The sequence below is a fragment of the Muntiacus reevesi genome, chromosome 16, assembly GCF_963930625.1.
Source record: "Muntiacus reevesi chromosome 16, mMunRee1.1, whole genome shotgun sequence".
NCBI classification, from domain to species: Eukaryota; Metazoa; Chordata; class Mammalia; order Artiodactyla; family Cervidae; genus Muntiacus; species Muntiacus reevesi.
In genome coordinates, this window is record NC_089264.1 from 33,995,369 (window position 1) to 34,474,826 (window position 479,458).

The 479,458-nt window shown below is 38.6% G+C and overlaps 4 protein-coding genes and 2 non-coding genes across 13 annotated transcripts in view; 2 read left to right on the forward strand and 4 right to left on the reverse strand.

The window, feature by feature from the left end:
- Nucleotides 1-22,046: 22,046 nt before the first annotated feature.
- Nucleotides 22,047-22,118, reverse strand: TRNAC-ACA (transfer RNA cysteine (anticodon ACA)). Its single transcript has one exon. It is a non-coding gene; the product is annotated as a tRNA-Cys (tRNA).
- A 26,237-nt stretch (nucleotides 22,119-48,355) lies between these two features.
- TIGD2 (tigger transposable element derived 2) lies at nucleotides 48,356-51,694 on the reverse strand. The gene is made up of 2 exons (XM_065907501.1): nucleotides 51,390-51,694; nucleotides 48,356-51,208 (listed from the first exon to the last, which is right to left on the reverse strand). The coding sequence occupies exon 2, from the start codon at nucleotides 50,275-50,277 to the stop codon at nucleotides 48,700-48,702; it is 1,578 nt and encodes a 525-aa protein (XP_065763573.1). The 5' UTR covers nucleotides 50,278-51,208; nucleotides 51,390-51,694; the 3' UTR covers nucleotides 48,356-48,699.
- A 21,818-nt stretch (nucleotides 51,695-73,512) lies between these two features.
- On the forward strand, nucleotides 73,513-371,997 carry FAM13A (family with sequence similarity 13 member A). 8 transcript variants are annotated; one of them, XM_065907137.1, is made up of 24 exons: nucleotides 73,514-73,709; nucleotides 85,489-85,678; nucleotides 92,970-93,179; nucleotides 111,037-111,214; nucleotides 169,520-169,673; nucleotides 200,891-200,965; nucleotides 244,837-245,000; nucleotides 284,168-284,209; nucleotides 304,526-304,570; nucleotides 307,231-307,407; nucleotides 313,583-313,769; nucleotides 326,491-326,567; nucleotides 326,928-326,970; nucleotides 336,395-336,542; nucleotides 345,036-345,249; nucleotides 345,713-345,851; nucleotides 346,595-346,676; nucleotides 347,509-347,729; nucleotides 348,379-348,462; nucleotides 357,227-357,322; nucleotides 358,673-358,756; nucleotides 364,240-364,436; nucleotides 364,962-365,063; nucleotides 367,432-371,997. In XM_065907137.1, exons 1-24 carry the CDS (start codon nucleotides 73,683-73,685, stop codon nucleotides 367,556-367,558), a joined length of 3,063 nt encoding a protein of 1,020 aa, XP_065763209.1. In that variant the 5' UTR covers nucleotides 73,514-73,682; the 3' UTR covers nucleotides 367,559-371,997. The 8 variants fall into 8 exon arrangements, with proteins under 8 accessions (XP_065763213.1, XP_065763209.1, XP_065763210.1 ...); XM_065907138.1 differs by having other exon boundaries at nucleotides 304,529-304,570; XM_065907141.1 differs by lacking the exon at nucleotides 358,673-358,756 and having other exon boundaries at nucleotides 73,513-73,709.
- Nucleotides 371,998-385,278: 13,281 nt separating this feature from the next.
- On the reverse strand, nucleotides 385,279-385,404 carry LOC136148157 (U6atac minor spliceosomal RNA). Its single transcript, XR_010659453.1, has one exon. It is a non-coding gene; the product is annotated as a U6atac minor spliceosomal RNA (small nuclear RNA).
- Nucleotides 385,405-391,870: 6,466 nt separating this feature from the next.
- Nucleotides 391,871-479,458, reverse strand: part of HERC3 (HECT and RLD domain containing E3 ubiquitin protein ligase 3) — a 137,273-nt gene continuing 49,685 nt past the window's right edge. Inside the window, exons 5-25 of the mRNA XM_065907240.1 lie at nucleotides 479,374-479,456; nucleotides 479,155-479,246; nucleotides 477,492-477,622; nucleotides 476,757-476,917; nucleotides 474,455-474,531; nucleotides 460,136-460,260; nucleotides 458,562-458,621; nucleotides 453,005-453,116; nucleotides 452,432-452,621; nucleotides 450,476-450,639; nucleotides 450,230-450,343; nucleotides 440,314-440,337; nucleotides 440,140-440,229; nucleotides 438,795-438,965; nucleotides 436,859-437,002; nucleotides 435,455-435,621; nucleotides 432,675-432,741; nucleotides 430,854-430,936; nucleotides 396,350-396,533; nucleotides 396,017-396,119; nucleotides 391,871-393,482 (exon numbers count right to left, since the gene is read on the reverse strand). Coding sequence (XP_065763312.1) covers nucleotides 393,274-393,482; nucleotides 396,017-396,119; nucleotides 396,350-396,533; nucleotides 430,854-430,936; nucleotides 432,675-432,741; nucleotides 435,455-435,621; nucleotides 436,859-437,002; nucleotides 438,795-438,965; nucleotides 440,140-440,229; nucleotides 440,314-440,337; nucleotides 450,230-450,343; nucleotides 450,476-450,639; nucleotides 452,432-452,621; nucleotides 453,005-453,116; nucleotides 458,562-458,621; nucleotides 460,136-460,260; nucleotides 474,455-474,531; nucleotides 476,757-476,917; nucleotides 477,492-477,622; nucleotides 479,155-479,246; nucleotides 479,374-479,456 — 2,551 coding nt within the window. The 3' untranslated portion in view covers nucleotides 391,871-393,273. The remainder of the gene's footprint in view (nucleotides 393,483-396,016; nucleotides 396,120-396,349; nucleotides 396,534-430,853; nucleotides 430,937-432,674; nucleotides 432,742-435,454; nucleotides 435,622-436,858; nucleotides 437,003-438,794; nucleotides 438,966-440,139; nucleotides 440,230-440,313; nucleotides 440,338-450,229; nucleotides 450,344-450,475; nucleotides 450,640-452,431; nucleotides 452,622-453,004; nucleotides 453,117-458,561; nucleotides 458,622-460,135; nucleotides 460,261-474,454; nucleotides 474,532-476,756; nucleotides 476,918-477,491; nucleotides 477,623-479,154; nucleotides 479,247-479,373; nucleotides 479,457-479,458) is intronic.
- Nucleotides 416,195-418,180, forward strand: NAP1L5 (nucleosome assembly protein 1 like 5). The gene has a single exon (XM_065907353.1). It carries the CDS (start codon nucleotides 416,357-416,359, stop codon nucleotides 416,933-416,935), a length of 579 nt encoding a protein of 192 aa, XP_065763425.1. The 5' UTR covers nucleotides 416,195-416,356; the 3' UTR covers nucleotides 416,936-418,180.

Below are 479,458 nucleotides of genomic sequence, written 5' to 3' on the forward strand. Positions count from 1 at the left end.
GGGTTCTGACACATACTAGGCACATCTGTTACTAACTCCCTTCCCTATTTCTCCTGAGTATGAAACAAATCTAGCATTTAATCTGTTTGCATTTGTTTACCTCTGTTTTTGTTCTTGAGGCTTCCCTTACATGTGAGGGTTTTATATCTCAGCTCACTGGGAGCTCCCACTCTTTAAGGGCAGGAACCACGACTTTCTCATTGAGCTCTAAGGTCTCTGGATATGAGTTTTGTTTTATTCTGAAAGAAAGGGTGGGGCTTGTAGTAACATCAGGTGGTAACTATCTGAATGTTGCTGTCTTGTCCTCCGAAAAACTCTTTTTTGATAGCACCTGCTATAGGGCTGTATTAAGAAGGATTCTGAAGTCATTGGAAAGACTCTGGTCCATTGAGGGCAGGAGGAGAAGGGGACGACAGAGGATGAGATGGTTGGATGGCATCACCAACTCAATGGACATGGGTTTGGGTAGACTCCAGGAGTTGGTGATGGACAGGGAGGCCTGGCATGCTGTGGTTCATGGGGTCGCAAAGAGTCAGACACAATTGAGTGACTGAACTGAACTGAACTGAACTGTTGCCACTGACACAAAGGGTAACAGCAAAGATGGCACTCTTGTCATGAATGAGTCATCCTTGTCATGAACCCATGGGAGAAGGCAATTGGGCTAAGTTAATCTTTGAAGTCCTGTCCAAGCACCAATAGCTAATGGAGGCTTTCATATGCAGTAGATCTTCAATCTGTATTTCTTTACTTCATGTGTAAATAAGGTACAAAGCAAACAGTATGTGCCTGAAAGTGATGAATCAATAAGAAAAATCTAGATGAAAGTGAATATAGATGCTTTAAAGCAGTTATTTGTCAAGTGGATCAGCAAAATTTAAGGGTTTAAAGAGAAACGAATACCCGTGAGATTTTCTTTAAAATGCATTGGACTGGGAACTCCCTCTTCTAGTAACACAGGAATACAATGTTAAATCATGCATTGCATAAAATGCCCTTTATGTGTGGCATTAATTCCTCCCACTATAATGCAGATCATTTCCATGTGTTATGTCCAAGTTGAAATATTAACTCTGAACATACTTTCTCTATAGTAATCCTTCCAGGATACTCCCAACTACATCTCCTGGTACTGCTTTAGTGATGGGACAATGTGTGGGGATGTAATAGGACCACGTAAAATTTAATAACTCTCTAGAAATATTCTCCTAAATGAGCTATTCAGATCAGCCAATTAAGGAAAATCAAGTGGATATTTGTTATTGAAAAGACTCTGTACATAAATAGGGAGAAAGGAAATGGGGGGAGGTATCAGAAAAATTCCTCTGTTTTATTCTTGAATATAACTTTAGTGTATTACAATATGGATTTTCTGCAACCTGAGGTTATGCAGTGTAAAGGGTCTTTTTTTTTTTTAAGTTGTCTCAGTGGGTGGCATATATGAGTAGATTAGAATCCATGTGGAAAATCTTCACATGATGTTCTCTGTCTGCCCTTTCACTTTGGCACAGAACAATGGTATGCTGTTTATGTGCCTGGGGACTTAACTCTCTGATATAACTGTTTTTGGCCAGAGTTTCAAAATTGAGCTTCTATACATATGTTGAGTAACACAAAAGTGCCACCTATGGATTGATAATAAATTACATGAATACCTGTTATTCTTATTCTTTCAGGATCATACATTTAAGGAATCTGTAATCCAACTAACATCAACAAGGAAAACTTTGTTATTGCAGTCACCTATCACAGGTAGTTAGTGGCAAAGAAGGGCTGGAATCCACATATCCTCAGTTCAATTCAGTCACTCAATCATGTCCGACTCTTTGCAACCCATGAACCGCATCACGCCAGGCCTCCGTGTTCATCACCAACTCCCAGAGTTTGCCCAAACTCATGTCCATTGAGTCGGTGTTGCCATCCAACCATCTCATCCTCTGTCATCCCCTTCTCCTCCTGCCCTCAATCCTTCCCAGCATCAGGGTCTTTTCAAATGAGTCAGCTCTTCGCATCAGGTGGCCAAAGTATTGGAGTTTCAGCTTCAACATCAGTCCTTCAAATGAACACCCAGGACTGATCTCCTTTAGAATAGACTGGTTGGATCTCCTTGCAGCCCAAGGGACTCTCAAGAATCTTCTCCAACACCACAGTTCAAAAGCATCAATTCTTCTGTGCTCAGCTTTCTTTATAGTCCAACTCTCACATCCATACATGACCACTGGAAAAACCATAGCCTTGACTAGACGGACCTTTGCTGACAAAGTAATGTCTCTGCTTTTTAATATGCTGTCTAGGTTGGTCATAACTTTCCTTCCAAGGAGTAGCATCTTTTAATTACTTGGCTGTAATCACCATCTGCAGTGATTTTGGAGCCCCCAAAAATAAAGTCAGCCACTGTTTTCCCATCTATTCGCCATGAAGTGACAGGACCGGATGCCATGATCTTAGTTTTCTGAACGTTGAGCTTTAAGCCAACTTTTTCATTCTCCTCTTTCAAGAAGCTCTTTAGTTCTTCTTCACTTTCTGCCATAAGGGTGGTCTCATCTGCATATCTGAAGTTATTGATATTTCTCCCGGCAATCTTGATCCCAGCTTGTGCTTCTTCCCGTCCAGCATTTCTCATGATGTACTCTGCATATAAGTTAAATAAGCAGGGTGACAATATACACCCTTGATGTACTCCTTTCCCTATTTGGAACCAGTCTGTTGTTCCATGTCCAGTTCTAACTGTTGCTTCCTGACCTGCATACAGGTTTCTCAAGAGGCAGGTCAGGTGGTCTGGTATTCCCATCTCTTTCAGAATTTTCCACAGTTTATTGTGATCCACACAGTCAAAGGCTTTGGCATAATCAATAAAGCAGAAATAGATCTTTTTCTGGAACTCTCTTGCTTTTTCGATGATCCATCGGATGTTGGCAATTTGATCTCTGGTTCCTCTGCCCACATATCCTAACACCTGACAAAACTCAATTTAGATTGTCTCTCTGCCTATTACTCTATGTGAACTTACTCAAAGCTTTTCTGAACCTGTTTCTTAATATGTGTCATTATGAATGATAAAAACATTGATCTCATATTTCAAGATGCTACATAATTTAGAAATGTTAAATACTTGTTTTTGTGCCCAGCACATATTAGGTACTCAACAAATAATCGTAGCTATTGTGATTTTATCATTATTATTCTTTCTCAGTCTAGTAGGAACAAAATGTTAATAGTTGTATAGGATTTTTCTTTCAGGATTGTATTTTGAAGCAATAATTCATACTTTTCAAAGTTAGGTAAGAGTCATTTAAAAATGTTATGGTAGCCAGCCTCCAGAATGGTCCCCAGTGATCCCAACCTGCTGATATTCACATGCATAAGTAATCTCCTCTTGCATTGTACCAGGGTTAGTCTGTGTGGCCACTATAATATAGCAAAAGGGATGGTATGTATGGTAGGTGGACTGCTGGCTCCTGAAATACATCTACACCCTAATTCCCACATCCCAAACCTATGACCATATTGAATAAATTGCTTACATGGAAAAAGGGACTTTTGCAGAGGTGATTAATTCAAAGAAATTTGAGATGAGATTATCCTGGATTATCTGGGTGTGTCCAATGTAATGAAAAAGTTTCTTACAAGATAAAAGAGGCAGTCAGAGATTTGAGGATGCTATGCTGAGGACTTCGAAGACAGAGAAAGGGCTATGAGCTAAGAAATGCAGATGGCCTCTAGAAGCTGAAACAAGGCAAAGCCAAGAAGTGGATTCTCCTCTGAAAGGAACACAGACCTTATCAACACCTTGATTTTCGCTCAAAGAAACTCATTTTGGGCTTCTGGTCTCCAGAACTGTAACATCATAAATTTTTGTGTTGTTTAAGCGACTGAGTTTGAGGTAATTTGTCACAGCCACAATAGGAAACTAATACAGTATGTCATTTCCAAGATTAGATCATAAAAGACTGTGGCTTCTGTCTTGGGTTCCATCTGTCTGTCTTTTGCATGGCTCACTCTGGGGAAACCAGTACAGTGCCGTAAGGACACCTAGGTAGCCTCAGGAGAGGCCCACATGCGAGGACCTGAAACCTACCCACAAACAAGAGAGCTCAGAAGCAGATTCTTCAGCCGAACCTCAGATGACCGCAGCCCCAGCAGACAGCTTCATGACAGACTGCGTTAGAACCACTCAGTTCAACCACTCCTATGCTCCTGATCTGTAGAAACTGTGAATAATTAATGCTGACTGCTTTAAACTGCCAATTTTCAGGGTAATTTTTAGTGCTGCAACAGATAACTAATACAATATCCTATGTAGTTGCCTGCCACACACAATCAGGTTGCCTTGTGTGGCCAGTAGACTACTGCAGAAGTGATGGTGTGAGACTTCTGAAGAAAAGCGTCTAAAAACTAGTGCAACTTCTTTAAACCTGTGGAGAGTCAACTCTGGGGAAAGACAGATGCTATGTCATGAGGATTCTCATGTAGCCCGTGGAGGAACCAGCTCTCCCATACCACCTTGCCACCATGTGAGAGCCAACTTGGAAGTGTATCCTCCAGCTTTCAAAGATTCCAGCCCTTCTGCCTTTAAGTCTTTGATCTGAGGCCTCAGACATTGCTGAGCAGAGACCAGACATACCAGCTGTGCCCTCACTGAATTCTGGACCCACAGAAACTATGAGATAGGGAATGTTGTTTTAACCCACTTAGTTTTGAGTGCTTTGTTATTAGCAATGGATACCTAGTACACTTGTATTTAATACTTCCCTCTGCATTTTGGGCTTCCCTTGTGACTCAGCTGGTAAAGCATCTGCCTGCAATGTGGGAGACCTGGGTTCAATCCCTGGGTTGGGAAGATCCCCTGGGGAAAGAAATAGCCACCCACTCCAGTATTGTTGCCTGGAGCCTGGCCAGAGGAGCTACATGGACAGAGAAGCCTGGTGGGCTGCAGTCCATGGGGTCACAAAGAGTCAGACATGACTGAGCGACTAACACTTTCACTTTTCACTGCATTTTAGAAAAATACTTTTTCATGTCTATAATGTAAGTGTATAAGTACCTTTCCAAAATGGCAAATTAGATGTGCAGACAACTATGCTCACACTCCTTTTCCTATGATCAGAATCTCTATTGATACTGTGTAAGGTGGATATTAGAACTGATAACATGTAGCAGACTCGATTTTTGCTATATATTTTGGACATATAACAGCTTTATTTTTACAGCCACAGTTCACGAAGGCAGAAATCTCAATAGCTGAGTTCACGTTGCTCACATATTCCTTATTTCATGTGGTTTGGATGTGTGGAAGGGATGCAAGAAATGAGGCTTATTGACAGTAGCTAATTAAAAACAATGTTTCAGCATAAGTTCTGCTCTCTTGGAAATTCAGTTGTTCTATTTAAACTCCAAACTTCATTTCTGGACAGCAGTCCTCTTACATGTTTTCCCTTTCTCTCATTCTCCCAAGAAGAGGGGCTGGACCCTTTCCCTCATTCTCCCAAGTAAGAGGAAGAAGCTTACTTAATATCTTGAGATGGGGCTGAGGAGACCCATCTGATCTGTGCATTGGCCTCTTGTCCTATTCATCTTCTCTAAGCTGCAGTTGTCCAGCCTCACCTTGGGATGTTCTCTGTTCTCATTTCACTGGCTGCTGAAGCTTCTGAGGCTAGTGTAACTGGAAGCATCTGTTCTCTTCCACGGCAGTTCATGGTCTTCCCACTTTGCACACTGTCCCCACCTTGCTCTTGCCCTTGACTTATATTTGTGCTGCTGATCCACTGACGCTTTGCCATATTATCAAGTCACCCTGCAGTCTCACAAACAGCATCCACTCTCTCCCCAGAATAGAGGCCCTCAAGCAGGCACAGTGGCTCTCAATTCTCAGAACCTCCTCACGCATCACAGTGAGTTTGGGAATCGACTTGCTTCCCTTCCGTATGCTCTGAGACTGAGGGGCACTGGGGGGATGGGGACTCATTTCTCAGTGAGCCTAGCTTCTCCAGCTGGTCTGTCAGAGTGCTACAGAATTTTGTAATACCTTCTTACTTACCTGAAGACAGGAACAACTCTTTGTCTTTCTGGCCAAGAAGAAGCCTGGGAAATTGTTTTTATATATACATACATATTTTACATGCTCTATGTAACCAATTAAATATGGGAGACCTAATCATCAACAAGTTAATCTTCTAACTTTTAGGTAGAATTAACATGAGTGATTTGTAAATTCATTCTATATGTATTCAACATGGAGCAATGCTAGATAAATGCATTTAAAGACATTCTTATTCATGCCTACATGTGTGCATAGAATTTTGTTTTATTATAGTAAACCTGCCTATTCATACCTTTAACAAAACAGCATGCTGTATGTGGCACTGTGTCATGTACCAGACCACACAGCATTTATCTTCAAGTCTAGCAAGATTTGACATGATCCTGTTTCAACCCAAGGGCAGCTTTTAGGGTTAGGGGCCAAGGAGTCCTAAAAAAATTTAGCAATTTAGTCTATGAAAACAACGGAAGAAGAGAATGGAGAACATAATTAAAAGTCCTGTGTGGATCTCCGTAAACAAGGTCTCATACTGGATTGGGCCTCCATGGACACCCAGCCTTGAGCTGTATCTCTCAGGGGTAAACTCTCAGTCAGGAAAAGCCTGGGAGACAAGAGTTTCTGACCTCTAGCACTGAGCTCATCCTATAAACCAGTTTCTCTTTCCTCTTTCTTTCCCTGCCTTCACTTGCCACGACTTATGCCTCCTTAGCAGTATAAAGAATGATAACGATTAAGAGTGCAGCTTCTAGAGACAGATATCTTGATTCCAATTCCAGCTTGACCGCTTATTAGCTGTGAGAACTGGTCATGTTACTTAGCTTTTCTTTGTATTACTTTTCTGATCTATGAATAAAATGAGGATGCTAGTATCCACCCCATTGGGCTGTTGTGGGAGACTAAATAAAATCTACATGTTAAGTCCTTAGGCTGGGAAACAATAATTATTACTTATCATTATTTTCCCTCTCTTTTACCTTCCCACTCTGTTAGCTCAGCTACCATAACAAAATACCGCAGACTTGGTGGCTTAAACAACAGACATTTACTTCTCACAGTTCTGGAGGCTAGAAGTCTAAGATCATGGTGTCAGCAGGGTAGGTTTCATTCTGAAGCGTTTTCTCTTCTCTCGTCAGCAGCTGGTCTTGTGCGTTCTCCCATGACCTCCTCTTCGTGTGCACACTGGGTCAAGAGAAAAAGTGACTGATCCCTGCTATTTCTCCTTATAAAGACAGTCCTATGAGAGCACCACCCTTATGACCTCATTTAACCTTAATTGGTTCCTGAGAGGCCTTATCTCCCAGACAGACACAGGAGTTAGAGTGTCAACATATGGATTTAAGGGGCACACAAACATTCTTGTATAACTATTCCTCCCCATGTCCACACTCAATTTCTTTGTTTACCCCCACTTCCTATACCTAAAGTCAAAACTAATTTACTAAATGGCTAGAAACTCTTGGTAAAAGTCACACAGGTCAAAGTGTCTGATGCAATAGAATGCTAGGTATTTCACAGTTTCTACCTTTTGTTAAAAGCTGTCCTCTGGGTTGGTCATGAGCTTGTGTCTAGTTAGTAATGAAGAAGAGTTTGCAACACTTACCTACTTTGCAAACAGTGCTGCCTAAAACACTACCCGGAAACTCAGTGGCTACAAATAATAAGTGTGTCTTGTTCAGACAACTGGAATCAGGTGCGGCTCAGAGCCTTAGCCTGTGTGATCCTCCCGGCCTCAGCTGGCCTCTCTGGTCTGCCTGCGAGTAGACTGCCTCTTCGCTGGGGTGTCTTTCTGGGCTTCATCTGGCTGGAGCAACTCATCTCTCCAGGTCTCATTTTCCATGTCTCTCACATCCTCCCAGCAGACTTCCCCAGACATGTTCTTCCCTGCGGGGCAGCAGTAAGCACATCTCCAGTCCTGGAACAGACAACAGAAGGAAAGAGAATGGGAAGAAGGAGGCATTATAGCCATTTTGCAACCTATTCCACCAAACAGCCTTTTACTACTTCTACCTCTCTGCTCCTTGTTTTCGCTTTAAAAATTCATACGTTTACATTAGAGAGGGTATGTGATTATATATCGTGTGTGTTGGTGGAAAAAGTTTTGTGTAATTCACCGGTTACCTTTTGAGCACATAGACCATATTTTTGTAAATGAGACCATGGTGCCTATAAGAAAAGTCTTTCTTCATAAGGGTAGTGTGTATTTTGGTTCTTTGAGCCTGGATTGGTTTTATTTGTTGGGAAACATATTTAGAGAAAGTTCTGAGAATAATTTAACTTCATTTCTTACTGTTTCTCAAACTGAGAAACTTTTTTCTGTGTGCTATATATCTCACAGAAAAGAGGATATGAGAATACACTATTCGGCTGAGAAGTATCAAAAGCTCTTTTTAATGTATTATTGATACGTTCTAATTATCTTCTAGTTTAACTTGGTATGCGGTTGTGGCTGCGAGAGAGGGAATCTGATTTGGGGAAATTAAACTGTGATGTGCTGCCATCTTGTGGACTGTGCCTATAAGCATCATTATTTTCCATTCTCATCTCTAGAATACCAACCGGAAAAAAAAAAAAAAAAAAAAAACACTGCAATGGAGACATATTGTCCTTTTATTTTATTATTATTTTTTTTCATATTGTCCTTTTAAAAGGAGGGGTTTCTTAATCTTTTTTGTGCTTATGGGACTCTTCAGGAACCTATGGACCTCTTTTTAGAATAATGTATTTAAACTATGATATAAAATGATAGAAACTCTAAATATAGTTACTAAAAGATTAAAATGAGAAATGTGTAATAAATTAGCATGTATACTTCTTCATTAATGGGGCTTCCCCTGTGGCTCAGACAGTAAAGAATCTGCCAGCAATGCCGGAGACCTGGGTTTAATCCCCGGATCAGGAAGATCATAGTTACCAAAAGATTTAAAATGACAGATGTACCATAAACCAGCATGTATACGTCTTCATTAATATATTAAGTGAATCTAGTGGCCAGTCTAATAACTACTGTGATCTCAAAAAAGTAAATAGTGTAAATATATTTGAGATATTGATAACGTGTAATGTGATTTGAAAATATGTGTCACAAGCTAATGCTATTATGGTTTGTTGCTTGTATTTGTACTTGAAGGAAATGCTAAACTACAGTTAAAAATTATTAGGAAAATATTATTTTTTCCTAGGTTGAAAGGCCACTTGAGTTCAAGTCATGGGCCATTTGGGATACAGAGACCCCAAATTAATCATTCCTGACTCTTAATATAGTTAATATTTGATCACTAAATAAGGAAATATTAAACATCAAAACTTCCAAAACCAAATTTTCATTAAGAACCTACAAGTCTATAGAAGTCTTCTTTGAATAAGGTATTTTTAAAGAACAAAGTATTATTTTTTTTCTCATAAATATTATTTTTCTACATCATGCTGTAATAAACATTTATATGTTATAGGATATTTCTAGTACTTTTATGCATGCATGTGTGTGTACTCAGCTGTGTCTGATTCTTTGTGACCCTTTGGACTGTAGCCTGCCAGGTTCCTCTGTCCATGAGATTTTTCAGGCAGGAATACTAGAGTTGAATGCCATTTCCTCCTCCACGGGATCTTCCTGACCCAGGAATCGAACCTGCGTGTCCTGCTTCTCCTGCATTACAGGTGGATTCTTTACCTATAGGTCTACAAAATAGATGCTGGGTTTTATTTGATTTCTTAAGAAACTGACTACCTGGATTCTGATCGAAGACTTGTCTTTAATTGAGTCAATGACCTTGTACATTTCTCTCCTTTGCCTCCCTCTTTCCTTCATCCATTCCTCCCTTTCTTGTTCTCTGCTTCCTTCCTTCCTTCCTTTTTCTTCCCTCTTTAGTTTTCCCTGTTTCTTTGCTCCTCTTTCCCTCCTCCCTCTTCCTTCTTCTTTCTCTCCCCTCTTTATTTTGCCTGTAACAGACTTTTAATAAGAGACAAACAAGTGCTAAGAATTGTGCTAAGCAGTGTATGATGATCTAAGGGACTTCACAGTTAATTATAATAAAGCATGATCCAGAGGCAGACTGACCACACACCTAAAGCGGCTTAAGCTTCTGTGTAGAGCCACTCTCCTCTATATCTGCAAGGTCTGCATCTGCAGATTGAACTCAGAGCAGATTGAAAATATTCAGGAGAAAAATCTTTTCAGAAAGTTCCAAAAAGTGCAACTTGAATTTGCCATACTCTGCCAACTAATTATATAGCATTTGCATTCTATTTACAAGTATTTACATGGTATTTATATTACATTAGGTATTATATCTGGAGATGATTTAAAGTATACAGGAGGATGTGTGCAGGTTCCATGCAAATGCTACACCATTTTATATAAGGAACTTGAGTGTCTGTGGATTTTGGCATCTGTCAAGGGTTCTATAATTTGTCCCCCTCAGACACAGAAGGATGGCTGTCCTTACTTTCATGGTTCCGAGGAGACTTGGCAGTGATTTTACGTGTTTCTATAGTTTTATAAAATTTATAAAATGAGAAATTTAAGCCACAGTCAGTTAAGACCACTGTCTCTTTGAATTTGTACTTCCACTCTTGTTCATTGCTTTTAGAGTGCCTAGGCATTTTGAGATCCTGTTAAGCAGAAGCTGAGCAAGGGATACATTTAGATTGGGTTTATTGAGATACATTTACGTGGTTCATACTCATCTTCATGTACAGGGAAGATTCCCAAGGGTACGGTCAGTCAATACCCAAGCATTTTATCTAGTCAGTTTCTTCTCTTTAGTTAGTTTTTGCATACTTATGAAGAAGTCTACATATAATTTGTCATTTTAGCCCTCAAGAAGGAGGTAGCCAAGTCTGTGTGGCTATGAAGGTTAACATTACAAAGGCCTTTCCTCACCAAGATGAAGTGATACTTCATCTGTTTTTGCCCACTTGAAACACTAGACTCAAGTAGAATAGTTAGAATCTGTTCCATTTAGCGTCTCTCCATAAACACCTAAGACAGTTTTTGGTAGTTTTAACACACGGTTCCATGAAGTTAACCAAATATGGTTGCCTATGACCAAAACACCATTTCCTAAGAAGACTGCTGCTTTTGCAATCTGCCAACTTGGCTGGGCTGAACTTTGTCTCCTAGAACTCTTTCCTCTGCGTCTCTGGTTCAGCGCTCAGGAGATTCTTGTGTGAGATTTGAAGGATGGAGGTGAAGCCGCAGCCATTTTTATAACTCACACACATTGTTATTTATCTGCCTTCTTACCTCATTGGTGGAAAGCAGCTGCTCCATCTTTCCCAGGACCCTCTTCATTACTTCCAGCTCCTAGGCCTGGAGTGTTTTTATCATAGCTGCACGATGAAGGCTCCTAGCTTCTGCAAGACTCCCATCCCCTCAATGTCAGACATGAAACACAGGTTTCAATCTCTCCTCCAGCTCTTGCTCATGGATCCAGTTTGTTCTCTCGCTCCCCCACTTAACATCTGTCTTCTCCTCCCGACGACCTGCCCCATGGGCTTGAAACTCCAGCAACAAGAATGCTAGGGTTTACAGAGACTGTTTTACCAGCTCCCACAATTACATAAAATTCAATCCCTATCACAAATGACTGATTGTCACAGATGTATTTCCTAACGGTTCTGCTTCTTTCACTGAACCCTGACTGATACAAAGACATACATATATTTACATAAATATACTGTGGTGGCTAATTACCTCCCAGTCTTTCTCACTGAAGGAACCGATGACTGTGCTCAGGCAGCATAGCTCAAGGGTAGTCTCTGCTCTGATTCCGCCCAGACCCCTCAGTCCGCTCCAGGATTCCATGTCCCCTACTGCTCCAGTCCCGCAGTGTCCATGCTGGAAGGTCATCAGAGACAAGATGCTCGGCGCTCTCAGCCTTAGCCCACCACTCTTACTCTCCTGGTCCACATTCTCTGGGGTGTTATCCACATTCTCTCAAGCAGTAGTGTTGGGAGGGTCACTTAAAAGCCTAGAAGAGTCACACTGAGAATGGAGCCACCCACTCTGCAGCCTTGGACCTTCTCTGTATGTGTTATACCATTCATCACGGCCTGGCAGCAGGAGCTTGGAGCTGTGTAGGCTCTACTATTTAATCACTTCGTGTCCATCATCCTGTGTGTTATAGTAGTGCTAGTTGTTAGCTTAGCATTTCCTTCAAAAAACTACGCACTAGGCCAAGTTGGGCTTCCTTGGCAGCACAGTGGTAAAGAATCTACCTGCAATGTAGCACATGGGGGTTAGATTCCTGCGTTGGAAAGATCCACTGGAGAAGGCAGTGGCACCCCACTCCAGTCCTCTTGCCTGGGAAATCCCAAGGACGGAGGAGCCTGGTAGGCTGCAGTCCATGGGTCGCGAAGAGTCAGACATGACTGAGCGACTTCACTTTCACTTTTCACTTTCATGCACTGGAGAAGGAAATGGCAACCCACTCCAGTGTTCTTGCCTGGAGAATCCCAGGGGTGGAGGAGCCTGGTGGGCTGCCATCTATGGGGTCGCACAGAGTCAGACACAACTGATGCGACTTAGCAGCAGCAGCAGCCAGTATTTTTGCCTGGGAAATACTGTGGATACTGGATCATGGAGGGCTACAGTCCATGGCATGGCAAAGAGCTGGACATAACTTAGCAACTAAACAACAACAACACAGCCAAGTTACATCCCTAAAATCCAGTTCATGGCTCTAGAGTAGTGGTCAGTGGACGTAGATTCCCAAGGGGGTGGTTATAGAGTGTTGGGTTGCCTCAGAGTCATTCCCAAATTTATTTATGCAGACATCAAAAGAGATTAAGCCTTTTATTTCATATTTTGCACATTTTACACATCCTTTAAAAATAGCTTTTTGATGTAATAGCTCAACTATCAACTTTTGAGGTCTTCCTCAATTCCTCCAGACAGAGCTAATATCTTCTTTGTATGATTATAGCAAAACTTACATTGTATAGTGATTGCATACTTGTCCAGCTTATCCACAAGACTACAATCATTTTAGGTTAAAAAAAAAAATCTCACTTTTTTTCACCTCTGCCTAACTAGTGCCTAACATATTAATAAATTTTATTAAAATTTTGATAAATCACTACTTAAGTTTTTGTCATCTCTAAATTTAGTCTTCTCTATATTAGGAAAAATAACTCTTAATTACTTTTGTATGTTACCAAATATCTGGATGTATCAATATATTAATAAGCTGTCTAAAAATTAAAGTGTTACTACTATTTACGACCTTCTGCAGCAGTGTTATCCAGTAGAACTTTCTGTAATGGTGGCAGAAATTTCCTTCTGCAATTATGAACTTGAAATGTGGCCAGCACAGCTCTGCATATTTGACAATATGTAGGCATTTCTACAAAGATAATCTATATTATCACTTTGAATCTTTTTAAAATGCTACAGACAAAGTTCTATTGGTTTCCTCCCTCTGAGAGTCAGTTTTTTGAACTTGAACTCACTGTAGAGATAAAGGGGAAATATATCATGTGAGAACAAACATTGATAAGATAATCTTTTCCTCCCAAAATGGTCTTTCAGTTGAGTAACATCACTGATTTTTAGCTGTTATTAATAACTTTCAAAATGTTTCCCATTCACTCATTATATTTTCTGTTCAATTTTTTAAAGTTTTTTCTTTTTTTAATTCTTAAAGAATCTAACAGGATAAAAGATAAGCCTGTCAGGCCAATGTCATCTATGTCATGAGCTCTTAGTATTTTTTTCAAGGAAATTTATGACTATGAGTAGAGAGCCATCTGGGGCTTCCCTCATGCCTTAGTAGTAAAGAATCTGCCTGCCAATGCAGGAGACATGGATTGGGTCGAGACAATCCCGTGGAGAAGGAAATGACAACCTACTCCAATATTCTTGCCTGGAAAATCCCATAGACAGAGGAGCCTGGCGGGTTACAGTCTGTGGAGTGACAAAGAGTGGGACATGACTTAAAGATCAAACAACTGGGACCCATTTTATGCAGTATATATTTTTACTGTAAAATGAATATACTATTGTTGGCCAATAATCTTCACTTTAATCTCTGATTAAAAAAACTTTTTTCCTGAAATTATAGAACCATTCTGTCAAAAGAACTATGTATAGTTTACTAAACATTTTTATATAGAGCTGTCTATTAAACACAAGTATTGAGTTCAGAAGTTTTGATTTGGGGTTGTGGAGGGGCATTTTTGCTCTTTACTTCAAAAAGAGACAACAGAAAAAAACAAATCTACAAAAATTATTAATTCATTCAGTATTCTTGGATTATATACATACAGAAAACACTCAACAGCGGTAAGAAGGTTTCAACTGGTAAAGTTTATGAGAGGACTGTAAAATTGATGATATATCTGAAGTTTTATCATACATGTGTAATCTATTTGTATTTATCAAGGAATCCAAAAGACAAATGGCAAGTGAACATGTTTTAAAAATGGCTTATATTCAGAGATTGTATTAATTTAAACCGAGGATCTCAAAAGAATTAGCTAACCAACTAGACTCACAATGGCTAAATTTAAAAAATTCACATTTACAAAGCATTTCATCTATTATTTAACTGTAGAAATTTTTAAAGTAAAATGAGATCCACTTTTCAAAAGCATCAAGTGATGCTGCAAGTGTGAAAGCCATTTAAGATTCAAAGGAATTGCAGGATAAGAAATACAGAAAATGAAATCTGTTCTTTACATAATATTCAAGATTTGTATTTATATACTACATTTTTGAGAATCTATGCATTTGTTTATACAGACCTGGGTTTAGATATAGGCTCATCTCTTGTTAGTATTCTTGAACAGCTTCTGTGCTTCAATTTCTCCATCAGGAAACTGTAGATAATCATCATCATGACTTTTATATAAGAAGCATTTAGAACATTAAGTACTCAATAAATATTAGTCTCAAAAAAGGTAAAGTTGGCTAATAGGGGTGCTTTTTCTGAAATTCCACATATTCAGGTCTCTCATCTTTAGTTATTTCTTAAAATGTAAATTTTCATAATATAATCTTCAATAATACTTTTTATTATCTTTCAAGTATAAGCTGTAGCAAGATAAATCAAGGCAGTTGTAAGCCTGCAGAAACAGCAAAGTTTAAGAAATTGCAATTGAGTCAAACTAAAATTCTACTTACTGCCTTTTTAGTGTCTAAGACCATATGCAAAAATAATTATGAATAGTAAATTTAGCAGCATTAGCAAAAGTAACCTTTTGCAAGTGAAACACAGAAGCAGTTGTTAATATCATTACATTACAACTTGAAGTTGCTAGTGGGATTCTCATGAAAAATTTGAATCTTTTTGAAAAAATCAGAAGTAACAGAGAGGAAAAAAAAGTAATCTTTATTCTATTCCAGAATTCTAGTATGAGATGAATCACAAGAGGGTGAATCAGTAGTGACAGCTGGGAAAAAAAGAAAAGTAAGCAGATCAAATCCCTAGGGCTTGAAAGAAGAAAGGATTATACTCCAAACTGACCTCAGATGAAGAGATGACCCAGTGCTTAACCAGCAGGAAGGCCCATATGCTACCTAACAGCAGGGAGACAGGAAAGATGCCCAGTCAGGGATTCTATCAAGCCTCTGATTAGATAATGAATGAAAATGTCATTGGAGTTAGATCTAAGTCTAAATCTTGGCTCAGTTGTTTGTTAGTGATGCAGCGTTAGGCAAGTTGTTTAAACTCTCTAGGCTTTTCATTCCTGTAAGATGAGGATAATATTTGTAGTTTCTTACAGTCTTATTGCATTAAAAAACACAACATCTGTGAAGTAATTAGCAGGATTTCTGGTAGAAAGTAACTTTGATAATATTATTCGAAGATGAAGCAAGATCCCTAAGTAAATGTAGATTATTAGATATTAAACTATCATCCACAAGGTTGAGTCTTTGAGCTATGAATTGACTGATAGCTCTCACTAAGTTTTTTATTAAAGATGTTATGTCTTTTTTCTTTTTTTGATTTTGGGAGTTTTTCTTAGGTTCTCTTATGTTTTCATTTGTTGATCTTTCTCATGACCTCCTAACCCAGTGCTTCCAAAGTCAGCTATAATGGGATATGAGGTCAGACCAAAAATGTCTCTATGCTTCTGAAGTCAGGACCAGTCTTGATATCTCATTTAGAATGTTCCTACTGAATTAACCACCCTAAGGAAGGCTTCTGCGTTTAAAAACAGTGTAGACTTCACGTGCACTGGCTTCAAGGTATTACACCTATCACAAAGACAGGGAAGGCATATATAAGCTGGTTTTATACAACTATTAATAGTATGTTGAGTTGGTTAATTTGAAATATAAAAAATATCATTGGGTAAAACAATTCTATTAGCTGGAATTTTACTTTTATTTCAGATGTAAGTTTATTCAGATGTTTATTTCAGATGTAACAGCAATGTTAAAATCAACAAGTTTAATCGTAACTGCACCAAATAAACAGCTATTTAAGTATTTTTAAAATTATTCCCTCCAAAAACCTTTTCTGTCTACCCAACATACCACAGTTTCCCAACAGTTCTATTTTTGAAGGACTTTCAATTGATGAGTAAACTGCTTTGAGAATATTTTAAAATCTCTTTCCTCAAATGAAAAGCAATCTGGACAAATTACTTATTGCATAGATTTCCCTGCAGATTCTTTTCTTTAGAACCTAAATGTAATTACCATACAATATAATTTTTACCTATTTACCCTACAGAAAAAAAACTGAATGCCCTAAAATATACAATGGATTTTTCCTGTGATCTTCCAGTGAATTGAATTGTTGACAGTGAAGTCACAAAGTTTTCTGGACATCAAGGTAAGAATTTTTCTCAAAATATATCTGGATTCAGAATCACACTAATTTAATAGTGCTATTTCCTAGACTGAAACTTAAAGCGGTTATTAGAACTACTTTTTAAGTGTCCGGTTTTACATCAACTTTACAATGCCTTAGATTTATCCATACTAATGAAAACCATTTTGCACACTGGCAATCTACTCTAAAATTGCTTACCTAAAAATGTGAGGGACTTCCCTGACAGTCCAGTGGTTGAGACTTCACCTTCCAGTGCAGGGATTGCAGGTTCAATCCCTGGTCAGGTAGCTAAGATTCCACGTGTCTTGGGGCCAAAAACCCAAAGCATAAAGTGGAAGTAATATTGTAACAAATTCAATAAACACTTGAAAAATGGTCCATATCAAAAAAAAAAAAATCTTTAAAAATGCTAAATCTGCCCGTGATGATCATAGTATTACTAATTTTCTCACTTAATAATAGGCTTTCCTCCTTTCTTCCACATCTGGTCCAACATTACTTTAAGATTTATGTTTTCAGACTATATTTGCTATCAGATATAGAAAAATGAAAGACCCCAAACCTCAAGTGACATTCAGACCAGCTATCATATGTAATGAACACATTTTTATAAGCTGGCCTTTATATATTTATAGCTGACAGAAAACTGTTTTATGAACAAAAATATCAGTAATTTAAAAATAGGTTAATCTACATGAAGGCTTGCATAATAATCCTATGTGATTACCTCATACTGTTAATATTTATGAAATAGGATGATTTTTCCTGAAATAAAATAGCACTTATTTAGGAATCAAGTAATAAAGGTATTTCACTCAGGAAATCACTAACTGGCTTAACTGGGTATGTATTAATATACAATGATCAGTTTCATTATGTAATACTTTTTGACACACCTACATGTTTTAAAAAGTCAGAAATGTAATAATAAAATAATGATAATGAGCTACTAAAAAAATCAGAGTACACTGTGAGGTATATCCTTTAGAGTATAATTCAGAAAGCACTTGTGGACTTAAAATACTGCTTCTCTAAAAGTATTTCTCATCATGCATATTTGGTTAGAAAAAATATTATGAATCGTTTGGCAGTTTTGATACTTTACAGTTCCTAAAAGTGGTATCTGGCAGTAATGTCCTGGTGGAGTCAATGGCCTTCAAGGACAAGGGCCTTCAAAGATTTCTCTCTTCACCTACAGCATTGCTGTTGCATGTAAAATTTAACTATTATCCACTTGTGGATATTACTCTTTACACATGAATTATCATTGCTTATGAAACATGTAGGGAAAAAATTCCATTAAAGTGAAAAATTTTATACCACTTCACTTCAGTTCAGTTGCTCAGTCATGTCCGACTCTTTGTGACCCCATGAATCACAGCACGCCAGGCCTCCCTGTCCATCACCAACTCCCAGAGTTTACTCAAACTCATGTCCATCGAGTCGGTGATGCCATCCAGCCCCTTGGACTTCAAGGAGATCCAACCAGTCCATCCTAAAGGAGATCAGTCCTGGGTGCTCATTGGAAGGACTGATGCTGAAGCTGAAACTCCAATACTTTGGCCACCTCATGCGAAGAGTTGACTCATTGGAAAATATCTTTATGCTGGGAGGGATTGGGGGCAGGAGGAGAAGGGGACGACAGAGGATGAGATGGCTGGATGGCATCACTTACCATAGAATAAACAATGAAATATAAAGATTAGTACGATTAAATTTAATCTAAGTAGGTCTTAAAATACAGCAGTTTGAAAAGCAATGTGGTAATTCATTGCCTTTGGGACTCTCAGTTCTAGACTCAGATACAACCTTTAAACATAAGGGCTGAAAATTGACCCTAACATCATAAGTGCTAAGGCTTTTTATATCTTAACATGTTTTTGTTCAGTTTTTAAAATAAGGGCCCAATTGTAAACAAAAAGCTCAACAGAGTTGTGACCAAAATTTTAAGATTTGATAACTATTCAAAGTATTGACATTAAAATGACACATCCATTTTTATAAAGGCCACTTAAAAGGAATATTTAAATCAACAAATAGTGATGTTTATCTGTAGTTGTGCCTATATGCTAAAAGTATATAAATATTTTAAAATAAACTTTTTATTGAGGGGATATTAGTCTATAACATTATATATATTTCATGTGTACAACACTGTATATTTTAATTTTGGTATACACCACAGCATATACCACATTCACCACTAAAAGTTTAGTTTTCATCTGTTACCATACCGTTACCTATTTGGTCTTCTCATTCCCTTCCTTCCCCTCTGGTAACCACTACTCTTTTCTCTGCAACTATGTGTTTGATTTGGTTTGTTCATGTCTTATTTACTTATTTTCCATATATGCATGAAATCAGATGGCATTTGTCTTTCTCCACTTTGTCTTTATTCATTCATCTGTAGATGGACATTTAGCAAGGACATCCATATCCTGGCTATTGTAAATAATACTGAGATGAACATAAGGGTACATATATTTTTTTTTAATTTAATGTTTTTAAATAACTACCTGGAATTGGAATAGCTGGATCACAAGGCAGTTCTATTCTTAACTTTTTTTTTTTTCATTTATTTTTATTAGTTGGAGGCTAATTACTTTACAATATTGTAGTGGTTTTTGTCATACATTGACATCAATCAGCCATGGATTTACAAGTATTCCCCATCCCGATTTTTGAGGCATCTGTATACTGTTCTCGTCATGTATGGATGTGAGAGTTGTCCTATAAAGAAAGTTGAGCGCTGAAGAATTGATGCTTTTAAACTGTGGTGTTAGAGAAGATTCTTGAGAGTCTCTTGGACTTCAAGGAGATCAAACCAGTCCATCCTAAAGGAAATCAGTCTTGAATATTCATTGGAGGGACCAATGCTGAAGTTGAAACTCCAGTACCACCTGATGCGAAGAACTGACTCAATGGAACAGACCCTGATGCTGGGAAAGAGTGAAGGCAGGAGAAGGGGACAACAGAGGATGAAGTGGTTTCATGGCATCACCGACTCGAGAGACATGAGTTTTAGTGGGTTCTGGGAGTTGGCAATGGAGAGGGAAGCCAGGAGGGCTGCAGTCCATGGAGTTGCAAAGAGTCAGACATGACTTAGTGACTGAACTGAACTGAGTGACTTAGTAGCTTCACAGCAAGGTACTTGGGCCTAAATTTTTCTTCATTTTATAGTTATATACTTTCCAATGAGTATCTTTGTTAATAAGCGTTTTTTAAAAAATTACCACTGCTATCCTTTAAATTGATCTACTTTTATATTGTCCTGGGTGTTCATTGGAAGGACTGATGCTGAAGCTGAAACTCCAATACTTTGGCTACCTCATACGAAGAGTTGACTTATTGGAAAAGACCCTGATGCTTGGAGGGGTTGGGGGCAGGAGGAGAAGGGGAAGACAGAGGATGAGATGGCTGGGTGGCATCACCGACTCAATGGGCATGAGTTTGAGTAAACTCCAGGAGTTTGTGATGGACAGGGAGGCCTGGCATGCTGCGATTCATGGTGTTGCAAAGAGTCAGACACGACTGAATGATTGAACTGAACTGAACTGAACTTTTATATTCTAGAGACACATATAGCTATTAAATAAACTGTCTTTAGCTCCTCAAGTGCCCATCACAGTCAGAATCAAAATGTGGTTGATTTAGCAGGGAATTAGATCAGGTAGTTGAACTGCTTTATCTCTCAGAGGTGGAAACTGACGTCAAGTGTGGTTAAGTAACTCAGACTTCTGATGCATAGTCTAAAGGTTGTATTACAACCTTTTCTTCTGCTTCACATCACTACTCAATTTAAATCACATTTAAAAGGTCAGATTTTTCTGGATCAGTTTTACATCCTCTTCATAACCTATAGCATTCATAGCCTACTAAAGAGGAAGTTGTTGTTAAGTTAAGTCATGTTAAGTCATGTCCAACTCTTTGAGATCCCTTGGAATGCACCATGCCAGTCTTCCCTGTGTTTCACTATCTTCTGGAGTTTGCTCAAATTCATCTTCATTGAGTTGGTGATAGTATCTAACCATATCATACTCTGCCAACCTCTTTTCCTTTTTGCCTTCAATCTTTCCCAGCATCAGGGTCTTTTCCCATGAGTCACCTGTTCACATCAGGTGGCCTAAGTATTGGAGCTTCAGCTTCAGCATCAAGCCCTTCAAATGAATATTCAGGGTTGATTTCTTTTAGGATTGATTGGTTTGTTCTCCTTGCCACCCAAGGGACTCTCAACAGTCTTCTCCAGCACCACAATTCGAAAGCTTCAACTCTTCGGCACCCAGAGTTCTTTATGGTTCAACTCTCACATCCATACAAGTGCTGTTTATTAGGGCAAATACTTATTTGCCAATTATCTTGAATCTGTAAACAAACTTGCCTTTTTTTTTTAAAAGAGAATATCACACATAACAGCAGATTTTTTTTTCTCCCCTAAATCTGTAAAGTCTAGTCCTATAATGCCCTTGAACATAAATTTTGTCTTAATAACCTTGCAAAATTTTGTAATCCCTCTAGGACTCAACTCTAGTCTTTTAACTCTGCAGTACAGCTAGACTTTAGCATAGCCTTTATAAATCACATGAAGGGAGAGGAAATAGGAAATGGCATTTAGGATGGCTTCTGTGTTGGCAAGAATTGGACTCAGCTACTTTGAGCTGCAAAGTGGGTGCAAAGTATTTCAGCTTCAACACAAAATACAACATCCAGAGGATCTAGGAATAAAATGAAATTGAGTTGAAGCCTGTCAGAAATAGGCTAGAGTACTTGTTTTTAGAAATAATTTTCAAGTCTCAAGGAATTCCCACATAAATACTCTTATACCTACAAATGTTAATGTGATCACAAAATTATAGATTTTATTGTTTAGTCGCTAAGTCATGTCTGACTCTTTTGTGACCCCATGGACTGTAGCCACCAGGCTCTTCCGTTCATGGGGTTTCCCAGGCAAGAATACTGGTGTCAGTTGCCATTTCCTTCTCTGGGGTATTTTCCCAACACAGGGGTTGAACCCTCATCTCCTGTATTGGCAGGAAGATTCTTTACCACTGAGCCACACCAGGGAATTCCTAATTTATAGATAGGAAAGTGAAAGTGAAAAGTGAAGTTGCTCAGTCATGTCCAACTCTTTGCAACCCCATAGACTGTAGCCTATCCAGGGCTTCTGTCCACGGGATTCTTCAGGCAAGAATACTGGAGTGGGTTGCCATTTCCTTCTCCAGGGAATCTTCCCAACCCAGGGATCGAACCTGGGTCTACTGCATTGTAGGCAGATGCTTTACCATCTGAGCCACCAGGGAAGCCCAAAATTTATAGATATAGTAATCCAAAAATGATTGTCAATCATTTGATTACTGGGGATATTTATTAGCCAAAGTGTGTTTCTCTCTAGAGAAACCAACTCTCTCTAGAGACACCAACTCTAATGTAAGTTGGTAGTGTAGGCAGAGAAAATTTAGCTTCTTTTTTATTTTTATTTCATACCTGACTTCTAAACCATATCCAGTGTATTAGTGCAAGTTCTCCAAGACACTAAGACAGGATTAAACATGCGAGAATTTTATGAGAGAAATACCCTTGAGAGAAAGAATCTGAGAAGACTAGGAGAACCATCAGGCCATGAAAGCACACATGAGCTTGCATGAAGGAGAGAGGAAGGAAGGTTAGGTGGAAATGACCTCCATGGCTGTGAAGTCCAAGGAAGGGTCTGCAATGCTCTCAGTGAGTCTCTGAAGCAGAGTCAGCCATCAAAAGGGTCTGACGCTATCAAGAAATAGGCCTTCCTCTGTGCTCCTGTCTGAGAACAGTTCAGAGCAAGTGTGACCTTAGCACCAACACAGTCATGGAGTTCAGAGCCCAGCAGCTGGGGTCTTGGTCAGCTAGGTTCCCTGTAGCTGAAGGTCTGCAAAGCACACTCTCATGGCCATCACACCTAACATGACCAAAACCTTTATCATACATGTCCACTCTACAAGTAGCTAATGAGATTTAGACTATGTGATTTTCCCCCCTCTATTTAAAACTAAAATGACTTCTTACCCAAACTTTCTTGAAAAAGAAGTTACGGTTAGCTTACTTTTCCTGAAATTAACACCTTTCTTTCCTTTTCAGAATTTTTTATAGTAGGTCCTTGTTGGTTACCTATTTTAAATATAGCAGTATATGCATGTCAAGAAGCCATATAAAACAAACATAAGAAATTTCTGTTAAGTAGTTGGCTTATACCAAAAAATGTGATTTATTTTTCTTAAGATAGACTTGGTTAATTTAAATTTATAAATTGATTTAGCCAATGTTATTTGCAACTTGAAAATTATTGACAGTACAATCAGTATAGCTACTAAACCATAAGACAAGAGAATATGAATAAAAGTATCTCTTAAGATAGTTTTTTATACAAACCTTTGAAACAATTATTTTTTTCCTGAGTAACACTTACTAGGCGCCTAGGCCTAACAGTTATGAAATTATTATACATATATGTTAGCTTTTAAAAATCTCTTTTATTTACCTACTTATGCATAAAATTGTCATTTTTTAAACTAGGAGTATACAATAAAATAAATGAAACTTCTACTTGTTTTTCTAACGCACAATTACTCACTTCAGGAGTTAACAAGGAAAACACACGTGCATTTAATTTTCAACTAAAATGAGATGATTTTAATCCCTGCTCATAACGATTATTACACAATTCAAAGCTTGCTCACATATGTAATGAGTAGAAAACTGCAACAAGATGTTCTCTGCCTTCCTATGAATGAAAGAACACTCTTCTTTCCCAGAAATCCAGAACTTGTCTAGGGGAAGATCAGTAAGCCTCATTCTGACTGCATGATCAGACCACAGCTCACCAAGCTCTTACTCTTCTCTCCAAGTCAAGTTCTCAAGCTGAGCAAAAGATTCAAAGAAAGTGTCTCTCTCCCCTGTTGGAAGAAAGAGATAATACTGTTCCATTTTGTTCTGTGGTTCCTCCGTGCTAAGTTCTTCAGTCATGTCCACCTCTGTGTAACCCAAAGGACTTAGCCCACCAGGCTCCTCTGTCCATGGGATTCTCCAGGCAGGAATACTGGAGTGGGTAGCCATTTCCTTCTCCAGGGGATCTTCCTGACGCAGGGATCTAACCCATGTCTCTTATGTCTCCTTCATTGGCAAGCAGATTTTTTATAATTAGCGTCACTTGGGAAGCTCCATGGTTCTTCTGGGTGATTTCAGTGGCTCAGACGGTAAAGAGTCTGCCTGTAGTGCGGGAGACCCAGGTTCAATCCCTGGGTCGGGAAGATTCCCTGGAGAAGGAAATGGCAACCCATTCCAGTATCCTTGCCTGGAAAATCCCATCGATGGAGGAGCCTAGCAGGCTACAGTCCATGGGGTCGCACAGTCAGACACGGCTGAGTGTCCACTTTCACTTTAAGTCTGGCTGATAATCTCTGCTCTCAAACCCCAGCAGCAGTGAGAGAATTTCAAAATTTCCTATTGCACTATAATTTTTCCAGAGATTCAGATTTTTATAAATCAAAGAATCTTGTTACTTGAAATAAAACTTTCTTTAGGGCCTTGTGGACACTTGTTCAGCAGGTTCATGTGACGAAAAATGCCTGCTAAGTAGCTAGTTGCTATAACCTTTCCTTCATCAAAACACCCCACAAAAATCTGGCCTACTGTTTCTTGAAAATTCTCCTATAATTCACATTTTAGCTAAAACACATGTTGCAAACTCTTCCTCTGCTTAGTCACATATTTTTATATATAATAGGTTTATGTGATCCTCTTAGAAATGATAACACAATTTTAAGACATTCTGTAATGAGCTGATCTTTAATAAAATTAATCATTTTGTACCATCATTTAGAAACTTTTTCATTTCATCTATAAGAGTTTTTTTGACATTAGTACCTCTCTCTAAAGAAAGCTCTGTGTTGCAATAACTTCAGATCCAAGAAACTCAACAAACCCAAGCACAAGAACTAAGAAGAAAGTTATGTCAAGGTACATCAGACTTCTCCAAACTGGTGGTAAAGAAAAGATCCTAGCAACTAGAGAAAAGGCTTGTTAGATACAGAGAAACAAAGGTAAATATGACATTAGATTTCTCATCAGAAACTATACAGAAGAGAGGTGGGTAGAGTAAAATCTTGAAAGTAGTGAAAGAAAAAGCTGTCAGAATACTATAGCTCCCAAAATATCTTTTAAAAATGAAGACAAAACACTTTTCAGATGTATAAAAACCAACCAATTTCATCAGCAATAGGGCCACATTACAAGAAATGGTAAAGGAAATTCTTTGGTCAGAAGACAAATGACACAAGGCAGACATATGAATCTATAGAAAGAAGTAGAGTATTAGAAAAAGTAACTCCATGGTTAAACATATAAGAATTTTTTCTTTTAATTTAATGTTCTTATTGTTAAAATCTGTAATTAAAACTAATTACAAAGTAATATGTGGTCTATAACATTTGCGAAAGTAAAGTATATTACAACAATAAGTGCAAACGTAGAGAAGGGAGAAATGGAAGTAAACTATTGAAATGTTCTTATACTATACATGAGGTGGTATAATACCATTTGAAGATATACTGTGATAAATTAAAAATACATATGTACACCCTAAAGCAACAACTAAACTAACAGAAGAGTTACAGCTTAAAAGCAACCAATGAGATAAAATAGAATCAGAAAAGGTCTAATCTAAGAAAAGTCAGGAAAAGCAGAAAAAGTTTAAAAAAAAAAGGTTCTTGTTGGAAAACAAATAGCAAAATTATATATTTAAACTTAACCACATTAATAAACACATTAAATGAAAATGATCTCAATACCCCAATTAAAAAACAGAGATATATTGACTTTGAAAATACTATCCAATTATATGCTACTTTTACAAGAAGTCTACTTCAAATATAAAGACACAAACAGGTTAAAGGTAAAAGTAAAGAAAAAGATATACTGTGCTAACACTAATCAAAAGAAAGTATCAGAGGAAACAAATTTAGGGGCAGAGAATAATACTAGAGATAAAAAGGTCATTTCCTGTGGATAATGGGGTCATTTCATCAAGATCACATAGCAATCCCAACTGTTTTTGTATATAATAACGGAACTTTAATTATATGGAACAAAACTTGACAGAATTGAACAGATAAATCAACAAATCCAGAGTTGTTATGAGCGATTTCAGTATGTCTTTTTGAATTATTGATAGACCAAGTAGATGGAAAATCAGTAAAGATATAGAAAATGTGAAGAGTACTATCAAACAACTTGACATTTATAAAACACTCTACCCAACAGCAAAATAGATATTATTTTCAAATGCACACAAAACATCTACCAAGACAGACCATATTCTGGGCTAGAAAACAAGTCTCAATAAGGTTTGTTATTTAGTCACAAAGTCCTGTCTGACTCTTGTGACCCCATGGATTTGTAGGCCTCCAAGCTTCCCTGTCCAGGGGCAAGAATACTAGAGTGGGTTGCCATTTCCTTCTCTAGGGTATCTCCCTGACCCAGAGATTGAACCCACATCTCCTGCATTGGCATGTGAGTTCTTTACTACTGAGCCATAAGATGAATCAATTCATACAAAGAAAGTGTTTTGAACAAAATAGAATTAAATTAGAAATCAATAGCAGAAAAATCTCTGCAAAATCACCAAGTATTTGGAAATTAAGTAATATACTCCAAGATAACTCATGGATCAAGGATAAAAATTCAGAATAAAGTTAGAAAGTAGTTTAAATGACATGAAAATTGAAGACATCAAAATTTCTGGGATGCCACTAAAGTGGTGCCTAGGGAAAACACAGTGCTAAATGCTTATATTAGAAAAGGAGCTCTCAAATTAATAACCTCAGCTTCCACATTAAGAAAACAGAAAAAAAAAAGTAAATTAAGCCCCAAGTAAGTAGAAGAAAGGGAATAATAAAGATCAAGGTGGAAGTCAATGAAGTAGAAAAACAATAGAAAAAAAATCCATAAGACTAAAAGCTAATTTTTTGAGAAGATCAATAAAATTGATAAACCTCTAAACAGACTGATAAGAACAAAAAGTAAGCACAAACCGGCAGTTACAGGAATGGGAAGAGTGACATTATTAGGGATTTTACAGATATTTAAAGGAAAATGAGAGAATATTTATTGACAACTTTATGCCAGTAAAATTTAACACATTAGAAAAAACACCTTGCAAGACATAAATTACAAGGCTAAGTCAAAAAGAAATAGATTAGGTGAAAGGCCATATATCTACTTTTTAAATTAAATTTCTAGTTAAAAACCTTCCCATAAAAAAATTCCCAGGCCCAGATGGCTTCTGGAGTGAATTCTACCAAATGTTTAAGGAAGAAATAATATCAAGTCTACACATATTCTTCCAGAAATTGAAAAACAGGGACTATTTCCCAACTCATTCTATGAAGCCAGCATTGACCTGAGATACAAACTAGAGAAAGACATTAGAAGAAAGCAAAACTATGGCCTAATGGCCCTCTTGAACTCAGGTGCAGAAATTCTAAACAAACTTTTAGCAAACCAAATTCAAAATATATAAAGGATAACACATAATGACCAAATGGATTTTATCTTATTCTCTAGGATGCTTTTTCCATCTGAGACTATGTTCTCAATGTCACATGCAGGCGATCCTGTTGACAGACCATCTGAGCATCTAGCCAAAGGGCAACATTAACTGTCAGCCAAGGGAGTGAACTATTTTAGACTCCAGCCCAAATGAGCCACATTATAACCACAATTCCAACTGATATCTCACTGCAAATGCATGAGATACCTCATTTGAAAACTGCCCATCTGAGCTTATCCTGAATTCTTGACCACAAAAGTGCTCAAAAATTAAAAATAAAATAAGATTATCATTTTAACCCACAAAAACAGGAACAGAAATAGGGAGCTTTCAGTGAAATAGCTTTTTGCCCAAAGAATTCTATAAACAGAAGACCCTGCTGGGCTACAGTCCATGGGATCACAAAGAGTTGGATATGACTGAGTGACTCACTTTCACTTTCACTACCCTAAACAAGTGAAGTTCTCCTAGGGATAAACATACTCATTTAGATAATCTTTCCTCACAGATTTTTAGGATTTCACTCTTAAATATAAATGGCTAGCCAAAGATAATAAATACAATAAAATGAGAAAAACAAACCAGAAAACAGAACCCCCTAAAATCAGAGACAATGTGCAGAATAATGGGTAAGTTAATTTTTTATATTTAAAAAAAATCTGCAGAGAGATGAGAGGATACTCGACACATTAAAAAAACAGAGAGACAGTTCTATGGGGAAAAAAAAACCAGGATGTATTAGTTTCCTATTGCTGCTATGACAAATTATCACACCCTTAGTGGTTTCAGTTCAGTTCAGTCGCTCAGTTGTGTCCGACTCTTTGTGACCCCATGAACCCCAGCACGCCAGGCCTCCCTGCCCATCACAACTCATGGAGTCCACCCAAACCTATGTCCATTGAATCAGTAATGCCATCCAACCATCTCAGCCTCTGTCATCCCCTTCTCCTCCTGCCCTCAATCTTTCCCAGCATCAGGGTCTTTTCAAATGAGTCAGCTCTTTGCATCAGGTGGCCAAAGTACTAAGGTTTCAGCTTCAGCATCAGTCCTTCCAATGAACACCCAGGACTGATCTTTAGGATGGACTGGTTGGATCTCCTTGCAGCCCAAGGGACTCTCAAGAATCTTCTCCAGCACCACAGTTCAAAAGCATCAATTCTTCAGCGCTTAGCTTTCTTTATAGTCCAACTCTCACATCCATACATGACCACTGGAAAAACTATAGCCTTGACTAGACAGACCTTTGTTGACAAAATAATGTCTCTGCTTTTTAATATGCTATCTAAGTTGGTCATAACTTTCCTTCCAAGGAGTAAGCGTCTTTTAATTTCATGGCTGCAGTCACCATCGGCTGTGATTTCGGAGCCCCCCCAAAATAAAGTCTGACACTGTTTCCACTGTTTCCCCATCTATCTGCCATGAAGTGATGGGACCAGATGCCATGTTCTTAGTTTTTTGAACGTTGAGCTTTAAGCCAACTTTTTCACTCTCCTCTTTCACTTTCATCAAGAGGCTCTTTAGTTCTTCTTCACTTTCTGCCATAAGGGTGGTGTCCTCTGCTTATCTGAGGTTATTGATACTTCTCCCGGCAATCTTGATTCCAGCTTGTGCTTCCTCCAGCCCAGCGTTTCTCATGATGTACTCTGCATATAAGTTAAATAAGCAGGGTGACAATATACAGCCTTGACGTGCTCCTTTTCCTATTTGGAAACAGTTCCATGTCCAGTTCTAAGTGTTGCTTCCTGACCTGCATACAGGTTTCTCAAGAGGCAGGTCAGGTGGTCTGGTATTCCCAGCTCTTTCAGGATTTTCCACAGTTTATTGTGATCCACACAGTCAAAAGCAAAGTGGTTTAAAACAACACAAATATATGAGTTTATAGTTCTGGAGGTCAGAAGTCCAAAATCAGTCTGACTGGGCTGAAGTCAAGGTGTCAGAAGGGCTGGATCTTCTAGGAGGCTCTGTGGAGAGAATCTATTTCCTTGTCTTTTTCACCATATAAGAAACACTACATTCTTTGGCTCATGACCCTTTCCTTGCATCACTCCAACCTCTTGTTTCTGTCATTGCATTTCCTACTACTGACTCTAATCCCCCTACTTACCTTTTATAAGGCCCCTTGTGATTATATCACTAGACGCATTCAGGTAACCCAGGACAATCTTCCCATCTGAGGAACCTAACCTTAGAATCTACAAGTCCCTTTTACCATGTAAGGTCACATGTTCACAAGTTCCAGGAATTAGGTTGTGGATATCTTTGAATGTGGAGACAATATTTGAAACCACATAAAAAGTATTGAAAATAACTGTTGGGTCTGGGGATAGAGACCTAGGGATAGGAAAGGGATTTGCTGTTACTAATCTTACAATATTCTTTGACTTTTAAAACTATGCCCATTTTTCCTTTGCATCAATATATATTGATTCATGAATAAAATTTTTTAAGTATTAAATGTATATATACCAAAATGTTAGCTATGGTTTTCTTTACATATGTTTCTTAATTTTACCTTCATTATTATCCAAAGTTTTATAATAAGCACACAATCATTTTATAATGGGAAAAATCAACCATTTAAAATTTATATAATTTTTAACTTTTCAAAGTAAATTAAGTTCATGATATAAATGAATAGCCACATATTCATATCTGCCATATAAAAGGTACTTTAAAAGCTGAGGTAGCTATGACTACTAGACTATGTTTTTCTTTTTTAATTTTTTCTTTTTCTTTGGCCTCGCTACAAAGCATGTGGGATCTGAGTTCCCCTGAAGTTGAAGCATGGTATGTTTTTTATATTTCTTGAGAGAAGTTTAAAAAAAAAATTCAGTCTTTCCAGTGAAGGATATGACTGATAGAATCAATTGTTAGAAATAACTATTGATCAAGACATAAACAATCATTAGAAGTTAGAGTTTTAAAAGATTTGTGAAGAAGAGACACTTTATTCCAATAAAAAGTAATTTATTTTCCTACAAAGTAAGCAAAACAAATGAAAAACCCTTTCATGAATTCTTCTGTCTCCTATGGAAAGTGCATGCTTAATAGTACCATGGAGTAAAAAGATCACTGGATGATGAAGAAATGATTTTAGTTATTTTGATTAATTTGCCACAAACACTTTGTTGTAGTAGGTCCAATCAGGAACTCAAAAATTTAGAGAATTTTCTTAAAAATTTATTTTGGATCAGAATTGGCCAATTGTCCTTCAGAAAAGGACTTTTTTGCAACGTGGGAGACCTACATTCGATCCCTGGTTTGGGAAGATCCCCTGGAGGAGGGCATGGCAACCGACTCCAGTATTCTTGCCTGGAGAATCCCATGGACAGAGGAGCCTGGCGGGCTACAGTCCGTGGGGTCTCAAGGAGTCAGACACAGCTGAGCGATCACGCACTCCATGGCACAGCAATGGCTTTCATAGGGTTTATTCTGGGTCACAAGATGAAACTGCAAAGCTAGGACAGATTAGTGAATCTGTTGGAATGGATTGAGTGTCTGTGTGCAGAGCACTTATGGCACCTCTCAACTAAAAGTGGGTAAACTATTTTCTCAAGGAACTGGTCTCAGAAGAGTTTACCAAGCCCATTTTCACACAGAAGCTTGCATAATATTGACAACCAATATCCTTTAAGAGGAAAAATATTATGTGGAAACCTTTTCATCCTTTGTTGTTGCTCAGTTGCTCAGTCATGACTGACTCTTTGCGACCCCATGGACTGCAGCACACCAGGCTTCCCTGTCTTTCACCATCTCCTGGAGCTTGCTCAAACTCCTGGCCATTGAGTCACTGATGCCATCCAACCATCTCGTCCTCTTTCATCGCCTTCTCCTTCTGCCTTTAATCTTTCCCAGCATCAGGGTATTTCTAACGAGTCATCTCTTTGCCTCAGGTGGCCAAAGTATTGGAGTTTCAGCTTCAGCATCAGTCCTTCCAATGAATATTCAGCACTGATTTCCTTTCAGATTGACTCCTTTGATCTCGCAGTCCAAGGGACTTCTTCAACACCACAATTCAAAAACATCAATTCTTCAGTGTCCAGCTTTCTTTATAGTCCAACTCTCACATCCATACATGATTAATGGAAAAACCATAGCTTTGACTAGACAAATCTTGGTCAGCATAGAAATGTCTCTGCTTTTTAATATGCTGTCTATGTTGTTCATAGCTTTTCTTCCAAGGAGCAAGCATCTTTTACTTTCGTGGCTGCATTCACCATCTGCAGTGATTTGGAGCCCAAGAAAAAGTAGTCTGTTATTGTTTCCATTGTTTCCCTGTCTGTTTGCCATGGAATGGTAGGACTAGATGCCATGATCTTAGTTTTTGGAATGTTGAGTTTTAAGCCAGCTTTTTCACTCTCCTATTTCACCTTCATCAAGAGGCTCTTTAGTTCCTCCTTGCTATCTGTCATAAGGGTGGTGTCATCTGCCTATCTGAGGTTATTGATATTTCTCCCAGCAATCTTGATTCTAGCTTGGGCTTCATCCAGCCAAGCATTTCGCATGATATACCCTGCATGTAAGTTAAATAAGCAGGGTGACAATATACAACCTTGACATACTCCTTTCCCAATTTGGAACCAATCTGTTGTTCCATGTGTGGTTCAAACTGTTGCTTCTTGGCCTGCATACAGGTTTCTCAGGAGGCAGATAAGGTGATCTAGTATTACCATTTCTTGAAGAATTTTCTACAGTTTGTTGTGATCCACACTGTCAAAGGTTTTAGCATAGTCAATGAAGCAGAAATAAATGTTTTTCTGGAATTCTCTTGCTTTTTCTATGATCCAACAGATGTTGGCAATTTGATCTCTGGTTCCTCTGCCTTTTCTAAATCCAGATTGAACATTTGGAAGTTCTTGGATCATATACTGTTCAAGCCTGGGTTGGAGAATTTTGAGCATTACTTTGTTAGCATGTGAGATGAGTACAATTGTGCGGTAGTTTGAACATTCTTTGGCATTGCCTTTCCTTGGGATTGGAATGGAAACTGACATTTCCGGTCCTGTGGCCACTGTTGAGTATTTCATAGTTGCTGCCATACTGAGTGCAGCACTTTCATAGCATCATCTTTTAGGATTTGAAATAGCTCAGCTGGAATTCCAGCACATCCACTAGCTTTGTTCATAGTGATGCTTCCTAAGGCCCACTTGACTTTGCACTCCAAGAAGTATGGCTCTAGGTGAGTGATCACACCGTCAGTTATCTGGGTGATTAAGATTTTTTTTGTATGGTTTTTCTGTGTATTCTTGCCACCTCTTCTTAATATCTTCTTCTTCTGTTAGGTCAATACCATTTTGTCCTTTATTGTGCCCATGTTTGCATGAAATGTTCGCTTGGTATCTCTAATTTTCTTGAAGAGATCTTTAGTATTTCCCATTCTATTGTTTTCCTCTATTTCTTTGGATTGTTCACTTAGGAAGTCTTATGTCTCCTTGCTATTCTTTGGAACTCTGCGTTCAGATGGGTATATCTTTCCTTTTCTCCCTTGCTTTTCACTTCTCTTTTCTCAACTATTTGTAAGGCTTCCTCAGACAGCCTTTTTGCACTTCTTCTTCTTGAAGATGGTCTTGATCCCTGTCTCCTGTACAATGTTACGAACCTCTGTCCATAGTACTTTTGGCACTCTATCAGATCTCATCCCTTCAATCAATTTGTCACTTCCACTGTATAATCATAAGGGATTTGATTTAGGTCATACCTGAATGGTCCAGTGGTTTTCCCTACTTTTTTCCAATCTGATTTCGGTATTGTCCACATGTAGAGTCGTCTCTTGTGTTGTTGGAAGAGGGTGTTTGCTATGACCAGTGCGTTCTCTTAGCAAAACTCTGTTAGCCTTTGTCCTGCTTCATTGTGTATTCTAAGGCAAAACTTTCCTGTTAATTCCAAGTATCTTTTGACTTCCTACTTTTGCATGCCAGTCCCCTATGATGAAAAGGACATCTTTTTTGGTGTTCTTTCATCCTTGGACTTTAGCAAAGCAAAAGCAGAGTATATTGTATTAGATTTTTTTCTTATTACCTAACATCAATTTTTAACCAATGTTCACTTTATATAGAATCAGAATTAACCTAGTTACACAATAAAAATATGTAGTTATATAATAAGAACTTTGAGTGGTCACAATGTAAATGTATTTAAAGGATATGCTATACATCAGGTAACACTTTATTAGAAGTTTCAGATTTAACATAATAACTTTGGGTGAGTTATAGTTATTATTATGTTGAAGATAAAAAATTAAAATTGATCAACTCTAAATATGTTCAGAATTTGGTGATAAATTTTCTTTATAAAATAGATCATTAACTTTGCTTGTTTAATAGGTCTTTTCTTATCATGTGCATTATTTAATGTTTATTTATGAAAAGGAGAAATATTAATTAAAACTATTTTTGGAAGCAGCTTTCTGTTTTAGTCTTGCATAGGAACAGATTGAAATATAATACAAGATCTGTCAAATTAGAGAATAATTATATTTTCACATTAAATATTGAATTCAAATTTGTTAAACTTTTTAACTCCAGTGAAAACTATTTTTGTTAAAGACTTCTTGGAATATTTAAAGGGCAATATTTGCATACAGTGTGCTTCAAATGAGTTGACATCATGTCACTCTGTTACTGGGAGAGGATATTATTAAAATGTAAAGTTATTGCTAAACAAGAAGACAAAGTAATCATCTTTAGACTTTTAAAGAAAGTGTGACTTCCATTACTATACTTACAAGAGGATGAAAGTCAGAGTGATTCCAGGACTCCCACAAGGCCATGTACCTAGCTGTAGGTTAAAACAGGTCTTTGATGTATGTCTCCTAGTTAGAGGCCAGAGTTGTTTCTCTTACGGCATTCTTTGTGAGCCTGAATGCAGGAAGTTCAGGTACTACTAGCATTTTGAGCATTCCAATTTGTAATCTGCAGAACTCTCTCACTCTTTGCAATAAATCTAGCATTCCAATGCCAAGCCCATTAAATGCTAATAGCACCTCCACATTCCCCCAGCCTTACAGAGATGCAACTGATAGATAACACTGTGTCAAGTTTATAGTACCCGTGCTCTGCTAAGTCGCTTCAGTCATATCTGACTCTTTGAGACCCCATGGACTGTAGCCCGCCAGGCCCCTCTGTCCATGGGATTCTCCAGGCAAGAATACTGGAGTGGGTTGCCATTTCCTGCTCCATTATTTCCAACTCCATTATAGTATCTGCACATTCTTAAGTGCTTCTCCTAAAACAGTCCTGCCCTGGTTAAGAAATACTGCATATATCAAAAGCTCATGTATCAGGAGGAAATGATGAATAATAAGACTCCCAGATGTCTCGTGAAATTCTTTGACTTTCACTCTATAATTCCCTAAGTGTGCAGTGGCTCTTCTTGAAGCCTAGTGAAAGAGCTTCTGATCTTTATACTTGCATTGCCAATGTGTGTTCAGAAATGAACAATGAACACCACTAGGTGCTGTAACTAGAAGTGAGAACTTTTTACACCTCTTTGGTTTTTAACTTGTGGATTTTTATACCTATTGTGGATTTGTTGAGAAATGCACACAAAGATGACAGTATTTATCACCTATTAAATATAATATGGACATGAATTTGACCAAACTCTGGGAGATAGTGGAGGACAGAAGGGGCTGGTGTGCTGCAGTCCATAAGGTTGCAAATAGTGGGACACGACTTAGCGACTGAACAACAATGGTTCTGATAAGAGATCTTTAGTGGAAGAGTTGGAAAATTCATTTATATGTTAGATATCCAGTCTTATCTTTTAACAGTCCTCGGTGAATAAGCCAAGTAAGAAAATGTTTCTTTATAGTTATATAAGGGTATTGTAAAGTCATAATCCAAGTTTGATTACGCAAAATGTGAGAAATTACTGTATATGTGAGTGTGTTTCTTTAACCAAAACATACCACCTTCTATGTGCCAGGCATTGTTCTAAGCACTTTACACATATTTATTCAGCTAATCCTCACAGCATCCTAAGGTAGATCTAGTCCCCAAATAAGATCTGTTTCCTTATCCATAAAATGAGGAAACAGAAATGGAGCGTAAAATCACACAGCCAGCATAAGGCAGAGTAAGAATTCCCACCCAGGCAAGCAGGACCCATAGTCATTTTATTCACACCTCACTATTATTCTGCTTCCCTACAACACAGGGATAACAAGGGAACAGAACATTGTGAAAACCAAGTTTAGGATTTTGGCCAACCAGAAGAAAACCCAAAGTTGCCACTTGCAAATCAGATGTTGTTTTGCTGCATCTGAAACAACAAGGCTTCTAGACATCTTTTTGTAGGAATTTCATGAAAATCTCGTTTTCCCAGACCCTGGTTTTATAACCTCAAATATCCAAGAGAAAAAATATATTAGTCAAAAGAGCTATATATTTGCCCTTATTAATATAAGATGGTCTCACATATGTGAATTTTGATTTTTAACAGTTAAGCTTAAACAATAAGTAATAGCAAAGTTAGAATGTTTTTTCTTTAAACAAACCTGTCCCACATTTTAGGAAAACCCTGTTTAGATGTTCCATATCCTCTTTATCAACTAGTGGTTTGAGCAGCTCCACTAGGAATAGAGAATGGTGGTGGATAAAACTTTGAACACCATTTTAGTCCCAAACAGAAAACTTTTCCTTTCAGATTGAGATTTTATGTGTCTAAATAAAATTAGTTCCTTCTCCTAGAAGCCAGAATATTACCCTTGCTATACTGGAAATGATAATTTTATGTTCATTTGCACATGTATGATTCCTCTTTCCTTATAATCTATCAAAACAAAATTACTTTTATTGTGGGTATATGACTGGGATTCCACTGTGAATGATATAATAAAGCATTTAATCTTGTATTACCAACTCCTAAAAGAGTACCTGGAATTTAGGAAGTACTTGATTTATGTGCTGAATAAATAAATTATAGGAAAATGGCAAAAAAAAATGGAAAATATGTCTTAATCAAAATATACAAGTAAAATACACTTGGATACTTATTATATTTATCATTTAAACTGGTTTATATAAAAATAAAATTCTTGTTGGTGACATTAGATTTCACATTTCTATTTTTGGGGGATAGGAATGAGCATGAAAAGATCATCCAAATTTATAACTGATAAATAATTAAAGCTCTTTTGTTCGCTAACACTTTATATGATTAATATTTTACTTAAGTCAGCATTATTCTATATAGACTTTACATTTAAGAAATACTTTCTTCTTCTAAAATTTCAGAGTCAATACAAACTGATATGTCAAAGTGAGAATCCAGTCCTTGGTGTTTACTTTTTATTGACTAACAATATATTTGCCATTGCAGGTTGAGGCCAAATATATATGAACAATGAGCCTTGCTTTAGAAAGCAAGGGTCTTGCTGTGCAAGAGTAAAGTAATAACTGAACATGAAGGGGAAGGGTGTGAATGTGGAAAATCTCAAAAGTAGAGAAAATATCAAATTTTACTTTTTCAGTATTTTTTTCAGAGCAAACTTTAGCATCCATTCCTCCTCCTAAAATATCAAGTAACTATCATGCCAGTTTTATTTGAAAATCACCTCTCTCAAAAAAAAAAAAGAAAATCACCTCTCTCCCACACTTAGCAATGCAGTTTAGAAGGGACAGTCCCTGCCCTAAGCTTGAGAGATGTAGGCATGACTGGGTTAAGCCAGGCGGTGGGACCCTTCTGCTGGCCACTGCTCAGGCTTAGGCACACACATTAAGCTATCAGAGACAATTAGGGATGAGTAGACATTTTCTGGAGGTGGATCTGATGCTATGAGAACATGGGTCTTGGAGCTCAACAATAGCTTTCTGTGATGAGAGAAGCTATCACAGAAATGGGGGTGAAGCTGACTTACAGGATGCTGATCACAAAGATGGACACTATGAACATGGGTAGAGTACTTAATCAAGCTACATCTAAAGCCAAGCTCCCCCCTGGACTTTCAAATCTAGTACCTAATAACCAATTGCATTCCTCCTTTTAAACCAGTATGGGTTGAATTATGACACTTGCATTATGAAGAGTAATAATGAATAGAACAACGCAAATCAGGCTACTTTTCAGGCAGAAGCACAATGTGGAGAAAATGTGATGGTCATTCTAAAGTACTTTGTAAAATAAAGTGGGAGAATGATCATCCAAATTGAGAAATATTGCTTCTAATTATAGTTACATTGTTGTTGTTTTTTTTATTTGAAAAATGCTTTGACTTGCTGTTATGTAAAGAACTGAAATGGACATATATGTTTGATTTGTCTAAAAACTGTTGTGCTTTTTCAATATTGTTGTTTAGTTGTTAAGTCATGTCCAACTCTTTGTGACACCAGGGATTGTAGCCTGCCAGGCTCCTCTGTCCATGGGATTTTCCAAGCAAGAATACTGGAGTGGGTTGCCATTTCCTTTCCCAGGGGATTTTCCCGACCCAGGGATCAAACTTTTGTCTTCTGCTTAGTAGGCAGATTCTTTACCACTGAGCCACCTGGGAAGCCCTGTTTCAATATTACCTGACTTTAAACTACATTCAAAGTAGTTGGAGAGAATAAATGTTTAATGCTTTGCCCAACAAAATCAAGAAGATGATTTATTTCTATAGATCTATGAACTCTAACCATGGGCTTCCTCTCTTTCCCCTCACCCTAGGCCTGCCTCTGAGAGGCACAAACTGTGGTGTTTTAAAACAAACAAAAAAAAAGTAAAAGTAATTTATGTTGACAACTGAATGTCCTACTTTACACTTTTTATTTTTAAGAGGTAGGGATGTTTCAAGGTTTGCAGAGTGGAGCTTGTCACTTTCAGTTAGGTTCAAATCCAGCATAGTAGGCTGAAAAGGAAATTTAGATTAGCATTAACATTTTTAAGATAAATTTATGATTTACAGTGGAAAAAATTGTCTTAATGTTAATTTTCAAGGCAGTTGCTTTAGAATGTGCTTCACATGTTCCTCATTTGTCTTCCACCACTTTGGAGACACTGGAGACTTTGTCACGAAGTTCAGCACGGGGCCAAGGGGCTGACTCAGTGTGGCCACTTGGGTCTCCCCTCCCTGCATATACCCCTCAGTTCCCCTTTGTTTTCATTCCTATTCTTTTTCCCCTTTCCCTCATCTTTTCACTCTTCCTCCCTTTTGACCAACTCACATTTTCCTTTAGCTTCCTTTAGAAACAGAGAAGGAAATAGACTTGGTATCTGGGAGTAATGAGATATTACTGATGGAGGAAGAGATTCCCTCCTCATCACCATCAGTGTTCTGCCACCACTGAAAGATATTAGAATTAGTTTGTACTTACCATTCTAATTTTTCTTCTCTCATTATCATCTATTTAAATTGTAAAATATCACACACACACAGAAAATCACGTGTGTGTATGTTTGCTCAGTCATTTCCAACTGCTTGCCACCCCATGAATGGTAGCCTAATGGTAGGCTCCTCTGTCCATGGGATTCTTCAGGCAAGAATACTGCAGTGGGTTGCCATTTTCCTCACTAGTGTATCTTCCTGACCCAGGGACTGAACTCTCTTCTCCTCTATCTCCTGCATTGATTGGCAGGTGATAGAGCCACTGAGCCACCTGGAAGCCCCACATAACACATTTACTGTCATTTCTTCTTCAATTGATTGTTACTGGATTCTGCCTCCATCCCTCAATGACCCTGCTCTGCTAAGGGTCATCGTGACTTACCTGTAAATATTATATTGATAACTATATTTTAGTTTTCAAAGTTCTCTTTAGTTCCTTTTCAAATTTGCATGATCTTTAAGTGTCCTATTTCTTGCTCATAGTTTAAAGCCTTCTTTGTATAAGGTGAAGTTTGCTCTGTTTGCACTCTATAGCAATTGGCATAAGTAGAGTCTCAGTGAGTCTGCTGCTGCCCTTGGTTGTTTTTGCTGGCTCTTACTTAAAGTGCCTTGTGAGATCTTGTTCTTTGGAACTTTATCCGTGGAAATTTTTTGAGGACGGTGTTAAAGTTGTATCCCTTCAGAGAGGATTTATGTTCATTCCTACCAACATTCTGCAACCCACACCACCTAAATTAAATTGTCAGCTGGATGGTCTGGGGATAGACAGAGTAAATTCATATTGGAAACCGATAGAAGTCAGGCTCATGTTTACAGATTCTCAGGAAAGATATTTCTGTTCCTCTCACCCAGTAACAGGGTCAATAAAGGAGAGCTTTCTTGTTGTTTCTCCTATGCCACAAAGTGAAAAGTGAAAGTCGCTCAGTCGTGTCTGACTCTTTGTGACCCCATGGACTATACAGACCATGAAATTCTCCAGGCCAGAATACTGGGTAACCTTCCCCTTCTCCAGGGGATCTTCCCAACCCAGGGACTGAACCTGTCTCCCGCATTGCAGGTGGATTCTTTACCAGTTGATCCACAATGGAAGCCCCCTGTGCCACAAGTTTATTGCTAATTTCTTTTCACTGAAGATATAAGTCTTTTGTGGTCCCAACTTTATGGGACCTTTTCTCCTCTCTCTCTGGCTTTTATTAAATAATTCTTTACTGTAGTTATTTGAGTGGATGATGCTGCCCTATGCCTTTATTGTGAAATGCTTGAGAACAGAACTTTTATCTTAATCATAAATATAGTGCCCTGTATGGTATTGATTCATTCTTTCAGCCAATCTTTATTGAACACTTTCATGCCAGGACTATTTTGTATTCTGGATATACGGAAATTGTCAAGGCTTTCAAAATCCTTGCTGTCCTGGAGTTTAAAGTTGTTAGGTTTCATTGGAGGTGTTACAAAAAAGCACTAGTAAAACAAATTATCCAGTGATGTATAGTAAGAGGAAAGAAGATATAACTGTCAGCCACAAAAGAGGGTAAGGTTACATTTACAGAAATAGCAGCAAAAAGGACTCAGAGAGTTAAAATCAGTTACTTAAGGAGGCATTCTAGAACCAAAGCTAGATTCATAGTGTCGGATAGGGCTCTAAAGGAGAATAAACTGGCTTAACTGGAATAGAAAAGTCTAGAAGTAGAAAGCTAAGCAATAGCCCGACAACACTTGTAGTGTTCTTGAATATCTTGCTTTTTACCACAGCTCTCCCATGTGTACATACATCATTTAAGAGCACTTGCAAATAAGATGATGACAATGGCCCTGAGGGGGTACTTCCTCCTTCTCCAAGCTTCTCCCTCAAAAGATGGGGACTTGCTCATCTCTGCCTGCATTTCAGTCCCCTATTTTTAGTCTTACCCCTTCTAACATTTACACTTGCTTCTCTACTTTTGTGTGTCTTCTCATTCTCTATTTTTCCGCTATTCTTTTAAATTTACTGAGTAACAAGGGTGATAATTATTCTAAAGAGATGACTCTTTGGGGGCCCTTAGATAGATAGCTTCAGGGATGGGGGTTGCTTTTATTAGAAGCTTGGGACTTTCAGACCCATCTCCCAACCTCGGGTAAAGGAAGGCACTGGAGATTAAGTTAATCATCAATGGCAGTTGATTTAACCAGCCATGCCTGCTTATAGGACGGAACCTCCATTAAAAGCCCCTAAGCAACAGGGTTCAGGAAGCTTTCAACCTGGTAAGCACATCCGTGTACCAGGAGGGTGGCCCGCCCACCCCACAGGGACAGAGGCTCCTATTCTTAGGGCCCTTCTGGACCTTACCCTTCATGTCACTACATCCGACTGTCCATTTGTAGCCTTTATAATAAAGTGTAATAGAACCTGGGGGGTTGTGGGAACCCCCAGCTTTTCAGTCAAGTCAGACAGAACTGAGAGTAACCCGGGGTCCTGATACTTGCCACTAACATCATAAGTGAGGGCGGTCTTGTGGAGCTGAGCCCTCAAGCCTGTGGGGTCTGGCTCCCCTACTTAGGGTCAGAACTGTAGGACATCTAGTTAGTGTCAGTTGGAGAAGCTGTGTTGGAGAAAACACTGTGTATTTTGGTGTCAGGAGGGGAAAATACCCTCCAGGCCCCTACCAAACTTGATACCAATACTGTAATCACACCTTTAATAAACGTCATGTTGGAATCACATTCGTTTGTTATGAGAAGGTAATCTGCATTCCTCACACTTATTCCCCAGATCCCACTGAAGATTCAACTAACTGCTTCAATGGCAAGAAGCCTTCCCAGGCCTCATCAAAATCTATCTTTCTCTCTTTCTCTCATATTTTATTTCTCTATGATGTATCTTTAATCAGGCACTTTCACAATCTGCTCTGTGTTAGAACAGGAAAGGAATACACAAAGAACAACCAATTATGGAATAGGTACAGAGTACAAGGGACAGCATACAACATGCCTGATCACTACTCCTCCAAACTATCAGCGTCATCAAAACAAGTGCATTCTGAGAAACTGTTACAGCCAAGAGGAGCCTAGAGAGATATGGAAACTCAATGTGATGAGATCCAGGAATAGAAAACAGTATTAGGTTAAAACTAAGGAAGTAAGAATTAGTTACAGAAAAACAAACAAAAACCTATTATGTTAAGTTACAAGGATAGAACATGTAAACAAACAAAATGTGCTATTCTTAAATAATATAGAAATTTAACATAATTAATTCACATATAAATTAATTTTTAAATGATTTATTTTTTATATAATTTATTTTTAAATATGTAGTAAATTTTATACAATTTAACCTTTTAATGGTTAATTCACATATAAATCATTAGAAGTTTGACCAGTAAAAATCACTATTTGGCTACACTTTGATAGCTCTACAATTTACTTAAATGTAATAAATGGACTAAAGTAGTACGCATTTAAAAAACATGCAGTAGTTAAAAGGATTACCCTATCTTTACTCCTGAATTAGTAAAACACAAGTCTATGCAAGAGCAATCAATAGCATTATGAAAAAACATTTCTGAAGTTAGATTACCTTTTAAATATCTAACTTTTGTATGTTCATATAATTATGCTTTTATAAAAACATATCTATTAAATGTAGTTTTTATGTACACCATTACCTCTAGTTCTATTTTCAAAAAAAGGCAAAATTTACAAAAAAATTTATATTTCATACAACCTAAAAGATATAATTATTTTACATACCACTAACTAAGAAAGACAAATGCTGTCAACCAACTGCAAGATGCGATTGATTATAAGAAGTATCCCAGTTTTGCAGGTATTAAAATGTTCATTTTTAGAATCAGTGAAATACAGTAGCTTTTCTCATGGTGGAAACATTTTTATTACACATTGTGCCAATTTAATTGGTGAGTATAGTTTATGGTACTGAATATTTGTGTAGTGCAGGAGAAAACCCTTCATTCTCTAGTTTTTATAGAAAAGTAATTTAGGTATTTCATATGGTAAGGTAAAATATCTTATTAATGCAATGAAGGGAGACACAAACTCCCCTAAACACTAAAATAAGTTAGCAAATGGCCCCCAAAATCTGATTTTTGGGGAAACAAAAATAAAAAAAATGGAAACACTGTTCCCTACAAGTTGTCCAACAATAACAATAATTTAAAAAAATACAAACAAACTTTGTGAGTCAGCTTTGTGATATGATTATTATTTTGAAACAGCTTACAATATATTAGTTTGGACTAGATCACATAATTATCAAGACTCCTATTGAATTCATCTTTTAAGTTACATTTTTTAAAACCAAAAAGGTAATTTAAAAAATCTGGGTTCTCTGTCAAAATAAATTAACACAGCAAGTTTATGTGCATTTCTCATTTAGAAAAAGATAGTATCTTTAAGATTTTATTCTGTTATATGACTTTTAAAAAAATCAATTTCTTCAATGGATTGAAAAAAAGAACTGTTTTCCTTAGGCTTTCTTTTCTTAGGTTCAAAGGTAATTGTTTTCTTGGTAAGTAAGTTCCAGATGATCAACATATTCTGAAATGTAGGAAAGAATTGGTATCTGTTGGTCTTAGAAGAAATTACACATGATTTGGTTTTAAGTTCAGCTATTAAAGTTCCTCTTGAGAATAAAAGCACTCTTGATAGTTACTTCACACATTAATGAGGCTGAGTCTCACAGGCAATTTTCTCTCTTCTAATTTAAGAAAAAAGTTAAATGTTCCAAAATCTCACTGATTTCTTTAATATCTGTATAGTAAGTCTAATATATATCATATCCCCGGTGATTTAATTAGCTACAGTGATATTAGCCATTCATTACAGAGTCACTATGGACATACAAAAACCCAAAGGTCTATGTTTGAAGTTCTAGGGATATTCATAAATTACACCTAAAATTCCATAAAGGAACTATACTAAGTATGTTCATATCCATCTTTAGGTTAACCAAAAAATGTGGAAGCCAGTATGCCTTACACATTTCATTATGCATTTATAGCACCTTTTGTTTCTGGCTTTCTAAATATACTAAACAAGCACTCTCTTGACATGGGTACACAAGCCAGACAAGTTTGGGGCAACCTAGACCAGGAGGAAGAGTGGAGTCAGGAACAAGAAAAGGCTCCAGTGCCCCACACCCCCAGTGATTTCCATGTAGAAAGGATGTTGGCCACCCTGGTAACCAGAGGTGGGAGGCATGGTTGGATCTACTTCTTCCCCCAGATCTGATCTTTTGATCAGAAGAAAATCTAAAAGATGCCCTCATGATGACTATACCTGTCAGTTGCATGGAGCTACACTGAAGGATTTTTCTGAGCCCGATTTACAGTGATAGGCAGCTGCCTGGGTAATGATGCTGGTGGATGCATTCGGGAATGACACACACCCAGCTAAAGGTGCTTTTAAGGAAGCCCTTGGCGGAGAGCCTCATAGATTCCTGCAATCTGGAGGTCCGAGCAGGTGGTGGGGGCGGGGGGCGGGGGTTGGTGTAAAGAGGACTTCTGCTTCCTGCAAGTGCTGTGATCCCTGTCCTTGCCTCAGATAACAGTGTTTGGTTGGGTCTCTGCCAGCTTCCTTTGGGAACTCCCTCTGAAAGGGCTATTACACATCCCCAAATTGGTATTAAGGATCACACATGCCTAGTACATAGCAGACATTCAGGACATGAACTGGAAACACTCCTTGTCCTCCAGGAGACAGAATCTCAGTAAGGGTCCTCCCACCTGTATCAAGCAAGCAGGTGCTGGGCTGGACCCCGGCATGGAGTGGGACTGGGATTGCAGTCCAGCCCTCGGAGGTGCAGTCTGGAGGCAGCCCCTACCCGTGGCTACTAGACCACACTGTCGGAGCTGAGAGAAGCAGCTTCTACTTCCTTCTTGGCCGCCTAGTGGCTGTGTGACCTGGGGCAGGTGAAAACCCCTTCTCAGGGTCTTGGTAGGGAAACCATCGAATTTCTCTTCTAAGCTGGGACATTTGAGAGTAAAAAGGGCATTGTAACATACTAGACAACCACATAAACCAGGGATGCTGCTGAGCAAACCAGGCCCAGTGACCCTGGACTCATCATTACGTGGGGGACTGTGCTCATAGTGCTTCCTGACTGGGTGCCAGTCTGCTCCTCGTTTCCCCCGTTTACACAAGCAGTTTGCATTTCTGCCTTTAGCATACAAGCTCATCATCTCACAGGGATGCCTTCAGCTGCTTGGAAGAACCCATTCCTCTGGGAGCCCTGTTATCCCAGACCACTGCTAAAGCAGCGACTCCCCCCACCCCCATGTTTTGACTGCTGGATGAGACCTTATGGTGACTGATGGCACACACTGTATTTTTAAGGGTCTGAGGAATTCAGCACTGCCCTCTCACCTGTGCAGGCACCCCAGCGAACATTCCCAGTGATAAGGCAGTGCCCTAGACCTCAGCAAGGATGCTCAGGCCTCCTGGAAGTCTGCACAGAGCCACCATGAGAGAAGGGCTGTGACTCATTCTCCAGGCCAAGCCTAGAGACCAGGGGTTGTCAATGAACAGCCCTAGGTGCCTAATTGTGGTGTTTATGAATGCTTGGAGTGTGCCCATTTAGCCTGCAACCCTTTAACATATGAACAAACATGGGCTTCAGAGAGGTCTGGGAAGTTGTCAAGGTTATCTAAGGAGAAGACAGAAGCTGATATTTGGACAGAGGACCCTGTGGGCTACACCATCCATGGGGTCACAAAGAGTCAGACACAACTTAGCTACTGTATAACAACAATCACCCTCATTCTGCTTGGCCAGAGTTTCACAAACTGTCATTGCTTAGTCGCTAAGTCATATCTAACTCTTTGAGACCCCATGGACTGTATCCGCCAGGCTCCTCTGTCCATGGGACTTCTCAGGCAAGAATACTGGAGTAGGTTGCCATTTCCTTCTCCAGGGATCTTCCTGGATCAGGGATGGAACCTGCATCTCCTTCAGTGGCAGGAAGAGGCTTTACCACTGAGCCACCAGGGAAGCTCTTCACAAAGTGTGCCAAGGATATATATATATAAGATAATTTTGGGTTACAGATGGTTATTTTTTTAAAAGTTTATATTTATCTGAACTAGAAAGAAACTGCAGCTGGCACATAAGACCTATGATTTTGCTTAGGATGGAGCTAAAGCATATGTTTAAATGAGAAAAGGTCAACTTTGTGAAAGTATTAGTAAGTGGACCTAGTACTCCTGAAGGAAGGCTAAATTTGGAATGTTGGTCCTAGCTTTGATTTGTAGGATGTTGTGTGGCTCTGGTCACAGCACCAGAGGTAGAGGGTCTCTGAGATCCTGACCTAAATATCTGTGCCCTGATTCATGTCTGCTCTGCCACTTTGTCCATGATCTTACCTAAGCCGGGAAAATGCATAATGAAGTGACCAGAGGGTTCAGTCTGAAGCCAGATTGAAAACAAAAAAGAATCCCAGAACAAGAGTGCCATTATAATCCTATAATTCTGCTTGAATTGACTGTGGCACTGATCTGGGCCTTGCCAACTCAATTATATTTACCGAGCACTCAAAGGTTTCCAGTCAACTCCTATATTACTCTGAAATTGAATTATGAAATAGTAAATATTCCCAAACACAATTTTTTTAAAGTATACTCACAGTTGCCAAACACTTTCCATTTGGTCTGCGTTCTGTTAGTCTTACAAATCCTCTAAAAAAATAAGCACTTTTATAAATGGAAAATTTATCAACTTCCATTTATAAACTTATTTAAAAATAAATTTGTGGATACTTTACAGTGCACAAAGTCAAATGAGAGCACATAATTTCTGGGCTTCTTAAACTAGGATACATGTTAGGAGCATGGGGCTTAACCAAGATAACACAATGTGTTGTCCTAGAGAATATAATTAATATAACAATACCTGCTAAAGGAAAAACTTTTTTGAATTACAATTAATTATAGAATTAGAATGCACCATTTATATCATTGTTATAATAAAACAGAATTAAACCATTTCAATGTCATGACTGAAAGAAGTGTGAGAAGTTTTTGTTAGCAAAAAAGCTCTGTGTATGAAAAATGCAAAGCAGTATTCAAACATGTCATTTCCAGGTTTCAGAATCCCTTTGCCTCCACAAAGCCAAACAGCTTCAGGCCTTATCTGCATAAAGTTTCATTTCCTCAGGCCTTTTGAGAAGATGAAATATGTACTAATAATAATGTATGAATTCTCTGAAAGAAAATACATTCTTAGAGGTTGTCTGAAAAGGCCTCTCTCAAACTTAATATTTCTGCTTTGTCAAAAGGCAGAATTCTGAGCTCTAACAGTCCTCATGAAGGACTGTCAGAGCTTCTAAAATCTCAAATCAATCACAACAAACCTCCCTATATATGACTGAACCTAATTAAAGTCTCCTGTGACATTTTTTTTGCTCTGATTTCCTACTGATCTGTGTTAGTTTAGTTTGATATATTAAGTCTTCTGCTAACTGCTATTCTATCTGCTTTCGCTGAGATATTTTATTACTTCAGTGAATGAGGCCAATATTAGTAACAGATTCTATGAACAAAGCCACTATGTATGTTATTTTATTAGCAGGCCTGGAGCAAAGAAACTACAATTCCTTTCCCATTTCCTTTTATAATTCAAACTAAGATGTCTTAAATATGCCTGCATACCCCATTGTGCCTAGCAGTAGATGGTCAGGAAACTACTGCTAAATTGGATTAACCTTCCAGTTTTCACTGAAATACATTATGATTGTATCTCAGCTGAATCTAGTCACTTGGATCTCTTTTAACTCACCTCCCTTTAAAATGTAGCTACACGAGGGATCTGCTGAGCACACTTCTGAAACTCATTACTCCTGCAACTCAATAACCATAGCTAACACTCAGAGAACTTATTCTGAGCCAGGTCCTTTTCTAAGTCTCTATGACTTTAAAATCCATTTATTAACTCATGTACTCCTCACAAAAACTCCTGCAGGCAGGTATTATTCCTATTTTACAGATGGGTTAAGTAATTTTCCCATGGTCCCTCAACAGTGTAGGCTGTTTCTCAGGTTTGATTTAATATCAATCCATTGTTCATGTGATGGCCCCACAAATGCGATGTTTGCTTATATTCCCAGTATTAGTTCTTACAGAAAAATTTGCTGTATGAAAGCAAATGATGTAGCTTTAAAGTGTTTTATCAAATAGCTTATTAAAAACTACTGACATATCTCTACTAATAAAGGATCAAAATGACAGATTATACAATTTAACCCTCACTCTCTTCTAACAGCAATGATTTGGAAAATGAAATCTATTTATCTGGAAGAGTGATGGCACTCTTTCCACAACTATGAAGGAACGCTCCCTACTGTCACCTGAAATGAAAGTGAAGCACAAGCCCTTTCCCTGAGGATGTTTTAACCTGATTTTCTTCTTCCTTCATTACACTCAGAGACAGCTAATCTGAACTGCTGGTTGTCCAAATACTGTCGGTATAGAATGCCGTATTTCAGGCTTTAAACTATTTTCCTTAAGTTCTCTGCTTTCACAGTGAAATACGTGTACTTCAAGCATAATCTTTGCTGAGTTCTACAATTTTCAGCAGGTAGAAAAAATCATAGAAATGGAAACTTACTCCCCCCTCCCACAATGTATTTCAGTTTGGAAACTGAAGTTCAGAGAAAGTCATAAAAATTCAATTTAAGAAAGATTTATTGATTGCCTATAGTGTGCATGGTCCTCTATTAGACAATGACATTCAGGCACAAAACAGACACAGGCGCCCTGGCCTCAGGTACCTTATAATCTAAATTAGTACAATACAGATTAGGAACAGTAGACAGACAAGGTACATGTCAACTTCCTAGAATCGACATTCAAGTGCAGTAATTTACGTAATCCAAAATGGCATCTAATTTTAAAGTCATTTATAAAATGCATTTGGCTTTGAAATCCACAGCACTTCAAAGAAAGAAATTAAGTTCCACTGCAGATAAAGTCACAAAGATGCAAATACACTGAAACTCTTAAGAGCATTATTAATGACTTTTGTTATTCTGGATCTTCTGTTTTCTTCTTATTATAGTTCGAAGCCTTCGTAATACCAGTTTATCAGACAGAAGCATGTCATCTTGTTGCTCTAGATAATCCAGTAAATTTTCAGTCCATTCAAGTGCAGCTTTATGGCTAATATGCTTCTCTGGATTCAGTTCTGTTTTTCTAGTCTTACTGGAAGGCTTGGTCTCGGCAGGCCTGGCCTGGTCCTCCACACATTCATTGTCAGTTAGGACCTGACAGCTTGAATCATTACTCCGAGAGTCAAACCACTGATCAATATTCTCAAGGTCAACATGTTCACAGTCTTCTGTGTTCTGTAAAACTGTTGCTAAGTTAGCTGCTAAAATGACTCCTTCATCAATGTTCATGCCTGAATTCTCTTCGGTACCAGGGAAAAGTTTTTTCCATGCTTTGGTTATGGTACTTGACTTTACCATGTTCCAAGCTCTTGACACTTCATAAATTGCATCTAACACTGTCAAATTCTTCCAGAACATTCTAGGTTCAATTCCTTCATCCATGTATTTCTGGAGAAGTCCTGCTCGGTAGTATCTTTTTACTGTGGCTAGAACTCCTTGGCTCATAGGTTGAATGAGACTTGTGACATTTGGTGGTAAATATTTCACAATTATTCTGCCGTCATCTGAACTCAACAATTCTTCACTTGGATGCGCTGGAGGAAAGTCCAAAAGGAGCACTGCTTTTTCTAGAAGCCCCTTGGATTTCAAATGCTTCTGTACCTGTGGCACAAAGTATTTTTCAAACCACTGTCTGAAAACAGAATGTTCTATCCACGCACTTTTTTGACTGAAATAAGTGACAGGAAGGTTTGAAAGGTCAGCTCCTTTGAATGCACGAGGTTTTTTCGCTTTTCCCACAACACAAAGATTAAGTTTGTGTAAACCAGTGGCATTTGCACAACACATTATAATGATTCTCTCTCTGCTTGATCTATAACCAGAAGAACTCTGCTCAGTTTCAAGAGCTAATGTCCTTGACGGTAGGCATTTCCAGAACAATCCAGTTTGATCAGCACCATAAATTTGTTCTGGTTGTAGACTCTCTCTCTCAACGAATTCCTGAAAGTTACCACAAAACTCACTGGCAGCAGTTTCGTCTCCTTTTAATTTTGTTCCTTTACCAGCAGCCTTTGGAATACCATGGCGCTGCTTGAATCGAGTCAGCCAGCCAGAGGATGCATTAAAATCACCTTCCATCCCCAGAGCATCAAAAAAAAATTTGGCTTGCTTTGCACAAATTGTTCCCGACACTGGAATTCCATCTGTTTTCTGTTGGTTGAACCACTCTATCATAACTCTGTCAAGTTCTTCATATGTGGACGACTTCATAGATTTACGTTTGGATACCCCACTTGTAGGATCTGAACTGTTGGCATAGTTTATTATCCTTTCTTTGTTCTTTTTAATATCACGAACTGTGGATTCACCAATTCCATATACCACGGAAAGTTTTTTGAAAGAGATGCCCTCCTCCAGTTTCTTAATAATGTCAAGCTTGTCCTTAATTGTCAATACCACGCGCTTTCGTTTCCCCAACATTGTATCTTAATATTTTAAAAGGATTACTACAACAAGATCTTTAACAAGTTAGATTTGGACACAATGAGATTTTAAAAAATGGTGTTTTAAGACCCCTTTCCTGCCCCACTAGGATCTAGATGGACAGTGTGTTGGCCAATTTCCAGGCCAAGCCTGTGTGACTCTCTTCACTTTGCTCTTTTAAAATTTACAAACTTAAAACAACAAAGACTAGCTCCAATTAATCCTATCTTCTATCTTGCTTCTCCCAAATTCAAGATCTTTTCATGAACTGTGATCTTAATGGTGATGATAACCCCTACTGGATTAGCAAGGCCTCTAAAGCAGTCCTACTGTGTACTTAATTGGTTTTGCATTCCTATGGGCGAGGCTCTATGTTAAAGGAACTAAGACACTGATGGATGTATCTGGAGAAACGTGCTGAGGAACAAAGTTTTTCAGACAGGACTTGCAAACTTAATAGGAAATTATAATGGGAAAACTCACCCCCGACTGCTGTCCTTGTCAGGCAGGGCATTGTATGGAATGCTGCCTCCCCGGGCAAGGACTGCTACAGGTTACGCAAGAGAATGATTATGGAAATCATAGGCAAGCAGAAGGCAAGCTGAACAGAAGGGAGCAGTGCAAACAAGGGTGAGAGTGGAGAAGCAAGAAACTTTGTACTTTAAAACACAAACTTCTACCTAATGTGTTTGGCAACTGAAAAGGGAAAAGGCTGACCAGAAGTAGTGTCACATGATTAAAGAAAGCATTAAAAAACAAAACAAAACAAAAAAAACTTCATTGGCAGAAATCAGGACTCATGGTAGAGAGTATGGGGTGGAAGGCTCAGTGAAGATGTTACAATAATCCTGGTGAAAGATGATCCTCGATGCGCCAACAGAAGCAGTTCTTGTCGGGGGCTGTATAGGCACTCCAAGCCTCCGAAAACCTAAAGGAAAATACCAAAAACATTTTTCGTTCAATATCAGGGTCTGTGGCATTACCCACACCTATCCTGCAACTGTGTTGAGAAAATTAACGCCTCCTATGAATGTGATGGCTAAATACAACAAACACTGCTTTGGGGCATTACACACACAGTGTCAAGGAGCGGGACCTGAATTGCCTACCTCCTGAAATTAAGAGGTCAGAGAGCAGCCGTGTTAGCGAGGGCCTTTCCCCGCAGAAACGCGGGACGTCTTTGCTCACGGAGAGGGAGCCCGGATTCCTCCGTGGACGCCAGCAACCAGGATGTCACCACCGAAGCCAGCCAGCGAGGGAGCGGGCGCTTGGCCCGGGGGACACCAGTCCGCGGGCCGGAGGCATCGCTCTCTCCTGACTTCGCGGCGACCAGACCAATCTGAGAGCAAATGGAGTCTCCCGGGGGAGGCTGACACCGGCGGCGCGGCGGCAGCAAGCAGCGAGCGTCGCCGCCGGAGCCGGAAGGCGGGGGATTAGAGGGCACGCGCGCGCCCCCGCAGGAACGTTGTGTCGGCGAGGGGGCGGGGCCTGCGCGGGCGAGCGCGCGCGGCCTGGGGGCGGGGTCTCGGGCGAGCGGGTGGGAGGAGGCGGGCCCAGCTCCCTTGGAGACTCCGGGCGCCGCGTGGGTTCTGCTAAGGGCCGGGTTGCTCCATTCTGCAGACTGCTTCGCCCGCCAGCAGGGAGCGGTGCAAGCTCACCTTGTCTTAGCCCTTTTCCCAGTGTCCCGGCTCTGTGGGCGAGGCTTCCCCTTACTCTTACGGGGAATAAAAATCGCACCTTCGGAGGGCTCGCGGGAAAGCTGCGCCGCCTCGGGTGCCTCGAGCGGGATGCGAATGGGGCAGGGCGAGCGCACGTGGAGCTTGTTTACAAATAGCTGCCCGGGCGTCCGCGTCTCGCAGCGCAGACTCCCGGGAGTCCCCAGCCCGCCCGCCAGGACAGGACGAACCGGAGCAAGAATCCCGAGTCAAGGTATAAGCGCGGGGGGCACGGCTGCTGGCCGAAGGCAGGGAGGCTGGCTCCCCGTGGGGAAAGGGGTCAGGCGAGGACGCAGGGCTTAGCTCTGCAACGTCCATCCGAGCGAGCCCCGGAGAGGTGGGGGCGCCGCCGAGGGCAGTCAAACTGCGCATTGGGTCTCCTTCCTGCTCCTGGGTTGCTCGTGGGTGAAGTCTGAGTCTCTGTAGAAGAGACTGTGCGAAGCTGACGGAGCCCGGGAGACGCGAGAGCCTGTGGGAAGCTCCCTGGTGAATTTCACGCCGCTCCCATCACTCTCTCTGCTTCTAGGTAGTAGTAAGGGAATTGCAATTTAACAAAGACTCCCGTGGTTGGTTTGAATCCGAGATACACTACGTTTCTATTTGGGCGTTTTAAACGGATCAATTGCGGGCACCTGTGCCCTTATAATTGCTGCGAGAGACCGTGCCTTGCCGGCGCTGCCGGACTCGCCTTCCCTAGAGAAGCGAGCGGGTGCACAGCCCTGCGCGGCACCTGTTTGCCGAGGACACGCCTGTAGTCTGTCCTTTATTACTCTTTTTTTGTACAATTTGAAAAAAAATGCAAGAGTCTTTTAGTTAAGCCTCTCGAATTTCTGAACATAAATGCCTAACCTTTTTCGTTAACATAAGGTAGCATAGTAATTAGTCATTTTTTTTGCAAAGGCTACTTTGTTGCCAGAATGTTTCAAGAGGGAACTGACCTGAGCAGTCTTAACATCGGAGATGATTTTAAGGCTTCTGACTCCCTGACTTCCTTGCCCAAACGGCTCATTTTCCTTCCTCAAAATCACAGTTTTGCCCCATCTGACGTGTTGGAGAATCTTTGATCCCCTAGTTATACTGGTTGTAAGTGGTTTTTGACAAATGTCTGCTTTTCCTTCCCCTCCCCACATCAACCAGTCAGTCTTGGTCCAGTATATTGAATAAAGTGAAACTTGGTGCTAGTTTAGTATCGTTTTTAAAAAGTTTGCCTCTTTTCTCTGATAGTCGTGGCAGAGGTGTTTTAGTCTCTGAGTTGTGTCCGACTCTTGCAACCCCATGGACTAGCCTAGCCTGCCAGGTTTCTCTGTCCATGGAATCCTCCAGGGAAGAATGCTGGAGTGGGTTGCCATTTCCTTCTCCAGTGATAGTTATAAGAAGCGTGAAAACAGGTGTATATGAGCTATGAAACGACATTCATTACTCAGAAGGAAAGGGAGCTGACATTACATGTAGCCAGAAGTTAGCCTGGATTCCCCCCCTCACAGCATACTGGTCCCCTAATATTTAAATAAAATGAACTCTGCCTCTTAACCTCTATCCCGCTCTCTCTCTGGGATTTCAGTTTCTTCCAGACACCACTTGGATCTTCTCTGTTTCTGCTGAATTCTCCAGCTTGCTGTTGTCTTATCTCTTATAACTGTTCCCTTTTCATCACCTTGTATAAGTTCAAATTTGGAACATAGCCCCCAGTTCTTGTTTTCCTCAGAACACTACTTCGTAGGAGACGGTTGTCTGCCCAAGACAGCTTTAGACAAGATTTTTTTCATCTAACAGACTTGTTCCTTTTTGTTGGGGAGAGGGGTCGCTAATTGCAGTAGGTACATCAATACATTAGCTCCAAGAGTAGGGAGACCTTAAAATAGAATGCATGTGAGCCTTGTTTTATTAAGAGACTGGCTGACCACAGGGAACTTCTTACTGCTAGTTCTTTCCATTGAGTGTCACAGCCCTGCTCTGTCTTGCTGTGTCGTCCTTCCCATTTCTCTCCAGCGTTTTTCTGTCTCAGGCTCCCTTCTGTCCTCTTGTTGTAGTAATCCTTTTAAAATATTAGATACAATGTTGGGGAAATGAAAGCGTGTGGTGTTGACAATTAAGGACAAGCTTGACATTATTAAGAAACTGGAGGAGCGCATCTCTTTCAAAAAACTTTCTGTGGTATATGGAATTGGTGAATCCACAGTTCGTGAAATCTTACAATTCTTCTTCCTTTATTACACAGAGCAATTTTATATTTGTATCTATTTTTCAGTTGTCCCTTACCCCGATCAAAAGACTCTTTACTCCTTGTGGAATTTTGCCATGAGTATTTCTTTCCTTCTGTTTTATGTACAGGGATATACCTCTGTTTTATGTACAAGGATGCAAAGCCTAAAGAAATGTATGAATGTATCAAATGTAGGTTGTTGAATGGAGATTAATCTGACTCTGAAGCATGTTCTGCCCACACTATCACACATGAAGTATTAACTCAAGCACATGAAAAGAGGAAAGTATCCTTGTGAGTTTTTTTTTTTTTTGAAAAATTAAAGTCTCGGTTTATTAAAACGAAACTTTTGACAATAACCTACCAAAAAGGCATTCTTGCTTGAGAGTACTTCTAAGTCTGCAACTGAGTTCATCAGACACAGCATTTGATTTATGGAATGTGGGTTTTCTTAAAACTACTCCAAATCACCTGAAAGTGGCTTATGTTTCTGACCATTTACAAGCCCTAAATTTATTCTTTATGCATAATAGTATTGCAGTAGAATAGGAAACCTCTAGAGTAAATTCTTGATTTTATAGGAATTGCATTTTAGGTTTCCATTTAGTTCATCACTAACCTTAAACACTTGAAGTTTTTGTTAAGATACCTGTAATTAACTACTCCAGTAAGCTTAGGATGAGGACATGTTAGCATCATTCCATATGTATTAAACTGATTTAATATCAAGTCATTATTTCTTTGTTAATTGAAAATCTTACTGCCAGTGGGAAATCTGTCACTTAAAAAAATGTACTGTTACCTATTTTAAGGGACATAAAATATTAAGGGAAATTTTCAGCTAAAAAATAATTTGGGGGTGTGTTTTAGTGCTAACAAGCTGTAAAACAAGCTCTAGCTGGGAGTCAGGTAGAACTTATTATAGGATTTGGGTAAGGTGATTTTTAGAGAGGTTTAAAGAAAGTGAAGAGTCTGTTCTTGGTTGGGTGCTATTAGAAAGCAGAGGCAATTTGGCTATTAGGCATCTTCATTTTTACTCCGGAAGCCAGAGGAACAGGCTAGAGTACTCATTGGAGAAGAAGCAGTCATCAATAAAATGAAAGTTTGTACTTTGAAGTCTCTTTTAGCTGTAAAGTTATTTTACTGTATATTGTAGATGAAAGCTTAAATTATTCATTTTTATTATAAAAGTTTTCTTTTAAAAAGTTAAAGGTGGGAACACTTTCCCACTTAAATTTCTTGACACAAGTGTGAGGTCAGATTGCTCATTGGAAAGTCCTTTTCCTTTAAAAAAAGAAAAGGTTATGCTATTGAAAGGTGGCTTACACTCTTGTGTTGTATAGATGCTCAATAGGCTTTTAGGACTTCCCTTGTGACTCAGCTGGTAAAGAATCTGCCTGCAATATGGGAGACCTGGGTTCTATCCCTGGGTTGGGAAGATCCCCTGGAGAAGGGAAAGGCTACCCACTCCAGTATTCTGGCCTGGAGAATTCCATGGACTGTATAGGCCATGGGTCACAAAAAGTCAGACATGACTGAGCGACTTTCGCTTTCAAGGGGCTTTTAAACTTAATTTTGTTTTCCATGTTTCTTGGTTGGCTGGCGGTAGATTTTTAGCTGATTGGCAGTATAGGCACAGATAAGAGAATGAGTTCCTGGGAGGGTAGAAAAGATTTAATAGGGTCAGAAGAGAGAAAATTGCTGGTGGAAATGTTAAGAGTTAGGAAAGTGTGTGGATATAAATTGAAGAACCAGTGAATTGCTGATTGATGTCAGCAATGTGGGTGGGGGATTTGAGTGAAATGACATACTGCCCACCTTCCGTTTCCAAACTTGCCCAGTGTCCAGCTGGTCTCTGGAGGAGCCCACAGTTCTGTCAGGTGGATCAAGTCAGGTTTATTGAGAGCCTCAGGTGCCTCCCTCTCCCTGGCAAATGAAGCTTCACGATTTCAGGCTCCTCATTCTTCTTTAGCCTACAAAGTCTTCTCCTTCTTCTGTTAATCTGTACATCTTTCAAGCTCTAGTTTGTCCCTAAAGCTGAGTTTTTCAAGGTTCCTCAGAACTTATGGATGAGAATCACCTGGGGTGTGACTTAGAGATTCTGGTGCCCACTCCAAGGATGAAGCTCAGGAATCCTTATTTTCAGTGAGCATCACAAGTGATTGTAATAGGCTAAAGATTGAAAGCCTTATACATTGACAACCACTGTGAATGAGATTCCTCTCTTAAAACATAATCTTTTGGGAGAGTTTTTCTTTTCCCTTCCCCTCCTACCTTCTTAAATTATATGCAATATTTGAAGGAAAACATAAAATACAGAAAAACAAAAAGGGAAACAATCATACCAATATTCAGAAATAACTACACTTAATATTTTGGTGTGTATCCATCCTCTTTCATCAGTATAATTATTATATATGTAATGTGTATATGCATATTTCAGTAAAAATTTGTAGTTATGTACATAAAATTGTATGCATGTGTTTATTAATACATTATAAATATTTTAGATATTGTTGATTCTAATCAAGCAAATACCGTCAGAAACACATCTTTGCCCTGTTGGACTTTCTACTGCACAGTCTCAGAAAAGAGGGAGTCAGGTAGAGGATTATATTATTATAGGATTTGGGTAAGGTGATTGTTAAAGGTTTAAAGGAAGTGAAGGGTCTGTTCTTGGATGGGTGCTGTTAGAAAGCAGAAGCAATTTGGCTATTAGGCATCTTCATTTTTACTCCAGAAGCCAGAGGAACTGGCTAGAGTCCTTGGAAAAAAAGCACTAGTCACTCTTGCTAACCTGGAGAGGAGGATGTTTGGTCATTTTTGTGGTAACATAGCTTTCCCCTTCTTTCCTGGTTAGATTTTCTGTTCAGGCAGGATTAAAGAGTAATCTTGTTTTTGTCTTGTTTGATTGCAGTCATGGAGAATCCTTCTCTAATGTCTATGAAGTTAATTACATTCCTCAGGGTAACACCATATTTACCTTGTTCAGAGCTTTCAACACATACTCAAAGGCTCCAAGATTCAAAAAAAGTTTAAATAATAATTATTAATTCGTCCAACCTTGAAGCTATCCCTAATGCAACTGGGTAGTCACTGTAGTTCAACCTTGTGAGAGTCCCTTATGCTTGAAGATGATAGTTATTAACGCCTTGTGATGGTGTTCGTGAAACTCAGTTTTGATCCATTCTAGAAGTTTTTATCACCCAAAAAGAATACCACCTTTCCCTCCATCCCTCTATCCTCTTCCTCAGCCCTTGGCAACCACTCGTCTTTATGGATTTGCCTATTCTAGGTATTTCATATAAATGGAATCATACAGTATGTGTCCTTTGTGACTGGCTTCTTTTCGTTTAACCAAATGTTTGCAAGTTTAATCCTGTTGTAGCGTGCACCACTACATCAATTTATTACTGAATAATTGTGATATGGATACACTGTTTCATCTGTCTATCAGTTGATGGGCATTTAGGTTATTTCCACTGTTTGACTATTATGAATAATGCTGTTGTGAACCTCCCAAGTACAAGTTTTTGTGTGGACATATGTATTCATTTCTCTGAGGTGTACCACAGATTGGAGTTGCTGGTTCATGTGGTAACTTTATGTATAACCCTTTGAGGAGCTATTTTCTAAAGCAATTCACCATCTTATAGTATGTGAGGACTCAATCTTATTCAGACTGCTCTAACAAAATACCACAGATCAGGTAGCTTGTACACAACAGAAAGTTATTTCTCACAGTTCTGGAGGCTGAGAGATCTCAAACCTTGGTGCCAGCAGATCTGGCCTGCTGGCTGGTTAGGACCGACTTCCTGGTTGACAGATGCCTTCTTGTCCCGTCCCCACTTGGTGGAAGGGGTGCGGGATCTCTGGGGGTCTCTTCTGTTGTGAACCTATTAATGAAGGCTCCACCCTCACAACCTAAGCACACCCCAAAGGTCTTGCCACCTCAGGCTGTCATATTGGGCATTAGGATTTCAGTGTAGGAATTTTGAAGGGACGTGGACCGTCAGACCACAGCAGGCCCCAGTATCTCCACATCTTCACCATCACTTGTTACTGTCTTTTCTATTCACAGCATCCCAGCAGGTGTAAAGTGGTATCCAGTTGTGGTTTTTCCCTTTCCCTGATGGCTCATTGGAGCATCACTTGATGGGCTTATTTACCAATTGCATATCTTTTTTTTTTTTTTTGCAGCACCATCTATTTCAGATCCTTAGTTCAGTTTTTCATTAAATCATAATAGAGTTACAATATTAAGTTTAAAGTATTACAATTTACTGTTCTTTCACTGGCTTTCTTGGTTGTTCTTAGTTACTCAGTCATGTCTGACTCTTTGGGAGTCCATGGACTGTAGCCCTCCAGGCTCCTCTGTCCACGGGATTCCTCAGGCAAGAATACTGGAATGCGTTGTCATGCCCTTCTTCAGGGGATCGTCCCAACCCAGGAATCAAACCCAGGTCTCCAGAATTGCAGGTGGATTCTTTACCATCTGAGCCCCCAGAGAAGCCCATGAATACTGGAGTGGGTAGCCTATCCCTTCTCCAGGGGATCTTCCTGACCCAAGAATCGAACCTGGATCTCCTGCATTGCAGATGAATTCTTTCCTCGCTGAGCTACCAAGGAAGCCTGGCTTTCTTAGAGGGGAGACATAAAGAACTTGCTGAGGAACATCTCTATAATTAGCACAACTGGTGTGGACAATATTTCTCATGATATGCAGTCTCTTAAGGATTCTTGTGATAAATTCTGGCCATCTAGTCAGAAGAGAAAATTTTGACTTCTGGATGAAATTAAGCTTCCTTTTATCTGACACAAGAACTAGATATGTCCATTTCAGTGCTGACTTGAACAAATCTATGAGCTTTGGTTTGTGCTAAATTGCTATAGCTAACTCCTTTTGAATTTCTGGTATTTTTCTTTCTCTTATTCATTTATTGTGTTCTTTTTAGTTTTAATGGTAACTCTTTCTATATTACAGTTATCTCAAGCATTGTTTTCAAAGCATGTAAACAATAAAATTAAGAGATAAGACAGGCAGTACATCTTAGTGGTAAACCTTATGTGTTCTGGAAACAGTCTCTGGTTTGCCACCTACCAGTCCTGGAATCTCCAGCTGGTTATGTATAGGTTCTTTCACATATGGAAAATAAGACTAAAAATCATACTGACTTTGATTTTGTTGTAAGAATGAACTGAAATAGAAATTGCTTTGCAGAGTATCACACTCTGCACTAAGTATAAATACTAGTTGTGATTTTATTAGTTCTTAAATCTTTTGACTAGAAGGAAATACTTGCACTCTCTCAACTTCTTAAGAAAAGAGACTTTGAAAGAAACTAAAAGACAGCAACAGTGCAAAAGGCCAAATTAATCCATACACATATAATGATATTGTGAAATATTTGCAAGAGTGGATTGTGTATCTATGGTTGTCATAAGGTGATTCACAAAACTACTATTCATGAAAATTCTCATGAATCTAAACAGTTGCACATTTTCTTTCTTTGATTTAACCCTATTGAATAAATCTAAGCATATGCTACGTTTGGGGCAGATTTTTAGCCTGATTTTAGTTATCTGAAGGGTATGGTAAACATATACTAATAAAATATGGGTATGGTGCAATTGACAGTCTTCAAAGACTCATCCTTTTGGAGATATGTTTGAAATATGCTTTATTATTATCTTTTTCTCCTTTGTAAAATAGTGGTGGAGTCTAACTCTGCCCTTCCTATTTGTATTTATTTTATCTCTCAACTTAAACCCTGACACTAAAATTCTGAAAGGTGGTGGTAGTTGATAATTATCTCTTTTCCTTGGCTTTTCATATTTTTCCTTTTTTGCTTTGCTTCATATGCGTGTGTATTCACATATATCAATTTATGTGTGTGTATGTATATATTTTCCCCTACCTTTTCTTTTTATAATGATGCTTGTAGATCTCACAAATTTCTGTTTCCCCTTTTTTCTTTATCTTCTACATTGTGTTCTTTTCCTTTGGGGCTGTAATAGTGGAACTAGCTAACAATTTGGAAAGCCCCTGTCAACAGTGTGCTGAATTGATGTGCAATTACATGATTGCTTCTTTTAGAAAAAATTTATGGATTTATTAAATCTATCATTATAATGCTGACTGGACTTTTAAAAATTTCTCACTTCAATTGGTAGTTTGTTTCCAGTCATGTTAAAAAGAAACAGGCTGATAAATTTAATAATAATCTCTGTTACCATAACACAGGAATTATTTTGCACTGACCTTGTTCTGAAGTTGTTGGAATTTTTTTTGGTAATTTTTTTTGGTAATTTATTTTGGTTACCAAAATAAACCTTAATTTATTATTGCTACAGTCCCTGAAGAGCAAGTTTTTAGGTAGTTTTTTCTGACCTACTTTTCACATGCAGTATTGAGACTTCAACTAACTAACTTTCCTCCCTCCCTCCCTTCCTTACACTCTTTGTCTTTTTACTTTTGAGTTGTAGGATTCCCTTTTGCATATTTTGAGAGTCTTTGCACATGACTATGAAATTGATTTTTCTCAGTTCAGTTGCTCAGTCATGTCCAACTCTTTGCAACCCCATGGACTGCAGCATGCCAGGCTTCCCTGTCCATCACCAGCTCCCAGAGCTTACTCAAACTCATGTCCATCAAGGTGGTGATGCCATCCAACCATCTCATCCCCTGTCATTCCCTTCTCCTCCCACCTTCAATCTTTCTCAGCATCAGGGTCTTTTCCAATGAGTCAGTTCTTCACATCAGGTGCCAAAGTATTGGAGTTTCAGCTTCAGCATCAGTCCTTCCAATGAATATTCAGGACTGATCTCCTTTAGGATGGACTGGTTGGATCTCCTTGCAGTCCAAGGGATTCTCAAGTCTTCTCCAAAAGCATCAATTCTTCGGCACGCAGCTTTCATTATAGTACAACCCTCACGTCCATACATGACCACTGGAAAAACCATAGCTTTGACTAGACGGACCTTTATTGGCAAAGTAATGTCTCTGCTTTTTAATATGCTGCCTAGGTTCGTCATAGCTTTTCTTTCAAGAAGCAAGTATCTTTTAATTTCATGGCTGCAGTCACCATCTGCAGTGATTTATCTCAGGCTACAGCAGTTAATTGCTTGACCACTAGGCATTTTGTGCTCAGTCACTAAATTGTGTCCAACTCTTTATGACCCCATGGACTATAGCCCGCCAGGCTCTTTTGTCCATGAGATTCTCCAGGCAAAAATACTGGAGTGAGTTGCCCTTTCCTCCTCCTAGGGATCTTCCCAACCCAGGGACTGAACCCACGTCTCTTTAAGTCTTCTGCATTGGCAGGTGGGTGTTTTTTTTTTTTTTATTCACTAGTGCCACCTGGGAAGTCCACTAAGCATTTTACCATATTCCAGTGAAGGGGAACACACACCGTTATATATAAAGTAGGGATTTAATAGCAATTCATATCTGTAAATAGTGATTAAATTATTTGTTGTGGTTATTTTAGTCACTAAGTTGTGTCTCATTCTTCTGTGTCCCCGTGGACTTAACCTGCCAAGCTCCTCTGTCCATGGGATTTCCCAGGCAAAAATATTGGAACGGGTTGCCATTTCCTTCCCCAGAGGTTCTTCTTAACCCAGGGATCGAACTGGCATCTCCTGCATTGGCAGATTCTTAACCTATAAGCCACCCATGAAGCCACAACAAACAAATAGAGCTATAGTAATGTGAGATATTCCTACTGAACAGTTAGCTGCCACATGAATATGCAATAATCTTATAGTAATGCTCTTTCCATCTTTCCTAACAGTCCATAATAGTCTAGCATATTCATGCATTTTAATGCTTTACAATGATAAATTATAGCCATAAAAAGTCCACCATTTGCAATGATGTTTTCTTAGTAATCACTTTATTGTTAAATAAGTGACATTTTGAGTTTCGATTCTGTTTGTACATCTTTCCAGCAGTGGTTGGGCAAATAATTTGATTTCTGAGTTTCAAATGTTTTTTCATTACAAAATGGGAATGATGGCATTTGCATCCTATGTTTTTTTAATGTTGATTGAATGAGATAATACAGGTAAATGTGCTTAGTAATTTTTTTAAATCTCTTTTGCTTTAGTATTTCTCAGTTGGAATATTGGTTCACTGTTTATTCCTTGTAATTAGCAATGATGTTCATAATACACCTTTACTCTTAGTCTTGTCACAACTGGAAATCATGTGTGTTCTAAAAAGGGATTTACTGATTGTAATTTATTCCATTTGTGAGAACACTAATCTCAGAGAAGCCTGGGTTTGAAATGTAGCTTGTCCATTGTTGGCTGTGTAAGTCTGAACCTTCGTTGATCTTCAGTCTCTCATTTGATAAACATGAACATTACCTACATTGTGGAATTGTTGCAGTAACTAAATGAGAGCATATATGAAAGACTCTGGCAATAAACAAACATTAGTGATTGTTTCGGAGAAGGCAATTGCATCCTACCCCAGTACTCTTGCCTGGAAAATTCCATGGACAGAGGAGCCTGGTGGGTTGCGGTCCATGGGGTTGCTGAGTCGGACACGACTGAGTGACTTAGCAGCAGCAGCAGCAGCAGTGATGGTTTCCTATACACCTTCACAAGTTAAAACAACCTTTAATTCTAGTTCTGAGAATTATTATTCAGTTAACATTTTCTTATTAGCTCATGATTTTTTTTTTTTTACTTTTCTAGATTTTTAAAACTATTGGTTTAAACCATGTTATTTATTATAGTCTCACAATGAGTTAGGTACTGTGCTGGTCACAGGTCATATATTTCAAAACATTTTTAATAAAAAATGTTTAGGTAACTAAATTCTTATTTTTAAAAAAATCAGAAGTAAGTGCTTTAAGGATTTTAACTTAAGCGTTAAGATTTGAAAAATTCAGTGGAATCTTCCTGATTGAGGTTGAAAATGAGGAACTCAGATAGTAAAGGCCACAAACATATTTTCCATAAGGACTGTACTCCTTGTTTCTTCTGTTAGAGATTTTAAATGCTTGCAGATATAGAATATAATTTTATGTTCTAATTTTTATAAAAATAAAAGTATTATTTTTCCAGTGGTCTTGAGGTATAAACAATGTAAATATTGTGTAAGTTTAAAGTACACAGTTTGATGACTTGATATAGGGGTATATTGTTGAATGATCACCACAATAAGTTGAGTTACATCATCACCTCACATAGTTGCATTTATTTTCTTGTGATGAGAATTTTTAAGATCAACTCTCTAGAAGCTTTCAAATATACAACAATATTATTAACTAAAGTTGGCATGCTATGTATTACATCCCCAGGACTTGCTTATCTCACAACTGGAAGTTTGCACCTTTTAACTACCTGTTTTCATCATCACATATATTTATTATTCTTGACTCTTTTTTTCCCCCTTCAGATCTCTGAACTTTTTCTCTGAAATCCCTTAGAAGCTGTATTTATGTTCACACTTTTCAGTTCTTTGTCTGATGACTCTCACATAATCCCTATTTCTTTTAACTTTTCAATGATCCCAGAGTGCTTGCAGGGGCAACCCAAGATTTCGCTACACATTTAATACAGTAATTGTGCAAATATTTATGTTATGAAACTTACCAGGAAATTGAATAAGATAATGCCCTATCCCTCAAGGAGTTCTCAATCTAGAAAAATAGGTTTGCAAACAAGAGCAATGCCATGTGTAAATATTATACTAGTGGTTGAAATCAGACATAAGTCCTCCAAAGGGATAACTTTAATCAGGGATGCTAATGACACTGGTGCCAGGCATTGAAGTGTGTGTGTTACTTCCCCAAGTGGAAAGAGGAGACAAGGACGTTCTGGTGAACAAAAGTTCTGAAGTAGGAAAATATAAGCCTTACTTAATTCCTGGGCAACAGTGTATTCGATTCCTATTGCTGCTGTGACAAATTACCACCAATTTAGTGACTTAACATAATTTTATTTACTGTTCAAAAGGTCAGAGGTCTGCAGTCAGTGTCACTGGGTTAAAATCAAGGTCATTCCTGTCCCTCTAGAGGCCACCTTCCTTCCTTGACTGTGGCCTCTTCCTCTCTGCAAGCCAGTACCTTCAAATCTGAGTACAGTTCCTCCAGCTCTGACCCTCCTGTCTTCTTATAACGACTCATGTTGTTAGAGGTGTCACGGTGGTAAAGAATCTGCGCGCAGTGTGAGACCCAGCTTCAATCCCTGGGTGGGGATGCTCTGGAGAAGGGCATGGCAACCCACTCCACTGTTCTGGCCTGGAGAAGCCCACAGACAGAGGAGCCTGGTGGGCTACAGTCCATGGGGTTGCAGAGTTGGACATGACTGAGTGACTGACACTACTACTATTACCTTGAGATTAGGTGATGCAGGATAATCTTCCCCATCTCAAGATCCAGTAATTTAATTAATCTACATAATCCTTTTGCCATGCAAGGTTACATATTCACAATGGATATTAGGATGTGAACATCTTTGGGTGGTTATTATCCAGCCTACCATGATCAGTAGACTAGAGTTTAATGTATATAATAGCAATAGCAATTTAAAAAAGAAAAATGACAATTGGGAAAAAAAAAAAAGGAAATGGCAATCCACTCCAGTTTTCTTGCCTGGAGAATTCCATGGACAGAGGAGACTGGCAGGCTACAGTCCATGGGGTCACAGTGGGGTCACAGGCTACAGTCCAAAGAGTTGGAAACGACAGAGAATTTAATTTTGAAAAACCTTGAAGTTGTGTTAAGGAGTTTGGAATTTCATCTATAGGCCTGCATTTTTTATTCTTATAAAAGTTAAAAGTATTGGATACTCACTTCACTGTGCACACACTCAGAATCTGAATACAATTAGATGGATGAACTCAGAACCCTTGAACCCCATCTGTGGAGCCCTTAGACCTAAAAAGAAGCAGGAGAGGAGCACAGTAAAACCTGTTTCAGAAATATAGGGATGTAGTTGTACCAGAGAGATACTGATGAGATCCACATTTAAAATATTTAAATTTTTTAAATGGTCATGGGAACAGGGAGGAAATTAATTTGAAAAACTTTCAAGAGGTAGAATAAATAGGCTGTGGAGATTTTCTAGGGAGGGATTAAAAGAAGCCAAGAGGAGGCTGAAGCAACCTTTGAGATGTTTATGAAAATGATCCTACTGTGTATTTCCTACTGAAATTTTTTCCTACTTCGTGCTGACTTCTGGAGTCTACCTGAAATCAAATGCAACTTTCTGTTCAGACATGTTGTTTGCCAGCTAATTAATATCTCCTTTTAGTAGGGTCACTTGTATAGCAATTAGTCCCAACTAGGACAATGATTTTTAGAACCATTTTTTAAAATATTAAGTCAAACTTTAAAACACCAAGCTAAAATATGTATTTCTTTAAAGCTTCTGAGGCCAAAGGTATAATCCCTTCACTAATACAGTTACTTAAACCAAAAGTGAGAAAGAATTCAAAATTACTTTTGAAGAGAGAGAAAAAGCCTCAAGTGTCTTGTGGTTCTGGATTTACACAGCACATTTGAAGATTGAATCAACACTGTCAGTGACTCCTTATTTTCAGTGCATGGGGATGATGAAAGAAAATTCAGCACATGAGGGGAAGATAAGAAACCCCCTTCATGGACAGACAGTTTTTTCTTATTGCTGCTTAAGGCCGTAGTAGTCCAGAAAGGCCCCCGGTAGATAGTGTGCTGGGTGGTCAACAAAGCCCTCCTTAAGGAGGTTTTAAGTAACTGGCCCACGGGAGCTTGCCCTGGTGTTAGTGCAGAGGGGATGAAAAGATCTTTTCCAGTGCAGGACAGACTTTGGTTAGTCTGGGTTCTTAGGACCCTCGGGGAGAGGATCCTTCTGATACCCTGGCAAAAGCCTTTGCTGGTACCTCCCTTAGCCTCAGCTTTCCCAGAGCACTTTTAAGAGTTAAAGGGGACCCGATTAATAATTACATTAAGTCAGCAAACATAAACTGAAACTTTCCCAGGTGAACTGGAGTACCCATGTTATTAGGCACTGCTCCAGTGTCCTGGAAAACAAAGCTTTAAAATCATTTTTCATGCCTCTCTTGACTAGGATGATCTTTTTTGCCTCTTAAGTCACTTATCCATCTTAAGAGTTCTTTCTACAAAATTCATGTGACGTATCCTTCACTACATGAATTCAAGGCCTGTTCATCTCAGCTGGATTATCATTAACAGAGTCCATTTATCTGTAAGGAGTCTCCTTCCTATGCTAGCACCTTCTTATCAGATGTGCAGGCGAATATGACACTAGTTGGGTTTCCCTGGTGGCTCTGATGGTAAAGAATCCACCTGCAGGAGACCTGGGTTCAATCCCTGGGCTGGGAAGATCCGCTAAAGGAGGGCATGGCAACCCACTCCGGTATTCTTGCCTGGAGAATCCGCATGGACAGAGGAGCCTGGTGGGCTGCAGTCCATGGGGTCACAAAGAGTCAGACACGACTGAGTGACTGAGCAGAGCAGCATGGCGCAAGTTTACTCAAGCTACTCATTCTACTGAAGAGCTTGGAGTAGTTTCTCATTGTTCATGAAGTCAAGCCAGTGTTTCTTTGCTATTTAAGACCCCTTGCTTTTCCGGTTAGTGTCGGTTCCTCTGCTCATCACACAGACCCACGTTAGATGCCCTCTGTTTCCCCTTCCATCCTGGACAGTGAATCTGTGTAAGTCAGCTCAACACCTGCCTTCTTGATGGTCTAGCTCCAATCACTTTCGTCCATCCCATCTTTTTCTGTCTTCCAATTTTAGACTTTTCTCAAAGACTAAGTGCTCACATTTCAAATTTGATTATACAATTTAGTGTATTTTATTTGGTAATTGAAGGATTAAGACTCAAGTGCCTTCAGGGACCGTGAGATAGTTGTAAACTGAAGCTGGCAGAATGACGAACAGTAGGTATTGAGTGCCTGGATAATCCTATGGATAGAGAAGCCTGGCAAACTACAGTCGCAAAGAGTTGGACACAACTGAGCGACTGAGCATGCACACATATGTTGATTGCTAACAAAAAGAATGCTCACCCATGTACAGGTCTATGGCCTTTCAAATCGCTATGGAAGTGATACAGAATGGTAGAGCAGAATACCTTCACCTTAGCAATTGATGTCCTAAATATTTTTACATATACTTCATAGTTCAAGTAATACACCATTTCCTGTACATCTCCTTAGCCATAATTCCTAGAATATTAATAAGGTACACATTGTGCATTGTGTATAAGTGCTTGTGAAATTGAGAAGTTAAATTAGTTTTAACAAATTTATTGGGAAAGTAAAACTTTTCCAAAAAAATGAGTATTAAATAAATAAACTATGAGGATATATTGTGCAACACGGGGAATATAGCCAATATTTCGTAGTAACTCTAAATGGAGTATAATCTTTAGAGTTGTGAATCATTTTGTTGTACACTTGAAACATATAATGTTGTAAATCATCTATACCTCAATTAAAAAAAAAAAAAAGTGACTATTCTCTTGTTCCCCAGGTCTGAAGCTTGGAGGATTACCATAGATATCTAGTGCTTTCTGTTCCCAAATCAGCCCTCTTGTCAACTTCATAGTGGGCTGGGCCCTGATTTTCTCCTGCTGTGGAGATTGGTGTGGTGGATCTGTTTTGGCTTCCAGGCAAGAAGGAAATGATGTCAAGCAGTCTCGCCTCAGCCAAGGGGCATGCTGATGGTTGAAGCAGAGCTATAAATAGCACTAGAAGAAGGGGCAGGAGGAAGCTAGCGAGGAAGTAATAGAGATGCAGATCAAACAATGCAGCTTAAAGAATGACCCACAGATTCGGGGTTTGTAAACTTTGGGTTGTGTCCAAGAGTAATGAAATCAATACTCAAAACCTGAAAAGACAGCTGAATTTTTTACTGTTGTAGTAAGGGGAAGCTCTGCTGGTCAGGCAGTCTTGTGAGCAGAGCAGACTGCTGTCTTAAGAAGTGTGGAATTAGAATTGGTGCAGTTTTGGGGGGTGTTGGCATCATCTGAAGGAGAGTGGTTATTCCAATAAGGTGTTTATTGATTGGTTGTCACTCAGAGGCATGTTTATTAGAACTTTCTTTGTTGGCCAGAAGTGGTGGGTTGGCTTAAAAAACCAATCGGTTTACTGAAGCAGGTTACCAGTTGAACAGATTTAAATTAGTTATTTTGGTTATTGGTTTCCTTGGCTACAAAGTAATCAATCTTTTCCTAGGACCATGATAATATTTTTTTCTCCTGAAGTGGAATGGAAATGCATCTAAATTCAGAACAGAGAGATCATCAGCTTTAAAGTGGTCCTTTTTCAGGGAAACCTTTCAGAAAATACATAGGAGAAGGTTCAAATAGATCTGATCCCACATAATGTAGCTGTTGTCATAAAGCAGATTAACACACCCAATAAAGACTTCATTCCTACTGTTTTCTAAGGAACCAGAGTCCATAGACTAGTCTTTCAGTAGGTATATGAGGACTCCAATGCCCAGTAATGAGCAAGGGTCAGTGAACTTTATAAAGGGTCCGATGCAAATATTTAGGTTTTTGGGTCATGTGTTCTGTCTGTGTTGCAGCTACTCAGTTCTGCCATGGTACTGCTTCTGCCAGAGTATCCATATGCATGTGTAAACATGCGTGTCACCAGATTTGGTCTAGAGTAGCTGCATTTGGCAGGGTTTTCCTGGTGGCCCAGTGGTAAAGAATCTGCCTGCCAGTGCAGGAGACTCAGGAGACACAGGTTCAATCACCTGAAGAAGGAAATGGCAACCCACTCCAGTATTCTTGCCTGGGAAATCCCGTGGATAGGAGCTGGGCAGGCTACAGTCCTTGGGGTCACAAGAGAGTTGGACACAATTTAGCAACTAAACAATGACAACAACAAAGCTGTATTTGGCACACAGGCTAGTTTGCTGACACTGATATAGAACAAGTGCATCCACTGTGAAGGATCCAAACACCAAAATATCTGAACCCTTCTGTCTGAGAGAGTATATAAATACCAAATAGTTGCTGACTGGCTGACTTCTGATATCCTGTCTAGCAGAATGTCATTGATTCTGGCCAGGTTGGGAGCCTCATTGAGAAATAACTGGGATAGGGCAGGAGCTGGAGTAAAGACTCCAACTTGGAGTCTTTTTGGACCCCAAAAAGGACTGTCCCATTTCTAATGGGCCACCAGTGCTTCATGCTACCGTTGCCACCTACCACCACAAGCCACCCTGATATTTGCTGGTCCCTGCTACATGGCTAATGGTACTATGTCTACAGGCTACTGCTCTTCTTCTGGCATCTGTTCTATCTACTCCCAGTAAAGAGATTGTGCCCTTTGATATCCATTAGCTGGATAATGTCAAAGGACATTAGAACGATTGGCTTCAAAGCATTTTTTTAGGTTTTTTGGAGGCTGGAGGATGACCTGGTCCTTTTAACTTCCTCCATGAATCTTCCTGGGTCAAAGGGTTATTTAAATGACAGTGTCTGAGGGGCCTGACCATCCATTGTGAAATAACCTTGACATCTTTCCTCCAGGGTACCCAGGAATCTACTTGAAAATAGGACATCTTTTGTCCTGGCCATGCCTTTTCAGCATTTTTGGATGTAGTCATGGAGTTAGCCCACCAGAGCAGACTCTTCAGTAACGCACTTTAAAAAATCCCTCTATCCTTTCTAGGGAGAATCAGTAATTCATATAAGCAAATCTCTTGACTGTGGCTTGTGTATCTTAAGTTCTTTATAAATCAGTAATCAGGAATATACATACATGACAGCTCAGAGAGCTTTCTAGAATTAATTGAACTCTACTATTGCTTTCATTCATTTGAGGGTCAGGAAAATAGTAAAATTTCAGGCTATGATAACAGATATATTCCACGAAGAAACAAACTTTGTAGTCAAGAGAGTCTTCTGGTGCTTTTTGTTAAATGGCCTATTCAGGGTTTCTTTTAACAAATGATATCTAGTCACCACAGAAAAATAAGAATAAAAATTTGTTATCACAGTACTAATTTTACTTTATAATGGTATTTAAGAACTTATGGGAATTAGGACTAAATTTTTTCCCTCCTTACATCGTCCTTTTATAGTATTATGCAAAAATAGAAAAAAGATAAATATAAACCTATTAGAAACAATAACAGGAAGTATAATTTTTGATTCTTGAATTTGATCTGATATTACAGAATGCTTTTGAAATTCATCATTAAAAATTGGAAGAAGAGCAATAATTTTTAAAGAGATGGAGAATGAAAAAAGACTTTTTGTTCGATATTTAAATCAATTATAAAGTTAAATTACTCAGATATTATAAAAGTGATATAGAACTAGGATAAAAAACTATATAGAATATATTAGCCTGAAAAATATACCCTAGTATGTACATGTATATGTGTGTGTATTTATGAATTTAATATATAGTATACATAGTATCACAAGTGTGAAATGGGAAATTTGTCCAATAAATGGGACTGAGTTTTTGTTGAGTATATGAGTTAGGCTAAAGACAAACTTGTTTTATATACATACATGTATATTCACATATAGGACCTTCAAATATAGTATCTTACCGGGAATCTTATTTCATCTCCACATAAATTTTATTTAGTCAAGTTTTATAAGAATGCTATACTCCTCAAGGTCATTCAGAGGTCTAGGGTTTGTTTCATCAAGTTACTGTCTTCTGGGACATTGTCCATCTTCTCCATGGTCAGAGCTAGGTTTCTGGTGCATCCTCATTCCAGCTTGTGATGAAGGGGAGGGGATTTGTGATGAAAGGGAGGGAGAGTAAATGTGAAGCAAGGGATTTCCTATTAAGCACAGGACACAGAAGGTGCACATATTCTGTTTGTACATATTCTGTTAATGCAGATCTGATCACTTGACCCTGTCTACCTGTGTGAATGGTTAGGAAATGTGGTCTCCAGCTGGGTAACTGTGGGCTCAGCCACAACTCAGGGGGAGAAGGAGCTCCAATATTATCAGAAAAAGAGATTAAATACTGGAGAGAGTTAACAGTCTGGGCCATAGTAGTTATATGAAAATAAAACATCAATTTAAATCTTCATCTTTTACCATACTTTGAAATAATTCCAAGTAGATACATATAGTCAAACCATACGATAAGCATCCAAAGTTGTTAGCATAGCATAGCACCAGGCAAATGGCAATAAAAATAAGTGCTTTTTATGGATTATATCATTGATCTTTACAATGACCCTATAAAAGATACTGCAATGGAGAAGGCTCCATTTGGTAAGCAAAATAGATCAAAGACAGTTCACAGAATAAGAAGTACAAATGACAAATAAGGATTTTTCATATCTTTAATGTTATGATAAAAAGAAATGTAAGTTTGAAAATGAGAAATCATTTTCACTAAATTAGGAAATACTTTACAAAATATCCAGACCTTGGATAGGGTAAGTTGAAGAATATAAACTGCCAGAGCCAGTGTGTGTCAGGAGCCTTGATACATGTTCATATTCTCTGTGATTCAGAAATTTCATTTTCAGGAGTCTTTACTAGAAAGAAAAAATCAGATTGAGAACAAAGCATTATTTAAAATCATACACACATAAAATTGGAAACCATATAAATGTCTAAAAATATTTTAGGGAAAGTGACTGAATGGTTATATATACAGAATGTAGTATTATGCATGATTAAAATAGTTTATAGTGCTAACAATATGGGATGGGATGAGATGTTAAGTAAAAATATTAGGATGTAAAATGATCAGAAGTTGGATTTAAATTACATTTTTAAAAAAGCATAGAAAAGATCCTGGAAATAAATATGTTAAATGTTTCTGGGTGTTCTCTGTTATTCTTTTGCTACATCTTGGCTTCTTTATTAGCATCTCTACATTTATTAATCAAGAGGTTTCTTCATTTACTCCTCCCTCCCCCCATTGGATGATCTAGGGGAAAAGGTACATACATTGCTGGTAAGGTATATAGCACCTGGCCCAGTGTAGGTAATGCGTATTGATTGGGTAACATTGGATGATGGGTCTTGAGATGACCTAATCTTTTTATTTTTCACCATGGACCAGCAATATTTATATAATCAGAAAAAGAAGACAAATATTTTTGTTAGAAAAAGTTTGTTACAATTTTCTTTAGTAATCAGCCTCGTTTTCTAATGGTTGAATGGGAAGCAGAGTGATTAAAATCTAGATTAATGTAGAAATGAAAAAAAAATGTATTCTTTGTAATAGAGAGGATTCTGTCCATTGTCCCACCACCATCCCCTTGTATGGCCTTGGGATTGTGTTGCTCTGCCTTGTGAAAGTAGAATCTGTGCAATGTTTCATGTGCACCTATGGGAATAAAACACATTCGGTCAAGTCTTGTGGATTGCTTAGTACGATTTGCTATCTTGGCTTCTCTGTAGGTACTCCTGGTTGGCTGCAGTTAGACAAAGAATACTTTATTTGGAGAAAAGTATTATAATGGGACCTGATTTCATTTTTCCCTTTTCCTCCCACCTCTTCCCCTTAAGATTAAATATTAATGTGTTCTGTAGTTGGGGACAATTTAAGTCTTTTAAAGTTGGGTCAAGTGAAACTTCCCATGTAATATTTGTTACCATTCTCTTAAATGTGCCAGTTAAAAAGATTTGACAGAAAAGCAGTAATTAAAAAAAAAAAAAAGTACCGTTTCCTTCTGGCTTGTTTGAAATGGATATTTTACCTATCCGCTCAAATATTTGGAAATTGTCAAATGAGATTTTCTAATGACACGGCATGTGGGGTAGAAAATTCTGGAAAAGTCAGCTAGAGGCTCATTTTCCAGACCATAAATCACATATGTTGAATTGTGGTTGTCTGGAAACATGTTGTCTATGTTTATCACCAATGTATGTAAGATAATCTGAAACTAATTAGAAGCAGTGTGTAACAGTTAAATAGAGTGTTATCATTTGGAGCAATGCTGACAGAATAAAGGTGGAAGGAAGCCTTTGCTGACAGAATAAAGGTGGAAGGAAGAAAATTCGATAACATTAACTGCCTTAGAAAAGTGAGGAATATGCCTTCAGATTTAAACCTGAGTGTAAATAGGTGAATTTTTCTTAAACATGAGTATCGACGGAAGCAAATGTGCCTTTGCTCTCTGCACTTAATTAAGGCCATTAATGAATGAACACCACCTGTTAAGGTAATTGGTGTTTTCTGAACTGAAGAAGGCTGTGTGTGGCATCTAACAAGTCAGGTTTAAGCAAAAGATGTCAGCGACTTAAGACCCAGGTCACGTGACCCGGTCCGTGCACCAGTCCTGGAAGCTGTGGATCAGATTTCAACTCCAGGCAGCCCTCCCAGCCATGTGGGTTTAGCCAAATCAGAAGCAAGCCCACACTTCCGAAAATGTTAGGAGCTGCCCTGGGCTCTCCGTGGGGCCTCTGGATCTGGAGCTGCGTTTTACATCAGAGCATTATCGACCGAATGGAACTTTAGTGTTGTGGTGGCCTTCCGATCGTTTCATCCAGGCTTCGTCGATCTGCCAGGCGCGATGGGGGCTGGAGCTCTCGCCATCTGTGTGAGTAAGGGCCGCCTCTGTCTCCTGGGCGCTGCCGGGCCGGGAGAGGCCTCTGCCCTCCTGGTTTAGAGGAGATGTCTGTGTGACTTTGCTTTTCCTTCCTTCTTAGGAGGTGTGGGGAGATTTGTGAAGTTAAATTCCTAACTATTCACATGGACATTCAGCAGTATTGGGGGGGTGGTGTTCCGTATTTTTGTCCGCTTTCCTTTTCCACATGAAGGAAGATGTGTGCTGAGTTTACCCAGTTAAGTAAACTTACATACTGTATGTAGATCACTCTCCAGCGTTTTAGACTTTCTTGTTCTGAGTTAAGTATGAGTTAAATTGTAGTTAGTGGAAGTATCTTGTGCCTAGATTGAGAGCAAATTAAAAGAATTAAAATAACCGTCAATTTCTTTGCTTCCAAGAATGTATGTACCCTTTTTCTATTTCACTTTTTGTTTTCATTGAGTAATTCTAGAATTTTTGTTTTCGCATGGTTGCTAAAAGTGATGGTGAAGGAGCTAAGTTGATAAACATGTGAAAATCCTCAACCAACCATACAAATTTCTGGTTATAATACAGTAGCAGTAATAAATAACACTGATACAAAATCCATGGAGAAAGGTGTGTGTTTCTAGGGCTGAAATTCATGAATTTTCAAAAAAAGCAGTTCTCTTGGTGCTTGCATGTAATCTTTTGCAATAACCTAATATATCTACAATTACATAAATTATAGAATGCTTTAATTAAATCTTTTTAATTAATACACAGAAATTCAGTCTCAAATTGGTACTGTATTCCAAGGGGCATTTTATTTGTCCTGGAGGTTTACTAAATGAGAAATATCTTACTCTGTATTATCATCCTTAACTGCTCTCTAGTGTTTCATCACATTTTGATCAGATCTTGTGAAGTGTCAGAATGAACTGTATTTTTGTTGTAGTTCTGGTGGCATCCTAAAATATCTAGAAACATCTGGGAAATTTTTGACACGTAGGCCCAGAATGGCCACCAGATGGTGCACTAGTCCCACAGATTGAATTTTCTTAGTGGAACTGTAGGATAAGTCCCTGGTTTTCAGCTCAGAACTTCTCAGCATCCTGTGTTCCTGTCTTCCCAACTCTTTCCCTTTCAGCCCCGATACTTGGATGCCTGTAGCATCTAGGTGTGCAGCTGGTAATCTTTTTATCACTCCAAAAAAGAGTTTCCTTCAAGATCTTATTTTTCTTGGTGGAAAATACTGAACTTATATTTGACTACAGACACAGGTCTGCATTTTTCCAGCTTTATGAAAGAAAGACTTTAGAGCTGGAAATGCGTAAAGCAGCAGATTGACCTGTTAGTCCTGACATTTGCAGACATCTGATTGTTTGATTGGATCTTTGCTACTTGCTCTTAGTCGCATATATTGCTTTTTACCTTGACTAAAATGCAGACTAACCCATATATGAAATTCCATATTTTTCCTTGATTTATATCCAAAATATGTACAAAATTTCATTTAAGGTTGATATAGAAATCATACAATTTAAGAGATTATTCACTCCCAGGAGAAATAATTCTTAATCATTCCTACTCTTTAACTTTAACTTGGTCTTTGATTGTGCTGTGTCCCAAATTTATTATAGGAGGAAGCACAGTTTTAGGAATCGAAGCATAGTATTTCTGGAAAAAAGGCTATTGAAGATCAAAACACTTTGTGTTTCTGACAGAGAAGTGAGAACTTTAAGTAAACGTAAATGTGTGCATGTGGGCTCATAAACTTAACAGTTTGGAACTTTGCTACTTAGACATACGTGTAGTAACCGCTCAGTGTCCTGTTACTGAAGATCGTTGTTCTTCAGACAAAATAATTGAGTACCGAATGTTTGTAAAGTGTGTGTATGGGTGTGTGCATGAATTCTTGAAGTGGGAAGACAGGTTTAAAGATTCTAAATTCCTAGTTCTATTGACTTTCTTGTTCTCATTTCCTTTTGATTTTTTCTGTTTCCCAAATTGCTAGTGCTGTTAGTAAAACTGTAATGGACTCACACCCTTACCTAACTTACATAGAAGAGGTTGATTCTTTACTGTGACATACTTACTTTTCGTCAGAAATCACCCCCAGGCAGAACAGGAAACATACTTGCCAACTGGCGTTAACTTAGTTTCTAATACACTTTTGGATGACGAGCCTTCTTTGGATGACAAATCAATAGAACTAGGTAAATCCTGAGTCTTTCAGATTCCCTGCCCTTCCAGTTCTGTCCAAGGTGCCGTGTGGTCATTTTGAGGATAAGTGGGCTGAGACTGGCGGGTGGATGTTCTAATGGATGAATAAAGGGGGGGCCTTGAGTGCCTATGTGTAGGTTCTTATACTCTTGACTGTTCTGCTGTGTGAGTGAGTTTAGGGACCAAGTCAGTGACTGGTGAATTTGGGGTTCAGTTCTCTTGGTATTGTCAGGTCCCAGCTATCCCTCTGTCCTGACTTAGCCCCAACTCTTGGCGGTACTGGCTACAGTTTGAGGGATATCCCAGGCTTTATCACCTTTGTCCCTAATGTGGGCACATCCACTCCTGTAGCTTCCCCATCTGGTGCTATCAGCTAGCTTATTATACACATAGTGCAGACAGGCCACAGTACAAAAAGGCTCGCGGACCAAATCAGGATACTCTTGTAGATTTATTGCACCAACCTAAGACACAGCACAAAGCAAGGGGGAAAAGATGAGGTAGGTTTACCTACTTGGAAAGTGTTTAAATGGGTCCAAAAGACCACACTCCCCAAATCCTGTGGTATATAATGTTCATCTTTCCTGTCTTTCTTGCCTTCTTGACCGTATCAACCTTCTTTGATTGTGTTACATTTTTGAAGACCAGGATTGAGTGTGAGCTGGCTCAGCGGATGGAGTGTATCTGGAGACAGCACAACTTGCTCTGTTGTCAGGGGCAAGTGTGGCTAGGTGTAATTGTAACTTGCTAAGACATCACTGCACAGCTATGAATTTTTATGTGCATATCTCAGGCAGAAAGCACATGGGGCCAGAGTGGGTAAAATCAATGGGCAACTTAATAAAGACATAGATATTTGGTGTCTCATAAATGTCAGGTGCTCAACCTGGTTCTTCCATCTCCTCTTAATCATCTTCATCTTTTTTCTATGTAGATTATGTCTACCAAGTTATCCTATGTCCTTATGTACTGTCAACACTTAGTTCTATCTGTTCTCCTTACAGTTTCTCTTGTTCTCAATTTAGCTGAACCAAATCTTCCTAAATAATACAGCAAACAAATATTATGTAAGAGCAGAGTTTCAAGACCATCAGAGATAGCCTCTTGGTAGTTCCTAGTTTGATTATTTAGTACCAATTTCCTCCCATGCTGACTACATTTAGGTTTCTTAAATGCCGTAATGAATTTCTTAATTTTTTTAAGCTTTATTTGAGATTTTTGAAAAGCATGGGCTTTGTTGGGAGCCTGGCGTACCTGAGTTTAAATATTGGTTATGTTACTATACTCTGATCTCAGACATTGAGCAGTATGCTACCTTGATAGTAGATTTTGGGGACTATTTGACTGTTTAACTTAGCATAATTTCTGTCATCTAGTAGGCAATCCTGGTGGCTCAGATGGTAAAGAATCCGCCTGCAATGCAGGAGACCTGGGTTTGATCCCTGGGTTGGGAAAATCCCCTGGAGGAGGGCATAGCAACCCATTCCAGTATTCTGGCCTGGAGAATCCTCACAAACAGAGGAACCTGGTGGGCTACAGTCCATGGGGGTCCCAAAGAGCTGGACACAGCTGAGCAGCTAAGCGCAGCACCACAGCGCAGTAGGCAACAGTTCGGACAGAAGGGGTCATGTCTTATTTGCATTACTTGCTTTTTGCTCAGGACTGGGCAGTTGTAGTTGTTCAAGAAACATTTGCACAGGACAGATCAGTCATGGCCTAGGTTTTGCAGTTCCCTGGGTATATTTTATTTTTGAAGACCTTCAAGCATCTGAGAGTGTATTTGCAAAAGGCATCTGTCTTCTTGGGGGTGTTTTTTTGTGTAAATGCAGAGTTTTCTATTAACAAGAATTAGCAGGACAATTATAAATATTTTGTACTTTGTTTTTAATGTTTTGTACTTATAACTGTTCGAGTCTCCAATTGAATTCTCAGGAATTCTTACTGTGAAGTTACATGTAGTCAAAAGATCTCACACATCCATTCCATCTCAGATGATGTTCAGTCTTGTCAGTGCATAGCTTTCCCTCAGGTGGGCATGTAATCTGCTTCAATCAAGGTAATTAACACTGCATGTTCCAGTAGATAAACCTTGAAATCTCAGTAGCTTGGGGCATGAAAATTAATTTGTGGATTACTTAGAGTCTCATGCACGTTGTCAGAATCTCTGGCCCATCTGGTGGCTCTGGTATGGAGGCTTCCTCCATTCTGTGATCTATTTATTATCTTAGCATATTAGCATGTATCCCCTAAGTTATATCAGGGAAAGAAATGGAGGAGGCACACACATTTTTATCTGCCTCACTCTGGAAGTGACTCATTACTCTTCTCATGATTCATTGCTTTGAACTAGTCACATGTTCCCACCTAAATGCAAAGATAGTTGGGACATGTGTAAACAAACAGTCTCCCTGGCTGTAACCTAAATTGCTCAAACCAAACAAAGAGAAGGACATATGTTCCATGATTAGGGTAGCAGTCTGTCTCCCACTCCCTACTCAATGTAAACAATGAGTTAAGTACACCAAGTGCTGCTGGCAGATATGAAGAGAGAGGGCAGCCTAAAGATCTGCTTTTAGTTAATTGATCAATAAATGGTCAATAAATGGCATGAGCCGTTGCATCTACCAAGTTAGATGCATTCCTCTCAACTCCTTAGTACTATTTTAATGTGTTAGTAAATGTCATTATTATTTTAGCTAGTTCAAGCTGGAATTTCAGTTGCTTGCGTCAGAAACAACTAATACACCTCATCATTTGATGACTTACTGTTCTGTGGTTTGGGAAAGCTCATCATGCATTGGAATGAGGCAGGATTTGAAAGGCTGGAGACATGGCTTTGAGTCTTGGCTCAGCCACTTCCTGGCTTGCCCAACATGACCCTGAGCAGGGTGTTTAACCTCTCACTTTCCATCTGTCACAAGGGAGTACCAGTAGTTGAACTGGATTGTTGTGAGAAACCAAAGAAACACTAATGTGAAAATACATTGTGAACAGCACAGCATCATAAAATATTATCTTTGTTACGTGGCTGTATGCTTGCCTTAAGGTGGTTTCCTTAATACTATCATTATCTGCTTTAAATAATATAAAAGGAACTCTATAATCTGAAGGGACTATTTATATTATTGGATTTAGATCAAATTTCAAACAGGATTAAACATTTAATTTTGTTTTTTTAAACACTAAGCCAAGTACTGAAGAAGACTAGACTAATAGTCAAACAAAGATGTGTCTGTCTGCACATTTGAATTGTGTTGCAAGGAGAATTTTCATGTTTGCCCTTCAGAATCAGAAGTCAAACAAAATAGGTCAATAACAGAGTGATAGATAAATGTATCTCCTCAGTGTGGGTGAAGTCAGTAGTATCTAGGTTATTTCAGGGTTTGTTTTTTTGAAGAATGGTTGGCTCTGTGGATGGGTTTGTTAATACCTGTGCAGAAGATTTGGGGGAAATTTTAGTTACAGTGGTGGAAAATGCAAACTAGCATGAAAGAATTAGGCCAGTTAAGTAGGGAAGACTATACTATAATGATAACTTTGATTAATTCTGTTTCATATCTTAAAGCTGACTTAGGGAAACTAAATTTCAGAGAAGCTTGTGTCCAGTAGTTTGTGAAAGCATATTTGAGTTGTTCTCTGTAACGATGAATTGACAATATGAATATGACAATAGTTGATGAAGGGGTAGTATAGCAAGTTATAGCAAATTGTTTATGTGTCATATAATTAAAGTTCATATAGGTAACAGGCAGTTTGGAGATTTTTGTTTAAATTTATCATTCAAAATGAGTGTTTTATGGAAAGATTCTATATGATTTTATTTTATGACAATTCTGAATTATTAGTTACTCCTTTAAGACTGAGTTGGGAGAGTTTAGCATATCAGATATCAAAATAACAGGAATTAAAACAGTTTAATAATGACTAGCTACTAGAAGAAAGAAAATTGCTGTATTTCTTCCTCTTTCAACTAGAGATGGATCAAAGATATAAATATCAAAGTAAAATCATAAAAATACTAGAATAACACATGTGTGAATTTAAAGATCAATTTTGGATCAAGGAATGTGTTTCAAAGGAAACCCAAGCTACAAGCCCTGAAGAAAAAGATGGGTAAAGTTTTCTGCCAAATAACCAAAAATGTCTGTGCAACACAAATATCATAAGTTAAATGCCAGAAGGAAACTGGAACAGATATTTAAAACACACATGACTAAAACAAGATTAATTATTTTAATATACAAAAAAGTTCCTACAAATCAGTAGGAAACAAGAAAACTACCCAGTTAAAACTAGGCAGAGCTTATGACTAGGAGGCTCACAAACAAGAAACAAATGCAAATTCACAAAGAAAATTGCTCAATCTCATTCATAGTTAATTCATGAAATTTTTTAGTACTCATGGTTGATAAAATGGGAAACAGGCATTCTCATATGCTATGAATCAAGCTGTAAACCATGAAAGCATTTTTGTAGGGCAATGTGGCAATACTTATTAAAATTTATGATTTATACAGTAATTTAAGTTAAAGGGGAATTTATTTTGCTTTCATATAATCTAGTAGCAAAAAGCTCCTCTTTTAACTCTTGGAGGTAGTATTTAAAAAATTACAGCTTTATAAACCTGTCTATCTAGCAATTGTCCCTCTAAGAATTTATCTTATAGGTATTTGTACAATTATGTAGAAGTGTTTTCATGATTGCTTATTGCTGAAATACTTGTAATATCAAGAACTGTAAACAACCTAAACATCAGTAAATAAGATTGGTTAAGTCAGTTATAGTGTCTTTATAGTGTAATATTAGCAAATATATGTGCTAATATGGAAAGACCTCCAAAATAAGAAGCAAAAGCAAGGTAAATACACAAATAGTATAGTTACATTTGCCTTTATATCTATGTGTGTGTGTGTGTATATATACACACACCCCACATTTTGTTTATTCATCTTTTGATAGGCTTTTGAATTGTAACCTCTACTTTTTGACTGTTGTGAATAATGCTATTATGAACATTGGTCTACAGGTACCTATTTTAGTTCCTGATTTTAGGTTATATACTCGAAGTGTAATTGATGGATCATACAGTAATTCTATATTTAATTTTTTGAGGAACCTCTGTTTGCCATAGTGCTATATCATTTTACATCATCACCAGCAATGCATAAGGGTTCCAGTTTTTCTACATCCTACCTAGCTATTTATTTTCTGGTTTTTTTGATAGTAACTATCTTAATGGGGACTGCCTGGTGGCTCAGGCAGTAAAGGATCTGTCCACAGTGCGGGAGACCCAGGTTTAATCCCTGGGTCAGGAGTGTCCCCTGGAGAAGGGAATGAATGGAGTTGCAAAGACCCCACTGAGCGACTAACACTTTCACTTTTCATTTTGGACGAGTGTGAAGTATATCTAATTGTGGTTCTGATTTGCATATGGTTAATGAGTAGTAAAATTGAGCATTTTTTGTGCTTATTAGCCACTTGTCTATCATTTTTGGGTAAGTGTTTATTCATTTTTGAAATGGGTTTTGTTGTGTTGAGCTGCATGTGTTCTTAAAAATATTTTGGATATTAGACTTATATCAGATATATGATTTGCTAATACTTTTTCCTATTCTGTGGATTGTCTTTTCACTCTGCTGATAGTATCTTTAATGCATGAAAGTTTTTCACTTTAATGAAATGCAGTTTCTTTGTCTTTGTTGCATGTGCTTTTTGGCATCCTTATTAACTTTGGTTATTTTGTTAGGTTACAGTTATTGTTTGTTTCTTGGCAACATTTTTCTAATAAGGTATTTCAAGAAAATTGCGATGTTCCTTTATTCTTTTTTTTTTTTTTAATATTATTTTATTAGTTGGAGGCCAATCACTTCACAACATTTCAGTGGGTTTTGTCATACATTGACATGAATCAGCCATATAGTTACACGTATTCCCCATCCCGATCCCCCCTCCCACCTCCCTCTCCACCCGACTCCTCAGGGTCCTCCCAGTGCACCAGGCCCGAGCACTTGACTCATGCATCCCACCTGGGCTGGTGGTCTGTTCCACCAAACTGGAGCCCATTATACAGAGTGAAGTAAGCCAGAAAGATAAAGAACATTACAGTATACTAACACATATATACGGAATTTAGATAGATGGTGGCGATAACCCTATATGCAAAACAGAAAAAGAGACACAGAAGTACAGAACAGACTTTTGAACTCTGGGGGAGAACGTGAGGGTGGGATGTTTTGAAAGAACAGCATGTATATTGTTCCTTTATTCTTTTAAAAATACTGTCTGTTTAGTTGCTATGTTCCTTTTCCTTTACTCACATTTCAATGAGATGGAGTTTTGTACTTCAGTATCAAGAGGGTCCTGTGGGGTGTAGCGATGAGAGGCCAATTTTCAAGTTTTCAACCCTGAGACTCCCTCCTGTATTGCTACCAAAGGACTGTTTTCTTGAATGTGGCTCTTCTGTTTGCCCATTGCTCTGCCTTCTCTCAGAAGCTCACCTGGTCAGGAGAGCTCTACTGCCTTTTCTTCATAAACTTGCCCTCCAAGGTCATGAACTGACTATTAGGCAGTGAATTTTCCTGGTGCTTCCTGATAACTGCCCCTTGGGGTCCCTGTAGATATTTTCTGTACCTTTTTCCTCTATGCAGCTGAGCCCTGTTCAGCTCCCAGAGTGTGCTCTATCTTTAAAGTAATTCACATTTGTAGGAGATTTTAAAGAATGCCCACTCCTGGGATCCTACTGATCCTCCCCAGACTCCTCCTAGAGCTGGTGTGATGTCTGTGATAAGTTTCCTGACCCATATTTGCCTTTAGCAGCAATAATACACAAGTTGGACTTTATAGCTTTTCTGTCTTCTGTTGATTTACTTTTCTGCTTAATCTACTTTGTATGTCTCTGAAAATAGAGGTGTTTTGTTTCATAGAGTTTTTTTAAAAACAGTATGTATCTTTTTAAAAGTATTAACCTAAATTAAATTATTAAAAATGATGAATCAAGTATTCCTTTATTGCTTTGATTATATATAAACTTGCTGTGTAGTAGGAGTCTATATTGAGTAAACAGCTTAATTTGCAATCAGTTCAAAGTGTGTGAGGTTAATTACATGTCTCATCCTTGAAAATATTGAGCCGTAATGCCAAGATTGCCTATTTACACTGTTAAGAGACACAACATACTGACTGTACTTTAGTAAAAGATAGAATAAAGAACAGGACTGTTAGCAGAAAGAATGTTAATTTAGGTTTTAAACATATAGACAGGATTTCTAAGAAAATTTTGAATTTCTAATAAAAATTTTATAAATTTTGATACTGATGTGCAAAATGATTTTATCTTTCAAAAGTCATACCTGTGTATTTTAAGAAATTGAGATATTTGGAGAATAATTAGATCATTAGACTGTCTACCAACCACAAGCCTTGACCATGGTGCCTTTTTCAACCACAATCTTTAGTTGACACAAACATTTGAGTACAGAAGTGGTTAAGGATCTCTGAATTGTTTTGAGAAGAAATCAGAGTAATTTCCTGGAATAAGGGTGATAATGATGATGATTGTAACAATTGGTACTTACTAAGTGTGCCAGACACTCTTCTCATTCTTACATATATATGAGCTCCTTCCAAGCTCAACTATTTGTATACTCCAGGAACTCCTGGTATCCCCATTTCTTAGATGGGGAAACTGAGTGTAAGTGACTTGTCCAAGTTTGCACGGCTAATGATATTGGAATGGGATTCAAAACAGTCTGGTTCCACAGTCCTTGCTCTAAACCAGTGTGCTGTGTTGTGTCTGTAAGAAAATGATAAAATTTGTACGATTTGATCTCATTGTCAGCTGTTTCTGATGCTACATTTAAGACTGCTTTCAAAGTTTCATTATTACAGGTTACTTTTTGGCTGCTTACTCACCAGATAGACCTGGTTGACTGACATTTTCCATGGCTCTTTTGAAAGATACTTACACAGGTTTTTAAACTCACAGATTTAAAATAGTGGTGGTTATAGATTTGACTTAATAGCTTCCTTGATAACAGAAGTGACAGTTCTTGCCCATACTACTCTGTAGTAGCTAACACTATGCCTTATTTAGAATATTCAGTTCAGTTCAGTTCAATTGCTCAGTTGTATTCGACTTTTTGCAATCCCATAAATGGCAGCATGCCAGGCTTCCCAGTCCTTCACTATCTCCTGGAGTTTGCTCAAATTTGTGTATAACTTTATACATTTGCTGAATCTTACTAGGGAAATCTGGCTTTCAAATATGACCTATTGAAAGATGCTGAGATGTCCATGAAAGTTGGTGTGATTCTATAGATTGTAAGATTCAAAATCAAATTGAAACTACAGAAATCCTACTAAAAATCACAATTGTAGAATTTTCTTTGTGTAGCTGTCATGTGTCGCATGTAGTATTTATCATAGTTTGTTACTATAATTATATGTAAACTACTTCAATGTTAATATGAATTTAAATTAAGGAGAGGAACATGAACTTGGAGTATGATGAAACTCTTACCAGCTCCATGATGTTTATCAAATTATTTCTTAACTCTTTGATCTTTGTTTCCTCATCTCTATGATGGAGATAGTGTTTCTCTTTTTAAATTGTAAGGTCTCCATGAACCTGCAGGTACAATATTGACACTTTGGTTAGTTTCATTCATTCTCATAAAGGTATATTTCCCCTAATCTGCTTCCCCTGTCCTCAAATAAAATTTATTGCTTTTTGCCATCATTTTAGTGTTTAGAGTTACAGATCCATACATTTACATAGGATACATGCTTTATTAAAAAAAAAAGACCTCACTTAATTATGTTAAACCATATTAAAAATTATCTTTTACTTCATTGGGGACAATTTTTCTATTAAAAGGAAGAAACAAACCTATATGAAGTTTTCACTGTGATAACTTGAATGAACTGTAAATTGCATTTTTACTTATACATGTTCAGGTTTGTTGAAATTGCCTAAGTTGTGATTACCTGAAACTTTGATATTTCAGAGAGTATAGCATTCTGAACGTCAAAGAGAATTGAGTTGATTTTATGTGCCAATATATCAGCGAGATCTTCAGATATACTTAAATCAGAGAAATAAGGGTTCCTTCTACATATATATATATTCTAGTCCTTCAAATTAAAGCTACCTTAAGATGACATCTATAAATTTTCCTTTTCAGTAACGTCTTACTATTACAGGATCTGCATGGGATTTCAGTGTTCTGACAAAGGTTTTATTTCCCTGTTAACCAAGTACTTGTGAGTCACACCCCCGGTTACTGTAGTAATCTATCTTAGATACTGCAGTGTATTGCTCCCTCTCTTAGTTACGGTTAAGTTGTGGCTTTAGGTTTCTCATTATCTTTCATTTCTTCTAATCATGATATCCGGGTACGCCATTCCTGACCCTGAGCAGCGTGTGAGAGTTGTTAGGGCTTTAGGTTTGAGTTGACATGAAGATAAGTGAAGACCGCTGCTCTACAGCCTCCAGTACTTAGCCTTTCCCGCAGGTGATTGTGTAGTAACCATGCAGCCTCCTGTGGTAAATATAACTGACTGCTCTTTCTTCTCACGCTATTTTAAGCAAAGTAAAACAGCGGTTCGGCTGAAAGAAGACATGAAGAAGATAGTCGCAGTGCCGCTACACGAGCAGCGGAATCCCGCCTATACCAAGCTGTTTGGAGTCAGTCTCCAGGACCTTCACCGGCAGGGGCTGACCGAGAACGGGGTTCCAGCCATCGTGGGGAGCATCGTGGAGTACTTGACCCTACACGGTGAGTCCAGTCGTGTTGTGTGACTCTGCTCATCTTACAAAAGAATGTGTCAGTGTGAATTCACCATGCATTATTAGAATATTCCCTAAAACACCTTAATCACAATATTGAACTACAGCATAATATACCCTGCCCTTATAAAAGGATGTTAAGAGCATTATGACTGTTTAACATTATTTGGAAAATACTTAATTCAGCTCACCATGGAGAAATCACTTTAGTTATTGAGGTTTCTAGTTTGGAATGATTCCGTGTTAAGTACTAAAAGACACTGTTTTAATATTAATGCTGAGTTCTCTTGACTCATTCCCTCTGAGAGTCAATAGTTTTTAATGTAACAGAATACTTTGAGTATCTCTTTCAGTTTGAGGTCAGTCATGAACTTATTGAATATGTTGATTGCTTTCAAAACTCAGCAGAAATAGCAAAAGAAAGTATTATGTATAACCTACTATGGTTTTGGGAGGGGGCATTAACTTTGGGAATGATAAAATTGTGTAAAATGATTGCACACTGCCATAGAACATTGCATGATAAAAAGAAAATCATATCCTCTCTTTGTTAGTGAGAGCTAGTATGTTTAATAGCTTTTTAAATTATTTTATTTAAAATAGGACTTAAAAACCTGGATGACTTGAGAGAATGTTTGTTTTAAGTCGCTCAGTCCTGTCTGAATTTTTGTGACCCCGTGGACTGTAGCATACCAGGTTTCCATCCCTGTTTCCCACAGTTTGCTCAAACTCAAGTCCATTAAGTTGGTGATGCCATCCAACCATCTCATCCTCTGTTGCCCCCTTCTCCTCCTGCCTTCTATCTTTCCCAGCATCAGGGTCTTTTCCAATGAGTCAGCTGTTTACCACAGGTGGCCAGAGTACTGGAGCTTCAGCTTCAGCATCAGTCCTTCGGTGAATATTCAGAGTTGATTTCCTTTAGGATTGACGGTTTGACCTCCTTGCTCTCCAAGGGACCCTCGAGAGTTTGAGAGAATGATGCTTATCAAATGAGGACAAGGTGATGGGTGATCCAAACTGTATAATAAATATCAATAAATTTTAAGGGATTTGGAAAGAAGATGTTCTGAGGGAAGAGCTTGTAATCTTCATTTTCTATGCTGAAACCAACATTTCTATACTAAAACAAGACACTTTGCAGAGTAGATTATAAAACTTATGGGTATTTTTAAAGGTAAAACTTGAGATTTGGGAGAAATTCTGTACTCTGCGCAGTTTGCGTCCCCTGACTCTTGGCGTGATTCCAAGTCAGCTCCCCCTGCTGAGGAGGAGGCTGGGGGAAATGTTCCATCTTTCCTCTGTAGGAACGTGTATGTGCTGTGACAGGGACTGAATGGCAGACAGTTCAGGCCTCAGAAGGCTGTCAGGTGTTTTGTGTTAAGTCCTTTGCTCAGGTTATTTGGTATGTAGATAAGAAAATATTATAGCATTTTGCTTTGAAAACTGAAGAGCCAGGGACTCATTGCATTCTTACCTCCTAGGTGTTAGTGTTTGGGGAGGAAGATAGCTGCAGGAGGGTGAGATTCTTAGAGAACAGTTCTGGGTTTGTTCAAACACTCTAAGCAGGTTGAACACAAAGGTGTTATATATGGTATGGCAGGAAGATGGGCCCTTGGCCTACAAAATCTTGAAGCCAGGTGTTACAGAATTAGAGCTTTGACAGAACTTAGTTACACACTCACTATTGAGTAAAACTGTAATCTCTGACTTAGATACAAGATGATCACTAAATAATTCATTTAATATCTTAAATAGGGTTGTTTGGTATTACTCATTTGGATGCCAAACTGTGACCATCTAAGATAATATTTTCATTATGGCATCACCAGTATTCTGACCTGTTACCCAACAATAATTAAATAATAGCCTTTTGAGGTTACTCTTATGTAAAATTGGGCTTCCCTGGTGGCTCAGACCGTAAAGAAGCTGCCTGCAATGGGGGAGACCTGGGTTTGATCCGTGGGTCAGGAAGATACCTTGGAGAAGAAATGATACCATGGAGAAGGGAATATCATCCCACAACAGTGTTCTTGCCTGGAGAATTCTATGAACAGAGAAGCCTGACTGGCTACAGTCCATGGGGTCACAAAGAGTTGGACACAACTGAGTGATTAACACTTTATTTGAATCATTTTTATTTTTAATCTTTTAAAACAATATTGAATAACTACTAAATTTATGTGGTTTGGAATTCAGAAAGGTATACAGTGAAAAGTGTCTCCCTCCAAACCCTGTCCCCTGACCTTTCATCTCCCCCTCCCCAAAACAATACTACTATGCTAGTTTTTGCTATGGTCTTGCAAAGATATTTTAATATATAAGCAAATTTGTGTATTTTCTTTTCCCTTTTAACATTAGCATATCATGCACACTGTTTATGAATCTTCTTTTAAAAAAATCACTCAAAAAAAAATCACTCAATGGTATATTTTGGAGATCAGTGGTATATATTTGGGATCAGTCAGCTATCAAACACATAGCCTCTGCACTGGAAACACAGTCTTAATCGCTGGACCACCAGAGAAGTCCTTCAGTCAGTCATTCTTAAGCAGGGTTAAGAATACCCTGGTTAAGAATGTGTGTTAAGAATACACATTCATTGACAGTACCTAGGATCTACTGAATCAGAGTCTTGACGGGTACCTACCCTGTATTTTGAAAAACTATATAGTTAATTACACTGTAGACAGCCAGAAGCTACTTTCTGTATTTGAAACTATTATGTTAATAAAGCATGGGGCCCGTGTAAGTTTGAAGTGTGGTGTGGAGTTTGAGGAGCTTCCCTGGTGGCTCAGTGGTAAAGAATTCTGTCTGCCAATGCAGGAGACTTGAGTTCAATCCCTGGTTCAAAAAGATCTTCTGAAGAAGGAAATGGCAACCCACTCCAGTATTCTTGCCTGGGAAGTCCCACGGATAGAGGATCCTAGTGGACTACAGTCCATAAGGTCACAAAAGCATTGGACATGACTTAGTGACTAAACAACAAAAATAAAATGGAGTTTGAGGGCAGGATACTTGAGTTGGTTTTGTGTAACTGTTTTATAGCTTTATAAATTTATTTATATATTATAAATTAAATATTAAATATAAATATAAATTAACTATTAAATAAATATTAAATATTTGTATATAATATTATATATAAATATTTATTATCCACCTGTGAGACAGTAGGCACTCTGTCAGATATGGAATTCAGAATGATTGGTTGTATAATTAACCGCATTTAGATATTGTGGTCATACTTTGTTTTTAATGTAAATGAGGGTATCTAACAACTTGCTGTGAGGGAAACCTTTTACTATTATAAAGGAATTTTAGAACAGAAAGTGTTTATCAAGCACTCTATTAAGACCTTTTAAATAGACTTTTCTTTGGCCACCAAATGCAAAGAGGCAACTCACTGGAAAAGACCCTGATGCTGGGAAGGAATGAAGGCAAGAGAAGGGGGCAACAGAGGATGAGATGGTTGGATGGCATCAGCGACTCAATGGATATGAGTTTGAGCAAACTTCTGGAGATAGTGAAAGACAGGGAAGCCTGGCATGCTGCAGTCCATGGGGTTGCAGAGTCAGACACAACTGAGCAACTGAACAACAAAAATAGACTTTGGATTTTTATAAAAACTAAAAAAAAAAAAAAAACCCCACAAAATGTACATGTATTTGTACATTCAAAGGAAAATCTTTTAAGTTATGAGTCATATCATGTTTGTACTGATCAGTTACTTTAAAATAACTAATCTTGTTGACTGTGTTACTGGATTGCTTCTACTTTAACATGAAGATGCTGAGGGATATTTAAATAGTGTAGGATTCTCTGCTTACCACCAGATGTCAGAATATGCATACATATTGTTATATGACTGCCTGGGCCAGTGTGCTAAGAAAAATTCTGACTTCTGGCATGTTCAGTTTCTGTTGATGCATTCATACGATCATACATGTATTCGTTAGATTTTTAAATAAATACTTCAGTTGTAGCTGTCAGTGTTGTATACGTTATTTTTTGGCATTGCTAATCCGTTAAATTGATGTTTCATTATGATTAATCTACATCTGATGAAATCAAATGTGACAAAATCTCAAATGTACGAGAGTAACTCTATAAAGCTTTCTAAACATCTCCTCCCTCTGAATGTTTCTGTTGTAATCATTTCCTAAAAATTTATAATAGGAAACATTAGAGACAGTATAGTCTGGTAAACTTCATATGAGTATTGTATATATTATAAGTTCATAAGGGACTTTAAAAAACTATATGAATTCTTTTTGCCAGAGTGTAAAATAGCCATGTCCTGATTGAAAAGTCACTAAGTGTCCTTCGAGTTGTTTGGGTGAGAGAAGTTCCTGAGGAAAGAGAGTTCTGCAAATAAGTGAAATCAGGGAAGAAAAAATGGTCGAGAAGCATTGACTTTGATGACTTCTATTTGTAGCTTCTCTTTCCTTTATTAAGGTTCACAGGGATCAGGAACATTCAAGACTAAGGCCAGTTCTCGGAGCTGGCTAGTTATTTTTGAATAACTGAAAGTACATTTATTTGAGGGAAGGGTCAAAAAACCTTGTTGGGAGAGGGAACCTCAGGTCAAAGCTAGAAAATTACTGTGAAATCAGATCCAGGGGCATTTGCTGGGCCAGAAGCAGGCTCTGGAGCTGGGTAGATAGAGGACTATGTTGTCAAATTGTGTATCTTCAGAATTTGGGCCTTGACCAGGAATGGGGTTCTCTTTTATTAGGTGGTACCTGCTTGATGCCAGTATATGTTTCTGAAGTTATGAATGAAGCTTTGTAGAGGAAACAGACCTTGAAAGCTTTAAAAATGATTAAGCTGAAGTCTCCCAGTAGTAACTGATACTCTGCAGCATTAAAGCAAACGGCATATCACCTGAGTTATCTGTTGGTGCAAAACAGATGACCCCAAAACATAGTAGATTAGGACTATTTATTATCCCACATTTCCTATGGGTTAGGAATTCGGGCACAGCTGAGCTATGCCTTCTGTTTTAGGGTCTCTTTTAAGGCTGCAGTCATGGTATTGGCTGAGGCTACCATTCATATCAGGACTTGAGTGGGTAAAGGTTCACTTCCAAGGTCATTCACGTGGTTGGTGGCAGGATCCAGTTCCTTGTGGCCTGTTGACCTGAGGGTCTGGGTTACTCGCTGACTGTTGTCTAGAAACTGCCCTCACTTCCTTGCCACGTGGACCTTTTTGTAAGGGAGCTCACAAAGCAACAGCTGATTCATCATAGTGAGCAAACAAGAACAGTCAGAGAGAACACGAGCAATCAAAGTAGACATCACAGTCTCAAAACCTAATCTCAGAAGTGAGATTGGAACCTCATCACATTCTCTTGTTTAGAAGCAAGTCACTAGGTCCAGACCACACTCGAGGAGGGGAGGGGATTCCACATGGCCTGGATACCAAGAGGGGAGGGTCAGTCACTAGGGCCAGTTGAGAAGCTGCCTAGCTCACAAACTGCGTGCTGTCTCCTCTATTACATGGTGGCCTAGCCATACCAATTGTGAAATATTTTTAATATCATCTCTGGTTTCACAAATTCTTGTCAAAATTGAGCTAAAATTCACAACCCAATAATATGTATATACGTAGAAGTACAAAAACATCTTACCAAATGACAAATGCCATAAGGATTCTGGTGGTGTTTCAAGTTCTTTTCTCATAGTTAGTTTTTTGTTTTCGTACCTAACATTCTGCAGGGTACTTTGCTGAATTAAAGGATTCATAAATGTCTTATCAAATTACAAAGTAAAATGAAATTAGCTTTCTTTTTCTTTAGAAAGGGAAATACAGTTAGAGGAAAGAGAGAGAAACCAAGGCTGATAAGAACAAACACCTGCCATCTAAATAATTCAGATAGGCTTCAATGCTTAGGTTCTTGGCTGAAATTCACCATTGGACTCTCGAAAAGAGAGTGGCGAGTTGAGCCCACGGGTTACTCTTTTCTTAGATTTTGTTTCCTCACACCTTCAACATTCCTCCACCATCTGACTCACATGCTTTCATAGTATTTAGTCTCCTTGAACCCAGCACACTGAACTAGAAATCATTGTTCTCTACCTCAAACCAGCCGCCACCCTTCCACCACCACCCCCACCCACCTCATTCTTTACAGTACTTTTTCCTGAATTCCTAGTCTTCAAATGTTAAAGTTACTTTTCAATCTTCCCCACTTCTCTATTTTCTTTGTATGTACCAAGTTCCCAAATCATCTTTATTCTTTCCTTTTCACTCCCTTCCCACCGTAGTCACTGTCTTACTGCCTTACATAGACTGTAGTCACCCTAAGACAAGCTCTCTGCATTCTCTACTTAGCTAGCTAGGTCTTCGTTCAACCTTGTTTATGTTGTCTCCCACAGTCAAACACACATTTAATGCTCCATCGATAAATTATGATAAAGTCTTTGCCCTTTGTCTTGACATGCATTACCCTATACTTAACATTTCTTGCATTTTATTAACCCATGACTCTTTGACTTAAACACTCCATATTTTCACCTGCCTCTCTGTTCTCCTCTCTCAGCTTCTCAATTCATATATTGGTTTCTCTTTGTCAGGGATCAATCACGTTTTTTTGGGTTGTGATGCTTAATCCTTTTGTGGCCTTCTTTAAGAGAAGAAATATAGAATTAAGAGTGCAGAAATAGGGATAGAACACTGGAGAGGGCCCCGATAAATGAGAGGCTTCTCCGTGAAGCCTTCTCTGCTGACCCCAACTAACACTGATGATCACAGATCAATAGACTAAAGGCCAAGATCTTTTCTTAACTACTTTACAGTCTCTAAGTCTTAGAGTTTGCATTTATTGATTACTAAAGAAGTAATAGTTCTTTATCAAGTAATTGCAAAAGTAATCACATACAGTTAAGAATTTTCTTGCATACATGTTATTCTTTTTTAAATAGTTGTTCTCAAAATGCTAAGTTGTTTTTGGAGCCAGAGTAAATTTCTGTTGTATACTGTAGAAGATTATATGAATGACATTCCTTCATAGAGTAGTGTGTGTTCTGTGTGTGTTGTGTCCTGACCTTATTTTTAGACGTCAGTTTTCACAACAATCATCTATGATGTTTGGGGTTGATATATAGTAAATGGGAAAACTTATTATTCTAAGAAAATATTTTTATAAAATGTGACAATCTTCCAGGGCTTGATAATTATTCAGGAAATTTTATACTGAGGTTTATTTGTTACTGTCATTGAGAGTTTGTATCGGTGAGAGACCTCTGTTTATTTTCTTTGTGTCATCTTGTCTGTTTCAGGACTCACCCAGGAAGGCCTTTTCCGGGTGAATGGCAATGTCAAGGTGGTGGAACAGCTTCGATGGAAATTTGAGAGCGGGGTGCCCGTGGAGCTGGGGCGAGACGGGGACGTGTGCGCAGCGGCCAGCCTGTTAAAGCTCTTCCTGAGGGAGCTGCCCGAGAGTGTGATCACCTCCACGCTTCAGCCCCGCTTCCTTCAGCTCTGTCAGGGTCAGTACACCGAATCCTTCTAGAAATTAAAGCAATTTTATTTTTCACCTAACAGATTTTAAACATTTACAATTTCTCCATTACTCTCACCTTGCTATCTTATTCAAGATCCTTACCTTCTACCCTAAAATAATACTAAAGTGATTATGAAATGCTATTATTAAATATAATTTCTAAGACTATTGGCATGTGAATATATAAATAACATTTAAAAACCCTGATGCTTTTGGGCCAAAGAAATTCTTTTCCGACTAGTTAGTGACTGCCATCGAAGTAGTAAGACTGAGGCATTAAATTCTGTATTCAGTTCAGTTCAGTCGCTCAGTTGTGTCTGATTCTTTGCGACCCCATGAACTACAGCACGCCAGGCCTCCCTGTCCATCACCAACTCGCGGAGTTTACTCAAACTCATGTTCATCGAGTCAGTGATGCCATCCAGCCATCTCATCCTCTGTCGTCCCCTTCTCCTCCTGCTCCCAATCCCTTCCAGCATCAGGGTCTTTTCCAATGAGTCAACTCTTCACATGAGGTGGCCAAAGTATAGGAGTTTCACTTCAGCATCAGTCCTTCCAATGAACACCCAGGACTGATCTCCCTTAGGATGGACAGGTTAGATCTCCTTACTGTCCAAGGGACTCTCAAGAGTCTTCTCAAACACCACAGTTCAAAAGCATCAATTCTTTGGCACTCAGCTTTCTTCACAGTCCAACTCTCACATCCATACATGACCACTGGAAAAACCATAGCCTTGACTAGATGGACTTTTGTTGGCTAAGTAATGTTTCTGCTTTTAAATATGCTATCCAGGTTGGTCATAACTTTCCTTCCAAGGAAATATTTTTTTTATTTTTTCCTGTTTCAAGTATATTTTTTTTTCCAATGGGTTTTGTCATACATTGATATGAATCAGCCATAGAGTTACATGTATTCCCCATCCCGATCCCCCCTCCCACCTCCCTCTCCACCCGATTCCTCTGGGTCTTCCCAGTGCACCAGGCCCGAGCACTTGACTCATGCATCCCACCTGGGCTGGTGATCTGTTTCACCATAGATAATATACATGCTGTTCTTTTGAAACATCCCACCCTCACCTTCTCCCACAGAGTTCAAAAGTCTGTTCTGTACTTCTGTGTCTCTTTTTCTATTTTGCATATAGGGTTATTGTTACCATCTTTCTAAATTCCATATATATGTGTTAGTATGCTGTAATGTTCTTTATTTTTCTGGCTTACTTCACTCTGTATAATGGGCTCCAGTAAGCGTCTTTTAATTTCATGGCTGCAGTCATCATCTGCAGTGATTTTGGAGCTCAAAAAAATAAAGTCTGACACTGTTTCCACTGTCTCCCCATCCATTTCCCATGAGGTGATGGGACCAGATGCCATGATCTTAGTTTTCTGAATGTTGAAGTTTAAGCCAACTTTTTCACTCTCCTCTTTGAGTTTCATCAAGAGGCTCTTTAGTTCCTCTTCACTCTCTGCCATAAGGGTGGTGTCATCTGCATATCTGAGCTGATTGATATTTCTCCCGGCAATCTTGATTCCAGCTTGTGCTTCTTCCAGCCCAGCGTTTCTCATGATGTGCTCTGCATATAAGTTAAATAAGCAGGATGACAATTTACAGCCTTGACTATTTACTATTACTTCTTTTCCTATTTGGAACCAGTCTGTTGTTCCATGTCCAGTTCTAACTGTTGCTTCCTGACCTGCATACAGGTTTCTCAAGAGGTGGGTCAGGTGTAGAGAATATTAATTAAAGTGTTTGCTTAGTGTCCTCTGAGACTGAAAAGTCACTAGTATGCTTTCTCATAAGCAATATTGAGTCCTAAAATTGTATTTGTTTTGTATAGTTGAAGTTAAAATTAATTATTTAGAGGTTCTTAAGCATCTGTTTTCCTTTGACGTAGAGTTCATTTGCAGTATTATATTAGTTTCAGGTGTACAACATAGTAATTCAAAATGTTTATATGTTATACTTCATTTAAAGTTATTATAAAATATTGGCTATATTCCCTGTGCTGTCCAATGTATCCTTGTACCTTATTTATTTTATATGTAATAGTTTGTGCCTCTTAATCCCCTATCCCTACCTGTCTTGCCCCTTATCTCTTCCTTCTTCTCATTGGTAGCTACTGGGATGTCCTCTTTTTCTCCAAGTCTGTTTCTGTTCTGTTATGTGTAGTCATTTGTTTTATGTTTTTTGATTTCACATTTAAGTGATAAGATATTAGTTGTCTTTCTCTATCTGACTTGTTTCACTAAGCATAATATCATCCAGTTTCATCCACATTGTTGCAAATGTCAAAATTTCATTTTTTAATGGATTAGATATGTGTGTGTATACACACACACACATATATGTATGTACATGTTTATCTATCAAAGGACACTTAGTTGGCTTACATATTTTGGCTATAGTAAATAGTGCCACTGTGAACATTGGGCTACATGTATCTTTTCAAATTAGTGTTTACATTTTTTTGGATATAGGTATATCTAGAAGTGAAATTGCTGGTTCATAACGATAATTCTATTTTTAGTTTTTTGAGAAAACTCTATACTCGTTTTCATAGTGGCTATACCAGTTCTCACCAACATTGTACAAGACCTCCCTTTTCTCCACATCCTCAGCAACATTTGTTGTTTGTGTTCTTTTTCATGATAGCCATTCTAACATGTACGAGGTGGTAGCATATTGTGGTTTTGATTTGCATTTCTCTAATGATGAGTGATATTGAACATTTTTTCATATTTCTGTTATCTATATGTATGTCTTCTTTGGTAAAATGTCTGTCTATTTAGGTCTTTTTGCCCATTTTTTCATTGATTTGGCTTTTATTGATAATGAATTGTGTGAGCTATTTATATATTTTGGATGTTAGCCCCTTACTGGTCATATCTTTTACAGATATTTTACCCCATTTAATAGGTTGTCTTTTCGTTTTTTTCAATGGTTTCCTTCACCATGCTGACGCTTTTAAGTTTAATTGGACCCCATTTGTTTATTTTTGCTTTTGTTTCCTTTGCTTTAGGAGATAGAATCAAAACAATACTGCTGCAGTTTGTGTCTTGCCTATGTTTTCTCCTAGGAGTTTTATGGTTTTGGTCTTAGATTTAGGTCTTTAATCAATTTGAGCTTATTTTTTATATGGTGTGAGAAAATGATCTGATTTTATTCTTCTAGCCATAACTGTCTAGATTTCCCAGCACCAGTTATTGAAGCAACTGTCCTTTCCCATTACATAGACTTGCATCTTTTGTCATAGATTAATTGATAAGTGTGTGAGTTTATCTCTGGGCTCTTTGTTCTGTTACATTGATCTAATGTGTCTGTTTTTGTGCTGATACCATACTGTTTTAATGACTGTAGCTTTGTTATAAAGTTTGAGTCAGGGAGCCTGATTTCTCCAGCTCCATTTTTCTTTTTCAAGATTGCTGTAGCTATAAGCCATACAGATTTTAAGACTTTGTTGTTCTAGTCCTGTGAAAAATGCCATAATAATTTGATAAGATTGCATTGAATCTGAAGAGGGTCTTGGAGCCTCATGTTTATGACCTCGTGTAACCTTAATTACCCTGTAAAGGTCCTGCTTCCAAATATTGGAGTTTAGGTCACATCGGAGTTTAGAACTTTAACCTGTGACTTTGTAGGGAAAAAATTCAGTCCATAGCACTGCTTTTTTAAAAAAAATTATCACAATTTGGTGTATGTATTATTAAAAATTAATTAGTAAAATGCCTACAGAAGATGCTAGTTAGATACTGTCTAGAATAGAAATCATTAATTACTACAAAACTGATGTTTTTTTCTTAGAAATCTTTAAAGACTAGCAGAGATACAAATAAGGAATGAGTTTAAAATAAATGATAAGCTGTCTAAAAACACTACTGGGTATTGTTTTTGTTTTTTGTATAATTTTCTGTAAATTGTATTTTAATATTGATTCTCTGTAAGAATTTATTCCTTCTAGTGATAATAGGTGCTAGTTAGTGACTACTCACTGTGTAATACCTAGAAGATACTTTATTTATATAATCTATTTTGATTCCAGCATCAACTCTAATGAAATACAGAGAAAATAAGATTCATTTTGAAGGAGGAAATTACAGCCTGTGGTTTAGAGCATGGGCTCTGTGTCCATTCTGACTTGTTTGCCTGCTGGCAGCTGCATTAGTATGGATGTTACTTAACCTTTCTGTGTCTTAGTATATTAGGTATCTATTGCTACATAACAGTTGTCTGAAAACCACATTAAACATGTGTTTTCCGTCAGGAAGTTGCTCTCAAGAGTTGTCAAAGGGCTGCGGTTATCTGAAGGCCTGACTGGAGTTGGGAGATCTGCTTCCAGGGTGGTTTGTTCACATGGCTGGCAGTGTAGTCCTGGCTCTTGGTGAGATGCCTCAGTTCCTTCTTCTGTGAGCATCTCCTGATGGCTACTTGAGTGTTCTCATAACATGTAGCTGGCTTCCCCCAGAGTGTGAGCACATCAGGAGAGATGGAAGCTATCGTTTCAGTGACCTAGCCCCAGAAACCAAATAGCATCATTCATACCACATTATATTCATTAGGAGCATATTGAAGAGGAGAGGAATTAGGCACCATCTTTTGAAGGAAGAAGTGTCAGACTTTGTGGACACTGTAAAACCACCACACATAGTTTTACTACTGTGGAGTGCATAGTAGTGTGCACTTCCTGAGCTTGTTGTGGATACTGAGTTTATCCACTGAAGCAATTAGAACAGTGTTGGTCGTGTACTATATATTTAATAAATGTTAAGTTGTGCATCTCAATTGTGGCCGCCCATAAGAATTGTCTGGGAAGCTTTGAAAAATCCCAGAGATCACTACATCGTGGTGAAGTTAAATCATCGTCTCTCGAGATGAGAGACAGGCATCCATAGTTTTAATGTAACCATCCATCCCCATACTTATGTAGCAGTTTATCCTCAGCCCTTGCTCCCACCCCTTGGTTTCTTGGTTATAAGAAGATGAACCATTTAGTGTGATTACCTTCAAGTTTTTAACTTTTAACCTTAAAATTAATCCCTTTATCCTAATGTTCCTGTCTCCTAAATAAAAAATTACAAAAGTTACAGAAGGGTGAATGCACCTACCTGCCTAATGATTAAGGAGGAGGAAGGAAAGGGGGAAAAGAGAGTTCCAGTTTGGAGTTAAATGAAGATTTCAAAATTCTTGCCCAAATTAATTGAAACTGCTTGAACTTTTGGTTGTTGTTTTGCCTGGTAAATCACACAAAATGGACCACATCTTCCAAAAATTCATTGGGAATATTTTTGGAATTGCTATCAATTATTAATTTTTATTTTTTGAAATGTTTTATATAATTTCAGTGAAAGTGTGAGCCTGCAAATCTTGCATATTACATATAGTACAGGACTCTTTTATATGAAATCAGTGGTTAAAAATTTTTTAATTATAAATTGAGGTAAAGGCATTGTTGCTTCCCAGTTGACTCAGTGGTAAAGAATCCTCCTGCTAATGCAGGAGCTGCAGGAGACATGGGTTCGATCCCTGGATCAGGAAGATTCCCTGGAGGAGGAAATGGCAACCAACTCTAGTACTGTTGCCTGGAAAATCCCATGAACAAGAGGAGCCTGGCAGGCTACAGTCCATGGGGTCTCAAAGAGTCAGACATGACTGAGCAACAGAGCATACACACACGCAAAGGCATTGTTTGGTATTTTATTGCTCACATAGAAAAGTAGGATACTCTTTTGCGAACCGTGAGCTTACAGGTTTATTAGGGGAATAGAACCAGGTACACAGAGAGCCAGGTTATACAAAACAAAGTGAGTTTGAGGGGAGGAATCCTTAGAAGGGTTTCAAAAAGAAGGAAGTGACTTTTGGAGGGCTGGTAGAATTACCACAGATGGTGTGTGCTTTAGGAAGAAAGGATTACAAAAACAAAGGTGTTTGGAAAACAAAGGTACATGATTCCCACAGTGAGCATCGTGTTTGTTAGGAGAAGGGTGGGGGAATGAGTGGTTAATAGAATGGGTTTGGTGGTTTCTCAGTAGCATTTTTAATCAAATACTGAAGTGATACGTTCTTAAGTTTCTATTACTTGATAAAATTCATCATCTTATTGCTTTTAACATTTTCCTTTATTTAAAGAAATATTTTTTTCAAACTAATACATGCATATGGTTTTATTAAAAAATTAAATAAAGTGGAAAGATTAGTAAACCCCTACACATGCTTTGGCTGCCCTTAATTTTCTTTCCCAGAAGAAATCAGTTTTCACTCGTCTAGCTATTCCTTTGATATTTCCTTCCGTTTGATAATATAATGTTTTACCTTGATTACTTATTTCCAGATATTATCTCATTGTTTCTGCTTCAGAAATGTGCAGAATTAGCTCTGTTACACTGTTACTTACTTCAGTATCATTCTGCCACAATTTTAGCTAATAACTTCTGGATGTATTTAATAAAGGTATGCCTTGTTAGGACGATGTAAGCATGTGTACTTGTGTGAAGTGTATTGCCTGATGTTAATATCTCTTAGATTTATAGGGAATTATGTGAATGAAAATAATCTGCATTTTTTAGATTGCTCCAACACATCCACCATTGCCTATTTTTTTTCAAAATGTCAAATAATTTGTCCATTCTTTATTTCTGGGGAGATTGCTCTTGGACCCTTTTACTTCTTCTCGCATCTGAACCCCAATAGTAGGTGTCACCCTGAGCCTCCTTCCCTGTTCTTCCCAGACCTGCACTTCCTGGCAGTCTTTTCTCTCTGTTGTGTTGGACACTCAGCAGATCCCTTCAGCCTAGAAAATATTGTCTTTTGGTCTTCGAAATGTACCTGTACTATCTTTTATTGTTCCTTTAAAGGTTTGATTATCATCTTTACGTTCTGTTTTCTGTTAAATTTAATCAATTTTATTTTCTAACCTTATTTAAAAATTTTAGCCTTTGACTTTAATATCGAACTTATTCATGCTGTTTCTTTTTCGAAGGACTTTGTTTTATTGCAGTCTGTTCTTCTTCTTTCTGAGATACAAATAAGGTTTTGGGGGATGTTTGTTTATGCGGCTTTGGTTTGGTTTTCTTCCCCCGTATATTTCTGTTTGCGGGATTTCTTTTCCCCTCTTTACTCAAACATATGAGGATCTTTGGCCGTCGTGATTTAGGAGTGGCATTTTGTATGTGGACCAGGGGGCTCGTCTACTGGCATACTTCACTTCAGGATTAGATGGTGGGGATAGAGGAAATCCAGCTGTTTCATTGGGGAACCTCAAATGTCAATATGTGGGCATGTTTTTCTCCTCAGCTATTGAGTTCTTTGAGCAGGAGTGGGAGGGAGATGGGAAGTATGCTAACAGGCCTGTTATTTATTAGCACATTTTCACTCATCTTCACGTTTTCAGTTGTTTCCTCACTGTAGACCTTAGCTATTTCAGATGTCCAAGAATCCGCTGACGTTATGCAGAGCCTAAGCCTCAGCACTCTTGCCTGCTGGCTTGCTTGCCTGGGTGCTAGGGTGGTGGAGGCTGCCTGAAGCTTGACAGGCTTTCATGCAGTCTGTCTGTTTTCAATCACTTGCATTCACTTCCAAATGGCTTTGAAATCTCCTCTCCTTCTGTCTTCTCTGCTGTTCTTTTTTTGCCCACGGGTGCTTACACTTTTTAAGCATAATTTTACTGTCATTTAAGTAGGGTTTTGGGAAGAATATGTGATCAGTTTGTCTCTTTAAATGGATATTCTCCTTTACCTTTCACCCATCCCGTGCTTGATTTTAAATGGGGAGAATTTTATAATAGCAGCTGTGTAAACAATGTGTGAGAGTTAAGTGCCTCTGAATTTTAGCTTATGAGCTTTGATAATTTAGATTGCATCTGTTTTTCCTAAGAAAACCACCCTAGTAACACTATCTTAATCAGCACAATGCCTGATTGTAAAGAAAGCTTATTTCATTTGCTGACTTGGTGCTTGAGCCTTGCACTATTTATTTTATTTCATTATGTGAGGAATTCACTAGGTAAGTTTGAGTTAAGGCTGTCTTTTGTCTATTCTATATCATAATGCCACTGGCATTCTTTGATGTGAGCTGAATGGTTTTGCCTTGCAAATTATAATGTATTAATTATTAAGTCATTATCCCTTGGGTAGTAAGAGCACCATAGGAAAAATGAAATATTTCCTTCCTTAGGTTCATTCCTTCTTACTGAAAAGTTCCTTTTCTTTCAAAATTTTTAAACTCTCATACATTTGTTTCTGTGAAAAACAATCATTATATTAAACTCCAAGTCTAAGCCCTTTCCATTTTCAGTGTGTGCCTTTTAGGTTTTCTATAAGCAATGCTAAATATTATAAATCATGCATTTTGTCCTGGGTAAAGACCTAAACACAGAGCAGAATTAAAGCATTGCCATCTGCCCAAGCTGCCAGTCACTCAGATGTGTGAAACCTCTACTGGAATAAATTGAAAATGTGGTGCCAGGAAATGCAGGTTTCCACACATGACTTTATACATTTTTATGATATTCCAGTTAGTTCTGCTTCCATCCAGATCCATGTGACAGGAAAAAAAGCCTTTCTTATTTATAATTCCTTATGATCTCTAAGGTTGTAGATCCTAATAGCTAGATAATCTTTAGTTTACTGAGCACATACAAATATTTTCCTCTTAATGGCCTTTGACACTGTGAGATAGTGTTAAGTAGTGCGTGGGATTATGCAAATTTGGAAAGGTCAGGACTAAGCAAAATTATTCTGCATTAGAACAACTGGTCTTGAAGTATGTATGTGTTGTGAATGTGCGTGTATGTAAATTTGCTGAAATCCTTTATTTACTCTTGTCTTTTCAGCTGTGTTCTCTTTATCCTTGATGGCTTATACCTTAAAAAATTCCTGTTGTCTCAGTGAGATATGAAGAGGAAAAGTAGATAAACTCATCTTTAATGGAAAGTTCTCTTCTGACTTTTTCCTACACTGGATTTTAAAGTCTACAGCATTGCCTTATTCTTTCTTGAGATACAATGTACATACCATAAAACTGACCTTTTTAAAGTGTCCAATTTAAAGTGGTATTTAATGTATTCAGAGAGAGCAATCATCACTACTATCTGGTTTTAAAATATTTTTATCATTCCCAAAAGAAACTCCAAGCCTATTAGTGTATACTCCCCATTCCTTCCCAACTTCCCCACTCCTCTCCTACTAGTGGTAGGCAAACACTAATCTACTTTCCATCTATATAGGTTTGTCTATTATGGCTATTTCTTATAAACAGAATCATACAATATATTGTCTTTTGTGACTGTCCTCTTTCACTCAGCATAAGTTCCAAAATTCATCCATCTTGGAACATAAATCAGTGTGTTGTTCTTTTATGGCTAGGTAGTATTCTATTGAACAACTATACTACACTGTATTTATTCATTCATCAATTGATGGGCATTTGGGTTGTTGTCACCTGTTGGCTCATAGGAATAATGCTGCTATGAACATTTATGTACAAGTTCTTATATGGACATTTGTGTTAATTTTTCTTCAATATCTACCTGGGAGTGAAACTACTGAGCCAAATGGTGACTTTAACATCTTAAGAAACAATTTTCCAAAGTAGCTGTACTGTTTTGCATTCTCATCAGCAAATAATGGAAGTTTCAATTTCTTTATATCATCAACAATACCTGTTATTGTCTGTGTTTTTCATTTTCGTTATCCTCACAGTACAGGCAGTAGAGTTTTGTAATAACATGAAAATTATAGGTTTGAAGGGGAGAAAGAGAGATCCAGAAGCTCCAGGGCCATGAAAATAATGTCTGTTGGGGATTTTTGGAATGAATTATCACAAACTGAGTGAAATCTTCAGTAAGTTCTGCACTGTTCATGAATGCTATCATGTAGAAGTCTTATTTAGATTGAACTGGAAGAGGAAAAGAAAGAACAGTCAACAAGGGACTTACTTAAAAAAAAAAAAAATAAAACAACCTGTATCAATAGAATCAATTCATAAAATACTGAAAATTTGTTTATTGTATAAATGGTATCGGTTTGAAAGGATGCCAAGTGACCAGCTTGCTAGCCACCTGCAGCTCTGCCTGAACCATGTTAAGCACTGTCCTGAACCCCTGCTTTGCTGAGCCCATGAGCATAGTCAACTTTTACACTGAGTCCATAAACAATTTGAAGACTTCAGGGGAGGAAGGGGACATCCAAAACAACCTAAATAACTCTGGGCGATGGTTTAAGTCACAGGACATCAAATCAGTCCAGCCCACTTATAAGTGAGCAATAGTGTCAGCTGGATCAGTAATGGGGATTGGGTAGAATAGTAGTAATACGATTTGCACTGAAGCTACATACTTACTGTACTTTGCCCACTTACTATAGCACTAGCTTTATGGAGAAAGCCAAGTTTTATTGGCAGCAATATTGCCAGTAGTTTTGAAGATTAGGGTCATTGTGGGAGGCTGCCCCGCCTATATTGGAATGATAGCACTTCCCATTCTCTTGTGTACAGACATTTCTACATTATGAACAAAATCTTCAGCTGCTACACCCTTGTGTCTCACATTTAGCCTAGATGTGAGCTCCCAGTTTTGTTATGTGGATAGATTATTTAAATGCTTGCTATGTTTTTAATCGATGTCTTCGTCCCCACTGCGAGGCATTCAGGGAGTGTCTGCAGCATAGATTTGCTGATGTTCTCCTTGGTGTCACTGAGCGTTAGTTTTTGGTTATAGGACTGAAATGTAAAGCATCACCCAGTTCTTGTTTTTCCTGCACCCTTTGCCTTTGCTTTCACATGCAGGTCCATTCTGGGAGTGGCAGTGTCAGTCTAGATACAGGCTAAATAGGCAATAAACATAACTCTACATCTTGCAGGAGCTAATCAGAATGATAAGATTTGTAGTTTTATTAATAACGTCTAAGAATAGGTTGTCATTTATTAATTTTTATTAGTTACTTTATCATTCTGCCCTTTGAGAAATTTGTGTGAGGCTTTGAGAACTTTGTCATGGGCAAGGGTTGCGCGAGAGCTGTAAGAATATAACCTCTCCTTTCACGTGGAAAAATACCAATTCCATTAATCATAAGATAGAATTACGTATATAAACTTCTCATCACTCTAAAAAGACATGGTTCCATTCATGAGAAATGAAATGCAGAGGTAAAACCTAGTCTAATCCAGGATAGCTGGCATTTTATGATTATTTTCCCCATTCTTCTGCATGTTTAGAAAGAAACAGAATTCGTGTTTTGTTTATTCTAGTTGTTTTATGAAGCATTTTGTGCCCAGAAATTCTTAAGACAGTTTAATTAAAATGCTGTTCCCCACATATACCCTGGGACCTTAGATGTTATATTTGATTGTAAATAAATGGAGATTCCTACTCCCAGTGGTAGTTTCCTACTACTCCTCCCCAGTTCTGCTTATTTATTTGTTGATTCAAGAAACATTTCTTAAATATTGACATGTTTGAGGCAGTGTGCTGGGTGCTATGTGATGGTGATACTCATAGTCAGAGCAGGTGCTCTGAGGTCAGACTGCCAGGATTTGAGTTGCAGCTTGGCTACTTGGCAGTTGTGTGAACATGGAAAAGTTATTGAATGTCTCTGTTTCAATCTAGTCATCTCTAGCTGGGGATGTGTGAGATGGCTACTGCTGCATTACCAGAAATATAGTGGCTTAAAACATCACATACTTGCTATCTCATTGTTCCATGAGAACTGTGTAGGCTCAGCTGGTTTCTCTTTTCCAGGCCTTACAAGGTCAAAACCAAGGTGTCCACTCGAGTTCTTGCTTCCAGGCTCATTTGGGTTTTGGGGAGCTTTCAGTTCTAAGTGACTGTGAGGCTGCAGTCCCTGATTTCTTACTGGCTTCTCTTTCTGGAGGCGGTCCACATTCTTGAGCTAGTGACCTTTCTCCAGCTTCAGAGTCAGCAGCAGCTCACTGTTCTAATAGATTAGCAAATTTTCGTAAATCCTTGTGTGAGAATTAATGAGGAAATAAAAAGCTACTTCAATAATCTGGCGCCATGAAGCTAAATATTTTGGTTCTTTTAATAGCTGACCTTCCCATGGCCCTGAGATATATTGTAGTAGAGATTAGCATTTTGCCAATTGTTTTGGTTTTTTTTTTTTCCTCACTTGAGGCTAAGATTGTATGTACAGTGCAACTTCCTGACCATCAAAAAGTCAAAGCACGTGACAAGCACTAGGATAAATGTCCAGATTAGAGTAGGGTGCCATCCCGTGATTAGGTCCATTATTGCTGATTATGATTGTAATCTCTTTTTAATGAGAGCAAATACTTGTCACATGCTTCAGTGTTTGCTACCTAATCTGGAACAGAAGTTCTGGTTGTACAGTTTTCTTCAACTGCTGAGTCGTTTACCTGTATACCACATGTACTATGTGCTAGTTTTTTACTCATGGTTTAGCTTTTAAAAAAAAAAAAAAGGGTCACATTCAGCCAATAATGAAAATCTTGTAAGAAACATGGATAATTTGAAATGGCACTTTTCACTAATAGAAAAAGTTAGTTCTTTTCCTAGGAAAAGATTGACATTAAGGAAAATGATGACTGTTTTAATTATTAACCATTATTCCATGTACAAAGTTTTCTTAAGCTCTTTGGATTTATGAATTATACACATCCTAATTTTTATTCCAATTTAACCACACTTTTCTAAAACAGTTAAAATATTTTAATATATCTGCGATGTGCAGTGCATAGTCACTCAGTCGTGTCCCTCTTTCCCCAAATAGAATATGCTTAATGAAAGCATGATGTTTATTTTGTTTAGTGCTGTATCTCTGGTGTTAGAGACAGTCAGACATACAGAAAGCACATGATCAACATCACATGTAGTGTGGATGAGTATGCATTAGGAATAAGTGTGCCCAAGATAGAAGCACTGCTCATTCTTATTTATGACGTGAGACCGTAAGACATTGTCATAACCAATATAAATGTAAGAACGTGAATGAATATGGTACTCTTTATTATATTTAGGTATCAGTGAATCAAAAACTAATGCAAACCATAATAGTTATTATGAACTTTGTTTCTAGAAAACATCAAAAGGCATCTTCTTAGGCACATTTGCACCAGTATTTGCCTACTCAGTGCTAGGCTGAACATTCTAAATGTGTGGAGCAGTTATTAATCTTCTGTGGAGGAAGTCTTATCTATGGGATAGCTGCAGGTGGGCAGTAAAGGTGATATTTACCCCAGATTTCTGGAAAAGCAGTATAAATTGCAGATTCTCAGTATTATTGTGGGTGCTAAGTTGCTTGAGTCATGTCTGACTGTAACCTGCCAGGCTTCTCTGTCCATGGCATTTCCTAGGCAAGAATGTTAGAGTGGGTTGCCATGCCGTCCTCCAGGGATCTTCCCAACCCAGGGATCTAACTCACGTCTCATGTAATTATTTGTTATGAAAAGAGATGAAAAGAAATGTCATGCTAATAAAGTCAAGTCTTTGCTTCACTGCCAATATGTTTGAAGAAAGATTCAGGAGGCAAACTATGAATATTAAGGTCCAAGTGTGTTGCACTGCTGTCAAAGCTGCTGAAGTAGAGTGAACCAGTGAATCTGTCTTCCATCAGAGGAAGCGGGAATGCTTGTGGGTAGGAGGAGATAGATATATTTTCCCCCTCATACTTATTTTTGCTTTTGGAGAGCATATTTCATGATTTTTTTCATTCATGCCATGAAGGCTTTCATGGTATTTTGTTAAGTTGGAGATTCTCTGAATAGATGTCTCCCTTCCCATTTTTTTGTCAGTTTTATTTCCTGGGAAATTACTCATTGTGTTTCAAAATAATGGAAGTAAATCATCAAAGTATTGCTGCTTTTCAAAGATGTCATAAACTCCTAACTATTAAAAAAAATTTTTTTTTGATCTAGTGTCTTCACACATTGCCGTAGGGTTTGAAGTTTCACTTCAGAGCCAGAAAGAAGGCCAGATGTCCATTGTCAACACTGTTGGAAAGCTATTGCTTATACCCTGAAATGCTGGGAATTAATCCACATTTTAGAATGAGAGCACACACCCATGAAAACATCCAGACTCACTTTGCCTTAGTCACCATAAGGAAAAAAAGGCAAATAGGAGTACATTTTCTCTTAGTTCCTTTTTTAAAAAAATTTTATGTATTTATTTGGACTGTGCTGCATCTTCCTTGCTATGCGGGCTTTTCTTTAGCTGCAACTAGCAGGGTCTACTCTCTAGTTGTAGTGCACAGGCTTCTTAATGTGGTGGCTTCTTTGTGGATCAAAGGCTTTAGGGCATGTGGGCTTCAGTAGTTGTGGCTCTCAAGCTCTAGGGCCCAGGCTCAAGAGTTGTGGTGCATGGGCTTAGTTGCTCGGTAGCACGTGGCATCTTTCCAGATCAGGGATCAAACCTGTGTCTCCTGCATTGGCAGGTGGGTTCTTTACCCTAAGTCACCAGGGAAGCCCCTCTTAGTTCATATTTATCTTTATAATATAAAGGTATGAGAAGTGGATAGTTATCAATTTATTTTTAATCACTCCAAACAATTATTTCCATTTCTTATGTATTCCTACTAGGCAAGATTTATAGTACAGTAGAAAATAACATGAATATGCAACATACCACATCTTTATGGATTATCAAAATATTTGGATGTGATTTAAAAGAAAAAAAAGGTAGGGTTTTCCCACTCGTTCAGTATAAAGAATCTGCCTGCCATTGCAGGAGACACAGGTCCGATTCCTGGTCTGGGAAGATCCCACATGCCATTGAGCAACTAAGCCCCATGTGCCACAGCTATTGAGCCTGTGCTCTGGAGCCCAGGAGCCACACTGCTGAGCCCACGTGAAACAGCTATTGAAGCCCTCAGGCCTCTGCAACAAGAGAAGCCACTGCCATGAGAAGCCTGCATACCCCAACTAGAGAGTAGCCCCTGCTCACTGCAACTAGAGGAAAAAACAGCCCACACAGCCAAAAAAAAAAAAAAAAAAAAAAAAAAATCAATATGAATAACTTCTAGTATCAAGAGATCTATTTGCCCTGAAATTATAGTTTACTGGATCACAGTGTTTGTGAACAATAAGAAATGGAGTTATTCCAGTCATAAATAGAATGTTCTCCAATATGATTCTACCAAAGATGGGACATCTGTACATTTTCAGCATTGTTATTTTTGACAGCATCACTTATTCTGACATTCATAAGGGTGAAACGGGTTCCTATTAAAAGGCATTTCGCTAAAACCCCAATGCATCCATAAAACCAAGGTAATGAAGGTAAAGCAAAACATTACTTTGCTTATTTAACAAATACTTAACATAGCACTTAGAATGTGTCACCTACTTTGTTTTAAATACTCTGTAACTGTCAACTCATTTAATCCTTATCACAACCCTGTTAGATAGTTGATATTACCCTCAAAAATACGGAAACAGTTCAGTGAAGAGTCTGAGGTCACAAAAGTAGTAGGTAGCTAAACCTGCTTCCTAGCCTGCATTCTTATCCTGTGATCTACAGCCACTGTCAGTGGCAATCTATGACGTTCTGTGTTTTCACTTCCTGCCATTGCACATTACCTATGTATCTGTAACACTGACACTCCTCTTCCTTTGCATCTTTCTTGCCTCATTTTTCTGTTTCTTACACTTTTGACCGGCTAGAGCAGCTGGCCTATCTATCCAATGTGCGTTAAATATAATTGGCTCAAATTTTTATTCTCTTAGACATTTGTCTAAAGGATCAGTTCAGTTCAGTCACTCAGTCATGTCTGACTCTTTGTGACCCCATGGACTGCAGCACTCCAGGCCTCCCTGTCCATCACCAACTCCCGGAGTTTACTCAAGCTCATGTCCATTGAGTCACTGAAGCCATCCAACCATCTCATCCTCTGTCGTCCCCTTCTCCTGCCCTCAGTCTTTCCAGCATCAGAGCCTTTTCCAGTGAGTCAGTTCTTCACATCAGGTGGCCAAAGGATTGGAGTTTCAGCTTCAGCATCAGTCCTTCCAATGAATATTCAGGACTGATTTCCTTTAGGATGGACTAGTTGGATCTGTTTGCTGTCTGAGGGACTCTCAAGAGTCTTCTCCAGCACCACAGTTCAAAAGCATCAATTCTTTGGTGCTCAGCTTTCTTTATAGTCCAACTGTCACATCCATACATGACTACTGGAAAATCCATAGCCTTTACTAGGTGGACCTTTGTTGGCAAAGTAATGTCTCTGCTTTTTAATATGCGATCTAGGTTGGTCATAACTTTTCTTCCAAGAAGTAAGCGTCTTTTAATTTCATGGCTGCAGTCACCATCTGCAGTGATTTTGGAACCCCCAAAAATAAAGTCAGCCACTGTTTCCACTGTTTCCCCATCTATTTGCCATGAAGTGATGGGACCGGATGGCATGATCTTAGTTTTCTGAATGTTGAGTTTTAAGCTAACTTTTTCACTCTCCTCTTTCACTTTCATCAAGAGGCTCTTTGGTTCTTTGTTTTCTGCCATAAGGTTGGTATCATTTGCATTTCTGAGGTTATAGATATTTCTCCCAGCAATCTTAATTCCAGCTTGTGCTTCTTCCAGCCCATCTTTTCTCATGATGTACTCTGCATATCAGTTAAATAAGCAGGGTGACAATATGCAACCTTGACATACTCCTTCTCCTATTTGGAACCAGTCTGTTGTTCCATGTCCAATTCTAACTGTTGCTTCCTGACCTGCATACAGATTTCTCAAGAGGCAGGTCAGATGGTCTGGTATTCCCATCTCTTTAAAAAAATTTCCTCAGTTTGTGGTGATCCACACAGTCAACGGCTTTGGCATAGTCAATAAAGCAGAAATAGATGTCTTTCTGGAACGCTCTTGCATTTTCGATGATCCAATAGGTATTGACAGTTTGATCTCTGATAGATTGTCATTATTCCCTGAAAAGTATTTTCTATAAAAGATTCATGTGTCCCTCTGATAGAAAGTAATATACAGACTTACTTAAGATAGCAACTTTACTAATTAAATTTCAACAAAACAGATCTCTGAGAATTGAGGGAAACTTTTCACATGTCTGCCTGTGAATTCTGGCACATTGTTGGATGTTTTTGGCTTCATACAAGGTTATTGGGGTTTCCCCAGTGGCTCAGCGGGTAAAGAATCTGCCTGCAGTGCAGGAGACACATAAGACTAAGGTTTAATCACTGGGTCGGGAAGAAATCCTGGAGGAGGAAATGGCAACCCACTCCAGTATTCTTGCCTAGGAAATCCTATAGATAGAGGATCCTGGCAGGCTACTGTCCAAAGGGTCAGAAAGAGTCGGATACGCTAATCCAACTGAGTGACTAGGCACACACAAAGTTATCAGACTTTTGTGTGAAGCACATATCAAATTCTAAACTCTGTGACATGTGGGTGACTAAAATGCTGCTTAAAAATTTAAAGATTCTTTCCATTTTCTCTGTGCACAGACCCCTGATTATTGAGTTTGGTGTCACTCATGGTGATCCGGGTAGGTCTCCTACATGAAGTTTTTTCAACCAAGAGATTCTTGTTTTTAACAGACTTGAAGACAAAAATGAAATGGAAGATCTGCTATGGATCAAAGTCTAGCCGTTATCTTAATTTGTGGCAAGAAAACACAGAATTGAAATACCAACCTATTTTATTTACTGAATAAAAAGCTTGTGGTTTTCAGGGTGTCTTGAATAAGTCAGTTATTCTTGAAAATTAAAATCAAATGCTTGAGGATCAAAGAAAAAGCAAACATGCCTCTTTATAATGGCACATCTCAGTCCCTGGGAATGATTTTCTGAATTAAATGTTGGGATGTATTGTACTTGTGTACCTATTTTACTACTGTAAAATATACCTGAGAACAATTTTTTTTTTTTTTTTTTCCAGATGACAGAAATGATGCTCAGGAGAGTAAGTTAAGAGCCTTAATAGAAGAGCTGCCAGATACCCACTACTGCCTCCTCAAGTACCTTTGCCAGTTCTTGACAAAAGTGGCCAAGCACCATGTGCAGAACCGCATGAATGTTCACAATCTTGCCACTGTATTTGGGCCAAATTGCTTTCAGTAAGTTGGTGAACTTTTGCTGTTAGTTTCATCACATATGCCCTGTTCCTTTACAATTGCCTAAAATTACTGCGATGTAGAAGCAGATTTCGGACTAAGAAATCAACCAGTTTATATTGGAGAAATTCCGTCTTGGTATTGGGCATTTTAGCATTTTTTTTAATCCCAATTTTTGAGATGAAAGCTATGCCTTTTTATGAAACCATAATTTTTAATGTTTCAAACAACTTTATTTAAAATTCTGGGAATTAGTACTACTTTGGCTAAAAATAACATTTAAAAATCAATTTAGAAAATTGATTAGAAAAAGAGGGAATGAGTTTGATATAGTATGTAATTTTTTATAAATCATTGCTAATGGGTAGAAAGTAACAAGTGGACTATGTCAGTGGAAGAAAAATGTAACTTCGGCTACATTTCTTTTCTAGGAATAGATTAGAAATAAACTGATCTCCTTGGTAGGTGCTATATCACTAGGCACAAGAACTTTTCATAAAGCTTTATATTTTTCCTGTTATTCCTCAAAGGTGTTTAATCATTAATACATGAAATATGATCTTGCAAACCAGAGACTTTGCTTTTAGCTTTCCTTTTAAAAAATATCTCCGATATTAAATACATTCCCTCCGCTTATAAGGAAAGAGAAAGAAAGAGCATTCACAGTTTAAAGCTCTGAGAAATTCTCAACAAGTTTTTTTTAATAGTATATCTGCTTATCCACTCCATTAATTTACAGACTCATTCAGCTGCCTGGAACTAGTAATAGTACTGTCTTCAGAATGACTCTAAATATAAACTCTAGCTTAGATCATAGTGACCACAGGGTTGCAAGCTTTTTACAATCTTCTGTGGAGAAAAGTTCTACCTAGAACAACTATCTGCTTTGTAATGTTAGAGATTTACATTTTGAATAATGGGATTTCATAGGATATATTAGGGTCTTGTGAATGAATATCTCAAACATGGTCTCCACTCTTATTCAGGAGCTCTATGGTAATGAAAAGACTGTATTTGTTCTTTATACACCTATCTGCAAAGTAAACCTTGGGTGACCTACATGTAAGAAATAAAAGTGGGAAACGCTTTTGAAACCCTAGATTTTAGAAGAGGTGAAAATGAATCTGTAAATAGAATGCTTATTTAGTGACATACAGATCATACCTCATTGCTGATTTGCTGGATTGGGCTTGATCTGGAATTTCTAGTAACCTGCTTCAATTAGTCAAAATATCAAATAAAAAATGAGTTTTATTATATGTTCTTTTAATCAGTATAGCTTTTCAAATTTTTCGTTGTGGTAAAATAAACATAATATATGCCATTTAAAGTAATTTTAAGTATGCAATTACTTAAAGTATGCAATTTAAGTATGCAATTATTATAAGTAATTTTAAGTATACAATTCAATGGCATTAAGTTCATTCACATTGGTGTGATCTACTAATTGATGTGTATTTCTAAATTTATGGTTATAGAAATCACTACTATGTACTTTTCTTCTGAAATAAGGTATCATACTTACAGCACTTAGTGTTTATTGAATGCTTACTAAGTGCTGTACTCATTTATCTGATTGAGTCCAAAGAGGCAGAAGTGGTTTATTTTGAAGTTTCAATATTTAGGATAAGAAATAAGTAGTTCAGTTCCTGTGACCACAGTTAGGTCAGTGACTATAGTCCATAAATGTTAATAAAGATCATTGGTAGAAAGTCTGCCGTTTAAGGACAATTCTTTTATCATGAAGCACTGAAAGACAAATGAAATACTTTTCTTAATAACTTCAGTTCAGTTCAGTCGCTCAGTCATGTCTGACTCTTTGCGGCCCCATGAATCGCGGCACGCCAGGCCTCCCTGTCCATCACCAACTCCTGGAGTTTACCCAAACACATGTCCATCGAGTCAGTGATGCCATCCAGCCATCTCATCCTGTCGTCCCCTTCTCCTCCTGCCCCCAATCCCTCCCAGCATCAGGATCTTTTCCAGTGAGTCAACTCTTCACATGAGGTGGCCAAAGTACTGGAGTTTCAGCTTCAGCATCAGTCCTTCCAGTGAACACCCAGGACTGATCTCCTTGTAGTCCAAGGGGCTCTCAAGAGTCTTCTCCAACACCACAATTCAAAAGCATCAATTTTTCGGCACTCAGCTTTCTTCATAGTCCAACTGTCACATCCATACATGACCACTGACTTAGGCGAATAAAATGTATACATTGTATGGTCAGTAGAATGAGATCATCAGTAGATGAGGAAGGTTTTTTTCCAAAAGGGGAAATCCTCTTTAAAGGCTGTAAATTTGAGATACAAGGTGATGTTTTTAAGAAATCTACAATCATAAAGCTGGCAGAAAATACACCAGTAATATATGATGGTGTTCTGGATACTAGATTTCTAGGTGACTCTTAATTACTATGTTTTCACATGTATTTCCAGTTACAGGTTATTAAATTCAGTTGACTGGGTAATATTATCATTGTAAAATATTCAAACAGTGTGGAGGCATATTGAATAAAAATATCCTTCAGTAGTTCCTCCCATTCCTCTCTTCTCTCTAGAGAGAAAATTAGTAGCCAGTAGGTGTGTATCCTTTTTGAACACAACCATAAATCTATTTTAAAATATAAATGGGATCAAGGTGTGTATATTGTGAAGCTTGATTGTTTTTATGGTAGCACTAGAACTTTTAATGTCAAAAGATCTATATACCTCATTCTTTAAACTATTAGATAATGGAAATTTATTCTAACTTAGCTATATCTCAATTGATGAGGGCTGAGGTTGTCAATTTTTTTATATTAAAACAGAATTATAGTGTACATCCTAAGTGTGATTCTTTATGTACATCTCTCTTACTGCTTTGTGGAGGTTCTTTAGATCGTCTGGAAAATAATCTTTTGTCTGTTATAAACATTGCAAACATTTTCTCCTGTTCTTTGTCATTTAGTTTTATTATGGTGCTTTATACATTTTTAAAATTTTAATTTAATGTGTCATCTCTTCCTCTTTTTGCTTCTCAGAATTTAGGTCTTAATAATATTTCTAAATAGTATTAATTATGTTGTCTTGTTGTCTTGCTTAATAGTGATATATCATAAAAACATTACAACACATATTTTTCTTTTGTCACATTTATAGACTTTTTATGCTTAGGTTTTTACTTTCTCTAGAATTATTTTTGTATGTATTGTATATAGATAGACAGCTTACGAAATCATTCATTGAGTAGTACATCTCCTTGCTAATTTACAATACCAGCTCAATCACATATTACTTTCCTGCATATATGAGTTTGTTTCTGGTGTTTGTATGGCTCCTTCCTGTTCTCCATATCTATACATTTTCCCTTTCAGAGGAATTTTGGAGTCTCCATGGTAAGTAGTATCTCATTGTGATTCTGATTTGCATTTCTCTGATGACTAATGACATAGAGTATCTTCTTATATGCTTATTGACCATTTGTATATCTTTGGAAAAATGTCTATTCATATCTTCAGACCATTTTTAGTTGGATTTTTGTCTTTATGATTGAATTGTAAAAGTCCGTTATATATTTTAGATATTAGTCCTTTATCAGATGTGGGATATGCATATATTTTCTCCTATAAGTTGTCTTCTCATTTTCTTAATTGTATCCTTTCAAACAGAAAATGTTTAATTTTGATAAAGTCCAATATACTTTTCTATTGTTACATATGCTTTTGGTGTTGTATCTAAGGTTTTTCCTAACATATTAAGATTTTTTTAAAGAGCTTTATTGTTTTAACTCTTACACTTAAGTCTATGGAGTTAATTTGGAGTTAATTTTTGTGTGGTATAAGGAAGGAGTCCAATTCCGTTCTTTTGTCTGTAGGTGTGCAGTTTTCCTAGTACCATTTGCTGAAAATTGAATTGTCTTGGAACTCTTGTCAGAAATTGGTTAACTATATTGTTAGGGCTTATTTATGCACTTTCAGTTTTATTCCATTGACATATGTCTATCCTTATGTGGTTACCACACTGTCTTGATTCCTGTGACTTTTTAGTAAATTTTGAATTCAAATAGTGTCCATTATCCAACTTTGTTCTTTTTTAAGATTGCCCGTTTTGTTTCCATAATAATTGTAGGGTCATATTGTAAATTTTTGCAAAAAAAAAAAAAAAAAATTGCCAGCTGGTATTTTAATAGGAATTCTATTGACTCCATAGGTCAATTTGGGGAGTATTATTACTAGGTTAAGAATATTAAATTGTCCAATCCATGAACATAGGGTGTCTTTCTTTTTTATTTATTTTAATTGGAGGCTAATTACTTTACAATAGTGGTATTTGCCATACATTCACATGAATGTGTACATGTGTTCGCCATCTTGACCCTCCTACCCACCTCCCTCCCCATCCTATCCCTCAGGGTCATCCCAGTGCACCAGCCCTGAGCACCCTGTCTCATGCATCGAACCTGGACTGGTGGGTGATCTGTTTCACATATATGATAATATACATGTTTCAATGCTATTCTCTCAAATCATCCCACCCTGGCCTTCTCCCACAGAACCCAAAAGTCTGTTCTTTACATCTGTGTCTCTTTTGCTGTCTTGCACATAGGGTCATCATCACCATCTTTCTAAATTCCATATATATGTGTTAGTTTACTATATTGGTGTTTTTCTTTCTGACTTACTTGGCTCTGTATAACAGACTCCAGTTTCATCCACCTCGTTAGAACTGATTCAAATGCATTCTTTTTAATAACTGAGTAATATTCCATTGTGTAAATGTACCACAGCTTTCTTATACATTCGTCTCCCAATGGACATCTACATTGCTTCCATGTCCTGGCTATTGTAAACAGTGCTGTAATGAACATTGGGGTACATGTGTCTCTTTCAATTCTGGTTTCCTCGGTGTGTATGCCCAGCAGTGGGATTGCTGGGTCATATGGCAGTTCTATTTCCAGTTTTTTAAGGAATCTCCACACTGTTCTCCATAGTGGTTGTACTAGTTTGCATTCCCACCAACAGTGTAAGAGAGTTCCGTTTTCTCCACAACCTCTCCAACATTTATTATTTGTGGATTTTTGGATAGCGGCCATTCTGATCAGCTTGAGATGGTACCTCATCGTGGTTTTGATTTGCATTTCTCTGATAATGAGTGATGTTGAGCATCTTTTCATGTGTTTGTTAGCCATCTGTATGTCTTTTTTGGAGAAATGTCTGTTTAGTTCTTTGGCCCATTTTTTGATTGGGTCATTTATTTTTCTGAAATTGAGCTTCAGGAGTTTCTTGTGTATTTTTGAGATTAATTCTTCGTCAGTTGCTTCATTTGCTATTATTTTCTCCCATTCTGAAGGCTGTCTTTTCACCTTGCCTATAGTTTCCTTCTTTGTGCAAAAGCTTTTAAGTTTCATTAGGTCCCATTTGTTTATTTTTGTTTTTATTTCCATTGCTCTGGGAGGTGGGTCATAGAGGATCCTGCTGTGATTTATGTCGGATAGTGTTTTGCTTATGTTCTCCTGTAGGAGTTTTATAGTTTCTGGTCTTACATTTAGATCTTTAATCCATTTTGAGTTTATTTTTGTGTATGGTGTTAGAAACTGTTCTAGTTTCATTCTTTTACAAGTGGTTGACCAGTTTTCCCAGCACCACTTGTTAAAGAGATTGTCTTTTTTCCATTGTGTATTCTTGCCTCCTTTGTCAAAGATATGGTGTCCATAGGTGCATGGATTTATCTCTGGGCTCTCTATTTTGTTCCATTGATCTCTGTTTCTGTCTTTGTGCCAGTACAATACTGTCTGGATGACTTCAGCTCTTTTGTAGAGCCTGAAGTCAGGCAGGTTGATTCTTCCAGTTCCCTTCTTCTTTCTCAAGATTGCTTTGGCTATTCGAGGTTCTTTGTAATTCCATACAAATTGTGAAATTATTTGTTCTAATTCTCTGAAAAATACCATTGGTAGCTTGATAGGGATTGCATTGAATCTACAGATTGCTTTGGTAGTATACTCATTTTCACTATACTGATTCTTCCAATCCATCAACATGATATATTTCTCCATCTATTTGTGTCCTCTTTGATTTCTTTCATCAGTGTTTTATAGTTTTCTATATATAGGTCTTTTGTTTCTTTAGGTAGAATTATTCCTAAGTATTTTATTCTTTTCGTTGCAATGGTGAAGGGAATTGTTTCCTTATTTTCTCTTTCTGTTTTCTCATTGTTAGTGTATAGGAATGCAAGGATTTCTGTACATTAATTTTATATCCTGCAACTTTACTATATTCATTGATTAGCTCTAGTAGTTTTCTGGTAGAGTCTTTAGGGTTTTCTATGTAGAGAATCATGTCATCTGCAAACAGAGTTTTACTTATTCTTTTCCAATCTGGATTCCTTTTATTTCTTTATCTTCTCTGATTGCTGTGGCTAAAACTTCCAAAACTATGTTGAATAGTAGTGGTGAGAGTGGGCACCCTTGTCTTGTTTCTGACTTTAGGGGAAATGCTTTCAATTTTTCACCATTGAGGATAATGTTTGCCATGGGTTTATCATATATGGCTTTTATTATATTGAGGTATGTTCCTTCTATTCCTGCTTTCTGGAGGGTTTTTTTTTTTTTTAATCATAAATGGATGTTGAATTTTGTCAAAGGCTTTCTCTGCATCTGTTGAGACAATCATATGATTTTTATCTTTCAGTTTGTTAATGTGGTGTATCACATTGTTTTATGAATATTGAAGAATCCTTGGATCCCTGGGATAAAACCCACTTGGTCATGATGTATGATCTTTTTAATATGTTGTTGGATTCTGTTTGCTAGAATTTTGTTAAGGATTTTTGCATCTATGTTCATCAGTGATATTGGCCTATAGTTTTCTTTTCTTGTGGCATCTTTGTTTGGTTTTGGTATTAGGGTGATGGTGGTAAGTTTGGAGGTTTACCTTCCTCTGCAATTTTCTGGAAGAGTTTGAGTAGGATAGGTGTTAGCTCTTCTCTAAATTTCTGGTAGAATTCAGCTGTGAAGCCATTTGGTCCTGGGCTTTTGTTTGCTGGAAGATTTCTGATTACAGTTTCAATTTCTGTGCTTGTGATTGGTCTGTTAAGATTTTCTATTTCTTCCTGGTTCAGTTCTGGAAAGTTACACTTTTCTAAGAATTCATCCATTTCTTCCAAATTGTCCATTTTATTGGCATATAGTTGCTGATAGTAGTCTCTTATGATCCTTTCTATTTCTGTGTTTTCTGTTGTGATTTCTCCATTTTCATTTCTAATTTTGTTGATTTGATTCTTCTCCCTTTTTTTCTTGATGAGTCTGGCTAATGGTTTGTCTATTTTATTTATCTTCTCAAAGAACCAGCTTTTAGCTTTGTTGATTTTGGCTATGGTCTCCTTTGTTTCTTTTGCATTTATTTCTGCCCTAATTTTTAAGATTTCCTTCCTTCTACTAACCCTGAAGTGCTTAATTTCTTCTTTTTCTAGTTGCTTTAGGTATAGAGTTAGGTTATTTATTTGATTTCTCATCCGTTTCTTGAGGTAGGCTTGTATTGCTATGAACCTTCCCCTTAGCACTACTTTTAATGAATCCCATAGGTTTTGGGTTGTTATGTTTTCATTTTCATTCATTTCTATGCATATTTTGATTTCTTTTTTTATTTCTTCCGTGATTTGTTGGTTATTCAGAAGTGTGTTGTTCAGTCTCCATATGTCGGAATTTTTAATAGTTTTTTCTCCTGTAGTTGACATCTAATCTTACTGCATTGTGATCAGAAAAGATGCTTGGGATGATTTCAGTTTTTTTGAATTTACCAAGGCTGGATTTATGACCCAGAATGTGATCTATGTTGGAGAAGGTCCTGTGTACACTTGAGAAAAAGGTGAAATTCATTGTTTTGGGGTGAAATGTCCTGTAGATATCAATTAGGTCTAACTGGTCCATTGTATCATTTAAAGTTTGTGTTTCCTTGCTAATTTTCTGTTTAGTTGATCTATCCATAGGTGTGAGTGGGGTATTAAAGTCTCCCACTCTTATTGTGTTGTTGTTAATTTCCCCTTTCAGACTTGTCAGCATTTACCTTACATACTGCGGTGCTCCTATGTTGGGTGCATATATACTTATAATTGTTATATCTTTTTCTTGAATTGATCCTTTGATCATTATGTAGTATCTTTCTTTGTCTCATTTCACAGCCTATATTTAAAAATCTATTTTATCTGATTGGAGTATTGCTACTCCTGCTTTCTTTTGGTCTCCATTTGTGCGAAATATTTTTTTCCAGCCCTTCACTTTCAGTCTGTATGTGTCCCTAGGTTTGAGATGGGTCTCTTGTAGACAACATTTATAGGGGTCTTGCTTTTGTATCCATTCAGCCAGTCTTTGTCTTTTGGTTGGGGCATTCAACTCATTTACGGTAATTATTGATAAGTATGATCTCGTTGACATTTACTTTGTTTTATTTGGGTTCAAGTTTATACACCTTTTCTGTTTTTCCTGTCTAGAGAAGATCCTTTAGCATTTATTGAAGAGCTGGTTTAGTGGTGCTGGATTCTCTCAGGTTTTTTTGTCTGTAAAGCTTTTGATTTCTCCTTCATATTTAAATGAGATCCTTGCTGGGTACAGTAATCTGGGTTGTAGGTTTTTCTCTTTCATCACTTTAAGTATGTCCTGCTATTCCCTCCTGGCTTGAAGAATTTCTGTTGAAAGATCAGCTGTTACTCTTATGGGAATCCCCTTGTATGTTATTTGTTCTTTTTCCCTTGCTGCTTTTAATATTTGTTCTTTGTGTTTGATCTTTGTTAATTTGATTAGTATTAATCCTTGATTAGTCTTGGGTGTTTCGCCTTGAGTTTATCCTGTTTGGGACTCTCTGGGTTTCTTGGACTTGGGTAGCTATTTCCTTCCCCATTTTGGGTAAGTTTCCAACTATTATCTCCTCAAGTATTTTCTCATGGACTTTCTTTCTGTCTTCTTCTTCTGGAACTCCTATGATTCAAATGTTGGGACATTTAACATTGTCCCAGAGGTCTCTGAGGTTGTCCTCATTTCTTTTAATTCTTTTTCTTTTTTTCCTCTCTGCTTCATTTATTTCCACCATTCTATCTTCTACCTCACTTGTTTTATATTCTGCCTCAGTATTCTACTGCTGTTTCCCTCCAGAGTGTTTTTGATCTCATTACTGCATTATTCATTATTGACTGACTCTCTTATTTCTTCTCTGGTCCTTGTTAAACTTTTCTTGCATCTTCTCAATCCTTGTCTCCAGGCTATTTATCTGTAACTCCATTTCATTTTCAAGATTTTGGATCATTTTTACTATCATTATTCTGAATTCTTTTTCAGGTAGACTCCCTACCTCCTCCTCTTCGGTTTGGTTTGGTGAGCATTTATCATGTTCCTTTACCTGCTGAGTATTTCTTTACCTTTTCATCTTGTTTAGATTTCTGTGTTTGGGGCGGCCTTTCTGTATTCTGGCAGTTTGTGGTTCCTCTTTATTGTGGAGGTTCCTCCCTGTGGGTGGGGTTGGATGAGTGGCTTGTCAAGGTTTCCTGGTTAGGGTGTCCAGTAGTGAGTTTTGAGATTTTTTGGGTTTGGTGTGACTTTGGGCAGCCTGTGTATTAAAGCTCAGGGCTATGTTCCTGTGTCATTGGAGAATGTGCATGGTTTGTCTTGCTCTGGAGCTTGTTGGCTCTTGGGTGGAGCTTGATTTCAGTGTAGGTATGGAGGCTTTTGGATGGGCTCTCATCGATTAATGTTCCCTGGAGTCAGGGGTTCTCTGGTGTTCTCAGATTTTGGACTTAAGCCTCCTGCCTCTGATTTTCAGACTTATTCTTACAGTAGCCTCAAGACTTCTCCATCCATATAGCACTGATGATAAAACATCTAGGTTAATGGAGAAAAGATTCTCCACAATGAAGATCATCCAGAAAGGTTTGCTGAGTTACATGGAGAAGAGAAGAGGAAGGAGGGAGATATAGGGGACCAGGAGGAGAAGAGGGGGAATCAAAAGGGGAGAGAGCAATCTAGCCAGTAATCAAATCCCTATGTGCTCTCCATAGCTTGGAACACCCAGAGAGGTTCACAGAGATACATAGAGAAGAGAAGAGGGAGGAAGGAGATAGAGGTGACCAGGAGGAGAAGAGGGGGGTCAAAAGGAGAGAGATCTAGCCAGTAATCAGGTCCCTACGTGTTCTCCACAGCGTGGAATACCCAAAGAGATTCACAGAGTTGGGTAGAGAAGAGAAGGGGGAGGGAGGAGATAGAGGTGACCTAGGGGAGAAAAAGGAGAGTCAAAAGGGGGAGAGGGCAGTCAAGCCAGTAATCACACTCCTGAGTGAAAATGGGTACTGAAGATTGGATTCTTAAAGGTACAAAATTGGTAACAAATATCAAAAAGCAAAGATTAAAAATCTAGAGGTTAGACTCTCAAAATTGCAACATTAAAAAAATAACATCACAAAAATTATAAGAAATATATATGAAGTTTGCTTTAAAATAGGGTCTTTTTTTTTGCAAGGTAATAGTAGGTTATAAAAATTAAAATTAAAGAAGTAATAGAAGATTTAAAATTAAAAATATAAAAAAAATTTTTTAATGATAATAGTAAAAATATATCTATGAATTTCTCTGGAGCTTTTTGTGGGCAGTGTGGAGTCCATTCAGTTTCAGATAGTTCCTTGTTCCAGCTTATACTTCTCAAGATCTGTAGGTCCTTCCAGTGTAGTCCGTGCTAACTACAGGGTTTTAAATGTTGCACCTGTCGCTTCCAAAGCTGTTCCCTCTGTTTATTTTGGCTTTCTCTGTTTGCAAGTCTCTTAAGTGTCTGATTTCCACCCTGACACAAAGGGGCAAAGGTGGTCACTTATTTAGGCTCACTAGTTGAGTCGTGCTGCGGGGAGGGAGTAAGATGGCAAACAAGCATCCCTGGTGTGTGTGGGGAGCGCTCGCAGTGTCTGGACCACGCTGGGTTTTCCCCCACTCATGGCGGTGTGTGCTTTCCCGGTCTACACTGCTCAGGCTCCAGGTTGCTCTGCAGGGGAACTATCTAAAGCGGGCCCTGGGTTGGGTGCACTTCCTAGGTCTAAGCCACTCAGCTTCAGGTTCTTGGGTGCTCCACAAAGGCGCAGACTCGGTTGGGCCTGCGTTTTGTGCTCTTCCCAGATCCGAGCAGCTCAGGCGACCAGGTGCTTGGCGGGTGCACTCTCCCAGGTGCGGCGCGTCTTATCACCTCCCATGTCCCAGCCGCTCGGTTTCCTGGGAGCGCCGTCTCAGGTGTGCCCTGTGTCTCTTCTGGGGACCTGATCTCTGGCTGCAACCCTTCCAGCGGATGTCACCCGTCCAGGATCCCAGGAAGACTTGGTTAGTAACTGGGAGCCTGCTCGCAGTTTGTTAGAGGATGCCGCCCGCCTACCTATCTGCCTCCAGCGGGGGATGGGCCAGTCCGCAGCCAGCTTGCTCTCCTCTGGTATTCACTCAGTGCTTTGTTCTGTGAGCAGGCCAGCAGTGCCTTGGGTTAGGGCTTTTCGCGTGAAAGCTCTCTCTCTTTTTTCTCTCTCTCTGGCTATCCCACAGTTTGGGTTGTTATCTCATGTTAGCTCCCTCAGATTGCCCTCACGGCATTCAGGCCCGGTCCTTACCCTAAGCAATGCAGCCTATGCCTCCCTGTTCAGCCCCGCCTTGGTGGTGGCAGATGCCTATGCTGGTGTCTAAGACAAGTACAAGTCCTCCTAAAGAATGTTATTGTTAGAAATTAGAAGAAATTTCTTTTTCCAAGTGTTGATAATAAAATGGGTACTGGATTTTCAGTGGTTTGGATAACATGGGATAATAAAAGAAAGCTATTCTAGTCCTTGTTCTGTGATTTGGTAGGTTTGACTTTCTGCTTTGTTTTTCTGTTAAGTTTTCTGTAAAATGGGACCTACAGAATTTGCTTTGAAACTTAAGTAAGACCATAAGAGAAAGTACTGGTGCCTACTAGATAATTGGTAAAGTGGTACTGAAGTATGTGTGCAGTTAACTGAGCACATTTGCAGTTGCATTAAGGGAAAGATCAGGTTTTATACATTTTGCCATCATACCAAGCTTAATGAATTGGGCTCCTTAGAAACAATACGAGAGGCATGGCATTCTTTTTACCTCATTTGTCTTAGTTTTTACTTTCTTCTGAAATATGTTATTTCTTAGAGTATTGTCTTTTAATATTTAAGGAAAATATTTTTTGTTATCTAGTAAAACATCTAGATACAAACCAACTTCTTCAGATTATGAGACATATATCTTGTGACTGCCCCTAGATGGCCTCAGCATTTACCAACCCCCAGGACCAATCTGCCACCAGGGGTTGATTTTTTTTTTAAGTTTTGGGTTTTTTAAATGTATTTTTATGGAGTTATTTATTTTTGGCTTCACTTGACCTTCGTTGCCGCACACAGGAACCACTCTCAGGTTGGGGTGTGCTGGCTTCTCTTGCTTTGGAGCATGAGCTCCAGGCAGGCGGGCTCAGTAGTTGCAGCTCGTGGGCTTAGTTGTCCGGCGGCATATGGAACTTTCCAGGGTAGGGATCGAACTCATATCCCCTGCATCGGCAGGTGGATTCTTATCCCTCTACCACCAGAGAAGTCCAGGGATTGATTTTTCACCTGCTTTGGGAATGTTGGGTCCTTTCCTTGGCTTCTGCCTTGCATTTGAGCCAAACAGCCACCTGCCAATAGCTTCCCCCGTCACTTCTGGGCCCTGGACTAGGATTTTACTTCCTGATGGGCTGGATAAAGTAACTTGGAAATCTAAAACAGTTAAATCTCTCTGAGTGAACCATATCATTGGGGAACAGGAGTGAGGAGGAAACCGGGTAGATGCCTGCTTTCTCCCTTCTGTGGAATCCTCCATCCCATAGCCTCTCTCCCCTTGTATCCCATCTAGTGAATTCCAGGCTCTCAAACACAGCATCTTTTAAATGAACTGTTGTGTGTCTTGGTGTTCTTGTGAAATAGCTATGCACATTGTTCATTGTTTCACATCCCCACTTGCTGCTTTTCCTCACCCTTGCTGACCTGTCCCTTACTTCAAAGTAATCTACTAACATCCTCATCCTTGCCTCAACCTCAGGTGTTTTTTGTTTTGTTCGTTTTTATTGAGAATCTGTTCTGAGACAGTGTGTACCTGAAGACCCAGCAGGCTGTAACAGTACAGGAAGAAAACTATTTTCTTCAGATATGGTGAGGCTATTGTACTTTAAGAGTTGTAAGGAATAATGTTGGCTATGCATGATTTTTTTTTTTTTCACATTTCAGCTTTGGAACCTGATTTCCTCATAAACAGCAACTCCACTATAAACATTTTACTTCTTCACTATTATTACATGAATCCTTTGAGTTTGGGGGCTTTCCCAGTGACTCAGACCATAAAGAATCCTCCTGCAATGCAGGAGACCCAGTCTCCAGCCCTGGGTCAGGATGATCCCTGGAGAAGGGAGTGGCTAACCACTCCATTTTTCTTGTTTGGAGAATTCCATGGACAGAGGAGCTTGGCGAGCTACAGTCCATGGGGTCACAAAGAGTCAGACACAACTGAGTGAATAAAATTTATCACTTTCACTTTTGAGTTTGAAGTTTCCTTTCAGAAAAAGTATTCAAAACTGAGGATGATATTAGGAAAATCTAAATATTTGTATTTACTCTTACTTGGAGTTAATTTTAAAATCTGTTAAATAGACATTGATGAAGAGACCAACTACCCTCTGATGATGCTTTTGCTGAGAGTTTGGGGGGCTTAATATTCTTCACATTTTACATTAAACTCATCATGTAGACCCTTGGTGTTAAATCAGTTGTATACACTCAGTTTCCATCATTTAATAAAAGCAATGACATCAAAATATATAGTAATTAAAACAGATCTGCTGATTTCTATGAATAAGTAAGCCATTTTGATAAAATTCTACCTCATCCCTTTGCTTTCCTTGCTTTTTGTCTACAGATCTGTAAATTAATCCCATCCTTTGAAACAAATATTTAAATGTTAATAAGTTAATCAGTAATATTATAGGTCTTTCTGATGCTCAAAGAGATAAAATAAGTCTTAGATTTTGAATGATAAGGCCTTCCAAATGTGCTTCTGAGATACTATGTTTTTGCTTAGAGGCAGCATCAAAATAGTCTTAAAACTGCTATTCAGTTCAGTTAAGTCGCTCTGTCGTGTCCGACTCTTTCTTCCCCATGGACTGCAGCACTCCAGGTCTCCCTGTCCATCACCAGCTCCCGGAGTTTGTTCAGACTCATGTCCATTGAGTCGGCGATGCTATCCAGCCATCTCATCCTCTGTTGTCCCCTTCTCCACCCGCCTTTAATCTTTCCCAGCATCAGTGTCTTTTCCAGTGAGTCAGTTCATCACATCAGGTGGCCAAAGTATTGGAGTTTCAGATTCAGCATCAGTCTTTCCAATGAATATTCAGGACTGATTGCCTTTAGGATGGACTGGTTGGATCTGCTTGCAGTCCAAGGGACTCTAAAGAGTCTTCTCCAACACCACAGTTCAAAACCATCAATTCTTTGGCACTCATTTCTTTATAGTCCAACTCTCATATCCATATGTAACTACTGGAAAAACCATAGCTTTGACTAGACAGACCTTTGTTGGCAAAGTAATATCTCTGCTTTTTAATATGGTGTCTACGTTGGTCATAACTTTTCTTCCAAGGAGTAAGCATCTTTTAATTTCATGGCTGCAGTCACCATCTGCAGTGATTTTGGGGCCCCCCAAAATAAAGTCTCTCACTGTTTCCACTATTTCCTCATCTATTTGCCATGCAGTGATGGGACTGGGTGCCATGATCTTAGTTTGCTGAATGTTGAGTTTTAATTCAACTTTTTCACTCTCCTGTTTCCCTTTCATCAAGAGGCTTTTTAGTTCCTCTTCACTTTCTGCTATAAGGATGTTGTTATCTGCATATCTGAGGTTATTAATATTTCTCCTGGCAATCTTGATTCCAGCTTGTGCTTCATCCAGTCAGTGTTTCTCATGGTGTACTCTGCACATAAGTTAAATAAGCAGGGTGACAATATACAGCCTTTACACACTCCTTTCCCGATTTGGAACCAGTCTGTTGTTCCATGTCCAGTTCTAACTGTTGCTTCCTGACTAGCATACATTTTCTTAGAAGGCAGGTCAGGTGGTCTGGTATTCCCATCTCTTTCAAAAATTTCCATAGTTTATTGTGATCTGCACAGTTAAAGTCTTTGAGTAGTCAATAAAGCAGAAATAGATGTTTTTCTGGAATCCTCTTGCTTTTCTGATGATCCAGCAGATGTTGGCAATTTGATCTCTGGTTCCTCTGCCTTTTATAAATCCAGCTTGAATATTTGGAAAAGTGAAAGTGAAGTCACTCAGTCGTATCCAACTCTTTGCGACCCCATGGACTGTAGCCAACCAGGTTCCTCCATCTATGGGATTTTCTAGGCAAGAAAACTGAAGTGGGTTGCCTTTTCCTTCTCCAGGAGATCTTCTCCACCCAGGGATTGAACCTGGATCTCCCACATTGTAGACACATGCTTTACCGTCTGATCCACCAGGGAAGTCTGAACATCTGGAAGTTCATGGTTAACGTGCTGTTGAAACCTGGCTTGGAGAATTTTGAGCATTACTTTACTAGTGTGTGGGATGAGTGCAATTGTGTGGTATTTTGAACATTCTTTGGCATTACCTTTCTTTGGGATTGGACTAAAAACTGACCTTTTCCAGTCCTGTGACCACTGCTTTTTTCCAAATTTGCTGGCATATTGAGTGCAGCATTTAACAGCATCATCTTTTAGGATTTGAAATAGCTCAACTGGAATTCCATCACTTCCACTAGCTTTGTTTGCAGTGATGCTTCCTAAGGCCCACTTGACTTCGCATCCCAGGATGTCTGGCTCTAGGTGAGTGATCACACCATTATGATTATCTGGGTCATGAGAATCTTTTTTGTACAGTTTTTCTGTGTATTCTTGCCACCTTTTCTTAGTGTCTTCTGCTTTGCTAGGTCCATACTATTTCTGTCCTTTATTGTGCCCATCTTTGCGTGAAATGTTCCCTTGGTATCTCTAATTTTCTTGAAAACCCCTCTAGTCTTTCCCTCTATTGTTTTCCTCTGCTTCTTTGCACTGATCACTGAGGAAGGCTTTCTTATCTCTCCTTGCTATTCTTTGGATCTCTGCATTCAAATGGGAATATCTTTCCTTTACTCCTTTGCTTTTAGCTTGTCTTCTTTTCACTGCTCTTTGTAAGGCCTCCTCAGACAGCCATTTGCTTTTTTGCATTTCTTTTTCTAGGGGGTGGTCTCGATTCCTGTCTCCTGTACAATGTCACGAACTTCTGTCCATAATTCATCAGGCACTCTATCAGATCTAATCTCTTGAATCTATTCGTCACTTTCACTGTATAATCGTAAGGGATTTGATACCTGAATGGTCTAGTGGTTTTCCTTACTTTCTTTAACTTAAGTCTGAATTTGGCAATAATGAGTTCATGATCTGAGCCACAGTCAGCTCACAGTGTTGTTTTTGCTGACTGTATAGAGCTTCTCCATCTTTCTGCAAAGAGTATAATCAATCTGATTTCAGTATTGACCATCTGGTGATGGCCATGTGTAGAATCTTCTCTTATGTTGTTGGAAGAGGGTGTTCGCTATGACCAGTTTGTTCTCTTGGCAAAACTCTATTAGTCTTTGCCCTGCTTCATTCTGTACTCCATGGCCAAATCTGCCTGTTACTCCAGGTACCTCTTGACTTCATACTTTTGCACTCCAGTCCCCTATAATGAAAAGCACATCTTTTTTGGGTATTAATCCTAGAAGGTCTTCATAGAACTGTTCAACTTAACCTTCTTCAGCATTATTGGTCAGGGCATAGACTTGGATTACTGTGATATTGAATGGTTTGCCTTGGAAACGAACAGAGATCATTCTGTCATTTTTGAGATTGCATCCAAGTACTGCATTTTGGACTCTCTTGTTGACTATGATGGCTACTCCATTTCTTCTAAGGGATTCCTGCCCACAGTAGCAGATATAATGGTCATCTGAGTTAAATTCACCCACTCCAGTCCATTTTAGTTCACTGATTCCTAAAATGTCGGCATTCCCTCTTGCCATCTCCTGTTTGACCACTTTCAATTTGTCTTGATTCATGGACCTAACGTTCCATGTTCCTATGCAATATTGCTCTTTACAGCATCGGATTTTGTTTCCATCACCAGTCACATCCACAACTGGGTGTTGTTTTTGCTTTGGCTCCGTCTCTTCATTCTTTCCGGAGTTGTTTTTCCACTGATCTCTGGTAGCATACTGAGCACCTAACCAACCTGAGGAATTCATCTTTCAGTTTTCTATCTTCTTGCCTATTCATACTGTTCATGGGGTTCTCACGGCAAGAATGCTGAAGTGGTTTGCCATTCCCTACTCCGGTGGACCACATTTTGTCAGAACTCTGTACCATGACCTGTCCGTCTTGGGTGGCCCTACACAGCATGGCTCATAGTTTCATTGAGCTACCCCAGGCTGTGATCCATGTGATCAGATTGGTTAGTTGTCTCTGATTGTGGTTTTCATTCTGTCTGCCCTCTGATGGAGAAGAATAAGAGGCTTATGGAAGCTTCCTGATGGGAGATACTGTCTGAAGTGGAAACTGGGTCTTGTTCTAATGGGCGGGGCCATGCTCAGTAAGTCTTTAATCCAATTTTCTGTTGATGGGTGGAGCTGTGTTCCCTCCCTGCTGTTTACCTGGGGCCAGCCTATGGTGGAGGTAATGAAGATAATGGTGACCTCCTTCAAAAGGTCCCATGCATATACTGCTACACTCAGTACCCCAACCCCACAGCGGGCCACCTCCGACTCATGCCTCCACCAGAGACTCCTGGACACTTCCGAACAAGTCTGGATCAGCCTCTTGTGGGGTCCCTGCTCCTTTCTCCTGGTCCTGGTGCACACAGTGGTTTGTTTGTGCCCTCCCAGAGTCTATTTCCCAGTCCTATGTACGTTCTGGCAGCTCTGTGATGGGGTTAATGCGACCTTCTCCAAGAGGGCTTATGCCATACCCAAAGCTGCCGCACCCGGAGCCCCTGCCTCTGCGGCAGCCCACTACTGACCTGCACCTCGGCAGGAGACACTCAGACACACGTCTGTCCCACTCTCTGGGGGTCTCTGGGTCCTAGTGTGCACACGAGGTTTGTTTGAGCCTCTGAGCATCTCTGGTGGGAATGGGGTTTGATTCTAAATGTGAATTTGCCCCTCCTGCTGTCTTGCTGGGGCTTCTCCTTGACCTCTTTCAAATCTTTCAGAAAAATTACATAGTAAGTTAGTGGTACCAAGTTGATAACTCGTAGTCTATGGTTACATGATGTGTGTGTGCATATGTGTGTAATTAGGTATTTGGACTGCATCAATTAATGTTAGATGAGTTCAGCTAAATTTGTAAACATAAACAGATAAGCCTAACAATATTGCCATCATCCTATCTTCTACTGCTACTAAGCAACTTTAGTTGGTTGGTGGCCTAAATGTTACTTTTGGGAAATTGGTAATTCGGATTAAAAAATGTAGATAGTTGATCTTTTAAAAAATTAACCCCAAGCCCTAGTCTCATATATTCATAACCTGTTAACATATCTGTTTGTAAAATACAAGCCATTCATATAATTTTTAGCACAATTGTATATATTATCATCATCATCTAAAAACATGTTTTTTTAAGCAATTAAAGAGTGGATGATTGGAGAATTTGGTCTCCTTTGATGAAACCTGAACCTGCCCCTTCCCTGGTTATTTCATTGCCTGAACTTCTGCATTATCAATCCCTCATCACTTCTAACTGTGACAAATAACTTCCCAGTTGCCCTTTTTTCCAAAATAGGTTTGTTCATTTCATATTATGAAATGTTATTCATATTAGTTAAAAAAAAAAAAACTTTTTTCATACCCAAAAGCCACAAATATAGGGATGAAAATGAAAATCATGCATAATTCTACACCCAGATTCAGTCACTGTTCATACTTTGGTTTACATGCTTCCATATTCTTTTCTCTGCATGCTCATATATATATTTGTGTTTGTTTGGTTAAAGATGGGGTAGTATATTAATACTTTATAACCTTCATTTAAAAACTTAATGTCATCTATGGTGGCATTTTCCATACTTGTAATTTCACCTCATCATTTCTAAGGACTGCATTGTGTTCTGATGTTTTGATCAATATGCTTTACTTAAGCCATCCCTATAAATGGCATTTCAGAATTTTTTTCTCAGCAATAATAATAATAGGTAACATTTATTGAGTGCTTACTAAGTTACTGGCAATGTTCTGGGTGCTTTTTTTTTGTTTGCCTATTTTATTCTTAAAATGCTATGAGGCAATTACTATTATTGTCTCTGCTCATGAAGAAACTGAAGCACAGAAAGTTTAACTTACCGAAGATCACAAGTGTAGGAAGAGGTTTGCGTCAGAAGTCTAAATCCAGACAGTCTGGCTCCTCGATTCCAAGCTCTTAATCACCACTCAGTAACTCTTTCCCCTATAAACAGCATTGCAGAGACTATTCTTGAACATACATTTTTCACACTTAACTAATTATTTTCTTTGGATGTACTTTTAGAAGTGGACTTGCCTAGTCAAAGAATATTTGTATCATCAAAATTTTTTTTCGTTGAGAGGTTGTACCAGTTCATGCTGGAGCAGCCACCTCTGAATGTGTTTCCTTTCCCACACCTTCTCCAATACTGATGTTGTTATTCTTTTTCATATTTGTCAATATAATAAGTGAATATTATTTCTTCTAAAGAATTTTACATATTTATTGTGAGGTTTAACCTAGTTAAGCTTGATTCCCCATACAGTTTTTCTTCTGTGAATTGCCTTTTTTTCAGTTCTTCTGAACTAGTGGGAGTTTTCTTTGGGTAGCTGATTTGTAAGAATTCCTTTTGTAGTACAGCTATTAATCTATTGTTATCTATTGGAAATACTCACACCTTATAAAGTATATCAGTTTGTGCTCTTTGGGTTTGGTGTTATCCATAAAAGACCTTCTACTTCAAAGTTATAAGAATATTTGCTTATATTGTCTCAATATTTTTGAAGTATTATATTTTCATAATTAAATCTGGAATATATTTGGATATTAGAAATGGTATGATAATGGGAATCTAAAGTTATTAAATATTTCTCTATATTTTATCTCAACATATTTATAATTTTAAAAATAGGTACTGAATTCTTGTGAAATTCACTTTTAATAGTTAAAAGAATGAGTTATAAACATTTTTACTTTAAAAATGATATTCTTCCACTTCAGTTTTCTTTTTCAGGTTTTTCCTGGGTAATTGTAAGCCTATATTCTCCCATAATGTCAGAATATTTTTCTAGATTAAGAAATTTCCATTGGCTTTTAAGTTTAATCAGGTATAGTTGAGATATTTAACGTTGAGCCATTCATTCAGTAAAATGACATATCTCCCCATTTAGTCCAATTTTTACTTAGATATTTTTTCCTAAAATTGTAGATGTTTGGAAAAAATATGTAAAGTTGTCAAATATACAGTGAAAAATCCAGTAATCCCAGGTAATACCAGAAATGCTAACTTTAAATGTTTTATGTATTTTTCATACCTCTAAAAGAAAATTCAATTTATTAATGCCATGGCTGCTGTCTGTAAGATTTCAAGTAAAAACTAGTACCATATGTCTTGCTTGAGCATAATCTTAAAAATAACTATTGACCTTTTAAACTTTTGTCGTCATCTTTCAGTAATGACAAGTGACAGATTTAGGCACACATGTGAAAATATATAAATATCTGCATTGAGGCATGTTTCCTAGCTGTTGACAAAATCCAGTGACAAATTTATATTCTCAGCATTACATGTGGGCGTGTGTTATGTACACTTATATAATAATCTCCAGAATTACCTTACACCCCCATATCTACCTTCTGTATGTGCAGGTTCTTTTTTTCCCCTCTAGTCATAGAGGAGCAGAATTCTGTGTCCCTCTGTTATTAACTTAGCTTTGTGACTTGAAACAATCATTTAACTTGTCTCACCTTCTATTTGCTATTAGGTGATACATGAATTTCTTTTCAGCATTATGATTTTGTTGTGACTTTAGGTTTCTAGAATTTTTATATATTTGGCAAATTTATGAATTTACCAAATATTTTTGAGTACATACTATGTACTAGCAGACCATGTGCCAGCTTTTGGCAAAACACCATGGCTCAGACCCTCAGGGAGCTTGTATTCTCTGGGGGAACAGAGAGATTCCTTAAATAATTATTGAATTACAGTTGTGATAAGTGTTGCAGTGGGGTTTGTAATAGAGATCCCAATCATGTGAATATGAGTGTGTATGCCAGGGCAGTGGCTTGTGACTCATTCAGATTCAGCTGACTTAGAGTTCTCGCTCTCTTTTAGTGTTCTCAGCATCCCCCACGTTCTCTTCATTTCCTCTTTGATTGATTTTGATAACTCCTTAACTGGTTTTCCTTTTCCCGCTTACCCATACAGTCCAAATCCACACTGTTACTAAATTGCCTGTTTAAAATATAAATCGGATCCCCTCTCTTATTTCCAAGACTTTAATTCAAGGATATTTCTTTCCTCCACCATGACATTCCAAGTCTTTTAGTGATTTGGTCCATAGTTCCTTGTGCAGTTGCAGTTGGAAAAAGCCGAGACCCTCTTCACCGTTAAAGACAAACTGGTGATATGATATCTCATTCTTCTTAATGTAGCTAGTTAGCAAAAATATGTCCCTTGGTAAGCCTGAAAAATTACCTTGATGGGTCATGGGAACTATTCTGTGGTAAATCAAGATGTAATAAGACATAGTTCAAGTTTTATGTAATTTGGTATAGAAAGACAGTGTAAGGTGGGAGGAAAGTTCTAGAGAGAGGCATATGTATACCTATGGTCAATTCATGTTGAATGAAAAAGAAACCATCACATGCAAAAACCATCACAATATGATAAAATAATTAACCTCAAATTAGAAATAAAAATTAAAAAGGTGACATAGCCAGACTGTCTTGGTTTAAACTTCATTTCTTTCTAAAAGTAGGCTCTTGGACAAGTTATTTAACCTCTCATTTCTTCTGTTACAAACTAGAAATAACAGTATTAGCTGTCCTGTTTAGTGGTTGTTAGTATATGTGAATATATATGTATGTAAATATGTATATAGCTACATATGTATAATGCATATAAAACTTAGAACAATTCCTGGAACCTATTGATATTATGTGATTACAGTTTAGTGATTTTCTAGAAAAGCAGATTCTCTTTAGTTTGTAAATTTCCTCATGATAGGGCTTCAAGTCAATTGACAGTATTGCAGCAGGAAATTTGCCCTAAAAGTAGGAAAAAAGTGTATATTTTGGAAGAAAGAAAAACGTCCAGGGACATATACAAGGTTAGGCACTATTATTTCCTAAATATAATTATGATATTCATTTCTAATATAAACCAGTGAAATTTCTTTGTGCATGGGTTAATCTAGGGGATTAATCTTGCTTGTAGATGTACTTTTAAACATTTTTTAAAATATTGCTTGCATTTATTTCAATTTATTGCTTTTCTAGACCTTTTTGTTTTCAAAGAATTTCCTAGGTCTTTTAAACTCCTTTTTAACAGCCCCACACCCTATCACATCAAACATATCAAAATGCACCAACAACCCATACCATTATACTTTATTTTAAAAGTTGATTTCTGTTGAACTCTTAATTGAATAATTCGTATAATACTATAATCTGTTGAGTTTTCTTTTTGGATTTTGGAATCCTGAGATCTCACACATTTTCATTGTTTCATGAAAACTCACCATCCAGCTGTAGGCTATCTACCTTTATCTAGTTAGTGGAAATAATGGCCCTATTTCAAATTTTGTAAAGCCCATGGTGACTCAGTTAAATAGTAGCTCATTTTCAGCTCTGCCCTGAGTTTACTCTTCTTTATATTGTGTGATTAGTTGGATACCTGTTCTAGTTCTGTCTATATAAAAACAGCTTTTCCTAAAGAAATGAAAGCCAGCAATAATGCTTTTCTTATCAGAGTTCATGTGCACCCTGAGACAGGACAGGGTCAGATTTAGTTGTAGGAATATACTGATAGTCTTGGACATGCGAAGCCTGGTCTGCAGCATTTAGCTTGAGTTTTGTTTAGCTGCACTCTGCTGTCTGAGCAACAGGAACATTGGGTGCACTGGGAGTTTCAGTTCAGTTTAGTCAATCAGTCGTGTCCAACTCTTTGTGACCCCGTGGACTGCAGCACACCAGGCTTCCCTGTCCACAACCAACTCCCGGAGCTTGCTCAAACTCATGTCCATCGAGTCGATGATGCCATCCAACCATCTCATCCTCTGTTGTCCCCTTATTCTGCCTTCAATCTTTCCCAGCATCAGGGTCTTTTCTAATGAGTCAGTTCTTCACATCAGGTGGTCAAAGTATTGGAGCTTCAGTCCTTCCAATGATTTCCTTTAGGATTGACTGATTTGATCTCCTTGCAGCCCAAGGGACTCTCAAGAGTCCCAAGGGACTTCTCCAGCCCCACAGCTCAAAAGCATCAATTCTGCGGCTTTGGGGAGTTTAAACTGGAAGTTTAAAGACTGGCTTTTTTTTTTTTTTTTTTTTTTTTTGATATATTGGCTTCTTATTTAGTAAAGAGCTGAAATTCTCACCTAGAAGTATGGTGGCCATTAATATGGCCAAAAATTTTAAAATAATAAGATTATGAATTAGAGGATATAATTTTTATTATTTTAAAACTTTGAACAAATATTCACCATTAATTCTCTTTTTAAAATATTTATTGGAGTGTTATTAACAGTGCTGCATTAGGTTTCTGCTGCATTGCAAAGTGAGTAAGTTATACATCTACTCTTTTTCATTTCTATTGCCATATAGGTCATTACAGAGTATTGAATAGAGTTGTGCTATACAGTAGATTCTCATTAGTTACCTTTTGTGTGTATAGTGATGTGTATGTGTCTATCCCAATCTCTCAATTTATCCCTCCCCACCCTTTTCCTCCCTTGATAACTATGTTTGTTTTCTACGTCTGTGACTCTATTTCTCTTTTGTAAACAGATTCTTTGAATGCTTTTTTTTTAGGTTCCACATATAAGCAATATCATCTGATATTTATCTTTCTGTGTCTGACTTACTTCACTCAGTATGACAGTCTCTAGGTTCCTCCATGTTGCCTCAAATAGCATTATGTCATTCCTTGTTATGGCTGAGTAATATTTCAGTGTATATATATGTGCCGTATCTTTTTATCCATTCCTCTGTCAATGGACATTTAGGCTATTTCCATGTCCTGGCCATTGTAAATAGTTCTGCAATGAACATTAGAGTGTGTGTATCTTTTCAAATTATGACTTCCTCTGGGTATATATCGAGGAGTAGGAATTCTGGATTATATGGTGGTTTTGTTGTTAGTTTTTAAGGAAACTCCATATGGTTGTCCATAGTGACCATAGCAATTTACATTCCCACCAACAGTATAGAAGTGTTCCTATTACTTCACACTCTTGCAGCATTTATTGTTGTAGGCTTTTTTCATGATGGTGATATTGACTAGTGTGAGGTGATACCTCATGGTAATTTTGATTTGCATTTCCCTAATATTAGAAATGTTTAGCATCTTTTCATGTGCATTTTGGCCATCTGTATAAGAATGGCTTTGTGTCTTTAACAGGTCTTCTCAGATATAAAAAAGGATGTTGAAATTATTGTTTCAAAGGTGCTTTGTGACTCCAAAATTCTCATAATGGTAAAAAACTTTTCTTAATCCTCATTCATTCAGCAAATATTTATTGATTGCCACAGTGAGTGAATTCAGGCCCAAACTCTGCCATTTACAATTCAAATTATAGGCTCTAGGACTGTTTCCTTAACTTTTCTGAGTCTCTGTTTCCCCATCTGTAAAATAGGTTTTTTTGGTGACTTATATATACATATATATATACACACACACACACACACACACACACAGTTATACATACACACATATTATACATTTTACTTTTATTGAAGTATAGTTGATTACAGTGTTAATTTCCGCTATACAGCCTAGTGATCCCATTTTATGTATATATATTATTAATATCCTTTTCCATTATGGTTTATCACAGGGTATTGAATATGTTTCCCTGTGCTATATAGTAGGACCTTGTGCTTTATCCATCCTATATATCATAGTTTGCATCTGCTAATCCCAAACTTGAGTCCTTGCCTCTCCCACCCCTTCACACTTGGCATCCATAAGTGTGGAAAAAATGTGATGTGAAGAAATGGTATCTGTTTCTCTGCATCTGTGAGTCTGTCTTTATCGTAGGTTTGTTCATTGGTTTCATGTTTTAGATTCTGCACATAAGTGATTGTGTATATTTGTCTTTCCCTCTCTGACCCACTTCACTGAGTATGATAATCTCTAGGCCCATCCATGTTGCTGCAAATAGTATTATTTTGTTCCTTTTTATGGCTGAGTAGTTGAGCAGTGTTCCATTATGTAAGTTCACCACATCTTCTTTATCCATTTATCTGTCGGTGGTCATTTTGGTTGTTCCCACATCTTGGCTGTTGTGACGAGTGCGGCTGTGAATATTGAGGTGCATGTATCTTTTCAGATTATAGTTTTTTCAGGATATATGCCCAGCTGTGGGGTTTCTGGATCATATGGCAACTCTGTAAAATGGATCTAATATCAATATTTACCTTACATAGAGATAGGAGGGTTAAGTGAGTTAAGATACGTAAAATGCATGTACATAGCAAGGACTCAGGAAGTGTTATCTATTTTTCCCCCAGGTAAAGGAAACACCTAATGCAAAGGCTCAAAAATGAGGAGAAGTTGGCAGGGTCCAGAAATGGAGAGTAGGTCTCTGTTTCTGGAACACGGTGGGAGATGATGACTTGAAGGGAAGCTGGGCCGAGTTATGTAGAGCTTCCACTGTTAGAGTGAAGAGCTTAGACTGAGTTCTCTGCATGATGGAAGATGATTGGGAAGCTCTAAGCAGGGCAGTGGGGGGCATGTCTGTAGGACGGTAGAGCGGCCATCGGAGTGGTGCCAGTGAGGGGGGATGGTGGTGTGGCGTCAGGGGATGATGGTGGAGCCGGAGGGCCCAGAAGATTTGGAAATGCTTTGAACACTCAGAATCATGTGGAGGAGACCCCTGAGGGAGCGGGAGAGCCAGCATCAAGAAACAAAGGTCCAGGCCTAAATCTCCATCACTGGCCCTGCCGCCTCCCTTTCTTGTTCCATTACTGTGCCTGGTGATCATTTTTACTTGTCCAGAAATCTAATTTGCCCCCTCACCCTGCCTCCCAGCCTTCCATCAATTCCTGTTTCTGCCTGAACAATTCTGTTCAGGCACTATATACCTCCTCCTTCCTTAGCAATCCTCATGATAAAAATCAGTTATAATACTGTTCCATTCCTGAACACTACCATACTTAAGTTTTTCCTACCATCACCCTACCTCAGACTCATCATCTTTTCTGAACACTACCATACTTAGCAGTTGAAGTCTCTGCCTTAAGACTGTTCCCGCTCTCATTCTGCTTGTGTAGCACATTCTGATTTTAAAAGTGCTTTCATGTCTGCTATTCAATTTGAATCTATTAAAAACAAAAAACTTTACAGCCCCTCTTCTGATGCAGAAGCTGCGGCATTGAGGGACTATGACTTTCAAATCATACAACTGGTAAGTGGTTAAACAGAGATCTGGCCCGGCCTTTGATTCTCTCTGCTCCTTCTTCTATATTGCAGTCATTTCTGTTTTCTCCAACATCAATATTAATAGACTTAGAATGCAGTCTTTGTCTTGTCATTTATTTGCTCAAAGCCTGATATTGCCTAGGAAAATATTCACCTCTTGTGGGCAAGACTTTTCCCCAGTCAGGCTTGGCTTCTACTACTATGAGTTCCTCTGTTCTTGCCTTGAACCCTCAGCTCAATGTAAACTGTCCCACTGTGTTCCTACTTACATGCATTGTTCACGCCTTTCTGCCAGTCAGGAGTACTCTTCTTTTCCCATCCCTACCTTCCACCTGAACCATCCAATGAGTTTACTGGGGAGCCAGCTTGTTCCCCAGCACCCTCTGGGAAGCCTTTCCTGGCCACTCCTACCCACGAGCTCTGCATCCTGTGCTAGCAGTTTGGAGCCTGGAGTTAAGCCTGGGGTAGACACCCATCTCTGCCACTTAAAAACTATGCCTTCTGGTTGAGTCGTGTAACCTTTCTAATCCACAATTCCCTATATTTAACATAGAAGTTATGAAAATTATTGCAGAGACTTGCCATAAGGATAAAATGTAATGAACTCATGTGGAAATGATGTGTCTTTAAATGTTACTACAGTCTCTAATACCTTGTAGGATTCAATTGTATGACCTCCTTGGAACATCTTTTATATTGATAACATTATTACTTAATTTCCTCACAAATATTTCTTGTCTCCTTAGTTAAATGTATGCCGTGTTGATGGAGGAGGTTGGTTATACTTCTTTGTGTCTGTCAGTCACTCAGTCATGTTCAACTCTTTGCAACTCATGGACTGTAGCCCACCAGGCTCCTCTGTCCTTGGAATTCTCCAGGCAAGAATACTGGAGTGGGTAGCCGTTCCCTTCTCCAGGAGATCTTCCTGATCCAGGGACTGAACATGGGTCTCCTGCATTGGAAGCAGATTCTTTACCGTCTGAGCCATATGTAACCCCAAAGCCGTTAACAGTGTTATATAGATTTCTGTTGAATAAATATAGTCTATGAAGATGCAGAGGTGAAGTAAATGCCACTGATGCTTTGAAAAACAAAAAATTAAGGCAATTATTTCACTGAAATTTAAATACTCATTATGCCAGATAAGGTGAGAAGGGCAAGAACAGGAAAAGAAATACGAGATGAAAATGGGAAAAGGTGGGGACCTTTGGAAATTAAGTCAGTGATTAATCTGCTATTAAGAAAAGTACAGCGTATATCCTCTCCTGCATTTAGGGCAGAAAAAGATTGAGAACAAATGTCAAGTGTTCTAAAGTCAAAATGTTTCATTGTGGAATAAGTAATTATTGTATCCTGCTTCATCAGAGCTTGATTCCAGGTCAGGGCCAAGAGAAAATCCAAAAGTTTTTTTTTGTTTGTTTGTTTGTTTTTTTAAGAATCAAATTTACCTTGCTTCTGATCCTAGTATTTATATACTTGGTATGTTGGGGACAGTGAGTGTCCCCACTTCCCCATTATTTAGAACAGAAGTGGTGTGAAGTTGAAGCTTTAGAAAGGTGTGTCCTGCATGTGTATTGTTATCAGGTAATGCAGATAATTCTTGTTATCCACCCTTCTTGGCCATTGGACCCAGACAGCCTCCCACCTTGAGTCAACAAACCTTCAGTCAGTAAGCACAGGCATAATGGCAGGTCCTCTATGGAAAGGAATAAACAGGAAAAGTAAGTATGCAGTGGACTTAATTGTGGAGAACAGATATCTACACCACTCAGGACTCTTGTCGCTCAGCCAGTCCCCTCCTGTGACAGTCTAAAATTCCTGGTAACAACGGAGTATCAACTGGTTTACCGTCTCCAAAAGAATTTTCCTTCTTTCTGCCCCCAATACATACCCCCTGCCCACAGTAGAACTGACTGTTGATTGGAGTCTGGTTTGCTTTTCCTAAAGTTATGTTGGCACCATGCTTGTCCCCCTGATTTTTCTTTCCATTGTTCTCTCCCACAATGCAACTCAGATGGAAATATTTCTCATTTCTATAGTGAGGAAAGAAAAGGCACTCTACTTAGGCATCATCTCACACAGGGCTTGTAGTGTAAATTAAGGTAAATATAAAGATGACAGTTTTTGTAGCTGAGCTTCTAGAATAGTTAAAATGTTAACATAGATTGTACTAATAAAAGCTCTAATGAAGTAATTTGGTACCTTCCATCCAAACTGGAGATAATTGCATATGAAATACTGATAGTACTGGAGGAAGTACCATTAGAAAACCACTTGATTATGGACACCACCCTTATGGCAGAAAGTGAAGAAGAACTGAAGAGCCTCTTGATGAAAGTTAAGGAGGAGAGTGAAGAAGTTTGCTTAAAGCTCAGCATTCAGACAACTAAGATCATGGCATCTGGTTCCATCACTTCATGGCAAATAGATGGGGAAACAGTGGCTGACTTTGTTTTTCTGGGCTCCAAAATCACTGCAGATGGTGATTGCAGCAATGAAATTAAAAGACACTTACTCCTTGGAAGGAAAGTTATGACCAACCTAGACAGCATATTAAAAAGCAGAGACATTACTTTGCCAACAAAGGTCCATCTAGTAAAGGATATGGTTTTTCCAGTAGTCATACATGGATGTGAGAGTTGGACTGTGAAGAAAGCTGAGTGCTAAAGAATTGATGCTTTTGTTTCGAAACATCCCACCCTCACCTTCTCCCACAGAGTTCAAAAGTCTGTTCTGTACTTCTGTGTCTCTTTTTCTGTTTTGCATATAGGGTTATCGTTACCATCTTTCTAAATTCCATATATATGTGTTAGTATACTGTAATGTTCTTTATCTTTCTGGCTTATCTCACTCTGTATAATGGGCTCTAGTTTCATCCATCTCATTAGAACTGATTCAAATGAATTCTTTTTAACGGCTGAGTAATATTCCATGGTGTATATGTACCACAACTTCCTTATCCATTCATCTGCTGATGGGCAGCATGTATATTATCTATGGTGAAACAGATCACCAGCCCAGGTGGGATGCATGAGTCAAGTGCTCGGGCCTGGTGGGCTGGGAAGACCCAGAGGAATCTGGTGGAGAGGGAGGGGGGATCAGGATGGGGAATACGTGTAACTCTATGGCTGATTCATATCAATGTATGACAAAACCCACTGAAAAATAAAAAAAAAAAAGAAATTAAAAAAAAAAAAAAAAAAGAATTGATGCTTTTGAACTGTGGTGTTGGAGAAGACTCTTGAGAGTCCCTTGGACTGCAAGGAGATCAGTCCTGGATATTCATTGGAAGGACTGATGCTGATGCTGAAACTCCAATACTTTGGCCACCTGATGGGAAGAGCTGACTCATTTGAAAAGACCCTGATGCTGGGAAAGATTGAGGGCAGGAGGAGAAGGGGATGACAGAGGATGAGATGGTTGAATGGCATCACTGACTCAATGGACATGGGTTTGGGTGAACTCTGGGAGTTCGTGATGGACAGGGAGGCCTGGCGTGCTGCGGTTCATGGGGTCGCAAAGAGTCGGACACAACTGAGCAACCGAACTGATTATGAAAGGGAGTGAGATTATTTGTTCTCTCATGTTTATTAAACACATTCTCTGTCATGAGCATCATACTATGTATCAGATACACAGTGGGTGAACTGGAGAGACATGCCTACTACCCTTAGTGAGCTTATGTTCTTGTGGAAAGAGACAGACAAAACTACTTTACAAATAGATAATAATTCCAATACAAATAGATAGTAACTACAATATAAAAATAATAATTACAGTAATAGTCACAGGTAGCAGTGATTATTAGGTGTCAGGCACTGTTCTATACAAATTGCATATGTTAATTCATTAAATCCTAACAACAACCCCATAAATTAGGTAACGCTCTCCCAAATTTACAAATGAGGAAAGAGATGGGTGTAGGTTAAGTAACTTTTATACAGTGTCATGGAGCTAGTAATATAAAGAGCCAAGATTTAAACCTGGATACAAGGCTCAGAGTCTGAATTCTTGACTTCCACACTGTAACTACAGGACACAAGGGCCCAAGATACTGACTTAGAGAAGAGAAAGCATGATGATTTTCTAGTAGGTTAAAAGTTTAGATTCTACTTTAGTAATTGCAGTGTTTAGTTTTGCATATATTAAGAGGTACATCGGTGGTGCTTAATTCAATATAAAATTTCTGATTAACCTTATGAGCATTTTTTCTTTGTAATTCATAAGAAGTACGAATGTGGTTCCTTTTAACATAAAATACCAGGAGTCAGGATGGACTGAAAGTAATGAATATTGTAACTGAATGTCAGAGAGTCAGCTTTAGTTGAACTTATATCCTATAGTTAATAATAAAGCAGAAAACAAATTAGATGGAAAAATAAAATAGTTTTTTGTTGGACATGTTAAGATATAGCCCAGGTTCTAGGCAGATGGGTTATTCATGGTCCCCCTAATGCTGTAGTTCTTTAGCAATTACAGGAAAAAGGCCAGATGTTAGAGGGTGTGGTGAAAATTTCACTTTTGTCTTGTTTGCCTAGCACACAATGCCCAGTGCCCAACATACAGTGACCTCAGTATAAATTTTGTTTTTAATTCTATAGATACAGAAGGGGAGTGATGGAGCCCACCTGGATTTAATTATTTGGGGAAAAGTAAGCACCCAGAATTGTACCAATAATCTGTTTAATTCAAGTTTAATAAATAGGAGTCCAGTTTGCAAACCACTTGAATTGTCCAGAAGTATGCATAGTTTTCAAACTGTTCTTCAAAAAATTAAAAATAGAGTTATCATATGATCCAGTAATCCTGCTTCTAGGTATTCCTCTAAACATTGAAAGCAAGGTCTCAAAGAGATATTTGCAAATCCGTGTCTATAGCATTATTTACAATAGCCAAGAAATAGAAACAACCCACGTGTCTATTCATGGTATGTGGTATATACATAAAAGGAATATTGTCAGCCTTAAAAAGGAAGGAAATGCTGTTACAAGCTTCATTGTGGATGAACCTGTAGAACATCATATTAAGTGAAGTAAGTCACAGAAAGACAAATACTATATGATTCAACTTATACGAGGTATTTATTCAAATTCATAGTAGCAAAAGGTAGAAAGGTAATTGCCAGGGGCTGGGTGATGAGGGAAACGGAATGCTATTGTTTAATGGCTATAGAATTTGTTTTGCAAGATGAAAATGCTTTGGACATCTGCTCCACAGCAACGTGTCTATACTTAACACTACTGAGCACTACACTAAAAATGGTTAAGATAGTCAATTTTATGTGACATCGTTTTTTTTTTAGCCACAATTTTTTTATGACAGTCTTTACGTAAGAGAGTTTGTAGAAACTAACAACATTGTAAAGCAATTGTATTGCAATTTAAAAATAAGTAATATGGAATATTTTTAAAGTATAGCTTTCCATATATTCATCTTCTTTTTTGGTATTTTAGGTAGCTACAACACTTGCACATTTTTCCTTCATTCTTAATGTTCTAAGAGGATTGCTGTTTACTTTCCATTCTGCCCCAACATCTGATCTTTGTAATGTAGAGAAAGACATTTCGTTTGAGAGAGAAATCTACTGTCTGTCTTTGATGGAGGAACGTTCTGAAGATAGAAGCACTGTGTGTGCGCACAGGGGGCCAATTCAGTCTGCTTTGGATCACCTTGTGGTTCATGAATAATCCGAGACATCTTTCCTTTTTAGGTTTCTCCCTTAGTGAAAGGCACTGTTTTTCTCACTGAAGGTGAGGCATGACCTAGTGCTCCCCTCGTAGAGGAACAGAAATGTTGCAGCTGTTCCAATGGTAGCATGAATTATATAAGGCCAGGTCTAAAGCAGAGAGTCAGACACGACTTAGCGACTGAGCACACACACACAAAACACCCTTAGTGTTACTGGTTCCATTGTAAAAGCACAGAAGATGCCAAGTTGTACTGTGTTATTGTGTTTTCCCACTACATTAGAGAAGGCAGTAAGAAAACTGATACCCCTATGTGAATACATCTTTGTGGATATTCTGTAAAATATTTTGTTGAAAGCAGAGTGCATTTAGTTTTGTGGTTCACTATTCTTACTCGTTGGTACTTTCTGTAAAAGAGATTCTGGAAGAATGTAGTTGTATTAACTGTATTACCCAGACTTTTAGGTCTTGTATCAAATGCTACCTTCCCTACAAGACCTTTCCAAATAATACTTTTTAGCCCCTAGACAAACCAGGTCCCCCAAATATATAATTCTTAACTCCTGTTTGTACCTTATGCCAGCTAGTACCAGTTTGTACATTTCTTATGGAAACATTCTATTAATTATGATAATTACATAATCTTCTTCTCCTTCATCCCATTATATAAGCTCCTTTAGGGCAGGGGCTGTCTTGCCTTTTATCTTGGTCTTGTCTGAAGCACTTCCCACCAACAAAGAAAACACTAAGTGCTTGGTAAATATTTGTTGGATCGAACTGAGCTGACTGTTTACATATTCATTCAATTAACTGTTCTGGTTGTTCTTAGTCGGCTGAAAGATATGGAAGTCCAGTCCATCACTGCCTTCTGTTGCCTAACCTAGGCAGATTGCAGCTACTTTCATTTCTTGTTGACTATTCACAAGTTTTTGTTTGTGTTGAATGGAAGTCAAACCTACTGAGTTTTCTGGTGAACAGAAAGTCTTTTATAGCATCTCTTCTTCATTGATGCTGTTGTTCAAGGGGACCTGCCCAGGAGTATACTGTTCACCAAACAGTTCACACCCAGCACGCACTCATTAATTAGCTTGTCATCAGCTTACTCATCTACTGCTTGTCCCTATTAAGTAAATATGGATGTCTCCATGCTTGAAATACCCTTCATGTTGGTATGGTCTGTTTCACATAAGCAGCCTACCATGTTGTTTATGGGCTTCCCAAGTGGTGCTAGTGGTAAAGAACCTGCCCACCAATGCAGGAGATATAAGAGACACAGGTTCGATCCCTGGGTCAGGAAGAGCCCCTGAAGGGCATGGCAACCCACTCCAATATTCTTGCCTAGAAAATCCCATGGAAAGAGGAGCCTGGTGGGTCCATTGGGTCGCAAAAGTCAGACACAACTGAAGTAACTTAACATGCATATTATCCGTACATTTTTTTTTTTTTTTTTTTTTTTTTTTTTTTTTTTTATCCGTACATTTTAAACATCAACTAACAAGACTGTCTGTTCCCTTAAACATGTAACAAGGAGCTATGAAATATAATTATTATTAAAAAAAAAAAAACTTTGAAAAAAAACCCTGGTCATCGCTTTCTTAGTCTAGGGAAATTTATTATCACCTTGTGGAGGTAGAAAGATTACAGTTACCCATCAACATTACTTACTCAGTAGAGATATATTTTTTAAGGTTAAACATACTGTGTTATGAAACTCTGGTATAAAATTAATTTTCAGTACTATCAGGGAAGTGATTTTAATTTAATTGACCTAAGAATATTCCAGTTAGATACATTCCAAAAGAGTCACCTTTGGAATGCCATTTGTTACTCATAGGTAGAAGAGGCTTTCTTATCGTTCATTGGTATGTTTTTGTTTACTTTTTTATAAAAATTATTTCTGTAAAGTATATAGTTTGATGTTTGGTAATGCCTTTTTACTAATGAAAATTGTTTTTGTAAATGTAATACTGAGGTGTAGCTATCTCACCTTTAAGGAAAAGGTTTCAGATGAAACTCTGGTATTAGTAATGTCTTTCTGGGTGGCCAAACTATTGCTGTAGAATAAGGGAACATCTTATTAAATGTTGTTTGTTTGGTCTGGGTGAGGTAATGATACTTTTATCAGATTGCTAAGCTTCACAGAAGCGTATACTCTCATCACTTAAATGTTTTTAATTAACATTATTCCATTATAATGATACTTGCTCCTTGTTAAATAGCTAAAATACTTCCCAAAAGGGCAAAAAGCAAAGTAAAAATTACCAAATGACCCACTGCTCTCCACAGTTTTCTGAACATCCTTTTAGAAATCTCTACGTAGAAATTTAAAGGCATTTTACATAAAAGAGCTATTCATGTTACTAAGTTTATCATTTGGATAACATGCCATGAATATCTGTATGTCAGCAAATATTAATCTATATACTAGTTGTAATAACTATTATAGTATTTCCTTATGCGGCATAATTTGCTGTATTCTCTCTTGATGAATATTGAGGTGGTTTTCAATTTTAGAATAATATTCACCCATGCTTCAGTTTCCAGAAAAGTCCAGAAAGGTTGTTTACTCTGAGTGACTGGTGCACATCCCATAAATATTTTATTCACTTCTAGCTGTGTCATAAAATTAAAATCTAGTTTTTAGATAATTCTTTTGTGACTTGATACATACAGACATATATATGTATGTACACACACACTCAAATAAACAACTCTTTGATAATGACAACCCAGTAACCCCTTGTTCCCACCACTCTGGAGCCTCCCCCAGCAGCCCACCCCCTACACGGATTGCATTTAAACTCCCTAACTTGGAAATTCTGATTCCCAGTGTTTTTACCACCTCCTTTCTTTCTCCTCTGAAAAGCTGTACAAATGCTGAATTCTTCCTCTTATTCTTCCATTTTCACAGGCAAAATATTGGTTTGTTGTCCTTTAGAAAATCCTTTGTCTTACAAATGCCTGTTCTGGATCTTAATCTCTCTCATCCTTTCCTCCTCTCTTCTGACTTATCCAGTCACCTCCTTCCGCTGCTCCTCTTCCACTTCTCTCTCCCATCTCTATTCCTCTTTCCCTAGCCTGTTCTTTTCCTCTTCCACTTTCCATGAATATTTCCATAAAATATCTATTATGTGTAAAAGAATAAGACTCCATAAATTATGAGGTGGAAATAAGCATCATTGAAGTAAAAAGCTATATTTACAGCCCTTCAAATGGACCAAATCCAGAAGTTTCCATTTAAGTTAGTCCTTCAAGTACCCACATTTGAGACACATTCAATACATCATGCATCATACACTCATCTATTCCTGTGTTCCCCACTGCCTCCTCCCCATACCACTAAAGTTCCACTAAGGCAATAATTTGTTTTTATATTTCTCTTTTCTTGGAAGATATAGGTACAGCTTCTTAAATGAAGGAGTGAATTTTCTGAAAACATAACTTACACTCTTTCACTTTTAAAGTGGGTGTTTTGTTTTAAAGCTTTCATTCCAAATATGTTTTCTGTTTTTTGGTTTTTCTATTTCAAGTGTATAGTATTATATTTCAAAACTTTTTTGGAGTATATTGATTGCTGTAGGCTAACTTGGAAAATCACTGCTTGATCACTGTGTTTATCAGAATTATCAGATAATTCTGATTATCAGAAAGTGTCTCCTGAATTTTGAAATTGGCTTAAGGTTGAACTTTAGAATACAACTTAAGGGATATTAAAGAAGCACTTTGGAGTTTCTTGAATTTTGACTGGCAGATTGAGGTCCTGATGGGATTTGAATCAAGAAAATAAGAGTCAGAAAAGAAGAAAATGTTGGAGATGGGAAGAGCAAGTAACAGCCTCAGTTTCAGAGTTGTCATAGCCTGAGAAATTTGTAAAACCTGAGAAAACTAAAGTGGTAGAGAATTACCTTATATAGATGGTGCAATATGAACAACTAAGTGGGAAAATATCAGAACAAAGTTTAATAGAAATCCTCAAAAAAGTAAGCCAACAATCAGAAAAGAAAACAACAGTTAAATTCAACAGAAGAAAAGTAATGGACTCTGATGAAGATGGCGATTATTTAATTTGTCTAGAGACTGGAACTTAACAAAATAACTCTAGGACAGATTTTAAGTTAAGATCTGGTGGTGTGTTTACTTTATTGTCTATATACCTTTAAAAAATAAACTTGTTATGCAAAATAGAAAAAAACCTGCTTTTGAAAGCAGTTTGAAACTGCTTCTGTTTTGCATCCCTTTTTGTTAGTTGTTTAAGCCTATTGTCACCCTGCTTATTTAACTTAAGTGCAGAGTACATCATGAGAAACGCTGGACTGGAGGAAGCACAAGCTGGAATTAACATTGCCCGGAGAAATATCAATAACCTCAGATATGCAGATGACACCACCCTTATGGCAGAGAGTGAAGAGGAACTAAAAAACCTCTTGATAAAAGTGAAAGAGGAGAGTGAAGAAGTTGGCTTAAAGCTCAACATTCAGAAAACTAAGATCATGGCATCTGGTCCCATCACTTCATGGAAAATAGATGGGGAAACAGTGGAAACAATTACAGACTTTATTTTCTGGGCTCCAAAATCACTGCAGATGGTGATTGCAGCCATGAAATCAAAAGACGCTTACTCCTTGGAAGGAAAGTTATGACCAACCTAGACAGCGTATTTAAAAGCAGAGACATTACTTTGCCAACAAAGGGCCGTCTAGTCAAGGCTATGGTTTTTCCAGTGTCATGTATGGATGTGAGAGTTGGACTGTGAAGAAAGCTGAGTGCTGAAGAATTGATCCTTTTGAACTTCGGTATTGGAGAAGACTCTTGAGAGTCCCTTGGACTGCAAGGAGATCCAACCAGTCCATTCTAAAGGAGATCAGTCCTGGGTGTTCATTGGAAGGACTGATGCTGAAGCTGAAACTCCAGTACTTTGGCCACCTGATGCGAAAAGCTGACTCATTGGAAAAGACCCTGATGCTGGGAGGGATTGGGGGCAGGAGGAGAAGGGGCCGACAGAGGATGAGATGGCTGGATGGCATCACTGACTCAATGGACATGGGTTTGAGTAAACTCCGGGAGTTGGTGATGGACAGGGAGGCCTGGCATGCTGCGATTCATGCGGTAGCAAAGAGTCAGACATGACTGAGTGACTGAACTGAACTGAACTAAGCCTGTTGACCTTTGCTTCTTCATGACTCCTCACCCAGAGTCCACCTGTAAATGGCTTTAGGGCAGGAATCTGATTTGTCCATTTTAGAAGTGTCAGTGACTTGCCTAGCTTCCAATACTTTGATTGGTAATTGGATGAATGTTCGGCTTTATGGATGGATGGATAGCTGACATTATAGTGCTTAGAAAAAGTAGCGTAGGTCTTCTTGGAAAATAGCATTCTCCTGTGTTCCTCTGGACTGCCCCACCTCACCAAAAAACAGATGAAGGGAATAAGTTCATGGTAGTGAAATCAGTTTTCATTTTTGCCACTGATAAAGCATCTATCTTTTCTGAAAATTGACAGAATGCTTTGGTTGAAGAATATAAAAATACATAGTACCTCAAAAGGTTTTATGTATTATACAAACTAAGTTGTCTTATTTTGGATTCTTTCAAGACCCACTTTGACTTAGTTGTAAGTAGATCAGTTAAATTCAAGAAGTCTAACATTTTGTTCTTTCTTAATTTTTCAAAGAAGTAAATAGCCTCCCTAAATGTTCATGTCATTTGCGAACATTTTGGTTCATTTTGGTGGGGTAAAGGCTGACTTCAGAATTTTTGCATCATTCTTATTCTGTTCTTTCTTTCTTGCTATTTAAACCCTTGGTTGCTGTTTAACACTTCTGTATAGAAAGAGGCAAGGCACAATAACCAAGAGGTGGAAGCAACCCAGGTGTCCACTGATGGACGAATGGATAAACAAAATGTGGTGTATACATGCATACAGGGGAATAGTCAGCCTTAAAAACGAAGGGTGTTCTGTCATTGGTAACAACATGGATTAACTTAAAGGACATTACACCCATGTGAAATAAGCCCACAAAAGCACAAACACACATATGGTTACAGTTATATGAAGTACTTAAAATAGTCAAATTCATAGAAATAGAAAGTAGAACATTGGTTACTCGGGGCTGAGGGCATGCACAGGAAAAGAGGAGTTGTTTAATGGCTGTAGAGTTTAGTTTTGCAGGATGAAAGAGTTTGGGAGATCTGTTTCACAATAATGTGAATATACTTATACTCAACCTCTACACTTAAAAATGATTAACATGGTAAATTTTACGTTATCTGTTTTTAACCACAATTTAAAAAAGAAGAGGAAGCAAGGGGCTGAAATTTCAGATAGTCAGGTTTGCTTCTTGAAGAAAGTTTTCTGGAGTATTCAGTGGGCTAAGGTTTAGAAGAAAGCACATGTATCTACACATACTGCAGGATAAAACAAGATGAGGGTGGTCATTTCCTTTGCTTTTTACCATGTTTTAGCTAAAATTCGTGAGACTTTTTGGGACTTTCCTGGTGACTCATGGAGAAGGAAATGGCAACCCGCTCCAGCACTCTTGCCTGGACAATCTCATGGACAGAGGAGCCTGGTAGACTGCAGTCCATGGGGTCGCACAGAGTCGGACACGACTGAAGCGACTTAGCAGCAGCAGCAGTGCAGGAGACCTGGAATCGATCCCTGGGTGGGGAAGATCCTCTGGAGAAGGAAATGGCTACCCACTTCAGGATTCTCGCCTGAAAAACTCCATGGACAGAGGAGCCTGGCACGCTGAGACAGTCCATGGGGTCGCAAAGAGTCGGACACAATTGAGTGACTAACACTTTCTTTCACTTTCACTTTCATGAGACTTTTGCCAGTATATAACTAGACAGATACCATGAAGCTCAGCATAACATGGAAGCAATTTATTTCAAACTGTTTTAAAGGTGATTTTGAGACTCTGAGAAGTTTTCTTACTCTTTTGATAATCAATATTGTGCATCCCTACTGGATTCAGAAAATGCCCTGATACTATAGCAATGAAGGATTCAAGTTTCACTTTTCACTAATATTACAGAATGAGCTCTTGGTAAAGACCATGTGTTTCTTGGTATTTATTTCCCTGTAATCCTTGCCAATGTTTCTTTAGCTTATTTGGAAGCATTCCAGTTCCAGTCCAGGTGTTACCTAAGTCAAAGATGGCTTCTTTTGCCTATGAGTTGCTGATTTGAGGAGTATCTCTTCCCACTGGAGATGAAATGTGTTCTGAATGCTATTTATTCTGATGCTAACAAGAATATTGGGTGTATTCTTTAGAACATGTACTATACACTACGAGCATATGGTATATATATATATGTGTGTGTGTGTGTGTGTATATATATACAAAGAAGAAAATTTTGTGATGCCATTAACACTTTATTTTTCTCAGTTATATTGAGATGTACTGGCATATAGCATTTGTAAATTTAAGATATACAATGTGTTGATTTGATATATTTAAATACTGTAAAATCATTACCACCATAACATTCATTAACACCTCTATCATGTCACATAATTCCATGTTTTGTGATGAAAACATTTAAGATCAACTGTCAGCAATATACTATATATAGTATAGTATTTTTTAACAATAATCACCATGATATACCTTAGATGGAATTCCATTTGAGCTATTTCAAATCCTAAAAGATAATGCTGTGAAAGTGCTGCACTCAATATGCCAGCAAATTTGGAAAACTCAGCAGTCCTGGCCACACGACTGGAAAAGGTCAGTTTTCATTCCAATTGCAAAGAAAGGCAATGCCAAAGCATGTTCAAGCTACCACACAATTGCATTCATCTCACGTGCTAGCAAAGTAATGCCCAAAATTCTCCAAGCCAAGCTTAAACAATACGTGAACCGTGAACTTCCAGATGTTCAAGCTGGATTTAGAAAAGCAGAGGAACCAGAGATCAAATTGCCAACATCTGCTGGATCATCAGAAAGGCAAGAGAGTTCCAGAAAAACATCTACTTCTGCTTTATTGACTACACCAAAGCCATTGACTGTGTGGATCACCACAAACTGTGGAAAATTCTGAAAGAGATGGGAATACCAGACCACCTGACCTGCCTCTTGAGAAATCTGTATGCAGGTCAGGAAGCAACAGTTAGAACTGGACTGGAACAACAGACTGGTTCCAAATAGGAAAAGGAGTACGTCAAGGCTGTATATTGTCACCCTGCTTATTTAACTTATATGCAGAGTAGATTATGCGAAATGCAGGCTGGATGAAGCCCAATCAAGATTGCCAGGAGAAATATCAATAACCTCAGATATGCAGATGACACCACCCTTATGGCAGAAAGCAAAGAAGAACTAAAGAGCCTCTTGATGAAAGTGAAAGAGGAGAGTGAAAAAGTTGGCTTAAAAATCAATGTTCAGAAAACTAAGGTCATGGAATCTGGTCCCATCACTTTGTGGCAAATAGATGGGGAAATAGTAGAAACAATGAGAGACTTTATTTTGGGGGGCTCCAAAATCACTGCTAATTTAAAAGACGCTTGCTCCTTGAAAGCAAAAGATCAACCTGGACAGAATATTAAAAAGCAACGACATTACTTTGCCAACAAAGGACTGTCTAGTCAAAGCTATGGTTTTTCCAGTAGTCACGTATGAATGTGAGAATTGGACTATGAAGAAAGCTGAGCGCCAAAGAATTGTTGCTTTTGAACTGTAATGTTAGAGAAGACACTTGAGAGTCCCTTGAGCTCCAAGGAGATCCAACCAGTCCATCCTAAAGGAAATCAGTCCCGAATATTCATTGAAAGGACTGATGCTGATGCTGAAACTCCAATACTTAGGCCATATGATGCAAAGAGCTGACTCACTAGAAAAGACCCTGATGCTTGAAGGAAAGATTAAAGGTGGGAGAAGACGGGGACGACAGAGGATGAGATGATTGGATGGCATCACCAACTTGATGGACGTGAGTTTGAGTAGGCTCTGGGAGTTGGTGATGGACTGGGAAGTCTGGCGTGTTACAGTCCATGGGGTCGCAAGGAGTCAGACATGACTGAGTGACTGACCTGAACTGATGCATTAGATTCCTAGAACTTACTCATCTTATAACTGAAAGTGGAAAGTGACTTTTAATTAAATTGAAAGTGAACTATATAAACACCAGTTCTGCTTTTTGGAGTATGTAAGAAGCCATGTGTTGTTGTAGCCTCTGTTGGAAATTTAAGATGATTTAGATAACTGCCCACCCTTCAGATATTAATACTTACAGTCTAATGTAGAGAAATACCTTCATATTTCTCTCAAATTGAGATACATATTTTTCTCAAATTGAGATACAAAAAAGACACTTTGAAGTGCTACAATAGAAGATTAAAAGAATTTCTTGAAAATAAGGCAGAAGCAGCTAATTTTGATTAGAGGTAAAGGTACAGCTTAGTTGAAATACCTTCATATTTCTCTCAAATTGAGATACATATTTTTCTCAAATTGAGATACAAAAAAGACACTTTTAAGTGCTACAATAGAAGATTAAAAGAATTTCTTGAAAATAAGGCAGAAGCAGCTAATTTTGATTAGAGGTAAAGGTACAGCTTAGTTGAAATACCTTCATATTTCTCTCAAATTGAGATACATATTTTTCTCAAATTGAGATACAAAAAAGACACTTTTAAGTGCTACAATAGAAGATTAAAAGAATTTCTTGAAAATAAGGCAGATGCAGCTAATTTTGATTAGAGGTAAAGGTACAGCTTAGTTGAAACTTGGAAGATAAGTAGATTTTACTGGGTGAAGATGGAGGGGAAAGACTCTTCAGAAAAAAAAAATGTATATGTATATCATGAGTAGGAGCTCTGAGATGGAAAATGTGTTACTGTGTCATAGGACCCTAAGGAGCAGGGGAGAAAATGAGGAAAATTACTAAAAGTGATATGACGTATTCAAACTACTAACATTCTGATCCTGATCACTTTTGGTTGGTATAAAATTTAATACCAAGCCGAGAACCAGGAGTGATATTCTCTGCTAACAATGAGAAGTTTCTTAGGTAAGGCACTGAAGTTAATCCTTTAAATGAAAAATGAGGTTTCCCCCCTTCTGCTCTAAAATGAGAACTTGTTGTAAAGTTGAGTTTCTACAAAATCCCCATGTTTTGTTAATGTTGGTAGAACTCCTATGCATACCTGCTCTTCTGTTCCATCACTGGCATTCTAAAGCCATCAGGTGTTTATACTCACCTCACGTCACCAGGGTACTTCTTCAGAAAAGCAGAATTACAGAAATGGAAAGGATCCAAATACCATAGGACAAAACTCAGTTTCAGAGTGAGGAGGTTTCCAGAGTGGTTCAGTGCCTAGGTGACAAGTGTAAAATGGCAGCGGCAGCCCAGGACCAGAGTAGCTCTGACCCTGAGCCGAGGGCTGTTCGCAGCCTCCAGCACAGCAGAGGGCTTCCACCTGTGCCTGGGCCCCACTTACCTCCCTTGATGTTCCTTGACGTGTTTTAGCTCTTCTGTCTAAAGCTGGTCATCTGAAATGCAGTAGATACCTGACTGCTTCTGTTAGCAATTTAATAAGAGCTGAATGGAGTTACTAACCCATCATTCTTAATCTGCTGCTTTAACATCAGTCACATCCTTGTATAAAAATGAGAGTCATGGAAAATTTCCCTCAGATTTTACCTTGGGCCCCCCCTAAAATCTGGGCCCCCCTCTTCACCCAAAAGCTATTAGAGCTTTTCTGATTGTGAACCTTTCAGACAGTGTCTTTGAGACACCAGAACTTAGTCTGTCTTCATTCTGGTAGTGGTTTGGAAAATCGCATCTACCCCTTTGTCTTTACCTCAGTTTTTTCCTTGTATCCCCATTATAAACATTTTCTAGAAAATATTTAAGGAGATACTTTGTTTTAGTATAACATGGCAAATTTTTGAGAACTCTTGAAAGTGGCGATAACAAAACCCCAATCTTCATGTTTAAGTATATCAATTCCTATCTGATTTTTTCATTGTAGATTTAATAATAACTATCTTTAATAACAGTCACATTACTTTTTCACTATTTTAGTTGAAACCATGTATATAAAATAGATTGAAACATACCTAGTTGTTTAGTACAAATTTTTAAAAAAATTATTCACTTTAATGATTGGTAACTGGATATTTAATGATTGGTTGAACATCTGGATGTTTTAAAACATATAAATAATTCATGTAAAATTTTCTAATTGCTAAAACATTGATTAAATATTATGTAGACTTGATTGTGTACTTGTTGATACAGTAGTCTAGAATTTTCATTTAGAAAGTTTTATATTCAACTAGTGCTTTTAAGTAGGAAAGATTAACATCAACTGGATGAACATCTTAGTTCTTAAGAAGGGAAGCATTGTGGGGGGTGGGTAGAGAAGGTCAGGTACAAGAACAGTTCTGGAAAATTTTGTTTTCATTGTTTCACTTCAATTCCAAGAAGCATTAGTGAAGTGAAAGTGAAAGTTGCTCAGTTGTATCCAACTCCATGTGACCCCATGGACTATACAGTCCCTGGAATTCTCCAGGCCAGATTACTGGAGTGGGTAGCTGGTCCCTTCTCCAGGGATCTTCCCAAGAAGCATTAGGAGTTTTATTATTGAATGTGATCTTTTAAAACAGTCTTTCAGCTCTTCATTTATACTAATATTTTATTTGTAGCATGTAAATATAGTACAATCACAGTAGTCATTAATAGGACAGTATACATGGTTATTAGACCTGACCTCCAGTGATTGCTTTCAATAAAAGATATTTTTTATACAAAACTAAATAAGGGGGAATGTCCCAGCATATCAGCATGTTTTATTGTAAAACAATTAGTTGAGGATATAATATTTGCATGTAATGTGCGTGTACAAGGTTGGGTCATATGATCTGATGATAATACAAATAGATAATACAAATACGTTCAGCCCTCGGTGAACAATCATATTCTAAGGTTATTCATGAATCAGATGATAACAATCCAGAGAGAGTTTACAAATGAAGCATCTCATCACTCACTGCCTCCTTAAGCTTTTTGTTAATGACTTAGATTAAGATATAGAAGACTTTATGCATACAGGCTTCCCTGGTGGCTCAGAGGTTAAAGCGTCTGCGTGCAGTGTGGGAGACCCGGCTTTGATCCCTGGAGAAGGAAATGGCAACCCACTCCAGTATTCTTGCCTGAAGAATCCCATGGACAGAGGAGCCTGGTAGGCTACAGTCCATGGGGCCACAAAGAGTCGGACACAACTGAGCAACTTCACTTATGCATATGAAAGTAGTCAATGAAACAAGGCCGAGAAGGATAATTAATTTGTCAACTAGCAAGTCTAGAAATAAAAGATTGAAGACCACTACCAAAATGTTAGATGTTTCTTTCTATCTTATCAGTGGAAAAAATGGATGGAGACTTAGCAGATTGATATTTAAATTTCTAATCTTGAACTCTGACTCTCAAATCAGAACTAGAAAGACCTAGTTTAATAGCAATTCCTACAAAAAAGACTAAAGAATTTTAGGCAATTGCAAGTTCAGTGTAAACCAATAGTGTTACTTTGAAAGCTAGAGTCTTACTCTGCATAATAAAAAGCACTGTTATGGTTATTTATAGTTTGCAAGGCACCTAAAATTTTTTTGGATTATTGATATACAATTTATATAGTGTAAAATATCCATTTTGGTATAGTGTTCTGAGTTTCAACAAAGTCATACAGTCATATCACCACCCCCACAATTAAGATATGGACCATTTCCTTCATTGCAGACAGTTCCCTCACGTCCCTTTTAGCCCACCCTTCACTTTACTCAAGCCCCTAGTAGCCATTGATTATTTACTGACCCCATAGGTTTGCAAAGCATTTTTCACATCACTTTTTATAGTTCTCATAATGTCCCTACAACATTTAATATTACCAATATGTCTATTGTGAAAATGAAGTAACTAGGGTTCAGTCAAGTGATTTTCTGAAAGCTGCACTAAATAAATAGTGGGCCCAGGACCTGAAGCTTCATTTTCTCACTCAGAATCCCAAACACTTCTTTGATTCTTCCATCTAGCCCTTTGCTCCAAGAGTCCCATCCTTCTTTCCACTATTCAGTTACCTCTGTGCTGTGCTGTGATTAGTCACTCAGTCGTGTCCAACTCTTTGTGACCCCATGGTCTGTGTCCCGCTAGTCTCCTCTGTCCATGGGGAATTCTCCAAGCGAGAATACTCAAGTGGGTTGCCATGCCCTCCTCTAAGGGATCTTCCCAACCCAGGGATCAAACCCAGGTCTTTCCCACTGCAGGCAGATACTTTACCATCTGAGCCACCAGGGAAGTCTCAGTAACCTCTAGGTGGCTCCTATATTAGAGCCAAGATTTAATATTCACAGTAATGAGCAGTGTTTCTCAATCTTTTTTTCATTATCATTCCCATAAGGAGTCTTTTTAGAATTTTTTTTTCCTAATCACATGCCCTCCACAATTAACTTTTAACATCTTAGATATACTGTGTGTCTATGTGTATGCTGAAAATGTCTCTGCTTTTTGTGTGTGTTAGTTGCTCAGTCGTGTCCGACTCTCTGTGACTCCATGACTGTAACCCACCAGGCTCCTCTGTCCATGGAATTCTCCAGGCAGAAATACTGGAGTGGGTAGCCATTCTCTTTCATAGGGAATCTTCCTGACCCAGGGGTCAAACCTGGGTTTCCTGCATTGCAGGGAGATTCTTTACTGTCTGAGCCACAAAGTTGTTTTTCGCCCATCCCCCAAGAACCAGTGTGCCTCACTGGGGACAATACAGCCCCCACTGAGAAAGCTCAGACTAAAACTAGACTAGAATGATCTTCAACCATCGTCCCATGTCCTATTGTCCATGCATGGCACATGACCCTTGAGTATGAGACACATTCACAGTCACATCCAAATTTTCATAACACTGAAGATTTAGAAAATAGCAGAGCAGGTTTTTGGCAGGATGTTCATAAAAGTGCCTTAAGAACATGTAGGTAAGTAAAACCAGCCATTAGACATAATCTTCAAATATTATTTAATAGGAAAAGTTAAAATATGACTAAGCTAATTTAAAAAATTAAGTTTTTAAAAGTTAGCTTTTAACTTAGATCCAGACTTCAGCATATAATGTGAAAAAGTAGTTCTACTGAAGAGTAAATATTAATCTTATTTTTATTAAGTGCCCCAGTGGATACAATGTATAGCTTTAACGTGTTGTTAATGTGAATCTAATTATTGCAAAATGTATCTTGTGTCATCACTTTATCTGCCTTTCATCATGCATAGCTGAAGAAGAATCTTAGAGGAAAAGCCTTCAGTTTTTCACCACTGAATTTAATGTTTGCTCTGGGTTTTTCATGTGTGGCTTTTATTGTGTTGAGGTAACTACCTTCCATTCCTAGTTTTTGGGTGGGTCATGAAAGAGTGTTGAATTTTGTCAAATTCTTTTTCTGCATCAATTAAGATAATCATGTAGCTTTCCGCCCCCCCTTCATTCTGTTGATGTGGCATATTACATTGATCAATTTTTCTATGTTGAAACATCTGTACAAGAATGAATCCTACTTGGTCATGTACACAACCCTTTTAATAGGCTGATGATTTCTGTACCTAATAATCCGATGAGAATTTTTGCATTGGTGTTCATAAGGGATTTAGGTCTATAGTTTCGGGGGATGTTTGTTTGCTTTGGGGTCTGAAGTTTTATTATAGTCTCTGTCTGGCTTTGGTATCATTATAATGTTCCTCTCATACAATGAGTTACAAACTGTTCTCTGTTCAATTTTTTTTAAATGCTTGAAAAGACAATATTACTAATTTTTCTCTAAATGTTTGATAGAATTCATCAGTGAAACCATCAGGTTCAGGGCTTTTCTTTGTTAGATAATTTTGATTATTGATTAGTCTTCTTACTAATTTTAGGTTTATTAAGATTGTCTATTTCTTCATGATTTAGTATTTATAGGTTTTCTGTTCTTAAGAATTTGTCCATTTCATCTAGGTTATTCAGTCTGTTGTATTTAAATATTCATAATATATTCACCCTTTTTATTTCTGTAGAATTGATATTAATATCGCCATTCTCATTTCTGACTTTAACTATTTGAACCTCCTTTTATTTTTCTTTATCTAGCTGAATATTTGTTAATTTTGTTGATCATTTCAAATAACCATCTTTTGGTTTCATTGATTTTCTTTTTTGTTTTTCTATTCTCTAGTTCATTTCTTTGCTGTAAGCTTTATTATTTCCTTTCTTCTGCTAGCTTTGGATTTTTTTTTTTTTTTAATCTTGGACTGAAAGGAGATCCAACCAGTCCATCCTAAAGAAAATCAGTCCTGGGTGTTCATTGGAAGGACTGATGTTGAAGCTGAAACTCCAGTACTTTGGCCACCTGATGCAAAGAGCCAACTCATTTGAAAAGATCCTGATGTTGGGAAAGATTGAGGGCAGGAGGAAAAGGGGACAACAGAGGATGAGATGGTTGGATGGCATCACTGACTCAATGGACATGAGTTTGGGTAGGCTCTGGGAGTTGGTGATGGACAGGGACACCTGGCATGCTGCAGTTCATGAGGTTGCAAAGAGTCAGACACGGCTGAGCAACTGAACTGAACTGAGTTCCTTAAATTGTAAAGTTAGGTTTTGAATTTGAGATCTTTTTTGTTTTTTTAATGTATTTATAGTTGTTTATGGTTATAAGCTCCCTCCTTAGCTCTACTTTGCTGCATCCCATAAGTTTCGGTTTGTTGTGGTTTGTTTTCATTCATCTCTAAGTATTTTCTAATTTTCTTTGACAGTTTTTGTTTGATCCATTGACTGCTTAAGTATGTGTTGTGTAATCCCACAATTTTGTGAATTTTCCAATTTTCCTTATGTTACTGATTTCTAACTTTATCCCATTATGCTCAGAGAAGGAACATTGTGTGATTTCTTTTAAAATGTGTATGGACTTAATTTATGGTCTAACACATGGTCTATCCTGAAAAATGTCACATGTACACTTGAGAAAAGTGGGCATTCTGTTGTTGGATGGAATATTCTATGTATGTCAGTAGATCTATTTTATTTGTTGTTTTTTGAGTTCTATATTTCCTCACTTCTCTGTGGTTATTTTCTCTGTGGTTCTACATGGGGCATTGAACTCTTTCTGGCTACTATTGAATGATCTATTTCTCCCTTCAGTTCTGTCCCTTTGTCCTTCATATACTTTGATGGTCTGTCATTAGAAACATAAATATTTGTAATTATATCTTCTTGCCAAATCAAAGTCATCATTACTATATGATGACCTTCTTTGTTTCTTGAAACCTATTTTGATTTAAAGTCTATTATGTCAGATATTTTTCTTATTGCTGTATGAATGGGATATCTTTTTCCATCTTGTTTATTTCTAACCTGTTGGTGTCGTTAGATCTCAAGTCTCTTGTAGACAACATATGGTTGAATCATGTGTTTTTATCCATTCTACCAATCTCTGTCTTTTGATTGGAGAGTTCAATCCATTTATATTTAATTACTGATATGGAGGGACTTTCTGTCATTGTGGTGTTTATTTGCTATCTTCCTTATAGCTGCTTCTTCCAGTGTTACGGAAATGTAATTGACATATAATGCTGCATAAATTTAAAGTATGCAGCATAATGGTTTGACTTATATCCTATATACACTATGATTACCATATTAAGTTTAATAACATTCATCATCTCATATAGATACAAAATAAAAATAATTTTTCCTTGAGATAAGAGCTCTTAGGATTTATTCTGTTAAAATATTTTTATATAACACACAGCAGTGTTAATGATATTTAGCATGTTGTACACTGGGCTTCGCTTGTGGCTCAAACAGTAAAAAAATCTACCTGTAATGCCAGAGACCTGAGTTCAGTCCCTGCGTCAGGAAGATCTCCTGGAGAAGGAAATGGCAACCCACTCCAGTATTCTTGCCTGGAGAATCTCATGGACTGAGGAGCGTGGAGGGCTACACTCCATAGGGTCACAGAGAATCAGACATGGCAGAGTGACTGACACTTGCACTTTTTGTTGTATACTATATCCCAAGTACTTCCATATCTTAGAAATGGAAGCTTTTTTTTAGTTCATTTCCTGCGTTAGTATTCTCTTTTGTGTTAAGCTGTTGTCTTTTTTTCTTTCTCCTGAAATGTTTCAGTTCCTTTCTTATTTCTTTATTTTGAACGTCCTATGGCTCTTTTCCTTGTGGTTACCATAGGAATTACATTTACTGTCCTAAAGTCTTAATACTCTAATTTGAGTAAATACCAGCTTTACTCCAGTAACATACAAAAGTTTGCTCCTTTACAGCTCCAGTTTTGGTGGAGTCTTTAGGATTTTTTCTATATGATATCATGTCATCTGCAAAGAGTGACAGCTTTACTTCTCTTCAGTTTTAGTGTCTTTTATTTCTTTTTCTTGACTAATTGCTCTGGTTAAGACTTCCAGTACTATATTGAATAAAAGTGGTGAGAGTGGGCATCCTTGTCTTGTTCCTGATCTTAGAGGAAAAATCTTTCAGCTTTTGCCCATTGAGTATGTTGTTAACTGCATGCTTATCAGATATGACCTTTCTTATTTTGTTGTACCTTTGTTCTGTGCCCGCTTTATTGTGAATTTTTATCATAAATGAATGTTGAATTTTGTCAAATGCTTTTTCTGCATCTGTTGAAATGATATTTTTGTCTTTCATTCTGTTAGCATGGTGTTTCTCATTGATTTGCAGGTGTTGCACCATCTTTCAGTGTCTGAAATAAATCTCATGGTATGATCCTTTTAATGTATTGCTGAATGAATTCAGCTTATAAATACTTTGTTAAAGATTTTTGCATTTATGTTAATCAAGGATATTGGCCTGTAGTTTAGTTTTCTTATGACTTTGTTTTGGTATTGGGGTTACTGATAATTCTTTTGAATCACTAGTCTCTTAGGTTTGCAGTTACAAACTAAAGTTACAGTACTAGCTTTTTTTTTTTTTTTTTTTTTATTTTGTTAGTTGGAGGCTAATTACTTCACAACATTTCAGTGGGTTTTGTCATACATTGACATGAATCAGCCATAGAGTTACACGTATTCCCCATCCCGATCCCCCCTCCCACATCCCTCTCCACCCGACTCCTCAGGGTCCTCCCAGTGCACCAGGCCCGAGCACTTGACTCATGCATCCCACCTGGGCTGGTGATCTGTTTCACCATAGATAATATACATGCTGTTCTTTCGAAACATCCCACCCTCACCTTCTCCCACAGAGTCCAAAAGTCTGTTCTGTACTTCTGAGTCTCTTTTTCTGTTTTGCATATAGGGCCATCGTTACTATCTTTCTAAATTCCGTATATATGTGTTAGTATACTGTAATGTTCTTTATCTTTCTGGCTTACTTCACTCTGTATAATGGGCTCCAGTTTCATCCATCTCATTAGAACTGATTCAAATGAATTCTTTTTAATGACTGAGTGATATTCCATGGTGTATATGTACCACAGCTTCCTTATTCATTCGTCTGCTGATGGGCATCTAGGTTGCTTCCATGTCCTGGCTATTATAAACAGTGCTGCGATGAACATTGGGGTGCACGTGTCTCTTTCAGATCTGGATTCCTCAGTGTGTATGCCCAGAAGTGGGATTGCTGGGTCATATAGCAGTTCTATTTCCAGTTTTTTAAGAAATCTCCACACTGTTTTCCATAGTGGCTGTACTAGTTTGCATTCCCACCAACAGTGTAAGAGGGTTCCCTTTTCTCCACACCCTCTCCAGCATTTATTGCTTGTAGACTTTTGGATAGCAGCCATCCTGACTGGCGTGTAATGGTACCTCATTGTGGTTTTGATTTGCATTTCTCTAATAATGAATGATGTTCAGTACTAGCTTGTAAACTAATATTTTTTGTACTATATGTATATTAGTCTCTTAAATTAGAAAACAGAAAGTGTAGTTCCAGATCATTGTTACAATAACACAAGCTCTTAAAATTGCCCGTGTATTTAGCTTTATTGAAATGTTTATTTCTCCATATAGTTCTGTTTACTGTGTTCTGTCCTTTCATTTCACTGCACAGGATTCCCTTGAGTATTTTTTCAGGGTAGGTTTGTTGGTCACTAACACTCTTAGCTTTTGTTTAACTGGGAATGTCTTAATTTCTCTGTCACTTTTGAAGGACATTTTTGCTACATATAGGTTTACTAGTTGACAGTTTCTTTCTTTAGCATTTTGAATATATCAGTCTCTGGCCCCCAAAGTTTCTGACGAGATCTATGGATAATCTAATTGAGGATCTCTTGTATGTGATAATTCACTTCTCTCTCATTGCTTTCTAGATTCTGTCTTTGCCTTTTCAAAGCTTGAGTATAATGTGTCTCTGTAGGCCTTTGAGTCCTTAGAACTTCTTAGATATTCATATTCATTTCTTTCATCTTGGAATTTTCAGTCATTATTTCTTCAAATATTTTCTCTCTCTTCTCCTTGGACTCTTATGTTGTGTATATTGACTCACTTAATGCTGTCCCATAGGTTCATTAGGTTCTGTTTGCTTTTCTTAGGTCTTTTTTTTTCTTCCTGTTCCTCAGACTCAGTAGTTTTCATTGTCCTGTCTTCTTGTTCACTGATTCTTTCTTCTGCCTACTGAAATCTGCGTTTGAATCCTTTCAGTGAATTTCTCATTGCACTTATTGTAATTTTCATCCCTAGAATTTCTTTTGGTCTCCTTTTTGGGTTTTCTTTCTCTTTACTGACACTTCCATTTTGTTCACACATTATTTTCTTGACATTTTCGATATCTTCCTTTGATTTTTTGATCCTCTTTAAGACAGTTGTTTTAAAATCCTTATCTAGTATATCTTCCATCAATTCTTTTCCTGGCACATTATCTGTTGATTTATTTTTTCCTTGAATGAACCATATTTTCCTGTCTCTGTATGCCTTGTGATATATTTGTTGAACAGAAGTCCTTTAAATCAAATAATGTAGTAACTTTGGAATTCAGATTCTCTTCCTTCCCCAGGGTTTGCTGTTTCTAAAGTTCTTGTTGATTGGTTTTTGTTTTTATTGTTATAGACTTTTTACCAAGATCAACCTTATATGTGACCTTAAGGTCTTTTCAGGTCTGTTTTGAGCCTTTCCCTGGGCATGCATCATCACTTTCTGATTTTCCCCATATACACGGATGTTTCTGAATGTCCTGATTTTTTAATGTTTGACTCCCAAAAGTGGAAAAAGGAAAAAAAAAAAATCTAAGTGTCAGAAAAAAAGGGTACTAGCCCTTTAAATCTCCTAGAAGTTACTTCAGCTAAGAGGGAGTGCTTTTCAACAAGGGAGAAAGATGCTGCAGCAGCAGCTGCCCACGTTTTTGCACCTCAGATATAACAGTCAACATTCAGAACACAGATCCCCAGTATTTGGAAGACAAGATCCTTTTTGCTTATCCTGGCTCCCACAAGCTATATGCAGGCTGCTTAGGGAATATGAGAATATCTTCCTGCCACATGAATGGGGTGGGGGAGAGTGGCTACTCTACTATGAGCTAACATTGACCAGAATTAACTGTAGTTTAAGGTGCAGTTTACTGTCTGCACCTTCCCCAGATGTTGTAAACCTTCAGTTCCAGAATATCTTGAGTTTCAAAATATTTCATCAGACAAATTCTGCTGGTGTAATTGTTGGTTAGGTAGTGAGACAGATTTCTGGTGCTTTCTACTCCACTATCTTAACAGAATCCTTTCCTTAACATTTTTTTTTCTCATTTGCATTTGTCTGGGATATTTAAAGAGTGGTAAGTGTAAAGTTGATAAGCTTTTATCAATAGAAATAACCATATGGCAGTTATAATTGCCAAAACTATTTCCAACAGACTGCTGCATCATTGGTGCAGAAGGTCTTAAGGAATGCATATATCCTGTTACTTAATTGAAGCTTAGCCTTACATCTGACTAAAGAAACATATTGCAATACAATGATTGAGAGTAAGTGTATCACATAGAATACCTTGAACCTAATTTCAGAATAAGACAAAATGTGCAAGTTTCTATTTTGTTACAACTGATGATTGTCCACTAGCACATCTTGAGACTGGCTGTGACTTTCTGGTTTAGAAAGGCATCCTGAGAGGATGAAATTGAAGAAAGATTATTTGCCCCAATATGCTTAATATATAATGATGGAACAAACACAGGAGAATAACAATAGATGTTCTGGTTCAAATAGGATAAAATTCAAGATTAAAAAGTTAAAAAGTCTCTGGCTAATGACATTTCTGATATCCAGCCCACCCAATATTGGGAATCTAATGACTAAGTTTCAAAGCCTGGGAATACTTCTCCATGGTTTTCAACTTCACCCTGTTAGTTCTTGGTTCTGTCTTCTGAGACATCATTCATTTTTGATGAAAGGCAGCACATGTTTGTAGCTGAGTTTATCATCTACAAAGTTTATCAGCCTGCTTCCTGCCAATTGAATTTTGGAAATCTAATGGCCTCTTTTCATTTTACACCCATTTTGTCCCTTTCATTCCAAGCTGTCAGTATTTTTGCTGAAATAGGTTTCTCAAAAACTTACAAGTCTTCTGTGAATTTTACTGGTATTCACTCCATTACAAATAAGACGTATCTTCAGATCTTTCCAAGATAATCCTTTCTCTATTTAAGGCTCATGCTAAAATGACTTGACAGGCAATGCCTTTAAATTCCTGGAGGCTCTCTGGTTTAATTGAAAGGATGGGTGAGACGCACCCTTACTTATCTTTGTCTAACGGAATAATCTGAACTTTTCATGTTTCTGAGGTTTTAGCAAAGGTTCTCATCATCACACACTCAGCCTTTTCCATCGAGCTTACCTTCCTGACAGTGACTCTCTTAATTTCAGTGTCTTTTGCCATCTGTGTGGCTTCCCTGGTGACTCAGATGGTCTACCTGCAATGCAGGAGACCCAGGTTTGATCCCTGGATTGGGAAGATACCCTGGAGAGGGGAATGGCAACCCACCTCAATATTCTTGCCTGAAGAATTAATTCCATGGACAGAAGAGCCTGGCAGGCTACTGTCCATGGAGTCACAAAGAGTCGGATCTGACTGAGCGACTAACACTTTCACTTTTTTTGCCATCTATAGAGTTGATTTTTAAATCAAGCCTTATTTTCTTTTTGGGTTTCCATTGTGGCTCAGCTACTAAAGAATCCACCTGCAATGCGGGAGACCTGGATTCAATCCCTGGGTTGGGAAGATCCCCTGGAGAAGGGAAAGGCTACTCACTCCAGTAGTCCAGCCTGGAGAATTCCATGGACTGTATAGTCCATGGGATGGCAAACAGTCGGACACAACTGAGCAACTTTCACTTCACTTCACTTCACTTACTTTCATTTTACTTGGCAGTTTTCACCTCAGTTTCCCTCCTCTCCCCAACCCCCTCTTCCCCCTGCCTCTGATTTTACCATAAGTGGCAAAGAGAAATCAGGTGGCACTTTGACAGCATTGCTTGGAAATTTCTTGCACTGTCTATACAATCTTGTTGCTTAAAAATGTGCTTCCCACACAGCTGCAGAATACAATTAATTGCACTTTGCTTTCTGCCAGCAGGGTGAGGATCCACCTTCCTCCAGTTCCCAGTAGCATGTTTCTCATTGTCATCTGTTACTGGACACAGTGGGTCAGTCCGTCATCCCTTGAAGTGCTTAGGCAATGAATACACCAAGTACTTCTAATTAAAACGGAAGTACTTATTATTTGTGACAAGAGACAGGGAGATGGCTCACAAGACACTGTCTCCCAAAACAGGAAGATGAGTAATGTTTTCAGCTGTGAGTGCATACATTTTCATGACAGAGTGAGTGTAACCTTCTATTTATAGGTGGAGTTCTAGATGGGCTTGCACAATGCAACAACGTGCTCAAACATAATTGCATGTTCAAAAATGGTAGCAATCCCAACCCTTGGGGTAGAGATTTTAACATTAAAATGAAGCAAAATCACTCCAGTTTGACAAAATTCAGGTACCTAGTTGAGTGAGGTCATGAGGGTCAGCAGAGATCACCAACATCATTCTTTAGGCTCCAGTTAACCTGGTGGCTCAGTGCTCGAGGGGATTTGGATCCTACAAAACAACTTAAGAATGTGCTTCAGACTCTGATCTGTACCTTTGGAATAGAAATGGTAGTCTTTTGACTAATTTATTATCTTTCCTGTGGTTACTTCTCCTCCTTAATAACAGTCATTTGTTCCTGCCTTTTTTGTTCTACTTAAAAAGCATTATTTACCAAGACCTAGACTTTGTTTCCATATGAAGCCCCAGGAGGCCATAGTTCATCTTTTTCCCAGTCATCAGTAAACAGAACACAAATGGGTTCTAAAATCCATGTTCCAGTTCTCAACCTAAATTTGTCTAGCATATGTTGCAGCTTCTTTCATTGCCTATTATTTGACCTCACCCCTTCCTTATTACTGTCTGGCTGGCACTTCTGAACTCTCACCAGCAGTGTCTGTAAAGTCCAGATTTCAATGAAAACTCTGTTGAAGGCATTCAGGTTTTCTCTGTCACACCAGTCAAATTCTTACAGTCTCCTCTCACTATCCAGTTCCAAAGACATTCCACATTTTAGATGGTTGTTATAGCAGCAACCCACTTCCAGGTATCAAACTCTGTATTAGTTTTCAATTGTTGTACAACGAATCACCACAAACGTGGTGTCTTAGAGCAATAAAAATTTGCTGTCTCATGCTTTCCATGGCTCAGGTGTCCAGACACAACCTAGCTGGGTCCTCTGCTTTTGGTCACACAAGGCTGAAATCAAGGTAACAACTGGGCTGCATTTTTATAAGGAGACTTGAATTTAGGTGGCTTCCTTGGGGGCTCAGACGGTAAAGCGTCTGCCTACAATGGGGGAGACCCAGGTTCAACCCCTGGGTTGGGAGGATCCCCTGGAGAAGGAAATGGCAAGCCACTCTAGTACTCTTGCCTGGAAAATCCCATGGATGGAGGATCCTGGTAGGCTACAGTCCACGGGGTCACAAACAGCGGACACAACTGAATGACTTCACTTTTCACTGAGTTTAGGAAATTACTTGCTTTCAAGCTCATGAGAGTTGTTCACAGACTCTTTCTTGCAGCTGTACAAGGACCCCAGCTTCTTACTGGCTGTGAGCCAGAGGCCTCCGGTCCACATTAGTCCCCTGACATGTGGCACTCTCATAGGCCCTCTCTGAACGTACAGTTTATTTCTTCAAGAGCAGAGAAGAATCCTCACTCCAGTCTGCTAAGATTGAGTCTTAAATAATGTAACATAATCATGGGAGTGACGTGATATGACTTTTGCTATATTCTCTTGATCAGAGGCAAATCGCAGGTACTGCCTACACCTGAGGGGAGTACAAGGGTGTGACTCATTGGGAGTCACCTTAGGGTATGTACCCCAGAGGTGGTATAGGAGGCTGAACAATGTCCCCCCAAGATAGCAAGTTTAGAAGCCTTGGAAACTGTGGCTGTTACTCTGTTGGGGGTAAAAGAGGGAATTTGCAGTTATAATTAAGATAGAGACCTTCGTAGCATGTGTCGGTTAGTCATATCTGATTCTTTCCAACTCCGTGGACTGTAGCCCACCAGGATCCTCTGTTCATGGAATTTCCCAGGCAAGAATACTGGAGTTGGTTGCCATGCCCTCCTCCAGGGAATCTTCCCGACCCAGGGATCAAACCAGAATCTCCTGCTTTTTCTGCATTGGCAGGCAGATTCTTTACTACCTGTCACCTCAGAGATCTTCAGATAGAGATTATCCTGGATTATTTGTGTGGGCAGTGAGAGTCAGACATGACTGAAGTATCTTAGCCCCAGTCCAAAGGCAATCTCATGTATTCTTATAAGGGGGCAGAAGATTGGACATGTACACAGAGGAGAAGGTCATGTGAAGGTGGAGTAAAGAGAAATTTGAAGATGTTGGCCTTTATTGAAGATTAAAGTGATGTGGCCACAGCCAAGTAATGCTGCCAGCCATATTCTCTCCCTTGAGCCTCTGTGGAATGTATGATTTTTTTCCAGTAATACTGATGTTACTCTTCTGGCCTCCAGAACTGTAACAGAATAAATTTCTGTTTCAAGCCACCCAATTGGTCATAGCTTTGTTGCAGCAGCTGTAGGAAATTAATACAGATGGATGTTAATTGATACATCTTTGTTGCTTTTTGATGTATTTCACTGGTTACTCAATCAGGTTAACTATCTTAAGATTCTTGAGTGTCCATGTGTCTTCTTCTAGATGAGTTTGTCAGTTTGTTTTTTCTCTTTTTTAAAAATAATTATTCATTTTCTTATTGATTAGTAAGAATTATTTAAGCAGTGTAATTACTAAATCCTATACCCATTACCCATGTTACTAAAGAGATATTTCTTTCAATCTATAGATATTTCTTTCAATCTATATCTTGTCTTCCCCCCCCCCATATATATATGTACATAGTGTCTTCTGCATTCAGATTTGTATACTTTTTTTTAAAACTCTGGAAAAATTTAACATACCCCAAAGAAGAGAAAATAGTAATAATACATCTTCCAAGTGCATAATCTTCAACAACTACTGGTATTTTTCCCAGAAGTATCTTATCCTTTCCTTTAAGTTTTGTGCCTTTTGTGAATTATCTAAGAAATACTTAAATAAAGATCATATTGCTATTATTTGTGTAAATACAAAGCGTTATTGATTGCACCCATGTTAACCTACACCTCCTTCCGGAACGGCATGTACTTTTATTATTCAGCACAACCTATTAATTCAGATCCTGGGAGCTTGCCAGTTGTCCCAACAATACCTGTGTCACCACAGAGCTTATTGAAAACCCCAGTGTCCTTTTAAGAAGGCTGATCAATCATTCAGGAAATGTAGAAGTATAAGCGTGAGTCAGCCGTGCTGGCCTTGTGCTGTTACAGAGTAATTGCTCTCAATTTTTCCCCCTTATTTCTAGTGTGCCACCTGGGCTTGAAGGTGTGAAAGAACAAGATCTCTGCAACAAGATAATGGCTAAAATATTAGACAATTATAATACCCTGTTTGAAGTAGAATGTATGGAAAATGATAACCAGAGGTGTGAAAACCTGGCAAGGCTAATCATAGTAAAAGTAAGTCACCTTTGATGTTTAATTTTTAGTATTGCTAATTTTGAGTGGTAATCATTCTGTTATAAAAAATTCCTTATGAATACCTTCAGATGATTATTCCTGTGTTTGTCGAGTCCTTTTTTATGAAATCTGTTCTTTGTGTTGTTTGGGAAACTGATATATATTCTTCCAAGACTGAAGAAGAATTGTGGTTTGATGTTTCCTTGCTGCTGTAAGATATCTCAAAAGCTCTTACGTGAGCCCAGTGCTGTGGTCAGTTGTGTACACCACATTTTTATGGAAGCCTGCTGTTACAGCAGGGATACGTGCTTAAGTCTGTGTCCACCAGTGTTAGCTTACTGAGTAAGCTGCAAATTCCTGAAGACAGTATTATTCTGTCTTTTTGTCTCTCTTGTGCCTGGCACACTTCCAAGTTCAACTTCAGATTGAAAGTCCCATATATATGATCCTTGGTGACTCTCACCAGTACCGAGAGTAGTTTTAAAAGTGATAAAGCAATCTTGACAATAGTCTCTAAATCTCTTTACATGCTGGCTGATAATGTATAACGTATCTGTCTCACGTTAGGTAAATGCCTGTAAATCTCTACAGATTTACTATTGAGGGTCAGAGGATGATCATCCAAGCCAAGTGCTTTAGGTAGCGACTAGAGGGAGGGCATCTTATTGTTTTCTCATTCATATTGAGGTAAATCTTGATGGAACTGATAGGGGAGGTTCCTCAGGAGGTGTCCTGAGACTTCCCACATTACAGACCACACTATACTCTTGTTGATTCATATGGCCTTCGGTGGTAAAATTGGAGGCACTTGGTTTGGGCACTGAAGGGGTATTTTCATCTCTTCTTCCAGTTGAGGCGTGACTTTGAAGAAGAAATGAAAAAAACAAGGGCTATCATGTAGCACTCAACCAAAACAGGTAAAAGAAGGCCAAAGTGAGCTTTTCTTAACGAGGGCTTATGTGTGAATACAACAGACTCCATGTAAGAAATGGAGGCCATATGAGAGGAATGCATTTGGTGGGAATCTTGCCAGCCTGATAAAGAGAACTTTAAACTGAAATTTGTGGGAAGGGAAGAACAGTGCCCAGATACAAGGAGCTGCTTTGGATAATATCAAGTGTAGTCTAAGATGAAAGTAACATGGTAGCTGAGAAAATATCAGGGATTCACAAGAGAATATTAAAAAAAAAAAAAAGTATCAATTTTGCTATGGAAAATAATTTTAAATAGAAAAAATATACCTTAAATATGTTTCTTCTAATTCCAATAATGCTTTCTAGAGGGTCTCTTTTTCAAATATTAAAAAATGATTGACTTTGTTTCAGCTGTATCTCTGATAAACACTTTTTAGCACACATATATTTTAACTATGGCTGATAAGATAATATAGTAAACCTAAAATAGAATAAAAATAAATTAGTATGATTTTGATTTTGTAGGCAAGACAAACTTGCTGAGATACCAATAATCACTAGAATATGCCAACAGGAGCTTAAATGCTGTATAAATAAAATAACACCTGTTGAGATCTTTGGCAGAGTGCCCTGTTTGGAAATCCTTGAGTTGCTAGGTTTAAATATGAGCATACAAGAAAGATAAACTAATAATACTGAATGAATCAAATATAGATATCTCAGGTGGTTGAATATGACTGCTACTCTCCTAATGCAAGTTTCACATCTGGCCTAGAAGCAGATAAATGTCCTCATTGGAAACTCGATGTCTATATGTTGAAGCATCATTCTGTTAAACCAGAATATTTAATGTGTTTTTTTGCTGAACTTGCTAATAGTCTTGTCTCTCACATGGTAAATAAAGCATCAAGGGAGTATGGTTTTCTGGACTTAATTATAGCCAATAAAGATGTATTGGAAGTTATGGAAACTAGTTTAATGGGATGGACCAGGGCCATTTTAAGATCCATAACAATAAAGAATACACTAACTATGGTTAGATATGTATACCTGGACATTGTTTAGAAAGCAGATTTTTCTAAAATTCCTAAGATCATAGAAACATTGGGAATAAGCCAAAAGGAAGCTGGATTGAAAAGGGATCGGGAGGTTCAGAGTGGTATCATTAACATACTGGAAAATGGAAGAGCAACGAGGAAAAACAAGGTTTCATTCTCATGAGCTCAGTTTCTGGAAGGATGTAGCCAAAAAGAGGAAACAGGCACAGAACAAGTGATACATGCTCTGAAGTGAATGAGACATGAAACATCTGAGCTGAGAATAAACTGAGGCTCCTGAAAAGTACTGAGACAGAGAAAAGGGTTTTTAAGGAGGCAAAGTACTAAACATACCTAATGACACACCTCTGTGCCCCAGGACACAAAGAGTTAGATGATGTTCTCATGTCCCCTGTGGGCTAAATGAAAATTGGGGCCCAGACACATATAAATTTGGATTCATTTGGACCTGGATGAAGAACTTTTTCTGAGTGTTGGAATCTAGATTGCTGTTTTGTTCAGGGGTGGTCTCTCTAATTGTTTGTGTAAATTCTCAGTATTTTAACAAGCACATACTTAGCCCTTTTGAGAGTGAAATAAAGCTGGACGAATAGGTCAGACGCTGGATGGCTGGATATGTAGACCAAGAAAATGTGTGTGTGTGTGTACGGCCCTTCCCCTAATTTTCCTTGCTTACCAAGAAAAAAAATCACCTGCTTTATTTGAGCCTGCAGCAGTGTGCTGAGGTCAGATAGGCCCCTCCCTCAGCCCAAACAGTTGGATAAATCATAAATGGTCCATAATACTATCGTCTTTAGTCAGTGATTGACTAAATGGTGTCGACTGTGACACAGTTCAGGCCTAAGAGATGAAAGGGAAAGTGTGCTGGGGCAGATGACTTCTAGGAAGTATTTTCATCCCTGATTTCAGAAAAGAGAATGATTCGAGAGATCAGAGTTGTGGTTGCCTCTGGGTGGAGTTATCCTGCTTTCAGATGTTCTCATGGGAAGACTGAATGCAGGGTGCCGCTGCCACTACCTTTTGCCCCTGATGAACGTGCTACTGATTCACTGAGGTCGGCAGCTAAAAGAGAAAAAAGCCTCAGTTCCTCCTCATTGCTCATCTGCTGAGCCAACCCTCAATACACATACCTCTGAACTTTCAGTGACACGAGGGAAGTAAATGCCCGTATAAGATGAACTACTTTTAGTTTAGCTGTCTGTCTCTTGCAACAAAAACATCATGTCTCATGGAATCAGCACAGCTGGAAAGTCCTGGGTTTAGTTTCATAGCCAACAGGAGACCAAAATTAGTTATCAATAGTTCAATTAAAAGCCATCCATGAATTTACCTAATGTCTAACACAGTATGAGATGTCAGTATGACATGATTACCAACATTTAAAAAGCAAAAACCCACAGACTGATTTCCTGTGTATACCAATAGTACTTAGAATAAACAATGTAGGTATCCTTGAGCTTGGTATAGGTCAGGCAGTATCTGTAGTATAATTTTATTTTGAATACTGCATTCACACTGTCGTGACAATCTCCACTGGCCATCATTTATCTTCACTAAAATATGTATTTGCCATGGTGACTATCATTTACTTTACTCATCGTCCTACTGATGACTTCAAAATCATAACTAGCCCCAGCCTATCAGAAGAACAGTAGAGCCATATTTCTCACTACCCGTAACACACCCTACGGTGCCTGAAATTTCTCACACCCACAACATCATCTCTACAACTTTGTCTGCATTCTGCGCTCTGGAGTTTCTCAGCCTGTAGCCTGCTGAGCTGGAAACCTTAGGTTGCCCTTACTTGTTTTCCTTTACCATTCCCACAGGGACTAACATTCTGCCTTAGACATTTCCCTTGAACTGGGTGACTTGTGTCCACTCCCTACCACTGTTTTAGATTAGGCCCTTTTCTTTTGGTTTTTTTGTTAGTCACTCAGTTGTGTCCGACTCTCTGCGATGCATGGACTATAGCATGTCAAACTCCTCTGTTCGTGGGATTTTCCAGGCAAGAATACTGCAGTGGGTTGCCATTTCCTCCTGCAGGGATCTTCCGGGCCCAAGGATCGAACCCAGGTCACCCGCTTTGCAGGCAGGCTCTTTACTCTCTGAGCCACCAGGGAAGCCCCTTGTTACTGCCACACAATTTCAAACTGTTCTGCCACCACTTCTAGACTCACCCTATCCTCATCTCCTTCCTACCAGTGATAGAATGATGTTCCCTCAAAACAAATCTTACTATATCATAGTCTTGACTTAAGTAAATAAACCCTTTGCCATTATTGTTTTGCCTTCCCCCGCTTTTGCTGGCAATAGACCATCAAGATTTCTTTACATGGAATTTAGACCCTTTATACTTTGACCCCATGCCAAACTTTCCCTATTAAATGCTTGAATGAATTTTGAGTTTTACTTGTCTTCTTCCTATTTCTCTGACCTCTCTTCCATATCCTTTGAGAATTCTTCCTTCTCTTAGTCAGAATTAAACATTATTTCCTAAGTTCACCCTTAGGTCTTCAACCTAGAGCACTCCCTGGCACACCATACATCTACATCTACCTATCTAATGCTCACCTGTACCTGCATGCCCCATGGATTGTTTCATCATTTTCCTTGCCTTTGAAGGTTTGAATACTCCATCTGATGGGCATAATGAATGGCCCATCTGTCCACATAATCACTCCAGGTTGATGTCCATCAGTCACTAAAACCTGTTTATTCTATTGCTTAAGTATCTCATAAGTCTCTCCCACCCTCACTGGTGCTTCCTTATTGCCTCTCATCCAGCCAGGAGAATTCTACACCTGGTCCATTAGCATATTCACCTCGTGACCCAGATTGAGTCAGAAAACTCATGGCAGGCCTCCAAAATCTGTATTTTATTAAGACTTCCTTGACAATTTTAATACTCAGCCAGATTTGGGAACTGATTCATTCTCAGGACTCTGCTGCAATAGCCTTCTTGCTGGTTTTCCTGACTCTACTCTGCCCCTTGACACGGTCTTCCCTCTTCTGCTGCCTAAGGCACTTCCTGTCATGCAAATATGACCATGTTGCTTCCCATATCAGAATTCTTCAGTGGATGCTCTTCACCTATCCTTATACTATACTTCTCAATCTTAGTATAACAAACAAAGCTTTCCTTGGTTTGAAGCCCCCCTACCTCTGCCCACTGTTTTCCCACCACTCTCATTCATACATTTGATGTGCCAACAGTCATTGGTAGATCAAAGTATAGAAACCATGTCATTTCATGCCTTGGGCTTGTGAAACTGGTGGGCACAGAGCCTGGCATTGAAAATTCCTTGATCTATGACTGGACTCATTATATTACTGAAAATAATGTCTATGATCATAGTTTCTACATAATATGAAAGTAATCACAATGAGTGTCTTCAAATCTGAGTGAATCTGGGCAACATGACAGTTCGCTGAATACTTCATTCCTTCCATATCTTGGAAAAGATCTCAGATACTTCTTAAGTCTTTAACTGTTCTGGAAGGAGCACTGATATTAGGTTAAGAAAGCTTATATCTGTATCCTGGCTACTTAGCAGTGTGACGGGGTGAATTATAGTATCTCTGTACCTCTTTCCTCTATATAAAATGGTGAAAGTCTTGCAGATTTGCTGTGTAATTTAAACCGTTAATACTTGTGAAAGTATTTTCAAAGTCAGTTAGGTATAATAGGAATGAAAAGTATTGCCCTTTTTTATTTTTGGCTGGAATCAGGCGGTGGCTTGGGTGAAGTATCACAGACAGGGTGAAGTATTACAGATGAAGCCATTGGCTTATTTTGAAATGATTTGTGCAGAGATACTTCAGTAAATATATTGATAAGTTTAGGATACAGAGATAAGTAAGAATTCTAGTTCTGGAATCACATTGACTTACAGTTGGTGTGACTCTGGGAAAATTATTTAATCTCTCCTTCAGCATTGGTTTCCTCATCTGTAAAATATGAAAAATATTTGTAACTAATTTAGCTGTTGTTTGCTATGGTTAAATTAGATAATGATGGCAAGGTTTTAATAAATTTTAGCTTTAAAATAAATAATTAGAGTCACATCACCTTACTACCCTTTACATTAAAGGAATCAGGCTTGATCATAGAAGGGAAATGGCCAAAAGCAGAAAAATAGTTACCAATCAGATGTGTTACTCATGACACAGCACTTGCTACTTCTAGACATTTCTTGCTCTTCAGTATTTCTAGTTGTCTCTGCATGGTTAAATTAGTCTTTGGGAAGCAAGTATCTGCTTGCATTCTCAGTGGACAGTTCAGTTCAGTCACTCAGTTGTGTCAGACTCTTTGCGACCCATGGACTACAACACTCCAGGCCTCCCCGTCCATCACCAACTCCCAGAGTTTACCCAAACCAGCGTCCATTGAGTTGGTGATGCCTTCCAACCATCTCATCGTCTGTGGTCCCCATCTTCTCCTGGGCTCAATCTTTCCCAGCACCAGGGTATTTTCCAATGAGTCAGCTCTTCGCATCAGGTGGCCAAAGTATTGGAGTTTCAGCTTCAATATCAATCCTTCCAGTGAACACCCAGGACTGGTCTCCTTTAGGATAGACTGGTTGGATCTCCTTGCAGCCCAAGGGACTCTCAAGAGTCTTCTCCAACACCACAGTTCAAAAGCATCAATTCTTTGGTGCTCAGCTTTCTTTACAGTCCAACTCTCACATCCATACATGACCACTGGAAAAACCACAGCCTTGACTAGGCAGACCTTTGTTGGCAAAGTAATGTCTCTGCTTTTTAATATGCTGTCTAGGTTGGTCATAACTTTTCTTCCAAGGAATAAGAGTCTTTTAATTTCATGGCTGCAGTAACCATTTACAGTGACTTTGGAGCCAAAAAAAATAAAGTCTGTCACTGTTTCCACTGTTTCCCCATCTATTTGTCATGAAGTGATGGGACCAGATTCCATGATCTTAGTTTTCTGAATGTTGAGGGTTTTTTTCTTTTTCACTCTCCTCTTTCACTTTCATCAGGAGGATCTTTAGTTCTTCTTCACTTTCTGCCATAAGGGTGGTGTCATCTGCACATCTGAGGTTACTGATATTTCTCCCAGCAATCTTGATTCCAGCTTGTGCTTCATCCAACCCAGCGTTTCTCATGATTTAATCTGCATTTAAGTTAACTAAGCAGAGTGACAATACTTGACGTACTCCTTTTCCTATTTGGAACCAGTCTGTTGTTCCATGTCCAGTTGTAACTGTTGCTTCCTTACCTGCATACAGGTTTCTCAAGAGGCAGGTCAGGTGGTCTGGTATTCCCATCTCCTTCAGAATTTTCCACAGTTTATTGTAATCCACACAGTCAAAGACTTTGGCATAGTCAATAAAGCAGAAATAGTTGTTTTTCTGGAACTCTTGCTTTTTTGATGATCCAGTGGATGTTGGCAATTTGATCTTTGGTTCCTCTACCTTTTCTAAATCCAGCTTGAACATCTGGAAGTTCATGGTTCACGTATTGCTGAAGCCTGGCTTGGAGAATTTTGAGCATTACTTTACTAGCGTGTGAGATGAGTGCAACTGTGCGCTAGTTTGTGCATTCTTTGGCATTGCCTTTCTTTTGGATTGGAATGAAAACTGACCTTTTCCAGTCCTGTGGCCACTACTGAGTTTTCCAAATTTGCTGGCATATTGAGTGCAGCACTTTCACAGCATCATCTTTCAGGATTTGAAATAGCTCAACTAGAATTCCATCACCTCCACTAGCTTTGTTTGTAGTGATTCTTCCTAAGGCCCACTTGATTTCACATTCCAGGATGTCTGGCTCTAGGTGAGTGATCTTAGTGTTTAAGGTATATTTCCAGATATGCTTTTTAAAAATGAATTATTTTGTAAACTATAAAACTATTTTAAGTGGAAGTTTCTTGGATGATTGGGTTATTAAGTGCCTCTGTGCAAAACAACAAGGAATTTCAACAAGTTAGTGGGGAGAGGAAGCAAGGTGAGGAACAGAAGCCCTTCTAGGTAGAAGAGTATGCTTTAAGACTTGAAGTTTCATGTAGTGGTAACTGAACATTCCTATGGCTGGACCATAGGAAGTAGCAGGAGAAAGCTAGGTACTAGTGTTAAATTAGGATAGAGTTCAGCTAAGTAGTTAAAACATGTAGGAGTTGGAAAATGATGAAAGATTTTAAGAACAGGATGGACTTGATCTAAGCTGTACTTTAGATTTTTACTTTATCTCTTTGACATGAGTAGGAAGTTGATGTGACTCAGTAAAGCATTTTTGTAACAGGCTGTCAGTGCAGTCGCCTAATATCTATTTTTGCTCAACTGACTCTGGTCAAAGCTACAAAACTGATCACGGCTTCTGCAACACTTTCATCCGTCTCAGCTCCAGCCAGGCTTCCCCTATCAGGAAGTCAAAACAAAGATAAGGACAGAGGTTTACCTGCATGCTCCCTCCTTCAAGTCCCTTTGCCCTGCCATTCTCTGGAAGTGAACCTTGGACCCAAGGTTTTTCTAGATTTGTTTTTCTTTTAATGATTTGGCCATGTCCACCAGATCTAGTTACTTCAGTCAAAGGAATTTTGGATAGACCTCTTAGAACTGTGATATTTGGAAAAATATGTAGTCCACTGGAGATTGTATGTTGGCTGTTGGCCTTTTGGTCCACATTTTGTTGAATTTGATAAGTAGTATTCATGATCGGCTACCTATAGTTGTGACCCTTTCTTACTCAAGGTGGAGCTTTCTTTTCTTCTTCATTATTTTTATTGTAGTTTCTAAAGAAGAGCCTAAATGGAAGTGCCTTTTTTTTTGGTCTGCTTTATTAGTCAATAAATGCCAAAGCCTTTGACTGTGTGGACCACAACAAACTGGAAAATTCTTAAAGAGATGGGAATACCAGACCGCCTGACCTGCCTCTTGAGAAACCTGTATGCAGGTAAGGAAGCAACAGTTACAACTGGACATGGAACAACAGACTGGTTCCAAATAGGAAAAGGAGTACGCCAAAGCTGTATATTGTCACCCTGCTTATTTAACTTGTATGCAGAGTACATCATGAGAAACGCTGGGCTGGAGGAAGCACAAGCTGGAATCAGGATTGCTGGGAGAAATATCAATAACCTCAGATGTGCAGATGACACCACCCTTATCTCAGAAAGTGAAGAAAAACAAAAGATCCTCCTGATGAAAGTGAAAGAGGAGAGTGAAAAAAAAAAACTTAACATTCAGAAACTAAGATCATGGAATCTGGTCCCATCACTTCATGACAAATAGATGGGGAAACAGGAGCAGACTTTATCTTTTTGGGCTCCAAAAATCACTGCATATGGTGACTGTAGCCATGAAATTGAAAGACCCTTACTCCTTGGAAGAAAAGTTATGACCAACCTAGACAGCATATTAAAAAGCAGAAACATTACTTTGCCAACAAAGGTCTGCCTAGTCAAGGCTTTGGTTTTGCCAGTGATCATGTATGGATGTGAGAGTTGGACTGTGAAGAAAGCTGAGCACTGAAGAATTGATGCTTTTGAACTGTGGTGTTGGAGAAGACTCTTGAGAGTCCCTTGGGCTGCAATGAGATCCAACCAGTCCATCCTAAAGGAGAGCAGTCCTGGGTGTTCACTGGAAGGACTGATGTTGAAGTTGAAACTCCAGTACTTTGGCCACCTGATGCAAAGAACTGCCTCATTGGAAAATACCCTGATGCTGGGAAAGATTGAAGGCAGAAAGAGAAGGGGACCACAGAGGATGAGATGGTTAAATAGCATCACTGACTCAATGGACATGAGTTTGAGTAGGCTCCGGGAGTTGGCGATGGACAGGGAAGCCTGGCGTGCTGTAGTCCATGGGGTCGCAAAGAGTCAGAGACAACTGAGGAACTGAACTGAACTGAACTGGAAGGTCAAAGCTGTATTTCTGAATAACTGGGTTAAGAGGATCACATCTTTCATGTAGGCGTCTAATAGCCGTGGTTTATAAGGGCTTTCCTGGAGGCTCAGTGGTAAAGAACCCTCCTGCTAGTGCAGAAGACATGGGTTCAATCCCTGGTTTAATTTCTCTAGCTTGAGAATAATTTTGGAGTTCTCTCATAAGGTGATTTAAATCCCAACTTGAATGAAAGTTTTCCTTTATTGTCTTCAAGAACTAATGTAATCACCCAGACATTTATATACACAAAATTTGGTGACAACAAATATGATTGAAATAATGGACCATGAAATCTAAGCGGCATTCATGAAATAATCATCAGGTGCCTACCACTTGCAAAGCATTGTTCTAGGAATAGGGACTACATCAGTGAGTGAGAGGCAAAAGTCTCTGCCCTTATGAATCTTATATTTTAATGATAATACAGTAAACAGCGGGCATGGAGAAGGCAATGGCACCCCACTACAGTACTCTTGCCTGGGAAATCCCATGGACGGAGGAGCCTGGTACGCTGCAGTCCATGGACATGACTAAGCGACTTCACTTTCACTTTTCACTTTTATGCATCGGAGAAGGAAATGGCAACCCACTCCAGTGTTCTTGCCTGGAGAATCCCAGGGACGGGAGCCTGGTGGGCTGCCGTCTATGGGGTCGCACAGAGTCGGGTTATGACTGACGTGACTTAGCAGCAGCAGCAAACAATGGGCAATACAAAAAATTAAGGGAAAGTAGTTTTTCAGATGGTAATATGTCTGTAGGAAAAAAGCAAGGAAAGAGGGAGTAGTGCTGGTGAGGTAGGGGAGTGTCATTTGCGCGTTGAAACAGAATGGTCAAAATGCTTCATTGACAAGGGATGTTTGGGCAGAAACTTGAGAGACGTGAAGGAGTAAACCGTGAAGACCCTTGAGAGAAAAGTACCACCCGCAAGAAGACCAGTACAGTATTCCTGTACTATGTGACCAGTAGAGTTGAGAAGGCTGTGGTTAGATTACAGCTAGCAAGGGAAAAGTGAAAAGAAATGAGGTCACATAGGCAACAAGGGACCGGATCATGTATGCTTTTACAGGTCATTACTAGGACTTTGATCATTATTCTAACAGCGTTTTATTAGATAGTACTGAGCAGAAGAGTTCCCCGACAGGACTTACTGTTCCAAGGATTACTCTAACTGCTCGGCCAAGAATAGACTCAGTAGACTGTTGAGGACAGGCAGGAGCAGGGAGATCCATTGGGAGTTTATCACAATAGACACATTAACTATGGTGGCTTAGACCTGGGTAGTAGCAGTGAAGGTGGGGAGAGGAGCTGAAAGCTAAGTTAGGATATAAAAAAGCAGTACCATAAGAGGCCCTGGAGACTCCAATTAGGCTGAAGAATGTTTAAGATGAGAGTAGATAAGCAAGCTAGAAGAGTAGGGGATTGTGAACAGAGTGGGATGTTTGCATTAGTCACTTTGGAGGTGGAGTGATCTGGAGGGATGATAAGGTTTAAGTTGTGTTTATGAGAATGAGTGACTGACATGGAGGAAAGAGATGGTAGGGATGATGAAGCTGATAGTTTTTCATTGTATTTACCCAGGAGGGTGGCTGATACTGAAGTAGACAGGAAAGCTGTGACTTTGGTCTAGCTAGTATAGCCATATTATTTGTGTATTTTGTGCATATTTAAGTATATATATTTAACAGGGTTAATGTAGAGCCTCATATATATACATTCACAAAATAATATGATTAAAATGTTACTAAATATCTCTCTAGAAGTAGTTAGATAAATCTCATTCTATTCCAAATAAACATCTTGTGAAACTGTCTTTACTAAACAGCATTGCTATTACTCAGTATATCTTTGGGAATTTATTTTAAAATTGTCTTCAAATATATGTCATTCATGTGTCATATTTTTCTATGTACTATTAGACCGAGAAATCTTTGTACTTTAATGTTTATCTGCTTATAGATAATAGTCAGTAGTCCTTTCGAGTCACAGCAGATCGCTAAGTTTGGGAGTAGTGATTAAATAACTTCTTTTGGTTTTAAAACTGAAATCTGGCTATAAAATATTATGTTCATTTTCCCTTGTGATTCATATGCAAGTTCTCAAAGCAGTTATTTAAAATGTCAGAAGCAAAAGAAAAATCTTAGAATAGCCTTCCAAGATGATTAGTTCAAGGGACTTGCTCACTTATCAATATATGTTTTGGCAGTTTGACTACAAAGTTTATTCCTATAGAGTTATTTCTCATATAAACTCTCATATTTCTCAAATAAACATCACATAAACTTCCTAGCATATTTCCCATGTCTTTTCCATGCTCAAAAACATTTCATGTCTCCATTTTTCATTTAGAGCTATAATCTAAAATTAGCTTCAATACATGTTTGTTCACTTGTTTAAAAAATTTGCTCACCTTTTAAAAAAATTTAATGCCTACTCTGTGTAAAGATCAGGACTATGTGCTGGGCCTCTTCAGAAAATAAATAAGATATATCTCTGTCCCTAAGGAAATTTACAGTCTACAACACACAAATAAAATCAGTGCAGGAACAAAGGGGTGAAAAGAAGAAGGGGGACTTCATGGCAGACACTGTGCTAGGTTCTTCTGTGCATATGATCTCATTTACTTCTCAAAGTAATCCTGAAAAGTAAGTGATCTTAATCCTGGTTTGCAGATAAGGAAGTCTAAAGAGTAAATTATTCAATATGAGTAGCAGTAAATGACAGCTGGAATTTGAATTCAAAGTACTGATCATAAGCAAAGTATAGAAATAATCAAAATTACAGCTTTTAATTGGAATATCACTACCATGAAAATTTATACATTATTCATTCTATACCTATTACAGCAATTTTTTGTCAGGGGAAGACTTCAATTCTGTTCTTCTGACTCCAGTTCTACATGTTTTTACTACTCCTAGCCTTTTCTATAGCCCTTCAAGAATACTCCAAATGGGTAGCAGTCAAGTCATAATAGGAAAAAAAAGAGTTTTGGTTTTTATGTTGTTATTTGATATTTTGTGTTTAGCTGTGTTGTCTCTTTGTGTAAGTAGACTTACATAGTGAAGATGACCTGTAGGTTATCATTGTGAGCAGCAGGAAACTCAGAGGTAGCACTAAATTCATTTGCTCATTTCATCAAATCAAACCTTTCTTTGAGTTGTGAGCTATGCCTTTTAGATTGGTTCCAAGTTTGAAGGTTAAAAAATATTCAATGATGGTTAATAAAAGCAGAGATAATAGAGCATGACAGAATGTTGTTTGCTTGCATGACTCAAATGAGCACTTTCCAGAAGTGGAAACTGATTAGATTTTCAATAAGCATAAAGTGTTAAGTAATAAAAGCAGTTTTAAAAGTTATTATTTAGCTTGGCATACCTTTATGGCTACAGTTTTTAGATCACAGTCACACATTTACAATTCAGATTACTATGAATTTCTTCTCCCCAGACGTTTTGTTTTATGGAACTCTTACAGAGAAACATTAGAAGGTCATGTCTGCTCAGGAATCATTGGAATAGATTAGATATATATGTGCCAGGTGTTAAATTCCTTCTTTCCTATTATGAGGAATGTTTAACAGAAGATAGACTAAGTTGCTTTTGCTTATGAAAACATTATTATACTGGGTAATCTTTAAACTACTTGCAGTGAGACAGCAGTACTTTGGCACTGACACCTCAGAAGTTGCCTACTTTAAATCACTATATTGTGTGTATTTGGCAAATAGAGGCACTCAATAAATAGCAAGAGAGTATTTGAAGATTTTCAAAGATTACTTGTATTTGCTTTAGAACTGAATTTCTCATTTTCTTCACTTGGCCTCCTAGGGATAGAAGCTATTCTTCTGTGGACCAGAAGTGCTTAGAAAGTAATATACCTCTAGGAGCAACCGTTAACCAATGACTGAGAAATATGGGGGTATAAATTCCCAACTATTTACTCCTTGATTGGAATTATTCTGGGATGTGTATTTTATAGAGTGTTCTAGAGCTTCTCCCCAGGTTGCAGCTACAGAACCACTGAAAAAGCGCTAGTAGCTTAACAATTGCACCCCTTGTTGACTCTATTCTTCCTCGATTATTGTCCCATTCCCCTGCTGGACTATCCACAGCAACCACCTGCTCTCAATACTTCTTGCAGAGTCTGCCTTTGCTTGGGTGAGTAGAGGTCCAACTAGCACATCTCAGATTCTCCTCCTTGTATGAAATCCCCTCTCATTCTCCAAGTACATTTAATCCTCATCTCCTCTGTTGTCTTAGGGTACCCTCTCTCTCCTCCTGTGAGAACACATCTTACATTCTGCCTGGAACAGTTAGTTTTTTTCTCTTATATTGCATTGTAATTTAAGAAAATAGCTCATATTTATCTCTAAAAGTTGTGGAGTAACTCATATATCCCTGTGTCTTCCAGAGCCCTTATTCTAGTCCCTTATATTTAATCAGCAATATCCATTGGATTGTACCATCTATGTGTAAGTAAAAGCTGACTGAAATTTATTTCGGAAAAGTCACAGATAGACAATATAATCTGGAAAACAGTACATGAACAAAATGAGAAGTTCATCAGAGATAGAAGTTATAAAATAGAAGAACCACATTGAAATTCTGGAGCTGAAGGATACAAGAAGTGAAGTTTTTAAAAAATGCAATAGAGAGCAACTGCAGACTCAGTCAGCTGGAAGAAAGAATCATCTAACTCATACATAGGTTATTTGAAATGATCCAATCAAAAGGGAAAAAATAATGAAAGCCTGTAGAATTTTATGACATCAACTGAATCATATTTGCATTATGGGAGTCCTAGAAGAAGAGAGAGAAAGTTGCAGAAAGCATTTTTTTTTTTTTTTTTTGAAAAGTAATGACTGAAAACTCCCCAAATCTAATGTGGGAAATGGACATCCAGATTTATGAATGGTCTTAAATATGAGCAAACCAAAGAACACTACACCAAGACACATAATCAAATTGTCAGAAGTCAAAGACAAAGACAAAATTTTGAAAGTAAGAAGAGGAAAATAACTTACCATATATAAGTCCCAGACTTCCACCTCTCAGTAAGACTGAGTGGATTTCTCAACAGAAACCTTATAGGCCAGGAGAGAGTGAAATGACATGTTTCAAAATGGCAAAGGTAAAAAAAAAAGTAAAAGAAAAGGAAATCTATGAATCAAGAACATTTTACCTGAGAAAATTATTTTTTGAAGAATAAAGGAGAGAAAAGTAAATTGAGAGACGAACAAAACACAAAGTAGGCAAGAAAACAAAAATGAAGGGAGTTTGTCACCACTACCCCTGCTTTGCAAAAAAAATGCTTAAGGGAGTTCTTCAAATCAAAATAAAAAATATGGTAAACTGCAAAGCAGAAATGTATGAATGCATAGATCTTACTAGTAAAGGAAAAATAGACACAAACACAGGATAATGTTACACTTGTAATAGTAATATGTAAATTACTTTCACCCTAATATAAAAGTAAAAAATAAATTGTTAATGGATACACAATTTTTAAAGAAGCAATCTATGACTACAGAAACACACAGTGTTTGGGTTGGTTAAAAAAAAAAGTGTAGTTTGTGATGGAAGTTGTTATCAACTTCAGTGATTATAACTGCAAAATATTTTATGTTCAAGGTAACCACAAAGAAAAAAACTTATAATCAATATACAAAAGATAAAGAGAAGAGATCCAAAGCAATTCACTTCCCAAAATTATCAGATAACAAAAAGAGCAAGAGAGGAAGAGGGGAACAAAAAATGCAAACCAAACAAGACAATGAAAAAAATAGCAATGTTAAGTCTTCACCTATCAATACTTTAAATGTAAATAGATTGAACTCTCCAATTAAAAAGGCATAGTATGGCAAATAGGTTAAAAAACAAAATCCACCTATATGCTGTGTAAAAGGATTCACATTGGATATAAGGACACACAAGAGGCAGAAAATGAAGGGGTAGAAAAATGTAGTCCATGAAAATGATGACAAGAAAATGGTCCAAGAAAGTAAGTATGGCTGTGCTTATATCAGGAAAAAAAATGTAAACTTTAGGTCAAAAACTATGTTTAAGACAAAGAACATTATAATGATAAAATGGTCAATCTAATGGGAAGGTTTAACAGTTATATATATACCCAACATCAGAGAACTTAAATATATCAAGCAAATATTTACACATGTGAAGGAGAAAAGTGACAACAGCACAATAGTTTTCAGTAGTGGATAGAACATCCAGACAGAAAATTAATGAACAGCTACCTGGGAGAACACTATATACCAAATGGGCCTAATAGGCTTATTCAGGACTTTCAACCCAACAACAAAAGAGTACACATTCTTAACTGCACACACAACATTCCCCAGAAGAGATCACATCTTAGGTCACAAAGCAATCTTAACAAGTCAAGATTGAAACCATCTCAAGTATCTTTTTTGACTTCAGTTGAATGAAACTAGAAATCAGTAGCAGCAAGAAAATGGGAAAATTCACAAATGCGTGGAAACTAGTATGTGTAAACTAAACAACTTATTCTTGAAGATCCATTGAGCCAAAAAGAAAATAGAGAAGTTTAGAAGGCATCTCAAAGAGAAACAAACAAACAAACAAAAAAACACAGCATACCAAGATTATGGAATACTACAAAACCAATATTAAGAGAAAAATTTATAGTGATAAATGCCTGCATTACAAAAGAAACAAGAATTTCTCAAACAACCTAACTTTACAGCTCAAGGAACAAGAAAAAGAAGAACACATTAAGCCCAAAGGTAATAGAAGGAAAAGAAGTAATAAAGACTAGAACAGAAATAAATCAAGCACAAAACAGAAAAAAAAATTTTTTATCACTGTAAGTTTTTTGAGATTTTTTTCTTTTTTAAAAAATTTATTTATTTTTAATTGAAGGATAATTGCTTATAGTATTGCACTGGTTTCTATCAAACATCAGCATAAATCAGCTGAGAAGTTTTTAAAATCAATAGGACCTTAACCAGATTTACTGAGAAAAATGAAAACTCAATATCAGAAGTAAAGATGAGACGTTACAGTGGATGCCTTAAAAATAAATTGATTATAAGGATTATTTTGACCACCTGTGTGTCAAAAAATTGCATAAGCTGAAAGAAATGAATAAATTCCTAGAAACATACAGCCTACCAGAACTGAATCAAGAAGCAATAAAAAACCAGAACAGACACATAAATAAGTAGATTGAATCAGTAATCAAATACCTTCCAGCAACAAAAAAAAACAGGTACAGGAGAAGGTGCTCAGCATCACTAATCATCAGAGAAATGCAAATCAAAACTAAGATAAGTGGGATGTGGACAAATATTGTATAATCTCACTTATATATGGAATCTAAAAAGATGAACTCATGAATGCAAGGAGTAGATCAGTGGTTGGCAGAAACTGGCAAAAGAGGGAATGGAGAGATGTTATTCAAGGGGTACAAAGTTTCAATTTTGTAAAGTAAGTTCTGGAAAGCTAATGTATAGCAGTATAACTGTTGTTTAAAATATGTATTGTATCCTTGAAATTTGCTAGGAGTATACATCTGAAGTGTTCTTATCACACATACAAAAACGGAATAAATAATTATGTGAGGAATGGATATGTTAATTAGTTTGATTTAATGCTCATTTCACAATGAATATGTATTTCAGAACATTAAATTGCCTACCTTTAAATACATGCAATTTTCATTTGTCATTTATACCTCATTAAAGCTGGAAAATAACGTAAGCAGAGATGACAACTAGACTTCCCATAGAACATTAACCTACGCACCCTGCAGTGTAAGAGCCGGGCAGTCTGTTCACAGAGCTGCCATTGGGATAAATTAGCTTCAGCTGTTCTCAGTTCTTGAGTCTTTGCATTCCTGGTATGACAAGAAATGAATGTCTAATTGATAGTTGGAAATATCTTGGAAGACATGCCCATTTGTTGGTCAGAGAGACACTTTGGAACATGGAGGCCAATAGGAAAATGATAGTTTCCTGAAACTCTTTCCCTAAAAAAGGGGAATGGATACCAGGCATGCCAAAACATCAGTTGTCTACTCTGGTGCTGTTGAGACAGAAAAGATTGAAACACTAATTATATTTTTAGAGTCTGGGATGGGATATGAGACACGTAACTAGCACAAGCAACAAGTGATCCAGGTTATATTGTTCATAGGAAGACAGGAATATGACATAAATATTCATAAATGTTCATAAATATGACAGGAAGATGGGTTGAAGGGCTTTGGATCGCAGGATTAGTGCAAATTTAATCTGTCATTGGAGGCAATGAAGACTTTTTAGGAAAGGAGTGACTCAGAGTCATAAATTATAAAAATTAATGTGACATTAGTATGAAGGTAAATTGAAGGAGAAGTGATTTCGAAAGTTTATTTTTAAAAATCAGTCTGTTTGATCATTGAACTACCATTGATTTATTTTTTATATTTTATTGAAGTAGAGTTGATCCACAATGCTGTTTTAATTTCTGCTATACAGCAAAATGATTTACATTATTTTCCATTATGCTTTATCACAAATTATTTAATATGGTTTCCTGTGCTATGCAATATGACCTTGTTGTTTATCCATCTTGTATGGATAAATACCCTACACTCCTTCCCCCTTGGAAACCACAAGTCTGTTCTCTTTATCTGTCAGTCTGTTTCTATTTCATAGATAAGTTCATTTGTGCCATATTTTAGATTTTACATGTAAGCGATATCATGCGGTAGTTTTCTCTTTCCAACTTATTTTGCTCAATATGGTAATCTCTAGGTCCATCCACACTGCTGCTAGTGATATTATTTCATATTTTTATAGCTGAGTAATATTCCACTGGGCTTTCCTGGTGGCTCAGTGCTAAAAAATCTGCCTGCAATGCAGGAGATGTGGGTTCATTCTCTGGATCAGGAAGATCCCCTGGAGAAGGAAATAGCAACCCACTCCAGTCTTCTTGCCTGGGAAATCCCATGGACAGTGGAGCCTTGTGGGCTGTAGTTCATGGGGTTGCAAAGAGTTGGTCTTGACTTAGTGACTGCTAAGTTGCTTCAGTCATGTCCGACTCTGTGGGATCCCAAAGATGGCAGCCCACCAGACTCCACCGTCCCTGGGATTCTCCAGGCAAGAACACTGGAGTGGGTTGCCATTTCCTTCTCCAATGCATGAAAGTGAAAAGTGAAAGTGAAGTTGCTCAGTCGTGTCCGACTCTTAGCGACCCCATGGACTGCAGCCCACCAGGCTCCTCCATCCATGGGATTTTCCAGGCAAGAGTACTGGAGTGGTGTGCCATTGCCTTCTCCAGACTTAGTGACTAAACTCCAACAAATATTCCACTGTACATATAAATATGCACATCTTCTTTATCCATTCATATGTCAGGGAACATTTAGGTCATTTCTATGTTTTGGCTATTATAAGTAGTGGTGCTATGGACATAGAGTTGTATGTATCTTTTTGAATTAACAGTTTTATTTGGATATATGCCTAGGAGTGGGATTGCTGGAATCTATGGCAACTCTATTTTAGTTTTTGAGGAGCCTCCAAACTGTTTTCAATAATAGCTACACCAACACACATTCCCACATTCCCCTTACAGTGTAGTAGGATTCCCTTTTCTCCACACCCCATCCAGCGTTTGTTATTTGTAGACTTTTTAATGATGGACATTCTGACCAGTGTGAGATTCTACATCATTGTAGTTTTCATTTGCATTTCCCTAATAATTAGCAATATTGAGCATCTTTTCATGTGACTGTTGGTCATCTGTATTTCTTCTTTGGAGACATGTCTATTTAGGTCTTCTGCCAATTTTTTTGATTGAGTTGTTTGGTTTTTTTGTTCTGTTGGTTTTCCCCAGTGACTCAGCAGTAAAGAATCTGCCTGCAGTGCAAGAGAAGCAGGAGATGCACGTTGAGTCTCTAGGTTCGGAAGATCCCCGGAGGAGGGCATGGCAACCCATGCCAGTATACTTGCCAGGAAAATCTCATGGACAGAGAAGGCTGACGGGCTGCAGTCCATAGGGTGGCAAAGAGTTGGGCATGGCTGAAATGTGTTGGAGCACAACACAGAGTTGTATGAGCTGTTTGCATATTTTGAAAATTAACCACTTGTCAATCACATTAGTTGCAAATATCTACTCCCAGGCCATAGGCTGTCTTTTTTTTGTTGTTTATGATTTCTTTTGCTGTGCAAAAGCTTAAAAATTTGATTAGGTCCCACTTATTTTTGCTTTTATTTCTGTTGTCTTGGAATACTGACCATAGAAAATACTGATGCAGTTTATGTCCAATAATGTTTTGCCTGTCTTCTCTTTGGAGAGTTTTATGGTGTCATGCCTTATATTTAAGTCTTTAAGCCATTTTGAATGATTTTTATGTATTCTGTAAGGATGTGTTCTAACTTCATTAATTTGCATGTGACTAACTTTCCCAATACCACTTGTTGAAGAAACCGTCTTTTTCCCGTTGTCTCCTTTGTCAAATTTCAGTTGACCATAGCTGTGTGGGTTTACTTCTGGGCTCTCTGTTCTGTTCTATTGACCCATATGTCTATATTTGTGCCAATACCATGCTGTTTTGATTACTGTAGTTTTGTAGTATAATCTGAAGTCTGGGAGCATTATGACTCTTACTTTGTCATTTTTCCTCAGGATTGCTTTGGCAATTCTGAGTCTTTCATGATGCCATATAAATGTTAAGATTATTTGTTCTAGTTCTGTGAAAAATATCATGGGTAATTTAATAGGGATCACATTAAATCTGTAGATTGCTTTGGGTAGCATGGCCATTTAAACAGTATTAATTCTTTCAGTCCAAGACCATGGGACATCTTTCCATTTGTTTATATTATCTTCAATTTCCTTTATTGCTGTTTTGTAGTTCTCAGCATATAAGTCTTTTACCTTTTTGATGAGGTTTATTCCTAAGAATTTTTTTTATGCAATGTTAAAAGAATTTCTAATTCAAAAGAACTTTGATGCAAAATTAAAAGAATTTTTTGATGCAATTAAAATTGATGTTTATATTCCTTTTCTGATATTTCATTGTTAGTATAAAGAAATGCAGCTAATTTCTTTGTTAATCTTGTACCTGCTACTTTTCTGAATTCTTTATCAGTTCTAGTTGGTTTTGTATGGAGTCTTTATGTTATATATATGTAGTATTATATCATCTGCATATCATGACAATTTTATCTCTTCCCTACCAATTTGAATGCCTTTTATTTCTTCTTCTTTGATTGCCATGGCTAGGACTTCCAGTACTATGTTGAATAGAGCACCCTTGTCTTGTTTCAAATTTTAGTGGGAAGGCTTTCAGCTTTTCACCATTGAGTTTTACACTGACCATGAATTTGTCATAAATAGCTTTTATTTTGTTGAGGTATATTCCCTCTATACCAGCTTTCCTAAGGGTTTTTATCATGAATGAATATTGAATTTTATCAAATATTTTTTCTGTATCTATTGAGATGATCATATGGTTTTTGGTTTTTTCTTCTTTTTTTAATTAATTTATTTTTTTTTTTCAGTGGGTTTTGTCATACATTGACATGAATCAGCCATAGAGTCACACGTATTCCCCATCCTGATCCCCCCTCCCACCTCCCTCTCCACCCAACCCCTCTGGGTCCTCCCAGTGCTGGTTTTTGTTTTTTTGTTGTTGATGGAGTGTATCACATTGATGGATTTGTGTATATTGAATGATCCTTGTGACTCTGGGATGAATCCAATTAAGAGCACTATGTATGATCTTTTTATGTGTTGTTAGATTCCATTTGCTAATATTTTTTGAGAATTTTTGCTTATATATTCATCAAAGAGATCGGCCTTTAATTTTCTTTTTTGGTGGTATCTTTGTTTGGTTTGGCATCAGGTTAATGATGTCTTCATAGAATGTCTGTGGGAGTGTTCCTTCCCCTTAAATATTTTGGAAGAGTTTGAGAAGGATCTGGTTTTTCTTTGTATTTTTGGTCAAATTTGCCTGCAAAGCTATGTGATCCTGGACTTTTTTTGTAAGGAGTTTTTAAGTTACAGATTCTGTTTCACTACCAGTGATTGGTCTGTTCAGGTTATCTATTTCTTCTTGATTCAGTTTTGGTATATTTCTAGAAATGTGTCCATTTTTTCTAAGTTATGTAATTTTTGGCATATAATTGTTGATAGTATCCTATTATGTTTGGGGGGATTGGTTGGTTGGTTGTATTTCTGTGGTAGCAGTTGTGATTTCTCCTCTTTCCATTTCTCATTTTATTCATTTGGGTCTTTGCTCTTTTCTTCTTGGTGAGCCTGGCCAGAGGGTTATCAATTTTGTTTGCTGTTTCAAAGAACCAACTCATGGTTGTATTGATTTTTTATTTTTCTGTTTTTTTAATCTCTATTCTATTAACATGTATTTCCTCTTGATCTTTATTATTTCCTTCCTTCTGCTTGACTTTAAGTTTTGTTTTCTTTTCCTAATTGTTTTAGGTGGTGGATGATGTTGGATTAGTTGTTTATTTGAGATTTTTCTTGTTTCTTGAAGGCCTGTATTGCTATGAACTTCCCTCTAAGAATTTATTTTGCTACATCCCATAGAATTTTTAGATGCTTATGTTTTCATTGTCATTTGCATCAAGATATTTTTTAATTTCTTCTTTCATGTCATCATTGATCCATTGGGTATTTTCATTTTTTTTGTAGTTTGCTGTTAAGTGTCTATGTAATCATTTTTTCTCATTTCTTTTTCTGTGGTCAATTTCTAGTTTCATGCCATTGTGATCAGAAAAGATGCTTGAAATAATTTCTGTACTCTTAAATTTGTTGAGACTTGTTTTGTGCCCTAATATGTGATCAATCCTAGATAATATACTGTGTGCACTTAAAAAAAGCCTGTCTTCTGCTTTTTTTGAATGCAATATCCTGAAAATATCAATTAAGTCTAATTTGAGCTACCATTTATTAAATACCTACTATGTTATAGGCAGTATTCTGTGAACTAGAGCTGTAGGTTTAATTTAAAAAAAAAATCTCTGCCCTCATAGAGTTTGCCGCTTTAGTAAGGGGACACAAACAGTAAACAATTAAGGAGATTAATATGGTATTTGATGATATAGTCTGTGAGGAAAATTAAACCATGATGAGGACTTGAGATTAATAGTGTATGAGAGGAGAGAAGGAAGGTGAAGTCACTATTTTCTATAGAGACTTGAGGGAGACCTCTCTGAGGTGTGTGGAGATCACAGTGATTTGGTGGAGTAAGTCATGTATATAGGTATGAGGAAGAAGAGCATCCCAGGCAGAAAGACCAGCAAATAAAAAAGGCTTGAGTCTGGCCTGTGCTTGGTCACTTATGACAGCAGATTCAAATCCCTGTGCAAATCAGTAAAAAAGTTAAAACTTCTTCAAGTCAAGACTGTGAAGCAAGAAAACATGGTGGACTAACTTAACAAAGAAATGCACAGATATTGAGAATAGATCTGAAATCTCCAGCACGATATATGGACACACAAACCAATCTTAAACCATGAGGCACTGTAACAGAAATAAAGCAAGTTGTGAGTAACTGGGGAGAGCTGTTTTTGATGAGATTATTACAAAAAGCTTCTCTAGAAGAGGTAACAGAGTGAAAGGAAGAGAAAACTATAATGGATTGTAATGATACAATCACACATCCAGATTCTAATGTTTAGAAGAAAGAAAGCATTAGTCACTCAGTAGTGTCTGACTCTTTGTGAACCCATGGACTGTATCCCACCAGGCTCCTCTGTCCATGAGGTTTTCCAGACAAGAGTACTTGAGTCAGTTGCCATTTCATTCTCCAGGGGATCTTTCCCATCCAGGGACTGAACTCAGATCTCCTGCATTGCAGCCAGATTCTTTACTGTGTCAGCCACCAGCGAAGTCCAGATTCTAATGTTTCGTGATGTTTCAATCTTTAATTTAACCATCCCTTGCTATATTCATTCTCATTCCTTTTTCTTTAATTAGAAATGACTGGCTGCCATTCTCTGTAAAGCAATTTTCAAGATACTTAAAAGACAGTTAAGGTTGTACCTGTGCATATAAGCAATGAGTTCAAAATATATCTGAAACTTTATTACTTCTCATCTCCTCCATTTATATTTCCCTGCTCCAAGCCCAAGAACTACAGATTTCTTCCCAAACATTTATATAATGAAAATCTGTTAAATGCTATTTTAATTCAATTTGTTCCATTTATTTATGTGAAGATAACGTCATACTGCTTTTGAGTTTTAATAAAACATCTTGTTCATTTGTTATAGTCAGTCAAATTAACATTCATTTTGCAGATACAGATGAATTAAAGAGGAGATGTTTATGGTATGTAAGGAGTGGTCTGCAATCTGCCAATGACATTTATTGCATTCTGGTTGTGTACAAAGTAGCAGTGTTCTTTGTATCTCTTTCCTGAAGGAGGCCTTAGGCTTTGGCTATTAAAACACCCACTTGTAATCATATCAGCATTGCTGTCTATCCTCTGATCTCCAAGTCACTAAATTCAACCAAATCACTTGTTGTGGTTTGACCCCAGCTTACCATCTGCACTTCTCTGATGACTGCCTGTCATTATAGTAGCTTATTTGCCACCTGCCCTCACTCATCATTATATTATCCAAGTAATAAAAAATGTATTATTATCTGATTCTCAATATCATGGAGATTCATCACATTTCTTTAGTGGTTGGAAATTAATACTAAAGGGAAGGGAAATGTATGAGTTGGCATTTTTCTCTTTGTTCATTCAAAAAATGTATATAAAATATAAAGTCCATGGAGTAGCAAAGAGTCAGACACGACTGGGCAACTTTCACTTTCAATAAGAGTGTAGCCAGGGAAGCCACTTTAAATGAGGTTGTTAAAGCAGGCATCTCTGAAGGGATGACATACGAGCTGAAGACCGCCCATGCTAAAGAAATGGTGGAGAGGCATTCCAGGGAGAGGGAACATGAGGGGCAAATGCTTGACGGCATGAAGGGTCTTAGAGTATTTGAAGGTTGAAAAAGAAGGCCACTATGGCTGAGGCATAGTAAGGAGGGGGCAAGTGGTGTGAGTGAGGTTAGAGAAGTATGGGCAGGCTAGAACTTGCAGGACTATGTAGATAAGGTTAAAAAGTTTGGATTTTATTCCAGGAGTAATAAGACACTGCTTGTGGAGTGACCTCATTTGATTTATGTACGTAAAGCTTGTAGAAGGCAGGATGAAGTAATTTAGGTGAACAATGATGGCTATAACTGAGGTGGCCACGTACATAGAAGTGAATTAATCCCAGTTTGCTTTGGAGAGTGCTGAGTGGACCTGATGGTAGGGTTGATGGTGGGAGGTACGGGAAAGGAAGGCATCGAGGTCAATACCTAAGACCTTGGCTTAAGTCACAGGGTACCATTTGATAATCTGGCAAAGACACTCAGGACTGACATAATATGTTTTTGCTGATAAATCAAAAGCTCAGGTTTGGACATACTAAATTTAGATGCTTATTAGACATCAAGATGGAGTTGCCAAGTAGACATTTAGAAATAAGTAGCTTAGTAGAAATGTCAAAGATAGTAATACAAATTTAGAAGTCACTAGATATTGGTTGTATTAAAAGCAGTTAAAGTGTTCTGAGATCATTGTATCATTTGGGAAGAGACTTCTCTACATCAACCCTTGAGTCACTCCAATTTCATTCAACTATTTATTCAACACTTATTTATTGAGCTCCAGCTATATGAGGCACTTTCAGTGGCATGCACTTTTAATAATAAGTATGAAAGACCCTAATAGGTGGCTCAGACAGTAAAGAATCTGCCTGCTATGTGGGAGACTCAGGTTTGATCCCTGGGTGGGGTAGATCCCCTGGAGAAGGAAATGGCAGCCCACTCCAGTATTCTTGCCTGGAGAATTCCATGAACAGAGGAGCTTGGCAGAATATACAGTCCATGGGGTCACAAAGAGTCAGACACCACTGAGAGACTGAAACACACACAAGAGAAAGACAAATTATTTGCTTTCACAGAATTTCTATTTAGTAGAAGAATGGCTCCGATGGTAAAGAATCTACCTGAAATGCAGGAGACCCTGGTTCAATTCCTGGGTTGGGACGATCGCCTGGAGAAGGAAATGGCAACCCACTCAAGTATTTTTGCCTGGAGAATTCCATGGACAGAGGAGCCTGGCAGGCTATAGTCCATGGGTCGCAAAGAGTCGGACACAACTGACTGACTAATACACACACACAAAACAAACCAATAACTAGTAGATATGTAACTTTATTGTATAAAGGAGAAGCAGAATCCAAAGAGATCATGTGAAGTTAGTCAGTGAGTTAGGCAACTTTTTTCCCCTACCAGTGATGATGTGGCAGCTATTAGATATAGTCATCTGGGTCACATGTTGCTAAGAACCTGAGTAAGATGGAGACCAAACTGTGAATGTTTTCAGTACTTTCTGTGGAGTAGTGACCACTTAAAAAATAAAAACAAAAATAAAAAAATAGAATAACAACAACAACAACAACAAAACAGATTTGGGGGCATCAAAGCTAAAGACGTAGAGATCATGAAAACAGCTATTTTGGAGGAATGGGTTATAAAGGAAAGAAAAAAACTTGGGACCACCACTAATGGAAGAAGTAAGATTAAGGAAGTGAGTTTTGTTTGATTATTTAGGATAATTACAGAGCCTGCCTGTGATTATGGGAATTGTCTAATAGAGAGGGTGTGGGAGGGTAGAATTGGAAAAGTGATTTCCTTGAGAAGATGAGAGGAGATAGTATTGAGGGTGGCATTAAGGGAGTGGTTGATTAGTACCAGAATCTTCTATTGTAACTGGAGGAATGGAGAGTGACTTGTAAATTTGATAGGGAGTCGGGGGGAAGGGTGATGAGAACTTTCTCTGATGCTAAAATGGAAGAAAAGGGGTTTGAGAAGAGACGAGGAGACATGAAATATCATCTTGGAGAGCGGAAACCTTACTAAAGAAATATAGCAGGATTGCTGTGAAGATTTCTGTTAATACATTTAGCATGACAGTCAACCAATTCAATTATTTTTTTCCCAGCCACTTTCAGTTGCTCCCTTCTCAACACAGAGAAGGCATATCACTGGATTCTTCCTTTTATGAGATAAATGCAGTGATTAAAGACCAGAGGAAGGAAATGAAAGGCATTAGAAAAGGAATGAAAGGTCCTGAAGTATAAGCTGATTAGGAGGGAATTAAAAACAAGAGGAATGCATAAAGGATTGCAAAAAATTAGAGAGGGATATTGTTCATTGATTTGGTTTACTCATTCACTACAATTGAGCTTCTGCTATGTGCCAGACTGTACGGGGCCCTGTGAATATATTCGGAAGCGATAGGATATAGATCTCACATTGTGCGTGATATAGGTCTGCTCATGGAGTAGGGTGAGATGGATAGTGAGGAATTGAAACCACTCGGTATTACAGTCATACATTGCTGAGCGCAGTGAAGAAATGGAGAGCGTCAGCAGTGCGCAGAGCAGTGGTGACACAGATGGCGTGTTCAGGAGGGCGTGCTCCGCAGTGAACCCTAAACAGGCCTGGATGAAGCGCTGGCGCACACTGCGAGTATCTGCGGTCAGTGGGCTCGGCTGAGGGAACAGCAACTGTGTTTGTATTTTTTAATGTCATTAGTAGGTGAATGGTAAGGCCAACAAAGCCGTGACAAACAAGGTATTTTTTTCTTTCCCTATTGTGTTTTAAAGTGGTGTTTTCATGATACCAAAGTGACACAGCAGGTTTAAACAATTGATTGTTGCTCAGAGTCATTAGAATGGGCAGTCAGTTCAGTCAGAAGTCTCATTCAAGCAGTGGAAATGTTTAAAATAAATATAAATATACCCTGTGTAATACATTTGTATCTAATTTGTCATTCCATCCTCCAGTGACCAGCATTGGAATGCCACACATAATAGGGCTCAGTTAATATTTGAGAGAATTTCCATGCACACATATAGTTTAATAGTTACAAACAAAAACATTCCCCCTTCAAACCTTTGCAAAGAAGTTCTTCTAAGGAGAGAGTTTAAACACAAACCTGAGGTTCCTTCCCTTTGCCCCGAGAATTGGGGATTAGCTTTAAAAGCCATGTTTTTTAAATGTAGATACAGTTTATGTACCATACAGTTCACTTGTTTACAGTATGCAGTTTCTTGAGTTTTAGCATGTTTACAAAGTTGTACAACCATTACCATTACCTAATTCCAGAACATTTTTGTCACTCCCAAGACCCTGACAGCCGCCAATCTACTTCCTGTTGCTATTTCCCTGTTCTGGACATTTCATATATGTGGAATCACGCAGTATGTCTGTCGTTTTGCGTTTGACTTCTTTCACTTGGCATGTTGTTTTCATGATATTATTAGCAGATATTAGTGCTTTATTCTGTTTTATAGCTGGACAATATTCCATTGTGTGAATATCCCATTTTTTAAAAAATCTGATCATCAGTTGATAAGACATTTGGGCTATATACATTTATGGACTGTTATGAATAATGCTACTGTTAGCACTCATGTAATAAGTTTTGTGTGGACATATGTTTTTAATTCTCAGGTATATGCCTACAAGTATAAGTGGCTTTTTAAAAGCACAACTTTAAAAAGGCTTAATCTTTAAACTGTTTCTCATAATACATTACCGAGTTTCCACACTATATCTGTTTTAAAGCAATAAACTAAGTTATTAGCGTTATTGATTTAAGCTACTAGTTGAATTACTTAATTTTTCTCTAGAAATCTGAGTAACACTACCCTGCAGGGAATGTTGCCCGTATTTGGTAGCTCACTGCCACTGCTTGGGAGCCCACACCTCTGCAGCATTCTGAGCGTGCTCTGGGAATGCAGCTCTGAAGAGGACATGGCTTACCTTTTAGTCAATAAATGCTGTTTCCTGGAAGAACCACGAAATCTTGAAATTTAAGACTAGATAGAATTCTCGGAACACATCTAATCAATCCCTTTGTTTTATAGATCTTTAAACTGAGGGAGAGATCCAAGAGGTTAAAATGCTTGCCTGGCTTCCTAGAGATGGTTAGTTTGAGAACTAGGATGAGAAGGCAGATCTCTTGACTCTGCATTTTGTGCTGTGACTACTAAACTTCACAATGACTCTGTTGTCTGAATTTGAAGTCATAAAACAAAAAATGAAAGAATTTATGTAGGTGGCATTTTCAGTTAAAAGTTTACTGAAAGCACTTTCAGAGTCTTTTAGGGGAAAGCTGACTCTCAGCTTTATATTTATTAATTCACAGGGACAGGGAGGCAAAATAAGGGTGATACCATCACTTTTAAAGGGGATACCGTCTCTTCTAGTTTATGCACAAGGAAGAAAAAATTGTAGGCATTATAAACCAAACAGACGTAAACAAAGGTCAGTTATTCCTATTCTCTTACCAGTCAGCGTTTTTTCTTCTCATCACAGTCTAACATTTATGTACTAGTCGTTTAAAAAGAGGTATAAGGATTATACCTAATTATATTTTCCAAGTGTAGCCAAATTACACAACAGATTATGCAGTTAATAACTTGGACCTTTTAAATATCATTCTGGTTATAGTTTATTCCTCTCACAGTGAGTCAGAAACGGGAATGGGTTCATTCACTATTTCCAGTAAACAGCTTCTCACCAGCAGGTGTTGTGACTGATGGGAATGGGTAGGACTGGAAGGCTCACTTATTTGGAGATCTCAGAAATGTACCCTTGATCCACACATAGGGCTGTGCACGAGGCCACAGGCAGCTGAGTGTGTTGGCAGCACTGCAGTGACACCCCCCCACACACACCCCTCTCCAGCTCACAAGAGGCTCTGGTCTCCTCTGAGTCTGGGGATACTGCTCCCTACCGCAAAGCAGAGAACAGGCGCCATGTACAGACCTGTGGCCCAGGCCCCACCCTCTGTGTGATTTTGGTCACATCACCTCAGGATCCACATCTCTCACTTGTAAAATGGGGGGAGGATAGCTGAGCACTGGTTCTTTAAGAATTGTCTTGGCTTTAAAATGCTGTGATTCTACAACCTACTCTTTTAAGATACTGAGTATATTGGATGATAAGTAGTATCTATAGGTGATAAGAGCTCAGGCGTTAAAAGTAATTCGAAACCATCTTTGAATCCTGTGTGACATGAGGCAATTTACTTAACTTCTGTACACTTTTATTGTGTAATGTTAATAGTTCAAAGGGGAATAATGATAATACAATACAATTATAGTACTTAACTCATAGACTGTTGAGGTGGAAATGGTATTATAAATGCAAAGTCTTTAGCACTGTGCCTGATATATCCTATAATTTAGTAGTTATTTATTAGTAGTGAGTAGTGTTATTATTTCCTTTAGGAATGTTTTATACTAATAATATACTACTTTCTTTAGAAACAAAATAATTCCAGCAAATTTTAGTAACATTGCAAGGTATGTAGACTGTAGTTTTGTTTAAAAGATGATGATCTTAAAAAAGGATGATGATTAATTAACCATGAGACGAACTTGAAAAAAAAACTCATTATTTAAGTGATTGAATGGTAAGCATGATGGGAAAAGAAATGAGATGCTGAGGTAAAGGTTATGGAGCAAGTACAAGAAATCTGACCTATTCTTAGCATTGTTGTCAAAAATCATCTTCCTTTTACATATTTTTGTTCTTTTTTAATCTAGAGATAGAATCATCTATGGAAAATTTACTAAACTTAATGGCTATTCAGAAGTGAATCCCTGTATTATTTTTTAAAACAACAAGATTATTCTTTTCATGTAATATGTAGAAATAAATAGTAAATCTATCCAACTCCAAGTAAGCTGCCACCCATAATCTCTGCTCTTATTTTTGCATGTACTATATTGGCATGAACCAAGGACTTAGAAGTTTAATTATTTTGTAAACAGATACTCTGATATTTTTTCTCAGGATATTGATATTGTCACTATTCAGTAGCAGTTTGCAAAACAATATGAAGGAATTTGTTTTATTATAAAATATTTATAGAATCATAACCCATTTGTGAAATACTTGGAAAAAGATGAAAATGCAAAGTTTGGTGTTGATGTCTTGGAAAATTACTCTTTAGTTCTCCAAAGGAGAAGTGAGCTGTCTGTGAATATATAAGTGACATGATATATCATCTTAGAATATATATGTCCTATAGGTGCCATACTGATTCTGTCACTGTCTTATGTTACTTCACTGTTGTATGTGATGAAGAAAAGAAATGTTTTGGCTTCTCACTACAATCTCACTAGATTCTGGTGTGAACAACTCAATCCAGAAATGATTTTCGCTATATTGTAATTTCTGATTAGGGTGGTGTTCTTCAGTCGCTAATGTTTCTTTCATACTTCTTTTATAGGAGGCCAATTGTAAGAACATCCTTCTAACAAAAGATTTTGAAAGAGACGCACAAAAGCCATCTCCAAAAACCAAGGTAGGCTATCTCTGCTCTTTAGGCAGAAACATTTAGGAAGACTCTTTATCTTGTGTTTCCATGTTTTGTCGCTTGTATTTCCCTCAGCACCACCACCCCATCTTCTTTGGACCTAGTGGTCTTAAGTATAGCATATACTTTATATACTTTATATGTTATATTTACTGTGTAATCCAGGATTATAGTCATCCAAAAATGCTCAACACACTTATTATTTAACAGTGATATTTTAATTTTTGTATTACCCACTTTTTTTTTGTATTTTACATTGATGTATGGTTGATTTACAATGTTGTGTCAGTTTCGAATGTGCAGCAAAGTGATTCAGTTGTACCTATACGTACATCTATTACCTTGCAGATTGTTTTCCCATATAGATTATTATAGAGTGCTGAGTAGCGTTCCCTGTACTATATAGCAGGTCATGGTTGATTATCTATTGTATGTATAGCAGTGTGTATATGTTAACCCCAACCTCCTTATCCTCATCCCTACCTTTCCCCTTTGGTAGCCATAATTTGTTTTCTAAGTCTGTGAGTCTGTTTGTGTTTTGTAAATAAAATTCATTTGTGTCATTTAGATACCACACATAAGTGATATCATGTATTATTTGCCTTTCTCTTGTATGACTTACTTGACTTAGTATGATAAGCTCCAAATCCATCCGTGTGCGGCAAATGGCAATATTTCATTCTTTTTTATGACTAATATTCTGCTGTATGTGTGTGTGTATACATACACACACCACATCTTCTTTATTCATTCCCCTGTCAGTGAACATTTAGGCTGTTTTTATGTCTTGGCTGTTGTAAATTGGGGTGCATGTATCTTTTTGAATTATGATTTTCTCCAGACATATGCCCAGGAATGGGATTGCTGAATCATATGATAGGTCTATGTTTAGTTTTTTGAGGAACCTCCATACTGTTCTCTATAATGTCTGTACCAGTTTTCATTCCCACCAACAAAAGGAGGGTTCCCTTTTCTCCATACCCTCTCTAGCATGTATTAAGACTTTTTGATGTGAGCTATCATACATATGACAGAATTAAGGGTATAATGTGTAAAATTTTGTTTTCCTTATTAAGATAATTTCAAAATGCACATATTTGTTTTGCTACTGAGAAGAAAAACTCATTTAACTGAAATATATCATGAGAATTTATTTGATACACCCAGAAGAGTGATTGCATTAATTTTAGAGCCCCTTTCCAAATCTTAAATCTTTTAAGTAGAACTTCTCCCATATACTGGGCTTCCCTGGTGGCTCAGAGGGTAAAGCGTCTGTCTGCAATATGGGAGATCCAGGTTTGATCACTGGGTCTGGAAGATCCCCTGGAGAAGAAATGGCAACCCACTCCAGTATTCTTGCTTGGAGAATCCCATGGACAGAGCAGCCTGGTAGGCTACAGTCCACGGGGTCGCAAAGAGTCGGACACGACTGAGCAACTTCACCCACTCAGTCACTCACTCTCCTGTATACTAGGTGTATATGATGTTCCTAACTGGCCAGTGTATATTTTGAAATTTTATTTATTTTTGGCTGTGTTGGATGTTCTTTGCCATGCCCAGGCTTTCTCTAGTTGTGGAGAGAGGAGGCTGCTTTCTAGCTGTGGGCCACGGGCTTCTCACTGCAGTGGCTCGTTTCAGAGCCCAGGCTGTCGGACACATGGGCTTCAGTAGTTGTGAGCAGGTTCAGAAGCTCTGGTGCGCGGGCTTAGTTACCCTGAGGCGTGTGGAATCTTCCCAGACTAAGGATCAAACCTGTGTCCCCTACATTGGCAGGAGAATTCTTAACCACTGGACCGCCAAGGAAGTCCTGTGATATTTATAGAGCTACTTTTTGTTTTTCTCCAATTCTAAGAAAAAATTTTCTCCAAATTTTCCCGAGTACATTGTGGGCAAAATTTTAAAGGATTCTTGTCTTTACTTTTAATTGCACATTATTATAAAAATGATTTTGGCTTTATTTTTACAGGCAAATCAAGTTAAGTGTGAGTCATTACTTAGTATCTTACAGTAAGAGGCTACAGTTATTTTTTTTTTAATTTTTTTAAAAATCTTTTTTAGGAAACTTTTTCCACCTTTTTTTCTGGAAAATTGTTTTAACTACTATGCTTTTCTTTCCAGATCAGACTGTTTTTTTAATCTTTTTCACTAATATATTTTCCATACAAATTTACATAACTTCAGTTCTCCAGAAGAAATCTTGTTTACTGTTAAAAATTCAGTGTCAAAAATATGCTCACCAAAACAAATGCATTGAAAAATATAGGATTTCAGAAACATTTTTAGGTAACATTTGCTCGTTATCTTCATTTTTATTGGTATACCTACTTTTAGGTGAAGAGACCTTAGATGAATCACTTTCTAAATGTAAGATAATCTTGAAACCTATTGTAAAAATTGTTTGATGAGATTCTCTTATTCTTATGAAATTAATCCAATTTGGAATATTTCAGGCATATAGAGAATCAGTAATTAATGTGCATTGATTACCCTCTGTGAGTCTCATTGTATTGTTCATGACCAAGCTAATAGAGAAATTGCTTCATTAATTAATCTGCAGTTTGTGACTTTAGCTTTTTTGTGGTCTTACATGAGCAGGTTTAAATTTACATGAGCATGCTGATCTTAGCTTAGCTTTGCTTACTTTAGAGGTGATTAAAATCCTTGTAGTTTCAAATCCCCAGAAATGAAGCAGAGCATGTGAGCTATACACATGCTTATAAGGCACACAAGATTATAAGGCACTAACTCTTTCCCCCAGATTGTATTAAAGATCTTTTTTCTAGCAGTTGATCTTTGAAAAGTGAAGCTGAAAACACCTTCAAAATATAGTTGATATAAAAAACAAAATGTGGATGGTGTGTCCTTTCTAGAATGACTTAGGGAACTATGAGAATGATGTGTATCCTTGGTACTAATGTTACTTCATTTGGCCTCCATAGCGGTCTTTCTCAGACATCTCTAGTTACAGCCGTATGTGCCTTGGACAGCTAAATATTTCTGATCCCTATATGGCTAGAGATGTAAAATGGTAATCCAGAAATGGCATGTGTCCCATTGGCTCTGGAGATGTCTCTCTAGTCTAAACCATCTGTCCCCATCTGTGTTCCCTCTGCTAGCTGTTGGGGAAAGCTCTTAGGCAATGGGGAGGATTGTATTTCTCTCCCATACATAGGAAAACCTCTTCTTGACCTGAGTCCGCTGGAAAAAATAAATGACACCTTCATTACACAGTGCCATGATACTTCCTGGATGAGCAATGATCACCAGCCCTGTTAGTTCAAGGACATGCTCATATAACTATTTCATGCCCCATACGGGATAGACTACATATGCAAACAAGTAACTGGAATAGACAATATGGAAGGGAACATCAAACAGATTTTTAAAGAGGTGTAAAACATAGACATAGTTTCTTGTAACCTAGTATGATCATGATTTGAGGAGAAGAGACAAAATCTTCTGCCTAATACAAATGCCAGTGACTCTAAATAAGCCTCATAGCTCATGTTCATTGGTCACAGTATAAACCCTGAAGAGGATCCAGGAACTGAGGGAAAAAAACCTATCTTTCTTCTCTCTCTCCTTGGTGTATGACCTAGACTTCCCACTGAACTTGCTATGTTCTTGACCTAGGTTAAAAAAAGAGTTCAGGCCATTGTGTAAGAAGGACTGTCCAATTAATTCAGTGCTGGGTGAAGGTATAAAATACAAGATAATCTGTTTCCTTTCTGATTCCCTGATAGCTCAGTTGGTAAAATTAAAATTACAAGCACATAATAGTTTTAGTTACTGAATTCTCCTAGTGCTTTTATAGATGTTTCTTTTAGTAAACCAAGTCATATTAACTATAAAATGTGTGATAAAAATAGTGTAGTTATCAAGTAAACAGTTACGTAGTAGAAGCAACTGTTAAATTATTTTTATTTTCAGAGGTTAGTGATTTCAGGGATCATGCAACATTTATGAAGGAGATTTTATTCAAGATGAAACCAGTTGTCACATTTGTAGTTTCTTAAATGATTTTTTAAATGCCTATGCCTATTAGCAAAGTAAACTGGAAACTTAGACTAATGTGAATTTTGAGAAATTTTAGTGACAGTATAATTAAATTTACAAATTCAGTCATTTAATAAGCATTTAATTTTACCAAGATTCAAAGTTATTTTAAAGTCATTGTTAATGGATGTGAATGTATTTTGTGGTTGCTTTAATTTATAAAACATTCTAATTAGCATTCTGCTTTTCCACTGAACATTGTTTCAGTATCTGTTTCCATGCATCAACTTAGTTTGTGTGCTTATTTAATAAAAGTAATAGTAGTAGTAGCAGTAATAGTGATGATTGCTAATACTGATCAAGTGCCAGACAATATACTTAATATATATATATAATCTAATAATCATAGCATTTTGTATGTTGTCATACCATATTCAGCTATTTTGAAATTTTGAAACTGCTTTTAATTATCATTAGTATAAAAAGCCTTACTTGATAAATGTTAACCAAAGAGTAATTTTTAAGCACTTTTATTTTCTTAGGTTTTATGACCTATAATAGAATTAAAAGATACAAATTGTTTTATGATTAATATACCCTAACATACCATCTCTCCTCCCTGTTTTGAAATTGTTTACAATTTCAATATATGTTTTTGCAGATTAACTGAATGCCTGTATGTATATATAATAGATATCATAATTTTGAAGGTTTTACAATTGTGTATTAAAATGTACAGATGTACACCTTCTGCAGTTTTCTTCTTCCTGTTCAATAAAATGTGTCCTATCAATATTCACTTTCAGTAAGAATATATAATACAGTTTACTTAGGTATTCTAGATTTTTCTAATACTTAGGTTGTCTCCAATATTTAGATGACTTCCAGTATTTTGCTATTACAGATCCATTTTAAGTGAGTAATTTTAACATTACACTTTTTGCACCTATAAAAATAGGATCATATGTAGGTACATCTTGACCATGTATTACGAATACTCTTAAAATGGGCCAGTTTACATGTTCAGCGGCTGTGTGTGACTGTTTCCATTTTTCACATTCTCTCAAATCCTTGGTAATATCAAAGTTCTTGTGGTTGTTTCCCCCAATCTAATGAGTGTAGGAAACAACTTGCTATTGCCTTAGTTTGAATTTCTCTAATTTCTTGTCATCACAGAGACATTTATTTTTCACTGAATATCCTGTGTTTCTCCATTTCCCAGCCCCACTGCAAGTAGGTGAGGCCAGCCAAATACTTTTGACAGTAGGCTGTGAGCAGAAGTGACAACTCTCAAAGGCTTTTTCAGCCCTTCCTCATAGTACTTTAATTAGACAGTGGAACATGCATCTACGGAGCTGCCTGTCTATTTGCACTGGATCTGTGTCATGACTTAAAAACAAACCTCTGGTTTGTTACACCACTGAGATTTCTGAGTTAATTTGTCCCTTCCCTGTAATATAGTCTACCACATGGGCACTGTGTTTTTTATGTGTTTATGTTTTCATATGTTTATTAAGCGTTGATCATATTTGTGATGATTAATCTGTGTGCTGTTTCTCCTACCATTGCAAATTTTGCTATTTGGTTGTTTTCTTTGTTTCTTAATGATTTATGAGAGTTTGCTATCTATTGTCAGTTACATGTATTCCAGATACTTCCGCCCAGTTTTCTGGGTTTTTTTCATATTGAATAGAGTGTCTTTTAATGTTTGAAAGCTTTTTATTTCAATGGACTCAGATTCATCAGTTTTGGGGCTTTGTGCTTTTTTACATCTTGTTTAAGAAATCCTCACCTACTTTGAGGTCAGTTCAGAAATCTTTTTTATTATTTTCCAAAAGTCTTAAAGTTTGCTTTGCATATATATAGGTCTTAGTTCATTTGAAATTGAATTTTGTGTATAGCATAAGGTAGGATCCTAATTTGATAGATGAAAATCAATCAGCTCAGTGTATTTGTTCAATAGTTCATCTTTCCTCCACTTTTTGAAATAGTGTTTCCATTGTATGTCAAATGTTTTTATGTCTGTTTCTGTACTGTATTATTTGTTGCTTTTCCTTTGTGTTTCTTTTATTTCATTACCCCAGTGTCTTAATTAGTGATATCTCGTAGTATATATTTTGTCAACTTTTTCTAATTGAAAATTATCTTTGCCATTCTTGGTCCTTTGCTTTTGCAATTAAATATTGTCAAGTTTTATGAGAAATTTTACTTAGAATTTAAAGTGAATTAGTTTCATGAACATGGTGTTCTGTCAATGACCATCATGTAACTTTCTGTTTACTCAGATCCTCTTTAATGTCTTTGATTTTTCTTTTAAATTATAATTTTCTTCTAACTATTCCCCAAATTATAATTTTTGTTCTAGATCTCCTTTTTGTAGATATTATAAATGGAGTACTTATATCTTCAAACTTTGTTTCTGATGTCTTCAAACTTCGTTGCTGATATTCAGTGTTGAAACTGATTTTTTTTTTTTTATTGTAGTGGTTTTTGCCATACATTGACATGAATCAGCCATGGATTTACATGTATTCCCCATCCCGATCCCCCCTCCCATCTCCCTCTCCACCCGATCCCTCTGGGTCTTCCCAGTGCACCAGCCCCGAGCACTTGTCTCATGCATCCAACCTGGGCTGGTGATCTGTGAAACTGATTTTTATTGTTGACTTCATATCTGAAAATCTTGTGCTCGATTCGGCAGCACATATACTAAAATATATCTGAAAATCTTTTTTCAAATTTTTATTAGTTCTAATATTTTGTTGAGCAATTCTCTTTGATTTCCTTTGTAGACAATCATATCATCTGGAAATAATGAGAATTGTTTATTCCCTTTCAAGTCTCTTATTTAATTTCTTTTCTATTGTGCTATGTTCCAGGACTGCCAGTATAAGGTTAAGTAGAAATGATAATAGCATGCCTTCTTGCATTGCTTCCTAAGGGAAAGTTTCTACATTTGATTTTTATATATAATCATGGCATTTTTCTTTTCGTTTTGGGGGGGGGGCGGTGAGGGACGGGGGTCATTTTTTTGCAATTCCAGGCACATAGCAGACCTCTGATAAAATCTTGAAAATGAACATGTAAATTATTTGCGTCTTGTTTTTTGTTTCATATGAAAGTAATTAGTGTCCATATGTTTTCATATACGTTTTTCTTCATACACACAGTCATTAGGTTTATGATGTTTGCTTTCAGTGCTTGGTAGGTATGTTTTATAAACTTATATTTTGCTAAGAATTTTATTTTGAGTGAATGTTAAATTTTAGCAAATGTTCCTTCACATCTGTTACGATCATTGCCTGGTTTTTCTCCCATATTCTTTTATTGTGGAGAGTTATATTCACAGATTTTCTAATCTTAAAGCAGCAGTGCCTCACTGGAATAAACCAGTTCTGAACCTGACCTTGATACATGTTTTTAAATACCTTGAAAGTTTTGGATAACTGATGTTTTACTTAGTATTTTTGCATCTAAGTTAATAAAATGTTTTGTTTAATCTATTTTTGGTATAAAAGTTGTGCTAGCCCAATAAAATGAACTGAGGAGAATCTTTTCTACTCTGTGAAACAATATAAGGTGAGGGTTTATCAGTGCCTTCATTATTTGATAGAATATATCTATAAACATGTCTTGGTCTAGTGAAGTTTACTGATTTATGTGTTTTTAATTTTGTTTTGCTTTTTAAATTTGTTTGGCAAATTGTTTTTTAGCTGCTTATTCAGTTTATTTTGGGCTTGTAGTCCTATTCATGTTTTTATTAATTCTTAATTATTAGTTTTTTATTAAAATATAGTTGATTTATAATATTATATTACTTCCAGGTACATAATATAGTCATTCAATAGTTGTATAGATCGTATTCCATCCGTAAAGTTTTTATAAAATGTTGGCTATATGCCCTGTGCTGAACAAGAGGTCCTGGTAGTATATTTATTTTATGTGTAGTAGTTTGTACCTCTTAATCCTCTGCCCACAGCTTTCTTCTCTCCCCTTCCCTCTCCCCAATAGTAACCACTAGTTTGTTCTCCATATCTGTGAGTCTGTTTCCGTTTTCTTATATTTATTCATTTGTTTTATATTTTAGATTCCACATACAAGTGATAAGAGAGTGTTTGTCTTTCTCTGTATGACTTATTTCATTAAGCATAATGCTCTTTAGGACCATCCATGTTGTTACAAATGGCAAAATTTCATTCTTTATTATGGTTGGATAGTATTCCTTTACAGGTACGTGTGTGTGTGGACACACACATCTTCTTTATCCATTCACCTGTTGATGGACCCTTAGGTTGTCTCCATGTCTTGGCTATTGGAAATAATGCTGCTGTGAACATTAAGGTGCATGTATCTTTTCAAATTAGTCTTTTTATTTTCTTAGCATATATACCCAGAAGTGGGATTGCTGGATCATAGAATAGTTCTATTTTTAGTTTTTTGATGTTATATTTTCTAGAAAATAGTCTATTTTAATTAATTTGGCATAAAAATTTTAATGTTTCCTCTTATTTTTAAAATCTTTATTGTAGTCTTTAAAAAATCTTTATCTGTTGTCTTTTTTCAGTTTTACTATTATCTTGGGGCATTTTCTTGTTTGTCTTTGATTAGGATTGCTAGAAATTTGTTTGTTTTCTGAGACTCTGCAGCTTTTAGTTTGGCTGATTCTTTATTGTATTTGTTTCCCTGATTCATCAACCTCTGTTACTATTTACTCTATTATTCTTAAGGTAGATCTTTTTTCTTAATGTTTATCACTTTTTCCTCCACAGACATATATTTTAAATACATTTTCTGTGATGTGATACTGAAGCTTAATGACCAATTCTTTTAAATATATTTGCTTTGCTTATTAACAACCTCTTCTGATGTGTCGAGTGTCTTTGTTACATTAGAGAGTTCTTTTAGAATCATGTCATTTCCTTCCTTCCTTTTATTTTGGTAATACTTTCACAATGCCAGGACATAGTGAACCCTTAATAAATAATTAAGAACAAATAAATCAATAAATTCTTAAATTTTATATCATATAAAAGCAGTATCATTTGCGTGTGTGATTATAGAGAATTTGTGCTTGTAAAAATCTAGTAAAATTTAGTACATTTTCCTGTGGAAAGAGTTCAGTAACCACTAAACACAATTATTTCTGGAATTTAAGATTCTGGGCTTTATTTCTTTTCCTGATTTGTTCCTTTAGAGCTTTTCATCTAATAATTTACCATCTGCTTTGTCTGCCCCCATATGTTTGTGCATACAGATATATGTTTATTTCACCAGATAGAAATGTTCTGTATTTTTCCATCTTCCCTATATAGGTGCTGGATGATAAAATTCTCTTTGCCTCTTTCATTATCTCGGGAAATCACTTTGCAAACCTATCTCTTCAGTGCTAAGTAGTGTAAAATTTTCAAAAGTGAATACTTTTGTTTATTTATTACTAGTTATATCTATGACTGAATCTTTTATTTTTTGCAAGCATATTCTTTATTTAGTTTCATAAATCACCACTAATCTATTTGAAGAATTCCTGGAATCTCTTTATAATTAGTGACATAGAGATTCAGTTATTTAGATAGTATTCTCCTATGTTTTATGATATTTTAAAACATATATATGCATGCATGCTAAGTCACATACATATGTTATCAAGTAAAAAATAATACAGAGTTAAATAGTCATTTTAAAAGATAATACAAATATGGTATATCTGGGTGTACCTGCATAATCTCTTAACTTATTAACTTGGCTAATTTAACCTCTACACTTAGCCTCTTTCCAGATGCTATAACCTGCTGTGACCCCAGGTCAAGGAATGGAGGGACCTCTATGAAATGTCTCTTGACTAGCACTGGTGTGTACACAGAGCATAGCTGGCTTGGTCTCACTGGTCCTAAGAACCCAGCTTCCTAAGTCTGGGTCTAGATCCTTGCTCGCTGACTTTCTACAACCAAAATGATCTCCTCTTGCATATCTGCTCTGCTTTGAGAAACAGCCTGAAGCTCATGCTCAGTTTGGGCATGTCATCTCATCTCTTCTGCACCGTGTGCCTGGGATGCAAAGTTAAAAAGACTCTGTTTCTTACCTGGAGGAACTGGAGCCCAGACATATATACTAGCAACTAAATTAAGACATCACTATGCCAGACCAATTTTCTGATCTCAGATCTCCTTTTGAGTTCACTGTCGTATTTGGCAAACAACCAAATCTTAACCTGATTGCCATGATTGCTCATTAACCCTAACGATCTCACTGACCTTTTTGTTCCAATTTCCCCTGGTTTGTCCTGTTCAATAAGTATGACCAGTCCAATCACAATCATTGGTGACAACTTTTGTAACAGTCCCATAATATTAATGACTTCATTTATAAAGTTTATTTCTCACTCCTGTCACAGTCCAATGCAGCTGGAGGATGATTTATAGGTAGAAAATGTCCAAACAGTGATTCAGGTCTCGGGCTGCTTCCATCTTTCAACTGTGTCATCTAAAAGGTGGCTTCTAATATCAGGAGTGAAAAAGAAAAACAGTGTGTGCAGAGTTCATAGATACTTAACTGCCTTAGCACAGAAGCAACTATTGTCCCTTCTGCTCACATTTCAGAACTCAGTAACATATGTGGGAATCTGTAAATGTAGTTTTCCAGTGTGCCCAGGAAAAGGAAGATGAACTAGGAATTGATGAGTACATAACATTGTTCTTGCTACAGCCTGCCCTTCTGTTTGCCAAATACATTTTTTCCATTTCTCTTACCCTGCAGAAAACATACTCAGTCCTTCCGCATGGATGAAAATCCAAAGAACCAGCCAATCATTACAACCAATTCAATCTCCAAAGTATCTAGGAGACACATCAATGCTTCATCAGGTCTAGACATGGTTCTCCTTGTTCTGAGACTGTGAAATTAACAGACAAATTGTCCATCCCTCCACACACATCCTTCCCAAGGACAAACAGTCCCACTCTCACTCCAGAACACACACATACATGTCCACAGAAGTCATGGAGGCACTTTCTGTGAGGAATTGCATTTCCTTTTTCTCTCTGAAAGCTGCCTTCACCTTTTAGAATTTCCTCCTTGTCGTTATTCCCCTGTTAGTGCAGTGATTGTATCTTCCTTAAACTACAGCTTGCCTCCTGTTCGTGAAAGTTTGGTGTCTCAGGAATTGTTTTACCTCTTAGCACAGCAAAGACTTCTTTAGTTTGGCCTGATATTTTTTTGTGGTAATAGTAGTGGTTTGTTGATTCTTTTGCTGTGATGTGAGGCTAGGTTTATAGTAAACTCTCTGCAAATGTAAAAACATGATTAACATCCAATCAGTTAGCTTTCAGTCATTTCCATGAGGCAGTTAAAACCCTCAAAGTATGTTGTTTTCTCCTCTGTCTTCAAAGCTCATGGGAATTCCTCCTTAGAAGAAATTAACCAGAATCCTACTGGCAAGGGATTCTGGGAAATGCAGTTTCCTTGCTTCACACCCCATGCCGTACACAGCTGTTTTATAGAATCACATGAAATTATGTTTCAAATGAGTACAACTAAACTGTCTGTGCCATTAAATTGATTCCAGTTGACTTTGTGGAAGAAATAGAGGTTAAGTCAAATTTTTGTGTAAGAGAAAGAGGGTTTTAGAACAGTAACAAAAAAGGCACATGTATGAACAAAAAGATACTAATTATTAGAGGGTTGGGGATTTGTTTTGGCCAGGTTTGATGACAAGAGGAGAGTGAGATGATTTTAAAAATAAAGAGATCTTTGGCTGTGCATGTTACAGAAGCACCTCTGTCACTCAACAGTAGTGTGTCCTGAGGCACATTACAGAAGACTTTGCAACCTCAGTATTCTAACTTATGAAAGATAATAACATAATCATCATCATATAGATGTCACTTTTGGAGTATTTTACTGTTTGCTGTTGCTAAGTCACTTTAGTAGTGTCCGACTCTCTGTGACCCCATGGACTATAGCCCACCAGGCTTCTCTGTCCATGGGGTTTTCCAGGCAAGAATAGTGGAGTGGGTTGCCATTTCCTCCTCCAGGGGATCTTCCCAACCCAGGGATGGAACCAGTGTCTCTTAGTTCTCCTGCATTGGCAGGCAGGTTCTTTACCACTAGCGCCACCTGAGAACTGTTTGGTAGACACCGTGAAAAATACTTCTGATACTACTTTATTAAACCTTCATGGCACTATAAGATAAAAATTACCTTTATCAATCTATATTGCCTAGGTTACACTTCAATAATAAAGCAATCCCATAATCCTAGTGGCTTAAAGCTACATTTATTTCTTGCTCATGCTACCTATCCAATTTAGATTGACAAGTGGGCTCTGTTTGTTCTGGTTGCTGGAGAGTCTTTTCTGACAGAGTAACCCATCTCAAATGTGGCCATTGTGGTGTCAGAGGAAAGAGAGTTGTGTGGGATCTTGCATTGACAATTAGATGCCTTGCGTGCGTGCACGCTAAGTCGCTTTAGTTGTGTCCGACTCTTTGCAACCCCATGGACTGTAGCCCGCCAGTCTCCTCTGTCCTTGACTCAAAAATAATTTCCTCTCTTCTGGTCATAACTCATTTAGCCGGAACTAATCATATTGCATCACCCACCCACAACGAAAACAGGAAATACAGCTCTATTATACGCTTGGAAGAAACTTTAACAGTACTTACCAATATCTTCATTTTTCTTCTTTCTTTATAGATGAAGGACTTCCCTATAGCTCAGATGGCAAACAAATCTGCCTGCAATGCAGGAGACCTGGGTTCGATCCCTGGATCAGAAAAAACTTCTGGAGAAGGGAATGGCAACCCACTCCAGTATTCTGGCCTGGAGAATCTCATGGACAGAGGAGCCTGGCGGGCTACAGTTGGTGGGGTCGAAAAGAGTCAGATACAACTAAGTGACCAACACTTCTACTACTTTAACTATTCTTACCAATACCTTCATTTTTCTTCTTTCCTTATTCATGAGAAAGTGGAAGCCTAAGAGAAGCTAGTTAATTTTCCCAAGGTTGTATGGATAATAAGGGCCAGACATATTTGAACCTAGAGATCAAACTCTTTCCCCTCATAGTGCCTCTCCCATTTCTGTAGTCCTCCATGGTATATTGCATTATTCTGCCACTATGGCAGAGAAGTTGTGAGAATTAAAGTTTACCAGTAATTGATGTACTGCCTAGGACATGGAGTGAGCATGCAGGGCCTTGTGGTTACCTTTTTTCTTCATTATTTTTTTTTTTACTTCTTTACCCACAACTTAGAGTCCTCTTTAAGTGCAAAAGCTCTGAACTGTTTCTGTAGTGACTTTATTTTCTCCGTGATGACAGCCGCTCTTCTCAGTTATCTACATGGGACATGTCCTGTGTGTAAAGGTGTGCAGTTGTGCATGACTTCATATTCTCATCAGCCATTCTGAAAACCGTTCTATATGTCAACTAAACTTTTAGGATACAGGACTTTCTCAGGCTGTCCTACCAAACTCTCAATGTAATAAGATAATTCTCAATGTAATAAGATAATTCTCAATGTAAAGATAGGCTTTAGAGGGGTATCCTAGGAATCCAACAACTTTACAAATACTGAAGATATTATTATGGAAAATTATAGGTTAAGTTTCATATTAGGCCACAAAGTTTGGACTAATGTAATGAATATTTACTGTTTCACACTATCAGATGCAGATGTAAAATGTACTTGTTTTTTAAGGCCTCTTATACCCAGAATTTATAGGCATTGAATAACTAGAAGTGCTAAAGAAGTTTCTTAAAACCATCACTAAATACGGCCTCAGTTCTTATAATCCTGTCATTAGCTTTACCTAGTTATTATATTGAAGAATCAATATTGAGAGAATGTTTGTTTGCTTTGCCTCTTAAAATTTCAATGGAATGAATATTAAATAAGAGAACAAAATTCTCGATGTGGAATATAACTCGACTCCTTTAAACTGATTAATTGAAGCAACTTTGCTTCCTATTTTGATATATATGGTACATTGGAAATAAAATGAATTACTTTTCTGTTCACAAAATTAAAATTACTGGTGTAGTGATAGTAATACCAATATAGAGCTTTCTATTTCCAAATTAAACAGGTTACTGGTTTCATAAATAGTCTCTTTATGGGAACAGAACTTTTCTTAAAAGTTCCACATTGCATCACCTAAAATATATCTCCATCCCACAGAGAGTGGGTCAGGAAATGTTCAAAAAGGAAAAAAAATGTCTACTCACCTAAGTAAACTTAAGTGAGTACCACTGTTGGACTCACTGGGAGGGAACGTGTTAAGGGAGGGATGCAATTAGGGAGTAAGATTCAAGTAAAAGTAGAGGTGGACTGAAGAGGACCTTGAATAGGAGATGGTGCTCATAATTTTACACCTTACTAAACCAATAGCGGGGAATCATTGAAGATTTCTTTTGTTAATTTCATTATAAAAGGCAAATTACATTGAAAAAGACAATAAAGGAAAATAGCAAAAATCTAGCTCCTGCCTTTCTACTTCTATTAATATAATCATTATTAGAATTTTAGTAAATAATTTTTGCCTCTTTTCCTACATAGATGTGAATGGATTTGAAAAATATGTAAGCAATTTTATTTTCTACTGTTTTCCCTTAATATATTTTATAAGCATTTTCTTTGTTAGTACAGATTTCATAATAACAGTGGTAATCATTCTCACATTATTGTATTTCAGATTTTCGGTGATTATAAATACAGTGTGGTTAAACACTGTTCAGCATAAAGTTTATTTCTTAGCAAGAATTATGTCCTCAGGATAGATTGCTAAAAGTGGATTTACCAGTTCAAAAGATAAAAATACTTTTATGGCCCTTAAAACCTATTGCTAAGTTAAATTTTTACTAAAGAGTTATAAAAATTTACACAGCCACTGGAAAATATGAGAGTGCCAATTGCATACATCCTCATCAGCATTAGGTATTATGATTTAGTTTTTGTCTATGAGCCAAAAGGACTAAACCTAAGACTTCATTCTAAATTGCTTACTTCATATATTGCTAACAAAATTTCATGTATTTCTGCATGTGTGCATGCAAAGTGCAGAGCATACATGCTTCAGTCATGTATGACTGTTTGAGACCCTGTGGACTGTAGCCTGACAGGTTCCTCTGTCCATGGGATTCCTCAGGCAGGGATACTGGAGTGGATTGCCATGGCCTCCTCCAGTGGATCTTCTTGACCCAGGGATCGAACCTGTGTCTCTTATGTCTCCTGCATTGGCAGATGGGTTCTTTACCGCTAGTGCCACCTGGGAATCCCATATTTCTCTATACAGGCTTACTATGGTTTACATTTCCTCTTTTGGTATCTTTCATTTCAACGTACTTATCCATTTAGCTCTCAATTGCAATCTTAGTGTCTTTCTTAAGAAGCTATGAGAATTAATTGTATATTAAAAATACTAGCAGTGAACGTTTGTGATAAAAGAAGTGAGGGGACCAGACATAAGTGTATATTAAGATTAATCTGCTTATGGTCTACTGAATAGATTTTAGAACAGAATCACCAGTGAGAAAAATTCTGTATTACATTATTTTTTAAAATGATGCTGGTCTGACACTAGGCAGAGTTGTTTTTTATTCTCCCATTTCATTCATATTACAGTATGATAATGCTATATTTTTCAAACCATTTTCCCCTTTAAATTTTCATCATTACAGTAAATTTTCATGACATAAATGTTACCTCTTCAGGAAGAAAGAAGCATAGAGAAATAGTTTTCTTTAGATCATAAGCTCAGGATGGAAACATACATTTATACTGCCAGAGTCTCAGTTTAATCTTGAGTTCTGAAAATTGGCATAATCAGAGAGAATGTAAATACATGAATTATGCATATTATTGCAAGTAGTTCTATTTTATCTTGGCCCACAGTGATTTTGCTTATGTATTCTGAATTTTGCTCACCTTCTGAGGTTAGTCCTTTTGATCATTTCACGCTGAGTCATGTCTGTTTTGATTATTGCTTATCTTTGTCTTACCAGACATTTAGCCTCTATTGTTTGGCTTGCATCATTTACTTATTTCTTCAAAATAATAATTGTTTACATTATGACAGGCACTGAACTAGAAGATAAGCACATAGATTTTAAACTTGGTAGTGGAGTTTTCAATCCAGTGAGGAACAGAGACTGACTCTCAAATATTTAGTTGCAAATTAAATGAGTTGCTAGGAAGGAAAATAGCATACACTGATAGCCTGTAACAGTGGTACCTGATTTAAAGGTATGATGCATCCAGGGAAGACCTCTTAAAGGAGGTTACATTTCTTCTGAGACCAAATAGGAGTGAAAGTAGGTGAGGAAGGAATGGAGGTTGGGGGTAGAGAATTTTTAAACATTGTGACAACATGTGGCAAGGATCTAGGGAGAGATGGCTGAACAGAGGCTGCTTGGGGGAAGGCTGAAGTCCCCTGAGAGTAGCAGAAAGCACCTCGCCTGAGACTGAAGAAGGGTTTTGTAGGCTGTTGGGGCATTTTGCCAAGACAAAATGAGAAACCATTGGAGAGTGACAGTCACTCTGTCGTGTCTGACCCCATGAACTGTAGCCTGCCAGGCTCCTCTGTCCACAGAGTTTTCCAAGCAAGAATGCTGGAGTGGGTTGCCATTTCCTACTCCAGGGGATCATCCTGACCCAGGGATTGAACCTGGGTCTCCCACATTGCAGACAGATTCTTTACTGTCTGAAGTCACAAGAGAAGCTTTAGATACAGAAAACTGCCACAAAATTTATGTTTAGAAAATATAAATCTAGTTCCTATGTGATGAATAAAGTCAGGAGAAAGCAAAAATGAAAGTAGGAAAACCAGTCGGGCAGCAATTGCAGTTATTGGAGCAATAATGTATGGAAGCCTGGAATGGATAGAGATGAGGAAGGTGTACTTATCTGGAGTCTTTATTAACGACCTAACTAGAACTGGGTGATGGATTTGGTGTGAGAAGTGAAGGAAAGGCAGTTGGCAAAGATGGCTCTCCGGTCCCTGGTCTGGTGAACCAACTGGCTGGAGACCATGTACCTGATGGTTTGAACCCCAGGTCCGCTGCATGCTCTGCAAGCTTTCTGCTTTAGCGTCACAAGCTTCCAAATAGATCGCGGTTGGATATAGGTTTGGAGCTCAGGAGAGGTCTGAACAAAGGTACAAGATTAAGATTCATTAGCATATTTTTGGAATATGGTGCATACATGAGGTGTCAAAATCTTCCCTCTATAATAATTTGAAAACTAAGGAAAGCCTAGTGTAATAAATTTAAAAATTTATTCTTTGCTTAAAATGTCAATACTGCTCTGCCTGTGTTGAAGTCATCGAGAAATTATGTATGTACCGAGTAACCAAGATAGAACTTTTATTGTAAAAGGGTGTGTTGCAGAGGGAACAGCACGTACAAAGGGAAGGAGAGAGCCTGCATGTTTATAGTCTTGCAGTTTAGAGAATATAGTGTGTCTAGGGAAGTGGCAGGAGATGGACATGCACAAATAGTCTGCTGCAATTTATATGATGTCAAAGAGTTTGGATTATAGACTATAGGAAGCAGAAAGCCATAGAAGAGTCTTTGTCAGGGAATAAGATCAGGTCAACAGAGAGAGTGAATGAAAAAGGAGGAGACTCATGAGGAAGCTACAGTCCAAATGAGAACTGGGAAGGGCCTGACTAATAGGTAGGGAAGGAAAGTAAATAGATAAAAAGCCTCAGGACTTGGTACGAGGCAAGGAAACAGGAATGAATGCCTTCCAGGTGGACATTTTCTTCCAGATGGACATTTCAGATGGACATTTTCTGCATTCATCAAGGTGAGAACTAAAAGAAAAGGAACTTACTTGAGGGCTGGGAAGCTGATGGTTTAGTCTTGGTCTTGTAGAGTTGTGGCTATTTGCGGAAAATGTAGAGGGGTTCTCTCATAAAATGCTAAGACTAACAAAAACATGTTTTGACTGAACATTCATACAGGCTTTGACAGGGCAGATACAAGCATAACATCATGTTTATTGATTAGGCCTTAGCAAAAAGTTAAAAGACTGCCTGTGAATCATTTCTTCAAAATCAGGAAATGGAGACAAGACAACCAACTTGGTGTTGGCATCTTAACATACCCAGCTACATTTGGAAATTTTGAAGTGATTCTTGGTATAATAAAATGTAATTATATTCCTTAAAGTTTCAAAAAGTTGGTTTTCAAGAAAATCTCCATTATGTGTTGTCCATTGAGACATCAGTTTTCTTTTTTGGTTAACAGTTGTGGTTTGTTTTTCACCTGTAGACCCATAATGTTGATGGGTACAGATTAGTAGATAGCTTATTTTGTTTTTAACATTTTGTCACATCTACTTTCTCTCTCCTTTTTGAAAATAATTTTCAGACATCATGTTTTCAACATATATCTCATAAAAACCAAGGACATCTTAATTCCATTATTGTACTGAAGAAACATAACATTGATAAAATAAATATAGGATAATTTTTAGTCCTTATTCAAATTTCTTCAGTGGTACCCCAAATGACTTTAAAGTCCACCACCTGATCAAGGATCCAGCATTGAGTTTATTGCCATAGGTAGTATTAGATCCCTTTAATCTAGAACAGTCACCCTGCCTTTTTTTTTCCTTTATGATACTGGCATTTTTGAAATTTTCAAAAGACTCTTGAACAGTTGTCATGGGACAGAACAAAGGTGGACAAACCAGTTCTTTGGTCAAGACCCACCACTTGTTTTTGTAAATAAAGTTGGATTGAACACAGCCACACCAGTTCACACAACAGAAAGGTGCATAGCTATAACAGAGACTTTATAGCCTGCAAAGCCGAACATGTTTACTATCTGGGCCTGTACAGAAAAGTTTGCCAACAGTTATTGCGGAATGTCCCATAGTTTAGTTTTATCACACTGTTTCTTCTTATAGATCGAGGGTGACCTTTTTGTTGTGTGCTTTCCATTGTGTACCAGAAACATATAATGTCTGTTTCGTTATTTGGTGCTAAATTTGATCACTTGGTTTAGGTGGTGTCTTGCCAGATCTCAAGTTAATCTGCCAGTTTCATGGTTGCTATAGGAAACATGAGACTCCTAAGTTTGAGATGAAGGACACCTTCTTATTCCGTGCAATAGCAATGTTGTTATTGTTCAGTCACTAAGTCTTGTCCAACTCTGTGACCCCCATATACTGCAGCACGCTAGGCTTCCTTGTTTTACACTATCTGCCAGTGTTTGCTCTAACTCATGTCCATTGAGTCCAATGATGCCATCCAACCATCTCATCCTCTGTCACCCACTTCCCCTCCTACCTTTAATCTTTCCCAGCATCAGGGTCTTTTCCAATGAGAATAGCCAGCATTTTTTTATGCTGGTTACCCAAACTCCAGTTCCCACACAGTGATGTGAAGAAGTTCAGAGGGATGATACCTTAGCAGTCGACTGTGTTACCAGAGAGATATTCTGAATTTAGGGAAGCTAACTCTTTTATTACAGGCAGTAAGCATGACTGCCTTTTACTCCAGAGGGAGAAGCTATCTCTGACTTCAAAGGCTTTAAGGAAACCAGCTTTTGCTCCAGATGCAAAATCTATCTAATCTTCTAAGACTGTTCATTATACAGACACCTTGAAAAGACAATTTAGAACAAAGGCAGTCAGTGCTTTTATTTAAGACATGCAGGAACATGAGAGAGACCTATAGAGAATTCTCTCCTTGCATTACTGTGTTCACTGAAATGAGAGAGAACCTTTTGTCGTAGCATTCCCAGGAAAATTCCTGAGGTTCACCGTCACAAACTACTGTGGCTGGAAAATAGGAATATACTAATTGGCTCAGTCTAGGTCACATGATTCACCCCAAGCCAGGAGAGGAGTCACCTTCTTGGGAACCCCATGGCACACCAATAGAAATTGGGTACATTGGCAGAGGAGAAGCAGGGATATCAGCATTGTAGAGGCAACCCAAAATAATTCATTCCACATACTCTACTGAATATCACAGTTAAAATGTGAAAAAGATATGAATGTAATCTGGGGCATTTTATTATCAGCAAAGGTTAGTGTCTGAAGGAGTTTCGGCCCAAAATTGTTTATCACCCAAGTCTTTCTTCCACCACTGTAGCTGGAATAAGTGTTATAAAATGCTTTGTTCAACACTGTGTACCGACTAATAGTCAAGACCTTTAGCACAGTACACATGCCCTTAGCAGTGTGGCTTCAACACAGTCCTTCAGCCTCAGCTCTTGCCCCCACTTCTTTGTATGTGCTCCATGCCCGGGCATTTCAAGTTCCTTATTTTGTACCTTTGTTCCTGTTCCTATTATCCTGTGAAAGACCTTCTCTTACCACTGCCTGCCTCAGGCAGAGTTGATTGCGTGCCCTGTATATATTCTCAAATAATATTGCATATATTATACATCCTTTATAGCTCAGTTGGTAAAAAATCCGCCTGCAATGCAAGAGAGCCTGGTTCGATCCATGGGTCGGAAAGATCCACTGGAGAAAGGATAGGCTACCCACTCCAGTATTCTTGGGCTTCCCTTGTGGCTCAGCTGGTAAAGAATCCACCTGCAATGTGGGAGACCTGGATTCGATCCCTGGGTTGGGAAGATCCCTTGGAGAAGGGAAAGGCTACCCACTCCAGTATTCTGGCCTGGAGAATTCCATGGACTGTATAGTCCATGGGGTTGCAAAGAGTCGGACACAACTGAGCGACCTTCACTTCACTTCACTTCACTTAACACAATTTTTTTCTAACATTTATCATAGTTCATATGTATATATTCATGCAGTTATGTGATTAGCATTGTCCTTCCTACTATACCACAAGCTCCAGGGTGCAGAAATAGGTCTGACTTATTCCACCTCAACTTACAGGTGGTAAGTTGCTCAGTAAATATGTTACTATTGTATGTATTTAAAAATATAAGAGGCAGGGTGGCATAATAGTTAAGATTGCTGGCTCCTTCATGAGATTGCCAGAAATTCAAATCCTAGATCCGTCGCTTTATTGACAAGGTAACCTTGCTAATAAACCTTAGCAAGTTTAAGTTCTCTGTATCTCAGTTCTCACCTTGATAACATGAGAATAACAGTACCTAATTCATAGGGTTGTTTTTTAATTTAAAAAGGGGAACTATACATGTCGTGCTTAAATATTATGCCTCTTATTCAGTAAACATAGCAGTTAGCTCTTACTGCAGTTATGCTCATTACTGGAGGTAGGAGCCTGTCTGTCTCCCTGCTAGATACTCCACTTCTTTGAGAGAGCAGCCAGCATCACTAATGATGCCAGGACTTAGCCTGAGGCCCAGCATGTTGTAATTGTTCAATAAACACTCATTGAATTGCATTGTTGTCAAATTTGAAGAATGCTGTCTGAGATTAAATCACTAGATTAATTTGGTAATGGTGACATGTTGTCCCAAGTTCTGCAGTCCTTTATTGTATCTGTTAATTGTTAAAATTAATAGCTCTCACTTCTCTCATTCATTATGTGCTTATTCTGTTCTCAGCGCTAATGGAATGTAAATTATCTCATTTAATTTCCATCACGTCTTTTGAGGTGTAGGTTTTCAATTATACAGATGAGGCAGAGCAGCTTTGGAAAGTAGACTTGCCCCAAATGATGCAGCCAGCAGCAGGAAGAAATATGTAGAATTCAAAGCCAGTTTCTTCCCAGAAATGAATATGATGTAAAATAAAATACTTATAATTATGACAGTGAAAATGGTTTATAATATATTGAGAATAGGTATTTTACTAAAACCAAACAACCTAGTGACATCTTATAGTTTGTTGCATTGAGCTGGGTCATAATGGAGACTTCTTCCAAAAGGAAAGAAACTCCACTGACTAGATCTTGTTATTCCCAGGTGGCTTTGCGGATTAGGGTTCATTAGTTTCAGAGTTTGGCAAAAGGAGTACAAAACATTCCATCCGCTTTCCTTGTTTATAGTAAGAACTCTGTTTAAAGAAAGCTTGGACTACAAAGAGCATTTTTTTTTTATCCCTTTAATCATTTTTTGGCAGTCATGCTCACAACACACATTGACAAATACGTGCAGATAGAAGTTGCTGCCCTACTCACCGAAACACCTTCAGAAAGAGCCTTAAATGCAATATTCTATTCCTTCACTGTTTTTGATGTGGGAGGTGCTTTCCCTCCCCTGAAAAATATAACTTTAATTACGAATTTATCATAAAAACACGAACAGATTGCTCAATAGCTACTGTTCACAGACATGGAAGAAAGAATTATATTAGAAGTTTCCAGCAGAGGAAGCTCAACTGTTGCTGCACAGTATGAGAAGTCTTAAAACCAGGTATCCTGCAAATACATATCTTTCGCTGGGGAGTTAGCTCTCATTTTTTTTTTGAGACACCTAGGCTGGGTTGGGTTACATGCCCCCATATTTATGCTTAGAAGAATAAGCTAATATTTTTTAAACATCTCACCCATGACATTATCAGAAGACATTTTATGTTTGATTAGTATTTTGGTGAACTCATCTGATCAGTTTTCAGAAAAGGGACTACTTTTGAAAAGTAACTGCTTTCTGAAAATATTACTTTTTCCCATTTAAATATAAAGAACCTGTAGGGGGAAACTGTAGTCTTAAATAGTTTATAAGTAAATCTGTCTAACTAATTCATTGGCTGTGTTTTAGGGAGGGAGAATAATCAACAAAATAGTTTATAAAATGTTTTCAGAAAGAAAATACTATATTTAACATTTATTATTTATTATAATATATTAATATATGCATATATAATATATTATACACATTAATAGTATATTAAACATTTATTAATCACCTATTATATGTCAAAGTTACAGGCAGAGGAGGCAATAGTGTGAAAGACATATACTCAGGTCTCACTAAAGGAATGAGACTGATGGCAGGTAAACAAGCACTTGCAACATGAGAATAAAGAAGCTAATATCTGCTTCCATAAAATCTCAACCCTCTCTAAAATCAGCAGGCTGCTCACTCCTTGCCTACCTCAGCAGCTGAACAGAGCTAGAGAAACCCACAAAACTAAGCTGATGCTTCACTTAATTTTTTGTTGAGATTTGATGACACCTAAGGCTGTGCTAGTTTTAGGTGACAGCAGAATGATTTGAGATACATGCTCTGTGACCCTGATCAGCTCAGGGTTGACTCCTCAGGTTCACTTGTCCATGGATTTTTTTTTTCCAGTAAACACCAACAGCAGTACTGCATGACCCATGGTGTGTCGGATAACTCACGCAGTACTGCAGACGTGGAGGGCACGTGGTCAAGAAAAACTTGAATTTTCATCAGCAGCTCTAATCCTCTGTGTTTGCTGTTCCAGAGTCAGCTGTCTGTGGTATGAAATGATTACCACAATAAGTTTCATTAACATCCATCATCACAGACAGTTATACCTTTTTTTTTGTTTGTTGTGATAAAAACTTTTAAAATCTACTTTTTTAGCAACATGCAAACATAACTATTGTCAACATGTTATACATAAAATCCTCAGGACTTTTTGTATGCCTGGAAGTTTGTGTCTTTGACAACATTAATTAATTTTACCTGTTTCACCCACCTGCTTCCCCATTTCTCTGGCAACCAACAGTCTATTCTCTGTTTCTTTGGGTTTCTTTTTTTTTGGGGGGGGGGGTTCTTTTTTTGTGTATTTAGATTCCACATGTAAATGAGATTGTGCAGTATTTGTCTTTCTCTGTCTAACTTATTTCACATAGCATAATGCTCTCAACGGTTCATCCAGTTTGGTGAAAATGGCCAGATTTCCCTTTTTTGGCTGAATAACATTTCATTGCATGTGTCTGTATCACATTTTATTTATGTGTTTATTTGTCAATGGACACTTGCATTGTTTCCATGTCTTAATTACTAATATTATAAGTAATGTTACAATGAACATGGGTTTGAAGGTATCTTTTTGAGATAGTGACTTCATTCTCTTTGGATACAGGCTCAGCAGTGGAATTGTTAGGTCATATAGTAGTTCTGTTTTTTAGTTTCTTGAGAAGCCTTCATACTGTTCTCCATAGTGACTGTACCAATTTACATTCCCACCAACAATACATAGGGTTCCCTTTTTTCCACATCTGTGAAACTTACTTCTTGTTTTTTTTTATAATAGTCATTCTAACAGATGTGAGATGATATGTTACTTTTGATTTTGATTTGTATTTCTCTGATGAAATGGCAACCCACTCCACTGTTCTTGCCTGGAGAATCCCAGGGACAGAGGAGCCTGGTGGGCTGCTGTCTATGGGGTCGCAGAGAGTCAGACACGACTGAAGCAACTTAGTGGCAGCAGCGGATGATGATTGATGTTGAGCACCTTTTCATGTACTTGTTGTTGACCATCTGTCTTCTTTGGAAAAATGCAGATCCTCATTTTCTAATTGGATTTTTTTTTTCTATTGAGTTGAATGAGTTCTTTATATAATTTGGATATTAACCTCTTATCAGATACATGACCTGCAAATATTTTTCCTGTTCAGTAGGTTACTTTTTTATTTTGTTGGTATCCTGTGCTATGCAGAAGCTTTTTAGACTGATATACTCCTGTTTGTCTAGTTTTGCTTTTGTTGCCTTTGCTTTTGATGTCAAATCCAAAAAACATTTTCAAGACTGATGTTAATGTGCTTACCCCCTATTTTCTTCTAGTTTTATGGTTTCAGATCTTACATTCAAGTCTTTTGATGTGTTTTGAATTTATTCTTGTGTATGGGGTAAGATAGTGGTCCAGTTTCTTTTCCATGTGGCTTCTCACTTTTCCCAACACCACTTACTGAAGATACTGTTCTTTCCTCATTATATATTCTTCTCTCTCCTTTGTCATAAGTTAATTTACCAGATACGCTTGAGTTTATTTCTGAGTTTTCTATTTTGTTCTATTGATCTGAGTCTGTTTTTTATGCCAATACCATATTCTTTTATTTACTGTAGCTTTGTAATGTAGTTTGAGATCAGGAAGTACGATGCCTCCAGCTTTGTTCTTCTTTCTCAAGATTGCTTTGGCTATTTTGGAATCTTGTGTGTTTTTGTACTTATTTGAGGACTGTTTATTCTATTTCTGTGAAAAATGAAAGTGGAATTTTTATAAGAATTTCATTGAATCTGTTTATTGTTTTGAGTATTATATAGAACATTTTAACAATATTAATTCTTCCAACCCATGAGTATGGAGTATCTTTGTATTTATTTGTTTCTTCTTCAGTTTCTTTCATCACTGTCTTACAGTATTCACTGTACATGTCTTTCACTTCCTTGGTTAAATTTATACCTAGAAATTTTATTCTCTAGATGCAATTATACATGGAATTATTTTCTTAATTTCACTTTCTGATAGTTTATTATTAGTTACAGAAACACAAAAGATTTTGAATACTGACTTTAACTGAATCCATTTGTTCTAATAGTTATTTTTGGTGGCATCTGTAGGGTTTCCTATACACAAGACCATGTCATTTGCAAGCAGAAGTTCTTCCTTTTTGATTTGTTAACTTTTATTAACAGTATGTTAACTTTTATTTTACCTAATTGCTCTGGCTAGGACTTCCAACACAGTGTTGAATAAAAGTCACTGGAGTGACCATCATTGTCTTTTTCCTGATCTCAGAGGAAAAGTTGTAAGCTTTTCATGATTGAGTATCATGTTAACTGTGGCCTGATCATATATGACTTTTATTATGTTGAATTACATTCTCTCTATACCCATTTTGTTGAGAGGGTCTTTTTTTTTTGTCTTGACTGTAAGTTGAATTTTTGACAGATGCTTTTTCTTTATTGAGAATATTATTATTTTTATCCTCCATTTTGTTAATATAATGTTTCATATTTATTGATTTTCTGATATTGAACCATCACTGCATCCCTGGATTCAGTCCCATGTGATTATAGTATGTGATCCTTTTAATGTATTTTTTAATTTAATGTATCATTGCTAATATTTTGTTGAGAGTTTTTACATGTGTGTTCATTAAGCTTCCCAGGTGGCTCAGTGGTAAAGAACCTGCATGCAATGCAGGTGACTCTAGTTTGATCCCAGGGTCAAGAAGATGCCTCAGAGAAGGAAATGGCAAGCCTCTCCACTGTTCTTGCCTGGGAAATCCAATGGACAGAGGAGCCTGATGGGCTGCAGTCCATGGGATCACAAGAGTTGTACACAACTTAGCGACTAAACAACAGCAGCAATGTTCATTAAGGATTTGCTGTTGTTCAGTTGCTCAGTCATGTCCAACTCTTTGCAACCCCATGAACTACAGCACACCAGGCTTCCCTGTCCTTCACTATTTCCTGGAGTTTGCTCAAACTCATGTCCACTGAATCGGTGATGCCATCCAACCATCTCATGCTCTGTTTTCCCCTTCTCCTCCTGCCTTCAGTCTTTCCTAGCATCAGGGTCTTTTCCAATGAATTGGCTCTTTGCATTAGATAGCCAAATTATTGGAACTTCAGCTATAGCATCAATCCTTTGAATGAATATTCAGGATGGATTTCCTTTAGGATAGACTGGATTGGATATCCCTGAAGTTCAAGGGACTCAATAATCTTTTCCAACACCACAGTTCAAAAGCATCAATTCTTCAGCACTCCGCCTTCTTTATGGTCTAGCTCTCACATCTGTACCATGACTACTGGAAAAACCATAGCTTTGACTATACTGACCTTTGTTATTAAAGTGATATATCTGTCTAGGTTTGTCACAGCTTTTCTTCCAAGGAGAAGGTGTCTTTTAATTTCATGGCTGCAGTCACCAGCCACAGTGATTTTGGAGCCCAAGAAAATAAAATCTGTCACTGTTTCCATTGTTTCCCTATCTGTTTGCCATGAAGTGATGGGGCCAGATGCCGTGAACTTCGTTTTTTGAATGTTGAGTTTCAAACCACCTTTTTCACTCTCCTTTTTCACCTTCAACAAGAGGCTCTTTAGTTCCTCTTTGTTTCCTACCATTAGGGTTGTGTTTTCTGCATATCTGAGGTTATTGATATTTCTCCCAGCAACCTTGTTTACAGTTTGAGCTTCATCCAGCCTGGCATTTTGCATGATGTACTCTGCATGTACATTAAATTATAAATTGTAATTATCATTAAGAATATTGGCCTGTAATTTTCTTTTCTTCTAGTGTCCTTATCTGGTTCTTATCAGGGTTTACTGACCTATAAAATGAATCTGGAAGTATTGGCTCCTCTTTTATTCTTTGTAAGAGTTTGAGATTTAGTATTAATTCTTTTAATGTTTAGTAGACTCCTTCAGTGAACCCATCTGGCTCTGGAGTTGTGTTTGTTCAGAAGATTTTGATTACTGCTTCAATCCCTTTACTGGTAACTGGTCTGTTCAGAATTTGTTTCTTCATGATTCAGTCTTGTTAGATTATATGTTTCTAGGAATTTATCTGTTTCTTCTAGGTTATCCAATTTGTTGGCATATAATTGGCATATAATGTTTTTATGATCATTTGTATTTCTGTAGTATCATTTGTAACACTTCCTTCTCCACTTCTGTTTATTTGAATTCTCTCTCTTTTTTTTCCATTGTGAATCTAGGTAAAAGTTTATCTGTTTTGCTTATCTTTTCTAAAATCTAGTTCTTAGTTTCATTTTTAGTTGTCTTTTTAGCCTCTAGTTTATTTAATGCTACCCTGATCTTTGTTCTTTCCTTTTGTCTACTAATTCTGGGCCTGATGTCTCACTTTAAATGTGTGACTACCATCCTCAAATGGGCCTTCATTTTGCTGGCAGTCCAACTGCTTTCTGCAGTCCTTTCACTCTGCTCTCTTTTAAACACTGTTGTATACCTTCTCCTTTGTCCTTAATCTACAACATCCCCCTTCTCATTGCTCACTCTCAGATGATGACCTTACTTCCATGTGAGAACATCAAAAGAGAATGTCCACCTTCTCTCACCTTCATCCACTCTCTGCACCTGTGCTGTGTTCTCACCTTCCTTCCACTCACAGGAGATGTGCCATATTTGCTGCTCTCCTAGAGCAGCCCTCCCCTGTGAATAAGATCCCACACCCTCTACCCCCTCCTCCTTTCTGGGATCATCAGTTTTTTTGCCTCTCTACCAAATCAATCCCATTAGTGCAGAAATATGCTGTATTTCCAAACTTAGTTGTGGGGGGTAGGGGGGAGGGAGGGATCTTCTCCCTTTGAGAGCTACTCTGGTGGCTCAGATGGTAAAGAATCTGCCTGCAATGCGGGAGGCTGAGGTTCAATCCCTGGGTCAGGGAGATCCCCTGGAGAAGGGAATGGCTGGCTCGGCACTGCAGTATTCTTGCTTGGAGGATTCCATGGACAGAGGAGCCCAGTGGGCTACAGTCCATGGAGTTGCAAAGAGTCGGACATGACTGAGCGACTAACACTTTCAACCTCTTCCTTGACTCCAACATGCCCCTCATCATTTAACCTTCACCCATTTGCTCTGCTATTTCTTATAACAGAAGTCCTCAGTGAATCGTATAAGCTTGCTGTTTCACTTCTTCTCTGTTGTCTTTGTAACCCACACTAATCAGTCCTGCTACAGAATGGAATGGTTTTGTCAAATGATGCCACTTTGCCAAAATCAGTAGCCAGTTCTTAATTTTCATCTTATTCACCCTGTCAGCAGCATTTGATACACTTGGTCATGCATTCCTTTTTAAAGATGTAATTTTTTGTATAATACAACTTTTTGAGAGATAATTTGTGTACCATGATATGTGAAAGTGATAGTCACTCAGTCATGTCTGACTCTTTGCAACCCCATGGACTATACAATCCATGGAATTCTCCAGACCAGAATCCTGGAGTGGGTAACCTTTCCCTTCTCTAGGGGATCTTCCCAACCCAGGGATCAAATCCAGGTCTTCTGTATGGCAGGCAGATTCTTTACTAGCTGAGCCACAAGGGAAGCCCAAGAATACCGGAGTGAGTAGCCTATCCCTTCTCCAGGGTATCTTCCTGACCCAGGAATCAAACCAGGGTCTCTTGCATTGCAGCAGATTCTTTACCAACTGAGCTAATTATAAATTTGCAATTCAATGATTTTTAATATATTCACATACTTATGCAATTCCTAGACATTTCATCACTTTAGAAAGTAACCCCATAGTCATTTGCAGTCACTTCCTATCACTCAGTCCCTCATAGTCAGTGATTTACTTTTTGTCTCTCTAGATGTGTGTGTTCTGGACATTTTATATAAATGGGATAATCCAGTATATTTCCTTTGCATCTACCTTCTTTCACTGAATGTGATGTTTTCAAGATTCATCTCTGTTATAGCATATATCATTGCTTCATCCCTTTTTGCTAGTGAATAATATACCATTATATGGATATACACATTTAGTTGTCCATTCATCTGGTGATGAACATTTGAGTTGTTTCCATTCTTTGACTAGAGTAGTGGTGCTGTGAGCATTCACATACAAGTCTTTAGGTGGACCAGTGTTTTCAAATTGCTGGATTATATGGTAACTGAATTTATTCCATCCTTGTTGAGACCCCTTTCCCTTGTCTTTCAGGACACTGTTGGTTTTCCCTCTACCTTGCTATCCACTCCTTAGTCTGTCTAACCTTGGAGTACCCTGGAGGTCAGTTCTTAGTCTTCTTCCCTTCTCTAGACTCACTCTCTAGGTGATCTCTTCCAATTACTTGGTTTTTAAATACCATCTATATATAGATAATTTCCTAACTTGTATTTGCAGTTCAAGCCTCTCAACTCTTAACTCCTGTATCTAACTGCCTCCATCTAACTGACATCTCCACTTGTCTATCTTATGTGCATCTCAATTTTAACATGTCTAGAGCTATAAACTCCTGATTTTCCCACCAGAATCTGTATCTCCTTCTGTCTTTTCCAACTCCATGATGGCGGTTCCTTTCTTTCAATGCTCAGGCCAAAACCTTTGGAGTCATCCTTGAATCCTTCCTCCTGTCCATGGCATCAGCAAATCCTGTTGACTGCACATTCAAAGCATGTCCAGAATCTGGTCTTTTCTCATTGTCTCCCTGATCCAATCCACAAACTTCTCAGTTACTTCCTAGCTGGTCTCCTTTAATCACTCTGACCAGTCTTTTCTTGATGTAGCAGTAAGGATCCTTTTAAAATGAAAGACCTGTTTCTTCTCTGTTCAACACTTTATCAAAGTCTTTTCCCTCTCAAGGTGAAAACCAGAGTCTCAAAAATGCTCACAGGTCTCCATGATCTGAGCCTTCTGCTGCTTCAGTGACTGCACCTCCTGCCACTTCTCACTCGTTTGTCTTCAGCCACAGTGGCCTCCTTGCTGTTCCTCAGACGTGCAAATCATGCTTCCTCCTCAGGATCTTTGCACTGCTCTGCATCTGAAATTCTCCTCCCCAGACATTCTTCTGAGACTTTCCTTTATTTCTTTAGGTCTGTGGTCAAGACTGCCAGTGGCCTTCCAAGATCTAATCTCCTTCTCTTTCTTGGCTGGGTATATAGATGCACAACTATAAGACCACTTTCCCTAACTTCCCTGGCAGCTGCGTGTCACCATGAGACTAAATTTTGGCCAATAAACGTAAGCAGTGGGATTTCACTTTAAGGCAGGGGAGTGGAGGGGGGCTTACCTTCCTTCGCTCTCCCTTCACTCTCCCTCTATCCCACAGTGTTTGCAACACAAACCAAAGTTTCTGCTCTCATGGAACTTATATCTGCTTGGGGGAAAAGACAAAAAATTAATGAAAGTAGATACACAATGTGTTTGATGGTAGTGGATGCAGTGGAAATAAGTAAAGTTCATTTCAAGTCACTCAGTCATGTCTGACTCTTTGTGACCCCAATGGACTGCAGCACACCAGGCTTCCTTGTCCATCACCAACTTCTGGAGCTTACTCAAACTCATATCCATCGAGTTGGTGATGCCATTCAACCATCTCATCCTCTCTCTTTCCCTTCTCCTCCTGCCTTCAATCTTTCCCAACATCAGGGTCTTTTCAAATGAGTCAGTTCTTCACATCAGGTGGCCAAAGTATTGGAGTTTCAGCTTCATCATCAGTCCTCCCAGTGAATATTCAGGACTGATTCAGTAGGGTCATGTTAATAGGGAGTGGGGTGTTTTGCTGTTTAGTCTGTACTGTCAGAGATAGCTCCACTGATAAGGCAGAATTTGAGGAAAATCTTACATCAGTTTGGATTAGGTGGTCTTTCTCGTTGTTTGTTTTTTTTACATAAAAGACCCTGATGCTGGGAAAGGTCGAAAGCAGGAAGAGAAGGGGACGACAGAGAATGAGATGGTTGGATGGCATCACCAACTCAATGGACGTAAGTTTGAGCAAGCTCTGGGAGTTGGTGATGGACAGGGAAGCCTGGCATGCTGCAGTCCATGGAGTCACAAAGAGTCGGATACGACTGAGTGACTGAACTGACTGACTGAAAGAATCTGCCTGCAATACAGAAGACCTGGGTTCGATCCCTGGGTTGGGAAGATCTCCTGGAGGAGGGCATGGCAACCCAGTCCAGTATTCTTGCCTGGAGAATCCCCATGAACAGAGGAGCCTGGCAGGTTCAGTCCATGGGGTCACAAAGAGTTGGACATGACTGAGTGACTAAGCACACAAACCCCAAACAACATTGACTTTAACAAGATAGAAATGTATTTCAGGACTTCCCTGGCATTCCAGTAGTTAAGACTCTGCGTTCCCAATACAGGGAGCATGGGTTCAATTCCTCGTCGGGGAACTAAGATCCTGCATGCCACACAGCACAGCCAAAAAACACAGAGCTATAAAAATATATTTCTTTCAAATGAACAGAATCTGTAACTCAGGCTAGGAGGGGTAATGAGGCTGTTGGAGGTCACAACAGAGCCAAGACCCCTTCGCTTACAGCTCCTCAAAGCTGCAGTGCAGGGCTCCCTGCCTAGGAGTTGCCATCTGCTTTCCCACCAGGCCACAGAAGGCGTGTTGCCGCCCTGCACTTCCATTAATCGTTTAGTTTGCCCTGAGTTTGACAGTTCATTTCTTCATTTCTCACCTTCACTTTGGTCAGGAGAAGGGGGTTTTAATAGTCAAGTTTCCAATTCTCTATACAATCCTGGACAAGTAATTTCAGTTCTGTGAGCCCCTGGACATCATTTCTGGGATGAGGGATTAGAACAGACTGCTCATCAGCTTTAAAACTAAGTGATTCTAAAATAATCATTTAATTTCTGGCTATTCCACCTAATTTTTCTTACATGAACATGAAACTTGTGTGACCAGCCATAATCAAGCAATTGAGTTACTTAATGGTAAGTTTATTTTTCCATTTTAACACTTACCTTCAAAACCTTGAAGAGAAATTGTTTTCTTCTCGATAATTTTTTTATATTCTGAATCAGCCTACATTATTCTAAGGATTTTTTAAAAATTCACCTGCCCAGGATCTATTGGAGATGGGAACGGGAAATGAGGTGGTAGAATGAATTTTGGCAAGTGTACCACTTTTTTTAAATCTCCAAAGGATATTCTGATGTGCACCCCTGTGTAGGAAGCACTGCTTCCTGTCATTCCATCTAGTGTCAGTAGCGTCCCTCTGGATCCCTGAGCATCCAGAGAACATTTTGTTTTAAGGCCCCATCACCCTGTGTAATCCTGTCCTCTAAGTTCACAAGAACTTGAGGCCAAAGGATTGCATTTAGGGTTGGATGGTAAACATTCCCATTGATTGATCATTGATTTTGATTAGAGATAAATGATCAAAATTTTCAAAGCAGATTTTTATATTACTAATACAATGAGAATTTGTAGAAATCTTACATTTAAATTCCCAAACTACTCAGTTTTACACACCTGAATTTTTTCCTGATGAAAGACATAAAATCAGAAACTTGAACAAATGGTAATATCTGATGGAACTGTATTGATGCTAGTGAGAGGCCTCACCTTACTGCCATGTACAGATTTCTCTATGAGCAGCTCCTGAAGGATGAGTCTTACTTGAGCCTAAGTCCCAGGCCAGATGGTGCTACTTCGGGACTGCTTGCTGCTGCCACTGCTAAGTCGCTTCAGTTGTGTCTGACTCTGTGCGACCCCATAGATGGCAGCCCGCCAGGCTCTGCTGTCCCTGGGATTCTCCAGGCAAGAACACTGGAGTGGGTTGCCATTTCCTTCTCCAGTGCATGAAAGTGAAAAGTGAAAGTGAAGTCGCTCAGTCATGTCCGACTCTTAGCGACCCCATGGGCTGCAGCCTACCAGGCTCCTCCATCCATGGGATTTTCCAGACAAGAGTACTGGAGTGGGGTGCCATTGCTGCTTAGTCCAAGTAAATGCAGTTTCCCGCCCCTGATATTGCATTAATAATCCTCATGCTCTGTAAATTTAGATTCTGCCCATTTCTTTACCATAGATATGTTTTCAACTGACTTAATTTTGAAACTGAATATAGATGGCACTTTTAAAATAAGAATAATGCTTACACAGTGGAATTAATCTGCTTTATGGTATCAATATTTGTGAACGAAAGGTAGATACTATCAGTTCGTTCTTTTATTCATTTATTCATTATAGGAATGTTTAGCAGTCTTCTACTATTTACCAAGTGCAACTCTAGGATGCAAGGCAACAGCAATTAACAAAACAGACAAAAAGTTCTGCTGTGATAGCCTGTAGCTTTTACAGAGGAGAGAAGAGGTGTGAGAAGAGTTAACCAAGTCCTAAGAGGTTTGTTACTTACTTGAGCCACACTGTGAAACCATAATTAATCTGATCTATTACATTTCAAGATGAAGTTTTTATATTGTGAATTTTTTGTTTTTTCACATGTGAGTACTTTTTCTAACCAACTTAGTTAAGATGACTTTATACCAAGTATGGATTCACTCTAAGATTTAGATCAAGATGAGATTTTAATTAGTTATAATTTTACCATTGACCCATTTATACCAAAAAAAAAAAAAAAAGATAGAAAAAAGATATGTGCAAGAAGCTACCTTGCAAATTTTCATAAAGCATGTTAATAACTTACTTAAAAAAAAAACACAAAACCTGGAACATTAATTAGCTTGCACTGTCAGTTCAGTTCAGTTGCTCAGTTGTGTCCGACTCTTTGTGACCCCATGGACTGCGGCACGCCAGGCTTCCCTGTCCATAACCAACTCTCGGAGCTTGTTCAAACTCATGTTCATTGAGTTAGTGATGCCATCCAACCATCTCATCCTCTGTCATCCCCTTCTCCTCCCACCTTCAATCTTTCCCAGCATCAGGGTCTTTTCCAATGAGTCAGTTCTTTGCATCAGGTGGCCAGAGTATTGGAGCTTCAGCTTCAGCATCAGTCCTTCCAATGAATATTCAGGACTTATTTCCCTTCGGATTGACTGGTTTGATCTCCTTGCAGTCCAAAGGACTCTCAGCAGTCTTCTCCAGCATCACAGTTCAAAAGCATCAATTCTTAGGTGCTCAGCTTTCTTTATGGTCCAGCTCTCACATCCATACATGATTACTGGAAAAACCATAGCTTTGGCTAGATAGACCTTTCTCAGTAAAGTAATGACGTGGTCTGACAAAACATGATCCACTGGAGAAGGGAATAGCAAACCACTTCAGTATTCTTGCCTTGAGAACCCCATGAACAGTATGAAAAGGCTTGGACTGTAGCTGGCTCATAAAAAGATTGATCAAATTATTTATCAGGAGAATTGATAGCTGCTGTTTAATAAATAAGTCTCACTTCTGAAAAGCAAAATTTAAATCATTTTTTGAGCAAAATCAAAGGCTTTTTAAATTTTATTTCAATTTTTTCTAATTTAGAGGGTTTTAAAAAATGTTTAAGCTAAAAATGCCTTTTATAAAGATTAGAGTAAAACATCTGTTTCCTGGTACTTTTTTCACTGTTTCTTCTTCTGAAGGTGCTAAGTTTAATGAACATGAAGAAAAAGCAAGAGGCTTTGTCCTCTTTCAGCAAATGACAAGTGCAGGACAGAAAAGGTCAAGGATATTGAGAAGGTCCAGTGAACTTTATTTAGAAAGTCTAAATGTTAAATATTAACTTTTCTGCTTTCATCCTGCTATCACAGTTTTCCTTCATCATTGAGCCTTGAGTGTAATTTTCTGCCTTGCTCTAATCTCCTCTTCAAGTACCTGATGATGGAAAGAATAGACTTTTAGCGTTTCAAAAGGCAAGCACAGCACCTGACCAGTGCTTAGAGTGACTCCTAAGACCAAAACATTGAAGTTTGTTAGACTTAAACTTTTAAAAATTATGTATTAATAGTACAGTTTCATAAGAGTGTGCCAAATTGTTATAAATTTTTCTACAGTTGATTCACATGCCCATCCCTTTTCTAGGAAGAAGCATAATAATCAGGAAATATTCACCTATAAGAGGAAAGGGGGCTACAAGTTTCAGAGAGTTTGGTCCCCGTCCACTAAACTGAGTCCCTCCTGTTTCTGAACTCACCTGCCATCGCTCAGGTTCAGTCCTGCAGAGCGGACGGCTCCTACCCCACACCTGCGCGTGGCACAGTGGGCACGGTGACAGAATTTTATATGGATAAATATCAAGACAAATGTTATTTTTTCATGTCTTTTCTTTTTAGTCACATCAGTGTTTCAGGGTAAATCAGATTGTGGCATCACAGACATATTTTTCAGGTGCTGGATTCCTTGTTCAGTTTTTAAAGATTAAAAGTGAAGTCGCTGAGTTGTGTCCTACTCTTTGCGACCCCATGGACTGTAGCCTACCAGGCTCCTCCATCCATGGGATTTTCCAGGCAATAGTACTGGAGTGGGTTGCCATTTCCTTCTCCAGGGTATCTTCCCAACCCAGGGATTGAACCTGGGGCTCCCTCATTGTGGACAGACACTTTACCATCTGAGCCAAGGAAGTCCTTTTAAAGATTAGACCATGTTAAAAACTTTTGTAGTACTGATTACGGCAGAATTTGGTTTTGGACCTTTGAAATTTATTCATGTATGTTTTGGTTTTTGTCTGTTTTCAATTTTGTTAGTACAGTTTATTTACAGTGTTGTGTTAGTTTCAGCTATATAGCAAAATGAATCAGATATAGAGATACTCATTTTCAGTTTCTTTTGCCTTATAGGTTATTACAAAATATTGAGTAGACTTCCCTGTGCTATACAGTAGGTCCTTGTTATCTATTTTATATGTAGCAGTGTGGATATGTTAATCCCAAACTCCTAGTTTATCCATCCATCCACATCCCCTTTGGTAGCCATAAGTTTGCTTCATGTATATTTTAGATACAGTATACCTAAATAGCGCAAGTATTATTGGAGATATATATATATATATATGTATGCTTGTGTTTAGTCACTTCGGTCATGTCCGACTCTGCAACCCCATGGACTGTAGCTCACCAGCCTTCTCTGTCCGTGGGGATTCTCCAGGCAAGAACACTGGAGTGGGTTGCCATGCCCTCCTCCAGGGGATCTTCCCAACCCAGGGATCAAACTTGTATCCTCGTGTCTCCTGTGGTTCATGCATTGCAGGCGGATTCTTTACCACTGAGCCACCAAGGAAGCCTATACTTATGTGTGTATACACACACACATATTTACACACATATTTTTTATTTGCTAACTCACACTTACATATCATAGCACACTGTATTACCTATCATAACAAAACTTTGACAGTTCTGTTAAATCTTTGTAGATATTTTAATGACTGAATATTCTTTCATCATATAAATGGGTCATAATTACCTCTTATAGTAATTTGTCTATTTAGAATGATTTTATTTGGAGCATATTATAAATAAAAATATGATGAACACATTTTCCAAATAGTTTCCTCTTATCTGATTTCTTTCCCCTAAGATCATATTGCTAGACTAGTTCAGTGGGTGCCACAGAGATAAATTTAAAGAAAGTTTTAATTACTAATGCCCCTAAAAGAAGAGGAAAATGGGTTGCATTATGGGATATAATGTGACTTTTATCCAAAAATACCTTTTTTTCTTGTTATTTAGCATTTAACTTATGACCAAATATACAGGGTAGTGGTAAGCACAGGCCCTGAGGCCTGGCTCTCTGGTTTATAACTGTGTCTCTGCCACCTCCTCACTGGACAGACAACTCAAAGTATGCCTCAGTTTCCTCAACTGTGAAATGGTAATAATAATAGTCCCTGCCTCTTTGGGTTGTTGTAAGAATTAAATGGGTTAATTTATGTAAATCTCTTGGAACCATGCTAGCAAATATTTAGTCACTAAATATTTATAACAGTAACAGCAATAGCATCTAAGAATATTTCTTAATTTTACATTCTCAAAAGGTTTTTCTTCTGTTTCTATTTCCCTGGCATCTCAAATACTAACATATTTCAAATTACTTCTTAGTTAGATTCTTCCATACCTGCAAGTACACGCACAAAATGCACCTTCCTAAAGATTCCTAGAATTGTTAGTGTTTGAGTTGAACACATAAATCACGCAGCATATGCCTAGATCTTTATCTCAAACAGCCAATGGCAGAATTCTTAGAAAATGTTTTTCATAGATGGTTGGCGGACTTTAATAGTTTTCACCTTCAAGTACAAAAGTTATCACAAAGATCACTAAAATAAAGGAGCAAAATGTGGTGTGAATTCGTGGATATCTTCATTGGACAAAGAAAGCTGTCTACCCCAGTCAGTATCCCAAGCTCTTGCCCATTTTTCTACTGCAGTTACATGCTCTGAAACTGCAGGTGGGTCTCTTCAAAGGCTTTCACTCTGTTTATTACAATAAGACATTTATTTTTATTGCAGTAAATCTGCGCCCCACAGGGCTTGCCTGAACCTCATGGAAAGTGAAAGTGAAGTTCATTCAGTCATGTCTGACTCTTTGCAACCCATGGACAATACAGTCCATGGAATTCTCCAAGCCCAGAATACTGGAGTAGGTAGCCTTTCCCTTCTCCAGGGCATCTTCCCAACCCAGGGATCAAACCCAGGTCTCCCACATTGTGGGGAGATTCTTTACCAGCTGAGCCACAAGGGAAGTCCAGAACCTCATGGAGTCACTAGCAATTCTTGAGTAGATAAGGCGGGCCTGTGTGGCCTCCTTGACCCATTCTTGCTAATCTCAGAGCTGATCTTGGCCCGTTATATGTTAACATGCCAAAGACTAAAAGGGAGGACACAACCAGAAGAAAAGCGTAGAGAAGTAGCCTCCCTATAGATTTCTTCTTCCTGTTCCCTCTGAAGCAGGGTTCCTCAAAATCAGTGTACTGAAGGTTTGGAGCGGGTGACTGTTTCATGGCAGGCTCTCCTGTGCACTGTAGAATTTTTAGTCACATCTCTGGCCTCTACTCACTAGTTTGCAATGTCACACACCCTCTCCCCTGTCATGTAATGGCTGGTATCTGAATCCTAGTATGACATTCAGTTCAGTTCAGTTGCTCAGTCGTGTCCAACTCTTTGCGACCCCATGAACTGCAGCATACCAGGCCTCCCTGTCCATCACCAGCTCCCGGAGTCCACCCAAACCCATGTCCATCAAGTCGGTGATGCCATCCAACCATCTCATCCTCTGTCGTCCCCTTCTCCTCCTGCCGTCAGCCTTTCCCAGCATCCCAGGGTCCTTTTAAACGAGTCAGCTCTTTGCATCAGGTGGCCAAAGTATTGGAGTTTCAGCTTCAACATCAGTCCTTCCAAGGAACACCCAGGACTGGTCTCCTTTAGGATAGACTGGTTGGATCTCCTTGCAGCCCAAGGGACTATCAAGAGTCTTCTCCAACACCACAGTTCAAAAGCATCAATTCTTCGGCACTCAGTTTTCTTTATGGTCCAACTCTCACATCCATACATGGCTACTGGAAAAACCGTAGTCTTGACTAGACAGACCTTTGCTGGCAAAGTAATGTCTCTGCTTTTTAATATGCTATCCAGATTGGTCATAACTTTCCTTCCAAGGAGTAAGTGTCTTTTAATTTCATGACTGCAGTCACCATCGGCAGTGATTTTGGAGCCCAGAAAAATAAAGTCAGCCACTGTTTCCACTGTTTCCCCATCTACTTGCCATGAAGTGATGGGACCATATGCCATGATCTTAGTTTTCCGAATATTGAGCTTTACGCAACATTTTCACTCTCCTCTTTCACTTTCATCAAGAGGCTCTTTAGTTCTTCTTCACTTTCTGCCGTAAGGGTCGTGTCATCTGCATATCTGAGGTTATTGATATTTCTCCTGGCAATCTTGATTCCAGCTTCTGCTTCCTCCAGCCCAGCGTTTCTCATGATGTACTCTGCATATAAGTTAAATAAGCTGGGTGACAATATACAGCCTTGACGTACTCCTTTTCCTATTTGGAACCAGTCTGTTGTTCCATGTCCAGTTCTGACTGTTGCTTCCTGACCTGCATACAGGTTTCTCAAGAGGCAGGTCAGGTGGTCTGGTATTCCCATCTCTTTCAGAATTTTCCACAGTTTATTGTGATCCACACAGTCAAAGGCTTTGGCATAGTCAATAAAGCAGAAATAGGTGTTTTCTGGAACTCTCTTGCTTTTCGATGATCCAGTGGATCTTGGCAATTTGATCTCTGGATCCTCTGCCTTTTCTAAAACCAGCGTGAACATCTGGAAGTTCATGGTTCATGTACTGCTGAGGCCTGATTTGGAGAATTTTGAGCATTACTTTACTAGCGTGTGAGATGAGTGCAGTTGTGTGGTAGTTTGAGCATTCTTTGGCATTGCCTTTCTTTTGGATTGGAATGAAAACTGACCTTTTCCAGTCCTGTGGCCACTGCTGAGTTTCCCAAATTTGCTGGCATATTGAGTGCAGCATTTTCACGGCGTCATCTTTCAGGATTTGAAATAGCTCAACTGGAATTCCCTCACCTCCACTAGCTTTGTTTGTAGTGATGCTTCCTAAGGCCCAGCTGACTTCACATTCCAGGGTGTCTGGCTCTAGGTGAGGGATCACACCATCATGATTATCTGGGTCGTGAAGGTCTTTTTTGTACAGTTCTTCTGTGTATTCTTGCCATCTCTTTGTATTATCTTCTGCTTCTCTTAGGTCCCTACCATTTCCGTCCTTTATTGAGCCCATTTTTGCATGAAATGTTCCCTTGGTATCTCTAATTTTCTTAAAGAGATCTCTAGTCTTTCCCATTCTATTGTTTTCCTCTATTTCTTTACATTGATCACTGAGGAAGGCTTTCTTAACTCTCCTTGGTATTCTTTGGAACTCTGCATTAAAATGGGTATATCTTTCCTTTTCTCCTTTGCTTTTCGCTTCCCTTCTTTTCACAGCTATTTGTAAAACCTCCTCAGACAGCCATTTTGCTTTTTTGCATTTCTTTTTCTTAGAAAGGATCTTGATTCCTGTCTCCTGTACAATGTCACAAACTTTTGTCCATAGTTCATCAGGCACTGTGTCTATCAGATCTAGTCCCTTAAATCTATTTTTCACTTCCACTAGTCATAATGGATTTGATTTAGGTCATACCTGAATGGTCTAGTGGTTTTCTCCACTTTCTTCAGTTTCAGTCTGAATTTGGCAATAACGAGTTCATGATCTGAGCCACAGTCAGCTCCTGGTCTTGTTTTTGCTGACTGTATAGAGCTTCTCCATCTTTGGCTGCAAAGAATATAATCAATCTGATTTCGGTGTCAACCATCTGGTGATGTCCACGTGTAGAATCTTCCCTTGTGTTGTTGGAAGAGGGTATTTACTATGACCAGTGCGTTCCCTTGGCAAAACTCTATTAGACTTTGCCCTGCTTCATTCTGTACTCCAAGACCAAATTTGCCGGTTACTCCAGGTGTTTCTTGACTTCCTACTTTTGCATTCCAGTCCCCTATAATGAAAAGGACATCTTTTGGGGGTGTTAGTTCTAGAAGGTCTTGTTGGTTTTCATAGAACTGTTCAACTTCAGCTTCTTCATCGTTACTGGTTGGGGCATAGGCTTGGATTACCATGATATTGAATGATTTGCCTTGGAAACGAACAGAGATCATTCTGTCATTTTTGAGATTGCATCCAAGTACTGCATTTCAGACTCTTTTGTTGACTATGATGGCTACTCCATTTCTTCTAAGGGATTCCTACCCACAGTAGTAGATATAATGGTCATCTGAATTGAATTCACCCATTCCAGTCCGTCTTAGTTCACTGATTGCTAGAATGTCTATGTTTACTCTTGTCATCTCCTGTGTGACCACTTCCAATTTGCCTTGATTCGTGGACCTAACATTCCAGGTTCTTATGCAATAGTGGTCTTTACAGGGTCGGAATTTACTTCTATCTTCAGTCACATCCACAATGGGTGTTGTTTTCACTTTGGCTCTGTCTCTTCATTCTTTTTGGAGTTATTTCTCCACTCTTCTCCAGTAGCATATTGGGCACCTACCGACCTGGGGAGTTCATCTTTCAGTGTCCTGTCTTTCTGCCTTTTCATACTTTTAACTATGGAGTCTATTTTAATATGAACTGCCAAAATGGAATGAGCTGCATGTTACCTTTTTGTACCTTAGAATATTTTTTTTGCATAAATTGTTGAATCAAATTTAGAACCCAAATTTTCACTGAACCTACATTCATTTCAATATTGAGAGAAAATGCACTATTTTTTCAGTGTTTTTTAATTGATATTTCATGTTTATTCTTATGAAAAGTCATATGAAAAAGGAGCCCCTGTATGAAAAATATAATCACATGTATTTATATTTTTCATATTCTTTTGCTGTTTACCTGAGTATTTCTCTTGGAAGTACTGCTGTTGGCTAATACAGCTATGAGCTATAGTTAGTTCATACTTTTTTAGAATTTTTCCTTTGATTTTCATTAACTTATGAATATTCTGCAGAGAAATGCAACTAAAGAGTTGATTGATAATCATCAGATTTGGGCAGACTTTACATAACAACCGTACTAGTAAAACCTGACTTTTATTTAGTGTTTGTTTTGTGTTAAATGTAACTCTTTGCTAAATTATTTTTGTGTAATCCTCATAGTGGTATGAATGTATTGAATATTTATGTTCATAATTGTCCCCATGTGATTTTTTTGAACATTAAGCCTAATATTTAATTTTTCATTGGAGTATAATTGTTTTGCAATGTTGTGCTAATTTCTGTTGTACAGCAACATGAATCAGCTATATGTACACATATACTCCCTCCCACCCCATCCCACCCCTCTAGGTAATCACATCTCTGAGCTGAATTCCCTGTGCTATATAGCAGGTTCCCACTAGGTATCTATTTTGCACATGGTAGTGTACTCTTGCCTGGAAAATCCCATGGATGGAGGAGCCTGATGGGCTGCGGTCCACGGGGTCACTAAGAATCGTACACGACTGAGCGACTTCACTTTCACTTTTCACTTTCATGCATTGGAGAAGGAAATGGGAACCCACTCCAGTGTTCTTGCCTGGAGAGTCCTAGGGATGGGGGAACTTGGTAGGCTGCCGTCTATGGGGTCGCATAGGGTCAGACACGACTGAAGTGACTTAGCAGCAGCAGCAGCAGTGTATATGTATGTCAGTGCTACTCTCTTGTTACTCTTTTTAATTGTCCATTATCCTGTCCTCTTGTTCACTCAGTGAACAATTTTTTTGATTTTGGAAATATCTTCTAGTTGAGTGTTTGTCTGACATTAAGTGTTTATTAATGGGTTCAAAACTTTGCTAGACTTTTTGGTAAAAATGTTGTTTAGTCACTAACTCATGTCCAACTCTTTTGTGACCCCATGGACTGCCTGCCAGGCTCCTTTTTCCATGGCATTTCCCAGGCACGAATACGAGAGTGGGTTGCCATTTCCTTCTCCAGGGCATCTTCCCAACCCAGGGATCAAATCTGTGTCTCCTGCATTGGCCTGAGCCATCAAGGAAGCCCAATAAAAATGTTACAAATAATATAAAGAAGAAGAAGGGGAAATCTGGTTGAGACCATGTGACCTAGAAACTCAAGATAACTAAGATTACGCTATTATATGACATGTAATGAAGTGTAGATTGTGTGGTGGTGAGGTATAGAAATTCAGAATTGGGAAAGGTTATTTAGACCTGACAGTAGTTAGTGAAGCTCTGTGGTCAGTGGATTCTTATCTCAACCTCAAAGGAAGTTAAGATTTGGTTTGGTTGGTCATTGGTCAGTGATCAGCAGATGGCATTCTAGGTGAAAGGACAAGCAAGAGACAGTCCTCAAGGTGAGAAAAAGCTTCCAGAGTAACAAATACAATTGATCCAAGTTTTTGAAAATTTCCTGCAATTCTGACATGATTTTTACACATTAGGAAAAGAATATTGATTGTATTCTCATTTTTTTTCTGACCTAAAATAAGAGAATGTGAGAGTATTTCTGGGGTTGGAGAGACCTCAGGTATAAAAGGTCTGTACTCTGAGTATTCATTTGGCATTTGTGTTGTCCATGATTCCAAAGATAGAAGAAAAGTAAAAAGGTGGTGTTTTTCATATTTATTTCCTTAATTCAAAATTTATTACACCATGCTTTGCCCCACAAAAGATTACAATGGAAACTTGCAAACTCATATGTATTTTGCTTGTTGGTAGTGAATATTTCTGGATAACTTTCCCACACTGGAATTCTTTATTTCACTGCTTCTCAGACTTATTTTCTTCTGCTTCTTTCTAGCTATTTATTCTCTTCTTCTAGGTTTCTGTCTTATATAGTCTCATAATCATTAAAAGGAATAGGTATTCTAAGGAGGTGTTAGGCCTGGGGAAAATTAGTTTGAGAGTCCAGGAGTGGGGGGTGGATCATATATGGTTTGAAAGCTCCCCTCAGAAATATTGGTATCACCCCTTCACTTACCCTTTGCTATAAAAGAATTTTTATACACATTTTTATTTCTATATCTCAATTGATATTTTTCTGGAATATGATTAATATATTAGATTATTAATGAATTCAAATAAACTATCTTCAGTGTCTTAACTGGAAACTTTTTAAAAATTCCTCTCTCTTTTTATAATTTTGTGTTTTAGATCCGCAAATCCAGTAGTGAGGGATCTATTTGGACCCACAGGGCCCCACGCCCGGAGCTGTCTGAGGGCATTCCTCAGGTCAGCCTGCAGCTAAGCCGGAGAAAATCCTGCTGGGATGACATGAGTTCAGCAGAGGATGCTAATGCTGCCAAGTTGCTGTCCAGGTTAGCATGTTTCTTTTGTTTATGTGTCATGTATGCCATCATCTGTGCTAAGGTACACACCTCATATGTAGGTGTGTTTACGAATATCCACCACCAGGGTCATCAGGATACAGATCAGTGAGTGAGTGAGTGAGTGAAGTTGCTCAGTCGTGTCCGATCAGTAAAACTGCTTAAAATTTACTGTAACTTTTGAAAACGTTTTGACTAGTAGTTCTTATCACAGAAGCATTCCTGGTTTGTTATATTTTATTTTTTGGATTAAAACAAATTATTTAGTCAGTCAACCTATGCTAGCCTCACATTAAATGTTGGAAGAGTTATTTTTTTGGATGCCTTTTCATAGTATGTTCAGTGGCCAATGTTATCTGCAGTTAAAGGGTATTTCACAGTTGTTACTAGAACCAACTGTCACTAACACATTTTGAATATTGCCTTTTAAGCATTAGGTTGCTTGTTAAACCTAAGAGCAAACTTCATTGATATACTTGAGGAAAAAGGCATATGATTTTCTTAAAATAGGTAAAATGGAGTCTGAATCTTATTTATTTCTAACATATAGACTTTTTCCTTTTAAAAGTTTTTCATTTTTGTAACTTACAACCTATTTCTATTATTTAAAAAAATCAATACAATAAATTTCACTAAAAACAAAATGTAAATCCTTTCTATGTCTTTGAAGTAACAGAATAGATAGTGTGCCAATTTTTATTTCAAAAATGAACTTATGAAGCTGTTTTCATTTGCAGTTGCTTTCTAGAACAAGTTATTGTTTAGTTCATAAATTTGAACCAGGGAAAAATTGTGTGTGTTCTGTACACATACACAGGTTCTCTTGGAGAAGGAAATGGCAACCCACTCCAGTACTCTTGCCTGGAAAATCCCATGGACAGAGGATCCTGGTAGGCTACAGTTCATGGGGTCGCTAAGAGTCAGACACGACTGAAGTGATTTAGCAGCAACAGGTTTCTCCAAATTTTTTCTTAGGAAAGTTTCCATTTTTCTCCTTAACAGTTTATTGGTTGCCTCAGTCTTAACCACAAAGTGGAGCAGTGTGTATTAAGTATATTGCATGCCCTTATTCTCTAAATACAGCATTTATTTTGGTTTACCAACTTTTTTCCAAGGAATTGTCAAGAAACATTTCATCAATCATAGTATTTATTTTTTAGTTGCTCCTACTAAAGAAAAAAAAAATGGGGGCAATTCAGCAAAATCTATTTTTGTTAGCCCTATCTGATAAGCTTGATTGACTTTACAAAGCAGTGAATAAAGTCATTCTGTTTGCACTTATTAAAATCATTGCAACATACATAACAGTTTGATTTTCAACAAAATTACAATATCAGTTAACAACAAAGGTAACATTAGGAAAGAACCTTTGGTACTGAAATGTCCAGAATGAGGAAGTGTCTGTCCTGTGATTTTTCAACAATAAGTTTGATTCTAGAACTTTGAGAGTTGGTTTTTGGCTAACAGCATGTTCTTGATAACTTGAAATTTTTAGAGTTTAGACCTTGTTCAGTAATTTTCCCAGGTTGGCTGACTTTGATCATTTTTCTTCTTAGTTTCAAATCTTAAACATAACCCCACTGCTTCTTGAGATGTAACAGAAGTGTGAATTTTAATCAGCTAGTGTTCATTATTTTTCTACTCTTCAGATAGTGGCAGTAAAAATAAAAGCATAAGGGAGTAACACACTTTAAAATGTGATGTTTTGAGAGTTCAGAGAGTTCACTGTCATTTATTGCTTATTGACTGACTTCTATCTTGAAAAATTATTTATTTATATGAATAACATTTTTCTGTATTTCTGTAATTGTCTAAAATTGGCTTTGAGGATGTTCAATTCAGTTCAGTTGTTCAGTCATGTCTGACTCTTTGCAGCCCCATGGACTGCAGCACACCAGGCCTCCCTGTCCATCACCAATTCCCGGAATTTACTCAAACTCACGTCCATTGAGTCGGTGATGGCATCCAATCATCTCATCCTCTGTTGACCCCTTCTCCATCTGCCTTTAATCTTTCCCAGCATCAGGGTCTTTTCAAATGAGTCTTTGCATCAGGTGGCCAAAGTATTGGAGCTTCAGCATCAGTCCTTCCAACGAATATTCAGGACTGATCTCCTTCAGGATGGACTGGTTGGATCTCCTTGCAGTCCAAGGGACTCTCAAGAGTCTTCTCCAACACCACAGTTCAAATCATATAGAAAACAATCATTTTTCTAGTCTTCATAGAATCTTTCTCCCATATTTAGAATGGGTTGAGAAAAACTTAGGAATACACTTTCTCTTGATTTTGTTAGAGCTCAGTGGAGCTGTTTTATACTGAATTCCCAGGCAAAGACACGTGCTTAGTGATAGGTTCACCTCATTCAGTAAAGACATTTAGCTAGTCCATTTATAACATCTAAAACTGACAGCATCAATTCCTAAAATATTGTCAAGAATTCTTTCTTTTTTTTTGTAATCCAGATGCATGCATTACCAAAATTCACAGTAGTTTGAAAAGCATAACCTCTATTCTGACATGCCAACTTTGAAAGAATAAATGTCGTCATTCTCCACATTGTAAATACAGTGCCTAAGTTTGGCAGGTCAGAGGCACACACAGAAATGAGGATGTTGTTGGACAGGTGCATTCCTTAAGCAAGGCTGGAACATTTCAGTTCTTCTTCCTACATGGTAGTAATCTTATTTTTCTCCTTTTAAAATTATTGAGGACAGTATTTGTTTTGTCATTTACACAGAACTAAACTGTAAGTATTAAATTGTATGTTAGTAAACAGGCTGTTTAAAAATTCTCCTGGAAGAGAAAGTCACACATTCAGCCTAAAAAGAGAAAGGGAAAATACATAGTATATGTAAAGTTTAAGATGTTAAAATGATTTAACGTTTCAGGGATAGCTATATTATTATCTATTTCAACATGTGACATAGATAAATGATCATTTTTCATGTTTCTAACACTGTACTTACTATATTATTTTCAGAATTTAATTTTAGAACTTAGGATTATTTTTAGTCTTTTAGATTTTTAACAATATTTATTGTAATGTTTTATTTGAAAGGTTATGCATTTCCTTGAATGTGTGATTTTTCTTAAAGACCAAAAAAAATTTCTAGTTTTGTTCTGTAGAGTCAAGAAACTATAGGTATATTGTATGATTCCCTTTATATGAGATGGCCAGAAAAGGCAAATTCATAGAAACAGATTTATGATTGTCTAGGGATTGGGAGCCAGGAGGGGACTGTGATTGTATAAGAGAGTAGCTATACATTCCCAGAGGGGTGTTATTTAAGGCAGTGAAAATGTTCTGAAACTCTTCTATGGTGATAACTACACCACTTGGTAAAATTAATAAAAAACATTGAACTGTGTACTTGAAAAGGTAGATTTTATGATATGTAAAATACACCTCAGTAACATTGTTTTGAAAAATACAAATACAAAAAAAATTGGAGTGAGGAGACATGGATGTGTTTTAACAAGAAATGAAACACATGAAAAGATGCTCAATGTTGCTCATTTTTAGAGAAATGCAAATCAAAATTACGATGAGCTATCATTGCACACTGGTCAGAATGGCCATCATCAAAAAGTCTACAAACAATAAATGCTGAAGAGGCTGTGGAGAAAAGGGAACCCTCTAAAACTGTTGGTCGGAATGCAAATTGATAGAGCCACTATGGAGAACAGTATGGAGATTCCTTAAAAAAACTAGAATAAAACTGCCATATGATCCAGCAATCCCACTCCTGGGCATATACCCGAGGAAACCATAATTGAAATGACCTGGCTTTACTTCTGCTTCACTGAAATCCCAGAGGCAATTCTGTCAGCCCAGGAACCCAACAGAAGAATGTGTTTACCTGCCAAAACCAATCGACAAACACCAGAAGACGTGTTTGCTCCTTCAAATGCACACATACCAATACATGGCTACACAGATCACAGAGAATCAGGCAGACGTGATATCACAACAGGAAACTAGTAAAGCCCCAGTAACCAAACCAAATAAATGGAAGTAGACCAGTTTTCTAAAAAGAATTTTTAAAATCATGTTTTAAAAGCTTATTGAGATGCAAGAGAACCTTGATAGATAGACAACTACATAAAATTTAAAGAAACAGTACTTAATAGATCAAGGAGTATAATAGAGAAATAGAAACCATGAAAGGAGTCAAACAGAAATCCTGGACCTGAAGACTACAATGACAGAACCAAAAATTTGATAGAGAGTTTCAATAGTGCAGACTCAATTGTGAAGAATAAAGAATCAGCCAACTTGAAAATAGGTTATTTAGCTTTAGTTGTAGGAACAAAAAAAAAAAGAATGCAAGAGTGGCAAAATCATGCAAGACCTAGAGAACAGCATGAAACAAATGAATATACATGACTTAGAAGTCCAAACAGGAGAAAGAGGAAGAAAGAAGAAAACTTATTTTAAAAATAATGGCTGAAAATTTTCTGAATCTTAAAGAGGATATGGATATCCAGATGAAGTTAAAAGGACCCCGAACAAGGTTACTTTGGAACATGTTATACAAATTATCAGAAGTCAAAGGCCAAATGAGACTCTTGAAGGGTGTATAACAGAAAACAACTCACCACATACAAAGCAACCCCATAAGGCTATAAGCGGATTTTTTGGCATGACCCTTCTAGGCCAGGAGGGAATAGGATGATATATTTTTCTTGTGAAAGAAAAATTTGCCAACCAGGGAATATTCTGTCTGACAAAACTGTCCTAAAGAAAAAGGGTTAAAATGTCCAGTTATAAGATAAGTAAGTTCTGGGCATCTAATGCTCTGCATGATGATGGTAGTTAACAGTACTGTGTTGTATACTTGATTTGCTAAGTCGATCTTAATTGGTCTCACCAGAAAAACTGAATTGTAGCTGTGAGATGATGGGTATGTCAATTTGCCTGTTTGTGGTAATCAGCTTACAATGTATACATATATCAAATCATCACACTTATATACCTTAAAGATATATAATTTGTATTTGTCAATTATACCTCAGTAATGTTAGAAAAAATTACATAGCATGCATGTAATATTTTGTTCTACATTACAGTTTTGTCAGGTGACCCTGTGAAAATATTTCAGATCTGAAAAGCAACCTAGGATGAAGAAACCATGATTCTGAAAAGGTTGTTCATTTAACAGATATTTATTGAGTTAGGTGAATTATTGAAGACCACCTAGTTAATTGACAGGCTGAGATTAATATATGTCTTCTGATTGTTTTGCAGTTATTTCACTCCTATCTTCTACCTTGATTTACTTCACCTTTCATGTCTTTATACTTCTCTCTTCAACCTGATTGTGACTTTCTGAATTAAAGGGACTGAGTCTTGTTAGTTGGGTTGTTTTTTTCTTTTTTCGCATTCATGATAGTACCTACTAATCATACACTTAGCCGATCCTGCTATAGTCATTATTCTTATAATATTATTACAGGTGCTCAATTTGAATTTAAATTCTACTGTCTTTATCTTGACTGACTCAAACTTCTCTGAGATTGAGGTCTGATTCTAAAATGGTAGAACTTTATGTGTCAGTTCTGTTTCTTGTGGTCCTTGGAAAGTGTTCCTTGGGAAAGGCTCCCAAGGGAACCCTGTACTGCCCACTCTTGAAGATGCCACAGAATTCCAGACAGCTGTACTCTCTCATCATCCTCTCTAACTCTCTGCACTGTCTTCCCATGGGATGGATCTCTGGCCCTGATGTTGCATTTCTGTCAGTGATATGCTGCTTATTTATGTAGAAGAAGTTCATTGTTTTATGAGGCTCATTACCTCTGTGTGCAACTCTCCACCCTTGTGGCAGAAATTGTGTCTTGTGATGTTTGCTAAATGATTCTTCATATTTTAGTCACATTACAATAGTAGATCTCATAAGATTCAGACGTCTAATGATTAATAATGAATCAGTATTCAACAATATTAGCTGTGCCCATTGTCCTTCAAGATATCTAATCTATTAATTCTGGCAGTTAGCTATGGCTTTCTTCCCTTCTGAAGTCCAGCCAGCCCCAGAAAGCAGCCATAATTATCCTGTGTTTGTACTTCATAAAGGGCGCTCCAGTTACTTCCTGAATGTCTATCTGTATTCCCTGGAATGTTTCACTCTCTGCTACTTGGAAAAAATGTTTCAAAATTTTTAACTGACTAGTAAGGCTGAAATAAAATTAGGATTCTTAGCTACAAGATTCATAACCGTATCATGTACAGTGTAATTTGAAAAATTACCAAATATAAATGTGCTGCTGACTCTGCAAGGTTTCCTACGATAAGTCCCATTTGAGGAAAGGAAAGTCTAAAAACCACTTTGTGAAAAGCATAGTGGTAAGCCTAACCACACAGTTCACTTACAGAGTTACTGTTCTCTGAAGTATTCAGGCTCCCTGGCCTTCATAACAAAGATTTATAGAAAAGTAGGTTTGAAATGTCCCCAAGGTCCCAGGCCGTATTAGAAAAAAAAATCTACCTCTATTTCTAAAGATAGTTTTCTAATCTATTCTTCACCACCACTAGCTCCCATGATAAATATTCCAGGGTCATCTTAGATAAACTTTCTCACATACATTCAATAACTATTAAACATATTTCTAGTATTTTTAATCTTCTTTTTTCCTATAATTTAAAATGAAAGTCTCTAATACTTTCCTAGTTATTTTGATGATTAAAAAAGCAGTTTATTTATTCACCAAGTCTGCCACTCAATACAGTTGCTGTATTCAAATTTTTGTATTTCACTAGAATGCAAATTTGAATTTGAATTTGTTTTTACTAAACTTGATTTGTACTATGAGTGGTTGGTGAAAGGGAAGGTAAGTAATGGTAAAGAAATTTATTATGTTTGCAGATCATTCCCAGTAGCATGTAAATCATCAGAGTATATCAGGTCTTAGTTTATATTATTTTAGTAATTCAAAGTCAACACTTTTTTTTAAGTTTTGTTTATTTATTTACTTTACAATATTGTATTGGTTTTGCCATACATTGAGATGAATCCACCATGGGTGTACATGTGTTCCCCATCCTGAACCCCTTTCCCACCTCCCTCCCCATCCCATCCCTCTGGGTCATCCCAGTGCACCAGCCCCGGGCACCCTATATCATGCATCGAACCTGGACTGGCGATTCGTTTCACATAAGATAATTTACATGTTTCAATGCTATTCTCTCAAACCATCCCACCCTTGCCTTCTCCCACAGAGTCCAAAAGACTGTTCTATACATCTGTGTCTCTTTTGCTGTCTCACATACAGGGTTATCGTCACCATCTTTCTAAATTCCATATATATGCGTTAGTATACTGCATTGGTGTTTTTCTTTCTGACTGACTTCTCTCTGTATAATAGACTCCAGTTTCATCCACGTCATTAAAACTGATTCAAATGTATTCTTTTTTAATGACTGGGTAATATTCCATGGTGTATATGTACCACAGCTTCCTTATCCATTTGTCTGCTGATGGGCATCTAGGTTGCTTCCATGTCCTGGCTATTATAAACAGTGCTGTGATGAACATTGGGGTGCACGTGACTCTTTCAATTCAGGTTTCCTCAGTGTGTATGCACAACAGTGGGATCGCTGGGTCGTATGGCAGTCAACAAACTCTTATTGGGCACATTCTTTCTACTGAACATTTTGCACTGGGTCCTGAGAAATCAGAGAGAACTAGGGAACAGTCTCTAATCTTCAGGGATCTCCTAGTCCATTAAGTGAGGCAAACTTATATGTGGTTAACAATGGTATGAAATGCAGAAGGTTTAAAACTGACATAATAGATATGTTATAAAAGCAAAGAGGACTTCTCATTGAATAAATGTCAAGTCATTCAAGGCCTTTTACAAATCCGGCTTATCCTATCTTCTTGACTTACTCTTTAACAGTTCTTTATTCTACTAAACCCAGGTTACATTGCAACCACATTATTCATATATCCCAGTGGCTCCACACATTTTTGTCTTTCTTAATGTGTTCTCTTTATCTGGAGTGTCTTTATTCCACTTTGTCAGTGGTCAATTTTCATCTCTTCTAGGAAGCTCCCATTAACCCTTGCCATTTCTTATAAGTAGAATCACAGAATACATGTCCTTTTGGATCTACCTTCTTTCACTCATCATATGATTTAGTTCAGTTCAGTCACTCAGTCGTGTCCGACGCTTTGCAACCCCATGAATCGCACCACGCCAGGCCTCCCTTTTCCATCACCAACTCCTGGAGTCTCCCCAAATCCATGTCCATTGAGTCGGTGATGCCATCCAGCCATCTCATCCTCTGTCGTCCCCTTCTCCTCCTGCCCCCAATTCTTCCCAGCATTAGGGTCTTTTCCAGTGAGTCAACTCTTCGTATGAGGTGACCAAAGTATTGGAGTTTCAGCTTCAGCATCAGTCCTGCCAATGAACACTCAGGACTGATCTCCTTTAGGATGGACTGGTTGGATCTCCTTGCTGTCCAAGGGACTCTCAAGAGTCTTCTCCAACACCACAGTTCAAAAGCATCAATTCTTTGGCGCTCAGCTTTCTTCACCTTCCAAATCTCACATCCATACATGGCCACTGGAAAAATCATAGCCTTGACTAGACAGACCTTTGTTGGCAAAATAATGTCTCTGCTTTTAAATATGCTATCCAGGTTGGTCGTAACTTTCCTTCCTTCTTTTAATTTCATGGCTGCAGTCACCATCTGCAGTGATTTTGGAGACCAAAAAAATAAAGTCTGACACTGTTTCCACTGTTTCCCATCTATTTCCCATGAAGTGATGGGACCAGATACCATGATCTTAGTTTTCTGAATGTTGAGCTTTAAGCCAACTTTTTCACTCTCCTCCTTCACTTTCATCAAGAGGCTTTTTAGTTCTTCTTCACTTTCTGCCATAAGGGTGGTGTCATCTGCATATCTGAGGTTATTGATATTTCTCTGGGCAATCTTGATTCCACTGGAGAAGGGAATGGCAATCGACTTCAGTATTCTTGCCTTGAGCACCCCATGAACAGTATGAGAAGGCAAAATGATAGTGTACTGAAAGAGGAACTCCCCAGGTCGGTAGGTGCCCTATATGCTACTGGATATCAGTGGAGAAATAACTCCAGAAAGAATGAAGGGATGGAGCCAAAGCAAAAACAATATCCAGTTTTGGATGTGACTGGTGATAGAAGCAAGGTCCAATGCTGTAAAGAGCAATATTGCATAGGAACATGGAATGTTAGGTCCATGAATCAAGGCAAATTGGAAGTGGTCAAACAGGAGATGGCAAGAGTGAATGTTGACATTCTAGGAATCAGTGAACTAAGATGAACTGGAATGGGTGAATTTAACTCTGATGACTACTATATCTACTACTGTGGGTAGGAATCCCTTAGAAGAAATGGAGTAGCCATCATGGTCAGAAAAAGAGTCCTAAATGCAGTACTTGGATGCAATCTCAAAAATGACAGAAGGATCTCTGTTCATTTCCAAGGCAAATCATTCAATATCATGGTAATCCAAGCCTATGCCCCAACCAGTAACACTGAAGAAACTGAAGTTGAATGGTTCTATGAAGACCTACAAGACCTTTTAGAACTAACACTCAAAAAAGATGTCCTTTTCATTATAGGGGACTGGAATGCAAAAGTAGGAAGTCAAGAAACACCTGGAGTAACAGGCAAATTTGGTCTTGGAGTACATAATGAAGCAGGGCAAAGGCTAATAGAGTTTTGCCAAGGGAACGCACTGGTCATAGTAAATACCCTCTTCCAACAACACAAGAGAAGATTCTACACGTGGACATCACCAGATGGTTGACACCGAAATCAGATTGATTATATTCTTTGCAGCCAAAGATGGAGAAGCTCTATACAGTCAGCAAAAACAAGACCAGGAGCTGACTGTGGCTCAGATCATGAACTCATTATTGCCAAATTCAGACTTAAATTGAAGAAAGTAGGGAAAACCACTAGACCATTCTGGTATGACCTAAATCAAATCCATTATGATTATACAGTGGAAATGAGAAATAGATTTAAGGGACTAGATCTGATAGAGTACCTGATAAACTATGGCCAGAGGTTTGTGACATTGTACAGGAGACAGGGATTAAGACCATCCCCATAGAAAAGAAATGCAAAACAGCAAATGGGTGTCTGAGGAGTGCTTACAAATAGCTGTGAAAAGAAGAGAAGCGAAAAGCAATGGAGGAAATATGCTTTAGAGGTTCATTCATACGAATGAAATATCAGTATGTCTTTTCTTTTATGACTTGAATAATATCCCAATGTATTAATATGTGTACACCACATTTTTAATTCATCATTTGATAGATATTTGAGTTGCTTTTACTTTGGGGCTATTACAAATAATGCTAGTATGAGTATGTGTGTGTAAGTCTTTCTCTGGACATGTTTTCAGTTCTCTTGAGTATATGCCTAGGGATGGAATTTCTGGATCATATGGTAAGTCTGTTTGATTTCTTGAGGAACTTATAAGTTGTTTCTCAAAGTGACTGCTTCATTTTGCATTCCCATCCGCAATGTATGATGTTTGCAGTTTCTTCACATCCTTACCAACACCTGTAATTGTCTTTTTATTGTAATCATTCTGATGGGTGTGAAATGGTCTCATTGTGGTTTTGGTTTGTCTTTCCCTAATGACTGATGATGTTGAGCACCTTTTTCTGTGTTTGTTAGCCATTTGCTTATCTTCTTTGGAGAAATATCCATTCAAATTCCTTGTCCATTTTTAAAAATTGAGTTCTTTGTCATTTTGTTGTTGAGTTGGAAGAATTCTTTATATGCTGTGAATACTAATCTTTATCAGGTATATGATTTTCGAATATTTTCTCATTCTGTAGTTTGTGTTTCCACTTTTTCGATAGTGTCATTTGAGGGACCAAAGTTTTTTTGTTTTTTTTGTCCAGCTAATCTCTTTTTTCTTTTGTTGTTTATGATTTTGATGTCCTGTCCAAGAAACCTTTGCCTAATCCAAAAGCAAAGATTTACATCTTCTAAGAGTTTTATAATTTTGCTCTTATATTTAGGTAGTTCATTCCTTTTGAGTTAATTTTTAGATATGGTGTGAAGCACAGGTCCGATTTCATTATTTCGCATGTGGATATTCGTTTGCCCCACCACCAGTTGTTGAAAAGATTATTCCTTTCCCATTAAATTGTCTTTTTGGTTTCTTTGTCAAACATCTAATTCTGATGTTAGAATAACAAAAACAAAGCTAAACATAGTAGCTCTTCTCTCACCACATTTGTTTTCTGAAAACATGAACTTTACTTTAGTAGAGAAATAAGCGTGGCTTAGATTTATATATCCAAAGATTTTGTCCTATTTCACACAGCAATTAAGAAAGACTGTTACCTCCTGCCTCCCCAGTCTACCAGTGTATCCATAGCTATACCCTTACACTCTGCATTCCCTTCTTTCTCAGTGGGTGAACTGAACTTGTACCTCTCTGGGGCCAACCTTTGTGCTGGTACTCTGAACCCCAATCTCTCTCACTCACTCAAGGACTATTAGAATAATCAGTCCCTTTCTCTATGACATCAATTTCGCCCTTCCAGAGTTTTCCCATCAGCATAGAAGCATTTTATAATAGCTCTCAGTATTTTTTAGTCCTCCCTAGGAACAATATCGCTCTTCATTTTTAGAGCTCTGGTAAAGGATTATATGTACTTGCTGTCTCCATAACCTTTCCTCCCATTTCTTTCTTCAACCCACACACCACTGAAATTGTGCTTGTCAAGAACACCAACAATCTCCATCTTGCCAAATCCAAAGGTCAGTCTACTGTTCTCATTTTACTCTTATCTCTCAGCAGGATTTGACTGAACTAATGACTGCTTTGAAGCACTTTCTTCACTTCGCTTCTGCAATACTGCACTGTCCTTATTTTCCTCTGATCTTTTTAGACACCCTTTATTAGTCCTATTTGCAAAATCTGTCTTTTCCAGACCTCTCAAAGTTGGAACATGGAAAAGCTCAGTCCTATGACCTCTTCTCAAGCTGTGCTCATCGTGGGTACATTCATCCAGGTCCACAGTTTTGAATACCATCTTTAGACCTATGACCTCCAAAATTATGCTTCTAGCTCCAAACTCTCAATATAATTATATTCCAAATTATTATATCCAGTTGGTAGGACAAACTACTTAGCCTTGGGGTACCCCCCAATGCAAAGTGAAAATGTGGAACCCTCTGTTAAAAATTGAGAATTTTAAGATGGCAGCGGCAGAGCCTAAAACCAGATATGGGGCTTTGTGTGCATGGTCCATGAGAAACTGCATATTTCATATGCCCATGAGGTCAGCCCTGCCTATTGGCTACCTGATAAGTGTACTTGGGTATTGAATGAGCATATCACACTCAATCTATATAAAGCAAAACTCCTCATTTACACTTCTACCTAAAAAAGAGACGATCTCATTTCTGCCAGGTTTCCCCCCATCTTAATAATTTGTACCATTTACCCAGTTGTGATCGGTCATTTCAGTCATGTCCAACTCTTTGCGATCCAATAAACTATAACCCACCAGTCTCCTCTGACCATGGGATTTTCCAAGCAACCATACTAGAGTGGGTTGCAGTTTCTCTTTCCAGGGGATCTTCCCAACCCAGGGATCAAACTTGTGTCTCTTTTGTCTCCTGCATTGGCAGGCAGGCTCTTTACCACTAGCTCTACCTGGGAAGCCCCACTAAATGCGTGGTAAAATTATTTGTTTTTTTAAAAAATTTAAAAAAAATTTTTTTTAATTTTTTAAAAAATTATTTAAAATTATTGTTTAATCGCTAAGTTGTATCTGACTCTTTTTGACCCTATGGACTATAGCCTGCTGGGTTCCTCTGTCCATGGGATTACCCAGGCAAGAACAGTGAAGTGGCCATTTATTTCCTTCTCCATTTCACCCAGTTACTGAGACCAAAAATTTGTTATTCCTCTATTTTTCTCAACCAATTCATCAGCAAGTTCTGTTGGCTCTGCCTTTGAGGTATATGCTCAAACACTTGGCATCTAAATTTTCAGTCTCAAATCATCATCTCACAGATAATTTTTCATTACAAAGAAAAAAACATTCTTTTACAGTGGAAAAATCTAGCAATCACTACTTGAATCATAAGAAGCATAAAAATATTTTTGAGGAGTAGAAATGTTACAGAAACATTGGTTATTAAATGAAATGTAATGTTATAAAACAGTACATACTGCATAATCCTATATCTTTTATTGTAAAATATACATAAAATTTACTATTTCATCCACTTTTACATACATGGTTTGCTGGCATTAAATACTTTGCATTGTCCCATCTTTATGAAATTATATAAATTATATCTAAATAGAGAAAAATGAAAGGACATAGAATCATGTTAAATACTGATTATGTAAGTAATGGGATTGTATTTGACTTTTATATTATTTTTTCTCTATTTTCTAAATTTTCTGTGTGAGTATAGATTATATAATTTGCAACAAGAAATAATGCCTGTTGTATTTTAAATAAAGGATGACAAATGTTTCAAGAGAGATATAGTAATTGTTAGATTTTAGAGAAATCATATAGAGCTACAACTGAAGTGACTCTGGACTTAACAACTATGGCTTCACTCATTTAAGAGGATAAAATCCCTTGAGTGGTGGAATTGGAAAGAGCAGTGATGAGAAGCCCACACAGGCTGAGTTTTATTTGGATGAGTGGATATGGGTTCAGAAGGGGGATATCAGGCTAAGAGAAATGCCTGAACAGGAACAAATGAACAGCAGAGCATATCTGTGGCCATGTGCAGTTCAGCCAACATGGACCCGCCATTCATGTGAAGGAGAGGGTAATAATAATATATGTGGATATGGAAAAGCAGAAGGGCCCTGTTGTGTGTGTGAATCAGTTCAGTTCAGTCCACAGTTGTGTCTGACTCTTTGCAACTCCATGAACTGCAGCACACCAGGCTTCCCTGTCCAACACCAACTCCCAGAGCTTGCTCAAACTCATGTCCATCGAGTCAGTGATGCCATCCAACCATCTCATCCTTGTCATACCCTTTTGCTCCTGCTTTCAATCTTTTCAGGCATTGGGGTCTTTTCAAATGAGTCAGTTCTTTGCATCAGGTGGCCAAAGTATTGGAATTTCAGCTTCAGCATCAGTCCTTCCAATGAATATTCAGGACTGATTTCCTTTAGGATTGATTGGTTTGATTTCCTTGCAGTCCAAGGGACTCTCAAGAGTCTTCTCCAACACCACAGTTCAAAGGAAAGCATCAGTTCTTCGGCACTCAGCCTTCTTTATGGTCCAACTCTCACATCCATACGTGACTTCTGGAAAAACCACACCTTTGACTAGACGGACTTTTGTCAGCAAAGTAATGTCTCTGCTTTTTAATATGCTGTCTAGGTTGGTCAAAGCTTTTCTTCCAAGGAGCAAGCATCTTTTAATTTCATGGCTGCAGTCACCATCTACAGTGATGTTGGAGCCCCAAAAAATAAAGTCTCTCACTGTTTCCATTGTTTCCCCCTCTATTTGCTGTGAAGTAATGGGACCAGATGCCATGATCTTCGTTTTTTGAATGTTGAGTTTTAAGTCAGCTTTTTCATTCTCTTCTTTCACTTTCAGGACTTCCCTGGTGGCTCAGATGGTAAAGCGTCTGCCTGCAATATAGAGACCCAGGTTCGATTGCTGGGTCAGGAAGATCCCCTGGAGAAGGAAATGGCAACCCACTCCAGTACCCTTGGCTTGGAAAATTCCATGGATGGAGGAGCCTCGTAGGCTACAGTCCATGGGGTCGCAAAGAGTCGGACACAATTGAGCAACTTCACTTTCATCAAGAGGCTCTTTAGTTCCTCTTTCCTTTCTGCCATAAGGGTGGTGTCATCTGCTTATCTGAAGTTATTGATATTTCTCCCAGCATTTTGATTCCAGTTTGTGCTTCATCCAGTCTGGCATTTCGCGTGATATACTCTGCATATCAGTTAAATAAGCAGGGTGAAAATATATGGCCTTGACGTACTCCTTTCCCAATTTGGAACCAGGCCGTTGTTCCATGTCTGGTTCTAACTGTTGCTTATTGACCTGCATACAGATTTCTCAGGAGGCAGGTAAGGTGGTCTGGTATTCCCATCTCTTGAAGAATTTTCCAGTTTGTGCGTGTGAGTAGAATTTCAGTTTTACTTTGTTAAGCTATGAAAAGCAATTAAAACTTTTTTATATTACAGTAGTGTTTTGGGAAGATCAGTTCTGTGTAATCTGTATTTATCCTGGAAAAGACCCAAATCCATACCCTGCTGTGAAAGCTATCACCCAGAGGCTCTGTGTGTGTGTTTGTGTCTTCAGGCAGTCAGTGTGTCTGACTCTTTGCAGCCCCATAGCCTATAGCCTACCAGGCTCCTCTGTCCATGGGATTTTACAGGCGAGAATTCTGGAGCAGGTTGCCATTTCCTACTCCACTGGATTTTCCCAACCCAAGGGATTGAACAGGATTGAACCTGTGTCTCTGGCAGCTCCTGCACTGCAAGGCAGATTCTTTACTACTAGCACCACCTGGGGAGCCCCCATTCAGAAATTAAGTAATAAACATTTTAACTATGGGGAAGGGTAAGGAACACTGAAAAGAACAGGTGATGGTAGTGAGCTCACAAAAATTAGAGGAGGCAATATTATCTCATTTAAGCTTCTCTTTGTAACAGAGTATCCATTCGGTTATCATTTGGTTTGGCCAAACTCTACCATTTATCTGTGTCATATAGAGTGATTTGAAGTCTAGGCTAATATTTCTGGAGGTACTCATATTTGTCCAAGCATATTTTACTATGTTGTTTCCAGACTTTTCAAATTGGATTATTTTGCAATTTAGAGTTGTCTTCCTCAAGCAACATTTTGGAAACTTATTATGGAATTAGAACTCACTTTTCAATGCACTTTTTTAAAATAATGAATTAACTGCATTGCCTATTTGGAGGAGACCGTTGCTTTTATTAATGTTATAGTATTTATTTGTAGGTCCTAATTTATTTGAAATGTCTTTGTCCGACTCTATATCTCCTTACTAAAATTCAATGAGGAAAAAGTTTTCGATTCATTTATGAATTCTAATAATGCTCTACACATGAATAGCACTAGAAAAAGAAGATATGTATGCAGTTATTTAATGCAGTGGGTCAGTTCTCTGAAGTGTTGAATTTAAAATAATTTTTAAAAATCAGATCCTTTAAAATGCTCTAGGGATGTTGACACTTTAGGGCACCACTACTGTGATTTTTTTTTTTAACTTTTTTATTGAAGTATGGTTGATTTACAGTGTTATACAGTTCAAGTGTACAATATAGCGATTCACATCTTTGTAGATTGTTCTCCATTTAAAGTTATTGTAAAATAGTGGCTATATTCCCTGTGCTGTATAATATTTCCTTATAACTTATTTTATTCATAACAGTTTGTACCTCTTAATCCCCTACTCCTATTATGCCCTTCCCCCCTTTTCTCTCCCCACAGGTAACCACTAATTTGTTCTCTGTATCTGTGAGTCTGTTTCTCTTTTGTTATATTAATTTGCTTTATTTGTGTGATTTTTTTTAATGTAACCTATTATTGGTAGTACAAATGATCACTATTTCCTCTTATTTTCTTTCTTAATATTTCACTTATTCATTCATTAATTGCTTGAAAGCAAAGCATCCTACTTTATGATAAAATAAATTAGTTTTACCATCTAGTCTATTGCCATTGAGAGGTTTTGCGCTCATGCTCAGTATTTTATGTCTCAGAAAGATGAAGAGTTTATGTCTGAGGGATACAGAATCAGCAGTGATTACCAATCAGTTACTGTATCACAGTAAATAATTTTGGCATTTCTCAAAGGGAGCCCCGCTGAAGTCTGCTTCTCCTCTGCAGGAAATATCATTTAACAGGGTGAAAGGTCACTGGGACAGTCTCAGGCAGCTGATCTCAGGTGTGGTAGCAGCTGTTGTGTGGGGCATGACTTATTTTGTGAGAACAGAAACGCTATTATCTGGGCTCCCAAGGGAGATTTGGAGAAAGTCATGCCCAGGGAGTCCCATTCCAGGAAAATGTGCTCAAGCACTTATTTATTGGCAGTGGTCACTAACTGAGATTCCATCTGGCAAAAATGTGGATTTTTCCCTGTCCCAGAAAGTTGGAGAACAATTATGTAAGTTGTTTCAAAGAATTTATTTTTAACCACTTTTTATGAAGCGATTGCAGTCCCTCTGTTGTTAGAAGAAATTCACTTTTTTTAAGAAGAAATAGAGCTTCTGTATGAATTTTTATGTAACAGTGTATTTATGTACCGTAGATTGCAATTGTCTTTTTTCTTTTTGTTAATTTTTATTTTTATACAATTTTAATGATTGTACTCCATTTTTAGTTTTTATGCAATATTGGCTATATTCCCCATGAGTAGGTACTGTAATTACTTGTCCTTTGATTTGACAGTCTTTCTGGTGACAGTTTTGATGCTTGTATTGGGAATGCTGGAACCAGTTCGTGAAGTCAAGGTGTCACCGGGGTGGAAAGGGGAACCCTCAGTGATGCCTCTCCAGCTCTGGAGGCCTTTCAGCTTTGCCTCACTGTTTGCAACCTTGTCCTCTACCCCCTGGCAGCTCTACAGGAGTCTAAAACCCGAATAAGTGAACTGTGTGCCACTGTAGGCTCTACCAAGGCCAGTCAGGTGTGTTTTAATGAAATAACTCCATACAGCATTTTAAAAGCAAGATCTATCATTAGAATTAAAAAGGTGTGTCTTTGGAAAAGGGTGCTTCCCCTGTGGCTCTGTAGTAAAGAATCTGCCTGCAATGCAGGAGACGAGGGTTTGATCCTTGGGTCAGGAAGATCCCCTGGAAGAGGAAATGGTGACCCACTTCAGTATTCTTGCCTGGAGAATTCCATGGACAGAGAAGCCTGACTGGCTATAGCCCATAGGGCTGCAAAGAGTCAGACACAACTGAAGTGACTTAGCGTGCAGCTTGTCTTTGAAAAAACATTTACATAATTTCTATCCCCATGGGATTTTTTTCCAGCAATCTGTAATTATATACTAAACAATTCTAATAAGTAATGAAATATTTTAATTATGTTGATTTTATTAATTATTTTTATTTGGGCCTTAAGTAAAGCAAGCATCTTTGTCTCTGCTGTAACTAAAGAAAAGTAGTTTACCTAACTAGAAATTCCTTATTCCTATTAGCATGAACCTGTTTTAAATGTCACTGTTTTGCTTTCTAAAATAAATCTTTTATGAGGCTTTATAATCATTCTTCAAGTTAAGAAATGCTGTAGTTTTTAAAAATAAAAACAATTGATAGCCTACCTGTCATTTCCATGTATTGATTTCTTAGAGGAATACAATTAAGAACACAATTTAAAGCTTGATTCTCCATCTTTTTTGTTTCTTCCTCTTCCCCTCAACACCCCATGCCAACCATTTCCTTTACCTACTGCAACACAGCTGTCTTCTATCATTACACACACACACACACACACACACACACACACTCACACTCTCATACCCTGTTGACTCAGAGTAGCAAAAGAGGTTTGTTCTGCTCCACTGTCTGTCTTTGGTTCCGACAGCCATTATTAGACTGTATGGTGTTATTGCTTAGTGCAACTCTTTTGTGACCCCAGGGACTGTAGCCCTCCAGGCTCCGCTGTCCATGGGATTTCCCAGGCAAAAATACTGGAGTAGGTTGCTATTTCCTTCTGCAAGGGATCTTCCTGACTCAGGGATTGAACCTGCGTCTCCTGCATTGCAGGAGGATTCTTTACTATGAGCCACATGGGAAGCCCTTATTTAATATATTTGCACTCATCTAAATATAAAATTCAGACCAAAAGAAAGGATTCTTTCTTTCCTGTAGTGGGTTGATAATGTGTGTTATTTATGAGTAAATATAATGCTTTATCATCTTTAAAAGCTTTCATATCATGGAAATGCTGTGGCATTCAGATGCCAGCTTCATGTCAGCCACTTACTATCTGTGTGCTGAAGATAACTTCTTCATTTCCACATCTATTAAAATGAACACAGCATAACTTCCCAGTACAGGCTGACTGCCTTCATGTACCACCCCTTCAGTTTCTTCTCCCTCCTCGCCTTTATTTTTGACATTGGCTGTGGTGGATAATGATCCTATCTGCTGATGAGCCCTGGACTTCACTAGTGTTCTCACCCCCATTGCTGGAGAGCGAGTTTAGTCAGAATCCTGTGTAGTGGTACCAGGGTATCTAAATTAGATGTTCCCTAAAAATCCTGGCTTCATAATTACAAAAAGTCCTGTCAGATTTAGTCATTGCCATTTATAAATACTATACGAGCATCTTGTGGAAGGTTTTGCTCCTTAGTGCAATTTATAAAGATTGATAAAAATAAGAGGAAGAAACCTTGCCTGAGAAGCACTTTCTTACCAAACCTGTAAGAGAGAAATTATTTCAACATATTTTTTCTTAGGAAACAAATCAATCTGATGTTAAAACAACATACGAAAACAAAATAATGTGGCCAAGAAATGTTCTCAGTTCTTCAGTTGCTTCAAGTTGATGTTGAAATTAAAACAAATGAAGCCACATCATTTTTGGAGCAGTTTTTGCTCTTGATATCACAAGTGCAAACAAACCTATTGCCAAACACTTGGAATCTGCTGAAGAAGTTATGTAAGAAAATTAGAAGTCTGCAAGCCAGCTGAAGTGTAGAAAAGGAAATAGACAGCCTGGGAGAGACTGGGTAATGTAAAGTGCTTAAAAGATTCTGAAAGTTTTGGAAAGAATCTTACTTTGTGCATCTCTGCGATTGCACATCAGTGTATAACCCCAGTAGTTTATTTCTTTAACTAGTTATTAGCTATTATTATCCTTCATTTGAATCTAAAAGAGGCATCTACTTTATCTCTGATGTAAACCAAGAGAAGGGAATGGCTAACCACTCCAGTATTCTTGCCCAGAGAATTTCATGGACAGAGGAGCCTGGCAGGCTACAGTCCATTGGGTTGCAAAGAGTCAGACATGACTGAGTGACTTACAAAAACAAACAAAAAACCTAAAATAGGAAATGTTTAAAACGTAGGTAGAAACATTGCTTGATAAGTGAAAATCTAATCAAAGGAGTTATGCTCAGAATCTGAAGAGAGATTGATATATTAGTTCATTCATTCAGCACTGTTGGATGTCTCTTCTCTGTAATGGCTGCAAGAAAAATACAATTCTTACCTGGAGAACTTTTTTTCCAATAGGGATAAAATATTTAAATTCAAATATTAATGAAACATTGTGGTGGGCAAAAATATAAATATCATAAGAGATGCAAAGGGCTGTATGAGTTAAAATGGGTAAGAGATTTGTTTCATCTGGCCTAATTCTGAGAGTGCACAGAATTTTGCCAGGAGAAAATGGCATGGGAAAATAGTCTAGACAAAGGGTAAATGTTTGGTGTAGGTAAATTCAGAGCAGATTTGAAAATGGTGTCCAGGTAAATCTGGATTGGGTTCCTTAGGCGATATAAGCAGCTGATCTGGAGGAGAATATTGAAGTTAATAAGCAGTCTTAATCATCATATTGAAAGAACTGGGGTTCATTTAAGAGGTAGTGGGAGTTCCTAAAGCTTTTGAGAAGAGCAGTGAATATCCAGTTCACAACCACAGTAGGAAATTCACTCTAATAGTGAAATGTATTCACTGGAGATAGAATGAATGGAGGCAAAAAGATCATCTTGAAGGTTATCATGATACTGCAGATGACCAAGACACACTGAGTAAAGAGACATGACGGAACAATCAACAGATTTGCTTAAGGAGAGGAAAGGGAGGAGTAAAGATGACTCATGCTTTGAGTCTGATTCATAGAGAGAACCATAACATCATTAACAAGAGGGGCCAGGAGGAGGAGAATTTGGGGAATCAGATAATATGAAGCTTTGAATGTGTTGATTAGGGTGATAATACTAATAATTATTGAGCACTTATTTGCCAGGAACTATTTTACGTGTTTTATATGCATGATCTCATTTATTCCTCAGAGCAACTTCAGAGCTTTTAAACAGCTTGCCCGAGTTTATGCTGCCTGTCTGTGGTAGAGCTGGAATCCAATCCCTAGGAGCGTAATTCCAGAGTACACTTTATTAAACTCTAATGGAGTGCCTGTATTGAAAGATGTGTGGCTGGAAGATGAGGTGGAAAGGGTGTAAGAGAGGAGGGAAGAGAGATGAAATAAAAGGAGGATGGAATAATCAGGACGCTTGGAGAATGCCCAGGAAAGATCACAGAGAACCAAAAACTTTCAGAAAACTGAAGGTGGGGGTTTCTTTAAAAGTTAAGAGGAGAAAGAGATCTAAGACAAGGCATTTAGATTTAGTGACCAAAAGAGCACTGGTGGCTTCAAAAGCAGTTTCAGAAATGTGGTGAAGTCTGAAGTACATCGGTGTGCAGAGAGGAGGAATTTCTGGGGAAGTGGGAGGAGCAGAAGTAGGCTTTGGGCAGCCTGTCAGTGGGAAGGGGAGGGAAATGTCACTGCATCGCCAGAGGGTAGGAATGCTGAGGAAAAGCTTTCAAGGCTGGGGGCACTTACTAGGTGCCTGTCGGATTGGGGACAGACTTAAGATGGGGGAGAAAATGATAAGATTCAATGCACGGATAAGAAGTTTGCCTGTGGGTGTGGATGTGTTCCCCGAGACTAGGAAGAAGTCAAAAAGAACCAAGCAAGGGGCGTGTGTGTGTGTGTGTGTGTGTGTGTGTGTGTGTGTGTGTGTGTGTGTTAGGTGTTGCTGGTGGTACTTCAACACTTAATGCAAAGGAGACCAAAGGAATTAACTCACATTTGATGATCTTGACTTTCTTCGAAAATTTAGGAAGCAAAGTAATTAGTGACATAAGAGAGGTTCAGATTTGTAGTATTGGAAATCAGCAGCAGTTTCTTTGGGAATGCCGTCAGAAATCAAAGACATCTACCAGCTTGACACATAGTACTGAGGTTCAGGCCGAGATTAAATAGGACTTTTTAATCTACCCAGTTGCCGGGGTTCTGTGACTTTTCTTTTGCAATGTTTAGCAGCCTGGCAGTAGGTCAACCAGCTGGCAGGATGTATGCAAGGTGAAGAAGCAGAGGATGCTAGTGAACCTGTTTTGGAAAAACTAAATACTAAGGAAAGCCAGCAATGCATTTTTTTTTTAAAGCTGTGTGCTTGTCGGTTTGGGTGCGGGTTATCCTCCGAGGACGTGGACAAACAGTTGGAGGTGGATAGAGAGCTCAGGAGGAGGAGGAGGCATGGGGAGGCAGCGGTGTGCTGGTTATGAGAGGTGCACCTTGTAGGGCTTGTGGAGGAAATGTGGTCCGGGATGCATGTTTGAGAAACTGGCACTGGCAGGGTTCAGAGAGTGGCGCTTCTGCTCCCTGACAATGGAGAATTGACATGAGGGCGTGGGACATGGAGTAATAAAGCTATTCCAGTGATCCAGGACTCTGGGTGTGGTTTGAGAGGAGGAGCTGTGGTCCAAGTATAAATTTTAAAAAGATCTAATCATGCCCTGAAAATCAACCAAAAGTGAAAAAGGAGGAATTGTTATAAATAAACAATAGAGACTTGAAAAGGCAGGTAATTACTGAGTTATAGTGCTAGCTGATTTTCAGAAATGACCACTGGCATCTCACTAGTAATATGGCATATTAGGGGGATGTTGACAGGAAGATTGAATGATCAGGAAATGTATGTGGAATCAGATGTTAAAATTTGAATGTTCCTATTTAGCATTTTACATCTAGTATGTATTGAATGTAAATTATTACATGATTTAACATATTTTTTGTAATGCTGGGTCCTTTATTATTGGTCTCATGTCTGTGTTAGCCATACAGTATTGATATGTTCATAAAGTTAAAAGAGAAGATATTGTTTCTATTCCTTGAATTTTAACTATTTCTAAAAATATGTTATCCTGTGAAATATTTTAAAAGCTCATGTAGAGGAGACTAAACACTATGGTACACAGTAGGGATCTGAAGCAGACCTGAGCAATCCTGAAACCAGTTTCTCTTCTGCCACTAACTTTCCAGGTGACCTTTCCAGATTGCTTCATTTTCTAGTACCAAGTTTACTCATCAGTGAAATGATACCATGATATGTAATAGTGATTTCCTATCTTCAGAAATGAAGTGTTAAGCAAGATGTAGAGATTCATTTTTGAAAGATAAAAAACAGGAAATACATAAAACAAGGTTATTGTTACTGGAGAACGATTAGAATTTCTAAGTCTAGAATCAAAACACTATACCGTTACCTTCAATTAAAAAAAAGTAAGCTCTGAATTTACTTTAAAACACTTGAAACTGCCATTGTTTTAAATGGCTGATTTTAGTTATTGATTCTATCATAATGTCTGAATATAAGTGTTAGGATGACTATTCCATCGTCATAAATATGATAGAGTATTTAGTCGGACAGTGAATGTTTTTATTAGTAGGTATAGCAAAGGAGAGTGGATGCTTACAGTAGGGCTTTGTGTTCTAAATTCAGAATTATGAGTGATCTGTAAGAAATCTGGGGAAAACTACAGGGGAGAAGGATACCTTTTTGGTCATACAAGCCCCCTCTGTTTCTCAATGTTGTGGACCCTGGCCGTCTGCCCTTGTACTAAAAGCAATGCTCTGGGCTTTGTTGTAACTCTTAGCAAGTCCTATGCTGTGAAGGAAAGCTTAATAAAATATATTTCTAGATTTGTTCTTGCAGTGTTTGAAACCTATGGATTAACAGTTATGTGCCTAAAACAACACATTAGCATTCCCCACTGAAGAGGAAAATAAGGGAAAGTTAGGTAACTAACAGGCATTTAGCAGCCGTAATGAGAAATTGATTTGGTAAAACCTGTAAAAAAAAAAAAAAAGAGAGAGAGAGAGATCAATAAATAACCAACCTACCAAAAATATGCTGGTGATATTCTCAGAGGAAAATGGGTATTTAAATAAGCACATTCAATTTTATAAGGATAAAATGCAGAAATAATAAGTTGAAACATTTCCATGGGAAATAGTCACATTGATCCCTTGAGACCCTGAGCAGGCAGTCTTAGGACGTGTGTTCTCCCCAGAAATGAGAGCTACGTGCCTTGGGAGATGTCACCAGTGACTAGTAGCCACCGCAATGTAAACACCAACAGGAAATAAATATGGGTAGGGCAGGGGTCTAGAAGAGTGCCTGCGTGCCTTCTAGGAGAGTATCACTCCTTTCAGTGTCAGTGGTTTGATTTTTTTCCTTTCTCTTTTTTAAGAAGAAAAGAGGACGCAGCTTATGCCTCCTGTCACAGAAACCTTCGGTTTCAGAGGCAGTGTCTTCCCTGGACAAATGGATTTCCTTGTTGGCAGTCTCAGTACTGAGCCGTCAAGGGACTCTGCCCTTGCCGCCGTTATTGGTTGTTCCCCAGACTGACAAGCCCGTCTGTGGAAGGGCTCCGAGGCAAGTTTCGAGTTAGCAGAATTAGGCAAGCCCGCTGAGGAGCCAGGGGAGGAGCAGCCGCCGCCGCAAAAGAAGCAGCGCCTTTAAGCCTTGCAGCAGCTGCTCCTCTGATTGGCTGGGGGGTTCAGCTGCTTCCCTGGAACAAAGGTCAAAGTGGACTGCAGTGGAAATGTAAGAGAGGCAGCGATCGAGTAGCACTGCTTGGAGGAGTTTGGAGGCAGAGAGCAGCGGGACACTGGCAGACTGCAGAGCAAGCTGCTTCTCCGGCGGAGAGCTGCAACCTCCCGCCCCCAGCCTGGCCCAGCCGCTGTGAGCAGCCGGTCCCCGCACAGACGCCCCCACTAGGCGCGGAAGAGACAGTTGTGAGGGTCCCTTGCCAATTTCCAGACAAGGATGGCTTGTGAAATCATGCCTCTGCAAAGGTAGTATTCTTTCCTATTTGGGGTTTTTCTTCCGTATTTTCTGAGTGGTATAAAACTATGTAACTTTGCCAACACTTGGCATCTTTCAGTAATCTGCTGCAAACTCAAGACCAGAAAAATGTAAACATATTGCTTCTTATGCTGACACTTATGCCCAACTTCTTATCTTCCTCACTGTTCGGTGAAGAAGAATTAAATATAAGAAAATAGCTTTGACATCTGAAGAAAAACAGAAACTGAAGAATATATTGAGCAGGTTTAAAATAAAACTGAATTAGAAACTGAATGAGTTTCTAAGTGATGTTGTGAAGCTGCTGCTGCTAAGTCATGTCAGTTGTGTCCTACTCGGCGCGACCCCATAGGTGGCAGCCCACCAGGCTCCCGGCCCTGGGATTCTCCAGGCAAGAATACTGGAGTGGGTTACCATTTCCGCCCTGAGCTCTAATCTTATTTTGAAGGATGGCGACAGGGGAAAGACATTTTAGAAATGCATTTTAGGAGCCCTCTGCATTGAGTTTTATATCCAGACAAGGATTTTCTATCAATAAGTACTTTATAATACATGGACATAGTTGCTAAGGATATTATTTCCCCATGAATAATTCTAGATAGGTTTATTACACAGATGACACCTTCAAACAAACAAACCAAACTGCTCTGTAAGAATGATTGAGCACAAGGCTCTGTTTTCTTCATTAATGATTGTAATATAGATTGGGGGGTGGGGTGGAGGAGTTATACTTAAACAGAGAAAAGTAGGTTTAAACAAAGGGCATGTCAGAAAGATCACTGCTGGTAAATTAAGTGAATAAGGTGTCCTGGAATGTTGAAGCTGGAAGTCACCTCCGAGGTGACGGAGTCCAGCTCTTCAGTTTCCCAACGGGAAAACGAGGCTTGGAGTAGGTCCTCAGTTGCCCAAGTTCATGTTTTAGGATTTTTAGGATTTCTTTTGCCAATCATGTTATTCTGTTTCAGCTACAACTGCTACATACAATGGTATTTGATTCTATGTAAATGCTTCCTCCAAGAAAACTTTAGAGAGTTTTATTAATGGAAGTGATTTTAAAAGTCATATGGTAAATATGGTTTATCCATAAGAGGAAAACCTAGACAAAAAATGAATTTCTTTTTTAAAAACCATTTACCAGACGGTCATATTGTAACATGAAAATAAGGTAAACTGAAGTTGAGTGTTCATTTGCAAAATGGTTCCTGCAGATGTACCCTGTGAGATAAAACGGTATAATTGTTTTTCTTTCACTGTAATGACAACTGCACTGTAATGGAACTTGATGCGGATATCCCTGGAATTCTTTTTCTAAAATTGATAACCCAAGGGAGCAGAAAGTGATCGATGGATAGATCTGAAATTTGTCTATATTAATTCAGTGGGAAGGGCCATGCATTTGGAACTTGGAAGAAAACTAAAAACTAATGTACACTTTTTGGACTCTTGATATGGTTTCCAACTTTAAAGCTGGGGGCCTACTTTTTCTTATAATGGTGTCAGTTCTTACATGTCTTAAGCACATCCTTTCTAGAACTGAACTCTAATAAACTGTACAATGATATAATAACTGTTAAGAGAATAGATCTGTATTCTGCTAAAATATTGTTTAGGGAGTTAAGTTGATGAAAGCTAAAATAGAATCCATGTAATTTCTTCCAAACTTATTAGTCCTTAGTCTTTATTAATTATTAGTCCTTATAAATAAACCTATGTAAGAGGAATAATGTGAATTTGCATTCAAGATTGCTGATCACTGTATTCACTGTCTCCCTATGTCTTCGGATTTAATTTGGTTACCTTGCAATCCTCACTTCAGCCTGTGCCTGCCTGTGATCAAACACCTCTTGAAGGCAAGGAATAGGTAGGCTTGTGTGGTTCTCTTTGTTAAGGAAAGTTAAGCGCTTATGCAGAAAGCTTTCTGGTTTCTACATGTAATTGCTTCTTCCAAGCCCAATTCAGTGTCTTTGGCTAAGGATTTCTGTGATCTCTAGTAGAGATGACTGTTGCCAGCCACCCCCACTCTTATCCTGCCTGGAGCAGAAAAGTTGCAGAGTCTTGCGTTGTGGGCTCAATGCATTGCTCCATTCTATTTAAGAACACTGAGGGGCTAGAAACTGAATTAACAGTGGATGAGGGAAAGAATAGCTTTAAATACCAGTTAAGAGAAACTCATGCTCACTCATGTTTGTATTGAGCAGAGAGTCTAGTGCTTCTCATACTTTAGATGCATAAGAATTACCTGGGGAACTTATTTTAAAATCAGTGTCTTTCTGCTCCTCTCTCTCCCTAGACTTACTGAATCTGAATCTGGTGTGACAGGGAAGTATCGACATTTTAACAAGCTTCCTGAAAGTAAATATGGTACAAATGGTCCACACACTCAGAAAAACACTGATCTAAACTCTAGTTAATGATTATAACTTATATAAAGCCATTGACAGCAGGTATATATAAGATACTAACACTATACTATTCAACATCCCCAAATAACATGTTGAATATCAGGACCTATGTGAAGTGTCTTTGTCTTAATTGGTGTTTTCATTTACTAGACGGTCAGTGTTACCTATTAAAACAAAAGATGCTCACAATGTTTTTTAATGTTTTCTTTATAACCGAATACTACTCTGTATTGCCAGTGGTACTAAGGGAATGAAGACACAGTTCTGCTTCAAAGAGCTCACGTGCTAGTGAGGACGCAGACACATTACCAGACAATTACAATACATGTGGTGAATTCCGTAATGGGCATTATAATTAACGTAATAATAGAGATGTACCTGCGTGGATATTACCCTATGTTTTATTTAACCTCATATAAGTGTATGACCTTTTTAGAGGGCATGTTTGTACCCCAGTGTCTGCTTAGCTTGTAATTCCCATGAGTGACTTTTTAGCCTTGCCTAGCATGTTGTGAAAGTATATAGAAGATAAATTTGTTACTGCTAATCAGTAACTAAGATGACAATAACAGATTGAAGGCTAAGAATGAAGTAAAATACTTTGGTTCCCGTTAATGTATTTTACTATCTGTTTATAACTTAACATAATTTGCAGACTTTCTCCAGGATGGAAGTGACTATGTTGAAACTCACCATTTTTAGAAAAACTGCAAAGGCTGAATGCTTAAAATTTGATCCGCTATAAAGAACTCAGTTCTTAAAGTTCACTTCAAAATGACTTAAACTAATGATTGATCTTATAATACATCTATTGAGATGGTTAAATTATTCTAGTTATTTTTAGAAATACTAAAATATTTGTGTTGTGTAACATTGTATGGATATTCTTGCCAGCTAAAAAAGTGCTTCCAAGGAAATAGAATAATATCAGAATTAAGTAGAGAAACTATATGAAGAAATGAAGCAAGTTTTTTCTCAGGTACTAAATTTACCTTCAGGGCTTACCTGGTGGCTCAGTGATAAAGACACTTACCTGGTGAGCTCAGCAGGAGATGCAAGTTTAGTTCCTTGGTTGGGAAGATACCCTGGAGAAAGAAGTGGCAATCCACTTCAGTATTCTTGCATGGAAAATCTTCTGGACAGAGGAGCCTGGAAGGCTACAGTCCATGGGGTTACAAAAGAATCAGACAAGACTTAGCGACTAAACAACAACAAATTTACTTTCTATCACTAAAGAGATAGTTTATTAGACTCTAAACTTTACTTATACCTCAAGCTCCTTTCGTGATTCATATTTCATTGTATTTTTTTCCTTGGATATTGTGGATCTGTAGGTAAAGATCTCCATTTTATATGTAGAAGATTTCAATAGGCTAAGAAACAGTCTTTACTCACTCTACGTCCATGACAAAGCTCTCAACTTCACAGCAGTATTTTGATTTGCTAGATTAACTTTCACATAGTCACTAACTCATCTTGTGGCCACAAAAACTAATGATAGAAGATGAAGTTAAGTGCGCTAATGACTAATCTAGATCCCTTTGATTTTAATGCATTGTCATCTGCTTTCACATCCCTTTTTCCGCTTGATTTATTTATAAAAGTGGGAAACTGAGATGAATGTCAGTATAACTCTCTTTTAATTACTTCCTCAAGCAAATTATGATATACAATATACATTATTGAATATTTATTTCATGATGGTGAAATATACCAAATTGCAAATTGCAATGGCTCTTTAAGAAGATTTATAGCAACAGCATTAATTAACATATATTAGTGATCCAACATAGGAAAATTTCAGTGAACCTCTTATCAACAGAATCCATCTGGCCTTTCTAAGTATTGGTTTTTGGAATATTCTTTTGCAAACAAGTAAACATTGGTAACATGGGGATGATGGGGGACTTAGCCAAGGAACAACCCCGGCAATAATGGGCCAGCTTGTGAATCTCCTGTGTGATGTTAGAGAGCCCTCTACTGTTTGTGGTGGTGATGCCTTAGGTTAATTTATCTGAAAATTCATGCTATTCCAAACTTGCTGACACTTTGATAGCACTCAACCTCCCCAACCTTCCCCTCTGTGGCCCACCTCAGTCTCAGAGGGAGTTAAAAGCTGCCTTACCTCAAGTCTGGGTTAACCCTTCCGGGGTTGAGTATCTGAACTTTGATTTCATCACCACTATGGTCTGTGTTTGGTAGTAATGAGAATGAGTGAGAACAGGGAAGACCTCCATGGGCTCTGCTGTCACGTGATGGCTGCAGTGGCTCTGAAGTCTAAATATTTGCTATTTACCCCAAACAAAGAAGCTAGTTTGAATTAAAGTGATGGTTATGCTTAAATTTTACAGAGATCACCCTATCTAAACTACTGGGAAAAAAGGACAGGTATTGAGAGTCAGCAGAAAACACTGGGGAAAGCAATGAAAAGATAGTAAACTTGCTGTCAAGAAACATGTCCAGATATCCAGACACTGACAGTGAGTTAGCCATGTGAATTTGGGCAAGTCATTTTCTCTACCTATGAAGTGAGGGTGATAATGCCTAACATACTTACTTAGAGGGGAAATTTTGTGGTTAAAGAATATTATATTTCTTTGTAAATGATAAAACTATTCAAATTCATATACTGAAGTTTTAGTCCCTAGTGTGATGGTATGTTGAAGCGGGACCTTTGGGAATAATTAGGTTTGCATGAGCTCCTGGAGGTGGGGCTCCCATGATAGGATTGGTGCCCTTACGAGGAGATAAAGGTACCAGAGCACAGTCTCCCCATCCACCAACCCCATCCAGGTGGAGGTACAGTAAGAAGATGGCAGTCTGCAAGCCAGAGAGGGCTCTCAGCAGAACCTGACCATGCTGGCACCCTAATCTCAAGACTTCCAATCTCTGGAAATGTGAGAAGTCAATGTTTCTGTTGTTGAAGCCACCCAATCTGTGGCACCTTGTTATAGCAAGCCATTAAGAATGGTTGTAAAGTGAAAGTGTTCGTTGCTGAGCTGTGTCTGACTCTTTGCAACCCCGTGGGCTATAGCCTGCCAGGCTCCTCTGTCCTTGGGATTCTCCAGGCAATAATACTAGAGTGGGTAGCTATTCCCTTCTCCAAGGGATCTTCCCAACCCAGAGATTGAACCCAGGTCTCCTGTACTGAAGGCAGATTCTTTACCGTCTGAACTATCAGGGTAATAATTGAAAGAAGTTAGTAAAAAAAAAAAAAAAAGTTTACTATTCCCTTTTGCAGGTATCACCTATTCTTTTGCTTTTGTTTCGGAGCCAAAGATTAGGAAATATTTCAATGTATTTGCTAATGTTCTAAAAATATTCTCTTATCCATTAATATCAACCCACTCAAAAAAGAAACTTACTGTATATTACATTATAATTTGCTGCCTCCCGAAGGTGATCTTGCTCTATCTATAATAATGATAAACAGCACTTTGCTGAACAAGAATCTCAGAGACAAATGAAAGCTTGCAGCTGGCTTGAAAACAGTTTTGTGACTAAACCAAAAATTTCTTTAAGCTCCACACAAAGCTTTGGGTTTGCAATGAAGTGAAAAAATTTTCTTTTCCTGCTCTCAAGCCAGAACAAACAGATAGAGTATGTGGCAAGCCCATATTCAAACATTGCCTTGCCCGAACATATCCTTTTCTGGGTTCACTGTACCCTACAGAAGGTACAGTGTTTACATTACTGGCACACCCTAGCACACACACTAGCGCTCCCACCTCTAACTGTGCAGTGGGAGAAAATAAATTCTCTAAATAAGGGTGGAAGAAAGCCCATGGCACCGTTGCAGTTCAATTAAGTTTGGAATAGCAGGGAACAAGATAACTTAAAATAATCAACATACAGCTATCTGAGAATGCATCCAGTTGGGAAACTTAATTTTACAAATTACAAGCGGTGTATGTTTTCAAAATGCCTAATCACATGGTCGTGTCAGCACTCAGCATGGTCTGAGTGATGCTGATTTTATTCCTCAGCCACTGACGGAGCACCCGGAATGTTCTGGGTACCTTGTTAGTTGCTAGAGGGGAACAAAGATAAAGACCAGTCCAGGAGGTGAGGCTAGCTTCCAAATTCTGGAATCCTGGCATCATGTGCTGGGCTCTGGTTTATGGCTGTGGACAGAGTGTCTGGGAACCTGCACGGAGAAGTCGCTCTCCTCTCCAGGGTGATGGAGATGGCCTCCCAGATTAGATGACATTTGAGCTGAGAGATGAAGTATTTACCAGGCAGAGAGAGAAGTGCCGGAAGCATTCAAGACAGAGGGAACAGCACGTACAGACAGGGTTACGAAAGTGCAGTGCGAGGTTGATGGAAGCTCGCTGCCCTTGCGTGCCAGGTTCGGACATCTGGATTTCACCCCAAAGACAAAGAGGAAACAGGAGAGGCTTTCAGGTTAGGAAGATAAATCTGATGGCAGTATTAAGGATAAACTGGTCTGGGTGGCAGGGGAAAATGAGTATTGCAGGGGAAAATGAGTAAGGCAGTGGAAATGGAAAGGAAAGGTCAGATTGAAAAGATCTGTCTATTTTTGAGATAGAATCAGTGCAGTTTGGTGACCGACCGTGAGTGGAGGTGAGGGATTTTTTTTCTAAGGAGAGCAGTTGGCTGTTAATGCAACTGAAATATTATAACAGGAATGAGGACTCTGTCCGGTAACTTCTAAACACATTTCCAGCCAGGATCCCCTGTAAAGTGCGGTGTGAGACTCTTGACTGTATCAGCCAATGCGCAGGTAGTAATACAGGTAGTAATAGTTTCCTTTTGACTTTCTCACTGTAGGAAAAGATGCAAAAGAGACAGAAGGTAAAGCAGCCCCACCCCTCCCTGCTTAAAAGCTTCACATCCTGTTGCTGACAGGCACACACCCTCACCAGTCCCCTCCAGTTCCCTAGAGATTGAACAACGTTCATTAGAAGGGCATCCAGGGATAGAACTCGCTGGGTAGAGGGGCTGAAATAGAGTAAGATGCTCCCTAGTTCCTTCCAAGTATACTAGTTCTTTGAATCGAAGAGACAGAATATAGGCGATAAAGAATGCCACGGCATTAGTAATCTCTAGAAGCTCTGAATTGTGTCTGACTCTTTGCGACCCCATGGACTGTAGACTGCCAGGTTCCTCTGCCCATTGAATTTTCTAGGCAAGAATACTGGAGTGGGTAGCCATTTTCTACCCCAGGGGATCTTTCCAACCAAGGAATTGAACTCACATCTCTTGCGTCTTCTGCATTGGCAGGTAGATTCATTACCACTAGCGCAACCTGGGAAGCCCAGGTCAGTAAGGAAGGCGAAATCAAAAAGACCATGGGTCCCTGAGTCTCCTTCTTGACACCATCTGTGGTATAAACAGGAAAAGAATATTGAAGAGACCTGGAAATCCTCTATCAGCTCCCCCATGCTCACCTAGAACAACTTTCTCACATCCATATTGCTAGGTATATCTGGACCTGCTTTCTCTCTGATTTTCTCTATGATAAAGGCTCAACAAAATCTGTACTTTTTTGGCCCAGAGCTGATTCTGACAGTGGGGCAGAAAAAAGAATGTTTGCTGTCTGTCCTACGAGAATGTAGATCTTAATTCAGCAGCATTCATTGTGTATTAATTATGCCTCAAGTCAGAGCGATGTGTTTTTAGCATAGCATTTTTCAACTGTAGGTCATGACCTTTTCGTGGTCATAAAACCCATTTAGCAGATTGTGACAAGTGTTTTATATAATTTTAGGTAAGTGAAATACGACAGAATAGAAAATGTCCAAAGTAAGAATAATGCTATGAAATGTGTGTCCCTTTTATGTGTTCTCTACTGTCACAACGTAAAATGTGTTTCTAACTAGATCGTGGCCAAAGTTTTTCAAAACACTGACTCTGGAGTGCTTATTGAGAATAATTTATTTGAATGAGAGGTTACTACAGGCCTGGAAGTCAAATCCCCATGTCAGTGTGGGAAACCCATTCTAGTCTTAGCATTCCTACAAATGAAATTCCAGAGTACAATCTATGTGTAAGATGGAGACACTTTTGTTAGGCAGATTCTTAATTCTGGATTTGGTGGGGGAGTGGGGAAATATTTTAGTAGAATTGTTAGTTTCCTAGCACGACTGTGAAAAAACACCGCAAACGGGGTAGCTGAGAATAACAGAAATTTATTGTCTCACTTCTAGACGCCAGAAATCCCAAATTAATGTGTTGGCAGGGCTGGGCTCCCTCAAAAGGCCCTGGGAAATGAGTTGTCTCTGGCCTCTCTCCTTACTCCCAAGAGTTTTTGGTTGGTGGCAGCACAATTCCAGTCTCCCCATGGTGTGCTTCCTGTGTGTGTATCCACCCCTGCCAGCTCTGAAAGGGTGCTGGTTGTATGAGTTAGAACCCATGGCAGTAACTTTAACTTGATCACCTCTGTAAAGACTATTTTCAAACATGATCATATCTTGAGTTTCTTGGGATTAGGGGATACTATTTTTGCGGAGATGCTATTCATCCCCAAACAATATATTTCAAATTTGTACTAAGCAATCAAGAAAAGAATTATTTCCCTATCTTACTGGGGGGAGAGTTGCAAATTTTTGGAAGCCTTTTATTTGTTTTGCTTCCAAAGCATAATACTACTCTTCGTGTTAGCTAAAATTTCTAGTCTTGTGAACATTAACAATTTCAGCTCTTTGCATTTACCCATTGGCCAGGAAAGCCTATTTGCTCTTGAATTTAAGTGGTTTGTTTTTATTTCTCCTGGCGGCTAAGCGTTGCTTTCTTGGTTACAGCATACAAATAATAAAACTGTAAGCGAAGTTGCTTGGGTTTATAATAAAGAAGTATACATATAGCTACAAAAATGTCCCCCTGAACTTACAGGGGCAAACAGTTGGCCAGAAGTTGATCTGAAAACTCATAGCGTTTGTTTTCCAAAAGTAACAGGGAGGATGTTTTCTACTGTGTTCCTGAATGGAGCTGAACCAAAAATCTGAGTAGCAGAACACCAGCTGCTACATCACACCCCAAATGGAGGGTTATAAATGCTATAAATGGGGGGTTATAAATGTTAATGCCTGAGACTGTGGATAAATCAAAAAGGCTCAAGTATGGCACTTTATTTTTTGCAGAAGGAAGGAAAGAAAATATGCTAATTTTCACTCACTTCATTATCCTTGAAGAAATTTCATCTAAGAAAATTCTTCCATTTAGCACATTTGTTGCAAATGAGGGGAAAACCTGAATTCCAGAGAAAATGTTTACTTAATACTTTTAATTTTGTCCTTTCACTAGTCCCTCCCTTTTTCTCCTCCTTTGACTGTTTGTGTTTTTTAAGCCCCAGTAGATTTTTTTTTTCTGGTTTTTCAATGAGTGGAACTAATCCTTACCTATTTTGCTGTACATTTCAGTACCCAAGGAATACTTACAAACTGTTTTGTCTAGCTCAAATCACTTGAAAATGTAGTTAAAGTGTGTAGCTAAATATGCAGATTATGTTAATTTGGGGGGTAGCCAGCCACATTAACCAATTAGTAAGTTGGACTAATTGGAACATTTATCATGACAGTTCAAAGCGGAATTGAATGGAATGGTGATTTGATCCAGTAATTGAGGGTCCATTCTGAATACCTCAGTCTGGGAATTCTCCCAACAGTACTTGGTTTTTCTTAGGCATAGAAAGCGCCACGTTTTTCGCAGTTTCAGTTAGCTTGCTGTGTAATTAAATCGATAGGCATTGCACTCTGTGGCTTCAGTTTAGAAATGAGTGCAGCTCAGGAAGAGGTCGTAAGTCTAGGTGTCATCCACTTAGGTACATTTACCAATGTTGAGTCACGTCAAAAGGTAAGTTAGTATAGCGCAGGAAACTCTACTCAATATTTTGTAATGATCTTTATGGGAAAGAATCTGAAAAAGAAAGGATATATGTATATGTGTAAATGAATCACTTTACTATACCCTTGAAACTTATCACAACATTGTAAGTCAACTATACTCCAAGGTAAACTAAAAATTCAATGTAAAAAAGGTAAGTTAGATAGGCCCCCACTAAAACCCTTCTATCCTTGTTATTGCCCTTCTCAGCTGTAGCTTCTTAGGTTTGGACTGTTACTTGGGTCTATTTGATAAATGTTCTTCCCACAGGCAGCTGTTGTGAGAGAATATAACACCACATGTCTAAGGACATTAAGCACTCAATGGCCTGATGAACATGAGATGATTGCTCAAATTTCTCAATGTATTTGAATTTTTAAAAAAAGCAAAGCAATTGGCTGCTTAAACTTGGCTATTATTCAGAGTCAGCAAACAAGAAATAATTAAAATATGGCATTTTTACTAGTAACCAAGGAAGAAATTGAATGAATTCCAAGTTGTTACAGTTTGTCATTGGCTTCATTTCATGACACACACTCCCCTTTTCATTCACAGTACGTGTGCTAATTTTTAAAAATTGAAAGTAGGTCTGAATTAATTCTCAATTTAAAATTTAGGCAAAAAATTACAACTCAACATCACTGGACATACCTGAGATTGATGTAAAGCTAGGAACAGGCATAAATAACTCTATAAGTAGGTGCTTGAGGGCATATAATAATAGTCCAATATTCCTTTTGCACAGAGGTAGAAATGGTGATCTTTTCAAGTGTTTTACATTCCAGTGTGTAAATTTTGTGGAAAAGTTTATTTTTCTGTTCTATTTGGAAGAATTGTCCTTGGCCATTTTTCCTTGAACTTACTTTTAAAATCTGTGCATAAAATTGATGTTTAGAATTAATAGACTTTATCTGAAATCAGTGCTTTAGTTGTTTCAGAATTTATAGTGTAGTCACGATTACATTACTTTTATGAAAGGGAAAATAGAAATAGGCTAATTAACTATCAAAATTAATTATTTTCCTCATTTTCTTTTCAAATCTTATTTTTATTCTTGGGTACTGTGCATAGATTGCTGTCCCATTGACTGCTACTGACTAAGCAAATCTGAGTTAATACTGAGTCTGGTTCATTTCATTTAAAAAACAGTGCTTGCATTTTCTTTTTTGAAACATTTATCACTGCTCAAAATTTAAGGACATATCCAAATTAAGAATTTCTGATTTTGTCTTTCATTAACAAACTTACCTTGTGCAAAAATAGGTAGAGACATGGATGCAGGGAGCGGACATATGGATGGGAGTGGGGAGGGAAATGGGGGATGAATTAGGAGATTGGTATTGATATATATACACTATTATGTGTAAAATAGATAACTAATGAGAACCTAATGTATAGAACAGGGAACTGCACTCAATGCTCAGTGCTGACCTAGGTAGGTTTAGTCGCTCAGTCTTGTGAACCCATAGACCGTAGCCTGCCAGGCTCCTTTGTCCATTAAATTTTCCAAGCAAGAATTCTGGAGTAGATTGCCATTTCTTTCTCCAGATCTTCCCAGCCCAGGGATCAAACTCGGGTCTCCTGCATTGCAGGCAGACACTTTTTACCAACTGAGCCACCACGGAAGGACTGTGGTGACCTTAACGGGAAGGAAATACAAAGAGGGGATATATGTATACAAATACATATACAGATATACAAATGATTGACTTTTCTGTACAGCAGGAACTAATACAACATTGTAAAGCAATTATACTCCAAAAAATAATTAAAAATATATTTGCTCTTGATTAAAACTCATGTTTCTATCAAGAGGCATTCTTGACATAGTACCAATACACTTTAATAAATTAATCACCTTATACGTACTATCAGGCATAAAGCATTATGAGTGGACTTTGACGAAGGTTGGTATAGAGTTGCTATAATCAGAAGCTTGGCACAGAGCTTATAAAGTGCGCAAGATGTTGTGCCAGAATGAGGACATTCATCCCATCATATTTTGATAAGTTAAAATTGAAGGCAAGGCAGAGAACAATAAAAAAGTATGTTTGTTGTTTGCACATCACTAGCTGTGTGACCTGGATAAGTTATGTGCCTGCTCTGAGCCTGCTGTTCTCAAGAGAGGGGCAAGTAAGTACCAGGGAAGTTTTTGTGAGGATTTACATGAGATAATTAATGTTAAACACAAGATAGTGCCTCACTGATGAATAGAAGTGTGAAGCAGAGAAGATGTAAAGGAAAAAATTTGATTGCCTCTGTTGGCTACAAGAACATTTTCATGCATGCACACAAAACATGAGCCAAAGCACATGAACAGCTGTGTTCCGAACTCTGCACCATTAAATTATCTCCCAAGGCACTTCTGAATTTTAAGAAAACCAACCATATTGCTAATTGAATGTTTACTAAAGAAACTTTGTTAATTTGTTAATTTTCTTTAATATTGGTTACATGTTAGAGTTAAGGATCTGTTCTGGGCAAAAATGTGTTTAGTACACTGCTCACATGTTCCTATTACAATAAAATCATTATAGGTTTTTACAGTCTTTTGCATAGTATCAGTTATACTTATTATTTTTGACACCAAACCCTTGGTTAGGAAACAAACCCAATTCTAACATGTTTATAATTTGTTAAGTGTTTTCAAGGACTATTTTGATGTCAAATATGTATGTGTCAGTCTGGCTTAAAGTAATCACTCCTGTGAAGCATGGCTCCAGGGGTTTCTTCCCGAGACACCTGGAGGTTTCCCAGGTGCTAGGGTCTGTAACTCATCAAGCCTTGCCCTCATCCCATCAATATTAGAGTCAAGAATAAAGCTGATCTATCCATTACCTTTCACTTGAGAAGAACTGGCGCAGTCAATTACAAACAGAAAAATCTTTGACAAGATAAACACTAAGATTGCTGAGTGATATTGACATTGGAAATCAAAATCATGAGAGTGAAAAATAATGTCATTTTTTTATATGTCATCTTGCAGCCAGACCTTTTGTACTTCCAGGGCAGGTTGATGGGTGTGTGTGTGTGTGTGTGTGACACTGTAACTTGTAATAAGATGTGTGTGTGTGTGTCTCTGTTATACTCCAACTTATAATAAGATTTTTAGTGATTGCCAAGGTAATATTATGAAGAAAACTTTTATCTTTTCATCAGTGATGCTTGTCGTGTACCACAAGGGAACAAGAAGATTAATTGTATTAGATTAAGTTTAATACATTTATACTTTTTTCTGTTTAATATTGAACATATTTAACATAGATACCTAGTCATATATTCAGGGGAATGGTTATTTAAAAGCAAATTTTGCACAAGTACATAATCAAAAAAGTTCAAAGACCACTCTAGTAGGCCTGAAGGGGAGAAACTCATTCTATGTTTTGAGGTCATTTATCAAAAGAGAAAAGCAGGTAAAAGAAAGAAAAAATATTTCACTGTAGTATACATTTTATATTTTTAATTAAATACTTTTAATTAAGTTTCTTGTTGTTTCTGTGTTGTTTGAGGAACTTAAAGTGTTTTTATAGTAGTTTCATTTGTGTCCTTTCATGTTGCTTACCTTCATTAATACCTTGGGTGTAGCTGCAGAAGGCAAAGAGCAGGAGTGTTGTGTACTGGTGCCTGGGCATGGCTAGAGCATCATACACTTAGGAATATTTTGTTGACTGTCTCTTATTTTCATCATCGTGTTAATAAGCTGTAATTAACTTTATTGAGATAATTGAATATGTAATCATTTTAATAGTTTATGTGTAATATATGAGCTTGGGCTTCTAGAATAAGTAGTTAAACGCTTCCTCTTGAAAGTGTGATGTGAATTACTTTTGCCTCAGGCTAATCTTGAAAGAAACCTCTCTTGATGATCTCCCTTGAAAAAGTTATTGGTCTTGGCTGGGTCCAAGGTAGAGTGTACTCTGCTAACTCTACTCCATGGTGAGATTAAATGTGTCAAAACAAAATTTTTGATAGGGGAAATAGAGTTTTAGTAAAATTGAGGTGTTATGATGTTAACAGAAATTAATTCAAATTTCATTTTCCTTTTAGTTCGCAGGAAGATGAAAGACCTATGTCACCTTTCTATTTGAGGTATTTATTTGATTTTTATTGGTCTGTTCCAGGGAATTGGGGGAGGGTTAAGAATTCTTTGATTTTGTCTACATTAATTCTTCTCAATAGAATATTCTGTCCTGTAGCCAGACTAAGCTTATTAGAATCCCTTACCATAATGTTCATGTTATATTTTTCTCTCTTTTGTTTAAGAAATCTTAAAAAAGTTTTAATATAGTTAAAAAGACTAAAATAAGATATTTGGTTTTAAATTCAAAGATGTCAAAGTAGTCATTTTAATTTTGAAGTCTGCCTAATGATCAGGCTGTAAGCTAAATTTTAAAAACTCCATTCTACACATATATGCAAGTAGGGAGGGCTTTGAGCCTAAGGCTCACTTGCTGAAGTAGTCTTAGGTGATGTCGGATCATTTTATATATGGTAGTAAAGTATGAAACTAATATTCAGCAAGTTCACGGAGTTCAGGATTATTTTCTAAAGTTTATGAAGTCAGAATGAAAACTCTTGAAACAGGTAAGTTTACATCAAAGTAGATGTTAGATGAGATCACTTCCCTCCAAACTAAAAAGTTTTTGCATTGGTGTGATTGTCAGTGAACCACCTCATTTAGGTAATGACCTAGAACCAGGTTTTTCTTACTTTCGCATTTCTTTCCTCACTACCTACCTACCTACCTCAAAGGCTTAGAAAATATATTTGAAAAAAAATATGAATGTATAAATTCAACTTTAAATTGCTAAAGTTTTTCTTAACTTTTCCTCAATTTTGAATTCTACTTTTTTAAAAGTGTGAGGATGTGACATCCATATTTTGTTTGTTTTTGAATCTGATTTGTTGCAATAGTCTTAGATTTAGATTTTAATTCAGCCATCATATTTCTGAAATGTGTCATAAGACATCAGGCTTGGCCAAGTAACTGGTTTACAGTAGTGTTCTGCCCTTTAGAGACTTGACGCATGTTGCATAATCACTTTGTGGCAAGAGAGGGAACGTTTGAGGTATCAGTTTGAGACGACATGGTGGTCCATTTGATTCATTCTGGTTTCCTGCCAACCAAATCAGCACATTCTGGTTTATAAGCTGTCTTGACTGTGCAATTACTATAAGCCCATGAGGATGTTTCTGGGTACACAGGGATGCTAGGATTCATTATGTAAATACACATAGTAATATCAAGCAAGTGATTATCGTATATTAATGGAAATTAAGTTCTACACAGTACAGAAGACTGTAGCACCAGATCCTGATGACTAATGAGAACTATTCTCTGATTTGTCTTATTTTTATTACTCTGGATCGCATCAGTCTGTGTTTTGCACAGTATTTTATTTTTTACCACTCTTTTAAAAAGCAGGTGGGGAAAATGGGCTTATAAAAATCATAAGTCATCAGATATATATTATTGTATTTTATAGTGTAAGTTTTATAATTACCTAGAGTAATACTGTAGTCTTGAAAAAGATATTCTGTACTGCCAAAATGAAAGCAAAGAATGTAAAGTTAACATATTTATTGAACTCATGATAGACCCTATTTGGCCTTTCATTATTAAAAGTAATAAAAACTAAAATGTGATGGAAGTGGTGGGGGGAGGATGTGCATACTACCCACATTTACAGTAAAGGTAAAGTTGTAGAAAAAGAAAAAGTTACCAACAGACATTCTTTTCACATGAGAGGAATTTAAACTAAGTGGAGATACTTCATAAATGCAAAACTAGCCATTATTTGACCCAAAATTAAAATTTTCAAATGTAGCTTCCTTTGCTGAAAAACATTACATGGTAATCTTAGAAATTATGTAAGAATTAGATTGGTCCAAGCTAATTTAGATTATTTTTTGCCTTCTTGACACAAAGCAGGAAGAATCTGTTGATAAAACATGAATCTTTTTTTCCAAATTATTTTCATGGCTGGTTTGAGGTTGACTTTTCCTGGGTTATTCTAGCATGCAGAATTCAAGTAGAAAGAAAAGGACACATGATTGTTAATTATGATTAGGTTCTTCTAGATTTTTGAACTAGAACCATTAACATGTCCACTGATAATTTAGTTTATAAATCAGTGCACTTTTTTTTGTACCACCTCAAGTAAGAGCAAATGAATGCTTAAATGTTTTAAATATATTTAAATAAATTTTTCTAGCATCCTGTCTTCCATTCCTTTCTCTCCCACTTTATTATAATTCCTTTGCTGCAGTGTTAGGAACGGGGCATTATTGTATGACTAATGAATTTCATAAAGATTTGCTAACATGTTGAAAAACAAAATTGGCTCTTTTAAATCCAAAATAATTTTTTCTGTGCCTTTATAAAGTAAAACATGATCGGTAGTTGCAAAATGGTGTCTTCCCTGGGTAGGGGTATTGAATACTAAATATTGTATATCAACAGTATTGATTGGCCAGCTTTTTCAGAGGAAGAAAAGGCCAAATCAAGAGACGAGATACATCTAAGATGTGTATTCACCAACAGTTGGTTCAACCGCAAGCAGCCCAGCAGTGGGGATGGGTATTTAATGGTAGGATATTCCATTTGGTGGTTTGCTCTGAAAGGTCTAACAGGAAGTAGAACAGCAAATCTCAGTGGCTGCAAGTTTGGGAGTGGGCAGTCTTCAGGTAGACCAGCTCAGAACAGAGGGAAGATAAGGGCAAAGCAGGCCTCCCATTTCAGAGGAAGGAGAATAGATGATCCATAAAGGAACTCAGGTACAAGAGATTAGACTGGCATCCAGCCATCGCAGTGGACACAAGATGCATTATCTACAACAAGAGAGAATCTAGAGTAGAAATGAAGAGCTGATTGAGAGGCTGTCGTGCACTAGTGGAGATTCCAGGACTTCCCTGTGGCTGGGGGCAGGTGGTGGAATACAGGGACAGAGAATGAGAGAAGCCATTTCATTCGTCACCTTGGTCTACCTTTCACCTTGTAGAACTGCAGTTTCTGCAATTGCTGTTCTAACAATCATGGCTAAACCACTTGTTAATCTACTGAACATTTCCACTGTCTTTTTTCCATTGACATTTCCATCTTCCAATGTCTACTGGACATTCTCCAGCCTAACCTAACTCACCATAGAACCATTTGTCCTTTTTTGCAAAAGAAAGAAACAGTAGCTACAGATCTACACCTGTCACTGTCCCATGTGGCAAGTTTATTGCAGCTTGTTGTTATTCACTTGCTAAGTCCTGTCTGACTCTCTGCAACCCCATGGACTACAGCACGCCAGGCTCCTCTGTCCTCCAGTGTCCCCTCAAGTTTGCTCAAATTCATATCCATTGAATTGATGCTATATAACCATCTCATCCTCTGTGGCCCCCTTTTCCTTTTGCCTTCAATCTTTCCCAGCATCAGTGTCTTTTCCAATGAGTCAACACTTTGCATCATGTGGCCAAAGTATTGGAGCTTCAGCATCAGTCCTTCCAATGAGTATTCAGGATTTATTTCCTTTAGGATTGACTGGTTTGATCTCCTTGCAGTCCAAGGGACTCTCAAGACTCTTCTCTAGCATCACAGTTTGAAAGCATCAATTCTTCAACACTGAGCCTTCGTTATGGTCCAACTTTCAAATCTGTATGTGACTATCAGAAAAACCATAGTTTTTACTATACGGACCTTTGTTGGCAAAATGATGTCTCTGATTTTCAATGTGCTGTCTAAGTTTGTCATAGCTTTCCTTTCAAGGAGCAAGAGTGTTTTAATTTCGTGGCTGCAGTCACCATCTGCAGTGATTTTTTTTTTTTTAATTGAAGCTACAGTAGCTCAAACAGTAGGTGTCATTGTTCCCCAGGTGCTTATTAGAGATTACCTGCCCTGTTGAAGTGATTAAGGAAATGAAAGAAAGGGACAATCTATGCCAAACCCTTAGTGAGATTGCTACAAAATAAACACAGACCTGTACACTAAAGGTACAGAACATGCTTGGCAAAGATGCCTATACCCTGACTTCTTTCCTAATCTGGGCTGGAATCCCAGAAAAGGAGCTCTTACCTCAACTGCTCAGATTAGTGTGAAAGCAACTTGGAGTAGGTGTTCTCTGGGTCACATGCAGTCTCTTGTTTGAATTCTTTTGGTAATGTCCAGTCAAATCTGATTGGGATCTGTTGGTAGCTCTATTTATCAAAGTCTTCAGCATTCATAAGCCCAGGTTTTGATTTATCTGGTTATTTCCACTAGAAGTAGAGTTCTTGATCTCCGCTTTCTATTCCTCCTCATCTGTACCTGCTTGCATCTCCCCTTCACTGCCATCACCTTCCTTAGGGGCTACGGTCAAGTCCTGTCTTCATCCCATCCCACCCAACTTTGACCCATGAATTCCTTCTTTTTTACAAATTCCTGGATTATGCACCTACCTAGAATCCATCTTTGCCTGTGCCTTAGCAAAATCCTGACTATATGCTTCAAAGACTGCATACCTATAACCAGTCTTATGCAGTGGGATCTAAACAGCTCACCTGGCCTGTAAATGTTGGCTCCTCACTTACCTAACACTTGTTTTTTAGCATCTTGATCCTTCTATGCTCTCCCCTTTACATATTGTGCTTCACTGAAATCTTTAAATTAACAGTTGTTATCAATTTCAGCCTTAGTTTCAATACTCATGGTGCAAATTGAAGCTAAATTACTATTTTAGCAGATTTGGAATTGCTTAGGGCCAGTTTCAGAATTTCAGATGTTTTCTTGTTTTCCTGAATCAGGAACATCAGATTTATTTCTAAACTAGCTGTTTGGTACACAAACTCAATATTTAGAATTGTGTTTTTATTCCTAGATTCCAGGAAGCATCAATTTTATGAAAGTCTTTTAACTGCATAATTTATGTTGAAGAAAAAACTTTAGCTTTGGGTACATTCAGATTTAAGTGGACACTGGATGAGATCTAGAAATTATACCTCTCTTATCTTGATATGCAGAAAATTTGTTTCTAACTCACTTTTAATAGCTTCTGGGGGATTACTTTTCCAAACAACTTGTGATATGCTAGAATTTCAATGTTTGTGAGTTGGGGGAGAAGCATTTATTAAATTTTTAATCATTTACTTTCCTCCTTAAGCATAATACATGTTTTCTAAATTATCATTTTAAGGTAGAAAGCTATTATTGAGCTTCCTGGGTTGATCATGATAAAGAATCTGCCTGCCAATGCAGGATACATGGATTTGATCCCTGGGTCGAGATGAACCCCTGGGGAAGGAAATGGCAACCCACAGAGGAGCCTGGTAGGCTACAGTCCATGGGGTTGCTAAAAAAAAAAGGATCAAAGACAACCTAGTGACCAAACGACGACAGCTTTAGGGGTTACTTTTCCAGACCTTGTGCTAGAATTTCAGTGTTTGTGATTTTGTGGCAGGGGCAGTGTATGTGGTAATATTTATTAAATTCTGAATAGTTTATTTGTCTAAGCATAATATAATGCTTAAAATTATCATTTTATGGTAAAAAAGCTCTTATTATCTGATGTGATAACTTGAAGAAGTGTATTATCAGACATTGTATTTGTTCATAAGCCTATTTCAGGTTACTAACTAAAAGGTAGAACAAATAAGCAGACTGTTTATTTAATTATCTACTTGATGTTTTACCCAAGATGATAAAGTCAGCTAGGTGTTTTGGGTGTCTTTAGACCCAGATAACTGTATACTCAAAACTGTTTTCTCCTTGTCCTTTTTGACTAGAACAGTATCTCTAAATTGAGGTACATCACCTCTGCTTCTGGAGCTTTTTCCTTTTTTTTCTTGGTCAGTTCACTTCAGTCGCTCAGTCGTGTCTGACTCTTTGCGACCCCATGAATAGCAGCACGCCAGGCCTCCCTGTGTCACAAACTCCCGGAGTTTACTCAAACTCATGCTCATCAAGTCGGTGATGCCATCCAGCCATTTCATCCTCTGTCGTCCCCTTCTCTTCCTGCCCCCAATCCCTCCCAGCATCAGGGTCTTTTCCAATGAGTCAACTCTTCGCATGAGGTGGCCAAAGTATTGGAGTTTCAGCTTCAGCATCAGTCCTTCCAATGAACATCCAGGACTTATCTCCTTTAGGATGGACTGGTTGGATCTCCTTGCAGTCCAAGGGACTCTCAAGAGTCTTCTCCAACACCACAGTTCAAAAGCATCAATTTTTCGGCACTCAGCTTTCTTCACCGTCCAACTCTCACATCCATACACTGGAAAAACCATAGCCTTGACCAGACGGACCTTTGTTGGCAAAGTAATGTCTCTGCTTTTTAATATGCTATCCAGATTGGTCATAACTTTCCTTCCAAGGAGTAAGCGTCTTTTAATTTCTTGGCTGTGGTCACCATCTGCAGTGATTTTGGAGCCCAAAAAAATAAAGTCTGACACTGTTTCCACTGTCTCCCCATCTATTTCCCATGAGGTGATGGGACCAGATGCCATGATCTTAGTTTTCTGAATATTAAGCTTTAAGCCAACTTTTCACTCTCCTCTTTCACTTTCATCAAGAGGCTTTTTAGTTCCTCTTCACTTTCTGCCATAAGGGTGGTGTCATCTCCATATCTGAGGTTATTGATATTTTTCCCAGCAATCTTAGTTCCAGCTTGGGCTTCTTCCAGCCCAGTGTTTCTCATGATGTACTCTGCATATAAGTTAAATAAGCAGGGTGACAGTATACAGCCTTGACATACTCCTTTTCCTATTTGGAACCTGTCTGTTGTTCCATGTCCACTTCTAACCATGACCTGCATACAGGTTTCTCAAGAGGCAGGTCAGGTGATCTGGTATTCCCATCTCCTTTAGAATTTTCCACAGTTTATTGTGATCCACACAGTTGAAGGCTTTGGCGTAGTCAATAAAGCAGAAATAGATGTTTCACTGGAACTCTCTTGCTTTTTTGATGATCCAGCAGATATTGGCAATTTGATCTCTGGTTCCTCTGCCTTTTCTAAAACCAGCTTGAACATCTGGAAGTTCTCGGTTCACGTATTGCTGAAGCCTGGCTTGGAGAATTTTGAGCATTACCTTACTAGCGTGTGAGATGAGTGCAATTGTGCTATAGTTTGAGCATTCTTTCAGATTGCCTTTCTTAGGGATTGGAATGAAAATTAACCTTTTCCAGTCCTGTGGCCACTGCTGAGTTTTCCAAATTTGCTGGCATGTTGAGTGCAGCACTTTCACAGCATCATCTTTCAGGATTTGAAATAGCTCAACTGGAATTCCATCACCTCCACTAGCTTTGTTCATAGTGATGCTTTCTAAGACCCGCTTGACTTCACATTCCAGGATGTCTGGCTCTAGGTGAGTGATCACACCATCGTGGTTATCTGGATCATGAAGATCTTTTTTGTACAGTTCTTCTGTGTATTCTTGCCACCTCTTCTTAATATCTTCTGCTTCTGTTAGGTCCATACCATTTCTGTCCTTTATTGAGCCCATTTTTGCATGAAATGTTCAAAATCTGCCATTTTAACAGCTTAAAAGTTTTTAATTGTGATAAAATACACATAATATAAATTTTACCACCTTAAGCATTTTTAAGTACATTTCCACTAGTAATACATAAGAATATTGTTTTTGCACATTCTTGTCAGCATTCGCTATTTTTTTGTTCTTTGATAATACTATCTTTCTAGTATGAAGTATGTGGAACTCATTAGAAATGCCAGGATCTCACTGACCAAGATCCTGAGTCTCAAGAGGGCTGGTTTTTCATATTTTCAAAAAGTGCCAGAGAGTAGTGTTTTCAAAATATATACAGTGCTGAGAAAACTGAATATCCACATGCAAGAGCATCAAGTTGAACCCTTACCTAACACTATATACAAAAATTAACTCAAAGTAGATCAAAGATCTACATGTAAGAGTTAAAACTATACAATTCTTTGAAGAAAACATGGGCCAAAAGCTACGTGACCCTGAATTTGGCAATGATTTCTTAAATGTAACACCAAAGCACAGGAAAAAGGGAAAAAATTGACAAATTGGACTTCTTTAAATTTTTTTAATTTTGTGATTAAAAAAGCCACACTGTCCACAGAATAATAAGGCAGCTCACAAAATGGGAGGAAATATTTGCAAATCATGTATCTGATAAAGAATTAATATCTAGAACAGATAGAGAACTCTTAAAACTCAGCAACAAATATAACCAAATTAGAAAATGGGTTAAAGAGTTGAATAGGCATTTCTCCGAAGAACATGCACAAATGTCCAATCATCACATGAAAAGTTCCTCCGCAACATTAATCATCAGCAAAGTAAAAGTGAAAGTCGCTCAGCCATGTCCAACTCTAACCCCATGGACTATCGAGTCCATGGAATTCTCCAGGCCAGAACACTGGAATGGGTAGCCTTTTCCCTCTCCTGGGGATCTTCCCAACCCAGGGACTGAACCCAGGTTTCCCTCATTGCAGGCAGATTCTTTACAAACTGAGCCACACGGGAAGCCCAAGAATACTGAAGTGGGTAGCCTATCCTTTTTTCAGTGGATCTTCCCAACCCAGGAATCAAACTGGGGTCTCCTGCATTGCAAGCAGATTATTTACCAACTGAGCTATCAGGAAAGGCCCAGTCATCAGCAAAATACAGATCAAATCTACAGTGAGATGCCACCTCATACCCATTAGGATGGCTGCTATAAAAAAATAGTAATAGCCAGTATTGGTGAAGATGACAAGAAATGGAAACACTTGTGCATTCCTGGTTGAAATGTAAAATAGTACAGCCACTATTGAAATTAGTTATGGAGATTCCTCAAAAAACTGAACTTAGAATTACCATATGACCCAGTAGTTCCATTTCTGGGTATATACTCAAAAGAATTGAAAGTAGGGTCCAAGAATGATGTTTGTGCTCTCATAGGCATAGTAGTAGTATTCACAATAGCCAAAAGGTGGAAGATAACCAAGTGTTCATCAGTGAGTTAATGGATAAACAAAGTGCAGAATATCCTTACAGTGGAGTATTATTCAGCCTTTAAAAAGGAAGGAACTTTTGACCCATGCACAATACGGATTAACCTTGAGGACATTTATATTAGGATGGTGCAAATGTAATTGCAATTTAGGACTGTGAATTTTAAATCATTATAACCAGGCTCAAGGATCTCTTTATTAATCAAAATAGGAACCATTACAATCAACACATTTTTGCCAGTGGGAAATAAGTTTGTTTATTCCTGTAGCATAAAAATCCATGATTCTGTGAACCCTTGGAAATTGTTTTCTGCATCCTGCTGGTTGTGGAAGCATTTTCCCTGCAGAAAGTTGTTGAGATGCTTGAAGAAGTGGTAGCTGGCTGGTGAAAGGTCAGGTGAATATGGCGGATGAAGTAAAACTTCATAGACCAATTTGTTCAACTTCTGAAGTGTTACTTGTGCAACTTGCAGTGGGGAGTTGTTGTGCAGAAGAGTTGTTGGCCCTTTCTGTTGACCAATGTCAGCTGCAGGCATTGCAGTTTTCAGTGTATCTCATCTATTTGCTGAGCATACTTCTCAGATGTAGTGGTTTCGTTGGGATTCAGAAAGCTGTAGTGGATCAGAATGGCAGCAAACCACCAGACAGTGACCATGATCTTTTTTTGGTGCAAGTTTGGCTTTGGGAAGTGCTTTGGAGCTTCTTCTTGGTCCAGCCACTGAGTTGGTCATTGCCAGTTGTCTTATAAAATCCACTTTTCATTGCATGTCACAATCCAATCGAGAAATGGTCCATTGTTGTTGCGTAGAATAAAAGAAGACAACACTTCAAAATAACAATTCTTTTGATTTTCGGTCTGCTCACAAGGCACCAACTTATAGAGCTTTTCCATCTTTGCAGTTTGCTTCAAATGCCGAATGACCATAGAATGGTCAACATCGAGTCCTTCGGCCACTTCTCATGTAATTGTAAGAAGCTCAGCTTCAGTGATGCTCTCAGTTGTTATTGTTCAGTCGCTCAGTCATGTCTGAATCTTTGAGACCCCATGGGCATGCCAGGCTTTTCTGCCTCTCCCTATCCCCTGGAGTTTGCTCAAACTCATGTCCATTGAGTTGGTGATGCCATCGAACCATCTCATCCTCTGTCATCCCCTTCTCTCCCTGCCTTCAATCTTTCCCAGCATCAGGGTCTTTTCTAGTGAGTTGGCTCTTCACTAGGTGGCCAAAGTATTGGAGCTTCAACATCAGTCCTTCCAATGAATATTCTGGGTTGATTTTCTTTAGGATTGACTAGTTAGATCTCCTTGCAAGCCAAGGGACTCTAAAGAGTCTTCTCCAACACCACAGTTCAAAAGCACCAATTCTTCAGCACTCAGCCTTCTTTATGGTCCAACTCTCACATTCATACATGACTACTAGAAAAATCATACCTTTGACTAGATAGACTTCTATTGGCAAAGTGATGTCTCTGCTTTTGAATATGCTGTCTAGGTTTGTCATAGCTCTTCTTTCAAGGAGCAACCATCTTTTAATTTCATGGCTGCAGTCACCATCTGCAGGGATGTTGGAACCCAAGAAAATAAAGTTGTGTCACTGTTTCCATTATTTTCCTATTTGCCATGAAGTGAAAGAACCATATGCCATGGTCTTAATTTTTTGAATGCTGAGTTTTAAGCCAGCTTTTTCACTCTCCTCTTTCATCTTTATCAAAAGGTTCGTTAGTTCATCTTCACTTTCTGCCGTTAGAGTGGTAGCATCAGCATATCTGAGGTTATTGATATTTCTCCTGGCAATCTTGATTCCTGCTTGTGATTGATCCAACCTGGCATTTCCCATGATGTACTCTGCATATAAGTTAAATAAGCAGGGTGATAAGATAAAGCCTTGCCATATCCCTTTCCCAATTTTCAACCAGTCCATTGTTCCATGTCCAGTTCTAACTGTTGCTTCTTGACATGCATACAGGTTTCTCAGGTCAGGTATTTCCATCTCCTCAAAAATTTTCCACAGTTTGTTGTGATCCACACAGTCATAACCTTTAGCATAGTCAATGAAGCAAAAGTAGATGTTTTTCTGGAATTCTCTTGCTTTTTCTCTGATGCAATGGATGTTGGCAGTTTGATCTCTGATTCCTCTGCCTTTTCAAAATCTAGCTTGTGTGTCTGGAAGTTCTCAATTCACATACTGTTGAAGTCTAGCTTGAAGGATTTTAAGCATTACCTTGCTAGCATGTGAAAAGAGTTCAATTGTGTGGTAGTTTGAACATTCTTTGACATTGCCCTTCTTTGGGATTGGAATGAAAACTGACCTTTTCCAGTCCTTTGGTCACTGCTGAGTTTTCCAAATTTACTGGCATATTGAGTGCAGCACTTTCACAGCATCACCTTTTAGGATCTGAAATAGCTCAGCTAGAATTCCATCGCTTCCACTAGCTTTGTTCATAGTGATGCTTCCTAAGACCCACTTGATTTCACACTCCAGGATGTCTGACTCTAGGTGAGTGATCACACCATCGTGGTTATCTGGGTCATTAAGATCTTTTTTGTATAGTTCTTCTGTATATTCTCTCAGTTGGTCGCTGTCAACTTCTGATGACCAGCCACTGCACTCCTCATCTTCAAGTGTCTCGTCTCCTTTGCAAAACTTCTTGAACCACCACTGCATTGTGCGTTCAGTAGCAGTTCCTGGGCCAAATGTTGATGTTGCGAGTTGTCTCTGCTACTTTATGACCCATTTTGTACTCAAGAAAATCACTTGAATTTGCTTTTTGTCTAGCATCATTTCCTAGTCTAAAATAAACAGCAAGTAATAAGTCATTGCAAATAATATAAAACAATAAATGTGCATTAAAGTGATGTATAACATAACCACATTTAAGAATGCATTCCAATATCAAACAACAAAGTTCAAGTGTAAAACCGCAATAACTTTTGCACCAACCTAAATACAAAGACCAAAACTAGAGACAGTGTTATAACAATGATAAAGAAGAAAAACATTTGTCAAAGATCACACCATCAATGGGGATGGACTGAGAAACATTCTCTGGCCTTGCAAGCTTCATATTGTACCATCTAAACAACACAGTGACCACAAAGAGAGAAGGAAGGCAAAAACACTGACTTGGATTCCTTCCAGTGTTTACTGCTGCCCAGAAAAGCAAGTGACATTTCCCCCAGCTGAACACAAACTTATTTTCTGAACCATCCAGATCTGAGTTGTGTATTCTTTTTCATCTCCTATTTAGAGACTAGAACATTAAGTCCACCAAACAGTAGAGAGGAGGAGGCATCCCCCTGAGGTGCTCAGTTACCTAACAAAGGCATTTGAGAAAGGGAGATTATTGGATTTAATGCTTGCTTTCAAAGCACTGCTCAAAGACAAAGTACAAATTTGTTTCTGATTCTCCAGCTTAATCATAAATTGGAGTGCAAGTCCAAACAGCAAGTCCACTCAAATATGCATTGTAGATTGTCCAAGGGCAGACTCATATCCTGACTTTTAAAGTCTACATCCAAGAGGAGGCATCTGCCCATAGCCGAGGGACAGTGAAGTAAACCCAGAACAATATGCCCAGCCAGGTTTTTGGTAAGGGCTCTGCCTGAATTGATTGTTTCCCCTTATGAACCACTAAGCAGAAAGAACTATTTGGGACCTATTAAGAGAAGTTACAAACTAAGGGAAAGGATGATTTGCCCTGAGGACTCAGAGTAGAAACAGATTTCAGAGAATTGCTTTTTGTATGATTCAGAGGAAAACTTGAGAAGTGGTATTTGCTACTACTGTTCTCAAAAATGCTCAAGGATATAACCAACCTCTTTGAAACATGAGTAGGAACCTGGAAGGGGAGAATAAGTTTAGAATTAAAAGGCTAGAGACACAGAAGAACAGCTGAAATGAGGGAAAGAGTAGCCTAGAAATGTATTTGCAGATATTTTTAAAACTTTGGAAGGCAGTAAAGAGCAGAGAGTATTTGAAATAAATTCATGATGAGAGAGAAACTTGAGAAGTTCTTCCAAAATGAAGAAAAGGATAAAGAAAAAAAAAAACTATGAGAGAAATGATGTTAGATATTAAAATCAGAGATTGGAAAGCCAACCTGAAAATTATGATTCCAGGAAGGAAACCATACTAATAGAAATAAAAGTTAATATATACTTCTATTATTAGAAGTATATCTGTGCAGGCTCAGCAATGTGCGACTCTTTGCGACCCCACAGACTGTAGCCCTCCAGACTCCTCTGCCCATGGAATTTTCCAGGCAAGAATCCTGGAGTCAGTTGCCATTTACTTCTCCAGAGGATCTTCCTGACCCAGGGATCGAACCTGTGAGAAGTATGCATACTTCTATTAATAGAAGTGGAAATCAGTGTCAATATATACTCAGTTACCGGCTTCCCTGGTGGCTCAGCTGGTAAAGAATCTGCCTGCAATGCAGGAGACCCAGGTTCAATTCCTTGCTCGGGAAGATCCCCTGAAGAAGGAATGGCAATCCACTCTAGTATTCTTGCCTGGGAAATCCCATGAACAGAGGAGCCTGGCAGTCGATATAGTCCATGGGATTGTAAAGAGTTGGGCATAACTGAACAAGAGACATTTTATTATTTATTATATACCCAGCTAAATGCGAGGTGAATCTAAAAAAAGTATTTTTTAATTAAGAAGCAGAAACCTGATTATAATCATTAGTGGAGGGCCAAAGACACGTGATGGAATTCTCAATTTCTTGCGTGGTAGGTCGAAGAGTGGAAGCAGGGGTCAGGAGTTGTAGGGGGTTTTTCTGGTTGGTTGATGTTTGGGGTTTTGTTTCAGTTTTGATAGTTATAGATGTGTGGATATGGGAGACAACAACTAAAATTGTGCATAGGACTCCTATATCCACAATCGCCTCAGAAGAGCAGAGACAGAAATCAAAGGAAAAGAGAGCTCCAAAATTATAAAACATAAATCAAAATGCAAATCTGGAACAAATATTTCAGTTACAACTGTGTAGGTGTATTAAATGCTTTGATAATAGCTAAAAATACTTTTTTCAAATGACTACTTGAACTATGTTTTGTTCAAAAGAGTTATGCCTAAAACAAAGTAGTGCAGGAAGATTAATAATAGAGGGTTTATTTGATAAATATGAATAGAAAGAACACAGCAATATAGAAATCAAAACAACTAGAGTTTAAAGCCAGATCCATTAAATAGGACAAACCTAGACTTACTTTATTGGTTAAAATACATACTGAAAATATAAAGGCTATAAATAATAAGTATGTATAAAATAACTTTGCATTGTCATATAATTTTTATTTCTTTTTTAAATTAATTTATTTTCATTGAAGTCTAATTACTTTACAATATTGTGGCAAGTCATATAAATTTAAACTCTTAACAGAGATAAACATGCAAGCACATTTGAAGTATCAAACTTATACATACCACTATATGTCGATAACAAACAAGATTTATAAAATAGCACTGAGAATTCAATAAAATTAGTAAGATTTGAAATAAGAGAGCATCACATTCACTAAACTTTGCAACCTACAAATAGGGCTTAGGTATTTCTGCTGCTTTCTAAGAAATTACTCAGCTATCTCTAAAGATTCTTGAAAAGTAGAAATACTAGCAGTCATATCTTCTAACCACAGTGTAATTAATAACAAAAAGTTTCCAATCAACCCATGAAAACTCGCCTAAAGGGAGGAAGCATTTCCAATAGGAAATTAAAATTTCAAGTACAAACTGGAAGAAAAAGGGGAAATGTACATATCAAAATCTGTGGAATGAGATCTAAGCTCTTTTTAAGAGGTACCTTCTCAAAAAGATTGAAAATAAATGAGCTACACCTTCAGAATAAGAAGTTATAAAAAGGAAGAAAAGCAACCTCTTGGAAACCTGAAAGGATTTAATAATAATAAAACAAAAAAAGCAGAACTGAAACTTGAATCCAGAAACTTGTTCTTTGAGAGTAAAAATGAAAAGAATAAAATAGAAAACCTCTGGTAAACATGGAAAAAAAAAAACAACTGAACAATACTAGTAATCAGAAATGAAGTTTGCTGTGAAGGATATGATAGTTTTAAAAAGATTGTAGAATACTTCATGCCATTTTATGCTAATAAACATGAAAATAGATGAAATTAAAAGTTTTCTGGAATGCATAAATTTGAGAAGAAAATTGCCACACAAATCCAAAAAGTACTTTTAGTAGTCTGTTTTAACTCTAAGAAAATAAATAGATGTGTAGTCAAAGATTTATGTGAATAGAAGCATTATTTGACACTAAGGATTATGTTCTTATTAAGGACATGTCTAAAGCCCATTACATGAGATGGAATTAGAGCTGTGTAAAATTCAGTGAGGTACTGAACCTCTTGGAATGTCAATTTCCTCATCTGTAAATGGGTATAGAATATATAGTGACCTGTCTTTTCATTTCTTAATTTTGCTTTATAAAGACCTTAGGCTATAAACTAAAAAAAGAAAAGACTCTTAATTTCTTTTTATGCAAAACACACTAAATATGTAAAATGGAAAACCCCAATAATTAGGGCCTGGAAGAAGCTGTACAAAAGGTATTTTGACATTTTGATTGGTTCCGTTTAATATTAGAAAATACTTAATAGAGAGTCAAAATTTAGAATTGAAGAATAATTTTTCCTTCAAATAAGCCCTAAAATTTAAAGGAATAGGTTGTGTGTGTTTCAAAAAAATAGGTGAGGATAAATATTTTCCTTTTCCTGAGTCACATCCATGTAGTATGTTTTCAGCTGATGTTCTGTATTGTATGCACAGTATATAATTTAAAAGAAAATGAGGCTTTTTAAAAATCCTATAACACAAAATAGCGATGTGATTTTTGTCAAATCTAAATATCTATAAATGCTCCTTTAAATTTCTGCATATGATAATCATAACTAAAAGTTAAAGCAAAGTGAATAAATATTGAGGGCTGAGTATATTTGTTTTAATATAAGACACTATAGAAAATCGTATCAAAATCATGGAAATAATTTAGAAATTCATTATACAGTTATGAAGAAATAATGCTGTAATTATCTTATGATGTTGATACTCTATATCAACTTTTAGTATTTTCAGATGATACTAAAAATACTGTATTCTGTTAAATAAGAAAATTATGTTTCATTTTATTTTGATGACTAATTACAGGATCTTCATCCTTAAGTCTAAACAGACATCACATAATTGTGTTTTAAATTCTTACTCATTAAAAAATATTGTGAGAACATAGTATTATCTTCTAGAGGAAAAGGATAATTCTGTTAGACCCCCCATTAAATAGACCCATTAAATTAAATAGGCTCCCATTAAAACAATATTTTATGGGCAGGAATTTACACAGCCTAGAAAAGAGAACATAGTAAAGTTAAAGGACAGACAGGAAAAGAGAGCACATGCTTGTTCAAGATGTCTGGTTTCAGTAGATTTGGAAGTTTTCTTTATTTCAAGTCAAGAAATCTAGTTAAGGAATCACTTGTCAACAAGCATTCTGTGCATCTTATCACATGCAAATTTTATAGTCTAATATTGCTGAGTATAATCATTTCTCAAGAATATTTTGCTAATAGAAATAAATAATAAATAGAATGTTTTTCAGAGTAGACTTACTATCTGTTTTGAATGACTATCCCAGGAGAACATTGACTTGCATTATCACTTAAGTAGACTTGGGTAATGAAATTGACCATAATGCTGGATTTGCACATGTGCTTATTTATTTAGTTTTGAATAATTCCTTTATCAACTAGGAAATGAACTCTTCCATATTCAAGTGTTTATATTGCATAAGTAAAAGATTTTCTTAGCAAATCAGTCAAGGGCTCTGAAAAATATTCATTATTCTTAGCTCTCTGCAGGAGATAAAAAACAAGCTGCATGTAGATGGAAATCTTTCACTTTAGCTTATTTGCTTATTGCCTTTTTGTTAGTGTCTTAAAATTACCTCCGTGAGCCAATTATAATGAAGCAGTCCCTATTTCTGACATTAATATTCTTAGAAATCTTGCTCTTCATATCTTGTTAAACATATCCCACAGAAACTGTAGACGTGATTGGATGCCTGACCAAAGCCATTTTGGAATCTGATAAACCTTAACTATGACTGACACTGTCATAAAACTAAATATGCAGTTATAACCTTTTGTAATGTTTTAGACTTTGGGGCAATAAACTTGAAACTGAGATCGTCTTATTAACTTTTATAGCTCAAAGAAAATCACAGAGATCACTAGCCAAGGCTTTCATTTTCTGTATGAAGAAACCATCCCAAAGCAGCCAAGCTAACCAATAATCTGACTATGATTGCAGCTAATTAACTACAGACTCAGGACCGGAACCTCTCTTTTCTGATTTCCAATGGAAAACATTCTCTTTTCAGAATGCTTTCTTTAGAAAAATTCTGTTTTAAAAAAGCCTGGAAGTAAGGACATATTAAGTAAAATTCCAAAAGCCTATTACAGAAACACAAAAATATAAATTTTTATAAATTTGACCTAAGAGAAATATAATAACAAAAATCAATATGATTTAATTACTGAGTCTTATTATTGATTTATTCATTTATTTTGCATCCTGAGAAAGGCTCTTTAAGACTGATTTAGATGGCTTGGGTCATTTTTCTTTAAGCTCTGAGGAAAATTTTGATGTATGGCCTTTTATTAACAGAGTAAGTTTTCCAAATCGTATGTAAAGTACTTAGAATGTTTTAAAATACTTTACCATATGTAAAATAGGTAACCAACAGGAATTTGCTGTGTGGCTCAGGAAACTCAAACAGCCACGCTTTGTCAACCTAGAGGGGTGGGATGGGGAGGGAGATGGGAGGGAGTTTCAAGAGGGAGGGAATATATATATATCTATGGCTGATTCATGTTGAGGTTTGACAGAAAACAGCAAAATTCTGTAAAGCAATTATCCTTCAATAAAAAATAAATTAATTTTAAAAATTTTTAATTAAAAAATAGTGGTTGTGATCATTGAAATTTTAATGAATTTTAGTTGCAAGGATCTGGAATCTTGCTAATCAATGTCTTCCATGGATCAACAGCATCATGATCACTGGGGAATTTGTTAAAAATGCAAAATCCCAGCTTCCCCTTCCCTCCACCTAGACTTTACTAAATCAGAACCTGTGTGTGAACAGGATCCCAGGTGATTCTGATGCACGTTCGAGTTTGAGAAGCACCTACTGAGAGAGTTACAGATCTCAGAACCTGGTCCCGTTTGTTGTCATTCCCTTCTGTTTCTTCCCCGCGGTTTTTCATCTTCTCTTTCCTGCTCACCAAAAAGGAATATAAAAATAGTATTGTGTGCTTAAATAAGCAAAAAGAAGATCAGATCAAAAGTGTATAGAAGGAAGGAGAGGGACTGTATCTTCCTTCTGAGATGGCATGGCTGACTGATGGGCTGACTGTACTTACATGTCTTTGTCATGTTTTTAGTATCTAGCAGATCTACATTCTCTTCCCTCCTCTAGGTTCTCCCAGAATCATTATTCACATTGGCCACTGCTCCCGAAAGCAAGGTTGCATAACTGCGTGAGAAGTGGAGTACAGGAGTAAATTATACAGTGTTTAATTTACAGAGGGTGAGCCACAAAGCATCAAAAGTCGGGACTGCCCGTTCCAGCTGAGGACAGAGAGCAGCAAAGGATTTATTATTGCTTATGTAACCTGGAAACCTCTATGAATAGCAGACATTGTGAGACAGAAATCGTTGTAATTAAAAGCAAAGTTAAATACCTAAGTCCATGCCTCCATACACGAAGATGACTCTAGGGAATGTTTCTTCTAGTGAGTGATGGATTGAAAGTCTAGTGTAGTGATTAGGAGCTTAGACTCTTAAGCTAAAACTCTGTTGGTTCAAATTCCAGCTCATCTACTTCTTGACTCTGTGACTGTGAGTGAGTTATTTAACCTCTCTAACCTCTTCATTTGAAAATAGGGAAAAGAAAACAACTGTACTTACCTACTTCATGGGGTTATTGTAAACAATAAATGAGAAAAGCTGTGTCAACGATACTTAGCACAATGTCTGAAACATAATGAGCACTCAGTAATCATTAGGGTATGTTTGTTTGTTCATTCATTTATTAACGAAGATTCTTCGCATAAGTTTCTCATAACTGCACAATAGCATTTTTTGTGCAGGTTTTCTGGGATTTGGCTGTGGTTTGTGGCCACGACAAAGAGCTACAACTTTAGTTAAAGGGATTCTCTGAGGCTGAAGAGTGAGTGTCTCTTGATCACCTCTAGGATGACTACTGTATTGGGTATGGTGCTGGTGGTACATAGTGTCATGAAAGAAAATAAGAAATATTAGAGAGTCCCTTGAGGCACTTAGATTCTAAATGGAAAGAGATGAGACATACATGGAAGAAGCAACACACTCATATGCTGAAAATTCTGTAGTATAAATGAGGATGCCTGGAGTGATTGAAAGGCAGCCTTGAATATTGATCTTGCTATTAGCAGTTTGTATTTTCTTTTACAGAGAGGGAATTGAAAGTGGGAGGACTATTAGATTTGTTAGACAAAATGGTAGTTTGGCATGCACAAAAGATTTTTTTAAATCTGATACTTTTGAATCTTGATTTACAATACAAGTGAGCACTGCAGGCCAGAATGTGAGGATGTACTGCCACTGGTGCAGTTAGAACAGCCACCAGCCTGCACCCTCACTGTGCTAAGGTACAGATCAGATAGTATTCTATCATTTCACCATTCCATTTTATACTGACTGTTGTTTTTGGGTTTTTTGTTGTTGTTGTTGTTGTTGTTGTTGTTTTTACTACTTTTCAGTACTTTCAAAGAATTCAGGATTTGGAGAAAATGAGAAAATTGAGGAAGTTTTTAAATGCTCGATAGAAGGGCTATAAATTAGGTGTTAAGATGAAACATTATAGAACTCGAGGTGTTTTTCCATCATGAGGAACTTAGGCAGAAGAGGTGGCTCAGGTAGAGTCCTGTTGAAATCAGTGTTTGTTCCCTGTTCTCTGCCTCCCACCACCCCTGCCCAATGTTTAGAGCAGTTTTAAGAAGATGCTCCTGTCTGTATGTCTGAAGGGAATGGGCAGGAGAGATGGACTTGGGCTGGGGGAGCTAGAAACAGAAAACAGTCAGCTGCAATTAACATTTAGGAAAATGAGAAGACCCTGGACTTAGGACCATGACAGTAGTCTGAAAGGTAGAGATGGTTTTTCAGAGGTCACTTTGGAAATTATCTGTCTTGGACATCTTCAAATGGAGAAAAATTGCTGTTTGGAACAAACCACCCAGGGCCATCTCTAATCTAGAGACAAGAGAAACCAGCGTCTGTCAGTGGGTGATAAAATGTCACATGAGGGCCTCTCAGGGCCTGGCTAGTACTTTCAGCCCAGGATCCCCTCATATGTTTGGTTCACAGGCCCTGGTCCTCTGCTTAATCTGACGTCCTTTCTTTTGCTTCTTTTTCAGCAGTGCCCACGTGTCCCAAGTCAGCAGTGTGTCAACAACTGGAGAGTAAGTGGTCCGCATTGGGCTTTTTCCCCTCCTTTCACTTACTAAGCAGTAAAAAAAAAAAGCTATTCTAATGGTGTGCTGCATTGGAATATTAATATAGTATATAACCAATGATGATTTTTTGACTACCCAGAGGAGAAGACTAAATAAGAAATGTTCCTATTTGAGTTTCTGTGTGGGCGTGGGACTGGAGAGAGCTTGGCCATGTGAACATCTGAGATTTTCTGTTTATTTCAGTCAAAATAATGTTAGTTAATATGTGCAAAGCAGTCTGTGTGGTTTAGGAAGTGTCTTGCCATTAAAGGTGAAGGTATGAACATGTATTTTACCTCTTCCTTCGTTTGTTTTAATCAGCCTCCATTTATTGACTGCCTGCAATACACTAAGCATAGTGTTAGGTGTCTGAGGTTAAATAAGCCTTGGGAACTGTGTTTGGGGACTTCCCAGTCTGATAGAACACAGAAAAGGAAGGAAGTTAGTGATGGCAACAAGTCCTGTTTCCTCTGGGCAGTGGCAGTGCTCTGCTATTATTAAGTACGCCCATCACATGGCTTTTTCCTTTTAATTCTACTAGTCACACTTAGATGAAAATCTTGAATTCCAGTTATCTACCCCCACCTACTACTCTGACCACATTATTCATTGTGCTTCAGCTATGTGACACTGCTGGGGCGTGGGTGGGCCATTTGGAGCATCATCATCAGCAGAGATGGGGGAGGAGCAGTGGTGTGATATCAGATGGTGTGATAAGGAGGAAGAGAAAAGAATTAGCAGAAGCACTAATTAGTATGAATTTGAATCTAATAGGACTTCCCTGGTGGCTCAGATGGTAAAGAATCTGCCTGCAGTGCAGGAGACCAGGGTTTGATCCCTGGAGTGGGAAGATCCCCTGGAGAAGGGAATAGTTTATTCACTCCAGTGTTTTTGCCTGGATTTTTTTTCCAGGGATTTGGAAATTTGGAATTTGGAAATCCCTGATTTGGGACTATTTTTCTCCTCCTTATTAGACAAGGAAGCAATCAGAGGGCAGATTTGATCTCTCTTATCTTTACGAATTTTAAAGAGATTCTAGAATTATGCCAAGATAGACGTATTTTTCCTGCTTGTTTCCTAACAACTTTTACTTCTTATGTGACTTGTATAGTGTTTGGAAAAGGTGTGGGTTGCGTATGTGTGTATATGTTAATTTATTTAGATTCCTAGGTACCGCTATTAGGTAATCTCAAATTGTTGGGATGTGGAGTTCAAGATATTAAAGTTCTATGCCCAAGTCAGACTACATTTGCTCATTGTCTTAAAATAGTTTTAATGAAATTACTATGTGTCTATATGAAACTACCTTTAGAAGATCTAAAAGTTTTTAAATTGTTAAATTTTCTATTTAACTAAATGTATTTCTCAATCTGACCATTTAAAAAATATATTTTTTTATTTTAACAGCTTTATTGAGGTGTATATACAAAAACTATACACATATTTAATGGACACAGAAAAGGAAGCAAATTAATGATGGCAACAAGTCCAACTCAATAATTTGTTGAGTTTGGATGTGATTCTTTTTTCAAGTGAAGAAAAACACTCTTTGAGGACTGTCAGTTTAGAATTCTTCATGCCTGCTTATTCAGAATTAAATAATGAAGTGATAAGAGTTTAGACATATTGAAAGACTATATAGCTTTAAAAATGATACCTTATCTATCTTATCACTTTTGTCAGCCCCTGTGCTTACCTGTTTTCTTCAGGTTGAATAAAATAAATCTGTCCTTCTTTCTTCAGTAGTATATATTGGTATGTTTGCATGAATATAGTTTCAATCATTTATATCACAATTTAACTGACTAGAGATTCAGAAAGTTTTACCCTTCTGTTATTAAGAGTAATTGCTCTGGTAAGTTGTTCTTTTTTAATAGCATTATTTTCTATGTAATTTTATCGTCAAGAGATTCAAATGGATAGTAAGGATCATAAAATTATTTGTGCCAATTTGCTTTGTAAATCATACTGTCTTCCCCTGCAGAACTGGTATGAAATCTGGAAGATACTTGCCTTTGTAAGAATAGGTTCATTATTCCTTGAGGGAAAAAAATCTTTCCTCATTCTGCCTTGTATTAACTGATCCTTATTTCCTGAATGCCTCCTATAATTGTTGCTAAATCTGCTGTGAGCATTTCAGTAATTCTGGACCCACAAAGATGGAAAACACAATTATCTGATTGGTGGAATGTGTTCCATTTAGTTTTGTTTCTCATACACAGTGCAAATATTGGAGGATTAATTCCTCATACTGTCTTTGCTCATGAAGTGGTAGTAGATATTCCATTGGAAATGCTGATATTTCCAATACTATGGGGACTTTTTGTTGAAGAGTAGTTGATTTACAATGTTGTGTTAATTTATGATTGTACGGGAAAGTGATTCATTCTTTTTTAAATATTCTTTTCCACTATGGTTTATCATAGGATACTGAATATAGTCCTCTGTGCTATACAGTAGGACCTTGTTGTTTATCCATTCTGCATTTTAAAGCTTGTATCTGTTAACCCCAACCTCCCAATCCATCCCTCCCCCAACCTCCTCCCCCGCTTGGCAAGTACCAGTCTGTTGTCTATGTATGGGGACATATTTTTAAACACAGTTATTGATTTTTTTTTTTTAACCAGGCTCTTAGAAAGAACCATCCGGTCAGCTGTAGAACAACATCTTTTTGATGTTAATAGCTCTGGAGGCCAAAGTTCAGAGGACTCGGAATCTGGGACATCATCATCTTCCTCCACATCCACCAAACAGCGACGCCGCCAGGCTAAGGAGCAGGATGAAATTCGACACAGCAGAGATGTGTGAGTTGGCATTGATACTCTTGTTTACATTTGCTCTCTTCTTTTAAAAATATATGATACATGTCTGAATTTGTGACTATAGCATGCTTACTTCAATATTCAGGCTAAAACTTTAAAAGTTTTCATTTTGACCCTTCTAAGCTTAGCTAACATTTAGAAATTCACAGGTGATTGAATAAATATTTCATTTTCATCTGGATATTTCATATGTGGTGGAAAGCTACCTCCAATTTAATACATTTCAATGGCTTTCTCATCAATATCTTATTTAGGACGATCCTGCACCATTAGAAGAGAAAATTGCCAGATGCTTGTCCAGAGGTGGTTTTTTTCTTTGTTAGACAACATTCATCTTGCTGTTAGATTTTCTTATGAGCCAGCAGATTTCCCTACTTATATTGACCTGATTAAATACCAGAATGTCACTGGAATGCTCTGACAGTTGATTATGTTTTAGTATAAGAAAGGCTAAGCTCAAGTCTAACAAGAGGAAATGCTTGAGTTCTTTATTATTACAATGGCTCATTTCAAAGCATTCTCTTAGCATGAATTTCAAGAAGAGTATTACAATAAACTCTTTTCCCCATTAAAAAATTTGATAATATAGAAATGAATAATTACCATTCATGTTATTGAATAATCATGATTTAAATTGTTAAGGGAAATAAATTTATATATAATAGACTATATTCTCATATTTTCCTGAAAGTTTCACCTACTGTAGCATTTAGTCTCTATAAAGTTATTATTTTGTACTTCGTATTAAATGTCAAACTAAATGTCGAACTAAACCAAACCCTAGTTCCCCACATTCTTTTTCACCTGCACTCATAATCTATGTCAAAATGTTTATGGGGAAAAAGAAACTTATCTTTGCTTAAAGATATAAGATAAATAGTATAAATAAATTCCATGCTTCACATTATTGAGATATTTAAGAGCTATTTTAGCAAATGTAATTTTAAAAATTAAAAAGTATCAGTTATATAACCCACTGACTTTTCATGTGCTAATAAGCAACACTTTTTTGAAAACATTTGTTTTGGAGCTGGTGGGTGGGGGGGTGCTATAACATTTCCTTTTAGAAAATAGGAAAATTATAATATAGAACATATTTACATTTAAAATTAGTTACTGAGTAAGCTTTATAGAAAATGTTTAGGAATATAATTAGTTTGTATACTGCCTATATTGTGTTATTCAGCAAGCACCAGTTATTCATTTAACACTGTTCTTAGTCTCTGCTTTATTTTTTGCCCCACTGTATGTAACAGCTCTGCATTTTTAAAATCCTTGTGTGTCACGACATCATGCTTTCTACCCTTGTTGTTGGGACGGAGAGGAGCATGTTAGAACAAAGCTGGGCGATAGTCCTGGTGGAGGCAGGTGCATTGGGTGGACCAGGGAGGAGCATGGCAGGGGTAAAGTCAAAAGTGAACAGGGTGCTAGACGGGGAGAGAAATAGGAAACAGAGCATAACCACTCCTGCAGAATTTAAATACAGCTTCCCACATCTGAGGATGTTTCCTTACAAGTTACCTGATTATTCTCCACTATCAACGTCAGGGGAACAAAAGGAGGTGGAGGATGGCAGAGACTAACTAACCATCTTGTTACAGGAAGGGGGACCCCTTCCAGAGCCCGAAACTAGGCTCTTGTCTAACACTCGGAAATGAATTGTCTGAGGAGACACGTGTGCTGACAAAGCAAGAGACTTTATTGGAAAAGGGCACCCGGGTAGAGAGCAGTAGGGTCAGGGAACCCAGGAGAACGGCTCTGCCACCTGGCTCGGCTTGCAGTCGACTTTATGGTGATGGGATTAGTTTCCGGGTTGTCTTTGGCCAATCATTCTGACTCAGAGTCCTTCCTGGTGGTGCACGCCTTGTTCAGCCAAGATGGATGCCAGAGAGAAGGATTCTGGGAGGTGGTCGGACATGTTGGTGTCTCCTTTTGACCTTTCCTGAACTCTTCCAATTGGTGGTGGCTTATTAGTTCCATGTTCCTTACCAGGACCTCCTGTCATAAAACAACTCATGCAAATGGTTACTATGGTGCCTGGCCAGGGTGGGTGGTTTCAGTCAATGTGCTTCCCCTAACAATCTGAAGAGGTGTCCATGAAGCTCTGGCCTTTTCCTCTTCTGGAGTTCCTTTATTGCTCATCCTTCTCACTCATCATGGTCAACTGTGTGTTGAGGGAGAAAATCTTGGCGTGCAAACTGTTTATGGCAGAAGAAACTTACAGTCACACCTGATTCATTTCCTTAGTGTGTGGTCTGGGTGATCAGAAGTCCCCTTCCCATGCTCCTTGTTAGCCTCACCCTCTTGGTCATAAGGCCCCTCCTAACCTGTCACCCTAGTCACTATCATGTCTTAAGAGTCCTTCTCCTTTAGCTTTCAGCCAAAGCTCATTGGCTGCTCTGAGCTCTCCACAGCTTTGGAGGAACAAGGCCCTATCTCTCAGAGCTCTAGCTCTGCTGCTTTTGCCCCCGCACCCAAGGTCCTCTTCAGTATGTCCCAAGAGATGCACTTACATGGTGTCAGATTTGCAAATGTTAAGAATCATTACTATAACCTATAGCAAGTATGTTTTTCTCAGTGTTTGCTTATACATAATTGATTTATTATCTAAGATTTCTGTCAAGTTTTGCTTAAAAAATTAGGAAGAATAAAAGCTACACTTCACTATCTTCTGTTCAAAACTATTAGCCCTGTGGAATGGTTTTAAAATGTTTTGAAAAATCTATGATATGTTATTTTCCTGCAACCATTTAGAAAAATATCCCCATGTTTCAGGGCGAGATTGGAGAGTCAATAAAGTCTGTATTAATACCATTATGACATTTTTTAAAATAGGCAATGCAGAAGACAGACTAAAAATACTTTAGTGTACATGATTTCTTATTTGTCTCAGTTCATAAGGAAACATTATCAGGCTTATATTATTATTTATTACACTAAAAATATAAAAGTTTAAGGAATATATTCATTATGTGAGAGAGCTCAATTTAATTCTCATTTAAAAATTGACCATCTGCCAAGAGCATGAAAATATTGTCGAATCTTGGTGGTGGATATAAGGAAGTTCATGGTGATAGTCCCTGTATTTTTCTATGTTGAAAGTTTCATAATAAATATTTTTTTAATAAAGCAAAGCATGGCTATTGAAAATGATTTTAATCTTTCAAAACACAATGAACTAAAAAATACATATTTTTATTATATAAATATGATATTAAATTCCTACTACAAACTAAAAGAAAATCGTGCTATCTTAGAATATTAAAAGTTCAGTGTTGCCAGAACGTTACATGTGCATGCATGTAGGGGAAGGAGGAAACTCTGAAAAAGGAAAACCTGAGATGTGGGGAGTGAGAGTGAGCGGCCACCGGGATCTAAGTTCAGATTAAATCGCGGTGGCGTCAGGTGTGAGAGTCGGGATATTACTGGAAGGATCGTGCTCCTCTGCTCCTCAGGGTCGCCCAGGCACCGACTCACACAAGAGCAAAGAGCAGCCTTTGAGGACAGCAGGATTTCCACCTGAGCACAACTGCACAGCTAGATTTGGGGATATTTATTTGAACAGGATTTATTCCAGTCATTCATTCACTGTTCAAAAAGATTAGAAAATAAACTTGGTCCTTTAGATTCTAAAAATAATCTTTAGCTTTTGTATTAATCTGCTCAAGCTGCCATAACAAAGTACCACAGGCTTAAACAACAGGAACGCATTTCCTCACAGTTCAGAGAGGTGGAAGTCCAAGATCAAGGCGCTGAGAGGGCGGGTGCGGGCCGAGACCTCTCTGCCTTGCGGACGGCGCCGCTCAGTGAGCGTCCTCACACGGCCTTTCCTCACACGGCCTTTCGTCTGTGCTCTCCGGTGTCTGCCTCTTCTTATAAGGATGCCAGTCCTCTTGGATTAAGTCCCCGCCTTTATGACCTCAGGCAACCTTAATTACCTCCTCAGAGGCCCTGTCGCACTGGCAGGTAGGGCTTCATCCATGTGGACTGGGGAGGTGAGGGGACACAGTCTGTCAGTACCTCAGTGGTGTCCGACTCTTTGTGACCCCATGGACGGCAGCACGCCAGGCTTCCCTGTCCATCACCGACTCCAACAGCTTTCAACCCTAAAAATTCCTCCATTAAAAAATTATAATTGGATCTATACCCCAGGAATTAAGAAAATACAAAGAAAGAGACATAGTTAAATATTATAGTGAAATCATTGTGAGTTTGAGAGAGATTTAAGAGTGTTTGTGTATGTGCCTGCATGTTCGTCCCTAGCAACTTTTCCTCATGTATTCATTTATTTTATACTTGGAATATTTCTTATAAATGTAGCATACATCTTTTATGTAATTTTACTAAATGTATGTATTTGTACATTAAAAGTATAAAATAAGGCTAGATTCAATATGGAGTATTAAAAATCACCAAGATAGTGTAATGGTGAAAATATTATGATAATATTTCATTCATAATTTTGCCTCCATGATAGCCTATCTAAGACAGGATATGAATTTAAATTACAGAATAAATATTTAATTTACTCGGTTTCATTTGGGGATATGATTGATAGTAAAATATGTTCATTTATTTTTACACTTTGGAACTCACTTATTTCAAATACAGTTTTGGGTGGTTAGGAGTTATCTTTATATATTTTTAAAATTGAATTATAGTTGATTTACAGTGTGTTAATTTCTGCTGTACAGCAAAGTGATTCAGTTACACACATAAATACTTCACATTTATATTCTTTTCCATTATGCTTTATCCCAGGATATCGAATGTAGTTGCCAGTGCTATACAGTGGAACCTTGTTGTTTATCCATTCTATACGCAACAGTTTGCATCTGCCAATCCCTAACTCCCATGCCATCCCTCCCTCCCATGCCCTTGGCAACTACCAATCTGTCTTCTATGTCCATGATTCTCTTTCTGTCTTGTAGTTAGGTTCATTTGTGCTGTATTGTAGATTCCACACGTAAGTGATATCATGTGGTATCTGTCTTTCTAATCTGACTTAACTTCATTTAGTATGGTAATCTCTAGTTGTAGGGAAGTACCTTTAAGGTCACACCATGATGGAGAGTAAGCCTCATTCATTTGTACCTGACCAAATGGTGGTGCTGCTGCTGCTAAGTCACTTCAGTCGTGTCCGACTCTGTGCGGCCCCATAGACGGCAGCCTACCAGGCTCTCCCGTCCCTGGGATTCTCCAGGCAAGAACACTGGAGTGGGTTGCCATTTCCTTCTCCAATGCATGAAAGTGAAAAGTGAAAGTGAAGTCGCTCAGCAGTATCCGACTGTTCGCGACCCCATGGACTGCAGCCTACCAGGCTCCTCCATCCATGGGATTTTCCAGGCAAGAGTACCAGAGTGGGTTGCCATTGCCTTCTCCAAAATGGTGCTGCAATGATGGTTTAATCTGTTCTGTGATGTAGTAAAATTTCGCCAAGTACTTTAATTTCTTGAAAAATCTCTTAAAAGAGAATGTTAAAATGCTTAAGGGAAGCATTTCAAGAGCATTAAATGAATTAAATTCTGTAATTAAAACTTCTAAAACTAAGTCATGAAGGAACTCTAGTTATAAGCTTACATTCAGAAACTGGTACTGGGAAGTAATGAATCCATATTTCAGTTAAAATGCTTTGTATTCCATAGTTCTTGTTAGATCATTTTTACCAGGATCATCTAATATAGTCAGATTTAGGTATTAATGCATTTGTTGCATGATAAAATGTCTTTCTCGATTGGAGAAAATCAGTGTCCCATTCTGGAGAAAAAGATGTATTTCCTTTTCAGATTTTCCTTAATATATTAATTTATAAGATTCATGTATGTGTATGTATATAAAACCTACAAATAATGAAAAATGTCTTTGCAAGTTTACACTATTCCCCTGGTTTTGAATACAGATTACTTTCGGTACAAATACAAAAGCTTTTCATTGGTAGAAACACAACCCTCACCAGTTTGCCTTTAGGAATAATTTCTCTTTTAATCTGATACATTTGGTACCAAGTGGTCTCAGGAGTAGCACTCTGCTCAGATTTTGATAAAAGATGAAACATGGAACTTCTAGGCACTCTTCTTTCTGCATATCGATGCAGTGTCATTAAAACGTCCTTTTTGCCTTTTAAAGTAAAATGAAACTATTTTTTTTTCAATTCAAGGGGACTTCTCAACAAAGAAAGTATTCCTTCTGGCTTCAGCAATCTGGATGAATGTATGTTGAATGCTCATGAAGTAGAAAAATTATATGAAAATACTTCTGGTTATATTGGAGAAAGGGGTAAACCTAAATGTCAGAAATCCAGTTCCAAACTTTCTGAGCTCAATGAAAGTCAAGATGGTCTTGTGGTAAGTGCATGATTCTATAAAACTTTTACTTGTTGCCATTTAGGAAATACCACATCTCTTTTCCTTGCTTTGTAAAAAATAGAAACTAATGTCAAGCTCTAGTTTCACAGAATTATAGGACATGAGTTCTGAAAGAGACCTTAGAGGTACTAAGTATACACACTTTTATTTCTTTTTAATAACTAAAAATCTAGTTCACGAAACACTGAATTTTGCCAAAGGAACCAGAAACAACACACACTTTGATTTCAATGTTATTGAAATTGGTCTGACTTTTATCTCATTCTTTTGAGCATTTTAAAACTTTATATTTAGAATAAAATTATCAAAGCATTTTTCCTTATTTTCCTCCATTTTATCGTTCTTATCTATATGAATATAAAAAAATTAATGAGTTTAAAGTGAGGTCAAAGAAAAATGCATATGGAAATAGGATTAATTGTCTTTGTGTTCAGAAATCACTTTGTGTTCAGAAATTTAATTTCAAAGCTATACTCTATGGTTTTTTTCCCCTATATTAATCAGAAGCAAATTAACCTCCTACACAGTAACCTCAGACCTAAATGCTGGTTCATGAATTTGATATATAAGTTATGCAAGTGAGTTTAGTCAATAACTCAGTATTTATCCACTTTAACTATAAATATACATCATCATTTATTGTGTACGTTCAGTTTCTTTGAAAAGTGAGAACCAAAGTCTGTCTTCTGATTTCCTTTAGCTTTCAGAAATTTAATCCCCAAAAAAACTGAAGTTGAATTTTATAACATGAACTGGAGTCTCTAATAAAATAGGTAATATCCACTCTCTCACAGTGTTTAAAGCCTCTGTTCTGGTTTATCTCAGCAGTTTTTACCTGCTTGCTGGGTTTTCTATAAATGTAACAAAACTCATGGGCCACCTATTTTCCCATTGTCAATTTCTGCCTGTGCTCAGAGAAAATTCCCAATTTTATTCCTTAAAGAAAATATGCATAAATGCAAATCTAGGGAAAGCCTGTTTAGTCTATTTTCCCCCAAATGTCTTGACACCCTGTTTCTGGAAACAAACTGATCAACTAGAGTGGACAGAGTCACACACCTCAGACTGGTGTCTGACACAGTTCTACAAATGTAGCTTCCCAGGTGGTGCTAGTGGTAAAGAGCCCATCTGCCAGTGCAGGAGACATAAGAGACACAGGTTTGATCCCTGGGTCTGGGAAGACCCCTAAGAGGAGGCTATGGTAGCCCACTCCAGTATTCTCATCTAGAGAATCCCATGGACAGAGAATCCTGGTGGGCTATAATCCATGATATTGCAAAGAGTTGGACATAACTGAAGCGACTTAGCATGCATGCAAGCTTTGGAACCATTATGCATTAAATGGTTTTTAACACTAACTTAATTCTTATTTGAAGGAAAAGTAAAATTTTTAATAAACTAAATGATACTAACTCTGTTAGTTCTTTATTTGGCCCATGATTTGTTTTCATCAATATTTTTTCCACCAGGAATAGTATCTTAAATTAGCTAAGTGGTAATAGCTAATGAAACTGGAAAAGTATATTTATTGCTTAGAATACATTTGTGATTGCTAAAACTGTGGACATAGTTGATATTTAAAAACATTTGGATGAGAGAGCTTAATTGCATTCTGTGGGTTGTTTTTTTTTTCTGTGAAAGGATTTGTCCCCACCTTAGCTGCCAGTTTCCACGTTCCAGGATTGTGCAGGTCACATGTTGACATAAGTGAGCTAAGTGGAACATGTCTTTGTTGCAATGAATAATTTAAAGCCCTGCCAACACAACTCAGACAGAAGCAAAACTTTCTCATCTGTGAAGTGAGGGTATTCTCAAAGATATTTCCTGACTCTCACATTCCATTAATTTTAAATCTCATCTTCGCAGGTAACCCCAAAGCAAATAGCCAGGGAACATGATAGTGACTACTGTCTAGAGTACATCCTGAAAGTGAAGTTGTTGGAGAAGGAAATGGCAACCCACACCAGTATTCTTGCCTGGGAAATCCCATGGACAGAGGAGCCTGGTGGGCTACAGTCCATGGAGTTGCAAAGAGTTGGATAAGACTTAGTGACTAAACAACAACAATACTATATATATATATATATATATAGCCATGCCGTGTGGTTTGTAGGATCTTAGTTCCCTGACCAGGGATTGAACCGAGGGCCTGGCAGTTTTAACTACTAGAACTGCCAACTCATTCCCCAGAAATGATTAAGATGGCAAATTTTATAATATGTGTATGCACATTTTGCTATAATTTTAAAAAAGTCAATCTGATAAAAATGGTTAATTAGGTATAGAGCAATGATTTCAATTGCCAGGGATTTCTCATCAGAAACTGTGGAAGTGAGAAGACAGCGGGACATCATTAAAGTGCTGAAAGAATATAACTATACCTAGAGAGAATAAATTCAGAAATGAAGGTAAAATAAAGTCAGTTCTCAGATGAAGGAAAACTTAAGAGGACTATATACTTCCTGTAAGAGAAGTGCTCAAGGGAGTTTTTCAGGCTGAAGGGAAATAATAGCAGAGGGAAACTTGGAACAGAAGGAATCAAGAAAGAACATAAATGGTAAATGTCTCCTCTTAAGTTCTTTAAAATATGTGTAACTATTAAAAGCAAAAATTGTAACAAAAAAAAAAAAAGAAAGTGAAGTTGTGTTTCTTAATTTCCTACTTACTTTTAAACTTCTATTTTTACTTTCCCCCACTCTCCTCCAAAACCTTCTCTTATTCCTTTTCAAGTTCTTTATACACTGACTAAACTTTTGTTTCTGGAAAACATATGTAATAATATACCTTCTCTGTGCCAGAAAATATGTCAGAATCTGGGGATACATTTGTGAGACAAACAGGCAAAAATCACTGCCCTCATGGAGCTTACATTCTAGTGGGAAAAACAGACAAAATCAAGATTAAAAAAGTCAACCATAAAATATATTACACAGTGATAACTATTAGTAAGAAAAATAAAGCAAAAAATGAGGATAGAAATTATAAATGGGCAGCGGTTACAATTTTAAATAGAGTTTTAGATATGGCCTTCCAAGAATTTGAAATTTGAGTGTAAAGATCTAGAGGAAGTAAGAAAACAAACCATACTATCACAGCAGGTTTAGAGACCCCAAGAAAATCACTTATATGAAATGTTCAAGAAACTGCAAAGATACCATTAAGGTTAGAAGAGAAGGAGGAAAGTGAAAAAGATAACAGAAGGTGAGGAGAGAACAAATTAAGTAGGGCCTCATAGAACATTATAAAAACTCTGCCTTTAATCTGGGTGAGATGAGATGAGATGAGATGAGATGAGAATCCATGTGAGGGTTCTAGGTAGAGCGGTGATGTGACTTCCTGAAATTTGGTTTGACCACTGTGTTGAGAACTAGACAGGACACAGCCAAGGGCAGAAGCAGAGAAACCAGTTAGGAAACTATTGCAAAAATCTAGGTGTGCGCTGATGATGGCATGAACTAAGGTGATCCGCAAGCCAGCACGTATTGCCTTGCAGGTTGCACGCGGGACTGCTGTGGGGACATTGTTCACAGTGACTAAAATGTCCCCCTAGAGTACTGTAGTGCAGTCGTCATGAGGTAATAATTGCTTTCTGGATATATTTTGAACATAGAATTGGTAAGATTTCCTGATATCACCTGCATAGTATGAAAGATAATGCCATGGTTTTTGGCCTTGAGCAACTAGAAGGTTTGTGATACCAATTTACTAAGATGGAGACGAGAGAAGTTTGGGAGATGGTATCATGGTTCAATGTTGGACATGTTTTTTGAGTTTGTTTGTTGGGCTATTCTCTGTCTTAGTTGCGGCATTCAAGATCTTTGATATTCATTGCAGCGTTTGAACTCTTAGTTGTGGCATGTGGGACCTAGTTCCCTGACCAAGGATCGAACCCAGAGTATTTAAAGTCAGTATACTAGATGAAGTAATCAAGGGTGTAAGTTTGAACAGAAAAGGGAAGTGACCTCAGGGACCATGAGCCCTGAGGCCTATGAACATGTAGAGGATGGGGAGATAACAGGGTACCAGTAGAGGAGAGTTAAGAAGGAGACAACAGCAAAAAAGGAGAAAATGAGGTGTGTTTGATGTTTTGGAAGCCAAGTGAATCGGGTATCTGTAGCTGGAAAGAAGGTCAGATGGTTAACCAAGTAGAACAACGAAAGTTTAGCTATTGGAATTAGCAAGCTGGAGATCACTCAATAAGAGCAGTTTTGACGGAGCTATGGGAGCAAAGCATTTTCCAGAGAAAATGAGAGGAGAGGAACTGAAGAGTTTGAGTGACAATTTTACAGTGATCTCGCCAGTCCATAACACAGCCAAAGAGACCTAAAAAGAACATCTTGCAGTTTAAGAATCTCTAGAGTGGGAACTGTCTGTGTACTTTGCCTTGTCCTTTTCCCTTTTGAACTATCATGAGCAGCAGAGACCAAGAGACTGCAGATAGTTGCAAACTCAAAAATTCGTGGTAGTGAGTGGCATTGAGTGCTCAGCCTTATCTCTAATGATTGCTGTGGTCAGAACCTTCTGCTCTCTTCTTGCACCGCCAGCTCACACCTGTGCCCTTCTAGCCTCTCTCTGATGGAAACCTTGTGCCCTCATTTGCCTTTGAAGAGCTAAGACAGCAAGCTTGTGTTTCAGTGACTTCCCGCTCTCCTGCTTCAGAATTTCTCTAGATCTCTACCCATTTTCTTACCTGCTCAAATGATAAAGGTTTTTCTAAAATCTAAGATTAAGTATCCTTGAAAATTAGGTTTTCTGCATCCGTCTCTCCACCTCTTGTACGTGTACAAACATATACACACTCATTCACTCACTCACTCATGCACTTTTCATTGCTTTCTCATCAGTAGCTCATTTCTGTTGGCCTAGAAAATGCCTCTATCTCAAAAACATTCTTTCTAGGGCACAATTTAACAGTTTGAATCACAAGCCATAATTCAGTTGCTGCTGCTGCTGCTAAGTCACTGCAGTCGTGTCCAACTCCGTGCGACCCCATAGACAGCAGCCCACCAGGCTCCCCCGTCCCTGGGATTCTCCAGGCAAGAACACCGGAGTGGGTTGCCATTTCCTCTCCAATGTGTGAAAGTGAAAAGTGAAAGTGAAGGCGCTCAGTCATGTCTGACTCTTCGTGACCCCATGGACTGCAGCCTACCAGGCTCCTCCATCCATGGGATTTTCCAGGCAAGAGTACTGGAGTGGGGTGCCATTGCCTTCTCCACCGTAATTCAGGCAGTTTATCTAATAATCCTACCCCTGCTCTTCTGCTCTGGAGACAGCATCGTACATATGGAAAGGACCAGAAGTACTGATTTGCTCACCACATGGTTGTCTATAATCATGGAGAATTAGAAGCAATTTAAATGTTCAAAAGTAGGAGACCAGATAAGTAATATTTGTATGTCAATTCAATAAGATATTATGCATCAAATAAAAATTATGGTTCTGAAGACTATGTAATAAAGTGAAAAATGTTCAGCAAAAGTGCTTTGCATATATTATCAACTTTAATCCTCCCAATAACCCATAAAGTAGTAATTATTATTGTTAATATTCTCATTGTGAACATGAGGAAAATGAAGCACAGGAGATAAACAGCTGCCCAAGTTCACACATAAGTGGTGGAGCTTGGGTTCCATGATACTCTCCCTCAATGTTAAAAGTAGGTTATGAAGCAGTATACATAGTGCATGCATTTATGTGTGAATATATGTATATAAATATGTTCCTAGAAAAAAAGACAAAGGAAATACACCTAAAAGGGTTGAACATAGTATTGTGGTGGTGATAGTGATGGTGGGAGTATTAGGGCCAATTTTTACTCCATCCAAAGAATATTTTCCAAATATTCTTTATGTGATTATACTAACGCCTTAATAAGCTTTACATTTTATATATTTAAAAAAACATGGTCTAGTAGCCCTCTTATTCATAAACAGCATCTATTTAATCTCACATACACCCTCTGAAATCATAGGCAGGGTTTAAGGAAGCAGCTTAGGTCTTACACTCAAACGTGAATTTCAGCTCCAACTTTATCACTTAATAGCTATGGCAGGTGAGCAGTTACTCTGTAACATGGGAGTATTTCTATTTCTTTGTGGTTTTTTGTGAGATTTAAGTGCAATGAAATGTGCTAAATAATAGGAAAAACTGAAAACAGTTCCTATATAAGTTCTTTCTGCTCCCTCTGTTCTGATGGTCAATCTTTGCCCTTCATTTTGCCATCAAAAATTTTAAACAATCTGCATTTCCAGTTCTTTCCATACTTGCTAACCAACTCCTGTAATTCAGATTCCACCCCCGCTTCTCTGAAGAAACTCCTTTCCCTGTGTCACTGGCTGAACGCGTGGTTGTTTCTGGTCTGTTCAGATCACTGTGCTGCTGTTGGCTTGGTCCTTGGCCTCCTGAAGTCCTTGAGGTTCTTGATCCTCTGTCCCTTTTTCTCAGAAATCTTTCTCCCTTGACCACCAGGATGTTGATCTCTCTTTGTCCTCTTACCACGATGACCCCATTCCTCGTTCCTGTGTCCCTCACTGACTGGTTTTCCACACGACATGCTTAGATATAAATGTTACACAGATTATTGCCTCATCCCTTGCCCGTCAGCACTGCACCTGAGAGCTTCTCTACTGTGGTGTCAGATGTCACCTCTTTGGAAACGACTTCCAAAGCAACACTTCTGTGATGCTCTGTGAAGCTCTCCTTAGACAGTACTTTCAGGTCAGTATGTGAAAATCAAATGAATCATCTTTTCCTCCAGGTCCTCATCTGCTTAGTCATTTTCTAAGGCCTTTCCTTTTCCTTACTCCCAATCCTTCTTCCAGTGTTTGTCATATGTCAAATCTAGTTGACTCTACTTTAAAAATATGCCCCCCACTCTTCCCTTTGTATTGCCATAGCCGAGGCGCTTTTTGTAACTAGTCTGGAATATCAGGACAGCCGCCTAGCACATCTTCATGCCTCCACTCTCTCCTCCACCCCTTCCAAATCATTTTGCCTGTTTATAAGAACAATCATTTACCTAGTGTTGAAAATCTCAACTCTTGGTTTTAATGCAATATAACCCAGCAAGAACTCCTATCAAAAGCCACCTAACAGTGATTCGCTGAGTGGTGTCAATGTAAGGTGAAAAAAAATAAACCCCACCATTTGAGCCGCAGATTGAAACGTATTCATTCCTTCAAACATACAACAATTAACTGTATGACAGGCACCGTTTTAAGCACAAAAGACAAAATGGTGACCCAAACAGACACACTGTCTGCCATCTGGAAGTCTACATTCTCAAAGGATGAGACAGATAAGAAACAAACCAACGTGTAATCAGACGGCAGCACGTGCTGTGGAGAGAAGCAAAGCGGGGTGAGTCAGATGGGGTGTGGGTGGGAAGCAGAGGATGGACATTGAGCAGACTGAGTCTTCAGGTCCAGCGTCGCCGAGGATGGCGCTTATGCAGGGACCTGTGAGGGAGTGAGCCATCGGGATGTCTGAGGAGAGACCATCCAGGCAGAGGGAGAACAGCCTTCGCCTTTGGAAGATGAGCAAAAGGCTCTCCTGGGCAGAGCAGCGTTGAGGGGGGAGTGTTGTAGGAGATAGGTCAGAGGCAGAGCAGGGAGCCTGATCCCTTAAGGCTTTATTTTAGCCATTTTTAGATCTTTAACATTTACCTTGCGTGAAATGAGAAGCCATTAGAGGATTGAAGAGAAGAAAGTAATCTTCTGAAGTACCTTTTGAAAGGATCACTCTGGCAACTGTATAGCACAAGAATGGTGAGGGCTGTTCAGATAGAGCCTGTTTTAAAAATTACGACAGTATTAACAGTATAGCAGACTACAATTGGAGCAGTAACCAAATACAGAAGTGATGATGGCGAGGACCAGCGCCTGTCAGTCAGCATCCACCATTGTACCCACCACTCACAAAAACGTGTTTTAAGAAAAGTGAGCGAATGAATGGTTGCCATATCATTTACTGTGGTAGCTCAGGTGATAAAGAATCTGCCTGCAGTGCAGGAGACCTGGCTTCCATCCCTGGGTTGGGAAGATCCCCGGGAGAAGGGAATGGCAACCCACCGTAGTATTCTTGCCTGAAGAATGCCATAAGCAGAGGAGCCTGCTGGGCTACAGTCCTTGAGGTCACAAAGAGTTGGACACAGCTGAGCAACTAACACTTGCACTTACACTTTTTTTTTTAGGGTAACTCGGGTAACAAAATGACCCACAATTCAATGCCTTGAACGCCATCAAAGTTCTTTCTTCTGTGACAATCTAAAGCAGTTTAGGGCTCAGGAGAGGAGTTACAAGACTTGCTCCACAGTGTTTCAGGGACTCAGGCCACCTGCCTCTATCTTCAGCAACTAGCTTCCAGAGCACTTGTGTTTTTCATCTGCATTCCAGCTCACAAGAGGAGAGAATGAGTGAGTGTCAAGGCGTGAACCTTGTGAGGCAGCTTATTAGGCAGGCCTGGAAAGCATACATACAGCTTCTCACGTCCTGTTAAAGAGAAGCTAGTCACATGGCCCTATCTACCTGCCTGAGAGGCTTCAGGTGTGCTCTCACTGGGCACGTGGCACCTTCATCACTGTGCAAGAAAGGTGGACTGGATTTGGGTGGACAGCTAGCAAGCTCTTCCTTAGGTGACCTCTTACAGTACCAGGAATTCTTTTTGAATATGGATTAATTCATACAGGGAGGGATTGGGGGCAGGAGGAGAAGGGGACGACAGAGGATGAGATGGCTGGATGGTGTCACCGACTCGATGGACATGAGTTTGAGTTAACTCCGGGAGTTGGTGATGGACAGGGAGGCCTGGCACGCTTCAATTCATGGGGTCGCAAAGAGTCGGACACAACTGGGCGACTGAACTGAACTGAAGCCATAAAACACGAAATGTACAAAAGAATACAAAAAAAATTTAAATTCGCCATGAATCCTTTGTTAATGAGAATATATCAGATATCTTCTCTTATACCTCAAGGCTAGAATAATGAACTTGTTTTGACTAGCAGTGTTCCATGTAGCCTTTTAAACTGAATTATTTGTATATTGAGAGAAGGCATTTTTTTAGTGTCCTCTGTAAAGGCTTTGTCAGGCTTCTCTGGTGGCTCAGCGGTAAAGAATCTGCCTGCAATGCAGGAAACAGGGGTTCAATCCCTGGGTCAGGAGGAGCCCCTGGAGGAAGACATGGTAACCCACTCCAGTATTCTTGCCAGAAAAATCCCACGGGCAGAGGAGTAATTCAGACACAACTGAAGCGACTAAGCACAGCACACACACAGCATCAAGGCTTTGTCAGCATTTTATAGTTTTAGAAGCCAAATTTGTTTGTGCTCCAAGTGTTTTCAAGTATTTCAGTGATCAAACAGGTTTGAGCCTAGCTGTCAATGCCAAAACAGAGAAGGGGCCAGGGGGAAGAACTGAAAATAAGCTCCACAGTCTAATTTTTTCAAAGCTTTTGCTCTTTATAGATTTTAGGTCATATTTATAATTGAGGAGAGTGGTTCTTAAAATTCAATTTCTTCTGACACCCCCAAGTCGTCAAAGTAAATTGTAAAAATTTTGTATGTTCTCAAAAGTCTCTATGAGGCAGAACTAGATTTATCTGTCTTTTTTAGTGCAATTCTAAAAGCAGTTTTATCAAATTATACTTAAAGATATAATCTGCCCTTTGCTGTTTCTTAAAATTATCTATTACTTTTAAAAGATACCAACTTTAGAAAACTAAAATTAAATTAATCCAATAAGACATGATGTTTTATAAGAGTTCTTTTACTTCAAACTTTATTAAATGAAAACATTAATGAACTACTGTTTTACCACACCTGGAGAAGCATTTGGCACATAAAACAGTTAAAACCCTTCAGAGGTCATTGAGCCGCTATTTTCTCATAAGACCAGCACTGCTAACAACTACAGAGCATTTGAAAGTCCAGTAGCATACTTGTCTTACAATGGACGCTTTCTAAATTTCAGCCATTATTTTGACCTGTCCATTCTATTTTCTCCTTTCCCCGTCTCATTGAAGTGGGGGAATGGCTGATCTATTTCTTAATCTTCCCTCCCCAAACCCTTAGGCAAAGAATAGAAGTTAGAGTCTATAAAGTGTTTTGCACCCATGGAAAATAGGTACTTTTGTTATGTACTCCTAGATCTTTAATACCCTTGTTAGCCTCATTCTTAAAAAAATTGCTGTAGGTTGCCAATTGTAACACATTCTTCACATATTCCTGTTTCCAGAAGGTATAGGGGCAACCTAATTACTTTAGCAAAGGAACACTGTGTACTCGCATGCTGCTTTGGTGAAAGCAGACTATGAATATTCAGTAGTCTCAGATGTGTAGAAGACAACATGAAAACTGGAATTATTACAAAGCTTTAGAGAGAAATACTGAACAATTTTGAAAGTCACCCTTTGTCAGTTACATCTGTAGAAACTCAGGTCCTTAGAGAGTTGTTAAACATGCAGATCAAACATTTTTTAAAAAATGGAGTAGGCGAGAGAGTTGAAGTTACAACTTGTCTTAACCCTGAAAATCAGCTAAACTTTCTCACATTTCACACCTGCTTTTTGCAAAACTTTCTATTGTAAAACATAACTATATATTTTCTGTAATTCTCAAAGCCTATGTTGATTGCAACTTGGTTCTTTCTGTTTTGGGGAAAAAAATCAATCTTCTAACATTCTGCTAAGTGAAATATCTTTAAATTTATATTATAGTTTATTTTATGTTCTTTCTGAATATATCTTAGCCTCCCACCTGAAAATTTTTATTTCTTCTGAAATAGTTGTTTGTGTATAATTATGAAGGTATTTCATGGACAGTGTTTTAAAGTGATCTGAAGGTAGAGGCTTGTGCTTTCCCTAGGAATTCATCTTTCAGCGCTTCAGGGAAATTTAATACTATTGCATTAGCTCTTACACTAAAGATTTTGATACTCTGTTGAAGATTACCAGTGTGAACAAAGATTCTTTGTCAAAGATGGATCGCTCTTTATCAGGAAAATCACATTCCAGTAATAAGAGCAACTATGCTCTGGCTTAATGAGAGCCATTTTAGAGAAGCCTCTTCTAACTCAAACTTTAGAGGTATAAAACTGTACATATTTTTGAATGTTTATATATATATATATATATATTTAAATTTCTCAGATCCATTCTATAATTATCTGTGTAAATTATCTAAACATGTAAATGGGTATGCAGTAATGGCAGACACAAACACTGTCTTACCAGTTCCTGGGACATCATCTTAACTATGGGCAAATAGTAGTAATATATTTCCTTGGAGATGTCACAGTTTTAGAAATCATAATACCACCAACAGCTAATATTCACTAAATGTATAAGACATTAATACTTTACATGTATTACCTCATTTAATCCTTACGACCACCCTATGTTAAGTATTGTTGCCACCCCCATTTTACAGCTGAGGAAACTGAGAGTCAGTACGATCTTAATAGATCCTACAGTTAATAAATGATGGAGCTAAGATTCAAATCCAAACATTCTGACTCCAGAGCCACTATTAATAACTCTTATGATATGTTGTCTCCCTTATTTTTATACTTGATGGAACCTAGGGTTTTAAACTTTTAAGAATTGCAGACAAGTTGACCATACCACCATAAATGGAAAATAATTTATCCATCTACCAAGCCCAAGATTAGCTATCTACTCTATATGCTTGTTTTGTGGAGATTTTTGTATATCTCAATTTCATAGGATCACTGTGAACTTTAATTTGATGTATTTTGCAATGGGCTTTTCATAGTGGAAGATTATAAATATGTAGATGAATGCATGTTGCTTCAATGTGTTATTTCGACAACACAGAATACATGGATTGTATTTAATAGTCTTTTAATGCAGAAATGAGTCTTTGAGTTCAATGAAATTCGGGTCCAAATCTCCAAGGCAGCTTTGTGTTTGAGTCTACCAAATGCAAACGTGCGCTTGTTTGCATATTTGTAATCTTCCTGCATGGGGACGGCTTACTTTGTGCTCAGTCACCTTAGCTGCATTTAGAAACTGCTGGCTGTTTTCACAGAGGCAGTCAAAAAATCTTACTAATATGCCTCCCAATAAGTGTTAAGCCCTCTCCGTCAGTCTGAAATACATGCTACTTGAAGTAAGTTTCCTGTTTATTTTTTTCCATCTTGGCTCATGTAAAGATTAATATTAAATATCACAGAAGAAAAGGCTCTTAAGTTAACCCGTGTCTTTGTGATGACTATTTTGCAGTTTAGATACAAGCTGCATATCACCTCAGATCATTTTGACAAGAAACACTGAAAAGATGTTAAACAGGCAATGAATGTGACACTGGTTTCTGATTACATTAGAAGTCAGATTCCTCGGGTCTTTTTCTAATGCTGCCCTAATATTCTGAGAGTCTGGGTTTTGCTCTATTTAGCTATAAAATGTGGATAATACCTAACAGGAATGTTATAGGCCATAATGACCATTTCTGTGCCACTGTCAGATGTCTTTGTTAATGGAATGATGAAGTTCAGTATACAATTTTATGCCAGCAGTGTATAATAAAGTGTCATAATTTTACTAATTTTAACAAAGTTGGGAATCTGAGGACTAGAATTAATTAATATCTACTTATTATCTGATGTTCTCTCTTAAAGAAGGGTCGGTTGTTATGTCCTTCTTACCATTACTACTGGCCAACAGTTGGTTTGCTTTGTTACAGAACATGGAAAATCTCAATCCCACACCATCTCATGAGAGGACTGGATCTGATCATGTTGAACTGATGTCTGATGGAAGGTAATTTTAAGAGTTTTCTCCTAACGCCATTTATAAGAATGTGAATAAACATTTTTTTCACTTAGTGCAGTGTGCATTAAAAGAACTAAAAACATGAAATTAACAAACTCTATATTTACCGACAGCATTTTATAGCAAGGAAAATGCTTTAGGATGGGAAAATCTCCTATGGTGCTATTAAAGACAGATAACCATATTCATGTTTTGTGTTGTTTCTAGTTTTTAATTTTTTGTTTTGTTTTTTAATTTCATAAGAATTTTATTTAGAGCTACTGAACTTCTAAAACAAATAAAATTATAATTTCAATGAATGAGAAACATTATTATAAAACAGAATGACAGTTTATATTTTGTTTGTAGCAGAGAAAATGAAAAGGACAGCAGACAGACCCAGCATTTTGAGGTGAGTAGCTACCAAGTAAGATTGTGACTGTGACAGGACTGTTCTTACATTCTTGAGAGTCCCTGTGAATATTTATTGGCTTATCAAGAAGAGATGGATAAGATTAAGTGACAGGACTTTGGTTGTTGAGAAAGGCAAATACTGAGACATAGAATTTGGGATGGGGAATACGTGTAACTCTATGGCTGATTCATATCAATGTATGACAAAACCCACAAAAAAAAAAAAAGATCATTTTTAAATAAATAAATATATTTAAAAAAAAAAAAAGAAATTCCTTGAGAAATCCTAAGAACTCTATTCTTTTGGGCTTTTTTGAATTCTTTTATTTGACTTGTGAAGATAAACTTTAATACCAGAAAGATTTCTCCTTAGATTGTTTCCATAAAATAAGACAAAATGAAAGCCAAAGCTACTGGTTTGATTTTCCATGAATTCAAGCATTTTTTTTTAAGTGATTGAGACAGGTAATAGTGAATTGTAGTGGATTTGTCACAGAGATGATTTCATTAATTTTCATAGCATAAAATCATTTCAAGTTATTAACTCCAGTTCTTTCCCTGAGTTTTGTATCTTGTTTTAAGTAAACGACAGAGAAAATAATGTCTAACTCCCTTCTATTGTCTGTATCTTAAAGTTTCGGTGACTTTCCCAGCTTCCCTGTTGCCTGATGACATTGCCTTCCTGACCCAAGTATTTTATTTCCTTTGCTCCCAATGCTGGCTTCCATTCAGTGTGCTGAGCTTCATTTTTCATTCATGCTTGTGTATATAATTCACTACTTCCAAATGTTTCCAACTGCACCTTCAGTCTCATGATCAGCTTTCTTTTTGGCAAGAATTAAAGCTTTTTTCAACCTGTTCTCAGATTCTGGCTCTTGATATGTTAATTATGCATAGAATCCCCCCTCTAACCACTGATTCCTAATCTTTTTCAGGCAGTAACCTAACTCACTGATGGGTTGTTCAGTAGTATATATATTGAGTCCTACTATGTGCAGGTAATGTGCCAGGAACTGGGATGTAATAACTGCTGCAGTTCCTACCTCCATGAAGTTTTCCTATCTAGAAAGTTAAGAATTTGAAAGCTATGGACCCCCTTCTGAGAAAAATGCACACTTATGTTGAATTTGGTATAAAATTGCTGGAAATGAATGGTCACCTGACACGACCACCCCCCAATTCTCTAGATTCCTCATATTTCCTCTTTGTCATCTGTCACGGGCACTTCTTCATTAACCCAGCAGACAATAGGAGGGGAGGCTTCTCCCTGACTTCACAGCTTCTGAGCCACTGCTTTCATCTTTTATTTTCAGCTCCTTTATGCATCCTTCCTTGGGACCCAGGCAAAAAGCAGACCTTCTTTCTAGTCTCTAGTCACTGTTTTTCAGAGCAGAGTGTCCCCGTGATACTGTTTTAGTTTCCTTCTGTTTCATCTTTTTTCTGCTCCCTTCCTCTGCTCACAACGAGCACCTACTCATCATGCCATTGAACATTATTTTAAAGAAAATGGCTTTGCCAGCCTCCTGGAGAGGTATTCTCAGTTCTCCCCTTTTCTGCCTCTTCAGGAAATAAAAGGGTAGAGAGCAGCCTTTGGGATGAACTGTGTAACATTAACTCATAAATTCCAAGTGGCACCCAAACAAATGCATGCTGAACTCCGTTTGTCTTGGTGTTTTTGTGGACAGCTCTCACGGCAGATGCATCACAGGGAAAAAATCTCAAACCTTCCTTCCGTGGGCCAGGAACTATTCTTACATGTGTTGCCCATGTGTGTTTCCCAATCAGCACCTGGCCCACCGTTGGCACTTCTGAAGCACTCACTATTAATAATCATTGTCATCATGGTCGTTTCAGCGAGGAGATAAAATTAGGCAGTGAGTTAAAATCCAGACTAAGCTCTCCGTGTCATCCTTCTTTCACAACTGCACCAATGGAGGGGAGAAAGGCATCACTCCACGAGATGAGGATTCTGTTCCTACTCGTGACGGCATGTGTTTCCTTCACTGAAAGATACTTTATTATTGATGAAGGACTGTTAAAGATCTGACTTCCGTTTTTAAACCTCTTTCCCTTGCTTACAGTCTATTATAATTTCCTACATTTTAATATAGGTAGCACTTTCTAAAACTTATGCAACTCAAATTGTCTGATTTTCTGGTAATACTGCACTAATTCCTAAATTTCAGAAATGAAAAGTGAGTCTAAAGGTTGGTTACCCCTCCTAGAATTCTGTTTAGCTGGTATTTTTTTTTTTCCACTCTCTTATAACATCAGATTACATGCCCACTATGAATGGATATGGTAATGTTCCCAGTTTCATTTCCCATTAAGACAGATATTGTCCTCATTAATATTGCCCTTTTAATTTTTCCATGTAAATGCTCAGCTTCATAGACGATAACACAACAAATGACAGCTATGGCAGAAAGATGATTTGTCTTTCTTGTTTGGTGAGTATTTTCATTAGAATGAGAAATGTTAACCTTTAGTCTCAGAAATGCTCCTCAGAGGGATACACAGACAGGGAAAGGCCTTCTTAGAGTCTGCTGCTCAAAGGCAAATGCAGGCACAACTGTGACGTTATTTTTTAAATAATCATTTTGAAGCCTTAGGTATGTTTTTGTTTGAAGGCATGTATTGAAAAGTAAACAGGTCAATCCTTTGTTGCATGTCTTGTTAATTTCTTTTACCTATACACCTAATCTTACCCAAAAGGAGACTCTTGAAGTCTCAGATGGTCAGTGATGAGAGGAATCCTTTTCTATTTCATCTGCATTTCTTTAATACAAATGAATTTGTATTAAAATTCATTTAGTGACACATTGGCAATGGGGGAAAAAAATGTTAGAGTCACTTCAGAGTGTCAAAATTTTAATTGTGATTTCTTCAGCTAAGTTTTGGAAGGGTTGATGTTTTTATAAAATAGGATGATACGTGCTGGACGAAATAGGATGACACGTGCAAGAGCTGAAGCCCCCTGTTCCCTGAGCATGTGGAGTTTAAAGACTTTGTTCTCTTGTTTGTTTTTAAACTCATTTGACAAGTGGAAGTATCCAGGAGAGAGGTCGTCCTTAAAAATAGCAATTTCTAGATTCTGGAAGATAACCCTGAAAGAACAGGTTTTCAGAGTTCTGTGGAGTTTATGCTTTATGTTTCAGCTTGATTCCTTCTGACAAGCTATTTTCTATTGTTGAAATATTTCATGTTTCCGTATAAAATCCAGAACAGTAAAATGATAACCTTATATTTAATCCTTTTGTCAGAAGAGCAAATCATGTAAAAAATTTTAATTATGTGGAAGAGTATGACATTATCTGGGAGAGGTCATTATAGTCAGAAGTTGAAGGTTAATGAAGTGTTAAATTCCTTCAAGATATTTTTACATTCTTTATGCTTTCTAAGCCTACTGCTTAGAAGAGCTTAGAAGCATACCTTTGATAACAAATAGGACATTCATAATAAACAAAAGACTATTTCCCTTTTTCTTATCCTGCTTCAAAAAAAAGAGAGGAGAAAAGATAAGACTTTCTAATCAAGCATGAGAATTAATATTAGTTATCACAGGAGCTTAAGTGAAGGCTTGTATTTGCATTGAGAAGGTTTGAGATAAATTCTGAAATATCCTCATCAACAAGTATTTATGAAATGGATGACTTTGTTATTTCAGCCTCACTGTATTTCATGGAAGCTTTAGGGTTTTGGAGAAGGGAATGACAACCCACTGCAGTATTCTTGCCTGGAAAATTCCATGAACAGAGGAGCCTGGCAGGCTACAGTCCATGGGGTTGCAGAGTCAGACATGACTGAACACAAGTACTGGTTTTGAAACTAGAACCAGAAAGATTTGAAAAGCTCTGTTTGTTTAGATTCACTTCCAATTCCATCCAGTCTTGAAAGGCTACTGAAGCTTGGTAATTCACATGAATTTGGGGAATTTGTTATGTTTATTTTCCTTTCTTGTCAGGCCAAACAGTAAATGTTTACACTTCATGTGGCTCTCCTGTTAACTTCTGTGGTTCCTTCCTGTGCACACTACCTTGTGGAGGGCGCTGATACTGTCCTGCCCGCCTCTGGTGAGCTGTCCTGCCACTTCCTATCCAAATCCTGTGCAGGTAGGGAGAAGGGGTGGAACAAACATTCACCAGTGATTTGAGGCCAGGAAAGGAGCAGAGGGCGGCAGAAGATGAGATGGTTAGATAGCATCGCCGACTCAATGGACATGAATCTGAGCAAACTCTGGGAGATAGTGAAGGACAGGGAAGCCTGGGGTGCTGCAAGCCATGGGGTTTCAGAGTCAAACGTGGTTGAGCGACTGAACAACTACAAGAAGGAGCAGGATGAGTGACGTCCGGCCAGGCCCAGCCAGACAGCGACAAGTCTTAACAGGAGTCAGGTGGATAGACTGGTAGTTATTGGCTCCTTGACCTGACCGTGGAATGTAAACTGTGGCCCCAGGCTAGGTGATCTCTCCCCTGTTTGCTCCCTAGCATCCTTTGCTTTTCTTCTATAACATGCATGTGACGTGATGCTTATATAATCAGTGAATCCCTTCCACTCTGAATGCCCTGTTGTGTTCATTCTTGTAATTCCAGTGCCTAGCACATAGTATGTGCTCAATAAACACTTCCAAATGAATGAATGGGAAAGGGAGGTAGTGTATAAATGGAATTAGCATTTCTTCTACAGTTATGACAAGCTAACTCTTTTTACACTCTATATTTTTCACTTTATCTTCCCAACTGTTTGAAGTTATGGTCCTGTATTAGAGAAGAAGAATCTCAAATGCAAAGTTTACTTATTGAAGATCTTGCTGCTGGTCACCTGTGTTTGAACCCAGATCTCTAACTCTAAAACCCATATCTGCCAGCAGTGTTGTCTCTCCTAAGAGCCAGTCACTCAGTTTATTTCATCACATGAATATTTAGCATATTTTCATACGGTGCCACGTTTGTGACGGGGTTTCGTGGGTGAGAGCACAAGGATCTCTGAGTTGAAAATTATGAAATGAATGCATTTACCCTGATTTAACTGAAGATACAATTTGTGTAAACAGCGAAAGTTGAAGCCAAAAGATATTTTTGGTATTTAAGACTGTCCTTGACATTTGCACATTAATGATCTAATAGGAGAAACAGGCAATCACGTAGACAGGCACGATGCTCCATGATAAGACTACTAGAGCGTGGGAAACAACCCGGCAAGGTGCCTCGTCAGACTAGGCTGACAGATATTTGAAGTAAGAGGAGTTGTTGGCTCATGTGTTGCTACAAAGCAGTATCCTTCTTCCATGCACATGTATACCTGGGTCCACACCATCAGCCCCCTCTGCAGACACCAGCAAGGTGATCTTGTGAGCAGAAATTGGGAATCAGGTCTCCAGATACTGCAGCAGACGAGAGAAAGAGCCCCCTGGAGGACTGTTCAGAGCACAGTAGCACAGGGCCGTGCCTGTGAATGTGCTGGTGAGCGAGCCCTGCCAAGTGTACCCACGGCTGTGTGAGCTCGTGTGGGTTTATGAAGGACAGATCCCTCCCTTGCTGTGCAGAAAATCAGCCAGGGAGTCTGGAAGTTCATGTATATCAAGCTCATGTATGTATAGGTCTTCAGTGTGAGTGACACCCTGTTATTTATGGCACAGTCCACATTCTTGACTGCAAATACAGGGACCTCTTTGCTGTTCCTAAACATACACAACATGACCATGCCTCAGGCCATTTGCACTTGCTTTCCTTCTTCCTGGAATACTCTTCCCTCAAAGAGCGTCTCCTTTGTGTCTCTGCTCACATGCCACCTTATTGGAAAGGCCTCCCCTGGCTACCCAATATGAAATAGCAGGCCATGGCCCCTACCTTCAGCACCCTCCTTACCCTGCTGTGTTTTTCTCTGTAGTCTGCGTCACTACTTTACTTCTTTTTCTTTATTAACTGTCCCCTTCTGTAAGATTCATTAGAACAGAGATTTATTTGGGCCACTGAACTTTCTCCAGTGTCTAAAAAACCATCTAGCATGTGATAAGCCCTCAAAATGATTTCTTAGAGGAATGACTAAATAAATTTTTTCTTTGTATCTCTAGCACCTGATGTATAATAGACAGCCCTATTACATGTGTATAATATGTAATGAATACTATTATAATTGAATGGTGGGAATTTAGTCGCTAAGGGGTGTCCACCTCTTGCGACCCCCATGGACTGTAGCCCACCAGGCTCCTCTGTCCATGGGATTGTAATTGAATAAACTAGTAAGGTTTAGACCTGATTCTCTTTGTTAGAATAATAGAGTCCTGTCAAGGCCGCCTATTCCAGTGTCCTCCCTAGGGTGGTGCTCCCTCTCCTACATCCCTAGCTCCCAGACTTTGTGTGAACACTGTGAAGGGCAGTAGTCCAATTCACGAGGTAGTCCGCTGTTGCCTTGCACCAGAATCAAGTGTCCAGAGCTCCACAGAGCACAGTTGAGTCTGTTCCCCTAAATGTCAGCTCCTAAGTGCAGGGAGCTTGCACGTCTCACACAGTGTCCGGGATAGAGTGGGTACACCAAACTGGGCTGTTGAAGGAGTGGATAAACCCAGACATTTTAGAGAAAACAAAAACTTAGGAAAAATTTTCTAACTAATTAATTTCTAGTTATTTTTTTTTTACTTTGAAATTGATGCCAATTCAGATGTGGCAGTCATAAAAAGTACACGTTTTAAGTCAGCTTGTGTGTCTGTGGAATTTGGGGATTTCCCACGTGTCATGTCAAGTACTGCAGACTCTCAAGCTCTCTGAGGGGACATGGGGAGCAAAGCCAGCAGCTGGTGTGCGCAGAGGACACAGGTTGCCTGTGAGCCCAGCTCTAGGCCTGCAGGTGCTCCCAGCAGCGTGCATTCCCATGCCTAAGACATCAGCCTGGAAAATACACATTTCTCCGTTACTAGTCTTTTTGTTTTGTTTTGTTTAAGTATTTGTTTGTTTGTTTCACTGTGTGGCTTGTGGGATCTAGTTCCCTGACCAGAGATGGAACCCAGGCCCCCTACAATGCAAGTGTGGCGTCTTAGCCACCGGGCCACCAAGGAAGTCCCCTAGTCTGTTTTTTAAAATCCTTCAATGGCTTTCCATTATCTACCACAGGATAAAATCCAAACTTAGCCCAGCGTGCAAGGCCTCTGTCAGCCCAGCCTCTGCTCATCCAGCATGAGTGTCATCTGTGCTGAAGGCTGGCACCCAAGCCTCGAGCAAGAGTGGCCCTTTTCTCTAATATTTTTTCCTAATGCATCTAAGACTCTGCCCTGCCTTCTGTTGTAGCACGTTTCCCCTTGAATTGCAATTGCATAAGCCGCCTCTATAACCCCTCTCTTGAGCGTTTTGAGAGGTAGCAATATTTTACTCATCTTCCTATGGTGCCTCATAATGGTAAGAGGGATCACTTCCATTTGTGTGTCTCTGCCCCAGGCACCATGCTTAGAGGCTTTTTCTACCTCCTCTCAGATCTTCAAAGGAACCGTGCAAGATGGGTGTTATTAATGCCGTTTTATAGTTTAGGAAATGGAGGCTCAGAGAGGTGAGACGGCTCAGCCAGGGCACCTAGCTGCTCAGTTGCTCTCCAGTCCCAAGGCTGCCAGAGGGGAAAACCCCGTCTGCTCCGCCACCTCACGGGGTTAGTGCTTCACAGATGTTCCTAGTAAAGAAAGTGCCATACTTACACCATGGAATCACACTTTTTATATTCTTCCCTTTTTTCTGTCTCTAACAGGTATTAGAGCTCTTTGTTAAGGAAATGTTTCTTTGCTCTATGAGGTTCTGACACACACACAAATGGTTGGTGACTAACTGATGCTGTAACTTTTAAAAAGCTGAGTGCCAGATTGGGTCCTTCAACACAGGTCTCATTAGGATTCAGCTCAGGGAACAAATGATTTTCGTGGCATAAATACCTAATCTGTGTGTGTGTGTGTGTTTTTCCCCAGTATAATAGACAAGCAGAATTTTTAAAATGTCTTAAAGCCCCAGATTTACTTGGCATTTCCATCTGACTTTCATGAACTGATTGGTGATAATTCATTTTATCCCAAATGTGAAGAAAATGCTTCATTTCATGGAAATACAGTAGTAAAAGCCCTGACTATTCCCCTGGTGATATCAAAGTAGGTTGAATAGCTATTAAAAGGAGCTGGAAGTCCTAGTAGCGCTTTATTTTAAGCATAAGAACATTTCTCATACATTAACAGAATCATTTATGATTTCCAGATGTTTGGGTTTTTTTAAATTTAATGATGATATATTTGCTAAAATAAATTTCCAGTTATTCTCAAAGAAAATCTTTTGTACAGATCTGTGCTACTGGAGAAATGTTTTTGTAAGGCAGCACTTTTGTTTATAATTTTGTGACGGGGGAGTGTGACAATGGTTGGGTTTACTGGATGCCAAAAGAACCAGGTAAAAAAGACTAAACTTCAGTGCATTTTTTAAAACATAAAATCGCTTAGTTAAGATAGCCTTATGTTGAGGGGGAGTTTTCCCATCCCTCCGATGTCCTCGCCTGGTGCTGCTGCCACCAGTAAATAAAACCAAGGGTAGCTGAGTATTTAATATTCAGAGTAGGTGAATAGTAGGAAAATAAGTGACACTTGCATATTCGTAAGATATGCTTTGCTGACTGGCCAGCTCTTGGCTTTTTACTTTAAAAAATATATAAAGTCATGCTTTCTGTGTAATTTTGGCTCAATTCCAGAGTCCATATTCCTTACTGCTAGCTGGTAGCTAGCAACACCCCCCCCCCCCACTACCACCACCCATGCTGTTTGAATTTGCGCAACAATGCTTGAATACCCAGAGCTCCTCCATAAATAGTCTGTTCTCCCCACGCTGTGGCGAAAACAGTCACAGGAAATCTGGGAATGTGCAGCTAGCCTCGCTTAATTGCTCTAAGCCTGCAGGGCCAGCAGGAGACCACGCGTGTGCACAGCCTCTGCTCCTGGCCCTGCAGGACTGTTTACCTAAGGGGCAAAGAAGGCTGCGTGAGAGAGACACCATGTTGCTGCTACAGCCTTAGCAACAGTGGTGGCTGAGTTTTGGGTTGTTGTTTACAGTCTGGAGAGCCATACTCCTTTAAGGAAACATAAACTCCTCTTCCCTCCTTCCTGGCCCCAGTCAGTTATCATCCAGTCTGTCAGCTGCCAGCAGTTATCAGGAAGAACAGCCCTCGGAAATGATCTTGTCTTTCTCCCAGAAGAAAAGTTAAAGGCGCACAGATGGACAGTTGCTTTTTGCATGCAAGTGACCAGCTAGCATCCAGGGGGCATCAGGCTATGATTTTGGTTTTTGTGCCGGGGACACCAGCAGCTGTGGCTTGGGAGGTTTTGTTCAGCAGGAGTGGAATTGCTGCAGACGTTTTTGGGTCTTGGTGAGCAGTAGAGATTTGAGGACGTTGTGCTGTTGTTGCAGAGCCCCACAATGAAGATCCAGGAGCATCCCAGCCTGCCTGACAGCAAGCTGCAGAGGACTCCGGATGCTGATGACCAGCAGGAGAGCTTTGTGTCCGAAGTGCCTGAGCTGGACCTGACCGCACTGTGTGACCAGAAGAGCTGGGAAGGTAAGGTCATCAGATATTTGGATGGTTTAATACTGGAGAATCATATGTAAATTAGCAGGAAGGAGAAGCATGTTGGGTGCGTGGGTGACTGCGAGAGCTGTGTATGCAGAAGTAGCCACATTTCTAAATGACCGAAAATCCTTCCCCTGACATGGGAATGTGTCACATTCGGTGTTGCCAAGAGTGATTGCAATCTAAGAAGGAAGCTGTGCTTACTCTTTATTCTAGTGTCACCTTGCAGCCTCCTTTTTTTCTTTCTGATTTGCCAGGAGTGCTGTGATGTGAGTGCATTTTCCCTCTAGGAGTACCAAGCTGAGTAACACAGAACTGGTGTGCATTTTGGATTCGTTGTCAGTGTTACTGACCTTCCCCCTGCTACATGCCAACCCTCTACTTTCCTCATTAAATCTCCTCCCCATTTTTCAAGAAGAATACTTTTGATTTGCTTTGCTTCTATGTCTGTTTTTATGGATAAATTTTTAAAATCCAGGTTAGCAAACATAAAGAATCTGTTTACCAAAGAGAACACTGAATAAAAGCACTTCATATTGAAAGCCTCTAATGTAGTTCTTGAGACTGATTTTCCTAGAGATCTTTGACAGAAATGTTAGACATTTATCCCTGCAGAAGAGGAGGGTATCTTCATCTTCTCAAAACTGTATTTCAGGGAGGATATGCAGTAGTAATCTCAAGCTGATCCATATGTCTGCATCCAGACATGTATCAGAGTGTCTCCATAATAAGTGCCCATCTGCCTCTAGACAGTATGTGTGTCTGAAGGTACAGAAAGGTAGAAATTGTGCTCCTGAGTTCAGAGCCGTGGCCTTAGCTAACACAATGATGTGGAGAATCACAACTATTAAAATAGAAAGTCAGTCTTTTTCAAAAGCACCTAAATTTCCTTGTCTTCTGCCCCCACCTCTTTTTTTTTAACCAAAAAGTATTCATTATGTTAATGATCTTAAGATGATCTAAAAAGGCCACAAGGTGAAAAATAGTAGCACCATTATACTTCTCGAGTCCAGGGCTTCAGTGAAATGAAATCAAAATGTTTTTTATTCTGATTTTCCCTCTTTGCAATCTAAGAAGCACTTTCCAATTTTTTTTTTTTTTTCCCATGTAATTAGGTGGTGAATCTGAGATTTTTGTCAGATCTTCCCAGCTTTGTACTCGGGGGGAAATTCAAGGTTTTTTGTTCTAAGTGATACATTCCAGGGTAGTATTTGTTGTTGTTCTTTTCTGTACTTTGAAATAATCAGGTGTGCTTTTAATTCATACATTAAAAACAGCCTACCCTGCCAAGGTCCCATGGTAGCCACTGTTGCCCAAATAAAAGAAAAAAACAGCAGTAGCCAAAACAAATGCTCTGTTTGGGCTTCAAGAATATGGTCTCCTCATATCATTAACATACAGCTCTAGATTAAAAGCTCTAGGATTTTTTTGGTCAGAATTCAAATTGGCCACATTATCTTGATGGTTTATTCAGGAAAGGGGCTAGTAGAGTTTCCTCCTATTGAAGCAGACTCAGGTGTTGGATTTTTTTTTTTTACATCATAAATTTATAGTCCCTTCCAACACACTTAAAGAGGCTAAATATAAAGCAGAAAAATCTCTCCAGACTGGTTGAAAGTTAGCTTATAGTTAGAACTGTTTCATTACTTTATATTAGGAACTTTCTGCCAGATAATAATATGAGGGAAATAACATTTTGTATTGGGAAACTGGGTGAAATTTTTAAAGCTTATGCCAAGAAAAAAATACATTTTATTAGGATTGTGTTATCCATACAACTTATAAAATGACTTGTTTTAACTTTTTTTTTTTTGCCTGTTACTGCATCTGTCATTGAACTTGCATACCTCAAAAATCTACATGGTTTCATTTCAAAGTTGTTTTGATTGTTTGATTAGTGCTTTCAGTATATTTTTATTTATTTATTTTAAGTGTCCAAGTTACATTTTAGCAGTAATACAACTGTAAGTATAGTCCAAATAAAGGAATATTTTGCATGACGGATAGTTAAGCTGAGGGCAATCACTTAAGTCACTGAAATATCACTTTTTTCTATAGGTTTAGTGAAAAACAAAATGGTCACTCCCCAGTAAGGAATAAGCTTTGTACTAATTTAAACTGTGCAACCAGTGCAACAAAATATATAAACAAAAGTGATAGTTACCGAAACCATATGAACCAGTATCCGTCTATAAGTCTCCATCAGTAGTCTCCGGACCCCCATGTAGTGTAACCAACTCTTTCTGATTTGTTTGCTTGTTCTCCATGCCCACGCCATGGCTCATCATGCTTGTAGAATACTAGAATAGCAGGTGAGAGAGCACTTAATGAGCGACCTGCAGGTACTGCTCACTACAGTATATGCTTTCACATGAAAATGATGTTCTGTGGCTTCTGAAGCATATGGTATTGGGGAAATAGAAAGAAAAATGAAGCTGTTAATAAGTTGCATAGACAGAGTGGAACCCTCTCAAAGTGAATGGAGGATCAGAGTCCAGTCCCACTCATTGACAGATAAATAACACACACTTGATCTTTTTTCCTCTATGTGTAGCTGTGTATTAGGGCATATTATTTGATCTGTCCACATGAAAGCATTGTTATCATCACTATTACTAGAGTTTGCACTCTCCAAAATTAAATGAACACCCAAATCAAATGAACTGTCTTAGTTATTTAAAGCCCTTGAAAGTTGTATAATTAAAATGTCCATAATCAGCCAATTCATGTTGATTTAGGGACACCCTTGTGGAAGCACTGAGATGTAAACACTCAGCTACTCCATTAGATTTGTCCTGGTGAAATTAAGTTTTATAGAACATTTTTTAAAGGATATAAAGTACTTCAGATATCTTATTCATCACTTACTGCTTATCTTATCAAAAATAACTGTGGGCAGGAAATTCTCTTTAAAAAATATCAGAGAAGCAAGGAATCTTAAAGATCTTACAGCTGAACCCTCACATACAGCTAAGTTGAGGCTAAAAGAGGCAAAATGATGATTCAAGATCACAAAGTCTCCTGACTTCCACCTAAATGCCTCTTTTAAGCAATGCTGGTTCAGTATCGTAGCAGGCAGTGGACTAGGATGGTTAAGAGGCAGACACATGGAGAGTTCAAATTCTGGCTCTACCACGTAACTAGCTTTGTGGTCAAGTTAGCAAGAGGTCAGCAACTGGCAGGTCTCAATTGGAGACATAGTACATAATAACAAATAGTAGGGGCTTCCTGGGTGGCTCCGTGGTGGAGAATCCGCCTGCCAATACAGGAGTTGCAAGAGATGTGGATTCAGTCCCTGAATGGGGAAGATCCCCTGGAGGAGGAAATGGCAACCCACTCCAGTAGGATTACTAGGATAATGCCATGGACGGAGGAGCCTGGTGGGCTATAGTCATGGGGTTGCAGAGAGTCAGACGGGACTGAAGCAGCTGAGCAGAGCACCGCGGTAGTGGTATCTGCTTAGTATGGTTGTTACAGGGATTATTTGAGCAAACACACAGAGTGCTCAGCACAACCGTGTGATGGACACTGTGTGTTATTTTGCATTGACGAAGCTGGCTAATAAGGTTCTGGTAGTTTGTGATGAGACTGTTAGAGCAATTTAACAGAACAGTCATTGTTCTCAGGTTACATTTCGGAATTCTAAAGAAAATTTTGTGAAAGGATTTTCCCAGTAAAGACCCCCCACCAATGGGGTTTCCATGTGCCTGTATCTGGGATGTAAATGCACCTCCAGCACTGCTGAGTAGCCTCCTTGGAAGACTGTATGACATCTCGCCAAGTAGGAATGACTCTGAGTAACACATACGCAGTTAGAAATGAGACATGGAAAACAGCAGCTCCCTTAATTCTGTGCAGATTTCTTAAAGAAAAATCATCTCAGTAGCTCGTTTTCTTTTGTGTTTAAATGGATCCGGCCAGCTAATGCAGAGAGGAGCTGCGTCCTGCTGATCGCATTAGCATCCGTCAGAGCTGCCTTCTCTCCTCCCGCAGTGAATCTCCTTTATTTCCATATGTGCTGCAGGGTCTGAACTGGAACTCCCCAGGGACCTATTCTTTTTTATTACTTACGTAGCAAGCATACAGCTTTTTTCTCTGTTATTTCTGACCTGCTGGGATGTCAGCTAACCTGGGCAGATTAATTTTTAATAGACGTGCCATACTTATGTCCAGAGTTCTTTTCAACCAGACACACGGCTAAAATCAAAACCACCATATCCAGGGAATTCTGGTCCAGATAGGGAAACACTTTTGTTTTATGGAGTCCTTTAAGATGAAAATCTAATTTGAAGCCTCAAATCTTTTCTCTTGTCCCTTTGAATAATTATCTTGCAATATCCTTGTCTGTTTCATTGCTCCAGAATTACTGGTTAAAATGTAAATTATTTCCCAAGCCCACAATTGGGAATTGTCAGTGAACACATCCTCAAATTGACTCTCTATGCAGGTGGGTAATGCATGGGACACACTATCATGGACTGTGTTGTTCTTCTCAATTCAGTCTTATTATTCTATTTGAGCACCAACTATCAAATCATGAGATTAAGAGAAAAGGAAAAAAAAAACATGAGATAGCCTTGTATTCTTAGAATATTTCAAAACTGAGGAACAGTTGTTCCTACTGAATCTTTCATTATATTGAATTATGTATAATTATGTAACTCTTTTGAATAGGAGCCCTAAATTGTAAGACTGTATAGAATTAAAAGAAAGAGAAAAGAGAGAGAGAAATCATATAAGCATTTCCAGATGCATAGATGAAAAACTTTACTTCTGTTCTACCTGCAGCTAATGATGAAATATTTATTTTTACTTTAATGTTGAAATTCCTAATGCTATTATATTTCTGTTTTTTAAAGTAACAAATCTCTTAGAGATTATCATACTAAGAGAAACGTCAGACAGAGAAAGACAAACCACTTATATGTGAAATCTGAAAAAATGATGCAAAAGAACTTGTTTATAAAACAGAAATAGACTCACAAACAGAAAGCAAACTTATGGTTATCAAAACGAAAAGGGGGTAGGGAGGAATAAATTAGTAGGAGTTTGGGATTAACAGATACAAACTACTGTATATAAAATAGACAACCAACCAGGATCTACTGTATAGCACAGGAAATTGTATTCACTATCTTGTAATAACCTATAATGGGAAAAGAAAAATATTACATATATATATGTATAAAGCTAAGTTACCTTGCTATATACCTGAAATAACGCAACATTCTAAATCAGCTATCCTTCCATTAAAAAATAAACAGAATCATACAGTAAAAATTTTAAAAATGAATTCAAGAGACAGTGTCACCCATAAGCTAGAATTTCTTCAGAATTTCTGTGTACTTCATATATAGCACTGGTGACACCAGGAACATGGCACATCTGGTTTTCTTGTCAGTGAAGTGATGGATCAAGAATGGAGGCCCAGAAGACGGCTGCATTAACAAAAAGGCAGTCTGACGGATGGCCCCATGTTAGCCACAAAGCATCAAACAAGCACAGTTCAGTTCTGTGATTAGTATTTTGTAGTTAACTCAGGATCACAGTTTATTTTTTACCGGAGACATGCTTGGTTAGGGGTCACAAACACGTACTGTGTTTTGCAGAAATGGTACATAGAGACCACATAAGTTCAAAACTCAAAGATTAGTTGTACCATATTTTAAGAGCTATTCTGCTAGATTCAGACAGATGAACATACTTCAGGACCTAAAATAACACCTTTCAAACTAAGGTTTGATGCGCAGAAATGTCAAACCAGCCAGCACAGCAGCATGCCAGCATCAGCATCAGACTTCGTTTTCCCTGTGCCCTTTGTCCCTGTCAGCCACCAAAGCCTTCCCCTGGGTGTTATGCTCCTTGACCACTGCCTTCGGCTTGATCGTTCAAGCCATCTTAACCCTTTCCCTGTCCTGGCTCCATTGATTTTAGTCCTTATAGAAAATTACTGCTGTCCTATGAAGTAGATGTCATCTGGTCGGTTTAATAGTTCCATTTTCTGCAACTGCACCCTACATTCTTATTATTTTTCTAGGGATTACTTGCCACTCACCCTCTGCTTCCCTCATCCCCCCTCACTTCTCAATTACTTTCACTTTTTCTTGTCGACAGTTCCAAGCTGCTCATATCTAAGCCCTGCCACTTAGGAGGAGCCAGCCAACCGCATCAGTATAGATGATGAAACAACTCCTGTTTATCTCCTGCTGTAGCCAAGTCTGTTCTCTGCCACTCTCTGAGACTCAGTAGGCAGGACTCTGTCTTTAACATGCTTTCTTTGTTTAAAGTATTTATATTGTCATCTGTGTTATAAGATGACTTGGTTGTCTTTAAATTTTGAGAACCTGTGGACCTCATTCCACATGAGGTTAATATTTTTTTTTAATTAATGTGCTTAAGTCTTACTACATTGTGGGATCTTAACATTTTTAAGACAGTCATCCTTGTTCCTGAAGCGCCTGGCACATTCTAAATTGAAGCACTGTCCAAGAGGGCCGGAGACTTGAGTTTCTAGATCCAGCTCTTATCACTGATTAGGTATTTGCTCTTGAATTCCTTGGGTTTCACTTTCCTTATCTGTAACTGTTGAATCAAAGCAGTAGTTCTCAAACCTGACTGAATTATGATCACTTGAGAAGTTTTTTTAAAGACTGTGTGTTTATGTCTCACATATCTGGACCCTCACCTACAAATTGTCTAATTGGGTGGCGTGAGACCTGTATGTTAGAAAAGAAAAAAGTGAAAGTCATTCAGTCATGTCCGACCCTTTGCGACCCCATGGGCTATACAAGTCCATGGAATTCTCCAGACCAGAATACTGGAGTGCGTAGCTTTTCAACCCAGGGATTGAACCCAGGTATCCCGCATCGCAGGTGGATTCTTTACCAGCTGAGCCACAAGGGAAGCCCAGGAATACTGGAGTGGGTAGCCTATCCCTTCTCCAGTGGATCTTCCCGACCCAGGAATCAAACTAGGGCCTCCTGCATTGCAGGCGGATTCTTTACCACCTGACCTATCAAGGAAGCCCGAGCCATCAGGGAAGTATGTTAGGAGTTATTTATATTTTCCTCTGTGACCCTGATGTGCAGCCACAGTTGAAAAGTCACTGGATTATTTGTTGTATGAAGTTTCAACCAACTTTAATGTTCTGTGATTACTGTATGATTTTTTAAGTAAAATACTAAGTAAGCCCTTGTTTAAGATGATTTTGTGGATTTTAGAAATACTTTGATAGCTGAAGGAGCAATTGTTCCATGAATCAAACTGAGGGAATCCCAGAATTTAAGATCATAGCCAAATTCCAGCCTTGTGTAAATTACAATATCCACAGTGGTATTTAAGACATAACCTTTTTTATAAATGATAAAAGTGTTACAAATGAAATACCATACACCATCTGAGATCTGTCCTTAAAATATATTAGACAGGATTTTTTTTAATGAGGAAAAGAACACATGAAGGTAGGTCTTGCAGTAAAAATAAAGCCATCCTATTCCCTCACAAAGTGAAAATTCAGGATTTTGTGCTGTTTTTTCTTCAAGATTGTCTAAAATAACTCATACTGATTTATTCTTTTTTATTTTTGACTATTTTTATGCATGTTTCTTACTTTAACTATAGTCTGATGTTGCTATTCAGTCACTCAGTCATGTCTATCTCTTTAGACCTCATGAACTGCAGCACGCCAGGTTTCCCAGTCCTTCACGGTCTCTCGGAGTTTGCTTAAATTCATGTCCATTGAGTTGATGATTCCGTCCAACTTAAGTAGCCTCTAAAAGTTCCAAATACAGAGCATGCATTTTAGACATGCTAAATCCCAACACACTAAAGCAAAAGCATACAAAACAGCTTGTTGAATGACCTCAGCAGAGGCTTAACCTGAATCAGTGGGCTCTCCCAAGATGAATGTGATTCCTTAACCCGATTCCCTAGTTGTATCAGTAAAGGATGTCCAGCCATGATGCCAAACCCCTTGCTCACAGACACATAGGCGTTTCTGTTCCATAACCCCCTCAGGTGGAGAAATGCTCCTCAGTGATCTGCCAGGAAAGTTGGAAGCTCACTCTAGTGGCTTTTCCTCAGGGCAGCCCTAGCACAGTAACTTTTGAAAGCAAATGAAGGTGGAGATAATAAAATAGATGATGACTGAATCAGATAGATTCGCTGATTCAGGTCCCGGCAGTGTCTTGAGTCAGAACCTTCGATCTAAAATGTGAAACTGGGAATTCCCTGGTGGTTCAGTGGTTAGGACTCAGTGCTTCCACTGCAGGGAACACAGGTTCAATCCCTTCGGGGAGCTAAGAACCTGAACTAAGAACCTGAATGCCATGTGGTGCGGTCAAACAAATGAGCTAATAAATAAGTAAAATGTGAGACTGTCCAGTGCCTCCTCAATTCACTGCCTCCTAATGCATTCAGAAAACTTGGGAAACAGGTGTGCTTTAAAGAACAATTTGCCCTCTTGCCCGTGTTCTTTTCCAGAGCCTATCCCTGCCTTCTCCTCGTGGCAACAGGAGAGCGTGGACGCTGACGAAGCGCGCCTCTCCCCGCAGGCCGGGCGCCTGATTCGGCAGCTCCTGGAGGAGGACAGCGACCCCATGCTGTCCCCCCGCTTCTACGCTTACGGGCAGAGCCGGCAGTACCTGGACGACACAGAAGTGCCTCCTTCTCCCCCCAATTCCCACCCTTTCATGAGGTGTGTTTCTTTGTGTTGCTGAGGCACAGAGGTTCCATTCGTGTTAACTTTAAAAGGGAGAGGAATGTTACCCATGGCTAGTCATGTTTTTCACTAGGTTGTAAGTGTATCCGAGTGCACAGGCTCTGTTGTAACTTCACAGGTGACCTGTGACCGACTACAGCATCACCTACTGAAGCTCCCTTAGTGCCTCCTTCCCAAAGCTCTCTCAAATTTAGCTGTGAGGTCCAGTGTGCACATTTCAGTCCTAGCTTTGCCAGGCGTAAAGGCGACCTGGAGAAGATTGGATGTTTAAAAGGCAGGATATACAGAGCTGAGGGTCGCCAAATGTGGTCACAGTGGGCTTTCTTTTATTTGAGAGGATAAGCACACCCCCCCCCCCACCACATCCCTCGTCCCTCGCGCCCCTCGCAGCAGGCGGTGACCACTCCTGGGAGGCTGACCCGCCCTGTACCCCTCACAGGCGCCGCAGCTCCTCTCTCGGCTCCTACGAAGATGAGCAAGAGGACCTGACACCCGCCCAGCTCACTCGAAGGATTCAAAGCCTTAAGAAGAAGATCCGGAAGTTTGAAGACAGATTTGAAGAAGAGCGGAAGTACAGAGTGAGTGCTCACTGGCTTCTTTCTGGACCCACCCCGACACAATGCCTCAGTGCCTCGACTATTCAGAGAAGGGGTGACAGTTCAGGAAGCTTTGTAGGGAATCACGAAAGGCAGTAAACGCTGAGCAATAAACCCTGATAAACTCCAATATCACGTGTCAGCATTTTCCTTGCACAGGAAAATATCCTGTGCATATCCTTACAATGAATTAAAGTCTTTCACATTTGTCTTGTAAATTGATCAGTGATCAGGGATGGGGAAAATCATTAAGTGAAGTATTTTGTTTGGCTAAAACTTAATTCAGAATTATCTTCTAAAATTTAACTAATTCTGATCTCATTCTTTTCTCAGCTCTATCCTTAGTATTTCCTACAAGAATAACAAAAAGACATTTTTCACAGTGGTTGTTGTGTAAAATATCATATACCCTACTGCTTTCTATCCTGTTAAGCTGAGAGGTTGAATCCTACAGATAATGGAAAAGAGGTCATAGACTCATGGAAGTCCATGACCCTAACGATCCAGCATTTTGTCTCTGAGGAATTCTTTGAAAGCATCAAAAATGACTAGCTATAAAGAAGGATAATGGAATTCCACCTGTGAAGTTGCTCTGATTAATCACAGTTCATTTATTATTCCAGTGAAACTCAGCTTTTCTTTGCTGTTTAAAACAAACTGATCATCAAACTCTTCTGTCTCCTGCCCCAATTCCAAAACATTTACTCTAGATTTCCTTTTTGCAGCCTTCCCACAGCGACAAAGCAGCCAATCCAGAGGTTCTGAAATGGACAAATGACCTTGCCAAATTCCGGAAACAACTTAAAGGTAGGGAAGGTTCTAGACCTATGTCATGGTCTTCAGAGAACAAGCCAAGTGCAGAAGCTGTGATCTCACTGCGTGCTGAGAGCCACTTACCACTAAAATGTTCTAGGAGAGACTGGTTCCTTGAAGCTGACTCCCAGGGCCCTCGACATTCAGGGCACATTTTCTCTGCATCCTCCCATGGCCTCCATCACAAGGAAACCCAGATCAGTTAAGATGCTGAAAATTCTGCAGGATTTTTTTTTCCCCCTAAATAACTAATCTAAGAATGATGGTTTCAACACTTATTAGGAACCTATTTAATCCAAGGTGTTATTTGCTATAGAGTTAGGAAATGATATAGAGACAGTAATGGCTATGAAAAGAATTTGGTCCCTGTCCCTCCCAGAGCTTGCTGTCATTTAGGACACAGAATCATGTAAACAAAGGAATAGAATGCAAAGTGAAAATAATTCCAAAATGAGATATTTACATCATATGGAAAAGATTGGCCAACATTTGGGCATTAGACCTGCAAATACCTGTAAATGTTATGGGATTCCGTGTGGGAAGACATCAGCCTCATTCTGAGAACAGCCTGCAGCATGGATGGTAAAGAACTAAAACTTTCTCAGGAATTAAGGTTAGGAAACCATGCCAGATAATACAGGAAAACATTATCATTTTCTTAAGTTTAAGAAATAATAACCCAGGGATTTCAGCTAATATTATAATTAGATGCTTTCTGGGAGGAAAGAAAAGACAAGACTAAGCACTTGTTAACAGCAAGAAAAACAATCTGGGTTCAGCAGATGTCAATTCTCATACATCTCCACCCCCAAATCTTTTCTCCTAGAGTCCAAACTGAAGATATCAGAGGAGGACCTACCCCCCAGGATGCGGCAGCGAAGCAACACACTCCCCAAGAGTTTCGGCTCCCAACTTGAAAAAGAAGATGAGAAAAAGCAAGAGCTGGTGGATAAAGCCATAAAGCCTAGCGTGGAGGCCACACTGGAATCCATCCAGAGGAAGCTCCAGGAGAAGCGTGCAGAGACCAGCCGTCCCGAAGACATTAAGGTGTGATTCTGTGATGAGCCCAAGAAACTGCTAATCCCAAACCATTCCAGTCATTGTGGGAGGGTGGCAGGGCATGCCCCGGGGTCCCAGTAGGGAGAGTGACGAGTCACACCTCTTTGTATCTCCCTCACCTTCCCCTTCCACACATTGAGACTCCAAAGAAGCAGATGAAACAAGCTCAGAGTGCTTTTTAACTATAGGTCCTTTGGTTTGGACTGCAAATAGAAAGCAGGAAATCCTGTTGTACAGGTTACAGAATGGACTTGTTTCAGTTAAGAGACAGTTTGGTGACTCTCTGAGGTAGGAGGATTAGAGACAGGCCTTTGGGAATGTGTATCCTGTAACCGTATTCGCCGCCGGAGTCATTAGGCTAAGCCCCGTGCACCTCACGGCCGTGCTGATCCCAGTCCAGCATGCCTTTGCCACTACATGGGAGAAGGGAGTACTCATAGGTGATGATTCTGCTGTCTGTGTTTCCAGCTGCGTATGAGGAACAGCTAATTCCTAGCTTTGGATGGAGCTAGGGAGAGCTGTTGTGTAAACATTCTTTTTAACCTTACTTTGGGAAACTTGTTTAACTAAATAAAGCAGTTGCGATGTTCACAAATGTTTTCCCCTCTCTCATTTCTCTGTCCTTGTGTTTATACAGGATATGACCAAAGACCAGATTGCTAATGAGAAAGTGGCCCTGCAGAAAGCTCTGTTATATTATGAAAGCATTCATGGACGGCCGGTATGTGAATGCCTACTGAATTTTCTTTTTTATTTTTTTTCAAGTTATTTTTTTTATTGGAGTATAATTGCTTCACAATGTTGTGTTAGCTTCTGCCGCACAACATGAATCAGCTGTCTGGACACATATCCCCTGTCTCTTGAGCCTTCCTTCCACCTGTCCCCTCTTCCCACCCCTCTAGTTCATCACAGGACATCAAGCTGAGCTGCCTGTGTCACAGAGCAGCTTCCCGCTAGCCATCTGTTTTACACATGGTAGTTTATATGTGTCAGTACTATTCTCTCTGTTCGTCTCACCCTCTCCTTCCCTGATTGGGTCCACAAGTTCAGGTGTTCCCGCCCTACAAATAGGTTCATCAGTACTGAATTTTCTGACTGGGGTAAATTACCAGGCTTTGAAGTGGATCTTCTGTGTTCAGTATTTTGCAATTGAGGTGTCCAGATACTTAGATCACTATATATTTTCACCAGAACTAAGCTTTTTGAAGCCTAAACCTATGGTAAGAGTTCCACTACCTATTAAGTGCTAAATTTAATTAAGTTCCAAAGAAAAATCAGTTTGCAACTAAATGTGGTCTCTAGTGTCCTGCTTCGAGTAGAAAATAGTGGAGGGGGGTATGAATTGGTACACAGAAGCCGAGAGTGAAGGAACATGCCTGCCCCTGAGTCTGCCCCAGTAAGCTGTCATCACTAGCTCTAGGCATTCTTATCCATAAAAGGAAGGTGCTAAGCTCGAGTGATCTGCCCTAAAATTCAGTTTCTTTTCAGTGCAGTTTGCAACCCGTGTTTGCTGAGAAGTTTCAGCTGCCATACAGAACTAAAACCGAGAGGAATCTAAAATGTGGCCTTAGAAGCGTTTGAGGCGATTTGTTATTCAGCAAGCACATTTATCTTCTGCTTGCTGTTAGTCCTGGGGGAGACAATAGTTCAACAGGCCTCCACTCTATTCCTAAGGGAGCTCGTAATCTGATATCTTTGTCAGTGACTCTTAGTAACCTTCTGTTAAGAATGCTGTCAAGAACCCAACAACACAAGTTCTTAAGAGCAGGTGTAAAGAAGCAGGAGGTGTATATTCACAGATGGACTTTTATATCACCAAAATGCACAGACCTCTTTTCCAGTTGTCATAGCTATGTAATGGAGAGAGTCTTTGCATCACAAATATGCTCTCTTAGATGAAGAAATTTCGAGAATAGAGCACTGGACTACAAGATCTGTGAGAGCAGGGATTTTGGGGTTTTTTTTTTTTTTTTTTTACCTAACAGTAAACCTGGACCTCAGCATCTAGCATGAGACCTGATGCAGAACATGTGGCCAGTTGTCTGTCTAATGAGCCTACCTGGTATTTTGATTCTGAATTTACTAGGTTTAAATTAAAAAAAAAAAAAGCTGGAGTTGATGATTGATTTTGCTGGCCTGTCCCTACAGTGGAAAAATACTGGCACTCTGGGATAATGGTCATGTTTCAAGCCAACTGTTGTTTTGGATTTTTTTAAAAGGCATTGAACCAAACAGTAAATGCTCTGGAGCTCAGATGTATTGTGAAACTTCGTCCTTCTCTTCCGGGATATTCAGAACTTGCGGAGATAGAACTAATCCTCTTCTAAACAGAGGAGAAACTCCTTCTCCACTGAAGACTCAGCGCCTTTAGGTGTCAATCTCCTCAAGCCCCCAGGCAGGGCTCCGTGAAGGAGGTGGGGCCCGCGTGTCTTCCTTCTTTTCATGATATGGATTCAGGCTATGACAGAGATAGACTCCCTTAAAGACTGTCAGCAGTGCTGTAGTCTGCAGCTTGCTGCCAGAGCAGGGGGCTGTCTGCCGTGGTACTTACTGCTCCGAGGTGAGCACAGCCTCTCCTCCTGTCTGGACTGTGGCAGTCAGCAGGCCCTAGGCTCACAGTGTGTGTTGAGTCACTCCGATGTGTTGGAATCTTTGCAACGCCATGGACTATAGCCCGCCAGGCTCCTCTGTCCATGGAATTTTCCAGGCAAGAATACTGGAGTGGGTTGCCATGCCCTCCTCTAGCAGATCTTCCTGACCCAGGGATGGAACCCAGCTCTCTTGCATCTCCTATCATGTGCCACCTGGGAAGCCCTAGATTCATACCCAGCTCTGCTGAGACTGGCTCTGTGTCTCTGGGCCTCTTAGGCAACTGCCTGAGCCTCAGTGATTTGTCTGCGTAATAGATGTCTGTTACCATGGGTTGTCATGGAGACTGACATCACACACACACATAGACCTGTAGGCTGTCTGGCACTTGACAGAGGAAGTGGGGCAGGGTGGCTTTGCTGGGAGTTAGGTGGGACTCCTCTGTAAATGACAGGTTTCTCTTCTGGTACTTATAGGTTCTGCCCTCTGCTGTCTACTTCCTATTAAATAATTGAATCAGGAGAAATGTGCAATTTTTAGCTCTCTTACCGATAGGAATTTGAACCATTAATCCTTGGCCCTTTCTTTTATCATTCTTGCAGATGAAGGAACAACATTTCTGAGCCTGGATTCTAGCATCTCACAGGTCAGGGACACATGCTCCAGTAAGTTTGAGTGTCATTTATTCCTGGTCCCAGGTCGGGCTCTCTGCCTCTCTCTGGAACCTGATACTCCCGCCTCCTCAGGAGAAACAGAGTTCACTTGATATCTTGCCAGTCTGAAAACCAAAGAGTGAACTTTTCATTCTTAACATCTGTGATGTTGCCATGGACCCTGGACTTAAGAATAACATTTGGGCAACACTCTTCTTAAAAGAAAAACACAAGTACTCCCAGGGCTATGCTGTCATTACAAACCTTCGCTTTTTAGAAATGCAGGTGCTTAGAGCCTGGTGGATTTTTGCTGAGTCTGTAGATTCTGATATAAAAGAACACCAACAGTCAAAATCACCGGCCAAAACAGTTATCTGTTGCTTCTGTACATTGTTTAACAAGGTTGTTTGCTTTAATGAGACACCCTCCAGACAGACTAACACATGTGTGAAAACCAAAAACACAGTCGTCTACACACCAGCACATAATTCCCTGTGAATTATTATTAAAATGTGTCCTTTTCAACATGTAGGGGTCTCATCAGAAGACCACGTCCCAGAAGTACAGCACATAGCTGCAGCCCCCCATGACCCCTTCTGCAGACCCAGATGATGGTGAAGAGGAGAGAGCGTGGGTGCATCTGCAGAGCTTCAGGGTTCTCATTGATACATTTCAATCTTGTCTTTTAGAAACTGGGGAACTAAGCGGAGCATATCCTGTTCAAATTTAAGTCCAGATTCTAAAGCCACATATAAGTGGTATCATTTGTTTATCTGTTGGTTGGGAAGATCTGATCTTTGCCCAGTCAGCCCACTGTTGTTGCCTGATAATAAAGGAAGGACAGTCACCATTTTCTGAATCAATGGGACAAAAATGCAGCAGGTATAAAATTCCATCTCCTTTACCTTCTCCCACTGGCAGTTTTATGACTCAGAGGTACCACCTCCACACACAGATTCGGAATATTTTTTGTTTTACTAAGGAGATTCTGGGCCAGTGTAGTTTCCTGACTACTGTAATTTCTTGCTATTGCTCAGAATAAGAAATCTCTGTGAACTCAATATGGGCAGAACTCTCAGCTTGGAGGCAGAATTTTTATCTCAAGATGAAAACAAGATTTTTTATCTTAAGGTGTCATCTGTATCTTGAGATGACAATTCTTTATCTTAAGATAATCTTGGCCAAACTCTGTTAGGGGAAAATGCTATACTATGACTTCTTTGGTATGTCTTGTGGTTACTGTGTTAAGATCCTCCTTGCTTATTTGTTAATGTATAGAAAACTGGACTGGGAGTCAGTCCACCTGCGTTCTTGAACCAGCTCAGTTGCCTTGGGCAGATCATTCCTGAGAGCTCTCCAGTGCTTAGTTTTATCATATTAGAAAGTAAGACTCTTCTAACTTTAATATTCCATGGTTCTAATGTTATCACTTTCTTCAAGTTAGAAACTTCATTCTTTTTATCTTTCACCTTTGTTATACCATTCAGCTAACAGCAACCAAATCAGTATTTCTGTAGAGAAGCTTTATATGAGGCTAAGACGAACACCATCACAAAAGATAAATGTGTTCACCTAATCAGGCTTTTGTGATTTCTGTCTGAGACTTGCCCTTACTTAAACATGGATAATATTGGCTGGTGTTCCCGTTGTACTTTGATGTATTATCTGAGACTTATACAGCAACCAGTTAGAATAGTAAGAGAACAGTAGACGAAGATTTCTTTGCATCAGAAAACAAAGATTTAGTGGAAGGTGCTGCTTTCAAATCCATTAGATCTGCGTATCCTAATTTTTATGTTGTTTTGACTTGTGTACAAAATTACATTTTAGTCTTAACCCTATTTGTACACATTGAAAGCCATTCAAAAGTACCACTTAAATGAAAAATTAAATAATGACTTGAAGCAAGAAGAGTGAAATTATGTTGAAAAGACAGTATACTGTATGCTTGGCCTAAGGTCATTTTCAAACAATTCAGGATCATAAAGATTTTCTAATCTGAATTCTACACTTTGCCTATCAAGAAACTGAGGCTCTGAGAAGAACTTCACTGGCTCCTTCTAAGGCCTGTTACTGGTTTTAGTGGAATCCCTGAGCGGCTGATGACTGGAGAATAAGAGATGTCAACTTCTGAACAGTTTTCCCATGGTCCAGTTAATATCAGCACCCCCTTTTTTAACAGTTCAACCAATGGGCTGCTTTGTTTCTCTAACTGTTGGTTAGGTTTTGACTCTGCTCTCAAATCCAGCACTGATAATTACATGAGACTTGGCTTGATAATGGGTGAAAGTTGTATTGAGTTTCAGTATCACCATGCCTTTGGCTTCAGGCATTTATCATGAAAATAATTCTAGAGTAAATCAAGTGGTATTCTTTCCAGACCTAAAGATCACTGATTTTTTGGTGTTTAGATAGCTCTATCAAATGCCAACACTGACTGACGGGTATCTTGATGAGTTTTGACTCTTCATAGTCAAGAACTGGACTTTATCCGATCTCTCACAGGTGATAGTTCTAAACATCATTAATTGTTTTTTTAACTGTTATATTGGAGTATAGCTAGTTAGCAATGCTGTGATAGTTTCAGGCGGACAGGAAAGGGACTCCACTATGCATATACATTTACATGTACCAATTCTCACCAAACTCCCCTCCCATCCAGGCTGCCATGTAATATTGAGCAGAGTTCTGAGGGTCATTAATTTTTAAAAGAAGCGATTCATAGAAAATCTAAATATCAGCGTTATAAGCCAAAAACAGGCTTCCCAGGTAGTGCTAGTGGTAAAGAGGCTGCCTGACAATGCAGGAGATAAAAGAGGCGTAGGTTCGATCCCTGGGTCAGGAAGATCCCTTAGAGGAGGTCATGGCAACCCACTTCAGCAGTCTTTCCTGAAGAATCCCGTGAACAGAGGAGCCTGGTGGGTTACAGTCCATGGGGTCACAAATAGTCAGACACACTGAGTGACTAACCAGTACCACAAGCCAAATATTAATGTAAGCCAGCTATCCTCTTCATCTACTCTAACTAGAAAATTTAGTTTTCGCACAAAGAATTAGAAAATCGATTCTGTCGAATTTTCCGCATCTGGCTAATTTTAGCAGTAAGTCTTCTTCCAAAATCCAAAGTCTCCTTTCACCATCCAAAAATGTTTCTGTGAAGCAACTGCGGTTGACCCTTGAAATAATGCTGAAGTTGGGAATTGTTCAACACTCATCATAGTTGAAAATCTGAGTGTAACTTAGAGCCAGCCCTCTGTCTGCATGGTTTTGCCATTCTGAATCCATGGAGGCAACCATGTGGTGGATTGTGTAGTAACACAGTTTACTATTAGTTTACTACTATTGTAGTAATACAATTTACTATTGAAAAAAATCTGCGTATAAGTGGACCCATGCAGTTCAAACCCATGTTGTTTTAGAGTCAGATATAGTAATAGGATGCTAATCCTCAGTGGGGAAATGCTGGTTCCTTATTATTTTTATTTTTCATATGTCTTTTGGTCACTAAATATCTGTTGTTTATCTTACACAGTAATATTTCACCACATGTCATATGTTGACAATTAGGATGTACCTTAATCTCATAAATAGTGGGTACATCTTGTATTAAAAAAAATTATTCCTTGTGTTTCAATCTTAAGTTTTGTCATTTTACATGTGAGATTATCCAAGTCATTTATTTCTATTCCTCACACTTATTTGTGGATATTGTTCAACTTCTCTTGAAGTATAAGTACAGAAAAGAGCCTAAATTTTAATTATATGTCTTGGTAATTTTCACAAGATAGACAAATCCATGTAATCAACATCCTGATCAAGAAATTTAAAATGGCCCACCCTCTGAAAGCCCTTATCATGTCCCCTTCTAGGCAATACCATGACCTTCCACCCCACCAGCAAAAACTTGACTTCTAACCTTATAGATTTGATTTGCTTATTTTTGAACTTTATATAATTAGGACCTTACAGTGTATATTCTTAGGTGTCTGACTTGTTTTTCTTGGCTTTATTTTTTTGAGATTAATGCTGCATACAGCTGTATTCATTCATTTTCATGGCTGTGTAGTATTCAGTTTTGGAAACTTAAAATACTTATTCATTCTACCATCGTTGGGCATATGGATGGTTTCCAGTTTGGTGGTGCTATAAATAATGCTGCTCTGATCATTCTTTTATGTGTCTTTTGGTAAACTTTAATCCAGGTTTGTTTGATGTGTGCTTAAGGATGGAATTGATGAGTCATATGTTTAGCTTTAGGAGATACTGCCAAATGGTTTTCCAAAGTATTTCAGCCTTGCCAGTACTGAGAGAGAATTCCAGTTGCCCAGCATTCTTTCTGACACTGGACACTGTCTTTCACATTAGCCATTTTGGTAGGTATGTTCTAGTAATACCTGTGGTTTGATCTGCACTCTTTTTTTTTTTTTTTTTTTTTATGAAATAGTTCTTATGTTCCCTTCCAGTTCTAACAGTCATACTTTATGAAATAACAAATGTAAAACTCCTTTTACTATGACAGATAGTAAAAGCAAGAAAATGCCGCCTCTTGATATTTTGGTAACAGAGAAAGACAGAAATAAGTTGTTATTATTATTGCTTATGGCAGAAAATGAATCCACAAGATGACAGTAAATAAATGCCACAAGATTGGCAGTATCCTGTCTTGGCTTGTGAGATTTATCCAAGGTTCACTTATTGTTGATCACTTTGAGAAAGGCACATAAAAAAAGGCAGCAAAGGGTGATCAGTTCATGCATTATCTAGACTTGTCTTCAAAGTTGAAGGCCCATAAGAGAGATGGTCAGAGCTAATACTGTTACCCTTCCTCACATCTGTAAGCCTTGCCTTGTGTGTACAATGGAAATAAAATGCAGAAGAACAACAGTAAACTTGAAACAAAGATACGTCATCTCTTACTCCATTTTAGTAAACAAATGCATACTTACGAATTTGGCATGCCTTTCTATATTTGAAATATTCTTTCACTCATTTTGCAGACACTTATGGGATATTTTTATCACATCAGGCACTGAAATAGTTACCAGAACAGTTTACCGTTCTGGAGGCTGGAAGCCCAAGATTAAGGCGCTGGTGTCTAGTGAGGGCCCACTTCCCAGTTCATAGCCAGCCATCTGTTCGCTGTCCTCACATGGCAGAAGGGGTGAGGGAGCTCTCTGTGGCCTCTTTTATAATAAGGGCGCTAATCCTGTTCATGAGGGCACCATCTTCATGACCTAGTCACTTCCTGAAGACCTCACTTCCAAAAACCATCACATCGGGGATTCATTTTCAACTTATTAATTGGAAGTTGGGGCATGGGGGGCAGTGAGTTGAACATAAACATTCCATCCATAGCAAAGCATATGTGAATTATAAGATACACACAGGCTGTATTTGGTGACTCAAAGGAGAGAATGAGCAGGTCTCCGAGAATGGGGCGTGTTGGAAGAAGGCTGCACAGGGAGAGAGGTGGCTCTTGATCTGGAATTTACCAAACCAAAGAGCAGAGAGGAGGCCACTCGAAGACAGAGGGAGCTAGACAAGGAGGAATGACACTGCTTGAGTTATAAGTTGAGTTATAACTTATATAACTTGAGTTATATAACTCAAGAGCTTGAGTTATAACGGGGAGGAGGAGAAGCTGCAGGTGATGAGGGGCCTCAGATACTATGCCAGGGAGCTGGGCTCGTTTTCTCCCCATTGTCTATTAGAGTTGGTCCTTTAAACATTTTTGAACCCTGAGCCAGATTTTAGGGACAAAGAGATGAGTGAATCCACGTATTCTGTCAGCATGTATTCCTTGAAAGCCTGTTTGCTTGCATTTGTCCCTAAAAACACAACACCGTTCCATAGGGAAGAGAGACATTTTTAAAAACTGATCACAGAACTGCAAGGTAAGTAGTATAATAGAAATATTAATATATGCTTTCTTCTTCCCAGGACCTAGAAAACAGTGAATCATCTGGAATTCTGAACCTTCCAGAATTTTACATAGAAAACTAATAATTAATAAGGATCACAGTTTTGAGGAAAAGTAATACTTCTGAGGGAGTGATTTCACGTGATCTGCAGCCAAAGTAGATATTTTAAGTTTTCATTGACTCATGGTATCAGTTTAAATAAATTTTACAAGAGTGGTGAGTCTTCAATTGAATCACCTGTTCTTCCTCTGAGTCCACAGCATGCTCAGTCAGCCTGGCCACCAGGAGCAGGTTTCTCAGCTCTCCTGTTCTTGCCTTTCAGGTGAGCAAGAATGAGCGTCAGGTTATGAAGCCACTGTACGACAGGTACCGCCTGGTCAAACAGATCCTGTCCCGAGCCAGCACCATCCCCATCATTGTGAGTACCCCACGCCCGGTTGCTGACTGCCTGGCTATATTATTCGGGCACTAACTTGCCTTCTCACGAAATAACAGTCTTTCGTAGTTGAACCTGCCATTAGTATCAGTGGCCCCTAAACTTGAGGGATGAAAAATTTATCGGAGACTTCTGAGGTGACGTTTGCCAAGAATGAGCAAATCTGAAGCTGACAGAATCCCACAAGCTGTGGCCGTCCACTTCATCTGACGTGCGCTGGGTCAGCTCCCCCACGCTTTCCTTAGAGACAGAGCATCGGGAAATGGCTGTGCTCCCCCAGGGGCCGCTGCACCCAGAGTCCCTCTCTGGCCTTAGGGGCCTGGTTAGTGTTCTTCGCTCTGCCTCCAAGACGGAGATCCGCCCTGCTGGAGCATACCCAGGGAGAAATCCTCTAAGGAACTCAAGAGAGGGAACCGCTTCTTCTTGGAGATGTAGGAAAGAGTGAGGCAAAGAAAAGGGAGAGCAGCTAGCCGCTGTGAACCATGTTCAGTGGCCTCCATCCTTGGACTTCACTGCTTTTGGCCTCTGAATTGGGATTTTGTCAAGAGGAGGGAGCAGCGACTGGCCCTCAGTTTAGGATAAAGCCTTTCGCGCACTGGCCAGCTTGCCCCATCCCCGATGCCGGCCCAGCTGGCGGGGGTAGTGGTCCTGCCCTGTCCATCTCGTGGGGGACCTCTGCCTCTGTTCCAGTCCTCTTATCTCCCAGGACCCTGGGGGCTTCCTCTGTTGGCCTTTAGACTTTCTAGCCAGCAGACACAGCCTCGCTTTTATGTTGTTGCTGAAATGCATATTCTTTTTGGCTGCTGCTCTTCTATTTCTGCTTTATATCTTGTTTATTTCTAGGCCCAAGATGTGGTCCTTGTATGTCTTTTAACAGTGTATTTGTTCAGACAAACAGAAGAGGGTTCAGGGACCTCAGTCAGGTGTGTTTGGAGAATGCTACCTTTCTAGAAATTTCCTGCAGAATAAATCAGTAAACTAACCAACAAAAGGATTAAAGTTAAGGAACCCTTTTCCTTCCCCAGTCAGGAGCCCTCAGTGGCCTGAAATAGGGTGAATATACAGCCTCTGTCTGTAACCTTTTGCATCACTTGATGAGCATGCATTATTATTAGTTGTTCTGGAGGCTATGGTGACCAGTAGGAAAGAGGGAGGAGGCAGGAGTTTTTCTGTGTGTTTGGTTAACATACTCGTGTGCCATCCTTGCTCCTGTGTGGCCTCTGGTTGGTGGGGTGGGTGGGCAGGCTCTGAAGTGCAGCAGCCAGTTGGACAAGAACTTTGGTTTGTTTCTGGTTTTCTGCCATGTAACCTGCCTATTAACACCTGTCGCAGGGTTCCCCCTCCAGCAAGCGGAGAAGCCCTTTGCTGCAACCAATTATCGAGGGCGAAACTGCTTCCTTCTTCAAGGAGATAAAGGTGAAGACCTCCAGCTGCTAACCACGTGCTACACCTGCACCAGTGTATCCCCCCCACGTCCCTCCCGGGGAAGGAAAGGCGCTGTGATTGCGCCCCCTGGTGACGGATTCCTGAACCTCCCCTAAAATTCAGTAGCTACTTCTAACCAACTTCAAACAATCCTCTTTAATTTATGTTATAGGCCAGCTGATCTCCTTCGTTTCATTTCATTCCCTCACTGTTTCGTACGTTGCTGTTTGTTTGCTTTTTACTTTGCTTGTGGGGATCTGTCTTGTTTTACGGTGTTTTTGGTTTTGTTTCCCCTCTGAGGAATGGATTTTCTGTACTCTGAAATTTTGTCAAAATAACTCATTGGATAGCTTTCTTTTAAAAAAATCTCATTTACTGAATTTATAGAAAAAGCAAAATTAACAGAGGCAATATATGTAGCATTATCATAAAAAATAATGATTTTTGAGATAAAAAGCTTAATATTCTTTGACAGATTTGCGGGTATAGTTTTATCCACTCTCCTCCCTCTTGCCTTCCCCCTGGCACATTTCGTCCTTGGTGCAGATTTCATAATCTGTTCTTGATCTGTGAATGTAGGCCTGTGACAAGCAGTCAACTAGAATATACGCTCTAATCTTTTCCCCAGCAGTAATCATGGATTGTATACAGATAAACCTTGTCCTCAGTGGCTACTTTTTGCTAGAATGGGGGTACCCTCTGTGTCCAGAGAATTGTAGAGATCTAACTGGCCTGGACTAGAATCAACCTCTTGAATATTTTTGTTTTTAGACAATTGCACACACTGTCTGCCATACGCAGGGCTCTAGAGATGAAAAGACAAAGATTTTTTAAAAATCAGTGATTGTTTTTTAGCAGTTAAGTCAGAAGGGGGAGTAAAACACCAAGCAGAAGTGAGTTTTAAGAGTTTCACTTTTGTCATATTTCAGTGACAACCTCAATCCTGGGGTGTCATTTATTTAATGAACTTAGAATTATTTCAAAATGTGGGGGCATTGTTCCCATGAGAACCACTCCATTTTCTTGCCTGATTCTTCCACTGTATTTGAGGTAGGGAACCAGAAGCTACAAAGCCATCTCTTCTCTTCACTCTCTTTCTCTTCTTACCTCTCAGGGGTCTTAACTACCTCATAGCCCTCACTTTAAGGTGTTAGACAATGATTGTGCTCCCTATCCATATTCTTTTTAACAGAACTTATTTATAAAAAATTCTGTAAATGTGAAATTTAGGCAAATTTGCTCCATTGTATCTTCAAAATTAGAGCCATTTTCTCACAATAAGACTTGATGTTAATGAAATAAGACAAATTTTGTCTAGCTGATCATTTCACACAAGAATTAAATCACCATAATTGAAAAAATGTGGGTGATTGTGTGCGTGAAAACCAGCATATTTCTCTTAGAAGCTTGAGCTAAACTGCTCCTAGATAAAAATGTGTTCTTTAACACATTCAAAATATGACACTTAATAATTACCTCATAAAACAAATGGTAGATAAATGAATTAAGCTCTTTTTAAAAGAGGATGTCCTTCCAAATCTTATCCTTTAGCTTATTTTTTTCACAAGTATGTTTTGGCCGTAGCTCTTTTACTGGCCCTCATGATGGTCAAAATTTCAGATAATTTTGCAATGATTACATTGCTCTTGAAAATAGTGTTGTCCTTTAGTTCATTTTGTCCCAGTTGGCTATGTTTATCAGCCTGAATTTGGATTGTATTAATTCTCAGCAGTTCTGATACATTTTAGAATTTGGTGTTTGTATGTGCAGAGATTTATTTAAACTGTTTGAAAACTGTCCCTGGTTTTAAATGCTTATGGGAAGACACCAGCTGTGTGTGAAATAGCTAAAAACTTAATAGTTTTTATAACTACCATTTTTTAAAAGATCAAAAACAATATAGTAATTATACAATATGTAATTTTAGAGTGTATAAGTTTAATAACTGTAAAACGTCATAATTAATGAAAATAATTATTACTGTGTGACTTTCTCCTTAGGGGCTTAGTTTTACCTCTGGAGCAATGTGGGCTAAGCATACAGCTTCTTCCTTGAGAGCACTTCCATATTTACAGCCACCTGCCCTGCTCACTCCCACCCACACCCTGTGAACACTCTTCCTCTAGGTTCTTCTTACTCTTTCTCGTGTGATCTGGGCTCCAGACATTCCCACAGTCCTGTGGCTCTGCTCTCTACGCACACACACCAGTCTATCTATATCCCTCTTAAAAACTGATACCCAGAACTGAATATTATTCTAGTGGTTTAGCAGGACAGTGGACCAAGGACTAACCCTGACCTTGATCTAGATGACTAAGGCTCTTTAGTTCTCCAAGTCTATGCCTACGTGACTGTCAGCGTGCCATGAGTTCATCTTAGTCTTTCTAGGGCAGGGTGTCTCAACCTCAGTACTGTAAACATTTGTCCCAGATAACTCTTGGTTGGGGGGGGTCTGGCCTCCCCCACCCCTGTTTGACAACCAAAAATGCCTCCAGACTTTGCCAAAGGTCCCATGGGAAGCAAACCTGCTCCCAGTTGAAAACCATGGCTTGTGGCCCCATCTCAATGTTGATTTATGTAACGCCCAGCTTCCTTTTCCAAGGATTGCTTAGTGTCCATGTGTCTGGATTTTTTATTTTGTAATCTAATTATAGGACCTTGACTTTTTTCCAATTTCTGACATTTTGTTCTTCTATCCCAGCCTTATGAAATAGATTACATCTAGGTTTTATATTCCAACACACTTACCCACTGCATCATCTACACATTTAGTGACTATCTTTGGTGCCATATTCAAGTGGTTGATAAATACTGAAAAGGCTGGGTCAGGTAAAGCCTCCCTGCTTGAGGCTTCCCTGCAAATTCACATCCACACTGCAGCGGCACTCTGCATAAATATTCATAGTCAGCTTTCCTTTCATAATCATTGTTCCTCATTCTTTACGGAAATCCAGATATCCTGCCAATCCTATCAGAAAAGGAAAAATGGCTAGCTTTCCTGATTTGTGTTCAAGAAACCAGTGTTAGTCACTGTTGATCACTGACTCTTTTTCAGTTGCTCATGTGTTATCTAGATGTTGATACCTTCTAGAATCTACAGTTTCCACAGCAACCTGATGGTCTTATAATCTGAAGATCCGTTTTGCTGTTTTTTTCCTGTGTTTTCCACAGCTTACTGAGAATAGCTTTGTGTAGCTTTGTCTCCGAAAACATTGATTCTGTCTTCTGTGCAGGATATAGTTTCCCTCTGTTGAGTTCTCTCAGGACCTTGGGATCTGATTGATAAAGCTGGGACCCCTGACTCCATTTCTTATCTGTCTCAGGCAATGCAGGAGACCACGGTTCGATCCCTGGGTTGGGAAGTTCCTCTGGAGAAGGGAATGGCAATCCACTCCAGTATCGTGCCTGGAGAATTCCATAGACAGAGAAGCCTGGTGGGCTACAGTCTGTAGGGTCGCAAAGAGTCAGACACGACCGAACAACTAACACACAGAACACACACACACACACACACACAAAGAGTCAGACACGACTGAGCAACTAACACACAGAACACACACACACACACAAAGAGTCAGACACGACTGAGCAACTAGTACACAGAACACACACACACACACACACACAGTCAGACACGACTGAGCAACTAACACACAGAACACACACACACACACACACACACACACACACAGGCTTTTGTATACTCTTGGTTTAAAAGACTTTTTTAATGTGGACCATTTTTAAAGTCTTTATTGAATTTGTTACAATCTTGCTTCTTTTTTTTTTTTTTTTTTTGGTTTCTTGGCCACAAGGGATGGTGGGACCTTAGCTCTCTGACCAGGGATCGAACCCGCACGCCCTGCACAGGAAGGCAAAATCTTAACCACTGGACTGCCAAGGAATTCCCTAATACACTCTGAATAGAAATTTATATTTCTCTTTTAAAGCTGAATTACTGAAATAACAGGCATTTATTGAACACCTAATATAGGCAGACATTGGCTGAGTTCTGGGAATAGCAGTGAACAATCCCAGATTCCACCCGATTTCCCTCCCCGCCAGGGAACGGAGGGGAAAGAGGCTAATGACACTGTCCATTTGCCAGATGTACCTGGCCAGGTACCCTACATGATTATCTCAATTGTTATAAAAACGGTGTAGCGTGGACCTGCCACTTCCTTAAAAAAAAGAGAAACACTTCAACTATTAATGGAAAAGCCACTTTTACCCTGTAAATTTTAGAATGATTTTAATTTTTAAAAACGAATAATGAAGCTTTTACTTCCATAGATCAAGAAAAGAGACTGAAGATTCGAAGTGACAGCAGAAAGAATCTAGGAAGGCCACCTAGTTTTTGCCAACTTTACCTTCGTGTCTTCATAACAGTAGTTTCACTGTAGCTGTTTAGTAGTCCTTTTCTTTTGCCCATTTGCTTATTCATTCACATGACTTCAGAGGCACCACCATAAACATACCAAACTCTGTGGTAAGAGAATCAGCTCACACACTTTGCCACGAGCGGTGAATGGCTCCTCCTGACAGCCATTGGCTGCCCTGGGCCTGAAGCCACTCAGTTTACTGATGCTATGATCCTGTTGTTCATGTAGCTGAATGCCTAACCATTTTTTTCAATTTCTCAAGATATTAGGATATGCTTTTTTGGTCTGACTGTACATTTTGACAGTGAATTCTTTCCTTTAAGTTCTTTCTTTCAGACTCTGACATCATTTCTTAGACTCACATAGCTTTAAACTGACACCGACATATTGTCATTTGACCTCATTATTTTTCTAACCACATTTTTATCTAGGTAGAGAATATCACATCTTTCTTAGAGTCATGGATGCTGAAAAATACAGCTGTGGCCCTTAGAAATTCTTTGAAAAAGAAATGTTTCATAGTCCAGTAATGTAAAGATAAATGTTTTGGTCTTCTCAAAAGTTTCCTAAAATTTTGTTGATCAAGCAACCACAAATATTTCATAACCTCACCTTTTATATAGAAAGGATGTATTGTTGAATTTCTGAAATTCTTCATAGCTTAATAAAAATAATTCTGAGACACTTAAGTAGTGAAATCTTTAAAGCACTGATCTCTGGTGGTGAATTTTATTATGTTATTGTCACAATGCTGAGAATTTTTAGATTCATTTGCTTCATTTGATTTTGAGTATAAATTCTGATGACTTTTTTTCCTTCCTACCCTCGGCCTTGACAACTGTTAATTGTACTGTATAGTAATTTTTTATAGTTTTTTTCCCCTCTTGAGTAGCTGTGTTTAGTGTTTGTCTTATTTTCTGTGTATATATAGACATTCAATAACATATCCATCATGTGCATATGTGTTGCTAAACATAGACACGTAGAAGAAACTGTATGGGGTCTGGATAATTAAATGACTATGAAATGATACTAGTAATGAAAGAGGGCCTAAAAAAGTAACAGGTTTTTATTAGGGTTGCTGTGTATCTCCAGGAAGAAGAGGAGGGTTCAGAAGACGATAACTACACAAAGCCAGACTTCATGGTCACCCTGAAAACCGATTTCAGCGCACGTTGCTTTCTGGACCAATTTGAAGATGACGCTGATGGCTTTATTTCCCCAATGGATGATAAAATACCATCAAAATGCAGCCAGGACACTGGACTTTCAAATCTCCATGCTGCTTCAATGTATGTGTTTTGGTGGTGTTATTAGAATGTTGTGATCAAAATAATTTTCTGAAATACTATTTTACCCTTTGTACTTAATGGCAAAACATAAATGACTTGCCTAGGGTGTATCTCTGTGCATAAAACAGAGTTTGTTTATTTATTTAACTCCTGGCTCATTGTTTTTAGAAGCTTCATCCCATGTTATCTGAGGGAGCACCTGAGATCTTGCTTAAACAATGGAAAGGTCTCTTGTAAGGGCGTTGTGTGTTTCTGTGTGTCTCCGCTCACCATTTAATACACACTGCTGGCATTTCTTTCTTTCAAAGCAAAACAGAACAGAGTGCCCTGGGATTTCACAAGCCTGAAGAATTTCTGCCGAAGCAGAAGCCTCGGCATCCATTTCTGTGACCCGGAGCTCCCTCAACAGTTCTGAGTTTCTATGCTTTTCCCATTCTCTACAACCCCCATCTACTTGCACAATCACTACATTTATAACAATTCAGATTTAACTCAATTTTCTTGAAATTTTTCTGCCCCTCTTAGACCAGAACTCTTGGAACACCTTCAGGAAATGAGAGAAGAAAAGAAAAGGATTCGAAAGAAACTTCGTGATTTTGAAGACAATTTTTTCAGACAAAATGGAAGGTCAGGGCATGTTTTTCTTCCCCTCCTCCTCCTCACACGCAGCCCTCTTTTTGCTCTGTCACATCTGCGCAAAGCCTCCCACCTGGGAACCCCCCTCCCTGCTTCCTGTAACCTGGCCCTTGGCTGTGTGCCCAGGGCTCCTTCGAGGCTTACTGTGAGATGGCGAAGTGTGTGTGGTCCTTCAGGAGGAAGTGCTCCTTGGATAATATCCAAGGCTGTATTGATACAGATTCAGCTGACATTTCTAAAACTAACCTGTCACATCAAATTCTAATCTAAGAGGAGCAGAGTAAAGCTAAGTTTCTAGTGGACAGCCCTGGTTTTGATTTCTGTTTTTGTTTTTTTAACCTTAATAAACTTGAAGGAGGAATAAGGAAAAGGGGTACTCTAGATCTTGCTGGCTTTTAAGTTCATTTTAAAAGCAAAGTTGTCAAGTCATGAGAAATACACCAGAAGCAGGAAGGCGGCCTGATTGATAGGGTACCAGTGAGTTTTAAGATGTAATGTTATCTCTATGACGATAACATTATAGAGCATTATAACGTCATAGAGCCTTATGCTGAGGGATAGTCTTCTGTGTTTGCAAGTGACCACACACAGAATGTCTTACTCAGGTCACAGCAGAAGACAGGGTAGAACAGAGAATTGGGTTTCCTTCTTACACTAGAGTAGAGTTTATCATTTGAAAATGTTTTATTTTAATCTAAATTATTTAAACAGTATAAATACAGTTTCTCTTTAAGTCCCCTTTCATAATTCTCAAAAGAATTAGAAAATAAAAATACCATAAAAATTAACTTTAACATTTGAAATTTACTATATTTCTGTTGATTCAATTATGGTATAAATTTATTTTAGGATTTCTGACTCGGATCTGTCCTGTAATAACTTTTCAGTGTATTTTTATACCTAAATATCTGCTTTTCCTTTTCCCATTAATTGTAGGATATTTTTTAAAAAGTAGATAAAATAAAATTCAAAATAATCATGCATGCATGCATGCCATGTTGCTCAGTCATTTTTTGCAATTTCACTCTTTGCAACTCCTCTCTGTCCATGGGATTTCCCAGTCAAGAATACTGGAATGGGTTGCCATTTTCTTCTCCAAGGGATCGTCCTGAACCAGGGATCAAACCTATGTCTCTATGTCTCCTGCGTTGCAGGCAAATTCTTTACCCACTGAGCCATCGGGAAAGTCCCAAAATAATATTCTAACACCAAAGACAAACAAGAGGATTAACATTTTTATTTATTTCATTCCAGTCTTCTTTCCAAGTGTATTTTTGGTTTGTCTGTTTTATTTTTTCCCATGTATTTATAATTGCATTATGCACAGACATCCTATAATTAATTATGTAACTTGCACACGTTTTAAGAAAATAGAACTGATGGGAATCAATAACTATCATACAAGTTTAGAACCATCAGGGACTTCAGATTTCACAGGGTGTGATTCATATCTGACACGAATGAAGCCTCTCAAAGGGCATGTCTGGGGCTGGGGTCACACACCCCCTTCCCTTCCCTGCCCTCTCCTGGGAGCCATCCAGGATCCTTCCTTGAGCAGGCAGAACAGGAATAAAATCAGTTCACTGAGCAAAATTAAATGAACCCCAAGCTATCCCATTTCCCATTTTTGCTCTTGAATGAGAAGGCAAGGAAGCCTGGTGCTTGAACGTTTGACGTGTCCATTTCCAAGTGAGAGGGAAATAGGGCAGCGCCACACAATGGCCGAGCACGTGGGTGACAGCCGCACATCCGGGCCTCCTGCGGGTCGTGTTAATATTAGATCACAGATTCACGAGCGCAGTGCCCACCCTGTAATCAGCTCTCAATTATAGTCCTTGTGCATATAGAAGTATACATATAAAATTACGCAGTAAACTTTTAAAGGTTTATCAGTATTCTCTGATCCAATTGCTGAATTCCAAGACTGATTTTTACAATAAGTAGGAGTATTAACTATTTTTTTTAAACCCTGTAAATTGAGTATACCAATTAGAAATGGAATGGTTTATTAGGTTAAGTATATAAAAACGAGAACGCAGTAAATATAAATAAAGGCTTTCAGCGTATGGAAACTCTTAGTGTGAATTTATATGTAGCCATAACAGAGCTTCTATGTTTCTTAGTCCATCCTGTCTTTCTTCAAGATGCCAGAGTAAAACTCTGGTGCCATCTGGGGACACTGTCTTTCACTGCTTGTCTTAGCCCAGCTCCAGTCTTGATACCAATGATGCTTGGCAATGCTGATGCTGTGGGGCCATAAACTGCAAATTTCCAGGTGATGATAACTCACCCGATGAACAGTATCCTCTAGGAGAGACACCACCTAATCATTAGCCCCTTTTCTCTTTGTTTCCATTAGAAACGTCCAGAAGGAAGACCGCACTCCAATGACTGAAGAATACAACGAGTATAAGCATATTAAGGCAAAACTGAGGCTCTTGGAGGTGCTCATCAGCAAGAGAGACACTGATTCCAAGTCCATGTGAGGGAGCCAGCCCCATCCAAGCAGGGGGGGTGGGGGAACGCAGGGGGAACGTCCCCCCGTCTCCCCTCCCCACCTCCCCTGGTCAACAGCAGCTGGGCAGAAACTGGAAGGCAGCCTTGGAGCTGGACCTGCGCCCTCCTGCCTGCAGGGGATCAGCCCATTTCCACTGCCTGCCTTGGAAACCATCTAGGTGGAAGGAGGCCACCTACCCCCATGCCGAAATTTTGCAAGGGAAAGTCAAGATCTCCACACACCTGTGTGCACACAGACACACACACACACACTGCAGTGGAGGCTTGCTGACACTGGCAGCGATGAATCACTACATGAAGACACACTCATCTACAGAGGATGTACACTCTTCTTCCTTGGATAGCTGAGAAACAGCGTTCTCTGTCTAACTGTGACAATAACAAGCTCAGGACTTCACTCTGGAGAGCGAACTTACTGTGCACATTCGTGTTCTCTTCGGATCCCATCCGGTGGGAACCTGCATCGGAGCCCTGTTTGCTGCCTTGGCCACTCTTGTGACCTTTCCACGGAGCCCCGCCTTTCCCCACTTGTGTGAATTGCTTCTCCTTCAGCTCTCGGGAAGATGGAAGCTGCACCTGCCTGGGATAGCAGTGCAGTCCTCTATCTGATGTTGTGTTTCTTCGAGACATCCTCAGATGACGGAGAACTGATCCCTGACTAGGGCTGGACCATCCCAGAGGACAGCTGGGATAGAGAAGTGGTTAATATCCGTGCTGATTTTTCAGTTAGGCAACAGTGAAGAGAATTCTTTCCTGCACATTGACTACACTTATCAGCTTCTGAATTTATCATCAAACACTTAAGCAAGGGGAAGGCCAACAGCCTATTTGGTTTGGTTTTGGCTCTAGCCAGACAAAAGGGCCTTGCTTAATTCTTAGCTTAAGTGTAGAGGATCGTGAGAGAGAAAGAGCCTGTATTTTAAGCTTTCTGTGTACTTACCAGAGTTTAATTTTTTTTTAAGTGAACCTGCACTAAAAATCTTCTCTAACTGAAGAATAAGTATAGCCCTCAGAGCACATCCCAAGGCAGAACCTAAATCACACTGTTTTCAAGATCCTGTATAAAGAGAAAAGAATGGTGTGTGGCCAGTTACAATTATAGTTTCTTCAAAGACAGTGTTGCAGAACTATCTGTATTAGACATTTTGGAGGGACCAGGGAATTTAAGACACCAAATCATCCATCACTTCAGTGTGCTGATGTTATCTGGTGATGGGTTGGTACTTTTTGACCTTCTGTGTCTGCAGTGAGGAAAATAAGTTCTGGTTCTGCCTGTATATCCTAACCCACCTCTGTGCTCTGGGAGGGTGAGCACCAGTGTCTGCCCACCAGTCACTGGTTGCCAAGAGAAGGTGTTTCAGCAGGCTCTGCCTTTTGAAGATAATGGTGCAGAGTGAACACGACAGCAAAGAGTACCATTTTGTTTTCTTTAATAATAATAACAATGGAGAAAAGTCTTCCTGATCAGTTGTCACTTTCCAAAGTGGGTTCTTGAGAAACTGGTCAGATTAGGTTTGTAGCAGCATTTTCCATTCTGAGGTAGTGGCTCTCTGTTGGTTAAAAATTGTTCAAGTTAGGAGTAGGGGGAAAATACCTTTAGGTTTGCTCTTTAATCATCTAGAAGCACGAGCTGTATGTTGAAAGCACCCTGGTTTAATCCACACACTTAAAGACGGTACATAATCCTACAATATAGTTAGTTTGGTATTCTCTGCTCTACTGTTTACATTGCAGATTGCTATAATTTCAAGGAATTATATTATAAATGAAATGATGCACTTTAGGATGTTTTCTATTTTTGAAATCTGAACATGAATCATTCACATGACCAAAAATTGTATTTTTTAAAAGAAATACGTGTCTAGTTTGTCCTTTTTAAGTAATTACTCTCTCAAATAAGCTATACTATAAATCACATCATTACCAGTTAACTTTCAAAGCACATCTGTCTACGTATTGTTTTGAAAATACTAATATGCTACAAAACTTTCAAAGAGAAAAGGCTATATAAATGAGAAGTTACAAAATGTTTTGCAATCTGTTGTTTCTGCCAAAGGTAAATTAAGTAGAAGATTTATTCAGGAATCCCCTTTGAAATTTGTATGATTGAATAAAAGTAGACACCAAGTTATAGTAAAATAAATTGTGTATGCAATGTCGTCTTTTCCTTTGTAGTTTATAATATACTTTCTAGAATGGTGCCCAAATTACGGGAGGGGAGACCTGTTTTTACTAGATTCTATCTGAAGACACATTAGTCAATAGGTTCTGGCTCTGCCAGAAATGCTGGGGCAAATTTGTTTCCACAGCAACGGTTTCTGCAGCCTAGAGTCTCAAGGCCCTAGAGGCTATGTCTTAATTGGCTTCATACGGAGTACACTGGACTGCAGGTTTTCCTTTGCTCTCGAGAATGCATATGTGTATTCATTAACACGTGCCAGCAAAATAAATGTCAAGGGTTATTTAATAACAATGATAAGTAAAAATAAAGCATGAATAAATGATTGTTAAGAATTAGAAATAGCAGAGACTTATAATTTTCCAGGCATTTGCTTTTATTGTGTTTTGGTCTGGCATAAACCTTGAAACAGATGTTTATATGTGCTATGGTATCATTACTGCATTTCATCTTTGAAGCATTGGGGTTGATCTTACTTTTTAGACAGGTATGTGCAAGCTTTAGGATAATGGCTGGCTGTGAAGTGTTTCGCAGCAGGCAGAATGTGTCTCGTGCCAGTACAAGAAAGTCTGCACCATCTCACTAATCTCTGATTCAGGTCAAATTTCCCTGAAAGGCGAAATCACATTTCAAACTGGAGAATTAATTTTTTTTTTTAACTTGCTAGCTGTAATTCATTGTGAGCTAATATTTAGATTGCTTTGCTCTGGTTGCCCATTTGAAGTGCAATGATTATTATTCAGTGGCAAGGCAGGGATGAGCAGTGCCTCTGTTTGTGACATCAGTGTGATTTGTGTTTTGTCTCCCTGATGCAACACTCACCTGTGGCAGAAGAGCCTGTGAGAGGGTGTGCCTGCTCCCAGGTGTGGTGTTTCTCGCCCAGGACAAATGCTTCAGGGCTGCGCTTGTGTCATAAACATGGACTGTGGCCAGCCATCTGGGAGCCCCCTGAGGGCTGGGCATCTATTAACGTGGTTGAGCTTAGAATTCCTCATAAGGTGACTGTTAAGGTCTATTATCAGAATCGAAGGGCAGCCACAGTGCCAATTAAGTTGGTTCTTTCAGGAGCTGCCTAGTTCTTAGTAGACATAATTGGACCCTCTTTCCTGAACTGATCACAGGTTTACAAGAAAGGTCAAAATTTAAAGTTTGTTGATTAATTTTTTAAGAGCTCTTAACCTGATTATGAAGATACCATCTTTCCTAAGGGTATATTTTTTAAGCATTTACACTTTATTACCTTTGGTGGTATATTTATAGCTGAATGCCATAAACGCTTAACTGCTTTGTGAAAATCTGATTGTAGTCTAAATTGGCTTTGATCTCAAGACAAGTATTCCTGACACATTGCTTCCCGAGGATTTTTCTCTTGAGGAGAAGAGAGGTGGTTTCTGCACCAAGACCAACACCTCTGTGATATTCTTTCATGGTATCCATTTGTTAAACCAATAGGGTGGGACAAACTGGACTAAAACGCTGAAGTAGTATTTCCTCGGAAACCCATGGGTTTAGCAGAAGCCAGAGTGTGCTTTCTTTTCCTTTGATTAATTCCCTTCCTTTATATGTTTTTCCCATATGATCCTCAAAATCTACTGAAGAGTACCTTTTGTCAAAAGATAGGCTAAACATATTTTCAAATCTGTAGGTACTGAACCTGTGCATCCTGGCACTTCTTCACAGGGTGGCTGACTCAGCAAGCCCCAAAGATGGGTGTTCTAATGTCAGCCACTGCACTGGGGCATTAGTGACTTTCCTGAGTGGAGGTCGCTGCCCTTGGGGGCATATATGCTCTTCCCCCATGATCCTTCATAACAGAAGTATGTGGATATGCTGGGGTCAATTAACAGGTCCACACGGATATGTATCAAAATGAAATGTGTACATACACAACTTCATATTGCTATGAAACTGCATCTATGTCTCTAGAGGATCTCATTTTGCCTGGAATCCAGCCAATCTGATCACATGCGCAGCTCAAGAAATCGGTTTGGCAGATCTGACTCTGAATCTGAAAGCATCTATATGATCATGAAAATCTCCAAGAGTGGATACAATCTTAGTAAATACCATGGGCCCAGAACAATGTTTACATGACATGTAAACAGAAAGTCTTTGAAATTACCATTGTTCCTTTTTTAAAATGGAAACTGAAAGAAAAGATGTTATGTACATTTTTAAAGTACATGACTGTATTTTGTATAAACATAAATAAAATATTTTTAATTGTGAGTGTTCTGAATTTTTTGACAGTGAACCGTCCTGTGGGGTGTGACCTTTCCCTTCAGAAAGGAATCAAGCTGCTCCCCTGAGCGCCTCCGAAGCCCACTAAAGATAAAGATTCGTTGTTCTGCCTCCATGGGAGGCACCGGAAGGTGAAGCAAACGGCACAAGCAAGACATGCCCGTGATGGTCGGGAGGAAAGTGGGCTGGTGCTGTGTGCTCAACTGCCTTTCAAATCCGTGGGAGGGGGGCTGAAGGGATGCAGAAAGAAAGACACCTAAAAAAAAATCATGTACGTATATCTCCAAAGTCTAGGAGGCCATCACAGGCAAATACAGGAGCCGTTCACTACTCTGAAGCTAACGAGGCCAGGAAACGGTGACACGGGAGAACATTCTGCAGTTGTGTGAGGTGAGCAGCTGGCGGTCAGTGGAGGTTAGGCCTCCAGGTATCCTTTAGGCTGCATGTGTTACAGATACTCTGTGACTCAAGCACACATTCAAAACATACTAAACCTGATTTTTTTTTTTTTTTTTTAATTAAGACTGGGAGTAAGGACCTTGTCACAGTACTGACGCCAGGATTTGAACTGAGATCTGTCTGACTTTGGAGTGCAGCACTGCTGATGGTGTGATGGCATGGCATTCTGCCTCAATTAAATCTCACCCTGAGTAATTCGCTTTTTGAAACCGAAGTGGCAGGCAGTATATAGCGACCATCCACTTTCTTAAATCCTATTTTGATGAGGACCCTGTGAGGGCCCAGAAAGTGATGCTGGTCCAAGTATGCCAGCTTCTGCAGCCTGCTATAAAACCGACAGTCCTCCACTCTGCCTCGCCCGACTCCACTGGAAATGTTTTCGCTCCTGATCCTGTCCGTTTGTAGCACTGTGGGCAACCTGAATGGGAATTTCAGGACAGGGATCAACAGGGGTAAGTTGGGGGAGAGGGACAGTCCTTATCAGGCTTCTCAATGGCCTCATTATTACCTCCTCTAGAAATGAACTCTGAATTTTGTAAGACAAATATATCAGGGTTATCCCTAAGCTGGGTCAGCTTATCAAGGCTATAAATACACAGCTGAGTTTCATGTTCAGTAAAAGCCAAAAGTCAAAATTCCCAAACGTGTTTTTAGAATGCTGGCTGGCAGGCCGACAATTGGGATTTGGCAGGAACTGGGTTTGTTGACAGCTTGCTTCTCACTTTTCCTCTCCATCAACAAGGCGTGTACCACAGGATGGATATAAGAGTTCAGCATCTTCCGGAGAACGTGGCCCAATGCAAACCCAGCAAGAACCGAGTCCAAGACCTAAGGACTTACATTTCTCAGCTGGGCCTTTGTGAGCATCTATTATTTGTTACTGTGAATTCTGAAACTCGTACTCTTCCACGTTTCAATCTTCAATTTCTCAAAAACAATTTAAAGATGTGGAGAAACCCTTGTCATGCTTCTGGTTCTATAGCAGTGAGTATTTCTTGGTAAGATATTCTGAGATATTGTTATCTTTCTGTAACTATTCCTTTTTTATTGAAGTATAGTTGATTTACAGTGTTTCAAGTGTACAGCAAAGTGATTCTGTTTTATATCTATATATGCACACATACTTTTTGAGATTCTTTTCCAATATAGTTTATTACAAGATATGGGATGTGCTATATAGTAGGTCCTTGATTTATTTTACTTTCAAAGAACTTAAAATTCCTGGACAAGATTAGAGGAAGGGGGAAGGGGGAACACAGCAAGAGAGTGAAGGGTATGTTTCTCTCTGGTAGCAGAAGGCAGGGCTTCTCAAATTGGTCAGGGGTCTTCAGTACAGTAGCCCTGCAGGAGCTGGCAATCTTCATTTTTCTGAAGCTTCCAGGTGCTGCAATGCTACTGGGCCAAAGACTGCGCATTAAGTAGAGGGTGCGGACTGCATCCTGGGTATTTGCAGGAATGAGCAGCTCCGATCAATTCAAAATCCTGAGTTGACAGAGACGGCACACGACAGTCCCAATGGAGACCAAATGCTGCCTGATGCGTAAGGTCCAGACTGCAGACAGATGGCCCAGCTCTGCAACTTGGGCACCTTCCTTACCCGCCCTGTCTCTGTTTCTTTACCTTAAAAGAAAATGGGACTAATTGTAGTACCTCCTTATTTTATGGGAATTTACTTGGATGAACATAAAATGAGCACACAGTAAATCTTGAGTAAACGGTGGTGGTGGGCTATTATCATTAGCATTAAGACGAAGATTCTTTGTGAAGTCCAAACAGACATTTTTAATTACTACAAAGAAGGAATTGTATTTTCTCCCCACTACCAACCTCCTCCTCACCCCCTGGTCCCACGTTCGTATTTAGTCAGCAACAGAAGCACACGTCCAGCACTTTAAGCATGAATCTGTACTAACCAGTGATTTTATGTGAGCACTGATCCATTCCTTGGCAGGGAAAGCAAAATTCTGACTCTTCTCAAGCAATTTGCATCAAAACCTGCACGCAGCTTTCTCCAAGAGACTTTTGCTTGCTATGCTTGCTAAATTCCTTCCCTCACAGAGCAGGGCAAACCCCTCTAAGTCTACTTCTCCCTAAGGCACTTTGGGAGGTCCCTATCTCCTCAGACATGTCAAAAGAATTAACTGAGATGACACTGCCTGTGTCCTGTGCAGGAAAGGGACAGAATAACCTTGGAATAATTTCTAGGTCAGCTGGTGTCCTGAAATTTCTGTATCAGGGTGTATTTTTAAATAACTAAAAACGAAGCATACCCCAGGGAGGAGAGTTGCTCCGATTTTGGCAAGCTCCTAACCAACATGAGTTTCACCAAGGCTATGAGCAAGGCTGAGACTAGGAGAGGGCCTGGGGTCGTCTTCCATTCCTTCATCAGCCCCGGGGTGGAAGGCTAGGGGTGGGGGGAGTGGGCGTACCCCAGCTCAGGCCAGCATCAGAGCAAGCTGTGGGTTCAAATGACCTTCCACTCTCACTGAATGAAGCCCTGCCCCCCATTAACTCAAATTCAGAAACTCCAAGTCTCCTCTCTGAACAGACTGCCAGACTTGAACTTGAGAGCCCTTGAGCCTGCTACACCAGAATCTGAGCACAAGAGCACCCAGGCACAAAAGGGTCAAGGGACCGGTTTTTAATAAGCCGTTAGCAGTGGCAGACTGGTTCCTCTGGGACCACAAGCCAGAACCTAGTTGGCACTTGCTTTTGACCTTCATTCTCAAGAGCTCCGGCCTCTTAGGACACCATAGGGACTGGGGTTGTTTCCGAATCTGCTTTAGTGTTTGCCTTTATCTTACAAGCGTATGTGTTTTAGATCTTACTTAATTTCTCAGGAAGTTCAACACCATCGGGAGCTGAATCAATAGTTCCTAGAGATTGTATCCAGCTGCCCTAGGATTAGACCCAAGAAAATCAGCCTTTAAAAGATCTAAAGATCATGTGATTGTGCACTCTGCCAAGCATCTGGCCGCTCTTGGAAGAAAAAAAGGCTGACGTCTGAACTAATTTTCTCCATGCCACACATAACTCAGGGGTACACACTCCATTACTTTTAGAAGGATATAAAGCGCCAAAGCCTGGATCAGCTAATCCACGGGAGAGAGTGTTATTAATACAGATGCAAAGAATCTTCCCACAGCGGGTGGACACCTCCTCCAGCTCCTGTTCTGTTGCATATCCTGGTTTCTTGCTCCACAAGTGAGGTTGAGCAGTCTCTCTTGACCTGGGTTGTAAAGGCGTGCTGGTAGCATTTGTGTCACATCTAACTGGAGAATTCCCTTATCTCACCCACAGGAGAGTTTTCATCTTTTCTGAAGGCACGAGGACCTGCTGTCTTCCTTACCACAGCGCCTCCTCAGCTTTGTGAGATACTGTTCCCCAAGGTAAGTCTGCAGGTGGAGACTGCCAATGGCTCCTACCAGTGCTCCAGAAAGGCATCTCTTAAAAATGAAGACATTCACAAACCAGAAGACTCATAACTCAAACTAAGGAGTACAAAGGCAACATGGGCATCATGTCCTTAGATATTCTAGACGACTGGTTTAAAATCTCCTTGGCTCCATTTTTAAGAGCCAAAGAAAACCGGAGACAGCAAACACTGACATTTCTTTTTGAGAGGAAATGATAAAATCCTGCATGTCAGCCTTAATTTTATTTGCTTTCTCTTCTATGCTTGACCCTAACACAAAACATTCTATTCATTGGGTTGTACCTCAACTCTGTTTTGATATTCTGTTGTGTGTCCTCCTCCATTCCACTTTTCTCTCCATCACCTGGTCAACTATGATTTGGCTATTTTTTATTTTTTCCAGTTTTATTGAGATATGATTGACATTGTATAAGTTTAAGGTGTACAACAGGTGGATTTGAAGAGCTAATTTATAGTAAAACAATCACCATCATAATAGCATTAGCTAACACTTCCATCATGTCACATAACTATCATTCTTTGTAGTTAGAACGTTCAAGATCTACTCTCTTAGCAACATGCAAGTATATAGTACACTATTATAAACTATAACCACCATGCTGTTCATTAGATTCCCAGAATGTATTTGTCTTATAACTGGAAGTTTGACTAAGTCCCCTTTTGCCTCACTCGCCAGTGCCTGTTCCTAGGAGTTAGGCTTTTTAGATTCTACATACAAGTGAGATTTGGTCTTTCTCTGACTTCTTTCACCTAGCATAATACTTTCAAGGTCCATCCATGTTGTTATAAACAGCAACATTTTCTTCTTTCTTATAAATAACACTCCACTGTTTATATACACCACAATTTCTTTCTCCATTCATCCATTGATGGACCCATTGTTTCCATGTCTGGGCTGTTGTAAATAATGCTGCAGTGAACACGAGAGTGCAGACATCTCTTCAAGATCCTGGTTATATTACCCTTTGGATATGTACCCCCAAGTGGGATTGGTGGATCACATGATAGTTCTATTTTTAATTTTTTAAGGAAACTTCATAATGTTTCCCATAGTGGCTACACCAATTTACATTCCCACCAACAATGCTCAAGGCTTCGCTTTTTTCCACATCTTCACCAACACTTATCTCTATTCTTCTGGATAACAGCCACTTTAACAAACCTGAGATGGATATCTCCTTGTGGTTTTGATTTGCATTTCCCTAATGTTTAGCAATGTTGAGTACTTCTTCATGTACCTGTTGGCCATTTGTATGACTTATTTGAAAATGTATTTATTGAGTTCTGCCTATTTTTTAAATCAGATTATTTGGTTATTTTTCCTATTGAGTCAGATGAGTTCTTTATGTATTTTGGACACTAACTCATCAGATATATGACTTGCAGATATTTCCTCCCATTTCATAGTTTGCATTTTTATTTGTTGTTTCTTTTGCTGGGAAGAAGCTGTTTAGTTTGATATAATCACAATGATCAAGTTTTGTTGCTATGAATTTGGTGTTATATCTCAAAATCATCACAAAAACCAATGTCAAGAAGCCTTTTCTCTGTGTTTTCTTCTAGGAGTTTTAGTTTCAGGTGTTGTGTTTAAGTCTTTATTAATTTTTGTGAATAATAAAAGGTAGGGGTTCAATTTCATTATGCATTTGGCCATCCAGTGCTACCAACACCTTTTGTTAAAGAGGCTAGTCTTTCCTCATTGAATATTCTTGGCTCCCTGTCAAATATTAGTTAACCATATATGAAAGGATTATCCTTTTTTATGCCACTATGATGCTATGTTAATTACTATAGATTTGTAGGATAGCTTGAAATAGTTATTAGCTGTAATAGTATTATTTGAAACAAGAAGTGTGATCCCTCCAATGTATTCTTTTTTTTCTCATGATAGCTTTGACTATTTGGGATCTTTTTTGGTTCCATACAAATTTTAGGATTGTTTTTTCTACTTCTGTGAAAAATGCCATTGGGACTTTGGGAGGGATCACATTGAATCTATAGATGACTTGGAGTTATATGGACACTTTTAACAATATTAACTCTTCTGAATCATGAACATAGGATATCTTTCCATTTGTTTGTCTTTTTTTTCTTTTTTGGTCAAAGTTGTGTGTCTCACAGTGTACATATCTTTCACCTCCCTGGTTAAGTTTATTCCTAAATATTTTATTGTTTTTGATGTTATGATGAAGGGGGTTGTTTTCTTTTATCCTTTTTCAGATATTTCATTGTTAGTATATTGAAACACACCTAATTTCTCTTTTTTCTCCCGCTATCCTAGTTTTTCAGTTTTTCAAACTTTAAATTTTTTATTTTGTATTGGGGTATAGCCAGTTAGCAATGTTGTAGTGAACAGCAAAGGGACTCAGCCATACAAATACATGTATCCATTCTCCCTCAACCCCTGCCCACCCCCAACCCCCGCATCCAGGCTGGCACGTAACATTGAGCAGAGTTCCATTTGCTATACAAGAGGTCCTTAGTGGTTACCCACTTTGAATATAGCAGTGTGTACATGACCTTTCCAAACTCCCTAACTATTCCTTCCCCCCAGCAACCGTAAGTTCCTTTTCTAATGAGTCTCTCTCTGTTTTGTAAGTTCATTTCTATCATTTCTTTTTAGAGTCCACATAGACGTCATACGATATTTCTTCTTCTCTGTCTGACTTACTTCACTCAGGATGACACTCTCTACTAAGTCCATCCACGTTGCTGCAAATGTCATTATTTCATTCTTCCTAATAGTTGACTAATATTCCACTGTATATATGTACCATATCTTTATACATTCCTGTGTCGAAGGACATTTAGGTTATTTCCATGTCTTGGCTCCGTCTCTTCATTCTTCCTGGAGTTATTTCTCCACTGATCTCCAGTAGCATATTGGGCACCTGCCGACCCAGGGAGTTCATCTTTCAGTGTCCAATCTTTTTGCCTTTTCATACTGTTCATGGGGTTCTCAAGGCAAGAATACTGCTGTGGTTTGCTCTCTCTTCTCCAGTGGACCATGTTTTGTCATAACTCTCCACTATGACCTGTCCGTCTTGGGTGGCCCTACACAGCATGGCTCACAGTTTCATTGAGTTAGACAAGGCTGTGGTCATGTGATCAGGTTGGTTAGTTTTCTGTGAATGTGGTTTTCATTCTCTGCCTTCTGATGAGAAGGATAAGAGGCTTTTGGAAGCTTCCTGATGGGAGAGACTGACTGAGGGGGAAACTGGTTCTTGTTCTGTTGGGTGGAGCCATGCTCAGTAAATCTTTAATCCACTTTTCTGTTGATGGGTGGGGCTGTGTTCCCTCCTGTTGTTTAACCTGAAGCCAACCTATGGTGGAGGTGATGAAGATAATGGCGACCTCCTTCAAAAGGCCCCATGCACACACTGCTATACTCAGTGCCCCTGACCCTGCAGCAGGCCACCGCCAACCCACGCCTTTGCTGGGCACTCCTGGACACTCACAGGCAAGTCTGGGTCAGTCTCTTGTGGGGTCACTGCTCCTTTCTCCTGGGTCCTGATGCACACAAGGTTTTGTTTGTGCCCTCCAAGAGTCTGTTTCCCAGGCCTGTGTGAGTCCTGGAGTCAAAGCAAAAACACCACCGGGTTGTGGATGTGACTGGTGATTGAAGTTAAGTCTGATGCTGTAAAGAGCAGTATTGCATGGAACCTGGAATATTAGGTCCATGAATCAAGGCAAATTGGAAGTGGTCAAACAGGAGATGTCAAGAGTGAACAGTGACATTTTAGGAATCAGAGAACAAAAATGAACTGGAATGGGTGAATTTAACTCAGATGACCATTCTATCTACTACTGTGGGCAAGAATCCCTTAGAAGAAATGTAGCAGCCATCAACAAAAGAGTCCAAACTGCAGTACTTGGATGCAATATCAAAAGCAACAGGATGACCTCTGTTCATTGCCAAGGCAAACCATTAAAATATCACAGTAATCCAAGCCTATGCCCCAACCAGTAATGCTGAAGAAGCTGAAGTTGAACAGTTCTATGAAGACCTACAAGACCTTCTAGGATTAACACCCAAAAAAGATGTGCCTTTCATTATAGGGGACTGGAATGCAAGGGTAGGAAGTCAAGAGATACCAGGAGTAACAGGCAGATATGGCCTTGGAGTACAGAATGAAGCAGGGCAAAGGCTAACAGAGTTTTGCCAAGAGAATACACTGGTCATAGCAAACACCCTCTTCCAACAACGCAAGAGAAGACTCTACACATGGACATCACCAGATGGTCAATAACAAAATCAGATTTATTATATTCTTTGCAGCCAAAGACTGAGAAGCTCTACACAGTCAGCAAAAATAAGACTGGGAGCTAACTGTGGCTCAGATCATGAACTCCTTATTGCCAAATTCAGACTTTAACTGAAGAAAGTAGGGAAAACCACTAGACCATTCAGGTACAACCTAAATCAAATCCCTTATGATTATACAGTAGAAGTGATAAATAGATTGAAGGGATTAGATCAGATAGACAGAGTGCCTGAAGAACTATGGACAGAGGTTCATGACACTGTACAGGAGGCAGTGATCAAAACCATCCCCAAGAAAAGAAATGTAAAAAGACAAAATGGTTGTCTGAGGAGTCCTTACAAATAGCTGTGAAAAGAAGAGAAGAGAAAGGCAAAGGAGAAAAGGAAAGATATACCCATTTGAATGCAGAGTTCCAAAGAATAGCAAGGAGAGATAAGAAAGCCTTCCTTAGTGATGAGTGCAAAGAAATAGAGGAAAACAATAGAATGGGAAAGACTAGAGATCTCTTCACGAAAATTAGAGATACCAAGGGAACATTTCATACAAAAATAGGCACAATAAAGGACAGAAATGGTATGGACCTAACAAAAGCAGAAGATATTAAGAATAAGTGGCAAGAATACACAGAAGAACTATATAAAAAAGATCATCATGACCCAGATAACCATGATTGTGTGATCACTCACCTAGAGCCAGACATCCTGGAATGCAAAGTCAAGTGGGTCTTAGGAAGCATCACTACAAAGCTAGTGGAAGTGATGGAATTCCAGTTGAGCTAATTAAAATCCTAAAAGATGATGCTGTGAAAGTGCTGCACTCAATATGCCAGCAAATTTGGAAAACTCAGCAGTGGCCACAGGATGGGCAAAGGTCAGTTTTCATTCCAATCCCAAAGAAAGGCAATGCCAAAGAATGCTCAAACTACTGCACAATTGCACTCATCTCACAGGCTAGAAAAGTGATGCTCAAAATTCTCAAAGCCAGGCTTCAACAGTACATGAACCATGAACTTCCATATATTCAAGCTGTATTTAGAAAAGGCAGAGGAACCAGAGATCAAATTGCCAACATCTGTTGGATCATCAAAAAAGCAAGAGAATTCCAGAAAAACATCTACTTCTGCTTTATTGACTATGCCAAAGCCTTTGACTGTGTGGATCACCACAAACTGTGGAAAATTCTTCAAGAGATGGGAATACCAGACCAGACCACCTGTGCTGCCTCCTGAGAAATCTGTATGCAGGTCAAGAGGCAACAGTTAGAACTGGACATGGAACAACAGACTGGTTCCATATCGGGAAAGGAGTACATCAAGGCTGTATACTGTCACCCTGCTTATTTAACTTATATGCAGAGTACATCATGAGAAATGCTGGACTGGATGAAGCACAAGCTGGAATCAGGATTTCCGGGAGCATTATCAATAACCTCAGATATGCAGACGACACCACCTTCATTGCAGAAATTGAAGAAGAACTAAAGACCCTCTTGATGAAAGTGAAAAGAGTGAAAAAGTTACCTTGAAACTCAAGATCATGGCATCTGGTCCCATTACTTCATGGCAAATAGATGGGGAAACAATGGAAACAGTGAAAGACTTTATTTTGGGGGGCTCCAAAATCACTGCAGATGGTGACTGCACCCATGAAATTATGAAATTAAGACGCTCCTTGGAAGAAAAGCTATGACCAACCTGACAGCCTATTAAAATGCAGAGACATTACTTTTCCAACAAAGGTCCATCTAGTCAAAGCTATAATTTTTCCAATAGTTATGTACAGGTGTGAGAGTTGGACCATAAAGAAGGCTGAGTGTCGAAGAATTGATGCTTTTGAACTGTGGTGTTGGAGAAGACTGTTGAGAGTCCCTTGGACAGCAAGCAGATCCAACCAGTCCATCCTAAAGGAAATCAGTCCTGAATATTCATTGGAAGGACTGATGCTGAAGCTGAGCCTCCAATACTTTGGCCATCTGATGCGAAGAATTAACTCGTTGGAAAAGACTCCGATGCTGGCTAAGATTGAAGGCAGGAGGAGAAGGGGATGACAGAGGATGAGATGGCTGGATGGCATCACTGACCCAATGGGCACGAGTTTGAGTAAACTCCAGGGTTGGTGATGGACAAGGAGGCCTGGCATGCTGAAGTCCATGGGGTCACTAAGAGTCAGATATGACTGAGCTACTGAAATGAACTAAACTGAATCCCTTATCATTTGCAAATATTTTGTGTTAAGAATTTTTGCATTTTTATTTGTCAGGGATATCAGCATGGAGTTTTCTTCCTTAGTGTCCTTTTCTGGCTTTGGTACCACATTATGCTAGCCTCATAAAATGAGTTTGAGTGTTCCTTCCACTTTCATCTATTGGAACAATTTGAGAAGGATTGGCATTAATTCTTCTTTAAATGCTTGGTAAAATGTGCTTAGTCGCTCAAGTTGTATCTGACTCTTTGCGACCCCATGGGCTGTAGTCTGTCAGGCTCCTCTGTCCATGGGGATCTCCCGACAAGAATACTGGAGTGGGTTGCCATGCCCTCCTCCAGGGGATCTTCCCAACCCAGGAATAGAACCCAGGTGTCCTGTATTGCAGGCAGATTCTTTACCATCTGCAGCACCAAGGAAGCCCAGAATTTACAAGCGAAGTGATTTGGTCTATAGCTTTTGTTACTGGGAGGTTTTCAATTATTGATTCAATATTCTTTCTCAGTTCATTTGTTTATTTTTTCATGATTCAGTCTTGTTAGTTTGTATGTTTCTGAGAGTTTTTTTGTTCTTTTTTAACTGATGGACATTTGAAGTTTTTTTTTTCACACAAATCCTGAGTTTTATTGGGGAGCATGATTTTGTAAACATACTTTTTATATAAGTAAGGTTATGAGAAAAACAAGTTTTAAAGAACTTTGCTATTCTTATAAATTATATCATCTGCTCGCTTATGGACAAATTTTCTCTAAATGATTCAGGTGATTTTTTTTTTTTTTTTTAGTTCTACCAGTTTATTTCTACCAACCCATCTCCCTCCACCCTCCTCAGGCATGTAACCCCATGGAATACAGCCCACCAGGCTCCGATGTCCCTGGACTTTTCCAGGCAAGAATACTGGAGTAGGTTGCCATTTCCTTCTTCACAAGTGATTTGTTTTTAATACTTCTGACTTCTACATCTGATTTTTTTTATTGGTGTATAATTGATTCGAAATGTTTTAGTTTCAAATATACAGCAAAGTGAATGTTATATATAAACACATATCACCACTCTTTTTGAGATCTTTTCCCCATATAGACCATTTATATAGAGTATTGTGTAGAGTTCCATGCTACTCGGTAGGTCTTATTAGTTACCTATTTTATATATGGTAGTTTGACTGTCAATCCCAGTCTCCCAATTTATCCATTTCTTGCCCCTTATCCCCTAGTAAGTATAAGTTTGTTTGCTACATCTGTGACTCTGTTTTGTAAATAGGCTCATTCATACCCGTTTTTAAAGATTCTGCATACAAGCAATATCACATGATGTGTGTCTTTCTCTGTATGACTTATGTCACTTGGTATGACAGTCTGTAGGTCCATCCATGTTGCTGCAAATGTAATTATTTAATTATTTTTTAGCTGCATAATATTCTGTTGTCTATATGTACCATATCTTCTTTATCCATTCCTCTGCTGATGAATAGGTAGATGGCCTCCACGTCCTGGCTATTGTAAATAGCGCTGCAATGAACAAAGTTCATGTATCTTTTAAAATTATGGTTTCCTTCTGGTATATGCTTAGGAGTGAGATTGCTGGGTCATATGGTAGTTCTACTTGTAAGGAACCTCCATACTGTTCTCAATAGTGGCTGTGCCAATTTACATTCCCACCAAATGGGTGGGAGGGCTGCCTTTTCTCCATACCCTCTAGCATTTATTGTTTGTAGGTCTTTTGATGATGGCCATTCTGACCAGTGTGAGGTGATACCTCATTGTAGCTTTGATCTGTGTTTATCTAATAAACAGTAAGTGATGTTGAGCATCTTTTCATGTGCTTCTTGGCCACCTATTATGTCTTTTAGACACCTATTATGTCTTTTATTATGTCTGTTTAGATGTTCTGCCCGTTTTTAAATTATTTAATATTGAGCTGTATGAGTTGTTTGTATATTTCAAGGATTAATCTTTTGTCAGTTGCTTCATTTGCAACTATTTTCTCCCATCCTGAGGATTGTCTTTTTGTTTTATGGTTTCCTTTGCTGTGTAAATGCTTTTAAAAGTTGAATTAGATCCCATATATTTTTGTTTTTGTTTTCATGACTCTAGAAGGTAGGTCAAAAAAAGGATCTTGCTCTGATTTATGCTGAAGTGTTCTGCCTGTGTTTTTCTCCAAGAGTTATAAAATGTCCTGTTTCTAAGCATTTATCCATTTCTTTTAGATTATCCAATTTGTAGGTATGTGACTGTTCCTAATAGTCTCTTAGGATCCTTTGTATTTCTGTGGTATCCACTGTAATGTTTCCTCTTTTTCATTTATAATATTATCTATTTCAGTCTTTTTCTTAATCTGGCTGAAAGTTTGTCAGTTTTATCTTTCAAAAAACCAGCTTTTAATTTCATTGATCGTTTCTGTACTTTTCCTGGTCTCCATTTCATTTATTTATGTTATCCCCTTCCTTCTGCTAAACGTGGGCTGTTCCTTTTCTTACTTAAGGGATAAAGTTAGGCTGCTTGAGATCTCTTTTTTTTTTTTATAGTTACAACATTTTCCAATTTATATATGAAGTTTTTCAGTTGTATCATAGACCAAGGGTATTCTAAATAATTCTTATACCATTTTTCTGAGGAGGAACAGAAAACTCCCAAATCTATAGTCAGTATAGTATATTTAGGGGAAACACATTTCTTTTCTTAGGAATTTAGATAGTTTGGATCTTTCACTTATGCCTTCAGATCTTTCTCCTAAGATTTCAGTAGCATTTTTCTTTTTTTTTTTTTATTTTTTATTTTAGGTTCAATATACTCTTAATGTGCATTTCCTTAATTATTAATAACATTGAAGATATCTTCATGGTCTTGCTGTGTATGGCTTATTTATAAAGTGTCTGTTCAAATATTTTGTTCACTCTTTAAATCCAATGTAAAAACAGTGGTTAGATGCCACAAAGTAGGTGGCAATGCCTTAACCGTATGCGTGTTGTCAGGCCTGAGAGCCTCTTCCATCCTTGTCAAGGGGAGTGCTAACCTTCTCTCCTTTCATACAACACGAGATCTCTTTTTAAAATGTAGACATTTATTGCTATACCATTTTCTTAAAACTGCTCTTGCTGTATCCCATAGGTTTTGGTATGTTGTGTTTTAATTTGTGTTACATTCAAGGTGGGTTTTTAATTTTCTTTTTGGTTTCTTCTGTGACCCATTGTTTGTTTAGGAGTATGTTGTTTGATTTCCAGTTATTTGTGAAAATTTCAGCTTTCTTCTTGTTATTGATTTCTAGTTTTATACCATTGTGGTTGGGAAAGATATGATTTCCATCTTATCTTAAATTTGCCACGACTTGTTTGCCAGGTCATAAGACCTCTCATGTGACCTGTTGTGGAGAATGTTCTGTGTGCATTTAAGAAGAATGTGTATTCAGTCTGTTGGATGGAATGTTCTCTATGTATCTGTTTGATTAATTGGATCTGAAGTATGGTTCAAAAAAACCCGAATGTTTCTTTGGTTTTCTGTCTAGATCTATCTTTTGTTAAAAGTGGAACATTGAAGTCCTCATCTATTACTGTATCGTTGTCTATTTCTCCTTTCAGATCTTTGTTAATATAGCAATCCCTATTCTCTTGTGGTTTGCATGCGCATCTTTTCCTACACCTTCCCTTTGAGCCTACACCTTCACTTTGAGTCCGACACCTTCCTACACCTACACCTTCACTTTGAGTCCTTAAAACTAAAGTGAGTCTCTTGTAGGCAGCATACAGTTGAGTCTTGGTTTTTTAATCCCACCAGCCACTCTTTGCTTTTATTTGAGAATTCAAAGATTCATATTTGAAGAAGTTATTGAGAGGTAAAGACTAACTAATGCCATCTTTTTGTTTTCTGGCTGTTTTGAGGTCATTTGTTACTTTCTTCATCTATTGCTACATACCTTTGTGAGATGTGAGATGACTTTCCATAGTGATATGTTTTAATCTGGGCTTCCCCTGTGGATCAGATGGTAAAGAATCCTCCTGCAATGCAGGAGACCCAGGTTCAATCCCTGGGTCAGGAAGATACCCTGCAGGAGGAAGTGGCAACCCACTCCAGTATTCTTGCCTGGAAATTCCATGGACAGAGGAGCTTGGTGGGCCACAGTCCATGGGGTCGCAAAGAGTTGGACATGGCTGAATGACTAACACAACAATGCTTTAATTTCCTTCTCTTTATGAATCGACTGTAGGCCTTTGCTTTGTTATTACCATGAGGCTTACATAAAGTAACTTATAGATTTATTAGTCTACTTTAGGCTGATAATTTGAGTGCAAAACCCTTTTACTTTCCCTATGTTTTTAAATGTCAAATTTACATATATTATATATTCATCAACAAATTACTATAGCTGTAACTTTTTAAAAATACTTTTGTCATGTAGCTTTTATACTAGCATTAAATAACACACCACCATATTAGAGTATTCTGAATCTAACTATATACTTCTCTTGACCAGTATTTTGTGTATTTTTATATGTTTTCAGGAAAAAAAAAAAAAAAAAAATAAAGTTAATTTCTGTACCTAACATTTTCAGTATGTGGGTCTCCTATAGGTTTGTTTCTATTGTCTGTTTTTTCCTTTTGATTTTTAAAGTAACTGATTTTGTCTACTGGTGTCTTGGATAGTAAAAAAAAAAAAAAAAAAAAAAAAAAAAAATTCTTTTCAGCATTTTCTGTAAGTAAAGTCTAGTGGTGGTAAACTTCCTTAGTTTTTCTTTGTTAGACAAAGTATCTCACCTTCATTTCTGAAGGAGAAAATTTCATAGGTAAAGTATTCTTGGTTGGCAGTTTTTCTTCCTTAGTGCCTGAATATATTATCCTATTTTCTTATGGCTTGTAAGGTCTCTACTGAGAAATCTGCTGATTTCCTGATGGGGGTTCCCTTTTATGAGACTTTTTTTTTTCTCTTGCTGCTCTAAAATTTTTTATTTTAGGCAATTTTCAATGTATCTTGGGAAGATCATTTTAGATTGAAATTTTGGCATAACCTATTAGTTTCAAGAACTTGGAAGTCCAAATTTCTCCCCAGTTTGAGAAATTCTCAGCCATTATTCTTTAAGTAATTTTTCTACCTATTTCTCCATGTCTTCTCCTTCTATAACTCCAGTGATACATACAGTGTTTCTCTTACTGGTGTCCCCTAAGTCCTATAAGTGTTCTTCCGTCCTTTCTATTCTTTTTTCCTTCTGCTTCTCTGATTAGATAATTTCAATTGATCTGTCTCATTGATTCTTCGTCTTGTTCAAGTCTGATACTGAAGGTCTCTGTTCGATTTCTCAATTCAGTCATTGTATCCTTCAGCTCCAAAATTTTCTTTTTCAGATTTTCTATTATTTTATGTACATCTTAATTGTTCTTATACTGTTTTCCAGATACCATTCAATTGTTTGCTCTCTTACAGCTCTCCAAACATCTTTAGACAATTATTTTAAATTCTTTATCAAGAAATTCCTGGGTCTCCATTTCTTTAGGGCTGGTTACTTGAAATTTACTAGATTCCTTTGGTGGGGACATATTTCCGTGATTCTTTGTAACCCCTGTCATCTCTCCTAGGTGTCTTGCGTCTTTGACGAAGCAGTCACCTCCTCTTCCAGACATTATGGATTGATTTTGCTAAGTGAAGACTTTCACACCTGGGAGGGTTAGGGAGAGCAGAACACACTGTGACCCCAGGTCAGGGGTGCAGGGTAACAAGGTCATGTGATGGCATTGGGTCCAGGAGCGGGGCAGGGTCATGGTGGTGATCTCTTTGGTTCAGGTTGCCGACATCTATAGCATCAACAACTGAGTGGTCCTTGATGCAGCAGGGAGTCCACAAGGCTTCAGTGGCTGTTAGGGTCCTTAGCAGCACCTCTAGGTCCAAGGAACAGGACCAGTGGTGGCGACTGGAACCAGTGGTGTATACACACACAACTGTGGGGGTCAGCTATAGACGCCTATGTGGCGGCAGGGGCCAGTGGTAGACACACACCTAGCCTTGGGTGCCAGGGCAGGCAGGAAGGGCCAGGGCCCACTGTGAGCACCCTGGCAGCTGCAAGCGTCCCTGGATGTCTGCATGTTCTCCCATGGCCACACAGTCTTCCCCGGGTGTGTATGCAGCAAGGGCGTTGCCTCCGGTGACAGGAATCAAGCGGGCAGCGGACAAGTGCACAGCTGGAGAGCTAGCCCCAAGTACACACACAGTGATAGAGCATCTAGGTTGCTGCCATGTACTCACATAGAGGCCTGGACCAGCTGCTGGTGAGGTCCCTGGGCTCTAGCAGGGGCCAGCGTGGGGCAGGCTGGGGAGAAAATAGAAAGGGACTCAGGGGCTGATGTCAGTGAATGCAAATGCCTGTGGAGTCCATGGTGGTCATGCTGTCTCTTGGTTTCTTCAGTGGTGAAAGCTGCGGAACATCTGTGGGGCAGGTGGCTAGGCACCCCAGTCGCTCCTGCTATGTGCCTGCTTCTGGGAGCCTGCTTCTGGGAGCCCCTGCTTTTTTTTCTTGTTCCTAGCCACATCTCTCAGTATCTCAGCTTTGCCAGTCTCTGAGTAACGTGAAACTAAAGTGGGACCTTCATGAGGTGACCCAAAAGGCTGGGGAAGCTGGTCACTCACCCCACTCCCCCTTTCTTCTTTCTAGCTAGAAGTTCCCTCTGGGCGCTGAGCACTGCTGGCTTTGGGGATGGGAAGATGCAGAAAGAATGAAGCTGTCTTCCCCTTTCTGTGGGGTTATTCTCAGGTCTGATGTTCAACTGCATCGCTGAAGTTTAAGCAGACTCCAGAGCTGTTTATGTTCATGGATAGATGTCTACATGTTGATTTCTGTGGAAGAATGGTGACTAGGGATCCTGCACTGCATTTTGGTGGCATCGCCTCCAGTCCTGCAACTCAGGAACAGTCAGATAGAAGAGATACATAGAGCAAGGTATGTGGGAATGGGCATAAAGCTCAGTTGCCCTCACCAGGCACACCACTCTCCTAGTACCTCTACATGTTTACCAACTTGGAATCTACTATTTGACCATCATTCCAAACTATCATCTGGGAGAAGTTAAATCCTAGGCTGACTAGTCAATGCCAACAGACACCAGCTCCAGTGGGACCCACTGCAGATGACATAGGAACGGCACACCCTATCAGAATTTTAATCCTATGATCATAGAAGTGCCTTTCTGAACTACACAGTGGCAGGAAAACAAAGCACAGGATATCTCTGCAAACAGATGCTCAGCAAAGTCACCTGCCACATCATTATATCTCTAGCTAGCTAGCTCTAGTTAAATTTTGCTTCCCACCCGTAATAGCTGGGCATAATACAGATACTAGTCCACATACTACTAATTTAACAGAAAGCAAGTTATTTTCTCTAAACATTCATTTTTTTATGTGAAATTAGAATGGTAATTATACTTACTGAGAGCTTGTTATGTGCTAGGCACTGTTCTTTGTGCATTCCATTAATTAATTCATTTAATTTTCATTATAACTCCATGAGAAAGGCACTATTTTTACTCCCATTTTAAATAAAAAGAAAATGAGATACAGAGAGGTTAAGATACTTGCCCAAGGCCATATAGCTAGTAAGTGGTAGAGCCGGGAGGGCAGTGGTGGCATTTAAACTGAACAGTGCATAGATAATGCGTGCTGCAGGGTCTGGCACACAACCAATACATGACAATTTTTATTACAGTAAAAACCTGGGTGCGTATTTTTTGGGTTAATCTTAGACAAAACTTGATTTTCTTACACCAGTGGCAGAAAAGCCCCAGACACTTTGTTCTCTCAATTTAACATCAACTGTGACCAAGTTCCTCCTAAGACTTTACTCAGTTATTCACGGTTTTATTGTGGTTCCTCCAAGTCTCGTCTCAAAGTGAAGTCGCTCAGTCGTGTCCTACTCTTCGCGACCCCATGGACTGTAGCCCACCAGGCTCCTCCGTCCATGGGATTCCCCAGGCAAGAATACTAGAGTGGGTTGCCATTTCCTTCTCCAGGGGATCTTTCCTGATCCAGGGATCGAACCCAGGTCTCCCGCATTGCGGGCAGATGCTTTAACCTCTGAGCCACCAGGGAAGCCCATCTCAGAAGGTTGGGGTTAGGCTTTGTAGACCCATAACTGCCGTTACATATCTTTTTGTACCAAACCTTTTCAAATGTAGAACCCATTTTAGCCCGCAGCCTGTAGTTGGTTGGCTCTCTAGGATAATTAATAGAGAACCATTCTAGTCATCAAAAAAGGCTTCACATGGAGACAGAGTTATCAGAATTGACTAAACTGCCTGGTTACACTGTCATCAAATCCCACCTACCAAAAGTTGCCTTGTTTTCATGAGATTTTTCCATTAAATTAATTGTACATTTCTGAAAATAGTGAAGAAGCTTCCTAATGTTTTCAGAAAAGGTAAGTACATCTAGAAATGCCTACCTAAAGAGTGTTCTAAAGCAATACTTGATAAAGGGGAAAAGAGGAAAATATGCCAGAAGAAAAATAGTTTTTAGAAAAAGCAACACAGAATTTCGTTTATGCAATAAATATCTAGAATTTACTGAACATCTCGATATGCAGGCACTGCTCTTGGTAATGCAGTTTTAGAGCTCAAAGGTACCTTAGAAATTATCTGGTCTAATCTCCTTATTTCGTGGAAAATGAGAATTCTGAGGCCCCCAAATTTAAAATAACTTGGCTATTGCCATTCAAAATTAAATGTAACAGACTTTTCTGTCCCTTAAATTAAGCACTTATGTATGCTACTAAATGTTTGTTGAAAGTTATTATTCTCTACCACTTTTAAATTGTCTATTAAGCCTGGTAAAACAATACATGGTAATTGTTTTTAAAACTTATACACAGCAAAAAAACTTTTCTCTAAGTGAGCTAATTAGCATCAGCCATTAGGTTATTAAGCCCTACATTCACCTTTAGTTTCTCCTTTTCCCATAAAACTCCCATCTCTCCTGTCCACACCCCCACTGCTCTCAGATGCTGTCTTTCTGTTCCGCCCTTCCCACTCCATTCTTCCACATGTACCCTCCATTCATGTTTTCTTTTTTTTTTTTCACGTTTTCTTTAAAACCAGGGTCAAGTCATATCACTCCTCCTCTCCCTACCCCCAAGCTTCTGAACATTTTCAAGTTCCAAGGCTTTGCCTGGTTCCTCAGTGCCAAACTTACCTTCTTTCTCCCCAGTCTTATTTACCACTATTCTATTTCCTCTGATGTGCCCTTCAAGCTGTTCCTGGCCCTTTCCTAAATATGCCCCCATATTCAAGCTCTTGCTAAGGCATTCCCCTCCATGCAGAATGCCTTTTCACCCATAACCTTCAGAAATCTCATCCAGCCTTAATGCCATCAGCTACCCCTACCCTGTTTTCATTTTCCCAGCAGTCAGCTCCACTCTGTGGCAGGAACCACATCTGACTTTCTATTAGATGATGTGGAGAGATGACTTAATTCTTCTACTGAAAGCAAGCTACCCATTCTACAAGTACAAGAAGAAATAGTTCTGGTTACATTAAAACACCAAATTTATTGCATAATATTGAACTATATGCACACACATAGAAAATAAACATTTCGTATAACTGTATATCTTTTTTTAAATCTTGTATTATAAAGACTGAAAAACTACCAATTGGAATAAGTTTTAAAAAGAAAAAGCAAAAATCTACAGTCCTTCATTGAGATCTGATGCTGTCTCATGGTTCATAAATACTTCATTTTATATAAATAAGTCTTTTCTCTAGTGCCTAGTAATTTAAAGTTAGGCTGACATGGAGTCTTTGCTCACATAGAATTTTCTTATCTCATGAAGAAGGTTCAGCATGTCGTGAATTTTTAAATACATATATTTGCTTCAAACACAATCCCTAAAATCCCATTGTAAACAAACATTTCAAATGCATTAAACAAAAGTCCCGTAATAAAGAATATCCTTAAGTCTTAGCAATTAGGGAGGGGGGGGGAATCTGAATAGAAATATTTGCAATTTAAATATAAATAAAAACTAAAATAGACTGCATGCATCTACTAGAAGGAAAGGAAGGGAGCATTAAGTTAGGTAACAGAAAGTGATGAAAAGTAGCAGGTGGGGAGGAAAGACAAAGTGGTGGAGATGGAAAGTGATAGTTATAGAAAGAGGCAAGAAATTTATTTTTTCTACTTTTCTAAGAGAAAATACTCCTTAAAAAATTAATGCGACCTGCTCCAAAAGCAAAATGATGGAAGAGGGTGGGGACCTGTTACCTCATCTTTTTGTCAGAAGGGCTTGGCGGAGCAACCAGACAAAATTCGGCTCAGCTGCAAAGCTAAGCAGCTTTGCACAGCTTTGAGGAGAGCTGGGAACAGGCAGAGCCACAGGAAGACAGCTAGGCCCTCGAGAACTTTAACAAAACAAAACAAAACAACAAGGCATGTTTGTTAAAGGCTCCCATAAATTCTCAAAGAGTTCTGCCAAAGTCATGGACCCACACTCAGCTTGTTGGGCTTGGGAATTTCTGAAGTAGTCCTTTCCTCCTCAGTCCTGAGGGTTGGGCTGCAACAAGCCAGGAGCATTTCCAAGGCTGCAGAGAAAGATGTTCTACATGTGCAGGAGAGAAAGGATGGGTCAGTCAAATCATTCTTGCAGAGGAATGAGAAGTCGGAAGAAGGACAAGGAAGTGTTAGGAGGAAAGATCAGGGCTGAGAGAGAGATTTGGGAAATAGTTTTAAAATCTACTGCCCTTTATCCAGTAGAGTGCAACGCAGTCACAAGTGCAAGGAACACGGGGGAGTCTGGTTCAGGTTCGGGATTCAAAAGTTCCAACCTGATATACAGTAAAAAAAAAAATAGAGCTCACTCCCTATGATTTTCTGTATGGGCCTCACTGCGGCTGTTGAGGAAGGAAGGGAGATCTGGGGCAAGCTGGGGTTCTCAGGCCAGACTGAAGCCCTCGTAGTTGTCGAGGGCCTGAGTGAGCCGCGCACGCAGGACCTCTTTGCTGCTGTACTTAGGGAGGTCAAGAAGGTTGTAGCAGGTGTGGGCCACAGGCAGGTACTCCTCGCCGCTGGCTGTGGACTGGATGACGATCTGCAGGCTGGCCATGCCATAGATGGGAATGCGATCACTGCCCGTCAGGAACACTGCGGAGAAAGAAAGTGGAATTACCAGCTACGCAAACGCGTGCTCAGTGGCCCTGGGAAGCACCGAAGGGAAGCAGTGACACCCTGTGGCTCGTGTGTGAAGTGCAACCACTTTTATGTGCGATTTATATTAACAGTAAATCTGCTCACTCTTACAGAGCAGGAGATTGATTTTCAAATTCTGTTCTTTTGGTTTCATATGGACTTAGAAGTCTATACTTTTCATTGGCTGGTTTCAGACCCTAATTATACGCTGACACAAAGAATGCACCCAGTGAAAAATGCTCAAAAATGCTCTCACATAAGAAATGACCTCGGACCTAGTCTGTCAGACAGAGTGAAGTATGTCAGAAAGAGAAACAAAGATCGTATATTAACGCACATATGTGGTATCTGGAAAAATGGTAGAGACTAACTTAATTCCAAGGCAGGGCTAGAGATGCAGAGAACGGACATGTGGATATGGGGGTAAGGGCGGGGGAAGGTGGGATGAACTGGGAGATTAGGATTTACACATTTACCATGTATAAAATAGACAGCTAGTGGGAGCCTGCCGTACGGCGCAGGGCTCTCAGCTCAATGGTCTGCGACGACCCAGAGGGGTGGGAGGGAGGCACAAGAGGGAAGGGATACATGTATACATATATAGCAGGTTCACTTTGTTGTATAGCAGAAACCATATGCCCTTGTAAAGCGATTATATTCCAATAAAAAGTTTTTAAAAATCACCCTTCCCTTAAAATGGCCTCCATCAAATGTGTGTTCTCATAAATGTTATCAGCCTTCACAAAATCAAAGAGGAAGGGGATTGCTGCCAGAGGAAAAGAGCTGATCTCAGGGAAACCAGGAAGAAGATGATAGTCTGTGGCCTCAGGGTCTCCTCTCCCCTCAAGTGTCTGCTTCTACCCCCTTTGCTGGTGAACTTCCATTTGGGATCTGTTTGCTTGCCTTTCCCTTAAACCGGGAGATCTGACACCGGCAGTATATGAGGTATTTCACTCTTGCAACACACTGTAACTTAGGAAAAAGAGACCAACCCTTCTGTCTTTTCCAGTTTTCCAGCACCAGATAACCTTCTTTGTTGAACTGCTAGAAAATCTACAATGATATCATTAGTTAAGGAGCACTTTCAAATAACCTGCCACTACCTGAGGCTGCGATATACATAAACATTCTTGTCAAATCTATAGAGTCTAATAAAGACTATAATAAATATAGTCTAATAAAGTCTATTATTATTAGACTACAGAGTCTAATAATAGATTTATGAAAGTCTAAAGGTTTCTGAACAGAAAAATGTCTTATTTAAAGGAAACCCCCCAGACCAAGATCAGGCTCTTCTTGATTGTCATAGCTCTTGTCACAGCTCTACAAGCTCCACTGGCAATCTTATCCTGTCACTTGACTCACATGCCACTGTTTCTCAAGAGCCCAGGTAACTGGGCAGAGGGGAAGCAGGGATTTTTTAAAGGAATTCTTCTGTAAGATCTCTACTTCCTCTCATCTTTACTCCCTGTGAACAGTAGAATCTGAGGGTAAATCTTGCGTTAATACTAATATATGCTTATTCTTATAAAGCAAAAGAGACTGGCTTTCAAATTCTATTTTTAAATTTTATACTATTCACTGGTTAACTTATGATCCTGATTACAGAATGACACAAAGATTTCTACTATTTTTAAGAGGCTCAATTTCATTTTCCTTTCTGAATGTATTACCATTCTCAAATGTCATCCAGCCAGTCACAAAGGACCACTTATTGTATGATTTCATTTATATGAAATGTCCAGCACAGGGGAATCCATAGAGACAGCAGATTAGTAAGGGGTGGGAAGCTCGGAGAAAATTGGGAATGATTACTAACGGGTACACTGTTTCTTCTCGGGGTGATACACATGTTCTAAAACTAATTGATAGTTTCACAACTGTGAGTATACTAAAAACCACTGAATTATACACTTTAACTTATTTAGTATGTGTGTGTGAATTAATCTCAATAAAGCTATTATAAATCACATCTGCCCAGTTACACTGAGAGTGGACACTTTTAATATTTTTAAAAGGCTAGAGAGAGAAGGGAGGTTAATCCAAACAATTTGATTTCATCAATGTAATACTTCAAGGAATCACATATAAAATACCTAGTATTTCTAGAGCAATAAAAAAAAGTGAAATGCTTTTCTTCCTTTCATTCAACCCATCCTATTAAGCAACAAATAAAGATTAACAACCTCTACTGTGCCTGAGACATCACTAAGACAAAAAGTGTAAATATATTTCCTTACTTAGCCTTTCCCCGGAAAAGGAAATGGCAAGGCACTCCAGTATTCTTGCCTGGAAAATCCCATGGACAGAGGAGCCTAGTAGGCTATACAGTTCATGGGGTCACAAAGAGTCGGACACAACTGAATGAGTGAGCACGCTTACCCTTTACCATTTAAAAGAGCTGAACTTCACCCATGTAGTATACCATCCTATACCAAACAGAAAACCAAAATGGTGACAAATAACGTATGGACATTATTGATACTTACACAGAAACTTCTTCTTCTTTTCCAATGGGAACTCATGAAATGTTTCCCAGAATAGTTTCACGGTGGGATGTGTGGCTGAGTAATCACCCTTGTAAATGGCAGTCTGCCCAAAAGAGACAAAAAGAAAAAAAAATTATCTTCCAGAAGCAGAATATTACAAGTGGACATCTGTATACCATTTGCACTGGAGAATAAGAAATAAACACTGAGATGAAGGAGACCCCCAAATCCTACTTAATCACAGATCACCCAGAAAGAGACCAAGGTCTGGGTATTCCTGCCCAGGCCACTGCTACTCACTCAGAAGTAAAAGACTGCATCTTTTAGGCTTACCTCTTCCAGTTCCTCCCAGTTGTAGCTGCTGTTCCCCACCATCATGGCCCTCAGTTCTGAAGGCTGGAAGAGCTCTAGCACTTTGCCACCACACACCTTTAGGAAGCCGCTGGAGAAAGCTGTGTACCACTCATGAACTGAGATTTGGAAGACATAATTCACATAAGCATCCACAAATTCCTGCCTGCCAGGAGACCAAAGAAATAGACTACATTTAGCCCAAAGATCTGTGGAATTTATCAAGCTCCCCTTCTACACCGAGGCTGAGAGAGATGAAAAATCCTCACCAAATTCTCTCAGCAGGAGGCATTCTACTGCGCCCAATAGGTTACCAACCGCCCTAGGATTCCAACAGTGATGGGTGACCTGGGGTAGGGGAGACAGGAAGGAAGGGGAGGGTGGCAGGTAGGTGGATCCATAATACTGACTTTATTTTTCCTGAGCTGCTCCAGTTTTCATCTTGTTTTTGGTCCTACATAATTTAGTTCAGAAAAGATTTCTTCTGCTTAAAAGTCTAAGATAATGGTTCTAGACTACTTCCTTTCTTTTCGGAAATTAACAAAGCTAAGCCCACCTACATTTGTATCCTCCCCTACTTTAAAGGTAATTTCCTAAAGCCTCACTCTAAATCCCTTAATCACCTCTGGAAAGAACTGTCTTATACAATGGCTCTATCCCACTAACGATCATTCAAATGCTAATTAAGACAATGCCGTGCTGTGCTTAGCCACTGAGTCATGTTCAACTCTTTGGGACTGTAACCCTCCAGGCTCCTCTGTCCATGGGGGTTCTCCCGGCAAGAATACAGGAGTGGGTTACCATGCCCTTCCCCAGGGTATCTTCCCAACCCAGGGATCAAACCCAGGTTTCCCGCATTACAGGAAGTTTCTTTACCATCTGAGCCACCAAGGAAGCCAGATTAAGATAATAGCTTCCTGCAAGCCTGACTCACAGCAAGCTGGCTTCCTGGGCTGCTTATTGTAGGTAAGGAGTTAGTTTTCTGGGCAGGGTTCTGTAGGCTGCAGGTCAGAGTTCTGGTTCAGTTTGGTTTTTTTGGCTGTTTGTGATTTTTTTTAGCCATTAAAAAAAAAAAAAACTGAAATACAGTTAATTTTGAATGTTGTGTTAGTTTCAGGTGTACATAAAGATGTTACAGAAAAACTCAAACTTTTGGCCAACCCAATATATATATAGTAGTGTGTATGTTAATCCCAAACTCCTAATTTATCTTTCTCCCACCACCCGCTTTGGTAACCATAAATTTGTTTTTCTATGCCTGTGAGTCTATTTCCTTTTTATAAATAAGTTCATTTACATCATTTTTTTAGTCTTCACATATAAGTGATATCATATGATACTTGTCTTTCTCTGTCAGAGTTCTCATATTTTTATATATGGTCTGGCCATTGTCTGTATGGATATTCCACCTCTGACTAGTGAGGATGTGAACTGTGAACTGAGGCACCTGGGAGAAACAGTTGCCAACATCTAGAAAAGTTGGAAATGTTAACACCCTTTAACCCAGCTACCCTACTACCAGGTGGTATCCCAAAGGGACTCTTCACATGACTGCACAAGAAGATGCGTACAGGGGTGTTCATTGCAACATTTTCTTGTAATACAGAGAATTCAGAGAAACAAAATTAAATATCCAGTATGGACAAAGAAAAAACAAGTCATATATGATGGAAACCATAAAGCATAATAGCACTCTAATGGAATTGTGCATGCGTGCTAAGTCACTTCAGTCATGTCCAACTCTTTGCAACCCCATGGACTGTAGCCCATCAGGTTCCTCTGTCCACAGGATTTCTCCAGGCAACAATACTGGAGTGGGTTGCCATGCCCTTCTCCAGGGGATCTTCCCAAGCCGTGTCTCTTACATCTCCTGCATTGGCAGGCAGGTTCTTTACCATTAGCGCCATCTGGGAAGCCAGGTTAACAGAATCAATTAAATCTATAATTATCCAAAGGAACAGAATCTTGAGAACAATGCTGAATGAAAACCAAGTTTCTGAATGTTAACAACAATATAATAGCACTTAGCACTTGCAAGTTGTTTTTTAACACTTAAAACATTTCTATTTATAGAGCCAGACAGTGGCTTTGCCAATTACGGCTGATGATCCTTGGGCAAGTTATTTAATCTCTCTGTGCCTCATTCTTTTCATCAGTAAAATGGGGAGAATAAGAGAACATAACTAATCGGACTATTATAAAAATTAAATGAGTTAATAAATATAAAGTTTTTAGAACTGGGGCTGCTTTGTAAATGTTAGTGATTATTATATTGTTTATGGCTAGATTTTGTTTAGGTGTATGAAATTATATATAATGTACATGTAAAATGTGTTTAATAAAAGCATTAATGTAAAAAGATTTTTATCTTAAAACACACATTATAAAAATATAAAAACAAACAAAAAAAAATGAAAGAATATGCATAAAATTCGTAAGAGTTTTGTCTGTGTGGAAAAGGAGGGTGAGAAGAGAGGAGTAGGATTAAGAGGATGTACAGCAAGAATGTCAATGGTTTCGGGAATCTTTTTTTTTAAAAATCTGAAGCATATACTATCTGTGTTTACTGTGGATCACAGATACAAAGATGTCTGTCACATTAGTTTTGTGCTTTTCTATATTTATGTCTTTTTCTAAAAATTAAAAAAACTGACACTAAGAAGACAGATACTTGCCATGTCTCCTCCTCTGTGATACTACACTTCACAGAACTACAATGTGAACATCTTGTGTTTCCTCCAGGCATAGCCAGTCACCAAAAACTAAACAACCTACACCAATAACTGTTGTGTGAGCCCTAACAGTTGATTTTTTTTCCCGTTTTGGAATGCAAGTGCTTTTACTGTGAAAGCATCAACTTCAAAGATAGCTATGGAGAATAAACACATTGACAGCCACACAACCAGAAAACATGAACAGCCAGGCTGCCCACCCCACTGAAGTTCTTTGGTTCAAACATTTTGGTTGATTTTGAGAACTGACCGTTTGGGCCACTCGCTTTTTTCTTCTCCCACACATTAAGTTTCTCCTCTTATGTTTTAAATTTATAAATAAAGAATAAGCCCAGAAGGGATTTCCACAGTGGTCCAACGGCTTGAACTGTTCACTCTCACTGCAGGAGGCGTGGGTTCAACCCCTGGTCAGGGAACTAGATCCCACATGTTGCAACTAAGAGTTTGCATGCTGCAACTAAAGGTCCCATGTGCTACAACTAACACCCAGCACAGCAAAACACGTATTTTTAAAAATAAGTTTTTAGAAGTATGAGCCCATGAAACCCTAGGCCCTCACTGTCAACCTCAATGAAAGTAGAACCCCAGACTCTCACTCACACTCACTTTCTCTGCACCAGCCCCAACCCAACCTTATTATGTGACCCCGGTAGGCTACGCAATTTCCAGGTTTTGAAGTAATAAACTTTCCCCCTCCCCCCAAGTGTCCTGATAATTATTTCTGAAGGGCATTTTGCAGTCATAATCATAACCACAAGGGCTGGTTCAGTCACAACATTGGTTAGTGATAGGCCGAGACCAGCACAAAACACTGACAATAGGCGTATAATACAGTGGATGGTGGAGTAGACAGGGGTACAAATTTAGGGTCTGCCATGTCCTTTATCTAGTTACTAAGTTGCTCTTTTCTCATCTTTAAAATGGAGTAAATGTTCAGCTTTTAAAATAAAAGCCACTAATGTAAAAATATTGTACATCTTAACTACAGATGCTGAAAGTTCTCACAATGCAGACAATGTACTGCTTCCCTGACAAAGATAAAGCCTGTAAAACAAAGAATGTTGCCTGCCTTCCAGTTCTACAAGTATCAAATCATAAGCCAATGCAGTCACTGAAAGGAATGAAAGAAAGAAAGTGAAAGTTGCTCAGTCATGTCCGACTCTTTGCGACCCCATGGACTACACAGTCCATGAAATTCTCTAGGCCAGAATACTGGAATGGGTAGCCCCTATAATACAGGATAAAAAACAAGATTAAATATTCTGTTTTTTGGTCCCAAAATAGTTATGATACATGTCAGGAAGAATTTCAGTGACACCAGATTCTTGATTCTTCCTATACATAAATAAGCACTAAAATCACTTACTCCAGATACTTGATTCTTTTGTGTGTGATTAGAACTCTTTCACCAAGATGTATGTTTGACTATATTTATTTCCCAGTCAAAAAAAAAAAAAAATTACATATATTGACTCTTTCTCTACCTCTTAGGAGCAGTTCCTCAGAACTATCTAAGAGGCAGTCTCACAGGCTATAGTACTAAGTAAGGCCACTGAGGGCCTTATAGTCAAAGCTATGGTTTTTCCAGTAGTCATGTACAGATGTGAGTGGACCATGAAGAAGGTTGAGCATAAAGTCTGAGTGGACCATGAAGAAGAACTGATGCTTTCAAATGTGGTTCTAGCAAAGACTCTTAAAGAGTCCCCTGAACAGCAAGGAGATCAAACCAGCCAATCCTAAAGGAAATCAACCTGGACTATTCATTAGAACAACTGTTGCTAAAGCTGAAGCTCCAATATTTTGGCCACTTGATGCAAAGAGCCTACTCATTGGAAAAGACCCTGATGCTGGAAAAGACTGAAAGCAAAAGGAGAAGGGGGTGGCAGAGGATAATAAGATGGTTAGATAGTATCACCAACTCAATGGACATGAATTTGAGTAATTCTGGGAGACAGTGGAAGACAGAGGAGCCTGGGGTGCTGCAGTCCACTGGGTCGCAAGAGCTGGACCCAGTTTAGCCACTGAACAGCAAGAACAAAGGCCCCTGAATAAATTAAAAAATCATCTCTCTCATACTGTGCATTATTTCAGTCAGCAGTTGCAGAAACCATGAATGGACCCAGTGCAGACTTTTCTCCTTCATCTGAACCCTCCAAGGCACTAGCAAGGGCCCTTGTGTCTGTCCACCTTCCTGGTGAGTCTAGACGAATTTGGCTGAGTGTCTCTTGTCTTGCTTGACGATCTTGAGTTTTATTCAGTAGTAAGTAAGAAAGGTAACCGACTTTTCATTTGTAAGATATTGAGAGAGTGCCCAGTGGTGCTTAGGTAGGAGGTTGATCTGATGTCTTTCCTCAAATCATCTTTGATTTCCTGTCATCTCTGATTTCCTCAAGACATCATCTGATGTCTTTTCTGTTCTATCTTAACAGAATTTCTTGGATAAAAGTGAAGACACCATATGAGAGCCTTCAGCTCCAAAGGTAAGGGACACAGCTCTTCCTGGCCAGTTACAACTTTCTCGGGCAACTGAGGAACTTGAGTTGTGGCAGAGGCAAGTCCTCATAGTGTGCAGCAGTCTCTAGGGAAACCCACTCATTAATTTACAAATTCATTAACCCAGAGACACATATATAAAAATTGGCCATTCAGTGCTCAGAGCACCCACACCAGTTATAGACTTCCAGCAGGAGAAAACAAGACACATAGAAGAGATGAAACGACTCTAGGGTGACACTTAGAAGAATTAAGCCCATAAACCACACATTGGCCCACCACAGTTTTCAATAGTGATTTTACTCTGATAAACCAACTTTCAAATGAGAAAGAGCCTCCTAAACAGAAGAAAATGGGGTGTCAGATGACCCCTGACTAATACCCCAAATTAGGTTTACATATGTATAGAACTTATACTTTTAAGTACTTAACTAGAAACTAAGGAAATCCTCTCTGAAATGGCCAAGGTGCAGCTCTTTTTTTTTTTTTTTTTTTTTTTTTTTTTTTTTTAAATATTATTTTATTAGTTGGAGGCCAATCACTTTACAACATTTCAGTGGGTTTTGTCATACATTGACATGAATCAGCCATATAGTTACACGTATTCCCCATCCCGATCCCCCCTCCCACCTCCCTCCCCACCCGACTCCTCAGGGTCCTCCCAGTGCACCAGGCCCGAGCACCTGACTCATGTATCCCACCTGGGCTGGTGGTCCGTTTCACCATAGATAATATACATGCTGTTCTTTCAAAACATCCCACCCTCACGTTCTCCCCCAGAGTTCAAAAGTCTGTTCTGTACTTCTGTGTCTCTTTTTCTGTTTTGCATATAGGGTTATCGCCACCATCTATCTAAATTCCGTATATATGTGTTAGTATACTGTAATGATCTTTATCTTTCTGGCTTACTTCACTCTGTATAAAGTAATCTTGAGAAAGAAGAATGGAACTGGAGGAATCAACCTGCCTGACTTCAGACTCTACTACAAAGCCACAGTCATCAAGACAGTATGGTACTGGCACAAAGACAGAAATATGGATCAATGGAATAGAATAGAAAGCCCAGAGATAAATCCACGAACCTATGGACACCTCATCTTTGACAAAGGAGGCAAGGATATACAATGGAAAAAAGACAATCTCTTTAACAAGTGGTGCTGGGAAAACTGGTCAACCACTTGTAAAAGAATGAAACTAGAACACTTTCTAACACCATACACAAAAATAAACTCAAAATGGATTAAAGATCTAAATGTAAGACCAGAAACTATAAAACTCCTAGAGGAGAACATAGGCAAAACACTCTCCGACATAAATCACAGCAAGATCTTCTATGACCCACCTCCCAGAATATTGGAAATAAAAGCAAAAATAAACAAATGGGACCTAATTAAAATTAAAAGCTTTTGCACAACAAAGGAAACTATAAGTAAGGTGAAAAGACAGCCCTCAGATTGGGAGAAAATAATAACAAATGAGGAAACAGACAAAGGATTAATCTCAAAAATATACAAGCAACTCCTGAAGCTCAATTCCAGAAAAATAAACGACCCAATCAAAAAATGGGCCAAAGAACTAAACAGACATTTCTCCAAAGAAGACATACAGATGGCTAACAAACACATGAAAAGATGCTCAACATCACTCATCATCAGAGAAATGCAAATCAAAACCACAATGAGGTACCATTACACGCCAGTCAGGATGGCTGCTATCCAAAAGTCTACAAGCAATAAATGTTGGAGAGGGTGTGGAGAAAAGGGAACCCTCTTACACTGTTGGTGGGAATGCAAACTAGTACAGCCACTATGGAAAACAGTGTGGAGATTTCTTAAAAAACTGGAAATAGAACTGCCATATGACCCAGCAATACCACTTCTAGGCATACACACTGAGGAATCCAGATCTGAAAGAGACACGTGCACCCCAATGTTCATTGCAGCACTGTTTATAATAGCCAGGACATGGAAGCAACCCAGATGCCCATCAGCAGATGAATGGATAAGGAAGCTGTGGTACATATACACCATGGAATATTACTCAGCCGTTAAAAAGAATTCATTTGAATCAGTTCTAATGAGATGGGTGCAGCTCTTTTTGACATTCCAAAACCAGTTTCTGCATAAGCAGTTAGAGAAAGCCACCTTGACAAAACATCTTTTCAAAATTCTAAGGGCACAAACTCCTTCTAGGAGGAATCTGCATTTTTCTCCTTGTATCTTTGAGACATACAGGTTCTACCAGAATGCACAAGAATTCTTGCCTTACTCTTATTTAAACCATCTCTAATTCCTGGGACTGAGGGGGGCGGGGGGGGGGGGAATAGGCCTTTAAAATCCAAGCAAGGGACTTCCCTGGTGGTCCACTGTAAGACTCTGAACTATGAATGCAGGGGGCCTGGGTTTGAGCCCCAGTTAGGGAACTAGATCCCACATGCCACAACTAAGAGTTCCTGTGCCACAAGTAAAGATTCCACATGCCAAAGTGAAGACTGAGGACCCTGTGTGCTGCGGCTTAGAACCAGCACAGACAAATAAATAAATAAATATTCAACCAAGCGACTTAAACTTATTCCAACTGTTATTTATAAACTAGTGAGTTTTATATTGTAATACTTGATTCATGACTAAGTTTTAAAATGAAGCTATGAGATCTCTGGTTATATCTATCTATATGTCTGTGAGTACATTATAGATAAATGTCTCTACTTCTGAATGGTATTGCCAAAATTAATCTGTAAAAGAGTTCTCTACTTAGTTGACTTAAAGAAAATTAAGCACCTACATAAAGTCTCAAAAATATAGGAGAAATTAATCCAAATGAATTTCAGGTCACATGATCTGGTAAACATTTAGTTTTAAGTTAATATTCAGTACTAAACTTAGTTTAAGTTTGCTAGTTTAATTAATACAGACTCTTTAAAGTCATCAACATTAAGAGTAATACTTGTACCGAGGTTTACTAAAAGTCATCTAAGATCTCATTTCCATTATAAAATTTGTCAGCAAGAAAAATAACCTGGTATATTATGGAATTTTTATAAGTAAATTAACTGTAAATGAGATGACAGTTTTTAGGTCACTTTAGGAATAATTATACTTTATGGTCTGTTGTTAGTTGTTAAGTCATGTCTGACTCTTTGCAACCCCATAGGGTGTAGCCTGCCAGGTTCCTCTGTCCACGGGATTTTCAAGGCAAGAATACTAGAGTGAGATGCCCTTTCCTCCTCCAGGGGATCTTCCCAACCCAGGGAAGATCCCATCCCACATCTCCTGCATTGGCAGGTGGATTTTTTACTACTGAGCCACCAGAGAACCCTTGTTTTTTATGGTATGCTTACTGAAAAACCGCTTCTCCAAATATTTGGTTACTTGAAACTTTAGAGTTTTGCTAAATTATGTTAAATGATGAAAGTTCATTGAATATCTAATTCATTCCAAAATAAAATCAGATACTGAAACATTAATTACTGAACATATATTTCCTTGTACAGAGAAAATAAAGATATTCAGGACTATTAATAAATATGCTTGGTGCCACATGGAGACATTTTCTATAAGAAAGCACTTTTATTTTTTTTTAAAGAAATTACAAACAGTATTCATAAGTTTGTCAGTCTACAGAATGCTAAAAGTCTAAAACTGCTTATTTGTTAGTTTTCACTAGAAATTAAGAGTTGAGAATTCTAGTTAATATATGTAATTAAAACTAATAAAATTAATAAGAGAAACATCTTTGTATGCAAGCAAAAAAAAAACAAGCTATAAGGAACAGAAATGCATTCTGTTAAGGGAAAAGAGAGTAATTTGTCCTAAAGAGAGGTTAAAAAGAAAGAGAAAAAGGAGTACGGAGGTTCTTTTAAAAAACAAAAATAGAGCTATCATATGATCCAGCAACCCCACTCCTGGGTATATATCAGAGAAAACCATAATTCACAAAGATACGTGCACCCCAACGTTCAGTGCAGCACTATTTACAACAGTCAAGACATGGAAGCAAAATAAACGTCCACTGACAGAGAATAGATAAAAGAGGTGAGATACACACACACACACATACACATAAACGTGCGCACACACACACGCACACACGAATATTATTTAGTCATCAAAAAGAATGAACTTATGCCGTTTGCAGCAGCATGGATGGACCCAGAGATTGTCATACTGAGTGAAGCAGTCAGACAAAGAAAATATCATATGATATTGCTTATATGTGGAATCTAGAAACATGGCACAAATTAACTTATTCACAAAACATATTGAGTCAGAGATACAGAAAACAAACCTATGGGGAAGATAAATCAGGCGATTGGGATCGACGTATAAATACTACTATATTTAAAATAGGTAACTATTAATAATAAGGACCTAGTGCAGCACAGGAAACTCTACTCAGTACTCTGCAATGACCTACATGACAACAGAATCTAAAAAGATTGCATATATGTATAACGGACTCACTTTGCTCACACCAGAAACTAATACCATCTTGTAAATCAACTACGCTCCAATACCATTTCTCAAAGAAAAAGAGAGGGAGAAAGTATAGGAAGAAATCTAAAGGTTAAAAAAGGAAGTCATAGAATGATGTAAAAAGAAACAGAGGAAAGAGTTTTGTGCATGGTCTGGACTGGCTAAGATAAGAATAAACAGTTGAGTTAATGAATTACAATGTTAAAGGTAAGATGGTGCAAAACTAGAATTTGGCTCCCTGTTAAGAGGACAAAGTTTTCTTGGAGTTTTGGTATAATTTTGATAACAGATTTTGAAGTTTTTTTTTACTTCTTAAGTAATCTGTTGTAACTTTCTATATTTGCCTTTGAATCTTTGTCACTTTGGTTAAGTGGCAAGTATTATTTCACAGTGACCTATAATTCTATTCAACCAAGAGTTTTAAAAACTCTTGATATCTTTGACAAAATTCCTCATATTGATTTCTAAATGAAGTTCTTTTGACCTGTAGATAACTTTGGGATGCTCCAGAGGGCCCCTGAAACATTTTTGAGAGAAATATTAAACTAATTGGGCTTATTTGATATGTTAAATTACATGGCTAGTATAATCAAATGAAAATAAATAAAATTTAATATTCTAATAGTGTGTAAAAATGACCAAATTTCCTTGACAAATGCATTGTAATCAAGTCTTTAACTGCTTTTTCAAAGTCTTTTGTCATCAATATACAATTACTCTTTTACTCTGATGGTTTACAAAAATGCTTTATCTCCAAGTAGACTTATAGAAAGGATTTTTTGGCATTCATAGGTTTCTGGTAACTTTCAAATCATACTGCCTAACTGGGTAAGAAATTAAAGAACATGAATGCAAAACCTGATGACTTCATAAAACTGTAAACAGAGAATCGAGAATTAGTAACATGGGACTGAATGAACTGATGAGGATGGCTAAAACTTTTAAGTCTCTGAAAAATTATTGCTGATTCTTTTTAATGTTTTGTTTTCCCAGATTTGAGAAAACTTTTTCTCTTTCCTCTGACGCTAATTATGATTTATAGCAGTTTGGTAAATTATACCTTTGTAAGCAGAATTGAAATATTTATCACTTCTCTGATTTCTCCAGAATTTGGAAACTCTTGGTGAGTATTCTTATTTTCATGGCAATATAATTATTTGCACAATTTCAATAAGAATCTGTTCTCTTTACAACAGAAGATAATTGGAAACACTAGCTAAATTACCATAAATTTGGATGGGATGTCATATTTGAGACTACACAAAAATCAGACATGACCAGACAACTTCAAAGATCTGAGGTGGACTTAATGGAACCATAAAGCTCCTTTGAAAAACAACCTAGTATTTTGCATATAGGATTCCTAGAAGCCTTATCAGGTGAATAAGGGCGGCTACTTCCTGGCAGGTGCATGGATCTCAAGATTTTTTGTGGACCTGAAGAGGAGAGGAACCTGCCCAAATCTGTAGATTTTGCAGGCAGAATCTGATGCCTGGTCCTTGACATAGCTTTTCTGGCCTCAGGGACCTTTTAAATGTTCAATCTGAGATTCCTTATGAAGAGATTCAGCAAAAGCAATTTCAAAGAGCCTATATGATCTTAATTTGGCCATAACTGGGAGAAATGAGGGTAATTTTAGACAGAAAAAAATTATTTCAGTGAATATTAATTTCTAGTGTTCTTAACTGTTTTTGTGGTTTATATTTACTGCCTAAGACTCAACTTCCTATATGGCTCCTTGTTAATATGTTGTATTATTATAAGATTTAATTGAATTATTAAAAGGACATTCTAAATTTATTTCTGAAGCTTACCACAGTAATCTATGTTTGCATGAAGATAGATGCCCCATGACCTGCAACCAGGAGATTATATACTGGAAAGACATCATTCAAAGGACTCTCTCCAACCTAGATAAAAGGACCCCACCAGGTATTCATGACTAGCTTATACACAGTGAAACTAAAGGGAAATTATCCTTGGGTTTACATTTCCCACTGAAAAGGAGCCCTGCACCAGACTGGTCTATAGAGAGGGCTCCTGATCTCAAAATCCCCTTGAAACAACACTCAAGAGGAGAAACTACATCCTCACCAGGCCAAGAAGACAACATCAGGAGTACACAGCTATATTAAAATGCCAGACCAGACCCATATGATCATTTATAGTGTTTTGTTGATTTCTTGGACCTTTTGCATACAAATCAATTTTTTAAAATCATGAACAATAATCCTATACAATTTAAAAAATCAATCCAATTTTCAGACTTGTGGTCACTTACCTATGTCCAATACTTCTGGTTTACTTTGGTGGATTTCTTATCTCCAAGGCTCTAACTAGATGGCCCTTGGAAAAATTTATTTTAGAAGAAGTTATAGGGCCACTAATGATATTACTAGATGGGAATCCCTCACTTGGCTAATCAATCATACTTTTTCTCACCCTGACCATAACATGAATTCTCTTTTAAAGTTATTCAAGCTCAATCAGGACAATGAGCTAAATTTCAAAGAATGTAACTTCCCACTTATTAGAAAAGACCCTCCCTCAATTATGGGATGGATTTATACAGCTAACACTGGGCTACAGTCATTTAAGTTTAAAGGCCTGCCTATGTCGAGAACAATTAAATCATATTAAAGATAACCAGTCAAATAACAATAGAAAATTAAGCTGAGTGCCTTATGAACAATGCCAACATATTATTTCCATTAAATACAGCAATTAGTATGAAACAGACTGGGTCAGGTGACCAGAAATACTGACTCCAACAAATTTACCACGTATACAAGCCTGATGGATCAAGAGATCTGTATTTCACTGGTCTGACCATTTAGCAGCTATTTCTGTGCCTTCAGTAGGATTGGAAGATGTAACCACCCAGATCAAAGCCTTCACAAAATTCACCCAACAGGCCTTAAATGATAGTAATCAGGCTATTAGCTTACTGAATTTTGAGATCTCTATGATGAAAAAAAAGCAGTATTATAAAACACATGGCCCTCAATATCTTTATAGCATCTCACAGAGGCAGGCACCTACAGGTCGTAATTCAAACCAGATGCTGCATCCTTATACCAGATGAATCCTCCAATATTACCCATTTAATGACTCACATGAAGAATCTGATCTCTGCCTTAAGTGATCTACTTCCTAGTCTTGGTGGTCCTTAGTAGAAGGAGCTAGTTTCGTTCTGGGAGCTCATGCACAAATCACTACTGTGGTCTTATTAATGTTATTAGCTGTATTACTTACATCCTGCATAAGGTGATTGTTTCTTGCATTACCCAACATGTCACAAGATCTTCGAGAAAACTAATGATGGCTCAACATCTTGAGGCAACTGATCATGTATATATTCCTATACAAGGGCTTCCCAGGTGGCTCAGTGGTAAAGAATCTACCTGCAATGCAGGAGATGCAGGTTTGATCCTTGAGTTAAGAAGATCCCTTGGAGAAGGAAATGGCAACCCACTCTAGCCATTTTTGCTTGGGAAATTCCATGGACAAAAGAGCCTGGTGGGCTACAGTCCTTGGGGTTGCAAAAATTGGCCACAACTCAGTGACTAACAACAACAGTCCTATACAAATTTAACTGTATCGGCGCAACTCTAGATACAGGGAAAGGAACATCCTCGCCTGACCCAGGAATGAACTTCCTTAGCACTGTGGGACAAACTGGTCATGAAATGTCTCCTAAACCTTGGTTCAACTTATGATCTAAAGGGAGGTAGTGGTAAAACAAAGAATATTGCCTGCCATCCAGTTCTACAAGGATCAGGTCATTTGCTATTGCAGTCACTGACCTACAGTATACACCGAAAGGAATTAAGGGCAAAAAATAGAATGGAGAGTTTTGGGTTTTGAATATATGGACCCCTCGATAGTTTCGATACATACTTGAGGAAGAATTTCAGTGGCCCCAGATTCTTTCATCTTCCCATATAAAGATAAGCACTTCTTTATGATTAGCAGTAATCTTTGACTATGATGTATACCTGACTCCATGTATTTCCCAGCCAAAAAATTCATAGATACTGGCTTCTCCCCTGCCCCTTTAGAGCAACTGCTCAGAGTTAGCTGACAAACTGTCTCCAGGGCTATAGTCCTCTGTAAGGTCCCTGAATAAAACCAGAACTCACAGCTCTCATGTACTGCATTTTTTAATTCTGTCAACAGTTGGTAACATTTTTCTGGTACAACTATGTAAGAAAAGCACCATCAGCATGATTTTGTATTATAGCCTGCAATGGTTAATTTTATGTGTCAGTTTGGGTTAGCTATGGGTTAGCTATGGGTTAGCTGTTGATCAAACATCACTCAAGATGTTGCTGGGAAAGAATTTTTTGGATGTGATTCACTTTTAGACTTTGAGTAAAGCAGATTAGTCTTCATAATGTGGATGGCCTCATCCTGTCAGTTGAAGGCTCTAAAAGACTAAAGTTCTCCAAAGAAGGAATCTGGCCTCCAAACTGCCTTCTGACTCAAGATTGTCACATCAACTCCAGCCAGAATTTTCAGCCTGCCCTCCTGCTCTGAAAGTTTCTGATTTGCCAGCCCCACAATCACACACAGAGATCCCTTAAAATCAATTTTTATCTTTATTTGTATGTATGTGTGTGTGTGTTAGTTCTCTTTGTCTGGAGAACCACAAGACAGATTTAGGTACCAGGAAGTGGGGTACTACAATAGCACATACCTAAAAATGTAAAAGTGACTTTGGACTTGGGTGATCAGTAGAGGCTGGGAGGGTTTTGAGGGCATGATAGAAAAAGCCTAGCCTGCCTTGAAGAAACTACTGATAGAAATAAGGACATTAAAGGAGATTCCAGTGAAGGCTCAGAAAGAAGAGGAGAGCTACAGTGAAAGCTCCTAGTGTCTTAGAAAATACATATAAATCATAGAATATTGATAGAAACATGGATGTTAAAGCACTCTGGTAAAGTCCCAGATGGAGATGAAGAACACATTATTTTTTTTGAAATTGGAAAAAGGCAATCTTGTTATCAAGCAGCAGAGAACTTGGTCAAATCATGTTCTAATGTTTTATAGAAAGTAGGACTTATAAGTGATAAACTCAGTTACTTAGTGCAGGGCATTTCTGAGCAAAATATTAAAGGTGTGAACCTGGTTTCTTCTTGCTGCTTATAGTAAAATCCAAGAGGAAAGAGATAAAGAGGGAATTGTTAAGAGAAAAAGAAATAGAACTGGAAAGTTTGGAAATCCTCAGCCTATCCAGATAGCATGCTCTGAAAACAAGACCAAGGATGTAACTGAACAACGGTGTGCTAAAGAGATCAAGCATGTGACTCATGGACCCAGTCAACCATCTCCGTAGAAGCCAGGGGTAAAGATGTGGCTTCCAGGAAAGAGCTGTGGAGGACCCTCTTGTCTGATGGTGTGGATCCCCATGAATTGCCTGGGAGGCCAATAAGTCATGTCTGACTCTTTGTAACCCACGGACTGTAGCCTGCCAGGCTCCTCTGTCCATGGGCATTCTCCAGGCAAGAATACTAGAGTAGGTTGCCATGCCCTTCTCCAGGGGACCTTCCCAACCCAGGAATCAAACTGGGGTCTCCTGCACTGCAGGCGGATTATTTATCAGCTGAACTACAGGGCGGCCCTCATATGGACAATTACTTTTTGCCAATTTGAATGAGCAATTCCGTGAATAAAGGATAGTATTTTCAAGAAATGGTACCATATCAACAGAAGCTCAATATGCAAAAGGTATATATCCCTATAGTAGTAGTAATGTTAGTCACTCAGCTGTGTCCCACTCTTTACCATCCCATAGACTGCAGCCCACCAGGCTCCTCTGTCCATGGAATTCTCCAGGCAAGAATACTAGAGTGGGTAGCCACTCCCTTCTCCATGTGATCTTCCTGACCCAGGGATCGGACCCAACTCTCTCAAACTGTAGGCAGATTCTTTACTGTCTGAGTCACCAGGGAAGCCCAAATACCTCACACTTATTTGAAAATTAATTCAATATGGATTAGAGTCTAAGAGTAAAAACTTAAGTTGTAAAACTTCTGGAAGAACAAAAAAAAAAAACTTCTGGAAGAAAACATAAGACGAAATCTTTATGGCCTTGAATTTGGCAAAGATTTCTTAAATATGACACCAAAAACATAATCTATTAAGAAAAGATTAATAAAATGGATTGATCAAAATTTTAAATATCTGCTCTTGGAAGACACCGTTACAAAAATGAAAGACAAGTCACAGACCAAACAGCGTATTTAAAAAACACATATCTCACATAAGACTTGTACCCAGAATATATAAAAAACATTAGAAAATTAGTAAGAGAACAAAAAATTCAATTTAGAAAATGAGCAAAAGATCTACACAGACATTTTATCAAAGAAGATATATGACTGACATGTAAGCACACTAGAAGATGATATCATTAATCATTGTGGACTCACACACAGCTCTTAGATTAGGGGACAAAACTCAACAATATGAAATGCTGGTGAGGATGTGGAGCAACTGCAACTCTCCCATATTGCCAGTGTAAAAGCAAAATAGTATAGCCACTGTGGGAAACATCGTGGAAGCTTCCTGTAAAATTAAACCTACATTTACCATATGACCCAGCAATTCCACTTCTAGGTATTTACCCAAGAGAAATAAAAACCTTTGTTCACAGAGAAATCTGTTGATGAATGTTCACAGCGGCATTATTCGTAATCACAAAGAACTGGAAATAACTCAAAGGGGATACTAGTCAGTAAATAAAAGGAACAGACTACTAATATACGTTGCCACCGATGAATCTCCAGTTCATTATGCTGAGAGAAAAAGGCCAGATTCAAAAGGCTACAGACTTATTCCATTTATACGACATTCTGAGGACTACTGAGACAGATCACAGACCAGTGGTTGCCAGGGTTGACAATAAGGGAAAGAACGTGAGGGTATTTGGAGAAGATGAGGTCACTGTTCTACAATTCCATTAATGTAGTGTTTACATGACTCTATGTGTTTGTCAAAGTACCCTAAAAAGGGCAAAATTTGTTGTACATGAACTATATCTCAATACAGGCTTTTAAAAAAAAAAAAAAAAAAAAGAGTAGCCTAAGACAGGTGGGATCTGGGACCCTTTGATGCAGTGCTTGTGTCTGGACAAACCTCTCCTCCAACAACAAAATAGGAATTAACATGAGACTAAAAATAACTGCATGCACAGCCTCTCTGGGCAATTTATGAACAAGATACAAAAAGACCAAAAACCCAACTTCCAGGATGCAACTTGAGGAGCCGGGAGCAAAAGCAGGGTATCAGAAGCAAAAGCAGGGTACTGCACATACCTCCTGCACACAGTACCACCAAGGGGGTGGGCAGACCACCTAAGCCACCCCTCTGGCCTGCACCCATCCCTACCCCTACCCTTACCCCATATAAGAAACCTGCTTCCCAGTGCCAGCCCCTCTGGCACTGTAACAAGGAGGTTACTTGTTTTCGCTCCCTTCTGCTGGCAGCGAGTCCCAAAAAAGACTTGCTTGAATTTATCATCTAGTCTCATCGATTTCCATTTATTAATGAGTCCAAGAAGTCTGGTCGGTAAAGCCTAGCTTCACACTACGTTTAAAGATTTTTTAAGATGGGAACATAAAAATCCTAAAAGATGGGTACATCCTGGTTGTTTTAAGTAATTCAAGTTAGTGAGACTGAGTGAAGCCTGGGTTTAGTTTTGTCTTCTTAAAGTGTGTCACAGCTTCTATATTACAGGAGTTTGAAGGCCTCGCTTCTGCCCCTGATTCTGCCAGTCAGGTGATACAAATTGTAAAAGAGCACTGCACTTCCTTTTTCTTCACCTAAGTTTCTTATTTCTTAAAATGAGAAAACACATTCTTAACCTCACCATTCCTGTACCTATCAAAAGATGGTATACGGAACATGCCAGTGATGCATTAAATATGTATAGCATCAGCCAACTAAATATAGATACATTATTACACCAAATTGAGAGTTAGGATTGAAATTTCAACCTTAACCAAAATATCTCATCATTACAGATGGTAACAGGGAAGCACAAAGTAAATTATCTGAAACATAATTAAGAAAGTAAAATAAATAATAGAAATTACAAGTACAAAAAAAAACTAAGGTATTTTCTACTGGGGATATATTGAACCTTTTGTAAAGTTTCTTTGGGGAAGGGCACAAAGATGTCCTTTTCTAAGAGTATATTACTGCAAGTTATCTTTGAGAAATAAATGCAATTTAACTATTTTGTAAACAAAATACCAATTTCTTGCTAAGTGTCAGCACTAAATGCTTTGCATATTATTAACTAATATTTACAAGACCCCAAAAGACGCACCAAATGTACTTGGGCAGTTAATTTCCTTACATTCATGTGTTTCACGTAAATACTTTGGCAAGACCTAATATAATGGGGAAAAAAGCATTTGTATAAGTAATGCTTAATTTGAAAACATTCCTGAATAAGTCCTGTAAGGATCGTTTGGCTTCCATACCAAAAATAATATGCTCTTATCCTTATTCAAGAAGCTCTCATTTTGATTTAATAAATAGGAAACTGTCTACTCATTTGACTGTTAGAAAACATGAGATTAATATTCGATAGCTTTTTTTTTATTGTTCTCATATACAAATCACCAGTCAGACCCTTGGAGCAGATGCTCCACCAAGTCCTGGGGACAAGGCCAGTGAGTACGTGTTTGACTGCACATCCCCAGCAAATATTCATTTGACTGTTAGAAAACATGAGATTAATATTCGATAGCTTTTTTTTTATTGTTCTCATATACAAATCACCAGTCAGACCCTTGGAGCAGATGCTCCACCATGTCCTGGGGACAAGGCCAGTGTGTACGTGTTTGACTGCACATCCCCAGCAAATATTCATTTGACTGTTAGAAAACACGAGATTAATATTCGATAACTTTGTTTTTTTATCGCTCTCATATACAAATCACCAGTCAGACCCTCGGAGCAGATGCTCCACCATGTCCTGGGGACAAGGCCAGTGTGTACGTGTTTGACTGCACATCCCCAGCAAATATTCATTTGACTGTTAGAAAACATGAGATTAATATTCGATAACTTTTTTTTTTTTATCGCTCTCATATACAAATTACCAGTCAGACCCTCGGAGCAGATGCTCCACCAAGTCCTGGGGACAAGGCCAGTGAGTACGTGTTTGACTGCACATCCCCAGCAAATATTCATTTGACTGTTAGAAAACACGAGATTAATATTCGATAGCTTTTTTTTTTTCATCGCTCTCATATACAAATCACCAGTCAGACCCTCGGAGCAGATGCTCCACCATGTCCTGGGGACAAGGCCAGTGTGCACGTGTTTGACTGCACATCCCCAGCAAATGGCACTGTTAAACATGCGCCTCATCCCCGATAAGGCAGGGGGCCCCTTACCCTGGGCCTCCAGCGTTAGAAGGCTTTGCTTTCTCTGGCCCTCCTCCAGCTTTATTCCTCCCCACAGGACAAGGCTTCTGAGGAGCCTTCTGGAACATTGCAGGATACCCAGGGTTTCAGACATTTCCTGGTCAAACAGCTCCAAAACTGCCTACCGCGTCCGCCTAACTGAAAGAAGATTGTACTACCGGTATATATGCCACTAGGCCGAGAGAGGGGCAAGAGGGGCTGCTGAGGGCGGGACGAGGGGAGAAAGGGCTGAAAGCTGTGCAGTTTCCCCGCAGGTCCCTAAGGGCGTGGAATGGAGCCAGATCCCCCAGGCCGCTACTCTCTGGCAGGGACTTCAGTGAAATCTGAGGTGATCAAAGCCGCGTCCCCAAGAGTAAGCCCGAGATGCCAACGCCGGCTACAGAGAGATGGAGACGAATGCCAAGGCAGATGTACTGGCAGATGTATATAAGCACCTGTGTGAGCTAGAGGGGCCAAGTGGCAAAGGCTAAGCCCGTCCACACAGTTCGTGGAAAACTGCCGCGGACACCTGCCGCCACCCCCAGGCCCTCTCTACTGCGGGAGGATTTGCGCGGGCAGATGTGGGGGGAGGCAGGGTAGCTAGGAAACGGGTCCTGACGTTGGCCGCAGTGCGGGGGAGAGCAGGGTAGCAACAGGAGGCTGCTGGTGCGGTTCGAGGGCCCACCATCAGCTGATTATGGGGAGCCAGTCCAGGGCCCGCGGGGGGCGCGGGCGGGGCCGCAGACGTCACCGCCGCGGCTGACGTCAGCGCCGCTTGCCGCTTGCCGCAGCCGCAGGATCGCGCTGGTGCAGTTCGGGTGCCGGTCTCTGTGGGAGCCACCCAGACCTCTGCGCTGCTCCTCGAACATGGCCGACTCGCAGAACCAGGGCTCCACGGAGCCGAGCCAGGCAGCGGCGGCGGCGGCAGCAGCAGACGCGGCCGCGGCACCGGAGGAGGTAATGGCGGAAGGCGGTGCGCAGGGGGCAGATTCTGACACCTCGTCCAGCGACTCCGACGGTGCGGTCGGTCAGACGGCTGAGGAGCCCCAGACCCCTGCAGAGAATGCACCAAAGCCTAGAAATGACTTTATCGAGAGCCTGCCTAACTCGGTGAAATGCCGAGTCCTGGCCCTCAAAAAGCTGCAGAAGCGATGCGATAAGATAGAAGCCAAATTTGACAAGGAATTCCAGGCTCTGGAGAAAAAGTACAACGACATCTATAAGCCCTTACTTGCTAAAATCCAAGAGCTCACCGGTGAGATGGAGGGGTGTGCGTGGACCTTAGAGGGTGATGAGGAGGAGGATGATGATGAAGAGTACGAGGATGAGGAGGAGGGAGAGGAGGAGGACGAGGAGGAAGAAGAGCCTGCAGCAGAGGCTGTGGCGACTGCGGCCGCCAACGATGAGGGTCCCCACTCTGCAGTGCCTGATGACGCCAAGAAATAAGCGGGGGCAGAGATTGCAGAGGAGAATGACGACGCAGATTTAAAACCCCGATTACTATTATTTTGTACACATTGGTGGACTTGAACGGCTCAGGTTTTGGACCAAAGTACAGGAGGAATCAATTCTGAAATTCCTAAAATACTACGAAATTGACGCAATCAGATTATGCCCAGCGCGTCTCAAATTTGATTTCCAATTTGAACACAAATATACCAACAGGTGTTGAAAATGAGTTAAAATGATTTTTCATGATCTCTTCTGTGAGGACTGGAGTTGAGGCTTACTAAGGGTGTCAAGTAGATGTGAATTAAAGAACGTCACTTTGAAAATCCTTTCATCACAGTATCATCGCACTAGGCACGGAACACCCAAGCCGAGATCGAACGTGTTCTCAATGCCGAATTCTTCGATTTCTTTAGTTTTGCATTTTTCCAGCGCAGCAGCAGCAGAACTCAAGACAGATCTCATCTTTAAGACTTTGTTTTTGTAACGCGGACATCATCAGTTTTACACTTCAGAGAAGAGGGATGAGACGGAGGAAGCCGGTGCTGGAGATCATGACAATACTGTTAATGAGGCTCAGAAAACTGCCACTTCAGATTCTAAAGACTGTTCTGAATATTTGGTTCTGAGAAGGAGGGTGTATGACCTGTACAATATTGTCAACGTATGTGTTCATTATTTACGGTCTCGTGTTTATGTGTTTTCTTGGTAATGTCTATTTACAAAGGTGTAAAACAAATTCGCAATTCTTTAAGTATTAAATCCCTTTACCTAGTATTTTAGAAGTATTAATTTACTTGAAAAAATGTAGAATTCTAGTAAATTCTGTAAAGCATGTGTATCCAATGTTATGTACTTTGAACTGTGTGATGTCTTTTTGTCTTGTAGCTTTTAGAATGTAGTTGTGAAAATTATCAGAACTCTTCACTGAAGCTAATGTTTGGGAAAAAAATATATACTTGAAGAACCAATCCAACTGTGTGTCCCCATCTGCAGCTCAGAAGTAGAGGGGGTTTAAGTTTGCTTGTGTTAGCTGTGCCTTCATTACTTTGCTATGTAAATGTGACATATTAATATAAAATGGTGCATAATCAAATTTTACTGCTTGGGAACAGATTGGCATACAGCAAAGGATTTTTAGGAAGACACATTTAATGTAAAGACTATTAGCTTCTTTGTGGGTTTTGAACTGTGTGATCTATAAAGAAATTTAAGCATAAAGTTGTTTACCACTGTGGTGTTAATAAAACAGTATTTTCAAAAAACAAAAGGACTCATTCTTTGACTGCCTGGAATGAAATCCCAGCTCTGCCTCTTATTAGCGATGATGAGCAATTTAATTAATCTGTGTTCAATTTCTCCTTATCTATAAAAGGGGATAGTAACAGTTCCTTCCTCACAGGTTATTATGGAGAACAAACTAGTTAATTTACATAAAGCTCATAGACCAGCATCTGACACTAAATGCTTAAAATACTTCAGCTGTTATTAACATTGTTGTTATTATATGAAAGATAAAAGAGGAAGATTTGAAGTTCAGTCCTTTTTGTAAGTTACAAAAGGGGAGAAAATACATATCATTATATTTGTAAATTTAGGATTTTATTGTTTAAGAATGTGGCCTTTCATTCGTAAACAAGTAAATTCAATAAAAGGTCTTCCTCAATATAAAAATCAGATTTTTATTTCCTCCCAGAAAGAATAAAAGACATTATGCATTTAAAGGCTATTTCAACTTTATATCTGGGCATCCTAAATCAAGTATAAAATTAAAAATGACTCCCCCCAAATTTTAAACACATAGATGTGTTTTCTTTCATTTCCCTTAAGGGTCAAAATTATTCAGAAGTGACATTAGACCGATTTACCTTAGGGAATGCAAGGAAGCTCTGACCTGTTGCTAATTGCAATAGTTGAATAAAACCTTAATGCAACAATCTTCCTTAGGGTCAAGACAACAAAAAGAGAAAATCAAAATAATTTATTATAGAAGAAGTAAATGATTATCTTAATCATGCCTATCTGGAACAGAAGCAAAAAAAAAAAAACTAATAAAAGTCAATATTCATTTCTTATCCCTAGGAATAAAAGACTTGTTTTTCTAGGTCCTACAAAAACAAAAATGAGTGAAACAAATAAGGTGTGTAATTAGTGGGGAAAATAAAAAATTTTGGAAGGGATGTGATTTTATATAGAAAGCCCAAGAGAATCAGTTGAATCACATTCAGTTAAGTTTGAGGAACTGATCAGTTACCAGATAAATATATAAAAACCACTAATTATTTCTAGGAACTTTAATAGTGGTAAAAAATACATGCAAAAGGCTCTCACGATATATGAAATAAAAATATTTATAAAAACCAATTAAAAATGTATGCAACCTATGGAAAAAAAGTAGAATATCACAAAGAAATGCAAAACAGGTCTTTGGAAGTTAAGACTGAATATCACAAAAGTGTCAATTCTTCCCATATTAACATTTTATTTACTACACTTCAAATCAAAACCCAAACTGGATCTAGAACCATATAACTACCCTGATCTTCACCTAATTGTTTACTAAGATGGAAACAATAAAGATTTTTATCTTAAACTAGGGACTCAAAAGAAAATTTTTAATGAAAGAAAATATATTATTATTCATTAATCAATTACTGGACAGGGAGAGGTTAAGTCTAGAGTGATTTAAGACCAAAAGAAATAATCAACAGACGTGACAACACAAAAATTAAAGAGGTTATAAAAATTTTAAAAGACTTCACATTTTTAAAAGCAAGCAGCAAAGGGAATAAAATGTGCAATAAAATACAAATACAAAAAAAAGTTCATATAGATCATAAGAAAATCATTTTGTCTTAATATAGAAATATATAAAGGACGTCAGCAGACTACTTTAAAAAACGGAAACACTGCAATCCTGTTCAGGGCAGCAAGACACATCCTGAAAGGACAGTACTAAGTGGTCCAGGCTTCCAGCAAGGTCTGGATCTTTCTTTCACATATATACAAGTTTAGCTATGGGGTTTTCTAGCTACCATTCATACCACTGTTGGCCACTTTTCTCAGGATACAGGCACATATGTGATGCCCTTCATAATGTCAAGCAATTTCCACCATTTCCTAACTGGGTTGATCTTTCCCCTCTGTTTCCTGAATTGCTTATTTGATAGTTCCTCGGGCAGCCATAAAACTTGCATGTTAATAGGTAGCAGAATACCCTCCCTTTAAGGCAAGTCAAACACTCTCACTCATAAACCACTTTTAATCCATTATAGACCCAAATTAGTAAGCAACACACAACATAACTGACAAAAAGAAAGGCAGCATGCATTACGCATTCAACTCAGTCTCTATGAGCATTATGCAGAAGACTGCAGCAGGCTGACGCTCACAGCCCACGCACAGGATAGCAGCTCTCCTGGACTCAAAGTTTACCATCAAGCATACACAGACACGTTTGCACGTGCATACATATGGACACAAACATTTTTTTATTGAAAGTCACAAAACATAATTAGCCATTTAAAGTGAATAATTCAGTGGCTTTTAATTCATTAAAATATTGTGCAATGATCACTTCTACCTAATTCACTTTTTTTAAGAAAAATATTTTAAAGGTAAACATCAGAAAAATGGACCAATGCTATGTAGAATATGTAAAGAAGCTTATGTATGGGAGAAATACAAACTTTTACAAGTGAGCTCAAGATTCTTATTAGACTCCATTTTTAAAAAAAAGAACACTCAGTATCTTTAAGGATTACATGAAATAGAGTAGTATTCTCATACATTGATGACAATGTATAAGTTGGTGTAATTCATAAGCAAAATCAATTTAGCAAAAATAGCCACAGATTCAAAATGATATACACTAATTCCATTTCACCCTTGGAACCTTATCATTAAAGAGCAATTTTAAAAACAAAGTTTTATACTTAAGATGTCTTATACAGTTTTATTAAAAAGGAAGGAAGGGGAAGAGAAAGAAATAAAGGGAAGGAGAAAAAGAACATAGAAACAAGCCAGACACTCAAAAAGGAAAGTAGGGAAAACATTCACATAGCAGGCTGTGCAGGCATTATTAAGACTGTCCACAAGGGCTTTATAATAAATTTATAGATATAAGCATTATCTCAACCTAAATTAAAAAATTCAGACATACAGTTTTATACACATATAGTTATGTTTTCAACTATGCCAACTTTGTCTTTAAAAAATTGCATAGTCTGTCTGAACTGAAAACAGCAAATTCTTCAAGTTATTTATCTTCAAGGGATGAAGAGACACAGGGACCCTGACACTCTGGTCTTGGCCTCTTAGTGGCAATGTGCTGAGAGCATAAGCTCTCACTCAAACAAAATGGCTTTGATCCTCGGCTCTGGTTTTTGAACTCTGGACTTCTAACCATGTAAACCTGAGCAAGTAACTTATACCTCTCCGTGCCTCAGTTTCTTCAACTATGGGAAGCACTCGGGAAATGTTACTAGCATTTTAATTATCTGCTATTCCTGTAACAGCCCAGCACAAGTACCATGCAGATCTTAAAGATTACACCTCCCGCAGACTATCTCAAGAGATCAAGTGAAGTCTCAGCATTCCTAACTTCAGTTGATCTTAAGGAGCTAGAAGTGTTTGTCATGTGTGGGTTTTACTCTCACATTCTCTTTATAGAATCTAGGTGCCTTTTGAACTGTGGTGTTGGAGAAGACTCTTGAGAGTCCCTTGGACCGAAAGAAGATTCAACCAGTCCATCCTAAAGAAGATCAGTCCTGGGCGTTCATTGGAAGGACGGATGTTGAAGCTGAAACTCCAATACTTTGGCCAACTGATGTGAAGAGCTGACTCATTGGAAAAGCCCCTGATGCTGGGAAAGATTGAGGGCAGAGAGAAGGGGACGACAGAGGCTGAGATGGCTGGATGGCATCAACCGACTCAATGGACATGGGTTTGGGTGGAATCCGGGAGCTGGTGGACAGGGAGGCCTGGAGTGCTGAGGTTCATGGGGTCGCAAAGAGTTGGACACGACTGAGCGACTGAACTGACTGACTGACTGGAGCACTTACCTTAAGCTGTGCTGCGTGCTAAGTCACCATAGTCATGCCTGACTCTCTGCAATCCTATGAACTGTAGCCCGCCTGGGTACTCCATCCATGGGATTCTCCAGGCAAGAATAATGGAGTGCATTGCCAAGCCTTTCTCCAGGGGATCTTCCCGATCCAAGGATGGAACTTGCATCTCTTATGTCTCCTGCACTGGCAGACTCGTTCTTTAACATTAGCACCACCAGGAAAAACGGGCATCTCTTTTTTACTATTTCCTCTCCTCGTCATCTCTTTAGGGCTTTCCAGGTAGTAAAGTCAAGTCAAGTAAAGTAAAGTAAAGAATGTGCATACCAATGCAGGAGATACACTATACTTGGGTTCGATCCCTGGGTTGGGAGGATCCCCTGGAGTAGGAAATGGCAAACCACTCCAGTATTCTTGCCTGGAAAATTCCATTGACAGAGAAGCCTAGCAGGCTACAGTCCCCGGGGTTGCAAAGAGTTGGACATGACTGAGTATACACACATGTCATATAATCCTCTGGGAATCTAGAATGACATGTGGGTGTTTTTAAAATTGATGGTAATAACACCATGTTACAGAGTGTGAGAAATACTTAAGTCATGTAGTACAGTATTATCCAGATGTGACTACCATTTGTGGCAAGATTTAGGTAAGATGCCAGTGGTCACCAGCAATCACCCAAGGGTGTTCTTTTACCTGGATGCTTATAATTCATTTGTCTGTCTGCAGCTCTTGTCCAAGCAAAGAAAGCAATTTTAAGACCAAATGGAATATAATAAATTATGGATACAGAATTGGTATCCTTCTGTCATTTTCCTCCAGGGTAGTGGTAACAGCAAATATCTTACTGTTAGCTCAATAAAAACAGCTTCAATACCAGCAGCATCTCTACATACAACTGCTCAAGTTAAAAATACAGCAGGTATTATTCCTTTGGTTCTCTCACTTCATTTTCTTAGCCTAATTTATAAAAATACCCAGTGACAAGATTATGGCATGTGACAGTCAAAAGGAAACGATTAATCTTTCACCATCATATATAACCTTTCTTTCCAGGATCACAGCATGCTTTGATGATAACGCTTCTACTTTTCACAACATTATGTGAAAGAGAAAGTTGCTCAGTTATGTCCGACTGTTTGCAACCCCATGGACTGTATAGTCCATGGAATTCTCCAGGTCAGACTACTGGAGTGGGTAGCCTTTCCCTTCTCCAGGGGATCTTCCCTATCCAGGAATCGAACCAGGGTCTCCTGCATTGCAGGCAGATTCTTTACCAACTGAGCTATGAGGGAAGCCCCTCATAACATTAAAGATAAAGGGGAAGAGCAAACAAACAAGCACTAATTCACGTCTTTTTCTGTCTGTCCCTGACTATGACAGCAATATTAATAATGTGGCAATAACCACACTAGAGTCTCAGAAGTCTGTCCAACAGGTAACTGTGACAGCGAGGGGGTTGGCCTCCTGTCACCAAGGACAGTCATGGACAATAGTGCCTAAAGCGGTGTGGATGACCTCACTGTGTGCTCAGCGAGTGCTAGCAACCCAGAAAAGTGACAACCCAAATTTCCATCTAACACAGTAGCTATTCCCTACTCTAATTTCAAACACAGTGTCTTGGCAATAAAAATAGGAATCCCCCTCTGCCTGGCAATATTTAAAACAACAGCACATTTTACAACACAAAGATTTAAAAACTTTTTTATCATATGACCCAGCAATCCTACTTCTGGGCACACACACCGAGGAAACCAGATCTGAAAGAGACACGTGTACCCCAATGTTCATCGCAGCACTGTTTGTAATAGCCAGGACATGGAAGCAATCTAGATGCCCATCAGCAGGTGAAAGGATAAGGAAGCTGTGGTACATATACACCATGGAATATTATTCAGCCATTAAAAAGAATTCATTTGAATCAGTTCTAATGAGATGGATGAAACTGGAGCCCATTATACAGAGTGAAGTAAACCAGAAAGATAAAGACCAATACAATATACTAACACATATATATGGAATTTAGAAAGATGGTAACGATAATCCTATATGCAAAACAGAAAAAGAGACACAGATGTACAGAACAGACTTTTGGACTCTGTGGGAGAAGGCGAGGGTGGGATGTTTCGAGAGAACAGCATTGAAACATGTATATTATCTAGGGTGAAACAGATCACCAGCCCAGGTTGGATGCGTGAGACAAGTGCTCAGGCCTAGTGCACTGGAAGACCCAGAGGAATTGGGTGGACATGGAGGTGGGAGGGGGTATCGGGACCGGGAATACATGTAAATCCATGGCTGATTCATATCAATGTATGACAAAAACCACTACAATATTGTAAAGTAATTATCCTCCAACTAATAAAAATAAATGGAAAAAAAAATAAAAAATAAAAACTTTTTTAGAAAGAGAGAAGCTAATTTCTTTAAGAAAGTCATGGTAACAGAATAATGGAGTTTTGTAATATAAGTAAAAGAATAATGTAGGTCCCCTTATTACTCCCTTGAAGTTATGCACTCTCTTTCTTTTAAGGAACCTGTATGTCATCAGAACATCCTTATGGAAAATGTTTTGTAGAAGCAGCCCTCAAGTCAATTAGGGGCAAACAACTGCAAAGAAAGAGAAAAGGAACCCACTGACTTCAAGTCAGTGCTCTCTGCACTGATTCTGAGGACCACTCATAGGATGAGCAACGTCCAGGAGTGAGTGTATGTCAGTGTACGGTCAGGACACTCAAGACGGCTCTGCTGTTGGGCTCTGTACAAGCCCTGCTCAACCTGTGCCTGCTTCACCCACACCCTACTCATACAACGGCCCTTCCACATACTTGTCCCAGGCCCCAGCTCATGACTAGGTCAGAACATCTCCACTGAGATCGCTTATCAAAGGGGTGTTGAGGGGCATGCCCCCCACCCTCGCTGGTTTCCCTGATAACCAAGAGCCAACCTCACATCAATTCCCCTGATAACTGGTACCCACCTCCCCACTTTCCCCAGTAGCAGAGACGGTCGCCACGTCCCGCCTGCTATCTGCCACACAAGGTGGTGTATCACTCCAGGATCTTGCTTCACACATGTAAGAACCCGCATCCATTAAACCACTGACGTCTCTGTTGCTGACTCCGGATTTTTTCTTCAGTCTCGAGATTGGGCTTGCAGGCCTGCAGGGCCTTTTGCCCAACTGTCAGCAAAAGATAAAAATGGTGGAAAAGGAAAAAAAGATGAAGAAAGAAAGTGTGCCACAGACCCACTTCTATCATGAGACTTCTTTGCTTGCAAACTTTACCGAGCATCTTTCCCTTCTTATTACGTTCTCGTCTGTTTTCTAGTATCCAGATCTTAGCAGTCCTCTCAAGAGCTCTACTCATATCCATCTCCCCGCCCGCCCCAGGTCCCTCTGCCCATGTGGATTTCTCTGAACCCCTTTTGATTCAATTAACTAATTTTGTCTTCCTATTTCATTTATGGTTGCAATTGAGAACAGCTTTTTAATACCCTAAACAAACTGGGTTATAGTTCAGTATTCCTGCATAGATTGTTCTCAACTATTAGGTCAGTTCAATTGCTGATTCAAAGAAATACCTACTGAATAAGGAGACAGAGTGAGAGTGAGAGAAAGCAAAGAGACAGAAAGGAAAAAACTCAGACCCACAAAGAGAAAGAGAACAAAACAGGCAGAGACAAAAAGTCTCTAGGAGAAACAATTTTATAAAGATACGAAAAAAGAGGGTTAAGTCCCAATACCTGCCTCCTCTGCAGATGATATCACAAATTGCCTATGCCCGCACAAGAACACTCTTTCCCCACCGGGTGTATCCAACACACAGTGCATTCGGAAGACTCACTAGAAAGTGAAGAAATTCTCAATGTGCCCTACCTCAGGTTGCTTGCCTAGCCTACTGTTAGCTCATAACAAATGATGCACACACTATACTGTCTGAAACCTGATGCAAAAGCTCAGACATCCTTTGAAAAGTCTAAAGGCTATAGATGTATCTATATACATACACATATATGTTAAAAAGTGATCACCAAAACCAGGAAGGAAGAAGAATTGTTACAGAGAAGAACCAAGTCTGACTCCATGCTGGGACTGTTTCTTTGACTTGTTTTTTGTTGCTGTTGCTGTTATAACCATATATAGTGGCCTGCCTCAAAGGCCCCTGCCACTCTGTTAAACTGTCTTTATTCAGTTCATAGAAAGATAATCTGACCCTGCCCACTTGAGAATGACTGCCAAAAAAAAAAAAAAAAAAAACAGGGAGTGAAAGAGAGAGAAAGAAGAGATTCAACACACCCCTTCCAAAGGCTGGCCCTTCCCAGAAATGTTTTGCAAGACTGAAGACACTTTTTACTTTACTTCCTCATTGCCTCTCCCACTCTATATTCTGCCTTTTGACTTTAGTTCCTCATTGCTTCTCTCTGGTTCTATAAAAGAACCTGAGGTCCAGACCCCAACAAGACAGTTATTTTGAGACGCAGTCTGCCATCTTCTCTGTCAGCCAGCTTCCCAAATAAAGTTGTGTTCTTTGTCTCAACACCTCATCTCTCTGATTCACTGGTTTGTTGTTCAGTGAGCAGAGTACTTAGACTCAGTAACAAGATCATCTGAACCCAAAAGCCACTTTATCAGTTCAGTTCAGTCGCTCAGTCATGTCTGACCCTTTGTGAACCCATGGAATGCAGCACACCAGGCTTCCCTGTCCTTCAGCAACTCCCAGAGCTTGCTCAAACTCATCTCCATTGAGTCGGTGATGCCATCCAACCATCTTGTCCTCTATCATCTGCTTCTCCTCCTGCCTTCAATCTTTTCCAGCATCAACATCTTTTCCAATGAGTCAGTTCTTCACATCAGGTGGCCAAAGTTTGGAGCTTCAGCTTCAGCATCAGTCCTTCCAATGAATATTCAGGACTGATTTCCTTTAGAATTGACAGGTTTGATCCCCTTGCAGTCCAAGGAACTCTCAAGAGTCTTCTCCAACACCACAGTTCAAAAGCATCAATTCTTTGGCATTCAACTTTTTTTATGATCCAACTCTCATATCTATACATGACTATTGGAAAAATCCATAGCTTTGTCAGCAAAGTAATGTCTCTGCTTTTTAATATGCTGTCTAGATTGGTCATAGCTTTTCTTCCAAGGAGCAAGCATCTTTTAATTTCATGGCTGCAGTAACTATCTGCAGTGATTTTTGGAGGCCAAGAAAATAAAGACTGTCACTGTTATTCTGCCTTATATTCTGCCCTTTAGCAACTTTATGATCTGCCATAAATTTCCCAATTTTAAAAATATTATCACATTCTATGGAATAATACTGTTTTTATTAAACAAATAATTAACAGCTAATAAAAGTACCAATGTTATACAGATAAAGAAGGGACAGTGCTTTTAGCTTTGAAACATTCTTATCAAGTAAGAGTTTCCAATTAAACACCTGCTGCAGAGAAGAAATAATTCTGACTCCATGTTGGAACTGTTTCTTTGAGTTGCTTTTCCTTGCAGTTATTATAATCATACTTAATGGCCTGTCTCAAAGAACCCTGCTACTCTGTTTGACTGTTAAACTTGAGTGCCTTTTTTCAGCTCATAAAGAGATAATCTGACCCTGCCCATCTGTGAATGGCTACAAAAAAGAGACTAACACATTCCATTGATTCTTTTGAACTGTGGTTCTGGAGAAGACTCTTGAGAGTCCCTTGGACAGCAAGATCAAACCAGTCAATCCTAAAGAAAATCAGTCCTGAATATTCACTGGAAGGAGTGATTATGAAGCTGTAGCTCCAATACTTTGGCCACCTGATGCCAAGGGCTGACTCATTAGAAAAGACCCTGATGCTAGGAGAGATTGAAGGCAGGAGGAGAAGGGGACAACAGAGGATGAGATGGTTGGATGGCATCACCAACTCAATGCACATGAGTTTGAGCAAGCTCCAGGAGATGGTGAAGGACAGGGAAGCCTGGTGTGCCACACAGTCCATGGGGTCACAAAGAGTCGAACAGGATGAGCAAAGAGCGATTGAACTGAACATACCCCTTCCAAAGCATGGCTCTTCCTGGAGACGTTCTGTAAAACCAAAGACCCTTTTTTACTTAACTTCCTCACTGCTTCTCCCTCTCTATTCTGCCTTTTGACTTTAGTTCCTCATTGCTCCTCCCTTTGGTTCTATAAAAGAACCTGACATCCAGGCCCTGACAAGATGGTTATTTTGAGACATCAGTCTGCAATCTTCTCCGTCAGCCAGCTTTCCAAATAAAGTCATATTCCTTGCCTCAGCACCTTGTCTGTAAGATTCACTGCCTTGCATGCAGTGAACAGAGCGAGCTCGAACTTGGTGACATACCTACTTGAGACAAGACTAGCCTCTATACTAGGTTCTCGGGGTCAAGATCACCTGAAGCAGTTTTTGTTGGGTCCTTGGCAACTTCTGCATTATTTCAGCTAACTCTGGTATTATAGCTCACACTTTCCCCAAAGATGACACTTCCTGGGTAGTCTGGAAGGTCCACATGACAAAAAGGATTACCTAATGCTACATTAGATCACCTTGGCTTCTAGCTATTTTTTAAAATGTAAAGGGATGGAAGAGGAGGCCTGTCAGTTTTTCTGTCACTCCTACTTTCAAAAGGGAAGATTTATGGGAGGAAGCCAATATACATCACTTATATAGGATTTCTTTCTGCATCTTTGCAACTATGTATAGTAAGAAGCCAATTAAAACCCAAAGCTTTCATTTCCCAACATACCCAAAACAGCATCCAACTTCTCTACATCTGTAACCTTTTTCCACAGCATCAGTGAACCCTTGCTTCCAGGCTTCCCTCACTCATAACCCTCCCAAGTGGAGGCCACCATTCCATCACCTTTCTGCAGGAAGATGAGAGACACCTACCTCATCTTTCTGCACACCCACTACTTCTTCAAGTCAAGAAGTTTTGTCTCTACCCAATGTGTTAATGATCTCTAAATCCTCATCACAAGAGTCTCCCTTCTGTTCCAATATATATAACTCTTCTAAGAACATACATTTTCTCCCATCCTTGCTTTTTTATTTCACCTCGTTTTTCTTTGTGTAGGCAAACCTCAAATTCACTGGTGGTTAAGGCTGGCATAAGTAACTACACAAACTACTGACAATAAGATTTCAGATCAGTGAATACAACAGATCAGTGAATATAACAAAAAAAGCATCAGACTCATAGATACAAAGAACAAATTAGTAGTTACCAGTGAGGGTAGGGAGTGGGAACATCACAGGAGTTGGGGAGTGGGAGGTACAAACTACTGGGTGTAAGGTAGGCTCAAGGATGTGTTGTACAATATGGGGAATGTAGCCAATATTTTGTAATAACTGCAAATGCAAAGTAATCTTTAAAAATTGTATTAAAATTTGAAATGCAAGAAAGAAAAAGGAAATATACTACTTAGAAACTATGACTTGATTTTTAAAAAAAAAGACTTCTCAAGACATACATAAATCTTCAGCTCTAAACAAAATCACCTAGGTATCACACAGACATGTCAAAATCAACATTTATAAAATGGAACTCTTTAAAAAAAAAAAAAAAAAAAGGAACTCTTTTTCCTCTCCACCCTGCTCTACAGATTCTGTTTCCTGTTGTCCAAATTGGAAGCCTCAATACAAGCATGTGATCAACACATGCATCTCTAGTAGGATCCATACATAATCAGGCACTAGCTCCTGTTCATTACATAACCAACACATAGCTGACTCTGCATCCCTGCTGCCTTCACTTTGGCCCTCACCACCTAACACCTGAGTTACCTCAGTAGGCTCCTATGGGTCTCCCAACACATGGTCCATTTCCATGTGGCCACCAGTTATCATTTTAAAACAGATCAACCATGTCCCATGTCAAAATCACTTAAAGTCTTGACAAGTTTCACCCTAATACTACTGCACCCACCCTTAATCCACACACTAGCCCCCACCCAGTAAGTACTCACCATTCTCTATCATGTGTTAAATTTGAGACTCGCCCATTCACACTCTTCGATGTTCAGTGAAAGTGTTGTGGCTTCTCCCCCTGGTTCCATGGCACTTGTTCTATCCCTTACTACCACATGCACCATAACCTACTGCAGTTATCCATTACGCTGTCCCTTCCCAGTTAGCACCGAGGATAAAAGTCACTCATTTCCTAATTCCAGCAACAGATCTGGCACAGAGCAGGCACTCAGTGTTTGCAAACTGAATTAATTAACATGCAGATGGCCAACAACCTCACTTTAATTCAAAAGCAAACAAAACTGAATGTTTTTCTCCTTCAAAGAGATAACATAAAAAATCAGATGTACTTGTATTAATTTTCATGAGGCACAAAGAATTTAATTTAAAATCTATGTTACAAACTCTTCATCAATGAAAACCACCACCAATAAAAGTAAGCGTTTTTATAACATTCAGTTACTCAACACACTATTTTTTTGGAGCGTTTTTGTGCCAGTCACTCTGATGGATACTGGAAACCTTCTATAAATGATGGGAGCTCATTCATTCCAAAATGTCAAAATATTCTCCTATAATCACCTCACTTAGCCTCCCATCAGGGAGGCAGAACGGTTATTTTAACCCCCTATTGACAGGATAGGAAACGGAGATCAGGTAGTTTATGTGGTTTGGCCAGGGTCAAAGTCAGTAAGACAGGAATGCAGAACAAACAGCTACCTTCTCAACCCAGGTCCACTGCTGCCTCCACTATTAAATCTGTAAACTTGCCCTAGCACTCTTATTCCCTCTGAAGAAGGGATGAAAAGTTAACTTTAGTCTTGGCCTTAAAAGTGTAGAGAAATGAAGTTACATGTGCACAGTCAACGGTCAAGACTAACCTGTTCTCCTTGCACACAGTCACTCTGTCTCCTCCTGGTATCAGCTGCTTCTGTTCAATCACACCATAGCTTTCTCGACAAATCTACATTTAAGGGGGAATAAAGACACGTTTCAATTTTGTTGACTACTTATCTTTCTAGACCCCAAATGACTGAGAAGCCTCAGGAACGAATGCAGCTTAATTACTACTTACATTACCACAGCAGATTCTTGGCAGGAGAAAGAGTCAGAGAACATCGGCACTTTATAGGACAGTTTTAAGATATGGAGTTACCAATAAATGCAATCAAAGAGAAAATATGAACTGTAGAAAATAAATTATATGTGTAGGAGTAAAGGGGCTTCCCTGGTGGCTTCGTGGTTAAGAATCCACTTGCCAATGCAGGAGACATGGGTTCAATCCTTGGGTCAGAAAGATCTCCTGGAGAAGGAAATGGCAACCCACTCCAGCATGCTTGCCTGGGAAACCCCATGGACAGAGGAGCCTGGAGCGCTACAGAGTTGGACACGACTTAGCGACTGAACAATAGCAACAAACAACAACATAGGAGTAAAGAGGAATAATGCTTCAGTAATTTTCTTAAGTGTATGTAGATTAATCATTCATTCATTCATTTATTCAACACATTTACTGAACTCCAGTAATATTCAGGACACTTTGACACTCATATGATCCACCAATTCCATTTCTGAGTATATATCTAAAAGGAACAAAAATATTAATTCAAAAAGATACATGCACACCCCAATGTTCAAAGCAACACTATTTACAACAGCCAAGGCAGGCACACAAAGTAAGTGTCCGTCAACACCTGAATGGATAAAGATGAATGGCTTATGTACACAATGGAATACTACTCAGTCATAAAATAGAAGGAAACGGTGTCATTTGCAGCAACGTGGATGAAGGGTATTATGCTAAGTGAAATAAGTCAGACCAAGAAAGACAAGTATTGTATGATGTCACTTACAGGCAAAATCTAAAAGATACAACAAACTAGTGAATATAACAAAAGAGAAGCAGACTCACAGATTTAGAGAATAAACTAGTGGTTATCACTGGGGAAGGGAAGAGGGGCGGGACAATATAGGGGTAGGGGATTAAGACACAAACTATTGGGTATAAAATAAGCTATAAAAACATTACAGCATACTAACACATATATATGGAATTTAGAAAGATGGTAATGATAACCCTATATGCAAAACAGAAAAAGAGACACAGAAGTACAGAACAGACTTTTGAACTCTGTGGGAGAAGGTGAGGGTGGGATGTTTCAAAAGAACAGCATGTATATTATCTATGGTGAAACAGATCACTAGCCCAGGTGGATGCATGAGACGAGTGCTCGGGCCTGGTGCACTGGGAGGACCCAGAGGAGTCGGGTGGAGAGGGAGGTGGGAGGGGGGATTGGGATGGGGAATACGTGTAACTCTATGGCTGATTCGTGTCAATGTATGACAAAATCCACTGAGATGTTGTGAAGTAATTGGCCTCCAACTAATAAAATAAAATTTAAAAAAATAAAATAAAATAAGCTATAAAGATATATTGTACAACACAGGCAATATAGCAAATATTTTATAATAACTATAAATGGAGTTTAACCTTTAAAAATTGTGAATCACTGTACTGTACACTTGTAGCTAATATTCTGCAACAACTATACATTGATGATAAAAAGATACTATGACCAAAACAGTTTGGTTTGGAGACATCTCTGAATTTATTCTTTGATTTGGAGAAAAATTAAGCTAATTATGACTTGTTAAGCATGATAAAAGAGACAGCTACAGTCGTAAGTAAAGAAAATCCTTACCGTGAAGTTGAGACAGAAAGTCTCCTCAATATCTTCCCCAGGGTAATCTAACAGTTCTTGAAGACTCCTAACCACAGTGTGACAGAGAAAAGAAGAGAGGTAAATCACACATGGCAAAAGTGCTTCTATCCCAGTCACAAGTCCAGATTATTTGCAAGGAAATGCTACAAAGGAAGATTCTTGAATGAACATAAATCTAGACTGAAAGTCATGTTAAACATATTATGAAAAAAATGTCTTACAAGAGCTGACTTGTAAGATGCTCATTAATTTTTCTCTGTCCCTACTGACAAATCTTATTGAAATTTATGAAGAAAATCAGACAGCTTTGTATCTGATACACTTATGTTAACCCTAGTATACTTTGGAAGTAGCTAAGTGAGGAGATGATCTGTAGCGGTCCTACAGATTGGCTTTATCTGTATGCATTAGAAGGATAATCCTCCCATCATAAAACACAAGCTTCAAAATCACTGTGTCCACTTAGGAATCTAGTCTTACTTGTTAATGCAAGGGGCTCTGTGTGCAAAGAACTCTATTACCTGCCACATTAAAGAATACTGAAATCTGTTTATGCCAACAAGGGTCGTACCGCAGCTGTCACGAGAATACATTCTTATAACTAGACTTCATTCACACTTCAGTGGGCTCAGAGTCTGGCAGTTCCATAACGAGTTGCCCAGAAACAAAATTTTTCGTGCAGAATTTAAATCTTTTTTCACTTAACCAGCCAAGATCATGACTTGAAATATATCATTCTCAGCCAGGTTGGCAAAGAAAACAGCACACATTTCTGTCACTCTCAGTTACCAAAAAGTAACCCTGCCTGGTCTCCTCTGCCATTTTTTAAATATTCCTTCTAAATTTTCTTACCGCTCTCTGTGCCTCGCTCCCCAGCCCCACATCCCTTGTGATTTCTCTGTCTTGGTGTCCTATACTGGTGGTGTGACCATCTCATTTCCAGAGAGCACCTTAGAGACTACCCTTTCTCTATCTCCATCTTAAAATCAGTATCTTTTTCTTATTAAAAAAAAAAGGGATGTTACCTCCTGCTGAAGTCAAAAGAACTGTGCTGTTTACACAAAGCCAAGGATATGGTGTCTTTTTATATTAAATTTCTTTTAATATAAATTTTAATATAAAATAATATATATTTTATTATATATATAAATTTATAATATATACATTTATATATACATTTATATATAAATAATATATAAAAATTTATATAAAATTTATATAAAATTTTTAATATAAAATAAATATAAGAAATTAATATAAATTTCTTTTATATTAAATTTCACCTTATGCTACCTAAAATCAATACACAGAAACTCATAATAAAAGGAGTTTTTAAGAGACAGAAAGAAAATGACTAAATACATGTCTCTACTGTTCTGGAAAATAGTATGGAAGTTCCTCAAAAGGCTAAACATAGAGTCACCATTTGACCTAGCAATTCTACTCCTAGGTACATACCCAAGAGAAACGAAAACTTATGTCTACACAAAAAGTATGTAAAAATATCCATAATAGCACTATTGGTAACAGTCAAATTGTAGAAACAAGCCAAATGTCCATCAGCTGATGAATGGATAGACAAAATGTGGATATCCATAAAACAAAATATAATTTGACAATAAAAAGAAATGAAACATTGATACAAGTTACAACTCAGATGAACCTTAAAAACATGCTCTGTGAAAGAAGTCAGACACCAAAAACCACATATTGTATGATTCCATTTATGTGAAATATCCAGAAGAGGCATGTCTACAGAGACAGAAAGTAGATTAATGGTTGCCTAGGGACTGGGAGTGGAGAAGGCAATGGCAACCCACTCCAGTGTTCTTGCCTGGAGAATCCCAGGGACAGGCGAGCCTGGTGGGCTGCCGTCTATGGGGTCGCACAGAGTCGGACACGACTGAAGCGACTTAGCAGCAGCAGGGCTTGGGGGATGAAGAAGTTGGGAATGTCGACTAAAGAGTACCACGTTTCTTTTCCAGGTGATGAAAACATCCTAAAATTGATGGAGCAAAGGCTGCACAACTCTGTGGATGCACTAAGAGTCACTGAATTATATACTCTAACTGGGTGAATTGTGCAGAATGCAAATTATATCCCAATTAAACTACTTTCTAAAAAAGGCTCCATGAGATCACAGAAAAAATACATATATTGGTCTCTGCTCCCAGTTCCTTAGCACAGAGCTCCCCAAATCCTTGTAAAATCCTCTGGGATGAGGGCACTAGAAACCCTTAACCTGTGGGATCCAACGTCTCCAGGTAGACGGCGTCAGAACTGAGCTAAGTTGTAGGAACCCAGCTAGCATCGTGCAGAATTACTCAGACATGTGGGAGCATTTGGTGACCAGAAGTACAGCACGTGTGGTCATGGTGTGAAAGTAAGGAGACACAGAAAAGAGAAATACAAAACGATGGGGAAATCTGTACTTTTAAAAAAAAATACAGGCTCCCTTCTCAATACTTTCTCCCTTGCTATTTATGGACCATGACAAATCCCAACGTCCTTATATTTTGTTCAGGATGAGAAAAGCAGAGATTGCTTGGATTCCTGGGCAGCTATGACTTCCCTTTTGCTTTTTCTCCTTCTGTCCCTAGAGTGACCTAGGCGTTGTTTCAAGCCAGCAGCTATGGACTTCCGTCTTAAGACAAAGCATACACAGCACAATCAAATGACAACCTCTAACTTATACAAGTGGTGTTTTCAACGTTTAATCTCAGTTTTCCACACCAGGCTCCCAACTTTCAGCTCCGTACCTTCCTTCTGTGGGTGACAACTCTTTCAAGTCTTCCAGGCCAGGCTTCACGTTCAGTAGCTTCTTATAGAGAGCCAGCGGGAAATGCAGGTCCACCACAGTGGAGTTGTAGATGGCAAGTCCGCAGGTTATGCCAATCAAGTGAAACCAGTTGTGCTCTACGAAACACTTTCAACACAGGCGCAAATGTGTTACAAAGAAAAGCAGTGCTCGGCACCCTCAAAACCACCTGTGATTTACCTTAAAATATTTTCAGAATGAAAGAATAAAGATCTATAATATTGTTACCTTCTGAAACAGAGAAATATCCCTAACAAAAGTTCAACTATGTATGTTTGTGAATGATATAAAAGAGGTTAAAAAAAAAAGTCCCTAGAAATTACTAGAGTACTATTACAAAATTAATATATGTCCATTGTTTAACATAAACACAAGCACCAATACAGAGTAATGATCTGTTTTATAGTATTTTTATTGGAGGTGGAAAGTATTAAAAAAAAAAAAAGTTCAACTGTCCCCCAAAGGTGCAATGTAGACAAAGTTAAGCACTGACAGCTCACCTATGATACAGAGAACAGCTTATCTTCATTTAGAGCTCTGCTGTCCAGCAGAACTTCCTGCAGTGATGGAAACATTCTATTCTGCTCTGTCCCAGATATCAACCTCTATGTGTGTCTACTGAGCACCTGAATGGTCGTTAGTACAACTGAGGGAATGTGAAATGCTCCAGGCAAGAATACTGGAGTGGGTTGCCATTCCCTTCTCCTGGGGATCTTCCCAACCCAGGAATCAAACCCAGGTCTCCTGCATTGCAGGTGGATTCTTTACCATCTGAGACACCAGGGAAGCGCAAGCATTATTTCATTTTAACTAAATAACACTGAAATTTAAATAGCCACAAGAGGCTAATGGCTACTTTTCAAGACAATGCAGATATAGGGAGAGAAGTCTGGTAGGAAAAGAAATAAACTATAGTCTGCTTGAAATGAGAATGCCTTTTAAAACTTAGCTCTCCTACTGCATTTTCAAAATAAAGTGTATGTGTATATCTGTATGAGTATCCATACACATACTATCGTTGTTATTAAAATAAGATATACTTGACAATTACTTTTTATATGTCATAAAACCAATTTCTTTATCATACTCTTTTTACCCTTCGAGGATTTACAAAGCGTGGAGCTTATCTACTAGAAATGGAAATGGGACTGATGGGCAACAAAATTCAACTATGAGGTCTTGGCAACAGGTGAAACATGAAGACTGCATCCACTCTTCAGACACATTAAATGATTATCTTTGTTACAGCTCCCCTTTGCAAATGTCAGAAGGCTAGGGACTGGTCTGACAACAAAAAGGAAGTTTAGTTCAATCTATCTGTTGAATGATGACATTACTAACTTACCGTATCTGAAAACCACAAGAGATTTGAATCCTGGTAGTAGGTAAACATTCCATAGATGGGATTCAACAATTCTTTTAACAGTAAAAGAAAGAACTCTTTTGTGACGCCACCTGCATCCACTGCTTCTTCACCATCAAAAATGACCTTAAAATAATGAAAGCAGAATTAGTACTTCATGGAAATCATTGCCATTTTATGGTTTTTGGATTTTTTTGCAAATTCTTTCCAAAGTCAGGACAAAGAAAGGAAGATGTTACAGAATACAAGAATACATTGCTGCAATGAAACTGCAAAGTGTATCTGTTGATTATTAACAAGACACTTACAATCACACAAAATTTTACTGGGCACTTCAAGGGATAGAGACAAAGTCAGAAGCTTACCAGATGTCCACAGAAAGTTTACCATCAATTTGGGGCAGAGAGGCAAACATTAAAAAAAAAACCAATTCAAGAATACATTTTCAAAGAATCAGATACACTCAGAGGTAAATGTTCTGGCACACAGAGAAAAGCAATGACTAACCTGAGTAAAGACAGAAATCTCTCTCAGTAGGGGTCTTAAACTAACTGATGAATATGAAAGGGGAGAGAGCAGTTCAAGCAGACACATCTGTGAGGGGCTATAAAGAGACCCATTACAGATCTATATGGAGCACGCTGGACCCAACCGCAGTAACAACTACAGCAAACCAAAGGACGAGATTTATTAAGAGCTTTCTACATGCCAGCCACTTAAATTCTATTAACCTAATCCTCAGAATAGTCTTACACAGAGAAATTACTATTATCATCCCCACTTTACTGGAAGCGCTCAGGCACAGAGCTAAAAATAAAAAGCACTTAAAGAAACTTATCCTGGGAAATTCCCTGGCAGTCCAGTGGTTAAGACTCTGCACTTCCACTGCAGGAGGAACAGGTATGATCCCTGATCAGGGAACTAAGATCCCGCACGCCACACAGTGCGGCTTAAAAAAGAGAGAGAGAAAAATTATCCTGACTACTGTGCTCAAGGTTGCCCAGAGCAGGACGAGGGTAAAGGACTCCGATTATGTGGATGCCAGTAGAAGACTTAGCTCAGACATGCTACCAAGCAAAAAGAGTCTCATCTGAATTAGTGATTGAAAACAGGCGGCAAAGAAAGCACCTTCTGTTTGCAATGTCAAAAATCTATCCCAGAAGTTCTAGGGAGAACTCCCAGGCAGACTGATGGGACTGATGCTACCCACTGAAATTCTGAAAAGGATGACAGTCTCATGGATACCATCAGTTTCTTGTCTATTACATTTCAGAAATGGAGTTTACAACAGGATTGGAAACAGGAAAGTCTTCTGAAGGGAAAGGTAAACGATCTAAAACTTCAATAATTCACTAAATATTTACTGACCAGCTGCTGTGTTCCAAGCATTGTGCTAAGCCCCAAGAATACATTAAGTAGTAATACAAACAGGCATAGTGTATGAGGAAAGACAATTTCTTAATAATTTCAGAGTACTAAAAAGGGCCTATCAGAACAGACGACCAGCTGCCCAGAAAATTTCACTACTTTTCTGTTTTCTTTTTTACCTTCTTTCTCTTAAATTTTTGACATCCAAAGACTTCCTAGATGCTGGCTTGGTAGTTTTACCTAATTGAAGCTTTAGCAGTGCTACTGTTTGCGTGGTTTTGGTAGAGTGGGAACAGGTACCCAGAAAAGAGCAGACAAAGAAGGCCCTACAGTCCCTCAAATAATCCACTGGCATTTTATCTGATGTCATGTTGAGATGGTCTATTTGGTGACTGGACAGAAGGAGGTGAGTAAATTCTTGTAAAATGAATGAAAGAAATAATGAATGCTGGCTGCACTCCATGATTTTAATAAGATCTCTGCTGCTTCATCTGATGCTGTTTAAAGAAACCCAGGAAGGTTACTTAGATAAATATACTGAAGGGCTCACTTTGAGAGGCTTTTTCAAATCAATATCAGAATGAATGCTCAGCTCTCTTAGGGCATCTCCAACAAGGTTGCTCCTGCGCACGTGAAGGACCAGGAAGGGGCTTCTGGCCAGCAGAGGCTCCAAGGTGAGCAGCATGAAGACGTTCTGCAGGTTGGCCCCGTTGACCGCCACCTGCAACAGCACACCCGAGAACACAGTTATCACCCAAGGGCGCATCTGTGAGTGGAGGCGGCTGCCAGCCGCACCTTTGGACCAGGGGTGGGTACAGGGCAGGGCAGACATGCTGCATCTCCACCTTGTTCTTTATTTTCCTCCTAACTCTTCCAATAGATTTTCTCAGTCATGTTTACAAAACACACAAATCTTTCTAATATGAACCCAAAGAGATTAACTGAAACTCTTTATGAACCATATGATCCATAACTCATTCCAGGAAAATGATTTGGACTAAGCAGATTAAGACTGAAATAATATCTTAGCAGAAGAAAGTGACGATAGAGAGTGGGTAGAAATGGTGACTTTCATAGTAGCAGGAAAAGAAACCCAATAACCACTTGCTAAACAGCTTTAGTTCTTTGAAAAATGTCCATTTTCTCAGGAAAAGTTTTAAATTGTCAAGATGACGAACATATCACTGTGAAAACAGATATATATAGATAGATATAAATAAGAGCCAGAGACAGAGTCAGAAAGATGGGGAGAGGGGGAGAGAGATGAATGAAGTTACATATCCACCAGCAGTAGGAATTGATAGGTTTGGATTGCTAGTTCACAAACATCCTTGCAGACTTATCAAAACCAGTTATATTTTACAATAAAAACATGTGTTTAAATTAAACAAATCTCTATAATTTAAGTTTTGGCTCAATAAAGAACTGCCAAGCTCCATTTAATAATGTATCAAGGATCAGGAAACAATGGCCCATTGACTGAATCCAGCCTGCTGCCTATTTCTATACAGCTCTTGAGCTACTAATAATTTTAACATTTTTAAATGGTTAAACAAAAATTAAAAAAAGAATATTTCACACATGTGAAAATTATGTAAAATTCAAATTTTGTGCTACAACAGAGTTTTATACTTGAGACCGTATGGCCCACAGAGGCAAATACTTACTATACGACACTCTATGAAGACACCAGTCAACCCTCAGTTTATGTAAATGTCCCTTCACTTGTATTTGCTTTATTCAATAGAGAATTGCTGAAAATTTTTCTATAGGTTCTAAAAGTTATACTACAACTTTACCCAAATGAACTTTCTCCTATTAGGAAAAAATTACAACTGAATGTATAAGATGAAAGAAACCCATAATAGGAAAAAATAATTTTTAAAATATGTTACCTGCATCTGCAGTTCAGCATCAGTTTGCAACATTTTGGTCTTGGCTTGGGCATCAAAGATAAAAGGGTAGGAACAAAGCGTTACAGCATCCTAGAATGAAATACATTATTGGCATACATTCCACAGAGAATACTACTGCAGAAATACATTAATAAATTTTAAAGTATCATTTACCTGCATTATAGATGATCGAGCCTTCTGTGTAAAGAAAAATAAAGTCTCTTAGTTGGATTACAAAACTTGAACTTTTTATCCCCTACAAATAACAAAACAAATAACAAAACAGATAATCTATCTGACTATCTGGCCATGGAACTAACACCATTTAAACAGCTGACTGGAGTTATGATGGAATAGACCAGTTGTTTCGATAAATATAGACAGAAAAACACTAAAAACAACTTTAAAAAAATTTAAAGGACTTTTACAAACACCATTTCACAAACACCATTTCACTAACTCCATAATTTACAGCATTAATAGAATTTTCGTTTATAAGAAATCTAATACCAAAACAGGAGCTTTACAACCATGACTTCAGGTTAATCTTGTTAGGTAAAGTGGATAATGCATAATGCATTTGTCAGTGTATTAAGTCTACTTCTTACACACACACAGGTACACACAGTTACTCTTGGAAGAAATCAAATATTTAGAAAGTTGTCCATAACTAGGTATTTAGAAAGTCATCCCTGGCTTGGCCTACACAAGATATTCCATCAGTATGTAAATAAAATCTGAATAAACTTTTAAAGAAAGGAATAACAGACAAGCATACTGCGTTTTATTGCTCTTCACTTTATTGCATTCCACAGATACTCTTTTTTTTTCTAAATAAACTGAAGTTCTGTGGCAATGCTTAGTCTTATACCACTATCAGCACCATTTTCCCAGCAGCATTTTCTCCCCTTATGTCTCTGTGTCACATTTTGGTAATTCTCGCAATATTTCATATTTTCTTATATCATTTGTTATGGTGACCTGATCAGTGACTTTTGACACTACTATTGCAAAAAGATTACAACTTGCTGAAGGCCCAGATGATGGCTAGCATTCTTGTTTAGCAATACTGTATTTTTAAGTTAAGGTCTGTACATTGTTTTTCTAAACATAATACTATTGAACATTTAACAGAATACAGTATAAACATAACTTTTATATGCACTGGTTAGCAAAAAAAAAGTTGTGTGACTTGTTTTATTGCAATATTTGCTTTATTGTGGTGGTCTGGAACCAAACCCACAATATCCCCAAAGTATGCCTGCAAATAAAAACAACCACAAACATATCTAATAGGTAGGTTACAAATATATCTGAGAGGTACGTTAGTTTCATTTATCAGGAGAAAAAGGAAATCTCTCCTAAAAGATTAAGCTAATGAATACTGTTTGCTACATAACCCAACAGAAGCAATCAAACAAAAAATCAACAGTATGGATCACGCTGACCTGGAGCAGTGTTTCACAAACAGAAAACCATGGATTTAGTCCCAGAAATCTGAGAGTGTTCTATGCATTTTTTAAATTTTGTATTTTTTCTAAAAAAAAAAAGAAAAAAGAAAAAATGATATCCTAAGCAAAATAAAAACACATTCTGAATGAACTCCTTATAATGATGTGTTACTATATAATTTGCATTTATTTTAATGATTGCAAAAAGCAATTTTCCTTTGTAAGTGATGCATTTGTGCCAAAAAAAAGGCCACAGCAGTCCTGACTCGCTGCATGAATGAAGGTTTGATAGCAGCTGAAAGGACAAAAGAGAACTGAGCCATCCCTGGGTGCACAGGACAAGCCACAAAACTCAAGTCCCCAGGCCTGGCAGCCTGCAGTCCTAATCACAATGCAAGAGGGGTCTCGCTTCAGAAAGGCATTCTTGCCCATCACATTAAATCCATGAGGCTAATTTGTGTTTTATTTATTTTAGAGTTTTGTTAATATTTAATTTGTAAATCTGCTTTGGTTTTCTAATATTTAAATGCTATATGAATAATAAGTGTATATATACTTCCTTTTATATTCGCGTATATTTCAATGAAAGCACTGAAAAGAAATTCTAAAAAAAAATCACCCTGTTTATCCTTTACAACAGGTTCCTTCTCTAGACTGAGAAACACTAATTAGAGAAAAGAGTCCAGTCCAGGAAGACAAGGTGTAGAGTCTTACATACAGAACCCAGGCTGACTTGATTCATTCTCATGCCGGCTTCTCTACTCAGACTTTTGGAATTGAAAAAACTAAAACACACACACCATAAAACAGCATTCTACAAAGTTAGAATGTACCTTTGTAGAAATATCCTGGGTAGGTACAAAATCCTACAAATAGGCAGGTACAAATATCCTGTGGAAGGTACAATATCCTGGGGAAGTGTACACAATATTTAAAATTTTCCAACCTCCTTCTCAGAAGAGATTTTATTCTAGGCATTATTTGTCTGTTCTCAAGACAAAAGAAAGATCTTTATCATGTGTGTTGTTCTATAAAGCAAAATAAGGTTTTGAACACTTCAAATAGATTTAACAGTGACCATAAAAACAGCTGTTGGCTTTACAGCCTCCCAGTATACAGTGGGCCCTCTTATCCACATGTTCCATGTCTGCAGATTATACCTAGCTCAGATGGAAAATGCTTGGAGAAAAATGACAATTCCAGAAGGTTCCAGCAAGCACAACTTGAATTTGTCGCACACTGGCAACTATTTACATAGCATTCACACTGTACCAGTAATCGAGAGATGATTTAAAGTACTTGGGTGGATATGCTTAGGTTATAGGCAACTAATATATCATTTTATATGAGGGACTTGAGCATGGAGAATTTTGATATGGGGGTGGGGACTCCTGGAAACAATCCTCCATGGATATGGAGGGACAACTGTACCTAGTAAATACTAGTATTTTTGTTGGTACAATGTAGTTATTTCAGACATCAATCAGCAGCTCTGTCTGTATTTCTTAGCTCTCTTCCACTCCAGTTCTCCAATTCTCTCCTACCATCCTCTCCCTGCAACCCCACCACAAACCTGAAAAAGCCCAGTTTTGGAGGTTAGGCTGATCTCCCTCCTGGAGGGCAGGGTTATCATGCTTTCAGCAGGATACGATGGCTGGAAAGAAATTACTGTTGGAAACCAGAGCCAAGGCAAGAGAGGTGGTGGTCCAGAAGACCCCCACCACAGCAGAGGACTGAGGTGCTGGCTCTGTGGAAGGCGAACAAGGGGAGGGTGTTCAGTCACAAGCAGCAGCAGGCCTGTAAGAAAGTCTGTTTATGTGTCTACAAATTTTATTTTTTTTAAGTCTGAGATTTTGTATTTAACAGTTTGATTTCACTGAATTTTATTTTGTAGATGCTGAATATTTTAGAAATGGTATTAGCACTGGCATTTCCAGATTACATGAACTAAATACTGAAACAGTAATATTATGATTCTGCTTCCTGACTGCTCTCCCTAACCTGGAAAGCTGTATATGAACTGGTAAGATATGTAACCCTCTCCTGAGAGGCTACTTCGCCTGGGCCATTCATTCTCCAAAAGTGAGTATCCCAAACCTAAAACTAGCAAAGTATTACGTGTTCCTGCTTGAAATGGGTGGCACTGTCACCTTAAATCATTTTTCTCAAGTATATGAAATAGAAGCAATGAATAAATTAACGATACAGAACTGGAGAGTTGGGGAACTGGGAATATCTTTTTATAATCCCAGCCAGTATTTCCTAAATGTGGCTGTGACTGGGGACAAGCGTCACTGCATGAACACCTGCAGTGCCGGGGAGGGAACATGGGAGCCTCTGCCTTAGGGCCTGCCTGCCACCAGCTGGTCCTGCACCATCAGAGGGCACGCCTGGCTCCCGGTACCACTGACGTGGAGGCAAAAACAGCTGTGCACAATCCTGGTCCCCGGAACCGAAACACGGCCCCGGACAACACATACAGCCAATGTCACGGAGACTCCAGTCTTTATTTTTGAAGCATTTTCTTTGTATCACTGACTTTCTCCCTTGTGCTGCCCTATGGGAGCCCACAGCATCACTCATTCTGTGCTCTGTTTATTTGGTTTCCAAGTGTAGATGATGGCAATTCATCAACTGAAATAAATAAGCCACTACCGTCTCTTCTTTAAAATAAACAAGCCAGTCACTTTAGAATGTTCCTTTTGTACACCACAGTTCTTTGCACACACGTGTTGTGTCCCTCTGTAATTCCTTTTTCAGTACACTAAGCCTGTCACAGAGGCAGCCACCATATCCCGTAGGTGTCGCCACTCCCAGCGACTAGCAGGCAAGTGACATACATCAGGTGCCCAAGACTGCTAACTGAAAAATAGCTACTAGCGCTTACGACCAGGCTTCCCTGGTGGCTCAGCTGGTAGAGAATCTGCCTGCAATGCAGGAGACCTAGGTTCAATCCCTGGGTTGGGAAGATCCCCTGGAGGAGGGCATGGCCACCCACTCCAGTATTCTTGCCTGGAGAATCCCCATGGACAGAGGAGCCTGGCGGGCCGAGTCTGTGGGGCTGCACAGAGCTGACACGGCTGAGCGACTAACACTTCACTTCAGGACTTGTGACACGCCAGGTACTAGGTGGTTGGCAAAGTAAGGCCTTTCCATGTTTTTTCCCATTTAATTCTCATAATGCTGTTAGAATTCACATTTCTAAATGAGGATGCTAGGCTTACAGAAACTAAGGGACTTGTGTAAGGTCACACAGGTAGCAGGCCTGAGCTGAGACTGAAACCAGTTCCTTCTGACTACAGTAAAGCACGTGCTCTGAACCGCAAGCTATACTGCCTTGGCTACTACACCAAGCTAAAAACTTTAACACATAAAAACTCCTGTAGTGTGAGATGCACACACAGACACACAGACATGCACACACACACGGTGGAACATTATTCAGTCATAAAATAAGAAGGCAATCCTGCCATTTACAAAAATATGGGTGAAACTAAAGGACATTCTGCTAACTAAAATAAGCCAGACAGAGAAAGATAAATACTGTATGGCATCATTTATATGTGCTATCTAAAAAAAAAACACACCCAATCTCATAGAAAGAGAAGAAGAATGATGGCTGCTAGAGGATGGGGGAGAGAGGTGGGTGGGGGAGGAGATGGGGAAATGTAGGTCAGAGGGTACAATCATTTCAGTTACCAGTAAGTTCTAAGGAACTAAAGTACGGCATGGTGACTACAGTTACACAGTATTATATACTGGAAACCTGATGAGAATACATCTTAAGCATTCTTAAGACACAGAGGAAACAAGTTAGCTCTGTGAGGTAATGGATGTGATAATTAACTTGATCTTTGTAATCACTTCACAATGCATATGTGCATCAAATCATCACTGTTGCACACTTCAAATATTTACAGTTTTGTTTGTTAATTATACCTCAATAACGCTGGGGAAAATCCACTCATTTTTCATTACTATCATTTAAAAGTGTTAAAGCTCATAAATAAGCCTATGAATATATGGTCAATCAAAAGGAGGCAAGATCACACAATGGGAAAAGGACAATCTCTTCAATAAATGGTGTAGAGAAAACTGGATAGGCACGTACAAATGAACAGAATGATCACTATCTTACTTACTTACTATACATAAAAATTAGCTGAAAATGGATCAAAGTCTAGAATGTAAGATCTGAAATCATAAACTCAGATGAAAACATAGGTAGTAAGCAACTTGACATCAGTCTTGGCAGTGATGTTTTGGATCTGATTTCAAAAATCAAAGACAAAAAAAGCAAAAATAAACAAGGGAATTAGATCAAACTAAAAAGCTTCTATACAGCAAAGGAAATCATCAACAATATGAAAAGGTAGACTACAAAATGGGAGAGGTATTGGCAAACAATATGTCTGATAAGGTGTTAACGAAATATACAAAGAATTCATACAACTCAATTAAAAAAAAACAATTAAACAATGGGCAGAGAACCTTAGTATTTTTCCAGAATCAACACACAGATGGCCAACAGGCACATGCAAAGATGCTCAACCTCATTAGTCATCAGGAAAATGCAGATCAAAACCATACTGAGATATCACCTCACATCTGTCCAAATTACTATTAACAAAAATTACTATTTGGGGCAAGGATATAGAGAAATGAGAGCTTCCCTGGTGGCTCAGATGGTAAAGCGTCTGCCTACAATGCGGGAGGACCCGGGTTCAATCCCTGGGTCGGGAAGATCTCCTGGAGAAGGAAATGGCAACCCACTCCACTATTCTTGCCTAGAAAATCCCATGGAAGGAGAAACCTGGGGGGCTACAGTCCATGGGGTCGCAAAGAGTCGGACACGACTGAGCGACTTCACTTTCACAGAGAAATGAGACTCCTTATGCATTGCTGGCAGGAATTTAAACTGGTACAGCCACTACGGGAAATTGTATGAAGGTTCCTCAAAAAATTAAAAATAGAATTACCATATGATCCAGCTGTTCTACTTCTGGATATTTATCCAAAGAATACAAAAAACACAAATTCAAAAAGGCATAGCTACCCCCATAGTCAGAGCAGCCTTATTTACATTAGCCAAGATACGCAAACAACCTAAGTGTCCACAGATATACGGGTGGAGAAGGAAGATGAGACATACACAGTGGAGTATTACTCATGTAACCAAGCATGACGGTATGGGGCCTTTCTAGAACAGACCCCTCCTAGCATCCTCTGTTTTGGCTCCTTTCTGAAATACCTAGATAACGGTACCTGAAGCACATTTCCTGAGCTGTGCAGCAGACACTAAAATCCCCACCAAATGCAAGAAATTACTCCCTGACGACCATGCGCACACAGCCCCCAGACGTACTGGAGTCCGAGGACTGACAATGACACTGCCCTCTTGCCTCACCATCAGCCAGATTTGTGCATGGGCTGACTACACACCGTGCAACCCCCCTTCCCTCCTGTGGCCACTACGATGCTTTCCTGAAGCCCGCTGGGGAGTCCAGGTGTTTTGAACACTAGCTGCCCTGGGCTTCTTGCTTGGCAGTCTGCAATAAATGCTATATTTTCCTTCCCACAACCGGGTGTAGGAAATTGGCTCTAATGAGTGTACTAACAGTAACACTCAGACAAAAAGAATGGAATCTTGCCATTTCCAACAACTTGGATGGACCCTGAAGTGAGTCAGACGAAGACAGGCGCTATACAATTTCACTTATATTTGGAAGTGAATATATTCCAAGATTTGCCTGGAAGCTAAACAAGCAAAACCACAACAAACTCATAGATAAGAGACAGGTTAGGTGACTGCCAGAGGGAAGAAGGGATGGAGGATGGGCAAAATGGGTGAAGAGGGTCAAAGGAACAGACGTTCAGTCATAAAACAAATAAGTCACAGTAATATAATGCACAGCATGGTGACTACAGATAGTAAAACAATACTGCATATTTTAGTTGCTAAAGTTGCTAACAGAGTAATTCTTAAAAGTTATCTAAGAAAAAAATTTGCAACTATGTGTGGTAACAGACAGTAATCAGACTTAGTGATAATTTCAGTGTGTATAAATATCAAGTCATTATGGTATACACTTGAAATAATATAAGGTGACATGTCAATTGTACTTCAAAAAATTTAAAAAACATAAATACATGAAAAAGTTTTAGCATTTTAGGTTAAAATCCAAGATATCAAGAAATTTAAACTTCAATTTCTAATAGTATTATATAACAGGAAAAATTCCACAGAAATCACAAAAGGTCAAGTTATTTTACCCAATTTTGTATTTTTCTGTAATAATCTTAATTATTGAAGAGGAGATGAGCAGCTGGTATTTAAGGCGTATATTTGTTTATCAAATATTAAGAGAAAGGAACAATAAAAAAAAGTTATCAAAGTTGCTCACTTAAGTACTCCATTCAGAGACCACAGTCATGATAACCTCTATTTTTAACACCAACAACTTCTTTTTTAGGGTCAAAGTAAATTAGAGTCCATTAGAATTCAGTAGCAGGTCACAGAAAGAGTAGATTAGAAGTCAGAACAAGTGGCTTTTAAGCTGAGTTGGTGGAAAAACTGTTTAGCTTCTCTGAGACTCCAATTTCTCACCGAGAAACAAAGCAGTTGGCTAAATAATTCATACGACTTACTTCAGCTCTTAACATTTTATGAGTCAATGAATATTTATTCATGAATTCATAAAACAGAGAAGTTTGTCTTCTCACAACTTCTAAATTAGCAGATGAAAATAGAGTTCATTGCTAGCTTTCATGTTAAATTTCCTATGTAAACCCATTTAGAAGATTTACACACTTTTTTGAAAAGTATTTTGGTTTTTTGAGGGTAATCAAAGCCCTTATTAAAAAACTCAATACTCTCCAGTACTGACCATCTGATATTTGACAAGAAAAAAATCTTCCTTAAAGAAACCTATTTAAATGACTTGCTTTTGGAAACCACTACTGACCTCCAAAGGACTTCCCTGGAAGTTCAGTGGTAAGAATCCACCTGCCACTGCAGGAGACTCAGATTCAATCCCTGGGTAATGGAAGATCCCCCCGAGAAGGAAATGCAACCCACTCCAGTATTTTTGCCTGGGAAATCCCATGGACAGAGGAGCCTAGTGGGCTACAGTCCACGGTGTCAAAAAAAGAGTCGGACACAACTTAGTGACTAAACAACGACAACTGACCTCCAAACTCCCTGCAGGGCATAGGAAAACACTGCCTAAATGTCAGTGATGAAACGGTTAAATTGGCAAGGACTCATCTCAAACGTGTCTGCTCTGCATGGCTTCACTAAATAACCATATTATCACTCTGTTTCCTGACATCACTCAAATTTACACATAATCCACAGATGGGTGATCCTAAAAAGCCTTGCATATATCCCAAGCCAGTCTACAAACTGTAGAGCCAACTCAAGGGTGGCAGGCAAACCCACAGTTGTAATATAAGTGAGAACTAGGTCAGGGATATGTGACATTTTCACACACATAATCCCAAACGAGGCATCCTGGAGGGTTCAGGCAGCTGAGATAAATAACTCAAGCTGACCAGCCGTTAGGTGAACATAATAGCAAATGATCCTTCCCTCAATGTCAAAATCAAACTGCAGTGGGGACTCTGGCATGTATAAGCCACATCTAAAGAGCCCCTGCTGATCTGCAGCCAGCTGGCACCATCTGGGAGACAGGTCATGCCGCCAGGTCTTCCCCGTCTCAAGAAAGGCCAGAAATACATTTTATGTTCCTTGACTTTTTTAAATTGTGGTAAAAGACACAAAGTTTACCATCTTTACCGTGTTAGATTCATTAGTCTCAAATATATTTCCATTACTGTGCAATGAATCTCCAGAATTTTTTCATCCTGCAAAACTGAAAGTCCTAGAGATTATTATACTAAGTAAGCCACACAGAAAAAGACAGATATCATGTGATTTCACTTACATGTGGAATCTAAAAATTTATACAAATGAACATATTTATAACACACACTCACAGACTTAGAAAACAAATTCACGGTTACCAAAGGGGCACGGTGGGAGAAGGATAAATTAGGAGTTTGAGATTAACATGTACACACCCCTATATACAAAACAGACAACAAGGACCTACTGTAATAGCACAGGGAACTATACTCGATATTTTGCAATACTCTATAAGGGAAAAGAATCTGAAAAGGAACATAAAGTTATAGATAAGAAAGATGAATCACTTTGCAGTGTACCTGAAACTAACACAATATTGTAAATCAACTATACTTCATTTTTTTTAAAAAAGTCTAAACCCATTAAAAAAAAAAAACTCTCCAATTTCTCACTAGACCCTGGCAACCACTTTTCTACTTTATGTTTCTATAAGTTTAACTACTTTAGATACCTTGATTTTTTTTTAATGTTGGCAACTAATTAAAATTATGCCATTTGGGTGACTACCCATTTGTAACTGCTTGTGAGTACTTATGATTACTCAAAGTACTTCAGTGTTTTAAGAAGGCAAAAGCCAGTCAATAAAGCACAGGTGTGACATTAACATCAAAGTCAAGGACAAATTATAGAGCTCAGATTTTTTTTTTTGTTTTGGTCCTTGTGCTCTGAGAAAAGATTAAAGCTTTAAGATACGCTTCACATGAATTCTTACCATGCCTGCTTGATGCAAGAACCACATGAGGTAGTCTTCCTGAATGTCCACTAGACTGGAAATCTCAGGAATGTAAAATGTATCATATTCCACATGTTTCACTTTAAGATTCACCTGATGAAGAACAAAACAAGGGCAGCTAAGACCCAGATGCCTGGAAAATGGCTTCCCACTGAACATGCGGGTAGATCACTTTGTCCTACTATCTCTCCACCCCTCTCCTCTCGGGGTCTTCTCTATGCTTACCTTGTATAACTTCTCCAAGAGCTTGAGAGCAGCTGTAATATAATTGTTAAACAGTACAGGGATTAAGAATGTCTTTCTTCCTCTCAGCAGATAAACGACTGCACCTTTATAGAGGTTTACCAGTTTCGTGAAGTATTTTGGGCATACCTGAGACCACCAGTTATCTTTAGAAAAGAAAAAAAAAAAAAAGATATACTTCAACATGTGATCTTGATCAAGTATTTATGTCTTCTGTCTACTAACTAAAAACTGCTCCAGCTAGAAGATAAGCATTAGTCTAAAACAGTTTCCCAAAACTGACTTTAAAAAGAATCCATTAAGGCATTTCTGGAGAGAGGGGTGGCTGTAGGAGACCCCTGGAGTTTTTTTATAAAGCTTCATGTGATTGTTTCCCTAAAAGACTCAATCAGAAGATTAATCTAAAATTTCAGTCTCAAGGACACATGTGATCAAGATGCTCAGGCATATACTTCGGGCAGGAGCATCCACATATCCTGGTCCTTTCAGCCCCTTCTCAGCCACCACCTAAGTCCAGGGATGCAGAGGACCACACACCCCAGATGCAGCAACAATATGGCAACCCGCCCTTCCTTTCAAGAGGCATCATTAGTTGAAAAACTACGTATTTCTGTTTCTTAACAAACAATACTTTCTCATGACCAGACAAGAAGACTATACCACTGGTTTTTACTTTGCCAGAAACAAACTCAGTCACACTGACATACTTATAGGATGAAGTAATATGATGTCCAAGATTTTTCAAGTGTATTCCAGAAAACATTACAAGGTAGTGGTAGGGAGAAGGGAGAAAACTAAAAGGGCAAAATATTGATCATCGTGAATTTGTGTGATGTGGTTACTTGCAGTGTTCTCTCTTCTTTGAAGTATTCTTTTCAATTTCTATGATTAGAATTTAAAAACAAATTAAGTGTAAAACTGAACTATTCTGTTCTTTTTGTGCTATTCTCTCTGGGAAAATTAAAATAATAAAAATTTTAAAAATAATTTAAAAAAAACCTTAAAAGTCAGGTAATATTCCTTCAGAGATTGCCATCTCTATCTCACAGTCTACTAGAATACCTGAGAAAATATACCCCAAAGAGTTTGTGAGCTTAAAAAAAAAATTAAGGACTAACATATTCATGATTATTTCTGTGTTTATATCTTCTACAAAGATGGGAGCAATACGGAAAAGACAGTATTCCATCCTGAGCGATACAGGTCTCTACTCGTGGGGAGACCACACTCAAGTAACAGCCTAGTGCATATGGAACACAGAAGTGACTTAGCTGCAGTGAACACCTAAAAAAAATTACCAGGAAAAAAAATAAATGAAAAGAAAAAGCCAGGTGACAGATTTTCTGCATTTGATTAATAAAAACATCTCAGGCGCTACTCCCATGAGAGACACTCTCCAATTCACTGAGGAACGGAAGGTTCTTATCTCAGCAAAGTGTCCGTGGCCTGCAAAAATCAGTGTGGACTCAACTGTCCTAAAAAAGAAAAACAAAACAAACATTTGGTAAGTCTCCACTAGGTCATTTTCTTCCTCTCCTTTTCTGGAGACCTGTGTATCACACCACAATGTTCATTTCACTCCCACCCCCTAAATTAATTACAAGAGAAAGAACAACAGATGGACACTAACACGTGAGACACTATTAACCACTAGCAAGCATAGGAGGAAAAAAAATAAAGTCAAATAATCTAACTTTGTGAATATTTAAAAAGCAAGATAAGTCTGGCGTAAACTGTTTCAAATAACCTAAATAAGGGTTCAATTTGTTTAAACTGAAAATATGGCTTGAAATTAGAAATTAACAGCAAAGAAAGAAAAGTTTAAGTGTTAAGCATATTAAATGATAATAAATCTTGGATCTCAATCCAACAGGAGCCAATGGTCACACCAATAAAATATAAAGCAGAAGCTTCCGGTACACTGTGCAGCAAATTCACCTAAGACTTTGCTGGGGTTTGTATCCAGCCGCAAAATGGCCATAGCCAGGGGGATAGTCAACGTTATGTAATACTTGGAATCCTGGAGCAGGGGAAACTCTGGGAGTATTAAGTAGATTCTCATCGCTTCAACATCTGGTGGTGAACTCGATAACTGAGGAATCAGGCAACTTTCAAAGCTATTTAAGATCTGTATGAGAGAAAAAAGTAATGAGAAATTCAATCTAGTTACCTGATCTCTAAACTCATAAATTATCTGAGAGACTCTCAACTCTTATTCATTCAGTATGCACTCAGAGCCATCTATGAGCCAGGTACCGGTCTGGGCAATCAGGATACATCAGTGAAAAGAAAAGCCAAAGGTCCCTGCCCTTGCCAATCTTATACTCTGGCGGGTGGGGATTTTCTTAGAAAAATTTAAGCTAAATAGAAAAGTTAAAATTAGGACAAATTCCTAATGTGAGTATTTTACAGAGTTAACATTTATACAAGACTTTTGCCTTTTCATCTTACTCTTTTTTTTTCCTCTTGAAAGTTGACTTATTTCAATGCAAAAATGAAGTAAAAAAATACCTGTTCTAGAATCATGGAGTGCTGAGAGCTCATCAACTTCTCAAATAACACTCTAGTTGAGTTCAGATCAATTCCAGGGATTTTGGGACTTGTTTTAAAATGCTCATCAATTCTAAACAAAAAGAAAAAAAAAAACATGTAATAAAAGAAAAACAAAGCAAAGACTCTGATAGGGATGAATTATAAAGAGGTCAACATATAGTTTGCACATACTGATCCAATTTAAATTTCACCTGGCAGACAAGATTCATGAAAACATTAACTATGGGGAAACCCAATAGAATAAATCTCTCTGAATCCCTTTTTCAAGATGATCTTACAATTTAAGTCATTAAAGTATTAGGATCATCATCTAACTGTGAGACTCTCTTGAAATTTATAGGCAGAATGTTATTTTTCTGACTAACTCTTGTATTTTTGCCTCTTTCTGTCATTGTGGTACATTGAACCAAAGGCAGCTGCTGTGCCTAGGCACAAAAACATCCCTTGTGCAATGTGGCCCAGTCATCAACAAATACCAAGTTTAAAGCAAGTTTTTTTTTTTTTTTTTTTTTTTCAAAAAATATCGGATCTATAATAAACGCAAAGTTAGTGTATTACTCTGTTAACATAAGGGATACAATTACTTTCACTCCAGGGCTAATTTTATCCTGAATATTCCTTGGACTGATGCTGAAGCTCCAATACTTTGGCCACCTGATGAGAACAGCCAACTCATCGGCAAAGACCCTGATACTGGGAAAGATTGACGGAGGGAGGAGAAGCGGACAACAGAGGACAAGACGGTTGGACGGCATCACCAATTCACTGGACATGAGTGTGAGCAAGTTCTGGGAGATGGTGAAGGACAGGGCAGCCTGGCATGCTGCAGGCCATGGGGTCGCAAAAAGTCAAACACGGCTGAACAACAACTGTCTTTAACTTCCTAACAATTAATCATTTTTCTGTTTTAAACAAACTCTCAGCCTTTTAGAGATTTAAAGAATGTCTCTTAAATTTCCACTCTTAAACATACCACATCTACTAATTACAAAAGAACTATTTGCAAAACAGACTTCTGCTTATGTGTAACAAACATATTCAGGTAGCTTTAATATCATCTGATGGCAATATTACAATTTATAAAAACGGAAGCAGAGTTCCTAATGTGAAAAAAATTTAATTATATAATTACATGCACTGGAACCTAAATGGTCAAGCAAGAGGAGTTACTTGGGCTTTCTCTGTTTGTTGAATCTTTTGCACTGTTGTTCTAAAAATAAATTTGCCCAAAACATAGAAATTGTTTCTGCTATCCCATATGCAGTCTTCCATATGCTTAGAAGTACCTTCTGCTATGTTGCTAAGAAAAATCAAAAGACTTTATCTATATGTATTTATGCTTTGTTAAACTGGTCTTTGGGAATTCCCAGGTGGCTCAGTGGTAAACAATCTGCCCGCCAATTCAGGAGACACAGGAGACGTGGGTTCAATCCCTGGGTGGGAAAGATCCCCTGGAGAAGGAAATGGCAACCCACTCCAGTATTTTTGCCTGGGAAATCTCATGGACAGAGGAGCCTGCCAGGCTATAGTCCATAGAGTCACAAAGAGTCAGACATGATACCACTGAGAAACTAACAAATTAAGGCCGGATAATCTAACAAATCTAACAAGAGCCATTCCCAAGTTTCATAAAAATTGTCCTTCTAGAATAAGGTCTCTCAACCTTGGGATCGCTGACTTTCAGGGTTGTAAGATAATTCTCTGTTGGGTGGGTGGGATTGTGAGATGCTTAGCAGCGCCGCTGGCCTCTGCCCACCAGATTCCAGTAGTACACTCTCCACCACAGTAACAACCAAAACATGTCAAGAGACAATGCTGAATGTCCCCTGAGAAACAAATCAGCCTGGTTGAGAATCACTGTTCTAAAAGACCAACATCAACACAAAATTTTTTCCCTGGAGGAAAAGGCTAAGTATTGATTCTGAAATTAGATGGATGAGCTCTTTTCAGTTGCCCTAATGATACAAATGACTTTGCAATCTTTAACTGTAACTGAACAGAGTTCCTGAAGCAACCTAGTACAACCCAGTTAGGGACAGAATTGGGGGTGAAGAGGGGGGGTGCAACTGACACACAGAACTGAAGTCTAAGTCTTCATGGGATTTCATTAGCCTTGCCATGGACAGAAAAAGGATGGTGAGAAGGTCAGGACTTGGGATCACCAAAGATCAAAACCCATGACAAGACCTTTCTGTGGCCACAATATCTGCAGACAGGATAAGGCCTAGCAAGAACACTATTTACAACCTGGGAGTTTAGGCCAAATGCAATTTTCTGGTGGGCTGGGCTGGCCCTGAGTCCAAGGAGTCCCTGGAGCCTTCTTGGAACCTTCCCTAAATTCATTCGTTTTGAGAAAAGAAAAAAACATGGGAAAGAAGTCAAAGAAACAAGGAGATTATTTAAAGAAATAAGAATTTAAGAACAGAATTGTCTGCTTCCAGTTCAAGATGGCAGAGTAGAAGGACATCATGGGCTCATCTCCTTCTGTGAGATCACCAAAATTTCAACTAGCTGTTGAACAACCATCAACAGGAGGATGCTGGACCCCACCAAAAAAAGATATCCCATGTCCAAAGACAAAGAAGCCGCCACAGCAAGATGGTAGGTGGGGATGCAATCATGATAAAATCAAATTTCACACCTGCCAGGTGGTGACCCACAGACTGCAGAACAACAATAAAAAAGAAAGTCTCACACTATTGTAAAGGTTCTGAACCCCATGTTAGGCTTCGCAGACTGGAGATCTGACAAAGGGACTAGGAATCCCCTTGGAGTATGGCCTTGAGGGCCAGTAGGATTTGATTATAGGCATTCCAGAGGACTGGGGGAAACAGACTCTGGTCTTGGAGGGCACAAACAAAATTTGTGCCCTCTATGACCCAGAGGAGAGGAGCAGTGACCCCACCGGAGACTGAACCAAAACCACCTGCTAGTGTTGGAGGCCTCCTGTGGAGCTGTGCGTCAGCAGGGGCTCACGACAGGGACAAGGGCACTGGAAGGCCCCCCTGGTGTAAATCCTCATGGAGTTCACCATTAACCCTACCGTATAGCCCTTACACCCCGGGATAAGTTGCCTCAGGCCAAAAAACTACAAGGATGGGAGTGCAACCCTCCCCATCAGCAGATAATTGGATTAAACCTTTACTGAGCAAGGCCCTGCCCACCAGAGCAAGACCCAGTTTTTCCCACCACAAGCCCCTGCCATCAAGAGGCTTACACAAGCCTCTTAGCCTCATCCATCAGAGGGCAGACAGAAGAAGCAAGAAGAAGCGCAGTCTCACAGCAGCTAAAACAAAAACCACATTACAGAAAGCTAATCACCATGAAAGAGCAGAAAGTTATATCCCAGATGAAGGGACAAACTAAAATCTCAGGAAAACAACTAAATGAAGTGGAGACAGACAATCTTCCAGAAAAAGAATTCAGAATAACGATAGTGAATATGATCCAGGATCTTGGGAAAAGAATGGAGGCAAAGATTGAGAAGATGCAAGAAATGTTTACCAAAGACCTACAAGAACTAAAGAACAAAGAAAGAGAGATGAATAATACACTAGAAGGAATCAACAGCAGAATAATAAATGACCTGTAGGACAGAAAGGTTTAGAAATCATTGCCACAGAACAGAATATAGAAAAAATGAATGAAAAGAAGTGAAGACAGCCTAAGAGATATTTGGAACATTAAACACACCAACATTCACATTATAGGAGTACCAGAAGGAGTAGAGAAAGGACCTGAGAAAATATTTGAAGAGATAATAGCTAAAAACTTCCCAAACATGGGAAAGAAAATAGTCAACCAAGTCCTGGAAGCACAGAGTCCCAGGCAGGATAAACCCAAGGAGGAGCACATCAAGACACATGGTAATCAAACTGACAAAAATTAAAGACCAGAGATAAAACATTAAAAGCAACAAGGGAAAAATGACAAATAACATATAAGAGAACTCCCATCAGGCTATCTGCTGATTTGAAACTCTAATGGCGTGATATATGTCAAGTGATAAAAGGGAAGAACCTCAACCAAGAATACTCTACCCCTCAAGGCTCTCCTTCAGATTTGATAGAGAAATCAAAAGCTTTCAGACAAGCAAAAGTTAAGAGAATTCAGTATCAGCAAACCAGCTTTACAACAAATGTTAAAGGAACTTCTCTAGGCAGAAAACACAAGAGAAGGAAAAGACCCACAGAAAATAAATCCAAAATAATTTAAAAAATGGTAATAGGATCACACATATCAATAATCACCTTAAATATAAACAGATTAAAAGCACCAACTAAAAGACATACACTAGCTGAGCAGATGAAAACAAGTACATGTATGCACTTTCACCTACCACATCACTCTGCTTGATATCCCCCTCAAATTGTAATTATTTAATCATGCTCCCATTATGGCTCGCAATTGTAATTATCTTTTATTTTTGTTTGGCTACAAATTGTGAAAACTGATAAACATCTTTTGCTATTGTGGCTATGTAACTATCACTCACTTAATACCATTGTATCATGACTGGTCAACAGAAAAATAATAGAACTCTGTATCAGCAAAACTAGGATCTAATAGAAAAACCTGTAATCACTTTTTAAAATCCACAGGCACATCAGAAACTACCTTGAAATTTTTTGAAAACTACAAATCTTCAGGTATCGCTTTTTTCTCCAGAGCTCCAGATGTTTCTAATGAGCAGTCATGTTTATAAACAGCTGGACTATATGACGATCTTTTTACTTTTATCTAGTTTGTTTCACGTTTTCTATTACATATTCAGCGCTCCCATTTCATTTAGTTTATGTTCTCCAACTTCTCCATCTCTTCTCTTTTTTTTTAATGTTCTTTCTCGAGCCCTTATTAAGTATAGTAGAAGAGCTTTTGTACACATATACATATAAATATGTATAATATATATTTTAGAAAACTTATGAATTCTTGCCTAACTAAAAAAATTTTGACATTTTGATTTTACTTGTTTGCCTTATTATGAACAGAATGTTAGATTTCTAATTAAAAACTAGATACACAACAAGCAAGAAACGTCTACTGATTACCATAGGGAACTACAGTCAATATCTTTTAATAACCATGATGGAAAATAGTTTCAAAAATAATATATGTGTATCTGTATAACTGAATCACCTTGCTGTGTGCCTGAAACACTGCAAAGTCAACTATACTTCAATAAAATATTTTTTTTTAGAAGAAAGAATTTAAGAACAAATATTATTAACATTTTGGAATAGCCTGAAAAATTTTACTTTTGATTACACCAACCCTTTATGAGATAATGTCTCTCTCTTAGTAATCTGCTTCTCTGCCAACTAGGCACGAGTCAGCACTGCCCTTCCTGGGGTCCTCTCACTCATCATCATCAGGCACTTCCATTTCTGTGCAGATCATACGCTTACCCACCGAGTTACGGCCAACCACCACCAAAGAGAACACAAGTCTTTCTCAGCCTTTGCTGAGTAAGCACCTGCATCACATGTGGATATTTTAAGATTAAGTCACTTACTTTTTCTCAAGAAAACTTCCATTCCAACAGGCTGCAGAAGATAATATCTGAACAACACCACTGCTCAGAAAGAAAAACGGGAAAGAAGTCTTTAATAATTATAAATAAATGGTTATTTAAGCATGAGCAATAGATTACTCCTCTATTCCAGAGTTTCCTTAATAGCTCCTCCTTCTTACCAAGGTAAAGCCTTGGAAAACACTGTGTCCTGTCTCAAAACGGACAAGAACCTACATTAAAGAGTATCAAAGCTACCAAAAGAAAACTCTAGGGCCTAATAATAATGACCTTGGACTTTCCTCCCACCAACCGTCTCTAAGACACTCCCCCCCTCACCTCCAAACACGAACCCAAAATAAAACCAAAAAAGATAACCTGAGCTGTTATTTACCAACACAGAGAGTATCTCTGCAAATTAATATCTGAACAAATACTTCCTTCTGTTTTGTTGCCCATCTCTGAAAGTACAAATGATTGAAGTAAGTTTTATTCCTATTAGCTAGATTTTCTGGGGGGAAACTGCCAGTTTCTGAGGACCCACTGTGATAATAGATGTTAGGAAGCTTGAACCCTCTTATTTAGTATAAGGGAAAGGGAAGGAACAAAACAAATATACAGTTGAGGAGGGGATCACAGTAACTTCTGTTAATCATAGGATCCAGGTCAGGAAGGATCTTTGGAGATCATTGCTTATATCCTATCGCTTGTCAATAAGAAAACTGAGAACTAGCAACGTGTCAAAGGCCCAGCCAAGAGAGTCTCGGTGACCCTACCCCACTACCCTCCCGGTGAGTCTAGTCCTGTTCCCTGCCCCTTCCAGACTGAACTCGTTGGCAGAGTCACCAAGCTTAGAGGGCTTCTGAGGACGGTCACAGAGGTGCTCTAGGGCATTCCCAATGAGCTCCGACTCAAAAAGCTGGTGCATCCAAAGGGTTCAGGGAATTTGCACCCTACAATCTATATCATAAAGTAAAATGCTTTATACACATATCTGGGAACAACTATCACCTAGTACACAATCTGATTCATTCATTCCTAAGAATCAGATTCTGTCGGAAAATGGAAAAACTGAGGAAAGCCAATGCAATATGTAAAAATATTAAAAAAACTCTTTTAAGAATGAAATACACCTGCTGAAAGGACTCAAATCCTTTAACTATACTTTTTTCTCTATCTCAACTAATCATTTTGAATAGGAAAATGCTAAATTATTCTGATTAGGTAAAATAAGCTTAGATTGGAATGCTTTGGAATAAGCATATGAAGAAAACTCTTGGGAGTTAAACAACAAAAACACTGAGCTTTCTTAGCAAAAAGGCCCACTCAGGTCTTCATCAGTTAGGATTTTTAAGGTCCAAACAAAGCAGGTTGTGGAATACACCTTGTGAGAAAATGGGGGAGCAACTTACTATGTTATTTCAGGCTAAGGGCACCAGATGTGTGCCCAAAAAACGACCCTTCAAATGCAAAACCCCATTTATAGTCACAACCTCAAGATGGAAGTAGGGAAAAATCACTAAGTTGGAGAAATTCCAATACATTTTGAAAAAAACTGAAAACAAGCAACCACATACTTGATTGTATTTGCACTGCTGTGTTCTGAGAGCTTTTGTCTCCAAACTGCTATGGTTTCATCATTTATTAAACTGGTATAATGTGCTTGGTTCATTGTCCTGAAGTCAACAGCAGGCGAAGAATTCTGAAGGATTAAATATGACAGCAAAAAAAAAAAAAAGAAATTACGGAACAGCAGGGATTTTTTTCTCATCTCCCTTTCCCTATATACTCCCCACTTGGTGTTTCACTTATGTCCAGGAGCGGGGGCGCGCTGCCCAGATCCTCTCTCCCTTCAGCACGGACCGCTCGCCCCGCCAGCTGCCTCAGTGTAAGCTCTGGACTGCCCCCGGCTGCACTGGCCTCCAGGAACTGCCCTGGGCGCTGGCCTCACTCCCCTCCTGTCAGTGGCAGGTGGGGATGTGGTGCCAGGCCCCAGCCCCCCGCCTCCAGAAGGATTTCCACCTGGGAAACAGACTCTGAACCTGAGATTTCTGTTTAAAGTCTGGGGTTGGGGGCAGTTCTAGAACATTCTCAGGATGAAGGAGGCAGGATCGGGCAGAAGGGGAAGCTGAACTGCAGCTGAGTGCCTCAGCCGATCTCATGGGTGCCGTGATGGCCCTTCAGTACCCTCCCCAGAGAAACCAGACCAGGACTGCTTCAGATTTCTTTCTCCCTCCGCTTTGAATCACCATAACATCAAGGTTTTCAAACTACTAATCATTTGCCTTAACTGTTCACCAAACTCCAACAATACGCATTATAAAAAGTCTATACAATCTATATTGTAAATAATCTATGAAAATGTAATGCCTCTTAATGTCTTGCTCAAAGTATACAGCTATAAATTTATAGGAAAGATAACAAAAAAGACATATCAATAATGGCCTTTAAAACCCCAAATGCTGCACAGTGCTACATAATAAGCACTTTTCCTAAAATTGCTATTTTTCAACTTATTTTCCCCAAATCTAATCATGGTCTAGAACTAGAGAAAAATTTAAAGTGCTTTATGTCTCCTGTACTTGTCACTAGAACAGAGGGGAAAAAGCAATATTAAAACATTAACCAGATGATCATAAAAACACAACTTTCAAAGTAAATATTCTTGGTTATTTTCTCAGAGGGATGAGTTAAGACAGCATTATAAGGGGAAAGGAAGTGAGCATGTAACAGACTAGAGTCGTCTGCCAAAGTTCATGATCCTCTGGTTTTTGATAAATATTTTAACAAAAATGACCACAGAAATCTGTTAAGAGAACAAAAGCCATCTTGAACTGCATAGAGAAAAACTGAGAGACAAAATAGACACTTGAAAACACACAAACAAGACTGTCTCTCCACCATGGTCTTAAAACCAGTCATTATGTAAATTTTAATTACTTCCCCCGTTCAAAGGAGCAGCTGAACACAGACACAAACACATACTTAAAATATAAACATGTTACTATTTTCTCATTCTTCACCCCAAGTCCAATAAACCACAGATGCCTTGGATGAAATACAATCTCAGAATCAAACATAAAGACCCAAGAAAAAGCACTGATTTCCCATGCCTTAGAATTACATACAGCCTCAAAAGAAAAAATTGGTGTAGGTTAGTGTAGCCAACTTTGGCTGCACTTTGGATCACCAAGGCTTTCAAAAATCCTGACGACCAAGTTACACTCTAAACAAGTTAAATCAGAATTTCTGGAGATACTGAGTCTTTTTAAGACTCCTAGGTCTTAAGTCATTAATTATCTAGTATATTTGCATGGTGACAGATGGTAGCTAGACTCATTGTGGCGATCATTTCAAAATTATAGAAATATAAATCACTATGTTGTGTATCAGGAACTAAAATAGTGTTGTAAGTTAATATATTTAAAAATCAAACAAAAAAGCTCATAGAAAAAGAGATCAGATTTGTGATTACCAGAAGCAGGGAGTGGGGTATGTGGGATTGGCAATAGGCAGTCAGAAAGCACATACTTCAAGTTATAAGATAAATAAATAAAAAGTGTGTAATAAAAAACATGATAAATATAATTAACGCTCAATTTAGTTGCTCACTCATGTCCGACTCTTTGCAACCCCAATAATTAACAAAAGAGTCCAAAATGCAGTAATTGGGTGCAATCTCAAAAATGAAAGAATAATCTCTCTTCATTTCCAAGGCAAACCATTCAATATCACAGTAATCCAAGTCTATGTCCCAATCAGTAATGCAGAAGAAACTGAAGTTGAAGGGTTCCATGAAGATCTACCAGACCTACAAGACCTACCTTCTAGAACTAATATCCAAAAAAGATGTTCTCTTCATTACAGGGGACTGGAATGCAAAAGTAGGAAGTCAAGAGATACCTGGAGTAACAGGTAGATTTGGCCTTGGAGCAAAAAATGAAGCAGGGCAAAGGCTAACAGAGTTTTCCCAAGAGAATGCACTGGTCAAACACCCTCTTCCAACAACACAAGAGGAGACCCTACACATGGACATCACCAGATGGTAAATATCAAAATCAGATTGACTATATTCTTTGCAGCCAAAGATGGAGAAGCTACATACAGTCAGCAAAAACAAGACCAGGAGCTGACTATGGCTCAGATCATGAACTCCTTATTGCCAAATTCAGACTTAAATTGAAGAAAGTAGGGAAAACCACTAGACCATTCTGGTATGACCTAAATCAAATCCCTTACGATTATACAGTGGAAGTGACAAATAGATTCAAGAGATCAGATCTGATAGACAGAGTGCCTGAAGAACTATTGACTGAAGTTCGTGACATTTTACAGGAGGCAGGGATCAAGACCATCCCCAAGAAAAAGAAGTGTAAAAAGGCAAAATGGTTGTCTGATGAGGCCTTACAAATAACTGAGAAAAAAAGAGACGCGAAAGGCAAAGGAGAAAAGGAAAGATATACTTCTTTGAATGCAGAGTTCCAAAGAATAGCAATGAGAGATAAGGCAGTCTTCCTCAGTGATCAATGCAAAGAAATAGAGCAAAACAACAGAATGGGAAAGACTAGAGATCTCTTCAAGAAAATCAGAGCTACCTGGAGGAGCCAAGATGGCGGAGGAATAGGATGGGGAGACCACTTTCTCCCCTATAAATTCATCGAAAGAACAATTGAATGCAGAGCAAACTTCACAAAACAACTTCTGATGGCTAGCTGAGGTCATCAGGCGCCCAGAAAAGCAGCCCATTGTCTTCGAAAGGAGGTAGGACAAAATATAAACGATAAAAAGAGAGACAAAAGAGCTGGGGACGGAAATCCGTCCTGGGAAGGGAGTCTTAATAGAGGAAGTTTCCAAACACCAGGAAACCCTCACACTGGTGGGTCTGGGGGAAGTTTTTGAATCTCGGAGGGCAACCTAACTGGGAGGGGAAAAATAAATAAAACCCACAGATTACGCGCCTAAGAGCAACTCCCAGCAGAAAAGTACCCCAGACGCCTGCATCCGCCACCAGCAAGTGGGGGCGGAAAGGAGAGGAGCGGGCGGCATTGCTTGGGGTAAGGACCGGGCCTGAGTGCCCTGAGGACAATCGGAGGGAGCTTTTATGAGTTACCAACTTAAACTGTGGGACAGCAAAAGAGAGAGAGAAAATTAACCAGCCCGAACACACTGCCGACCATTGGCAGAACAAAGGGTCTGAGCAAGTCCAGAGAAGAGCTCGCAGGCTGCGGACCGGCCCAGCCCCGCTGGAGGCAGGAGGCAGGGGGGAGGGGAAAGGGGCAGGCTCGGCCCCAAGGACCACATCCCCTACCGCACTGCAAACAGGCCTCCAGTTTCTAACCAAAGACTTCCTGAGATTCTGGATGGTCGACATCTGCCGGGAGGGTCGCGGCGAGACACAGGGCGCAGGCACCCGACTGGCGGTGGCGGGCGGGGACTGGGGCTGGGGACGCGGAGGGGAGAAGGCGCACCGCACCTGGGGGAGAGAGCGCCCGTCAAGCTCCTGGCGGCCTGAGCTGCTCGGCCGGGGAAGGCACAAAACGCAGGCGCAACCGAGTCCGCGCTTTTGTGGAGTACCCGAACACTGGAACTGCACGCAACTGCAGGGCTCGCCCCGTATAGACCAGCCGGGAGCCTGAGCAGCGTAGACGGGGAAAGCAGCGCCAGTTCCTCCCTACAGCGCGACGGAACTAGCAACCTGAATAAGAGTCCACCTCCGCCCGCCTGTTTCAGGGTGGAAATTAGGCACTGAAGAGACCGGCAAACAGAAGCCAAATAAACAAAGGGAACCGCTTCAGAAGGGACCGGTGCAACAGATTAAAATCCCTGTAGGTAACACCGACTACACCAGAAGGGGCCTGTAGATATCGAGAAGTGTAAGCTGGAACAAGGAGCTATCTGAAACTGAGCCGAACCCACACTGACTGCAACAGCTCCAGAGAAATTCCTAGATATATTTTTACTTTTTTTTAATTAAAAATTTTTTTTTCTTTTTTATTTTTTCTCTTTTATTTTCTTTTAAAATTCCCTATTACTCCATTACTCCTTAACTTTCATTTTCATAGATTTTTACAATTTTTTTAATTAGGAAAAACTTTTTTCATTTCTTTTTTCTTTTTCTCTTATTTCCTTTTAAAGTCCTCTATTACTACTCTACTACTCCTTAATTTTCATTTTCATTTCACTATAACTTGCAAAAAAAAAAGAGAAGCCCTATTTTTAAACCAAACTTCATATATATTTCTAAAATTTTCTGTGTTTTTGCTTTTAATATTGTATTTTTAAGTCTACTCTAGATTTTTAATCTTTGTTTTTCAGTATGTGATATAAATTTTGGACATTTAAGAATCCAATATTCAGTTCCCATTTTTATTCAGGAGTGTGTTGATTACTCTGTCCCAATCTTGACTCTGTTTTCTACCTCAGAACACCTCTATTTCCTCCTTTCCCCTTCTCTTCCCAATCGAATTCTGTGAATCTTTGTGGGTGTCTGGGCTATGGAGAACACTCCGGGAACAGACAACTGCATAGATCTCTCTCTCTCCTCTTGAGTCCCCCTTTTTCTCCTCCTGCTCATCTCTATCTCCCTCCTCCCTCTCCTCTTTTTCATGTAACTCTCTGAATCTCTCTGAGTGTCCCTCACGGCAGAGAATCTTTTCATCATTAAACTACAAGTTTTATTATCAGTGCTGTATAGTTGGGGAAGTCTTGAGAGACTACTGGAAGAATAAAACTGAAATCCAGAGGCAGGAGACTTAAGCCCAAAACCTGAGAACACCAGAAAACTCCTGACTACATGGAACTTTAAGTAATAAGAGACAGTCCAAAAGCCTCCATACCTACACTGAAACCAACCACCACCCAAGGACCAATAAGTTTCAAAGCAAGACATACCACGCAAATTCTCCAGCAACGCAGGAACATAGCCCTGAACGTCAACATACAGACTGCCCAAAGTCACACCTAACACATGGACCCATCACAAAACTCATTACTGGGCACTCCATTGCACTCCAGAGAGAAGAAATCCAGGTCCACGCACTAGAACACCAACGCAAGCTTCCCTAACCAGGAAACCTTGGCAAACCAATCGTCCAACCCCACCCACTGGGTGAAACCTCCAAAATAAAAAGGAACCACAGACCACCAGAATACAGAAAGCCCACTCCAGACACAGCAATCTAAACAAGATGAAAAGGCAGAAAAATACCCAACAGGTAAGGGAACATGAAAAATGCCCACCAAGTCAAACAAAAGAGGAGGAGATAGGGAATCTACCTGAAAAAGAATTTAGAATAATGATAATAAAAATGATCCAAAATCTGGAAAACAAAATGGAGTTACAGATAAATAGCCTGGAGACAAAGATTGAGAAGATGCAAGAAATGTTTAATAAAGACCTAGAAGAAATAAAAGAGAGTCAATTAAAAATTAATAATGCAATAAATGAGATCAAAAACACTCTGGAGGGAACCAAGAGTAGAACAACGGAGACAGAAGATAGGATAAGTGAGGTAGAAGATAAAATGGTGGAAATAAATGAAGCAGAGAGGAAAAAAGAAAAAAGAATCAAAAGAAATGAGGACAACCTCAGGGACCTCTGGGACAATGTGAAACGCCCCAACATTCAAATCATAGGAGTCCCAGAAGAAGAAGAAAAAAAGAAAGGCCATGAGAAAATACTCGAGGAGATGATAGCTGAAAACTTCCCTAAAATGGGGAAGGAAATAGCCACCCAAGTCCAAGAAACCCAGAGAGTTCCAAACAGGATAAACCCAAGGTGAAACACCCCAAGACACATATTAATCAAATTAACAAAGATCAAACACAAAGAACAAATATTAAAAGCAGCAAGGGAGAGACAACAAATAACACACAAAGGGATTCCCATAAGGATAACAGCTGATCTATCAATAGAAACCCTTCAGGCCAGAAGGGAATGGCAGGACATACTGAAAGTAATGAAAGAGAATAACCTACAACTTAGATTACTGTACCCAGCAAGGATCTCATTCAGATATGAAGGAGAATTCAAAAGTTTTACAGAAAAGCAAAAGCTGAGAGAATTCAGCACCACCAAACCAGCTCTTCAACAAATGCTAAAGGATCTTCTCTAGACAGGAAACGCAGAAAGGTTATGTAAACGTGAACCCAAAACAACAAAGTAAATGGCAACGGGACCACACCTATCAATAATTACCTTAAATGTAAATGGGTTGAGTGCCCCAACCAAAAGAGAAGAGACTGGCTGAATGGATACAAAAACAAGACCCCTATATATGCTGTCTACACGAGACCCACCTCAAAACCAGAGACACATACAGACTAAGAGTGAAGGGCTGGAAAAAAATATTTCACGCAAACGGAGAACAAAAGAAAGCAGGAATCGCAATACTCATATTAGATAAAATGGACTTTCAAATAAAGGATGTGAAAAGAGACAAAGAAGGACACTACATAATGATCAAAGGATCAATCCAAGAAGAAGACATAACAATTATAAATATATATGCACCCAACATAGGAGCACCACAATACGTAAGGCAAATGCTAACGAGTATGAAAGAGGAAATTAATAGTAACACAATAATAGTGGGAGACTTTAATACCCCACTCACAACTATGGATAGATCAACTAAACAGAAAATTAACAAGGAAACACAAACCTTAAATGACACAATGGACCAGCAAGACCTAATTGATATCTATAGGACATTTCACCCCAAAACAATCAACTTCACCTTTTTCTCAAGTGCACACGGAACTTTCTCCAGAAGAGATCACATCCTGGGCCATAAATCTAGTCTTGGAAAATTCAAAAAAATTGAAATCATTCCAGTCATCTTTTCTGACCACAGTGCAGTAAGATTAGATCTCAATTACAGGAAAAAAATTGTTAAAAATTCCAACATATGGAGGCTAAATAACACGCTTCTGAATAACCAACAAATCATAGAAAAAATCAAAAAAGAAATCAAAATATGCATAGAAATGAATGAAAATGAAAACACAACAACCCAAAACCTTTGGGACACTGTAAAAGCAGTGCTAAGGGGAAGGTTCATAGCATTACAGGCTTACCTCAAGAAACAAGAAAAAAGTCAAATAAATAACCTAACTCTATATCTAAAGCAACTAGAGAAGGAAGAAATGAAGAACCCCAGGGTTAGTAGAAGGAAAGAAATCTTTAAAATTAGGGCAGAAATAAATGCAAAAGAAACTAAAGAGACCATAGCAAAAATCAACAAAGCTAAAAGCTGGTTTTTTGAAAAAATAAACAAAATTGACAAACCATTAGCAAGACTCATTAAGAAACAAAGAGAGAAGAACCAAATTAACAAAATAAGAAATGAAAAGGGTGAGATCACAACAGACAACACTGAAATACAAAGGATCATAAGAGACTACTACCAGCAGCTCTATGCCAATAAAATGGACAACTTGGATGAAATGGACAAACTCTTAGAAAAGTATAACTTTCCAAAACTGAACCAGGAAGAAATAAAAGATCTTAACAGAGCCATCACAAGCAAGGAAATCGAAACTGTAATCAGAAATCTTCCAGCAAACAAAAGCCCAGGACCAGATGGCTTCACAGCTGAATTGTACCAAAAAATTTAGAGAAGAGCTAACATCTATCTTACTCAAACTCTTCCAGAAAATTGCAGAAGAAGGTAAACTTCCAAACTCATTCTATGAGGCCACCATCACCCTAATTCCAAAACCAGACAAAGATGCCACAAAAAAAGAAAACTACAGGCCAATATCACTGATGAACATGGATGCAAAAATCCTTAACAAAATTCTAGCAAACAGAATCCAACAACATATTAAAAATATCATACACCATGACTAAGTGGGCTTTATCCCAGGAATGCAAGGATTCTTTAATATCTGCAAATCAATCAATGTAATACACCACATTAACAAATTGAAAGATAAAAACCATCTGATTATGTCAATAGATGCAGAGAAAGCCTTTGACAAAATTCAACACCCATTTATGATTAAAACTCTCCAGAAAGCAGGAATAGAAGGAACATACCTCAACATAATAAAAGCTATATATGACAAACCCACAGCAAGCATTACCCTCAATGGTGAAAAATTGAAAGCATTTCCCCTGAAATCAGGAACAAGACAAGGGTGCCCACTCTCACTACTACTATTCAACATAGTGTTGGAAGTTTTGGCCACAGCAATCAGAGCAAAAAAGACGTAAAAGGAATCCAGATAGGAAAAGAAGAAGTGAAACTCTTGCTGTTTGCAGATGACATGATCCTCTACATAGAAAACCCTAAAGACTCTTCGAGAAAATTACTAGAGCTAATCAATGAATATAGTAAAGTTGCAGGATATAAAATTAACACACAGAAATCCCTTGCATTCCTATACACTAACAATGAAAAAACAGAAAGAGAAATTAAGGAAACAATACCATTCACCACTGCAACAAAAAGAATAAAATACTTAGGAGTATATCTACCTAAAGAAACAAACGACCTATACATAGAAAACTATAAAACACTGATGAAAGAAATCAAAGAGGACACAAACAGATGGAGAAACTTACCGTGTTCATGGATTGGAAGAATCAATATTGTCAAAATAGCTATTCTACCCAAAGCAATCTATAGATTCAAAGCAATCCCTATCAAGCTACCAACAGTATTTTTCACAGAACTAGAACAAATAATTTCACAATTTGTATGGAAATACAAAAAACCTCGAATAGCCAAAGTAATCTTGAGAAAGAAGAATGGAACTGGAGGAACCAACCTGCCTGACTTCAGACTCTACTACAAAGCCACAGTCATCAAAACAGTATGGTACTGGCACAAAGACAGAAATATAGATCAATGGAACAGAATAGAAAGCCCAGAGATAAATCCACGAACCTATGAACACCTTATCTTCGACAAAGGAGGCAAGGATATACAATGGAAAAAAGACAACCTCTTTAACAAGTGGTGCTGGGAAAACTGGTCAACCACTTGTAAAAGAATGAAACTAGAACACTTTCTAACACCATACACAAAAATAAACTCAAAATGGATTAAAGATCTAAATGTAAGACCAGAAATTATAAAACTCCTAGAGGAGAACATAGGCAAAACACTCTCCGACATGAATCACAGCAGGATCCTCTATGACCCACCTCCCAGAATATTGAAAATAAAAGCAAAAATAAACAAATGGGACCTAATGAAACTTAAAAGCTTTTGCACAACAAAGGAAACTATAAGCAAGGTGAAAAGACAGCCCTCAGATTGGGAGAAAATAATAGCAAATGAGGAAACAGACAAAGGATTAATCTCAAAAATATACAAGCAACTCCTGCAGCTCAACTCCAGAAAAATAAATGACCCAATCAAAAAATGGGCCAAAGAACTAAACAGACATTTCTCCAAAGAAGACATACAGATGGCTAACAAACACATGAAAAGATGCTCAACATCACTCATTATCAGAGAAATGCAAATCAAAACCACAATGAGGTACCATTACACGCCAGTCAGGATGGCTGCTATCCAAAAGTCTACAAGCAATAAATGCTGGAGAGGGTGTGGAGAAAAGGGAACTCTCTTACACTGTTGGTGGGAATGCAAACTAGTACAGCCACTATGGAGAACAGTGTGGAGATTTCTTAAAAAACTGGAAATAGAACTGCCATATGACCCAGCAATACCACTTCTGGGCATACACACTGAGGAAACCAGATCTGAAAGAGACACGTGCAGCCCAAAGTTCATCGCAGCACTGTTTATACTAGCCAGGACATGGAAGCAACCTAGATGCCCATCAGCAGACGAATGGATAAGGAAGCTGTGGTACATATATACCATGGAATATTACTCAGCCGTTAAAAAGAATTCATTTGAATCAGTTCTAATGAGATGGATGAAACTGGAGCCCATTATACAGAGTGAAGTAAGCCAGAAAGATAAAGAACATTACAGCATACTAACACATATATATGGAATTTCAAAGATGGAAATGATAACCCTATATGCAAAACAGAAAAAGAGACACAGATGTACAGAACAGACTTTTGGACTTTGTGGGAGAAGGCGAGGGTGGGATGTTTCGAGAGAACAGCATGTATATTATCTATAGTGAAACAGATCACCAGCCCAGGTGGGATGCATGAGACCAGTGCTCGGGCCTGGTGCACTGGGAGGACCCAGAGGAATCAGGTGGAGAGGGAGGTGGGAGGGGGGATCGGGATGGGGAATACGTGTAACTCTATGGCTGATTCATGTCAATGTATGACAAAACCCACTACAATGCTGTAGAGTAATTATCCTCCAACTAATAAAAATAAATGAAAAAAAGAAAAAAGAAAATCAGAGCTACCAAGAGAACATTTCATGCAAAGATGAGCACAATAAAGGACAGAAATGGCATGGACTTAACAGAAGCAGAAAAGATTAAAAAGAGGTGGCAAGAATACACAGAAGAGCTATACAAAAAAGAGCTTCATGACCCAGATAACCACGATGGTGTGATCACTCACCTAGAGCCAGACATCCCTGAATGCTAAGTCGAGTGGGCCTTAGGAAGCATCGGTACAAACAAAGCTAGTAGAGGTGATGGAGTTGCAGTTGAGCTATTTCAAATCCTAAAAGAGGATACTGTGAAAAGTGCTGCACTCAATATGCCAGCAAATTTGGAAAACTCAGCAGTGGCCACATGACTGGAAAAGGTCAGTTTTCATTACAATCCCAAAGAAAAGCAATACCAAAGAATGTTCAAACTACTGCACAATTGCACTCATCTCACATGCTAGCAAAGTAATGCTCAAAATTCTCCAAGCCAAGCTGCAATAATACATGAACCATGAACTTCCAGATGTTCAAGCTGGTTTTAGAAAAAACAGAGGAACCAGAGATCAAATTGTCAACATCCACTGGATCATCACAAAAGCAAGAGAGTTCTAGAAAAACATCTACTTTTTATTTATTGACTATGCCAAAGCCTTTGACTGTGTGGATCACAACAAACTTTGGAAAATTCTTAAAAGAGATGGGAATAACAGACCACCTGACCCGCCTCCTGAGAAATCTGTATGCAGGTCAAGAAGCAACGGTTAGAACTGGACATGGAACAACAGACTGGTTCCAAATCAGGAAAGGAGTAAGTCAAGGCTGCATATTGTCACTCTGCTGATTTAACTTATATGCAGAGTACATTATGTGAAACGCCAGGCTGGATGAAGCCCGAGCTGGAATCAAGATTGCCAGGAAAAATATCAATAACCTCAGATAAGCAGATGATACCACCCTTATGGCAGAAAGCGAAGAAGAACTAAAGAGCCTCTTGATGACAGGGAAAGAGAGTGAAAAAGTTGGCTTAGAACTCAACATTCAGAAAACTAAGATCATGGCATCCAGTCCAATCAATTAATAGCAAATAGATGGGGAAACAATGACAGACTTTATTTCTGGGGGCTCCAAAATCACTGCAGATGATGACTGCAGCCATGAAATTAAAAGACGCTTGCTCCTTGGAAGAAAAGCTATGACCAACGTAGACAGCTTATTAAAAAGCAGAGACATTACTTTACCAACTAAGGTCCGTCTAGTCAAAGCTATGGTTTTTCCAGTAGTCATGTATGGATGTGAGAGTTGGACTATAAAGAAAGCTGAGCACCAAAGAACTGATGCTTTTGAACTGTGGTGCTAGAGAAGACTCTTAAAGAGTTCCATGGACTGCAAGGAGATCCAACCAGTCAATCCTAAAGGAAATCAGTCCTGAATATTCATTGGAAGGACTGATGTTGAGTCTGAAACTCCCAACACTTGGGCCACCTGATGCAAAGAACCAACTCACTGGAAAAGACCCTTATGCTGGGTAAGATTGAAGGAAGGAGGAGAAGGGGACGACAAAGGATGAGATGGTTGGGTGGCATCACTGACTCAATGGACATGAGTTTGAGTAGGCTCTGGCAGCTGGTGATGGACAGGGAAGCCCGGCATGCTGCAGTCCATGGGGTCGCAAAGTGTTGGACACAACTGAGGACTGAACTGAACTGAAGTAAATCTTGAGAGTGTCTTATAAAAATGGAGTATGTCACTACACAGATGCTTTTTCTTGGGTCATTAAGAGATTCTTCATGTGTCACGGTAACAGAGTAAACACATATTTTGACCAATCTCTGCATCTAAACAAATACCTAGGCTTAATAGCTTAAATAAAAGTGTACGGGTTTCAGTGTTTGTAAGAAAGAGCAATACCTTTCTAAGTCATATTCTATTTTCAGTTGCTTTTTTCTTTATCTTACATTTTTAATGCATACCACTCTTCCAGTTGTTTAAACTTTAACCTGCCCTGTTTCTACAACAATATGCTACTTTCACTTCCTTCTAATCAATGTTTAGTTTTCTGGTTTCAACAATGTTAATTACAGTAAATTTAAAATTCAACTACATATATCAGATACCATATTTACAAAAGGAATGAAACTAAGTTTTACACTGAATTTCACAGGAAAATTAAAGTTGGTTAATCAAACCACTTTCTTAGAGAAAGGAATACTTCAGACTGTACTACTTGTGGACACAAAGTAATTATCCCACAAAGATTCAGGGCTTTTCATATTTTGCCTTACTGGTATGTTAAAGAAACAAAGAATGGCTTCAGCTTTTCTCAAGGTTTCTCTGTGAAGCACTGAAGCTGGGCCTAAAATAGGTCTGAAGCAACAGCTCCAACTCAGCCCAGATGGCTGCAATCAACAGAACCTTCTGCAGCATCCTGACCTGGATAATATCTAACGTCAGTATCAGCTATCCAACCTGCAGCCTCAGACTCCACCACAACCTTTTCTATCGAAGTCAGAGAATGATACTGACTAGAAGGCAAGAATATCGTGTGTTGAGAGATGGCACAGTATCAGAGTAATGGGGATAGTTTCCAGCACCAACAGGGCCCCTTGGGTCCACAGAATTTTATTTTTCTTCCCAAGCTACTCTGATTCCTTTGTCATCACCAGCAGCCCTTCCCTGCTCTTCCAGGGGAGGGTGAGGATCAATGTACTACATATGGCTAATCCTCCCCAAGCGCTGACTGAATAAAAGAAGGGTCAGGGGAAGGGAAGGGAGGGAGGGAGAGAGGAGAGGAGCATAAGAGCAGCAGGGTGCAGAGGACAGAAAACAAACCTGTGGTGCTCACTTCAGAATAATTTTTCTCATCCAGAAAGAGGGGAATGTATTAAAGCCCTGTCATGGATAGCATCACCGACTCAATGGACATGAGTCTGAGCAAACTTCGGGAGATACTGAAGGATAGGGGAGCCTGGTGTGAAGTCCACTTGGTCGCAGAGTCGGACATAACTTAGCAACTGAACAACAACACCGATACTTAGCCCATGTTCTCTTCCACCTCCAACCCTAAGAGAATGTCATTCGCCCACCACAGGGATGCAGGAGACAACCTGAGGGAAATTTTAGTGTGGTTTTATAAGCAGACGGTAAATAATAAAGGATATCTGAATGGCATCTCTTATATTCAGTATATACTCAATCACATCAAACAAGTCGAGTGAGTTCTCAAATACATTTGTTGCTACTTAACAGGGAAGGAAACAATAGAAAGTCAAATAATCCCAAAGTTAGTATGAATTCTCTGAGGCCTCCTTAAGTCTCTTTTGGGACAAATCCAGATATAAATAAATAATTTTCAATTATAAAGTAGAACTCTGTGATTAAATACCAAGAAAATTATTGGTATTTCAAGAAAACAAAATGGAGATTACTTCAAAGTTTAGTCAGCTTATTTCAATAATATAAAATTGGTAGAAACAAAGAGTAATGCTGCTCTCATGTAATTATTATTTATTAAAATAAATATTGGCTCACCATTATTCCACCCCCAAGATAATAGTCAAAAGAAAATTTTACCTCATATTTGGAGCAAAGTACAAAAGTCTGGTCTCCTCCAGAGAAGATCTGCTTAACAATATGATATTTAAAGCGATCTGTCAAAAAATTTTCAAGAGCATGTTTTCAAACAATTATTTTTTCCTTGATCCCCTTTTCTAACATTCCAAAATATGTTTCTGAGTGGTTTCCTATTCATTTAATTATGTCAGAGAAGTAAGAAACCTCCTCTCCTGGCTCTCTTCCCAGGACTGTTTCTACTTCAGTTAAAACTAAACATATAAAACTGTATCTTCCACTCTAACCCCCTCTTCCTCCTGCCAACTGCCAGCTAGTCCTGACCTCGTTTCTATTTTTTCATTCTAACTCTGTCATGACACTGAAGTTTAAAACAGTCACTACTATAAACCGTAACGTCAGCTATGACACCACTTACAGCATCTGAGTGTGGAGGTCTGCTGCCACTTTGGATGAAGCTCGCCAGAGAGATGGACCTCCATGTCCTGCTTCCGCTTCGCCTCCCATCACACTGCGCCCACAGCGACACTCTCAGAGCACCGTCTCACTCAATTCTAATAGGCCACACTACTTCACACCTCCATGCCTTTCCCTTCTACCACGCCCAGAGCACACTGTGGTCTCCAGGAATGGCGCCCCCTAGAGCATGATGGAAAGGTGCTCCTGGAATGGCGCAGTTCCACGGTACTCACCACAGCCTACCCCTTCACCGCCCTCTACCTGGCTAACTCCAAACCATCCTTTAAGACACAGCTCAAACTTCCTCTCTCAGGAACACTGTGCTCCCAAATTACCATGAAGGTTCCTAAAACCAGCATTTATATAACAAATTGAAATTCACCTACTTACATTATAAGTTTTATCCTGTAATTAAACTTTGAAAACTTTGTGGTTTAAAATTAACCTATATACTGGAGTTTTTTAAAAAGTTGGTGTATTTCTTTTTTTTTTTTTTTTGGTGTATTTCTTAAATATATGCTCCCTAAGATGAGTACAATGTTAGAGAAAGAGAAATGCTAGCCTTAGAGAAAAAGAAATTTATAAATGATAGATAAGAGGACACCTAGCCATTTTTCCACTTTGGGGAACTTAATCAAAACGAAATCTTGTTTATTTTACATTTCAAGTTCCACTACATTCTTAGATGCTCATATATTCATTCCATGAATATTTACTGAGTGAAAAGGTTGTGCCAGACCCTGTGCTATATGGCAGGTTTACAAACAGGAAATGACTCTGAACCAGGGTCTCCTGCATTGCAGGTGGATTCTTTACCAACTCAGTTATCAGGGAGGCCTTCCCTGTACTTAAGTTTCTCATACTCCAGAAGGGTACTTATGGCTGTTATTGTTAAAATTCTGATTAAGCCATAACTGTGCCACTTTATAGCCTTCAAAATCGAAATAGTTATTAAATCACACTTCTTTGTAATGACTCTCCATCTCCATTTAAGCTTCTGGATTTATTGCTTCAAGTCACTCTTACTGAATGACTGCCTTATTTTGATTTCCAGTGAAATGAACACTGTGTTACTTAACTATTTTTTAAGAAACAGAAATGGCATGAAAAAAAACTCATGTCATATTGTGACCAAAATAGCAATCATAAAGGGAAGGTAACAAGAGTTCAAGCATTAAAAGCACTGGCTTGAAAGTTCACAGAGAACAACCTCATGGTTACCAGTGGCAGGCAGTGGGGAGATGTTCGGGGGGTGGTAGGTACAGTCTACTGAGGGTGAGATAGCCTACAAGGATGTTTTGTACAACACAGGGAATACAGCCAATATTTTGTGATACCTGTAAATTGAGTGCAACTTTTTTAAACTGCAAAATTTTTAGAAATTAAAAAGAACACAGGTTTTAGAAAGAGGCGGGCCTGGGTTTAAATTCTGCCTCCAGAATCTACATCATTTTGGGCAAGCTACTTAACCTCCTTAAGATTCAGTTTCCTCATCTCCAACATGGGGATAATAACTACTAGTTCTTAAGGTTGTTTTCAGTGCTTAGCATGGTAATGGAACTTGGTTAAGCCCTCAATAAATATAAATTTTCATTATCAGCAAAAATAGTAAATAAAATGTATATACCAAAATCAACATCCTTATGGCCAAAATAGAATTTTTGCTTTATTCTCTAGAATCTCAACTGTAGATACTAAGTGCTCAAGTATTTGTTGACTGACATTAGAATATCTCGCATGTATCCCCTCCAAAAGAACTGAAGGTTAAAAAAAAAAAATAGATGTTCTATAACAAATGTTTTTGGCACTTAAAACACCGTTAAATTTCAATAAACATCACTCTTACCAGCTCTGGCTGAAAGCTGGCCACTGTGGGCAGCCCAGTAACCTTTCACAGGAGAAGGGCACTTGACGTTACAAGTGTGTCCAGTTCCTAGTTGACCTCTGGCTCCACAACCAAATGCATAGATGAGCCCAGAAGAAGGCACAAAGGCTAGGGTGTGTTGTCTGGGGGAAAATAACGTAAGTTAACCCAACAGCATTGCCTCTACTGATAATGAATGAATACACACACTGACTTTTAACAACCATATGTGAGCAGCGCAACTCCTATAGGTGACCCCAGAGGCCTACCCCCTCATGTTTACACGTGCTTGTTTTTGCAATGCTGGATCTTCATAATACCGCCCTTCATTGATACACTAGGTCATTGGGATGGGGGTAAGACCTGGAAAGAGTTTAAGGGCCTGCTGCATTTGGGATGAACAGAAAGGGGTGGGGGGGAAATCAGCAAAATTTCCAAGATTTCTTTGAGGCTCTCTCACTTTCCTTTCTACATGTCTCCCTCACGTCAGGCTATCCTTTATCCCCAAAGAACTATGCTGACCCCATGTAGCTCTGCTTCTCTAAAACCCTTCCTTGCCACACCCTGCTCAGATTGAACTCTCTCCAAATTTTCAACATAGGTATGCATGCAGTTGATTTCTTAAAACAACGCTGGTTAGGAGTAGCCGCATCACTACACAGACAAGATCCATTTCTGAGTCTTAATAGATCTGAGGAAGTTCTTAGGAGCACTCACCTGCCACAAGCAATCTGAGTGACTTCACTGCCCATCAGCTCCAGAACTCTTCTTGGATTGACCTCATCATTCATGGAATCATGTCCAAGCTGCCCACAGGAACCAGCACCAAAGGTAAACACACCTCCACTCTAACAAGGAGCAAACACCACGTAAGTGCACTGTGTCTCTGAGTCTGGATACACTCCTCTTAACCTCTGTATACAAAATTCATATCACAACAGTCTGTACAACAACACTATGCCCGCTTGACTCTTAGACAAATCACTTCTTTGGAATGTTCTCTAAATAGAAAAGAGAATTTTAAAAAAGAATTTAAGACTACATCTTTATGGAACAAAGACAGTACTGTTCAAGGGAATGTGTGCCATCTACATATAAATTTTAAAAGTAGTTTAAAAGTACAACAATGTTAATAAACAGGAATACAAAAAAAAGGAGAAAAAGGTAGGTGAAATGAGATGAATTTTACATGACCATTCTTATGTAAGAAATTAAATGCTCCACAGATTCTTTAGTAAGATTTTTTTTAGCAGCTGTACTTTAACAAACACTAAAGCATTTTATTAAAGTGAATCTATAACAGTTTGTTCAACACAAAAATACTTTTTCATTCTCTCTAGATATGACTGTCTTAGAAGCAAAAGAAATAGGCTGAATAATGTTAAAACATTAACTACACTGCTCTTTCTTTTTTCATCATTCAGTTGCTCAGTCATGTTCAACTCTTTGTGACCCCATCGACTGCAGCCCTTTAGGCTTCCCTATCCTTCACCATCTCCCAGGGTTTGCTCAAACTCTTGTTCATTGAGTCAGTGATACCATCCAACCATCTCACCCTGCCTTCAATTGTTCCCAGCATCAGGATCTTTTCCAATGATTTGACTCTGCACATCAGGTGGTCAAAGTATTGGAACTGCAGCATCAGCATCAGTCCTTTCAGTGAATATTCAGGGTTGATTTCCTTTAGGATTGACTGGTTTGGTCTCTTTGCTGTTAAAGGGAGTCTCAAAAGTCTTCTCCAGCACCACAGTTGGAAGGCATCATTCTTAGGTGCTCAGCTTTATTTATGGTCCAGCTCTCATGTCCATACATGACTACTGGAAAAACCATAGCTTTGACTAGACGGATCTTTGTTGGCAAAGTAATATCTCTGCTTTTTAATATGCTGTCTAGGTTTGTCATTGCTTTTCTTCCAAGGAGCAAGTATCTTTTAATTTCATGGCTGCAGTCACCGTCCACAGTGATTTTGGAACTCCAAAAAATAAAGTCTCTCACTGTTTCCATTGTATCTCCATCTATTTACATTGAAGTGATGGGACCAGATGCCATGATCTTCATTTTTTGAATGTTGAGTTTTAAGACAGTTTTTTCACTCTCCTCTTTCACCTTCATCAAGAGGCTCTTTAATTCCTCTTCACTTGCTGCCGTAAGGGTAGTATCATCTGCACATCTGAGCTTATTGGTATTTCTGCCTGCAGTGTTGATTACAACTTAGGAACACAGAATATCGCTATATGTATTTCAAGGTTATAGATATTGAATTATTTTTATATACTATTCCTTCTCTCTCTAAAAGACACTATCAAAAATAATCAAGCAGTGATAATCATCCTTATTATAACAGTACCATAGAAGAAACCAGAATACTGAAGTCCCTTACTTTTGTAAGAACTGCTGTATGTTCTTCTCCACAACTGATATAGACGACTTTCTGTGTTCGCAGTAGCTTCACATGGCAAGGAGACTCTCGATCTAGAAAAAGAGAAATATCAGAAAGTCAGTATCATCTGTATTTGAGATGAAATATGCACAGTTTTCTTAGCCTCAATTTTGGGTCCCCCTTGATTCCTGATTCTCCTCTTCAGCTTGCTGCCTGAACCTCCACTTGGATGTCTAACAGACATCTCATTTTTAACATATTTAAAGCCCAATTCCCCATATTCCGCGACTCTGCCCACCTTCCT

What these genes read in the sequence shown, in the direction of transcription:
- TIGD2 (XM_065907501.1), bottom strand. Translation starts at nt 50,277, where the DNA reads ATGTTGGGGAAACGAAAGCGCGTGGTATTGACAATTAAGGACAAGCTT.
- FAM13A (XM_065907137.1), top strand. Translation starts at nt 73,683, where the DNA reads ATGGGGGCTGGAGCTCTCGCCATCTGT. An exon ending in TTTGGGCCAAATTGCTTTCA is followed by an intron (nt 111,215 to 169,519) that starts GTAAGTTGGTGA and finishes CCTTATTTCTAG; the next exon opens with TGTGCCACCTGGGCTTGAAG. An exon ending in TGACCAGAAGAGCTGGGAAG is followed by an intron (nt 336,543 to 345,035) that starts GTAAGGTCATCA and finishes GTTCTTTTCCAG; the next exon opens with AGCCTATCCCTGCCTTCTCC.
- NAP1L5 (XM_065907353.1), top strand. Translation starts at nt 416,357, where the DNA reads ATGGCCGACTCGCAGAACCAGGGCTCCACGGAGCCGAGCCAGGCAGCG.